This window comes from Salmo salar, chromosome 19 (genome assembly GCF_965601325.2).
Source record: "Salmo salar chromosome 19, fSalSal1, whole genome shotgun sequence".
Classification (NCBI taxonomy): Eukaryota; Metazoa; Chordata; class Actinopteri; order Salmoniformes; family Salmonidae; genus Salmo; species Salmo salar.
In genome coordinates, this window is record NC_138309.1 from 33,040,509 (window position 1) to 33,590,308 (window position 549,800).

At 45.6% G+C, this 549,800-nt stretch overlaps 4 protein-coding genes across 10 annotated transcripts; 1 reads left to right on the forward strand and 3 right to left on the reverse strand.

Moving 5' to 3' along the window:
- Positions 1-47,183: 47,183 nt before the first annotated feature.
- On the forward strand, positions 47,184-127,465 carry LOC106578741 (sphingomyelin synthase-related protein 1). Of its 2 annotated transcripts, XM_045702228.2 has the most exons (6): positions 47,196-47,495; positions 53,984-54,649; positions 54,783-54,878; positions 58,985-59,102; positions 123,670-123,820; positions 123,961-127,465. In XM_045702228.2, the coding sequence occupies exons 2-6, from the start codon at positions 53,997-53,999 to the stop codon at positions 124,263-124,265; spliced, it is 1,323 nt and encodes a 440-aa protein (XP_045558184.2). In that variant the 5' UTR covers positions 47,196-47,495; positions 53,984-53,996; the 3' UTR covers positions 124,266-127,465. The 2 variants fall into 2 exon arrangements, with proteins under 2 accessions (XP_045558188.2, XP_045558184.2); XM_045702232.2 differs by lacking the exon at positions 123,670-123,820 and having other exon boundaries at positions 47,184-47,495; positions 58,985-59,097.
- Positions 127,466-139,341: 11,876 nt separating this feature from the next.
- Positions 139,342-143,003, reverse strand: LOC145850476 (uncharacterized). Its single transcript, XM_082965709.1, has 3 exons — positions 142,874-143,003; positions 140,902-142,673; positions 139,342-140,352 (listed from the first exon to the last, which is right to left on the reverse strand). The coding sequence occupies exons 1-3, from the start codon at positions 142,984-142,986 to the stop codon at positions 140,324-140,326; spliced, it is 1,914 nt and encodes a 637-aa protein (XP_082821835.1). The 5' UTR covers positions 142,987-143,003; the 3' UTR covers positions 139,342-140,323.
- Positions 143,004-144,712: 1,709 nt separating this feature from the next.
- npas4l (neuronal PAS domain protein 4 like) lies at positions 144,713-161,303 on the reverse strand. Its single transcript, XM_082965518.1, has 6 exons — positions 161,101-161,303; positions 160,920-161,048; positions 149,150-149,313; positions 145,523-145,680; positions 145,233-145,332; positions 144,713-145,119 (listed from the first exon to the last, which is right to left on the reverse strand). The coding sequence occupies exons 1-6, from the start codon at positions 161,301-161,303 to the stop codon at positions 144,713-144,715; spliced, it is 1,161 nt and encodes a 386-aa protein (XP_082821644.1).
- Positions 161,304-162,687: 1,384 nt separating this feature from the next.
- Positions 162,688-357,389, reverse strand: LOC106578738 (kelch domain-containing protein 3). Of its 6 annotated transcripts, none has more exons than XM_045702234.2 (12): positions 357,338-357,389; positions 344,329-344,395; positions 340,353-340,623; positions 337,192-337,368; positions 336,882-336,997; positions 336,715-336,786; positions 322,050-322,263; positions 295,856-295,942; positions 291,559-291,667; positions 228,315-228,388; positions 223,427-223,505; positions 162,688-169,850 (listed from the first exon to the last, which is right to left on the reverse strand). In XM_045702234.2, exons 3-12 carry the CDS (start codon positions 340,504-340,506, stop codon positions 169,784-169,786), a joined length of 1,149 nt encoding a protein of 382 aa, XP_045558190.1. In that variant the 5' UTR covers positions 340,507-340,623; positions 344,329-344,395; positions 357,338-357,389; the 3' UTR covers positions 162,688-169,783. The 6 variants fall into 6 exon arrangements, with proteins under 6 accessions (XP_045558190.1, XP_045558189.1, XP_082821836.1 ...); XM_045702233.2 differs by having other exon boundaries at positions 357,273-357,352; XM_082965710.1 differs by lacking the exon at positions 344,329-344,395 and having other exon boundaries at positions 357,338-357,377.
- Between the last annotated feature and the right edge of the window lie 192,411 nt (positions 357,390-549,800).

The following is a 549,800-nucleotide window of genomic DNA, read 5'->3' on the forward strand; positions in this document are numbered from 1 at the left end:
CCTTTTCCCTTTCCAACTGACTAGATATCCCCCTTTCCCTTTCCCTTTCCAACTGACTAGGTATCCCCCTTCCCCTTTCCCTTTACAACTGACTAGGTATCCCCCTTCCCCTTTCCCTTTCCAACTGACTAGGTATCCCCCTTTCCCTTTCCCTTTCCAACTGACTAGGTATCCCCCCTTTCCCTTTCCAACTGACTAGGGATCCCCCCTTCCCTTTCCCTTTCCAACTGACTAGTTATCCCCCTTTCCCTTTCCAACTGACTAGGTATCCCCCTTTCCAACTGACTAGGCATCCCCCTTCCCCTTTCCCTTTACAACGGACTAGGTATCCCCCTTTCCCTTTCCCTTTCCAACTGACTAGGTATCCCCCTTCCCCTTTCCAACTGACTAGGTATCCCCCCTTTCCCTTTCCAACTGACTAGGCATCCCCCTTTCCCTTTCTCTTTCCAACTGACTAGGTATCCCCCTTCCCCTTTCCAACTGACTAGGTATCCCCCTTCCCTCTCCCTTTACAACTGACAAGGTATCCCCCTTTCCCTTTCCCTTTCCAACTGACTAGGTATCCCCCTTCCCCTTTCCCTTTACAACTGACTAGGTATCCCTCTTCCTTTCCCTTTCCAACTGACTAGGTATCCCCCTTTCCCTTTACAACTGACTAGATATCCCCTTCTTTTTCCCTTTCCAACTGACTAGGTATCCCCCTTTCCCTTTCCAACTGACTAGGAATCCCCCTTTCCTTTTCCAACTGACTAGGTATCCCCTTCCCCTTTCCCTTTCCCTTTACAACTGACTAGATATCCCCCTTCCCCTTTCCCTTTACAAATGACTATGTATCCTCCTTTCCCTTTCCCTTTACAACTGACTAGGTATCCCCCTTTCCCTTTTAATTCCAACTGACTAGGTATCCCCCCTTTCCCTTTCCAACTGACTAGGTATCCCCCTTTCCCTTTCTCTTTCCAACTGACTAGGTATCCCCCTTCCCCTTTCCCTTTACATCTGACTAGGTATCCCCCTTCCCCTTTCCCTTTACAACTGACTAGGTATCCCCCTTCCCCTTTTCAACGGACTTGGTATCCCCCTTTCCCCTTCCCCTTTCCCTTTTACAACGGACTAGATATCCCCCTTTCCCTTTCCCTTTCCAACTGACTTGGTATCCCCCTTCCCCTTTCCCTTTCCAACTGACTAGGTATCCCCCTTCCCCTTTCCCTTTCCAACTGACTAGGTATCCCCCTTTCCCTTTCCCTTTCCAACTGACTAGGTATCCCCCCTTTCCCTTTCCAACTGACTAGGGATCCCCCCTTTCCCTTTCCAACTGACTAGTTATCCCCCTTTCCCTTTTCTACTGACTAGGTATCCCCCTTTCCCTTTCCAACTGACTAGGCATACCCCTTCCCTTTCCCTTTCCAACTGACTAGGTATCCCCCTTTTCCTTTCCCTTTACAACTGACTAGATATCCCCTTCCCCTTTCCCTTTACAACTGACTAGATGTCCCCCTTTCCCCTTCCCCTTTCCCTTTCCAACTGACTAGATATCCCCCTTTCCCTTTCCCTTTCCAACTGACTAGGTATCCCCCATCCTCTTTCCCTTTCCAACTGACTAGGTATCCCCCCTTTCCCTTTCCCTTTCCAACTGACTAGGTACCCCCCCTTCCCTTTCCCTTTACAATTGACTAGGTATCCCCCTTCCCCTTTCCCTTTCCAGCTGACTAGGTATCCCCCTTCCCCTTTCCCTTTACAACTGACTAGGTATCCCCCCTACCTTTCCCTTTCCAACTGACTAGGTATCCCCCTTCCCCTTTCCAAATGACTAGGTATCCCCCATCCCCTTTACAACTGACTAGGTATCCCCCTTCCCCTTTCCAACTGACTAGGTATCCCCCTTTCCATTTCCCTTTCTAACTGACTAGGTATCCCCCCTTTCCAACTGACTAGGTATCCCCCTTTCCCTTTCCAACTGACTAGGCATCCCCCTTCCCCTTTCCCTTTACAATGGACTAGGTATCCCCCTTTCCCTTTCCCTTTCCAACTGACTAGGTATCCCCCTTTCCCTTTCCCTTTCCAACTGACTAGGTATCCCCCGTTCCCTTTCCCTTTCCAACTGACTATGTATCCCGCCTTTCCCTTTCCAACTGACTAGGTATCCCCCTTTCCCTTTCTCTTTCCAACTGACTAGGTATCCCCCTTCCCCTTTCCCTTTACATCTGACTAGGTATCCCCCTTCCCCTTTCCCTTTACAACTGACTAGGTATCCCCCTTTCCCTTTCACTTTACAACTGACTAGGTATCCCCCTTTCCCTTTCACTTTACAACTGACTAGGTATCCCCCTTTCCCCTTCCCTTTTCCCTTTCCAACTGACTAGATATCCCCCTTTCCCTTTCCAACTGACTAGGTATCCCCCTTCCCCTTTCCCTTTACAACTGACTAGGTATCCCCACTTTCCCTTTCCAACTGACTAGGGATCCCCCCTTCCCTTTCCCTTTACAACTGACTAGGTATCCCCCTTTCCCTTTCACTTTACAACTGACTAGGTATCCCCCTTTCCCTTTCACTTTACAACTGACTAGGTATCCCCCCTTTCCCTTTCACTTTACAACTGACTAGGTATCCCCCTTTCCCCTTCCCTTTGCCCTTTCCAACTGACTAGATATCCCCCTTTCCCTTTCCCTTTCCAACTGACTAGGTATCACCCTTCCCCTTTCCCTTTCCAACTGACTAGGTATCCCCCTTTCCCTTTCCCTTTCCAACTGACTAGGTATCCCCCCTTTCCCTTTCCAACAGACTAGGGATCCCCCCTTCCCTTTCCCTTTCCAACTGACTAGTTATCCCCCTTTCCCTTTCCAACTGACTAGGTATCCCCCTTTCCAACTGACTAGGCATCCCCCTTCCCCTTTCCCTTTACAACGGACTAGGTATCCCCCTTTCCCTTTCCCTTTCCAACTGACTAGGTATCCCCCTTCCCCTTTCCAACTGACTAGGGATCCCCCCTTTCCCTTTCCAACTGACTAGTTATCCCCCTTTCCCTTTTCTACTGACTAGGTATCCCCCTTTCCCTTTCCAACTGACTAGGCATCCCCCTTCCCTTTCCCTTTCCAACTGACTAGGTATCCCCCTTTTCCTTTCCCTTTACAACTGACTAGATATCCCCTTCCCCTTTCCCTTTACAACTGACTAGATGTCCCCCTTTCCCCTTCCCCTTTCCCTTTCCAACTGACTAGATATCCCCCTTTCCCTTTCCCTTTCCAACTGACTAGGTATCCCCCATCCTCTTTCCCTTTCCAACTGACTAGGTATCCCCCCTTTCCCTTTCCCTTTCCAACTGACTAGGTACCCCCCCTTCCCTTTCCCTTTACAATTGACTAGGTATCCCCCTTCCCCTTTCCCTTTCCAGCTGACTAGGTATCCCCCTTCCCCTTTCCCTTTACAACTGACTAGGTATCCCCCCTACCTTTCCCTTTCCAACTGACTAGGTATCCCCCTTCCCCTTTCCAAATGACTAGGTATCCCCCATCCCCTTTACAACTGACTAGGTATCCCCCTTCCCCTTTCCAACTGACTAGGTATCCCCATTTCCATTTCCCTTTCTAACTGACTAGGTATCCCCCCTTTCCAACTGACTAGGTATCCCCCTTTCCCTTTCCAACTGACTAGGCATCCCCCTTCCCCTTTCCCTTTACAATGGACTAGGTATCCCCCTTTCCCTTTCCCTTTCCAACTGACTAGGTATCCCCCTTTCCCTTTCCCTTTCCAACTGACTAGGTATCCCCCGTTCCCTTTCCCTTTCCAACTGACTATGTATCCCGCCTTTCCCTTTCCAACTGACTAGGTATCCCCCTTTCCCTTTCTCTTTCCAACTGACTAGGTATCCCCCTTCCCCTTTCCCTTTACATCTGACTAGGTATCCCCCTTCCCCTTTCCCTTTACAACTGACTAGGTATCCCCCTTTCCCTTTCACTTTACAACTGACTAGGTATCCCCCTTTCCCTTTCACTTTACAACTGACTAGGTATCCCCCTTTCCCCTTCCCTTTTCCCTTTCCAACTGACTAGATATCCCCCTTTCCCTTTCCAACTGACTAGGTATCCCCCTTCCCCTTTCCCTTTACAACTGACTAGGTATCCCCACTTTCCCTTTCCAACTGACTAGGGATCCCCCCTTCCCTTTCCCTTTACAACTGACTAGGTATCCCCCTTTCCCTTTCACTTTACAACTGACTAGGTATCCCCCTTTCCCTTTCACTTTACAACTGACTAGGTATCCCCCCTTTCCCTTTCACTTTACAACTGACTAGGTATCCCCCTTTCCCCTTCCCTTTGCCCTTTCCAACTGACTAGATATCCCCCTTTCCCTTTCCCTTTCCAACTGACTAGGTATCACCCTTCCCCTTTCCCTTTCCAACTGACTAGGTATCCCCCTTTCCCTTTCCCTTTCCAACTGACTAGGTATCCCCCCTTTCCCTTTCCAACAGACTAGGGATCCCCCCTTCCCTTTCCCTTTCCAACTGACTAGTTATCCCCCTTTCCCTTTCCAACTGACTAGGTATCCCCCTTTCCAACTGACTAGGCATCCCCCTTCCCCTTTCCCTTTACAACGGACTAGGTATCCCCCTTTCCCTTTCCCTTTCCAACTGACTAGGTATCCCCCTTCCCCTTTCCAACTGACTAGGGATCCCCCCTTTCCCTTTCCAACTGACTAGTTATCCCCCTTTCCCTTTTCTACTGACTAGGTATCCCCCTTTCCCTTTCCAACTGACTAGGCATCCCCCTTCCCTTTCCCTTTCCAACTGACTAGGTATCCCCCTTTTCCTTTCCCTTTACAACTGACTAGATATCCCCTTCCCCTTTCCCTTTACAACTGACTAGATGTCCCCCTTTCCCCTTCCCCTTTCCCTTTCCAACTGACTAGATATCCCCCTTTCCCTTTCCCTTTCCAACTGACTAGGTATCCCCCATCCTCTTTCCCTTTCCAACTGACTAGGTATCCCCCCTTTCCCTTTCCCTTTCCAACTGACTAGGTACCCCCCCTTCCCTTTCCCTTTACAATTGACTAGGTATCCCCCTTCCCCTTTCCCTTTCCAGCTGACTAGGTATCCCCCTTCCCCTTTCCCTTTACAACTGACTAGGTATCCCCCCTACCTTTCCCTTTCCAACTGACTAGGTATCCCCCTTCCCCTTTCCAAATGACTAGGTATCCCCCATCCCCTTTACAACTGACTAGGTATCCCCCTTCCCCTTTCCAACTGACTAGGTATCCCCCTTTCCATTTCCCTTTCTAACTGACTAGGTATCCCCCCTTTCCAACTGACTAGGTATCCCCCTTTCCCTTTCCAACTGACTAGGCATCCCCCTTCCCCTTTCCCTTTACAATGGACTAGGTATCCCCCTTTCCCTTTCCCTTTCCAACTGACTAGGTATCCCCCTTTCCCTTTCCCTTTCCAACTGACTAGGTATCCCCCGTTCCCTTTCCCTTTCCAACTGACTATGTATCCCGCCTTTCCCTTTCCAACTGACTAGGTATCCCCCTTTCCCTTTCTCTTTCCAACTGACTAGGTATCCCCCTTCCCCTTTCCCTTTACATCTGACTAGGTATCCCCCTTCCCCTTTCCCTTTACAACTGACTAGGTATCCCCCTTTCCCTTTCACTTTACAACTGACTAGGTATCCCCCTTTCCCTTTCACTTTACAACTGACTAGGTATCCCCCTTTCCCCTTCCCTTTTCCCTTTCCAACTGACTAGATATCCCCCTTTCCCTTTCCAACTGACTAGGTATCCCCCTTCCCCTTTCCCTTTACAACTGACTAGGTATCCCCACTTTCCCTTTCCAACTGACTAGGGATCCCCCCTTCCCTTTCCCTTTACAACTGACTAGGTATCCCCCTTTCCCTTTCACTTTACAACTGACTAGGTATCCCCCTTTCCCTTTCACTTTACAACTGACTAGGTATCCCCCCTTTCCCTTTCACTTTACAACTGACTAGGTATCCCCCTTTCCCCTTCCCTTTGCCCTTTCCAACTGACTAGATATCCCCCTTTCCCTTTCCCTTTCCAACTGACTAGGTATCACCCTTCCCCTTTCCCTTTCCAACTGACTAGGTATCCCCCTTTCCCTTTCCCTTTCCAACTGACTAGGTATCCCCCCTTTCCCTTTCCAACAGACTAGGGATCCCCCCTTCCCTTTCCCTTTCCAACTGACTAGTTATCCCCCTTTCCCTTTCCAACTGACTAGGTATCCCCCTTTCCAACTGACTAGGCATCCCCCTTCCCCTTTCCCTTTACAACGGACTAGGTATCCCCCTTTCCCTTTCCCTTTCCAACTGACTAGGTATCCCCCTTCCCCTTTCCAACTGACTAGGGATCCCCCTTCACCTTTCCCTTTCCAACTGACTAGGTATCCCCCTTCCCCTTTCCCTTTACAACTGACTAGGTATCCCCCTTTCCCTTTCACTTTACAACTGACTAGGTATCCCCCTTTCCCTTTCACTTTACAACTGACTAGGTATCCCCCTTTCCCCTTCCCTTTTCCCTTTCCAACTGACTAGATATCCCCCTTTCCCTTTCCCTTTCCAACTGACTAGGTATCCCCCTTTCCCTTTTAATTCCAACTGACTAGGTATCCCCCCTTTCCCTTTCCAACTGACTAGGTATCCCCCTTTCCCTTTCTCTTTCCAACTGACTAGGTATCCCCCTTCCCCTTTCCCTTTACATCTGACTAGGTATCCCCCTTCCCCTTTCCCTTTACAACTGACTAGGTATCCCCCTTCCCCTTTTCAACGGACTTGGTATCCCCCTTTCCCCTTCCCCTTTCCCTTTTACAACGGACTAGATATCCCCCTTTCCCTTTCCCTTTCCAACTGACTTGGTATCCCCCTTCCCCTTTCCCTTTCCAACTGACTAGGTATCCCCCTTCCCCTTTCCCTTTCCAACTGACTAGGTATCCCCCTTTCCCTTTCCCTTTCCAACTGACTAGGTATCCCCCCTTTCCCTTTCCAACTGACTAGGGATCCCCCCTTTCCCTTTCCAACTGACTAGTTATCCCCCTTTCCCTTTTCTACTGACTAGGTATCCCCCTTTCCCTTTCCAACTGACTAGGCATCCCCCTTCCCTTTCCCTTTCCAACTGACTAGGTATCCCCCTTTTCCTTTCCCTTTACAACTGACTAGATATCCCCTTCCCCTTTCCCTTTACAACTGACTAGATGTCCCCCTTTCCCCTTCCCCTTTCCCTTTCCAACTGACTAGATATCCCCCTTTCCCTTTCCCTTTCCAACTGACTAGGTATCCCCCATCCTCTTTCCCTTTCCAACTGACTAGGTATCCCCCCTTTCCCTTTCCCTTTCCAACTGACTAGGTACCCCCCCTTCCCTTTCCCTTTACAATTGACTAGGTATCCCCCTTCCCCTTTCCCTTTCCAGCTGACTAGGTATCCCCCTTCCCCTTTCCCTTTACAACTGACTAGGTATCCCCCCTACCTTTCCCTTTCCAACTGACTAGGTATCCCCCTTCCCCTTTCCAAATGACTAGGTATCCCCCATCCCCTTTACAACTGACTAGGTATCCCCCTTCCCCTTTCCAACTGACTAGGTATCCCCCTTTCCATTTCCCTTTCTAACTGACTAGGTATCCCCCCTTTCCAACTGACTAGGTATCCCCCTTTCCCTTTCCAACTGACTAGGCATCCCCCTTCCCCTTTCCCTTTACAATGGACTAGGTATCCCCCTTTCCCTTTCCCTTTCCAACTGACTAGGTATCCCCCTTTCCCTTTCCCTTTCCAACTGACTAGGTATCCCCCGTTCCCTTTCCCTTTCCAACTGACTATGTATCCCGCCTTTCCCTTTCCAACTGACTAGGTATCCCCCTTTCCCTTTCTCTTTCCAACTGACTAGGTATCCCCCTTCCCCTTTCCCTTTACATCTGACTAGGTATCCCCCTTCCCCTTTCCCTTTACAACTGACTAGGTATCCCCCTTTCCCTTTCACTTTACAACTGACTAGGTATCCCCCTTTCCCTTTCACTTTACAACTGACTAGGTATCCCCCTTTCCCCTTCCCTTTTCCCTTTCCAACTGACTAGATATCCCCCTTTCCCTTTCCCTTTCCAACTGACTAGGTATCCCCCTTTCCCTTTCCCTTTACAACTGACTAGGTATCCCCCTTCCCCTTTCCCTTTCCAACTGACTAGGTATCCCCCTTTCCCTTTCACTTTCCAACTGACTAGGGATCCCCCCTTTCCCTTTCCAACTGACTAGGGATCCCCCCTTCCCTTTCCCTTTCCAACTGACTAGTTATCCCCCTTTCCCTTTCCAACTGACTAGGTATCCCCCTTTCCAACTGACTAGGCATCCCCCTTCCCCTTTCCCTTTACAACGGACTAGGTATCCCCCTTTCCCTTTCCCTTTCCAACTGACTAGGTATCCCCCTTCCCCTTTCCAACTGACTAGGGATCCCCCTTCACCTTTCCCTTTCCAACTGACTAGGTATCCCCCTTTCCCTTTCCCTTTCCAACTGACTAGGTATCCCCCCTTTCCCTTTCCAACTGACTAGGCATCCCCCTTTCCCTTTCTCTTTCCAACTGACTAGGTATCCCCCTTCCCCTTTCCAACTGACTAGGTATCCCCCTTCCCTCTCCCTTTACAACTGACTAGGTATCCCCCTTTCCCTTTCCCTTTCCAACTGACTACGTATCCCCCTTCCCCTTTCCCTTTACAACTGACTAGGTATCCCTCTTCCTTTCCCTTTCCAACTGACTAGGTATCTCCCTTTCCCTTTACAACTGACTAGATATCCCCTTCTTTTTCCCTTTCCAACTGACTAGGTATCCCCCTTTCCCTTTCCAACTGACTAGGAATCCCCCTTTCCTTTTCCAACTGACTAGGTATCCCCTTCCCCTTTCCCTTTCCCTTTACAACTGACTAGATATCCCCCTTCCCCTTTCCCTTTACAAATGACTATGTATCCTCCTTTCCCTTTCCCTTTACAACTGACTAAGTATCCCCCTTTCCCTTTCCCTTTACAACTGACTTGGTATCCCCCTTTCCTTTTTCCTTTCCAACTGACTAGGTATCCCCCCTTTCCCTTTCCAACTGACTAGGTATCCCCCTTTCCCTTTCTCTTTACAACTGACTAGGTATCCCCCTTCCCCTTTCCAACTGACTAGGTATCCCCCTTCCCCTTTCCCTTTACATCTGACTAGGTATCCCCCTTCCCCTTTCCCTTTACAACTGACTAGGTATCCCCCTTCCCCTTTCCCTTTACAACTGACTAGGTATCCCCCCTACCTTTCCCTTTCCAACTGACTAGGTATCCCCCTTCCCCTTTCCAAATGACTAGGTATCCCCCATCCCCTTTACAACTGACTAGGAATCCCCCTTCCCCTTTCCAACTGACTAGGTATCCCCCTTTCCATTTCCCTTTCTAACTGACTAGGTATCCCCCCTTTCCAACTGACTAGGTATCCCCCTTTCCCTTTCCAACTGACTAGGCATCCCCCTTCCCCTTTCCCTTTACAATGGACTAGGTATCCCCCTTTCCCTTTCCCTTTCCAACTGACTAGGTAATCTCCTTTCCCTTTCCCTTTCCAACTGACTAGGTATCCCCCGTTCCCTTTCCCTTTCCAACTGACTATGTATCCCGCCTTTCCCTTTCCAACTGACTAGGTATCCCCCTTTCCCTTTCTCTTTCCAACTGACTAGGTATCCCCCTTCCCCTTTCCCTTTACATCTGACTAGGTATCCCCCTTCCCCTTTCCCTTTACAACTGACTAGGTATCCCCCTTTCCCTTTCACTTTACAACTGACTAGGTATCCCCCTTTCCCTTTCACTTTACAACTGACTAGGTATCCCCCTTTCCCCTTCCCTTTTCCCTTTCCAACTGACTAGATATCCCCCTTTCCCTTTCCAACTGACTAGGTATCCCCCTTCCCCTTTCCCTTTACAACTGACTAGGTATCCCCACTTTCCCTTTCCAACTGACTAGGGATCCCCCCTTCCCTTTCCCTTTACAACTGACTAGGTATCCCCCTTTCCCTTTCACTTTACAACTGACTAGGTATCCCCCTTTCCCTTTCACTTTACAACTGACTAGGTATCCCCCCTTTCCCTTTCACTTTACAACTGACTAGGTATCCCCCTTTCCCCTTCCCTTTGCCCTTTCCAACTGACTAGATATCCCCCTTTCCCTTTCCCTTTCCAACTGACTAGGTATCACCCTTCCCCTTTCCCTTTCCAACTGACTAGGTATCCCCCTTTCCCTTTCCCTTTCCAACTGACTAGGTATCCCCCCTTTCCCTTTCCAACAGACTAGGGATCCCCCCTTCCCTTTCCCTTTCCAACTGACTAGTTATCCCCCTTTCCCTTTCCAACTGACTAGGTATCCCCCTTTCCAACTGACTAGGCATCCCCCTTCCCCTTTCCCTTTACAACGGACTAGGTATCCCCCTTTCCCTTTCCCTTTCCAACTGACTAGGTATCCCCCTTCCCCTTTCCAACTGACTAGGGATCCCCCTTCACCTTTCCCTTTCCAACTGACTAGGTATCCCCCTTCCCCTTTCCCTTTACAACTGACTAGGTATCCCCCTTTCCCTTTCACTTTACAACTGACTAGGTATCCCCCTTTCCCTTTCACTTTACAACTGACTAGGTATCCACCTTTCCCCTTCCCTTTTCCCTTTCCAACTGACTAGATATCCCCCTTTCCCTTTCCCTTTCCAACTGACTAGGTATCCCCCTTTCCCTTTCCCTTTACAACTGACTAGGTATCCCCCTTCCCCTTTCCCTTTCCAACTGACTAGGTATCCCCCTTTCCCTTTCCCTTTCCAACTGACTAGGTATCCCCCCTTTCCCTTTCCAACTGACTAGGGATCCCCCCTTCCCTTTCCCTTTCCAACTGACTAGTTATCCCCCTTTCCCTTTCCAACTGACTAGGTATCCCCCTTTCCAACTGACTAGGCATCCCCCTTCCCCTTTCCCTTTACAACGGACTAGGTATCCCCCTTTCCCTTTCCCTTTCCAACTGACTAGGTATCCCCCTTCCCCTTTCCAACTGACTAGGGATCCCCCTTCACCTTTCCCTTTCCAACTGACTAGGTATCCCCCTTTCCCTTTCCCTTTCCAACTGACTAGGTATCCCCCCTTTCCCTTTCCAACTGACTAGGCATCCCCCTTTCCCTTTCTCTTTCCAACTGACTAGGTATCCCCCTTCCCCTTTCCAACTGACTAGGTATCCCCCTTCCCTCTCCCTTTACAACTGACTAGGTATCCCCCTTTCCCTTTCCAACTGACTAGGTATCCCCCTTCCCCTTTCCCTTTACAACTGACTAGGTATCCCTCTTCCTTTCCCTTTCCAACTGACTAGGTATCTCCCTTTCCCTTTACAACTGACTAGATATCCCCTTCTTTTTCCCTTTCCAACTGACTAGGTATCCCCCTTTCCCTTTCCAACTGACTAGGAATCCCCCTTTCCTTTTCCAACTGACTAGGTATCCCCTTCCCCTTTCCCTTTCCCTTTACAACTGACTAGATATCCCCCTTCCCCTTTCCCTTTACAAATGACTATGTATCCTCCTTTCCCTTTCCCTTTACAACTGACTAACTATCCCCCTTTCCCTTTCCCTTTACAACTGACTTGGTATCCCCCTTTCCCTTTTCCTTTCCAACTGACTAGGTATCCCCCCTTTCCCTTTCCAACTGACTAGGTATCCCCCTTTCCCTTTCTCTTTACAACTGACTAGGTATCCCCCTTCCCCTTTCCAACTGACTAGGTATCCCCCTTCCCCTTTCCCTTTACATCTGACTAGGTATCCCCCTTCCCCTTTCCCTTTACAACTGACTAGGTATCCCCCTTCCCCTTTTCAACGGACTTGGTATCCCCCTTTCCCCTTCCCCTGTCCCTTTAACAACGGACTAGATATCCCCCTTTCCCTTTCCCTTTCCAACTGACTAGGTATCCCCCTTCCCCTTTCCCTTTCCAACTGACTAGGTATCCCCCTTCCCCTTTCCCTTTCCAACTGACTAGGTATCCCCCTTTCCCTTTCCCTTTCCAACTGACTAGGTATCCCCCCTTTCCCTTTCCAACTGACTACGGATCCCCCCTTTCCCTTTCCAACTGACTAGTTATCCCCCTTTCCCTTTTCTACTGACTAGGTATCCCCCTTTCCCTTTCAACTGACTAGGCATCCCCCTTCCCTTTCCCTTTCCAACTGACTAGGTATCCCCCTTTTCCTTTCCCTTTCCAACTGACTAGATATCCCCTTCCCCTTTCCCTTTACAACTGACTAGATATCGCCCTTTCCCCTTCCCCTTTCCCTTTCCAACTGACTAGATATCCCCCTTTCCCTTTCCCTTTCCAACTGACTAGGTATCCCCCTTTCCCTTTCCAACTGACTAGGTATCCCCCTTCCCCTTTCCCTTTCCAACTGACTAGGTATCCCCCTTTCCCTTTCCCTTTCCAACTGACTAGGTATCCCCCCTTTCCCTTTCCAACTGACTAGGGATCCCCCCTTCCCTTTCCCTTTCCAACTCACTAGTTATCCCCCTTTCCCTTTCCAACTGACTAGGTATCCCCCTTTCCCTTTCCAACTGACTAGGCATCCCCCTTCCCTTTCCCTTTCCAACTGACTAGGCATCCCCCTTCCCCTTTCCCTTTACAACTGACTAGGTATCCCCCTTTCCCTTTCCAACTGACTAGGTATCTCTTTCCCTTTACAACTGACTAGGTATCCCCCTTCCCCTTTCCCTATACAACTGACTAGGTATCCCCCTCCCCCTTTCCCTATACAACTGACTAGTTATCCCCCTTTCCCTTTATAACTGACTAGTTATCCCCCTTTCCCTTTCCAACTGACTAGGTATCCCCCTTCCCCTTTCCAACTGACTAGGTATCCCCCTTCCCCTTTCCCTTTACAACTGACTAGGTATCCCCCTTTCCCTTTCCAACTGACTAGGTATCCCCCTTTCCAACTAACTAGGTATCCCCCTTTCCCTTTCCAACCGACTAGGTATCCCCCTTCTCCTTTCCCTTTACCTGATTATTTTCGGAGCGCTGTATTTTTATACTCTCAAATGTAAAGACAACACAGATTGTAGGAAGACACAGTCAAGGACAAAAGTAAAGTGGTAACAAATCTACATAAATCACACAACCCTGCCAGAAATAAGAGATTGGGCAATATCTTTAGTACAATGCTGTATTGATAAGAAAAATCATGGTTCATCATAGACGACAAAAGAAAGATTCAATAATCAACAACAAATGAATAGTCCTGTCAGAGTCAAAAGTCCAATGCAAATTCACAACAGTAAACCGTAGTCCTACCAGGACCTCTGGTTGAGTCAGAGTCCTTGGAAAGAAGTTGGAATCCAAAGTAACGCACAAAAAACCAACAAGAAGGTAATCCCAATAGAATCCAATGTAAAGACAATAACCAACAGGAAAAGGTCCAATGGAAGGTGACGGCTATTTTTTTATTATTTTTTATTTTTTATTTTATTTAACTAGGTAGGCTAGTTGAGAACAAGTTCTCATTTACAACTACGACCGGGCCAAGATAAAGCAAAGCAGTTCGACACATACAACAACACAGAGTTACACATGGAATAAACAAACATACAGTCAATAATACAGTACAAAAAGTATATATGCAATGTGTGCAAATGAGGTAAGATAAGGGAGGTATGGTAATAAATAGGCCATGGTGGTGAAGTAATTACAATAAAGCAATTAAACACTGGAGTGATAGATGTGCAAAAGATGAATGTGCAAGTTGAGATACTGGGGTGCAAAGGAGCAAGATAAATAAATAAATACAGTATGGGGATGAGGTAGTTGGATGGGCTATTTACAGATGATGTCACGTCATCTCATGTCACGGGGTATTTGTTTTATGCGGTTCGGGGTTTAATGGGATATGTATTTATGTAAGAGGGGTGTTTGATTTATGTGTTCCGGGGTTTTGGGGTAATGTTCTTGTTTTGTATTTCTATGTTTTTCTACGTTGTGTATTTCTTTGTTCGCCTGGTATGGCTCTCAATCAGGAACAGCTGTACATCGTTGTTGCTGATTGAGAGTCATACTTAAGTAGCCCTGTTTTCACCTGTCCCTTTGTGGGAAGTTGTTTGTGCATTGCTGTGTGTAGCCTGCATTACTGTGCATTTGTGCGTTTTCTTGTTTTGTTTCGTTTTGTTTGTGTTCTAAATTAAAAGTTAAAATGAGCACTCAACCCGCTGCGCCTTGGTCCATTACGTACGACGACCGTTACAGAACTTCCCACCACCAACGGACCAAGTAGCGGGCCCAGGAAGAGGAAGGATCCTGGGCCAGGGAGAGAAGGGAGTGGAGGACATTTTGGACTTGGGAGGAGGTAATGGCAGGGGACAAGACCCTGCCATGGAAACAGGTGGAGACAGCGAGGGAGGAACGGCGAAAGTGGAGCGAAGAGCGGGCCCAACGTAGGATGCATGAGAGGCAGCCGCAAGATTTCGTTTGGGGGGGGCACACGGGTAATTTGGCTGGGCCAGGGTTAACCTGTTGGGGGTAGGGGGCAGTATTTACACGGCCGGATAAAAAACGTACCCAATTTAATCTGATTATTACTACTGCCCAGAAACTAGAATATGCATATAATTATTGGCTTTGGATAGAAAACACCCTAAAGTTTCTAAAACTGTTTGAATGGTGTCTGTGAGTAAAACAGAACTCATATGGCAGGCAAAAACCTGAGAAGATTCTGTACAGGAAGTGCCCTCTCTGACCATTCCTTGAGCTTCTTGACTCTGTTTATTGAAGACTGAGGATCTTTGCTGTAACGTGACACTTCCTACGGCTCCCATAGGCTCTCAGAAGGCGGGAAAAAGCTGAATGATGTAATTCCAGCCACTGGCTGAAAAACATTGGTGCTTTTGGCAAGTGCTCTATCAGAGGACAATGGGCTGAGGGGCGTGCACGAGTCGACCCCATGTTTTTATTTTATTTCGTCTTTGAACCTAAACACAGATTCCCGGTCGGAATATTATCGCTTTTTTTACGAGAAAAATGGCATAAAAATTGATTTTAAACAGCGGTTGACATGCTTCGAAGTACGGTAATGGAATATTTAGAATTTTTTTGTCACGAAATGCGTCGTGCGCGTCACCCTTCTTTACCATACGGATAGTGTCTTGAACGCACGAACAAAACAGAGGATATTTGAACATAACTATGGATTATTTTGAACCAAACCAACATTTGTTATTGAAGTAGAAGTCCTGGGAGTGCATTCTGACGAAGACAGCAAAGGTAATAACATTTTTCTTATAGTAAATCTGATTTTGGTGAGTGCTAAACTTGGTGGGTGTCTAAATAGCTAGCCCTGTGATGCCGGGCTATCTACTGAGAATATTGCAAAATGTGCTTTCACCGAAAAGCTATTTTAAAATCGGACATAGCGAGTGCATAGAGGAGTTCTGTATCTATAATTCTTAAAATAATTGTTATGTTTTTTGTGAACGTTTATCGTGAGTAATTTAGTAAATTCACCGGAAGTATGCTAGTTCTGAACGTCACATGCTAATGTAAAAAGCTGGTTTTTGATATAAATATGAACTTGATTGAACAAAACATGCATGTATTGTATAACATAATGTCCTAGGTGTGTCATCTGATGAAGATCATCAAAGGTTAGTGCTGCATTTAGCTGTGGTTTAGGTTTATGTGACATTATATGCTAGCTTGAAAAATGGGTGTCTGATTATTTCTGGCTGGGTACTCTGCTGACATAATCTAATGTTTTGCTTTCATTGTAAAGCCTTTTTGAAATCGGACAGTGTGGTTAGATTAACGAGAGTCTTGTCTTTAAAATGGTGTAAAATAGTCATATGTTTGAGAAATTGAAGTAATAGCATTTCTAAGGTATTTGAATAACGCACCACGGGATTCAACTGGCTGTTGAGTAGGTGGGACGATTTCGTCCCGCCGACCCTAGAGAGGTTAAGCCCCAAGCCAACTCCCCATGCTTATCGGAGGCAGCTTGTTACTGATCAGGCCCCGTGCTATGGGGTGATGCGCATGGCGTCGAGGCCGAGCATTCACAGGCCGGTGTGCGCGGTGCCAGCGCCCCGCATTTGCCAGGGGGAAGCGAGCATCCAGCCAGTAAGGGTGGTGCCAGTACTGCGCTCAAGACTGCCAGTGCGCCTTCACGGCCCAGTGTATCCTGTTCCCGCTTCTCGCACTAGCCGTGACGTGGTTGTATCCAGTCTGGCGTCTCCTAAGCCAGCACCACGCACCAGGCCTCCAGTGCGTCAGCCCAGTCCAACTCGTCCTGTTCCTGCTCCCCGCACTAGCCCTGAGGTGCGTGTTTCCAGTCTGGCACATCCAAAGCCAGCACCACGCACCAGGCCTCCAGTGCATCAGCCCAGTCCAACTCGTCCTGTTCCTGCTCCCCGCACTAGCCTTGGGGTGCGTGTATCCAGTCTGGCACATCCAAAGCCAGCACCACGCACCAGGCCTCCAGTGCGTCAGCCCAGTCCAACTCGTCCTGTTCCTGCCCCTCGCACTAGCCTTGGGGTGCGTGTCTCCAGTCTGGTACCTCCACTACCAGCCCCACGCATCAGGCTTTCAGTGCGCAGTCCCCGTCCAGAGCTTCCGACGACAGTACCCCGTCCAGAGCTTCCGGCAACAGTACCCCATCCAGAGTGTCCGGAAACAGTGCCCCATCCAGGGTGTCCGACGACAGTGCCCCGTCCAGAGTGTCCGGCGACAGTGCCCTGTCTAGAGATGGCCCACAGTCCGGAACCAAGAGAGACGGCCCACAGTCCGGAACCGAGTGAGACGGCCCACAGTCCGGAACCGAGTGAGACGGCCCACAGTCCGGAACCGAGTGAGACGGCCCACAGTCCGGAACCGAGTGAGACGGCCCACAGACCGGAACCGAGTGAGACGGCCTACAGTCCGGAGCTCCCAGAGTCGGCCTACAGTCCGGAGCTCCCAGAGTCGGCCTACAGTCCGGAGCTCCCAGAGTCGGCCTACAGTCCGGAGCTCCCAGAATCGTCCTTCTGCCTGAGGTCTACAGCGAAGTGCTTCAGCCCGAGGTCTACAGCGACGTGCCTCAGCCAGAGGTATTCAGCGGGGTTGGACAGGTTAGGTGGTGGACTAAGGCCAGAGCCTGAGCCACCTCCACAGTAGGAGGATTGGGGAGGGGGGGTGTAGCACGGGAACCGTCGGTGACGGCAGCCACCCTCCCTTCCCTCCCTTTAGTTTGGGGGGTTTATTTTGTCTTTATTTTTGTGTGAGGTGCATCCGGGGTCTGCACCTTTGGGGGGGGGGGGGGGGTACTGTCACGTCCTGACCAGTATAAGGGGTTATTGGTTATTGTAGTTTGGTCAGGACGTGGCAGGGGTATTTGTTTTATGTGGGTCGGGGTTTAATGGGATATGTATTTATGTAAGAGGGGTGTTTGATTTATGTGTTCCGGGGTTTTTGGGTAATGTTCTTGTTTTGTATTTCTATGTTTTTCTATGTTGTGTATTTCTTTGTTCGCCTGGTATGGCTCTCAATCAGGAACAGCTGTACATCGTTGTTGCTGATTGAGAGTCATACTTAAGTAGCCCTGTTTTCACCTGTCCCTTTGTGGGAAGTTGTTTGTGCATTGCTGTGTGTAGCCTGCATTACTGTGCGTTTGTGCGTTTTCTTGTTTTGTTTTGTTTGTGTTCTAAATTAAAAGTTAAAATGAGCACTCAACCCGCTGCGCCTTGGTCCACTTCCTACGACGTCCGTTACAGATAGGCTATGTACAGGTGCAGTGATCTGTGAGCTGCTCTGACAGCTGGTGCTTAAAGATAGTGAGGGAGATATGAGTCTCCAGCTTCAGTGATTTTTGCAGTTCGTTCCAGTCATTGGCAGCAAAGAACTGGAAGGAAAGGCGGCCAAAAGAGGAATTGGCTTTGGGGGTGACCAGTGATATATACCTGCTGGAGCGCATGCTACAGGTGGGTGCTGCTATGGTGACCAGTGAGCTGAGATAAGGCAGGGCTTTACCTAGCAAAGACTTGTAGATGACCTGGAGCCAGTGGGTTTGGCGATGAGTATGAAGCGAGGGCCAGCCAACGAGAGCGTACAGGTCGCAGTGGTGGGTAGTATATGGGGCTTTGGTGACAAAACGGATGGCACTGTGATAGACTGCATCCAGTTTGTTGAGTAGAGTGTGGGAGGCTATTTTGTAAATGACATCACCGAAATTGAGGATTGGTAGGATGGTCAGTTTTACGAAGGTATATTTGGCAGCATGAGTGAAGGATGCTTTGTTGCGAAATAGGAAGCCGATTCTAGATTTAATTTTGGATTGGAGATACTTAATGTGAGTCTGGAAGGAGAGTTTACAGTCTAACCAGACACCTAGGTATTTGTAGATGTCCACATATTCTAAGTCAGAACCGTCCAGAGTAGTGATGCTGGACGGGCGGTCAGGTGCGGGCAGCGATCGGTTGAAGAACATGCATTTAGTTTTACTTGCATTTAAGAGCAGTTGGAGGCCACGGAAGAAGAACTGTATGGCATTGAAGCTCGTCTGGAGGTTAGTTAACACAGTGTCCAAAGAAGGGCTATAAGTATACAGAATTGTGTCGTCTGCGTAGAGGTGGATCAGAGAATCACCAGCAGCAAGAGCGACATCATTGATGTATACAGAGAAGAGAGTCGGCCTGAGAATTGAACCCTGTGGCACCCCCATAGAGACTGCCAGAGGTCCGGACAACAGGCCCTCCGATTTGACATACTGAACTCTATCAGAGAAGTAGTTGGTGAATCAGGCGAGGCAGTCATTTGAGAAACCAAGGCTGTTGAGTCTGCCGATAAGAATGTGGTGATTGACAGAGTCGAAAGCCTTGGCCAGGTCGAGGAATACGGCTGCACAGTATTGTCTCTTAACGATGGCGGTTATGATATCGTTTAGGACCTTGAGCGTGGCTGAGGTGCAACCATGACCAGCTCTGAAACCCGATTGCATAGCGGAGAAGGTACGGTGGGATTTGAAATGGTCGGTAATCTGTTTGTTAACTTGGCTTTCGAAGACCTTAGAAAGGCAGGGTAGGAAAGATATAGGTTTGTAGCAGTTTGGGTCTGGAGTGTCTCCTCCTTTGAAGAGGGGGATGACCGTGTCAGCTTTCCAATCGTTGGGATTCTCAGAATCCTTTTTTTCCATTAACGAGTCTGACGAGCCCGATGCGAATGATATACTGCTTTCTCGGGCACAGGCCCAAATCCCCGTGATTTGCGTGAAGAGGAGGCGGAGAAAAAGGGGCAAAAGGGCGGGCTGCCTTCTGAGAATTCATAGGCGATCGAATAAACCACCACTTCCTTCCATTCTGCTAGCAAATGTGCAAACTTTGGAGAATAAAATAGATGACCTACGTGCAAGATTAAACTACTTCAAAACTGTAATATCTTGTGCTTCACGGAAGTCGTGGCTGAACGATGACACTATCAACATACAGCTGGCTGGTTATACGCTGTACCTGCAGGATAGAACAGCGACGTCTGGTGAGACAAGGGGCGGCGGGCTATGTATTTTTGTAAATAACAGCTGGTGCACAATATCTAAGGATGTCTCGAGTTATTGCTCGCCTGAGGTAGAGTATCTTATGATAAGCTGTAGACCACACTATATGCTGAGAGAGTTTTCATCTGCATTTTTCGCAGCTGTTCACATACCACCACAGTCAGAGGCTGGCACAAAAACAGCATTGAATGAGCTGTGTTCCGCCATAAGCAAACAAGAAAACGCTCACCCAAAGGCGGCGCTCCTAGTAGCAGGGGACTTTAATGCAGGGAAACTTAAACCAGTTTTACCAAATTTCTATCAGCATGTTAAATATGAAACCAGAGGAAAAAACTCTAGACCACATTTACTCCACACACAGAGACGCATACAAAGCTGTCCCTCGCCCTCCATTTGGCAAATCTGACCATAAATCTATTCTCCTGATTCCTGCTTACAAGCAAAAATTAAAGTAGGAATCACCAGTGACTAGATCAATAAAAAAAGTGGTCTGATAAAGCAGATGCTAAGCTACAGGACTGTTTTGCTAGCACAGATTGGAATATGTTCCGGGATTCCTCCGATGGCATTGAGGAGTACACTACATCAGTCATTGGCTTCATCAAAAAGTGCATCGATGACGTCGTCCCCACAGTGACCATACGTACATACCTCAACCAGAAGTCATGGATTACAGGCAACATCCGCACTGAGTTTAAGGCTTGAGCTGCCCCTTTCAAGGAGCGGGACTCTAACCTGGAAGCTTATAAGAAATCCTGCTATGCCCTCTGATGAACCATCAAACAGTCAAAGCATCAATACAGGACTAAGATCGAATCGTACTACACCGACTCTGACGCTCGTCGGATGTGGCAGGGCTTGCAAACCATTACAGACTACAAAGGTAAGCACAGCCAAGAGCTGCCCAGTGACACGAGCCTACCAGACGAGCTAAACTACTTCTATGCTCGCTTCGAGGCAAATAAACCTGAAACATGCATGAGAGCATCAGCTGTTCCGGAAGACTGTGTGATCACGCTCTCCGCAGCCGATGTGAGTAAGACCTTTAAACAGGTCAACATTCACAAGGCCTCAGGGCCAGACGGATTACCAGGACGTGTACTGCGAGCATGTACTGACCAACTGGAAAGTGTCTTCACTGACATTTTCAACCTCTCCCTGTCCTAGTCTGTAATACCAACATCTTTTAAGCAGACCACCTTAGTGCCTGTGCCCAGGAACACTAAGGTAACCTGCATAAATGACTACCGACCCATAGCACTCACGTATGTAGCCATGAAGTGCTTTGGTCATGGCTCACATCAACAGCATTATCCCAGAAACCCTAGACCCACTCCAATTTGCAAACTGCCCCAACAGATCCACGATGATGCAATCTCTATTGCATTACACACTGCCCTTTCCCACCTGGACAAAAGGAACAACTATGTGAGAATGCTATTCATTGACTATTCATTCAACACCATAGTGCCCTCAAAGCTCATTAATAAGCTATGGACCCTGGGACTAAACACCTCCCTCTGCAACTGGATCCTGGACTTCCTGACGGGCCGCCCCCAGGTGGTAAGGGTAACAACACATCCGCACACTGATCCTTAACACAGGTGCCCCTCAGGGGTGCGTGCTCAGCCCCCTCCTGTACTCCCTGTTCACTCAGGACTGCACGGCCAGGCACAACTCCAACACCATCATTAAGTTTGCCGATGACACAACAGTGGTTGGCCTGATCACCGACAATGATGAGACAGCCTATAGGGAGGAGGTCAGAGACCTGAATGTGTGGTGCCAGGACAACAACCTCTCCCTCAACGTAATCAAGACAAAGGAGATGATTGTGGACTCCAGGAAAAAGAGGACCGAGCACACCCCCATTTTCATTGATGGGGCTGCAGTGGAGCAGGTTGAGAGCTTCAAGTTCCTTGGTGTCCACATCACCAACAAACTAACATGGTCCAAGCACACCAAGACAGTCGTGAAGAGGGCACGACAAAACCTATTCCCCCTCAGGAGACTGAAAAGGTTTGGCATGGGTCCTCAGATCCTCAAAAGATTCTACAGCTGCACCATCGAGAGCATCCAGACCGGTTTTATCACTGCCTGGCATGGCAACTGCTCGGTCTCCGACCGCAAGGTACGACAGAGGGTAGTGTGAACGGCCCAGTACATCACTGGGGCCAAGTTCCCTGCCATCCAGGACCTCTATACCAGGTGGTGTCAGAGAAAGGCCCTAAAAATTGTCAAAGACTCCAGCCACCCTAGTCATAGACTGTTCTCTCTGCTACCGCACGGCAAGCGGTACCGGAGCACCAAGTCTAGGTCCAAGAGGCTTCTCAACAGCTTCTACCCCCAAGCCATAAGACTCCTGAACGCTTAATCAAATGGCTACCCAGACTATTTGCATTGCCCCCCCTCTTTTACACCGCTGCTACTCTCTGTTGTTATCATCTATGCATAGTCACTTTAATAACTCTACCTATTACCTCAACCAACCGGTGCCCCCGCACATTCATCCTGTACCAGTACCCTGTATATAGTCTTGCTATTGTTATTTTACTGCTGCTCTTTAATTTCTTGTTACTTTTATTTGTTATTCTTATCCGTATTTTTTTAACTGCATTGTTAGTTACGGGCTTGTAAATCAGCCTTTCACTGTAAGGTCTACCTGTTGTATTCAGCATTTCACTGTAAGGTCTACCTACACCTGTTGTATTCAGCATTTCACTGTAAGGTCTACCTACACCTGTTGTATTCAGCATTTCACTGTAAGGTCTACCTACACCTGTTATATTCAGCATTTCACTGTAAGGTCTACTACACCTGTTGTATTCAGCATGTCACTGTAAGGTCTACTACACCTGTTGTATTTGGCGCGTGTGACTAATAAAATTTGATTTCATTTGGTGTTAAATTGTGATGTGTCATGACGTAACGTACAGCACGCATAATGCAACTCATTCTGTGTCATACAGCCTCTCTCCTCCAGGTGTAGCGCTTCTCTCACAGATTAAAACAAGAAAAGGACAGGGACAGGGTAAGTGTAATGGTTTTTTCTTAGAGAAGTAGAGGAGTCAGGCGCAGGACACAGGGATCAATGTAAACAAACGTGTTTACTTGAATATTCAATAAATCTTCTCAAAGAAAAATACATATCGCGGAGAAACACCTCCAACCACGCAAAACAGGAAACAATCACCGACAAGACAAACAGGAAATGCAGAGGTTTAAATAATGAACATAATTAGGGAAAATCAAAAACAGGTGTACACAATAAAGACAAAACCAAACAAACAGTGAAACATCGATCGGTGGCAACTAGTAAGCCGGTGACGTCGACCGCCGAACGCCGCCCGAACAAGGAGAGGAGCTGACTTCGGCAGGAGTCGTGACAGTAAGGGGGATACCTAGTCAACTGTACAACTGAATGCATTCATTTTTTGCATCATCACTGCATGCCATCATGACTCTCAAAAGCCGCGACAGCCGCTGTTTACTTCTGAAGATAACTTTTACGCCGCCCTAAAAACCTGATTCAAATTCGACACAAACCTTCAAATAGGTATGTAATGACACATTATATAAACTCTTTATAGTGTTTTATTTACATTTTAGAGGTGATAAGTTGGACAGATCGGGGGAAAAAAGTTGTTTCTCCACACGGCTTATCTCCCCCTTTCCCTATCACGCAGTTTTCACTTCCCCACCCATCATTTTTAAAAAGACCTGACTGAGCTCATTGCCTTCTTCAATCATGCAGAGACGGGCATCATGAAGGTCTTGTCATTGATTTTGCTGGAAAGGGGAGAAATTGCGCTTTACAATGGTATTCATATTACAGTTGACCTGGAAGAATTACGTTTTTTTTGGTCGCTAAAATAAGGTAAATTGTACGTACAGCGCAATGTACAAAACTGCGTTAGCTAACTATATTATGTATTATAATTATAAATTAAATATTGTCTATTGGAGAAATTTGACATTACAGTATTCAGACATAGCCTACAAACGTCAATGGAAAAGATAAACTGCGCTTCAGATCACATAAAGCAAAATACTTTACATAGTTTATCTATTTAGCCTACTACTACGAAGTGGGTCCAATTACATGAGAGATGAAAGAAATGGCAGCCTGTCCTAACTTGTAGCCCTACAGGCTATTTTGCGAGTAGCCTATGAAACCATCACAGTCAGAAAAGGAGAGGAATTTATTTAGCAATGATCATGGACATGAAATAAATAATAACAAATTGATGCCTATTTCTAATTATTTTAGAATGCAAAGATAAAACAAATCGATTCTCGCTCTTCTCACTAACGGTAAATGATTGGATCTTGTTATTATATTTAGCTACCTGTTTTTTTTGTTATGAATTAGAGTCTCTACATACAGTATTTTCCTGCACAAGGCTAGGCTAGTTTTGCCTTCTTGCCATGCAATACTTCAACCACTAGAAACTGTGCTACGCATGGTCCAAAGTATGTGGGAGGATAACCACATTCACGTCAAATTCAGATTTTATAAATGCCAACTTTTGGATGAAAACTGATGCAAATGTTACGATATATTTTGTATGTACGCAATGTTTCTAAATGTGGCCCCAGGTTTGTAGTGGATGGCCAGAACACCTGAATCAGCCTGTCAATTAACACAATAATAAAACCTGTCACTGTTATTATGACAGCTTGTCTGACATACCGTAAATCCCTCAGCACATGGCCCTGTTCGTGGGATAAATTGCAGGACTATAAAGCAGAGGCTCCTATCATCAGGTCATCAGCCCTCCCAGATATAGCAGCTGCCATAGAGGTCAAGGCTATTACCACAGCAGCAGTTAAACTGGACAACCTTCTATTCAACACCTTCTCATTTTCTATTCAACTCATTCACAGGCAGACAGGAACACTTCTCATTTTCCCCATGATTTAATTCCCCATGAACTGTTTCACATCTAGACATTGATCATTGGTGTCGGGCCATCTGGTGGATTGGGCTTCCACTTATCCTGACTCTTCCAAGCTTGTGTTCCAACAGCTGCAGCTGAAGGGAGGGTGTGGGATTCACAGTTTTATTGATGCTCTCTGTTATGGACTTTGTAACAGGTGTTACCAAGAAAACATACCAGGAAAACATTTATGAAACATTGCCCCTAAAATAATAGAAAATGTGAATATATGAAAATAATATGTTGAAGAATGTACTTGGCCAAGACTATGGTGGCATTCCCCTGCTTAGATGTTGCATGCATCTACCAATGGTTGCGTGCCACTTCATTGACTGTGCCGTGGGGAACCAGATTGCTAAAACACATGTGTGGCGGACTAGGGAAACCCTTCACATCATGACAATTTGAAAACTACAAAATGTAAAAAATCCAGATCTTTTTAAGTCACTGAGATATGTTTATCAGAACCAGAGCTATGAATATCTCTATATATTTCCTGATCTTTCTTACAGTATATATCGCTGAGATATAGGACAGACACTTTTTGGGGGGTACTATCTGTTGTTCCATGTCGTGAATCTGTTAAGGCCAAATTCAATGTTTCATCAAATCGTTTTTTTTTTTTTTTTACCATAAGGTGTCTTAAAATTCCAAATCAAAAAACTAAATGATCATTGGTTTGACCATCTTGAATTTGACTTCAGACAAAAAGTAAAATCTGAGAAAATTCCATTAGGTTTTTGTTCTAATTCCATTGAGAGAAAAACACCAAAACTCATCTTGAATGTTTTAAAAGAAATTGTCACTAGATGTATTATTCTTAAAACAGCATCTTCTGATATTGTTCACGTTAAATAATCACTACTATAAATAATTATTTGTCACGGTTGTCGAAAGGAGGAGCGGACCAAAGTGCAGCGTGTGTGTCGTTCCACATTTTATTTACACTGTGAAACTATGCAATACATATAAATAAACTGAATAACAAACACAACAAACCGTGACGCAGCGTAAACATACACGTACTCAAAAACAATCTCCCACAAACCCAGGAGGAAAAAACCCCTACTTAAGTATGATCTCCAATTAGAGACAACGAGGACCAGCTGCCTCTAATTGGAGATCATCCCAAACAAAACCCAACATAGAAATACAAAACTAGAACCTGACAACATAGAAAAACGAAACTAGAAAACCCCCCTGTCACGCCCTGACCTACTCTACCATAGAAAATAACAGCTTTCTAAGGTCAGGACGTGACATTATTATACTGTAAAATAAATTAACAAAATAATAAACAACACATTTTAAAAATTAACATATTAAAAGAAAGTTTGATTTGATCTGTTTGATCTCACTATACTGCACAAGAATACAGGTAACAATCAAAATAAAGGAAACACCAACGTAATGCATCTTAATAGGGTGGTGGGCCACCACGACCCAGAACAGCTTCAAATCTTAATAGGGTTGAGGGCCACCACGACCCAGAACAGCTTCAAATCTTAATAGGGTGGTGGGCCACGATGACCCAGAACAGCTTCAAATCTTAATAGGGTGGTGGGCCGGCCACGACCCAGAACAGCTTCAAATCTTAATAGGGTGGTGGGCCACCACGACCCAGAACAGCTTCAAATCTTAATAGGGTTGAGGGCCACCACGACCCAGAACAGCTTCAAATCTTAATAGGGTGGTGGGCCACCACGACCCAGAACAGCTTCAATGCACCTTAGCATAGATTCGACAAGTGTCTGGAACTCTATTGGAGGGACGTTATACCATTCTTCCACAAGAAATTCCATCATTTGGTGTTTTGTTGATGGTGGTGGAAAACGCTGTCTCAGGTGCCGCTTCAGAATCTCCCTTAAGTGTTCAATTGGGTTGAAATCTGGTGACTGAGACAGCCATGGCATATGGCTTACATCGTTTTCATGCTCATCAAACCATTCATTTACTCATGTGTTTCCTTTATTTTGGCAGTTACCTGTAGATCAATAGGTTTTGAATTGGCATGAATAGAATGCACATTTGATTTATGTAACAAGTTATGTTTTATGTGGTGGGGAGTTGGCCCCACGCACAACCCCCAACCTGGAGGGCCAGGGACTGTTTCCTCCTACTCTTTGACCTGTCCGGCTCAGTTGCACCTGCTGGGGATATATACCTCCTCCGGCCGGTTAAGCTATCAGGATCATTGGAGTGACAGTCCTAGAGGTCTTGTTTCCCATCGTTGCACGAACAGGTTCAGTCTCCCTCAGAGTACCCCACATCACCATGGCCAGGAGGATCTCATCCGCCAGGTTCCCAATCGTTTGACGCTGAGGTTCTTTAAAAAAAACATTGGGTCAAGTTATGTTACAAAATATAGAAATAAAAACAAACTCCTATATTATGCTTTCAATATACTTAATGGGGGACGGCATGTAACCTGGCGGTTCAGAGAGTTGGGCCAGTAACCGAAAGGTCGCTGGTAATGCCGAGCCGGCAAGGTGGAAAAATCTGCCATTCTGCTCTTGAATATATATATATATATATTAAAAATGCTCATTAAACATGTCAAGCAGTTTATTCTTGTCAGTCACATCCATTGAATTTGAGGTCAATTTCAGCGGAAGACCAGAGGAGTTTGTGTTAGCATTCATGGATTTAATGGTTTTCCATCATTTCGTCGGGTTATTGAGGTTTGCCTTGGTAGATTCGAAATAGAAGCTAGATTTACATTTCCGTATTAACAAGGTGCACTTATTTCTCAGTGCCCTGAATAACTGCCATTCAGCCTGGGAATTACCCTTTCTGGCTTTGGCCCATTGTGTATTTTGTTTATGGATCCAATCAGATAATTCCCCTGTAAACCAGGGATTGTCTCTACCTTTTACCTGGTACTTTTTAAGAGGGGCTTGTTTGTTACAGAGAGCAGAAAACATAGAATGAAAATAGGTGAATGCCTCTTCGATATCTGGAATAAGCACAATCCTATCCCAGTTGCATGCATAAAGTTCATGCAGGAATGTCTGCACACAGAACTGCGTAAAATTTCATTTGACTTTGAACCGACAGGGCACTTTGTGGATGTTGGTGTCTCTAATGCAAGCAACTGCACAATGATCACTTAAATCATTAGCGAAAATACCAACAGGCCGAGTATTTATGCAGATTGTTTGTTAGAATAACATCAATAAGTGTTGACTTAGAGATGTCTTTGGGATTGAGTCTGTGACCACATTTATAATTTTAGTAAAATGTAATGTATCGCACAGTTCTCTTATGGCCTCAGAGTTTGGAGTTTAAATCGCTCATAAGGGCCATTTAATTTCCCCCCCAACCACGTATCAGTTCAGCCAGATAATCCAGGGATTCTACTTTTGCAAATCTAAGTTCACAGCTTTCAATAACTGCAGCAGCAATGCTAAAAACTCAAACTCTTTTGGTTTAGATAAAGACCTTAGTTCAGTAACCACATATCTGTCTTTACTATAGATGTCTTGACTGTTCCTAAGGATTGCCTAAAACAAGTCCCCTGCTCCCACAGAAGCTTGTGTTCCAACAGCTGCAGCTGAAGGGAGGGTGTGGGATTCACAGTTTTATTGATGTTCTCTGTTATGGACTAACTGGACAGCATATTCTTGTGACCTTATTAGTTGACCACAAGGTTCTCAAAAAAAGATTTGCAAAGCTTGCTGAAAAACACACCAGCTGCCCATTTGATGCAAGTGTTTATCCTTGTAAATGTATGACATTAATATTACATTTAGCCCTCCATTGACTTCACACTGCACCCTGAAAAGACCTCATAATCTATACTGTGGACCACAGAGAGATCTTATGCAGGCCAGCACATTATTTTGACCTTATTAGTCGACCAGGATGTCCTGGCATTGCTGACATTGGCCCCTATAATAGATCTGCAGCCAGATATGTGACCTGGAAAACAAGCAGAGCTCAGCTGTTTAGTGGATCCATGCCAGAGCATGTGACATTAATTAACATTTTCACATTTAGTTTTAGATTTTAACTGGCTGTTAGCTGTATTGGTATCGTGTAACAAATCCTGACGTGAGCCAAGGCATTGGGTGGCAGACAAACTCCTGTCTGTGGTGATAAAACTATTTGGCGAGCAGAGACGGAGTCATTTAAGGCACTCTTAAATGTATTGAATCAAGTGTTACTGTCCAATCCTCCCAAGGCCCTGCCAAAATACTTCAAATATGTGCAATGACAGTTTTATAGTGACAGTTTACTCAACTGCTTAATGACATCCGGCAGTTATCAGAATATCAACCCGCCCAGAGTAAGTTTGGAGCTTAGAGAAACATGTCCCTCAAATACAAAAATGCAGATCGTATATCATGCAAGATCTTTGAAGATTAAAATAACTTCTCATAAACTCTTAGTCTGCATGGTGTGAATGTCTCTCCACCCACAAACATGTAAATATCTTCCGTATATGATAAATAACTACACATTGAACTGAAATGTAATGAGCTGTTAAACAGTTTAATGACCCTGTTTCACCAGGGTGACAAATCAAACTAAGCAAAGCACGAGGTGAGGGCCAACTCCTTCAGAAGTATGAGGTAAGGGCCAACTCCTTCAGAAGTATGAGGTGAGGACCAACTCCTTCAGAAGCATGAGGTGAGGACCAACTCCTTCAGAAGCATGAGGTGAGGGCCAACTCCTTCAGAAGTATGAGTTTAGGGCCAACTCCTTCAGAAGTATGAGGTAAGGGCCAACTCCTTCAGAAGTATGAGGTAAGGGCCAACTCCTTCAGAAGTATGAGGTAAGGGCCAATTCCTTCAGAAGTATGAGGTAAGGGCCAATTCCTTCAGAAGTATGAGGTAAGGGCCAATTCCTTCAGAAGTATGAGGTAAGGGCCAACTCCTTCAGAAGTATGAGGTAAGGGCCAACTCCTTCAGAAGTATGAGTTTAGGGCCAACTCCTTCAGAAGTATGAGGTAAGGGCCAACTCCTTCAGAAGTATGCGGTGAGGACCAACTCCTTCAGAAGCATGAGGTGAGGGCCAACTACTTTAGAAGTATGCGGTGAGGACCAACTCCTTCAGAAGTATGAGGTAAGGGCCAACTCCTTCAGAAGTATGAAGTGAGGGCCAACTCCTTCAGAAGTATGAGGTGAGGGCCAACTCCTTCAGAACTATGAGGTAAGGGCAAACTCCTTCAGAAGTATGAGGTGAGGATACAGTTCAGATGTGTTTACAAGCAAAATAATTATAACAAATGTGTGAAAAAGTATATTAAGTTGTTGACAAGGATTAATTCAACTAAAGTGTGTCACGACTTCCGCCGAAGTCAGCCCCTCTCCTTGTTCGGGCCCCTCTCGTTTTGTTTGCACTCATCCCTGTGTCCTGCGCCTGACTCAGATACTTCTCTAACAAAAGCAGTACAGAGGGATGAGTGCAAACAAAACGTGTTTACTCAAAACTTCAATAAACTTCTCCCACAGAAAAATAACATGGTAACAACCACAAAACAGGAAACAATCACGGACAAGGCAAACAGGGAAGGCAGAGGGTTAAATAATGAACATAATCAGGGAATCATAAACAGGTGTGTATAATTAAGACAAAACAAAACGAAAAGGGAAACATAGATCGGTGGTAACTAGTAAGCCGGTGACGTCGACCGCCGAACGCCGCCCGAACAAGGAGAGGGGCCGACTTCGGCGGAAGTCGTGACAAAATGCAATCAAATGAGGTAAAATTAGCGGACAGTAACCTCTGCCCAGATCAAGTTTGGAACTCAGAGAAGCATGTCCCTCAAATATAAAAACACCGGTCATACATCATGCAAGATCCTTGCACATTAAAATAACTTGAACGTCATAAACTCTTAGTTCCAGCCTCCTGCTCAACTAGTGCATCTGGCATTTCCCCCCTATGGGGCTTCTTGTATGTGCTGGGTGGACACTGCATCGGAAACAAACAGGGTGTGTTCATTGAGATGAAATGTTCTGAACTAATCCAATCATTTTAATTGGATTTATTGCACCCGTTACTGAAAAGATTGTTCCAGTTAAAATGGCTTAGGTAGTCTCCTTTATCAATGTTCCTAACCCTGACAGTCATTCTGAATGCAAGATGTGAGTGGCTGGATTAGCAATTACACATCACTTTGCAAGCCAGCATAATGTTACTTGCATGCCTGATTTGGCCTGTAAACCATGAGTGTCATGCCACTGTATTAGTGTAAAACTAGGCCTCAAAAATAAGATATATAATGTATTATCATAATATGTCCTAACAGACAGTCATATCCTTTCCTCACAATACATTTCTGTCGAACGTTCTGTAAGGTTTCACCTTATTGAACATGAATTTAGCATAGAACATTTAAACAACTATTTGAGGTTTGAAAACAGAAAATATATGATAGATCAAAGCAGAGTCGTTCTATGTCACTTCAGCCATGACACCCACCATGTCAGATCGTTCTGAAATCGTTTCTGTAGTTAGAAACAGATAAGATTAGCATTTCTACAACAGTATTTTGTTGAAATGTAATTTGATCTTTGAGAAATTAAACTAATTGATTGCACCCAAATTGTACTTTTTTATTAATAGGATTCACATATTAGATACATATAGTACCCAACACCCGATGTGGACCAGTACCCAACACCCGATTTGGACCAGTACCCAACACCCGATTTGGACCAGTACCCAACACCCGATTTGGACCAGTACCCAACACCCGATTTGGACCAAACTTCTTCCTACCATAAAAAAATGTATTATTAAAAAAAGCCACCCACGGACACCCGATGCCCCTCCCACTAAAACAACCAGTATACACCCGATGCCCCTCCCACTAAAACAACCAGTATACACCCGATGCCCCTCCCACTCAAACAACCAGTATACACCCGATGCCCCTCCCACTAAAACAACCAGTATACACCCGATGCCCCTCCCTCTAAAACAACCAGTATACACCCGATGCCCCTCCCACTAAAACAACCAGTATACACCCGATGCCCCTCCCACTAAAACAATTCGTTTTTAGGTCCTCTGAAGGGAGGGTCCCTTCAATTGAAACTTCGATGTCTAGGAAGCGGCTGATTGCTGAACAGCGTAAAGATGTTTCCCTCTGTCACGTCCTGACCAGTAAGGGGTCATTTTGTTATTATAGTATGGTCAGGACGTGGCAGGGGTGTGTTTGATTTATGTGTCTTGGGTTTTTGGGTAATGTTTTATGTTGTCTATTTCTATGTTTGAATGTCTATTTAGTCTATTTCTATGTTCAGGTTTGGTTTGGCCTTCAATTGGAAGCAGCTGTTCTTCGTTGCTTCTAATTGGAGGCCATATTTAAGTAGGGGGTTTTTGTCACTGTGTTTGTGGGTAGTTATTTTCTGTATAGCTGGTAAGCCTTATATAACTGTTTCGTCATTGTTTGTTATTTTTGTTAAGTGTTCACCTTTATCCAAATAAAATAAGGAAGATGAGCACGATACCCACTGCACCTTGGTCCGCTTTTTACGACGTTCCTGACACTCTCCCCTCTTTTTGCTGAGATAAATCCAGAGGAAGAGTTTGATGAAGTTTGTGTGGGTGACTTTGACATGGATGTTGCTCTAACGAGGATATGGTGTTCTCATGCCACTTCTGGTTCTGCTTTTGTGTTTAGCCAGTGTGTTGCCCTGGCTCACAATTTATTTTGACTGTACTTTTTGCCGTTTTGGAGATTGTTTTGCTTTGTTTGGGCTCGTTTCAAGGGGACAAGAGTCATAGAAAAATACATGAGTTTCTCAAAACTTCTGAGTTTGTCAACTTTGTAAAACAAAATATAATTGAATTTTTTTTTGAAAAGATGATACAATACAACAACAAAAAGCATATATATATATATATATACAGTACCAGTCAAAATCTCCACCTGTCTAATGTCCATTGCGCGTGTTTCTTGGCCCAAGCAAGTCTCTTCTTATTATTGGTGTCCTTTAGTTGTGGTTTCTTTGCAGCAATTTGACCATGAAGGCCTGATTCATGCAGTCTCCTCTGAACAGTTGATGTTGAGATGTATCTGTTACTTGAACTCTGAAGCATTTATTTGGGCTGCAATTTCTGAGGCTGGTAACTCTGATGAATTTATCGTCTACAGCAGAGGTAACTCTGGGTCTTACTTTCCTGTGGCGGTCCTCATGAGAGCCAGTTTCATCATTGCACTTGATGGGTTTTTGTGAGTGCACTTGAAGAAACATTTAAAGTTCTTGAAATATTCCGGATTGACTGACATTCATGTCTTGAAGTAATGATGGAGTGTTGTTTCTCTTTGCTTATTTGAGCTGTTCTTGCCATAATATAGACTTGGTATTTTACCAAATATCTTCTGTAGGTCTAGCTACCTTGTCACAACACAACTGATTAGCTCAAACACATTAAGAAGGAAAGAAATTCCACAAATTAACAAGGCACACCTGTTAATTGAAATGCTTCCAGGTGAATAACTCATGAAGCTGGTTGAGAGAATACCAAGAGTGTTTAAAGCTGCCATCAAGGCAAAGGGTGGCTACTTTGATTTGTTTAACTCTTTTTTGGGTTATTACATGATTCCATATGTGTTATTTCATAGTTGTGATGTCTTCACTATTATTCTACAATGTAGAAAATAGTACAAATAAAGAAAAGCCTTTGAATGAGTAGGTGTGTCCAAACGTTTGAATGGTACTGTACGCTGCTGCACTGTTTATTATCTAACTTTATACCACTTTATTATATGTGCATATATACCTCAATTACCTCATATCCTTGCGCATTGACTCAGTACTGGTACGTCTTGTATATAGCTATTATATTACCTCATACCCCTGCCCATTGACTCTGTACTGATAACCCTGGTACAGTATATTGCCATGTTATTACCTTGTACCCCTGCACATTGACTCTGTACTGGTACCCCTTGTATATAGCCATGTTATTACCTCGTACCCCTGCACATTGACTCTGTACTGGTAACACCTTGTGTATATAGTCATGTTATTACCTTGTACCCCTGCGCATTGACTCGGTACTGGTACCTCTTGTATATAGCTATGTTATTACCTGGTACCCCTGCACATTGCACGTCTTGCCTGGGTGAGGAAAAAAGGTGGGAGCTAGTGGGTACTGATAAAGCACACTTTGAGAAATGGCAGCATTAGGTGTCAACCACTGAATGTGCCATCGGAGCAGGTGGTAGCCACGATGAGTTAGCAGAAGATGAGGAGTAGGGTATAAAAGAGGCAGGATTTTTGGGAGAGGTACGACTCTCTTTGAGCTTGTTAGAAGAACCTGCTGCAGGAAGATGATTTTTGCTGTAGCTTTTTAGCTTAAGATATGTTTAGATTTTTATTATACTTATATATATATTTTTTATTTATTCTTAAAATATTATTAATATTATATATTAAATATTAAATATATATTAAATATTATTAATATTATTAATATATAATATTATTAATTCTAGGAGGAATCCTTGAGGTTACTATCATGTCTACTCCAGCTCCCCCTCTCCAGCATTCGACGTTTCTGGTTTACTAATCACTGGCTCTGACTACCATTATTACGCACACCTGGCACCATCGTTACGCGTACCTGCGCCTCATTATGAGACTCAACTGGACTCCATCACTTCACTGATTGCCTCCCCTATATCTGTCACTCCCTTTGGTTCATTACCCAGGCAGTATTTACGATGTGTTTCATGTCCAGATGCACCACTTGGCTTGTATTGGTCATTGTGTTATTAAACGCACCACCCAGCATCTCCGTTACAGTTACCTCATTGATAGAAGTGTTAAAGAAGTTGTTCATTTTTTTTAGACACCAACTGAGGGACGGATCATCCTGAGGGGGGAGACAAAAAGCTGTTTATAAGTTGTAGAAGGTAAGAACCTGTTTTTCTTATTAAATACTTTGCTTCTCATAAAATTGTAATAGACAAAAAAATATTTTATTGGCACACCCCAATGAGGGTTTAGTTAGGGGCGCTGGAGGTGTCTATCAATTTAATCCACAGTTGATTTTTGCTTATCATTGAATGGTGATATTGATTGATTGAACTGGCATTTTTTTTATGCCTGTTTCTGGAATTTTGAATGAACTTGCTTTATTGTTCTGTAACCCTGTGTCATCAAAGAGTCATACAAGTGCATGTCGTTTTACTCTAGGTTTCTGAGACTGACTTGATTCATTTAAGATTATTATTTATTAATTTTTTTAGCATCTGATTAATTAGTCATTGCCATGGCCGTTTTACATCCCAACTCAAGCAGAAACCTCAACGGCCCTCAAAAAATTTCACTGGACTTTATGCAAACTGGAAAACACATATCCTGAAGCTGCATTTTTTTTGTAGCTGGGGATTTTAACAAAGCAAATCTGAGGACTAGGATGCCGAAGTTCTATCAACATATTGACTGTACTACTCGCGCTACTAAGACTCTCGACCATTGCTAGTCAAACTCCTGGGATGCTTACAAGGCTCGCCCTCCTTTCGGCAAATCTGACCACGACTCCATCTTGCTCCTCCCGTCCTATAGGCAGAAACTCAAACTGGTAATATGGCAGAATATAAACAGTGTAGTTAATCACTCCGCAAGGCAATCAAACAAGCTAAATGTTAATGTAGAGATAAAGTGGAGTCGCAATTCAAAGACTCAGACATGAGACGTATGTGACATGGACTATAGACAATAACGGACTACAAAAGGAAAACCAGCCACGTCGCCGAGACCGTATTGCTTCCGGACTGGCACGATTTGAGGATAACACAGTGCCACCGACACGGCCCACTACCAAGGACTGTGGGCTCTCTTTCTCTGTGGCCGACGTGAGTAAAACATTTAAACGTGTTAATCCTCGCAAGGCTGCCGGCCCAGACGGCATCCCTAGCAGCATCCTCAGAGCATGCGCAGACCAGCTGGCTGGTGTGTTTACGGGCATATACAATCTCTCCCTATCCCAGTCTGACGACACAACAGTAGTAGGCTTGATTACCAACGATGACGAGACAGCCTACTGTGAGGAGTGTGGTGCCTGGAAAATAACCTCTCACTCAACGTCAACAAAACAAAGGAGATGATCGTGGACTTCACGAAACAGCAGAGGGTGCACCCCCCCAATGGGTATATGTTGTGTAATTTGTTATATATTATTGCACTGTTGGAGCTAGAAGCACAAGCATTATGCTACACCTGCAATAACATCTGCTAATCACGTGTTTGTGACCAATAAAAATGTATTTGATTAGTCTATCGGGAACACGAGTTGCCGGTATAAAGGAACCTGAGACCCAAACTATATGTACTGAGTGCATTGGTAGGAGTCATAGGAGGGGAGATTCTGGGCTAGGCCAACCCAGAAAGGAGCCTCTCATAGTGGGCTAAGGTTGAAGCCCTGGCCTGGACGATCCTGAGAAGGCTTCGGGTTTATAAGTGAAAGGGCGAGGAAGCAAAGGCACTAGACTCTGGGGATAGCCCACTTTACTGTAAGGCCCTGGGGATAGCCCACTTTACTGTAAGGCCCTGGGGATAGCTCACTTTACTGTAAGGCCCTGGGGATAGCCCACTTTACAGTAAGGCCCTGTTGAGTTTGAGGAACAGTCCCTAGCTCTAGAATAACTCGGTGGTAATGAAGAGTGGCATCTATCAGATCTGTAGGGGTTAACGAGAAAGAAAAACTGAACTGCCTTTGGGAAGCAGGGTCGAATTGAATTGATAATCCTGCAAGTGTCACGAGTGCTAGGAGTGGTGGTAGGAGTCAGGCGCAGAGAGAGCAGAGGTAGGTAACACAATGAGATTTATTTTCTCCAGTAACACGGTCCACGCCAACACATCCAAATAGCAAACTGACGATAAAATAATCCCGCACAAACCTTGGCGGGCTAAACAGGCTTAAATAACCAAAAATCAAGACACACAAAAAGAACAGGTGCAACCAATAAGACATACCAACAGAAAAGGAAAAAGGGAGCACCGCCCGAGCAGGCAGGGGAGCCGCCTTCGGTGGGATTCGTGACAGTACCCCCCCGTCTGACGCGCGGCTCCCGCAGCGCGCCGCCGCTGACCTCGAGGGCAACCCGGAGGACGAGGCGCAGGGCGATCCCCATGAAGGCGGTGGAAATCCCTCAGTAGTGGGGGGTCCAAAATGTCCTTCCTAGGTACCCAGCACCTCTCCTCCGCACCATACCCCTCCCAGTCGATGAGGTACTGTAGGCCCCCCACCCGACGTCTGGAGTCCAGAATGGCGCGTATCGCTTACGCCGGGGACCCCCCAATGTCCAGAGGCCTGAGGAAAGACACATGAAACGAGGGGTTAATACGGTAGTAAGATGGAAGTTCTAACTGGTAAGCTTCCGGCAGGGCAAGCGGAGGGGCAGGTTGGTGCAAACACAGGGGTCTCACTGCGGTGCTGGTCAGCGCTCTTCTTCTGCCGTCCACTCACCTTAGTGAGTGCGTCTTGGACGGCTCTCCAAGTGTCCTTCGAGCGCTGCTCCCACTCCTCCACCGCAGGAGCCTCGGTCTGGCTCTGGTGCCATGGAGCCAGGACCGGCTGGTAGCCCAACACGCACTGAAACGGTGACATATTGGTGCTTGAGAGACGGAGGGAGTTTTGGGCTACCTCTGCCCATGGAACGTATCTCGCCCACTCCCTGGGCCGGTCCCGGCAATACGTCCTTAGAAACCTACCCACCTCTTGGTTCACTCTCTCCACTTGCCCATTACTTTCGGGGTGGAAACCCGAGGTCAGGCTGACCGAGACCCACAACCGTTCCATGAACGCCTTCCAAACTCTGGACGTGAACTGGGGACCCCGATCAGAAACGATGTCCTCGGGCACCCCGTAGTGCCAGAAGACATGGGTAAACAGGGCCTCCGCAGTCTGCAGAGCCGTAGGGAGACCGGGCAACGGGATGAGACGGCAGGACTTCGAAAACCGATCCACAACGACCAGGATAGTGGTGTTCCCCTGAGATAAGGGAAGGTCGGTGAGGAAGTCCACTGACAAGTGCGACCACGGCCGCTGTGGAACGGGGAGGGGCTGTAATTTCCCTCTAGGCAGGTGTCGAGGAGCCTTGCTCTGAGCGCACACCGAGCAGGAGGAGACATAAAACCTCACGTCCTTAGCCAATGTGGGCCACCAGTACTTTCCCCTCAGGTTCCGCACTGTCCTCTCGATCCCAGGGTGACCCGAAGAGGGGAGATTATGGGCCCATCGAACCAATCGATCACGGACACCAAGCGGCACGTACTGAACACCTGCTGGACACTGAGATGGTGCAGGTTCCAACCGTAACGCCCGCTCGATCTCCGCGTCCACCTCCCATACCACCGGTGCTACCAAGCACGACGCTGGGAGGATGGGAGTTGGATCGATGGCCCTCTCCTCGGTGTCATATAGGCGGGACAGTGCGTCGGCCTTCGTGTTAAGTGAACCTGGCCGATAGGAGATCGTGAACCGGAAACGGGTAAAGAACATGGCCCACCTGGCCTGACGTGGATTCAGTCTCCTAGCTGCCCGGATGTACTCGAGATTACGGTGGTCAGTCCAGATGAGGAAAGGGTGCTTAGCCCCCTCAAGCCACTGTCTCCACACTTTCAGAGCCTTGACTACAGCTAACAACTCCCGGTCCCCCACGTCATAGTTCTGCTCCGCCGGAGCGAGCTTCCTAGAAAAGAAAGCGCACGGGCGGAGTTTTGGTGGCGTGCACCGCCCGAGCAGGCAGGGGAGCCGCCTTTGGTGGGATTCGTGACAGCAAGGGTGTTATTTTAGCTTTTACAAAAGGTATTGGGAAGTTCAGAATATCATCAGGCAATAATGTTGTATGATCTTCTGTGTAGAAAATAACATAATCCTTCATGTTCCCCCCCCTCCCCCCCAGTCTGATTTAGTGCCTGGTCTTGTCCACTCTGTTCTAATGAGTCCTGTGTGGCTTGTAGAGGGAATCAGAAGACACATACGTGTTCCTTAGAGTCGTATCTTTCAGTGATGTGGTCATAATATTTGGTACCGTTCAAAAGATGGAGCCACATTTGTCGGAAGAAAACAGAAACAGCTCTGTTTATTACAACCGCATCTGAAGTAACCCCTGGTTCTAAATCAAATCAAAGTTTATTTGTCATGGGCGCCATATACAGTTGTAGACCTTCTGGTGAGATGCTTACTTACAAGCCCTTAACCAACAGTGCAGTTTTGGCATAGTCTGGGTAGCCATTTGATAAGCTGTTGAGAAGCCTTTTGGTCCTAGACTTGGTGCTCCGATACCGCTTGCCATGCGGTAGTAGAGAGAACAGTCTATGACTGGGGTGGCTGGAGTCTTTGACAATTTTTAGGGCCTTCCTCTGACACCGCCTGATATGGAGGTACTGGATGGCAGGAAGCTTGGCCCCAGTGATGTACTGGGCCGTTCGCAATACCCTATGTAGTGCCTTGCGGTCAGAGACCGAGCAGTTGCTATACCAGGCAGTGATGCAACCCGTCAGGATGCTCTCGATCGTGCAGCTGTAAAACCTTTTGAGGATCTGAGGACCCATGCCAAATCTTTTCAGTCTCCTGAGGGGGAATAGGTTTTGTCGTGCCCTCTTCACGATTGTCTTGGTGTGTTTGGACCATGTTAGTTTGTTGGTGAAGTGGATGCCAAGGAACTTGAAGCTCTCAACCTGCTCCACTGCAGCCCTGTCGATGAGAATGGGGACTTGCTCGGTCCTCCTTTTCCTGTAGTCCACAATCATCTCCTTTGTTTTGATCACATTGAGGGAGAGGTTGTTGTCCTGGCACCAAACTGCCAGGTCTCTGACCTCCTTCCAATAGGCTGTCTCGTCATTGTCAGTGATCAGGCCTACCACTGTTGTGTTATCAGCAAACTTAATGATGGTGTTGGAGTTGTGCCTGGCCGTGCAGTCATGAGTCAACAGGGAGTTCCCGAGGGGGCTGAGCACGCACCACTGAGGGCCCCCCGTGTTGAGGATCAGCGTGGCGGATGTGTTGTTACCTACCCTTACCACCTAGGGGCGGCCCGTCAGGAAGAAGTGCTAGGACGCTCAACTGAAAGGATACCGTACGTTTACAGTGTACTAAAATGAACTAATAGTATGTAGTTTATACTCATTAAATATGTAGTATGGGTATTTGAACACAGCTACTGTGCAGCCCCAGCCTCCCACCTACTGTGCTAGTGGGGGGCGACCCGTAGACCTTGTCCTTCGCCCCCGCCTTTCAGGCACGGGTTTTCTCTGGTGCATAGCAGGCGGAAGCGACACTGTGTGCTAACTAGCAAGCTAACACACGGCAAACTAGCATTAGTCGCCCCATGTTCCCGCCTGCTGTGCTAGCGGGAGGTGGGAGCGACAGATAGACATGCCTTCCTGACTGGCCAGAGTACATAGAGATCAAAGACCAGGAGTAGATCCAGGGCCTGACGAGAGCCTGCCAGCTAGCAAGACAAATACGGTTGCTGGCCGGACGCAGTCTTAAGGTTGGCATGACGACAGATGAGAGATTTCATCGTCCACCAGGAGACGATTCGTCACAACGCATACCCTTCCCCTCCTGAGATATGGGGGTTCCCCCAAATCAGTCTGCACCTCGGTCAATAACGTGGTCTGCCATGGCATACCTGACACCCGGCAACTACAAGATGGAGACATTATCAACGTTGACGTGACCTGGTATAACCCACTCCAATGGTTTCCAAGCCATGTCCCTACTTTATTGGACATGGCATAGGCTCCTACTTCCATGGCCACCCAGACATCTTGCACCACGAGCCTATATTGATGGAGGGATCGTTAGAGTTGAGAATCCTGAAGGACAAGTGGACAGCGGTGTCTGCTGACGACAAGAGGTAGGCCACTTACAGCCCACATAGGGCTGAGAGTTACGCCCTAAAAGGCTGGAGAGTTACAGCCTACAAAGTGCCACTGATATCCTTGTAACCTGTGTGCGCGTGTCTGTCTGTGTGTGCGCGTGTCTTTAGGTTGGATATCATAAGGTGAATACACCAATTTGTAAGTCGCTCTGGATAAGAGCGTCTGCTAAATGACTTAAATGTAAATGTAAATGTAAAAGTCCAGGATCCAGTTGCAGTGTTTAGTCCCAGGGTCCTTAGCTTAGTGATGAGCTTTGAGGGCACTATCGTGTTGAACGCTGAGCTGTAGTCCACAAAAGCTACATTCTGAGAGAGGAAGAACAACAAAACAGAGCCCCGCCACTTCATGTATACAGCTGAGGAAGGGGGCAAGGGAAAGGTAACCCCTGTTAAATTCATTGACAGTGCTCTATATGCAAGGACTGACAGGTCATGCTAAGCTCATGAGGCATTTTATATTCTTCAAGGATCAGTGGGTAAATACAACACATTTAAATGACAATTGAACAGCTTTCCAAATCCTAAACTGCAGCTTTAATAGAACATTATAAGACGTACTTTCTCATTCTGAACAACTCGCAGCATATACAGTATGGAATCATAATTCCTTACATACAGGTGGTTCATAGGAAGCTTTGCCAAGATGTCTACTATTCCTCACCTCGTCTCCATCATCTTGGTGAACTCTCTCCTCATGAGGAATCCACGGCTGAGAGCCTGGACCATGCCGACCAGAGAGGCCAGCTTCTCATCTCTCATCTCCTCCAGGACCCCCAGCAGACCGGCTTTGAAGAACACCTTAGCCACAGGTAAATATGGTCAATGGAACCACAGTCAGATGGTAACAGATAGAAAGGCTTGGATCAACAGAGGGGAACAACACCACAGACCATGGGATAGTGTGTTCATAAGTTAGTTGTAAGGTTTTGTCCAGTTGCAGAGGATTTAATGTAAACTGATACAGAACTGCAGCCATACCACTGTAACACGTGGTAGGAGAATCAGAATGAGCTAATTAACATAGATAATTAGATAATCTGCATAATATGCTTATGGTTGAACTCTTGTCATTAGAATGTCTCCTTTCAGACTCTGTCACGTCCTGACCAGTATAAGGGGTTATTTGTTATTGTAGTTTGGTCAGGGCGTGGCAGGGGTGTGTTTGTTTTGTGTTGTCTGGGTTTTTGGGTATTGTTCTATGTTTTGTATTTCTATGTTCTTTCTATGTTGTGTATTTCTTTGTGTTGGCCTGGTATGGCTCTCAATCAGGACCAGCTGTACATTGTTGCTGATTGGGAGCCATACTTAGGTAGCCCTTTTTCCACCTGTCTTTTGTGGGAAGTTGTTTTTGCACTGCTATGGTTAGCCTGCAGAACTATTTAGCTGTCGTTCGTTTTTTTCATTTTGTGTCAAGTTCTCAATAAAGTAAATATGAGCATTCACGTACCCGCTGCATTTTGGTCTACTCACTACAATGGCCTGGTGTTGGCAGCTGCACTTCCTCCCTCATATGAGCCTCAGTCACCTTGGGTCCAGAGAGGGGAGAAGTCAGGCTTGTCTACCACATGTCCCTGTTGCTATGCATAATATCAGAAATAGAAGAGGGCAAAGGAGGTCAGAAGGGAACATTGTTTCCATATGTGAATATGTGTCTTTACCTATTGCAAACCATGTGAAGGGATGGCATGAGTAACGGGGAACCAATCAGTTGTCTGCACAGCGTCAGTCACCCCCTCCTTTTAGCAAGGTGGACACTAAGTAACGAAAGGTGTTCTTAGTACTGAACAAACAAGTTCTTTGTACTGGAGGCCAAGTGCTGGCTGTGTGGGGATGGTGTTTGGAACCACATCATCTCTGAGGTTGCACCTATCCTGAGACGGTATATAACCCAGAGGCTCACTCAGTGGGCGCTCTCTATCCATTTTTGTGTGGGTATTGTGACCAGCTCTCTTATCGTTTAAGTTATTTTAATAAAGTTAATATCCTGATTGGTGAGTTACCTTGTCTCTCCTCATTATTGGTAATTTAAAATATGCACAGGTTAATAAATTGAGTTTCTCTTCTTTACCTGTGATGTATGACTTTGAAGAAAAAAACAGCAGAATGTTTCTCTACCTTTTTTATATTAGCTTAATGAAGAAGAAAGTATAACAGGATGATTGACTGAGAACACATTCTCATCAACAACCTGGGGATCCGTTACAGGAGATCAGATAGAGCCGATTAGGTGGCCATGACAGTATGAGTGCCAGATCAGACATTTAGCCAGGAGACCAGGGTTAATAACACTCTTACATTATACACTATGGGATTTTTAAGGACATCTGTTTAACTGCCCTGGCACATTGGGATCGCCTTTGACCAGAGGAAAGAGTGCCACCTACTGGCCCTCCGACACCACTTCCAGCAGCATCTGATCTCCCATCCAGGGCCCAACCAGGACTGACCCTGCTTAGTTTTAGAGAGAGAGAGACTTCCTTCAGATCCTGATACCCTCTGTTACACCTGAGCTGGTGAATAACCAGGAAGTTCCCCAGCAGACCTGGAAAAACAAACCAAGTCTCTTTAATACTCAAAAACAGGTTCAAGATTTGGCTCGTTAAGGTCACTGATACTTTACTGAATACATACACTACCGGTCAAAACCTCGTTTAAGGGTTTTTATTTTTACTATTTTCTACATTGTAAAATAATAGTGACGATGTCAAAACTATGAAATACCACATGTAGTAACCAAAAAAGTGTTAAACAAATCAAAATATATTTTATATTCTTCAAATAGCCAACATTTGCCTTGAACACTCTTGGCATTTTCTCAATCAGCATCTTTTTTAAATGGGCAAGGCAGTTAAGAACAAATTCTTATTTACTATGACAGCCTACCCCAACGACACTGGGCCAATTGTGCACCGCCCTATGGGACTCCCAATCACAGCCAGATGTGGTGCAGCCTGGATTCGAACCAGGGACTGCAGTGTGTTAGACCACTGTGCCACTTGGGAGCTTCATGAGGTAGTCACCTGGAATGTATTTCAATTAACAGGTGTGCCTTTATAAAAGTTCATTTATGGAATTCCTTTCCTTCGAAAAGCGTTTGAGCCAATCAGTTGGGTTGTGACAAGGTGGGGGGGTATACAGAAGATAACCCTATTTGGTAAAAGACCAAGTCCATATTATGTCAAGAAAAGCTCAAATAAGCAAAGAGAAATGACAGTTCATCATTATTTTAAGACATGAAGGGCAGTCAATCTGGAACATTTCAAGAACTTTGAAAGTTTCTTCAAGTGCAGTTGCAAAACCCATCAAGGATGCATTCATATGAGTTACCAGCCTCAGAAATTGCAGGTCAAATAAATGCTTCACAGAGTTCAAGTAACAGACACATCTCAACATCAATTGTTCAGAGGAGACTGTGTGAATCAGGACTTTATGGTTGAATTTCTGCAAAGAAACCACTACTAAAGGACACCAATAAGAAGAGACTTGCTTGGGCCAAGAAACATGAGCAATGGACATTAGACCGGTGGAAATTTGTCCTTTGGTCTGGAGTCCAAATTGGAGATTTATGGTTCCAACCACCGTGTCTTTGTGAGACGCAGTGTGGGTGAATGGATGATCTCCACATGTATATTTCCCACCGTAAAGCATGGAGGAGGTGTTATGGTGTGGGGGTGCATTGCTGGTGACACTGTCTGTGATTTATTTAGAATTCAAGGCACACTTAACCAGCATGGCTACCACAGCATTCTGCAGCAATATGCCATCCCATCTGGTTTGGGCTTAGTGGGACTATCATTTGTTTTTCAACAGGACAATGACCCAACACACCTCCAGGCTGTGTAAGGGCTATTTTACCAATTAGGAGAGTGATGGAGTGCTGCATCAGATGACCTGTTCTCCACAATCACCCGACCTCAACCAAATGGAGATGGTTTGGGATGAGTCGGACCGCAGAGTGAAGGAAAAGCAGCCACAAGTGCTCAGCACATGTGGGAACTCCTTCAAGACTGTTGGAAAAGCATTCCAGGTGAAGCTGGTTGAGAGAATGCCAAGAGTGTGCAAAGCTGTCATCAAGGAAAAGGGTGGCTATTTGAAGAATCTCAAATATAAAATATGTTTTAATTTGTTAAGGATCCGTCCCTTTTTTTTCCAATTTTCGCCTAAAATGACATACCTAAATCTAACTGCCTGAAGGTTGTACCATTTGCAAGGAAACACTTTGATGTTTGTGGAAATGTGAAAGGAATGTAGGAGAATATAACACATTAGATCTGGTAAAAGATGCAAGAGAAAGGGCAGAATGAATTGTTCTAGCCCAGACGCAATTTAGACTTTGGCCACTAGATGGAAGCACCGTATGTGCAAAGTTTTAGACTGATCCAGTGAAATTTTGCATATCTATTCAAAATGTTGTATCAAGACTGCCCAAATGTGCCTAATTGTTTTATTCATACATTTTCAAGTTCATAATTGTGCACTCTCCTCAAACAATAGCATGGTATACTTTCACTCTAATAGCTACTGTAAAATGGACAGTGCAGTTAGATTAACAATAATTTAAGCTTTCTGCCCATATCAGATATGTTTGTCCTGGGATTTTTTTTGGTTTCTTACAACCTCATGCTAATCACATTAGCCTACGTTAGCTCAACCGTCCCATGGACGGGACACTGATCCTGAATAAGTTGTTAACACTTTTTTTGGTTACTACATGATTCCAAATGTGTTATTTCATAGTTTTGATGTCTTCACTATTATTCTACAATGTAGAAAATAGTTTAAAAAAAAAAAAAAAAACCTTTGAATGAGTGTGTGTTCTAAAATTTTTGACCCGTAGTGTATAATATTTAACTCAATATTTATTGTACCTGGAGTCTTTGACTCGTTGGGGATCAGGCAGCGCACAAAGTGAGGATGAGTGCTCTCCAAGTTAGTCATCAGCTTGCCCAAGTTCTCCTGTAAGAGGATGACAAACCAATTTTATATTAAATCATCTATGATAATCAATCCATCTTTTGAAGGACTGAATATACACATTTCAAAAGATCACCCTGAACTGCGAGGACACAGTCTGCATGGAACCACCCTTCTTCTTGCCTCCTTTCTTGCTTGTATCTGTTAAAACGAGGAAAAGTAAGAGATCCTTATAAACAAGACAAGGTTTGTAGTGACATCGCTAGTGCTGAGATGCAGTGCCTTAGACTGCTGCGCCACTCTAGAGCACCAACATTAGCACAACTGAAGAATTTCTGCACAAACTGTCAGAAACCGTCTCAGGGAAGCTCATCTGCGTGCTCGTCGTCCTCACCAGGGTCTTGACCTGACTACAGTTCAGCAACGTAACCAACTTCAGTGAGGAAATACTCACCTTCAATGGCCACTAGCACGCTGAAGAAGAGTGCTCTTCATGGATTAATCCCGGTTTCAACTGTACCAGGCAGATGGCAGACAGCATGTATGGCGTCATGTGGGCAAGCGCTTTGTTGATGTCAACGTTGTGAACAGAGTGCTCCATGGTGGCAGTGGGTTATTGTATGGGCAGGCATAAGCTATAGACAATGAACACAATTGCATTTTATCGATGGCAAATTGAATGCACAGAGAAACTGTGAGATCCTGTGGCCCACTGAAGATGAAAATGTCTCAGTTCTTCCATGGCCTGCATACTCACCTGACATGTCACCCATTGAGCATGTTTGGGATGCTCTGGATCGACGTGTACGACAGCGTGTTCCTGGTGCCGCCAATATCCATCCACTTCGTACTGCCATTGAAGAGGAGTGGGACAAGGCCCCTACCTTTTTTAAGGTATCTGTGACCAACATTCCCAGTCATGTGAAATCCATAGATTAGGGCCTAATGAATTAATTTAAATGGACTGATTTCCCTATATGAACTGTAATTTAGTAAAATCTTTGAAATTATTGCATGTTGCATTTTATGTTTGTTCAGTTTATATTGTTTTGTTCACAAGCTCTGTTGTTTTCAATGTTAGTTTGAGTCTGCTGCTTCAATTTATAGAGAAGAGACGCCCTAGTCAGATCCCAAATTTCTCACACACACACACACACACACACACACGACATTACTCGTTACCACGGTAGCTTCACGATTTTAAAGGGGCAGCTGAACATTTTGTTTCTGATATTTTGATTAAAAGACTTGGGGTAACCATAAAGTTAATGAAATGTAGAAATATACCACATTACTTCTTACTAATACATTTCCTGTTTTAGAAACATTACAAAGCACAGTCATCTGTTTTTTGTGTTTTTTGACTTGTAAGAAATCTGAGTGGCTGGTAGATTTCTTTTATTTTAATCTTCCTGCCACAGTGGCTGGTGGACCAAAAAGTTAATTTTAGGCCCTGGCAGTAACCTACAAACAACAGTTTGTTTATGAGGGTTTAATATGTATCTAGATATGTCTAGCTACTTTGATAAGTTATCATTGCTAATAATGGACCAAATGGTCTGTCTGCTTGTGATAACGTTGCCTACCTAGCTAACGTTAGCTAGCTAACTAGCTACTGTGTGCATCTCATAGCTAACAATGTTACAACACTAGCCAGCAATAGCACCACATAGCCCGTAGCGTCTCTTAAACTACAGTATTCATTGTTGAAAGTCGTGAGCCACCTGAAGTTATTTCATCCCACAACTCCACTCGATTCCGCTTGCCCTTCAGCTAACACGTTAAATTGCACAATATTGACGTCAGAAGCTTCTTCTTCTGTGGTGTTCATTGAGTGTGTCAACCTACTTTAATGGCTCATTACCGTCACCTACTTGGCTAGTGTACTCACCAGAGCCAAGGGAGGTCAAAGGCTGAGTTTCTTTCTAAACACGGATGATAACATGTATTTACTTACACAGTTTTTACTAAACTAATGCTGTTGATCATGTAGTGGTTCTACTGAGTTCTGTTGATGAGGGTTGATCAGGGTAGATCAGTGTGGACAACATTGTTATCAGAGCACATCTCCTTGATACCTCCAATTTGTAGAAGGAAGGTCCTGATATGGAGACAGCAGCCTATCTATCAGTAGGAGAAAGGTCCTGATATGGAGAGAGCAGCTTACTCAGCTGTTTAGGTCCAACAGTCCTTTGGATTAGGAGGAAGGGTGTGCTGGAGAGCAAAGGAGTATTGGAGTCACAGAAGACAGAGGGAACGATTGGTAATGTACTCTCTAGTGTAACTGACTGGTAATGTACTGGTAATGTGCTCCCTAGTTTAACTGAATGGCAATGTATTTGTAATGTACATTAGTTTATCTGGCTGGTAATATAATGGTAATGTGCTCTCTGTTTTAACTAACTGGTAATGTACTGGTAATGTACTCTCTACCAATACATTACCAGTCATTTAAACTAGAGATTAAACTACCAATACATTGCCAGTCAGTTAAACGAATGTACTCTCTAGTTTAACTGACTGGTAATGTACTGGTAATGTACTCTCTAGTTTAACTGACTGGTAATATACTGGTAATGTACTCTCTAGTTTAACTGACTGGTAAAGTACTGGTAATGTACTGGTAATATACTCTCTCGTTTAACTGACTGGTAATATACTGGTAATGTACTCTCTAGTTTAACTGACTGGTAAAGTACTGGTAATGTACTGGTAATATACTCTCTCGTTTAACTGACTGGTAATATACTGGTAATGTACTATAGTTTAACTGACTGGTAATATACTGGTAATGTACTCTCTAGTTTAACTGACTGGTAATATACTGGTAATGTACTCTCTAGTTTAACTGACTGGTAATGTACTGGTAATGTACTCTCTAGTTTAACTGACTGGTAATATACTGGTAATGTACTCTCTAGTTTAACTGACTGGTAATATACTGGTAATGTACTCTCTAGTTTAACTGACTGGTAATGGACTCTCTAGATTAACTGGCTGGTAATATACTGGTAATGTATTCTCTAGTTTAACTGATTGACAATTTACTGGTAATGTACTCTATAGTTTAACTGGCTGGTAATGTACTGGTAATGTACTCTCTAGTTTAACTGACTGGTAATGTACTGGTAATGTACTCACTAGTTTAACTGGCTGGTAATGTACTGGTAATGTACTATAGTTTAACTAACTGGTAATTAACTAGTAACGTACTCTCTAGCATAACTGACTGGTAAAGTACTGGTAATGTACTGGTAATGTACTCTCTAGTTTAACTGACTGGTAATATACTGGTAATGTACTATCTAGTTTAACTGACTGGTAAAGTACTGGTAATGTACTATAGTTTAACTGACTGGTACTATACTGGTAATGTACTCTCTAGTTTAACTGACTGGTAATGTACTGGTAATGTACTCTCTAGTTTAACTGACTGGTAATGTACTGGTAATGTACTATTGTTTAACTGACTGGTAATATACTGGTAATGTACCCTCTAGTTTAACTGACTGGTAATGTACTGGTAATGTACTCTCTAGTTTAACTGACTGGTAATGTACTGGTAATGTACTAAGTAGTTTAACTGGCTGGTAATGTACTCTCTAGTTTAACTGGCTGGTAATATACTGGTAATGTACTCTCTAGTTTAACTGATAGACAATGTACTGGTAATATACTCTATAGTTTAACTGGCTGGTAATGTACTATAGTTTAACTGTCTGGTAATGTACTATTGTTTAACTGACTGGTAATGTACTCTATGGTGTCACTGACTGGTAATGTACCGGTAATGTACTCTCTGTGTCACACCCTGACCGGAGTGAGACGGTTTATTTCTCTATTTTGTTAGGTCAGGGTGTGGGGTGGGCATTCTATGGTTTATATTTCTATGTTTTGGCCAGGTATGGTTTCCAATCAGAGGCAGCTGCCTATCGTTGTCTCTGATTGGGAACCATACTTAGGCAGCCCTTTTCTCTCCTTGAGTTGTGGGATCTTATTTTTGTAGTGCTTTCTAAAGCCTGCAAGATGTGACAGTTGTTTTCCATGGTTTATGTGTTCAGAGTTTAAATAAATATCAAAATTAACACATACCACGCTGCACCTTGGTCTACAAGCAGTGTATCACGACGACACACTGGGCGTAAATATATATTGATTGCAATTAATCCCGAATGAATGAGCGTTCATGTGCAAAGGATTAGCATTTCAATTAATATAATTATCAACTGTGTAGTGAGCCCTCTGTTCTTTCCCGCCTGTTCTCAGTCCACACCCACTTCCCTTTGTCCACCAAGCTGTCATATCGGCTTAGCCCACTAGGGAACCTCCCCTATCATTTCCTTGTAACCATATGTACTGGGTTGTTTGTTTATGCATTTCTGTGATTATTTAGTTAGTAAATAAATGATTAAGACAATTGGTGTATGGATGATTCATAGTAAACGCTGGGTTCATGCAGATAACCAACAATTTACGATGTTTGGAATGAGACTAATGTGAGGTAAAGAATAATTCATTAATTAGAAGACTAATTGATCAGATATTAAAATTATAACTTTGTAATCTGAAGATTTTCCTTGGTGACTTCCTAGTTAATTACATTTACATGATTATTTTAATCATGTAATAATAATTACAGAGAATTGATTTGATAAAATAACAGTCTTCACTTTAATGATGCCAAAGACACGACAGTATAATAAAATAATTTAATAAAAAAATATCACATTTACATAACTTTTCAGACCCTTTACTCAGTACTTTATTGAAGCACCTTTGGCAGTGATTACAGCCTCGAGTCTTCTTGGGTATGAAGCTTCAAGATTGGCACACCTGTATTTGGGGAGTTTCTCCCATTCTTCTCTTCAGATCCTCTTAAGCTCTGTCGGATTGGATGGGGAGCGTCGCTGCACAGCTATTTTCAAGTCTCTCCAGAGACGTCCGATCAGGTTCAAGATCGGGCACTCAAGGACATTCAGAAATTTGTGCCGAAGCCACACCTCCGTTGTCTTGGCTGTGTGCTTAGTGTTGTTGTCCTGTTGGAAGGTGAACCTTTGCCCAGGCCTAAGTTCCTGAGCACTCTGGAGCAGGTTTTCATCAAGGATCTCTCTGTACTATGCTCCGTTCATCTTTCCATCGATCCTGACAGCATGATGCTGCCACCACCATGCTTCACCATAGGGATGGTGCCAGGTTTCCTCCAGACGTGACGCTTGGCATTCAGGCCAAAGAGTTCAATCCTGGTTTCATCAGACCAGAGAATCTTGTTTCTCATGGTCTGAGACTCATTTAGGTGCCTTTTGGCAAACTCCAAGCGGGCTGTCATGTGCCTTTTACTGAGGAGTGGCTTTCGTCTGGCCACTCTACCATAAACACCTGATTGGTGGAGTGCTGCAGAGATGGTTGTCCTTCTAGAAGGTTCTCCTATCTCCACAGAGGAACTCTGGAGCTCTGTCAAAGTGACCATCGGGTTCTTGGTCACCTCCCTGACCAAGGCTCTTCTCCCCTGATTGCTCAGTTTGACCAGGCTGCCAGCTCTAGGAAAAGTCTTGGTGGATCCAAACTTTTTCCATTTAAGAAAGATGGAGGCCACTCTGTTCTTGGGGACCTTCAATGCAGAATTGTTTTGGTAAAATTCCCCAGATCTGTGCCATGACACAATCCTGTCTCGGAGCTTGGTTTTGCTCTGACATGCAATGTCAACTGTGGGACATTATACAGACAGGTGTATGCCTTTCCAAATGATGTCCAATCAATTGAATGTACCACAGGTGGACTCCAATCAAGTTGTAGAAACATCTCACGGATGGTCAATGGAAACAGGATGCACCTGGGCTCAATTTCGTGTCTCATAGCAAAGGGTCTGAATACTTTTGTAAATAATTGTTTATTTTATTGCAAATATTTCGAAAAACCTGTTTTCAGTTGATCATTATGAGGTTTTGTGTGTAGATTGATGAGGAAAACATGTATTTAATAATTTCTAGAATAAGACTAACGTAACAAAATGTGGAAAACTGAAGGGGTCTGAATACTTTCCGAATGCACTGCAAGCAGACAATGAAAGCTCTTACAATATTCAATGATTACATTTCTCTATAACAGGCTATAGGCTACATGTGCAGCACCAAATCAGAACAAATTATTAGGGTGAGGATCATGGGCTTACTACACAACATACACTTAGTATTACTTTCTTAGCTACAGTATACATATATCCCTGGCATATTACATCATTTATGCAGCAGCATATAAGACATGTTTGGACTCACCTTGTTGTGCTGTGCTCACTTGAACAGGAAGGTGGCGCAGCGGTCCTTCGTGGGCAAATTTCATCATCAACCTTTGTCATCAAAGTCTGGCATTCTCTGGATTTATGGTGCTTTCAAGACAACTGGGAACTAAAAGAAACAAGTTTGAATCATGACGTCAGTGATCCTCAGGTCAGAGCTCTAGAAAGAGGCCCGAGTTCGTTTTTTTCTGAGTTCCCAGTTGTCTTGAACTCACTGAAGTCAGATTTCCCAATTCCGAATTTCCAGTTGTTTTGAGCGCGGCAGAAGTCCTGTGGGATTGACAGCATGGCCAATGTTGAATGTTTATCTTTTTTAAGCTTGGAAAAGAGACCCTTAAACCCAGACTTGGGACCAAAGACCCACTCCACTGAATAGCAGCCTAGTGATTACTTTGCAATGCTTGCAGTTAGCCACTGATTCCTTCCAAACCACTCATTGTTGAATTAGCGATTTCCAACTTGTTGTGTAATGTTTATGTCCAATGGCCGATGAGCACTGATACGTTTTATCTATAATTTCTCTTCATATGACAAGGATTAAAAAGTATTTGCCAGTAGATTGTCGACTTGATTCATGATGATGACTGCTAGCTTTTGAAAGTATGATGTTGACATGATTAGTACAATAGAAGCTAGTGTAGATATAACGTGATTTGACGTCATTTTATCTGTGGCCAATGATCTTGAGCCTTCTTGGATGGGCACTTGTAATGTAACTTAATGGCAGCACCCAAGGGGGCTTGAATGTTCAAGCTCTACCCTTTCGAATTTGGTGGTGACGTAGTGTCCCCATGAGTGACAGAACACTGAGCCAATCACGGCGCAACTAGAGAACATTACCAACCCCTAGGCTCCATATTTTCCACTGGCTGCCTCACCACAACAGAAAGCACTGAGCTAGGCTGAAACACCTGCATTTTGGAGCTTAACCCAACGTCAACAGTGAAGAGGCGACTCCGGGATGCTGGCCTTCTAGGCGGAGTTCCTCTGTCCAGTGTCTTTGTTCTTTTGCCCAGCTTCATCTTTTATTTTTATTGGCCAGTCAGAGATATTGCTTTTTCTTTGAAACTCTGCCTAGAAGGCCAGCATCCCGGAGTCGCCTCTTGTTGACGTTGAGACTGGTGTTTTGCGGGTACTATTTAATGAAGCTGCCAGTTGAGGACTTGTGAGGCATCTGTTTCTCAAACTAGACACTCTACTGTACTTGTCCTCTTGCTCAGTTGTGCACCGGGGCCTCCCACTCCTCTTTCTATTCTGGTTAGAGCCAGTTTGCGCTGTTCTGTGAAGGGAGTAGTACACAGCGTTGTACGAGATCTTCAGTTTCTTGGAAATTTCTCACATGGAATAGCCGTCATTTCTCAGAACAAGAATAGACTGACAAGTTTCAGAAGAAAGTTCTTTGTTTCTGGCCATTTTGAGCCTGCAATTGAACCCACAAATGCTGATGCTCCAGATACTCAACTAGTCTAAAGAAGGCCAGTTTTATTGCTTCTTTTATCAGGACAACAGTTTTCAGCTTTGCTAACATAATTGCAAAAGGGTTTTCTAATGATCAATTAGCCTTTTAAAATTATAAACTTGGATTAGCTAACACAACGTGCCATTGGAACACAGGAGTGATGGTTGCTGATAATGGGCCCCTGAACGTCTATGTAGATATTCCATTAAAAAAATCAGCCGTTTCCAGCTACAATAGTCATTTACAACATTAACAATGTCTACACTGTATTTCTGATCAATTTCATGTTAATTTAATGGACAAAATGTTTTTGGTTTTTTTTAAACAAGGACATTTCTAAGTGACCCCAAACTTTTGAATTGTAGTACATACTTTATATATATATATATATATGATGGGATGTATAGACATTATAGACTGTATGTGGATATAATATGTTGTATATCTGTAGAATATGTAGGACAGAATAGTATATGTACAGCAATAGTTAAATAGAATGGCCTTGACTAGAATACAGTGTATACATATGAAAAGAGTACAACAGTATGTAAACATTCTTAAAGTGACTAGTGTTCCATGACTATATAGGGCAGCAGCCATGGTAGAGTAACCAGGTGGTAGCCGGCTAGTGACAGTAACTAAGTTCAGGGCGGAGTACTGGGCAGAGGCTGGCTAGTGGTGACTATTAACAGTCTGATGGCCTTGAGATAGCAGCTGTTTTTCAGTCTCTCAGTATCATTATGCATGTTTACTGACTACTTGTACTGTCTAGTTTGAATGGAGCTGGTGGTCTAAGCCAATAATGAGTATATAGTGTATGTGGTCTATCTGTGTTCTGATTGGCCTCTGTGACTTAATGCTGTCTTCCCAGAACAAACTATAAGGTCTCTTATTACATTGCCTTTGTGTTACCACTGTATTAACACTGTCTCTCTCTCTCCCTCTCTCTCTCTCTCTCTCTCTCTCTCTCTCTCTCTCTCTCTCTCTCTCTCGCTCTCAGAGGGAGGTATGCTATGGCGGTGTCTCAGAGTAGTGTTAGTACTTGGAGCAGTAAGCAGGTGTCTGGCTGGCTGAAGCAGGAGGGGTTTGGACAGTATGTGGAGCTGCTGTGTTCTAAACACCGTGTGGATGGCCCCAGCCTGCTGACTCTAGGGGAGGCTGACCTGCGTGAACCCCCTCTGGGCCTCACTGTGCTGGGGGACATCAAGAGGCTGGCCCTGGCCCTGCGGAGGCTCCAAAGACAGAACCAGGAGCAACTAGAGGAGCTGGGGATAGGGTTAGGGGGATTAGGGGCTGCTGCTGGGGGACACAGGGCCTGTCACAGGGATGACTCGGGGGATCACAGGGCTGACAGGCGGTGTAACGGAGGGGAACGTGTGTGTAACGGGGCAGGGCGCTGTCAGGTGGACTGTGGGGTCTCAGAGTTATGGTCAGGGTCACGACCCCGGTCAGGGACGGAGTTAGAAGAAGACCAGTGCCACATTCACTCCACTGGGGACAGGAAGTGCCTTCTAGGGCGTCTGGACCCGGAGCTGTGGAAGACAGTAGTCAGCTCTGTTTACGTCATGCTCGTCTTCGGATTTACCTCCTTCGTCATGGTGATCGTCCACGACCGCGTTCCCGATATGACAACTTACCCGCCACTGCCCGACATCTTCCTGGACAGGTGAGTCTGACCTTTAACCTTTAACCCCTGACCTCTAATCCCACTGCCAGACATTTCCTGAATAGGTGAGCTTGACCTCTAACCCCTGGCCTCATTATTATTCCAACATTATTATTCCCTTTTTCTCTGACAGTGTACCCAGAATCCCTTGGGCTTTTGCAATGGCGGAGGCTTGTGGTCTAATCCTAGTTTACATCTTCCTGTTGGTGCTACTACTACACAAACACAGGTACTACTGCACTACTACTACTACTACTATTACTACTACTAGACAAACACGTGTACTACTGCAATACTACTGCAATACTATTACTACTACTACTGCTACTACTACAACTCCTACTACGACTAGACAAACACATGTACAACTACAATACTACTGCAATACTACTACTACTACTACTAATATGACTAGACAAGCATGTGTACTACTGCAATACTACTACTAATACTACTACTACTACTATAGGTACTACTACTACTACTACTGCTACCACCACTATTACTACTACTACCACCACTACTACTACTACCACCACTACTAATACTACTACTACTACCACTACCACTACAACTACCACTACCACTACCACTACTACTACTACTACTACTACTACTACCACTACTACTACCAATACCACTTATACTACTACCACTACTACTAAAACCACTACTACTAAAACCATTACCACAACCACTAAAACCACTACCACAACAACTACCACTACTACTACTACTAATACTACTAACACTACTACTACTACCACTAATACCACTACCACTACTACTACCACTACTACCACTACTACTACTAAAACCACTACCACTACTACCACTACCACTACTAAAACCACTACTACTACTACTACTACTACTACTAGTACTACTATACCTGCTACCACTACTAAAACCACTACCGCTACTACTATTACTACTACTACTACCACTACTACTACTACTACGACTATCACTACTAAAACTACTACCACTACTAATACCACTAATAAAACTACTACCAATACTACTACCACTACTGCTACTACTACCACTACTACTAAAACCAGTACCGCTACTATTATTACCACTACTACTACTACTACTCCTACCACCATTACCACTACTACTACTAAAACCACTACCACTACTACCACTACCACTACTAAAACCACTACTACTACTACTACTACTACTACTACTACTACTACTACTACTACTAGTACTACTATACCTGCTACCACTACTAAAACCACTACCGCTACTACTATTACTACTACACCTGCTACCACTACTAAAACCACTACCGCTACTACCACTACCGCTACTACCACTACCACTATTAAAACTACTACCACTACTACTAAAACTACTACCACTACTACTACCACTACTACCACTACTACTACTGCCACCACCACCACTACTACTATCACTACTACTCCTACTACTACTACCACTACTACTATCAATACCACTACTACTACTACCACTACTACTACTAAAACCACTACTACTACTACTACTACTACTACTACTAGTACTACTATACCTGCTACCACTACTAAAACCACTACCGCTACTACTATTACTACTACTACTACAACTATCACTACTAAAACTACTACCACTACTAATACCACTAATAAAACTACTACCAATACTACTACCACTACTGCTACTACTACCACTACTACTAAAACCAGTACCGCTACTATTATTACCACTACTACTACTACTACTCCTACCACCACTACTACTACTACTACTAAAACCACTACTATTACTACTACACCTGCTACCACTACTAAAACCACTACCGCTACTACCACTACCGCTACTACCACTACCACTATTAAAACTACTACCACTACTACTAAAACTACTACCACTACTACTACCACTACTACCACTACTACTACTGCCACCACCACCACTACTACTATCACTACTACTCCTACTACTACTACCACTACTACTATCAATACCACTACTACTACTACCACTACTACTACTGCTACTACTACTACTACTAAAACCACTACTACTACTAAAACCACTACCACAACCACCAAAACCATTACCACAACCACTAAAGCCACTACCGCAACCACTACCACTACTACTACTACTACTACTACTACTACCACTATTACCACTACTACCACTACTACTACTACTCCTACTAATCCTACTACCACTACTACGACTACTACCACTACTACTACTAAAACAACTACCACTACTACCACTACCACTACTAAAACCACTACTACTACTAGTACTACTACACCTGCTACCACTACTAAAACCACTACCGCTTCAACTATTACCACTACTACTACCACTACTAAAACTACTACCACTACTACAACCACTACTAAAACTACTACCAATACTACTACCACTATTGCTACTACTACTACTACTACTACTACTAAAACCAGTACCGCTACTATTATTACCACTACTACTACTACTCCTACCACCACTACTACTACTACTACTACTACTACTACTTCTCCTACCACTACTAAAACCACTACTACTACTCCTACTACTCCTACTAACACTACTGCCACTACTACCACTACTGCTACTACTACCACTACTACTACCACTACTGCTACTACTACTACTACTACTAAAACTACTACCACTACTACCACTATCACTACTACTACTACTACTACTACTACTACTACTACTACTACTACTACTAAAACCACTACCAAAACCACTACTGCTACTACTACTGCTGCTACTACTACTACTACCACTAATACCACTACTACTACTTCCACTACTACTACTACCACTACTACTGTAACCGATGTGAAATGGCTAGTAGTTAGTGGTGGTGCGCGCTAATAGCGTTTCAATCGGTGACATCACTCGCTCTGAGACCTGAAGTAGGGTTTCCCCTTGCGTTGCAAGGGCCGCGGCATTTGTGGCGCGATGGGTAATGATGCTTCGTGGGGTGTCAGTTGTTGATGCGTGCAAGGGTCCCTGGTTCAAGCCCGGGTTGGGGTGAAGAGAGGGACGGAACCTACACTGTTACATTGATGCTGTTGACCCGGATCATTGGTTGCTGCGGAAAAGGAGGAGGTCAAAAGGGGGGTGAGTGTAACCGATGTGAAATGGCTACTACTACTACTACTACTACTTCTCCTACTAAAACTACTACCAATACTACTACCACTATTACTACTACTACTACTACTACTAAAACCAGTACCGCTACTATTATTACCACTACTACTACTACTCCTACTACTACTACTACTACTTCTCCTACCACTACTAAAACCACTACTACTACTCCTACTACCACTACTACTACTACTACTAAAACTACTACCACTACTACCACTATCACTACTACTACTACTACTACTACTAAAACCACTACCACAACCACTACTGCTGCTACTACTACTACTACCACTAATACCACTACTACTACTTCCACTACTACTACTACCACTATTACTGTAACCGATGTAACCGATGTTACATTGATGCTGTTGACCCGGATCATTGGTTGCTGCGGAAAAGGAGGAGGTCAAAAGGGGGGTGAGTGTAACCGATGTGAAATGGCTAGTTAGTTAGCGGTGGTGCGTGCTAATAGCGTTTCAATCAGTGACGTCACTCGCTCTGAGACTTGAAGTAGGGTTTCCCCTTGCGTTGCAAGGGCTGCGGCTTTTGTGGCACGATGTGTAACGATGCTTCGTGGGTGTCAGTTGTTGATGTGTGCAAGGGTCCCTGGTTCGAGCCCAGGTTGGGGCGAAGAGAGGGACGGAACCTACACTGTTACACTACCACCACTACCACTACTACTACTACTATTAATGCCAATTCCTCCTTTGGCCGTCTCTCCTTCCAGTTCTCTGCTGCCAATGACTGGAACGAACTACAAAAATCTCTGAAACTGGAAACACTTATCTCCCTCACTAGCTTTAAGCACCAGCTGTCAGAGCAGCTCACAGATCACTGCACCTGTACATAGCCCATCTATAATTTAGCCCATACAACTACCGCTTCCCCTACTGTATTTATTTATTTATTTTCCTCCTTTGCACCCCATTATTTCTATTTCTACTTTGCACTTTCTTCCACTGCAAATCTACAATTCCAGTGTTTTACTTGCTATATTGTATTTAAGCCTAACCCTACCTGAGTGTGTGTGTGTGTGTGTGTGTGTGTGTCTGCTGCGTGGAACCCTGACACTATCTAAAGCCTGTGCTCCGTTATCTCTCTCTCTCTCTCTCTCTCTCTCTCTCTCTCTCTCTCTCTCTCTCTTTAGGTCTTTAATATGTCTCTCTCTCTCTCTCTCTCTAGGTCTATCATATTGCGGCGTCTGTGTTCTCTGATTGGAACAGTGTTTCTGCTGCGTTGCGTCACCATGTTTGTTACCTCCCTCTCTGTGCCTGGACAACATCTACAGTGCTCCAGTAAGGTGGGACACACATACTAACACACCCAAACTAGTGACTAGTTGATTAAAGGACAGAGTCTGATGACTGGGTGATCAAAGGACAGAGTCCAATGACTGGGTGATTAAAGGGCAGAGTCTGACTGGATGATTATAGGGCAGAATCCAATGACTGGGTGATTAAAGGGCAGAGTCTGACTGGGTGATTAAAGGACAGAGTCTGACTGGGTGATTAAAGGGCAGAGTCTGACTGGGTGATTAAAGGACAGAGTCTGACTGGGTGATTAAAGGGCAGAGTCTGACTGGGTGATTAAAGGACAGAGTCTGACTGGGTGATTAAAGGACAGAGTCTGACTGGGTGATTAAAGGGCAGAGTCTGACTGGGTGATTAAAGGACAGAGTCTGATGATTGGGTGATTAAAGGGCAGTCTGATAACTAGTTGATTAAAGGGCAGAGTCTGATGACTGGGTGATTAAAGGGCAGAGTCTGATGACTGGGTGATTAAAGGGCAGAGTCTGATGACTGGGTGATTAAAGGGCAGAGTCTGATGACTGGGTGATTAAAGGACAGAGTCTGATAACTAGTTGATTAAAGAGCAGATTCTGATGACTGGGTGATTAAAGGACAGAGTCTGATGACTGGGGGATTAAAGGACAGAGTCTGATGACTGGATGATTAAAGGGCAGAGACTAATGACTGGGTGATTAAAGAGCAGAGTCTGACTGGGTGATTAAAGGGCAGAGTCTGATAACTAGTTGATTAAAGGACATAGTCTGACTGGGTGATTAAAGGGCAGAGTCTGATGACTGGGTGATTAAAGGGCAGAGTCTGATTGGGTGATTAAAGGACGAAGTCTGATGACTGGGTGATTAAAGGACAGAGTCTAACTGGGTGATTAAAGGGCAGAGTCTGACTGGGTGATTAAAGGACAGAGTCTGATGACTGGGTGATTAAAGGGCAGAGTCTGATGACTGGGTGATTAAAGGGCAGAGTCTGATGACTGGGTGATTAAAGGGCAGAGTCTGATGACTGGGTGATTAAAGGGCAGAGTCTGACTGGGTGATTAAAGGGCAGAGTCTGACTGGGTGATTAAAGGACAAAGTCTGATGACTGGGTGATTAAAGGGCAGAGTCTGACTGGGTGATTAAAGGGCAGAGTCTGACTGGGTGATTAAAGGACAAAGTCTGACTGGGTGATTAAAGGACAAAGTCTGACTGCGTGATTAAAGGACAGAGTCTGACTGGGTGATTAAAGGACAGAGTCTGACTGGGTGGTAAAAGGACAGATTCTGACTGAGTGGTTAAAGGGCAGAGTCTGATGACTGGGTGACTAAAGGGCAGAGTCTGATGACTGGGTGATTAAAGGGAAAAGTCTGATGACTGGGTGATTAAAGGGCAGAGTCTGACTGGGTGATTAAAGGACAAATTCTGACTGAGTGGTTAAAGGGCAGAGTCTGATGACTGGGTGATTAAAGGGCAGAGTCTGATGACTGGTTGATTAAAGGGCAGAGTCTAACTGGGTGATTAAAGGGCAGAGTCTGACTGGGTGATTAAAGGACAGAGTCTGACTGGGTGATTAAAGGACAGAGTCTGATGACTGGATGATTAAAGGGCAGAGTCTAATGACTGGGTGATTAAAGAGCAGAGATTGACTGGGTGATTATAGGGCAGAGTTTGATGACTGGGTGATTATAGGACAGTCTGATGTTTTGGTGATTAAAGGGCAGTCTGATGACTGGGTGATTAAAGGACAGAGTCTGATGACTGGGTGAATAAAGGGCAGAGTCTGACTGGGTGATTAAAGGGCAGAGTCTGATGACTGGGTAATTAAAGGACAGAGTCTGACTGGGTGATTAAAGGGCAGAGTCTGATGACTGGGTGATTAAAGGACAGAGTCTGACTGGGTGATTAAAGGACAGAGTCTGACTGGGTGATTAAAGGACAGAGTCTGATGACTGGATGATTAAAGGGCAGAGTCTAATGACTGGGTGATTAAAGAGCAGAGTCTGACTGGGTGATTATAGGGCAGAGTCTGACTGGGTGATTAAAGGGCAGAGTCTGACTGGGTGATTAAAGGACAGAGTCTGATGACTGGATGATTAAAGGGCAGAGTCTAATGACTGGGTGATTAAAGAGCAGAGTCTGACTGGGTGATTATAGGGCAGAGTCTGACTGGGTGATTAAAGGGCAGAGTCTGATGACTGGGTGATTAAAGGGCAGAGTCTGATGACTGGGTGATTAAAGGGCAAAGATTGATGACTGGGTGATTAAAGGGCAGAGTCTGACTGGGTGATTAAAGGGCAGAGTCTGATGACTGGGTGATTAAAGGGCAGAGTCTGACTGGATGATTAAAGGGCAGAGTCTAATGAATGGGAGATTAAAGAGCAGAGTCTGATGACTGGCTGATTAAAGGGCAGAGTCTGATAACTAGTTGATTAAAGGACATCGTCTGGCTGGGTGATTAAAGTGCAGAGTCTGATGACTGGGGGATTAAAGGGCAGAGTCTAATGACTGGGTGATTAAAGAGCAGAGTCTGACTGGGTGATTATAGGGCAGAGTCTCATGAATGGGTGATTAAAGAGCAGAGTCTGATAACTGGGTGATTAAAGGGCAGAGTCTGATAACTAGTTGATTAAAGGACATAGTCTGACTGGGTGATTAAAGGGCAGAGTCTGATGACTGGGTGATTAAAGAGCAGAGTCTGACTGGGTGATTATAGGGCAGAGTCTGACTGGGTGATTAAAGGGCAGAGTCTGACTGGGTGATTAAAGGGCAGAGTCTGATGACTGGGTGATTAAAGGACAGAGTCTGACTGGGTGATTAAAGGACAGAGTCTGACTGGGTGATTAAAGGACAGAGTCTGATGACTGGGTGATTAAAGGACAGAGTCTGACTGGGTGGTAAAAGGACAGATTCTGACTGAGTGGTTAAAGGGCAGAGTCTGATGACTGGGTAACTACAGGGCAGAGTCTGATGACTGGGTGATTAAAGGGAAAAGTCTGATGACTGGGTGATTAAAGTGGCAGAGTCTGACTGGGTGATTAAAGGGCAGAGTCTGACTGGGTGATTAAAGGACAGAGTCTGACTGGGTGATTAAAGGACAGAGTCTGATGACTGGATGATTAAAGGGCAGAGTCTAATGACTGGGTGATTAAAGAGCAGAGTTTGACTGGGTGATTATAGGGCAGAGTCTGATGACTGGGTGATTATAGGACAGTCTGATGTTTTGGTGATTAAAGGGCAGTCTGATGACTGGGTGATTAAAGGACAGAGTCTGATGACTGGGTGAATAAAGGGCAGATTCTGACTGGATGATTAAAGGGCAGAGTCTGATGACTGGGTAATTAAAGGACAGAGTCTGACTGGGTAATTAAAGGACAGAGTCTGACTGGGTGATTAAAGGACAGAGTCTGATGACTGGATGATTAAAGGGCAGAGTCTAATGACTGGGTGATTAAAGAGCAGAGTCTGACTGGGTGATTATAGGGCAGAGTCTGACTGGGTGATTAAAGGGCAGAGTCTGACTGGGTGATTAAAGGACAGAGTCTGATGACTGGATGATTAAAGGGCAGAGTCTAATGACTGGGTGATTAAAGAGCAGAGTCTGACTGGGTGATTATAGGGCAGAGTCTGACTGGGTGATTAAAGGGCAGAGTCTGATGACTGGGTGATTAAAGGGCAGAGTCTGATGACTGGGTGATTAAAGGGCAAAGATTGATGACTGGGTGATTAAAGGGCAGAGTCTGACTGGGTGATTAAAGGGCAGAGTCTGATGACTGGGTGATTAAAGGGCAGAGTCTGACTGGGTGATTAAAGGGCAGAGTCTGACTGGGTGATTAAAGGACAAAGTCTGATGACTGGGTGATTAAAGGCCAGAGTCTGACTGGGTGATTAAAGGGCAGAGTCTGACTGGGTGATTAAAGGACAAAGTCTGACTAGGTGGTTAAAGGGCAGAGTCTGATGACTGGGTGATTAACGGGCAGAGTCTGATAACTAGTTGATTAAAGGACATAGTCTGACTGGGTGATTAAAGGGCAGAGTCTGATGACTGGGGGATTAAAGGACAGAGTCTGATGACTGGATGATTAAAGGGCAGAGTCTAATGAATGGGAGATTAAAGGGCAGAGTCTGATGACTGGCTGATTAAAGGGCAGAGACTGATAACTAGTTGATTAAAGGACATCGTCTGACTGGGTGATTAAAGGGCAGAGTCTGATGACTGGGTGATTAAAGGGCAGAGTCTGATGACTGGGTGATTAAAGAGCAGAGTCTGACTGGGTGATTATAGGGCAGAGTCTGACTGGGTGATTAAAGGGCAGAGTCTGACTGGGTGATTAAAGGACAGAGTCTGACTGGGTGATTAAAGGACAGAGTCTGACTGGGTGATTAAAGGACAGAGTCTGATGACTGGGTGATTAAAGGACAGAGTCTGATGACTGGGTGATTAAAGGGCAGAGTCTGACTGGGTGATTATAGGACAGAGTCTGATGACTGGGTGATTATAGGACAGTCTGATGACTTGGTGATTAAAGGGCAGAGTCTGATGACTGGGTGATTAAAGGACAGAGTCTGATGACTGGGTGAATAAAGGGCAGAGTGTGACTGGGTGATTAAAGGGCAGAGTCTGATGACTGGGTAATTAAAGGACAGTCTGACTTGGTGATTAAAGGGCAGAGTCTGATGACTGGGTGATTAAAGGACAGAGTCTGACTGTGTGATTAAAGGACAGTGTCTGACTGGGTGATTAAAGGACAGAGTCTGACTGGGTGATTAAAGGACAAATTCTGACTGGGTGATTAAAGGACAGAGTCTTATGACTGGGTGATTAAAGGACAGAGTCTGATAACTAGTTGATTAAAGGACATAGTCTGACTGGGTGATTAAAGGGCAGAGTCTAATTACTGGGTGATTAAAGAGCAGAGGCTGACTGGGTGATTAAAGGGCAGAGTCTAACTGGGTGATTAAAGGGCAGAGTCTGACTGGGTGATTAAAGGACAGAGTCTGACTGGATGTTTAAAGGGCAGAGTCTAATGACTGGGTGATTAAAGAGCAGAGTCTGACTGGGTGATTATAGGGCAGAGTCTGATGACTGGGTGATTAAAGGACAGAGTCTGACTGGGTGATTAAAGGGCAGAGTCTGATGACTTGGTGATTAAAGGACAGAGTCTGATGACTGGGTGATTAAAGGGCAGAGTCTGATGACTGGGTGATTAAAGGACAGAGTCTGACTGGGTGATTAAAGGACAGAGTCTGATGACTGGGTGATTATAGGGCAGAGTCTGATGACTGGATGATTAAAGGACAGAGTCTGACTGGGTGATTAAAGGGCAGAGTCTGATGACTGGGTGATTAAAGGGCAGAGTCTGATAACTAGTTGATTAAAGGACTTAGTCTGACTGGGTGATTAAAGGGCAGAGTCTGATGACTGGGTGATTAAAGGGCAGAGTCTGATGACTGGGTGATTAAAGAGCAGAGTCTAACTGGGTGATTATAGGGCAGAGTCTGACTGGGTGATTAAAGGGCAGAGTCTGACTGGGTGATTAAAGGGCAGAGTCTGATGACTGGGTGATTAAAGGACAGAGTCTGACTGGGTGATTAAAGGACAGAGTCTGACTGGGTGATTAAAGGACAGAGTCTGATGACTGGGTGATTAAAGGACAGAGTCTGATGACTGGGTGATTAAAGGACAGAGTCTGACTGGGTGATTAAAGGACAGAGTCTGACTGGGTGATTAAAGGACAGAGTCTGACTGGGTGATTAAAGGACAGAGTCTGATGACTGGGTGATTAAAGGACAGAGTCTGATAACTAGTTGATTAAAGGACATAGTCTGACTGGGTGATTAAAGGGCAGAGTCTAATTACTGGGTGATTAAAGAGCAGAGTCTGACTGGGTGATTAAAGGGCAGAGTCTAACTGGGTGATTAAAGGGCAGAGTCTGACTGGGTGATTAAAGGACAGAGTCTGACTGGGTGATTAAAGGACAGAGTCTGATGACTGGATGATTAAAGGGCAGAGTCTAATGACTGGGTGATTAAAGAGCAGAGTCTGACTGGGTGATTATAGGGCAGAGTCTGATGACTGGGTGATTAAAGGACAGAGTCTGACAGGGTGATTAAAGGGCAGAGTCTGATGACTTGGTGATTAAAGGACAGAGTCTGATGACTGGGTGATTAAAGGGCAGAGTCTGATGACTGGATGATTAAAGGGCAGAGTCTGATGACTGGGTGATTAAAGGACAGAGTCTGACTGGGTGATTAAAAACCAGAGTTTGATGACTGGGTGATTATAGGACAGTCTGATGACTTGGTGATTAAAGGGCAGAGTCTGACTGGGTGATTAAAGGACAGAGTCTGACTGGGTGGTAAAAGGACAGATTCTGACTGAGTGGTTAAAGGGCAGAGTCTGATGACTGGGTAACTACAGGGCAGAGTCTGATGACTGGGTGATTAAAGGGAAAAGTCTGATGACTGGGTCATTAAAGGGCAGAGTCTGACTGGGTGATTAAAGGGCAGAGTCTGACTGGGTGATTAAAGGACAGAGTCTGACTGGGTGATTAAAGGACAGAGTCTGATGACTGGATGATTAAAGGGCAGAGTCTAATGACTGGGTGATTAAAGAGCAGAGTTTGACTGGGTGATTATAGGGCAGAGTCTGATGACTGGGTGATTATAGGACAGTCTGATGTTTTGGTGATTAAAGGGCAGTCTGATGACTGGGTGATTAAAGGACAGAGTCTGATGACTGGGTGAATAAAGGGCAGAGTCTGACTGGGTGATTAAAGGGCAGAGTCTGATGACTGGGTAATTAAAGGACAGAGTCTGACTGGGTGATTAAAGGGCAGAGTCTGATGACTGGGTGATTAAAGGACAGAGTCTGACTGGGTGATTAAAGGACAGAGTCTGACTGGGTGATTAAAGGACAGAGTCTGATGACTGGATGATTAAAGGGCAGAGTCTAATGACTGGGTGATTAAAGAGCAGAGTCTTACTGGGTGATTATAGGGCAGAGTCTTACTGGGTGATTATAGGGCAGAGTCTGACTGGGTGATTAAAGGGCAGAGTCTGACTGGGTGATTAAAGGACAGAGTCTGATGACTGGATGATTAAAGGGCAGAGTCTAATGACTTGGTGATTAAAGAACAGAGTCTGACTGGGTGATTATAGGGCAGAGTCTGACTGGGTGATTAAAGGGCAGAGTCTGATGACTGGGTGATTAAAGGGCAGAGTCTGATGACTGGGTGATTAAAGGGCAGAGTCTGACTGGGTGATTAAAGGGCAGAGTCTGACTGGGTGATTAAAGGACAAAGTCTGATGACTGGGTGATTAAAGGGCAGAGTCTGATAACTAGTTGATTAAAGGACATAGTCTGACTGGGTGATTAAAGGGCAGAGTCTGATGACTGGGGGATTAAAGGACAGAGTCTGATGACTGGATGATTAAAGGGCAGATTCTAATGAATGGGAGATTAAAGAGCAGAGTCTGATGACTGGCTGATTAAAGGACAGAGTCTGATAACTAGTTGATTAAAGGACATAGTCTGACTGGGTGATTAAAGGGCAGAGTCTAATTACTGGGTGATTAAAGAGCAGAGGCTGACTGGGTTATTAAAGGGCAGAGTCTAATTACTGGGTGATTAAAGAGCAGAGGCTGACTGGGTTATTAAAGGGCAGAGTCTAACTGGGTGATTAAAGGGCAGAGTCTGACTGGGTGATTAAAGGACAGAGTCTGACTGGATGATTAAAGGGCAGAGTCTAATGACTGGGTGATTAAAGAGCAGAGTCTGACTGGGTGATTATAGGGCAGAGTCTGATGACTGGGTGATTAAAGGACAGAGTCTGACTGGGTGATTAAAGGGCAGAGTCTGATGACTGGGTGATTAAAGGGCAGAGTCTGATGACTGGGTGATTAAAGAGCAGAGTCTGACTGGGTGATTATAGGGCAGAGTCTGACTGGGTGATTAAAGGGCAGAGTCTGACTGGGTGATTAAAGGGCAGAGTCTGATGACTGGGTGATTAAAGGACAGAGTCTGACTGGGTGATTAAAGGACAGAGTCTGACTGGGTGATTAAAGGACAGAGTCTGATGACTGGGTGATTAAAGGACAGAGTCTGATGACTGGGTGATTAAAGGGCAGAGTCTGACTGGGTGATTATAGGACAGAGTCTGATGACTGGGTGATTATAGGACAGTCTGATGACTTGGTGATTAAAGGGCAGAGTCTGATGACTGGGTGATTAAAGGACAGAGTCTGATGACTGGGTGAATAAAGGGCAGAGTGTGACTGGGTGATTAAAGGGCAGAGTCTGATGACTGGGTAATTAAAGGACAGTCTGACTTGGTGATTAAAGGGCAGAGTCTGATGACTGGGTGATTAAAGGACAGAGTCTGACTGGATGATTAAAGGGCAGAGTCTAATGACTGGGTGATTAAAGAGCAGAGTCTGACTGGGTGATTATAGGGCAGAGTCTGATGACTGGGTGATTAAAGGACAGAGTCTGACTGGGTGATTAAAGGGCAGAGTCTGATGACTTGGTGATTAAAGGACAGAGTCTGATGACTGGGTGATTAAACGGCAGAGTCTGATGACTGGATGATTAAAGGGCAGAATCTGATGACTGGGTGATTAAAGGACAGAGTCTGACTTGGTGATTAAAGGACAGAGTCTGATGACTGGGTGATTATAGGGCAGAGTCTGATGACTGGATGATTAAAGGACAGAGTCTGACTGGGTGATTAAAGGGCAGAGTCTGATGACTGGGTGATTAAAGGGCAGAGTCTGATAACTAGTTGATTAAAGGACATAGTCTGACTGGGTGATTAAAGGGCAGAGTCTGATGACTGGGTGATTAAAGGGCAGAGTCTGATGACTGGGTGATTAAAGAGCAGAGTCTGACTGGGTGATTATAGGGCAGAGTCTGACTGGGTGATTAAAGGGCAGAGTCTGACTGGGTGATTAAAGGACAGAGTCTGACTGGGTGATTAAAGGACAGAGTCTGATGACTGGGTGATTAAAGGACAGAGTCTGATGACTGAGTGATTAAAGGGCAGAGTCTGACTGGGTGATTATAGGACAGAGTCTGATGACTGGGTGATTATAGGACAGTCTGATGACTTGGTGATTAAAGGGCAGAGTCTGATGACTGGGTGATTAAAGGACAGAGTCTGATGACTGGGTGAATAAAGGGCAGAGTGTGACTGGGTGATTAAAGGGCAGAGTCTGATGACTGTGTAATTAAAGGACAGTCTGACTTGGTGATTAAAGGTCAGAGTCTGATGAATGGGTGATTAAAGGACAGAGTCTGACTGGGTGATTAAAGGACAGAGTCTGACTGGGTGATTAAAGGACAGAGTCTGACTGGGTGATTAAAGGACAAATTCTGACTGGGTGATTAAAGGACAGAGTCTGATGACTGGGTGATTAAAGGACAGAGTCTGATAACTAGTTGATTAAAGGACATAGTCTGACTGGGTGATTAAAGGGCAGAGTCTAGTTACTGGGTGATTAAAGAGCAGAGTCTGACTGGGTGATTAAAGGGCAGAGTCTAACTGGGTGATTAAAGGGCAGAGTCTAATGACTGGGTGATTAAAGAGCAGAGTCTGACTGGATGATTAAAGGGCAGAGTCTAATGACTGGGTGATTAAAGAGCAGAGTCTGACTGGGTGATTATAGGGCAGAGTCTGATGACTGGGTGATTAAAGGACAGAGTCTGACTGGGTGATTAAAGGGCAGAGTCTGATGACTGGGTGATTAAAGGGCAGAGTCTGATGACTGGGTGATTAAAGAGCAGAGTCTGACTGGGTGATTATAGGGCAGAGTCTGACTGGGTGATTAAAGGGCAGAGTCTGACTGGGTGATTAAAGGGCAGAGTCTGATGACTGGGTGATTAAAGGACAGAGTCTGACTGGGTGATTAAAGGACAGAGTCTGACTGGGTGATTAAAGGACAGAGTCTGATGACTGGGTGATTAAAGGACAGAGTCTGATGACTGGGTGATTAAAGGGCAGAGTCTGACTGGGTGATTATAGGACAGAGTCTGATGACTGGGTGATTATAGGACAGTCTGATGACTTGGTGATTAAAGGGCAGAGTCTGATGACTGGGTGATTAAAGGACAGAGTCTGATGACTGGGTGAATAAAGGGCAGAGTGTGACTGGGTGATTAAAGGGCAGAGTCTGATGACTGGGTAATTAAAGGACAGTCTGACTTGGTGATTAAAGGGCAGAGTCTGATGACTGGGTGATTAAAGGACAGATTCTGACTGGATGATTAAAGGGCAGAGTCTAATGACTGGGTGATTAAAGAGCAGAGTCTGACTGGGTGATTATAGGGCAGAGTCTGATGACTGGGTGATTAAAGGACAGAGTCTGACTGGGTGATTAAAGGGCAGAGTCTGATGACTTGGTGATTAAAGGACAGAGTCTGATGACTGGGTGATTAAAGGGCAGAGTCTGATGACTGGATGATTAAAGGGCAGAGTCTGATGACTGGGTGATTAAAGGACAGAGTCTGACTTGGTGATTAAAGGACAGAGTCTGATGACTGGGTGATTATAGGGCAGAGTCTGATGACTGGATGATTAAAGGACAGAGTCTGACTGGGTGATTAAAGGGCAGAGTCTGATGACTGGGTGATTAAAGGGCAGAGTCTGATAACTAGTTGATTAAAGGACATAGTCTGACTGGGTGATTAAAGGGCAGAGTCTGATGACTGGGTGATTAAAGGGCAGAGTCTGATGACTGGGTGATTAAAGAGCAGAGTCTGACTGGGTGATTATAGGGCAGAGTCTGACTGGGTGATTAAAGGGCAGAGTCTGACTGGGTGATTAAAGGGCAGAGTCTGATGACTGGGTGATTAAAGGACAGAATCTGACTGGGTGATTAAAGGACAGAGTCTGACTGGGTGATTAAAGGACAGAGTCTGATGACTGGGTGATTAAAGGACAGAGTCTGATGACTGAGTGATTAAAGGGCAGAGTCTGACTGGGTGATTATAGGACAGAGTCTGATGACTGGGTGATTATAGGACAGTCTGATGACTTGGTGATTAAAGGGCAGAGTCTGATGACTGGGTGATTAAAGGACAGAGTCTGATGACTGGGTGAATAAAGGGCAGAGTGTGACTGGGTGATTAAAGGGCAGAGTCTGATGACTGTGTAATTAAAGGACAGTCTGACTTGGTGATTAAAGGTCAGAGTCTGATGAATGGGTGATTAAAGGACAGAGTCTGACTGGGTGATTAAAGGACAGAGTCTGACTGGGTGATTAAAGGACAGAGTCTGACTGGGTGATTAAAGGACAAATTCTGACTGGGTGATTAAAGGACAGAGTCTGATGACTGGGTGATTAAAGGACAGAGTCTGATAACTAGTTGATTAAAGGACATAGTCTGACTGGGTGATTAAAGGGCAGAGTCTAGTTACTGGGTGATTAAAGAGCAGAGTCTGACTGGGTGATTAAAGGGCAGAGTCTAACTGGGTGATTAAAGGGCAGAGTCTGACTGGGTGATTAAAGAACAGAGTCTGATGACTGGATGATTAAAGGGCAGAGTCTAATGACTGGGTGATTAAAGAATACAGTCTGACTGGGTGATTATAGGGCAGAGTCTGATGACTGGGTGATTAAAGGACAGAGTCTGACTGGGTGATTAAAGGACAGAGTCTGATGACTGGATGATTAAAGGGCAGAGTCTGATGACTGGGTGATTAAAGGACAGAGTCTGACTGGGTGATTAAAGGACAGATTTTGATGACTGGGTGATTATAGGACAGTCTGATGACTTGGTGATTAAAGGGCAGAGTCTGACTGGGTCATTAAAGGGCAGAGTCTGATGACTGGGTGATTAAAGGGCAGAGTCTGATAACTAGTTGATTAAAGGACATAGTCTGACTGGGTGATTAAAGGGAAGAGTCTGATGACTGGGTGATTAAAGGGCAGAGTCTGATGACTGGGTGATTAAAGGACAGAGTCTGATGACTGGTTGATTAAAGGGCAGAGTCTGATGACTGGGTGATTAAAGGGCAGAGTCTTATGACTGAGTGATTAAAGGACAGAGTCTGGTGACTGGGTGATTAAAGGGCAGAGTCTGACTGGGTGATTAAAGGACAGAGTCTGATGACTGGGTGATTAAATGGCAGAGTCTGACTGGGTAATTAAAGGACATAGTCTGACTGGGTGATTAAAGGGCAGAGTCTGATGGCTGGGTGATTAAAGGACAGAGTCTGACTTTGGTGATTAAAGGACAGAGTCTGACTGGGTGATTAAAGGACAGAGTCTGACTGGGTGATTATAGGACAAATTCTGGCTGGGTGATTAAAGGACAGAGTCTGATGACTGGATGATTAAAGACCAGGGTCTGACTGGGTGATTAAAGGGCATAGTCTGACTGGGTGATTAAAGGACAGAGTCTGACTGGGTGATTAAAGGACAGAGTCTGATTACTGGATGATTAAAGGGCAGAGTCTAATGACTGGGTGATTAAAGAGCAGAGTCTGACTGGGTGATTATAGGGCAGAGTCTGATGACTGGGTGATTAAAGGGCAGAGTCTGACTGGGTGATTAAAGGGCAGAGTCTGATGACTTGGTGATTAAAGGGCAGAGTCTGATGACTGGATGATTAAAGGGCAGAGTGTGATGACTGGGTGATTAAAGGACAGAGTCTGACTGCGTGATTAAAGGACAGTGTCTGATGACTGCGTGATTAAAGGGCAGAGTCTGATGACTGGATGATTAAAGGGCAGAGTGTGATGACTGGGTGATTAAAGGACAGAGTCTGACTGGGTGAATAAAGGACAGTGTCTGATGACTGGGTGATTATAGGACAGTCTGATGACTTGGTGATTAAAGGACAGAGTCTGATGACTGGGTGATTAAAGGACAGAGTCTGATGACTGGGTGATTAAAGGACAGAGTCTGATGACTGGGTGATTAAAGGGCAGAGTCTGATAACTAGTTGATTAAAGGACATAGTCTGACTGGGTGATTAAAGGGCAGAGTCTGATGACTGGGTGATTAAAGGACAGAGTCTGATGACTGGGTGATTAAAGGACAGAGTCTGATGACTGGGTGATTAAAGGGCAGAGTCTGATAACTAGTTGATTAAAGGACATAGTCTGAATTGGGTGATTAAAGGGCAGAATCTGATGACTGGGTGATTAAAGGGCAGAGTCTGATGACTGGGTGATTAAAGGACAGAGTCTGATGACTGGTTGATTAAAGGGCAGAGTCTGATGACTGGGTGATTAAAGGGCAGAGTCTTATGACTGAGTGATTAAAGGACAGAGTCTGATGACTGGGTGATTAAAGGGCAGAGTCTGATGGGTGATTAAAGGGCAGAGTCTGACTGGGTCATTAAAGGGCAGAGTCTGATGACTGGGTGATTAAAGGACAGAGTCTGATGACTGGATGATTAAAGGGCAGAGTGTGATGACTGGGTGATTAAAGGACAGAGTCTGACTGGGTGAATAAAGGACAGTGTCTGATGACTGGGTGATTATAGGACAGTCTGATGACTTGGTGATTAAAGGACAGAGTCTGATGACTGGGTGATTAAAGGACAGAGTCTGATGACTGGGTGATTAAAGGACAGAGTCTGATGACTGGGTGATTAAAGGGCAGAGTCTGATAACTAGTTGATTAAAGGACATAGTCCGACTGGGTGATTAAAGGGCAGAGTCTGATGACTGGGTGATTAAAGGACAGAGTCTGATGACTGGGTGATTAAAGGACAGAGTCTGATGACTGGGTGATTAAAGGGCAGAGTCTGATAACTAGTTGATTAAAGGACATAGTCTGAATTGGGTGATTAAAGGGCAGAATCTGATGACTGGGTGATTAAAGGGCAGAGTCTGATGACTGGGTGATTAAAGGACAGAGTCTGATGACTGGTTGATTAAAGGGCAGAGTCTGATGACTGGGTGATTAAAGGGCAGAGTCTTATGACTGAGTGATTAAAGGACAGAGTCTGATGACTGGGTGATTAAAGGGCAGAGTCTGATGGGTGATTAAAGGGCAGAGTCTGACTAGGTCATTAAAGGGCAGAGTCTGATGACTGGGTGATTAAAGGACAGAGTCTGATGACTGGGTGAATAAAGGGCAGAGTGTGACTGGGTGATTAAAGGGCAGAGTCTGATGACTGTGTAATTAAAGGACAGTCTGACTTGGTGATTAAAGGTCAGAGTCTGATGACTGGGTGATTAAAGGACAGAGTCTGACTGGGTGATTAAAGGACAGAGTCTGACTGGGTGATTAAAGGACAGAGTCTGACTGGGTGATTAAAGGACAAATTCTGACTGGGTGATTAAAGGACAGAGTCTGATGACTGGGTGATTAAAGGACAGAGTCTGATAACTAGTTGATTAAAGGACATAGTCTGACTGGGTGATTAAAGGGCAGAGTCTAATTACTGGGTGATTAAAGAGCAGAGTCTGACTGGGTGATTAAAGGGCAGAGTCTGACTGGGTGATTAAAGGACAGAGTCTGATGACTGGATGATTAAAGGGCAGAGTCTCATGACTGGGTGATTAAAGAGCAGAGTCTGACTGGGTGATTATAGGGCAGAGTCTGATGACTGGGTGATTAAAGGACAGAGTCTGATGACTGGGTGATTAAAGGGCAGAGTCTGATGGGTGATTAAAGGGCAGAGTCTGACTGGGTCATTAAAGGGCAGAGTCTGATGACTGGGTGATTAAAGGACAGAGTCTGATGACTGGGTGAATAAAGGGCAGAGTGTGACTGGGTGATTAAAGGGCAGAGTCTGATGACTGTGTAATTAAAGGACAGTCTGACTTGGTGATTAAAGGTCAGAGTCTGATGACTGGGTGATTAAAGGACAGAGTCTGACTGGGTGATTAAAGGACAGAGTCTGACTGGGTGATTAAAGGACAGAGTCTGACTGGGTGATTAAAGGACAAATTCTGACTGGGTGATTAAAGGACAGAGTCTGATGACTGGGTGATTAAAGGACAGAGTCTGATAACTAGTTGATTAAAGGACATAGTCTGACTGGGTGATTAAAGGGCAGAGTCTAATTACTGGGTGATTAAAGAGCAGAGTCTGACTGGGTGATTAAAGGGCAGAGTCTGACTGGGTGATTAAAGGACAGAGTCTGATGACTGGATGATTAAAGGGCAGTGTCTCATGACTGGGTGATTAAAGAGCAGAGTCTGACTGGATGATTATAGGACAGAGTCTGATGACTGGGTGATTAAAGGACAGAGTCTGACTGGGTGATTAAAGGACAGAGTCTGATGACTGGGTGATTAAAGAGCAGAGTCTGATGACTGGATGATTAAAGGGCAGAGTCTGATGACTTGGTGATTAAAGGACAGAGTCTGACTGGGTGATTAAAGGACAGAGTTTGATGACTGGGTGATTATAGGACAGTTTGATGACTTGGTTATTAAAGGGCAGAGTCTGACTGGGTCATTAAAGGGCAGAGTCTGATGACTGGGTGATTAAAGGGCAGAGTCTGATAACTAGTTGATTAAAGGACATAGTCTGACTGGGTGATTAAAGGGAAGAGTCTGATGACTGGGTGATTAAAGGGCAGAGTCTGATGACTGGGTGATTAAAGGACAGAGTCTGATGACTGGTTGATTAAAGGGCAGAGTCTGATGACTGGGTGATTAAAGGGCAGAGTCTTATGACTGAGTGATTAATGGACAGAGTCTGGTGACTGGGTGATTAAAGGGCAGAGTCTGACTGGGTGATTAAAGGACAGAGTCTGATGACTGGGTGATTAAAGGGCAGAGTCTGACTGGGTATTTAAAGGACATAGTCTGACTGGGTGATTAAAGGGCAGAGTCTGATGGCTGGGTGATTAAAGGACAGAGTCTGACTTGGTGATTAAAGGACAGAGTCTGACTGGGTGATTAAAGGACATAGTCTGACTGGGTGATTATAGGACAAATTCTGGCTGGGTGATTAAAGGACAGAGTCTGATGACTGGGTGATTAAAGGGCAGAGTCTGACTGGGTGATTAAAGGGCAGAGTCTAATGTCTGGATGATTAAAGAGCAGGGTCTGACTGGGTTATTAAAGGGCATAGTCTGACTGGGTGATTAAAGGACAGAGTCTGACTGGGTGATTAAAGGACAGAGTCTGATGACTGGATGATTAAAGGGCAGAGTCTAATGACTGGGTGATTAAAGAGCAGAGTCTGACTGGGTGATTATAGGGCAGAGTCTGATGACTGGGTGATTAAAGGGCAGAGTCTGATGACTTGGTGATTAAAGGACAGAGTCTGATGACTTGGTGATTAAAGGACAGAGTCTGATGACTGCGTGATTAAAGGGCAGAGTCTGATGACTGGATGATTAAAGGGCAGAGTGTGATGACTGGGTGATTAAAGGACAGAGTCTGACTGGGTGACTAAAGGACAGAGTCTGATGACTGGGTGATTATAGGACAGTCTGATGACTTGGTGATTAAAGGACAGAGTCTGATGACTGGGTGATTAAAGCGCAGAGTGTGACTGGGTCATTAAAGGGCAGAGTCTGATGACTGGGTGATTAAAGGACAGAGTCTGATGACTGGGTGATTAAAGGGCAGAGTCTGATAACTAGTTGATTAAAGGACATAGTCTGACTGGGTGATTAAAGGGCAGAGTCTGATGACTGGGGGATTAAAGGACAGAGTCTGATGACTGGATGATTAAAGGGAAGAGTCTAATGACTGGGTGATTAAAGAGCAGAGTCTGACTGGGTGATTATAGGAAGAGTCTCATGACTGGGTGATTAAAGGGCAGAGTCTGATGACTGGGTGATTAAAGGGCAGAGTCTGATAACTAGTTGATTAAAGGACATAGTCTGAATTGGGTGATTAAAGGGCAGAATCTGATGACTGGGTGATTAAAGGGCAGAGTCTGATGACTGGGTGATTAAAGGACAGAGTCTGATGACTGGTTGATTAAAGGGCAGAGTCTGATAACTAGTTGATTAAAGGACATAGTCTGACTGGGTGATTATAGGGCAGAGTCTGACTGGGTGATTAAAGGGCAGAGTCTGACTGGGTGATTAAAGGGCAGAGTCTTATGACTGAGTGATTAAAGGACAGAGTCTGATGACTGGGTGATTAAAGGGCAGAGTCTGACTGGGTGATTAAAGGGCAGAGTCTGACTGGGTCATTAAAGGGCAGAGTCTGATGACTGGGTGATTAAAGGACAGAGTCTGATGACTGGGTGAATAAAGGGCAGAGTGTGACTGGGTGATTAAAGGGCAGAGTCTGATGACTGTGTAATTAAAGGACAGTCTGACTTGGTGATTAAAGGTCAGAGTCTGATGACTGGGTGATTAAAGGACAGAGTCTGACTGGGTGATTAAAGGACAGAGTCTGACTGGGTGATTAAAGGACAGAGTCTGACTGGGTGATTAAAGGACAAATTCTGACTGGGTTATTAAAGGACAGAGTCTGATGACTGGGTGATTAAAGGACAGAGTCTGATAACTAGTTGATTAAAGGACATAGTCTGACTGGGTGATTAAAGGGCAGAGTCTAATTACTGGGTGATTAAAGAGCAGAGTCTGACTGGGTGATTAAATGGCAGAGTCTAACTGGGTGATTAAAGGGCAGAGTCTGACTGGGTGATTAAAGGACAGAGTCTGATGACTGGATGATTAAAGGGCAGAGTCTAATGACTGGTTGATTAAAGAGCAGAGTCTGACTGGGTGATTATAGGGCAGAGTGTGATGACTGGGTGATTAAAGGACAGAGTCTGACTGGGTGATTAAAGGACAGAGTCTGATGACTGGGTGATTAAAGGGCAGAGTCTGATGACTGGATGATTAAAGGGCAGAGTCTGATGACTGGGTGATTAAAGGACAGAGTCTGACTGGGTGATTAAAGGACAGAGTTTGATGACTGGGTGATTATAGGACAGTTTGATGACTTGGTGATTAAAGGGCAGAGTCTGACTGGGTCATTAAAGGGCAGAGTCTGATGACTGGGTGATTAAAGGACAGAGTCTGATAACTAGTTGATTAAAGGACATAGTCTGACTGGGTGATTAAAGGGCAGAGTCTAATTACTGGGTGATTAAAGAGCAGAGTCTTACTGGGTGATTAAAGGGCAGAGTCTAACTGGGTGATTAAAGGGCAGAGTCTGACTGGGTGATTAAAGGACAGAGTCTGATGACTGGATGATTAAAGGGCAGAGTCTCATGACTGGGTGATTAAAGAGCAGAGTCTGACTGGGTGATTATAGGGCAGAGTCTGATGACTGGGTGATTAAAGGACAGAGTCTGACTGGGTGATTAAAGGACAGAGTCTGATGACTGGGTGATTAAAGGGCAGAGTCTGATGACTGGATGATTAAAGGGCAGAGTCTGATGACTTGGTGATTAAAGGACAGAGTCTGACTGGGTGATTAAAGGACAGAGTTTGATGACTGGGTGATTATAGGACAGTTTGATGACTTGGTGATTAAAGGGCAGAGTCTGACTGGGTCATTAAAGGGCAGAGTCTGATGACTGGGTGATTAAAGGGCAGAGTCTGATAACTAGTTGATTAAAGGACATAGTCTGACTGGGTGATTAAAGGGAAGAGTCTGATTGACTGGGTGATTAAAGGGCAGAGTCTGATGACTGGGTGATTAAAGGACAGAGTCTGATGACTGGTTGATTAAAGGGCAGAGTCTGATGACTGGGTGATTAAAGGGCAGAGTCTTATGACTGAGTGATTAATGGACAGAGTCTGGTGACTGGGTGATTAAAGGGCAGAGTCTGACTGGGTGATTAAAGGACAGAGTCTGATGACTGGGTGATTAAAGGGCAGAGTCTGACTGGGTAATTAAAGGACATAGTCTGACTGGGTGATTAAAGGGCAGAGACTGATGGCTGGGTGATTAAAGGACAGAGTCTGACTTGGTGATTAAAGGACAGAGTCTGACTGGGTGATTAAAGGACATAGTCTGACTGGGTGATTATAGGACAAATTCTGGCTGGGTGATTAAAGGACAGAGTCTGATGACTGGGTGATTAAAGGGCAGAGTCTGACTGGGTGATTAAAGGGCAGAGTCTAATGACTGGATGATTAAAGAGCAGGGTCTGACTGGGTGATTAAAGGGCATAGTCTGACTGGGTGATTAAAGGACAGAGTCTGACTGGGTGATTAAAGGACAGAGTCTGATGACTGGATGATTAAAGGGCAGAGTCTAATGACTGGGTGATTAAAGAGCAGAGTCTGACTGGGTGATTATAGGGCAGAGTCTGATGACTGGGTGATTAAAGGGCAGAGTCTGACTGGGTGATTAAAGGGCAGAGTCTGATGACTTGGTGATTAAAGGACAGAGTCTGATGACTGCGTGATTAAAGGGCAGAGTCTGATGACTGGATGATTAAAGGGCAGAGTGTGATGACTGGGTGATTAAAGGACAGAGTCTGACTGGGTGACTAAAGGACAGAGTCTGATGACTGGGTGATTATAGGACAGTCTGATGACTTGGTGATTAAAGGACAGAGTCTGATGACTGGGTGATTAAAGCGCAGAGTGTGACTGGGTCATTAAAGGGCAGAGTCTGATGACTGGGTGATTAAAGGACAGAGTCTGATGACTGGGTGATTAAAGGGCAGAGTCTGATAACTAGTTGATTAAAGGACATAGTCTGACTGGGTGAATAAAGGGCAGAGTCTGATGACTGGGGGATTAAAGGACAGAGTCTGATGACTGGATGATTAAAGGGCAGAGTCTGCCTGGGTGATTAAAGGGCAGAGTCTGACTGGGTGATTAAAGGACAAAGTCTGATGACTGGGTGATTAAAGGGCAGAGTCTGACTGGGTGGTTAAAGGGCAGAGTCTTATGACTGAGTGATTAAAGGACAGAGTCTGATGACTGGGTGATTAAAGGGCAGAGTCTGATGACTGGGTGATTAAAGGGCAGAGTCTGATGACTGGGTGATTAAAGTGCAGAGTCTGCCTGGGTGATTAAAGGGCAGAGTCTGACTGGGTGATTAAAGGACAAAGTCTGATGACTGGGTGATTAAAGGGCAGAGTCTGACTGGGTGGTTAAAGGGCAGAGTCTGATGACTGGGTGATTAAAGGGCAGAGTCTGATGACTGGGTGATTAAAGGGCAAAGTCTGATGACTGGGTGATTAAAGGGCAGAGTCTGACTGGGTGATTAAAGGGCAGAGTCTGACTAGGTGATTAAAGGACAGAGTCTGATGACTGGTTGATTAAAGGGCATAGTCTGATGACTGGTTGATTAAAGGGCAGAGTCTAACTGTGTGATTAAAGGGCAGAGTCTGACTGGGTGATTAAAGGACAGAGTCTGACTGGGTGATTAAAGGACAGAGTCTGATGACTGGATGATTAAAGGGCAGAGTCTAATGACCTCGTGATTAAAGAGCAGAGTCTGACTGGGTGATTATAGGGCAGAGTCTGACTGGGTGATTAAAGGGCAGAGTCTGACTGGGTGATTAAAGGGCAGCGTCTGATGACTGGGTGATTAAAGGACAGAGTCTGACTGTGTGATTAAAGGGCAGAGTCTGATGACTAGGTGATTAAAGGACAGAGTCTGATGACTGGGTGATTAAAGGGCAGAGTCTGATTGGGTGATTATAGGACAGAGTCTGATGACTGGGTGATTATAGGACAGTCTGATGACTTGGTGATAAAAGGGCAAGGTTCTGATGACTAGGTGATTAAAGGACAGAGTCTGATGACTGGGTGATTAAAGGGCAGAGTCTGACTGGGTGATGAAAGGGCAGAGTCTGATGACTGGGAAATTAAAGGACAGAGTCTGACTGGGTGATTAAAGGGCAGAGTCTGATGACTGGGTGATTAAAGGGCAGAGTCTGATGACTGGGTGATTAAAGGACAGAGTCTGACTGGGTGATTAAAGGGCAGAGTCTGACTGGGTGATTAAAGGACAAAGTCTGACTGGGTGATTAAAGGACAAAGTCTGACTGGGTGATTAAAGGACAGAGTCTGACTGGGTGATTAAAGGACAGAGTCTGACTGGGTGATTAAAGGACAAATTCTGACTGGGTGGTTAAAGGGCAGAGTCTGATGACTGTGTGATTAAAGGGCAGAGTCTGATGACTGTGTGATTAAAGGGCAAAGTCTGATGACTGGGTGATTAAAGGGCAGAGTCTGACTGGGTGATTAAAGGGCAGAGTCTGACTGGGTGATTAAAGGACAGAGTCTGATGCCTGGGTTATTAAAGGGCAGAGTCTGATGACTGGTTGATTAAAGGGCATAGTCTAACTGGGTGATTAAAGGGCAGAGTATGACTGGGTGATTAAAGTACAGAGTCTGACTGGGTGATTAAAGGACAGAGTCTGATGACTGGATGATTAAAGGGCAGAGTCTAATGACTGGATGATTAAAGAGCAGAGTCTGACTGGGTGATTATAGGGCAGAGTCTGACTGGGTGATTAAAGGGCAGAGTCTGACTGGGTGATTAAAGGACAGAGTCTGACTGGGTGATTAAAGGGCAGAGTCTGATGACTGGGTGATTAAAGGACAGAGTCTGATGACTGGGTTATTAAAGGGCAGAGTCTGACTGGGTGATTATAGGACAGAGTCTGATGACTGGGTGATTATAGGACAGTCTGATGACTTGGTGATTAAAGGGCAGAGTCTGATGACTAGGTGAATAAAGGACAGAGTCTGATGACTGGGTGATTAAAGGGCAGAGTCTGACTGGGTGATGAAAGGGCAGAGTCTGATGACTGGGGAATTAAAGGACAGAGTCTGTCTGGGTGATTAAAGGGCAGAGTCTGATGACTGGGTGATTAAAGGACAGAGTCTGACTGGGTGATTAAAGGACAGAGGCTAACTGGGTGATTAAAGTACAGAGTCTGATTGGGTGATTAAAGGACAAAGTCTGACTGGGTGGTCAAAGGGCAAAGTCTGATGACTGGGTGATTAAAGGGCAAAGTCTGATGACTGGGTGATTAAAGGACAGAGTCTGATGACTGGGTGATTAAAGGGCAGAGTCTGACTGGGTGATTAAAGGGCAGAGTCTGACTGGGTGATTAAAGGACAAAGTCTGATGACTGGGTGATTAAAGGACAGAGTCTGATGACTAGGTGATTAAAGGACAGAGTCTGACTGGGTGATTAAAGGGCAGAGTCTGATGACTGGGTGATTAAAGGGCAAAGTCTGATGACTGGGTGATTAAAGGACAGAGTCTGATGACTGGGTTATTATAGGACAGAGTCTGATGACTGGGTGATTAAAGGGCAGAGTCTGACTGGGTGATTAAAGGGCAGAGTCTGATGACTGGGTGATTATAGGACAGTCTGATGACTTGGTGATTAAAGGGCAGAGTCTGATGACTAGGTGATTAAAGGACAGAGTCTGATGACTGGGTGATTAAAGGGCAGAGTCTGACTGGGTGATGAAAGGGCAGAGTCTGATGACTGGGAAATTAAAGGACAGAGTCTGACTGGGTGATTAAAGGGCAGAGTCTGATGACTGGGTGATTAAAGGACAGAGTCTGACTGGGTGATTAAAGGACAGAGTCTGACTGTGTGATTAAAGTACAGAGTCTGATTGGGTGATTAAAGGACAAAGTCTGACTGGGTGGTTAAAGGGCAAAGTCTGATGACTGGGTGATTAAAGGGCAAGGTCTGATGACTGGGTGATTAAAGGACAGAGTCTGATGACTGGGTGATTAATGGGCAGAGTCTGACTGGGTGATTAAAGGGCAGAGTCTGACTGGGTGATTAAAGGACAAAGTCTGATGACTGGGTGATTAAAGGACAGAGTCTGATGACTAGGTGATTAAAGGGCAGAGTCTGATGACTGGGTGATTAAAGGACAGCGTCTGACTGGGTGATTAAAGTACAGAGTCTGACTTGGTGATTAAAGGACAAAGTCTGACTGGGTGGTTAAAGGGCAGAGTCTGATGACTGGGTGATTAAAGGGCAAAGTCTGATGACTGGGTGATTAAAGGACAGAGTCTGATGACTGGGTTATTATAGGACAGAGTCTGATGACTGGGTGATTAAAGGGCAGAGTCTGACTGGGTGATTAAAGGGCAGAGTCTGACTGGGTGATTAAAGGACAGAGTCTGATGACTGGGTGATTAAAGGGCAGAGTATGATGACTGGTTGATTAAAGGGCAGAGTCTAACTGGGTGATTAAAGGGCAGAGTCTGACTGGGTGATTAAAGGACAGAGTCTGACTGGGTGGTTAAAGGGCAGAGTCTGATGACTGTGTGATTAAAGGGCAGTGTCTGATGACTGTGTGATTAAAGGGCAAAGTCTGGTGACTGGGTGATTAAAGGGCAGAGTCTGACTGGGTGATTAAAGGGCAGAGTCTGACTGGGTGATTAAAGGACAGAGTCTGATGACTGGGTTATTAAAGGGCAGAGTCTGATGACTGGTTGATTAAAGGGCAGAGTCTAACTGGGTGATTAAAGGGCAGAGTCTGATGACTAGGTGATTAAAGGACAGAGTCTGATGACTGGGTGATTAAAGGGCAGAGTCCAATTTGGTGATTATAGGACAGTGTCTGATGACTGGGTGATTATAGGACAGTCTGATGACTTGGTGATAAAAGGGCAAGGTTCTGATGACTAGGTGATTAAAGGACAGAGTCTGATGACTGGGTGATTAAAGGGCAGAGTCTGACTGGGTGATGAAAGGGCAGAGTCTGATGACTGGGAAATTAAAGGACAGAGTCTGACTGGGTGATTAAAGGGCAGAGTCTGATGACTGGGTGATTAAAGGGCAGAGTCTGATGACTGGGTGATTAAAGGACAGAGTCTGACTGGGTGATTAAAGGGCAGAGTCTGACTGGGTGATTAAAGGACAAAGTCTGACTGGGTGATTAAAGGACAAAGTCTGACTGGGTGATTAAAGGACAGAGTCTGACTGGGTGATTAAAGGACAGAGTCTGACTGGGTGATTAAAGGACAAATTCTGACTGGGTGGTTAAAGGGCAGAGTCTGATGACTGGGTGATTAAAGGACAGAGTCTGATGACTGGGTGATTAAAGGGCAGAGTCTGATAACTAGTTGATTAAAGGACATAGTCTGACTGGGTGATTAAAGGGCAGAGTCTGATGACTGGGGATTAAAGGACAGAGTCTGATGACTGGATGATTAAAGGGCAGAGTCTGCCTGGGTGATTAAAGGGCAGAGTCTGACTGGGTGATTAAAGGACAAAGTCTGATGACTGGGTGATTAAAGGGCAGAGTCTGACTGGGTGGTTAAAGGGCAGAGTCTTATGACTGAGTGATTAAAGGACAGAGTCTGATGACTGGGTGATTAAAGGGCAGAGTCTGATGACTGGGTGATTAAAGGGCAGAGTCTGATGACTGGGTGATTAAAGTGCAGAGTCTGCCTGGGTGATTAAAGGGCAGAGTCTGACTGGGTGATTAAAGGACAAAGTCTGATGACTGGGTGATTAAAGGGCAGAGTCTGACTGGGTGGTTAAAGGGCAGAGTCTGATGACTGGGTGATTAAAGGGCAGAGTCTGATGACTGGGTGATTAAAGGGCAAAGTCTGATGACTGGGTGATTAAAGGGCAGAGTCTGACTGGGTGATTAAAGGGATGAGTCTGACTAGGTGATTAAAGGACAGAGTCTGATGACTGGTTGATTAAAGGGCAGAGTCTGATGACTGGTTGATTAAAGGGCAGAGTCTAACTGGGTGATTAAAGGGCAGAGTCTGACTGGGTGATTAAAGGACAGAGTCTGACTGGGTGATTAAAGGACAGAGTCTGATGACTGGGTGATTAAAGGACAGAGTCTGACTGGGTGATTAAAGGACAGAGTCTGATGACTGGGTGATTAAAGGGCAGAGTCTGATGACTGGATGATTAAAGGGCAGAGTCTGATGACTTGGTGATTAAAGGACAGAGTCTGACTGGGTGATTAAAGGACAGAGTTTGATGACTGGGTGATTATAGGACAGTTTGATGACTTGGTGATTAAAGGGCAGAGTCTGACTGGGTCATTAAAGGGCAGAGTCTGATGACTGGGTGATTAAAGGGCAGAGTCTGATAACTAGTTGATTAAAGGACATAGTCTGACTGGGTGATTAAAGGGAAGAGTCTGATTGACTGGGTGATTAAAGGGCAGAGTCTGATGACTGGGTGATTAAAGGACAGAGTCTGATGACTGGTTGATTAAAGGGCAGAGTCTGATGACTGGGTGATTAAAGGGCAGAGTCTTATGACTGAGTGATTAATGGACAGAGTCTGGTGACTGGGTGATTAAAGGGCAGAGTCTGACTGGGTGATTAAAGGACAGAGTCTGATGACTGGGTGATTAAAGGGCAGAGTCTGACTGGGTAATTAAAGGACATAGTCTGACTGGGTGATTAAAGGGCAGAGACTGATGGCTGGGTGATTAAAGGACAGAGTCTGACTTGGTGATTAAAGGACAGAGTCTGACTGGGTGATTAAAGGACATAGTCTGACTGGGTGATTATAGGACAAATTCTGGCTGGGTGATTAAAGGACAGAGTCTGATGACTGGGTGATTAAAGGGCAGAGTCTGACTGGGTGATTAAAGGGCAGAGTCTAATGACTGGATGATTAAAGAGCAGGGTCTGACTGGGTGATTAAAGGGCATAGTCTGACTGGGTGATTAAAGGACAGAGTCTGACTGGGTGATTAAAGGACAGAGTCTGATGACTGGATGATTAAAGGGCAGAGTCTAATGACTGGGTGATTAAAGAGCAGAGTCTGACTGGGTGATTATAGGGCAGAGTCTGATGACTGGGTGATTAAAGGGCAGAGTCTGACTGGGTGATTAAAGGGCAGAGTGTGATGACTTGGTGATTAAAGGACAGAGTCTGATGACTGCGTGATTAAAGGGCAGAGTCTGATGACTGGATGATTAAAGGGCAGAGTGTGATGACTGGGTGATTAAAGGACAGAGTCTGACTGGGTGACTAAAGGACAGAGTCTGATGACTGGGTGATTATAGGACAGTCTGATGACTTGGTGATTAAAGGACAGAGTCTGATGACTGGGTGATTAAAGCGCAGATTGTGACTGGGTCATTAAAGGGCAGAGTCTGATGACTGGGTGATTAAAGGACAGAGTCTGATGACTGGGTGATTAAAGGGCAGAGTCTGATAACTAGTTGATTAAAGGACATAGTCTGACTGGGTGAATAAAGGGCAGAGTCTGCCTGGGTGATTAAAGGGCAGAGTCTGACTGGGTGATTAAAGGACAAAGTCTGATGACTGGGTGATTAAAGGGCAGAGTCTGACTGGGTGGTTAAAGGGCAGAGTCTGATGACTGGGTGATTAAAGGGCAGAGTCTGATGACTGGGTGATTAAAGGGCAAAGTCTGATGACTGGGTGATTAAAGGGCAGAGTCTGACTGGGTGATTAAAGGGCAGAGTCTGACTAGGTGATTAAAGGACAGAGTCTGATGACTGGTTGATTAAAGGGCAGAGTCTGATGACTGGTTGATTAAAGGGCAGAGTCTAACTGGGTGATTAAAGGGCAGAGTCTGACTGGGTGATTAAAGGACAGAGTCTGACTGGGTGATTAAAGGACAGAGTCTGATGACTGGATGATTAAAGGGCAGAGTCTAATGACCTCGTGATTAAAGAGCAGAGTCTGACTGGGTGATTATAGGGCAGAGTCTGACTGGGTGATTAAAGGGCAGAGTCTGACTGGGTGATTAAAGGGCAGCGTCTGAAGACTGGGTGATTAAAGGACAGAGTCTGACTGTGTGATTAAAGGGCAGAGTCTGATGACTAGGTGATTAAAGGACAGAGTCTGATGACTGGGTGATTAAAGGGCAGAGTCTGATTGGGTGATTATAGGACAGAGTCTGATGACTGGGTGATTATAGGACAGTCTGATGACTTGGTGATAAAAGGGCAAGGTTCTGATGACTAGGTGATTAAAGGACAGAGTCTGATGACTGGGTGATTAAAGGGCAGAGTCTGACTGGGTGATGAAAGGGCAGAGTCTGATGACTGGGAAATTAAAGGACAGAGTCTGACTGGGTGATTAAAGGGCAGAGTCTGATGACTGGGTGATTAAAGGGCAGAGTCTGATGACTGGGTGATTAAAGGACAGAGTCTGACTGGGTGATTAAAGGGCAGAGTCTGACTGGGTGATTAAAGGACAAAGTCTGACTGGGTGATTAAAGGACAAAGTCTGACTGGGTGATTAAAGGACAGAGTCTGACTGGGTGATTAAAGGACAGAGTCTGACTGGGTGATTAAAGGACAAATTCTGACTGGGTGGTTAAAGGGCAGAGTCTGATGACTGTGTGATTAAAGGGCAGAGTCTGATGACTGTGTGATTAAAGGGCAAAGTCTGATGACTGGGTGATTAAAGGGCAGAGTCTGACTGGGTGATTAAAGGGCAGAGTCTGACTGGGTGATTAAAGGACAGAGTCTGATGACTGGGTTATTAAAGGGCAGAGTCTGATGACTGGTTGATTAAAGGGCATAGTCTAACTGGGTGATTAAAGGGCAGAGTATGACTGGGTGATTAAAGTACAGAGTCTGCCTGGGTGATTAAAGGACAGAGTCTGATGACTGGATGATTAAAGGGCAGAGTCTAATGACTGGATGATTAAAGAGCAGAGTCTGACTGGGTGATTATAGGGCAGAGTCTGACTGGGTGATTAAAGGGCAGAGTCTGACTGGGTGATTAAAGGACAGAGTCTGACTGGGTGATTAAAGGGCAGAGTCTGATGACTGGGTGATTAAAGGACAGAGTCTGATGACTGGGTTATTAAAGGGCAGAGTCTGACTGGGTGATTATAGGACAGAGTCTGATGACTGGGTGATTATAGGACAGTCTGATGACTTGGTGATTAAAGGGCAGAGTCTGATGACTAGGTGAATAAAGGACAGAGTCTGATGACTGGGTGATTAAAGGGCAGAGTCTGACTGGGTGATGAAAGGGCAGAGTCTGATGACTGGGGAATTAAAGGACAGAGTCTGTCTGGGTGATTAAAGGGCAGAGTCTGATGACTGGGTGATTAAAGGACAGAGTCTGACTGGGTGATTAAAGGACAGAGGCTAACTGGGTGATTAAAGTACAGAGTCTGATTGGGTGATTAAAGGACAAAGTCTGACTGGGTGGTCAAAGGGCAAAGTCTGATGACTGGGTGATTAAAGGGCAAAGTCTGATGACTGGGTGATTAAAGGACAGAGTCTGATGACTGGGTGATTAAAGGGCAGAGTCTGACTGGGTGATTAAAGGGCAGAGTCTGACTGGGTGATTAAAGGACAAAGTCTGATGACTGGGTGATTAAAGGACAGAGTCTGATGACTAGGTGATTAAAGGACAGAGTCTGACTGGGTGATTAAAGGGCAGAGTCTGATGACTGGGTGATTAAAGGGCAAAGTCTGATGACTGGGTGATTAAAGGACAGAGTCTGATGACTGGGTTATTATAGGACAGAGTCTGATGACTGGGTGATTAAAGGGCAGAGTCTGACTGGGTGATTAAAGGGCAGAGTCTGATGACTGGGTGATTATAGGACAGTCTGATGACTTGGTGATTAAAGGGCAGAGTCTGATGACTAGGTGATTAAAGGACAGAGTCTGATGACTGGGTGATTAAAGGGCAGAGTCTGACTGGGTGATGAAAGGGCAGAGTCTGATGACTGGGAAATTAAAGGACAGAGTCTGACTGGGTGATTAAAGGGCAGAGTCTGATGACTGGGTGATTAAAGGACAGAGTCTGACTGGGTGATTAAAGGACAGAGTCTGACTGTGTGATTAAAGTACAGAGTCTGATTGGGTGATTAAAGGACAAAGTCTGACTGGGTGGTTAAAGGGCAAAGTCTGATGACTGGGTGATTAAAGGGCAAGGTCTGATGACTGGGTGATTAAAGGACAGAGTCTGATGACTGGGTGATTAATGGGCAGAGTCTGACTGGGTGATTAAAGGGCAGAGTCTGACTGGGTGATTAAAGGACAAAGTCTGATGACTGGGTGATTAAAGGACAGAGTCTGATGACTAGGTGATTAAAGGGCAGAGTCTGATGACTGGGTGATTAAAGGACAGCGTCTGACTGGGTGATTAAAGTACAGAGTCTGACTTGGTGATTAAAGGACAAAGTCTGACTGGGTGGTTAAAGGGTAGAGTCTGATGACTGGGTGATTAAAGGGCAAAGTCTGATGACTGGGTGATTAAAGGACAGAGTCTGATGACTGGGTTATTATAGGACAGAGTCTGATGACTGGGTGATTAAAGGGCAGAGTCTGACTGGGTGATTAAAGGGCAGAGTCTGACTGGGTGATTAAAGGACAGAGTCTGATGACTGGGTGATTAAAGGGCAGAGTATGATGACTGGTTGATTAAAGGGCAGAGTCTAACTGGGTGATTAAAGGGCAGAGTCTGACTGGGTGATTAAAGGACAGAGTCTGACTGGGTGGTTAAAGGGCAGAGTCTGATGACTGTGTGATTAAAGGGCAGAGTCTGATGACTGTGTGATTAAAGGGCAATGTCTGGTGACTGGGTGATTAAAGGGCAGAGTCTGACTGGGTGATTAAAGGGCAGAGTCTGACTGGGTGATTAAAGGACAGAGTCTGATGACTGGGTTATTAAAGGGCAGAGTCTGATGACTGGTTGATTAAAGGACAGAGTCTGACTGGGTGATTAAAGGACAGAGTCTGACTGGGTGATTAAAGGACAAATTCTGACTGGGTGGTTAAAGGGCAGAGTCTGATGACTGTGTGATTAAAGGGCAGAGTCTGATGACTGTGTGATTAAAGGGCAAAGTCTGATGACTGGGTGATTAAAGGGCAGAGTCTGACTGGGTGATTAAAGGGCAGAGTCTGACTGGGTGATTAAAGGACAGAGTCTGATGACTGGGTTATTAAAGGGCAGAGTCTGATGACTGGTTGATTAAAGGGCAGAGTCTAACTGGGTGATTAAAGGGCAGAGTATGACTGGGTGATTAAAGGACAGAGTCTGACTGGGTGATTAAAGGACAGAGTCTGATGACTGGATGATTAAAGGGCAGAGTCTAATGACTGGATGATTAAAGAGCAGAGTCTGACTGGGTGATTATAGGGCAGAGTCTGACTGGGTGATTAAAGGGCAGAGTCTGACTGGGTGATTAAAGGGCAGAGTCTAATGACTGGGTGATTAAAGGACAGAGTCTGACTGGGTGATTAAAGGGCAGAGTCTGATGACTGGGTGATTAAAGGACAGAGTCTGATGACTGGGTGATTAAAGGGCAGAGTCTGACTGGGTGATTATAGGACAGAGTCTGATGACTGGGTGATTATAGGACAGTCTGATGACTTGGTGATTAAAGGGCAGAGTCTGATGACTAGGTGAATAAAGGACAGAGTCTGATGACTGGGTGATTAAAGGGCAGAGTCTGACTGGGTGATGAAAGGGCAGAGTCTGATGACTGGGGAATTAAAGGACAGAGTCTGTCTGGGTGATTAAAGGGCAGAGTCTGATGACTGGGTGATTAAAGGGCAGAGTCTGATGACTGGGTGATTAAAGGACAGAGTCTGACTGGGTGATTAAAGGGCAGAGTCTGACTGGGTGATTAAAGGACAAAGTCTGACTGGGTGATTAAAGGACAAAGTCTGACTGGGTGATTAAAGGACAGAGTCTGACTGGGTGATTAAAGGACAGAGTCTGACTGGGTGATTAAAGGACAAATTCTGACTGGGTGGTTAAAGGGCAGAGTCTGATGACTGGGTGATTAAAGGACAGAGTCTGATGACTGGGTGATTAAAGGGCAGAGTCTGATAACTAGTTGATTAAAGGACATAGTCTGACTGGGTGATTAAAGGGCAGAGTCTGATGACTGGGGATTAAAGGACAGAGTCTGATGACTGGATGATTAAAGGGCAGAGTCTGCCTGGGTGATTAAAGGGCAGAGTCTGACTGGGTGATTAAAGGACAAAGTCTGATGACTGGGTGATTAAAGGGCAGAGTCTGACTGGGTGGTTAAAGGGCAGAGTCTTATGACTGAGTGATTAAAGGACAGAGTCTGATGACTGGGTGATTAAAGGGCAGAGTCTGATGACTGGGTGATTAAAGGGCAGAGTCTGATGACTGGGTGATTAAAGTGCAGAGTCTGCCTGGGTGATTAAAGGGCAGAGTCTGACTGGTTGATTAAAGGACAAAGTCTGATGACTGGGTGATTAAAGGGCAGAGTCTGACTGGGTGGTTAAAGGGCAGAGTCTGATGACTGGGTGATTAAAGGGCAGAGTCTGATGACTGGGTGATTAAAGGGCAAAGTCTGATGACTGGGTGATTAAAGGGCAGAGTCTGACTGGGTGATTAAAGGGCAGAGTCTGACTAGGTGATTAAAGGACAGAGTCTGATGACTGGTTGATTAAAGGGCAGAGTCTGATGACTGGTTGATTAAAGGGCAGAGTCTAACTGGGTGATTAAAGGGCAGAGTCTGACTGGGTGATTAAAGGACAGAGTCTGACTGGGTGATTAAAGGGCAGAGTCTAATGACTGGGTGATTAAAGGACAGAGTCTGACTGGGTGATTAAAGGGCAGAGTCTGATGACTGGGTGATTAAAGGACAGAGTCTGATGACTGGGTGATTAAAGGGCAGAGTCTGACTGGGTGATTATAGGACAGAGTCTGATGACTGGGTGATTATAGGACAGTCTGATGACTTGGTGATTAAAGGGCAGAGTCTGATGACTAGGTGAATAAAGGACAGAGTCTGATGACTGGGTGATTAAAGGGCAGAGTCTGACTGGGTGATGAAAGGGCAGAGTCTGATGACTGGGGAATTAAAGGACAGAGTCTGTCTGGGTGATTAAAGGGCAGAGTCTGATGACTGGGTGATTAAAGGACAGAGTCTGACTGGGTGATTAAAGGACAGAGGCTAACTGGGTGATTAAAGTACAGAGTCTGATTGGGTGATTAAAGGACAAAGTCTGACTGGGTGGTCAAAGGGCAAAGTCCTATGACTGGGTGATTAAAGGGCAAAGTCTGATGACTGGGTGATTAAAGGACAGAGTCTGATGACTGGGTGATTAAAGGGCAGAGTCTGACTGGGTGATTAAAGGGCAGAGTCTGACTGGGTGATTAAAGGACAAAGTCTGATGACTGGGTGATTAAAGGACAGAGTCTGATGACTAGGTGATTAAAGGACAGAGTCTGACTGGGTGATTAAAGGGCAGAGTCTGATGACTGGGTGATTAAAGGGCAAAGTCTGATGACTGGGTGATTAAAGGACAGAGTCTGATGACTGGGTTATTATAGGACAGAGTCTGATGACTGGGTGATTAAAGGGCAGAGTCTGACTGGGTGATTAAAGGGCAGAGTCTGATGACTGGGTGATTATAGGACAGTCTGATGACTTGGTGATTAAAGGGCAGAGTCTGATGACTAGGTGATTAAAGGACAGAGTCTGACTGGGTGATTAAAGGGCAGAGTCTGACTGGGTGATGAAAGGGCAGAGTCTGATGACTGGGAAATTAAAGGACAGAGTCTGACTGGGTGATTAAAGGGCAGAGTCTGATGACTGGGTGATTAAAGGACAGAGTCTGACTGGGTGATTAAAGGACAGAGTCTGACTGTGTGATTAAAGTACAGAGTCTGATTGGGTGATTAAAGGACAAAGTCTGACTGGGTGGTTAAAGGGCAAAGTCTGATGACTGGGTGATTAAAGGACAGAGTATGATGACTGGTTGATTAAAGGGCAGAGTCTAACTGGGTGATTAAAGGACAGAGTCTGACTGGGTGGTTAAAGGGCAGAGTCTGATGACTGTGTGATTAAAGGGCAGAGTCTGATGACTGTGTGATTAAAGGGCAAAGTCTGGTGACTGGGTGATTAAAGGGCAGAGTCTGACTGGGTGATTAAAGGGCAGAGTCTGACTGGGTGATTAAAGGACAGAGTCTGATGACTGGGTTATTAAAGGGCAGAGTCTGATGACTGGTTGATTAAAGGGCAGAGTCTAACTGGGTGATTAAAGGGCAGAGTCTGATGACTAGGTGATTAAAGGACAGAGTCTGATGACTGGGTGATTAAAGGGCAGAGTCTGATTGGGTGATTATAGGACAGAGTCTGATGACTGGGTGATTATAGGACAGTCTGATGACTTGGTGATAAAAGGGCAAGGTTCTGATGACTAGGTGATTAAAGGACAGAGTCTGATGACTGGGTGATTAAAGGGCAGAGTCTGACTGGGTGATGAAAGGGCAGAGTCTGATGACTGGGAAATTAAAGGACAGAGTCTGACTGGGTGATTAAAGGGCAGAGTCTGATGACTGGGTGATTAAAGGGCAGAGTCTGATGACTGGGTGATTAAAGGACAGAGTCTGACTGGGTGATTAAAGGGCAGAGTCTGACTGGGTGATTAAAGGACAAAGTCTGACTGGGTGATTAAAGGACAAAGTCTGACTGGGTGATTAAAGGACAGAGTCTGACTGGGTGATTAAAGGACAGAGTCTGACTGGGTGATTAAAGGACAAATTCTGACTGGGTGGTTAAAGGGCAAAGTCTGATGACTGGGTGATTAAAGGACAGAGTCTGATGACTGGGTGATTAAAGGGCAGAGTCTGATAACTAGTTGATTAAAGGACATAGTCTGACTGGGTGATTAAAGGGCAGAGTCTGATGACTGGGGATTAAAGGACAGAGTCTGATGACTGGATGATTAAAGGGCAGAGTCTGCCTGGGTGATTAAAGGGCAGAGTCTGACTGGGTGATTAAAGGACAAAGTCTGATGACTGGGTGATTAAAGGGCAGAGTCTGACTGGGTGGTTAAAGGGCAGAGTCTTATGACTGAGTGATTAAAGGACAGAGTCTGATGACTGGGGGATTAAAGGGCAGAGTCTGATGACTGGGTGATTAAAGGGCAGAGTCTGATGACTGGGTGATTAAAGTGCAGAGTCTGCCTGGGTGATTAAAGGGCAGAGTCTGACTGGGTGATTAAAGGACAAAGTCTGATGACTGGGTGATTAAAGGGCAGAGTCTGACTGGGTGGTTAAAGGGCAGAGTCTGATGACTGGGTGATTAAAGGGCAGAGTCTGATGACTGGGTGATTAAAGGGCAAAGTCTGATGACTGGGTGATTAAAGGGCAGAGTCTGACTGGGTGATTAAAGGGCAGAGTCTGACTAGGTGATTAAAGGACAGAGTCTGATGACTGGTTGATTAAAGGGCAGAGTCTGATGACTGGTTGATTAAAGGGCAGAGTCTAACTGGGTGATTAAAGGGCAGAGTCTGACTGGGTGATTAAAGGACAGAGTCTGACTGGGTGATTAAAGGACAGAGTCTGATGACTGGATGATTAAAGGGCAGAGTCTAATGACCTCGTGATTAAAGAGCAGAGTCTGACTGGGTGATTATAGGGCAGAGTCTGACTGGGTGATTAAAGGGCAGAGTCTGACTGGGTGATTAAAGGGCAGCGTCTGATGACTGGGTGATTAAAGGACAGAGTCTGACTGTGTGATTAAAGGGCAGAGTCTGATGACTAGGTGATTAAAGGACAGAGTCTGATGACTGGGTGATTAAAGGGCAGAGTCTGATTGGGTGATTATAGGACAGAGTCTGATGACTGGGTGATTATAGGACAGTCTGATGACTTGGTGATAAAAGGGCAAGGTTCTGATGACTAGGTGATTAAAGGACAGAGTCTGATGACTGGGTGATTAAAGGGCAGAGTCTGACTGGGTGATGAAAGGGCAGAGTCTGATGACTGGGAAATTAAAGGACAGAGTCTGACTGGGTGATTAAAGGGCAGAGTCTGATGACTGGGTGATTAAAGGGCAGAGTCTGATGACTGGGTGATTAAAGGACAGAGTCTGACTGGGTGATTAAAGGGCAGAGTCTGACTGGGTGATTAAAGGACAAAGTCTGACTGGGTGATTAAAGGACAAAGTCTGACTGGGTGATTAAAGGACAGAGTCTGACTGGGTGATTAAAGGACAGAGTCTGACTGGGTGATTAAAGGACAAATTCTGACTGGGTGGTTAAAGGGCAGAGTCTGATGACTGTGTGATTAAAGGGCAGAGTCTGATGACTGTGTGATTAAAGGGCAAAGTCTGATGACTGGGTGATTAAAGGGCAGAGTCTGACTGGGTGATTAAAGGGCAGAGTCTGACTGGGTGATTAAAGGACAGAGTCTGATGACTGGGTTATTAAAGGGCAGAGTCTGATGACTGGTTGATTAAAGGGCAGAGTCTAACTGGGTGATTAAAGGGCAGAGTATGACTGGGTGATTAAAGGACAGAGTCTGACTGGGTGATTAAAGGACAGAGTCTGATGACTGGATGATTAAAGGGCAGAGTCTAATGACTGGATGATTAAAGAGCAGAGTCTGACTGGGTGATTATAGGGCAGAGTCTGACTGGGTGATTAAAGGGCAGAGTCTGACTGGGTGATTAAAGGGCAGAGTCTAATGACTGGGTGATTAAAGGACAGAGTCTGACTGGGTGATTAAAGGGCAGAGTCTGATGACTGGGTGATTAAAGGGCAGAGTCTGATTGGGTGATTATAGGACAGAGTCTGATGACTGGGTGATTATAGGACAGTCTGATGACTTGGTGATAAAAGGGCAAGGTTCTGATGACTAGGTGATTAAAGGACAGAGTCTGATGACTGGGTGATTAAAGGGCAGAGTCTGACTGGGTGATGAAAGGGCAGAGTCTGATGACTGGGAAATTAAAGGACAGAGTCTGACTGGGTGATTAAAGGGCAGAGTCTGATGACTGGGTGATTAAAGGGCAGAGTCTGATGACTGGGTGATTAAAGGACAGAGTCTGACTGGGTGATTAAAGGGCAGAGTCTGACTGGGTGATTAAAGGACAAAGTCTGACTGGTTGATTAAAGGACAAAGTCTGACTGGGTGATTAAAGGGCAGAGTCTGACTGGGTGATTAAAGGACAAAGTCTGATGACTGGGTGATTAAAGGGCAGAGTCTGACTGGGTGGTTAAAGGGCAGAGTCTTATGACTGAGTGATTAAAGGACAGAGTCTGATGACTGGGTGATTAAAGGGCAGAGTCTGATGACTGGGTGATTAAAGGGCAGAGTCTGATGACTGGGTGATTAAAGTGCAGAGTCTGCCTGGGTGATTAAAGGGCAGAGTCTGACTGGGTGATTAAAGGACAAAGTCTGATGACTGGGTGATTAAAGGGCAGAGTCTGACTGGGTGGTTAAAGGGCAGAGTCTGATGACTGGGTGATTAAAGGGCAGAGTCTGATGACTGGGTGATTAAAGGGCAAAGTCTGATGACTGGGTGATTAAAGGGCAGAGTCTGACTGGGTGATTAAAGGGATGAGTCTGACTAGGTGATTAAAGGACAGAGTCTGATGACTGGTTGATTAAAGGGCAGAGTCTGATGACTGGTTGATTAAAGGGCAGAGTCTAACTGGGTGATTAAAGGGCAGAGTCTGACTGGGTGATTAAAGGACAGAGTCTGACTGGGTGATTAAAGGACAGAGTCTGATGACTGGGTGATTAAAGGACAGAGTCTGACTGGGTGATTAAAGGACAGAGTCTGATGACTGGGTGATTAAAGGGCAGAGTCTGATGACTGGATGATTAAAGGGCAGAGTCTGATGACTTGGTGATTAAAGGACAGAGTCTGACTGGGTGATTAAAGGACAGAGTTTGATGACTGGGTGATTATAGGACAGTTTGATGACTTGGTGATTAAAGGGCAGAGTCTGACTGGGTCATTAAAGGGCAGAGTCTGATGACTGGGTGATTAAAGGGCAGAGTCTGATAACTAGTTGATTAAAGGACATAGTCTGACTGGGTGATTAAAGGGAAGAGTCTGATTGACTGGGTGATTAAAGGGCAGAGTCTGATGACTGGGTGATTAAAGGACAGAGTCTGATGACTGGTTGATTAAAGGGCAGAGTCTGATGACTGGGTGATTAAAGGGCAGAGTCTTATGACTGAGTGATTAATGGACAGAGTCTGGTGACTGGGTGATTAAAGGGCAGAGTCTGACTGGGTGATTAAAGGACAGAGTCTGATGACTGGGTGATTAAAGGGCAGAGTCTGACTGGGTAATTAAAGGACATAGTCTGACTGGGTGATTAAAGGGCAGAGACTGATGGCTGGGTGATTAAAGGACAGAGTCTGACTTGGTGATTAAAGGACAGAGTCTGACTGGGTGATTAAAGGACATAGTCTGACTGGGTGATTATAGGACAAATTCTGGCTGGGTGATTAAAGGACAGAGTCTGATGACTGGGTGATTAAAGGGCAGAGTCTGACTGGGTGATTAAAGGGCAGAGTCTAATGACTGGATGATTAAAGAGCAGGGTCTGACTGGGTGATTAAAGGGCATAGTCTGACTGGGTGATTAAAGGACAGAGTCTGACTGGGTGATTAAAGGACAGAGTCTGATGACTGGATGATTAAAGGGCAGAGTCTAATGACTGGGTGATTAAAGAGCAGAGTCTGACTGGGTGATTATAGGGCAGAGTCTGATGACTGGGTGATTAAAGGGCAGAGTCTGACTGGGTGATTAAAGGGCAGAGTGTGATGACTTGGTGATTAAAGGACAGAGTCTGATGACTGCGTGATTAAAGGGCAGAGTCTGATGACTGGATGATTAAAGGGCAGAGTGTGATGACTGGGTGATTAAAGGACAGAGTCTGACTGGGTGACTAAAGGACAGAGTCTGATGACTGGGTGATTATAGGACAGTCTGATGACTTGGTGATTAAAGGACAGAGTCTGATGACTGGGTGATTAAAGCGCAGATTGTGACTGGGTCATTAAAGGGCAGAGTCTGATGACTGGGTGATTAAAGGACAGAGTCTGATGACTGGGTGATTAAAGGGCAGAGTCTGATAACTAGTTGATTAAAGGACATAGTCTGACTGGGTGAATAAAGGGCAGAGTCTGCCTGGGTGATTAAAGGGCAGAGTCTGACTGGGTGATTAAAGGACAAAGTCTGATGACTGGGTGATTAAAGGGCAGAGTCTGACTGGGTGGTTAAAGGGCAGAGTCTGATGACTGGGTGATTAAAGGGCAGAGTCTGATGACTGGGTGATTAAAGGGCAAAGTCTGATGACTGGGTGATTAAAGGGCAGAGTCTGACTGGGTGATTAAAGGGCAGAGTCTGACTAGGTGATTAAAGGACAGAGTCTGATGACTGGTTGATTAAAGGGCAGAGTCTGATGACTGGTTGATTAAAGGGCAGAGTCTAACTGGGTGATTAAAGGGCAGAGTCTGACTGGGTGATTAAAGGACAGAGTCTGACTGGGTGATTAAAGGACAGAGTCTGATGACTGGATGATTAAAGGGCAGAGTCTAATGACCTCGTGATTAAAGAGCAGAGTCTGACTGGGTGATTATAGGGCAGAGTCTGACTGGGTGATTAAAGGGCAGAGTCTGACTGGGTGATTAAAGGGCAGCGTCTGAAGACTGGGTGATTAAAGGACAGAGTCTGACTGTGTGATTAAAGGGCAGAGTCTGATGACTAGGTGATTAAAGGACAGAGTCTGATGACTGGGTGATTAAAGGGCAGAGTCTGATTGGGTGATTATAGGACAGAGTCTGATGACTGGGTGATTATAGGACAGTCTGATGACTTGGTGATAAAAGGGCAAGGTTCTGATGACTAGGTGATTAAAGGACAGAGTCTGATGACTGGGTGATTAAAGGGCAGAGTCTGACTGGGTGATGAAAGGGCAGAGTCTGATGACTGGGAAATTAAAGGACAGAGTCTGACTGGGTGATTAAAGGGCAGAGTCTGATGACTGGGTGATTAAAGGGCAGAGTCTGATGACTGGGTGATTAAAGGACAGAGTCTGACTGGGTGATTAAAGGGCAGAGTCTGACTGGGTGATTAAAGGACAAAGTCTGACTGGGTGATTAAAGGACAAAGTCTGACTGGGTGATTAAAGGACAGAGTCTGACTGGGTGATTAAAGGACAGAGTCTGACTGGGTGATTAAAGGACAAATTCTGACTGGGTGGTTAAAGGGCAGAGTCTGATGACTGTGTGATTAAAGGGCAGAGTCTGATGACTGTGTGATTAAAGGGCAAAGTCTGATGACTGGGTGATTAAAGGGCAGAGTCTGACTGGGTGATTAAAGGGCAGAGTCTGACTGGGTGATTAAAGGACAGAGTCTGATGACTGGGTTATTAAAGGGCAGAGTCTGATGACTGGTTGATTAAAGGGCATAGTCTAACTGGGTGATTAAAGGGCAGAGTATGACTGGGTGATTAAAGTACAGAGTCTGCCTGGGTGATTAAAGGACAGAGTCTGATGACTGGATGATTAAAGGGCAGAGTCTAATGACTGGATGATTAAAGAGCAGAGTCTGACTGGGTGATTATAGGGCAGAGTCTGACTGGGTGATTAAAGGGCAGAGTCTGACTGGGTGATTAAAGGACAGAGTCTGACTGGGTGATTAAAGGGCAGAGTCTGATGACTGGGTGATTAAAGGACAGAGTCTGATGACTGGGTTATTAAAGGGCAGAGTCTGACTGGGTGATTATAGGACAGAGTCTGATGACTGGGTGATTATAGGACAGTCTGATGACTTGGTGATTAAAGGGCAGAGTCTGATGACTAGGTGAATAAAGGACAGAGTCTGATGACTGGGTGATTAAAGGGCAGAGTCTGACTGGGTGATGAAAGGGCAGAGTCTGATGACTGGGGAATTAAAGGACAGAGTCTGTCTGGGTGATTAAAGGGCAGAGTCTGATGACTGGGTGATTAAAGGACAGAGTCTGACTGGGTGATTAAAGGACAGAGGCTAACTGGGTGATTAAAGTACAGAGTCTGATTGGGTGATTAAAGGACAAAGTCTGACTGGGTGGTCAAAGGGCAAAGTCTGATGACTGGGTGATTAAAGGGCAAAGTCTGATGACTGGGTGATTAAAGGACAGAGTCTGATGACTGGGTGATTAAAGGGCAGAGTCTGACTGGGTGATTAAAGGGCAGAGTCTGACTGGGTGATTAAAGGACAAAGTCTGATGACTGGGTGATTAAAGGACAGAGTCTGATGACTAGGTGATTAAAGGACAGAGTCTGACTGGGTGATTAAAGGGCAGAGTCTGATGACTGGGTGATTAAAGGGCAAAGTCTGATGACTGGGTGATTAAAGGACAGAGTCTGATGACTGGGTTATTATAGGACAGAGTCTGATGACTGGGTGATTAAAGGGCAGAGTCTGACTGGGTGATTAAAGGGCAGAGTCTGATGACTGGGTGATTATAGGACAGTCTGATGACTTGGTGATTAAAGGGCAGAGTCTGATGACTAGGTGATTAAAGGACAGAGTCTGATGACTGGGTGATTAAAGGGCAGAGTCTGACTGGGTGATGAAAGGGCAGAGTCTGATGACTGGGAAATTAAAGGACAGAGTCTGACTGGGTGATTAAAGGGCAGAGTCTGATGACTGGGTGATTAAAGGACAGAGTCTGACTGGGTGATTAAAGGACAGAGTCTGACTGTGTGATTAAAGTACAGAGTCTGATTGGGTGATTAAAGGACAAAGTCTGACTGGGTGGTTAAAGGGCAAAGTCTGATGACTGGGTGATTAAAGGGCAAGGTCTGATGACTGGGTGATTAAAGGACAGAGTCTGATGACTGGGTGATTAATGGGCAGAGTCTGACTGGGTGATTAAAGGGCAGAGTCTGACTGGGTGATTAAAGGACAAAGTCTGATGACTGGGTGATTAAAGGACAGAGTCTGATGACTAGGTGATTAAAGGGCAGAGTCTGATGACTGGGTGATTAAAGGACAGCGTCTGACTGGGTGATTAAAGTACAGAGTCTGACTTGGTGGTTAAAGGGTAGAGTCTGATGACTGGGTGATTAAAGGGCAAAGTCTGATGACTGGGTGATTAAAGGACAGAGTCTGATGACTGGGTTATTATAGGACAGAGTCTGATGACTGGGTGATTAAAGGGCAGAGTCTGACTGGGTGATTAAAGGGCAGAGTCTGACTGGGTGATTAAAGGACAGAGTCTGATGACTGGGTGATTAAAGGGCAGAGTATGATGACTGGTTGATTAAAGGGCAGAGTCTAACTGGGTGATTAAAGGGCAGAGTCTGACTGGGTGATTAAAGGACAGAGTCTGACTGGGTGGTTAAAGGGCAGAGTCTGATGACTGTGTGATTAAAGGGCAGAGTCTGATGACTGTGTGATTAAAGGGCAATGTCTGGTGACTGGGTGATTAAAGGGCAGAGTCTGACTGGGTGATTAAAGGGCAGAGTCTGACTGGGTGATTAAAGGACAGAGTCTGATGACTGGGTTATTAAAGGGCAGAGTCTGATGACTGGTTGATTAAAGGACAGAGTCTGACTGGGTGATTAAAGGACAGAGTCTGACTGGGTGATTAAAGGACAAATTCTGACTGGGTGGTTAAAGGGCAGAGTCTGATGACTGTGTGATTAAAGGGCAGAGTCTGATGACTGTGTGATTAAAGGGCAAAGTCTGATGACTGGGTGATTAAAGGGCAGAGTCTGACTGGGTGATTAAAGGGCAGAGTCTGACTGGGTGATTAAAGGACAGAGTCTGATGACTGGGTTATTAAAGGGCAGAGTCTGATGACTGGTTGATTAAAGGGCAGAGTCTAACTGGGTGATTAAAGGGCAGAGTATGACTGGGTGATTAAAGGACAGAGTCTGACTGGGTGATTAAAGGACAGAGTCTGATGACTGGATGATTAAAGGGCAGAGTCTAATGACTGGATGATTAAAGAGCAGAGTCTGACTGGGTGATTATAGGGCAGAGTCTGACTGGGTGATTAAAGGGCAGAGTCTGACTGGGTGATTAAAGGGCAGAGTCTAATGACTGGGTGATTAAAGGACAGAGTCTGACTGGGTGATTAAAGGGCAGAGTCTGATGACTGGGTGATTAAAGGACAGAGTCTGATGACTGGGTGATTAAAGGGCAGAGTCTGACTGGGTGATTATAGGACAGAGTCTGATGACTGGGTGATTATAGGACAGTCTGATGACTTGGTGATTAAAGGGCAGAGTCTGATGACTAGGTGAATAAAGGACAGAGTCTGATGACTGGGTGATTAAAGGGCAGAGTCTGACTGGGTGATGAAAGGGCAGAGTCTGATGACTGGGGAATTAAAGGACAGAGTCTGTCTGGGTGATTAAAGGGCAGAGTCTGATGACTGGGTGATTAAAGGGCAGAGTCTGATGACTGGGTGATTAAAGGACAGAGTCTGACTGGGTGATTAAAGGGCAGAGTCTGACTGGGTGATTAAAGGACAAAGTCTGACTGGGTGATTAAAGGACAAAGTCTGACTGGGTGATTAAAGGACAGAGTCTGACTGGGTGATTAAAGGACAGAGTCTGACTGGGTGATTAAAGGACAAATTCTGACTGGGTGGTTAAAGGGCAGAGTCTGATGACTGGGTGATTAAAGGACAGAGTCTGATGACTGGGTGATTAAAGGGCAGAGTCTGATAACTAGTTGATTAAAGGACATAGTCTGACTGGGTGATTAAAGGGCAGAGTCTGATGACTGGGGATTAAAGGACAGAGTCTGATGACTGGATGATTAAAGGGCAGAGTCTGCCTGGGTGATTAAAGGGCAGAGTCTGACTGGGTGATTAAAGGACAAAGTCTGATGACTGGGTGATTAAAGGGCAGAGTCTGACTGGGTGGTTAAAGGGCAGAGTCTTATGACTGAGTGATTAAAGGACAGAGTCTGATGACTGGGTGATTAAAGGGCAGAGTCTGATGACTGGGTGATTAAAGGGCAGAGTCTGATGACTGGGTGATTAAAGTGCAGAGTCTGCCTGGGTGATTAAAGGGCAGAGTCTGACTGGTTGATTAAAGGACAAAGTCTGATGACTGGGTGATTAAAGGGCAGAGTCTGACTGGGTGGTTAAAGGGCAGAGTCTGATGACTGGGTGATTAAAGGGCAGAGTCTGATGACTGGGTGATTAAAGGGCAAAGTCTGATGACTGGGTGATTAAAGGGCAGAGTCTGACTGGGTGATTAAAGGGCAGAGTCTGACTAGGTGATTAAAGGACAGAGTCTGATGACTGGTTGATTAAAGGGCAGAGTCTGATGACTGGTTGATTAAAGGGCAGAGTCTAACTGGGTGATTAAAGGGCAGAGTCTGACTGGGTGATTAAAGGACAGAGTCTGACTGGGTGATTAAAGGGCAGAGTCTAATGACTGGGTGATTAAAGGACAGAGTCTGACTGGGTGATTAAAGGGCAGAGTCTGATGACTGGGTGATTAAAGGACAGAGTCTGATGACTGGGTGATTAAAGGGCAGAGTCTGACTGGGTGATTATAGGACAGAGTCTGATGACTGGGTGATTATAGGACAGTCTGATGACTTGGTGATTAAAGGGCAGAGTCTGATGACTAGGTGAATAAAGGACAGAGTCTGATGACTGGGTGATTAAAGGGCAGAGTCTGACTGGGTGATGAAAGGGCAGAGTCTGATGACTGGGGAATTAAAGGACAGAGTCTGTCTGGGTGATTAAAGGGCAGAGTCTGATGACTGGGTGATTAAAGGACAGAGTCTGACTGGGTGATTAAAGGACAGAGGCTAACTGGGTGATTAAAGTACAGAGTCTGATTGGGTGATTAAAGGACAAAGTCTGACTGGGTGGTCAAAGGGCAAAGTCCTATGACTGGGTGATTAAAGGGCAAAGTCTGATGACTGGGTGATTAAAGGACAGAGTCTGATGACTGGGTGATTAAAGGGCAGAGTCTGACTGGGTGATTAAAGGGCAGAGTCTGACTGGGTGATTAAAGGACAAAGTCTGATGACTGGGTGATTAAAGGACAGAGTCTGATGACTAGGTGATTAAAGGACAGAGTCTGACTGGGTGATTAAAGGGCAGAGTCTGATGACTGGGTGATTAAAGGGCAAAGTCTGATGACTGGGTGATTAAAGGACAGAGTCTGATGACTGGGTTATTATAGGACAGAGTCTGATGACTGGGTGATTAAAGGGCAGAGTCTGACTGGGTGATTAAAGGGCAGAGTCTGATGACTGGGTGATTATAGGACAGTCTGATGACTTGGTGATTAAAGGGCAGAGTCTGATGACTAGGTGATTAAAGGACAGAGTCTGACTGGGTGATTAAAGGGCAGAGTCTGACTGGGTGATGAAAGGGCAGAGTCTGATGACTGGGAAATTAAAGGACAGAGTCTGACTGGGTGATTAAAGGGCAGAGTCTGATGACTGGGTGATTAAAGGACAGAGTCTGACTGGGTGATTAAAGGACAGAGTCTGACTGTGTGATTAAAGTACAGAGTCTGATTGGGTGATTAAAGGACAAAGTCTGACTGGGTGGTTAAAGGGCAAAGTCTGATGACTGGGTGATTAAAGGACAGAGTATGATGACTGGTTGATTAAAGGGCAGAGTCTAACTGGGTGATTAAAGGACAGAGTCTGACTGGGTGGTTAAAGGGCAGAGTCTGATGACTGTGTGATTAAAGGGCAGAGTCTGATGACTGTGTGATTAAAGGGCAAAGTCTGGTGACTGGGTGATTAAAGGGCAGAGTCTGACTGGGTGATTAAAGGGCAGAGTCTGACTGGGTGATTAAAGGACAGAGTCTGATGACTGGGTTATTAAAGGGCAGAGTCTGATGACTGGTTGATTAAAGGGCAGAGTCTAACTGGGTGATTAAAGGGCAGAGTCTGATGACTAGGTGATTAAAGGACAGAGTCTGATGACTGGGTGATTAAAGGGCAGAGTCTGATTGGGTGATTATAGGACAGAGTCTGATGACTGGGTGATTATAGGACAGTCTGATGACTTGGTGATAAAAGGGCAAGGTTCTGATGACTAGGTGATTAAAGGACAGAGTCTGATGACTGGGTGATTAAAGGGCAGAGTCTGACTGGGTGATGAAAGGGCAGAGTCTGATGACTGGGAAATTAAAGGACAGAGTCTGACTGGGTGATTAAAGGGCAGAGTCTGATGACTGGGTGATTAAAGGGCAGAGTCTGATGACTGGGTGATTAAAGGACAGAGTCTGACTGGGTGATTAAAGGGCAGAGTCTGACTGGGTGATTAAAGGACAAAGTCTGACTGGGTGATTAAAGGACAAAGTCTGACTGGGTGATTAAAGGACAGAGTCTGACTGGGTGATTAAAGGACAGAGTCTGACTGGGTGATTAAAGGACAAATTCTGACTGGGTGGTTAAAGGGCAAAGTCTGATGACTGGGTGATTAAAGGACAGAGTCTGATGACTGGGTGATTAAAGGGCAGAGTCTGATAACTAGTTGATTAAAGGACATAGTCTGACTGGGTGATTAAAGGGCAGAGTCTGATGACTGGGGATTAAAGGACAGAGTCTGATGACTGGATGATTAAAGGGCAGAGTCTGCCTGGGTGATTAAAGGGCAGAGTCTGACTGGGTGATTAAAGGACAAAGTCTGATGACTGGGTGATTAAAGGGCAGAGTCTGACTGGGTGGTTAAAGGGCAGAGTCTTATGACTGAGTGATTAAAGGACAGAGTCTGATGACTGGGGGATTAAAGGGCAGAGTCTGATGACTGGGTGATTAAAGGGCAGAGTCTGATGACTGGGTGATTAAAGTGCAGAGTCTGCCTGGGTGATTAAAGGGCAGAGTCTGACTGGGTGATTAAAGGACAAAGTCTGATGACTGGGTGATTAAAGGGCAGAGTCTGACTGGGTGGTTAAAGGGCAGAGTCTGATGACTGGGTGATTAAAGGGCAGAGTCTGATGACTGGGTGATTAAAGGGCAAAGTCTGATGACTGGGTGATTAAAGGGCAGAGTCTGACTGGGTGATTAAAGGGCAGAGTCTGACTAGGTGATTAAAGGACAGAGTCTGATGACTGGTTGATTAAAGGGCAGAGTCTGATGACTGGTTGATTAAAGGGCAGAGTCTAACTGGGTGATTAAAGGGCAGAGTCTGACTGGGTGATTAAAGGACAGAGTCTGACTGGGTGATTAAAGGACAGAGTCTGATGACTGGATGATTAAAGGGCAGAGTCTAATGACCTCGTGATTAAAGAGCAGAGTCTGACTGGGTGATTATAGGGCAGAGTCTGACTGGGTGATTAAAGGGCAGAGTCTGACTGGGTGATTAAAGGGCAGCGTCTGATGACTGGGTGATTAAAGGACAGAGTCTGACTGTGTGATTAAAGGGCAGAGTCTGATGACTAGGTGATTAAAGGACAGAGTCTGATGACTGGGTGATTAAAGGGCAGAGTCTGATTGGGTGATTATAGGACAGAGTCTGATGACTGGGTGATTATAGGACAGTCTGATGACTTGGTGATAAAAGGGCAAGGTTCTGATGACTAGGTGATTAAAGGACAGAGTCTGATGACTGGGTGATTAAAGGGCAGAGTCTGACTGGGTGATGAAAGGGCAGAGTCTGATGACTGGGAAATTAAAGGACAGAGTCTGACTGGGTGATTAAAGGGCAGAGTCTGATGACTGGGTGATTAAAGGGCAGAGTCTGATGACTGGGTGATTAAAGGACAGAGTCTGACTGGGTGATTAAAGGGCAGAGTCTGACTGGGTGATTAAAGGACAAAGTCTGACTGGGTGATTAAAGGACAAAGTCTGACTGGGTGATTAAAGGACAGAGTCTGACTGGGTGATTAAAGGACAGAGTCTGACTGGGTGATTAAAGGACAAATTCTGACTGGGTGGTTAAAGGGCAGAGTCTGATGACTGTGTGATTAAAGGGCAGAGTCTGATGACTGTGTGATTAAAGGGCAAAGTCTGATGACTGGGTGATTAAAGGGCAGAGTCTGACTGGGTGATTAAAGGGCAGAGTCTGACTGGGTGATTAAAGGACAGAGTCTGATGACTGGGTTATTAAAGGGCAGAGTCTGATGACTGGTTGATTAAAGGGCAGAGTCTAACTGGGTGATTAAAGGGCAGAGTATGACTGGGTGATTAAAGGACAGAGTCTGACTGGGTGATTAAAGGACAGAGTCTGATGACTGGATGATTAAAGGGCAGAGTCTAATGACTGGATGATTAAAGAGCAGAGTCTGACTGGGTGATTATAGGGCAGAGTCTGACTGGGTGATTAAAGGGCAGAGTCTGACTGGGTGATTAAAGGGCAGAGTCTAATGACTGGGTGATTAAAGGACAGAGTCTGACTGGGTGATTAAAGGGCAGAGTCTGATGACTGGGTGATTAAAGGGCAGAGTCTGATTGGGTGATTATAGGACAGAGTCTGATGACTGGGTGATTATAGGACAGTCTGATGACTTGGTGATAAAAGGGCAAGGTTCTGATGACTAGGTGATTAAAGGACAGAGTCTGATGACTGGGTGATTAAAGGGCAGAGTCTGACTGGGTGATGAAAGGGCAGAGTCTGATGACTGGGAAATTAAAGGACAGAGTCTGACTGGGTGATTAAAGGGCAGAGTCTGATGACTGGGTGATTAAAGGGCAGAGTCTGATGACTGGGTGATTAAAGGACAGAGTCTGACTGGGTGATTAAAGGGCAGAGTCTGACTGGGTGATTAAAGGACAAAGTCTGACTGGTTGATTAAAGGACAAAGTCTGACTGGGTGATTAAAGGACAGAGTCTGACTGGGTGATTAAAGGACAGAGTCTGACTGGGTGATTAAAGGACAAATTCTGACTGGGTGGTTAAAGGGCAGAGTCTGATGACTGTGTGATTAAAGGGCAGAGTCTGATGACTGTGTGATTAAAGGGCAAAGTCTGATGACTGGGTGATTAAAGGGCAGAGTCTGACTGGGTGATTAAAGGGCAGAGTCTGACTGGGTGATTAAAGGACAGAGTCTGATGACTGGGTTATTAAAGGGCAGAGTCTGATGACTGGTTGATTAAAGGGCAGAGTCTAACTGGCTGATTAAAGGGCAGAGTATGACTGGGTGATTAAAGGACAGAGTCTGACTGGGTGATTAAAGGACAGAGTCTGATGACTGGATGATTAAAGGGCAGAGTCTAATGACTGGATGATTAAAGAGCAGAGTCTGACTGGGTGATTATAGGGCAGAGTCTGACTGGGTGATTAAAGGGCAGAGTCTGACTGGGTGATTAAAGGGCAGAGTCTAATGACTGGGTGATTAAAGGACAGAGTCTGACTGGGTGATTAAAGGGCAGAGTCTGATGACTGGGTGATTAAAGGACAGAGTCTGATGACTGGGTGATTAAAGGGCAGAGTCTGACTGGGTGATTATAGGACAGAGTCTGATGACTGGGTGATTATAGGACAGTCTGATGACTTGGTGATTAAAGGGCAGAGTCTGATGACTAGGTGAATAAAGGACAGAGTCTGAGGACTGGGTGATTAAAGGGCAGAGTCTGACTGGGTGATGAAAGGGCAGAGTCTGATGACTGGGGAATTAAAGGACAGAGTCTGTCTGGGTGATTAAAGGGCAGAGTCTGATGACTGGGTGATTAAAGGACAGAGTCTGACTGGGTGATTAAAGGACAGAGGCTAACTGGGTGATTAAAGTACAGAGTCTGATTGGGTGATTAAAGGACAAAGTCTGACTGGGTGGTCAAAGGGCAAAGTCTGATGACTGGGTGATTAAAGGGCAAAGTCTGATGACTGGGTGATTAAAGGACAGAGTCTGATGACTGGGTGATTAAAGGGCAGAGTCTGACTGGGTGATTAAAGGGCAGAGTCTGACTGGGTGATTAAAGGACAAAGTCTGATGACTGGGTGATTAAAGGACAGAGTCTGATGACTAGGTGATTAAAGGACAGAGTCTGACTGGGTGATTAAAGGGCAGAGTCTGATGACTGGGTGATTAAAGGGCAAAGTCTGATGACTGGGTGATTAAAGGACAGAGTCTGATGACTGGGTTATTATAGGACAGAGTCTGATGACTGGGTGATTAAAGGGCAGAGTCTGACTGGGTGATTAAAGGGCAGAGTCTGATGACTGGGTGATTATAGGACAGTCTGATGACTTGGTGATTAAAGGGCAGAGTCTGATGACTATGTGATTAAAGGACAGAGTCTGATGACTGGGTGATTAAAGTGCAGAGTCTGACTGGGTGATGAAAGGGCAGAGTCTGATGACTGGGAAATTAAAGGACAGAGTCTGACTGGGTGATTAAAGGGCAGAGTCTGATGACTGGGTGATTAAAGGACAGAGTCTGACTGGGTGATTAAAGGACAGAGTCTGACTGTGTGATTAAAGTACAGAGTCTGATTGGGTGATTAAAGGACAAAGTCTGACTGGGTGGTTAAAGGGCAAAGTCTGATGACTGGGTGATTAAAGGGCAAGGTCTAATGACTGGGTGATTAAAGGACAGAGTCTGATGACTGGGTGATTAATGGGCAGAGTCTGACTGGGTGATTAAAGGGCAGAGTCTAATGACTGGGTGATTAAAGGACAGAGTCTGACTGGGTGATTAAAGGGCAGAGTCTGATGACTGGGTGATTAAAGGACAGAGTCTGATGACTGGGTGATTAAAGGGCAGAGTCTGACTGGGTGATTATAGGACAGAGTCTGATGACTGGGTGATTATAGGACAGTCTGATGACTTGGTGATTAAAGGGCAGAGTCTGATGACTAGGTGAATAAAGGACAGAGTCTGAGGACTGGGTGATTAAAGGGCAGAGTCTGACTGGGTGATGAAAGGGCAGAGTCTGATGACTGGGGAATTAAAGGACAGAGTCTGTCTGGGTGATTAAAGGGCAGAGTCTGATGACTGGGTGATTAAAGGACAGAGTCTGACTGGGTGATTAAAGGACAGAGGCTAACTGGGTGATTAAAGTACAGAGTCTGATTGGGTGATTAAAGGACAAAGTCTGACTGGGTGGTCAAAGGGCAAAGTCTGATGACTGGGTGATTAAAGGGCAAAGTCTGATGACTGGGTGATTAAAGGACAGAGTCTGATGACTGGGTGATTAAAGGGCAGAGTCTGACTGGGTGATTAAAGGGCAGAGTCTGACTGGGTGATTAAAGGACAAAGTCTGATGACTGGGTGATTAAAGGACAGAGTCTGATGACTAGGTGATTAAAGGACAGAGTCTGACTGGGTGATTAAAGGGCAGAGTCTGATGACTGGGTGATTAAAGGGCAAAGTCTGATGACTGGGTGATTAAAGGACAGAGTCTGATGACTGGGTTATTATAGGACAGAGTCTGATGACTGGGTGATTAAAGGGCAGAGTCTGACTGGGTGATTAAAGGGCAGAGTCTGATGACTGGGTGATTATAGGACAGTCTGATGACTTGGTGATTAAAGGGCAGAGTCTGATGACTAGGTGATTAAAGGACAGAGTCTGATGACTGGGTGATTAAAGGGCAGAGTCTGACTGGGTGATGAAAGGGCAGAGTCTGATGACTGGGAAATTAAAGGACAGAGTCTGACTGGGTGATTAAAGGGCAGAGTCTGATGACTGGGTGATTAAAGGACAGAGTCTGACTGGGTGATTAAAGGACAGAGTCTGACTGTGTGATTAAAGTACAGAGTCTGATTGGGTGATTAAAGGACAAAGTCTGACTGGGTGGTTAAAGGGCAAAGTCTGATGACTGGGTGATTAAAGGGCAAGGTCTGATGACTGGGTGATTAAAGGACAGAGTCTGATGACTGGGTGATTAATGGGCAGAGTCTGACTGGGTGATTAAAGGGCAGAGTCTGACTGGGTGATTAAAGGACAAAGTCTGATGACTGGGTGATTAAAGGACAGAGTCTGATGACTAGGTGATTAAAGGGCAGAGTCTGATGACTGGGTGATTAAAGGACAGCGTCTGACTGGGTGATTAAAGTACAGAGTCTGACTTGGTGATTAAAGGACAAAGTCTGACTGGGTGGTTAAAGGGCAGAGTCTGATGACTGGGTGATTAAAGGGCAAAGTCTGATGACTGGGTGATTAAAGGACAGAGTCTGATGACTGGGTTATTATAGGACAGAGTCTGATGACTGGGTGATTAAAGGGCAGAGTCTGACTGGGTGATTAAAGGGCAGAGTCTGACTGGGTGATTAAAGGACAGAGTCTGATGACTGGGTTATTAAAGGGCAGAGTCTGATGACTGGTTGATTAAAGGGCAGAGTCTAACTGGGTGATTAAAGGGCAGAGTATGACTGGGTGATTAAAGGACAGAGTCTGACTGGGTGATTAAAGGACAGAGTCTGATGACTGGATGATTAAAGGGCAGAGTCTAATGACTCGATGATTAAAGAGCAGAGTCTGACTGGGTGATTATAGGGCAGAGTCTGACTGGGTGATTAAAGGGCAGAGTCTAATGACTGGGTGATTAAAGGACAGAGTCTGACTGGGTGATTAAAGGGCAGAGTCTGATGACTGGGTGATTAAAGGACAGAGTCTGATGACTGGGTGATTAAAGGGCAGAGTCTGACTGGGTGATTATAGGACAGAGTCTGATGACTGGGTGATTATAGGACAGTCTGATGACTTGGTGATTAAAGGGCAGAGTCTGATGACTAGGTGAATAAAGGACAGAGTCTGATGACTGGGTGATTAAAGGGCAGAGTCTGACTGGGTGATGAAAGGGCAGAGTCTGATGACTGGGGAATTAAAGGACAGAGTCTGTCTGGGTGATTAAAGGGCAGAGTCTGATGACTGGGTGATTAAAGGACAGAGTCTGACTGGGTGATTAAAGGACAGAGGCTAACTGGGTGATTAAAGTACAGAGTCTGATTGGGTGATTAAAGGACAAAGTCTGACTGGGTGGTCAAAGGGCAAAGTCTGATGACTGGGTGATTAAAGGGCAAAGTCTGATGACTGGGTGATTAAAGGGCAGAGTCTGACTGGGTGATTAAAGGGCAGAGTCTGACTGGGTGATTAAAGGACAAAGTCTGATGACTGGGTGATTAAAGGACAGAGTCTGATGACTAGGTGATTAAAGGACAGAGTCTGACTGGGTGATTAAAGGGCAGAGTCTGATGACTGGGTGATTAAAGGGCAAAGTCTGATGACTGGGTGATTAATGGACAGAGTCTGATGACTGGGTTATTATAGGACAGAGTCTGATGACTGGGTGATTAAAGGGCAGAGTCTGACTGGGTGATTAAAGGGCAGAGTCTGATGACTGGGTGATTATAGGACAGTCTGATGACTTGGTGATTAAAGGGCAGAGTCTGATGACTAGGTGATTAAAGGACAGAGTCTGATGACTGGGTGATTAAAGGGCAGAGTCTGACTGGGTGATGAAAGGGCAGAGTCTGATGACTGGGAAATTAAAGGACAGAGTCTGACTGGGTGATTAAAGGGCAGAGTCTGATGACTGGGTGATTAAAGGACAGAGTCTGACTGGGTGATTAAAGGACAGAGTCTGACTGTGTGATTAAAGTACAGAGTCTGATTGGGTGATTAAAGGACAAAGTCTGACTGGGTGGTTAAAGGGCAAAGTCTGATGACTGGGTGATTAAAGGGCAAGGTCTGATGACTGGGTGATTAAAGGACAGAGTATGATGACTGGTTGATTAAAGGGCAGAGTCTAACTGGGTGATTAAAGGGCAGAGTCTGACTGGGTGATTAAAGGACAGAGTCTGACTGGGTGGTTAAAGGGCAGAGTCTGATGACTGTGTGATTAAAGGGCAGAGTCTGATGACTGTGTGATTAAAGGGCAAAGTCTGGTGACTGGGTGATTAAAGGGCAGAGTCTGACTGGGTGATTAAAGGGCAGAGTCTGACTGGGTGATTAAAGGACAGAGTCTGATGACTGGGTTATTAAAGGGCAGAGTCTGATGACTGGTTGATTAAAGGGCAGAGTCTAACTGGGTGATTAAAGGGCAGAGTCTGATGACTAGGTGATTAAAGGACAGAGTCTGATGACTGGGTGATTAAAGGGCAGAGTCTGATTGGGTGATTATAGGACAGAGTCTGATGACTGGGTGATTATAGGACAGTCTGATGACTTGGTGATAAAAGGGCAAGGTTCTGATGACTAGGTGATTAAAGGACAGAGTCTGATGACTGGGTGATTAAAGGGCAGAGTCTGACTGGGTGATGAAAGGGCAGAGTCTGATGACTGGGAAATTAAAGGACAGAGTCTGACTGGGTGATTAAAGGGCAGAGTCTGATGACTGGGTGATTTAAGGGCAGAGTCTGATGACTGGGTGATTAAAGGACAGAGTCTGACTGGGTGATTAAAGGGCAGAGTCTGACTGGGTGATTAAAGGACAAAGTCTGACTGGGTGATTAAAGGACAAAGTCTGACTGGGTGATTAAAGGACAGAGTCTGACTGGGTGATTAAAGGACAGAGTCTGACTGGGTGATTAAAGGACAAATTCTGACTGGGTGGTTAAAGGGCAGAGTCTGATGACTGGGTGATTAAAGGACAGAGTCTGATGACTGGGTGATTAAAGGGCAGAGTCTGATAACTAGTTGATTAAAGGACATAGTCTGACTGGGTGATTAAAGGGCAGAGTCTGATGACTGGGGATTAAAGGACAGAGTCTGATGACTGGATGATTAAAGGGCAGAGTCTGCCTGGGTGATTAAAGGGCAGAGTCTGACTGGGTGATTAAAGGACAAAGTCTGATGACTGGGTGATTAAAGGGCAGAGTCTGACTGGGTGGTTAAAGGGCAGAGTCTTATGACTGAGCGATTAAAGGACAGAGTCTGATGACTGGGTGATTAAAGGGCAGAGTCTGATGACTGGGTGATTAAAGGGCAGAGTCTGATGACTGGGTGATTAAAGTGCAGAGTCTGCCTGGGTGATTAAAGGGCAGAGTCTGACTGGGTGATTAAAGGACAAAGTCTGATGACTGGGTGATTAAAGGGCAGAGTCTGACTGGGTGGTTAAAGGGCAGAGTCTGATGACTGGGTGATTAAAGGGCAGAGTCTGATGACTGGGTGATTAAAGGGCAAAGTCTGATGACTGGGTGATTAAAGGGCAGAGTCTGACTGGGTGATTAAAGGGCAGAGTCTGACTAGGTGATTAAAGGACAGAGTCTGATGACTGGTTGATTAAAGGGCAGAGTCTGATGACTGGTTGATTAAAGGGCAGAGTCTAACTGGGTGATTAAAGGGCAGAGTCTGACTGGGTGATTAAAGGACAGAGTCTGACTGGGTGATTAAAGGACAGAGTCTGATGACTGGATGATTAAAGGGCAGAGTCTAATGACCTCGTGATTAAAGAGCAGAGTCTGACTGGGTGATTATAGGGCAGAGTCTGACTGGGTGATTAAAGGGCAGAGTCTGACTGGGTGATTAAAGGGCAGCGTCTGATGACTGGGTGATTAAAGGACAGAGTCTGACTGTGTGATTAAAGGGCAGAGTCTGATGACTAGGTGATTAAAGGACAGAGTCTGATGACTGGGTGATTAAAGGGCAGAGTCTGATTGGGTGATTATAGGACAGAGTCTGATGACTGGGTGATTATAGGACAGTCTGATGACTTGGTGATAAAAGGGCAAGGTTCTGATGACTAGGTGATTAAAGGACAGAGTCTGATGACTGGGTGATTAAAGGGCAGAGTCTGACTGGGTGATGAAAGGGCAGAGTCTGATGACTGGGAAATTAAAGGACAGAGTCTGACTGGGTGATTAAAGGGCAGAGTCTGATGACTGGGTGATTAAAGGGCAGAGTCTGATGACTGGGTGATTAAAGGACAGAGTCTGACTGGGTGATTAAAGGGCAGAGTCTGACTGGGTGATTAAAGGACAAAGTCTGACTGGGTGATTAAAGGACAGAGGCTAACTGGGTGATTAAAGTACAGAGTCTGATTGGGTGATTAAAGGACAAAGTCTGACTGGGTGGTCAAAGGGCAAAGTCTGATGACTGGGTGATTAAAGGGCAAAGTCTGATGACTGGGTGATTAAAGGACAGAGTCTGATGACTGGGTGATTAAAGGGCAGAGTCTGACTGGGTGATTAAAGGGCAGAGTCTCACTGGGTGATTAAAGGACAAAGTCTGATGACTGGGTGATTAAAGGACAGAGTCTGATGACTAGGTGATTAAAGGACAGAGTCTGACTGGGTGATTAAAGGGCAGAGTCTGATGACTGGGTGATTAAAGGGCAAAGTCTGATGACTGGGTGATTAAAGGACAGAGTCTGATGACTGGGTTATTATAGGACAGAGTCTGATGACTGGGTGATTAAAGGGCAGAGTCTGACTGGGTGATTAAAGGGCAGAGTCTGATGACTGGGTGATTATAGGACAGTCTGATGACTTGGTGATTAAAGGGCAGAGTCTGATGACTAGGTGATTAAAGGACAGAGTCTGATGACTGGGTGATTAAAGGGCAGAGTCTGACTGGGTGATGAAAGGGCAGAGTCTGATGACTGGGAAATTAAAGGACAGAGTCTGACTGGGTGATTAAAGGGCAGAGTCTGATGACTGGGTGATTAAAGGACAGAGTCTGACTGGGTGATTAAAGGACATAGTCTGACTGTGTGATTAAAGTACAGTGTCTGATTGGGTGATTAAAGGACAAAGTCTGACTGGGTGGTTAAAGGGCAAAGTCTGATGACTCGGTGATTAAAGGGCAAGGTCTGATGACTGGGTGATTAAAGGACAGAGTCTGATGACTGGGTGATTAATGGGCAGAGTCTGACTGGGTGATTAAAGGGCAGAGTCTGACTGGGTGATTAAAGGACAAAGTCTGATGACTGGGTGATTAAAGGACAGAGTCTGATGACTAGGTGATTAAAGGGCAGAGTCTGATGACTGGGTGATTAAAGGACAGCGTCTGACTGGGTGATTAAAGTACAGAGTCTGACTTGGTGATTAAAGGACAAAGTCTGACTGGGTGGTTAAAGGGCAGAGTCTGATGACTGGGTGATTAAAGGGCAAAGTCTGATGACTGGGTGATTAAAGGACAGAGTCTGATGACTGGGTTATTATAGGACAGAGTCTGATGACTGGGTGATTAAAGGGCAGAGTCTGACTGGGTGATTAAAGGACAGAGTCTGACTGGGTGATTAAAGGACAGAGTCTGATGACTGGGTGATTAAAGGGCAGAGTATGATGACTGGTTGATTAAAGGGCAGAGTCTAACTGGGTGATTAAAGGGCAGAGTCTGACTGGGTGATTAAAGGACAGAGTCTGACTGGGTGATTAAAGGACAGAGTATGATGACTGGATGATTAAAGGGGAGAGTCTAATGACTGGGTGATTAAAGAGCAGAGTCTGACTGGTTGATTATAGGGCAGAGTCTGACTGGGTGATGAAAGGGCAGAGTCTGATGACTGGGGAATTAAAGGACAGAGTCTGTCTGGGTGATTAAAGGGCAGAGTCTGATGACTGGGTGATTAAAGGACAGAGTCTGACTGGGTGATTAAAGGACAGAGGCTAACTGGGTGATTAAAGTACAGAGTCTGATTGGGTGATTAAAGGACAAAGTCTGACTGGGTGGTCAAAGGGCAAAGTCTGATGACTGGGTGATTAAAGGGCAAAGTCTGATGACTGGGTGATTAAAGGACAGAGTCTGATGACTGGGTGATTAAAGGGCAGAGTCTGACTGGGTGATTAAAGGGCAGAGTCTGACTGGGTGATTAAAGGACAAAGTCTGATGACTGGGTGATTAAAGGACAGAGTCTGATGACTAGGTGATTAAAGGACAGAGTCTGACTGGGTGATTAAAGGGCAGAGTCTGATGACTGGGTGATTAAAGGGCAAAGTCTGATGACTGGGTGATTAAAGGACAGAGTCTGATGACTGGGTTATTATAGGACAGAGTCTGATGACTGGGTGATTAAAGGGCAGAGTCTGACTGGGTGATTAAAGGGCAGAGTCTGATGACTGGGTGATTATAGGACAGTCTGATGACTTGGTGATTAAAGGGCAGAGTCTGATGACTAGGTGATTAAAGGACAGAGTCTGATGACTGGGTGATTAAAGGGCAGAGTCTGACTGGGTGATGAAAGGGCAGAGTCTGATGACTGGGAAATTAAAGGACAGAGTCTGACTGGGTGATTAAAGGGCAGAGTCTGATGACTGGGTGATTAAAGGACAGAGTCTGACTGGGTGATTAAAGGACAGAGTCTGACTGTGTGATTAAAGTACAGAGTCTGATTGGGTGATTAAAGGACAAAGTCTGACTGGGTGGTTAAAGGGCAAAGTCTGATGACTGGGTGATTAAAGGGCAAGGTCTGATGACTGGGTGATTAAAGGACAGAGTCTGATGACTGGGTGATTAATGGGCAGAGTCTGACTGGGTGATTAAAGGGCAGAGTCTGACTGGGTGATTAAAGGACAAAGTCTGATGACTGGGTGATTAAAGGACAGAGTCTGATGACTAGGTGATTAAAGGGCAGAGTCTGATGACTGGGTGATTAAAGGACAGCATCTGACTGGGTGATTAAAGTACAGAGTCTGACTTGGTGATTAAAGGACAAAGTCTGACTGGGTGGTTAAAGGGCAGAGTCTGATGACTGGGTGATTAAAGGGCAAAGTCTGATGACTGGGTGATTAAAGGACAGAGTCTGATGACTGGGTTATTATAGGACAGAGTCTGATGACTGGGTGATTAAAGGGCAGAGTCTGACTGGGTGATTAAAGGGCAGAGTCTGACTGGGTGATTAAAGGACAGAGTCTGATGACTGGGTGATTAAAGGGCAGAGTATGATGACTGGTTGATTAAAGGGCAGAGTCTAACTGGGTGATTAAAGGGCAGAGTCTGACTGGGTGATTAAAGGACAGAGTCTGACTGGATGATTAAAGGACAGAGTATGATGACTGGATGATTAAAGGGGAGAGTCTAATGACTGGGTGATTAAAGAGCAGAGTCTGACTGGGTGATTAAAGGGCAGAGTCTGACTGTGTGATTAAAGGGCAGAGTCTGATGACTGGGTGATTGAAGGACAGAGTCTGACTGGGTGATTAAAGGGCAGAGTCTGATGACTGGGTGATTAAAGGACAGAGTCTGATGACTGGGTGATTAAAGGACAGAGTCTGACTGGGTGATTAAAGGACAGAGTCTGACTGGGTGATTAAAGGACAAATTCTGACTGGGTGGTTAAAGGGCAGACTCTGATGACTGTGTGATTAAAGGGCAGAGTCTGATGACTGGGTGATTAAAGGGCAAAGTCTGATGACTGGGTGATTAAAGGGCAGAGTCTGACTGGGTGATTAAAGGGCAGAGTCTGACTGGGTGATTAAAGGACAGAGTCTGATGACTGGATGATTAAAGGGCAGAGTCTAACTGGGTGATTAAAGGACAGAGTCTGACTGGGTGATTAAAGGACAGAGTCTGATGACTGGATGATTAAAGGGCAGAGTCTGATGACTGGGTGATTAAAGAGCAGAGTCTGACTGGGTGATTATAGGGCAGAGTCTGACTGGGTGATTAAAGGGCAGAGTCTGACTGGGTGATTAAAGGGCAGAGTCTAATGACTGGGTGATTAAAGGACAGAGTCTGACTGGGTGATTAAAGGGCAGAGTCTGATGACTGGGTGATTAAAGGACAGAGTCTGATGACTGGGTGATTAAAGGGCAGAGTCTGACTGGGTGATTATAGGACAGAGTCTGATGACTGGGTGATTATAGGACAGTCTGATGACTTGGTGATTAAAGGGCAGAGTCTGATGACTAGGTGAATAAAGGACAGAGTCTGATGACTGGGTGATTAAAGGGCAGAGTCTGATGACTGGGGAATTAAAGGACAGAGTCTGTCTGGGTGATTAAAGGGCAGAGTCTGATGACTGGGTGATTAAAGGACAGAGTCTGACTGGGTGATTAAAGGACAGAGGCTAACTGGGTGATTAAAGTACAGAGTCTGATTGGGTGATTAAAGGACAAAGTCTGACTGGGTGGTCAAAGGGCAAAGTCTGATGACTGGGTGATTAAAGGGCAAAGTCTGATGACTGGGTGATTAAAGGACAGAGTCTGATGACTGGGTGATTAAAGGGCAGAGTCTGACTGGGTGATTAAAGGACAAAGTCTGATGACTGGGTGATTAAAGGACAGAGTCTGATGACTAGGTGATTAAAGGACAGAGTCTGACTGGGTGATTAAAGGGCAGAGTCTTATGACTGGGTGATTAAAGGGCAGAATCTGACTGGGTGATTAAAGGGCAGAGTCTGATGACTGGGTGATTAAAGGGCAAAGTCTGATGACTGGGTGATTAAAGGACAGAGTCTGATGACTGGGTTATTATAGGACAGAGTCTGATGACTGGGTGATTAAAGGGCAGAGTCTGACTGGGTGATTAAAGGGCAGAGTCTGATGACTGGGTGATTATAGGACAGTCTGATGACTTGGTGATTAAAGGGCAGAGTCTGATGACTAGGTGATTAAAGGACAGAGTCTGATGACTGGGTGATTAAAGGGCAGAGTCTGACTGGGTGATGAAAGGGCAGAGTCTGATGACTGGGAAATTAAAGGACAGAGTCTGACTGGGTGATTAAAGGGCAGAGTCTGATGACTGGGTGATTAAAGGACAGAGTCTGAATGGGTGATTAAAGGACAGAGTCTGACTGTGTGATTAAAGTACAGAGTCTGATTGGGTGATTAAAGGACAAAGTCTGACAGGGTGGTTAAAGGGCAAAGTCTGATGACTGGGTGATTAAAGGGCAAGGTCTGATGACTGGGTGATTAAAGGACAGAGTCTGATGACTGGGTGATTAATGGGCAGAGTCTGACTGGGTGATTAAAGGGCAGAGTCTGACTGGGTGATTAAAGGACAAAGTCTGATGACTGGGTGATTAAAGGACAGAGTCTGATGACTAGGTGATTAAAGGGCAGAGTCTGATGACTGGGTGATTAAAGGACAGCGTCTGACTGGGTGATTAAAGTACAGAGTCTGACTTGGTGATTAAAGGACAAAGTCTGACTGGGTGGTTAAAGGGCAGAGTCTGATGACTGGGTGATTAAAGGGCAAAGTCTGATGACTGGGTGATTAAAGGACAGAGTCTGATGACTGGGTTATTATAGGACAGAGTCTGATGACTGGGTGATTAAAGGGCAGAGTCTGAATGGGTGATTAAAGGGCAGAGTCTGACTGGGTGATTAAAGGACAGAGTCTGATGACTGGGTGATTAAAGGGCAGAGTCTGATGACTGGTTGATTAAAGGGCAGAGTCTAACTGGGTGATTAAAGGGCAGAGTCTGACTGGGTGATTAAAGGACAGAGTCTGACTGGGTGATTAAAGGACAGAGTATGATGACTGGATGATTAAAGGGGAGAGTCTAATGACTGGGTGATTAAAGAGCAGAGTCTGACTGGGTGATTAAAGGGCAGAGTCTGACTGGGTGATTAAAGGGCAGAGTCTGACTGTGTGATTAAAGGGCAGAGTCTGATGACTGGGTGATTAAAGGAAAGAGTCTGACTGGGTGATTAAAGGGCAGAGTCTGATGACTGGGTGATTAAAGGACAGAGTCTGATGACTGGGTGATTAAAGGACAGAGTCTGACTGGGTGATTAAAGGACAGAGTCTGACTGGGTGATTAAAGGACAAATTCTGACTGGGTGGTTAAAGGGCAGACTCTGATGACTGTGTGATTAAAGGGCAGAGTCTGATGACTGGGTGATTAAAGGGCAAAGTCTGATGACTGGGTGATTAAAGGGCAGAGTCTGACTGGGTGATTAAAGGGCAGAGTCTGACTGGGTGATTAAAGGACAGAGTCTGATGACTGGATGATTAAAGGGCAGAGTCTAACTGGGTGATTAAAGGGCAGAGTCTGACTGGGTGATTAAAGGACAGAGTCTGACTGGGTGATTAAAGGACAGAGTCTGATGACTGGATGATTAAAGGGCAGAGTCTAATGACTGGGTGATTAAAGAGCAGAGTCTGACTGGGTGATTATAGGGCAGAGTCTGACTGGGTGATTAAAGGGCAGAGTCTGACTGGGTGATTAAAGGGCAGAGTCTAATGACTGGGTGATTAAAGGACAGAGTCTGACTGGGTGATTAAAGGACAGAGTCTGATGACTGGGTGATTAAAGGGCAGAGTCTGACTGGGTGATTATAGGACAGAGTCTGATGACTGGGTGATTATAGGACAGTCTGATGACTTGGTGATTAAAGGGCAGAGTCTGATGACTAGGTGAATAAAGGACAGAGTCTGATGACTGGGTGATTAAAGGGCAGAGTCTGACTGGGTGATGAAAGGGCAGAGTCTGATGACTGGGGAATTAAAGGACAGAGTCTGTCTGGGTGATTAAAGGGCAGAGTCTGATGACTGGGTGATTAAAGGACAGAGTCTGACTGGGTGATTAAAGGACAGAGGCTAACTGGGTGATTAAAGTACAGAGTCTGATTGGGTGATTAAAGGACAAAGTCTGACTGGGTGGTCAAAGGGCAAAGTCTGATGACTGGGTGATTAAAGGGCAAAGTCTGATGACTGGGTGATTAAAGGACAGAGTCTGATGACTGGGTGATTAAAGGGCAGAGTCTGACTGGGTGATTAAAGGGCAGAGTCTGACTGGGTGATTAAAGGACAAAGTCTGATGACTGGGTGATTAAAGGACAGAGTCTGATGACTAGGTGATTAAAACACAGAGTCTGACTGGGTGATTAAAGGGCAGAGTCTTATGACTGGGTGATTAAAGGACAGCGTCTGACTGGGTGATTAAAGTACAGTATCTGACTTGGTGATTAAAGGACAAAGTCTGACTGGGTGGTTAAAGGGCAGAGTCTGATGACTGGGTGATTAAAGGGCAAAGTCTGATGACTGGGTGATTAAAGGACAGAGTCTGATGACTGGGTTATTATAGGACAGAGTCTGATGACTGGGTGATTAAAGGGCAGAGTCTGACTGGGTGATTAAAGGGCAGAGTCTGACTGGGTGATTAAAGGACAGAGTCTGATGACTGGGTGATTAAAGGGCAGAGTCTGATGACTGGTTGATTAAAGGGCAGAGTCTAACTTTGTGATTAAAGGGCAGAGTCTGACTGGGTGATTAAAGGACAGAGTCTGACTGGGTGATTAAAGGACAGAGTATGATGACTGGATGATTAAAGGGGAGAGTCTAATGACTGGGTGATTAAAGAGCAGAGTCTGACTGGGTGATTATAGGGCAGAGTCTGACTGGGTGATTAAAGGGCAGAGTCTGACTGTGTGATTAAAGGGCAGAGTCTGATGACTGGGTGATTAAAAGACAGAGTCTGACTGGGTGATTAAAGGGCAGAGTCTGATGACTGGGTGATTAAAGGACAGAGTCTGATGACTGGGTGATTAAAGGGCAGAGTCTGACTGGGTGATTATAGGACAGAGTCTGATGACTGGGTGATTATAGGACAGTCTGATGACTTGGTGATTAAAGGGCAGAGTCTGATGACTAGGTGATTAAAGGACAGAGTCTGATGACTGGGTGATTAAAGGGCAGAGTCTGACTGGGTGATGAAAGGGCAGAGTCTGATGACTGGGAAATTAAAGGACAGAGTCTGACTGGGTGATTAAAGGGCAGAGTCTGATGACTGGGTGATTAAAGGACAGGGTCTGACTGGGTGATTAAAGGACAGAGTCTGACTGTGTGATTAAAGTACAGAGTCTGATTGGGTGATTAAAGGACAAAGTCTGACTGGGTGGTTAAAGGGCAAAGTCTGATGACTGGGTGATTAAAGGGCAAGGTCTGATGACTGGGTGATTAAAGGACAGAGTCTGATGACTGGGTGATTAATGGGCAGAGTCTGACTGGGTGATTAAAGGGCAGAGTCTGACTGGGTGATTAAAGGACAAAGTCTGATGACTGGGTGATTAAAGGACAGAGTCTGATGACTAGGTGATTAAAGGGCAGAGTCTGATGACTGGGTGATTAAAGGACAGCGTCTGACTGGGTGATTAAAGTACAGAGTCTGACTTGGTGATTAAAGGACAAAGTCTGACTGGGTGGTTAAAGGGCAGAGTCTGATGACTGGGTGATTAAAGGGCAAAGTCTGATGACTGGGTGATTAAAGGACAGAGTCTGATGACTGGGTTATTATAGGACAGAGTCTGATGACTGGGTGATTAAAGGGCAGAGTCTGACTGGGTGATTAAAGGGCAGAGTCTGACTGGGTGATTAAAGGACAGAGTCTGATGACTGGGTGATTAAAGGGCAGAGTCTGATGACTGGTTGATTAAAGGGCAGAGTCTTACTGGGTGATTAAAGGGCAGAGTCTGACTGGGTGATTAAAGGACAGAGTATGATGACTGGATGATTAAAGGGGAGAGTCTAATGACTGGGTGATTAAAGAGCAGAGTCTGACTGGGTGATTATAGGGCAGAGTCTGACTGGGTGATTAAAGGGCAGAGTCTGACTGTGTGATTAAAGGGCAGAGTCTGATGACTGGGTGATTAAAGGACAGAGTCTGACTGGGTGATTAAAGGGCAGAGTCTGATGACTGGGTGATTAAAGGACAGAGTCTGATGACTGGGTGATTAAAGGGCAGAGTCTGACTGGGTGATTATAGGACAGAGTCTGATGACTGGGTGATTATAGGACAGTCTGATGACTTGGTGATTAAAGGGCAGAGTCTGATGACTAGGTGATTAAAGGACAGAGTCTGATGACTGGGTGATTAAAGGGCAGAGTCTGACTGGGTGATGAAAGGGCAGAGTCTGATGACTGGGAAATTAAAGGACATAGTCTGACTGGGTGATTAAAGGGCAGAGTCTGATGACTGGGTGATTAAAGGACAGAGTCTGACTGGGTGATTAAAGGACAGAGTCTGACTGTGTGATTAAAGTACAGAGTCTGATTGGGTGATTAAAGGACAAAGTCTGACTGGGTGGTTAAAGGGCAAAGTCTGATGACTGGGTGATTAAAGGGCAAGGTCTGATGACTGGGTGATTAAAGGACAGAGTCTGATGACTTGGTGATTAATGTTCAGAGTCTGACAGGGTGATTAAAGGGCAGAGTCTGACTGGGAGATTAAAGGGCCGAGTCTGACTGGGTGATTAAAGGACAAAGTCTGACTGGGTGATTAAAGGACAAAGTCTCACTGGGTGATTAAAGGGCAGAGTCTGACTGGGTGATTGAAGGACAGAGTCTGATGACTGGGTGATTAAAGGACAGAGTCTGATGACTGGGTTATTATAGGACAGAGTCTGACTGGACGATTAAAGGGCAGAGTCTGATGACTGGGTGATTAAAGGACAGAGTCTGACTGGGTGATTAAAGGACAGAATCTGACTGCGTGATTAAAGGACAGACTCTGATAACTGGGTGATTAAAGGACAGAGTCTGATGACTGGGTGATTAAAGGGCAGATTCTGACTGGGTGATTATAGGACAGAGTCTGATGACTGGGTGATTATAGGACAGTCTGATGACTTGGTGATTAAAGGGCAGAGTCTGATGACTGGGTGATTAAAGGACAGAGTCTGATGACTGGGTGATTAAAGGACAGAGTCTGATGACTGGGTGATTAAAGGACAGAGTCTGATGACTGGGTGATTAAAGGACAGAGTCTGATGACTGGGTAATTAAAGGACAGAGTCTGACTGGGTGATTAAAGGGCAGAGTCTGATGACTGGGTGATTAAAGGACAGAGTCTGATGACTGGGTGATTAAAGGGCAGAGTCTGACTGGGTGATTATAGGACAGAGTCTGATGACTGGGTGATTAAAGGGCAGAGTCTGACTGGGTGATTAAAGGACAGAGTCTGATGACTGGGTGATTAAAGGGCAGAGTCTGATGACTGGGTGACTAAAGGACAGAGTCTGATGACTGGGTGATTAAAGGACAGAGTCTGATGACTGGGTGATTAAAGGGCAGAGTCTGATGACTGGGTGACTAAAGTACAGAGTCTGATGACTGGGTGATCAAAGGGCAGAGTCTGACTGGTTGATTACTGGACACATTGTTCAGATCATTGCTAACTGTGTGTGTGTGTGTGTGTGTGTGTGTGTGTGTGTGTGTGTGTGTGTGTGTGTGTGTGTGTGTGTGTGTGTGTGTGTGTGTGTGTGTGTCTGTGTGTGTGTGTGTGTGTCTGTGTGTGTGTATAGATGTATGGTGATACGTGGTCTAAGGTCCAGAGGGTGTTAGCTATATGGAGTGGCTTTGGCATGACGCTGAATGGAGTGGATACCTGTGGAGATTACATGTTCTCTGGTCACACTGTGGTACTCACCATACTCAACTTCTTCATCACAGAGTGTGAGTCGTACTGTGTGTGTGTGTGTGTGTGTGTGTGTGTAACAAAAACATTTGTCACAAGTGCTGATTGACATCGTGCCCTACTAGAGATCAGAGAGTGATATTATAATGTCTGACTACATATTGTATATTTCCTGTAGATACTCCTCGTAGCTGGCATCTGATCCATACCATCTCCTGGGTCCTGAATCTGTTTGGCATCTTCTTCATCCTGGCGGCTCATGAGCACTACTCCATAGACGTGTTCATTGCTTTCTACATCACCACCAGACTGTTCCTGTACTACCACACTCTGGCCAACACCAGGGCCTTCCAACACAGCCGTCGCGCTCGGATCTGGTTTCCCATGTTCTCCTTCTTCGAGTGTAACGTCAACGGTCCTGTTCATAACCAGTACAACTGGCCCTTCAGTGGGCCTGCCTGTATGAAGTCACTGATTGGATAATGCAACGCAGCACACACACACACACAGGTAGGGTTAGGCTTTAGTGAGTGTCAGGGTTCCACGCAGCGCACACACACACACACACACACACACACACACACACACACACACACACACACACACACACACACACACACACACACACACACACACACACACACACACACACACACACACACACACACACACACACACAGGTAGGGTTAGGCTTTAGTGAGTGTCAGGGTTCCACGCAGCGCACACACACACACACACACACACACACACACACACACACACACACACACACACACACACACACACACACACACACACACACACACACACACACACACACACACACACACAGGTAGGGTTAGGCTTTAGTGAGTGTCAGGGTTCCACGCAGCGCACACACACACACACACACACACACACACACACACACACACACACACACACACACAGGTAGGGTTAGGCTTTAGTGAGTGTCAGGGTTCCACGCAGCACACACACACACACAGGTAGGGTTAGGCTTTAGTTAGTGTCAGGGTTCCACACACACACACACACAGGTAGGGGGAGGCTTTAGTGAGTCTCAGGGATCCACGCAGCACACACACACACACACAGGTAGGGGGGGCTTTAGTGAGTCTCAGGAATCCACGCAGCACACACACACACACACACACACAGGTAGGGGGAGGCTTTAGTTAGTCTCAGGGATCCACGCAGCACACACACACACACACACACAGGTAGGGGGAGGCTTTAGTGAGTCTCAGGGATCCACGCTGCACACACATACACACAGGTAGGGGGAGGCTTTAGATAGTGTCAGGGTTCCATTGGCCAGATTTTAACTCCAACCTGGGGAATTAACTATGTTCTACATTCTAAAAAATTGCATATTTTACTTTCAGTATTATACAGATAATGTATGGATAGCAGTAGATATTGATCTGTGTATAATGTATGTTGTTTATTGATGAGTTAAATCAGTTAGTTGTGTGTTAGGGTATGTAGCTGGCCATATTTAACATATTGGAATCTGTGCTTCATTAACATCATGTATGTACACTGAGTGTACTAGACATTAGGACTGTTTCCACGACATAGACTGACCAGGTGAATCAAGGTGAAAGTTATGATCCCTTATTGATGTTACTTGTTAAATCCACTTCAATCAATGTAGATGATGGGGAGGAGACAGGTTAAACAAGGATTTTTAAGCCTTGAGACAATAGAGACATGGATTGTGTATGTGTGCCATTCAGAGGGTGAATGGACAAGACAAAATATTTAAGTGCCTTTGAACAGGGTATGGTAGTAGGTGCCAGGCGTACCGGTTTGAGTGTGTCAAGAACTGCAACGCTGCTGGGTTTTCACACTTAACAGTCCTACCACCCAAAGAACATCCAGCCAATGGGTCATTGATGAAACAGGACAGAGAAAGCTGTGCAGAGCAACAGATGGGCTACAGTTAGTCACCTGACAGTCCAGTACAACATTGCTGCCCAAAGACCCATAAAATAATGCACAACTCATCGTAACCTTGACACGAATGGGGTTAGGCAGTTGACTACCTTACAGAGTTCCACTTCTTTCAGCGAAAAACTAAAAACTGTGGTTGCAGTGAGCTAAGGACCGAAAACGCTGGACACTGGAGAATTGGAAAAACATTTTCTGGTCTGATGAATCCTGGTTCCTGCTGTTTCACTCTGATGGGAGCACTAGGGTATGGAGAATACCATGAGTACATGTATCCATCATGTTGTGATGGGAGGACTAGGGTATGGAGAATACCATGAGTACATGTATCCATCATGTTGTGATGGGAGGACTAGGGTATGGAGAATACCATGAGTACATGTATCCATCATGTTGTGATGGGAGGACTAGGGTATGGAGAATACCATGAGTACATGTATCCATCATGTTGTGATGGGAGGACTAGGGTATGGAGAATACCATGAGTACATGTATCCATCATGTTGTGATGGGAGGACTAGGGTATGGAGAATACCATGAGTACATGTATCCATCATGTTGTGATGGGAGGACTAGGGTATGGAGGATACCATGAGTACATGTATCCATCATGTTGTGATGGAGCACTAGGGTATGGAGGATACCATGAGTACATGTATCCATCATGTCGCGTGCCAACATTGCAGCTTGTTGGTATGATGGTGTGGGGTGTGTTTTCATGGCACACATTGGACCCCTTGATAAATGTGGAGCAACGTTTAAATGTCACAGGATATCTGAACATCATTGCCCAGTCAGGTACATCCCTTCATGGCAGCATTGTATCCATCTGCAAGTTGATTTTTTTCAGCCCCATGCCACAAGGCTAGGATTGTCAAGGAATGGTTCCACAAACATGACAGTGAATTCAGCTCACTGCAGTGGCCTGCCCAGTCGCCAGATGTCAATCCAACTGAGCATCTGTGGGATGAGATGGAACGAGCTATTCAGAGTAGAGATCCAAACCCGCCAACTTAACACAACTATGGGAAGCACTGGAGATAACATGGGCCAGCATCCCTGTGGTGGGGAAAAAAGTGGATGCAAATCAATATTGGGAAGGTATCCCTAATGTTTTGTGCACTCAGTGTATGTTTTAGTTCATTTATTGATTTTTAAAACCAGATATTTTTTATTTAACTAGGCAAGTCAGTTAAGAACAAATTCTTATTTACAATGATGGCCTACCCCGGCCAAACCCGGTGTAACAAGTGCGCTGAGAGTCGGGAAGCAAGTTTAGGGAGTGAGTGTTTTACTAAATAAAAGAAAAAATGAACACGAAACACAAACAATGCACCGACATGAAAACAGAGTCAATAACACCTGAGGAAAGAACCAAGGGGAGTGACAGATATAGGGAAGATAATCACGGAGGTGATGGAGTCCAGGTGAGGGTCATGAGGCGCTGATGCACGTGATAATGGTGACAGGTGTGTGGGATAATCAGATAATCTGTTCTGTTGTTCTATTGGACTCTAGATCCTGTTCTGTTGTTCTATTGGACACTAGATCCTGTTCTGCAGTTCTATTGGACACTAGATGCTGTTCTGTTGTTCTATTGGAGAGTAGAATCAGTTGTGTATAAATGTTTTTGAACTAAAAACGGTTTGTGACTTGCTTGTGAATGTGTATGTATAGCTATTTAATTAAACACTTGCTCAGCTGTGCAAAAGTTCATCAGTTGAAACAGCCTTCCGTATTTGCATGATATTTACTGTTACAGCTCTGCCTCAGAGATTGATGGAAATAACAATTATGAGGAAGTTCATTATGTATAACAGAGACAAGGTGAAATGCACTATGTATACAGAGACAAGGTGAAATTCACTATTTATAGAGACAAGGTGAAATTCACTATTTATAGAGACAAGGTGAAATTCACTATTTATAGAGACAAGGTAAAATTCACTATGTATAACAGAGACAAGGTGAAATTCACTATTTATAGAGACAAGGTGAAATTCACTATTTATAGAGACAAGGTAAAATTCACAATGTATAACAGAGACAAGGTGAAATTCCCTATGTATAGAGACCAGGTGAAATTCAGTATTTATATAGACAAGGTGAAATTCACTATGTTTAACAGAGACAAGGTGAAATTCACTATTTATAGAGACAAGGTGAAATTCACTATTTATATAGACAAGGTGAAATTCACTATTTATAACAGAGACAAGGTGAAATTCACTATGTATTAGGGGTGAAACGGTTCACAAAACTCACGGTTCGGTACGATACAGTACAGTGGTGTCACAGTTCAGTACGGTTTCGATAAATCGACAAAATAAATTACTGAGAAATATGTAATTTATATTTATATTTTTCATTTATTATAATAGTAAACATATGGAAACAAAGGGACAACAAAACAGCAGTGCCTGCCTTATAACATGAAATAAAATAGTCATTTAAAACAGAACTTCAACAAGAGTGCATAGTCCAGCAGCATACAGTTGAAGTCGGAAGTTTACATACACTTAGGTTGGAGTCATTAAAACTCATTTTTCAACCACTCCACAAATTTCTTGTTAATTAACAAACTATAGTTTTGGCAAGTCGGTTAGGACATCTACTTTGTGGATGACACAAGTAATTTTTCCAACAATTGTTTACAGACAGATTATTTCACTTATAATTCACCCTATCATAATTCCAGTGGGTCAGAAGTTTACATACACTAAATTGACTGTGCCTTTAAACAGCTTGGAAAAGTCCAGAAAATGTAATGGCTTTAGAAGCTTCTGATAGGCTAATTGACATCATTTGAGTCAATCGGTGGTGTACCTGTGGATGTATTTCAAGTCCTACCTTCAAAACTCAGTGCCTCTTTGCTTGACATCATGGGAAAAACAAAATAAATCAGCCAAGACCTCAGAAAGAAATTGTAGACCTCCACAAGTCTGGTTCATCCTTGGGAGCAATTTCCAAACGCCTGAAGGTACCACGTTCATCTGTACAAACAATAGTACACAAGTATAAACACTGTGGGACCACGCAGCTGTCATACCGCTCAGGAAGGAGACGCGTTCTGTCTCCTAGAGATGAACATACTTTGGTGTGAAAAGTGCAAATCAATCCCAGAACAACAGCAAAGGACCTTGTGAAGATGCTGGAGGAAACAGGTACAAAAGTATCTATATCCACAGTAAAACGAGTCCTATATCAACATAACCTGAAAGGCCGCTCAGCAAGGAAGAAGCCACTGCTCCAAAACCGCCATAAAAAAGCTAGACTACGGTTTGCAACTGCACATGGGGACAAATATCGTACTTTTTGGAGAAAAGTCCTCTGGTCTGATGAAACAAAAATAGAACTGTTTGGCCATAATGACCATCGTTATGTTTGGAGGAAAAAGGGATGCTTGCAAGCTGAAGAATAACTGTGAACCACGGGGGTGGTGGCAGCATCATATTGTGGGGGTGCTTTGCTGCAGGAGGGACTGGTGCACTTCACAAAATAGATGGCACCATGAGGAACAAAAAGTATATGGATATATTGAAGCATCATCTCAAGACATCAGTCAGGAAAATGGACAATGACCCCAAGCATACTTCCAAAGTTCTGGCAAAATGGCTTAAGGACAACATAGTCAAGGTATTGGAGTGGCCAGCACAAGCCCTCACCTCAATCCTGTAGAAAATTTGTGGGCAGAACTGAAAAAGTGCGTGCGAGCAAGAGGCCTACAAACCTGTCTCAGTTACACCAGCTCTGTCAGGAGGAAGGGGCCAAAATTCACCCAACTTATTGTGGAAAGCTTGTGGAAGGCTAACCGAAACGTTTGACACAAGTAAAAAAATTTAAAGGCAATGCTACCAAATACTAATTGAGTGTATGTAAACTTCTGACCCACTGGGAATGTGATGAAAGAAATAAAAGCTGAAATAAATCATTCTCTCTACTATTATTCTGACATTTCACATTCTTAAAATAAAGTGGTGCTCCTAACTGACCTAAGACGGAATTTTTACTAGGATTAAATGTCAGGAATTGTGAAAAACTGTGTTTAAATGTATTTGCCTAAGGTGTATGCAAACTTCCGACTTCAACTGTATGAGAGGTATTGATATGTTGAATGCACCGAGCTGTCTGTCTAAACTACTGGCACACAGCTCGGACACCCATGCATACCCCACGAGACATGCCACGAGGTCTCTTCACAGTCTCCAAGTCCAGAACAGACTATGGGAGGCACACAGTACCACATAAAGCCATGACCACATGGAACTCTATTCCACATCAAGTAACTGACTCAAGCAGTAAAATTAGATTTAAAAACAGATAAAAAAACACCTTATGGAACAGCGAGGACTGTGAAGCAACGCAAACATTGGCACAGACACATGCATATACCACACAGACACACATACACACACACACACACACACATGGATTTAGTACTGTAGATATGTGGTAGTGGTGGAGTAGGGGCCCGGGGGCACACAGTGTGCTGTGAAATCTGCCAAGGCAGCAGCTAATGGGGATCCATAATAAATACAAAAACCTTCATACCTGATAGTGAAAGAATGAAGGCTACCCAACAGGCTTACCATTGAACTCGTCATCTTTCTTCTTAAATTCGGAGGACATAAAACAATATAGAGTTAAGCTAGATATCGATTTTGAGACATGTAGTATTTTCACATTTTGGTACGGTGTTCATATTATTGTGGAAATTCTGTTCTTTTTCAGACTTCTCACAAAAACAAGCGTAACTCTGTGAAATGTCAACGGAGCACTGAGTGTCCCCAAGTTTTTTTCAAAGTATTTTACGTTTAATTTAACTTGTGTCATGCTAATTTTGCTATTCACGACCAATGATATATAAACCCTGGATTGCTGACGCTATGTTTTGGACATGGAGAGGTTTTGAAGCCACTGGTCGGCCATATTGTCACTCAGAAAAGTAGTCCTCAATAGAGTACCACAGTATGAGTATGACCCATAAAACCGAGCGGGCTAACAAACGTTTCCAATTATTTTTCCACCTTAATTTTTTATGGGATTTTAGAAACACTTAAAATAAGGGCTGTGTTTCATGTAGGCTTACTTAGCGTGACATTTTGAAAACCATGTAAATCTCTCTAGGAAAAAGTGACTTTCATCAATACATTCGCCTGCATTCACCCCCCCCCCCCCCCCCCCCCACCCCCCAGAATGAAATGCTAATTAGCTGCTAATGTGGCTATCATACAGAACTACATGTAGCGTAGCTCGTTCTGCGTTGTGTTCTTTTAATGAGGACACGGCCACAACTGGAGGTCTGTTGGTTGGATTCTTTTAATGAGGACACTGCCACAACTGGAGGTCTGTTGGTTGGATTCTTTGAAAGAGGACACTGCCACAACTGGACGTCTGTTGGTTGGATTCTTTTAATGAGGACACTGCCACAACTGGAGGCCTGTTGGTTGGATTCTTTTAATGAGGACACTGCCACAACTGGAGGTCTGTTGTTTGGATTCTTTTAATGAGGACACTGCCACAACTGCAGGTCTGTTGGTTGGATTCTTTTAATGAGGACACTGCCACAACTGGAGGTCTGTTGGTTGGATTATTTTAATGAGGGCACTGCCACAACTGGAGGTCTGTTGGTTGGATTATTTTAATGAGGACACTGCCACAACTGGAGGTCTGTTGGTTGGCTTCTTTTTATTTTCCCTGCACACGAAGAGACAACACACAATATGTTTAGCCCTTCGCGCAGTCACAGCTCTCAGGCACCTGCGCAAGCACATGGACACTCACTTAAACACTGTCCCAAGTACTCACAAGTTACAATAGGTACCCTAGTTAGCGAGCTCGGTGAAACTTGTTAACATAAATCGTTATATTGTCCACATTATAACAAAATGTATGGCTGCATAACAGCACATTGTGTAACATTACCAGGGTTTTATATTGAACAATAGCGGAGCCAAGGACAACATACCTCGCTAGCTGAAGGTCAGACAAGAGAGAACAATAAGGGGGTACGGAAATACAGACAACCCGCGATGGGCCAAACCAAAATATACACAACTTTTACAATCACGTGTATGTACAATATTGATATGAAAAAGTGTTTGTACACCAAAGAACAATATTAGCTATGCAGCTGTAATTAAATTTTAAAAAACACATTGAATTATTATTATCATTATCAAATGATTAACGTCCCCTCTTGACCTGGCCTATTTGAACTGGTCCTTGTGTGCAACTTGGTGCGTAATCTAGGGGAACAACATCACACTGCTACATACACATGACATGATGATCTGGATTAGACTGCTGAATTGAGGCAAAGGTAAGAATCTCCGGATTAACTAACTAATGTTAGCTCAATTTCGTAATGAATAAATTGGCAAAAAATATGTTTTATTGACAGTTCTGTGAACGTTCTTGTGCAAGTTTTAAGTTGACACAGTACCTGTTAGCAAAGGTGTCAGCACACTTTAATAATGGAACACTAGTGACTGTACGTACATACTACCTGTCACGCTCTGACCTAGGAGAGCTGTGTTTTCTCTGTTTAGCTAGGCCAGGGTGTGATAGGTGGGTGGGTATTCTATGTTTTGTGTTCTATGTTTTGGCCGGGTATGGTTTCCAATCAGAGGCAGGTGTCTATCGTTGTCTCTGATTGGAAGCCATACTTAGGCAGCCTGTTTTTCCTTTGTTTTTTGTGGGTAGTTGTTTTCCATTTTAGTTGTAAGTACCTTACGGAACTGTCTGCTGTCATTTTTGTTTATTTGTAAAGTGTTCATTCTTTTTTCATTAAACTACAAGATTAACATTTTCCACTCTGCACCTTGGTCTACTCATTTTGACGCATGTGACACTACCTCAACTAACCGGTGCCCCCGCACATTGACTCTGTACCGGCACCCCCCTGTATATATTGTTATTTTTTTTACTGCTGCTCTTTAATTCCTTGTTACTTTTATCTCTTATTCTTATCCATATTTTTTTGAAACTGCATTGTTGGTTAAGGGCTTGTAAATAAGCATTTCACTGTAAGGTCTACACTGTATTTGGAGCGTGTGACTAATAACATTTGATTAGATTTTTAATAATGTTTACATACTGCTTTACTCATCTCATATGTGTATATACTGTATTCTATTCTACTGTATTTTAGTCAATGCCACTCTGACATTGCTCATCCTAATATATATATATTTCTTAATTCCATTCGTTTACTTTTAGATGTGTGTATTGTTAGATACCACTGCACTGTTGGAGCTACGAACACAAGCATTTCGCTACAGCCACAATAGCATCTGCTAAATATGTGTGTGACCAATACAATTTGATTTGATTTAGAGATGACATACAGGAGCTTGCAGGGATTTGTAGTTTAACATTTTATTTTTTTTCACCTTTATTTAACCAAGTAGGCTAGTTGAGAACAAGTTCTCATTTACAACTACGACCTGGCCAAGATAAAGCAAAGTAGTGCGACACAAATAACAAGACAGAGTTACACATGGAATAAACAAACGTACAGTCAATAACACAATAGGAAACATCTATATACAGTGTATGCAAATGAGGTAAGATTAGGGAGGTGAGGCAATAAATAGGCCGTAGTGGCGAAGTAATTACAATTTAGCATTTAAACACTGGAGTGATAGATGTGCAAGTAGAGATACCGGGGTGCAAAGGTGCAACAAACAAAAAAATATGGGGATGAGGTAGTTGGATGGGCTATTTACAGATGGGTTATGTACAGGTGCAATGATCTGTGAGCTGCTCTGACAGCTAAAGTTAGTGATGAAGATATGAGAATCCAGCTTCAGCGATTTTTGCAGTTCATTCCAGTCATTGGCAGCAGAGAACTGGAAGGAAAGGCGGCCAAAGTAGGAATTGGCTTTTGGGGTGAGCAGTGAAATATACCTGCTGGAGCGCGTGCTACGGGTGGGTGCTGCTATGGTGACCAGTGAGCTGAGATAAGGCGGAGCTTTACCTAGCAAAGACTTATAAATGACCTGGCGCCAGTGGGTTTGGCGACGAATATGAAGCGAGGGCCAGCCAACGAGAGCATACAGGTCGCAGTGGTGGGTAGTATATGGAGCTTTGGTGACAAAACGGATGGCACTGTGATAGACTACATCCAATTTGCTGAGTAGAGTGCTGGAGGCTATTTTGTAAATGACATCGCCGAAGTCGAGGATCGGTAGGATGGTCAGTTTCACGAGGGTATGTTTGGCAGCATGAGTGAAGGATGCTTTGTTGTGAAATAGAAAGCTGATTCTAGATTTAATTTTGGATTGGAGATGCTTAATGTGAGTCTGGAAGGAGAGTTTACAGTCTAACGAGACACCCAGGTATTTATAGTTGTCCACATATTCTAAGTCAGAACCGTCCAGAGTAGTGATGCTGGACGGGCGGGCAGGTGCGGGCAGCGATCGGTTGAAGAGCATGCATTTAGTTTTACTTGTATTTAAGAGCAGTTGGAGGCCACGGAAGGAATGTTGTAATGGCATTGAAGCTCGTCTGGAGGTTAGTTAACACAGTGTTTAAAGAAGGGCCAGATGTATACAGAATGATGTCTACCATGATGCTAATTAGCATTTCCGAATATATTGAGAGTCACCTTGTCTGAGAGAGATTTACATGGTTATGAAAACATCAAGCCAGGCTAAGCCTACATGAAACACAGCTCTTATGTTGAGTGTTTCTACAATTCCCTATGGGAAAAATGAATGGTGTAAAAACTATTGGAGCCATTTCCCTGTTTGACCGCAAGGTTTTATGGGTATTATAACACCTTCATTCTATAGGAATGAATGGAATTCTACAGCATTTCATTTAAAAGTTTCAATGACAAAATGACATGTTTTTAAGTTGTTTTTTTTTGTAGTAGGGACAGTAACATTAGAATTAAAAAATATAAATACTTTATGGAAAATGTTTGTATATTTTTTTTTATGTTTAGCTCACGTAATATAATTTTAAATTAATAAGGTGTCTGTAATATAATGAACGTGGTGAAAACAATTGTATACATTAGTAAATGCATTTCTATATCTCCCAATGCTGGGGGAACGCAAAGATGAAGGCGCGGTGGCTTCAAAACAGCGCCCTCTGCACATCATCTAGTGTATATATAAATCATTATTTGCGACCCGTGGAAACAGTTTGGAAGACGATGACCACAAATGTAAAATCCTCAAAAGTTTCAGCGGTAAAGCAGCACTGCTCTGTCAACAGAACTCGGTGCTTATTATCGGATGTATTAGGTAAGAAATCCGACTTTTTGTATATAATGTTAATATGTTTGAGAAAGACCCCACTGAGCGATTCAGAACATGGATAATTCTATTTGTATTGATAAAATGTATTTTATAACATAAGGAAGTGAAATGTCATCACCAAAGCGCGTTTTCACCCAGCAGAGTGGGTGGCCACCCTAAGTACTGTAGTACCAGTATATTGTATTTCCATTTGGTTTCACTCATCTACTTCAAAGTGTTTGTGTCGCCTACTGAAATAACAAACGAAGTAAGTTGATTTGAAACTTCGCCTTACTTCCTTTCCTAATGAAATAACAAACAAATTAAGTTGATTTGAAACTTGGCCTTACCTCCTTGGCCAAAAAAGGAGGGATTGATGCACAAGTCGTGTAGAAATGTTTGCTGGGCTGGCATAGAGGAGTTTATTAAACTCACAACAGATTTGTTTCAACACTTTAGCAAGGGACACAGCCTGTGATTTACTCTTTCTATTAATGCTGTTTTGAATGCTTTGCAGTAACATGCCTATAGGTCAGCCATAGCTAATCGCAGTAAGACACCTACAGTTTGGACCAGAGAGCAATAGACTTGATTCAAACAGAGAACCCTTGAACCCAGTATGGCGCTCTGAGTTTGAACTCTGACACCATCTAGCGGTTAAACATGGGACTAACCGCTGTTATGTTCAGACCGCTGCCAAGTTAGGACAGAGAATAGAGTTAGTGGTTGGCTCTGACTGTGGTCCAAACAAACTCTTTGTCCTCTCAAAAGCTGTCAATAGAAACCAAAGTGACACAGTGTGGAGCTGTAGTGACAAGGTGAGAGAGAGCTGCAGTACAGTGTGGAGCTGCAGTGACAAGGTGAGGGAGAGCTGCAGTACAGTGACAAGGTGAGGGAGAGCTGCAGTACAGTGAGCAGCTACAGTGACAAGGTGAGGGAGAGCTGCAGTACAGTGTGGAGCTACAGTGACAAGGTGAGGGAGAGCTGCAGTACAGTGTGGAGCTACAGTGACAAGGTGAGGGAGAGCTGCAGTACAGTGACAAGGTGAGGGAGAGTTGCAGTACAGTGAGCAACCTACAGTGACAAGGTGAGGGAGAGCTGCAGTACAGTGTGGAGTTACAGTGACAAGGTGAGGGAGAGCTGCAGTACAGTGTGGAGCTACAGTGACAAGGTGAGGGAGAGCTGCAGTACAGTGTGGAGTTATAGTGACAAGGTGAGGGAGAGCTGCAGTACAGTGTGGAGTTACAGTGACAAGGTGAGGGAGAGCTGCAGTACAGTGTGGAGTTACAGTGACAAGGTGAGGGAGAGCTGCAGTACAGTAAGCAGCTACAGTGACACGGTGAGGGAGAGCTGCAGTACAGTGTGGAGTTAGTGACAAGGTGAGGGAGAGCTGCAGTACAGTGTGGAGGAGTTACAGTGACAAGGTGAGGGAGAGCTGCAGTACAGTGACAAGGTGAGGGAGAGCTGCAGTACAGTGTGGAGCTACAGTGACAAGGTGAGGGAGAGCTGCAGTACAGTGAGCAGCTTCAGTGACAAGGTGAGGGAGAGCTGCAGTATAGTGTGGAGTTACAGTGACAAGGTGAGGGAGAGCTGCAGTACAGTGTGGAGCTACAGTGACAAGGTGAGGGAGAGCTGCAGTACAGTGACAAGGTGAGGGAGAGCTTGTAATACCCAAGCTAATACCCATAGCTACCCATGGCTCCATAGTCAACACAATATTAGTAGTAGACATGTCTACTGGAGGCCACAGGCAGCAAGATATTAGTAATAGACAGCTATACTACAATACAAATAATATGTCAAGTCTCATGTCAGCAGCTTTCAGTCCGTCCTTCACCTCGGGACTAACAACTCCCCCTAGAAGTGACAATATATGGTATGAATGACAGTTTCTCTGCCATTAGCACTACATTAGTCGAAGTTAATTAGTGGAGGTGCAGCCTTTTGATATACGTAAAAGTCTGGTCGTGTATATTAGGCTACTACACAGCTCTCAGTAAACTGGTTAAATACATGTTGGTGGTGCAACTCTACTGCGTTCAAATTGTCCCTTTTTATTTATTTACAGAGCCGATGCATATCAGCAGCAACCTTCAGGTACACGGACCTTCCTCAGGCCACACGCAAAGAGCAGAGAACGTTTTTCTCCTTCTTTCCTGTAGAACGAGACAAACACAAGTGTCCCTCATTGGCATTTAGCAATCAAAGATCATTCATTAGCTATGTTTACATTAACTTGTCCAATTATTTCTTTGTCGACATTTAGAACATTTGCATAGAAAATAGATGCAACGATTGCCTGCTTCTTCTTCTTCTGTGGTATAATGGTGTTTGATACAGTTATGTGCATTCTGCCACCTGTGGGGTGGATAATAAAGATCCCCAAAATGAAGTAATGCAGGGTAATACTTTTTTTGTGTATATCCATACAAACTATCAATAACAACATTTTAATGACACTAAATCAGCCTAACAACATTCTAATCAGGTCCCTACACAGGCTCAGAAGGATCCTGCGAGGGCGGGACATTTCCTGGCGACAGTAGTCCTAGCAGTGTTTCTGCTGCTAAGTCTTGGAGGCCCGAAAACTTCTCAGCTGCAGATATAATGATATCCAGCTTCTTGGACTTCCTGGACACTTGTGCAGTACAATTAATAACTGTGGCTATAAATGCTACAAAATCCACCTTCACAATAAGTGTATCCAGGTCACTTGATTGACGTACAACATTTGCAACTGGTTGCGGTGCATCCACCTCCATATCTTCTTCAGCACTGTGGCCTCTTGCCCCTTCAACTCTCTTCACCGCCTCCACATACAATTGCCTGCTAGGGTGCGTTACCATTTAACTATCTTGTGTTGATAAAAACAGCTGAACGTAAAACCTACAGCATCCAATAAAAAGGTAGTGGTTGAAGTGTTTCCATTACCCATTTAGACAAATTGTGCTGTAAAGTGCTGTACTCAAAGTGCTGTACAGAAACCCAGCCTAAAACCCCAAACAGCAAGCAATGCAGGTGTAGAAGCACGGTGGCTAGGAAAAACTCCCTAGAAAGGCCAAAACCTAGGAAGAAACCTTCTAGTTACTTCATTAGATCTGATTGGATGGTGAAACTTTCCAGCCAACCAGAAAAGCAAGGCGAAGCCATTCAGGCATTCTTGAAAGTCAATCTTTGTCCTGTAAAGAAACATTATTTTGTATAGTTGAAAAACAAACATTTAGCAAGCATTGGAGCTTATGATGACATCATGTGCCCCGAGTACATTCAAAACTATTCGGCAATCATCATTTATTCTGAAAACACAGTATCCATCATTATTTGTCGCAATAAAGTTAGACAAAAGGAAAACCCACCCCCGTCGAACGGATAAAAATGTTTTTGATCTTTAGAAATGTCTCTATCTGCCGTTTCCATTACACATGTCTCATCTATCTGCTGTTTCCATTACACATGTCTCCTCTATCTGCCGTTTCCATTACACGTCTCCTCTATCTGCCGTTTCCATTACACGTCTCCTCTATCTGCCGTTTCCATTACACATGTCTCCTCTATCTGCCGTTTCCATTACACATGTCTCCTCTATCTGCCGTTTCCATTGCACGTCTCCTCTATCTGCCGTTTCCATTACACGTCTCCTCTATCTGCCGTTTCCATTACACATGTCTTCTCTATCTGCCGTTTCCATTACATATGTCTCCTCTATCTGCCATTTCTATTACATATGTCTCCTCTATCTGCCGTTTCCATTACATGTGTTTTTTTTGCGACACTGATTTTGTGGAATAAACCTGGGCCAATGGAAACCTGCCTCCTGATGGGCCCAGGCAAGCACATTCATAGGGCTTTGTCAGGACAAGATCAGCTTTAAAACACATCTCTGTCTGTTCTTCTCATACAGCTAGTTATTGTGATCATTACATTTACATTTACATTTAAGTCATTTAGCAGACGCTCTTATCCAGAGCGACTTACAAAATGGTGCATTCACCTTATGATATCCAGTGGAACAACCACTTTACAATAGTGCATCTAAATATTTTAAGGGGGGGGTGGGGGGGGGGGGGGGGGGGTTAGAAGGATTACTTTATCCTATCCTAGGTATTCCTTAAAGAGGTGGGGTTTCAGGTGTCTCCGGAAGGTGGTGATTGACTCCGCTGTCCTGGCGTCGTGAGGGAGCTTGTTCCACCATTGGGGTGCCAGAGCAGCGAACAGTTTTGACTGGGCTGAGCGGGAACTGTGCTTCCTCAGAGGTAGGGGGGCCAGCAGGCCAGTGGTGGATGAACGCAGTGCCCTTGTTTGGGTCATATCATATCTTGTAGCTTTTTTATTTTCTCATAACTAAGATATCACAATCATATTTTATGCGTTTTAATAACTTTCACTGCAAAATTAGAAAACCAATTGCAAAAAGACTTTGCTTTTGTACAATTACATCCAACCAAGCAGCATTTTATCAACACAACATATGTATTCAAGACTAATGTCCTGAATAACGGTTACCAATGGTTTCAAACAAGAGTTTTCAGTAGCACAAATAGTAGACAAACACTGGAATGAAGCAATACGTATAACAGTCATCTCTACCAATAAATACACTCGCTTACTAAACAGTAGTTTCAGGCTGGGAATGAATGTAGTGGCATTATTGAGGTAGTTACTTCATTTTCTTTTTAACACCTATGGATGTTTCTCACATGGAACCCAATATCCCCATAGGGCTCTGGTCATAAGTAGTGCACTATACAGGGAAAAGTGTTACATAGGGCTCTGGTCTAAAGTAGTGCACTATACAGGGAATAGTGTGTGATTTGGGTTGCATATTAGAATCTACTATTCTGCTTCAACCTCCTCTGGAGCACCACGTCACGACCCTGTGTGACATTATCGCAAACAGCTCAAACATCCAGAAAGTGCTCAGTAGTAAATCATCCTCATGGTCCCTCAACATTCACATAAACATCAATTCTACATATCTGATCATCAGTTTTCTAGATGTAAACAGTACAGTACCATGCTACCAGAATCAGGACAACATCATCATCAACACAGATGGTGAATTACAGCAGTCAACAGGTAACAATATAGTTAATACAAAATAGTAACAAGCTCCTCAGCAGTTTGGTCCACTGGACGAGGTTCACTTACTCTCATCACAATTTAATTTACAAAAATAAGAGATACTTGGGAAACATGTTCCCTTGAAAAGTACCAACTACTAAATATTGTAGAAGTCTTTAAAAAGTCTTCATTTTGGACTCTGGCTGGAAGACTTGGTTGGTTGTCATGACAATATGCCATACGAGGGTTAGTACTGAAAGGCTATTTAGACTAGTATCAGTACATGGATTCTTCAACAAGCCCATCTGAAATAGAATGGGAAAGTCATGTGTCATTTCAACAATCATTTCAAGGATTTACTCAAATAAGAGTCAGTCAGACAACACACATGACTCTTCCCCCGCAACCACAACTACCATGTTAAAATAATTCCTGTCATTATTGGTATTAATAAATGTATGTTATTATATATGTGTATAATGTGTTATAATCCCCTTGCTGGAGGTTGAGCTGTGTATAATGTGTTATAATCCCCTTGCTGGAGGTTGAGCTGTGTATAATGTGTTATAATCCCCTTGCTGGAGGTTGAGCTGTGTATAATGTGTTATAATCACCTTGCTGGAGGTTGAGCTGTGTATAATGTGTTATAATCCCCTTGCTGGAGGTTGAGCTGTGTATAATGTGTTATAATCCCCTTGCTGGAGGTTGAGCTGTGTATAATGTGTTCTAATCCCCTTGCTGGAGGTTGAGCTGTGTATAATGTGTTCTAATCCCCTTGCTGGAGGTTGAGCTGTGTATAATGTGTTATAATCCCCTTGCTGGAGGTTGAGGTGTGTATAATGTGTTATAATCACCTTGATGGAGACTGTGGGGCAGGTTGAGTTGATGCAACTCAGAGGTCTGATTATGACAGCTTGTCCTCAGAGAGAAGGGATCCAGGTTAGCTAGGTGGAATGGGTCCAGGGGGAAGGAGAGAGAGAGGGAGGAGGGGTGTTGCAGGGGGAGGGAGAGAGAGAGGGATGACTGCTCCATGGGTAGAGGGTCGGCGAGAGAGGACAGAGCCAGGGTTGAAGGGTCCTGAGGTTGGTAGCAGTGAGACAGACTCCCAGGTCCCTGAACCATGCTCAGATCCTTCAGGAGACTATCAAACACTCCCTCATCCAGGACCAACTCCGGCTTGATGTGGAGGGGGACAGTGGAGGGACCTGGGAGCTGTGCCCAGGGAAGGGGTTCTGAGCTGGGCTGGGGCTGAGGTGGGGTCTGGATGGGGCTCAGGGTGTTGAACAGGTCGAAGCTGGAGGCCAGAGAGGAGATCTGCTGGGCTAGGATACTGATCTCTACCTTGTCTCTGTCACTGTAGAGGAAGGAGAGGTTGGAAGTCGGGGAGGGGTTAGGGGTCAGCAGGCCTCCAATAGGAGGAGAGACAGTCTGAGGTATATGGTGGCTCTGGTATGGACTGGTGGCACCACCTTGTGGCTGAACTGAGAGGCTGTATGGACTGGTGGCACCACCTTGTGGCTGAACTGAGAGGCTGTATGGACTGGTGGCACCACCTTGTGGCTGAACTGAGAGGCTGTATGGACTGGTGGCTCCACCTTGTGGCTGAACTGAGAGGCTGAATGGACTGGTGGCTCCACCTTGTGGCTGAACTGAGAGGCTGTATGGACTGGTGGCTCCACCTTGTGGCTGAACTGAGAGGCTGAATGGACTGGTGGCTCCACCTTGTGGCTGAACTGAGAGGCTGTATGGACTGGTGGCTCCACCTTGTGGCTGAACTGAGAGGCTGAATGGACTGGTGGCTCCACCTTGTGGCTGAACTGAGAGGCTGTATGGACTGGTGGCTCCACCTTGTGGCTGAACTGAGAGGCTGAATGGACTGGTGGCTCCACCTTGTGGCTGAACTGAGAGGCTGTATGGACTGGTGGCTCCACCTTGTGGCTGAACTGAGAGGCTGTAGTCTTGGATGGTGATGGGGCAGTCTGCTGAACTCTCTAACAGGTCTGATACAGATAGACAGTCAGGGACCAGCCGGGCATCAGCAGGGCATGCTGAGCAATCATACTGGGGAGAAGAAGGGCAGGACTGAGGAGAGAATGCATCAGTCTGGCTGAAGACACCCTGGTGGAAGGACTGCTCCGAGCCGGGCTGGAAGGACCTAGAGGGGGACAGGAGGCAGGAAGGCCCAGTCCCTACCTCAGTCCCTCCCTCGGGGCAATGGTAGTAGGAGGTTAAGTTCTCTGTGTAGCCATACACATCCAACAGAGAGTCAGAGCTGGTGTCGTCCTGCTGTGTCGGAGAGTGGGAGGAGGAGCTGTAGTGGGAGGAGGTGGGGCTATAGGGAGGCGTGGAGAAGGCGGCGATAGGTGAGGCCTGGGAGGAGGAGCTACATGATGTGACGTAGAACACAGCATTAGACTCTGCTCTCTGTCTCTTGCTGGTCTTAGACCTGTTCTCAGTTTCAGATATACTACTGGACTGGCTGAATGCTCTCTGTCTCTTTAGGTCCCTGGTGGGGCAACAGCTCTGGGTCAGCTGGGGGCTGGGAGAGGGGCAGTAGGGCTGAGGAGGAGAGGCTCTAAAAGCATCGCTGTGGATCTTTTTCCTCAGATACATGGCTTCTGTTTCACTGTGAAGGAAAGAATACACGTTACTCCAGTCTCTCAGAGAAAAGTTACTCAATACAGGCAGCTACAATTATTACTACATATCTCTTTTTATTATTTCATTTTTCTTGTTTCAAGACAAAACAATAATCAAACTCTACATATACAGACATATTCTGAAGACTGCAGTTAAAATCATGAAAGCATTCAGAGCATCTAGTACCTGATAATGTAGTTACAGCAGCTCACTTCCTGGTTCCCAGAATTCTTAGCGGCTCTAGTGTAGATCCAGGACCATGAGAGGTCGCTGTGTTGGAGCCTCAGAACCATCTCCATCTGCCTACCCTCGTCTGCCTGCACTGGGTGAGGAGAGGAGAGAACGCCATTACTATCATGTCCACTATATATCTCTAGCATCTTACACTAAGGAAGACTACTGTTCATACATAACAACGTGAGATGCTTCCATTTGGGTTCGTCATTGTTATTTGTTATAATATGTTAGAATATAGTATAACAGGTATAATGTAGTATTATGTAAACTCAGCAAAAAAAGAAACGTCCCTTTTTCAGGACCCTGTCTTTCAAAGATAATTCGTAAAAATCCAAATAACTTTACAGATCTTAATTGTAAAGGGTTTAAAGACTGTTTCCCATGCTTGTTCAATGAACCATGAACAATTAATGAACATGCAACTGTGGAACGGTCGTTAAGACACTAACAGCTTACAGACGGTAGGCAATTAAGGTCACAGTTATGAAAACTTAGGACACTAAAGAGGCCTTTCTACTGACTCTGAAAAACACCAAGAGAAAGATGCCCAGGGTCCCTGCTCATATGCGTGAACGTGCCTTAGGCATGCTGTTAGGAGGCATGACGACTGCAGATGTGGCCAGGGCAATAAATTGCAATGTCCGTACTGTGAGATGCCTAACACAGCGCTACAGGGAGACAGGACGGACAGCTGATCGTCCTCGCAGTGGCAGACCACGTGTAACAATACCTGCACAGGATCCGTACATTCGAACATCACACCTGCGGGACAGGTACAGGATGGCAACAACTGCCCGAGTTACACCAGGAACGCACAATCCCTCCATCAGTGCTCAGACTGTCCGCAATAGGCTGAGAGAGGCTGGACTGAGGGCTTGTAGGCCTGTTGTAAGGCAGGTCCTCACCAGACATCGCTGGCAACAACGTTGCCTATGGGCACAGACCCACCGTCGGTGGACCAGACAGGACTGGCAAAAAGTGCTCTTCACTGACGAGTCGCGGTTTTGTCTCACCAGGGGTGATGGTCGGATTCGCGTTTATTGTCGAAGGAATGAGCGTTACGCCGAGGCCTGTACTCTGGAGCGGGATCGATTTGGAGGTGGAGGGTCCATCATGGTCTGGGACGGTGTGTCGCAGCATCATCGGATTGAGCTTGTTGTCATTGCAGGCAATCTCAACGCTGTGCGTTACAGGGAAGACATCCTCCTCCCTCATGTGGTACCCTTCCTGCAGGCTCATCCTGACATGACCCTCCAGCATGACAATGCCACCAGCCATACTGCTCGTTCTGTGCGTGATTTCCTGCAAGACAGGAATGTCAGTGTTCTACCATGGCCAGCGAAGAGCCCAGATCTCAATCCCACTGAGCACGTCTGGGACCTGTTGGATCGGAGGGTGAGGGCTAGGGCCATTCCCCTCAGAAATGTCTGGGAACTTGCAGGTGCCTTGGTTGAAGAGTGGGGTAACATCTCACAGCAAGAACTGGCAAATCTGGTGCAGTCCATGAGGAGGAGATGCACTGCAGTACTTAATGCAGCTGGTGGCCACACCAGATACTGACTGTTACTTTTGATTTTGACCCCCCCCCTTTGTTCAGGGACACATTATTCAATTTCTGTTAGTCACATGTCTGTGGAGCTTGTTCAGTTTATGTGTCAGTTGTTGAATCTTGTTATGTTCATACAAATATTTACACATGTTAAGTTTGCTGAAAATAAACGCAGTTGACAGTGAGAGGATGTTTCTTTTTTTGCTGAGTTTAGTATCAAGGGAAGTTTTAATGTTTTTCTACTTACTCAGACTCTTATGTGAGTAGGTACTCAAGGAGAGGTCTTCAGGGTGGAGGAGGCTGTACCACGATCGACCAATCAGCTCCTCCGATGAGTAGCCCAAGTAAAACACAACACTTTCGTCCAGGTGACTGAAGCTCATATCTGGTCTGTGGAGGCTGGTGAAGGAGGAGGAGCAGGAGGAGAAGATGCTGTTGCCCAGGTGGTTCACTGTGGGTGTGCAGAGAGCCAAGAACACCCTCTCCACAGGGGGGCCAGATTGGCTATGGTCTGGGGAGGATGTGGGGGTGGACTGAGGGGATTGTGGGAGGGTCTGATAGCGTCCTCGGACCATTATAGAACAGCAGTTACCATACTCTAGTCTGAAGGCCTTGGAGGTGTGCATCCGACACACAAAACTCCTCTCTGCAGGGGAAAACAGAACAATAACATGAGATCAGTCCCTTCATTTGGTTTTTCATGAGCTCTTAAATCTATTCATTTGAGTTGATTTTCTTTTAGATAGTATAGTGTCTTACCAGTTGACGTTGTATTGTCTGTCTCCAGGTTAGATCTAACCGTCTCCACATCCTGATTCTCCACCAGGTCATAGAAGGTGTCTCCCTGAAGAACATCAACCTATAAGAGAGAAGAAGAAAGGATCAACTTTAGTGACTAACATCCTGCTCTACACAGCAGATGTGATGTTACAGAAGCACAGAATAACATCCTGCCCTACACAGCAGATGTGATGTTACAGAACCACAGAATAACAATGTTCTATTTCCATATATTTTGGATGCCAGGTCTTCATCAAGTTGGTACTCACCATGGAGAGCCCCAGGTAATCAGAGACGTTCTCGGAGACGTAGACCAGCCTGCCCTGGGAGGAGAGGATCAGAATGAAACCATGCACGGCTGGGAGGAAGGTCTCGTACAGAGGATAGGAGGAGGAAGAGGAGAGACAACTCTGATCAGCTGATAATCCTGGAAGAGGAAGAAATACAACTCAGGATTAGCTTCATCTCAACATCACAGAGAACTCAGCAGGTATGGATCCATCACCACATCACAGAGAACTCAACAGGTATGGGTCCATCACAACATCACAGAGAACTCAGCAGGTATGGATCCATCACAACATTACAGAGAACTCAGCAGGTATGGGTCCATCACAACATCACAGAGAACTCAGCAGGTATGGGTCCATCACCACATCACAGAGAACTCAGTAGGTATGGATCCATCACAACATCACAGAGAACTCAGTAGGTATGGGTCCATCACCACATCACAGAGAACTCAGTAGGTATGGGTCCATCACCACATCACAGAGAACTCAGCAGGTATGGATCCATCTCAACATCACAGAGAACTCAGTAGGTATGGGTCCATCACCACATTACAGAGAACTCAGCAGGTATGGATCCATCACAAGATCACAGAGAACTCAGCAGGTATGGGTCCATCACAACATCAAATAAAATGTTATTAGTCACAATGCAGTTTAAGAAATAGAGTTAAGAAAATATTTACTAAATAAACTAAAGTAAAAAATTATAAAAAGTAACAAAATATAATAACAAGGAGGCTATATACAGGGGGTACCGGTACAGAGTCAATGTGGAGGCTATATACAGGGGGTACCGGTACAGAGTCAATGTGGAGGCTATATACAGGGTGTTACGGTACAGAGTCAATGTGGAGGCTATATACAGGGGGTACCGGTACAGAGTCAATGTGGAGGCTATATACAGGGGGTACCGGTACAGAGTCAATGTGGAGGCTATATACAGGTGGTACCGGTACAGAGTCAATGTGGAGGCTATATACAGGGGGTACCGGTACAGAGTCAATGTGGAGACTATATACAGGGTGTTACGGTACAGGGTCTATGTGGAGGCTATATACAGGGGGTACCGGTACAGAGTCAATGTGGAGGCTATATACAGGGGGGTACCGGTACCGAGTCAATGTGGAGGCTATATACAGGGTGTTACGGTACAGAGTCAATGTGGAGGCTATATACAGGGTGTTACGGTACAGAGTCAATGTGGAGGCTATATACACGGGGTACTGGTACAGAGTCAATGTGGAGGCTATATACAGGGTGTACCAGTACAGAGTCAATGTGGAGGCTATATACACGGGGTACTGGTACAGAGTCAATGTGGAGGGTGTACGGGTTAGTTGAGGTCATTTGTAAAGTGACTATGCATAGATAATAAACAGCAGGTAGCAGCAGTGTAAAAACAAAGGTGGTGTGGGGGAGGGGGGCGGTGGTCAATGTAAATAGTTTGGGTGGCAATTTGATTAATTGTTCAGTAGTCCTATAACTTGGGGGGTAGAAGCTGTTAAGGAACCTTTTGGTCATAGACATGGTGCTCCAGTATCACTTGCCGTGTGGTTGCAGAAAGAACAGTCTATGACTTGGGTGACTGGAGTCTTTGACAATTTCTTGGGCCTTCCTCTGACACCGCCTGGTATATAGGTCCTGGATGTTATGAAGCTTGGCCCCAGTGATGTTGTGTCCCAGGGTCCTTAGCTTAGTGATGAGCTTTGAGGGCACTATGGTGTTGAACGCTGAGCTGTAGTCAATGAACAGCATTCTCACATAGGTGTTCCTTTTGTCCAGGTGGGAAAGGGCAGTGTGGATTGCGATTGAGATTGCGCCATCTGTGGATCTGTTGGGGGCGGTATGCGAATTGGAGAGGGTCTAGGGTTTCCGGCATGATGTGAGCAGAGACCAGCCTTTCAAAGCACTTCATGGTTACCAAAGTGAGTGCCACGGGGCGGTAATCATTTAGGCAGGTTACCTTCAGACTATGGTGGTCTGTTTGAAACATGTGAGTATCTCCTCTGTCAGGGACAGGTTGAAGGTCTATCATGTGGGTATCCCCTCTGTCACGGACAGGTTGAAGATCTATCATGTGGGTATCTCATCTGTCAGGGACAGGTTGAAGGTCTATCATGTGGGTATCTCATCTGTCAGGAACAGGTTGAAGGTCTATCATGTGGGAATCCCCTCTGTCAGGGACAGGTTGAAGGTCTATCATGTGGGTATCCCCTCTGTCAGGGACAGGTTGAAGGTCTATCATGTGGGTATCCCCTCTGTCAGGGACAGGTTGAAAATGGCAGTGAACACACCTGCCAGTTGGTCCGTGCATGCGGGGCCAGACGTCCTGGTAATCCACCTGACCACGCGGCTTTTTGAATGTTGACCTATTTAAAGGTCTTGCTCACATCCGCTTCGGAGAGCGTGATGACACAGTCGTCTGGAACAGCTGGTGCTCTCGTGCATACTTCAGTGTTGCTTGCCTCAAAGCAAGCATAAATGGCATTTAGCTCGTCTGGTAGGCTCGCGTCAATGTGATGTTGTGATGGATCCATACCGGTTGAGACCTGTGATGGAGAACTCAGAGAACTCAGCATGTATGGATCCAGGTCTCAACAGGTATGAATCCATCACAACATCACAGGTCTCAACAGGTATGGATCCATCACAACATCACAGGTCTCAACAGGTATGGATCCAACACAAGACCTTGGAAGATATACTGTTTAAAAAGACATGTTTAAATTGACAGGACGTTTCAATCATCAGTTCTAAGACGCCTTAGCATCCATTCTTCAAGTTGAAAATGTCCTACAGTTCTAACAGGGTTTGGGTAGGTTACTTTTTAAATGTAGTTCCGTTACAGTTATTAGTTACCTGTCCAAAATTGCAATCAGCAACTTTTGGATTACCCAAACTCAGAAATGTAATCTGATTACATTCAGTTAGTTTTAGATTTATTTTCCCTTAAGAAGCATTAGAAGAAGACAAAAATGTGTGTTACCAATTGAACCACATCTATTGAGGTGACCACTGTAAACTGCTTGGAGTAACCCTAGATTGTAAACTGTTACGGTCGAAACATATTGATAAAAACACACCTTATGGAACAGCAGGGACTGTGAAGAGACACACACACAGGTACAGACACACACACGTACATTGTGATATTGTTGTATGGTGGTATTATACATGTTGTATTGTAGTGGTGGTATTATACATGTTGTATTGTAGATATGTAGTGGTGGTATTATACATTTTGTATTGTAGATATGTAATGGTGTAATAATGTTATATGATGTACAGTTTTATCTTTTGTTTTATATGTAATGTAAGTGCCTTAATGTGTTGGACCCCAGGAAGAGTAGCTGCTGCCTTGGCAACAGCTAATGGGGATCCATAATAAACCCCAGGAAGAGTAGCTGCTGCCTTGGCAGGAACTAATGGGGATCCATAATAAACCCCAGGAAGAGTAGCTGCTGCCTTGGCAGGAACTAATGGGGATCCATAATGAATACGAATACATCCATTCTTAAAGATGAGAATGTCCTACTGGTTCCGTACTTTCAAGTGTTCTAGTGGTTCCGTACATGATAGTTCCTCTCCTGGTTTTGTACTCACCCTTATACAGAAAGCTCTTCCTGATGTACGCTGTGATAACCGCCATGCTGTGGAGGTATGACAGTCTGTCCTGGTCCTCCTGAGGGATGGGGAGCAGAGTTCTCATGTTCCTGATCTCAGAGTTGATCTGGTCCCTCCTGGCTTTAGACGCTCCCTTAGTAGACCTGCGTAGGAACACCATGTTCACAGGTCAGGATATGACGGCACAGGGAGGGCAGAGGTAGAACTGAGCACAGGGAATCCTACTACGTCCAAACTCTTCCTAGTCTCTCTGTCTAGTGAAAAGCTGCTCTTTGTTACATGGCAAAAATAATCCAAAGTCAAAACTGAGAAAATGTGTTCCTTTCCGGCTTCTCACTGTGCCTTACTAAAGGAGAAGCGGTGTACCCTAGCCACAGACTGGATGGGAATGGACAGCAGTTTGCTAAAGTGAGAGCTTCTGTGGTTCCTATGGAAACAACCGGCTAGAGAGCTCTCGGCTAGAGAAGAGAGCTCTCTAGCCGGTTTTATCGGTAGAGAAGAGAGGTCTCTAGCCGGTTATGTCAGTAGAGAAGAGAGCTCTCTAGCCGGTTTTGTCGGTAGAGAAGAGAGCTGTCTAGCCGGTTATGTAGGTAGAGAAGAGAGCTTTCTAGCCGGTTATGTCGGTAGAGAAGAGAGCTTTCTAGCCGGTTATGTCGGTAGAGAAGAGAGCTCTCTAGCTGGTTATGTCGGTAGAGAAGAGAGCTCTCTGCTGGTTATGTCAGTAGAGAAGAGAGGTCTCTAGCTGGTTATGTCAGTAGAGAAGAGAGGTCTCTAGCCGGTTATGTCAGTAAAGAAGAGAGCTCTCTAGCCGGTTATGTCGGTAGAGAAGAGAGCTCTCTAGCCAGTTATGTCAGTAGTGCCAGAGGCAGCATCAGAGAGCCTGGGCATCAGACAGAAAGCAGGAGGCTGGACTACATACACTCCTCTATCCCTAGCTAACATTAGCCACAACAAATCGTAACATATAAGTATTGCAAATTCGTAACATATTGTATGAATCGTAATTCATAACATATCACACGAATTGTAATTAGAAACATAGCATACCAACGTATGGTATGTACAGTTACTATGTTGTGTCCACCCCTGGGTCCAGGTTCTAGCAGTTCGGATGGAGCCAGTCAGGCTGCACTAACCTGAATCTCTTGCAGAGTCCCAGGCGGGTTCCTGTCTCCCGGGTGAAGAGATAAGAGGAGCAGCGCTCACTGCTCCATGGACTTTCACACGACTCACAACAAACCGTCATTCTGGCACTCGTTGTTTCACCACCTAAAAGTTGAGGACAAAAGTACAGATATGATCAAATCAGACCTGTATCCATCTTCGTGATAAATACAATCGACTTTGCAACGCAACATAGAAGAGAAATAAACTATTTCCAATTAACAGAACAGAACAAGGTAAAAATGCTAATTCCCATATAAATACATGAACTATTGGTTAACCATTTAAATACATATTAAAGAGAACATCGTTTGGAAACACAATGCACCGCTGGGAATAAAAGATTGAGATGTGTTTAGCCTAAAAAATCCACTATTCTCCTTACTTTCAGACGGTCTATGTATTTGGTTGTGTCCAGCCTGTCTGCCCCTCTCCTTTATAGTCGTGCCCAGCCTCAACCCGACTCCTGGTTTAAACTCTGCGGAAGAAAGAAAAGCCGTGTAATGTTACATGTCGTGACGTAGAACAAGTGGAGGATATATTTAGTTACGCGCTCTGCAGCGTCCGAGTGGAGCGCTGGGACAACAGATATACCAACACACCATGCTTTTAAATGACCATCATTCCGTATTCTTACAATATATATTAGGAAATGGGGAATTATCATAATGACAATTGGCTGTCACAGAACATCTAGAGAAACCCATCGTAAGATAATTGGAACAAGTGGTCAAAGCGATACACAAACAACTAACAGCAATAACAAAGACTATCTAACTAAATCTGTAACTCCCATTTTATCAAACTGAATACTCTGTTTAGTCATGTCCAATACCTAGAACTGGACTGTACATAATGGGCTATGCTACAGGGCTTAAAGCATCCGTCTGGAAATGCTGCTAATAATGACCATAGGTCTACACACTGGGAAACCAAAAGAATCTCAACTTCCTGTCATGTAAAAGTTGATTACATGACTAAACTGTGAAGAAGTGGCCCACTGGGCACAGAAGTCACTTCTATTCTACCTTGCAATTTAATTTAATTTAAATGACAAGGATACAATGTTGATTCAACCAGTGTGCCCAGTGGGGGGTCAAGGACAGACCATCTTCCAATTCCATGTTATAGCCTAGTAGTAGTTGTTCAGTAACATACCATGCATCTAATAAAAACATCTAATATACCTAGTAGGAGAAACAGATCAGTAGGAGAAGGGTAACCTATATCTCTCCATGGCTGGAGCATAACTAGGAATGGTAATGTTGAGGATAACCTCATATAGATACTATGAATGGTAATGTTGACTATAACCTTATATAGATACTATGAATGGTTATGTTGAGGATAACCTCTGTTTTATAGATACTATGATTGATAATGTTGAGAATAACCTCATGAATACTATGAATGGTAATGTTGAGGATAACCTCTGAATTATGTTGAGTATAACCTCATATAGATACTATGAATGATCATGTTGAGGATAACCTCTGTTGTAGATACTATGAATGGTAATGTTGAGGATAACCTCATATAGATACTATGAATGGTAATGTTGAGGATAACCTCATATAGATACTATGAATGGTAATGTTGAGGATAACCTCATATAGATACTATGAATGGTAATGTTGAGGATAACCTCTGTTGTAGATACTATGAATGGTAATGTTGAGGATAACCTCTGTTGTAGATACTATGACTGGTAATGTTGAGGATAACCTCATATAGATACTATGAATGGTAATGTTGAGGATAACCTCTGTTGTAGATACTATGAATGGTAATGTTGAGGATAACCTCTGTTGTAGATACTATGACTGGTAATGTTGAGGATAACCTCATATAGATACTATGAATGGTAATGTTGAGGATAACCTTTGTTGTAGATACTATGAATGGTAATGTTGAGGATAACCTCTGTTGTAGATACTATGAATGGTAATGTTGAGGATAACCTCATATAGATACTATGAATGGTAATGTTGAGGATAACCTTTGTTGTAGATACTATGAATGGTAATGTTGAGGATAACCTCTTGTAGATACTATGAATGGTAATGTTGATGATAACCTCATATAGATACTATGAATGGTAATGTTGAGGATAACCTCATATAGATACTATGACTGGTAATGTTGAGGATAACCTCATATAGATACTATGAATGGTAATGTTGAGGATAACCTCTGTTGTAGATACTATGAATGGTAATGTTGAGGATATGACACACAATGACTAAATACAATCTATGTCCGTGTCAGGGAGCAGGGACGCTACTCAGCTCCATATGGTCTGAGAGAGGGGTAGTGATGAAGGTCTGAGAGAGGGGTAGTGATGAAGGTCTGAGAGAGGGGTAGTGATGAAGGTCAGAGAGAGGGACAGTGATGAAGGTCTGAGAGAGGGATAGTGATGAAGGTTTGAGAGAGGGGTAGTGATGAAGGTTTTTGAGAGAGGGGTAGTGATGAAGGTCTGAGAGAGGGACAGTGATGAAGGTCTGAGAGAGGGGTAGTGATGAAGGTCTGAGAGAGGGACAATGATGAATGTCTGAGAGAGGGGTAGTGATGAAGGTCTGAGAGAGGGACAGTGATGAAGGTCTGAGAGAGGGGTAGTGATGAAGGTCTGAGAGAGGGATAGTGATGAAGGTTTGAGAGAGGGACAATGATGAAGGTCTGAGAGAGGGGTAGTGATGAAGGTCTAAGAGAGGGACAGTGATGAAGGTCTGAGAGAGGGGTAGTGATGAAGGTCAGAGAGAGGGACAGTGATGAATGTCAGAGAGAGGGGTAGTGATGAAGGTCTGAGAGAGGGGTAGTGATGAAGGTCTGAGAGAGGGGTAGTGATGAAGGTCTGAGAGAGGGGTAGTGATGAAGGTTTGAGAGAGGGGCAGTGATGAAGGTCTGAGAGAGAGGTAGTGATGAAGGTCTGAGAGAGGGGTAGTGATGAAAGTCTGAGAGGGGGACGGTGATGAAGGTTTGAGAGAGGGATAGTGATGAAGGTTTGAGAGAGGGGTAGTGATGATGAGATAGAGAGAGAAGCAGGTAACAGAGAAAGGGAGAGAGAAGCAGGTAGCCGAGAGAGAGAGAGAAGCAGGTAACAGAGAGAGGGAGAGAGAAGCAGGTAGCCTAGAGAGAGAGAGAGAGTATGAATCAGTGTACAGAATCAGTGAGCAAAGCCTTGCTATTGAGAGAGGCCGCCATTGCCTGTCTTCTCTTGAGAGCCAGGACCTCAGGCTGAGTGGCTTCGGGACAAGTCTCTGAATGTCCTTGAGAGGCCCATCCAGAGCCCGGGCTTGAACCCGATCGAACACCTCTGGAGAGACCTGAAAATAGCTGTGCAGCGACACTCCCCATCCAACCTGACAGTGCTTAGAGGATCTGCAGATCCCCAAATACAGGTGTGTCAAGCTTGTACCATCATACCCAAGAAGACTTGAGGCTGAGTAAAGGGTCTGAATACAAAATATGAAAAAAAGGAACTGTATATATCTGTTTCTTTATTTTCATACTTCAAATACTTGCACATAATTACAACCCTGTACATATGTTTCCCATGCCAATAAATGACTTTGAATTAAATTGAGAGAGAGGCAGGTAGTCTAGAGAGAGAGAGAGACTTCCTAACCTCCTGCCAAATGTATGACCATATTTACCTCAGATTACACAGATCCACAAAGAATTCGAAACAAATCAAATCTTGATAAGCTCCCATATCTATTGTGTGAAATACCACATTGTGTTATAACAGCAGCAAGTGACCTGTTGCCACAAGAAAAGGGCAACCAGTGAAGAACAAACACCATTGAAAATACAACCCATATTTATGTATATTTATTTTCCATTTTGAACTTTAACTATTTGTGCATAATATGACATTTGTAATGTGTTTATTCTTTTGGAACTTTTGTGAGTGTAATGTTTATCATTTATTTCACTTTTGTTTATTATTTATTATCACTTGCTTTGGCAATGTAAACATTTGTTTCCCATGCCAATAAAGCCCCTTAGATTGAATGAGAGGGAGAGAGAGAGAGGGAGGGAGAGAGAGAGAGACATAAATTATGAGAGAGCAAAAATATCACTATTTGACACACTGGAAAGAATCAACCAAAAAACTGAGCAAACTAGAACGCTATTTGGCCCTAAACCGAGAGAAAACTAACCGAATACTTGACCACTGTGGCTGACCCTAAATTAAGGAAAGTTTTGACTATGCAAAGACTCAGTGAGCATAGCCTTTCTATTGAGAGAGGCAGCCGTAGGCTGTCATCTCTCGAGAGCCAGGCCTGCCTATGTGTCCACGTGTTGCATGAGTGCTAAGGGACTGGGTGAGAGGGAGTGAAAGAGTGAGAGACAGGGTGAGAGGGAGCAGTGTCTCGGGTTGGCGACAGGGCCTTACTCAGACACAATGTCAAGTTTGTCTGTATGAGCTGCCATGTCCCAGTAATGTCCTCTTTAGGCTGTCAGGGGTCTGCATAGTGTTTTGGGGAGAGGATGGGTCTGAGAGGACCTAAGAGGGTGAAGAGGGGAGGAAGAGAGGAGCTCTGGACTGGCTTCACTACTGACTGACTGGCTGAAGACGTGTGGACAACATAACCAAGACAAATTGCTATCTGAACATCTCACAATTGAGAGAAACAAGATATTGCTATAAAGTTTGTTGGTTTGAATTACTTAAAGTTCTTCTTTAGTGGATAGAACAGGTTATAAACCAGTTACAACAGGTAATTAACCAGTTACAACAGGTAATTAACCCGTTACAACAGGTTATTAACCCGTTACAACAGGTAATTAACCAGTTACAACAGGTCATTAACCAGTTACAACAGGTCATTAACCAGTTACAACAGGTTATTGGCCAGCTACCACAGGTTATTAACCAGTTACAACAGGTAATTAACCAGTTACAACAGGTTATTGACCCGTTACAACAGGTAATTAACCCGTTACAACAGGTAATTAACCAGTTACAACAGGTCATTAACCAGTTACAACAGGTAAATAACCAGTTACAACAGGTAAATAACCAGTTACAACAGGTTATTAACCAACAGGTAATTAACCAGTTACAACAGGTTATTAACCAACAGGTAATTAACCAGCTACAACAGGTAATTAACCAGTTACAACAGGTAATTAACCAACAGGTAATTAACCAGCTACATCAGGTAATTAACCAGTTACAACAGGTTATTAACCAACAGGTAAATAACCAGTTACAACAGGTAAATAACCAGTTACAACAGGTTATTAACCAACAGGTAATTAACCAGTTACAACAGGTTATTAACCAACAGGTAATTAACCAGCTACAACAGGTAATTAACCAGTTACAACAGGTAATTAACCAACAGGTAATTAACCAGCTACATCAGGTAATTAACCAGTTACAACAGGTTATTAACCAACAGGTAATTAACCAGTTGCAACAGGTTATTAACCAGTTACAACAGGTTATTAGGTAATTAACCAGTTACAACAGGTAATTAACCAACAGGTAATTAACCAACAGTTAATTAACCAGTTACAACAGGTAATTAACCAACAGGTAATTAACCAGTTACAACAGGTAATTAACTAGTTACAACCGGTTATTAACCAACAGGTAAGTTACAACAGGTAATTAACTAGTTACAACCGGTTATTAACCAACAGGTAAGTTACAACAGGTAATTAACCAGTTAAAACAGGTAATTAACTAGCTACAACCGGTTATTAACCAACAGGTAATTAACTAGTTACAACAGGTAATTAACCAGTTACAACAGGTTATTAACCAACAGGTAATAAACCAATTACAACAGGTAATTAACCAACAGGTAATTAACCAGTTACAACCGGTAATTAACTAGTTACAACCGGTTATTAACCAACAGGTAAGTTACAACTGGTAATTAACCAGTTACAACAGGTAATTAACTAGTTACAACAGGTAATTAACCAGTTACAACAGGTTATTAACCAGTTGCAACAGGTTATTAACCAGCTACAACAGGTTATTAACCAACAGGTAATTAACCAGTTACAACAGGTTATTAACCATTTACAACAGGTAATTAACCAGTTACAACAGGTAATTAACCAGCTACAACAGGTCATTAACCAGTTACAACAGGTCATTAACCAGTTACAACAGGTCATTAACCAGTTACAACAGGTAATTAACCAGTTACAACCGGTTATTAACCAGTTACAACAGGTTATTAACCAACAGGTAATTAACCAGTTACAACAGGTTATTAACCAACAGGTAATTAACCAGTTACAACAGGTAATTAACCAGTTGCAACAGGTTATCAACCAGTTACAACAGGTAATTAACCAACAGGTAATTAACCAGTTACAACAGGTAATTAACTAGTTACAACCGGTTATTAACCAACAGGTAATTAACCAGTTACAACAGGTTATTAACCAACAGGTAATTAACCAGTTACAACAGGTAATTAACCAGTTACAACAGGTTATAAACCAACAGGTTACGAAAGAACAGGTTATAAACCAACACGTTACGAACCAACAGGTTACGAACCAACAGGTTACGAACCAACAGGTTACGAACCAACAGGTTATGAACCAACAGGTTACGAACCAACAGGTTATAAACCAACAGGTTATAAACCAACAGGTTATCTCTAACGGTCTTATAGTAATTTATGAGGGGGAGGTGAGAGAGAAACTAGAAGATTTAGGGGTCTGGACTGGGTCGAGGGGTCTGGACTGGGTCGAAGGGTCTGGACTGGGTCGAAGGGTCTGGACTGGAGGCACCTGGAGGTCTGGGTCTAGGGGTCTGGACTGGGGCCAGTCAGGGAGTCCGGGGGGCTCTGGATCTGCTAGGCACCCACTTCCTGTGTGCAACCAAAGGCAGGCCCAGAGTAGGGTGTCTCTGCCGCTCCGCTCCTGCCGTCTGTCTGTGGCCTGCACTTAAAACTACAGATAACACTGGCTTTATAGGCGGAGGCTACTGGCAGCAGGAACAAACTGTCAGGCAGAGAAAGCAGGGAGAGAGGGGCAGAGAGAGAGCAGGGAGAGGGACAGAGAGAGAGCAGAGCCCCAGGACAGCAACACAATTAGACTCAACCAAATCATGAGAAAACAAAAAGATAATTACTTGACACATTGGAAAGAATTAACAAAAACAGAGCAAACTAGAATGCTATTTGGCCCTAAACAGAGAGTACACAGTGTCAGAATACCTGACCACTGTGACTGACCCAAACTTAAGGAACGTTTGACTATGTACAGACTCAGTGAGCATAGCCTTGCTATTGAGAAAGGCTGCCATAGGCAGACCTGGCTCTCAAGAGAGACAGGCTATGTGCACACTGCCCACAAAATGAGGTGGAAACTGAGCTGCACTTCCTAACCTCCTGCCAAATGTATGACCATATTAGAGACACATATTACCGTCAGATTACACAGATATACAAAAAATTATAGAAAAAACAATTTTGATAAACTCTCATATTTACTGTGCCAAAAACCATAGTGTGTAATCACAGCATCAAGATTTGTGACCAGCTGCCACAAGAAAAGGACAACTAGTGAAGAACAAACACCATTTAAGATACATTTTAGATACATATTTATGTTTATTTATTTTCCCTTTTGAACTTTAACTATTTTCACATCACTACAACACTGTATATAGACATATTAAAAAATATAAATATATTTTACCTTCATTTACAGTTGAAGTCGGAGGTTTACATACACTTAGGTTGGAGTCATTAAAAATCATTTTTCAACACTCCGCAAATTTCTTGTTAACAAACTATAGTTTTGGCAAGTCGGTTAGGGCATCTACTTTGATTATTTCCCTTAATTATTTCACTTAAAATCACTGTATCACAATTCCAGTGGGTCAGACGTTTACATACACTGAGTTGACTGTGGCTTTAAACAGCTTGGAAAATTCCAGAAAATGATGTCATGGCTTTAGAAGCTTCTGATAGGCTAATTGACATAATTTGAGTCAATTGGAGGTGTACCTGTGGATGTATTTCAAGGCCTACCTTCAAACTCAGTGCCTCTTTGCTTGACATCATGGGAAAATGAAAAGAAATCCGCCAAGACCTCATAAAAAAAAAATTGTACGCAGGTATAAACACCATGGGACCACGCAGCCGTCATAACGCTCAGGAAGGAGACGCGTTTCTGTCTCCTAGAGATCGTACTTTTGGAGAAATGTCCTCTGGTCTGATGAAATAAGAATATAACTGTTTGGCCATAATGACCATCGTTATGTTTGGAGGAAAAAGGGGGAGGCTTGCAAGCCGAAGATCACCATCCCAACCGTGAAGCACGGGGGTGGCAGCATCATGTTGTGGGGGTACTTTGCTGCAGGAGGAACTGGTGCACTTCACAAAATAGATGGCATCATGAGGGACGAAAATTATGTGGATATATTGAAGCAACATCACAAGACATCAGTCAGGAAGTTAAAGCTTGGTCGCAAATGGGTTTTCAAAATGGACAATGACCCCAAGCATACTTCCAAAGTTGTGGCAAAATGGCTTAAGGACAACGAAGTCAAGGTATTGGAGTGGCCATCACAAAGCCCTAACCTCAATCCCATAGGACATTTGTGGGCAGAACTGAAAAAGCGTGTGCGAGCAAGGAGGCCTACAAACCTGACTCAGTTACACCAGCTCTGTCAGGAGGAATGGGCCAAAATTCTCCCAACTTATTGTGGGAAGCTTGTGGAAGGCTACCTGAAATGTTTGACCCAAGTTAAACAATTTAAAGGCAATGCTACCAAATACTAATTGAGTGTATGTAAACTTCTGACGCACTGGGAATGTGATGAAAGAAATAAAAGCTGAAATAAATCATTCTCTCTACTATTATTCTGACATTTCACATTCTTAAAATAAAGTGGTGATCCTAACTGACCTAAGACCAAGAATTTTTGCAAGGATTAAATGTCAGGAATTGTGAAAAATGTAGTTTAAATGTATTAGGCTAAGGTGTATGTAAACTTCCGACTTCAACTGTAACTAGGCAAGTCAGTTAAGAACAAATTCTTATTTACAATGACGGCCTACAGGGGAACAGTGGGTTAAAAACAGATTTTTACCTTGTCAGCTCGGGGATTCAATCCAGCAACCTTTTGGTTACTGGCCCACCGCTCTAACCACTAGGTTACCTGCCGCCTCAAAATAGGACATTTGAAATGTCTTTATTCTTTTGGAACTTCTGTGAGTGTAACGTTAACTGTTAATTTTCTATTGTTTAGTTCCCTTTTGTTTAGCTATTTCACTTGCTTTAGCAATGTTAACATATGTTTCCCATGCCAATAAAGCCCCTTAAATTGAAATTAAATTGAAATTGAGAGAGAGAGCGGGGCAGGCAGGGTTGGCTACGAGACACTCCCCTTATGATGAGACATACGTCCTATAGCAGCACTCATGTCCCGATTTAAACAGCCTTGTGTTGGCCAAGGGCAGAAAGGGGGTAGGGTGGGGCGCCACAAGACAGGACGTCCCCAAATTGCCATTTGAGTGGTCTGTCCGGGCCAGGCAGACGTGACGACTGGAGCAGAGGGCATTCATACACTGGTTTTTAGCAGGACATCACCAGGGGCCAAGGGGCCTCCGCCAGGGAGCCTCAGAGGCCACATGGCAGTAGTCTGGGGACCATGAAGCGCCACAAGGCGGGACTCACAACAGAGTGACGACAGACTGTTTAATGGGCATTTGGCCCCCAAGAACTTAGACCCTAAGAAAGATCCTAAGATATTTGTGAGTGAGACCCTAAGAAAGATCCTAAGATATTTGTGAGTGAGACCCTAAGAAAGATCCTAAGATATTTGTGAGTGAGACCCTAAGAAAGATCCTAAGATATTTGTGAGTGAGACCCTAAGCTCTAACGGAATTTTAACATAAGAAAACAGGACAATACCAATAAATACCATTAATACTCATTAAACAGATATTGACTAAAGTTGACTTGTGATTGATGTGTTGTTAAAATATCTCAGATGATTGACAGATGAAATGTCTTTACCTGATAATCAATCACAACGGTGAACTAATTTAAGATCCATCTAGAATGGTTGTGACTTGCAGCAGACCGCCATGGGAGGACCAAGTCATAACAACCCTTAGCCTCATTCACACTAAACTCATTTAGATCCAGGGTCTGCCTTAAGTAGCTCTCCCTGAGGACACACACACACACACACACACACACACACACACACACACACACACACACACACACACACACACACACACACACACACACACACACACACACACACACACACACACACACACACACACACACACACACACACACACACACACACACACACACACACACACACGCCATCGCCCAGGCCATTAGGAGCTACACACAGGGAAACCAGACACCCAAGAGAAAGCGTCCATTAGGACTGACCAACTCTGATACTTAACCTCCGACCCTGACAACCTTGACAACAAGCTGCAGCTAGGAGATTAACAACAGTGGTTAATATGGTTAGTAAACTTGACCACAACAAAGCAGAGCTACCACAGCGGTTAACAACCTTGGTCAATAACACAAGTTAAATAGTGTGTAAAGTATGACCCAGGCATACTGCAGAATGTCCTTGTAGTTCCTGACCCAGGCATACTGCAGGATGTCCTTGTAGTTCCTGACCCAGGCATACTGCAGAATGTCCTTGTAGTTCATGACCCAGGCATACTGGAGAATGTCCTTGTAGTTCCTGACCCAGGCATACTGGAGAATTGTCCTTGTAGTTCATGACCCAGGCATACTGGAGAATGTCCTTGTAGTTCATGACCCAGGCATACTGGAGAATGTCCTTGTAGTTCATGACCCAGGCATACTGGAGAATGTCCTTGTAGTTCCTGACCCAGGCATACTGCAGAATGTCCTTGTAGTTCATGACCCAGGCATACTGGAGAATGTCCTTGTAGTTCCTGACCCAGGCATACTGGAGAATGTCCTTGTAGTTCATGACCCAGGCATACTGGAGAATGTTCTTGTAGTTCAACTTATCAGTCAAAAAACAAACAAAAAAACTATAAAACCTCAGAAGTCAACATGGTCACTAAACTGGACAAACAAGAAACATTGGTAGGACCCTTTCTTTAGGGGTCCAGGAAAATGTCAAATGCTGCATTTACACACAGGCAGCCCAATTCGGATGTTTCTTTCAACTAATTGGTATTTTGGCCAATCAGCAGTTACTGGTGCATTTAGGAGCAGGTAGTGGTGTGTTTAGGAGCAGGTACTGGTGTATTTAGGAGCAGGTACTGGTGTATTTAGGAGCAGGTACTGGTGTATTTAGGAGCAGGTACTGGTGTATTTAGGAGCAGGTACTGATGTAATTAGGAGCAGGTACTGGTGTATTTAGGAGCAGGTACTGGTGTATTTAGGAGCAGGTACTGGTGTATTTAGGAGTAGGTACTGATGTATTTAGGAGCAGGTACTGGTGTATTTAGGAGCAGGTACTGATGTATTTAGGAGCAGGTACTGATGTATTTAGGAGCAGGTACTGATGTATTTAGGAGCAGGTACTGGTGTATTTAGGAGCAGGTACTGATGTATTTAGGAGCAGGTACTGGTGTATTTAGGAGCAGGTACTGGTGCATTTAGGAACTGGTACTGATGTATTTAGGAACAGGAACTGGTGTATTTAGGTGCAGGTACTGGTGTATTTAGGTGCAGGTACTGGTGTATTTAGGAGCAGGTACTGGTGTATTTAGGAGCAGGTACTGGTGTATTTAGGAACAGGTACTGGTGAATTTAGGAACAGGTACTGGTGAATTTAGGAACAGGTACTGATGTATTTAGGAGCAGGTACTGGTGTATTTAGGTGCAGGAACTCTGCAATACATTTTACCAAGTGGTTCTGAATTCCCAATAGCCAAACATTTAGAAGCTTCTGCACATGTGCAGGATTCTCTACTTTAGACACAGTCTCTGCTGTAACCTAGACTTACTGTTTGGGATTCTCTACTTTAGCCACAGTCTCTGCTGTAACCTAGACTTACTGTTTGGGATTACTCGTTCGGCTATGCCGGCGCCAGTTTTCACTCAAAAGTTGCTCTTTCTAAAAACTGAACTTGATGTGAGATTGTGCTTATCCTCCCACTACATTAGCCTGTGTGCACACAGTTTATACACTTTCAGTAGAAAAGGTTCCTTAAAGAACCTTGATTGCGTCATATCCCCCATTTAAACGGTCCTTTGGTCAGAAACCTAGACGTTCTTCTTCACTGAACCAGAACCCTGCAAGCCGCCATTGATGAATTATGGCTACTACTATTAAATAGTCACATTGAGCTAAGAATATAATTTAATAAACAACTAAATAAATCCACAAAAGAATACCAGCATAGTTTTTTGAATTTATTGTCATTATATGCAAACATACACTGAACAAAAACATTAACGCAACATAATAAGCATTGGTCTCATGTTTCATGAGCTGAAATAAAAAATACCAGAAATGTTCCATACGCACAAAAAATGTATTTCTCTCAAATGTTGTGCACGAATTTGTTTACATCCCAATTAGTGAGCATTTCTCCTTTGCCAAGATAATCCATCCACCTGACAGGTGTGGCATATCAAGAAGCTGATTAAACAGCATGATCATTACACAGGTGCACCTTGTGCTGGGGACAATAAAAGGCCACTCTAAAATATGCAGTTGTCACAACACACTGACACAGCTTCAAGTGTTTTATCCAAATACTGGTGGATTCAACTAACAAAAGATTGGACGACCTGAAGACCAGTCTGCAGTTCTCCCAGGGTCAGCTCGATGAGTTGAAACAGGACAACAGCAAGATGACAGCAACCTGTAAGTCATTGAGAGAGGACATCAGTTCTGTGTGTGAATCCATGATAACAATGACATATATATCAGACTATCTCGAGGGACAGTCAAGGCGGAACAACATGGTTGTGGACGGAATTGCAGAATCTCCACATGAGACCTGGACGGAGTCTGAGGACAAAGTGAGGGAAATGATCTCTGAGAAATTGAAGATTGAGGTGGACCGTGCCCGCAGAATTGTAAAACCCACCACCAGCCCAGGTGACAGACCCAGGCCAATAGTGATCAAGTTCCTGAGGTTCAAGGACAAGGTAGCTGTTCTGGAAAGAGCCAAGAAAAAGAGAGGAACTTATTTCTTCCTCGACAAGGAGCATCCTGAAGCTGTGCGCCACAAGAGGAAAGAACTGATCCCAGCAATGAAAGCTGCCAGAGAGTGTGGGGACATCCACTATGACAGGCTCATTGTCCACCCTCCCTCCATGAAGCCTGGAAGGGATGAGAGAGCCAAGTCTATGGGTTTGTAGCTTCAACCCCACAGCGCGCGCGAACACACACACACACACACACACACACACACACACACACACACACACACACACACACACACACACACACACACACACACACACACACACACACACACAACAGATTCATATCTTGTCAGCTCGGGGATTCAAACTTGCAACCTTTCGATTAAAAGTCCAACGCTCTAACCACTAGGCTACGCTGCCGCGCCATTAATGGACTGCTGAATGTATATATTTTTATCTTGCTTAGTTTGCTCTTTTCCATATGTCTATCTCTGATAAGCTACACAAGAAAGGGCTGGAAATAGCCAATATTCATATACAGTGCATTCTGAAAGTATTCAGACCCCTTTCCTTTTTCCACATTTTGTTACAGTACAACCATATTCTAAAATGTATTAAATAAAAATCCTCAGCAATCTACACACAATACCCCATAGTGAAATGTTTGCAGAAATACCTTATTTACATAAGTATTCAGATCCTTTGCTATGAGACTTGAAATTGAGCTCTGGGGCATCCTGTTTCCATTGTATATCATCTTTGAGATGTTTGTACAACTTGATTGGACTCCACCTGTGGTAAATTAAATTCATTGGACATTATTTGGAAAGGCACACACCTGTCTATATAAGGTCCCACAGTTGACAATGCAAGTCAGCGCAAAAACCAAGCCATGAGGTCGAAGGAATTGTCCGTAGAGCTTCGAGACAGGATTGTGTCGAGGCACAGATCTGGGGAAGGGTACCAAAAAAATGTCTGCAGCATTGGAGGTCCCCAAGAACACAGTGGCCTCCATCATTCTTAAATGGCAGAAGTTTGGAACCACCAAGGCTCTTCCTAGAGCTGGCCGCCCGGCCAAACTGAGCAATCAGGGAAGAAGGGTCTTGGTCAGGGAGGTGACCAAGAACCCGATGGTCACTCTGACAGAGCTCCAGAGTTCCTCTATGGAGAAGGGAGAACCTTCCAGAAGAACAACCCTCTCTGCAGCACTCAACCAATCAGGCCTTTATGGTAGAGTGGCCAGACAGAAGCCACTCCTCAGTAAAAGGCACATGACAGCCCGCTTGGAGTTTGCCAAAAGACACCTAAAGACTCTCAGACCATGAAAAACAAGATTCTCTGGTCTGATGAAACCAGGTTTGAACTCTTTGGCCTGAATGCCAAGCGTCACATCTGGAGGAAACCTGGCACCATCCCTACGGTGAAGCATGGTGGTGGCAGCATCATGCTGTGGGGGTGTTTTTCAGCGGCAGGTACTGGGAGACGAGTCAGGATCGAGGCAAAGATGAACGGAGCAAAGTACAGAGAGATCCTTGATGAAAACCTACTCCAGAGCGCTTAGGACCTCAGACTGGGGTGAAGGTTCATCTTCCAACAGGACAACGACCTTAAGAACACAGCCAAGACAATGCAGGAGTGGCTTCAGGACAAGTCTCTGAATGTCCCTGAGTGGCCCAGCCAGAGCCCAGACTTGAACCCGATCTAACATCTCTGGAGAGACCTGAAAATAGCTGTGGAGCGTGCTCCCCATAAAACCTGACAGAGCTTGAGAGGATCTACAGATCCCCAAATACAGGTGTGTCAAGCTTGTAGCGTCATACCCAAGAAGTCTTGAGGCTGTAATCGCTGCCAAAGGTGCTTCAACAAAGTACTGAGTAAAGGGTCTGAATACTTAGGTAAATGTGATAGTTTTGTTTTGCTCTGTCATTATGGGGGTATTGTGTGAAGATTGATGAGGGAAAAAACAACAATGTAATCAATTTTAGAATAAGGCTGTAACGTAGCAAAATGTGAAAAAAGTCAAGGGGTGTGAATACTTTCTGAATGTACTGACGGAACAGGTAGACTGTACATTAGACAGACATGACACAGCCATCTGGCTGGCATCACCTGCTAACGGTTGGCTAGGTTACGGGACTGGTATAGGTAAGCTGTTCACTTTGCTGTGCCAGTATAGGTAAGCTGTACACTTTGCTGTGCCAGTATAGGTAAGCTGTTCACTTTGCTATACCAGTATAGGTAAGCTGTACACTTTGCTGTGCCAGTATAGGTAAGCTGTTCACTTTGCTGTGCCAGTATAGGTAAGCTGTACACTGTGCTGTGCCAGTATGGGTAAGCTGTTCACTTTGCTGTGCCAGTATAGGTAAGCTGTACACTTTGCTGTGCCAGTATACAGTGGGGGAAAAAAGTATTTGATCCCCTGCTGATTTTGTACGTTTGCCCACTTACAAAGAAATGATCAGTCTATAATTTTAATAGTAGGTTTATTTGAACAGTGAGAGACAGAAAAACAACAAAAAAACCCCAGAAAAACACATGTCAGAAATGTTATAAAATGATTTGCATTTTAATGAGGGAAACAAGTATTTGACCCCTTTGCAAAACATGACTTAGTACTTGGTGGCAAAACCCTTGTTGGCAATCACAGAGGTCAGACGTTTCTTGTAGTTGGCCACCAGGTTTGCACACATCTCAGGAGGGATTTTGTCCCAGTCCTCTTGGCAGATCTTCTCCAAGTCATTAAGGTTTCGAGGCTGACGTTTGGCAACTTGAAACTTCAGCTCCCTCCACAGATTTCCTATGGGATTAAGGTCAGGAGACTGGCTAGGCCACTCCAGGACCTTAATGTGCTTCTTCTTGAGCCACTCCTTTGTTGCCTTGGCCGTGTGTTTTGGGTCATTGTCATGCTGGAATACCCATCCATGACCCATTTTCAATGCCCTGGCTGAGGGAAGGTTCTCACCCAAGATTTGACGGTACATGGCCCCGTCTATCGTCCATTTGATGCGGTGAAGTTGTCCTGTCCCCTTAGCAGAAAAACACCCCCAAAGCATAATGTTTCCACCTCCATGTTTGACGGTGGAGATGGTGTTCTTGGGGTCATAGGCAGCATTCCTCCTCCTCCAAACATGGCGAGTTGAGTTGATGTCAAAGAGCTCCATTTTGGTCTCATCTGACCACAACACTTTCACCAGTTGTCCTCTAAGTCATTCAGATGTTCATTGGCAAACTTCAGACGGGCATGTATATGTATTCTTGAGCAGGGGGACCATGCGGGCACTGCAGGATTTCAGTCCTTCACGGCGTAGTGTGTAACCAATAGTTTTCTTGGTGACTATGGTCCCAGCTGCCTTGAGATCATTGACAAGATCCTCCCGTGTAGTTCTGGGCTGATTCCTCACCTTTCTCATGATCATTGCAACTCCACGAGGTGAGATCTTGCATGGAGCCCCAGGCCGAGGGAGATTGACAGTTCTTTTGTGTTTCTTCCATTTGCGAATAATCGCACCAAATGTTGTCACCTTCTCACCAAGCTGCTTGGCGATGGTCTTGTAGCCCATTCCAGCCTTGTGTAGGTCTACAATCTTGTCCCTGACATCCTTGGAGAGCTCTTTGGTCTTGGCCATGGTGGAGAGTTTGGAATCTGATTGATTGATTGCTTCTGTGGACAGGTGTCTTTTTTACAGGTAACAAGCTGCGGTTAGGAGCACTCCCTTTAAGAGTGTGCTCCTAATCTCAGCTTGTTACCTGTATTAAAGACACCTGGGAGCCAGAAATCTTTCTGATTGAGAGGGGGTCAAATACTTATTTCCCTCATTAAAATGCAAATCAATTTATAACATTTCTGACATGCGTTTTTCTGGATATTTTTGTTGTTATTCTGTCTCTCACTGTTCAAATAAACCTACCATTAAAATTATAGACTGATCATTTCTTTGTCAGTGGGCAAACGTACAAAATCAGCAGGGGATCAAATACTTTCCCCCCCCACTGTAGGTAAAATCAGAACAAGAAAAGCAAGATAACTGGTATTTTTGTATAAATGACTGACCAGGAGATGGATATAATCTTTGCTAACTTGTTCTAGGTGGTTGGCATCATCTCAGCAAACTATTGGGGTTGGTTGGAGGCATTCTGTCAGGTAGGAGACATTTCTGTGGTGTTCAGTTGTTCCACAGAGAGAAAAGATGACAGAACTCTTGGTGAATAACAGAACTTTCCCAATGTGAGCTGTGTAACCACTTAGATGCTTTTCTAATGGTTGATTTTCTGCTCATTATAATACTGGTAAAACAATCAGGGAGAATATGTTCTGCTCATTATAATACTGGTAAAACAATCAGGGAGAATATGTTCTGCTCATTATAATACTGGTAAAACAATCAAGGAGAATATGTTCTCATCATTATAATACTGGTAAAACAATCAGGGAGAATATGTTCTGCTCATTATAATACTGGTAATACAATAAGGGAGAATATGTTCTGCTCATTATAATACTGGTAAAACAATCAGGGAGAATATGTTCTACTCATTATAATACTGGTAAAACAATCAGGGAGTATATATGTTCTGCTCATTATAATACTGGTAAAACAATCAGGGAGAATATGCTCTGCTCATTATAACACTGGTAAAACTATCAAGGATAATATGTTCTGCTCATTATAATACTGGTAAAACAATCAGGGAGAATATGCTATGCTCATTATAATACTGGTAAAACAATCAGGGAGAATATGTTCTGCTCATTATAATACTGGTAAAACAATCAGGGAGAATATGCTCTGCTCATTATAATACTGGTAAAACAATCAGGGAGCATATGTTCTGCTCATTATAATACTGGTAAAACAATCAGGGAGAATATGTTCTGCTCATTATAATACTGGTAAAACAATCAGGGAGAATATGTTCTCATCATTATAATACTGGTAAAACAATCAGGGAGAATATGTTCTGCTCATTATAATACTGGTAAAACAATCAGGGAGAATATGCTCTCATCATTATAATACTGGTAAAACAATCAGGGAGAATATGTTCTCATCATTATAATACTGGTAAAACAATCAGGGAGAATATGCTCTCATCATTATAATACTGGTAAAACAATCAAAGTGATTCTCATTGAGTTGTGAGTAATAAAGCAACACAAACCCAGATACTAAAGCACCATTCAGCACCAATACAACCCCTCCTGTCAGTGTCCAGGGGGCTAAAATAGAGAAGTGGTGGTGAACTGGGAGATCAATGATTTTAGCCAACAGCAAGAGAGAGCCAACAGAAAGAGAGAGCCAACAGAAAGAGAGAGCCAACAGAAAGAGAGAGCCAACAGAAAGAGAGAGCCAACAGAAAGAGAGAGCCAACAGCAAGAGAGAGCCAACAGAAAGAGAGAGCCAACAGAAAGAGAGAGCCAACAGAAAGAGAGAGCCAACAGAAAGAGAGAGCCAACAGAAAGAGAGAGCCAACAGAGAGCCAACAGAAAGATAGAGCCAACAGCAAGAGAGAGCCAACAGCAAGAGAGAGCCAACAGCAAGAGAGAGCCAACAGCAAGAGAGAGCCAACAGCAAGAGAGAGCCAACAGCAAGAGAGAGCCAACAGGAAGAGAGCCAACAGGAAGAGAGCCAACAGCAAGAGAGAGCCAACAGCAAGAGAGAGCCAACAGCAAGAGAGAGCCAACAGCAAGAGAGAGCCAACAGCAAGAAACAGTAGAGTCAGTCCAGACAGTAGAGTTCTGGTACTGTGGTAGCTCTGGGTCAGTTCAGCCCTGGTGTTCTGGTACTGTGGTAGCTCTGGGTCAGTTCAGCCCTGGTGTTCTGGTACTGTGGTAGCTCTGAGTCAGTTCAGCCCTGGTGTTCTGGTACTGTGGCAGCTCTGGGTCAGTTCAGCGCTGGTGTTCTGGTACTGTGGTAGCTCTGGGTCAGTTCAGCCCTGGTGTTCTGGTACTGTGGTAGCTCTGGGTCAGTTCAGCCCTGGTGTTATGGTACTGTGGTAGCTCTGGGTCAGTTCAGCCCTGGTGTTCTGGTACTGTGGTAGCTCTGGGTCAGTTCAGCCCTGGTGTTCTGGTACTGTGGTAGCTCTGGGTCAGTTCAGCCCTGGTGTTCTGGTACTGTGGCAGCTCTGGGTCAGTTCAGCCCTGGTGTTCTGGTACTGTGGTAGCTCTGGGTCAGTTCAGCCCTGGTGTTCTGGTACTGTGGTAGCTCTGGGTCAGTTCAGCCCTGGTGTTATCGTACTGTGGTAGCTCTGGGTCAGTTCAGCCCTGGTGTTCTGGTACTGTGGTAGCTCTGGGTCAGTTCAGCCCTGGTGTTATGGTACTGGGGAGGGAACCAGTCCAGATTAGCCGTGAGAGGAGAAGATGGGTCTACTGATGTTACTGTTGGTCGTCATGGCGTTCAGCTCCCACCTACATGGAACACAGAGACCCAGACAGAAGACACACAGAGAGACAGGAGACCCAGACAAGAGACCCAGACAGGAGACAGAGACAGGAGACCCAGAAAAGAAACCCAGACAAGAGAGACCGACCCAGACAAGAGAGAGAGACCCAGACAGGAGACACATGGAGAGAGACAGAGACCCAGACAGGAGACAGAGACCCAGATAGGAGACAGAGACCCAGATAGGAGACAGAGACCCAGACAGGAGACACACGGAGAGAGACAGAGACCCAGACAGGAGACACACGTAGAGAGACAGAGACCCAGACAGGAGACACACAAAAAGAGACAGAGACCCAGACAGGAGACCCAGACAGGAAAAAAGAGACCCAGACAGGAGACCCAGACAGGAGACCCAGACCCAGACAGGAGACAAGAGACCCAGACAGGAGACCCAGACCCAGACAGGAGACCCAGACCCAGACAGGAGACCCAGACAGGAGACCCAGACCCAGACAGGAGACAAGAGACCCAGACAGGAGACAAGAGACCCAGACAGGAGACCCAGACCCAGACAGGAGACCGAGACCCAGACAGGAGACCCAGACAGGAGACCGAGACCCAGACAAGAGACCCAGACAGGAGACCGAGACCGAGACAGGAGACCGAGACCCAGACAGGAGACACAGACAGGAGACCGAGACCCAGACAGGAGACACAGACAGGAGACCGAGACCCAGACAGGAGACACAGAAAGAGAGAGAAAGAGTCAGTGGGTAACAATTTGCTAAATCAACATCCTTTGTCATTCATTGAGGAACTCCGGTTGTTTGTCCTCTCAGTGATTCTATAGGCCAGGCTGAGAGCAGGGAAGCCTCACTGAGGGTCTTGTTGGAAGGCTGGTGAGGCACTGAGTAGACTGTCACATGACAATCAGGGAGTAGCAGACAACTAGTGTTGAGGTTTACAGAGGGAGTCTAGAGGGGCTGAGGGTTTCAGAGGGAGACTGATGGAAACTAGAGGGGCTGAGGGCTAGGGAGAGAGACTGATGAGACTAGAGGGCCGAGGGCTAGGGAAAGAGACTGATGACACTAGAGAGGCTGAGGTTTACAGAGGGAGACTAGAGGGGCTGAGGGTTACAGAGGGAGACTGATGGAGACTAGAGGGGCTGAGGGTTACAGAGGGAGACTGATAGAGACTAGAGGGGCTAAGGGTTACAGAGGGAGACTGATGGAGACTAGAGGGGCTGAGGGTTACAGAGGGAGACTAGAGGGGCTGAGGGTTAGGGAGGGAGACTGATGGAGACTAGAGGGGCTGAGGGTTACAGAGGGAGACTGATGGAGACTAGAGGGGCTGAGGGTTAGGGAGGGAGACTAGAGGGGCTGAGGGTTACAGAGGGAGACTGGTGGAGACAAGAGGGGCTGAGGGTTACAGAGGGAGAATAGAGGGGCTGAGGGTTACAGAGGGAGACACACGTATTCAGTAGCACATTAATTATCAGGCAAACATTAGTAGTGGTAGCAGCAGAACATTAGTAGTGGTAGCAGCAGAACATTAGTAGTGGTAACAGCAGAACATTAGTAGTGGTAACAGCAGAACATTAGTAGTGGTAGCAGCAGAACATTAGTAGTGGTAACAGCAGAACATTAGTAGTGGTAGCAGCAGAACATTAGTAGCGGAAACAGCAGAACATTAGCAGTGGTAACAGCAGAACATTAGCAGTGGTAACAGCAGAACATTATTAGTGGTAACAGCAGAACATTAGTAGTGGTAGCAGCAGAACATTAGTAGTGGGAGCAGATAAACGTGTTGACTAACAGAACATTAGTAGTGGTAACAGCAGAACATTAGTCGTGGTAACAGATAAATGTGTTGACTAACAAAACATTAGAAGTGGTAACAGCAGAACATTAGTAGTGGTAACAACAGAACATTAGTAGTGGTAGCAGCAGAACATTAGTAGTGGTAACAGCAGAACATTAGTAGTGGTAACAGCAGAACATTAGTAGTGGTAACAGCAGAACATTAGTAGTGGTAACAGATAAATGTGTTGGCTAACAGAACATTAGTAGTGGTAACAGCAGAAAATTAGTAGTGGTAACAGCAGAACATTAGTAGTGGTAGCAGCAGAACATTAGTAGTGGTAACAGCAGAACATTAGTAGTGGTAGCAGCAGAACATTAGTAGTGGTAGCAGCAGAACATTAGTAGTGGTAACAGATAAATGTGTTGACTAACATAAAATTAGTAGTGGTAACAGCAGAACATTAGTAGTGGTAGTAGCAGAACATTAGTAGTGGTAACAGCAGAACATTAGTAGTGGTAGCAGCAGAAAATTAGTAGTGGTAGCAGCAGAATATTAGTAGTGGTAACAGCAGAACATTAGTAGTGCTAACAGCAGAACATTAGTAGTGGTAACAGCAGAACATTAGTAGTGGTAGCAGCAGAACATTAGTAGTGGTAACAGCAGAACATTAGTAGTGGTAACAAATAAATGTGTTGGCTAACAGAACATTAGTAGTGGTAACAGCAGAACATTAGTAGTGGTAACAGCAGAACATTAGTAGTGGTAGCAGCAGAACATTAGTAGTGGTAACAGCAGAACATTAGTAGTGGTAACAGCAGAACATTAGTAGTGGTAACAGCAGAACATTAGTAGTGGTAACAGCAGAACATTAGTAGTGGTAGCAGCAGAACATTAGCAGTGGTAACAGCAGAACATTAGTAGTGGTAACAGCAGATCATTAGTAGTGGTAACAGCAGAACATTAGTAGTGGTAACAGCAGAACATTAGTAGTGGTAACAGATAAATGTGTTGGCAAACAGAACATTAGTAGTGGTAACAGCAGAACATTAGTAGTGGTAACAGCAGAACATTAGTAGTGGTAGCAGCAGAACATTAGTAGTGGTAACAGCAGAACATTAGTAGTGGTAGCAGCAGAACATTAGTAGTGGTAGCAGCAGAACATTAGTTGTGGTAACAGATAAATGTGTTGACTAACAGAAAATTAGTAGTGGTAACAGCAGAACATTAGTAGTGGTAGTAGCAGAACATTAGTAGTGGTAACAGCAGAACATTAGTAGTGGTAGCAGCAGAACATTAGTAGTGGTAGCAGCAGAATATTAGTAGTGGTAACAGCAGAACATTAGTAGTGCTAACAGCAGAACATTAGTAGTGGTAACAGCAGAACATTAGTAGTGGTAGCAGCAGAACATTAGTAGTGGTAGCAGCAGAACATTAGTAGTGGTAGCAGCAGAACATTAGTAGTGGTAGCAGCAGAACATTAGTAGTGGTAACAGCAGAACATTAGTAGTGGTAGCAGCAGAACATTAGTAGTGGTAGCAGCAGAACATTAGTAGTGGTAGCAGCAGAACATTAGTAGTGGTAGCAGCAGAACATTAGTAGTGGTAACAGCAGAACATTAGTAGTGGTAGCAGCAGAACATTAGTAGTGGTAGCAGCAGAATATTAGTAGTGGTAACAGCAGAACATTAGTAGTGCTAACAGCAGAACATTAGTAGTGGTAACAGCAGAACATTAGTAGTGGTAGCAGCAGAACATTAGTAGTGGTAGCAGCAGAACATTAGTAGTGGTAGCAGCAGAACATTAGTAGTGGTAGCAGCAGAACATTAGTAGTGGTAACAGCAGAACATTATTAGTGGTTTCAGCAAAACATTAGTAGTGGTAACAGCAGATCATTAGTAGTGGTAACAGCAGAACATTAGTAGTGGTAACAGCAAAACATTAGTAGTGGTAACAGATAAATGTGTTGGCTAACAGAACATTAGTAGTGGTAACAGCAGAACATTAGTAGTGGTAACAGCAGAACATTAGTAGTGGTAGCAGCAGAACATTAGTAGTGGAAACAGCAGAACATTAGCAGTGGTAACAGCAGAACATTAGTAGTGGTAGCAGCAGAACATTAGTAGTGGTAGCAGCAGAACATTAGTAGTGGTAGCAGCAGAACATTAGTAGTGGTAACAGCAGAACATTAGTAGTGGTAGCAGCAGAACATTAGTAGTGGTAGCAGCAGAACATTAGTAGTGGTAGCAACAGAACATTAGTAGTGGTAGCAGCAGAACATTAGTAGTGGTAACAGCAGAACATTAGTAGTGGTAGCAGCAGAACATTAGTAGTGGTAGCAGCAGAATATTAGTAGTGGTAACAGCAGAACATTAGTAGTGCTAACAGCAGAACATTAGTAGTGGTAACAGCAGAACATTAGTAGTGGTAGCAGCAGAACATTAGTAGTGGTAGCAGCAGAACATTAGTAGTGGTAGCAGCAGAACATTAGTAGTGGTAGCAGCAGAACATTAGTAGTGGTAACAGCAGAACATTATTAGTGGTTTCAGCAAAACATTAGTAGTGGTAACAGCAGATCATTAGTAGTGGTAACAGCAGAACATTAGTAGTGGTAACAGCAAAACATTAGTAGTGGTAACAGATAAATGTGTTGGCTAACAGAACATTAGTAGTGGTAACAGCAGAACATTAGTAGTGGTAACAGCAGAACATTAGTAGTGGTAGCAGCAGAACATTAGTAGTGGAAACAGCAGAACATTAGCAGTGGTAACAGCAGAACATTATTAGTGGTAACAGCAGAACATTAGTAGTGGTAGCAGCAGAACATTAGTAGTGGGAGCAGATAAACGTGTTGACTAACAGAACATTAGTAGTGGAAACAGCAGAACATTAGTCGTGGTAACAGATAAATGTGTTGACTAACAGAACATTAGAAGTGGTAACAGCAGAACATTAGTAGTGGTAACAACAGAACATTAGTAGTGGTAGCAGCAGAACATTAGTAGTGGTAACAGCAGAACATTAGTAGTGGTAACAGCAGATCATTAGTAGTGGTAACAGCAGAACATTAGTAGTGGTAACAGCAGAACATTAGTAGTGGTAACAGATAAATGTGTTGGCTAACAGAACATTAGTAGTGGTAACAGCAGAACATTAGTAGTGGTAGCAGCAGAACATTAGTAGTGGTAACAGCAGAACATTAGTAGTGGTAGCAGCAGAACATTAGTAGTGGTAGCAGCAGAACATTAGTAGTGGTAACAGATAAATGTGTTGACTAACATAAAATTAGTAGTGGTAACAGCAGAACATTAGTAGTGGTAGTAGCAGAACATTAGTAGTGGTAACAGCAGAACATTAGTAGTGGTAGCAGCAGAACATTAGTAGTGGTAGCAGCAGAATATTAGTAGTGGTAACAGCAGAACATTAGTAGTGCTAACAGCAGAACATTAGTAGTGGTAACAGCAGAACATTAGTAGTGGTAGCAGCAGAACATTAGTAGTGGTAGCAGCAGAACATTAGTAGTGGTAGCAGCAGAACATTAGTAGTGGTAGCAGCAGAACATTAGTAGTGGTAACAGCAGAACATTATTAGTGGTTTCAGCAGAACATTAGTAGTGTTAACAGCAGATCATTAGTAGTGGTAACAGCAGAACATTAGTAGTGGTAACAGATAAATGTGTTGGCTAACAGAACATTAGTAGTGGTAACAGCAGAACATTAGTAGTGGTAACAGCAGAACATTAGTAGTGGTAGAGGCAGAACATTAGTAGTGGGAACAGCAGAACATTAGTAGTGGTAGCAGCAGAACATTAGTAGTGGTAACAGCAGAACATTAGTAGTGGTAACAGCATAACATTAGTAGTGGTAACAGCATAACATTAGTAGTGGTAGCAGCAGAACATTAGTAGTGGTAACAGCAGAACATTAGTAGTGGTAACAGCAGATCATTAGTAGTGGTAACAGCAGAACATTAGTAGTGGTAACAGCAGAACATTAGTAGTGGTAACAGATAAATGTGTTGGCTAACAGAACATTAGTAGTGGTAACAGCAGAACATTAGTAGTGGTAACAGCAGAACATTAGTAGTGGTAGCAGCAGAACATTAGTAGTGGTAACAGCAGAACATTAGTAGTGGTAACAGCAGAACATTAGTAGTGGTAGCAGCAGAACATTAGTAGTGGTAGCAGCAGAACATTAGTAGTGGTAACAGATAAATGTGTTGACTAACAGAAAATTAGTAGTGGTAACAACAGAACATTAGTAGTGGTAGTAGCAGAACATTAGTAGTGGTAACAGCAGAACATTAGTAGTGGTAGCAGAAGAACATTAGTAGTGGTAGCAGCAGAACATTAGAAGTGGTAGCAGCAGAACATTAGTAGTGGTAGCAGCAGAACATTAGTAGTGGTAACAGCAGAACATTAGTAGTGGTAACAAATAAATGTGTTGGCTAACAGAACATTAGTAGTGGTAACAGCAGAACATTAGTAGTGGTAACAGCAGAACATTAGTAGTGGTAGCAGCAGAACATTAGTAGTGGTAACAGCAGAACATTAGTAGTGGTAACAGCAGAACATTAGTAGTGGTAACAGCAGAACATTAGTAGTTGTAACAGCAGAACATTAGTAGTGGTAGCAGCAGAACATTAGTAGTGGTAACAGCAGAACATTAGTAGTGGTAACAGCAGATCATTAGTAGTGGTAACAGCAGAACATTAGTAGTGGTAACAGCAGAACATTAGTAGTGGTAACAGATAAATGTGTTGGCAAACAGAACATTAGTAGTGGTAACAGCAGAACATTAGTAGTGGTAACAGCAGAACATTAGTAGTGGTAGCAGCAGAACATTAGTAGTGGTAACAGCAGAACATTAGTAGTGGTAGCAGCAGAACATTAGTAGTGGTAGCAGCAGAACATTAGTTGTGGTAACAGATAAATGTGTTGACTAACAGAAAATTAGTAGTGGTAACAGCAGAACATTAGTAGTGGTAGCAGCAGAACATTAGTAGTGGTAGCAGCAGAACATTAGTAGTGGTAACAGCAGAACATTAGTAGTGGTAGCAGCAGAACATTAGTAGTGGTAGCAGCAGAACATTAGTAGTGGTAGCAGCAGAACATTAGTAGTGGGAACAGCAGAACATTAGTAGTGGTAACAGCAGAACATTAGTAGTGGTAGCAGCAGAACATTAGTAGTGGGAACAGCAGAACATTAGTAGTGGTAGCAGCAGAACATTAGTAGTGGTAACAGCAGAACATTAGTAGTGGTAACAGCAGAACATTAGTAGTGCTAACAGCAGAACATTAGTAGTGGTAACAGCAGAACATTAGTAGTGGTAGCAGCAGAACATTAGTAGTGGGAACAGCAGAACATTAGTAGTGGTAGCAGCAGAACATTAGTAGTGGTAACAGCAGAACATTAGTAGTGGTAACAGCAGAACATTAGTAGTGCTAACAGCAGAACATTAGTAGTGCTAACAGCAGAACATTAGTAGTGGTAGCAGCAGAACATTAGTAGTGGTAGCAGCAGAACATTAGTAGTGGTAGCAGCAGAACATTAGTAGTGGTAGCAGCAGAACATTAGTAGTGGTAACAGCAGAACATTATTAGTGGTTTCAGCAGAACATTAGTAGTGTTAACAGCAGATCATTAGTAGTGGTAGCAGCAGAACATTAGTAGTGGTAACAGCAGAACATTAGTAGTGGTAACAGCAGATCATTAGTAGTGGTAACAGCAGAACATTAGTAGTGGTAACAGCAGAACATTAGTAGTGGTAACAGATAAATGTGTTGGCTAACAGAACATTAGTAGTGGTAACAGCAGAACATTAGTAGTGGTAACAGCAGAACATTAGTAGTGCTAACAGCAGAACATTAGTAGTGCTAACAGCAGAACATTAGTAGTGGTAGCAGCAGAACATTAGTAGTGGTAGCAGCAGAACATTAGTAGTGGTAGCAGCAGAACATTAGTAGTGGTAGCAGCAGAACATTAGTAGTGGTAACAGATAAATGTGTTGACTAACATAAAATTAGTAGTGGTAACAGCAGAACATTAGTAGTGGTAGTAGCAGAACATTAGTAGTGGTAACAGCAGAACATTAGTAGTGGTAGCAGCAGAACATTAGTAGTGGTAGCAGCAGAATATTAGTAGTGGTAACAGCAGAACATTAGTAGTGCTAACAGCAGAACATTAGTAGTGGTAACAGCAGAACATTAGTAGTGGTAGCAGCAGAACATTAGTAGTGGTAGCAGCAGAACATTAGTAGTGGTAACAGATAAATGTGTTGACTAACAGAACATTAGTAGTGGTAACAGCAGAACATTAGTAGTGGTAACAGCAGAACATTAGTAGTGGTAGCAGCAGAACATTAGTAGTGGGAACAGCAGAACATTAGTAGTGGTAGCAGCAGAACATTAGTAGTGGTAACAGCAGAACATTAGTAGTGGTAACAGCAGAACATTAGTAGTGGTAACAGCATAACATTAGTAGTGGTAACAGCAGAAAATTAGTAGTGGTAGCAGCAGAACATTAGTAGTGGTAACAGCAGAACATTAGTAGTGGTAACAGCAGATCATTAGTAGTGGTAACAGCAGAACATTAGTAGTGGTAACAGCAGAACATTAGTAGTGGTAACAGATAAATGTGTTGGCTAACAGAACATTAGTAGTGGTAACAGCAGAACATTAGTAGTGGTAACAGCAGAACATTAGTAGTGGTAACAGCAGAACATTAGTAGTGGTAGCAGCAGAACATTAGTAGTGGGAACAGCAGAACATTAGTAGTGGTAGCAGCAGAACATTAGTAGTGGTAACAGCAGAACATTAGTAGTGGTAACAGCAGAACATTAGTAGTGGTAACAGCATAACATTAGTAGTGGTAACAGCAGAAAATTAGTAGTGGTAGCAGCAGAACATTAGTAGTGGTAACAGCAGAACATTAGTAGTGGTAACAGCAGATCATTAGTAGTGGTAACAGCAGAACATTAGTAGTGGTAACAGCAGAACATTAGTAGTGGTAACAGATAAATGTGTTGGCTAACAGAACATTAGTAGTGGTAACAGCAGAACATTAGTAGTGGTAACAGCAGAACATTAGTAGTGGTAGCAGCAGAACATTAGTAGTGGTAACAGCAGAACATTAGTAGTGGTAACAGCAGAACATTAGTAGTGGTAGCAGCAGAACATTAGTAGTGGTAACAGCAGAACATTAGTAGTGGTAACAGCAGAACATTAGTAGTGGTAGCAGCAGAACATTAGTAGTGGTAGCAGCAGAACATTAGTAGTGGTAACAGATAAATGTGTTGACTAACAGAAAATTAGTAGTGGTAACAGCAGAACATTAGTAGTGGTAGCAGCAGAACATTAGTAGTGGTAGCAGCAGAATATTAGTAGTGGGAACAGCAGAACATTAGTAGTGGTAGCAGCAGAACATTAGTAGTGGTAACAGCAGAACATTAGTAGTGGTAACAGCAGAACATTAGTAGTGGTAACAGCATAACATTAGTAGTGGTAACAGCAGAACATTAGTAGTGGTAGCAGCAGAACATTAGTAGTGGTAACAGCAGAACATTAGTAGTGGTAACAGCAGATCATTAGTAGTGGTAACAGCAGAACATTAGTAGTGGTAACAGCAGAACATTAGTAGTGGTAACAGCAGAACATTAGTAGTGCTAACAGCATAACATTAGTAGTGGTAACAGCAGAACATTAGTAGTGGTAGCAGCAGAACATTAGTAGTGGTAGCAGCAGAACATTAGTAGTGGTAGCAGCAGAACATTAGTAGTGGTAGCAGCAGAACATTAGTAGTGGTAACAGCAGAACATTATTAGTGGTTTCAGCAGAACATTAGTAGTGTTAACAGCAGATCATTAGTAGTGGTAACAGCAGAACATTAGTAGTGGTAACAGCAGAACATTAGTAGTGGTAACAGATAAATGTGTTGGCTAACAGAACATTAGTAGTGGTAACAGCAGAACATTAGTAGTGGTAACAGCAGAACATTAGTAGTGGTAGCAGCAGAACATTAGTAGTGGGAACAGCAGAACATTAGTAGTGGTAGCAGCAGAACATTAGTAGTGGTAACAGCAGAACATTAGTAGTGGTAACAGCAGAACATTAGTAGTGGTAACAGCATAACATTAGTAGTGGTAACAGCAGAACATTAGTAGTGGTAGCAGCAGAACATTAGTAGTGGTAACAGCAGAACATTAGTAGTGGTAACAGCAGATCATTAGTAGTGGTAACAGCAGAACATTAGTAGTGGTAACAGCAGAACATTAGTAGTGGTAACAGATAAATGTGTTGGCTAACAGAACATTAGTAGTGGTAACAGCAGAACATTAGTAGTGGTAACAGCAGAACATTAGTAGTGGTAGCAGTAGAACATTAGTAGTGGTAACAGCAGAACATTAGTAGTGGTAACAGCAGATCATTAGTAGTGGTAACAGCAGAACATTAGTAGTGGTAACAGCAGAACATTAGTAGTGGTAACAGATAAATGTGTTGGCTAACAGAACATTAGTAGTGGTAACAGCAGAACATTAGTAGTGGTAACAGCAGAACATTAGTAGTGCTAACAGCAGAACATTAGTAGTGGTAACAGCAGAACATTAGTAGTGGTAGCAGCAGAACATTAGTAGTGGTAGCAGCAGAACATTAGTAGTGGTAGCAGCAGAACATTAGTAGTGGTAGCAGCAGAACATTAGTAGTGGTAACAGCAGAACATTATTAGTGGTTTCAGCAGAACATTAGTAGTGTTAACAGCAGATCATTAGTAGTGGTAACAGCAGAACATTAGTAGTGGTAACAGCAGAACATTAGTAGTGGTAACAGATAAATGTGTTGGCTAACAGAACATTAGTAGTGGTAACAGCAGAACATTAGTAGTGGTAACAGCAGAACATTAGTAGTGGTAGCAGCAGAACATTAGTAGTGGGAACAGCAGAACATTAGTAGTGGTAGCAGCAGAACATTAGTAGTGGTAACAGCAGAACATTAGTAGTGGTAACAGCAGAACATTAGTAGTGGTAACAGCATAACATTAGTAGTGGTAACAGCAGAACATTAGTAGTGGTAGCAGCAGAACATTAGTAGTGGTAACAGCAGAACATTAGTAGTGGTAACAGCAGATCATTAGTAGTGGTAACAGCAGAACATTAGTAGTGGTAACAGCAGAACATTAGTAGTGGTAACAGCATAACATTAGTAGTGGTAACAGCAGAAAATTAGTAGTGGTAGCAGCAGAACATTAGTAGTGGTAACAGCAGAACATTAGTAGTGGTAACAGCAGATCATTAGTAGTGGTAACAGCAGAACATTAGTAGTGGTAACAGCAGAACATTAGTAGTGGTAACAGATAAATGTGTTGGCTAACAGAACATTAGTAGTGGTAACAGCAGAACATTAGTAGTGGTAACAGCAGAACATTAGTAGTGGTAGCAGCAGAACATTAGTAGTGGTAACAGCAGAACATTAGTAGTGGTAACAGCAGAACATTAGTAGTGGTAGCAGCAGAACATTAGTAGTGGTAGCAGCAGAACATTAGTAGTGGTAACAGATAAATGTGTTGACTAACAGAAAATTAGTAGTGGTAACAGCAGAACATTAGTAGTGGTAGCAGCAGAACATTAGTAGTGGTAGCAGCAGAATATTAGTAGTGGGAACAGCAGAACATTAGTAGTGGTAGTAGCAGAACATTAGTAGTGGTAACAGCAGAACATTAGTAGTGGTAGCAGCAGAACATTAGTAGTGGTAGCAGCAGAATATTAGTAGTGGTAACAGCAGAACATTAGTAGTGCTAACAGCAGAACATTAGTAGTGGTAACAGCAGAACATTAGTAGTGGTAGCAGCAGAACATTAGTAGTGGTAGCAGCAGAACATTAGTAGTGGTAACAGATAAATGTGTTGACTAACAGAACATTAGTAGTGGTAACAGCAGAACATTAGTAGTGGTAACAGCAGAACATTAGTAGTGGTAGCAGCAGAACATTAGTAGTGGGAACAGCAGAACATTAGTAGTGGTAGCAGCAGAACATTAGTAGTGGTAACAGCAGAACATTAGTAGTGGTAACAGCAGAACATTAGTAGTGGTAACAGCATAACATTAGTAGTGGTAACAGCAGAAAATTAGTAGTGGTAGCAGCAGAACATTAGTAGTGGTAACAGCAGAACATTAGTAGTGGTAACAGCAGATCATTAGTAGTGGTAACAGCAGAACATTAGTAGTGGTAACAGCAGAACATTAGTAGTGGTAACAGATAAATGTGTTGGCTAACAGAACATTAGTAGTGGTAACAGCAGAACATTAGTAGTGGTAACAGCAGAACATTAGTAGTGGTAACAGCAGAACATTAGTAGTGGTAGCAGCAGAACATTAGTAGTGGGAACAGCAGAACATTAGTAGTGGTAGCAGCAGAACATTAGTAGTGGTAACAGCAGAACATTAGTAGTGGTAACAGCAGAACATTAGTAGTGGTAACAGCATAACATTAGTAGTGGTAACAGCAGAAAATTAGTAGTGGTAGCAGCAGAACATTAGTAGTGGTAACAGCAGAACATTAGTAGTGGTAACAGCAGATCATTAGTAGTGGTAACAGCAGAACATTAGTAGTGGTAACAGCAGAACATTAGTAGTGGTAACAGATAAATGTGTTGGCTAACAGAACATTAGTAGTGGTAACAGCAGAACATTAGTAGTGGTAACAGCAGAACATTAGTAGTGGTAGCAGCAGAACATTAGTAGTGGTAACAGCAGAACATTAGTAGTGGTAACAGCAGAACATTAGTAGTGGTAGCAGCAGAACATTAGTAGTGGTAACAGCAGAACATTAGTAGTGGTAACAGCAGAACATTAGTAGTGGTAGCAGCAGAACATTAGTAGTGGTAGCAGCAGAACATTAGTAGTGGTAACAGATAAATGTGTTGACTAACAGAAAATTAGTAGTGGTAACAGCAGAACATTAGTAGTGGTAGCAGCAGAACATTAGTAGTGGTAGCAGCAGAATATTAGTAGTGGGAACAGCAGAACATTAGTAGTGGTAGCAGCAGAACATTAGTAGTGGTAACAGCAGAACATTAGTAGTGGTAACAGCAGAACATTAGTAGTGGTAACAGCATAACATTAGTAGTGGTAACAGCAGAACATTAGTAGTGGTAGCAGCAGAACATTAGTAGTGGTAACAGCAGAACATTAGTAGTGGTAACAGCAGATCATTAGTAGTGGTAACAGCAGAACATTAGTAGTGGTAACAGCAGAACATTAGTAGTGGTAACAGCAGAACATTAGTAGTGCTAACAGCATAACATTAGTAGTGGTAACAGCAGAACATTAGTAGTGGTAGCAGCAGAACATTAGTAGTGGTAGCAGCAGAACATTAGTAGTGGTAGCAGCAGAACATTAGTAGTGGTAGCAGCAGAACATTAGTAGTGGTAACAGCAGAACATTATTAGTGGTTTCAGCAGAACATTAGTAGTGTTAACAGCAGATCATTAGTAGTGGTAACAGCAGAACATTAGTAGTGGTAACAGCAGAACATTAGTAGTGGTAACAGATAAATGTGTTGGCTAACAGAACATTAGTAGTGGTAACAGCAGAACATTAGTAGTGGTAACAGCAGAACATTAGTAGTGGTAGCAGCAGAACATTAGTAGTGGGAACAGCAGAACATTAGTAGTGGTAGCAGCAGAACATTAGTAGTGGTAACAGCAGAACATTAGTAGTGGTAACAGCAGAACATTAGTAGTGGTAACAGCATAACATTAGTAGTGGTAACAGCAGAACATTAGTAGTGGTAGCAGCAGAACATTAGTAGTGGTAACAGCAGAACATTAGTAGTGGTAACAGCAGATCATTAGTAGTGGTAACAGCAGAACATTAGTAGTGGTAACAGCAGAACATTAGTAGTGGTAACAGATAAATGTGTTGGCTAACAGAACATTAGTAGTGGTAACAGCAGAACATTAGTAGTGGTAACAGCAGAACATTAGTAGTGGTAGCAGTAGAACATTAGTAGTGGTAACAGCAGAACATTAGTAGTGGTAACAGCAGATCATTAGTAGTGGTAACAGCAGAACATTAGTAGTGGTAACAGCAGAACATTAGTAGTGGTAACAGATAAATGTGTTGGCTAACAGAACATTAGTAGTGGTAACAGCAGAACATTAGTAGTGGTAACAGCAGAACATTAGTAGTGCTAACAGCAGAACATTAGTAGTGGTAACAGCAGAACATTAGTAGTGGTAGCAGCAGAACATTAGTAGTGGTAGCAGCAGAACATTAGTAGTGGTAGCAGCAGAACATTAGTAGTGGTAGCAGCAGAACATTAGTAGTGGTAACAGCAGAACATTATTAGTGGTTTCAGCAGAACATTAGTAGTGTTAACAGCAGATCATTAGTAGTGGTAACAGCAGAACATTAGTATTGGTAACAGCAGAACATTAGTAGTGGTAACAGATAAATGTGTTGGCTAACAGAACATTAGTAGTGGTAACAGCAGAACATTAGTAGTGGTAACAGCAGAACATTAGTAGTGGTAGCAGCAGAACATTAGTAGTGGGAACAGCAGAACATTAGTAGTGGTAGCAGCAGAACATTAGTAGTGGTAACAGCAGAACATTAGTAGTGGTAACAGCAGAACATTAGTAGTGGTAACAGCATAACATTAGTAGTGGTAACAGCAGAACATTAGTAGTGGTAGCAGCAGAACATTAGTAGTGGTAACAGCAGAACATTAGTAGTGGTAACAGCAGATCATTAGTAGTGGTAACAGCAGAACATTAGTAGTGGTAACAGCAGAACATTAGTAGTGGTAACAGCATAACATTAGTAGTGGTAACAGCAGAAAATTAGTAGTGGTAGCAGCAGAACATTAGTAGTGGTAACAGCAGAACATTAGTAGTGGTAACAGCAGATCATTAGTAGTGGTAACAGCAGAACATTAGTAGTGGTAACAGCAGAACATTAGTAGTGGTAACAGATAAATGTGTTGGCTAACAGAACATTAGTAGTGGTAACAGCAGAACATTAGTAGTGGTAACAGCAGAACATTAGTAGTGGTAGCAGCAGAACATTAGTAGTGGTAACAGCAGAACATTAGTAGTGGTAACAGCAGAACATTAGTAGTGGTAGCAGCAGAACATTAGTAGTGGTAGCAGCAGAACATTAGTAGTGGTAACAGATAAATGTGTTGACTAACAGAAAATTAGTAGTGGTAACAGCAGAACATTAGTAGTGGTAGCAGCAGAACATTAGTAGTGGTAGCAGCAGAATATTAGTAGTGGGAACAGCAGAACATTAGTAGTGGTAGCAGCAGAACATTAGTAGTGGTAACAGCAGAACATTAGTAGTGGTAACAGCAGAACATTAGTAGTGGTAACAGCATAACATTAGTAGTGGTAACAGCAGAACATTAGTAGTGGTAGCAGCAGAACATTAGTAGTGGTAACAGCAGAACATTAGTAGTGGTAACAGCAGATCATTAGTAGTGGTAACAGCAGAACATTAGTAGTGGTAACAGCAGAACATTAGTAGTGGTAACAGCAGAACATTAGTAGTGCTAACAGCATAACATTAGTAGTGGTAACAGCAGAACATTAGTAGTGGTAGCAGCAGAACATTAGTAGTGGTAGCAGCAGAACATTAGTAGTGGTAGCAGCAGAACATTAGTAGTGGTAGCAGCAGAACATTAGTAGTGGTAACAGCAGAACATTATTAGTGGTTTCAGCAGAACATTAGTAGTGTTAACAGCAGATCATTAGTAGTGGTAACAGCAGAACATTAGTAGTGGTAACAGCAGAACATTAGTAGTGGTAACAGATAAATGTGTTGGCTAACAGAACATTAGTAGTGGTAACAGCAGAACATTAGTAGTGGTAACAGCAGAACATTAGTAGTGGTAGCAGCAGAACATTAGTAGTGGGAACAGCAGAACATTAGTAGTGGTAGCAGCAGAACATTAGTAGTGGTAACAGCAGAACATTAGTAGTGGTAACAGCAGAACATTAGTAGTGGTAACAGCATAACATTAGTAGTGGTAACAGCAGAACATTAGTAGTGGTAGCAGCAGAACATTAGTAGTGGTAACAGCAGAACATTAGTAGTGGTAACAGCAGATCATTAGTAGTGGTAACAGCAGAACATTAGTAGTGGTAACAGCAGAACATTAGTAGTGGTAACAGATAAATGTGTTGGCTAACAGAACATTAGTAGTGGTAACAGCAGAACATTAGTAGTGGTAACAGCAGAACATTAGTAGTGGTAGCAGTAGAACATTAGTAGTGGTAACAGCAGAACATTAGTAGTGGTAACAGCAGATCATTAGTAGTGGTAACAGCAGAACATTAGTAGTGGTAACAGCAGAACATTAGTAGTGGTAACAGATAAATGTGTTGGCTAACAGAACATTAGTAGTGGTAACAGCAGAACATTAGTAGTGGTAACAGCAGAACATTAGTAGTGCTAACAGCAGAACATTAGTAGTGGTAACAGCAGAACATTAGTAGTGGTAGCAGCAGAACATTAGTAGTGGTAGCAGCAGAACATTAGTAGTGGTAGCAGCAGAACATTAGTAGTGGTAGCAGCAGAACATTAGTAGTGGTAACAGCAGAACATTATTAGTGGTTTCAGCAGAACATTAGTAGTGTTAACAGCAGATCATTAGTAGTGGTAACAGCAGAACATTAGTAGTGGTAACAGCAGAACATTAGTAGTGGTAACAGATAAATGTGTTGGCTAACAGAACATTAGTAGTGGTAACAGCAGAACATTAGTAGTGGTAACAGCAGAACATTAGTAGTGGTAGCAGCAGAACATTAGTAGTGGGAACAGCAGAACATTAGTAGTGGTAGCAGCAGAACATTAGTAGTGGTAACAGCAGAACATTAGTAGTGGTAACAGCAGAACATTAGTAGTGGTAACAGCATAACATTAGTAGTGGTAACAGCAGAACATTAGTAGTGGTAGCAGCAGAACATTAGTAGTGGTAACAGCAGAACATTAGTAGTGGTAACAGCAGATCATTAGTAGTGGTAACAGCAGAACATTAGTAGTGGTAACAGCAGAACATTAGTAGTGGTAACAGCATAACATTAGTAGTGGTAACAGCAGAAAATTAGTAGTGGTAGCAGCAGAACATTAGTAGTGGTAACAGCAGAACATTAGTAGTGGTAACAGCAGATCATTAGTAGTGGTAACAGCAGAACATTAGTAGTGGTAACAGCAGAACATTAGTAGTGGTAACAGATAAATGTGTTGGCTAACAGAACATTAGTAGTGGTAACAGCAGAACATTAGTAGTGGTAACAGCAGAACATTAGTAGTGGTAGCAGCAGAACATTAGTAGTGGTAACAGCAGAACATTAGTAGTGGTAACAGCAGAACATTAGTAGTGGTAGCAGCAGAACATTAGTAGTGGTAGCAGCAGAACATTAGTAGTGGTAACAGATAAATGTGTTGACTAACAGAAAATTAGTAGTGGTAACAGCAGAACATTAGTAGTGGTAGCAGCAGAACATTAGTAGTGGTAGCAGCAGAATATTAGTAGTGGGAACAGCAGAACATTAGTAGTGGTAGCAGCAGAACATTAGTAGTGGTAACAGCAGAACATTAGTAGTGGTAACAGCAGAACATTAGTAGTGGTAACAGCATAACATTAGTAGTGGTAACAGCAGAACATTAGTAGTGGTAGCAGCAGAACATTAGTAGTGGTAACAGCAGAACATTAGTAGTGGTAACAGCAGATCATTAGTAGTGGTAACAGCAGAACATTAGTAGTGGTAACAGCAGAACATTAGTAGTGGTAACAGATAAATGTGTTGGCTAACAGAACATTAGTAGTGGTAACAGCAGAACATTAGTAGTGGTAACAGCAGAACATTAGTAGTGGTAACAGCAGAACATTAGTAGTGGTAGCAGCAGAACATTAGTAGTGGTAACAGCAGAACATTAGTAGTGGTAACAGCAGAACATTAGTAGTGGTAGCAGCAGAACATTAGTAGTGGTAGCAGCAGAACATTAGTAGTGGTAACAGATAAATGTGTTGACTAACAGAAAATTAGTAGTGGTAACAGCAGAACATTAGTAGTGGTAGCAGCAGAACATTAGTAGTGGTAGCAGCAGAACATTAGTAGTGGTAACAGATAAATGTGTTGGCTAACAGAACATTAGTAGTGGTAACAGCAGAACATTAGTAGTGGTAACAGCAGAACATTAGTAGTGCTAACAGCAGAACATTAGTAGTGGTAACAGCAGAACATTAGTAGTGGTAGCAGCAGAACATTAGTAGTGGTAACAGCAGAACATTAGTAGTGGTAGCAGCAGAACATTAGTAGTGGTAACAGCAGAACATTATTAGTGGTTTCAGCAGAACATTAGTAGTGTTAACAGCAGATCATTAGTAGTGGTAACAGCAGAACATTAGTAGTGGTAACAGCAGAACATTAGTAGTGGTAACAGATAAATGTGTTGGCTAACAGAACATTAGTAGTTGTAACAGCAGAACATTAGTAGTGGTAACAGCAGAACATTAGTAGTGGTAGCAGCAGAACATTAGTAGTGGGAACAGCAGAACATTAGTAGTGGTAGCAGCAGAACATTAGTAGTGGTAACAGCAGAACATTAGTAGTGGTAACAGCAGAACATTAGTAGTGGTAACAGCATAACATTAGTAGTGGTAACAGCAGAACATTAGTAGTGGTAGCAGCAGAACATTAGTAGTGGTAACAGCAGAACATTAGTAGTGGTAACAGCAGATCATTAGTAGTGGTAACAGCAGAACATTAGTAGTGGTAACAGCAGAACATTAGTAGTGGTAACAGATAAATGTGTTGGCTAACAGAACATTAGTAGTGGTAACAGCAGAACATTAGTAGTGGTAACAGCAGAACATTAGTAGTGGTAGCAGCAGAACATTAGTAGTGGTAACAGCAGAACATTAGTAGTGGTAACAGCAGAACATTAGTAGTGGTAGCAGCAGAACATTAGTAGTGGTAGCAGCAGAACATTAGTAGTGGTAACAGATAAATGTGTTGACTAACAGAAAATTAGTAGTGGTAACAGCAGAACATTAGTAGTGGTAGCAGCAGAACATTAGTAGTGGTAGCAGCAGAATATTAGTAGTGGGAACAGCAGAACATTAGTAGTGGTAGCAGCAGAACATTAGTAGTGGTAACAGCAGAACATTAGTAGTGGTAACAGCAGAACATTAGTAGTGGTAACAGCATAACATTAGTAGTGGTAACAGCAGAACATTAGTAGTGGTAGCAGCAGAACATTAGTAGTGGTAACAGCAGAACATTAGTAGTGGTAACAGCAGATCATTAGTAGTGGTAACAGCAGAACATTAGTAGTGGTAACAGCAGAACATTAGTAGTGGTAACAGATAAATGTGTTGGCTAACAGAACATTAGTAGTGGTAACAGCAGAACATTAGTAGTGGTAACAGCAGAACATTAGTAGTGCTAACAGCAGAACATTAGTAGTGGTAACAGCAGAACATTAGTAGTGGTAGCAGCAGAACATTAGTAGTGGTAGCAGCAGAACATTAGTAGTGGTAGCAGCAGAAGATTAGTAGTGGTAGCAGCAGAACATTAGTAGTGGTAACAGCAGAACATTATTAGTGGTTTCAGCAGAACATTAGTAGTGTTAACAGCAGATCATTAGTAGTGGTAACAGCAGAACATTAGTAGTGGTAACAGCAGAACATTAGTAGTGGTAACAGATAAATGTGTTGGCTAACAGAACATTAGTAGTGGTAACAGCAGAACATTAGTAGTGGTAACAGCAGAACATTAGTAGTGGTAGCAGCAGAACATTAGTAGTGGGAACAGCAGAACATTAGTAGTGGTAGCAGCAGAACATTAGTAGTGGTAACAGCAGAACATTAGTAGTGGTAACAGCAGAACATTAGTAGTGGTAACAGCATAACATTAGTAGTGGTAACAGCAGAACATTAGTAGTGGTAGCAGCAGAACATTAGTAGTGGTAACAGCAGAACATTAGTAGTGGTAACAGCAGATCATTAGTAGTGGTAACAGCAGAACATTAGTAGTGGTAACAGCAGAACATTAGTAGTGGTAACAGATAAATGTGTTGGCTAACAGAACATTAGTAGTGGTAACAGCAGAACATTAGTAGTGGTAACAGCAGAACATTAGTAGTGGTAGCAGTAGAACATTAGTAGTGGTAACAGCAGAACATTAGTAGTGGTAACAGCAGATCATTAGTAGTGGTAACAGCAGAACATTAGTAGTGGTAACAGCAGAACATTAGTAGTGGTAACAGATAAATGTGTTGGCTAACAGAACATTAGTAGCGGTAACAGCAGAACATTAGTAGTGGTAACAGCAGAACATTAGTAGTGCTAACAGCAGAACATTAGTAGTGGTAACAGCAGAACATTAGTAGTGGTAGCAGCAGAACATTAGTAGTGGTAGCAGCAGAACATTAGTAGTGGTAGCAGCAGAACATTAGTAGTGGTAGCAGCAGAACATTAGTAGTGGTAACAGCAGAACATTATTAGTGGTTTCAGCAGAACATTAGTAGTGTTAACAGCAGATCATTAGTAGTGGTAACAGCAGAACATTAGTAGTGGTAACAGCAGAACATTAGTAGTGGTAACAGATAAATGTGTTGGCTAACAGAACATTAGTAGTGGTAACAGCAGAACATTAGTAGTGGTAACAGCAGAACATTAGTAGTGGTAGCAGCAGAACATTAGTAGTGGGAACAGCAGAACATTAGTAGTGGTAGCAGCAGAACATTAGTAGTGGTAACAGCAGAACATTAGTAGTGGTAACAGCAGAACATTAGTAGTGGTAACAGCAGAACATTAGTAGTGGTAACAGCAGATCATTAGTAGTGGTAAAGGCAGAACATTAGTAGTGGTAACAGCAGAACATTAGTAGTGGTAACAGATAAATGTGTTGGCTAACAGAACATTAGTAGTGGTAACAGCAGAACATTAGTAGTGGTAACAGCAGAACATTAGTAGTGCTAACAGCAGAACATTAGTAGTGGTAACAGCAGAACATTAGTAGTGGTAGCAGCAGAACATTAGTAGTGGTAGCAGCAGAACATTAGTAGTGGTAGCAGCAGAACATTAGTAGTGGTAGCAGCAGAACATTAGTAGTGGTAACAGCAGAACATTATTAGTGGTTTCAGCAGAACATTAGTAGTGTTAACAGCAGATCATTAGTAGTGGTAACAGCAGAACATTAGTAGTGGTAACAGCAGAACATTAGTAGTGGTAACAGATAAATGTGTTGGCTAACAGAACATTAGTAGTGGTAACAGCAGAACATTAGTAGTGGTAACAGCAGAACATTAGTAGTGGTAGCAGCAGAACATTAGTAGTGGGAACAGCAGAACATTAGTAGTGGTAGCAGCAGAACATTAGTAGTGGTAACAGCAGAACATTAGTAGTGGTAACAGCAGAACATTAGTAGTGGTAACAGCATAACATTAGTAGTGGTAGCAGCAGAACATTAGTAGTGGTAGCAGCAGAACATTAGTAGTGGTAACAGCAGATCATTAGTAGTGGTAACAGCAGAACATTAGTAGTGGTAACAGCAGAACATTAGTAGTGGTAACAGATAAATGTGTTGGCTAACAGAACATTAGTAGTGGTAACAGCAGAACATTAGTAGTGGTAACAGCAGAACATTAGTAGTGGTAGCAGTAGAACATTAGTAGTGGTAACAGCAGAACATTAGTAGTGGTAGCAGCAGAACATTAGTAGTGGTAGCAGCAGAACATTAGTAGTAGTAGCATCAGAACATTAGTAGTGGTAGCAGCAGAACATTAGTAGTGGTAACAGCAGAACATTATTAGTGGTTTCAGCAGAACATTAGTAGTGTCAACAGCAGATCATTAGTAGTGGTAACAGCAGAACATTAGTAGTGGTAACAGCAGAACATTAGTAGTGGTAACAGATAAATGTGTTGGCTAACAGAACATTAGTAGTGGTAACAGCAGAACATTAGTAGTGGTAACAGCAGAACATTAGTAGTGGTAGCAGCAGAACATTAGTAGTGGGAACAGCAGAACATTAGTAGTGGTAACAGCAGAACATTAGTAGTGGTAACAGATAAATGTGTTGGCTAACAGAACATTAGTAGTGGTAACAGCAGAACATTAGTAGTGGTAACAGCAGAACATTAGTAGTGGTAGCAGCAGAACATTAGTAGTGGGAACAGCAGAACATTAGTAGTGGTAGCAGCAGAACATTAGTAGTGGTAACAGCAGAACACTAGTAGTGGTAACAGCAGAACATTAGTAGTGGTAACAGCATAACATTAGTAGTGGTAACAGCAGAACATTAGTAGTGGTAGCAGCAGAACATTAGTAGTGGTAACAGCAGAACATTAGTAGTGGTAACAGCAGATCATTAGTAGTGGTAACAGCAGAACATTAGTAGTGGTAACAGCAGAACATTAGTAGTGGTAACAGCATAACATTAGTAGTGGTAACAGCAGAAAATTAGTAGTGGTAGCAGCAGAACATTAGTAGTGGTAACAGCAGAACATTAGTAGTGGTAACAGCAGATCATTAGTAGTGGTAACAGCAGAACATTAGTAGTGGTAACAGCAGAACATTAGTAGTGGTAACAGATAAATGTGTTGGCTAACAGAACATTAATAGTGGTAACAGCAGAACATTAGTAGTGGTAACAGCAGAACATTAGTAGTGGTAGCAGCAGAACATTAGTAGTGGTAACAGCAGAACATTAGTAGTGGTAACAGCAGAACATTAGTAGTGGTAGCAGCAGAACATTAGTAGTGGTAGCAGCAGAACATTAGTAGTGGTAACAGATAAATGTGTTGACTAACAGAAAATTAGTAGTGGTAACAGCAGAACATTAGTAGTGGTAGCAGCAGAACATTAGTAGTGGTAGCAGCAGAATATTAGTAGTGGTAACAGCAGAACATTAGTAGTGCTAACAGCAGAACATTAGTAGTGCTAACAGCAGAACATTAGTAGTGGTAGCAGCAGAACATTAGTAGTGGTAGCAGCAGAACATTAGTAGTGGTAGCAGCAGAACATTAGTAGTGGTAGCAGCAGAACATTAGTAGTGGTAACAGCAGAACATTATTAGTGGTTTCAGCAGAACATTAGTAGTGTCAACAGCAGATCATTAGTAGTGGTAACAGCAGAACATTAGTAGTGGTAACAGCAGAACATTAGTAGTGGTAACAGATAAATGTGTTGGCTAACAGAACATTAGTAGTGGTAACAGCAGAACATTAGTAGTGGTAACAGCAGAACATTAGTAGTGGGAACAGCAGAACATTAGTAGTGGTAGCAGCAGAACATTAGTAGTGGTAACAGCAGAACATTAGTAGTGGTAGCAGCAGAACATTAGAAGTGGTAACAGCAGAACATTAGTAGTGGTAACAGCAGATCATTAGTAGTGGTAACAGCAGAACATTAGTAGTGGTAACAGCAGAACATTAGTAGTGGTAACAGATAAATGTGTTGGCTAACAGAACATTAGTAGTGGTAACAGCAGAACATTAGTAGTGGTAACAGCAGAACATTAGTAGTGCTAACAGCAGAACATTAGTAGTGGTAACAGCAGAACATTAGTAGTGGTAGCAGCAGAACATTAGTAGTGGTAGCAGCAGAACATTAGTAGTGGTAGCAGCAGAACATTAGTAGTGGTAGCAGCAGAACATTAGTAGTGGTAACAGCAGAACATTATTAGTGGTTTCAGCAGAACATTAGTAGTGTTAACAGCAGATCATTAGTAGTGGTAACAGCAGAACATTAGTAGTGGTAACAGCAGAACATTAGTAGTGGTAACAGATAAATGTGTTGGCTAACAGAACATTAGTAGTGGTAACAGCAGAACATTAGTAGTGGTAACAACAGAACATTAGTAGTGGTAGCAGCAGAACATTAGTAGTGGGAACAGCAGAACATTAGTAGTGGTAGCAGCAGAACATTAGTAGTGGTAACAGCAGAACATTAGTAGTGGTAACAGCATAACATTAGTAGTGGTAACAGGAGAACATTAGTAGTGGTAGCAGCAGAACATTAGTAGTGGTAACAGCAGAACATTAGTAGTGGTAACAGCAGATCATTAGTAGTGGTAACAGCAGAACATTAGTAGTGGTAACAGCAGAACATTAGTAGTGGTAACAGATAAATGTGTTGGCTAACAGAACATTAGTAGTGGTAACAGCAGAACATTAGTAGTGGTAACAGCAGAACATTAGTAGTGGTAGCAGTAGAACATTAGTAGTGGTAACAGCAGAACATTAGTAGTGGTAACAGCAGATCATTAGTAGTGGTAACAGCAGAACATTAGTAGTGGTAACAGCAGAACATTAGTAGTGGTAACAGATAAATGTGTTGGCTAACAGAACATTAGTAGTGGTAACAGCAGAACATTAGTAGTGGTAACAGCAGAACATTAGTAGTGCTAACAGCAGAACATTAGTAGTGGTAACAGCAGAACATTAGTAGTGGTAGCAGCAGAACATTAGTAGTGGTAGCAGCAGAACATTAGTAGTGGTAGCAGCAGAACATTAGTAGTGGTAGCAGCAGAACATTAGTAGTGGTAACAGCAGAACATTATTAGTGGTTTCAGCAGAACATTAGTAGTGTTAACAGCAGATCATTAGTAGTGGTAACAGCAGAACATTAGTAGTGGTAACAGCAGAACATTAGTAGTGGTAACAGATAAATGTGTTGGCTAACAGAACATTAGTAGTGGTAACAGCAGAACATTAGTAGTGGTAACAGCAGAACATTAGTAGTGGTAGCAGCAGAACATTAGTAGTGGGAACAGCAGAACATTAGTAGTGGTAGCAGCAGAACATTAGTAGTGGTAACAGCAGAACATTAGTAGTGGTAACAGCAGAACATTAGTAGTGGTAACAGCATAACATTAGTAGTGGTAACAGCAGAACATTAGTAGTGGTAGCAGCAGAACATTAGTAGTGGTAACAGCAGAACATTAGTAGTGGTAACAGCAGATCATTAGTAGTGGTAACAGCAGAACATTAGTAGTGGTAACAGCAGAACATTAGTAGTGGTAACAGATAAATGTGTTGGCTAACAGAACATTAGTAGTGGTAACAGCAGAACATTAGTAGTGGTAACAGCAGAACATTAGTAGTGGTAGCAGCAGAACATTAGTAGTGGTAACAGCAGAACATTAGTAGTGGTAACAGCAGAACATTAGTAGTGGTAGCAGCAGAACATTAGTAGTGGTAGCAGCAGAACATTAGTAGTGGTAACAGATAAATGTGTTGACTAACAGAAAATTAGTAGTGGTAACAGCAGAACATTAGTAGTGGTAGTAGCAGAACATTAGTAGTGGTAACAGCAGAACATTAGTAGTGGTAGCAGCAGAACATTAGAAGTGGTAACAGCAGAACATTAGTAGTGGTAACAGCAGATCATTAGTAGTGGTAACAGCAGAACATTAGTAGTGGTAACAGCAGAACATTAGTAGTGGTAACAGATAAATGTGTTGGCTAACAGAACATTAGTAGTGGTAACAGCAGAACATTAGTAGTGGTAACAGCAGAACATTAGTAGTGCTAACAGCAGAACATTAGTAGTGGTAACAGCAGAACATTAGTAGTGGTAGCAGCAGAACATTAGCAGTGGTAGCAGCAGAACATTAGTAGTGGTAGCAGCAGAACATTAGTAGTGGTAGCAGCAGAACATTAGTAGTGGTAACAGCAGAACATTATTAGTGGTTTCAGCAGAACATTAGTAGTGTTAACAGCAGATCATTAGTAGTGGTAACAGCAGAACATTAGTAGTGGTAACAGCAGAACATTAGTAGTGGTAACAGATAAATGTGTTGGCTAACAGAACATTAGTAGTGGTAACAGCAGAACATTAGTAGTGGTAACAACAGAACATTAGTAGTGGTAGCAGCAGAACATTAGTAGTGGGAACAGCAGAACATTAGTAGTGGTAGCAGCAGAACATTAGTAGTGGTAACAGCAGAACATTAGTAGTGGTAACAGCATAACATTAGTAGTGGTAACAGGAGAACATTAGTAGTGGTAGCAGCAGAACATTAGTAGTGGTAACAGCAGAACATTAGTAGTGGTAACAGCAGATCATTAGTAGTGGTAACAGCAGAACATTAGTAGTGGTAACAGCAGAACATTAGTAGTGGTAACAGATAAATGTGTTGGCTAACAGAACATTAGTAGTGGTAACAGCAGAACATTAGTAGTGGTAACAGCAGAACATTAGTAGTGATAGCAGTAGAACATTAGTAGTGGTAACAGCAGAACATTAGTAGTGGTAACAGCAGATCATTAGTAGTGGTAACAGCAGAACATTAGTAGTGGTAACAGCAGAACATTAGTAGTGGTAACAGATAAATGTGTTGGCTAACAGAACATTAGTAGTGGTAACAGCAGAACATTAGTAGTGGTAACAGCAGAACATTAGTAGTGCTAACAGCAGAACATTAGTAGTGGTAACAGCAGAACATTAGTAGTGGTAGCAGCAGAACATTAGTAGTGGTAGCAGCAGAACATTAGTAGTGGTAGCAGCAGAACATTAGTAGTGGTAGCAGCAGAACATTAGTAGTGGTAACAGCAGAACATTATTAGTGGTTTCAGCAGAACATTAGTAGTGTTAACAGCAGATCATTAGTAGTGGTAACAGCAGAACATTAGTAGTGGTAACAGCAGAACATTAGTAGTGGTAACAGATAAATGTGTTGGCTAACAGAACATTAGTAGTGGTAACAGCAGAACATTAGTAGTGGTAACAGCAGAACATTAGTAGTGGTAGCAGCAGAACATTAGTAGTGGGAACAGCAGAACATTAGTAGTGGTAGCAGCAGAACATTAGTAGTGGTAACAGCAGAACATTAGTAGTGGTAACAGCAGAACATTAGTAGTGGTAACAGCATAACATTAGTAGTGGTAACAGCAGAACATTAGTAGTGGTAGCAGCAGAACATTAGTAGTGGTAACAGCAGAACATTAGTAGTGGTAACAGCAGATCATTAGTAGTGGTAACAGCAGAACATTAGTAGTGGTAACAGCAGAACATTAGTAGTGGTAACAGATAAATGTGTTGGCTAACAGAACATTAGTAGTGGTAACAGCAGAACATTAGTAGTGGTAACAGCAGAACATTAGTAGTGGTAGCAGCAGAACATTAGTAGTGGTAACAGCAGAACATTAGTAGTGGTAACAGCAGAACATTAGTAGTGGTAGCAGCAGAACATTAGTAGTGGTAGCAGCAGAACATTAGTAGTGGTAACAGATAAATGTGTTGACTAACAGAAAATTAGTAGTGGTAACAGCAGAACATTAGTAGTGGTAGTAGCAGAACATTAGTAGTGGTAACAGCAGAACATTAGTAGTGGTAGCAGAAGAACATTAGTAGTGGTAGCAGCAGAACATTAGAAGTGGTAGCAGCAGAACATTAGTAGTGGTAACAGCAGAACATTATTAGTGGTAGCAGCAGAACATTAGTAGTGGTAACAGCAGATCATTAGTAGTGGTAACAGCAGAACATTAGTAGTGGTAACAGCAGAACATTAGTAGTGGTAACAGATAAATGTGTTGGCTAACAGAACATTAGTAGTGGTAACAGCAGAACATTAGTAGTGGTAGCAGCAGAATATTAGTAGTGGTAACAGCAGAACATTAGTAGTGGTAACAGCAGAACATTAGTAGTGGTAGCAGCAGAACATTAGTAGTGGTAGCAGCAGAACATTAGTCGTGGTAACAGCAGAACATTAGTAGTGCTAACAGCAGAACATTAGTAGTGGTAACAGCAGAACATTAGTAGTGGTAGCAGCAGAACATTAGTAGTGGTAGCAGCAGAACATTAGTAGTGGTAGCAGCAGAACATTAGTAGTGGTAGCAGCAGAACATTAGTAGTGGTAACAGAAGAACATTATTAGTGGTTTCAGCAGAACATTAGTAGTGGTAACAGCAGATCATTAGTAGTGGTAACAGCAGAACATTAGTAGTGGTAACAGTAAAACATTAGTAGTGGTAACAGATAAATGTGTTGGCTAACAGAACATTAGTAGTGGTAACAGCAGAACATTAGTAGTGGTAACAGCAGAACATTAGTAGTGGTAGCAGCAGAACATTAGTAGTGGAAACAGCAGAACATTAGCAGTGGTAACAGCAGAACATTAGCAGTGGTAACAGAAGAACATTATTAGTGGTAACAGCAGAACATTAGTAGTGGTAGCAGCAGAACATTAGTAGTGGGAGCAGATAAACGTGTTGACTAACAGAACATTAGTAGTGGTAACAGCAGAACATTAGTCGTGGTAACAGATAAATGTGTTGACTAACAGAACATTAGAAGTGGTAACAGCAGAACATTAGTAGTGGTAACAACAGAACATTAGTAGTGGTAGCAGCAGAACATTAGTAGTGGTAACAGCAGAACATTAGTAGTGGTAACAGGAGAACATTAGTAGTGGTAACAGCAGACCATTAGTAGTGGTAACAGCAGAACATTAGTAGTGGTAGCAGCAGAACATTAGTAGTGGTAACAGCAGAACATTAGTAGTGGTAACAGGAGAACATTAGTAGTGGTAACAGCAGACCATTAGTAGTGGTAACAGCAAAACATTAGTAGTGGTAACAGATAAATGTGTTGGCTAACAGAACATTAGTAGTGGTAACAGCAGAACATTAGTAGTGGTAACAGCAGAACATTAGTAGTGGTAGCAGCAGAACATTAGTAGTGGTAGCAGCAGAATATTAGTAGTGGTAACAGCAGAACATTAGTAGTGCTAACAGCAGAACATTAGTAGTGCTAACAGCAGAACATTAGTAGTGGTAGCAGCAGAACATTAGTAGTGGTAGCAGCAGAACATTAGTAGTGGTAGCAGCAGAACATTAGTAGTGGTAGCAGCAGAACATTAGTAGTGGTAACAGCAGAACATTATTAGTGGTTTCAGCAGAACATTAGTAGTGTCAACAGCAGATCATTAGTAGTGGTAACAGCAGAACATTAGTAGTGGTAACAGCAGAACATTAGTAGTGGTAACAGATAAATGTGTTGGCTAACAGAACATTAGTAGTGGTAACAGCAGAACATTAGTAGTGGTAACAGCAGAACATTAGTAGTGGGAACAGCAGAACATTAGTAGTGGTAGCAGCAGAACATTAGTAGTGGGAACAGCAGAACATTAGTAGTGGTAGCAGCAGAACATTAGTAGTGGTAACAGCAGAACATTAGTAGTGGTAACAGCAGAACATTAGTAGTGGTAACAGCATAACATTAGTAGTGGTAACAGCAGAACATTAGTAGTGGTAGCAGCAGAACATTAGAAGTGGTAACAGCAGAACATTAGTAGTGGTAACAGCAGATCATTAGTAGTGGTAACAGCAGAACATTAGTAGTGGTAACAGCAGAACATTAGTAGTGGTAACAGATAAATGTGTTGGCTAACAGAACATTAGTAGTGGTAACAGCAGAACATTAGTAGTGGTAACAGCAGAACATTAGTAGTGCTAACAGCAGAACATTAGTAGTGGTAACAGCAGAACATTAGTAGTGGTAGCAGCAGAACATTAGTAGTGGTAGCAGCAGAACATTAGTAGTGGTAGCAGCAGAACATTAGTAGTGGTAGCAGCAGAACATTAGTAGTGGTAACAGCAGAACATTATTAGTGGTTTCAGCAGAACATTAGTAGTGTTAACAGCAGATCATTAGTAGTGGTAACAGCAGAACATTAGTAGTGGTAACAGCAGAACATTAGTAGTGGTAACAGATAAATGTGTTGGCTAACAGAACATTAGTAGTGGTAACAGCAGAACATTAGTAGTGGTAACAACAGAACATTAGTAGTGGTAGCAGCAGAACATTAGTAGTGGGAACAGCAGAACATTAGTAGTGGTAGCAGCAGAACATTAGTAGTGGTAACAGCAGAACATTAGTAGTGGTAACAGCAGAACATTAGTAGTGGTAACAGCATAACATTAGTAGTGGTAACAGGAGAACATTAGTAGTGGTAGCAGCAGAACATTAGTAGTGGTAACAGCAGAACATTAGTAGTGGTAACAGCAGATCATTAGTAGTGGTAACAGCAGAACATTAGTAGTGGTAACAGCAGAACATTAGTAGTGGTAACAGATAAATGTGTTGGCTAACAGAACATTAGTAGTGGTAACAGCAGAACATTAGTAGTGGTAACAGCAGAACATTAGTAGTGGTAGCAGTAGAACATTAGTAGTGGTAACAGCAGAACATTAGTAGTGGTAACAGCAGATCATTAGTAGTGGTAACAGCAGAACATTAGTAGTGGTAACAGCAGAACATTAGTAGTGGTAACAGATAAATGTGTTGGCTAACAGAACATTAGTAGTGGTAACAGCAGAACATTAGTAGTGGTAACAGCAGAACATTAGTAGTGCTAACAGCAGAACATTAGTAGTGGTAACAGCAGAACATTAGTAGTGGTAGCAGCAGAACATTAGTAGTGGTAGCAGCAGAACATTAGTAGTGGTAGCAGCAGAACATTAGTAGTGGTAGCAGCAGAACATTAGTAGTGGTAACAGCAGAACATTATTAGTGGTTTCAGCAGAACATTAGTAGTGTTAACAGCAGATCATTAGTAGTGGTAACAGCAGAACATTAGTAGTGGTAACAGCAGAACATTAGTAGTGGTAACAGATAAATGTGTTGGCTAACAGAACATTAGTAGTGGTAACAGCAGAACATTAGTAGTGGTAACAGCAGAACATTAGTAGTGGTAGCAGCAGAACATTAGTAGTGGGAACAGCAGAACATTAGTAGTGGTAGCAGCAGAACATTAGTAGTGGTAACAGCAGAACATTAGTAGTGGTAACAGCAGAACATTAGTAGTGGTAACAGCATAACATTAGTAGTGGTAACAGCAGAACATTAGTAGTGGTAGCAGCAGAACATTAGTAGTGGTAACAGCAGAACATTAGTAGTGGTAACAGCAGATCATTAGTAGTGGTAACAGCAGAACATTAGTAGTGGTAACAGCAGAACATTAGTAGTGGTAACAGATAAATGTGTTGGCTAACAGAACATTAGTAGTGGTAACAGCAGAACATTAGTAGTGGTAACAGCAGAACATTAGTAGTGGTAGCAGCAGAACATTAGTAGTGGTAACAGCAGAACATTAGTAGTGGTAACAGCAGAACATTAGTAGTGGTAGCAGCAGAACATTAGTAGTGGTAGCAGCAGAACATTAGTAGTGGTAACAGATAAATGTGTTGACTAACAGAAAATTAGTAGTGGTAACAGCAGAACATTAGTAGTGGTAGTAGCAGAACATTAGTAGTGGTAACAGCAGAACATTAGTAGTGGTAGCAGAAGAACATTAGTAGTGGTAGCAGCAGAACATTAGAAGTGGTAGCAGCAGAACATTAGTAGTGGTAACAGCAGAACATTATTAGTGGTAGCAGCAGAACATTAGTAGTGGTAACAGCAGATCATTAGTAGTGGTAACAGCAGAACATTAGTAGTGGTAACAGCAGAACATTAGTAGTGGTAACAGATAAATGTGTTGGCTAACAGAACATTAGTAGTGGTAACAGCAGAACATTAGTAGTGGTAGCAGCAGAATATTAGTAGTGGTAACAGCAGAACATTAGTAGTGGTAACAGCAGAACATTAGTAGTGGTAGCAGCAGAACATTAGTAGTGGTAGCAGCAGAACATTAGTCGTGGTAACAGCAGAACATTAGTAGTGCTAACAGCAGAACATTAGTAGTGGTAACAGCAGAACATTAGTAGTGGTAGCAGCAGAACATTAGTAGTGGTAGCAGCAGAACATTAGTAGTGGTAGCAGCAGAACATTAGTAGTGGTAGCAGCAGAACATTAGTAGTGGTAACAGAAGAACATTATTAGTGGTTTCAGCAGAACATTAGTAGTGGTAACAGCAGATCATTAGTAGTGGTAACAGCAGAACATTAGTAGTGGTAACAGTAAAACATTAGTAGTGGTAACAGATAAATGTGTTGGCTAACAGAACATTAGTAGTGGTAACAGCAGAACATTAGTAGTGGTAACAGCAGAACATTAGTAGTGGTAGCAGCAGAACATTAGTAGTGGAAACAGCAGAACATTAGCAGTGGTAACAGCAGAATATTAGCAGTGGTAACAGAAGAACATTATTAGTGGTAACAGCAGAACATTAGTAGTGGTAGCAGCAGAACATTAGTAGTGGGAGCAGATAAACGTGTTGACTAACAGAACATTAGTAGTGGTAACAGCAGAACATTAGTCGTGGTAACAGATAAATGTGTTGACTAACAGAACATTAGAAGTGGTAACAGCAGAACATTAGTAGTGGTAACAACAGAACATTAGTAGTGGTAGCAGCAGAACATTAGTAGTGGTAACAGCAGAACATTAGTAGTGGTAACAGGAGAACATTAGTAGTGGTAACAGCAGACCATTAGTAGTGGTAACAGCAGAACATTAGTAGTGGTAGCAGCAGAACATTAGTAGTGGTAACAGCAGAACATTAGTAGTGGTAACAGGAGAACATTAGTAGTGGTAACAGCAGACCATTAGTAGTGGTAACAGCAAAACATTAGTAGTGGTAACAGATAAATGTGTTGGCTAACAGAACATTAGTAGTGGTAACAGCAGAACATTAGTAGTGGTAACAGCAGAACATTAGTAGTGGTAACAGCAGAACATTAGTAGTGGTAGCAGCAGAATATTAGTCGTGGTAACAGCAGAACATTAGTAGTGCTAACAGCAGAACATTAGTAGTGGTAACAGCAGAACATTAGTAGTGGTAGCAGCAGAACATTAGTAGTGGTAGCAGCAGAACATTAGTAGTGGTAGCAGCAGAACATTAGTAGTGGTAGCAGCAGAACATTAGTAGTGGTAACAGTAGAACATTATTAGTGGTTTCAGCAGAACATTAGTAGTGGTAACAGCAGATCATTAGTAGTGGTAACAGCAGAACATTAGTAGTGGTAACAGCAAAACATTAGTAGTGGTAACAGATAAATGTGTTGGCTAACAGAACATTAGTAGTGGTAACAGCAGAACATTAGTAGTGGTAACAGCAGAACATTAGTAGTGGTAGCAGCAGAACATTAGTAGTGGAAACAGCAGAACATTAGCAGTGGTAACAGCAGAACATTAACAGTGGTAAAAGAAGAACATTATTAGTGGTAACAACAGAACATTAGTAGTGGTAGCAGCAGAGCATTAGTAGTGGGAGCAGATAAACGTGTTGACTAACAGAACATTAGTAGTGGTAACAGCAGAACATTAGTCGTGGTAACAGATAAATGTGTTGACTAACAGAACATTAGAAGTGGTAACAGCAGAACATTAGTAGTGGTAACAACAGAACATTAGTAGTGGTAGCAGCAGAACATTAGTAGTGGTAACAGCAGAACATTAGTAGTGGTAACAGGAGAACATTAGTAGTGGTAACAGCAGACCATTAGCAGTGGTAACAGCAGAACATTAGTAGTGGTAGCAGATAAATGTGTTGACTAACAGAACATTAGAAGTGGTAACAGCAGAACATTAGTAGTGGTAACAACAGAACATTAGTAGTGGTAGCAGCAGAACATTAGTAGTGGTAACAGCAGAACATTAGTAGTGGTAACAGGAGAACATTAGTAGTGGTAACAGCAGACCATTAGCAGTGGTAACAGCAGAACATTAGTAGTGGTAGCAGCAGAACATTAGTAGTGGTAACAGCAGAACATTAGTAGTGGTAACAGCAGATCATTAGTAGTGGTAACAGCAGAACGTTAGTAGTGGTAACAGCAGAACATTAGTAGTGGTAACAGCAGAACATTAGTAGTGGTAGCAGCAGAACATTAGTAGTGGTAGCAGCAGAACATTAGTTTTGGTAACAGCAGAACATTAGTAGTGGTAGCAGCAGAACATTAGTAGTGGTAGCAGCAGAACATTAGTTTTGGTAACAGATAAATGTGTTGACTAACATAAAATTAGTAGTGGTAACAGCAGAACATTAGTAGTGGTAGTAGCAGAACATTAGTAGTGGTAACAGCAGAACATTAGTAGTGGTAGCAGCAGAACATTAGTAGTGGTAGCAGCAGAACATTAGTAGTGGTAGCAGCAGAACATTAGTAGTGGTAACAGATAAATGTGTTGACTAAAATAAAATTAGTAGTGGTAACAGCAGAACATTAGTAGTGGTAGTAGCAGAACATTAGTAGTGGTAGCAGCAGAACATTAGTAGTGGGAGCAGATAAACGTGTTGACTAACAGAACATTAGTAGTGGTAACAGCAGAACATTAGTCGTGGTAACAGATAAATGTGTTGACTAACAGAACATTAGAAGTGGTAACAGCAGAACATTAGTAGTGGTAACAACAGAACATTAGTAGTGGTAGCAGCAGAACATTAGTAGTGGTAACAGCAGAACATTAGTAGTGGTAACAGGAGAACATTAGTAGTGGTAACAGCAGACCATTAGTAGTGGTAACAGCAGAACATTAGTAGTGGTAGCAGCAGAACATTAGTAGTGGTAACAGCAGAACATTAGTAGTGGTAACAGGAGAACATTAGTAGTGGTAACAGCAGACCATTAGTAGTGGTAACAGCAAAACATTAGTAGTGGTAACAGATAAATGTGTTGGCTAACAGAACATTAGTAGTGGTAACAGCAGAACATTAGTAGTGGTAACAGCAGAACATTAGTAGTGGTAACAGCAGAACATTAGTAGTGGTAGCAGCAGAATATTAGTCGTGGTAACAGCAGAACATTAGTAGTGCTAACAGCAGAACATTAGTAGTGGTAACAGCAGAACATTAGTAGTGGTAGCAGCAGAACATTAGTAGTGGTAGCAGCAGAACATTAGTAGTGGTAGCAGCAGAACATTAGTAGTGGTAGCAGCAGAACATTAGTAGTGGTAACAGTAGAACATTATTAGTGGTTTCAGCAGAACATTAGTAGTGGTAACAGCAGATCATTAGTAGTGGTAACAGCAGAACATTAGTAGTGGTAACAGCAAAACATTAGTAGTGGTAACAGATAAATGTGTTGGCTAACAGAACATTAGTAGTGGTAACAGCAGAACATTAGTAGTGGTAACAGCAGAACATTAGTAGTGGTAGCAGCAGAACATTAGTAGTGGAAACAGCAGAACATTAGCAGTGGTAACAGCAGAACATTAACAGTGGTAACAGAAGAACATTATTAGTGGTAACAACAGAACATTAGTAGTGGTAGCAGCAGAGCATTAGTAGTGGGAGCAGATAAACGTGTTGACTAACAGAACATTAGTAGTGGTAACAGCAGAACATTAGTCGTGGTAACAGATAAATGTGTTGACTAACAGAACATTAGAAGTGGTAACAGCAGAACATTAGTAGTGGTAACAACAGAACATTAGTAGTGGTAGCAGCAGAACATTAGTAGTGGTAACAGCAGAACATTAGTAGTGGTAACAGGAGAACATTAGTAGTGGTAACAGCAGACCATTAGCAGTGGTAACAGCAGAACATTAGTAGTGGTAGCAGATAAATGTGTTGACTAACAGAACATTAGAAGTGGTAACAGCAGAACATTAGTAGTGGTAACAACAGAACATTAGTAGTGGTAGCAGCAGAACATTAGTAGTGGTAACAGCAGAACATTAGTAGTGGTAACAGGAGAACATTAGTAGTGGTAACAGCAGACCATTAGCAGTGGTAACAGCAGAACATTAGTAGTGGTAGCAGCAGAACATTAGTAGTGGTAACAGCAGAACATTAGTAGTGGTAACAGCAGATCATTAGTAGTGGTAACAGCAGAACATTAGTAGTGGTAACAGCAGAACATTAGTAGTGGTAACAGCAGAACATTAGTAGTGGTAGCAGCAGAACATTAGTAGTGGTAGCAGCAGAACATTAGTTTTGGTAACAGCAGAACATTAGTAGTGGTAGCAGCAGAACATTAGTAGTGGTAGCAGCAGAACATTAGTTTTGGTAACAGATAAATGTGTTGACTAACATAAAATTAGTAGTGGTAACAGCAGAACATTAGTAGTGGTAGTAGCAGAACATTAGTAGTGGTAACAGCAGAACATTAGTAGTGGTAGCAGCAGAACATTAGTAGTGGTAGCAGCAGAACATTAGTAGTGGTAGCAGCAGAACATTAGTAGTGGTAACAGATAAATGTGTTGACTAAAATAAAATTAGTAGTGGTAACAGCAGAACATTAGTAGTGGTAGTAGCAGAACATTAGTAGTGGTAACAGCAGAACATTAGTAGTGGTAGCAGCAGAACATTAGTAGTGGTAGCAGCAGAATATTAGTAGTGGTAACAGCAGAACATTAGTAGTGCTAACAGCAGAACATTAGTAGTGGTAGCAGCAGAACGTTAGTAGTGGTAGCAGCAGAACGTTAGTAGTGGTAACAGCAGATCATTAGTAGTGGTAACAGCAAAACATTAGTAGTGGTAACAGATACATGTGTTGGCTAACAGAACATTAGTAGTGGTAACAGCAGAACATTTGTAGTGGTAACAGCAGAACATTAGTAGTGGTAGCAGCAGAACATTAGTAGTGGAAACAGCAGAACATTAGCAGTGGTAACAGCAGAACATTAGCAGTGGTAACAGCAGAACATTATTAGTGGTAACAGCAGAACATTAGTAGTGGTAGCAGCAGAACATTAGTAGTGGGAGCAGATAAACGTGTTGACTAACAGAACATTAGTAGTGGTAACAGCAGAACATTAGTCGTGGTAACAGATAAATGTGTTGACTAACAGAACATTAGAAGTGGTAACAGCAGAACATTAGTAGTGGTAACAACAGAACATTAGTAGTGGTAGCAGCAGAACATTAGTAGTGGTAACAGCAGAACATTAGTAGTGGTAACAGCAGAACATTAGTAGTGGTAACAGCAGACCATTAGTAGTGGTAACAGCAGAACATTAGTAGTGGTAGCAGCAGAACATTAGTAGTGGTAACAGCAGAACATTAGTAGTGGTAACAGCAGATCATTAGTAGTGGTAACAGCAGAACATTAGTAGTGGTAACAGCAGAACATTAGTAGTGGTAACAGATAAATGTGTTGGCTAACAGAACATTAGTAGTGGTAACAGCAGAACATTAGTAGTGGTAGCAGCAGAACATCAGTAGTGGTAACAGCAGAACATTAGTAGTGGTAGCAGCAGAACATCAGTAGTGGTAACAGCAGAACATTAGTAGTGGTAGCAGCAGAACATTAGTAGTGGTAGCAGCAGAACATTAGTAGTGGTAACAGATAAATGTGTTGACTAACATAAAATTAGTAGTGGTAACAGCAGAACATTAGTAGTGGTAGTAGCAGAACATTAGTAGTGGTAACAGCAGAACATTAGTAGTGGTAGCAACAGAACATTAGTAGTGGTAGCAGCAGAATATTAGTAGTGGTAACAGCAGAACATTAGTAGTTCTAACAGCAGAACATTAGTAGTGGTAACAGAAGAACATTAGTAGTGGTAGCAGCAGAACATTAGTAGTGGTAGCAGCAGAACATTAGTAGTGGTAGCAGCAGAACATTAGTAGTGGTAGCAGCAGAACATTAGTAGTGGTAACAGCAGAACATTATTAGTGGTTTCAGCAGAACATTAGTAGTGGTAACAGCAGATCATTAGTAGTGGTAACAGCAGAACATTAGTAGTGGTAACAGCAGAACATTAGTAGTGGTAACAGATAAACGTGTTGACTAACAGAACATTAGTAATGGTAACAGCAGAACATTAGTCGTGGTAACAGATAAATGTGTTGACTAACAGAACATTAGAAGTGGTAACAGCAGAACATTAGTAGTGGTAACAACAGAACATTAGTAGTGGTAGCAGCAGAACATTAGTAGTGGTAACAGCAGAACATTAGTAGTGGTAACAGCAGAACATTAGTAGTGGTAACAGCAGACCATTAGTAGTGGTAACAGCAGAACATTAGTAGTGGTAGCAGCAGAACATTAGTAGTGGTAACAGCAGAACATTAGTAGTGGTAACAGCAGATCATTAGTAGTGGTAACAGCAGAACATTAGTAGTGGTAACAGCAGAACATTAATAGTGGTAACAGATAAATGTGTTGGCTAACAGAACATTAGTAGTGGTAACAGCAGAACATTAGTAGTGGTAGCAGCAGAACATTAGTAGTGCTAACAGCAGAACATTAGTAGTGGTAGCAGCAGAACATTAGTAGTGGTAGCAGCAGAACATTAGTAGTGGTAACAGATAAATGTGTTGACTAACATAAAATTAGTAGTGGTAACAGCAGAACATTAGTAGTGGTAGTAGCAGAACATTAGTAGTGGTAACAGCAGAACATTAGTAGTGGTAGCAACTGAACATTAGTAGTGGTAGCAGCAGAATATTAGTAGTGGTAACAGCAGAACATTAGTAGTTCTAACAGCAGAACATTAGTAGTGGTAACAGCAGAACATTAGTAGTGGTAGCAGCAGAACATTAGTAGTGGTAGCAGCAGAACATTAGTAGTGGTAGCAGCAGAACATTAGTAGTGGTAGCAGCAGAACATTAGTAGTGGTAACAGCAGAACATTATTAGTGGTAACAGCAGAACATTATTAGTGGTTTCAGCAGAACATTAGTAGTGGTAACAGCAGATCATTAGTAGTGGTAACAGCAGAACATTAGTAGTGGTAACAGCAGAACATTAGTCGTGGTAACAGATAAATGTGTTGACTAACAGAACATTAGAAGTGGTAACAGCAGAACATTAGTAGTGGTAACAACAGAACATTAGTAGTGGTAGCAGCAGAACATTAGTAGTGGTAACAGCAGAACATTAGTAGTGGTAACAGCAGAACATTAGTAGTGGTAACAGCAGACCATTAGTAGTGGTAACAGCAGAACATTAGTAGTGGTAGCAGCAGAACATTAGTAGTGGTAACAGCAGAACATTAGTAGTGGTAACAGCAGATCATTAGTAGTGGTAACAGCAGAACATTAGTAGTGGTAACAGCAGAACATTAGTAGTGGTAACAGATAAATGTGTTGGCTAACAGAACATTAGTAGTGGTAACAGCAGAACATTAGTAGTGGTAGCAGCAGAACATCAGTAGTGGTAACAGCAGAACATTAGTAGTGGTAGCAGCAGAACATCAGTAGTGGTAACAGCAGAACATTAGTAGTGGTAGCAGCAGAACATTAGTAGTGGTAGCAGCAGAACATTAGTAGTGGTAACAGATAAATGTGTTGACTAACATAAAATTAGTAGTGGTAACAGCAGAACATTAGTAGTGGTAGTAGCAGAACATTAGTAGTGGTAACAGCAGAACATTAGTAGTGGTAGCAACAGAACATTAGTAGTGGTAGCAGCAGAATATTAGTAGTGGTAACAGCAGAACATTAGTAGTTCTAACAGCAGAACATTAGTAGTGGTAACAGAAGAACATTAGTAGTGGTAGCAGCAGAACATTAGTAGTGGTAGCAGCAGAACATTAGTAGTGGTAGCAGCAGAACATTAGTAGTGGTAGCAGCAGAACATTAGTAGTGGTAACAGCAGAACATTATTAGTGGTTTCAGCAGAACATTAGTAGTGGTAACAGCAGATCATTAGTAGTGGTAACAGCAGAACATTAGTAGTTGTAACAGCAGAACATTAGTAGTGGTAACAGATAAACGTGTTGACTAACAGAACATTAGTAATGGTAACAGCAGAACATTAGTCGTGGTAACAGATAAATGTGTTGACTAACAGAACATTAGAAGTGGTAACAGCAGAACATTAGTAGTGGTAACAACAGAACATTAGTAGTGGTAGCAGCAGAACATTAGTAGTGGTAACAGCAGAACATTAGTAGTGGTAACAGCAGAACATTAGTAGTGGTAACAGCAGACCATTAGTAGTGGTAACAGCAGAACATTAGTAGTGGTAGCAGCAGAACATTAGTAGTGGTAACAGCAGAACATTAGTAGTGGTAACAGCAGATCATTAGTAGTGGTAACAGCAGAACATTAGTAGTGGTAACAGCAGAACATTAATAGTGGTAACAGATAAATGTGTTGGCTAACAGAACATTAGTAGTGGTAACAGCAGAACATTAGTAGTGGTAGCAGCAGAACATTAGTAGTGCTAACAGCAGAACATTAGTAGTGGTAGCAGCAGAACATTAGTAGTGGTAGCAGCAGAACATTAGTAGTGGTAACAGATAAATGTGTTGACTAACATAAAATTAGTAGTGGTAACAGCAGAACATTAGTAGTGGTAGTAGCAGAACATTAGTAGTGGTAACAGCAGAACATTAGTAGTGGTAGCAACTGAACATTAGTAGTGGTAGCAGCAGAATATTAGTAGTGGTAACAGCAGAACATTAGTAGTTCTAACAGCAGAACATTAGTAGTGGTAACAGCAGAACATTAGTAGTGGTAGCAGCAGAACATTAGTAGTGGTAGCAGCAGAACATTAGTAGTGGTAGCAGCAGAACATTAGTAGTGGTAGCAGCAGAACATTAGTAGTGGTAACAGCAGAACATTATTAGTGGTAACAGCAGAACATTATTAGTGGTTTCAGCAGAACATTAGTAGTGGTAACAGCAGATCATTAGTAGTGGTAACAGCAGAACATTAGTAGTGGTAACAGAAGAACATTAGTAGTGGTAAAGATAAATGTGTTGGCTAACAGAACATTAGTAGTGGTAACAGCAGAACATTAGTAGTGGTAACAGCAGAACATTAGTAGTGGTAGCAGCAGAACATTAGTAGTGGTAACAGCAGAACATTAGTGGTGGTAGCAGCAGAACATTAGTAGTGGTAATAGCAGAACATTAGTAGTGGTAACAGCAGAACATTAGTAGTGGTAACAGCAGAACATTAGTAGTGGTAACAGCAGAACATTAGTAGTGGTAGCAGCAGAACATTAGTAGTGGTAACAGCAGAACATTAGTAGTGGTAACAGCAGATCATTAGTAGTGGTAACAGCAGAACATTAGTAGTGGTAACAGCAGAACATTATTAGTGGTAACAGATAAATGTGTTGGCTAACAGAACATTAGTAGTGGTAACAGCAGAAAATTAGTAGTGGTAACAGCAGAACATTAGTAGTGGTAGCAGCAGAACATTAGTAGTGGTAACAGCAGAACATTAGTAGTGGTAACAGCAGAACATTAGTAGTGGTAGCAGCAGAACATTAGTAGTGGTAGCAGCAGAACATTAGTAGTGGTAACAGATAAATGTGTTGACTAACAGAAAATTAGTAGTGGTAACAGCAGAACATTAGTAGTGGTAGTAGCAGAACATTAGTAGTGGTAACAGCAGAACATTAGTAGTGGTAGCAGCAGAACATTAGTAGTGGTAGCAGCAGAATATTAGTAGTGGTAACAGCAGAACATTAGTAGTGCTAACAGCAGAACATTAGTAGTGGTAACAGCAGAACATTAGTAGTGGTAGCAGCAGAACATTAGTAGTGGTAGCAGAACAACATTAGTAGTGGTAGCAGCAGAACATTAGTAGTGGTAGCAGCAGAACATTAGTAGTGGTAACAGCAGAACATTATTAGTGGTAGCAGCAGAACATTAGTAGTGGTAACAGCAGATCATTAGTAGTGGTAACAGCAGAACATTAGTAGTGGTAACAGCAGAACATTAGTAGTGGTAACAGATAAATGTGTTGGCTAACAGAACATTAGTAGTGGTAACAGCAGAACATTAGTAGTGGTAGCAGCAGAATATTAGTAGTGGTAACAGCAGAACATTAGTAGTGGTAACAGCAGAACATTAGTAGTGGTAGCAGCAGAACATTAGTAGTGGTAGCAGCAGAATATTAGTAGTGGTAACAGCAGAACATTAGTAGTGCCAACAGCAGAACATTAGTAGTGGTAACAGCAGAACATTAGTAGTGGTAGCAGCAGAACATTAGTAGTGGTAGCAGCAGAACATTAGTAGTGGTAACAGCAGAACATTATTAGTGGTTTCAGCAGAACATTAGTAGGTGTAACAGCAGATCATTAGTAGTGGTAACAGCAGAACATTAGTAGTGGTAACAGCAAAACATTAGTAGTGGTAACAGATAAATGTGTTGGCTAACAGAACATTAGTAGTGGTAACAGCAGAACATTAGTAGTGGTAACAGCAGACCATTAGTAGTGGTAACAGCAGAACATTAGTAGTGGTAGCAGCAGAACATTAGTAGTGGTAACAGCAGAACATTAGTAGTGGTAACAGCAGATCATTAGTAGTGGTAACAGCAGAACATTAGTAGTGGTAACAGCAGAACATTAGTAGTGGTAACAGATAAATGTGTTGGCTAACAGAACATTAGTAGTGGTAACAGCAGAACATTAGTAGTGGTAGCAGCAGAACATTAGTAGTGGTAACAGCAGAACATTAGTAGTGGTAGCAGCAGAACATTAGTAGTGGTAGCAGCAGAACATTAGTAGTGGTAACAGATAAATGTGTTGACTAACATAAAATTAGTAGTGGTAACAGCAGAACATTAGTAGTGGTAGTAGCAGAACATTAGTAGTGGTAACAGCAGAACATTAGTAGTGGTAGCAACAGAACATTAGTAGTGGTAGCAGCAGAATATTAGTAGTGGTAACAGCAGAACATTAGTAGTTCTAACAGCAGAACATTAGTAGTGGTAACAGCAGAACATTAGTAGTGGTAGCAGCAGAACATTAGTAGTGGTAGCAGCAGAACATTAGTAGTGGTAGCAGCAGAACATTAGTAGTGGTAACAGCAGAACATTATTAGTGGTTTCAGCAGAACATTAGTAGTGGTAACAGCAGATCATTAGTAGTGGTAACAGCAGAACATTAGTAGTGGTAACAGCAGAACATTAGTAGTGGTAACAGATAAATGTGTTGGCTAACAGAACATTGGTAGTGGTAACAGCAGAACTTTAGTAGTGGTAACAGCAGAACATTAGTAGTGGTAGCAGCAGAACATTAGTAGTGGTAACAGCAGAACATTAGTAGTGGTAGCAGCAGAACATTAGTAGTGGTAGCAGCAGAACATTAGTAGTGGTAACAGATAAATGTGTTGACTAACAGAACATTAGTAGTGGTAACAGCAGAACATTAGAATTGGTAGTAGCAGAACATTAGTAGTGGTAACAGCAGAACATTAGTAGTGGTAGCAGCAGAACATTAGTAGTGGTAGCAGCAGTATATTAGTAGTGCTAACAGCAGAACATTAGTAGTGCTAACAGCAGAACATTAGTAGTGGTAACAGCAGAACATTAGTAGAGGTAGCAGCAGAACATTAGTAGTGGTAGTAGCAGAACATTAGTAGTGGTAACAGCAGAACATTAGTAGTGGTAGCAGCAGCACATTAGTAGTGGTAGCAGCAGAACATTAGTAGTGGTAACAGCAGAACATTAGTAGTGCTAACAGCAGAACATTAGTAGTGGTAACAGCAGAACATTAGTAGTGGTAGCAGCAGAACATTAGTAGTGGTAGCAGCAGAACATTAGTAGTGGTAACAGCAGAACATTATAAGTGGTAGCAGCAGAACATTAGTAGTGGTAACAGCAGATCATTAGTAGTGGTAACAGCAGAACATTAGTAGTGGTAACAGCAGAACATTAGTAGTGGTAAGAGATAATGTGTTGGCTAACAGAACATTAGTAGTGGTAACAGCAGAACATTAGTAGTGGTAGCAGCAGAATATTAGTAGTGGTAACAGCAGAACATTAGTAGTGGTAACAGCAGAACATTAGTAGTGGGAGCAGCAGAACATTAGTAGTGGTAACAGCAGAACATTAGTAGTGGTAGCAGCAGAACATTAGTAGTGGTAACAGCAGAACATTAGTAGTGGTAACAGCAGAACATTAGTAGTGGTAGCAGCAGAACATTCGTAGTGGTAGCAGCAGAACATTAGTAGTGGTAGCAGCAGAACATTAGTAGTGGTAGCAGCAGAACATTAGTAGTGGTAACAGCAGATCATTAGTAGTGGTAACAGCAGAACATTAGTAGTGGTAACAGCAGAACATTAGTAGTGGTAACAGATAAATGTGTTGGCTAACAGAACATTAGTAGTGGTAACAGCAGAACATTAGTAGTGGTAGCAGCAGAACATCAGTAGTGGTAACAGCAGAACATTAGTAGTGGTAGCAGCAGAACATCAGTAGTGGTAACAGCAGAACATTAGTAGTGGTAGCAGCAGAACATTAGTAGTGGTAGCAGCAGAACATTAGTAGTGGTAACAGATAAATGTGTTGACTAACATAAAATTAGTAGTGGTAACAGCAGAACATTAGTAGTGGTAGCAGCAGAACATTAGTAGTGGTAACAGCAGAACATTAGTAGTGGTAGCAACAGAACATTAGTAGTGGTAGCAGCAGAACATTAGTAGTGGTAACAGCAGAACATTAGTAGTTCTAACAGCAGAACATTAGTAGTGGTAACAGCAGAAGATTAGTAGTGGTAGCAGCAGAACATTAGTAGTGGTAGCAGCAGAACATTAGTAGTGGTAGCAGCAGAACATTAGTAGTGGTAGCAGCAGAACATTAGTAGTGGTAACAGCAGAACATTATTAGTGGTATCAGCAGAACATTAGTAGTGGTAACAGCAGATCATTAGTAGTGGTAACAGCAGAACATTAGTAGTGGTAACAGCAGAACATTAGTAGTGGTAACAGATAAATGTGTTGACTAACAGAACATTAGAAGTGGTAACAGCAGAACATTAGTAGTGGTAACAACAGAACATTAGTAGTGGTAGCAGCAGAACATTAGTAGTGGTAACAGCAGAACATTAGTAGTGGTAACAGCAGAACATTAGTAGTGGTAACAGCAGACCATTAGTAGTGGTAACAGCAGAACATTAGTAGTGGTAACAGCAGAACATTAGTAGTGGTAACAGCAGAACATTAGTAGTGGTAACAGCAGATCATTAGTAGTGGTAACAGCAGAACATTAGTAGTGGTAACAGCAGAACATTAGTAGTGGTAACAGATAAATGTGTTGGCTAACAGAACATTAGTAGTGGTAACAGCAGAACATTAGTAGTGGTAGCAGCAGAACATTAGTAGTGCTAACAGCAGAACATTAGTAGTGGTAGCAGCAGAACATTAGTAGTGGTAGCAGCAGAACATTAGTAGTGGTAACAGATAAATGTGTTGGCTAACAGAACATTAGTAGTGGTAACAGCAGAACATTAGTAGTGGTAGCAGCAGAACATTAGTAGTGGTAACAGCAGAACATTAGTAGTGGTAGCAACTGAACATTAGTAGTGGTAGCAGCAGAATATTAGTAGTGGTAACAGCAGAACATTAGTAGTTCTAACAGCAGAACATTAGTGGTGGTAGCAGCAGAACATTAGTAGTGGTAATAGCAGAACATTAGTAGTGGTAACAGCAGAACATTAGTAGTGGTAACAGCAGAACATTAGTAGTGGTAACAGCAGAACATTAGTAGTGGTAGCAGCAGAACATTAGTAGTGGTAACAGCAGAACATTAGTAGTGGTAACAGCAGATCATTAGTAGTGGTAACAGCAGAACATTAGTAGTGGTAACAGCAGAACATTAGTAGTGGTAACAGATAAATGTGTTGGCTAACAGAACATTAGTAGTGGTAACAGCAGAAAATTAGTAGTGGTAACAGCAGAACATTAGTAGTGGTAGCAGCAGAACATTAGTAGTGGTAACAGCAGAACATTAGTAGTGGTAACAGCAGAACATTAGTAGTGGTAGCAGCAGAACATTAGTAGTGGTAGCAGCAGAACATTAGTAGTGGTAACAGATAAATGTGTTGACTAACAGAAAATTAGGAGTGGTAACAGCAGAACATTAGTAGTGGTAGTAGCAGAACATTAGTAGTGGTAACAGCAGAACATTAGTAGTGGTAGTAGCAGAACATTAGTAGTGGTAGCAGCAGAATATTAGTAGTGGTAACAGCAGAACATTAGTAGTGCTAACAGCAGAACATTAGTAGTGGTAAAAGCAGAACATTAGTAGTGGTAGCAGCAGAACATTAGTAGTGGTAGCAGAAGAACATTAGTAGTGGTAGCAGCAGAACATTAGTAGTGGTAGCAGCAGAACATTAGTAGTGGTAACAGCAGAACATTATTAGTGGTAGCAGCAGAACATTAGTAGTGGTAACAGCAGATCATTAGTAGTGGTAACAGCAGAACATTAGTAGTGGTAACAGCAGAACATTAGTAGTGGTAACAGATAAATGTGTTGGCTAACAGAACATTAGTAGTGGTAACAGCAGAACATTAGTAGTGGTAGCAGCAGAATATTAGTAGTGGTAACAGCAGAACATTAGTAGTGGTAACAGCAGAACATTAGTAGTGGTAGCAGCAGAACATTAGTAGTGGTAGCAGCAGAATATTAGTAGTGGTAACAGCAGAACATTAGTAGTGCTAACAGCAGAACATTAGTAGTGGTAACAGCAGAACATTAGTAGTGGTAGCAGCAGAACATTAGTATTGGTAGCAGCAGAACATTAGTAGTGGTAGCAGCAGAACATTAGTAGTGGTAGCAGCAGAACATTAGTAGTGGTAACAGCAGAACATTATTAGTGGTTTCAGCAGAACATTAGTAGTGGTAACAGCAGATCATTAGTAGTGGTAACAGCAGAACATTAGTAGTGGTAACAGCAGAACATTAGTAGTGGTAACAGATAAATGTGTTGGCTAACAGAACATTAGTAGTGGTAACAGCAGAACATTAGTAGTGGTAGCAGCAGAATATTAGTAGTGGTAACAGCAGAACATTAGTAGTGGTAACAGCAGAACATTAGTAGTGGTAGCAGCAGAACATTAGTAGTGGTAACAGCAGAACATTAGTAGTGGTAACAGCAGAACATTAGTAGTGGTAGCAGCAGAACATTAGTAGTGGTAGCAGCAGAACATTAGTAGTGGTAACAGATAAATGTGTTGACTAACAGAAAATTAGGAGTGGTAACAGCAGAACATTAGTAGTGGTAGTAGCAGAACATTAGTAGTGGTAACAGCAGAACATTAGTAGTGGTAGTAGCAGAACATTAGTAGTGGTAGCAGCAGAATATTAGTAGTGGTAACAGCAGAACATTAGTAGTGCTAACAGCAGAACATTAGTAGTGGTAAAAGCAGAACATTAGTAGTGGTAGCAGCAGAACATTAGTAGTGGTAGCAGAAGAACATTAGTAGTGGTAGCAGCAGAACATTAGTAGTGGTAGCAGCAGAACATTAGTAGTGGTAACAGCAGAACATTATTAGTGGTAGCAGCAGAACATTAGTAGTGGTAACAGCAGATCATTAGTAGTGGTAACAGCAGAACATTAGTAGTGGTAACAGCAGAACATTAGTAGTGGTAACAGATAAATGTGTTGGCTAACAGAACATTAGTAGTGGTAACAGCAGAACATTAGTAGTGGTAGCAGCAGAATATTAGTAGTGGTAACAGCAGAACATTAGTAGTGGTAACAGCAGAACATTAGTAGTGGTAGCAGCAGAACATTAGTAGTGGTAGCAGCAGAATATTAGTAGTGGTAACAGCAGAACATTAGTAGTGCTAACAGCAGAACATTAGTAGTGGTAACAGCAGAACATTAGTAGTGGTAGCAGCAGAACATTAGTATTGGTAGCAGCAGAACATTAGTAGTGGTAGCAGCAGAACATTAGTAGTGGTAGCAGCAGAACATTAGTAGTGGTAACAGCAGAACATTATTAGTGGTTTCAGCAGAACATTAGTAGTGGTAACAGCAGATCATTAGTAGTGGTAACAGCAGAACATTAGTAGTGGTAACAGCAGAACATTAGTAGTGGTAACAGATAAATGTGTTGGCTAACAGAACATTAGTAGTGGTAACAGCAGAACATTAGTAGTGGTAGCAGCAGAATATTAGTAGTGGTAACAGCAGAACATTAGTAGTGGTAACAGCAGAACATTAGTAGTGGTAGCAGCAGAACATTAGTAGTGGTAGCAGCAGAATATTAGTAGTGGTAACAGCAGAACATTAGTAGTGCTAACAGCAGAACATTAGTAGTGGTAACAGCAGAACATTAGTAGTGGTAGCAGCAGAACATTAGTATTGGTAGCAGCAGAACATTAGTAGTGGTAGCAGCAGAACATTAGTAGTGGTAGCAGCAGAACATTAGTAGTGGTAACAGCAGAACATTATTAGTGGTTTCAGCAGAACATTAGTAGTGGTAACAGCAGATCATTAGTAGTGGTAACAGCAGAACATTAGTAGTGGTAACAGCAAAACATTAGTAGTGGTAACAGATAAATGTGTTGGCTAACAGAACATTAGTAGTGGTAACAGCAGAACATTAGTAGTGGTAACAGCAGAACATTAGTAGTGGTAGCAGCAGAACATTAGTAGTGGTAACAGCAGAACATTAGTAGTGGTAGCAGCAGAACATTAGTAGTGGTAACAGCAGAACATTAGTAGTGGTAACAGCAGAACATTAGTAGTGGTAGCAGCAGAACATTAGTAGTGGTAGCAGCAGAACATTAGTAGTGGTAACAGATAAATGTGTTGACTAACAGAACATTAGTAGTGGTAACAGCAGAACATTAGTAGTGGTAGTAGCAGAACATTAGTAGTGGTAACAGCAGAACATTAGTAGTGGTAGCAGCAGAACATTAGTAGTGGTAGCAGCAGTATATTAGTAGTGCTAACAGCAGAACATTAGTAGTGCTAACAGCAGAACATTAGTAGTGGTAACAGCAGAACATTAGTAGTGGTAGCAGCAGAACATTAGTAGTGGTAGTAGCAGAACATTACTAGTGGTAACAGCAGAACATTAGTAGTGGTAGCAGCAGAACATTAGTAGTGGTAGCAGCAGAACATTAGTAGTGGTAACAGCAGAACATTAGTAGTGCTAACAGCAGAACATTAGTAGTGGTAACAGCAGAACATTAGTAGTGGTAGCAGCAGAACATTAGTAGTGGTAGCAGCAGAACATTAGTAGTGGTAACAGCAGAACATTATTAGTGGTAGCAGCAGAACATTAGTAGTGGTAACAGCAGATCATTAGTAGTGGTAACAGCAGAACATTAGTAGTGGTAACAGCAGAACATTAGTAGTGGTAAGAGATAATGTGTTGGCTAACAGAACATTAGTAGTGGTAACAGCAGAACATTAGTAGTGGTAGCAGCAGAATATTAGTAGTGGTAACAGCAGAACATTAGTAGTGGTAACAGCAGAACATTAGTAGTGGGAGCAGCAGAACATTAGTAGTGGTAACAGCAGAACATTAGTAGTGGTAGCAGCAGAACATTAGTAGTGGTAACAGATAAATGTGTTGGCTAACATAACATCAGTAGTAGTAACAGCAGAACATTAGTAGTGGTAACAGCAGAACATTAGTAGTGGTAACAGCAGAACATTAGTAGTGGTAGCAGCAGAACATTAGTAGTGGTAACAGCAGAACATTAGTAGTGGTAACAGCAGAACATTAGTAGTGGTAGCAGCAGAACATTAGTAGTGGTAACAGCAGAACATTAGTAGTGGTAGCAGCAGAACATTAGTAGTGGTAACAGCAGAACATTAGTAGCGGTAACAGATAAATGTGTTGGCTAACAGAACATTAGTAGTTGTAACAGCAGAACATTAGTAGTGGTAGCAGCAGAACATTAGTAGTGGTAACAGATAAATAAATGTGTTGGCTAAGAGACCATTAGTAGTGGTAACAGCAGAACATTAGTAGTGGTAACAGCAGAACATTAGTAGTGGTAGCAGCAGAACATTAGTAGTGGTAACAGCAGAACATTAGTAGTGGTAATTGTCCTGAGTCTACACAACTCTGCCAGGACCTAGGATCAAGGGAGATACTAAAGTGTTTTAGTACTATATCTCTTGACACAATGATGAAAATAATCATGGCCTCCAAACCCTCAATCTGCATACTGGACCCTATTTCAACTAAACTACTGAAAGAGCTGCTTCCTGTGCTTGGCCCTCCTATGTTGAACATAATAAACGGCTCTCTATCCACCGGATGTGTACCAAGCTCACTAAAAGTGGCAGTAATAAAGCCTCTCTTGAAAAAGCCGAATCTTGACCCAGAAATTATAAAAAACTATCGGCCTATATCGAATCTTCCATTCCTCTCAAAAAAAATTGAAAAAGCTGTTGCACAGCAACTCACTGCCTTCCTGAAGACAAACAATGTATACGAAACGCTTCAGTCTGGTTTTAGACCCCATCATAGCACTGAGACTGCACTTGTGAAGGTGGTAAATGACCTTTTAATGACGTCAGACCGAGGCTCTGCATCTGTCCTCGTGCTCCTAGATCTTAGTGCCGCTTTTGATACCATCGATCACCACATTCTTTTGGAGAGATTGGAAACCCAAATTGGTCTACATGGACAAGTTCTGGCCTGGTTTAGATCTTATCTGTCGGAAAGATATCAGTTTGTCTCTGTGAATGGTTTGTCCTCTGACAAATCAATTGTAAATTTCGGTGTTCCTCAAGGTTCCGTTATAGGACCACTATTGTTTTCACTATATATTTTACCTCTTGGGGATGTCATTCGAAAACATAATGTTAAATTTCACTGCTATGCGGACGACACACAGCTGTACATTTCAATGAAACATGGTGAAGCCCCAAAATTGCCCTCGCTAGAAGCCTGTGTTTCAGACATAAAGAAGTGGACGGCTGCAAACGTTCTACTTTTAAACTCGGACAAAACAGAGATGCTTGTTCTAGGTCCCAAGAAACAAAGAGATCTTCTGTTGCATCTGACAATTAATCTGGATGGTTGTACAGTCGTCTCAAATAAAACTGTGAAGGACCTCGGCGTTACTCTGGACCCTGATCTCTCTTTTGAAGAACATATCAAGACTGTTTCAAGGACAGATTTTTTCCATCTACGTAACATTGCAAAAATCAGAAACTTTCTGTCCAAAAATGACGCAGAAAAATGAATCCATGCTTTTGTTACTTCTAGGCTGGACTACTGCAATGCTCTACTTTCCGGCTACCCGGATAAAGCACTAAACAAACTTCAGTTAGTGCTAAATACGGCTGCTAGAATCCTGACTAGAACCAGAAAATGTGATCATATTACTCCAGTGCTAGCCTCCCTACACTGGCTTCCTGTTAAGGCAAGGGCTGATTTCAAGGTTTTACTGCTAACCTACAAAGCATTACATGGGCTTGCTCCTACCTATCTTTTCGATTTGGTCCTGCCGTACATACCTACACGTACGCTACGGTCACAAGACGCAGGCCTCCTAATTGTCCCTAGAATTTCTAAGCAAACGGCTGGAGGTAGGGCTTTCTCCTATAGAGCTCCATTTTTATGGAATGGTCTGCCTACCAATGTGAGAGACGCAGACTCAGTCTCAACCTTTAAGTCTTTACTGAAGACTTATCTCTTCAGTAGGTCCTATGATTAAGTATAGTCTGGCCCAGGAGTGTGAAGGTAAACGGAAAGGCTGGAGCAACGAACCGCCCTTGCTGTCTCTGCCTTGCCGGTTCCCCTCTTTCCACTGGGATTCTCTGCCTCTAACCCTTTTACAGGGGCTGAGTCACTGGCCTACTGGTGTTCTTCCATGCCGTCCATGGGAGGGGTGCGTCACTTGAGTGGGTTGAGTCACTGACATGGTCTTCCTGTCTGGGTTGGCGCCCCCCCTTGGGTTGTGCCATGGCGGAGATCGTTGTGGGCTATACTCGGCCTTGTCTTGGGACGGTAAGTTGGTGGTTGGAGACATCCCTCTAGTGGTGTGGGGGCTGTGCTTTGGCAAAGTGGGTGGGGTTATATCCTGCCTGTTTGTCCCTGTCCGGGGGTATCATCGGATGGGGCCACAGTGTCTTCTGATCCCTCCTGTCTCAGCCTCCAGTATTTATGCTGCAGTAGTTTATGTGTCGGGGGGCTAGGGTCAGTCTGTTACATCTGGAGTATTTCTCTTGTCTTATCCGGTGTCCTGTGTGAATTTAAATATGGTCTCTCTAATTCTCTCTTTCTCTCTTTCTGTCTTTCTCTCGGAGGACCTGAGCCGTAGGACCATGCCTCAGGACTACCTGGTATGACGACTCCTTGCTGTCCCCAGTCCACCTGGCTGTGCTGCTGCTCCAGTTTCAACTGTTCTGCCTGCGGCTATGGAACCCTGACCTGTTCACCGGACGTGCTTGTTGCACCCTCGACAACTACTATGATTATTATTATTTGACCATGCTGGTCATTTATGAACATTTTAACATCTTGACCATGTTCTGTTATAATATCCACCCTGCACAGCCAGAAGAGGACTGGCCACCCCTCATAGCCTGGTTCCTCTCTAGGTTTCTTCCTAGGTTTTTGGCCTTTCTAGGGAATTTTTCCTAGGGAGTTTTTCCTAGCCACCGTGCTTCTTTCACATGCATTGCTTGCTGTTTGGGGTTTTAGGCTGGGTTTCTGTACAGCACTTTGAGATATCAGCTGATGTACGAAGGGCTATATAAATACATTTGATTTGATTTGATTTGGTAACAGCAGAACATTAGTAGTGGTAACAGCAGAACATTAGTAGTGGTAGCAGCAGAACATTAGTAGTGGTAGTAGCAGAACATTAGTAGTGGTAGCAGATAAACGTGTTGACTAACAGAACATTAGTAGTGGTAACAGCAGAACATTAGTAGTGGTAACAGCAGAACATTAGTAGTGGTAGCAGCAGAACATTAGTAGTGGTAGCAGATAAACGTGTTGACTAACAGAACATTAGTAGTGGTAACAGCAGAACATTAGTAGTGGTAACAGCAGAACATTAGTAGTGGTAGCAGCAGAACATTAGTAGTGGTAGCAGCAGAACATTAGTAGTGGTAGCAGCAGAACATTAGTAGTGGTAGCAGATAAACGTGTTGACTGACAGAACATTAGTAGTAGTAACAGCAGAACATTAGTAGTGGTAACAGCAGAACATTAGTAGTGGTAGCAGCAGAACATTAGTAGTGGTAGCAGCAGAACATTAGTAGTGGTAGCAGCAGAACATTAGTAGTGGTAGCAGCAGAACATTTGTAGTGGTAGCAGCAGAACATTAGTAGTGGTAGCAGCAGAACATTAGTAGTGGTAGCAGCAGAACATTAGTAGTTGTAACAGATAAATGTGTTGGCTAACAGAACATTAGTAGTGGTAACAGCAGAACATTAGTAGTGGTAGCAGCAGAACATTAGTAGTGGTAACAGCAGAACATTAGTAGTGGTAACAGCAGAACATTAGTAGTGGTAACAGCAGAACATTAGTAGTGGTAGCAGTAGAACATTAGTAGTGGTAGCAGCAGAACATTAGTAGTGGTAGCAGCAGAACATTAGTAGTGGTAGCAGCAGAACATTAGCATGGAAAATAAAACCTTTTACTGGACGAGACTGACGATGCTGTCAAGCACACAAAGACATAATAACACAACCACTAGGAGGAAGAGGACGACAGAAGAGGAGAGGAGAGAAGGAGAGGAGCGAGGAGAGGAGGAGAGAGGAGAGGAGAGAGAAAGCGGAGAAGAGGAGAGAGGAGGAGAGAAGAGAACGAGGAGAGAAGAGAACGAGGAGAGAAGAAGAGGAGAGAAGAGGAGAGAAGAGTAGAGAGAAAGAGGAGAGAAAGAAGCGGCGAGAAGAGAGAAGTACAAGAGAGAAATGGAGAGAGAACGAGGAGAGAAGAGAACGAGGAGGAGAGAAGAATAGAATGAGGAGGAGAGAAGAGGAGAGAAGACGAGGAGAGAAGGAGAGAGGAGGAGAGAAGAGGACGAGGAGGAGAGAAGAGGAGGAGAGAAGGAGAGAGGAGAAGAGAAGGAGAGGAACAGAGAAAAGAGTAGATAGAAAGAGGTGAGGAGGAGAAGAGAAGGAGAGAAGAGAGTGTGGTAGTCCTAGTTGGTCCAGACCAGTTAATAACAGCTAGCTTGGGTCAGGGGTTAAGGGTTAGGGGAAGGGGTTACCTGAGGTGTGGTAGACCACCCTGGCCCAGACTAGTTAATAACAGCTAGCTTGCGTTAGGGTCATGGGTTAGGGGAAGGTGTTACCTGATGTCGTGTGGTAGTCCCTGCTGGTCCAGACTGTAGTTAATAACAGCTAGCTTGCATAACGTCTTCAAATTAGGACCTGAGACAGGAAAGGATATTAACACCTTTAACATTGCCATCAGGCAGAGCTAATCACACACTAACAGAGACACAGAGACAGAGACACAGAGAGAAACAGACACAGAGACACAGAGAGAAACAGACACAGAGAGAAACAGACACAGAGACACAGAGAGAAACAGACACAGAGACAGAGACACAGAGAGACAGAGAGAAAGTCAGAGTCAACAAAAAATCCTTATCTTAGAGATATACCACATCAGACTGATTTAGTAGAAGGTCAGAGAGGTAGAGATATACCAGTGTGATCCAGTGTGTTAACTATAACCACTAGAGGTCTGAATGATCCAGTGTGTTAACTATAACCAGCAGAGGTCTGAATGATCCAGTGTGTTTACTATAACCAGTAGAGGTCTGGATGATCCAGTGTGTTAACTATAACCAGCAGAGGTCTGGATGATCCAGTGTGTTAACTATAACCAGTAGAGGTCTGGATGATCCAGTGTGTTTACTATAACCAGTCGAGGTCTGGATGATCCAGTGTGTTAACTATAACCAGCAGAGGTCTGGATGATCCAGCGTGTTAACTATAACCAGTAGAGGTCTGGATGATCCAGTGTGTTAACTATAACACAATGATTTCAAGTCTGTACGTAGGCAGCAGCCTCTCTGTGTTAGTGATGGCTGTTTAACAGTCTGATGGCCTTGAGATAGAAGCTGTTTTTCAGTCTCTTTGTCCCCGCTTTGATGCACCTGTAATGACCTCGCCTTCTGGATGATAGCGGGTGAACAGACAGTGGCTCAGGTGGTTGTTGTCCTTGATGATCTTTTTGGCCTTCCTGTGACATCAAGTGCTGTAGGTGTGGTGGGCAGGTAGTTTGGCCCCGGTAATGCGTTTGGCAGACCACACCACACTCTGGAGAGCCCTGCGGTTGTGGACAGTGCAGTTACCATACCAGGCAGTGATACAGCTCGACAGGATGCTCTCAATTGCACATCTGTAAAAGTTTCTGAGGGTTTTAGGTGACAAGCCAAATTTCTTCAGCCTCCTGAGGTTGAAGAGGCGCTATTGCGCCTTCTTCACCACACTGTCTGTGTGGGTGGACCATTTCAGTTTGTCCGTGATGTGTACGCAGACGAACTTAAAACTTTCCACCTTCTCCACTATTGTCCCGTCGATGTGGATAGGGGGGTGCTCCCTCTGCTGTTTTCTGAAGTCCACGATCATCTCCTTTGTTTTGTTGACTTTGAGTGCGAGGTTGTTGTCCTGACACCACACTCCGAGTGCCCTCACTTCCTCCCTGTAGGCCGTCTCGTCGTTGTTGGTAATCAAGCATACCACTGTTGTGTCGTCTGCAAACTTGATGATTGAGTTGGAGGCGTGCATGGCCATGCAGTCATGGGTGAATAGAGAGTACAAGAGGGGGCTGAGCACGCACCCTTGTGGGGTCCCTGTGTTGAGGATCAGCGAAGTGGAGATGTTGTTTCCTACCTTCACCACCTGGGGGTGACCCGTCAGAAAGTCCAGGACCCAAATTGCACAGGGCGGGGTTGAGACACGGGGCCTCAAGCTTAATGATGAACTTGGAGGGTACTATGGTGTTGAATGCTGAGCTGTAGTCGATTAACACCATTCTTACATAGGTGCATCGCGGAAGTTAGAGTAGCAGTGATCGAGGGTGTTACTCGCCTGTGTACTGCAATCAATATGCTGATAGAATTTAGGTAGCCTTGTTCTCAAATTTGCTTTGTTAAAATCCCCAGCTACAATAAATAGCAGCCTCAGGATATACAGTTGAAGTCGGAAGTTTACATACACTTAGGTTGGAGTCAATAAAACTCATTTTTCAACCACTCCACAAATTTCTTGTTAACAAACTATAGTTTTGGCAAGTCGGTTAGGACATCTACTTTGTGCACGACAAAAGTAATTTTCCAACAACTGTTTACAAACAGATTATTTCACTTATAATTCACTGTATCACAATTCCAGTGGGTCAGAAGTTTACATACACTAAGTTGACTGTGCCTTTGAACAGCTTGGAAAATTCCAGAAAACGATGTCATGGCTTTAGAAGCTTCTGACAGGCTAATTGACATCATTTGAGTCAATTGGAGGTGTACCTGTGGATGTATTTCAAGGCCTACCTTCAAACTCAGTGCCTCTATGCTTGACATCATGGGAAAATCAAAATGAATCAGCCAAGACCTCAGAAAAATAATTGTAGACCTCCACAAGTCTGGTTCATCCTTGGGAGCAATTTCCAAACGCCTGGAGGTACCACGTTCATCTGTACAAACAATAGTACACAAGAATAAACACCATGGGACCCCTCAGCCGTCATACTGCTCAGGAAGGAGACGCGTTCTGTCTCCTAGAGATGAACGTACTTTGGTGCGAAAAGTGCAAATCAATCCCAGAACAACAGCAAAGGACCTTGTGAAGATGCTGAAGGAAACGGGTACAATAGTATCTATATTTACTATATCGACATAACCTTAAAGGCCGCTCAGCAAGGAAGAAGCCACTGCTCCAAAACCGCCATAAAAAAGCCTGACTACGGTTTGCAACTGCACATGAGGACAAAGATCGTACTTTTGGAGAAATGTCCTCTGGTCTGATGAAATAAAATTAGAACTGTTTGGCCATAATAACCATCGTTATGTTTGGAGGAAAAAGGGGGAGGCTTGCAAGCCGAAGAACACCATCCCAACCGTGAAGCACAGCGGTGGCAGCATCATGTTGTGGGGATGCTTTGCTGCAGGAGGGACTGGTGCACTTCACAAAATAGATGGATTCATGAGGAACGAAAATTATGTGGATATATTGAAGCAAGGTCTCAAGACATCAGTCGGGAAGTTAAAACTTGGTCCCAAATGGGTCTTCAAAATGGAAAATGACCCCAAGCATACTTCCAAAGTTGTGGCAAAATAGCTTAAGACAACAAAGTCAAGATATTAGAGTGGCCATCACAAAGCCCTGACCTCAATCCTATAGAACATTTGTGGGCAGAACTGAAAAAGCGTGTGCAAGCAAGGAGGCCTACAAACCTGACTCAGTTCACCAGCTATGTTAGGAGGAAATACATCCACAGGTACACCTCCAATTGACTCAAATTATGTCAATTAGCCTATCAGAAGCTTCTAAAGTCATGAAATAATTTTCTGGACTTTTCCAAGCTGTTTAAAGGCACAGTCAATTTAGTGTATGTAAACTTCTGACCCACATGAATTACGATACAGTGAATTATAAGTGAAATAATCTGTCTGTAAACAATTGTTGGAAAAATTACTTGTGTCATGCACAAAGTAGATGTCCTAACCGACTTGCCAAAACTATAGTTTGTTAACAAGAAATTTGTGGAGTGGTTGAAAAACGAGTTTTAATGACTCCAACCTAAGTGTATGTAAACTACCGACTTCAGCTGCATGTACTGTATTCTATATCTAAGTAGGAATGAATTAAGACTATATACATATGGACGAGTGATGTCAGAGCGGAACGGACTAAAATTCATTCCTACTTAGATTTGTGTGTATTGGGTATATGTTGTGTAATTTGCTAGATATTACTTGTTAGATATTACTGTACTGTCGGAGCTAGAAGCACAAGCTTTTCGCTACACCCGCAATTACATCTGCTAATCACATGTATGTGACCAATAACATCTGCTAATCACGTGTATGTGACCAATAACATTTGTTTTGTTATGATTACACCATGAGTCGTTAATCATGAAGCAAAGAAGGTTGATGACATCCGATCCTCGTTTGTTAAGTCAAACGACACCGTTGGTCCTGCTCACATTGCCCTACCCTATGCTTTGACCTCTTTCTCCCCTCTTTCTCCAGATGAAATCTTGCGACTTGTGACGGCCGGCCGCCCAATAACCTGCCCGCTTGACCCTATCCCCTCCTCTCTTCTCCAGACCATTTCCGGAGACCTTCTCCCTTACCTCACCTCGCTCATCAACTCATCCTTGACCGCTGGCTACGTCCCTTCCGTCTTCAAGAGAGCGAGTGTTGCACCCCTTCTCAAAAAACCTACACTCGATCCCTCCGATGTCAACAACTACCGACCAGTATCCCTTCTTTCTTTCTCTCCAAAACTCTTGAGCGTGCCGTCCTTGGCCAGCTCTCTTGCTATCTCTCCCAGAATGACCTTCTTGATCTAAATCAGTCAGGTTTCAAGACTGGTCATTCAACTGAGACTGCTCTTCTCTGTGTCACGGAGGCTCTCCACACTGCTAAAGCTAACTCTCTCCTCTGCTCTCATCCTTCTAGACCTATCTGCTGCCTTTGATACTGTGAACCATCAGATCCTCCTCTCCACCCTCTCTGAGTTGGCTCACTCTTGGATTGCGTCCTACCTGACAGGTCACTCCTACCAGGTGGCGTGGCGAGAATCTGTCTCTGCACCACGTGCTCTCACCACTGGTGTCCCCCAGGGCTCAGTTCTAGGCCCTCTCCTATTCTCGCTATACACCAAGTCACTTGGCTCTGTCATATCTTCACATGGTCTCTCCTATCATTGCAACGCAGACGACACACAATTAATCTTCTCCTTTCCCCCTTCTGATAACCAGGTAGCGAATCGCATCTCTGCATGTCTGGCAGACATATCAGTGTGGATGACGGATCACCACCTCAAGCTGAACCTCGGTAAGACGGAGCTGCCCTTCCTCCCGGGGAAGGACTGCCCGTTCCATGATCTCGCCATCACGGTTGACAACTCCATTGTGTCCTCCTCCCAGAGTGCTAAGAGCCTTGGCGTGACCCTGGACAACACTGATCGTGTGTGTGTGTGTGTAAAAAAAGAGCCACTTACTGAAGTCTAGTATGTAGAGGTCAGAATGATCCATGAGGTTAAACTCATCTCCCATCCCCTGATCTGGACATGGGCTGTAGAGAGGAGACAACATGTTAGTTATACTGCTCTTCTGGACATGGACTGTAGAGAGGAGACAACATGTTATACTGCTGTTCTGGACATGTCTGAGAGCTCATGATACCACACCGTACAGGGCCATAGAGGTGTCATCACACAGGGTTAGCAGGAAGAGGAAGTATACTGTTCAAGGCTTCTAACACATACAGGAAGTCCACATTAACCCCCCACTTCCTGTGTCTCTCCTTGGTCTCACTGGAGATAGTGTTCCTCCTGAAACCAAAGCATCTACCTAGCATCCCATCCATGTGGTGCTATGACTGGTGTGATTGAGACATGGACTGTATGTCCATATTGACCACAGAACCCCTGCAGGGAACACTTGACCTGCTCCTCCTCCTGTCTGGATGTTTTAACAGTTTCATCCCCCAGGTTGAGCCCTGTCAGCCCCAGACCTGGTAGTAAACCCAGGAGGTTCAAATTCAAGATCTCAGGAACAAGGACCAGACAGGGAGCCAGTCGGTCACACATAGACCTAGGGTACATGCTGATCAGAAGGACATGCATCCTGTATTTTGGGGTTGTTATCAGAAGATGAGAGCAGCTCTTATTAGGCCCACAGGAAGGAGAGAGGAGAGAGGTGGTCAGACGATAGTACTGATAGTAGCTCCCCCCTCTTAAAGCCATCTGTAGCATCTAGCCTCACAACGCATCTGTTTCCTGCCCTGCCTCAGACCTAGTAGGACACACACCTATCATGTCCTGCTGTCTGCTGGGGGAGACTGGTGCCCTGCCTCAGACCTAGTAGGACACACACCTGTCATGTCCTGCTGTCTGCTGGGGGAGACTGTTGCCCTGCCTCAGACCTAGTACTACACACACCTGTCATGTCCTGCTGTCTGCTGGGGGAGACTGGTGCACCACAGAAGACCTAGTAGGACACACACCTGTCATGTCCTGCTGTCTGCTGGGGCAGACTGGTGCACCACAGAAGACCTAGTAGGACACACACCTGTCATGTCCTGCTGTCTGCTGGGACAGACTGGTGCACCACAGAAGACCTAGTAGGACACACACCTGTCGTGTCCTGCTGTCTGCTGGGGCAGACTGGTGCACCACAGAAGACCTAGTAGGACACACACCTGTCATGTCCTGCTGTCTGCTGGGGCAGACTGGTGCACCACAGAAGACCTAGTAGGACACACACCTGTCATGTCCTGCTGTCTACTGGGGCAGACTGGTGCATCACAGAAGACCTAGTAGGACACACACCTGTCATGTCCTGCTGTCTGCTGGGGGAGACTGGTGCACCACAGAATACCTAGTAGGACACACACCTGTCATGTCCTGCTGTCTGCTGGGGCAGACTGGTGCACCACAGTCTGCTGGGGCAGACTGGTGCACCAACACTGCAGCTATCACATGAATGAGCTATCATCTAATCGGGTATCGTCGAACCAAATATAGTTGCCTGTAGGTATAGTTGAATCAGCTATCAGTTGAATCAGTTATTAGTTGAATCAGGTATAGTTGAATCAGGTATAGTTGTCTGTAGCTATAGTTGAATCAGGTATTGTTGTCTGTAGCTATAGTTGAATCAGGTATAGTTGTCTGTAGCTATAGTTGAATCAGGTATAGTTGAATCAGTTATAGTTGAATCAGGTATAGTTGAAACAGGTGTACTTGTCTGTAGCTATAGTTGAATCAGGTATAGTTGTCTGTAGCTATAGTTGGATCAGGTATAGTTGTCTGTAGCTATAGTTGAATCAGGTATAGTTGTCTGTAGCTATAGTAGAAACAGGTATAGTTGAATCAGGTATACTTGAATCAGGTATAGTTGTCTGTAGCAATAGTTGAATCAGGTATAGTTGAATCAGGTATAGTTGTCTGTAGCTATAGTTGAAACAGCAATAGTTGTCTGTAGCAATAGTTGAATCAGGTATAGTTGAATCCGGTATAGGTGTCTGTAGCTATGGTTGAATCAGGTATAGTTGAATCAGGTATAGTTGAATCAGGTATAGTTGACTGTAGCTATAGTTGAATAAGGTATAGTTGTCTGTAGCTATAGTAGAATCAGGTATACGTTGTCTGTAGCTATAGTTGAATCAGGTATAGTTGAATCAGGTATAGTTGAATCAGGTATAGTTGTCTGTAGCTATAGTTGAATCAGGTATAGTTGAATCAGGTATAGTTGTCTGTAGCTACAGTAGAAACAGGTATAGTTGAATAAGGTATAGTTGAATCAGGTGCGGTTGTCTGTATCGATAGTTGAATCAGGTATAGTTGTCTGTAGCTACAGTAGAAACAGGTATAGTTGAATCAGGTATAGTTGAATCAGGGACAGTTGAATCAGGTGCAGTTGTCTGTAGCTATAGTAGAAACAGGTATAGTTGAATCACGTATAGTTGAATCAGGTGCAGTTGTCTGTATCTATAGTTGAATCAGGAGCAGTTGTCTGTATCTATAGTTGAATCAGGTATAGTTGTCTGTAGCAATAGTAGAATCAGGTATAGTTGAATCAGGGACAGTTGAATCAGGTGCAGTTGTCTGTATCTATAGTTGAATCAGTTATAGTTGTCTGAAGCTACAGTTGAATCAGGTATAGTTGAATCAGGTATAGTTGTCTGTAGCTATAGTTGAATCAGAGATAGTTGAATCAGGTATAGTTGTCTGTAGCTATAGTTGAATCAGCTATAGTTGTCTGTAGCTATAGTTGAATCAGGTATAGTAGAATCAGGTATAGTTGTCTGTACCTATAGTTGAATCAGGTATAGTTGAATCAGGTATAGTTGAATCAGGAATACGTTGTCTGTAGCTATAGTAGAATCAGCTATAGTTGAATCAGGAATAGTTGTCTGTAGCTATAGTTGAATCAGGTATAGTTGTCTGTAGCTATAGTTGAATCAGGTATAGTTGAATAAGGTATACATTGTCTGTAGCTATAGTTCAATCAGGTACAGTTCAATCAGGTATAGTTGAATCAGGAATAGTTGTCTGTAGCTATAGTAGAATCAGCTATAGTTGAATCAGGTATAGTTGTCTGTAGCTATAGTAGAAACAGGTGTAGTTGAATCAGGTATAGTTGAATCAGGTGCAGAAGGCTGTATCTATAGTTGAATCAGCTATAGTTGAATCAGGTATAGTTGTCTGTAGCTATAGTAGAAACAGCTATAGTTGAATCAGGTATAGTTGAATCAGGTATTGTAGAATCAGCTACAGTTGAATCAGCTATAGTTGTCTATAGCTATAGTTGAATCAGGTACAGTTGAATCAGGTATATTTGAATCAGGTATAGTTGTCTGTAGCTATCGTTAAATCAGGTATAGTTGTCTGTAGCTATAGTAGAAACAGGTATAGTTGAATCAGGTATAGTTGAATCAGGTATAGGTGTCTGTAGCTATGTTGAATCAGGTATAGTTGAATCAGGTATAGTTGAATCAGGTATAGTTGTCTGTAGCTATAGTTGAATCAGGTATAGTTGAATCAGGTATAGTTGAATCAGGTATAGGTGTCTGTAGCTATGGTTGAATCAGGTATAGTTGAATCAGGTATAGTTGAATCAGGTATAGTTGACTGTAGCTATAGTTGAATCAGGTATAGTTGTCTGTAGCTATAGTAGAATCAGGTATATGTTGTCTGTAGCTATAGTTGAATCAGGTATAGTTGAATCAGGTATAGTTGAATCAGGTATAGTTGAATCAGGTGCAGTTGTCTGTACCTATAGTTGAATCAGGTATAGTTGAATCAGGTATCGTTGTCTGTAGCTATAGTAGAAACAGGTATAGTTGAATCAGGTATAGTTGAATCAGGTATTGTAGAATCAGCTACAGTTGAATCAGCTATAGTTGTCTGAAGCTATAGTAGAAACAGGTATAGTTGAATCAGGTATAGTTGAATCAGGTATAGTTGAATCAGGTGCAGTTGTCTGTACCTATAGTTGAATCAGGTATAGTTGAATCAGGTATCGTTGTCTGTAGCTATAGTAGAAACAGGTATAGTTGAATCAGGTATAGTTGAATCAGGTATTGTAGAATCAGCTACAGTTGAATCAGCTATAGTTGTCTGTAGCTATAGTTGAATCAATTATAGTTGAATCAGGTATAGTTGTCTGTAGCTATAGTTGAATCAGGTATAGTTGTCTATAGCTATAGTTGAATCAGGTATAGTTGAATCAGATATAGTTGTCTGTAGCAATAGTAGAATCAGGTATAGTTGAATCAGGTATACGTTGTCTGTAGCTATAGTTGAATCAAGTATAGTTGAATCAGGTATAGTTGTCTGTAGCTATAGTGGAATCAGGTATAGTTGTCTATAGCTATTGTTGAATCAGGTATAGTTGTCTGTAGCTATAGTTGAATCAGGTATAGTTGAATAAGGTATAGTTGTCTGTAGCTATAGTTGAATCAGGTATAGTTGTCTGTAGCTATAGTAGAATCAGGTATAGTTGAATCAGGTATACTTGACTGTAGCTATAGTTGAATCAGGTAAAGTTGTCTGAAGCTATAGTTGAATCAGGTATAGTTGAATCAGGTATACTTTGTCTGTAGCTATAGTTCAATCGGTATAGTTCAATCAGGTATAGTTGAATCAGGTATAGTTGTCTGTAGCTATAGTAGAAACAGGAATAGTTGTCTGTAGCTATAGTTGAATCAGCTATAGTTGAATCAGCTATAGTTGTCTGTAGCTATAGTTGAATCAGGTATAGTTGTCTGAAGCTATAGTTGAATCAGGTATACGTTGTCTGTAGCTATAGTTCAATCGGTATAGTTCAATCAGGTATAGTTGTCTGTAGCTATAGTTGAATCAGGTATAGTTGAATCAGGTATAGTTGTCTGTAGCTATAGTAGAATCAGGTATAGTTGAATCAGGTATAGTTGTCTGTAGCTATAGTAGAAACAGGAATAGTTGTCTGTAGCTATATTTGAATCAGGTATAGTTGAATCAGGTATAGTTGAATGACGTGCAGTTGTCTGTATCTATAGTTGAATCAGGTATAGTTGAATCAGGTATCCTTGTCTTTAGCTATAGTAGAAACAGGTATAGCTGAAACAGCTATAGTTGAATCAGGTATAGTTGAATCAGCTATAGTTGTCTGTAGCTATAGTTGAATCAGGTATAGTTGAATCAGGTATAGTTGTCTAAAGCTATAGTTGAATCAGGTATAGTTGAATCAGGTATAGTTGTCTGTAGCTATAGTTAAATCAGGTATAGTTGTCTGTAGCTATATTAGAAACAGGTATAGTTGAAGCAGGTATAGTTGTCTGTAGCTATAGTTGAATCAGGTATAGTTGAATCAGGTATAGTTGTCTGTAGCTATAGTTGAATCAGGTATAGTTGTCTGTAGCTATAGTTGAATCAGGTATAGTTGTCTATAGCTAAAGGTGAATCAGGTATAGTTGAATCAGGTATAGTTCTCTGTAGCTATAGTTGAATCACGTATAGTTGACTGTAGCTATAGTAGAATCAGGTATAGTTGAATCAGGTATAGTTGTCTGTAGCTATAGTTGAATCAGGTATAGTTGTCTGAAGCTATAGTAGAATCAGGTATAGTTGAATCAGGTATAGTTGAATCAGGTATAGTTGAATGAGGTGCAGTTGTCTGTATCTATAGTTGAATCAGGTATAGTTGAATAAGGTATCGTTGTCTGTAGCTATAGTAGAAACAGGTATAGTTGAATCAGGTATAGTTGAATCAGGTATAGTTGTCTGTAGGTATAGTTGAATCAGGTATAGTTGAATCAGGTATAGTTGTCTGTAGCTATAGTTAAATCAGGTATAGTTGTCTGGAGCTATAGTAGAAACAGCTATAGTTGAATCAGGTATAGTTGTCTGTAGCTATAGTAGAATCAGGTATAGTTGAATCAGGTATAGTTGTCAGTAGCTATAGTTGAATCATGTATAGTTGAATCAGGTATAGTTGTCTGTAGCTATAGTTGAATCAGGTATAGTTGTCTATAGCTATAGTTGAATCAGGTATAGTTGAATCAGGTATAGTGATCTGTAGCTATAGTTGAATCAGGTATAGTTGAATCAGGTATAGTTGAATCGGGTATAGTTGTCTGTAGCTATAGTGGAATCAGGAGCAGTTGTCTGTATCTATAGTTGAATCAGGTATAGTTGAATCAGGTATAGTTGAATCAGGAATAGAAGAATAAGCTATAGTTGTATCAGCTATAGTTGTCTGTAGCTTTAGTTTAATCAGGTACAGTTGTCTGTAGCTATTGTTGAATCAGGTATAGTTGAATAAGGTATAGTTGTCTGTAGCTATAGTTGAATCAGATATAGTTGAATCAGGTATAGTTGTCTGTAGCTATAGTTGAATCAGGTATAGTTGAATCAGGTATAGTTGTCTGTAGCTATAGTTAAATCAGGTATAGTTGTCTGTAGCTATAGTTGAATCAGGTATAGTTGAATCAGGTATAGTTGTCTGTAGCTATAGTTAAATCAGGTATAGTTGTCTGTAGCTATAGTAGAATCATGTACAGTTGAATCAGGTATAGTTGTCTGTAGCAATAGTTGAATCAGGTATAGTTGTCTATAACAATAGTTGAATCAGGTATAGTGGTCTGTAGCTATATTTGAATCAGGTATAGTTGAATCAGGTATAGTTGAATCGGGTATAGTTGAATCGGGTATAGTTGTCTGTAGCTATAGTGGAATCAGGAGCAGTTGTCTGTATCTATAGTTGAATCAGGTATAGTTGAATCAGGAATAGAAGAATAAGCTATAGTTGTATCAGCTATAGTTGTCTGTAGCTATAGTTGAATCAGGTACAGTTGTCTATAGCTATTGTTGAATCAGGTATAGTTGAATCAGGTATAGTTGTCTGTAGCTATAGTTGAATCAGATATAGTTGTCTGTAGCTATAGTTGAATCAGGTATAGTTGAATCAGGTATAGTTGTCTGTAGCTATAGTTGTCTGTAGCTATAGTAGAATCAGGTATAGTTGAATCAGGTATAGTTGTCTGTAGCTATAGTTGAATCAGATAAAGTTGTCTGTAGCTATAGTTGAATCAGGTATAGTTGAATCAGGTATACGTTGTCTGTAGCTATAGTTCAGTCGGTAAAGTTCAATCAGGTATAGTTCAACCAGGTATAGTTGTCTGTAGCTATAGTAGAAACAGGTATAGTTGTCTGTAGCTATAGTTGAATCAGGTATAGTTGAATCAGGTATAGTTGAATCAGCTATAGTTGTCTGTAGCTAGAGTTGAATCAGGTATAGTTGAATCAGGTATAGTTGTCTGTAGCTATAGTTTAATCAGGTATAGTTGTCTGTGGCTATAGTAGAATCAGGTATAGTTGAATCAGGTATACGTTGTCTGTAGCTATAGTTGAATCAAGTATAGTTGAATCAGGTATAGTTGTCTGTAGCTATAGTTGAATCAGGTATATGTTGTCTGTAGCTATAGTTGAATCAGGTATAGTTGAATCAGGTATAGTTGTCTGTAGCTATAGTAGAAACAGGTATAGTTGTCTGTAGCTATAGTTGAATAAGGTATAGTTGTCTGAAGCTATAGTAGAATCAGGTATAGTTGAATCAGGTATACGTTGTCTGTAGCTATAGTTGAAACAAGTATAGTTGAATCAGGTATAGTTGAATCAGGTATAGTTGAATCAGGTATAGTTGTCTGTATCTATAGTTTAATCAGGTATAGTTGAATCAGGTATCGTTGTCTGTAGCTATAGTAGAAACAGGTATAGTTGAATCAGGTATTGTAGAATCAGCTACAGTTGAATCAGCTATTGTTGAATCAGTTATAGTTGAATCAGGTATAGTTGAATCAGGTATAGCTGTCTGTAGCTATAGTTGAATCAGGTATAGTTGAATCAGGTATAGTTGTCTGTAACTATAGTTGAATCAGGTATAGTTGTCTGTAGCTATAGTAGAACCATGTATAGTTGAATCAGGAATACGTTGTCTGTAGCTATAGTTGAATCAAGAATAGTTGAATCAGGTATAGTTGTCTATAGCTATAGTTGAATCAGGTATAGTTGAATCAGGAATAGAAGAATAAGCTATAGTTGAATCAGCTATAGTTGTCTGTAGCTATAGTTTAATCAGGTACAGTTGTCTGTAGCTATTGTTGAATCAGGTATAGTTGAATCAGGTATAGTTGTCTGTAGCTATAGTTGAATCAGGTATAGTTGAATAAGGTATACATTGTCTGTAGCTATAGTTCAATCAGGTACAGTTCAATCAGGTATAGTTGAATCAGGAATAGTTGTCTGTAGCTATAGTAGAATCAGCTATAGTTGAATCAGGTATAGTTGTCTGTAGCTATAGTAGAAACAGGTATAGTTGAATCAGGTATAGTTGAATCAGGTGCAGAAGGCTTTAACTATAGTTGAATCAGGTATCGTTGTCTGTAGCTATAGTAGAAACAGCTATAGTTGAATCAGGTATAGTTGAATCAGGTATTGTAGAATCAGCTACAGTTGAATCAGCTATAGTTGTCTGTAGCTATAGTTGAATCAGGTATAGTTGAATCAGGTATAGTTGTCTGTAGCTATAGTTTAATCAGGTATAGTTGAATCAGGTATAGTTGTCTGTAGCTATAGTTGAATCAGGTATAGTTGAATCAGGTATAGTTGTCTGTAGCTATAGTTAAATCAGGTATAGTTGTCTGTAGCTATAGTTGAATCAGGTATAGTTGAATCAGGTATAGTTGTCTGTAGCTATAGTTAAATCAGGTATAGTTGTCTGTAGCTATAGTAGAATCATGTACAGTTGAATCAGGTATAGTTGTCTGTAGCAATAGTTGAATCAGGTATAGTTGTCTATAACAATAGTTGAATCAGGTATAGTGGTCTGTAGCTATATTTGAATCAGGTATAGTTGAATCAGGTATAGTTGAATCGGGTATAGTTGAATCGGGTATAGTTGTCTGTAGCTATAGTGGAATCAGGAGCAGTTGTCTGTATCTATAGTTGAATCAGGTATAGTTGAATCAGGAATAGAAGAATAAGCTATAGTTGTATCAGCTATAGTTGTCTGTAGCTATAGTTGAATCAGGTACAGTTGTCTATAGCTATTGTTGAATCAGGTATAGTTGAATCAGGTATAGTTGTCTGTAGCTATAGTTGAATCAGATATAGTTGAATCAGGTATAGTTGTCTGTAGCTATAGTTGTCTGTAGCTATAGTAGAATCAGGTATAGTTGAATCAGGTATAGTTGTCTGTAGCTATAGTTGAATCAGATAAAGTTGTCTGTAGCTATAGTTGAATCAGGTATAGTTGAATCAGGTATACGTTGTCTGTAGCTATAGTTCAGTCGGTAAAGTTCAATCAGGTATAGTTCAACCAGGTATAGTTGTCTGTAGCTATAGTAGAAACAGGTATAGTTGTCTGTAGCTATAGTTGAATCAGGTATAGTTGAATCAGGTATAGTTGAATCAGCTATAGTTGTCTGTAGCTAGAGTTGAATCAGGTATAGTTGAATCAGGTATAGTTGTCTGTAGCTATAGTTTAATCAGGTATAGTTGTCTGTGGCTATAGTAGAATCAGGTATAGTTGAATCAGGTATACGTTGTCTGTAGCTATAGTTGAATCAAGTATAGTTGAATCAGGTATAGTTGTCTGTAGCTATAGTTGAATCAGGTATATGTTGTCTGTAGCTATAGTTGAATCAGGTATAGTTGAATCAGGTATAGTTGTCTGTAGCTATAGTAGAAACAGGTATAGTTGTCTGTAGCTATAGTTGAATAAGGTATAGTTGTCTGAAGCTATAGTAGAATCAGGTATAGTTGAATCAGGTATACGTTGTCTGTAGCTATAGTTGAAACAAGTATAGTTGAATCAGGTATAGTTGAATCAGGTATAGTTGAATCAGGTATAGTTGTCTGTATCTATAGTTTAATCAGGTATAGTTGAATCAGGTATCGTTGTCTGTAGCTATAGTAGAAACAGGTATAGTTGAATCAGGTATTGTAGAATCAGCTACAGTTGAATCAGCTATTGTTGAATCAGTTATAGTTGAATCAGGTATAGTTGAATCAGGTATAGCTGTCTGTAGCTATAGTTGAATCAGGTATAGTTGAATCAGGTATAGTTGTCTGTAACTATAGTTGAATCAGGTATAGTTGTCTGTAGCTATAGTAGAACCATGTATAGTTGAATCAGGAATACGTTGTCTGTAGCTATAGTTGAATCAAGAATAGTTGAATCAGGTATAGTTGTCTATAGCTATAGTTGAATCAGGTATAGTTGAATCAGGAATAGAAGAATAAGCTATAGTTGAATCAGCTATAGTTGTCTGTAGCTATAGTTTAATCAGGTACAGTTGTCTGTAGCTTTTGTTGAATCAGGTATAGTTGAATCAGGTATAGTTGTCTGTAGCTATAGTTGAATCAGGTATAGTTGAATAAGGTATACATTGTCTGTAGCTATAGTTCAATCAGGTACAGTTCAATCAGGTATAGTTGAATCAGGAATAGTTGTCTGTAGCTATAGTAGAATCAGCTATAGTTGAATCAGGTATAGTTGTCTGTAGCTATAGTAGAAACAGGTATAGTTGAATCAGGTATAGTTGAATCAGGTGCAGAAGGCTTTAACTATAGTTGAATCAGGTATCGTTGTCTGTAGCTATAGTAGAAACAGCTATAGTTGAATCAGGTATAGTTGAATCAGGTATTGTAGAATCAGCTACAGTTGAATCAGCTATAGTTGTCTGTAGCTATAGTTGAATCAGGTACAGTTGAATCAGGTATATTTGAATCAGGTATAGTTGTCTGTAGCTATAGTTGAATCAGGTATAGTTGAATCAGGTATAGTTGTCTGTAGCTATAGTTAAATCAGGTATAGTTGTCTGTAGCTATAGTAGAAACAGGTATAGTTGAATCAGGTATAGTTGAATCAGGTATCGGTGTCTGTAGCTATGTTGAATCAGGTATAGTTGAATCAGGTATAGTTGTCTGTAGCTATAGTTGAATCAGGTATAGTTGAATCAGGTATAGTTGTCTGTAGCTATAGTTGAATCAGGTATAGTTGAATAAGGTATAGTTGAATCAGGTATAGGTGTCTGTAGCTATGCTTGAATCAGGTATAGTTGAATCAGGTATAGTTGAATCAGGTATAGTTGATTGTAGCTATAGTTGAATCAGGTATAGTTGTCTGTAGCTATAGTAGAATCAGGTATACATTGTCTGTAGCTATAGTTGAATCAGGTAAGGTTGAATCAGGTATAGTTGAATCAGGTATAGTTGAATCAGGTGCAGTTGTCTGTACCTATAGTTGAATCAGGTATAGTTGAATCAGGAATACGTTGTCTGTAGCTATAGTTGAATCAAGTATAGTTGAATCAGGTATAGTTGTCTGTAGCTATAGTTAAATCAGGTATAGTTGTCTGTAGCTATAGTAGAAACAGGTATAGTTGAATCAGGTATAGTTGAATCAGGTATAGGTGTCTGTAGCTATGTTGAATCAGGTATAGTTGAATCAGGTATAGTTGTCTGTAGCTATAGTTGAATCAGGTATAGTTGAATCAGGTATAGTTGAATCAGGTATAGTTGAATCAGGTATAGGTGTCTGTAGCTATGGTTGAATCAGGTATAGTTGAATCAGGTATAGTTGACTGTAGCTATAGTTGAATCAGGTATAGTTGTCTGTAGCTATAGTAGAATCAGGTATACGTTGTCTGTAGCTATAGTAGAATCAGGTATAGTTGTCTATAGCTATTGTTGAATCAGGTCAAGTTGAATCAGGTATAGTTGTCTGTAGCTATAGTTGAATCAGGTATAGTTGTCTGTAGCTATAGTAGAATCAGGTATAGTTGAATCAGGTATAGTTGTCTGTAGCTATAGTTGAATCAGGTAAAGTTGTCTGAAGCTATAGTTGAATCAGGTATAGTTGAATCAGGTATACTTTGTCTGTAGCTATAGTTCAATCGGTATAGTTCAATAAGGTATAGTTGAATCAGGTATAGTTGTCTGTAGCTATAGTAGAAACAGGAATAGTTGTCTGAAGCTATAGTTGAATCAGCTATAGTTGAATCAGCTATAGTTGTCTGTAGCTATAGTTGAATCAGGTATAGTTGAATCAGGTATAGTTGAATCAGGTATAGTTGTCTGAAGCTATAGTTGAATCAGGTATACGTTGTCTGTAGCTATAGTTCAATCGGTATAGTTCAATCAGGTATAGTTGTCTGTAGCTATAGTTGAATCAGGTATAGTTGAATCAGGTATAGTTGTCTGTAGCTATAGTAGAATCAGGTATAGTTGAATCAGGTATAGTTGTCTGTAGCTATAGTAGAAACAGGAATAGTTGTCTGAAGCTATATTTGAATCAGGTATAGTTGAATCAGGTATAGTTGAATCAGGTATAGTTCAATGACGTGCAGTTGTCTGCATCTATAGTTGAATCAGGTATAGTTGAATCAGGTATCCTTGTCTTTAGCTATAGTAGAAACAGGTATAGTTGAAACAGCTATAGTTGAATCAGGTATAGTTGAATCAGCTATAGTTGTCTGTAGCTATAGTTCAATCAGGTATAGTTGTCTGAAGCTATAGTTGAATCAGGTATAGTTGAATCAGGTATAGTTGTCTGTAGCTATAGTTAAATCAGGTATAGTTGTCTGTAGCTATATTAGAAACAGGTATAGTTGTCTGTAGCTATAGTTGAATCAGGTATAGTTGAATCAGGTATAGTTGTCTGAAGCTATAGTTGAATCAGGTATAGTTGAATCAGGTATAGGTGTCTGTAGCTATGGTTGAATCAGGTATAGTTGAATCAGGTATAGTTGAATCAGGTATAGTTGACTGTAGCTATAGTTGAATCAGGTATAGTTGTCTGTAGCTATAGTAGAATCAGGTATACGTTGTCTGTAGCTATAGTTGAATCAGGTATAGTTGAATCAGGTATAGTTGAATCAGGTATAGTTGTCTGTAGCTATAGTAGAATCAGGTATACGTTGTCTGTAGCTATAGTTGAATCAGGTATAGTTGAATCAGGTATAGTTGAATCAGGTGCAGTTGTCTGTACCTATAGTTGAATCAGGTATAGTTGAATCAGGTATCGTTGTCTGTAGCTATAGTAGAAACAGGTATAGTTGAATCAGGTATAGTTGAATCAGGTATTGTAGAATCAGCTACAGTTGAATCAGCTATAGTTGTCTGAAGCTATAGTAGAAACAGGTATAGTTGAATCAGGTATAGTTGAATCAGGTATAGTTGAATCAGGTATAGTTGAATCAGGTGAAGTTGTCTGTACCTATAGTTGAATCAGGTATAGTTGAATCAGGTATCGTTGTCTGTAGCTATAGTAGAAACAGGTATAGTTGAATCAGGTATAGTTGAATCAGGTATTGTAGAATCAGCTACAGTTGAATCAGCTATAGTTGTCTGTAGCTATAGTTGAATCAAGTATAGTTGAATCAGGTATAGTTGTCTGTAGCTATAGTTGAATCAGGTATAGTTGTCTATAGCTATAGTTGAATCAGGTATAGTTGAATCAGATATAGTTGTCTGTAGCAATAGTAGAATCAGGTATAGTTGAATCAGGTATACGTTGTCTGTAGCTATAGTTGAATCAAGTATAGTTGAATCAGGTATAGTTGTCTGTAGCTATAGTGGAATCAGGTATAGTTGTCTATAGCTATTGTTGAATCAGGTCAAGTTGAATCAGGTATAGTTGTCTGTAGCTATAGTTGAATCAGGTATAGTTGAATAAGTTATAGTTGTCTGTAGCTATAGTTGAATCAGGTATAGTTGTCTGTAGCTATAGTAGAATCAGGTATAGTTGAATCAGGTATAGTTGTCTGTAGCTATAGTTGAATCAGGTAAAGTTGTCTGAAGCTATAGTTGAATCAGGTATAGTTGAATCAGGTATACTTTGTCTGTAGCTATAGTTCAATCGGTATAGTTCAATAAGGTATAGTTGAATCAGGTATAGTTGTCTGTAGCTATAGTAGAAACAGGAATAGTTGTCTGAAGCTATAGTTGAATCAGCTATAGTTGAATCAGCTATAGTTGTCTGTAGCTATAGTTGAATCAGGTATAGTTGAATCAGGTATAGTTGAATCAGGTATAGTTGTCTGAAGCTATAGTTGAATCAGGTATACGTTGTCTGTAGCTATAGTTCAATCGGTATAGTTGAATCAGGTATAGTTGTCTGTAGCTATAGTTGAATCAGGTATAGTTGAATCAGGTATAGTTGTCTGTAGCTATAGTAGAATCAGGTATAGTTGAATCAGGTATAGTTGTCTGTAGCTATAGTAGAAACAGGAATAGTTGTCTGAAGCTATATTTGAATCAGGTATAGTTGAATCAGGTATAGTTGAATCAGGTATAGTTGAATGACGTGCAGTTGTCTGTATCTATAGTTGAATCAGGTATAGTTGAATCAGGTATCCTTGTCTTTAGCTATAGTAGAAACAGGTATAGTTGAAACAGCTATAGTTGAATCAGGTATAGTTGAATCAGCTATAGTTGTCTGCAGCTATAGTTGAATCAGGTATAGTTGAATCAGGTATAGTTGTCTGAAGCTATAGTTGAATCAGGTATAGTTGAATCAGGTATAGTTGTCTGTAGCTATAGTTAAATCAGGTATAGTTGTCTGTAGCTATATTAGAAACAGGTATAGTTGTCTGTAGCTATAGTTAAATCAGGTATAGTTGAATCAGGTATAGTTGTCTGAAGCTATAGTTGAATCAGGGATATAGTTGTCTGTAGCTATAGTTGAATCAGGTATAGTTGAATAAGGTATAGTTGAATCAGGTATAGGTGTCTGTAGCTATGCTTGAATCAGGTATAGTTGAATCAGGTATAGTTGAATCAGGTATAGTTGATTGTAGCTATAGTTGAATCAGGTATAGTTGTCTGTAGCTATAGTAGAATCAGGTATACATTGTCTGTAGCTATAGTTGAATCAGGTAAGATTGAATCAGGTATAGTTGAATCAGGTATAATTGAATCAGGTGCAGTTGTCTGTACCTATAGTTGAATCAGGTATAGTTGAATCAGGTATCGTTGTCTGTAGCTATAGTAGAAACAGGTATAGTTGAATCAGGTATAGTTGTCTATAGCTATAGTTGAATCAGGTATAGTTGAATCAGATATAGTTGTCTGTAGCTATAGTAGAATCAGGTAGAGTTGAATCAGGAATACGTTGTCTGTAGCTATAGTTGAATCAAGTATAGTTGAATCAGGTATAGTTGTCTGTAGCTATAGTGGAATCAGGTATAGTTGTCTATAGCTATAGTTGAATCAGGTATAGTTGAATCAGGTATATTTGAATCAGGTATAGTTGTCTGTAGCTATAGTTAAATCAGGTATAGTTGTCTGTAGCTATAGTAGAAACAGGTATAGTTGAAGCAGGTATAGTTGAATCAGGTATAGGTGTCTGTAGCTATGTTGAATCAGGTATAGTTGAATCAGGTATAGTTGTCTGTAGCTATAGTTGAATCAGGTATAGTTGAATCAGGTATAGTTGAATCAGGTATAGGTGTCTGTAGCTATGGTTGAATCAGGTATAGTTGAATCAGGTATAGTTGAATCAGGTATAGTTGACTGTAGCTATAGTTGAATCAGGTATAGTTGTCTGTAGCTATAGTAGAATCAGGTATACGTTGTCTGTAGCTATAGTTGAATCAGGTATAGTTGTCTATAGCTATTGTTGAATCAGGTCAAGTTGAATCAGGTATAGTTGTCTGTAGCTATAGTTGAATCAGGTATAGTTGAATCAGGTATAGTTGTCTGTAGCTATAGTTGAATCAGGTATAGTTGTCTGTAGCTATAGTAGAATCAGGTATAGTTGAATCAGGTATAGTTGTCTGTAGCTATAGTTGAATCAGGTAAAGTTGTCTGAAGCTATAGTTGAATCAGGTATAGTTGAATCAGGTATACTTTGTCTGTAGCTATAGTTCAATCGGTATAGTTCAATAAGGTAGAGTTGAATCAGGTATAGTTGTCTGTAGCTATAGTAGAAACAGGAATAGTTGTCTGAAGCTATAGTTGAATCAGCTATAGTTGAATCAGCTATAGTTGTCTGTAGCTATAGTTGAATCAGGTATAGTTGAATCAGGTATAGTTGTCTGAAGCTATAGTTGAATCAGGTATACGTTGTCTGTAGCTATAGTTCAATCGGTATAGTTCAATCAGGTATAGTTGTCTGTAGCTATAGTTGAATCAGGTATAGTTGAATCAGGTATAGTTGTCTGTAGCTATAGTAGAATCAGGTATAGTTGAATCAGGTATAGTTGTCTGTAGCTATAGTAGAAACAGGAATAGTTGTCTGAAGCTATATTTGAATCAGGTATAGTTGAATCAGGTATAGTTGAATCAGGTATAGTTGAATGACGTGCAGTTGTCTGTATCTATAGTTGAATCAGGTATAGTTGAATCAGGTATCCTTGTCTTTAGCTATAGTAGAAACAGGTATAGTTGAAACAGCTATAGTTGAATCAGGTATAGTTGAATCAGCTATAGTTGTCTGTAGCTATAGTTGAATCAGGTATAGTTGTCTGTAGCTATAGTTGAATCAGGTATAGTTGAATCAGGTATAGTTGTCTGAAGCTATAGTTGAATCAGGTATAGTTGAATCAGGTATAGGTGTCTGTAGCTATGGTTGAATCAGGTATAGTTGAATCAGGTATAGTTGAATCAGGTATAGTTGACTGTAGCTATAGTTGAATCAGGTATAGTTGTCTGTAGCTATAGTAGAATCAGGTATACGTTGTCTGTAGCTTTAGTTGAATCAGGTATAGTTGAATCAGGTATAGTTGTCTGAAGCTATAGTTGAATCAGGTATAGTTGAATCAGGTATAGGTGTCTGTAGCTATGGTTGAATCAGGTATAGTTGAATCAGGTATAGTTGAATCAGGTATAGTTGACTGTAGCTATAGTTGAATCAGGTATAGTTGTCTGTAGCTATAGTAGAATCAGGTATACGTTGTCTGTAGCTATAGTTGAATCAGGTATAGTTGAATCAGGTATAGTTGAATCAGGTATAGTTGTCTGTAGCTATAGTAGAAACAGGAATAGTTGTCTGAAGCTATATTTGAATCAGGTATAGTTGAATCAGGTATAGTTGAATCAGGTATAGTTGAATGACGTGCAGTTGTCTGTATCTATAGTTGAATCAGGTATAGTTGAATCAGGTATCCTTTTCTTTAGCTATAGTAGAAACAGGTATAGTTGAAACAGCTATAGTTGAATCAGGTATAGTTGAATCAGCTATAGTTGTCTGTAGCTATAGTTGAATCAGGTATATTTGAATCAGGTATAGTTGTCTGAAGCTATAGTTGAATCAGGTATAGTTGAATCAGGTATAGTTGTCTGTAGCTATAGTTAAATCAGGTATAGTTGTCTGTAGCTATATTAGAAAGAGGTATAGTTGTCTGTAGCTATAGTTGAATCAGGTATAGTTGAATCAGGTATAGTTGTCTGAAGCTATAGTTGAATCAGGTATAGTTGTCTGTAGCTATAGTTGAATCAGGTATAGTTGAATAAGGTATAGTTGAATCAGGTATAGGTGTCTGTAGCTATGCTTGAATCAGGTATAGTTGAATCAGGTATAGTTGAATCAGGTATAGTTGATTGTAGCTATAGTTGAATCAGGTATAGTTGTCTGTAGCTATAGTAGAATCAGGTATACATTGTCTGTAGCTATAGTTGAATCAGGTAAGGTTGAATCAGGTATAGTTGAATCAGGTATAGTTTAATCAGGTATCGTTGTCTGTAGCTATAGTAGAAACAGGTATAGTTGAATCAGGTATAGTTGTCTATAGCTATAGTTGAATCAGGTATAGTTGAATCAGATATAGTTGTCTGTAGCTATAGTAGAATCAGGTAGAGTTGAATCAGGAATACGTTGTCTGTAGCTATAGTTGAATCAAGTATAGTTGAATCAGGTATAGTTGTCTGTAGCTATAGTGGAATCAGGTATAGTTGTCTATAGCTATAGTTGAATCAGGTATAGTTGAATCAGGTATATTTGAATCAGGTATAGTTGTCTGTAGCTATAGTTAAATCAGGTATAGTTGTCTGTAGCTATAGTAGAAACAGGTATAGTTGAATCAGGTATAGTTGAATCAGGTATGGGTGTCTGTAGCTATGTTGAATCAGGTATAGTTGAATCAGGTATAGTTGTCTGTAGCAATAGTAGAATCAGGTATAGTTGAATCAGGTATACGTTGTCTGTAGCTATAGTTGAATCAAGTATAGTTGAATCAGGTATAGTTGTCTGTAGCTATAGTGGAATCAGGTATAGTTGTCTATAGCTATTGTTGAATCAGGTCAAGTTGAATCAGGTATAGTTGTCTGTAGCTATAGTTGAATCAGGTATAGTTGTCTGTAGCTATAGTAGAATCAGGTATAGTTGAATCAGGTATAGTTGTCTGTAGCTATAGTTGAATCAGGTAAAGTTGTCTGAAGCTATAGTTGAATCAGGTATAGTTGAATCAGGTATACTTTGTCTGTAGCTATAGTTCAATCGGTATAGTTCAATAAGGTATAGTTGAATCAGGTATAGTTGTCTGTAGCTATAGTAGAAACAGGAATAGTTGTCTGAAGCTATAGTTGAATCAGCTATAGTTGAATCAGCTATAGTTGTCTGTAGCTATAGTTGAATCAGGTATAGTTGAATCAGGTATAGTTGAATCAGGTATAGTTGTCTGAAGCTATAGTTGAATCAGGTATACGTTGTCTGTAGCTATAGTTCAATCGGTATAGTTGAATCAGGTATAGTTGTCTGTAGCTATAGTTGAATCAGGTATAGTTGAATCAGGTATAGTTGTCTGTAGCTATAGTAGAATTAGGTATAGTTGAATCAGGTATAGTTGTCTGTAGCTATAGTAGAAACAGGAATAGTTGTCTGAAGCTATATTTGAATCAGGTATAGTTGAATCAGGTATAGTTGAATCAGGTATAGTTGAATGACGTGCAGTTGTCTGTATCTATAGTTGAATCAGGTATAGTTGAATCAGGTATCCTTGTCTTTAGCTATAGTAGAAACAGGTATAGTTGAAACAGCTATAGTTGAATCAGGTATAGTTGAATCAGCTATAGTTGTCTGCAGCTATAGTTGAATCAGGTATAGTTGAATCAGGTATAGTTGTCTGAAGCTATAGTTGAATCAGGTATAGTTGAATCAGGTATAGTTGTCTGTAGCTATAGTTAAATCAGGTATAGTTGTCTGTAGCTATATTAGAAACAGGTATAGTTGTCTGTAGCTATAGTTAAATCAGGTATAGTTGAATCAGGTATAGTTGTCTGAAGCTATAGTTGAATCAGGTATAGTTGTCTGTAGCTATAGTTGAATCAGGTATAGTTGAATAAGGTATAGTTGAATCAGGTATAGGTGTCTGTAGCTATGCTTGAATCAGGTATAGTTGAATCAGGTATAGTTGAATCAGGTATAGTTGATTGTAGCTATAGTTGAATCAGGTATAGTTGTCTGTAGCTGTAGTAGAATCAGGTATACATTGTCTGTAGCTATAGTTGAATCAGGTAAGATTGAATCAGGTATAGTTGAATCAGGTATAGTTGAATCAGGTGCAGTTGTCTGTACCTATAGTTGAATCAGGTATAGTTGAATCAGGTATCGTTGTCTGTAGCTATAGTAGAAACAGGTATAGTTGAATCAGGTATAGTTGTCTATAGCTATAGTTGAATCAGGTATAGTTGAATCAGATATAGTTGTCTGTAGCTATAGTAGAATCAGGTAGAGTTGAATCAGGAATACGTTGTCTGTAGCTATAGTTGAATCAAGTATAGTTGAATCAGGTATAGTTGTCTGTAGCTATAGTGGAATCAGGTATAGTTGTCTATAGCTATAGTTGAATCAGGTATAGTTGAATCAGGTATATTTGAATCAGGTATAGTTGTCTGTAGCTATAGTTAAATCAGGTATAGTTGTCTGTAGCTATAGTAGAAACAGGTATAGTTGAAGCAGGTATAGTTGAATCAGGTATAGGTGTCTGTAGCTATGTTGAATCAGGTATAGTTGAATCAGGTATAGTTGTCTGTAGCTATAGTTGAATCAGGTATAGTTGAATCAGGTATAGTTGAATCAGGTATAGGTGTCTGTAGCTATGGTTGAATCAGGTATAGTTGAATCAGGTATAGTTGAATCAGGTATAGTTGACTGTAGCTATAGTTGAATCAGGTATAGTTGTCTGTAGCTATAGTAGAATCAGGTATACGTTGTCTGTAGCTATAGTTGAATCAGGTATAGTTGTCTATAGCTATTGTTGAATCAGGTCAAGTTGAATCAGGTATAGTTGTCTGTAGCTATAGTTGAATCAGGTATAGTTGAATCAGGTATAGTTGTCTGTAGCTATAGTTGAATCAGGTATAGTTGTCTGTAGCTATAGTAGAATCAGGTATAGTTGAATCAGGTATAGTTGTCTGTAGCTATAGTTGAATCAGGTAAAGTTGTCTGAAGCTATAGTTGAATCAGGTATAGTTGAATCAGGTATACTTTGTCTGTAGCTATAGTTCAATCGGTATAGTTCAATAAGGTATAGTTGAATAAGGTATAGTTGTCTGTAGCTATAGTAGAAACAGGAATAGTTGTCTGAAGCTATAGTTGAATCAGCTATAGTTGAATCAGCTATAGTTGTCTGTAGCTATAGTTGAATCAGGTATAGTTGAATCAGGTATAGTTGTCTGAAGCTATAGTTGAATCAGGTATACGTTGTCTGTAGCTATAGTTCAATCGGTATAGTTCAATCAGGTATAGTTGTCTGTAGCTATAGTTGAATCAGGTATAGTTGAATCAGGTATAGTTGTCTGTAGCTATAGTAGAATCAGGTATAGTTGAATCAGGTATAGTTGTCTGTAGCTATAGTAGAAACAGGAATAGTTGTCTGAAGCTATATTTGAATCAGGTATAGTTGAATCAGGTATAGTTGAATCAGGTATAGTTGAATGACGTGCAGTTGTCTGTATCTATAGTTGAATCAGGTATAGTTGAATCAGGTATCCTTGTCTTTAGCTATAGTAGAAACAGGTATAGTTGAAACAGCTATAGTTGAATCAGGTATAGTTGAATCAGATATAGTTGTCTGTAGCTATAGTAGAATCAGGTAGAGTTGAATCAGGAATACGTTGTCTGTAGCTATAGTTGAATCAAGTATAGTTGAATCAGGTATAGTTGTCTGTAGCTATAGTGGAATCAGGTATAGTTGTCTATAGCTATAGTTGAATCAGGTATAGTTGAATCAGGTATATTTGAATCAGGTATAGTTGTCTGTAGCTATAGTTAAATCAGGTATAGTTGTCTGTAGCTATAGTAGAAACAGGTATAGTTGAAGCAGGTATAGTTGAATCAGGTATAGGTGTCTGTAGCTATGTTGAATCAGGTATAGTTGAATCAGGTATAGTTGTCTGTAGCTATAGTTGAATCAGGTATAGTTGAATCAGGTATAGTTGAATCAGGTATAGGTGTCTGTAGCTATGGTTGAATCAGGTATAGTTGAATCAGGTATAGTTGAATCAGGTATAGTTGACTGTAGCTATAGTTGAATCAGGTATAGTTGTCTGTAGCTATAGTAGAATCAGGTATACGTTGTCTGTAGCTATAGTTGAATCAGGTATAGTTGTCTATAGCTATTGTTGAATCAGGTCAAGTTGAATCAGGTATAGTTGTCTGTAGCTATAGTTGAATCAGGTATAGTTGAATCAGGTATAGTTGTCTGTAGCTATAGTTGAATCAGGTATAGTTGTCTGTAGCTATAGTAGAATCAGGTATAGTTGAATCAGGTATAGTTGTCTGTAGCTATAGTTGAATCAGGTAAAGTTGTCTGAAGCTATAGTTGAATCAGGTATAGTTGAATCAGGTATACTTTGTCTGTAGCTATAGTTCAATCGGTATAGTTCAATAAGGTATAGTTGAATCAGGTATAGTTGTCTGTAGCTATAGTAGAAACAGGAATAGTTGTCTGAAGCTATAGTTGAATCAGCTATAGTTGAATCAGCTATAGTTGTCTGTAGCTATAGTTGAATCAGGTATAGTTGAATCAGGTATAGTTGTCTGAAGCTATAGTTGAATCAGGTATACGTTGTCTGTAGCTATAGTTCAATCGGTATAGTTCAATCAGGTATAGTTGTCTGTAGCTATAGTTGAATCAGGTATAGTTGAATCAGGTATAGTTGTCTGTAGCTATAGTAGAATCAGGTATAGTTGAATCAGGTATAGTTGTCTGTAGCTATAGTAGAAACAGGAATAGTTGTCTGAAGCTATATTTGAATCAGGTATAGTTGAATCAGGTATAGTTGAATCAGGTATAGTTGAATGACGTGCAGTTGTCTGTATCTATAGTTGAATCAGGTATAGTTGAATCAGGTATCCTTGTCTTTAGCTATAGTAGAAACAGGTATAGTTGAAACAGCTATAGTTGAATCAGGTATAGTTGAATCAGCTATAGTTGTCTGTAGCTATAGTTGAATCAGGTATAGTTGTCTGAAGCTATAGTTGAATCAGGTATAGTTGAATCAGGTATAGTTGTCTGTAGCTATAGTTAAATCAGGTATAGTTGTCTGTAGCTATATTAGAAACAGGTATAGTTGTCTGTAGCTATAGTTGAATCAGGTATAGTTGAATCAGGTATAGTTGTCTGAAGCTATAGTTGAATCAGGTATAGTTGAATCAGGTATAGGTGTCTGTAGCTATGGTTGAATCAGGTATAGTTGAATCAGGTATAGTTGAATCAGGTATAGTTGACTGTAGCTATAGTTGAATCAGGTATAGTTGTCTGTAGCTATAGTAGAATCAGGTATACGTTGTCTGTAGCTATAGTTGAATCAGGTATAGTTGAATCAGGTATAGTTGAATCAGGTATAGTTGTCTGTAGCTATAGTAGAAACAGGAATAGTTGTCTGAAGCTATATTTGAATCAGGTATAGTTGAATCAGGTATAGTTGAATCAGGTATAGTTGAATGACGTGCAGTTGTCTGTATCTATAGTTGAATCAGGTATAGTTGAATCAGGTATCCTTTTCTTTAGCTATAGTAGAAACAGGTATAGTTGAAACAGCTATAGTTGAATCAGGTATAGTTGAATCAGCTATAGTTGTCTGTAGCTATAGTTGAATCAGGTATAGTTGAATCAGGTATAGTTGTCTGAAGCTATAGTTGAATCAGGTATAGTTGAATCAGGTATAGTTGTCTGTAGCTATAGTTAAATCAGGTATAGTTGTCTGTAGCTATATTAGAAACAGGTATAGTTGTCTGTAGCTATAGTTGAATCAGGTATAGTTGAATCAGGTATAGTTGTCTGAAGCTATAGTTGAATCAGGTATAGTTGTCTGTAGCTATAGTTGAATCAGGTATAGTTGAATAAGGTATAGTTGAATCAGGTATAGGTGTCTGTAGCTATGCTTGAATCAGGTATAGTTGAATCAGGTATAGTTGAATCAGGTATAGTTGATTGTAGCTATAGTTGAATCAGGTATAGTTGTCTGTAGCTATAGTAGAATCAGGTATACATTGTCTGTAGCTATAGTTGAATCAGGTAAGGTTGAATCAGGTATAGTTGAATCAGGTATAGTTTAATCAGGTATCGTTGTCTGTAGCTATAGTAGAAACAGGTATAGTTGAATCAGGTATAGTTGTCTATAGCTATAGTTGAATCAGGTATAGTTGAATCAGATATAGTTGTCTGTAGCTATAGTAGAATCAGGTAGAGTTGAATCAGGAATACGTTGTCTGTAGCTATAGTTGAATCAAGTATAGTTGAATCAGGTATAGTTGTCTGTAGCTATAGTGGAATCAGGTATAGTTGTCTATAGCTATAGTTGAATCAGGTATAGTTGAATCAGGTATATTTGAATCAGGTATAGTTGTCTGTAGCTATAGTTAAATCAGGTATAGTTGTCTGTAGCTATAGTAGAAACAGGTATAGTTGAATAAGGTATAGTTGAATCAGGTATGGGTGTCTGTAGCTATGTTGAATCAGGTATAGTTGAATCAGGTATAGTTGTCTGTAGCTATAGTTGAATCAGGTATAGTTGAATCAGGTATAGTTGAATCAGGTATAGTTGAATCAGGTATAGGTGTCTGTAGCTATGGTTGAATCAGGTATAGTTGAATCAGGTATAGTTGAATCAGGTATAGTTGACTGTAGCTATAGTTGAATCAGGTATAGTTGTCTGTAGCTATAGTAGAATCAGGTATACGTTGTCTGTAGCTATAGTTGAATCAGGTATAGTTGTCTATAGCTATTGTTGAATCAGGTCAAGTTGAATCAGGTATAGTTGTCTGTAGCTATAGTTGAATCAGGTATAGTTGAATAAGGTATAGTTGTCTGTAGCTATAGTTGAATCAGGTATAGTTGTCTGTAGCTATAGTAGAATCAGGTATAGTTGAATCAGGTATAGTTGTCTGTAGCTATAGTTGAATCAGGTAAAGTTGTCTGAAGCTATAGTTGAATCAGGTATAGTTGAATCAGGTATACTTTGTCTGTAGCTATAGTTCAATCGGTATAGTTCAATAAGGTATAGTTGAATCAGGTATAGTTGTCTGTAGCTATAGTAGAAACAGGAATAGTTGTCTGAAGCTATAGTTGAATCAGCTATAGTTGAATCAGCTATAGTTGTCTGTAGCTATAGTTGAATCAGGTATAGTTGAATCAGGTATAGTTGTCTGAAGCTATAGTTGAATCAGGTATACGTTGTCTGTAGCTATAGTTCAATCGGTATAGTTCAATCAGGTATAGTTGTCTGTAGCTATAGTTGAATCAGGTATAGTTGAATCAGGTATAGTTGTCTGTAGCTATAGTAGAATCAGGTATAGTTGAATCAGGTATAGTTGTCTGTAGCTATAGTAGAAACAGGAATAGTTGTCTGAAGCTATATTTGAATCAGGTATAGTTGAATCAGGTATAGTTGAATGACGTGCAGTTGTCTGTATCTATAGTTGAATCAGGTATAGTTGAATCAGGTATCCTTGTCTTTAGCTATAGTAGAAACAGGTATAGTTGAAACAGCTATAGTTGAATCAGGTATAGTTGAATCAGCTATAGTTGTCTGTAGCTATAGTTGAATCAGGTATAGTTGTCTGAAGCTATAGTTGAATCAGGTATAGTTGAATCAGGTATAGTTGTCTGTAGCTATAGTTAAATCAGGTATAGTTGTCTGTAGCTATATTAGAAACAGGTATAGTTGTCTGTAGCTATAGTTGAATCAGGTATAGTTGAATCAGGTATAGTTGTCTGAAGCTATAGTTGAATCAGGTATAGTTGAATCAGGTATAGGTGTCTGTAGCTATGGTTGAATCAGGTATAGTTGAATCAGGTATAGTTGAATCAGGTATAGTTGACTGTAGCTATAGTTGAATCAGGTATAGTTGTCTGTAGCTATAGTAGAATCAGGTATACGTTGTCTGTAGCTATAGTTGAATCAGGTATAGTTGAATCAGGTATAGTTGAATCAGGTATAGTTGTCTGTAGCTATAGTAGAAACAGGAATAGTTGTCTGAAGCTATAGTTGAATCAGGTATAGTTGAATCAGGTATAGTTGAATCAGGTATAGTTGAATGACGTGCAGTTGTCTGTATCTATAGTTGAATCAGGTATAGTTGAATCAGGTATCCTTTTCTTTAGCTATAGTAGAAACAGGTATAGTTGAAACAGCTATAGTTGAATCAGGTATAGTTGAATCAGCTATAGTTGTCTGTAGCTATAGTTGAATCAGGTATAGTTGAATCAGGTATAGTTGTCTGAAGCTATAGTTGAATCAGGTATAGTTGAATCAGGTATAGTTGTCTGTAGCTATAGTTAAATCAGGTATAGTTGTCTGTAGCTATATTAGAAACAGGTATAGTTGTCTGTAGCTATAGTTGAATCAGGTATAGTTGAATCAGGTATAGTTGTCTGAAGCTATAGTTGAATCAGGTATAGTTGTCTGTAGCTATAGTTGAATCAGGTATAGTTGAATAAGGTATAGTTGAATCAGGTATAGGTGTCTGTAGCTATGCTTGAATCAGGTATAGTTGAATCAGGTATAGTTGAATCAGGTATAGTTGATTGTAGCTATAGTTGAATCAGGTATAGTTGTCTGTAGCTATAGTAGAATCAGGTATACATTGTCTGTAGCTATAGTTGAATCAGGTAAGGTTGAATCAGGTATAGTTGAATCAGGTATAGTTGTCTATAGCTATAGTTGAATCAGGTATAGTTGAATCAGATATAGTTGTCTGTAGCTATAGTAGAATCAGGTAGAGTTGAATCAGGAATACGTTGTCTGTAGCTATAGTTGAATCAAGTATAGTTGAATCAGGTATAGTTGTCTGTAGCTATAGTGGAATCAGGTATAGTTGTCTATAGCTATAGTTGAATCAGGTATAGTTGAATCAGGTATATTTGAATCAGGTATAGTTGTCTGTAGCTATAGTTAAATCAGGTATAGTTGTCTGTAGCTATAGTAGAAACAGGTATAGTTGAATCAGGTATAGTTGAATCAGGTATGGGTGTCTGTAGCTATGTTGAATCAGGTATAGTTGAATCAGGTATAGTTGTCTGTAGCTATGGTTGAATCAGGTATAGTTGAATCAGGTATAGTTGAATCAGGTATAGTTGACTGTAGCTATAGTTGAATCAGGTATAGTTGTCTGTAGCTATAGTAGAATCAGGTATACGTTGTCTGTAGCTATAGTTGAATCAGGTATAGTTGTCTATAGCTATTGTTGAATCAGGTCAAGTTGAATCAGGTATAGTTGTCTGTAGCTATAGTTGAATCAGGTATAGTTGAATAAGGTATAGTTGTCTGTAGCTATAGTTGAATCAGGTATAGTTGTCTGTAGCTATAGTAGAATCAGGTATAGTTGAATCAGGTATAGTTGTCTGTAGCTATAGTTGAATCAGGTAAAGTTGTCTGAAGCTATAGTTGAATCAGGTATAGTTGAATCAGGTATACTTTGTCTGTAGCTATAGTTCAATCGGTATAGTTCAATAAGGTATAGTTGAATCAGGTATAGTTGTCTGAAGCTATAGTTGAATCAGGTATACGTTGTCTGTAGCTATAGTTCAATCGGTATAGTTCAATCAGGTATAGTTGTCTGTAGCTATAGTTGAATCAGGTATAGTTGAATCAGGTATAGTTGTCTGTAGCTATAGTAGAATCAGGTATAGTTGAATCAGGTATAGTTGTCTGTAGCTATAGTAGAAACAGGAATAGTTGTCTGAAGCTATATTTGAATCAGGTATAGTTGAATCAGGTATAGTTGAATCAGGTATAGTTGAATGACGTGCAGTTGTCTGTATCTATAGTTGAATCAGGTATAGTTGAATCAGGTATCCTTGTCTTTAGCTATAGTAGAAACAGGTATAGTTGAAACAGCTATAGTTGAATCAGGTATAGTTGAATCAGCTATAGTTGTCTGTAGCTATAGTTGAATCAGGTATAGTTGTCTGAAGCTATAGTTGAATCAGGTATAGTTGAATCAGGTATAGTTGTCTGTAGCTATAGTTAAATCAGGTATAGTTGTCTGTAGCTATATTAGAAACAGGTATAGTTGTCTGTAGCTATAGTTGAATCAGGTATAGTTGAATCAGGTATAGTTGTCTGAAGCTATAGTTGAATCAGGTATAGTTGAATCAGGTATAGGTGTCTGTAGCTATGGTTGAATCAGGTATAGTTGAATCAGGTATAGTTGAATCAGGTATAGTTGACTGTAGCTATAGTTGAATCAGGTATAGTTGTCTGTAGCTATAGTAGAATCAGGTATACGTTGTCTGTAGCTATAGTTGAATCAGGTATAGTTGAATCAGGTATAGTTGAATCAGGTATAGTTGTCTGTAGCTATAGTAGAATCAGGTATACGTTGTCTGTAGCTATAGTTGAATCAGGTATAGTTGAATCAGGTATAGTTGAATCAGGTGCAGTTGTCTGTAGCTATAGTTGAATCAGGTATAGTTGAATCAGGTATCGTTGTCTGTAGCTATAGTAGAAACAGGTATAGTTGAATCAGGTATAGTTGAATCAGGTATTGTAGAATCAGCTACAGTTGAATCAGCTATAGTTGTCTGAAGCTATAGTAGAAACAGGTATAGTTGAATCAGGTATAGTTGAATCAGGTATAGTTGAATCAGGTGAAGTTGTCTGTACCTATAGTTGAATCAGGTATAGTTGAATCAGGTATCGTTGTCTGTAGCTATAGTAGAAACAGGTATAGTTGAATCAGGTATAGTTGAATCAGGTATTGTAGAATCAGCTACAGTTGAATCAGCTATAGTTGTCTGTAGCTATAGTTGAATCAAGTATAGTTGAATCAGGTATAGTTGTCTGTAGCTATAGTTGAATCAGGTATAGTTGTCTATAGCTATAGTTGAATCAGGTATAGTTGAATCAGATATAGTTGTCTGTAGCAATAGTAGAATCAGGTATAGTTGAATCAGGTATACGTTGTCTGTAGCTATAGTTGAATCAAGTATAGTTGAATCAGGTATAGTTGTCTGTAGCTATAGTGGAATCAGGTATAGTTGTCTATAGCTATTGTTGAATCAGGTCAAGTTGAATCAGGTATAGTTGTCTGTAGCTATAGTTGAATCAGGTATAGTTGTCTGTAGCTATAGTTGAATCAGGTATAGTTGTCTGTAGCTATAGTAGAATCAGGTATAGTTGAATCAGGTATAGTTGTCTGTAGCTATAGTTGAATCAGGTAAAGTTGTCTGAAGCTAGAGTTGAATCAGGTATAGTTGAATCAGGTATACTTTGTCTGTAGCTATAGTTCAATCGGTATAGTTCAATAAGGTATAGTTGAATCAGGTATAGTTGTCTGTAGCTATAGTAGAAACAGGAATAGTTGTCTGAAGCTATAGTTGAATCAGCTATAGTTGAATCAGCTATAGTTGTCTGTAGCTATAGTTGAATCAGGTATAGTTGAATCAGGTATAGTTGAATCAGGTATAGTTGTCTGAAGCTATAGTTGAATCAGGTATACGTTGTCTGTAGCTATAGTTCAATCGCTATAGTTGAATCAGGTATAGTTGTCTGTAGCTATAGTAGAATCAGGTATAGTTGAATCAGGTATAGTTGTCTGTAGCTATAGTAGAAACAGGAATAGTTGTCTGAAGCTCTATTTGAATCAGGTATAGTTGAATCAGGTATAGTTGAATGACGTGCAGTTGTCTGTATCTATAGTTGAATCAGGTATAGTTGAATCAGGTATCCTTGTCTTTAGCTATAGTAGAAACAGGTATAGTTGAAACAGCTATAGTTGTCTGTAGCTATAGTTGAATCAGGTATAGTTGAATCAGGTATAGTTGTCAGAAGCTATAGTTGAATCAGGTATAGTTGAATCAGGTATAGTTGTCTGTAGCTATAGTTAAATCAGGTATAGTTGTCTGTAGCTATATTAGAAACAGGTATAGTTGTCTGTAGCTATAGTTGAATCAGGTATAGTTGAATTAGGTATAGTTGTCTGAAGCTATAGTTGAATCAGGTATAGTTGTCTGTAGCTATAGTTGAATCAGGTATAGTTGAATAAGGTATAGTTGAATCAGGTATAGGTGTCTGTAGCTATGCTTGAATCAGGTATAGTTGAATCAGGTATAGTTGAATCAGGTATAGTTGATTGTAGCTATAGTTGAATCAGGTATAGTTGTCTGTAGCTATAGTAGAATCAGGTATACATTGTCTGTAGCTATAGTTGAATCAGGTAAGGTTGAATCAGGTATAGTTGAATCAGGTATAGTTGAATCAGGTGCAGTTGTCTGTACCTATAGTTGAATCAGGTATGGTTGAATCAGGTATCGTTGTCTGTAGCTATAGTAGAAACAGGTATAGTTGAATCAGGTATAGTTGTCTATAGCTATAGTTGAATCAGGTATAGTTGAATCAGGTATATTTGAATCAGGTATAGTTGAATCAGGTATAGTTGAATCAGGTATTGTAGAATCAGCTACAGTTGAATCAGCTATAGTTGTCTGTAGCTATAGTTGAATCAAGTATAGTTGAATCAGGTATAGTTGTCTGTAGCTATAGTTGAATCAGGTATAGTTGTCTATAGCTATAGTTGAATCAGGTATAGTTGAATCAGATATAGTTGTCTGTAGCAATAGTAGAATCAGGTATAGTTGAATCAGGTATACGTTGTCTGTAGCTATAGTTGAATCAAGTATAGTTGAATCAGGTATAGTTGTCTGTAGCTATAGTGGAATCAGGTATAGTTGTCTATAGCTATTGTTGAATCAGGTCAAGTTGAATCAGGTATAGTAGTCTGTAGCTATAGTAGAATCAGGTATAGTTGAATCAGGTATAGTTGAATCAGGTATAGTAGAATCAGCTATAATTGTCTGTAGCTATTGTTGAATCAGGAGTAGTTGAATCAGGTATAGTTGAATCAGGTATAGTAGTCTGTAGCTATAGTAGAATCAGGTATAGTTGAATCAGGTATAGTTGAATCAGGTATAGTTGTCTGTAGCTATAGTTGAATCAGGTATAGTTCAATCAGGTGTAGTTGTCTGTAGCTATAGTTGAATCAGGTACAGTTGAATCAGGTATAGTTGTCTGTAGGTATAGTTGAATCAGGTATAGTTGTCTGTAGCTATAGTTGAATCAGGTATAGTTGAATCAGGTATAGTTGTCTGTAGCAATCGTTGAATCAGGTATAGTTGTCTGTAGCAATAGTTGAATCAGGTATAGTTGTCTGTAGCTATAGTTGAATCGGGTATAGTTGTCTGTAGCTATAGCTGAATCAGGTATAGTTGTCTGTAGCAATCAGTTGAATCAGGTATAGTTGTATGTAGCTATCTGTAGCTATAGTTGAATCAGGTACAGTTGAATCAGGTATAGCTTTATCATCTATCAGTTGAATCAGGTATAATTGTCTGTAGCCACCATTTTGAATCAGCCATCAGTTGAATCAGGTATACAATATTTATCTGTAGCAGCTAAGGCAAGGGAATAGCTGAGCCATGTACAGTCTGCTTTGGCTAAAGTCAACCTGGTGTGAGGATGTGAAAGCCAATATTGCTTGAATAAGAGGAAAACAGTTATCACTTAATTACAATAACATCCATTTGTTGAATGACATCCTGTAGAAGGTACATTTCACTATCCCTCTTCCTTCTGTTTTCCCATCTCCTCCTTTCTCTCTCTCTCTCCATTCATTTTCATTACTTACTCCATCATTCTCCATCTCTCTCCGCGTTCCCAGGATGTTGTAAGGTTTTACGTTCCTAATCTTGACTAAATAAACAGCTTGTGGATTTAAAGCGGCCTGGAGAGGAACGGAGCACGAGCCCACAGGTCCCAGGGGGCCAGCTGGGGAACTCATTACGCACCCCTCTACCCCCCCAGATCTTCTACTTCCCCCACCCCCTCCTCCTTGGTAGGTCCCCTAACCCCGACCACCCCACCAACCTCCCCCAGCAGCTTACAGCGATTTTCAAACACAATGAGATTAGAGGTGACGTGGGTAGCAAGACAACACCCCTTCTGGTTAGAACGTTTTAGAACTTTAAATCATATCCTGTGATGTCACAGAAGAAGCATTTTAGGACCACAGTTCAAATCAAATCAAATGTAATGGTCACATACACATGGTTAGCAGATGTTATTGGTCACATACACATGGTTAACAGATGTTATTGGTCACATACACATGGTTAGCAGATGTTATTGGTCACATACACATGGTTAGCAGATGTTATTGGTCCATACACCTGGTTAGCAGATGTTATTGGTCACATACACATGGTTAGCAGATGTTATTGGTCCATACACATGGTTAGCAGATGTTATTGGTCCATACACATGGTTAGCAGATGTTATTGGTCCATACACATGGTTAGCAGATGGTATTGGTCCATACACATGGTTAGCAGATGTTATTGGTCCATACACATGGTTAGCAGATGGTATTGGTCCATACACATGGTTAGCAGATGTTATTGGTCCATACACATGGTTAGCAGATGTTATTGGTCCATACACATGGTTAGCCGATGTTATTTGTCACATACACATGGTTAGCAGGTGTTAATGCAAGTGTAGCGAAATGCTTGTGCTTCTAGTTCCGACAGTGCAGTAATGTCTAACAAGTAATCTAACAATTTCACAACAACTACCTAATACACACAAGTGTAAAGGAATGAATAAGAATATGTACATAAAAATATATAAATGAGTGATGACCAAACGGCATAGGCAAGATGCAGTAGATGGTATAGAGTACAGTATATACATATGAGATGAGTAATGTAGGGTACGTAAACATTATATAAAGTGGCATTATTTAAAGTGGCTAGTGATACATTTATAACATCAAGATGGCAAGATGCAGTAGATGGTATAGAGTACAGTATATACATATGAGATTAATAATGTAGGGTAAGTAAACATTATATATATAAAGTGGCGAGAGATAAATTGATTACAGCAATTTCTCCATTATTTAAGTGGCTATTGTTGAGTCAGTGTGTTGGCAGCAGCCACTCAATGTTAGTGATGGCTGTTTAACAGTTCATAGAAACACGCCGTTTTCACATATGGAGACACAGGTTTGGTGCTGGAGATAAAGAAGTTAAAAAGTGGTAGATTTGCACTTTAAACAGACTTGCCCCTCTCTCTCATTCAGTACAGCAGATTTCTGACACAAATGGGAAACTGTGCAGAACGTCAGTTCTTAGGGTTACACTAGGCTGATCACCAGAGAGACAGAGACAGAGAGACAGATGGACAGAGAGAGAGAGAGAGAGAGAGAGGGGGGGGGACACACACGGTGCGACTATGTTAGCATTAGGGCCTGTATCTGTTCCTCCTGATAAGCGTCTGACAGGAAGTCATATTGTAGCATGATGAGTTCCTCTGACCAGAAGGTTCTGAAGGACGAACAGGAAGTAGTGTAATGATTCTGAAGGGCCACAGCTTAACAGGAAGTGGACAGAGGATGAAGCAGGAAGCAGTCTCACATCAAATCCGTCCAAGACTGAGGATACAGCCGATAACAGACTCCCAGTGCTTGTTCAGGCCCGGGAGAGCTCATCACTGGGGCATGTCTTCATAAAGGCACAGCACATGAAGGTGTGATGTCATTTCCTTATCTGCTAAAGAGTAGCATCGTTGTTGGACATGTGAAAGTTGTTGTTGGAATCACAAACAATAGAAGACGTGTTTTCTCAAGCTGTTTCAAGGTTCCTCTGGGTTAGTTGCAGGGCCGTTGTCTGTATAACATGGTGTGAAGAGGTCTCTCTGGTTTAGTTGTAGTCACACCCTTTATGTGACTACAGCTAAACCTAACCCTGACCAGTCTAGTATCTATCCTACCTGGCACCACAACACTATCAGGAGGAACAGACAGGCCCTAACCAGTGTAGTATCTATCCTACCTGGCACCACAACACTATCAGGAGGAACAGACAGGCCCTAACCAGTGTAGTATCTATCCTACCTGGCACCACAACACTATCAGGAGGAACAGACAGGCCCTAACCAGTCTAGTATCTATCCTACCTGGCACCACAACACTATAAGGAGGAACAGACAGGCCCTAACCAGTCTAGTATCTATCCTACCTGGCACTACAACACTATCAAGAGGAACAGACAGGCCCTAACCAGTCTAGTATCTATCCTACCTGGCACCACAACACTATCAGGAGGAACAGACAGGTCCTAACCAGTCTAGTATCTATCCTACCTGGCACCACAAGACTATCAGGAGGAACAGACAGGCCCTAACCAGTCTAGTATCTATCCTACCTGTACCACAACACTATCAGGAGGAACAGACAGGCCCTAACCAGTCTAGTATCTATCCTACCTGGCACCACAACACTATCAGGAGGAACAGACAGGCCCTAACCAGTCTAGTATCTATCCTACCTGGCACCACAATACTATCAGGAGGAACAGACAGGCCCTAACCAGTCTAGTATCTATCCTACCTGGCACCACAATACTATCAAGAGGAACAGGGGCAGCCTTCAACATATCTGTGCCCCATCCTGGGTAGTGGTTAAGTAGTGGCTGACCAGACTGAACAGACTGTAGTGGCTGACCAGACTGTAGTGGCTGACCAGACTGTAGTGGCTGACCAGACTGTAGTGACTGACTAGACTGTAGGGACTGACCAGACTGTAGTGGCTGACCAGACTGTAGGGGCTGACCAGACTGTAAGGACTGACTAGACTGTAGGGACTGACCAGACTGTAGGGGCTGACCAGACTGTAAGGACTGACCAGACTCTAGTGGCTGACCAGACTGTAGTGGCTGACCAGACTGTAGGGGCTGACCAGACTGTAAGGACTGACTAGACTGTAGGGGCTGACCAGACTGTAGGGACTGACCAGACTGTAGTGGCTGACCAGACTGTAGGGACTGACCAGACTGTAGTGGCTGACCAGACTGTAGTGGCTGACCAGACTGTAGTGGCTGACCAGACTGTAAGGACTGACCAGACTGTAGTGTCTGACTAGACTGTAGTGTCTGACCAGACTGTAGGGACTGACCAGACTGTAGGGACTGACCAGACTGTACGGACTGACCAGACTGTACGGACTGACCAGACTGTAGTGGCTGACCAGACTGTAGTGGCTGACTAGACTGTAGTGGCTGACCAGACTGTAGTGACTGACTAGACTGTAGTGGCTGACTAGACTGTAGTGGCTGACTAGACTGTAGTGGCTGACTAGACTGTAGGGAATGACTAGACTGTAGGGGCTGACTAGACTGTAAGGACTGACTAGACTGTAGGGACTGACCAGACTGTAGGGACTGACCAGACTGTAGTGGCTGACCAGACTGTAGGGACTGACCAGACTGTAGTGGCTGACCAGACTGTAGTGGCTGACCAGACTGTAAGGACTGACCAGACTGTAGTGTCTGACTAGACTGTAGTGTCTGACCAGACTGTAGGGACTGACCAGACTGTACGGACTGACCAGACTGTACGGACTGACCAGACTGTAGTGGCTGACTAGACTGTAGTGGCTGACCAGACTGTAGTGACTGACTAGACTGTATTGGCTGACTAGACTGTATTGGCTGACTAGACTGTATTGGCTGACCAGACTGTCGTGGCTGACCAGACTGTAGGGGCTGACCAGACTGTAGGGACTGACCAGACTGTAGGGACTGACTAGACTGTAGTGGCTGACCAGACTGTAGTGGCTGACCAGACTGTAGTGGCTGACCAGACTGTAGTGGCTGACCAGACTGTACGGACTGACCAGACTGTAGTGGCTGACCAGACTGTAGTGGCTGACCAGACTGTACGGACTGACCAGACTGTAGTGGCTGACCAGACTGTAGTGGCTGACCAGACTGTAGTGGCTGACCAGACTGTACGAACTGACCAGACTGTAGTGGCTGACTAGACTGTAGTGTCTGACCAGACTGTAGTGACTGACTAGACTGTAGTGGCTGACCAGACTGTAGTGGCTGACCAGACTGTAGTGACTGACTAGACTGTAGTGGCTGACCAGACTGTAGTGGCTGACTAGACTGTAGTGGCTGACCAGACTGTAGTGGCTGACCAGACTGTACGGACTGACCAGAATGTAGTGGCTGACCAGACTGTAGTGGCTGACTAGACTGTAGTGTCTGACCAGACTGTAGTGTCTGACCAGACTGTAGTGTCTGACCAGACTGTAGTGGCTGACTAGACTGTAGTGGCTGACCAGACTGTAGTGGCTGACTAGACTGTAGTGTCTGACCAGACTGTAGTGACTGACTAGACTGTATATTTATTCAACTCGGCAAGTCAGTTAAGAACAAATTCTTATTCACAATGATGGCCTACCCCGGCCAAACCTGGACGACGCTGGGCCAATTGTGCGCCGCCCTATAGAGACTAGACTGTAGTGAGCGATTATAGGGCCGTAGTGAGCGATTATAGGGCCGTAGTGAGCGATTATTGGGCCGTAGTGAGCGACTATAGGGCAGTAGTGAGCGACTATAGGGCTGTAGTGAGCGATTATAGGGCCGTAGTGAGCGATTATAGGGCCGTAGTGAGCGATTATAGGGCCGTAGTGAGCGATTATTGGGCCGTAGTGAGCGATTATTGGGCCGTAGTGAGCGACTATAGGGCTGTAGTGGCTGAGCTGTAATGGCTGATTTTAAGCGGCTGCCCTGTGGATTAGGCCTGTAGTGGAGAGTTAATCCCCAGGTAAAGCAGGGGAACCTGAATTCAGCTGACTACCAGAGAGACACCCATGGTGGAGATTATATGGAGAAGATGGCAGCCACCTGCCTATCTCTGTCTGATCAACTAAATGTCTCAAATTACAACTGCAGTAGAAAAAACTCAGTCTGAACTGAGGATGATATCCCACAGGAAAAAAATGTTCTAGAGGCTCAACAACGTGAAAAAAATACTAATGTGGGCTTTGTATTATCAGTCAGTTGTTACGGGTCTGTCTGCTACATGTGTTTATTATCAGTCAGGTGAGGCGAGACAGACGTCAGTCCTGCTCTGGAGGCGAGACAGACGTCAGTCCTGCTCTGGAGGCGAGACAGACTTCAGTCCTGCTCTGGAGGCGAGACAGACGTCAGTCCTGCTCTGGAGGCGAGACAGACTTCAGTCCTGCTCTGGAGGCGAGACAGACGTCAGTCCTGCTCTGGAGGCGAGACAGACTTCAGTCCTGCTCTGGAGGCGAGACAGACATCAGTCCTGCTCTGGAGGCGAGACAGACTTCAGTCCTGCTCTGGAGGCGAGACAGACATCAGTCCTGCTCTGGAGGCGAGACAGACATCAGTCCTGCTCTGGAGGCGAGACAGACTTCAGTCCTGCTCTGGAGGCGAGACAGACATCAGTCCTGCTCTGGAGGCGAGACAGACTTCAGTCCTGCTCTGGAGGCGAGACAGACATCAGTCCTGCTCTGGAGGCGAGACAGACTTCAGTCCTGCTCTGGAGGCGAGACAGACATCAGTCCTGCTCTGGAGGCGAGACAGACTTCAGTCCTGCTCTGGAGGCGAGACAGACTTCAGTCCTGCTCTGGAGGTGAGACACAGTTATCTGGGAGAGATAGTGTCCATCCAAACAGCTCAACTGGGATCATACTAGACTATTGTTCTTCAGTCTAACATCAAATCTGTACTTCAGTTTTATCACTGCTTTATTTGTTGTGACAGAAAGGGAGACAAGACTACACACATCAAGTGTGTTTATGTGTAACACTCAACCCCCAAACCCTCTGTATACAACTAGGTAGTGGGTTAAAGCTTTCAGATACAGGTGAGGACATGTTATCAGGGTTGAGCTGACTCTCTGTATTTATACAACCAGGTAGTGGGTTAAGGGGTTACAGATAGGGTGGGTTTGGGTACAGAGGACATGTTGAAGATTTGAAGAGTAAATGACTGTCTCTCAGCCACGAGCCGGACACTGCTCTGTGCTGACCACAGTGACCTGAGGTCCTGACCAGGTCCTGAACATCCATGTGCTGACTGCCCCATAGCCTGCTGGGTCATCTCTTCCATATGACAGGCTGCATCTCAGGGAGTGTGTTTGCGAGGGCCTGACTATTGATAAACCTCTGACCTTCAGGAGTACAGACAATATGAGTGTGTTGACAGGTAAGTAATCAGGTCTCTTATGTGAAAAAAATGATATTGGGTACTTGGCAATGCCTTGGCATGAGGTAGCTATTCCTCTTCTCTGGCCCATCTCAATGCCTTGGCATGAGGTAGCTATTCCACTTCTCTGGCCCATCTCAATGCCTTAGCATGAGGTAGCTATTCCTCTTCTCTGGCCCATCTCAGTCACAGCTGTGTGTTTAGTCTTACCTATGAACCCTGATGTAGAACACAGAGATAATAGACTTATATGCAGCTGGACTAGTAGCTCTACCAGCCAGTAAAGCTGTATGGTGATATGGTGGCAGCAACACATTCTGACAAACCTGATACACTAACCCTAAACAGCTCTGGTACCTGCAGCTCAACCAAACACCCTGTTCTGACAACCTTCAGCAGACTGGGAGGTTCTGTACAGATTACATACCATGGATTAAGGGTGAGGTTGTGGTTTGGTAATGGGGATTAAACCCCAGGCACAGGAACAGGCTAGGGACTGGGATGTTTTGGCTATGTACAGGGATTACTCCCTCTGTGGTCCTCTAAACCTTTACAGTTCCCTAACCCCTCCACACCACCACTACACCTAGTCTAGTCAGACCTCCTCGCCTACACCTAGTCTAGTCAGACCTCCTCGCCTACACCTAGTCTAGTCAGACCTCCTCGCCTACACCTAGTCTAGTCAGACCTCCTCACATACACCTAGTCTAGTCAGACCTCCTCGCCTACAGCTAGTCAGACCTCCTCGCCTACAGCTAGTCAGACCTCCTCGCCTACAGCTAGTCTAGTCAGACCTCCTCGCCTACAGCTAGTCTAGTCAGACCTCCTCGCCTACACCTAGTCTAGTCAGACCTCCTCGCCTACACCTAGTCTAGTCAGACCTCCTCGCCTACACCGTCTAGTCAGACCTCCTCGCCTACAGCTAGTCTAGTCAGACCTCCTCGCCTACAGCTAGTCTAGTCAGACCTCCTCGCCTACAGCTAGTCTAGTCAGACCTCCTCGCCTAAATCTAGTCTAGTCAGACCTCCTCGCCTAAATCTAGTCTAGTCAGACCTCCTCGCCTACACCTAGTCAGACCTCCTCGCCTACACCTAGTCAGACCTCCTCGCCTACAGCTAGTCAGACCTCCTCGCCTACAGCTAGTCATACCTCCTCGCCTACACCTAGTCAGACCTCCTCACCTACACCTAGTCTAGTCAGACCTCCTCGCCTACACCTAGTCTAGTCAGACCTCCTCGCCTACACCTATTCTAGTCAGACCTCCTCGCCTACAGCTAGTCAGACCTCCTCGCCTACAGCTAGTCAGACCTCCTCGCCTACAGCTAGTCTAGTCATACCTCCTCGCCTACAGCTAGTCAGACCTCCTCGCCTACAGCTAGTCAGACCCCCTCGCCTACACCTAGTCTAGTCAGACCTCCTCGCCTACACCTAGTCTAGTCAGACCTCCTCGCCTACACCTAGTCTAGTCAGACCTCCTCGCCTACAGCTAGTCAGACCTCCTCGCCTACAGCTAGTCAGACCTCCTCGCCCACAGCTAGTCAGACCTCCTCGCCCACAGCTAGTCAGACCTCCTCGCCCACAGCTAGTCAGACCTCCTCGCCCACAGCTAGTCAGACCTCCTCGCCCACACCTAGTCAGACCTCCTCGCCTACACCTAGTCTAGTCAGACCTCCTCGCCTACACCTAGTCTAGTCAGACCTCCTCGCCTACACCTAGTCTAGTCAGACCTCCTCGCCTACACCTAGTCTAGTCAGACCTCCTCGCCTACAGCTAGTCAGACCTCCTCGCCTACAGCTAGTCAGACCTCCTCGCCCACAGCTAGTCAGACCTCCTCGCCCACAGCTAGTCAGACCTCCTCGCCCACAGCTAGTCAGACCTCCTCGCCCAGACCTAGTCAGACCTCCTCGCCCACACCTAGTCAGACCTCCTCGCCTACACCTAGTCTAGTCAGACCTCCTCGCCTACACCTAGTCTAGTCAGACCTCCTCGCCTACACCTAGTCTAGTCAGACCTCCTCGCCTACACCTAGTCTAGTCAGACCTCCTCGCCTACACCTAGTCTAGTCAGACCTCCTCGCCTACAGCTAGTCAGACCTCCTCGCCTACAGCTAGTCAGACCTCCTCGCCTACAGCTAGTCAGACCTCCTCGCCTACAGCTAGTCAGACCTCCTCGCCTACAGCTAGTCAGACCTCCTCGCCTACAGCTAGTCAGACCTCCTCGCCTACAGCTAGTCAGACCTCCTCGCCCACACCTAGTCAGACCTCCTCGCCTACACCTAGTCTAGTCAGACCTCCTCGCCTACACCTAGTCTAGTCAGACCTCCTCGCCTACACCTAGTCTAGTCAGACCTCCTCGCCTACAGCTAGTCAGACCTCCTCGCCTACAGCTAGTCTAGTCAGACCTCCTCGCCTACACCTAGTCTAGTCAGACCTCGCCTACACCTAGTCTAGTCAGACCTCCTCGCCTACACCTAGTCTAGTCAGACCTCCTCGCCTACAGCTAGTCTAGTCAGACCTCCTCGCCTACAACTAGTCTAGTCAGACCTCCTCGCCTAAATCTAGTCTAGTCAGACCTCCTCGCCTAAATCTAGTCTAGTCAGACCTCCTCGCCTACACCTAGTCAGACCTCCTCGCCTACAGCTAGTCAGACCTCCTCGCCTACAGCTAGTCAGACCTCCTCGCCTACAGCTAGTCTAGTCAGACCTCCTCGTCTACAGCTATTCTAGTCAGACCTCCTCGCCTACAGCTAGTCTAGTCAGACCTCCTCGCCTACAGCTAGTCTAGTCAGACCTCCTCGCCTACAGCTAGTCAGACCTCCTCGACTACACCTAGTCTAGTCAGACCTCCTCGACTACACCTAGTCTAGTCAGACCTCCTCGACTACACCTAGTCTAGTCAGACCTCCTCGACAACACCTAGTCTAGTCAGACCTCCTCGACAACACCTAGTCTAGTCAGACCTCCTCGACAACACCTAGTCTAGTCAGACCTCCTCGCCTACACCTAGTCTAGTCAGACCTCCTCGCCTACACCTAGTCTAGTCAGACCTCCTCGCCTACAACTAGTCTAGTCAGACCTCCTCGCCTACAACTAGTCTAGTCAGACCTCCTCGCCTACACCTAGTCTACTCAGACCTCCTCGCCTACACCTAGTCTACTCAGACCTCCTCGACTACAGCTAGTCCAGTCAGACCTCCTCGACTACAGCTAGTCCAGTCAGACCTCCTCGACTACAGCTAGTCCAGTCAGACCTCCTCGACTACAGCTAGTCCAGTCAGACCTCCTCGACTACAGCTAGTCCAGTCAGACCTCCTCGACTACAGCTAGTCCAGTCAGACCTCCTCGCCTACAGCTAGTCAGACCTCCTCGCCTACAGCTAGTCAGACCTCCTCGCCTACAGCTAGTCAGACCTCCTCGCCTACAGCTAGTCAGACCTCCTCGCCTACAGCTAGTCAGACCTCCTCGCCTACAGCTAGTCAGACCTCCTCGCCTACAGCTAGTCAGACCTCCTCTACAGCTAGTCAGACCTCCTCTACAGCTAGTTGAAAGGTGCTAAGTATTGTCACAATTAAATACGACATTTCAAAACAGTCAACAAAAATCGAATGAATTCAAAGTCTGTGAAATTATACTTAGGCTAACTATAAGCCTTCCACAACCACAAGACCCACTAATAATGTCATTATTTTATCAAAATAGTTTAACCTGCTTTTTTGCAATAATTACATTTAAGTCATTTAGCAAACTGATCTGGCAATAATCACTGATCTGGCTCATCTGTACATGAAAATGCCCTTTTTGTCACAAATTTAACCAGAATCAAGCATAATGCACATTCACTAATAATGACCAACTTCTTATAGCAAATGAATACAGGTCTCATATGACAAGCTCTCAAAAGGGCTAATCTTTTTATGTCAAGTTGGATCTATTTACATGCTAACAAGGTTGAACAGTTGAATTGTTATGAACACACCATTCTGTCTCCAACTGTTGAACAGCATAGTAGCCTGTCCACTTTGTTCAGATGTTGAAATCAAGTGGCCTACCTTATTTCTCAGAATGGGAAGTTGCCAATTCCTTATATAATGGTGTTTGATGCTTATTGCACATTTCTAAAAACAGACTAGACAGCTAGTATAACAGTCTGTGGCTAAAATGAAGCTAGCAGTATGTTGTGCTGCAATGCTGTGCAGGACACAAACTGAGCATTAGCGTTACAGAATCAATGTTCATTAAAACTTGCTCTTCGTGCAATTTGACGAGTTGAGAGACAACCTCTCCTCTATTACAGTAAGATAATGTCTCGATGTGTTCCAGTGTCCATATGACCAATTCTGTTGGACCAAACCTCAAATGCAAAGATGGAGTTGAAACTGCTTGTTGTCAGAGAGGAAGTAGTGATCTTTAGAGTTGAAACTGCTTGTTGTCAGAGAGGAAGTAGAGATCTTTAGAGTTGAAACTGCTTGTTGTCAGAAAGGAAGTAGTGATCTTTAGAGTTGAAATTTCTTGTTGTCAGAGAGGAGGTAGAGATCTATAGAGTTGAAACTGCTTGTTGTCAGAGAGGAAGTAGAGATCTTTAGAGTTGAAACTGCTTGTTGTCAGAGAGGAAGTAGTGATCTTTAGAGTTGGAACTGCTTGTTGTCAGAGAGGTGATGTTTAGTCTTAGTGGTTGTACGTGGCAGGGGGCGGGGTTTGGTGTCTGCGTACGAGAGGGAAGGTGCACAGTGCACACAGCACAGAAGACAAGACCAAAAAGAAAACACTGATAAAAAAGTAATTAAAACCTTGATTCTTGCGATACAGGCATTTGGAACATCGTCCTTAAACATACAGTGCCTCCAGAAAGTTTTCAAATCCCTCAACCTTTTCCACATTTTGTTGTATTGCAGCCTGAATTTAAAATTGATTAAATTGAGATTGCGCGTTACTGGCCTACACACAATACCCCATATAATGTCAAATTATGGTTTTATAATGTTTATAAATGTATAAAAAATTACAATCTGAAATGTCTTTAGTCAATAAGTATTCAACCTCTTTGTTATGGCAAGGCTAAATAAGTTCAGGAGTAAAAATGTGCTTAACAATTCACATCAGTTGAATGGACTCACTTTGTTCAATAGTGTTTAACACGATTTTAGAATGACTATCTCATCTCTGTACCCCACACATACAATTATATGTAAGATACCCTCAGTTGAGCAGTGAACTTAATACACAGATTCAACCCCTAAAACCAGGGAGGTTTTCTAATGCCTTGCAAAGAAGGGCACCTACTGGTAGATGGGTAAAAAAAATACAAAAATAAATACATTGAATATCCCTTTGAGCATGGTGAAGTTATTAATTACACTTTGGATGGTGTATCAATATACCCAGTCACTACAAATATACAGGCCTCCTTCTTAACTCAGTTGCCGGAGAGGAAGGAAACCGCTCAGGGATTTCACCATGAGGCCAATGGTGACTTTAAAACAGTTACAGAGTTTAATAGCTGTGATAAGAGAGAACTGAGGATGGATCAACAATATTGTAGTTACTCCACAATACTAATCTAAAGGACAATGTACAGTATAAAGAATTTTCAAAACATGCATTATGTTTGCAATAAGGCACTAAATTAAAACTACAAAAAAACTGGAAAAATAAATTAACTTTATGTCCTGAATACAAAGCGTTATGTTTGGGGCAAATCCAACACATCACTGAGTATCACTCTGCATATTTTCAAGCATGGTGGTGGCTGCATCATGTTATGGGTATGCTTTTCATCGGCAAGGACTGGGTAGTTCTTTAGGATAGAAAAACAGAATGGAGATGAGCACAGGCAAAATCCTAGAGGAAAACCTGCTTGTCTGCTTTCCACCAGACACTGGGAGACAATTCACCTTTCAGCAGGACAATAACCTACAACACAAGGCCAAACATAAACTGAGTGTACAAAACATTAGGAATACCTGCTCTTTCCATGAAACTGACCATGTGAATGGCAAGATAGTTATGATCCCTTATTGATGGTCACTTATTAAATCAAATTCAATCAGTGTAGATGAAGGGGAGGAGAAAGGTTAAAGAAGGATTTTTTTTAAAGCCTTGAGACAAGGATTGTGTATGTGTGCCATTCAGATGGTGAATGGGCAAGACAGAAAATGTAAGTGTCTTTGGTATGGTAGTAGGTGCCAGGCGCACCAGTTTGTGTTACGAACGGCAACACTGCTGGGTTTTTCACACTCAACGGTTTCCCGTGTGTAACAAGAATGGTCCACAACCCAAAGGACATCCAGCCAACTTGACACAACTGTGTGAAGCATTGGAGTCAACATGGGCCATCATCCCTGTGGAACGCTTTCAACACCTGGTAGAGTCCATGCCCTGACGAACTGAGGCTGTTCTGAGGGCAACATTAGGAAGGTGTTCCTAATGTTTTGTCCACTCAAGAGTACACTGAAGTTGCCTACCAAGAAGACACTGAATGTTCCTTAGTGGCTGATTTACAGTTTTGACTTAAATTGCCTTGAAAATCTATGGCAAGACATAAAAATGTCTGTCTAGGAATGATCTACAACCAACTTTACAGAGCTTGAAGAATTTGTTTTAATAATGTGCAAACATTGTTCAATCCAGGTGTGGAAAGCTCTTAGAGACTTACCCAGAAAGACTGACAGCTGTAATCGATGCCAAAGGTGATTATAACATTATTGACTTAGGGGTGTGAATACAGTATTTCTGTATTTCATTTTCAATAAATGTGCAAAAATGTCTAAAACCATAATTTCACTTTGTCATTATGGGGTATTGTGTGTACATGGGTGAGACAAATCTATTCAATCCATTTTGAATTCAGGCTGTAACAACAAAATGTGGAATAAATCAAGGGGTATGAATACTTTCTGAAGGCACTGCCGATTCAAATGAATCAAAGGAATTTGATATATCGCCCAGTCCTAACAGTGTCTGGCCAAGTAAGGATGGATCTTTCTGACAGCAGGATTCTATAACAGCAGGCCTGTTCCAGCCTGGCAGAGAGAACATCAATCAGCCTCTCAGTCAGTCATTCATAGTAAAGGTCAATTTAACATAGTGAAGCATGTAAGACAGCTACTGAGCTGTTTACTCTCGGTGTGATGCATATGAGCCAATTAAAACACTATGAAGGACGCTAGATACATCAACTATCGGCAGCTCACAGAAAACTGATGACGGCTGGAAACAGGAGTTTGTTAAAGTGTTTCATTGGTCATACAGCAGATAGGGTGGGGCGACAACCTCTGGGGCAACCTCTGGGGAACACACAGCCTCTGGGGAACACACAGCCTCTGGGGAACACACAGCCTCTGGGGAACACACAGCCTCCGGGGAACACACAGCCTCCGGGGAACACACAGCCTCTGGGGAACACACAGCCTCTGGGGAACACACAGCCTCTGGGGAACACACAGCCTCTGGGGAACACACAGCCTCCGGGGAACACACAGCCTCTGGGGAACACACAGCCTCTGGGGAACACACAACCTCTGGGGAACACACAACCTCTGGGGAACACACAACCTCTGGGGAACACACAACCTCTGGGGAACACACAGCCTCTGGGGAACACACAGCCTCCGGGGAACACACAGCCTCCGGGGAACACACAGCCTCTGGGGAACACACAACCTCTGGGGAACACACAACCTCTGGGGAACACACAACCTCTGGGGAACACACAACCTCTGGGGAACACACAACCTCTGGAGAACCCAAATCAAATCAAATCAAATCAAATTGTATTGGTCACATACACATGGTTAGCAGATGTTAATGCAAGTGTAGCGAAATGCTTGTGCTTCTAGTTCCGACAGTGCAGTAATATCTAACAAGTAATCTAACAATTCCACAACAACTACCTTATACACAAAAGTGTAAAGGAATGAATACGAATATGTACATACAAAGATATAAATGAGTGATGGCCAAACGGCATAGGCAAGATGCAGTAGATAGTATAGAGTACAGTATATACATATGAGATGAGTAATGTAGGGAATGAAAACATTATATGAAGTGGCATTGTTTAAAGTGGCTAGTGATACATTTATTACATACATTTTTCATTATTAAAGTGGCTAGAGTTGAGTCAGTATGAGTGGCTGCTGACAACAATGTTAGTGATGGCTGATTTAACAGTCTGTTGGCCTTGAGGTAGAAGCTGTTTTTCAGTCTCTCGGTCTTCTCCAGAAGTTGCTTACCGCCCCAATAGGTCCACAGATGACGCAATCGCAATCACACTGCCCTAACCCATCTGGACAAGAGGAATACCTATGTAAGAATGCTGTTCATCGATTACAGCTCAGCATTTAACACCATAGTACCCTCCAAACTCGTCATCAAGCTCGAGACCCTGTGTCTCAACCCCGCCCTGTGCAACTGGGTCCTGGACTTCCTGACGGGCCGCCCCCAGGTGGTGAGGGTAGGTAACAACATCTCCACCCCGCTGATCCTCAACCCTGGGGCCCCACAAGGGTGCGTTCTCAGCCCTCTCCTGTACTCCCTGTTCACCCACGACTGCATGGCCATGCACGCCTCCAACTCAATCATCAAGTTTGCAGATGACACAACAGTGGTAGGCTTGATTACCAACAACGACGAGACAGCCTACAGGGAGGAGGTGAGGGCCCTTGGAGTGTGGTGTCAGGAAAATAACCTCTCACTCAACGTCAACAAAACAAAGGAGATGATCGTGGACTTCAGAACACAGCAGTGGGAGCAGCCCCCTATCCACATCAATGGGACAGCAGTGGAGAAGGTGGAAAGTTTTAAGTTCCTCTGCGTACACATCACGGACAAATTGAAATGGTTCACCCACACAGACAGTGTGGTGAAGAAGGCGCAACAGCGCCTCTTCAACCTCAGGAGAATGAAGAAATTTGCTTTGTCACCTAAAACCCTCACAAACTTTACAGATGCACAATTGAGAGCATCCTGTCGGGCTGTATCACCACCTGGTACGGCAGCTGCTCTGCCCACAACCGCAAGGCTCTCTAGAGGGTGGTGTGGTCTGCCCATCGCATCACCGGGGGCAAACTACCTGCCCTACAGGACACCTACACCACCCGATGTCACAGGAAGGCCAAAAAGATCATCAAAGACATCAACCACCCGAGCCACTGCCTGTTCACCCCGCTATCATCGAGAAGGCGACGTCAGTACAGGTGCATCAAAGCTGGAACCGAGAGACTGAAAAACAGCTTCTATCTCAAGGCCATCAGACTGTTAAACAGCCATCACTAACACAGAGAGGCTGCTGCCTGCATAGACTCAAAATCATTGGCCACTTTAATAAATGGACCACTAGTCACTTTAATAATGCTACTTTAGTAATGTTTACATACCCTACATTACTCATCTCATATGTATATACTGTACTCTATACCATCTATACTGTACTCTGTACCATCTTGCCTATGCCGTTCGGCCATCGCTCATCTATATATTTATATGTACATATTCTTATTCCATTCCCTTACTTAGATTTGTGTGTATAAGGTAGATATGGAATTGTTAGATTACTTACTGCACTGTCGGAACTAGAAGCACAAGCATTTCGCTACACTCACATTAACATCTGCTAACCATGTGTATGTGACCAATACAATTATGATTTGAGATAGGCCTAGTGCACGGTTCTGTCTGTCTGGTGGCTGACCTGCCTATACTGTGCCCCTCCCGTCTCTCTCCATCCCTAGCTAGCGCACATGAGTGTTTGTATTCTCGGAAGTACGGCAACTAATCAGTCTCCTCCGTTGCAAAAATACTTAATCTTAGGAGTCGATTCCTAGAGGAAGGTGTGTTTTCTTTCTACTAACTGTCTTGGTAAGTCACATATTTATAACGTAATGGGAGCTTGAGGCAGTATCGTGTAATGGGAGCTTGAGGCAGTATCGTGTAAATGGGAGCTTGAGGCAGTATCGTGTAAATGGGAGCTTGAGGCAGTATCGTGTAAATGGGAGCTTGAGGCAGTAGCGTGTAAATGGGAGCTTGAGGCAGTAGTGTGTAAATGGGAGCTTGAGGCAGTAGCGTGTAAATGGGAGCTTGAGGCAGTATTGTGTAAATGGGAGCTTGAGGCAGTATTGTGTAAATGGGAGCTTGAGGCAGTATCGTGTAAATGGGAGCTTGAGGCAGTATCGTGTAATGGGAGCTTGAGGCAGTATAACGTAATAAGAGCTTGAGGCAGTATCGTGTAATGGGAGCTTGAGGCAGTATCGTGTAAATGGGAGCTTGAGGCAGTATCGTGTAAATGGGAGCTTGAGGCAGTATCGTGTAAATGGGAGCTTGAGGCAGTATCGTGTAAATGGGAGCTTGAGGCAGTATCGTGTAAATGGGAGCTTGAGGCAGTAGCGTGTAAATGGGAGCTTGAGGCAGTAGCGTGTAAATGGGAGCTTGAGGCAGTAGTGTGTAAATGGGAGCTTGAGGCAGTAGAGTGTAAATGGGAGCTTGAGGCAGTATTGTGTAAATGGGAGCTTGAGGCAGTATCGTGTAATGGGAGTTTGAGGCAGTATAACGTAATAAGAGCTTGAGGCAGTATCGTGTAATGGGAGCTTGAGCCAGTATCGTGTAAATGGGAGCTTGAGACAGTATCGTGTAAATGGGAGCTTGAGGCAGTATCGTGTAAATGGGAGCTTGAGGCAGTATCGTGTAAAAGGGATCTTGAGGCATTTCTCTCCTGTTCTATTGATTTTCATATCAACTTTCTTTTGTTGTCCAGAAGCCCAAAGGCACAATCCTAGTTCATATTGGCAACCCATCCTAGTTGTTGCTTTTAGGTTCCCAGTCTTTCAACTTTTGAGGTTTTCAGCTCTGGCACATATGGGACACTCAGGTGTACTGTTTACAACTGGATTTTCCAGAAACACCCAGGTGTACTGTTTACAACTGGCTTTCCAGAAACACCCAGGTGTACTGTTTACAACTGTCTTTTCCAGAAACACCCAGGTATACTGTTTACAACTGGCTTTTCCAGAAACACCCAGGTATACTGTTTACAACTGGCTTTTCCAGAAACACCCAGGTGTACTGTTTACAACTGGCTTTTCCAGAAACACTCAGGTGTACTGTTTACAACTGGCTTTTCCAGAAACACCCAGGTGTACTGTTTACAACTGTCTTTTCCAGAAACACCCAGGTGTATTGTTTACAACTGGCTTTTCCAGAAACACCCAGGTGTACTGTTTCCAACTGGCTTTGATAATTTGATGTGTTTAAAATGAGGTTTTATTATTAGCTGCTTCATTACAGGAAGTGCATGTCTAATAATAGGCAACAGCTGTTTGACTGTAAGACGACATGCAACAATACCAGGCCTGTTTCCATTAAGCTCTTCATCAAAAATGTCTGTTCCTTATAATGACGAGTGTATATATGAATCTGTTCCTTGTATGACGAGTGTATATATGAATCTGTTCCTTATAATGACGAGTGTATATATGAATCTGTTCCTTGTATGACGAGTGTATATATGAATCTGTTCCTTATAATGACGAGTGTATATATGAATCTGTTCCTTGTATGACGAGTGTATATATGAATCTGTTCCTTATAATGATGAGTGTATATATGAATCTGTTCCTTGTATGATGAGTGTATATATGAATCTGTTCCTTGTATGATGAGTGTATATATGAATCTGTTCCTTGTATGATGAGTGTATATATGAATCTGTTCCTTGTATGATGAGTGTATATATGAATCTGTTCCTTGTATGACGAGTGTATATATGAATCTGTTCCTTGTATGACGAGTGTATATATGAATCTGTTCCTTATAATGATGAGTGTATATATGAATCTGTTCCTTGTATGATGAGTGTATATATGAATCTGTTCCTTGTATGACGAGTGTATATATGAATCTGTTCCTTGTATGACGAGTGTATATATGAATCTGTTCCTTGTATGACGAGTGTATATATGAATCTGTTCCTTGTATGAAGAGTGTATATATGAATCTGTTCCTTGTATGCATGCAGAGTATTTTCTGTTGGACATGTAATTTTACTGTTTATTCACTGGTTAATGAGGGCCTGTTGGTCAGCAGCAACATCCCTGATATATACACACCAAACAAGTCAAAGTGTCTGATTGGGCCAGGCCCAGCTCTCAGCATGCCAAGCTGTCACGTTCCTGTCCATCAGAGAATGGCCGGTCCCCAACTTCAGACAGACACACAGACAAAAGTGAGAACCACAGTGTACTGACAGTACATGGGACCAGCAGGTGATGCCTGTACCAGAAAATCATTAACTGGCTTCAAGACCCATACCAGACTGGAGGTAGCTAGACATTCACCAGACTGGAGGTCGCTAGACATTCACCAGACTGGAGGTAGCTAAACATTCACCAGACTGGAGGTAGCTAGACATTCACCAGACTGGTGGTAGCTAGACATTCACCAGACTGGAGGCAGCTAGACATTCACCAGACTGGTGGTAGCTAGACATTCACCAGACTGGAGGTAGCTAGAAATTCACCAGACTGGAGGTAGCTAAACATTCACCAGACTGGAGGTAGCTAGACATTCACCAGACTGGAGGCAGCTAGACATTCACCAGACTGGAGGTAGCTAGACATTCACCAGACTGGAGGCAGCTAAACATTCACCAGACTGGAGGTAGCTAGACAATCACCAGACTGGAGGTCGCTAAACATTCACCAGACTGGAGGTAGCTAGACAATCACCAGACTGGAGGCAGCTAGACATTCACCAGACTGGAGGTAGCTAGACAATCACCAGACTGGAGGCAGCTAGACATTCACCAGACTGGAGGTAGCTAAACATTCACCAGACTGGAGGTAGCTAAACATTCACCAGACTGGAGGCAGCTAGACATTCACCAGACTGGAGGTAGCTAGACATTCACCAGACTGGAGGCAGCTAAACATTCACCAGACTGGAGGCAGCTAGACATTCACCAGACTGGAGGTAGCTAGACATTCACCAGACTGGAGGTAGCTAGACATTCACCAGACTGGAGGTAGCTAGACATTCACCAGACTGGAGGCAGCTAAACATTCACCAGACTGGAGGCAGCTAGACATTCACCAGACTGGAGGTAGCTAGACAATCACCAGACTGGAGGTAGCTAGACATTCACCAGACTGGAGGTAGCTAGACAATCACCAGACTGGAGGCAGCTAGACATTCACCAGACTGGAGGTAGCTAGACAATCACCAGACTGGAGGCAGCTAGAAATTCACCAGACTGGAGGTAGCTAGACATTCACCAGACTGGAGGCAGCTAGACATTCACCAGACTGGAGGTAGCTAGACATTCACCAGACTGGAGGTAGCTAGACATTCACCAGACTGGAGGTAGCTAGACATTCACCAGACTGGAGGTAGCTAGACATTCACCAGACTGGAGGTAGCTAGACATTCACCAGACTGGAGGTAGCTAAACATTCACCAGACTGGAGGTAGCTAGACATTCACCAGACTGGTGGTAGCTAGACAATCACCAGACTGGAGGCAGCTAGACAATCACCAGACTGGAGGTAGCTAGACATTCACCAGACTGGAGGCAGCTAGAAATTCACCAGACTGGAGGTAGCTAGACATTCACCAGACTGGAGGCAGCTAGACATTCACCAGACTGGAGGTAGCTAGACATTCACCAGACTGGAGGTAGCTAGACATTCACCAGACTGGAGGTAGCGAGACAATCACCAGACTGAAGGAAGATAGACTTCACCAGACTGGAGGTAGCTAGACAATCACCAGACTGGAGGTAGCGAGACAATCACCAGACTGAAGGAAGATAGACTTCACCAGACTGGAGGTAGCTAGACATTCACCAGACTGGAGGTAGCTAGACATTCACCAGACTGAAGGTAGCGAGACATTCACCAGACTGAAGGTAGCGAGACATTCACCAGACTGGAGGCAGCTAGAAATTCACCAGACTGGAGGTAGCTAGACATTCACCAGACTGGAGGCAGCTAGACATTCACCAGACTGGAGGTAGCTAGACATTCACCAGACTGGAGGTAGCTAGACATTCACCAGACTGGAGGTAGCGAGACAATCACCAGACTGAAGGAAGATAGACTTCACCAGACTGGAGGTAGCTAGACAATCACCAGACTGGAGGTAGCGAGACAATCACCAGACTGAAGGAAGATAGACTTCACCAGACTGGAGGTAGCTAGACATTCACCAGACTGGAGGTAGCTAGACATTCACCAGACTGAAGGTAGCGAGACATTCACCAGACTGAAGGTAGCGAGACATTCACCAGACTGGACGTAAAAGACAGAGAGTGTGACTATAGAGCTAGTATAACAGACAGAGTGACTATAGAGCTAGTATAACAGACAGAGTGACTATAGAGCTAGTATAACAGACAGAGAGTGACTATAGAGCTAGTATAACAGACAGAGAGTGACTATAGAGCTAGTATAACAGACAGAGTGACTATAGAGCTAGTATAACAGACAGAGAGTGACTATAGAGCTAGTATAACAGACAGAGTGTGACGATAGAGCTAGTATAACAGACAGAGTGACTATAGAGCTAGTATAACAGACAGAGTGACTATAGAGCTAGTATAACAGACAGAGTGTGTGACTATAGAGCTAGTATAACAGACAGAGAGTGACTATAGAGCTAGTATAACAGACAGAGAGTGACTACAGAGCTAGTATCAGAAAGTGTAATATTAGACATAGAGAGTGACTATAGAGCTAGTACTAGAAAGTATAACAGAGTGACTATACAGCTAGTGTTGCTAGGCTAAGGTCTGTGCAGGTGGAGTCACTCATGCATGCTGCCTGTTTGAGTAGATGAGTTAACCAGAGGCCCAGAGGACCAGTGAGGGGTAACAGAGGGTTAGGGTTCAGGTGTCGCTGTGTGACACAGAGAGGAGGCTCCCTGAGCTCATAAATCAGGACAGAATGTCTTGCCTCTCTACAGCTCAGCAGGCTGTTTACTCTGGAGTAAGTGGAGGTGAGGGGTGTGTATGTGTGTGCGAGCGAGCGAGCGAGAGAGAGAGAGAGACACACAGGCTATGTGTTGCTGGCAGATCTCTTTCTCATACACACCCAGGATAAACTGCTGCACTAAATCACTTTATAAATGGGAACTAATTCCAAGTTGCTGTCCTAAAGCACATGTTAAAACAACAGTCAATAGTGAATAAAAGGACAAATACAGCCCCTAATAGTGAACAAGGACACCATGTCACCGTAGAAATAGTTCAGTGGTTCTGACATCCTCACCCTTACACACGGTGTGTTCCAACCTAATGAACATCCATTTTGCTCTGTTGTTGACCCTGTTTCCCACAGTCTATATTGCTGTAATGTTCATATAGTGAGTTTACTGCTGTAATAATTCCCACATAGGGTTGTAATAGGGTTAGTTAAGGTGAGAGTTTCCCAGACAAACACCTCTAGTCCAGTCCTATAGCTGACCCTTTGAACACAGTGAGAACACAGCGGGCCCACGACTTAATCCTTTTATTGTGCTTCACTAAAACAATAAATTAATGGCCAACAAATTCCTGCAGGTAAAGTAAATATCATAAAGAGCGAATAAATACAACAGAATGTTTTAAATAAATATCATTCAGCGTTCTGGTCTGGCTCAGACTGAAAGGTAAACAACAGTGGTATAGAAGAGTCGTCATAAATTTACACAGTGTTTCTTAGCCACGCTCCTACGCACAAACACACTCGCACATAAATCTGACAGTGTTTCCTTGCCACGCTTCCTAGGATCCGGAAGTGTTATAAAGAACACAAGCAAGGTGTCTGCTGGGTAATTTGCAGGCGTTTGTCTATTTAATTTAGACAGAAACAAATAAGTCTTGAGCTGGTTAAAGCTAGGGTTAAAGCTAGGGTTAATAGCTGCCTAATGACTCTGAAAGTAGTTAAGCTCCATGAAAATAAACACAAAACACAGAGCACATTTGCTTATAGATGTTCCACAGACATACAGCTAGGTAGCCTAGTGGTTAAGAGAGTTGGGCCAGTAACCCAAAGGTCGCTGGTTCAAATCCCAGAGCCGGCAAGGTGGAAAAATCTGCCATTCTGCAGAAAATGCAGAAGAAAACATTTGGGTTGAATGCATTCAGTTGTTCAACTGACTAAGGATCCCCTTTCTGGCACTAACACTTGTAACTAGCTCTGATTTATCTGCTTTCCTGGTAATGACTGATATGTGGTTGTCTATCCTAGCTTGGTTAACGGACTGTATGTCACTCTGGATAACAGATAACAGCTAAATGATCAACATGTAATACATCTCAAAGAACAAGATAGCCTTGTGGATTTCAATAAACACACAATGTCCTGTGTTACAATAAAGATGGACACACCTCCGACTCGGCACACTTCTCCTCTGTTTAAATACGAGGGAAAGTAAATAAGCTGCTGTTTTGACTAGGTCCTCAGTCTGTGAGTGGGTCTTAAGTGTGTTAGTGCAGTGGTTCCCCAACCTGAGGGCGCGTGAGTGGTCGGGGGGGAGGGGGCGTGCGAGTGGTCAGGGGGGAGGGGGCGCGCGAGTGGTCGGGGGGGCACGCTAGTGGGCAGGGGGGTGTGCGAGTGGTCGGGGGGGCGCGCTAGTGGTCGAGGGGGTGGGGGCGCGCGAGCGGTCGGGGGGGAGGGGGCGCGCTTGTGGGTGGGGGGGCGCGCTAGTGGTCGAGGGGGTGGGGGCGCGCGAGCGGTCGGGGGGGAGGGGGCGCGCTTGTGGGCGGGGGGGCGTGCGAGTGGTCGGGTGGGGGCGCGCGAGTGGTCGGGGGGAGGGGGCGCACTTGTGGGCGGGGGGGCGCGCTGGTGGTCGGGGGGGAGGGGGCGCACTTGTGGGCGGGGGGGGCGCGCTGGTGGTCGGGGGGGAGGGGGCGCGCTTGTGGGCGGGGGGTGTGCGAGTGGTCGGGAGGAGAGGGCGCGTGAGTGGTCGGGGGGCTCGGGGCGCTGGGGACAGTTGTAAATGTAAATATTCCCCAATGATGGAATGCGGGCCTGAGTGAAACAGTTTGGGAACCATTGTCTTAGTGTAAACAACAGCCCAGCCTAATATGAACCTGTGTGTGGGTCTAGTGTCTTAGTGTAAACAACAACAGCCCAGCCTAATATGAACCTGTGTGTGGGTCTGGTGTCTTAGTGTAAACAACAACAGCCCAGCCTAATATGAACCTGTGTGTGGGTCTGGTGTCTTAGTGTAAACAACAACAGCCCAGCCTAATATGAACCTGTGTGTGGGTCTAGTGTCTTAGTGTAAACAACAACAGCCCAGCCTAATATGAACCTGTGTGTGGGTCTGGTGTCTTAGTGTAACTAAACAGACAATCTGTGGGTGACCACCTTGCTCAGAGTTCATCAGGGATCAGCTGTGGGTGACCACGTTGTCTTGTAGGGATCAGACTCATTTTACAGTATCAGGAAACAACACCCATATAGACAGACAGACAGACACCCAGCCAGGGAGGCAGACAGACACCCAGCCAGGGAGGCAGACAGACACAAAGCCAGGAAGTCAAACAGACACAAAGCCAGGGAGGCAGACAGACACCCAGCCAAGGAGGCAGACAGACAGACACCCAGCCAGGGAGGCAGACAGACAGACACCCAGCCAGGGAGGCAGACAGACAGACACCCAGCCAGGGAGGCAGACAGACAGACACCCAGCCAGGAAGACAGACAGACAGACACCCAGCCAGGAAGACAGACAGACAGACACCCAGCCAGGAAGACAGACAGACAGACACCCAGCCAGGAAGGAAGACAGACAGACAGACAGACAGACAGACAGACAGACAGACAGACAGACAGACAGACAGACAGACAGACACCCAGCCAGGGAGGCAGACAGACAGACAGCTGTGTGGATATGTGTAGGTGTGTGTGGATATGTGTAGGTGTGTGTGGATATGTGTAGGTGTGTGTGTGGATAAATGTAGGTGTGAGTGGATACAATGGTAGGCTGTAGATAGATATAGATAAAGGGATCCTGCCACAGGACCAGGTCATCAGCCCATCTGCCTGCCTGTCTGAGATGAGAGGTGTTGTATTTACTCCCCTGGTCAGACAACAGACTATCACCAAGACGCTCGTTTTCCCTATCTTACCCACACCATGAGCCAATCCCTATCTGCTGCCTGCAGACAGGAAATCATGACTCCTGTAAGACTATCCTCCTAGCAAAATCCCAGGGACCAACTAAACGCAGTTGTTACATGACTAATAACACCACAGTCGTTACATGACTAATAACACCACAGCATTACATGACTAATAACACCAGTCGTTACATGACTAATAACACGAGTCGTTACATGACTAATAACACCACAGTCGTTACATGACTAATAACACCACAGTCGTTACATGACTAATAACACCAGTCGTTACATGACTAATAACACCACAGTCGTTACATGACTAATAACACCACAGTCGTTACATAACACCACAGTCGTTACATAACACCACAGTCGTTACATAACACCACAGTCGTTACATGACTAATAACACTACAGTCGTTACATGACTAATAACACCACAGTCGTTACATGACTAATAACACCACAGTCGTCACTTGACTAATAACACCAGTCGTCACATGACTAATAACATCAGTCGTCACATGACTAATAACATCAGTCGTCACATGACTAATAACACCAGTCGTCACATGACTAATAACACCACAGTCGTCACATGACTAATAACACCACAGTCGTTACATGACTAATAACACCACAGTCGTTACATGACGAATAACACCAGTCGTTAAATGACTAATAACACCAGTCGTCACATGAGTAATAACATCAGTCGTCACATGACTAATAACATCAGTCGTCACATGACTAATAACACCACAGTCGTCACATGACTAATAACACCAGTCGTTACATGACTAATAACACCACAGCATTACATGACTAATAACACCACAGTCGTTACATGACTAATAACACCACAGTCGTTACATGACTAATAACACCACAGTCGTTACATGACTAATAACACCACAGTCGTTACATGACTAATAACACCACAGTCGTTACATGACTAATAACACCACAGTCGTTACATGACTAATAACACTACAGTCGTCACATGACTAATAACACCAGTCGTCACATGACTAATAACACCAGTCGTTACATGACTAATAACACCAGTCGTTAAATGACACCAGAGTCGTTACATGACTAATAACACCACAGTCGTTACATGACTAATAACACCACAGTCGTTACATGACTAATAACACCACAGTCGTTACATGACTAATAACACCACAGTCGTTACATGACTAATAACACCACAGTCGTTACATGACTAATAACACCACAGTCGTTACATGACTAATAACACCACAGTCGTTACATGATTAATAACACTACAGTCGTTACATGACTAATAACACCAGTCGTCACATGACTAATAACACCAGTCGTTACATGACTAATAACACCAGTCGTTAAATGACACCACAGTCGTTACATGACTAATAACACCACAGTCGTTACATAACACCACAGTTGTCACATGACTAATAACACCACAGTCGTCAAATGACTAATAACACCACAGTAGTCACATGACTAATAACACCACAGTCGTCACATGACTAATAACACCACAGTCATCACATGACGAATAACACCACAGTCGTCACATGACTAATAACACCACAGTCGTCACATGACTAATAACACCACAGTCGTCACATGACTAATAACACCACAGTCGTCACATGACTAATAACACCACAGTCGTCACATGACTAATAACACCAGTCGTTACATGACTAATAACACCAGTCGTTACATGACTAATAACACCAGTCGTTACATGACTAATAACCACAGTCGTTACATGACTAATAACACCAGTCGTTACATGACTAATAACACCAGTCGTTACATGACTAATAACACCACAATCTTTCCATGATTAATAACACCACAGTCGTTACATGACTAATAACACCAGTCGTTACATGACTAATAACACCAGTCGTTACATGACTAATAACACCAGTCGTTACATGACTAATAACACCACAGTTGTTACATAACACCACAGTCTTTACATGACTAATAACACCACAGTCGTTACATGACTAATAACACCACAGTCGTTACATGACTAATAACACCACAGTCGTCACTTGACTAATAACACCAGTCGTCACATGACTAATAACACCACAGCCGTCAATTGACTAATAACACCAGTCGTCACATGACTAATAACACCACAGTCGTCACATGACTAATAACACCACAGTTGTCACATGACTAATAACACCACGGTCGTCACATGACTAATAACACCACGGTCGTCACATGACTAATAACACCACGGTCGTCACATGACTAATAACACCACGGTCGTCACATGACTAATAACACCACGGTCGTCACATGACTAATAACACCACGGTCGTCACATGACTAATAACACCACGGTCGTCACATGACTAATAACACCACGGTCGTCACATGACTAATAACACCACAGTCGTTACATGACTAATAACACCACAGTCGTTACATGACTAATAACACCACAGTCGTCAATTGACTAATAACACCAGTAGTCACATGACTAATAACACCACAGTCGTCACATGACTAATAACACCACAGTCGTCACATGACTAATAACACCAGTCGTCACATGACTAATAACACCACGGTCGTCACATGACTAATAACACCACAGTCGTCACATGACTAATAACACCACAGTCGTCACATGACTAATAACACCAGTCGTCACATGACTAATAACACCACGGTCGTCACATGACTAATAACACCACGGTCGTCACATGACTAATAACACCACGGTCGTCACATGACTAATAACACCACGGTCGTCACATGACTAATAACACCACGGTCGTCACATGACTAATAACACCACGGTCGTCACATGACTAATAACACCACGGTCGTCACATGACTAATAACACCACGGTCGTTACATGACTAATAACACCACAGTCGTTACATGACTAATAACACCACAGTCGTTACATGACTAATAACACCAGTCGTTAACATGACTAATAACACCAGTCGTTACATGACTAATAACACCAGTCGTTACATGACTAATAACACCAGTCGTTAAATGACACCACAGTCGTTACATGACTAATAACACCACAGTCGTTACATGACTAATAACACCAGTCGTTACATGACTAATAACACCACAATCTTTCCATGATTAATAACACCACAGTCGTTACATGACTAATAACACCAGTCGTTACATGACTAATAACACCAGTCGTTACATGACTAATAACACCAGTCGTTACATGACTAATAACACCACAGTTGTTACATAACACCACAGTCTTTACATGACTAATAACACCACAGTCGTTACATGACTAATAACACCACAGTCGTTACATGACTAATAACACCACAGTCGTCACTTGACTAATAACACCAGTCGTCACATGACTAATAACACCACAGCCGTCAATTGACTAATAACACCAGTCGTCACATGACTAATAACACCACAGTCGTCACATGACTAATAACACCACAGTTGTCACATGACTAATAACACCACGGTCGTCACATGACTAATAACACCACGGTCGTCACATGACTAATAACACCACGGTCGTCACATGACTAATAACACCACGGTCGTCACATGACTAATAACACCACGGTCGTCACATGACTAATAACACCACGGTCGTCACATGACTAATAACACCACGGTCGTCACATGACTAATAACACCACGGTCGTCACATGACTAATAACACCACAGTCGTTACATGACTAATAACACCACAGTCGTTACATGACTAATAACACCACAGTCGTCAATTGACTAATAACACCAGTAGTCACATGACTAATAACACCACAGTCGTCACATGACTAATAACACCACAGTCGTCACATGACTAATAACACCAGTCGTCACATGACTAATAACACCACGGTCGTCACATGACTAATAACACCACGGTCGTCACATGACTAATAACACCACGGTCGTCACATGACTAATAACACCACGGTCGTCACATGACTAATAACACCACGGTCGTCACATGACTAATAACACCACGGTCGTCACATGACTAATAACACCACGGTCGTCACATGACTAATAACACCACGGTCGTTACATGACTAATAACACCACAGTCGTTACATGACTAATAACACCACAGTCGTTACATGACTAATAACACCAGTCGTTAACATGACTAATAACACCAGTCGTTACATGACTAATAACACCAGTCGTTACATGACTAATAACACCAGTCGTTAAATGACACCACAGTCGTTACATGACTAATAACACCACAGTCGTTACATGACTAATAACACCACAGTCGTTACATGACTAATAACACCACAGTCGATACATGACTAATAACACCACAGTCGTTACATGACTAATAACACCACAGTTGTTACATGACTAATAACACCAGTCGTTACATGACTAATAACACCACAGTCGTCACTTGACTAATAACACCAGTCGTCACATGACTAATAACATCAGTCGTCACATGACTAATAACACCAGTCGTCACATGACTAATAACACCAGTCGTCACATGACTAATAACACCACAGTCGTCACATGACTAATAACACCACAGTCGTTACATGACTAATAACACCACAGTCGTTACATGACTAATAACACCAGTCGTTACATGACTAATAACACCAGTCGTTACATGACTAATAACACCACAGTTGTTACATAACACCACAGTCGTTACATGACTAATAACACCACAGTCGTTACATGACTAATAACACCACAGTCGTTACATGACTAATAACACCACAGTCGATACATGACTAATAACACCACAGTCGTTACATGACTAATAACACCACAGTCGTTACATGACTAATAACACCACAGTCGTCACTTGACTAATAACACCAGTCGTCACATGACTAATAACACCAGTCGTCACATGACTAATAACACCACAGTCGTCACATGACTAATAACACCACAGTCGTTACATGACTAACACCACAGTCGTTACATGACTAACAACACCAGTCGTTACATGACTAATAACACCACAGTCGTCACTTGACTAATAACACCAGTCGTCACATGACTAATAACACCAGTCGTCACATGACTAATAACACCAGTCGTCACATGACTAATAACACCAGTCGTCACATGACTAATAACACCAGTCGTCACATGACTAATAACACCACAGTCGTCACATGACTAATAACACCACAGTCGTTACATGACTAATAACACCACAGTCGTTACATGACTAATAACACCACAGTCGTTACATGACTAATAACACCAGTCGTTACATGACTAATAACACCAGTCGTCACATGACTAATAACACCAGTCGTCACATGACTAACAACACCAGTCGTCACATGACTAATAACACCACAGTCGTCACATGACTAATAACACCAGTCGTCACATGACTAATAACACCAGTCGTCACATGACTAATAGCACCACGGTCGTCACATGACTAATAACACCACGGTCGTCACATGACTAATAACACCACGGTCGTCACATGACTAATAACACCACGGTCGTTACATGACTAATAACAACACAGTCGTTACATGACTAATAACAACACAGTCGTTACATGACTAATAACACCAGTCGTTACATGACTAATAACACCACAGTCATTACGTAACACCAGTCGTTACATGACTAATAACACCACGGTCGTCACATGACTAGTAACACCAGTCGTTACATGACTAATAACACCACAGTCGTCACATAACACCAGTCGTTACATGACTAATAACACCACAGTCGTTACATGACTAATAACACCACAGTAGTTACATGACTAATAACACCAGTCGTTACATGACTAATAACACCACAGTCGTTACATGATTAATAACACCACAGTCGTTACATGACTAATAACACCACAGTCGTTACATGACTAATAACACCACAGCCGTTACATGACTAATAACACCAGTCGTTACATGACTAATAACACCACAGTCGTTACATGACTAATAACACCACAGTCGTTACATGACTAATAACACCACAGTCGTTACATGACTAATAACACCACAGTCGTTACATGACTAATAACACCACAGTCGTTACATGACTAATAACACCACAGTCGTTACATGACTAATAACACCACAGTCGTTACATGACTAATAACACCACAGTCGTTACATGACTAATAACACCACAGTCGTTACATGACTAATAACACCACAGTCGTTACATGACTAATAACACCAGTCGTTACATGACTAATAACACCAGTCGTTACATGACTAATAACACCACAGTCGTTACATGACTAATAACACCACAGTCGTTACATGACTAATAACACCACAGTCGTTACATGACTAATAACACCACAGTCATTACATGACTAATAACACCAGTCGTTACATGAGTAAAAACACCAGTCATTACATGACTAATAACATTGCAATAAAGCAAATCTCTGCTTTTATACAGATGTCTTCTTTGACCATTATTTCTTTCACATTTATTCTAATAAAAATATTTGATCAAACACTTTCTCCTGCAGGTGAAAGCTAATGATGTCAGTGTGGAACCCTTCAGCCGGGGCCTTCCAGCAGGGTGAGGCTCTGAGCTGTTATCCCCAGTATCAGGCTGTCTCAGTGGGGTTCAGAGGTGGGCTGGGACTGAGCTGTTATCCCCAGTATCAGGCTGTCTCAGTGGGGTTCAGAGGTGGGCTGAGGGTTGGAAGACATGGGGGCTGGGACTCTGAGCTGGTTAAATTATTTATTAAATTTTTTTTTATAAATGTGAATATTTGTAGCTACTTTTTAAGTGAATACCGAAGTCAACTTGTGCAACACGTTATGAGACAAAGAAGGTTGTGTTCTTCATTTCACCTGTCACATAATTTTTTTTACATTTTACATTTTAGTCATTTAGCAGACGCTCTTATCCAGAGCGACTTACAGTAGTGAACGCATACATTTCATACATTTAATTTCATGCATTTAAAAAAAAATATATATATTTTTTTGTAATGTTTCATTTTGAATCTTACTGGTAGACCCATACATGTGGTGTTTGTTCACAAGCACAACAACGAGAGACCAGAGCCTTGTGAGTCAAATAAAAAGGTTCCATTTTATTTTTAAAGCTAAAAAATTAAGTTGTGCAGCATGTGCCTGCTGATCTAGTTACAGGAGGGAATGCACAACTAGATGTTTGCCAGCTAGATATCTTATAACTATTAAGTTAACTGTCTAAAATGTGCTGAATGCTCTGCAGTTGTGCATTTGGTTTGCTAATTTAGTAACTAGTTCACTTTGTTTGGTAACAGCAGAGGATCAAGAGCCACGTTGTCTAATATTTGTTTTGGGCGAGCAGCAAACAGTGAGTAGCATATTTTAGTTACTTGTATAACTTTATGAGCTGGTATGTCTGTCCTGCAAATACTTTAGGTCAGAGACTGTAGAATGTTTTTGCAATGCACTCATCAGCATTTAGTTAGCATTCTCTATGGGGTTTTACATGTACTTGTTAGGATTGCTAACCTTCAGATTACAGAGTATGAATGGGGTTTGAAAACAGTGCCCCTTCTGTTCAGTGCCAGTATTACCGAATATCCCGGTAAGGCACAAGGTAGGTATGACAGACCATCCAAGACTACTATGATGTGGACTAAAAACGACTGCCTCTTACCTAGTTCCTCCAAACAGGATGATACGATCTCCCACCAAGCAGCAGCACTGTCTCCTCCTGGGGCACGGACCTTTACCCAGAGGCTCCACCTTCTTCCATGAGAATGCCTCTGGAGGACACACACACACACACACACACACACACACACACACACACACACACACACACACACACACACACACACACACACACACACACAGGTGAGAAAATATATTGAAACAGTCACAATCATGTGAGTAAAATAATGTTTATCCACCACACCATGGCATTTAAGAGGGAGGTGGGTCTGAAGAAAACATCTACAACCGTCTTTATACAGACCACCTATATTCTAGAATAGGGTTTCCCAAACTCAGTCCTGCCCACTCCCCCCGGTGCACGTTTTGGTTTTGCCCTAGCACTACACAGCTGATTCACATAACCAACTCATCATAAAGCTTAGGTTATTTGAATCAGCTGTGTAGTGCTAAAATCCAAATGTACAGCTCAACATTCAACACCATAGTAGCCTCCAAGCACATCATTAAGCTTGAGTCCCCGGGTCTCAACCCTGCCATGTGCAACTGGGTCCTGGACTTCCTGACGGGTCGCCCCCAGGTGGTGAGGGTAGGAAACAACACCTCCAATTCGCTGATCCTCAACACTGGGGCCCCACAAGGTTGTGTGCTCAGCCCTCTCCTGTACTCCCTGTTCACCCATGACTGCGTGGCCATGCACGCCTCCAACTCAATCATCAAGTTTGCAGACGACACAACAGTGGTAGGCTTGATTACCAACAACAACGAGACAGCCTACAGGGAGGTGGTGAGGGCCCTCGGAGTGTGGTGTCAGGAAAATAACCTCACACTCAACATCAACAAAACAAAGGAGATGATCGTGGACTTCAGGAAACAGCAGAGGGAGCAGCCCCCTATACACATCGACGGGACAGTAGTGGAGAAGGTGGAAAGTTTTAAGTTCCTCTGCGTACACATCACGGACAAACTGAAAATGGTCCACCCACACAGACAGCGTGGTGAAGAAGGCGCAAGTAGGCAGAAGAAATTTGGCTTGTCATCTAACTAGAAGCACAAGCATTTCGCTACACTCGCATTAACATCTGTTAACCATGTGTATGTGACAAATACAATTTCATTTGATTTGAAATATATGGAGCACAGTAGGATATCAACTAAATGTATGGAACACAGTAGGATATCAACTAAATGTATGGAACACAGTAGGATATCAACTAAATGTATGGAACACAGTAGGATATCAACTAAATGTATGGAACTTAACCGTCTGCTGGTAGATGGAAAGGCTTTCCCAAAAACTACAAAGTAGCCTAACAGGGTTCTCCCCGCCGTCATCAGGGTCCGGAGGGGATTTTGCCCCCCTTTTGAACACCTGTTCAGTAACTACCATTTCCTGCAATCTAGAGCAAAAACATCCCTTAAATTATGATAAAAAAATTACAAAAGCCATGAACTTATTTTTACATAGTGGTGCAGCCAGGTCATATTGTTGAGGACTTATAGTAAAACAACACAATTGGATGTTCTAAGCGTGATTTTCAGAGCAAAAACCTGGAAAAAACAGAAGCCTAGAAAAACAAAAAGAGAAAATTGAATTTGGGAGGAAAAAAGTAATTGATTTTATAGGTCTCTATAAAATGCTACTCTGGCAGCAGGTAGCCTAGTGGTTAAGCACATTGGGCCAGTAACCAAAAGGTCGCTGGTTTGAATCCTGAGCATATCTAGCGGAAAATCTTCCTAAGTGCCCTTGAGCAAGGCACTTAACCCTAATTGCTCCTGTAATCGTGTATTGTAATTTGCACTGTACTATGTATTAGACCTAGATATTGTGTGTAGTACTGATATCTAGGCTATGTGTGACGTTTTAAATGTATGCATTTCAGTCCTTGACTAATAATGTTCTGTACTATGTATTATGTCATGTGGACCCCAGGAAGAATAGTTGATGCTTTTGCAGGGCTAAATGGGGATCCTAATAAGGACCAATTACCATCTGCTAAATGGGGATCCTAATATGGAACAATTACCATCTGCTAAATGGGGATCCTAATATGGACCAATTACCATCTGCTAAATGGGGATCCTAATATGGACCAATTACCATCTGCTAAATGGGGATCCTAATATGGACCAATTACCATCTGCTAAATGGGGATCCTAATATGGACCAATTACCATCTGCTAAATGGGGATCCTAATAAGGAGCAATTACCATCTGCTAAATGGGGATCCTAATAAGGACCAATTACCATCTGCTAAATGGGGATCCTAATAAGGACCAATTACCATCTGCTAAATGGGGATCCTAATAAGGACCAATTACCATCTGCTAAATGGGGATGCTAATAAGGACCAAATCTGCTAAATGGTTGAAAAGTCAGGTCAAGGTAATAGGTAGGTGGCTGTGTTGTATCCCTACTTAGAAGTAGACAACCTCAGGTAGTTAATGTTACATAAACCTGATCTAGTCTCTACTGAACTCTTCAATTCATTAATCTGGTCCCTATATTTAGAACAGACAAAGAGAACGATAGGAGGGAGAGAGGCAACAGCCAGGAGGACATTAGTTTATTAATATAGAACTGTGTGCATCAGAAACAGCATAAGCTCTTTTTCAATCTCTCTCCACTCTGTGTGGCTGCTCAGCATTCAATCATCCCTAATAAGGCATCACCATGGACCCGCTATAGCAACAAGCTGTTCAGGCCTTTCAGCGCCATAGATCAAGGCCTGAACAGATAGAGGTTGTGCTGCCATCTAGTGGACCGGTTTAGAACTGCAGGAATAGATGGCTCAGCGACACAGTGCCCCAAATGGCACCATGTTCCCTATAGCGCACAACAGGCCTTGGTCAAAAGCAGTGCACTATATAGGGCCGAGGGTATGATTTGGGACACACACCCATACTGTCTGCCTTGCATGTCTGTCTGCCAGTCTGTCTGTATGTCCTGGTAGCCAGGCTAGTAGAGGAGAAAAACTGGGTCTAGATGAGGTGAATATGATGAGGTCAATATGATAATGAGGTGAATATGATGATGATAATATGATGATGAGGTGAATATGATGATGAGGTGAATATGATGATGAGATGAATAGGATGATAATATGATGAGGTGAATATGATGAGGTGAAAATGATGATGAGATGAATATGATGATGAGGTCAATATGATAATGAGGTCAATATGATGATGAGGTCAATATGATGATGAGGTGAATATGATGATGAGGTCAATATGATGAGGCGAATATGATGATGAGGTGAATATGATGATGAGGCCAATATGATGATGAGGTGAATATGATGAGGTCAATATGATGAGGTGAATATGATGAACACCAGCTGTGATGCTCCTGATCCTCCTTTAAAGGTAAAAAATTATCATGACAACAGCACAGCTAACAACACGACCAGAAACTATGATGCTCACCAAACCAACACAATATCTGAAGGAGTACTCTGCCTGGGTGCCAGTACTGCTGTATACAACTACACTGAGTAGAGCCCTTCCCTACCCAGGCCATGCCCTGCCCTACCCAGGCCCGCAACATTCAGGCAGTACTATACCCAGGGCAGCGACGTTCAGGTTCTTCCCTACCCAGGACATGCCCTGCCCTACCAACCCAACACTAGCTCCCTGCCTGTCCTAGCAACCCAGCACTAGCTCCCTGCCTGTCCTACCAACCCACATGACTGTCCTACCAACCCAACACTAGCTCCCTGACTGTCCTACCAACCCAACACTAGCTCCCTGCCTGTCCTACCAACCCAGCACTAGCTCCCTGACTGTCCTACCAACCCAACACTAGCTCCCTGCCTGTCCTACCAACCCAACACTAGCTCCCTTCCTGTCCTACCAACACTAGCTCCCTGCTTGTCCTACCAACCCAACACTAGCTCCCTGCCTGTCCTACCAACCCAACACTAGCTCCCTGACTATCCTACCAACCCAACACTAGCTCCCGGCCTGTCCTACCAACCCAACACTAGCTCCCTGACTGTCCTACCAACCCAACACTAGCTCCCGGCCTGTCCTACCAACCCAACACTAGCTCCCTGCCTGTCCTACCAACCCAACACTAGCTCCCTGCCTGTCCTACCAACCCAACAACAGCTCCCTGCCTGTCCTACCAACCCAACACCAGCTCCCTGCCTGTCCTACCAACCCAAAACTAGCTCCCTGACTGTCCTACCAACCCAACACTAGCTCGTACGTATCCTATCAAACCTCAGAGTGTAGAATGGATGGAGAATTGTATGTTTTTAGAACGGTTGATCACCTGGGTTGAACTTCCAGAGGTCGTTGAAGTGTCGGTCCAGACGAGCATTATAGCCCCCAAATATATACAGCTCCCCGTTGTAGGAAACTGGAGGAAAGAGACAAAGGAAAATGAATATAACAAACATTTAGGGGATATGTATTTCTGTTTTAAAAACATATTCAATCATATGACCCTAAAGACACAAACACCCCAACAAGAGCAGTGGGGCCCTATAGACAACCCAACAGGAGCAGTGGGGCCCTAAACACACCCCAACAGGAGCAGTGGGGCCCTAAAGACACCCCAACAAGAGCAGTGGGGCCCTATAGACAACCCAACAGGAGCATTGGGGCCCTAAAGACACCCCAACAGGAGCAGTGGGGCCCTAAACACACCCCAACAGGAGCAGTGGGGCCCTAAAGACACCCCAATAAGAGCAGTGGGGCCCTAAAGACACCCCAACAGGAGCAGTGGGGCCCTAAAGACACCCCAACAGGAGCAGTGGGGCCCTAAAGACACAAACACACCAACAGGAATAGTGGGGCCCTAAGAACACCCCAAAAGGAACAGTGGGGCCCTAAAGACACCCCATAAGGAGCATTGGGGCCCTAAAGAAACCCCAACAGGAGCAGTGGGGCCCTAAAGACACCCCAACAGGAGCAGTGGAGCCCAAAAGACACAAACACCCCAACAGGAGCAGAGGGGCCCTAAAGACACCCCAACAGGAGCAGTGGGGCCCTAAAGACATCCCAACAGGAGCAGTGGGGCCCTAAAGACACCCCAACAGGAGCAGTGGGGCCTTAAAGACAAATAAACACACCCCAACAGGATCAGTAGGGCCCTGAAGACACATAAACACACCCCAAAAGGAGCAGTGGGGCCCTAAAGATATTTAAACACACCCCAAAAGGAGCAGTGGGGCCCTAAAGATATTTAAACACACCACAACAGGAGCAGTGGGGCCCTAAAGACACAAACACACCCCAACAGGAGCAGTGGGGCCATAAAGATATTTAAACACACCCCAACAGGAGCAGTGGGGCCCTAAAGACACAAACACACCCCAACAGGAGCAGTGGGGCCCTAAAGCCTAAAGACACACCAACAGGAGCAGTGGGGCCCTAAAGAACACCCCAACAGGAGCAGTGGGGCCCTAAAGACACCCCAACAGGAGCAGAGGGGCCCTAAAGACACCCCAACAGGAACAGAGGGGCCCTAAAGACACAAAAACACACCCCAACAGGAGCAGTGGGGGCCTAAAGACACAAACACCCCAACAGGAGCAGTGGGGCCCTAAAGACACAAAAACACACCCCAACAGGAGCAGTGGGGGCCTAAAGACACAAACACCCCAACAGGATCAGTGGGGCCCTAAAGACACCGCAACAGGAACAGTGGGGGCCCTAAAGACACCCCAACAGGAGCAGTGGGGCCATAAAGACACCGCAACAGGAACAGTGGGGGCCCTAAAGACACCCCAACAGGAGCAGTGGGGCCCTAAAGACATATAAACACACCCTAACAGGAGCAGTGGGGCCCTAAAGACACAAACACCGCAAAAGGAGCAGTGGGGGCCCTAAAGACACCCCAACAGGAACAGTGGGGGCCCTAAAGACACCCCAAACAGGAGCAGTGGGGCCCTAAAGACACCCAAACAGGAGCAGTGGGGCCCTAAAGACACCCCAACAGGAGCAGTGGGGCCCTAAAGACACCACAACAGGAGCAGTGGGGCCCAAAAGACACCCCAACAGGAGCAGTGGGGCCCTAAAGACACCCCAACAGGAGCAGTGGGGCCCTAAAGACACCCCAACAGGAGCAGTGGGGCCCCAAACACACCCCAACAGGAGCAGTGGGGCCCTAAAGACACAAACACCCCAACAGGAGCAGTGGGGCCCTAAAGACACCCCAACAGGAGCAGTGGGGCCCTAAAGACACCCCAACAGGAGCAGAGGGGCCCTAAAGACACCCCAACAGGAACAGTGGGGCCCTAAAGACACCGCAACAGGAGCAGTGGGGCCCTAAATACACCCCAACAGGAGCAGTGGGCCCTAAAGATATTTAAACACACCCCAACAGGAGCAGTGGGGCCCTAAAGACACCCCAACAGGAGCAGAGGGGCCCTAAAGACACCCCAACAGGAGCAGTGGGGCCCTAAAGACACCCCAACGAGAGCAGTGGGGCCCAAAAGATACAAACACACCCCAACAGGAGCAGTGGGGCCCTAAAGATACAAACACACCCCAACAGGAACAGTGGGGCCATAAAGATATTTAAACACACCCCAACAGGAGAAGTGGGGCCCTAAAGACACAAACACAGCCCAACAGGAGCAGTGGGGCCCTAAAGCCTAAAGACACCCCAACAGGAGCAGTGGGGCCCTAAAGACACAAACACCCCAACAGGAGCAGTGGGGCCCTAAAGACATATAAACACACCCCAACAGGAGCAGTGGGGCCCTAAAGACACATAAACACACCCCAACAGGAGCAGTGGGGCCCTAAAGACACCCCAACAGGAGTAGTGGGGCCCTAAAGACACAAACAACCCAACAGGAGTAGTGGGGCCCTAAAGACACAAACACCCCAACAGGGGCAGTGGGGCCCTAAAGACATAAACACCCCAACAGGAGCAGTGGGGCCGTAACGACACAAACACCCCAACAGGAGTAGTGGGGCCCTAAAGATACAAACACCCCAACAGAAGCAGTAGGGCCCTAAAGACATATAAACACACCCCAACAGGAGCAGTGGGGCCCTAAAGACACAAACACACCCCAACAGGAGCAGTGGGGCCCTAAAGACACAAACACCCCAACAGGACCAGTGGGGCCCTAAAGACACAAACACCCCAACAGGAGTAGTGGGGCCCTAAAGACAAAAACACCCAAACAGGAGCAGTGGGGCCCTAAAGACACATAAACACACCCCAACAGGAGCAGTGGGGCCCTAAAGACACCCCAACAGGAGCAGTGGGGCCCTAAAGACACAAACACCCCAACAGGAGTAGTGGGGCCCTAAAGACACAAACACCCCAACAGGAGCAGTGGGGCCCTAAAGATATTTAAACACACCCCAACAGGAGAAGTGGGGCCCTAAAGACACAAACACAGCCCAACAGGAGCAGTGGGGCCCTAAAGCCTAAAGACACCGCAACAGGAGCAGTGGGGCCCTAAAGCCTAAAGACACCCCAACAGGAGCAGTGGGGCCCTAAAGTCACCCCAACAGGAGCAGAGGGGCCCTAAAGACACCCCAACAGGAGCAGTGGGGCCCTAAAGACACCCCAACAAGAGCAGTGGGGCCCTAAAGACACCACAACAGGAACAGTGGGGGCCCTAAAGACACCCCAACAGGAGCAGTGGGGCCCTAAAGACATATAAACACACCCTAACAGGAGCAGTGGGTCCCTAAAGACACCCCAACAGGAGCAGTGGGGCCCTAAAGACACAAACACCCCAACAGGAGTAGTGGGGCCCTAAAGACACAAACACCCCAACAGGAGCAGTGGGGCCCTAAAGACACCCCAACAGGAGCAGTGGGGCCCTAAAGACACCCCAACAGGAGCAGAGGGGCCCTAAAGACACCCCAACAGGAGCAGTGGGGCCCTAAAGACACCCCAACAGGAACAGTGGGGCCCTAAAGACACCGCAACAGGAGCAGTGGGGCCCTAAACACACCCCAACAGGAGCAGTGGGGCCCTAAAGATATTTAAACACACCCCAACAGGAGCAGTGGGGCCCTAAAGACACCCCAACAGGAGCAGAGGGGCCCTAAAGACACCCCAACAGGAGCAGTGGGGCCCTAAAGACACCCCAACAAGAGCAGTGGGGCCCAAAAGATACAAACACACCCCAACAGGAGCAGTGGGGGCCCTAAAGATACAAACACACCCCAACAGGAACAGTGGGGCCCTAAAGATATTTAAACACACCCCAACAGGAGAAGTGGGGCCCTAAAGACACAAACACAGCCCAACAGGAACAGTGGGGCCCTAAAGCCTAAAGACACCCCAACAGGAGCAGTGGGGCCCTAAAGACACAAACACCCCAACAGGAGCAGTGGGGCCCTAAAGACATATAAACAAACCCCAACATGAGCAGTGGGGCCCTAAAGACACATAAACACACCCCAACAGGAGCAGTGGGGCCCTAAAGACACCCAAACAGGAGCAGTGGGGCCCTAAAGACACCCCAACAGGAGCAGTGGGGCCCAAAAGACACAAACACCCCAACAGGAGCAGAGGGGCTCTAAACACACCCCAACAGAAGCAGTGGGGCCCTAAAGACACCCCAACAGGTGCAGTGGGACCCTAAAGACACCCCAACAGGAACAGTGGGGCCCTAAAGACACCCCAACAGGAGCAGTGGGGCCCTAAAGACACCCCAACAGGAGCAGTGGGGCCCTAAAGACACCCCAACAGGAGCAGTGGGGCCCTAAAGACACCCCAAAAGGAGCAGTGGGGCCCTAAAGATATTTAAACACACCCCAACAGGAGCAGTGGGGCCCTAAAGACACCCCAACAGGAGCAGAGGGGCCCTAAAGACACCTCAACAGGAGCAGTGGGGCCCTAAAGACACCCCAACAAGAGCAGTGGGGCCCTAAAGATACAAACACACCCCAACAGGAGCAGTGGGGCCCAAAAGATACAAACACACCCCAACAGGACCAGTGGGGCCCTAAAGACACAAAAACACACCCCAACAGGAGCAGAAGGGGCCTAAAGACACAAACACCCCAACAGGAGCAGTGGGGCCCTAAAGACACCCCAAAAGGAACAGTGGGGGCCCTAAAGACACCTCAACAGGAGCAGTGGGGCCCTAAAGACATATAAACACAACCTAACAGGAGCAGTGGGGCCCTAAAGACACAAACACCCCAACAGGAGCAGTGGGGCCCTAAAGACATATAAACACACCCCAACAGGAGCAGTGGGGCCCTAAAGACACCCCAACAGGAGTAGTGGGGCCCTAAAGACACAAACACCCCAACAGGAGTAGTGGGGCCCTAAAGACACAAACACCCCAACAGGAGCAGTGGGGCCCTAAAGACATATAAACACACCCCAACAGGAGCAGTGGGGCCCTAAAGACACCCCAACAGGAGTAGTGGGGCCCTAAAGACACAAACACCCCAACAGGAGTAGTGGGGCCCTAAAGACACAAACACCCCAACAGGAGCAGTGGGGCCCTAAAGACAGCCCAACAGGAGCAGTGGGGCCCTAAAGACACAAACACCCCAACAGGAAAAGTGGGGCCCTAAAGACACAAACACCCCAACAGGAGTAGTGGGGCCCTAAAGACACAAACACCCCAACAGGAGCAGTGGGGCCCTAAAGACATAAACACCCCAACAGGAGCAGTGGGGCCCTAACGACACAAACACCCCAACAGGAGTAGTGGGGCCCTAAAGATACAAACACCCCAACAGAAGCAGTAGGGCCCTAAAGACATATAAACACACCCCAACAGGAGCAGTGGCGGCCCTAAAGACACATAAACAAACCCCAACAGGAGCAGTGGGGCCCTAAAGACACAAACACCCCAACAGGACCAGTGGGGCCCTAAAGACACAAACACCCCAACAGGAATAGTGGGGCCCTAAAGACACAAACACCCAAACAGGAGCAGTGGGGCCCTAAAGACATATAAACACACCCCAACAGGAGCAGTGGGGCCCTAAAGACACATAAACACACCCCAACAGGAGCAGTGGGGCCCTAAAGACACCCCAACAGGAGCAGTGGGGCCCTAAAGACACAAACACCCCAACAGGAGTAGTGGGGCCCTAAAGACACAAACACCCCAACAGGAGCAGTGGGGCCCTAAAGATATTTAAACACACCCCAACAGGAGAAGTGGGGCCCTAAAGCCTAAAGACACCCCAACAGGAGCAGTGGGGCCCTAAAGCCTAAAGACACCCCAACAGGAGCAGTGGGGCCCTAAAGTCACCCCAACAGGAGCAGAGGGGCCCTAAAGACACCCCAACAGGAGCAGTGGGGCCCTAAAGACACCCCAACAAGAGCAGTGGGGCCCTAAAGACACCACAACAGGAACAGTGGGGGCCCTAAAGACACCCCAACAGGAGCAGTGGGGCCCTAAAGACATATAAACACACCCTAACAGGAGCAGTGGGTCCCTAAAGACACCCCAACAGGAGCAGTGGGGCCCCAAACACACCCCAACAGGAGCAGTGGGGCCCTAAAGACACAAACACCCCAACAGGAGTAGTGGGGCCCTAAAGACACAAACACCCCAACAGGAGCAGTGGGGCCCTAAAGACACCCCAACAGGAGCAGTGGGGCCCTAAAGACACCCCAACAGGAGCAGAGGGGCCCTAAAGACACCCCAACAGGAGCAGTGGGGCCCTAAAGACATATAAACACACCCTAACAGGAGCAGTGGGTCCCTAAAGACACCCCAACAGGAGCAGTGGGGCCCCAAACACACCCCAACAGGAGCAGTGGGGCCCTAAAGACACAAACACCCCAACAGGAGTAGTGGGGCCCTAAAGACACAAACACCCCAACAGGAGCAGTGGGGCCCTAAAGACACCCCAACAGGAGCAGTGGGGCCCTAAAGACACCCCAACAGGAGCAGAGGGGCCCTAAAGACACCCCAACAGGAGCAGTGGGGCCCTAAAGACACCCCAACAGGAACAGTGGGGCCCTAAAGACACCGCAACAGGAGCAGTGGGGCCCTAAACACACCCCAACAGGAGCAGTGGGGCCCTAAAGATATTTAAACACACCCCAACAGGAGCAGTGGGGCCCTAAAGACACCCCAACAGGAGCAGAGGGGCCCTAAAGACACCCCAACAGGAGCAGTGGGGCCCTAAAGACACCCCAACAAGAGCAGTGGGGCCCAAAAGATACAAACACACCCCAACAGGAGCAGTGGGGCCCTAAAGATACAAACACACCCCAACAGGAACAGTGGGGCCCTAAAGATATTTAAACACACCCCAACAGGAGAAGTGGGGCCCTAAAGACACAAACACAGCCCAACAGGAGCAGTGGGGCCCTAAAGCCTAAAGACACCACAACAGGAGCAGTGGGGCCCTAAAGACACAAACACCCCAACAGGAGCAGTGGGGCCCTAAAGACATATAAACACACCCCAACAGGAGCAGTGGGGCCCTAAAGACACATAAACACACCCCAACAGGAGCAGTGGGGGCCTAAAGACACCCCAACAGGAGCAGTGGGGCCCTAAAGACACAAACACCCCAACAGGAGCAGTGGGGCCCTAAAGACAAAAACACCCCAACAGGAGTAGTGGGGCCCTAAAGACACAAACACCCCAACAGGAGTAGTGGGGCCCTAAAGACACAAACACCCCAACAGGAGCAGTGGGGCCCTAAAGACAGCCCAACAGGAGCAGTGGTGCCCGAAAGACACAAAAACACACCCCAACAGGAGCAGTGGGGCCCTAAAGACACAAACACCCCAACAGGAGTAGTGGGGCCCTAAAGACACAAACACCCCAACAGGAGTAGTGGGGCCCTAAAGACACAAACACCCCAACAGGAGCAGTGGGCCCCTAAAGACAGCCCAACAGGAGCAGTGGGGCCCTAAAGACACAAACACCCCAACAGGAAAAGTGGGGCCCTAAAGACACAAACACCCCAACAGGAGTAGTGGGGCCCTAAAGACACAAACACCCCAACAGGAGCAGTGGGGCCCTAAAGACATAAACACCCCAACAGGAGCAGTGGGGCCCTAACGACACAAACACCCCAACAGGAGTAGTGGGGCCCTAAAGACACAAACACCCAAACAGGAGCAGTGGGGCCCTAAAGACATATAAACACACCCCAACAGGAGCAGTGGGGCCCTAAAGACACATAAACACACCCCAACAGGAGCAGTGGGGCCCTAAGGACACCCCAACAGGAGCAGTGGGGCCCTAAAGACACAAACACCCCAACAGGAGTAGTGGGGCCCTAAAGACACAAACACCCCAACAGGAGCAGTGGGGCCCTAAAGATATTTAAACACACCCCAACAGGAGAAGTGGGGCCCTAAAGACACAAACACAGCCCAACAGGAGCAGTGGGGCCCTAAAGCCTAAAGACACCCCAACAGGAGCAGTGGGGCCCTAAAGCCTAAAGACACCCAAACAGGAGCAGTGGGGCCCTAAAGTCACCCCAACAGGAGCAGAGGGGCCCTAAAGACACCCCAACAGGAGCAGTGGGGCCCTAAAGACACCCCAACAAGAGCAGTGGGGCCCTAAAGACACCACAACAGGAACAGTGGGGGCCCTAAAGACACCCCAACAGAAGCAGTGGGGCCCTAAAGACATATAAACACACCCTAACAGGAGCAGTGGGGCCCTAAAGACACAAACACCCCAACAGGAGCAGTGGGGCCCTAAAGACATATAAACAAACCCCAACATGAGCAGTGGGGCCCTAAAGACACATAAACACACCCCAACAGGAGCAGTGGGGCCCTAAAGACACCCAAACAGGAGCAGTGGGGCCCTAAAGACACCCCAACAGGAGCAGTGGGGCCCAAAAGACACAAACACCCAAACAGGAGCAGAGGGGCTCTAAAGACACCCCAACAGGAGCAGTGGGGCCCTAAAGACACCCCAACAGGTGCAGTGGGACCCTAAAGACACCCCAACAGGAACAGTGGGGCCCTAAAGACACCCCAACAGGAGCAGTGGGGCCCTAAAGACACCCCAACAGGAGCAGTGGGGCCCTAAAGACACCCCAACAGGAGCAGTGGGGCCCTAAAGACACCCCAAAAGGAGCAGTGGGGCCCTAAAGATATTTAAACACACCCCAACAGGAGCAGTGGGGCCCTAAAGACACCCCAACAGGAGCAGAGGGGCCCTAAAGACACCCCAACAGGAGCAGTGGGGCCCTAAAGACACCCCAACAAGAGCAGTGGGGCCCTAAAGATACAAACACACCCCAACAGGAGCAGTGGGGCCCAAAAGATACAAACACACCCCAACAGGACCAGTGGGGCCCTAAAGACACAAAAACACACCCCAACAGGAGCAGAAGGGGCCTAAAGACACAAACACCCCAACAGGAGCAGTGGGGCCCTAAAGACACCCCAAAAGGAACAGTGGGGGCCCTAAAGACACCTCAACAGGAGCAGTGGGGCCCTAAAGACATATAAACACAACCTAACAGGAGCAGTGGGGCCCTAAAGACACAAACACCCCAACAGGAGCAGTGGGGCCCTAAAGACATATAAACTCACCCCAACAGGAGCAGTGGGGCCCTAAAGACACATAAACACACCCCAACAGGAGTAGTGGGGCCCTAAAGACACAAACACCCCAACAGGAGTAGTGGGGCCCTAAAGACACAAACACCCCAACAGGAGCAGTGGGGCCCTAAAGACACCCCAATAGGAGTAGTGGGGCCCTAAAGACACCCAAACAGGAGCAGTGGGGCCCTAAAGACACCCCAACAAGAGCAGTGGGGCCCTAAAGATACAAACACACCCCAACAGGAACAGTGGGGCCCTAAAGACATATAAACACACCCCAACAGGAGCAGTGGGGCCCTAAAGACACAAAAACACACCCCAACAGGAGCAGTGGGGGCCTAAAGACACAAACACCCCAACAGGAGCAGAGGGGCCCTAAAGACACCCCAACAGGAACAGTGGCAGCCCTAAAGACACCCCAACAGGAGCAGTGGGGCCCCAAACACACCCCAACAGGAGCAGTGGGGCCCTAAAGACACAAACACCCCAACAGGAGTAGTGGGGCCCTAAAGACACAAACACCCCAACAGGAGTAGTGGGGCCCTAAAGACACAAACACCCCAACAGGAGTAGTGGGGCCCTAAAGACACAAACACCCCAACAGGAGCAGTGGGGCCCTAAAGATACAAACACACCCCAACAGGAGCAGTGGGGCCCTAAAGATACAAACACACCCCAACAGGAGCAGTGGGGGCCTAAAGACACAAACACCCCAACAGGAGCAGAGGGGCCCTAAAGACACCCCAACAGGAACAGTGGCGGCCCTAAAGACACCCCAACAGGAGCAGTGGGGCCCCAAACACACCCCAACAGAAGCAGTCGGGCCCTAAAGATACAAACACACCCCAACAGGAACAGTGGGGCCCTAAAGACATATAAACACACCCCAACAGGAGCAGTGGGGGCCTAAAGACACAAACACCCCAACAGGAGCAGTGGGGCCCTAAAGACATATAAACACACCCCAACAGGAGCAGTGGGGCCCTAAAGACACATAAACACACCCCAACAGGAGCAGTGGGGCCCTAAAGACACAAAAACACACCCCAACAGGAGCAGTGGGGGCCTAAAGACATATAAACACACCCCAACAGGGGCAGTGGGGCCCTAAAGACACATACACCCCAACAGGAGTAGTGGGGCCCTAAAGACACAAACACCCCAACAGGAGTAGTGGGGCCCTAAAGACACAAACACCCCAACAGGAGCAGTGGGGCCCTAAAGATACAAACACACCCCAACAGGAGCAGTGGGGCCCTAAAGATACAAACACACCCCAACAGGAGCAGTGGGGGCCTAAAGACACAAACACCCCAACAGGAGCAGAGGGGCCCTAAAGACACCCCAACAGGAACAGTGGCGGCCCTAAAGACACCCCAACAGGAGCAGTGGGGCCCCAAACACACCCCAACAGGAGCAGTGGGGCCCTAAAGATACAAACACACCCCAACAGGAACAGTGGGGCCCTAAAGATATATAAACACACCCCAACATGAGCAGTGGGGCCCTAAAGACACCCAAACAGGAGCAGTGGGGCCCTAAAGACACCCCAACAGGAGCAGTGGGGCCCAAAAGACACAAACACCCCAACAGGAGCAGAGGGGCTCTAAAGACACCCCAACAGGAGCAGTGGGGCCCTAAAGAAACCCCAACAGGTGCAGTGGGACCCTAAAGACACCCCAACAGGAACAGTGGGGCCCTAAAGACACCCCAACAAGAGCAGTGGGGCCCTAAAGATACAAACACACCCCAACAGGAGCAGTGGGGCCCAAAAGATACAAACACACCCCAACAGGACCAGTGGGGCCCTAAAGACACAAAAACACACCCCAACAGGAGCAGAAGGGGCCTAAAGACACAAACACCCCAACAGGAGCAGTGGGGCCCAAAAGATACAAACACACCCCAACAGGACCAGTGGGGCCCTAAAGACACAAAAACACACCCCAACAGGAGCAGAAGGGGCCTAAAGACACAAACACCCCAACAGGAGCAGTGGGGCCCTAAAGACACCCCAAAAGGAACAGTGGGGGCCCTAAAGACACCTCAACAGGAGCAGTGGGGCCCTAAAGACATATAAACACAACCTAACAGGAGCAGTGGGGCCCTAAAGACACAAACAGCCCAACAGGAGCAGTGGGGCCCTAAAGACATATAAACACACCCCAACAGGAGCAGTGGGGCCCTAAAGACACATAAACACACCCCAACAGGAGCAGTGGGGCCCTAAAGACACCCCAACAGGAGCAGTGGGGCCCTAAAGACACAAACACCCCAACAGGAGTAGTGGGGCCCTAAAGACACAAACACCCCAACAGGAGTAGTGGGGCCCTAAAGACACAAACACCCCAACAGGAGCAGTGGGGCCCTAAAGACACCCCAATAGGAGTAGTGGGGCCCTAAAGACACCCAAACAGGAGCAGTGGGGCCCTAAAGACACCCCAACAAGAGCAGTGGGGCCCTAAAGATACAAACACACTCCAACAGGAGCAGTGGGGCCCTAAAGATACAAACACACCCCAACAGGAACAGTGGGGCCCTAAAGACATATAAACACACCCCAACAGGAGCAGTGGGGCCCTAAAGACACAAAAACACACCCCAACAGGAGCAGTGGGGGCCTAAAGACACAAACACCCCAACAGGAGCAGAGGGGCCCTAAAGACACCCCAACAGGAACAGTGGCAGCCCTAAAGACACCCCAACAGGAGCAGTGGGGCCCCAAACACACCCCAACAGGAGCAGTGGGGCCCTAAAGACACAAACACCCCAACAGGAGTAGTGGGGCCCTAAAGACACAAACACCCCAACAGGAGTAGTGGGGCCCTAAAGACACAAACACCCCAACAGGAGTAGTGGGGCCCTAAAGACACAAACACCCCAACAGGAGCAGTGGGGCCCTAAAGATACAAACACACCCCAACAGGAGCAGTGGGGCCCTAAAGATACAAACACACCCCAACAGGAGCAGTGGGGGCCTAAAGACACAAACACCCCAACAGGAGCAGAGGGGCCCTAAAGACACCCCAACAGGAACAGTGGCGGCCCTAAAGACACCCCAACAGGAGCAGTGGGGCCCCAAACACACCCCAACAGAAGCAGTCGGGCCCTAAAGATACAAACACACCCCAACAGGAACAGTGGGGCCCTAAAGACATATAAACACACCCCAACAGGAGCAGTGGGGGCCTAAAGACACAAACACCCCAACAGGAGCAGTGGGGCCCTAAAGACATATAAACACACCCCAACAGGAGCAGTGGGGCCCTAAAGACACATAAACACACCCCAACAGGAGCAGTGGGGCCCTAAAGACACAAAAACACACCCCAACAGGAGCAGTGTGGGCCTAAAGACATATAAACACACCCCAACAGGGGCAGTGGGGCCCTAAAGACACATACACCCCAACAGGAGTAGTGGGGCCCTAAAGACACAAACACCCCAACAGGAGTAGTGGGGCCCTAAAGACACAAACACCCCAACAGGAGCAGTGGGGCCCTAAAGATACAAACACACCCCAACAGGAGCAGTGGGGCCCTAAAGATACAAACACACCCCAACAGGAGCAGTGGGGGCCTAAAGACACAAACACCCAAACAGGAGCAGAGGGGCCCTAAAGACACCCCAACAGGAACAGTCGGGCCCTAAAGATACAAACACACCCCAACAGGAACAGTGGGGCCCTAAAGACATATAAACACACCCCAACAGGAGCAGTGGGGGCCTAAAGACACAAACACCCCAACAGGAGCAGTGGGGCCCTAAAGACATATAAACACACCCCAACAGGAGCAGTGGGGCCCTAAAGACACATAAACACACCCCAACAGGAGCAGTGGGGCCCTAAAGACACAAAAACACACCCCAACAGAAGCAGTGGGGGCCTAAAGACATATAAACACACCCCAACAGGGGCAGTGGGGCCCTAAAGACACATACACCCCAACAGGAGTAGTGGGGCCCTAAAGACACAAACACCCCAACAGGAGTAGTGGGGCCCTAAAGACACAAACACCCCAACAGGAGCAGTGGGGCCCTAAAGATACAAACACACCCCAACAGGAGCAGTGGGGCCCTAAAGATACAAACACACCCCAACAGGAGCAGTGGGGGCCTAAAGACACAAACACCCCAACAGGAGCAGAGGGGCCCTAAAGACACCCCAACAGGAACAGTGGCGGCCCTAAAGACACCCCAACAGGAGCAGTGGGGCCCCAAACACACCCCAACAGGAGCAGTGGGGCCCTAAAGATACAAACACACCCCAACAGGAACAGTGGGGCCCTAAAGACATATAAACACACCCCAACAGGAGCAGTGGGGGCCTAAAGACACAAACACCCCAACAGGAGCAGTGGGGCCCTAAAGACATATAAACACACCCCAACAGGAGCAGTGGGGCCCTAAAGACACATAAACACACCCCAACAGGAGCAGTGGGGCCCTAAAGACACAAAAACACACCCCAACAGGAGCAGTGGGGCCCTAAAGACATATAAACACACCCCAACAGGGGCAGTGGGGCCCTAAAGACACATAAACACACCCCAACAGGAGCAGTGGGGCCCTAAAGACACCCCAACAGGAGCAGTGGGGCCCTAAAGACACAAACACCCCAACAGGAGTAGTGGGGCCCTAAAGACACAAACACCACAACAGGAGTAGTGGGGCCCTAAAGACACCCCAACAGGAGCAGTGGGGCCCTAAAGACACCCCAACAGGAGCAGTGGGGCCCTAAAGATATTTAAACACACCCCAACAGGAGCAGTGGGGCCCTAAAGACACCCCAACAGGAGCAGAGGGGCCCTAAAGACACCCCAACAGGAGCAGTGGGGCCCTAAAGACACCCCAACAGGAGCAGTGGGGCCCTAAAGATACAAACACACCCCAACAGGAGCAGTGGGGCCCAAAAGATACAAACACACCCCAACAGGACCAGTGGGGCCCTAAAGACACAAAAACACACCCCAACAGGAGCAGTGGGGGCCTAAAGACACAAACACCCCAACAGGAGCAGTGGGGCCCTAAAGACACCCCAACAGGAACAGTGGGGGCACTAAAGACACCTCAACAGGAGCAGTGGGGCCCTAAAGACATATAAACACAACCTAACAGGAGCAGTGGGGCCCTAAAGACACAAACACCCCAACAGGAGCAGTGGGGCCCTAAAGACATATAAACACACCCCAACAGGAGCAGTGGGGCCCTAAAGACACATAAACACACCCCAACAGGAGCAGTGGGGCCCTAAAGACACCCCAACAGGAGCAGTGGGGCCCTAAAGACACAAAAACCCCAACAGGAGTAGTGGGGCCCTAAAGACACAAACACCCCAACAGGAGTAGTGGGGCCCTAAAGACACAAACACCCCAACAGGAGCAGTGGGGCCCTAAAGACACCCCAACAGGAGCAGTGGGGCCCTAAAGACACCCCAATAGGAGTAGTGGGGCCCTAAAGACACCCAAACAGGAGCAGTGGGGCCCTAAAGACACCCCAACAAGAGCAGTGGGGCCCTAAAGATACAAACACACTCCAACAGGAGTAGTGGGGCCCTAAAGACACAAACACCCCAACAGGAGTAGTGGGGCCCTAAAGACACAAACACCCCAACAGGAGCAGTGGGGCCCTAAAGATACAAACACACCCCAACAGGAGCAGTGGGGCCCTAAAGATACAAACACACCCCAACAGGAGCAGTGGGGGCCTAAAGACACAAACACCCCAACAGGAGCAGAGGGGCCCTAAAGACACCCCAACAGGAACAGTGGCGGCCCTAAAGACACCCCAACAGGAGCAGTGGGGCCCCAAACACACCCCAACAGGAGCAGTGGGGCCCTAAAGATACAAACACACCCCAACAGGAACAGTGGGGCCCTAAAGACATATAAACACACCCCAACAGGAGCAGTGGGGGCCTAAAGACACAAACACCCCAACAGGAGCAGTGGGGCCCTAAAGACATATAAACACACCCCAACAGGAGCAGTGGGGCCCTAAAGACACATAAACACACCCCAACAGGAGCAGTGGGGCCCTAAAGACACAAAAACACACCCCAACAGGAGCAGTGGGGCCCTAAAGACATATAAACACACCCCAACAGGGGCAGTGGGGCCCTAAAGACACATAAACACACCCCAACAGGAGCAGTGGGGCCCTAAAGACACCCCAACAGGAGCAGTGGGGCCCTAAAGACACAAACACCCCAACAGGAGTAGTGGGGCCCTAAAGACACAAACACCACAACAGGAGTAGTGGGGCCCTAAAGACACCCCAACAGGAGCAGTGGGGCCCTAAAGACACCCCAACAGGAGCAGTGGGGCCCTAAAGATATTTAAACACACCCCAACAGGAGCAGTGGGGCCCTAAAGACACCCCAACAGGAGCAGTGGGGCCCTAAAGATACAAACACACCCCAACAGGAGCAGTGGGGCCCAAAAGATACAAACACACCCCAACAGGACCAGTGGGGCCCTAAAGACACAAAAACACACCCCAACAGGAGCAGTGGGGGCCTAAAGACACAAACACCCCAACAGGAGCAGTGGGGCCCTAAAGACACCCCAACAGGAACAGTGGGGGCACTAAAGACACCTCAACAGGAGCAGTGGGGCCCTAAAGACATATAAATACAACCTAACAGGAGCAGTGGGGCCCTAAAGACACAAACACCCCAACAGGAGCAGTGGGGCCCTAAAGACATATAAACACACCCCAACAGGAGCAGTGGGGCCCTAAAGACACATAAACACACCCCAACAGGAGCAGTGGGGCCCTAAAGACACCCCAACAGGAGCAGTGTGGCCCTAAAGACACAAAAACCCCAACAGGAGTAGTGGGGCCCTAAAGACACAAACACCCCAACAGGACTAGTGGGGCCCTAAAGACACAAACACCCCAACAGGAGCAGTGGGGCCCTAAAGACACCCCAACAGGAGCAGTGGGGCCCTAAAGACACCCCAATAGGAGTAGTGGGGCCCTAAAGACACCCAAACAGGAGCAGTGGGGCCCTAAAGACACCCCAACAAGAGCAGTGGGGCCCTAAAGATACAAACACACTCCAACAGGAGCAGTGGGGCCCTAAAGATACAAACACACCCCAACAGGAACAGTGGGGCCCTAAAGACATATAAACACACCCCAACAGGAGCAGTGGGGCCCTAAAGACACAAAAACACACCCCAACAGGAGCAGTGGGGGCCTAAAGACACAAACACTCCAACAGGAGCAGAGGGGCCCTAAAGACACCCCAACAGGAACAGTGGCAGCCCTAAAGACACCCCAACAGGAGCAGTGGGGCACCAAACACACCCCAACAGGAGCAGTGGGGCCCTAAAGACACAAACAACCCAACAGGAGTAGTGGGGCCCTAAAGACACAAACACCCCAACAGGAGTAGTGGGGCCCTAAAGACACAAACACCCCAACAGGAGTAGTGGGGCCCTAAAGAAACAAACACCCCAACAGGAGCAGTGGGGCCCTAAAGATACAAACACACCCCAACAGGAGCAGTGGGGCCCTAAAGATACAAACACACCCCAACAGGAGCAGTGGGGGCCTAAAGACACAAACACCCCAACAGGAGCAGAGGGGCCCTAAAGACACCCCAACAGGAACAGTGGCGGCCCTAAAGACACCCCAACAGGAGCAGTGGGGGCCCTAAAGACACCCCAACAGGAGCAGTGGGGCCCCAAACACACCCCAACAGGAGCAGTGGGGCCCTAAAGATACAAACACACCCCAACAGGAACAGTGGGGCCCTAAAGACATATAAACACACCCCAACAGGAGCAGTGGGGGCCTAAAGACACAAACACCCCAACAGGAGCAGAGGGGCCCTAAAGACACCCCAACAGGAACAGTGGCGGCCCTAAAGACACCCCAACAGGAGCAGTGGGGCCCCAAACACACCCCAACAGGAGCAGTGGGGCCCTAAAGATACAAACACACCCCAACAGGAACAGTGGGGCCCTAAAGACATATAAACACACCCCAACAGGAGCAGTGGGGGCCTAAAGACACAAACACCCCAACAGGAGCAGTGGGGCCCTAAAGACATATAAACACACCCCAACAGGAGCAGTGGGGCCTTAAAGACACATAAACACACCCCAACAGGAGCAGTGGGGCCCTAAAGACACAAAAACACACCCCAACAGGAGCAGTGGGGCCCTAAAGACACCCCAACAGGAGCAGTGGGGCCCTAAAGACACAAACACCCCAACAGGAGTAGTGGGGCCCTAAAGACACAAACACCACAACAGGAGTAGTGGGGCCCTAAAGACACCCCAACAGGAGCAGTGGGGCCCTAAAGACACCCCAACAGGAGCAGTGGGGCCCTAAAGATATTTAAACACACACCAACAGGAGCAGTGGGGCCCTAAAGACACAAACACCCCAACAGGAGTAGTGGGGCCCTAAAGACACAAACACCCCAACAGGAGCAGTGGGGCCCTAAAGATACAAACACACCCCAACAGGAGCAGTGGGGCCCTAAAGATACAAACACACCCCAACAGGAGCAGTGGGGGCCTAAAGACACAAACACCCCAACAGGAGCAGAGGGGCCCTAAAGACACCCCAACAGGAACAGTGGCGGCCCTAAAGACACCCCAACAGGAGCAGTGGGGCCCCAAACACACCCCAACAGGAGCAGTGGGGCCCTAAAGATACAAACACACCCCAACAGGAACAGTGGGGCCCTAAAGACATATAAACACACCCCAACAGGAGCAGTGGGGGCCTAAAGACACAAACACCCCAACAGGAGCAGTGGGGCCCTAAAGACATATAAACACACCCCAACAGGAGCAGTGGGGCCCTAAAGACACATAAACACACCCCAACAGGAGCAGTGGGGCCCTAAAGACACAAAAACACACCCCAACAGGAGCAGTGGGGCCCTAAAGACATATAAACACACCCCAACAGGGGCAGTGGGGCCCTAAAGACACATAAACACACCCCAACAGGAGCAGTGGGGCCCTAAAGACACCCCAACAGGAGCAGTGGGGCCCTAAAGACACAAACACCCCAACAGGAGTAGTGGGGCCCTAAAGACACAAACACCACAACAGGAGTAGTGGGGCCCTAAAGACACCCCAACAGGAGCAGTGGGGCCCTAAAGACACCCCAACAGGAGCAGTGGGGCCCTAAAGATATTTAAACACACCCCAACAGGAGCAGTGGGGCCCTAAAGACACCCCAACAGGAGCAGTGGGGCCCTAAAGATACAAACACACCCCAACAGGAGCAGTGGGGCCCAAAAGATACAAACACACCCCAACAGGACCAGTGGGGCCCTAAAGACACAAAAACACACCCCAACAGGAGCAGTGGGGGCCTAAAGACACAAACACCCCAACAGGAGCAGTGGGGCCCTAAAGACACCCCAACAGGAACAGTGGGGGCACTAAAGACACCTCAACAGGAGCAGTGGGGCCCTAAAGACATATAAATACAACCTAACAGGAGCAGTGGGGCCCTAAAGACACAAACACCCCAACAGGAGCAGTGGGGCCCTAAAGACATATAAACACACCCCAACAGGAGCAGTGGGGCCCTAAAGACACATAAACACACCCCAACAGGAGCAGTGGGGCCCTAAAGACACCCCAACAGGAGCAGTGGGGCCCTAAAGACACAAAAACCCCAACAGGAGTAGTGGGGCCCTAAAGACACAAACACCCCAACAGGACTAGTGGGGCCCTAAAGACACAAACACCCCAACAGGAGCAGTGGGGCCCTAAAGACACCCCAACAGGAGCAGTGGGGCCCTAAAGACACCCCAATAGGAGTAGTGGGGCCCTAAAGACACCCAAACAGGAGCAGTGGGGCCCTAAAGACACCCCAACAAGAGCAGTGGGGCCCTAAAGATACAAACACACTCCAACAGGAGCAGTGGGGCCCTAAAGATACAAACACACCCCAACAGGAACAGTGGGGCCCTAAAGACATATAAACACACCCCAACAGGAGCAGTGGGGCCCTAAAGACACAAAAACACACCCCAACAGGAGCAGTGGGGGCCTAAAGACACAAACACTCCAACAGGAGCAGAGGGGCCCTAAAGACACCCCAACAGGAACAGTGGCAGCCCTAAAGACACCCCAACAGGAGCAGTGGGGCACCAAACACACCCCAACAGGAGCAGTGGGGCCCTAAAGACACAAACAACCCAACAGGAGTAGTGGGGCCCTAAAGACACAAACACCCCAACAGGAGTAGTGGGGCCCTAAAGACACAAACACCCCAACAGGAGTAGTGGGGCCCTAAAGAAACAAACACCCCAACAGGAGCAGTGGGGCCCTAAAGATACAAACACACCCCAACAGGAGCAGTGGGGCCCTAAAGATACAAACACACCCCAACAGGAGCAGTGGGGGCCTAAAGACACAAACACCCCAACAGGAGCAGAGGGGCCCTAAAGACACCCCAACAGGAACAGTGGCGGCCCTAAAGACACCCCAACAGGAGCAGTGGGGGCCCTAAAGACACCCCAACAGGAGCAGTGGGGCCCCAAACACACCCCAACAGGAGCAGTGGGGCCCTAAAGATACAAACACACCCCAACAGGAACAGTGGGGCCCTAAAGACATATAAACACACCCCAACAGGAGCAGTGGGGGCCTAAAGACACAAACACCCCAACAGGAGCAGAGGGGCCCTAAAGACACCCCAACAGGAACAGTGGCGGCCCTAAAGACACCCCAACAGGAGCAGTGGGGCCCCAAACACACCCCAACAGGAGCAGTGGGGCCCTAAAGATACAAACACACCCCAACAGGAACAGTGGGGCCCTAAAGACATATAAACACACCCCAACAGGAGCAGTGGGGGCCTAAAGACACAAACACCCCAACAGGAGCAGTGGGGCCCTAAAGACATATAAACACACCCCAACAGGAGCAGTGGGGCCTTAAAGACACATAAACACACCCCAACAGGAGCAGTGGGGCCCTAAAGACACAAAAACACACCCCAACAGGAGCAGTGGGGCCCTAAAGACACCCCAACAGGAGCAGTGGGGCCCTAAAGACACAAACACCCCAACAGGAGTAGTGGGGCCCTAAAGACACAAACACCACAACAGGAGTAGTGGGGCCCTAAAGACACCCCAACAGGAGCAGTGGGGCCCTAAAGACACCCCAACAGGAGCAGTGGGGCCCTAAAGATATTTAAACACACACCAACAGGAGCAGTGGGGCCCTAAAGACACCCCAACAGGAGCAGAGGGGCCCTAAAGACACCCCGAAGGAGCAGTGGGGCCCTAAAGACACCCCAACAAGAGCAGTGGGGCCCTAAAGATACAAACACACCCCAACAGGAGCAGTGGGGCCCAAAAGATACAAACACACCCCAACAGGACCAGTGGGGCCCTAAAGACACAAAAACACACCCCAACAGGAGCAGTGGGGGCCTAAAGACACAAACACCCCAACAGGAGCAGTGGGGCCCTAAAGACACCCCAACAGGAACAGTGGGGGCACTAAAGACACCTCAACAGGAGCAGTGGGGCCCTAAAGACATATAAACACAACCTAACAGGAGCAGTGGGGCCCTAAAGACACAAACACCCCAACAGGAGCAGTGGGGCCCTAAAGACATATAAACACACCCCAACAGGAGCAGTGGGGCCCTAAAGACACATAAACACACCCCAACAGGAGCAGTGGGGCCCTAAAGACACCCCAACAGGAGCAGTGGGGCCCTAAAGACACAAACACCCCAACAGGAGTAGTGGGGCCCTAAAGACACAAACACCCCAACAGGAGTAGTGGGGCCCTAAAGACACAAACACCCCAACAGGAGCAGTGGGGCCCTAAAGACACCCCAACAGGAGCAGTGGGGCCCTAAAGACACCCCAATAGGAGCAGTGGGGCCCTAAAGACACCCAAACAGGAGCAGTGGGGCCCTAAAGACACCCCAACAAGAGCAGTGGGGCCCTAAAGATACAAACACACTCCAACAGGAGCAGTGGGGCCCTAAAGATACAAACACACCCCAACAGGAACAGTGGGGCCCTAAAGACATATAAACACACCCCAACAGGAGCAGTGGGGCCCTAAAGACACAAAAACACACCCCAACAGGAGCAGTGGGGGCCTAAAGACACAAACACTCCAACAGGAGCAGAGGGGCCCTAAAGACACCCCAACAGGAACAGTGGCAGCCCTAAAGACACCCCAACAGGAGCAGTGGGGCACCAAACACACCCCAACAGGAGCAGTGGGGCCCTAAAGACACAAACAACCCAACAGGAGTAGTGGGGCCCTAAAGACACAAACACCCCAACAGGAGTAGTGGGGCCCTAAAGACACAAACACCCCAACAGGAGTAGTGGGGCCCTAAAGACACAAACACCCCAACAGGAGCAGTGGGGCCCTAAAGATACAAACACACCCCAACAGGAGCAGTGGGGCCCTAAAGATACAAACACACCCCAACAGGAGCAGTGTGGGCCTAAAGACACAAACACCCCAACAGGAGCAGAGGGGCCCTAAAGACACCCCAACAGGAACAGTGGCGGCCATAAAGACACCCCAACAGGAGAAGTGGGGCCCCAAACACACCCCAACAGGAGCAGTGGGGCCCTAAAGATACAAACACACCCCAACAGGAACAGTGGGGCCCTAAAGACATATAAACACACCCCAACAGGAGCAGTGGGGGCCTAAAGACACAAACACCCCAACAGGAGCAGTGGGGCCCTAAAGACACCCAAACAGGAGCAGTGGGGCCCTAAAGACACCCCAACAAGAGCAGTGGGGCCCTAAAGATACAAACACACTCCAACAGGAGCAGTGGGGCCCTAAAGATACAAACACACCCCAACAGGAACAGTGGGGCCCTAAAGACATATAAACACACCCCAACAGGAGCAGTGGGGCCCTAAAGACACAAAAACACACCCCAACAGGAGCAGTGGGGGCCTAAAGACACAAACACTCCAACAGGAGCAGAGGGGCCCTAAAGACACCCCAACAGGAACAGTGGCAGCCCTAAAGACACCCCAACAGGAGCAGTGGGGCACCAAACACACCCCAACAGGAGCAGTGGGGCCCTAAAGACACAAACAACCCAACAGGAGTAGTGGGGCCCTAAAGACACAAACACCCCAACAGGAGTAGTGGGGCCCTAAAGACACAAACACCCCAACAGGAGTAGTGGGGCCCTAAAGACACAAACACCCCAACAGGAGCAGTGGGGCCCTAAAGATACAAACACACCCCAACAGGAGCAGTGGGGCCCTAAAGATACAAACACACCCCAACAGGAGCAGTGTGGGCCTAAAGACACAAACACCCCAACAGGAGCAGAGGGGCCCTAAAGACACCCCAACAGGAACAGTGGCGGCCATAAAGACACCCCAACAGGAGAAGTGGGGCCCCAAACACACCCCAACAGGAGCAGTGGGGCCCTAAAGATACAAACACACCCCAACAGGAACAGTGGGGCCCTAAAGACATATAAACACACCCCAACAGGAGCAGTGGGGGCCTAAAGACACAAACACCCCAACAGGAGCAGTGGGGCCCTAAAGACATATAAACACACCCCAACAGGAGCAGTGGGGCCCTAAAGACACATAAACACACCCCAACAGGAGCAGTGGGGCCCTAAAGACACAAAAACACACCCCAACAGGAGCAGTGGGGGCCTAAAGACACAAACACTCCAACAGGAGCAGAGGGGCCCTAAAGACACCCCAACAGGAACAGTGGCAGCCCTAAAGACACCCCAACAGGAGCAGTGGGGCACCAAACACACCCCAACAGGAGCAGTGGGGCCCTAAAGACACAAACAACCCAACAGGAGTAGTGGGGCCCTAAAGACACAAACACCCCAACAGGAGTAGTGGGGCCCTAAAGACACAAACACCCCAACAGGAGTAGTGGGGCCCTAAAGACACAAACACCCCAACAGGAGCAGTGGGGCCCTAAAGATACAAACACACCCCAACAGGAGCAGTGGGGCCCTAAAGATACAAACACACCCCAACAGGAGCAGTGTGGGCCTAAAGACACAAACACCCCAACAGGAGCAGAGGGGCCCTAAAGACACCCCAACAGGAACAGTGGCGGCCATAAAGACACCCCAACAGGAGAAGTGGGGCCCCAAACACACCCCAACAGGAGCAGTGGGGCCCTAAAGATACAAACACACCCCAACAGGAACAGTGGGGCCCTAAAGACATATAAACACACCCCAACAGGAGCAGTGGGGGCCTAAAGACACAAACACCCCAACAGGAGCAGTGGGGCCCTAAAGACATATAAACACACCCCAACAGGAGCAGTGGGGCCCTAAAGACACATAAACACACCCCAACAGGAGCAGTGGGGCCCTAAAGACACAAAAACACACCCCAACAGGAGCAGTGGGGCCCTAAAGACATATAAACACACCCCAACAGGGGCAGTGGGGCCCTAAAGACACATAAACACACCCCAACAGAAGCAGTGGGGCCCTAAAGACACCCCAACAGGAGCAGTGGGGCCCTAAAGACACAAACACCCCAACAGGAGTAGTGGGGCCCTAAAGACACAAACACCCCAACAGGAGTAGTGGGGCCCTAAAGACACAAACACCCCAACAGAAGTAGTGGGGCCCTAAAGACACAAACACCCCAACAGGAGTAGTGGGGCCCTAAAGACACAAACACCCCAACAGGAGCAGTGGGGCCCTAAAGATACAAACACACCCCAACAGGAGCAGTGGGGCCCTAAAGATACAAACACACCCCAACAGGAACAGTGGGGCCCTAAAGACATATAAACACACCCCAACAGGAGCAGTGGGGCCCTAAAGACACAAAAACACACCCCAACAGGAGCAGTGGGGGCCTAAAGACACAAACACCCCAACAGGAGCAGAGGGGCCCTAAAGACACAAACACCCCATGTGACAGCGAGACTGAAAGGTCATGGAGGAGAGCTGCAGTCAATATAACATAATCACAACATAAACGTAAGAAAGCTGGACAATTTTACGCTTCTCTGTTTAACTTATAATGAATCCATTGTCATAACGCTTCTCTGTTTAACCTCTTGACGGTCGCCTAGGATAGGGGGCGCTACAGCGATTTTTGTGCCCATTTTAAACGGCCTCCTACTCATACTCAGAAGCTAGGATATGCATATAATTAATACTTATGGATAGAAAACACCCTAAAGTTTCTAAAACTGTTTGAATGGTGTCTGTGAGTATAACAGAACTCATATGGCAGTCAAAACCCCGAGACAGATCGTAACAGGAAGTGGAATTCTGAATTGCGGACTCAACTTCATCACTTTGCCTATAAATCACACCGTGAGCAATGGTTCATTGAGCACTTCCTATTGCTTCCACTAGACGTCCCCAGTCTTTACAAAGTGGTTTGAGCCTTCTACTGTGAAAACTGACACAATGAGAGTCTGTGGAACATGGTCACATGAGGAGGGCCATCACCATTATGACGCCGGCGCCCCTGGCTACCCTCCCCTTTCGAAACATTTTGAAAGACAATGCAATCGTCCCCCTTGAATGTTATTGGAGCTCTGGTTGAAAAAGGCCCTAAAGATTTATGTTATACAACGTTTGAACGAACCTAAATAAAAAAAAAAAGCATTTTATTGAAAGAGGAGTCCCGCGGCCGACGGAGCTTTTGGAGCAGCCTTCAGAACGCGCTAACAAGAACAAGCTATTGGGACTTAAAGGATTAACTTTTTCGAACGAAAATACATTTGTTGTGGACCTGGGATTCCTGGAAGTGCTTTCTGATGAAGATAATCAAAGGTAAGGGATTATTGACAATAGTATACAAGAGTAGATTTGATATGCGATTGTTCCAAGATGGCGCTGACCTGTAACGGTAGCCTATTTTTCTGAGTATCGCATCCCCTTTTATCGCAAAGTGTGATTACCCAGTAAAGTTATTTTTAAATCTGGCATTACAGGTGCTTTCAAGAGATATTCATCTATAAATCTTAGAATGACAATATTACATTTTAAAAATGTTTTCGAATAGTAATTTAGTAAATTGTAGCCCTATTTCACCGGATGCATTTGAGGGAAAATAGTTAGTCAACGTCACGCGCCAATGTAAAATGCTGTTTTTATATATAAATATGAACTTTATCGAACAAAAGAATGCATGTATTGTGTAACATGATGTCCTAGGAGTGTCATCCGATGAAGATTGTCAAAGGTTAGTGCTGCATTTAGCTGTTTTTTGGTTATTTGTGATGCATGTGGTTGGTCGGAAAATGGCTATGTGGCTACTTTTACGATATACTCCTCTAACATAATCTAATGTTTTGCTTTTGCTGTAAAGCCTTTTTGAAATCGGACAACGTGGTTCGATTCAGGAGAGGTGTATCTATAAAACGATATAACATAGTCCTATATTTGAAAAAATATATATATTACATTTCGTTATGCTAATTGGGATAGGATTTTTCGCTGGATGTCCGCTGGATGTCGCCCGACCAGGGGTTAACTTATAATGAATCCATTGTCATTAGTCTTCTCTGTTTAACTTATAATGAATCCATTGACATTAGTCTTCTCTGTTTAACTTATAATGAATCCATTGTCATTAGTCTTCTCTGTTTAACTTATAATGAATCCATTGTCATTAGTCTTCTCTGTTTAACTTATAATGAATCCATTGTCATTAGTCTTCTCTGTTTAACTTATAATGAATCCATTGTCATTAGTCTTATCTGATTAACTTACAATGAATCCATTGTCATTAGTCTTCTCTGTTTAACTTATGAATCCATTGTCATTAGTCTTCTCTTTTTAACTTATAATGCATCCATTGTCATTAAAGCGTTCTCTGCTTTTCATATAAAGAATGCATTGACATTAGAGTCTTTTAATTGCCACTGTTCATAACTGAAAGTGCTTTAGAGTTCAACTCTGCTAATATGCTATAATAAAAGTTAAAAAGGTTGAAAAATGCAACGTGTGTGTGTGTGTGTGTGTGTCTATCTCTTACAGGCTGAGTGGCTACGTCGTCCCTCTGGTAGGAGCTGGGCAGTAGCAGTGTTCAGCCAGCTGTTGGTCTCTGTATCAAACACCTTTATCTTGTTGCAGTAGATCTCATTACTAGAGTGGAACGGACCGAAGCGATCTGCTCTGCCTCCAAACACAAACATCTTAGTGCCAACGATGGTGGCAGAGTGGAAGTCCCTCCAACGAGCTGGAGTACCCTGGAGAGGAGAGAGAAGAGAGAGGAGAGGGAGGGAAAGGGAAGAGGGGAGGGATAGAGAGAAGAGGAGAGAGAGGGAAGAGGGGCAGAGAGGAGAGGAGAGGAGAGGAGAGGAGAGGAGAGGAGAGGAGAGGAGAGGAGAGGAGAGGAGAGGAGAGGAGAGGAGAGGAGAGAGAGAAGAGAGGGGAGAGGGGTGGAGAGGAGAGAGAGAAGAGAGGGGCAGAGAGAAGAGAGGGAAGAGGGATGGACAGGGGAGAAGAGAAGGGCGGAGAGGGGAGGAGAGTTAGTTGTGACGGTGACAGAGAAGAAGTCCCTCCAACAAGCAGGAGTATCCTAGAATAGAGGAGAGAATCTCCTTCAACATATCTAATTCCATAACATTCACAGTCTATAATTCTGTTCAAGGCCCCATGCAGTCAAAAACGGGATTTACCTGTGGTTTACAGTGCCTTCAGAAAGTATTCATACCCCTTGACTCATTCCACATTTTGTTGTTACAGCCTGAATTGAAAATGGATTACATAATAGTTTTTGTTTCACCCATCTACACACAATACCCCATAATGACAAATTGAAAATATGTTTTTAGAATGTTGTTTTACATTTATTGAAATAAAGAAATCTCATTTACGTAAGTAATTTTGACAGGGAGTCAATGCTGAGACCAAGGTATCTTTCCAGATGAGTCCTGTACTGCACCACAATGCAATAAACACATTAAACTACTGTCATGACGTGGGCCTCTTTGGGTATAGCTAGTGGCTTCCCCCTCTCTTCCTCCTACACCCAGGTTATGTTATCTCAGGTCGTAAATTCCTGGAGGAGACTCTCTCCCTCATGCAGTATATAGAGAGAGAGTTTCAAAGTAGAACAAAGGAACTTCTTCTACATCACAGAACTTGAGAACTGAACAATATCCATGTTTTGGAAAATGTGTAAACGGTCAGTGGAGAAGCCAGCTACGACCCGGTCCGTTTTGTCTCATGTTTGTTACCATAACTCTGTTTATACAGGTGCCTCCGTTATGAGGTTTGCGTCTAATTATTGTATAAAATGAATGAGTAAAGATTAAACTATTTGTGAAATGATGTAAGGTGATGTTAGGTGATGGAGCATTGGCTACACGGTGGGAAATGGTTAAACTCAGACTATCGATCCCGACAGAATAAGAGCAAATCTTAGATACTAAATACTAGTCTGCAGCTAGAAATTATGTCAACCTGGGATGCGAAGATCGACAACCGCCGAAACATCTATTCTATGAGAACATTTCTGAATGGTACTCTGAAGTATCCATTCTAACCACAAAATACTTCAGGGAAGAGAGAAAGACGCTCGGATGAACTTTCCAACAGAAAGACGGACGATTCCAACAGAGATCACGACGACACACTGGGCGTAAATATATGTTGATTGCAATTATTCCCGAATGAGTGAGCGTTCATGTGCAAAGGATTAGCATTTCAATTAATATAATTATCAACTGTGTAGTGACTCATTTTTGTCTTTCCTGCCCTTCTCAGTCCACACCCACTTCCCTTTGTCCACCAGGCCGTCATATCGGCTTAGCCCACTAGGGAACCTCCCCTATCATTTCCTTGTGACCATATGTACTGTGCTGTTTGTTTATGCATTTCTGTGATTATTTAGTTAGTAAATAAATGATTAAGACAATTGATGTATGGATGATTCATAGTGAAGGCTGGGTTCGTGCAGATAACCAACAATCTACGACATTTGGAATGAGACTAACGTGAGGTAAAAAATAACTCATTAATTAGAAGACTAATTGATCAGATATTAAAATATCTGAAGAGTTATATTAGGAAAATTATAACTTTAATCTGAAGATTTTCCTTGGTGCCCCGACTTCCTAGTTAATTACATTTACATGATTAGTTTAATCACGTAATAATAACTGGAGAATTGATTTGATAAAATAAGTCTTCACTTTAATGATGCAAAAGACATGACACTACATATTCTTATACACATTAAAATACAAACTAATTCAACTACACATTAAAATAAAATAAACACATTAAACTACACATTAAAATACAATAAACAAATTCAACTACTTATTCATACACACATTAGACAATGCATGTCAGAATGACCTTCGAGTTTGAGTTTATTTTTACAGGGACAGTACACATTAATCAACGTTTCTGTAAAAGTGACGGTTTTAGCCAGCCGGCTAATTTTCAACGGCAGTCCCTGGGCAGGTTATTAAAAACAGTTACAATACAGACAATCATTGAGCAGTGAGCACACGCAGAACAACATAGGACAAGCAAGACAAAACAGACAGAGCAACATAGCACAAAAAGCAACAAGACAAAATCCATAAAAGCAACAAAGTGTTTCCACACCTCACAAGCTACAGACAACATGGAAAGCGGCAATACACAGCTAAGGATTATGTTCACAAATCTGATTGACCTTTAGCCTTTACTAAAGGTGCTTTTCCTTTAGGGAACTATACAAACTATACACCTCTCATGGCAGACCTTGTGGATCTGCTGCCATATGTTTGGGTTTTCTGTTTAACTAAAGTACTGAGTGGAGAGGGAGCCAGGCCATTTAGGATCTGGAATACAAGACATGCGTCGGTGTATTGCACAAGATTTTCCCAACTCAGGAGCTCATGCTTTCTGAGGATGTAACAGTGATGATGGCTATTGAGCTTCCTATCAAGCACTTTGAGAGCCTGTTTGTAGACAGACTGAATAGGTTTTAATGTTGTACAGCAAGCTTGGGCCCAACTAGTCACGCAGTATGTTAAGTGGGGGAGTATCATAGATTTGAAGTACAGTTTTGCTACCTCTGCAGTCAAACAATTTAGTATAAATCGGGAATTAGCTAGGTTGAATTTGGTTATTTGAATTACCTTTTTCACATGCTTTTTAAAAGAGAGATGACAGCTGAGTCTTTCTGGGTAAGTCTCTAAGAGCTTTGAACACCTGGATTGCATAGTATTGTTATTTTCTAAATTCTTCAAGCTCTGTGAAATTGGTTGTTGATCATTGCTAGAAGGCCATTTTCAAGTCTTGCCATAGATTTTCAAGCAGATTTAAGTCAAAACAGTAACTCGGCCATTCACTGTCTTCTTGGTAAGCAGCTCCAGTGTAGATTTGGCTTGTTTTTTATGTTATTGTCCTGCTGACAGGCGAATTCATCTCCCAGTGTCTGGTTGAAAGCAGACAACCAGAATATCCTTTAGAATTTTGCCAGGGCTTAGCTCCATTCAGTTTATTTTCTATCCTGAAAAACTTCCCAGTCCTTAATGATTACAAGCATACCCATAACATGATGCAGCCACCACTATGCTTGAAAATATGGAGAGTGGTACTCAGTAATGTGTTGTATTGGATTTGCCCTAAACACAACACTTTGCATTCAGAACAAAAAGTGAATTGCTTTACCACATTTTTTACTGTACTACTTTAGTGTCTTGTTGCAAACAGGATGCATGTTTTGGAATATTTTTTTTCTGTACATGCTTCCTTCTTTTCACTCTGTCAATTGGGTTAGTATTGTGGAGTAACTACAATGTTGTTGATCCATTCTCAGTTTTCTCCTATCACAGCCATTAAACTCTGTAACTGTTTTAAAGTCACCATTGGCCTCATGGTGAAATCCCTGAGCAGTTTCCTTTCTCTCTGGCAACTGAGTTGGGAAGGAGGCCTGTATCTTTGTAGTGACTGGGTGTATTGATACACCATCTAAAGTGTAATTAATAACTTCACCATGCTCAAAGGGATATTCAATATCTGCCTTTTTAAATTTTACCCATCTACCAATAGGTGCCCTTCTTTGCGAGGCATTAGAAAACCTCCCTGGTCTTTGTGGTTGAATCTGTGTTTGAAATTCACTGCTCGACTGAGGGACGTTACATTTAATTGTATGTGTGGGGAACAGAGATGAGGTATTCATAAAATCATGTTAAAAAAATATTATTGCATACAGAGTGAGTACATGTGACTTAAGTCCATTTTTACTCCTGAACTTATTTAGGCTTGCCATAAGAAAGGGGTTGAATACTCATCAACTCAAGACATTTCAGCCTTTCATTTTTAATTCATGTGACAAAACAATTATAATGCTAACATCCGTTCGGATATTCGAATAACTGTGCACATCCCTAACCCGAACGTAAACAGCGCCCTCAAGTGGAAAGAGATTTCAAACACAGGTGCACTGCCACACCACAGCAAGACCGATGTGTGACTGACTTCTACCTTGCTATGATTTCCGAAGGAATTGCTCTTAAAGCTGCAATATGTCACTTTTTGGGCAACCGACCAAATTCACATAGAAATGTGTGTTATAGATCTGTCACTCATTGAAAGCAAGTCTAAGAAGCTGTAGAGCTGTTCTATGGGCACCATTTACAGTATATGCTTCCCGTTCTTACGTTGAGTTTTTGCGTCATTTCTTTCAATTTTGTTCACCAATTTCAAACATAAATATACAATATTTTTGGTTATGGAAAATATATTTCACAGTAGCTTAGATTAGACTATTGTGGTAAACCGTGGGGTGTTGGTTTGGGTGTGCAGAGATTAACACAGAGACAGGGAGGTTTTAGTCTGCAAAAACAACTTTACTATGACAGAAAATAAACAAAGAAAATCACGTAGGTTTTGCTCGGTCCTTCTTCTCTACTTTTTCTCTGTGTCTGTCTCTCCCTGTTCTCTCTCTCGCGGTGTGCCACCGTGCTCCTTTTATTTGGCCTCCACGGCTGGTTGGCACTTTCCCCTAATTACCTCCAGTTAGAACTACCCGTGTCGGGGTGTCCAGCTCACATACTCCCAGCAGAGGGAGCCAACGTCACCTCACGTACCTCCCCTCTATTACCATCCCCCAAGGTAGACCTCCTGGGATACCATATTATCTACACTATACTTGCTTGTTTTGTCACATAAATTGAAATAAGACAAACTATTAGAATTTTTGCAACCAGGAAATGGTGGAGTGATTTCTGCATAGTGCATCTTTAAACTGAATGTAAATATCTCATGTCAAACTGTTTGATACAGGAGATGAACTACACAAGGTAGGCTAATTAATGAACACCTTTAAACACTGGCCCCCTTCAAACACCGGCCCCCCTTCAAAACACTCACCCCCCCTTCAAAACACTCACCCCCCCTTCAAAACACTCGCCCCCCCTCCCCCTTCAAAACACTCGCCCCCCCTTCAAACACTCGCCCCCCCTTCAAACACTCGCCCCCCCTTCAAACACTCGCCCCCCCTTCAAACACTCGCCCCCCCTTCAAACACTCGCCCCCCCTTCAAACACTCGCCCCCCCTTCAAACACTGGCCCCCTTCAACCACCTCCATAGTGTCTTCCTGGTCTCCCTACCTCGGTCATTCAGTGATCACATGTACCTGAACTAGAATGCCCTGGTGCATGCTCTCTAAGTCAAATGCATAGTTAAACATTCCTACATAAACAGTGTTTGATGACATGTATAACACAGAGATGAACCTCTGGTAGTGGTGTGTGGGGACTATTGAAGTAACAGTGAATAGCTTAGGGCATAATGTTTAACAGTCAGTCTAATGTGAACGGTTAGCCTACAGTATTGAGTGGATGAAAACGTGCTTGCCAAAAAGGCCCAGTCTCCAGCCCTATTCCCTGTACTGTCCTCATCACAGTGCCTGTTACACATGCCAACCAATCATTCCAGAATGACTTGTATTTGTCCTCTAGGGTTCCAAGATACACAACCAGTCACATGAACCAGTTAGAAGAGGCACTTTAGCTGGAGTTACAACATCAGATACACCACCAGTCATAAAGTCAGGTCAGACAGCAGGCTGCAGGACATGCAGGGCAGGGAATGATGCTCTACTAAACCAGTCGAGTGACCTAGGAGACTAACAACTTTCAACATGCCAACAGACGAGAACGACAATGACAATAAACCTGCAAAGTGACTAACTACAAGGCACCAGGCCACTTCCCTAACGATGCCTAACTAGGCTAACTACAAGGCACCAGGCCACTTCCCTAACGGTGCCTAACTAGGCTAACTACAAGGCACCAGGCCACTTCCCTCACAGTGTTTAACTAAGCTAACTACAAGGCACCAGGCCACTTCCCTCACAGTGCTTAACTAAGCTAACTACAAGGCACCAGGCCACTTCCCTCACAGTGTTTAACTAAGCTAACTACAAGGCACCAGGATACTTCCTTCGTACCATTAAGATTGTGCATCAGAAGAGACAGGAGAGCAACATCATTGCCAAAGATGAAACAGCAGTGTGGGTTGACATGGTCAGCTCAACGAGCAGCAAGATCTCACAGAAGTCTTACTTCAGTATTCAACATTTGTCCATGTCGGGGGTTAAGGTTGTAAAAACAGAAACATCTTGCACCTGGTGGACGGTATTGAAGGCCGGGAGACCTGGACAAATGTTGAAGTTAACCCTAACCCCAAGGCACACGGAGTTAACCCTAACCCCAAGGCACACAGAGTTAACCCTAACCCCAAGGCACACGGAGTTAACCCTAACCCCAAGGCACACGGAGTTAACCCTAACCCCAAGGCACACGGAGTTAACCCTAACCCCAAGGCACACGGAGTTAACCCTAACCCCAAGGCACACGGAGTTAACCCTAACCCCAAGGCACACGGAGTTAACCCTAACCCCAAGGCACACGGAGTTAACCCTAACCCAGGGCACACGGAGTTAACCCTAACCCAAGGCACACAGAGTTAACCCTAACCCAAGGCACAACGAGTGAGAGAATGATGCTGAACCATGATATGGCGAGTATGAGAAGGTAGCCGTGTGGCTCAGTTGGTAGAGCATGGTGTTTGCAGCGCCAGGGGTTGTGGGTTCGATTCCCACGGGGGACCAGTACGGAGAAAAAAAATGTATGAAATGTTTGCATTCACTACTGTAAGTTGCTCTGGATACGAGCGTCTGCTAAATGACTAAAATGTAAAATGTAAATGTAGCCTTGGCAATTTGATCTGCAATGGATGTGTTATTCTAGTCACAATAAACAGTGTGATCGTCTTCAACATTTTATTGAGGAAAGCGGTGTACATTAAGGAAATACACAGCTGGCTCAAATAAATGCCAAGCGCTGGCTGGAGTGGTGTAAAGCACTCTTTGGAAAAGTCGCTGGCTGGAGTGGAGTAAAGCACTCTTTGGAAAAGTCGCTGGCCATAATCCAAAATGTGGATTTGACAGTCTAGCCATCACTCAAATGAAAGCCAACCCGTTACTAAGTAGAACTACTCGTGAGGTGATGATTCGTTGAAATGATCCATGATCCAGTTGTATTGGTCATCTACCGTAAACATTGTCCCACAAGGAGATGATAAATGGATACTACAGGATGTCATCTATCCACTAGTATATGTTCTATACTCTAGATTCAATTAGGTTTGTCATTTAGAAGAATGCAAACAGTACGCATTGCCACAGTTACTGTCCTGGTTCCATTTATTTCTATACAATATTGATGGGAGTAATTGATTAGTGTGCTATTGATTACAGTAGAACAAGCTAATAATTTACAGTCTAGAGTAGTAAATATGATTTCAGTTTGTCACATGCGCAGAATACAACAGGTGTAGACCTTAGTGAAATGCTTACTTAAAACTGCATTGTTGGTTAAGGGCTTGTAAGAAAAATATGTGTTTAGTAAAAAATACAAAATAAAAGTTAGAAAAAATGAAAGAGCAGCAGTAAAATAACAGTAGCGAGGCTATATACAGGGGGTACCGGTACAGAGTCAATGTGTGGGGGCACAGGTTAGTCGAGGTAATTGAGGTAATATGTACATGTAGGTAGAGTTAAAGTGACTACGCATAGGTAATAAACAGAGAGTAGTAGGGTAAAAATGGGGGGTGGGGTGGGGACAATGCAAATAGTCCGGGTAGCCATTTGATTAGATGTCAGTAGTCTTATGGCTTGGGGGTAGAAGCTGTTTAGAAGCCTCTTGGTCCAGGACTTGGTCCTGGATGGCAGGAAGCTTGGCCCCAGTGATGTACTGGGTCGTTCTCACTACCCTCTGTAGTGCCTTGTGGTCAGAGGCCGAGCAGTTGCCATACCAGGCAGTGATGCAACCAGTTAGGATGCTGTCGATGGTGCAGCTGTATAACTTTTTGAGGATCTGGGGACCCATGCCAAATCTTTTCAGTCTCCTGAGGGGGAATAGGTTTTGTCGTGCCCTCTTCACGACTGTCTTGGTGTGTTTGGACCATTCTAGTTTGTTGTTGATGTGGACACCAAGGAACTTGAAGCTCTCCACTACAGCCCAGTCGATGAGAATGGGGGCGTGTTCGGTCCTCCTTTTCCTGTAGTCCACAATCATCTCCTTTGTCTTGATCACGTTGAGGGAGAGGTTGTTGTCCTGGCACCACACGGTCAGGTCTCTGACCTCCCTATAGGGTGTCTCATTGTTGTCGGTGATCAGGCCTACCACTGTTGTGTTATCAGCAAACTTAATGATGGTGTTGGAGTCATGCCTGGCCATGCAGTCATGAGTGAACAGGGAGTACAGGAGGGGACTGAGCACACACCCGAGGGCGCCCCCGTGTTGAGGATCAGAGTGGCAGATGTGTTGTTACCTACCCTCACCGCCTGGGGACGGCCAGTCAGGAAGTCCAGGATCCAGTTGGAGGGGGAGGTGTTTAGTCCCAGGGTCCTTAGCTTAGTGATGAGCTTTGTGGGCACTATGGTGTTGAACGCTGAGCTTTAGTCAATGAACAGCATTCTCACATAGGTGTTCCTTTTGTCCAGGTGGGAAAGGGCAGTGTGAAGTGCAATAGAGATTGCATCATCTGTGGATCTGTTGGGGCGGTTTGCAAATTGGAGTGGGTCTAGGGTTTCTGGGATAATGGTGTTGATGTGAGCCATGACCAGCCTTTCAAAGCACTTCATGGCTACAGATGTGAGTGCTATGGGTCTGTAGTCATTTAGGCAGGTTACCTTAATGTTCTTGGGCACAGGGACAATGGTGGTCTGCTTAAAACATGTTGGTATTACAGACTCAATCAGGGAGAGGTTGAAAATGTCAGTGAAGACACTTGCCAGTTGGTCAGCGCATGTTTGCGGTACACCTGGTAATCCGTCTGGCCTCACGGCCTTGTGAATGTTGTTCTGTTTAAAGGTCTTACTTTTTTTTAACCAGGTAGGCTAGTTGAGAACAAGTTCTAATTTACAACTGTAAACTGGCCAAGATAAAGCAAAGCAAAGCAATGCGACAGAAACAACATCGAGTTACATGGAATAAACAAGCGTACAGTCAATAACACAATAGAAAAAAAAGAGTCGATATACAGTGTGTGCAAATGGCATGAGGAGGTATGGCAATAAATAGGCCATAGTAGCAAAGTAATTACAATTTAGCAGATTAACACTGGAGTGACTGCAGATGATGGTGTGTAAGTAGTGATACTGGTGTGCAAAAGAGCAGCAGAGTAAATAAAAACAATATGGGGATGAGGTAGGTAGATTGGGTGGGCTATTTACAGATGGACTATGTACAGCTGCAGCGATCGGTTAGCTGCTTAGATAGCTGATGTTTAAAGTCAGTGAGGGAAATGTAAGTCTCCAGCTTCAGCGATTTTTGCAATTCGTTCCAGTCACTGGCAGCAGAGAACTGGAAGGAAAGGCAGCCAAAGTAGGTGTTGGCTTTGGGGATGACCAGTGAGATATACCTGCTGGAGCGCGTGCTACAGGTGGTTGTTGTTATCGTGACCAGTGAGCTGAGATAAGGCGGAGCTTTACCTAGCATAGACTTGTAGATGACATGGAGCCAGTGGGTCTGGCGAAAAATATATAGCGAGGGCCAGCCGACTAGAGCATACAGTTCGCAGTGGTGGGTGGTATAAGGCGCTTTGGTAACAAAACAGATGGCACTGTGATAGACTGCATCCCATTTGCTGAGTAGAGTATTGGAAGGTATTTTGTAGATGACAAATCGCCGAAGTCGAGGATAGGTAGGATAGTCAGTTTTACTAGGGTAAGTTTGGCGGCGTGAGTGAAGGAGGCTTTGTTGCGAAATAGAAAGCAGATTCTAGATTTGATTTTGGATTGGAGATGTTTGATATGAGTCTGGAAGGAGAGTTTACAGTCTAGCCAGACACCTAGGTATTTGTAGTTGTCCACGTATTCTAGGTCAGAACCGTCCAGAGTAGTGATGCTAGTCGGGCGGGCGGGTGTGGGCAGCGAACGGTTGAAAAGCATGCATTTGGTTTTGCTAGCGTTTAAGAGCAGTTGGAGGCCACTGAAGGATTGTTGTATGGCATTGAAGCTCGTTTGGAGGTTAGTTAACACAGTGTCCAAAGAAGGGCCAGATGTATACAGAATGGTGTCATCTGCGTAGAGGTGGATCAGGGAATCACCCGCAGCAAGAGCGACATCGTTGATATATACAGAGAAAAGAGTCGGTCCGAGAATTGAACCCTGTGGTACCCCCATAGAGACTGCCAGAGGTCCGGACAACAGGCCCTCCGATTTTACACATTGAACTCTATCTGCGAAGTAGTTGGTGAACCAGGCGAGGCAGTCATTTGAGAAACCAAGGCTATTGAGTCTGCCAATAAAAATACAGTGATTGACAGAGCCGAAAGCCTTGGCCAGGTCGATGAAGATGGCTGCACAGTACTGTCTTTTATCGATGGCGGTTATGATGTCTTTTAGTACCTTGAGCGTGGCTGAGGTGCACCCGTGACCAGCTCGGAAACCGGATTGCACAGAGGAGATGGTACGGTGGGATTCGAAATGGTCAGTGATCTGTTTATTAACTTGGCTTTCAAAGACTTTAGAAAGGCAGGGCGGATATAGGTCTGTAACAGTTTGGGTCTAGAGTGTCACCCCCTTTGAAGAGGGGGATGACCGTGGCAGCTTTCCAATCTTTAGGGATCTCGTACGAAATTAAAGAGGTTGAACAGACTGGTAATAGGGGTTGCAACAATGGCGGTGGATAATTTGAGAAAGAGAGGGTCCAGATTGTCTAGCCCAGCAGATTTTTACGGGTCCAGGTTTTGCAGCTCTTTAAGAACATCTGCGATCTGGATTTGGGTGAAGGAGAAGCTGGGGAGGCTCGGGCAAGTAGCTGCGAGGGGTGCGGAGCTGTTGGCCGGGGTTGGGGTAGCCAGGAGGAAAGCATGGCCAGCCGTAGAGAAAAGCTTATTGAAATTTTCGATTAACATGGATTTATCAGTGGTGACCGTGTCTGCTAGCCTCAGTGCAGTGGGCAGCTGGGAGGTGGTGCTCTTGTTCTCCATGGACTTTACAGTGTCCCAAAACTTTTTGGAGTTAGAGCTACAGGATGCAAATTTCTGTTTGAAAAAGCTAGCCTTTGCTTTCCTGACTGACTGCGTGTATTGGTTCCTGACTTCCCTGAACAGTTGCATGTCGCAGGGGCTATTCGATGCTATTGCAGTCCGCCAAAGGATGTTTTTGTGCTGGTCAAGGGTAGTCAGGTCAGGAGTGAACCAGGGGCTATATCTGTTCTTAGTTCTAAATTTTTTGAAAGGGGCATGCTTATTTAAGATGGTGAGGAAATTACTTTTAAAGAGCAACCAGGCATCCTCTACTGACGGGATGAGGTCAATATCCTTCCAGGATACCTGGGCCAGGTCGATTAGAAAGGCCTGCTCGCAGAAGTGTTTTAGGGAGTGTTTGACAGTGATGAGTGGTGGTCGTTTGACCGTGGACCCATAGCAGATGCAGGCAATGAGACAGTGATTGCTGATATCCTGGTTGAAGACAGCAGAGGTGTATTTGGAGGGCAAGTTGGTCAGGATAATATCTATGAGGGTGCCCATGTTTACAGATTTAGGGTTGTACCTGGTGGTTTCCTTGATAATTTGTGTGAGATTGAGGGCATCTATCTTAGATTGTAGGACTGCTGGGGTGTTAAGCATATCCCAGTTTAGGTCACCTAACAGAACGAACTCTGAAGATAGATGGGGGCCAATCAATTCACATATGGTGTCCAGGGCACAGCTGGGAGCTGAGGGGGGTCTATAACAGGCGGCAACAGTGGGAGACTTATTTCTGGAGAGAATAATCTTTAAAATTAGAAGCTCGAACTGTTTGGGCATAGACCTGGAAAGTATGACAGAACTTTGCAAGCTATCTCCGCAGTAGATAGAACTGCCAATGGGGGAAGAGTTACAATCTTAACGGAAAATGTTGTAGTTGGGTATGGAAATCTCCGAATTTTTGGTGGCCTTCCTAAGCCAGGATTCAGACACGGCAAGGGCATCAGGTTTGGTGGAGTGTGCTAAAGCAGTGAATAAAACAAACTTAGGGAGGAGGCTTCTGATGTTAACATGCATGAAACCAAGGCTTTATCGATTACAGAAGTCAACAAATGAGAGTGCCTGGGGACACGCAGGGCTTGGGTTAGCCTCCACATCACCCGAGGAACAGAGGAGGAGTAGGTTGAAGGTACGGCTAAAGGCTATCAAAACTGGTCGTCTAATGCATTGGGGACAGAGAATAAAAGGAGCAGATTTCTGGGCGTGTTAGAATAGATTCAGGGCATAATGTGCAGACAGGGGTATGGTGGGGTACAGTGGAGGTAAGCCCAGGCACTGAGCGATGATAAGAGAGGATGCATCTCTGGACATGCTGGTTATACTGGGTGAGGTCACCGCATGTGTGGGAGGTGGGACAAAGGAGGTATCTAAGGCATGTACAGTGGGACTAGGGGTTCCGCAGTAAACTAAAACAATGATAACTATCCTAAACAACAGTTTACATGGCATATTGACATTAGAGAGAGACATAAAGCAATCACAGGTGTTGATTGAGAGAGCTAGCTAAGTCAACAATGGGTAAGACAACAACAGCTAATCAGCTAAGTCAACAACAACAGGTAAAATGGCGATAAATAGGCGGAGAGGGTCGGTTAACTACACACAGGGTCTGAGTTCGGGGCTAGGGCCGACAGATAAACAAAGGTAAACAAAGTGGAGTACCGTGATAAATGAACAGTCCAGCAGGCATCAGCTATGTAGCCAAGTGATCATAGGGTCCAGTGTACAGCAACAGATGAAACAGGGAAGCCGCCAGGTAGTCGTTACTACGCTATAAAGCGGGAGACACAGCGTTTAAAGTTAGCAGTCCGGGGTAAGTAGAAGCGTCTGCTCCGTTGTCTGGCAAAGGCAGGTTGAAGGCACAGCTGATGGAATTACGTCTGCGGACCAGTCGTGGCGGTACGGCGGGGCGCCATGTCGACGAAGGGACCGGGCCAGATGGCGAAAGAGGTATTGTAGTTGTGGGAATTTCGTTTGCTAACCAGGAGATGCGCCTGGCTCAGGGCTAGCTTCGGGGCTGGGTCACTCAGTTGAAGATAGCTAGCTGTGATGATCAATGGTCGGCAGGAATCTGCCGTTGTAGTGGAGAAAAACAGTCCGAGGCTGGCAGGTACTATCCAGGCTAAAAAAACGGGTGGTGCCTGACCTGAGCAGAGGGTAAAGGCCGCTAGCAGTGGCTAACAATGACTAAATGGCTAGTAACTTAGCTAATTAGCTGGCTACCTTCTGATAAAAGTTTTGGCTATAGGGTCTAAAAAAATAGCGGATCGTGTCACATTGAGTGAGGCGGGTTACCAGAAGGTATATTTAATTTAAAAATGGAAAAAGAGATTTAACAATAAATTGGAATATATACAAAAAAAAGACGAGAAATACAAAAAGTAAACAAGAGGACAACAAACCACGTCTGCACTGCAACGCCATCTTACATCGGCTACGGAGAGCGTGATCACACAGTCGTCTGGAACAGCTGATGCTCTCATGCATGTTTCAGTGTTGCTTGCCTCGAAGGGAGAATAGAAGTAATTTAGCTCGTCTGGTAGGCTCGTGTCACTGGGCAGTTCACGACTGTGTTTCCCTTTGTAGACTGTAATAGTTTGCAAGCCCTGCCACATAAGACGAGCGTCAGAGCTGGTGTAGTATGATTCAATCTTAATCCTGTATTGATGCTTTGCCTGTTTGATATTTTTTTGGGAGGGCATAGCGGGATTTCTTATAAGCTCCTTGAAAGCGGCAGCTCTACTGTACATGTTGCATATATAATTTTGTTCAGTATAATATCGTCCAAAAATAACAGCATTATGTAACTTCAGAATTTTCCCCTATCACCATATAAAACTATACATTTTTCACCCTGCCCCCACCCTGTAGTGATTTCGTTTTCAGCCGGCAAGGTTGGCAGGGTAACAGTATAATGCAGTGTAAAATTCTCTCCCTTTTAGTGCTTGTCTGATTCCCAGAGGATGTTGAAGGGCCGTTCTGTTATGTCCACTCAATAAAACTGGACTAGTAACACCAACACACAGGAAGTGAAATGGTCTCCAACTGGACTAGTAACGCCAACCCCCAGGAAGTGAAATGGTCTCCAACTGGACTAGTAACGCCAACCCCCAGGAAGTGAAATGGTTAGGGTTGGGTAACTCACCCTTGCGTTGACTAGTGACCAGACCATGGTGGTGGTGTCCAGCTTGTGAATGTCATTAGAGAAGCAGTCAGCCTGGAAGAGAACAGGGAAATGTCATGGTAACACCAAACAAACAGAGGATCTTCCCCAGGACACACGGGTCAGGGTTAAAGGTCAAGGATTCTTACCAGCTGCTCATACCCTCCAAAGATGTACATGGCCTTCCCCAGGATGCAGGCTGAGTGGCCGTCTCTCGCTCCCGGAACCGTCCCAGATATCTTAGGGGTGAACCACCGGTGGTTGTCTGGGGACCAAACAGGCATGTTATCCAGGAGATACTGTTCTAGAGGCTGCAGCTGTGGATACCCCAAGTGGAAACATCTAACCCACATAGCTAGCCAGGCAGGTGTTAGAGCTAGGTCTGCTTTATTCAATCCAACAACGAGTGTATCTTCTAAATCACGCTGACATACAACACAAACCATCAGGTGTACTTACTGACGTGGAAGGCATAGAGGACGTTGCAGGCCCCCTCCGTGTCGTTACGACCCCCCCATATGTAGATGGTATCTTCCAGCAGCACGGCTGTGTGACCGTAACGCATGTAGGGGACATCCCTGGCATGTTCCCGACCACCTGTTCTCACTGGAGGCAACTTCATCCACCGCAGAGAAACTAGAGAGAGGAGACCGAGACACTGGTATTACTTCAAAGAGACACTAGCATTACTACAGAGGACAGAGAGACACTAGTATTGCTACAGAGAGCCACTAGTATTGCTACAGAGAGCCAGACCCTAGTATTGCTACAGAGAACCAGACCCTAGTATTGCTACAGAGAACCAGACACTAGTATTGCTACAGAGAACCAGACACTAGTATTGCTACAGAGAACCAGACACTAGTATTGCTACAGAGAACCAGACACTAGTATTGCTACAGAGAACCAGACACTAGTATTGCTACAGAGAACCAGACACTAGTATTGCTACAGAGAACCAGACACTAGTATTGCTACAGACAACCAGACACTAGTATTGCTACAGAGAACCAGACACTAGTATTGCTACAGAGAACCAGACACTAGTATTGCTACAGAGAACCAGACACTAGTATTGCTACAGAGAACCAGACACTAGTATTGCTACAGAGAGCCAGACACTAGTATTGCTACAGAGAGCCAGACACTAGTATTGCTACAGAGAGCCAGACACTAGTATTGCTACAGAGAGCCAGACACTAGTATTGCTACAGAGAGCCAGACACTAGTATTACTACAGAGAGCCAGACACTAGTATTACTACAGAGAGCCAGACACTAGTATTACTACAGAGAGCCAGACACTAGTATTACTACAGAGAGCCAGACACTAGTATTACTACAGAGAGCCAGACACTAGTATTACTACAGAGAGCCAGACACTAGTATTACTACAGAGAGCCAGACACTAGTATTACTACAGAGAGCCAGACACTAGTATTACTACAGAGAGCCAGACACTAGTATTACTACAGAGAGCCAGACACTAGTATTGCTACAGAGAGCCAGACATCAATGACATGCATGTCAATCTCTCTTGGCTCAAAGAGGAAGAGAGATTGACTTTATCATAGTTTTCTTATAAGAGGTGTTGACAAGCTGAATGTACTGAGGTGTCTGTTTAAACTACTTGCACACAGCTCATACACCCATACATGCCACCAGAGGTCTCTTCACAGTCCAAGTCCAGAACAGACTATGGGAGGCACACAGTACTACATAGAGCCATGGCTACATGGAACACTATTCCACATCAAGTAACTGATGCAGCAGTAAAATCTGATTTAAAAAAACAGATAAAAATACACCTTATGGAACAGCGGGGACTGTGAAGCAACACAAACAAAGGCACAGACACATGCATACATTGTGATATTGTTGTATTGAACATTTTGTGTTGTGGATCTGTGGTGATGTAATAATGTTATATGATGTACTGTGTTTTATTGCGACAGAGAGACACGCGTATTGCGACAGAGAAACACGCGTATTGCGACAGAGAGACGCGTATTGCTACTGGGGCTGTTTTTCGGGCTAGGCCCTTTCCTAGCAGAGGCCCTTTCCTGTTTCAGCATGACAATGCCTCCGTGCACAAAGTGAGGTCTATACAGAAATGGTTTGTCGAGATCGGTGTGGAAGAACTTGACTGGCCTGCACAGAGCCCTGACCTCAACCCCATCAAACACCTTTAGGATGAATTGGAATGCTGACTGCGAGCCAGGACTAATCGAACAACATCAGTGCCAGACCTCACTAATGCTCTTGTGGCTGAATGGAAGCAATGTTCCAACATCTATTGGAAAGCCTTCCCAGAAGAGTGGAGGCTTTGTAGCAGCTAAGGGGGACCAACTCCATATTAATGCCTATGATTTTGGAATGAGATGTTCGACGAGCAGGTGTCCACATACACTACCAAAAGTATCTTTATAATGGAGTTTCAAAACAACTTATTTGTTTGATTGTAAAAGAACATCAGAACCTTTTTCGTCATCTAGCTCTTCTTGGAAAGATGAATCATCAGAAGCAGCCATTGTAATTTCTTCGCTAGCCATCTCAGATAGCTCCCTGTGAACCCGTAGAAACTAGTACACGCCCTCATTTTGAAAAGCCTGCCTTTGAGGGTGGGAACAAGGAAGTAAGGCTCCCGTCAGGCTGTAGTCTTTACAAATCCAGGGAAAAATGAGTCAACCTACATATCCTGCATTGTCCTGGCAGATAGCAACATCATTGAGACGAGTCCAATGGTTCAAGGACAGCCATATCTACTCACTGCTAGCGTGATCGTGCAATCAGCAAAACACAAAGGCCACAATAGATGCTACAAAACATGACTTCATTCATTTGTAGATCAGACAGCAGGCTCAACCAACCAATGATTCTTCCGGCGTGAAAATTACACCCCAAATAGTGTCTAGCAGTGAAGCTTCTCTTTGTTCAGCTGTGCTGAAAAACACCTGTGAGTGTGTGGCATACAGACTAAGGTTAGAAACAGATTAGGACCAGATGGGGTGGAACCCAAGAGAGGTGCTGGAGGTTAGACTTCCTGCTCTTCCATACTTCCTGACCCCATTCCCCACGTCCTGCTCTTCTATACTTCCTGACCCCCATGCCCCACGTCCTGCTCTTCTATACTTCCTGACCCCCATTCCCCACGTCCTGCTCTTCCATACTTCCTGACCCCCATTCCCCACGTCCTGCTCTTCCATACTTACTGACCCCATTACCCACGTCCTGCTCTTCCATACTTACTGACCCCATTACCCACGTCCTGCTCTTCTATACTTCCTGACCCCATTCCCCACGTCCTGCTCTTCTATACTTCCTGACCCCCATTCCCCACGTCCTCTTCATTTCTTCCACACTCATCTGAAGAACTACACTACTTCATAATGACAGACAGATCCTGATGTCACCGTGACATCAGAGGGCAAAATGATAGATCTTAAGATGAAAGTGGTCAGATTACAATATCAAAGGACTGGCCATTTGAAGTTGAGAAAACTGGAAGTAATTTAGGGAAAGACGAGCATGCATGGGACATACCTAGAACTGCTGGAACCTAAGCCTAGACAGTTCTATCATTAATAATCCAGCTCTGTTTGGTCTATAACAATAACCTACCTGTGTTGAAGACATGTACATCTATCTGTCTCAGCGTCTCATAGTCGTCCCCAGAGCAGTACCCTCCGAAGGAGTACACCTTGTGTCCCATGGAGACGGCAGCATGGTTCACCCTCCGTGGCCCTCCGTCCAGGTGGGTCGTCCAGCGCCACATCCCCCTCCACTCAGCTAGCACCGCACCTGTCCTCCTCACCCTGGCAGCCTGTCACCCGGTGCTACACCATCACCCGGTGTTCTGCTGCCACCTCATCCACCCTCAGACAGACACTACCTACCCAGACAGAGAGAGAGGAGAGGTGTTACAGCCATTCAGACAGACACTACTACCCAGAGAGAGTTTAGATGTTACAGAATTCCTACACCATCACCGTCTTAACCAGAACAACTTAGTCAAATGCATTCAACTAAGCAAGGTCCAATAACCACAGCACAGTCATTGCAAGTAAAGCACCATTGTAGGTGTGAGTATGTTGAAAAATCATTAACTCTGAGTAGAAATTAAGATGACTGAGAAGGAGGTATGAAGACAGTCCTCTGGGGTTCATTTCTGTTCGGCTGTTGACAGCTCCTCAGGCCCCTGTATTATCCTTGCTAGGTGGTCACTGGTTGGGCCTCTGCTAGGAGGGTATTATAAGAGGTGGTCGTCACTGGTTGGGCCTCTGCTAGGAGGGTATTATAAGAGGTGGTCGTCACTGGTTGGGCCTCTGCTAGGAGGGTATTATAAGAGGTGGTCGTCACTGGTTGGGCCTCTGCTAGGAGGGTATTATAAGAGGTGGTCGTCACTGGTTGGGCCTCTGCTAGGAGGGTATTATAGGTGGCCACTGGTTGGGCCTCTGCTAGGAGGGTATTATAGGTGGCCACTGGTTGGGCCTCTGCTAGGAGGGTATTATAGGTGGCCACTGGTTGGGCCTCTGCTAGGAGGGTATTATAGGTGGCCACTGGTTGGGCCTCTGCTAGGAGGGTATTATAGGTGGCCACTGGTTGGGCCTCTAAATCCAAATGTCCCCTTTACGATAGCCTCCTTACCCCCTCTGACAACACAACACTAAAAAGAGTGGTGCATAAAAACAGATTGTCAGTGATGTGTACGCAGAGGAACATGAAGCTTTCCACCTTCTCCACTGCAGTACCATCGAATTAGATAGAGGCGTGCTCCCTCTGCTGTTTCCTGAAGTCCACGATCAGCTCCTTCGTTTTGTTGAGGGAGAGGTTATTTTCCTGGCACCACACTCCCAGGACCCTCACCTCCTCCCTGTAGGCTGTCTCGTCATTGTTGGTAAACAGGCCTACTACTGTTGTGTCGTCTGCAAACTTGATGATTGAGTTGGAGGCGTGCGTGGCCATGCAGTCATGGGTGAACAGTGAGTACAAGACGGGGCTGAGCACGCACCCTTTTGGGGCTCCAGTCTTGAGGATCATCGAAGTGGAGGTGTTGTTTCCTACCTTCACCCCCTGGGGGCAGCCCGTCAGGATGTCCAGGGCCCAGTTGCACAGGGCGGAGTTCAGACCCAGCTTAATGATGAGCTTGGAGGGTACTATGGTGTTGTAGGCTGAGCTATACTCAATGAACAGCATTCTTATATAGGTATTCCTCTTGTCCAGATGGGATAGGACAGTGCGATTGCATCGTCTGTGGACCTATTGAGGCGGTATGCAAATGTAAGTGGGTCTAGGGTGTCAGGTAAGGTGGAGGTGACATGTCCTTGACTAGTCTCTCAAAGCACTTCATGATGACAGAAGTGTGTGCTACGGGGCAATAGTCATTTAGTTCAGTTACCTTTGATTTCTTGGGTACAGGAACAATGGTGGACAATTTGAAGCATGTGGGGACAGCAGACTGGGATAGGGAGAGATTGAATATGTCCGTAAACACTCCAGCCAGCTGGTCTTCACATGCTCTGAGGATGCGGCTAGGGATGTCATTTAGGCCGGTAGCCTTGCGAGGGTTAACACGCTTAAATGTCTTACTCACGTTGGCCACGGAGAATGAGAGCCTCGGGAGTCAGGCCGCTTTGGAGGCACTGTGTTAACCTCAAACTGGGCGAATAAGGTGTTTAGCTTGTCCCGGAGCAAGACTTCAGTGTCCGCGACATGGCTGGTTTTTCCTTTGTAATCTGTGATTGTCTGTAGAACGTCTGTAATCCATACCATGTATGTCTCGTGTCTGAGCCGCTGAATTGCGATTCCACTGTCTCTGTACTGACATTTTGCCTGTTTGATTGCCTTACGGAGGGAATAACTACACTGACTTGTATTCAACCATATTCCCAGTTACTTTGCCATGGTTAAATGTGGTGGTTCGCATTTTCAGTTTTGTGCGAATGCTGCCATCTATCCACGCTTTCTGTTTTGGGTATGTTTTAATACTCACAGTGGGAATAACATCCCTATACACTTCCTGATGAACTCAGTCACTGTGTCCGTGTATAAATCAATGTTATTCTCAGAGGCTACCGGAACATATCCCAGTTCGTTTGATCAAAACAAATCTTGAAGCGTGGATTCCGATTGGTCACACCAGCGTTGAATAATTTTTAAGCACGGGTACTTTCTGTTTGAGCTTCTGCCTATAGGAAGGGAGGACAAAAATAGAGTTGTGACCCAATTTGCCGAAGGGAGGGCCTTGTAGGCATCCTGGAAGGGGGAGTAGCAGTGGTCAAGTGTTTTTCCAGCGCGAGTACTACAGTCAATGTGTTGATAGAACTTCGGTAGAGTTTTCCTCAAATTTGCTTTGTTAAAATCCTCAGCTACAATAAATGTGGCCTCAGTTCCTTGAGGGCCGTCGTGGGAATATACATGGCTGTGACTATAGCCGAAGAGAATTCTCTTGGGAGGTAATACAGTCGGCATTTGATTGTGAGGTATTCTAGGTCAGGTGAACAAAAGGACTTGAGTTTCTGTATGTTATCACAATCACACCATGAGTAGTTAATCATGAAACATACACTACCGCCTTTCTTCTTCCCGGAGAGTTCTTAATTCCTGTCTGCGTGATGTACTGAGAACCCAGCTGGCTGTATGGACGGGGACAGTATATCCAGAGAGAGCCATGTTCCCGTGAAACAGAGTACGTTACAGTCCCTGATGTTTCTCTGGAAGGAGATCCTCACCCTGAGCTCTTCTACTTTATTGTCCAGAGACTGAACATTAGCGAGTAATAGAAGTCCACTTCGAATACCGCTTCTCCGCCGGCGGCGTCTTGGAGCAGCCTCTGGGATAAGTTCAATTGCCCTGGAGGGTACGAACAAAGGATCCAATTCGGGAAAGTCGTATTCCTGGTCGTAATGTTACCACCGCTCTGATATCCAAAAGTTATTTCCGGCTGTATGTAACACCACAAAAAACGTTCTTGGCTAATAATGTAAGAAATAACATTTTTTTTTTTTTTTTTTTAAATACTGCCATGTCTGTCGGCGCCATCGAAACCCAGCATATAGCACGTTCTATGGGATGGTCATCGAAACCCGGCATATAGCACGTTCTAAGGGATAGTCATCGAAACCCGGCATATAGCACCTTCTATGGGATAGTCATCGAAACCCGGCATATAGCACGTTCTATGGGACGGTCATCAAAACCCGGCATATAGCACGTTCTATGGAATGGTCCTCGAAACCCGGCATATAGCACGTTCTATGGGATGGTCATCGAAACCCGGCATATAGCACGTTCTATGGGACGGTCATCGAAACCCGGCATATAGCACGTTCTATGGGATGGTCATAAACTGCAGTAATTTATGTCTGAGATATGAACATGACTGGGGATTCAAACATCTGTATCTACTCATCTTCATCAGCTTCTACCTGGTCTACCTCACGTTTTTGTTCGACATGTGGTGTCATCGGGAAAAGCCTGTATCAAACCTTGATACAGTTTGGAAATCAACTTTTGAGGTTTGTCAAAACAGCATCTAGCTTGTCCAGTGTTTAATGCACAGAGAATAAAGTGTTCTATTTGCAAAAATGCACCTCACCTCTGTCACAGACTGGTCTTGGCTGGCTGCCTGATCCAGCTGAAACCCCTGTCACTCTCTGATCCTCCTAAAATGAAGCATGACAAAGAATTACCTTGGTGTAAATTTATACAATATATTATCCAAGAATAGAATCAATGGTTGAATAATTGAAATTACCATTATTCCCAGAACCCAGAATGTAGGTCTACCCAGGTCATTCTCATGAAACCATTCAAAGAATTGATTTTAAATGTAAAACATGGAATTTAGTAACATAACAAAATATCATAATAAAGATAGTGTTCTCTACAACGAGTAATTTCAATGAAAATATTCTGAAAAAGATGTATGGATGTTCTACTAGATGTTTTCAAATGACAGAAATGAATAACTGAATATTCATGCATAATAATAAATCATAATAATAATGAAAAGATAGTGGAAAATCGATGTATCCCTGACTGACGTTCTCATCTCCACAACCTTTTTGAAGGACTGTTCACATACAGAGAATTTTAAATAAAGTTTAAATAAAGTTTGATTTTGAATGAAGCAACACATCTGCCACTACCTTCAAGATGGCTACCAGGTAAGCAGATATCTTTATATTTCTCCAGTTAAAAAGTTAAACATTCTCGTCAGACTGTGTACACGACAGTATTGATTATCATTACCGATACAGGTAGTTTTCCACATTTAGAAAAACAGATTTAAAATTTGATGAAAATATACTTAAATAATGTCTAATTATGTACATTGAAAGAGAATATTTGCTTAGTCATCATGTCTTCTCTATTGTTAGCAAAACATGCTACGGTTCCTCATCCTCCGCAACACCATTCTCATTTACCGCTACAATTTAAGGCCAGTTGCGGTAGAGAGAACGTCTGTTTCGGTAATGAGAAATTTATCATACAGACTATTTTTAAATAAATATTATGAACTATTAATTTAATTGTTATTTACTAACTGTTGATATTTTGCTTTATGTCCTGTTTAATTGCAGACAGTCAGCAAGTGACAAAAAGAAAGCTTTAGCGAAGGCTAGGCTGACAATTCTGAGAAAATGTTTACACCAACCCAGAACTGCTAGAAGAGTACAGAGGGAAGGAGAGAGGGGGGTTAGGTGTTAGAGAGGTTACAGCAAGAGTAATTAGCAGAAATATATATATATAGTCTATAGGAAGCCTATGCCCTCATACAGTGTCTACAGGAAGTCAATACCCTTCAGTGTTAGGAAGTCTACACATGCACGCACACACGTCTAACACACAGTCTGTAAGCCATTCAGTCCCTTCTATAGGATGACGTGTCCATAAGAGTAAGATTTTTCCCATGTTTTGAGACATGCTCATTTCATGTCATGCTTCCTTTCCATTTCCAGATATCAAAAACGAAAGCAAAATTGTAAAATCAAGAAAATTCAAGATCTAACAAAGAAGCAACATGAAAAGAAGAAAAAACAGTGGCGGGAAAACGCAAAGGTATTACAGAAGAAAGAAAGTTAAAAGCTGTATTGGACATAACACCATCAAGCCAGGAAGGTGATACACTTCAACATGTTCAAGAAGACAGCCTCCAAGAGAACAGCCATTCTCACCTCAGCAGGTGAATGTCCCAGCCTGCAAGAGACAGCCATTCTCACCTCAGCAGGTAAATGTCCCATCCTCCAAGAGAACCGCCATTCTCACCTCAGCAGGTAAATGTCCCAGCCTCCAAGAGAACCGCCATTCTCACCTCAGCAGGTAAATGTCCCAGCCTCCAAGAGAACAGCCATTCTCACCTCAGCAGGTGAATGTCCCAGCCTCCAAGAGAACAGCCATTCTCACCTCAGCAGGTGAATGTCCCAGCCTCCAAGAGAACCGCCATTCTCACCTCAGCAGGTAAATGTCCCTGCCATCAACTCTGGGCCGGCAGCCTTGCGAGGGTTAACACGTTTAAATGTTTTACTCACGTTGGCTGCGGTGAAGGAGAGCCCGCAGGTTTTGTTAGCGGGCCGTGTCAGTGGCACTGTATTGTCCTCAAAGCGAGCAAAGAAGTTGTTTAGTTTGTCTGGTAGCAAGACATCGGTGTCCGCGACGGGGCTGGTTTTCTTTTTGTAATCTGCGATTGACTGTAGACTTTGCCACATACGTCTCGTGTCTGAGCCATTGAATTGCAACTCTACTTTGTCTCTATACTAACGCTTAGCTTGTTTGATTGCCTTGGAGAGAATAACTACACTGTTTGTATTCGGTCATGTTTCCGGTCGCCTTGCCATGATTAAAAGCAGTGGTTCGTGCTTTCAGTTTTGCGCGAATGCTGCCATCAATCCACGGTTTCTGGTTGGGGAAGATTGTAATAGTCACCGTGGGAACATCATCACCGATGCACTTGCTACTAAACTCACTCACCGAGTCAGCGTATAGATCAATGTTGTTGTCCGATGCTATGCGGCACATATCCCAGTCCACGTGATTGAAGCAATCTTGAAACTTGGAATCAGATAGGTCTGTTCAACGCTGGTCTGACCAGAGTATAGGCGTTTCCTGTTTTAGTTTCTGTCTATAGACTGGGAGCAACAAAATGGAGTCGTGGTCAGATTTGCCCGAAAGGAGGGCGAGGGAGGGCTTTGTATGCGTTGCGGAAGTTAGAGTAGCAATGATCCAGAATGCTGCCAGCCCGGGTCGTGCATTCAATATGCTGATAAAATTTAGGGAGCCTTGTTTTCAGATTAGCTTTGTTAAAATCCCCAGCTACAATAAATGCAGCCTCGGGATATGTGGTTTCCAGTTTACATAGAGTCCAATGAAGTTCTTTCAGGGCCGTCAATGTGTCTGCTTGGGGGGGATATACATGGCTGTGATTATAATCAAAGATAATTCTCTTGGTAGATAATGAGGTCGGCATTTAAGGAACTCTAGGTCAGGTGAACAAAAGGACTTGAGTTCCTGTATTTTGTTATGATCACACCACGACTTGTTAATCATAAAGGCATACACCCCCGCCCTTCTTCTTACCAGAGAGATGTTTGTTTCTGTCGGTGCGATGCGAAGAAACCGAGTGGTTGTACCGACTCTGATAAAGTATCCCGAGAGAGCCATGTTTCCGTGAAACAGAGAATGTTACAATCTCTGATGTCTCTCTGGAAGGCAACCCTTGCTCAAATTTCGTCTACCTTGTTGTCAAGAGACTGGGCATTGGCGAGTAGTATACTTGGGATCGGTGAGCGATGTGCCCGTCTACGGAGCCTGACCAGAAGACCGCTCCTTCTGCGGCGCCGTTGTTTTGGGTCGCCTACCGATCCATTGTTCTGGGTGGTGGTCCAAACAGAGGATCCGCTTCGGGAAAGTCGTATTCTTGGTCGTAATGTTGGTAAGTTGACATTGCTCTTATATCCAATAGTTCCTCCCGGCTGTATGTAATAAGACTTAAGATTTCCTGGGGTAACAGTGTAAGAAATAACACATAAAAAAACAAAATACGGCATAGTTTCCTAAGAACAAGGTGACCACCATAGTTTCCGAAGCGAGGCGACCATCTCTGTAGGCGCCATCATAATTGGTGTGCATTTGTTCTGGTGGTATGGATACGTCATGTTGTTGATGATAAATCCTGAGTCCTATTAAGTATTTTCTGTTTTACTTTCTTTCCAGATAGGCAAATGGTCAATACGAGGTCGACACTGAGTTTTTCCATTTTTCATCCATCAGATTTAAGGGAGAAAAAGTCTGGTACTACTTTGACGCTATAAAAGCCGTCATCCCAGAGCCACAACCTTCCACATCCTCAGCTCGACACTTCTGTGTGTTGCCTGAGATCTTGGCAAAGTACACAAACAAACGTGTGTAAAACACTGGAATTGGAAGGGGGATAGAGAGGGTAGCAGGAGGCGTTGGGGTGGTGATAGGACTAGACTGTGAGGGTTACCGCCATACAACGGCCACGTGCACCCTACCTCCAAGTTGATGTCATTACCGTGAAGCGGAGGGCCATTTAACCCCCTGGAGTGAGGTTAACTGATTTTCTACTAGTACATTATCCTGCTGTTTATACCACAGCTACTTTGCCAAAGTCATTCATTCACAATCGTTTTGAAGATTAGAAACAAATGTGTATATGAGACACACCCAATCAACATAGGGGGAAAAAAATAGTACCTGCTCCCAAATGAACTGGACTACTTCCATGAATTAGAAGTGTATGGTGTACACAGTATGGTATGCACATTCATATTTGTTTGATATTTTAGCTGTGTGCATATTTCTACACATCTGTTTTGTTAGCATGGTTGTTCAGAATTAATGTACCCCCACGTGACAAGTATTGACAAATCAGAAGGTGGTATTTGCCCTAGGTGGTGGGTTATTTCAGTGCCGTGGTAAAATGGTTAACGTGTTCTTAGCATATGTTCTAATGTTGCCCTGTTTAGCGCTGTTCTAATGTTTTTCTATGTGTTGTTTTTATCTATGTTATGTACTTTTGAAGCACTGCAAAATGAAATTGATTGAACTTGAATCCATGATTGTGCTAATATTATCTAATTTATTTTCTACATGAAATTGTATAATGTTTTTAACCATACCTCAGTCATAGTATACTTATTATCATTACCGAAATCAACCTCATTTCAGAACCCTATGTATCATTACCGCAACAGGTGTTGAATTTAATGTTAATTTAATGAATGGAAAAATAGTTGGCTTTTAAATGCATGTGCAGAATCTATACGGTATGTTCTTCCAGGTTTGCCACATAATTTAGAAAATGTCAGGTTTCATTGAAATATCAAAAATATTAGGTTGTAGATTGTGGAAGGTGTTGCGGTAATGAGAGAAATCAGTCAAAATCAAATAAAAATGTTTCAAGTAACTGTGCATGACTGTTAATAATATTTTTTTTTTAAATGTATTAGCTTTCCTAATGGTCTTGACGTTTTCAGAACGTTGCGGTAATGAGATTAAGAACTTGTTTTGGAAAATATGTTCAAAAAGGTGTTAAATTGTCAGTAAATGTTTTTAAATTAAAGCTCAAACACTTCAGACATTGTTATTAATGCCTAAAAAGGAAATTTGTTGATGTCATGTTTGAAATCTTTGAAACCAAGATTGTGAGAGTCACCCACCCATCAACTCAAGATGGAACTTTGTATCATTCACTGATATTGTTAATATACTGCAAAATTCAGCTGAGCTCCGTAGACTGGTCTTCCCTGCTGGGACCCTGTCACCATCTGATCCTGCTAAGACATGATGACCATGGTGTTGTGTACTGACTGCACAAAAGCTGCATTCCCGCGGGCTGCCTGTGGGTCCCGACAGAGATCATTGCGGCACGGTCAGCATTTTTCATGCTGCGGGAGGGAGCAACGGTCAGACAGACGACTTTCGGATGAAAATATTTGTGTTGTCCCACAGATAATTTTTAAACGGTCCTCTTTCTGCTCTATATGCTTTAGCCCACCTATTGTTTTAAAAATCAGACTTTTTGCATTATTCACAGAATTCTCTGATTCAACTCCAGTATTTAACCTTTATTTAACTAGGCAAGTCAGTTAAGAACAAATTCTTATTTACAATGACAGCCTAGGAACATTGGGTTAACTGCCTTGTTCAGGGGCAGAACTGCAGATTTTTAACCTTGTCAGCTCGGGGATTCGATCTAGCAACCTTTTGGTTACTGGCCCAATGCTCTAACCACTAGGCTTCCTGCCGCCCAAGTGTTCCTAGTATGTGTGGTCTCATTGAAATGGAGTAGGCTGCCTACATGGGCAGAGAATCACAGGGCAGTTAACTTTAATATGATTAGACTGTATATAAATATTGATAATGGAAAGTGGAGAGCGCACAAACAACGTGAGTCGAAGTGCAATCAAAAAATGTAATCATTGAAAAGGTAAAGGCACAACACGCACATAGGTTAGGCTACTATGGTGAGTGAGCGTTGCACCTTTAATTTTTTAATAAGTATTGATTATACACTTATTTGTTTCTGCCTGCAAATCATCCTCCTAAAAGTTAGGCTATTTCCTATAGGCCTATGTAAAACATAGCAAGTGTCACTATCATCATTCTTGGTGCGTCCAGTTCAGTAGCCATACCTGCAAGAGCAGGTGCACGTGTGGTCTCACACCTGAGGAAAGTCCATACAGGAAGTGCCATTGTTTTGAAATGGCTGTTTTTCCAATGAAAGCCTATCCACCATTTAAAGGGATAGGACCCAGATTCCGTTCCCTATGGCTTTTATTCTGAAAAATGAGGGAGAATGACCAGTTTCAATGAGTAGATAGTGGGATGTCCCCAGAGCTCTTTTCTGCGCACGACTGAGAGTGCGCCTTTCTTGTTTTTCTTTTATATTGACGAAGCTATTGTCAGGTTGAAATATTATTGAATATTTAGGCTAAAAAAACAACCTGAGGATTGTTTATAAACATCGTTTGACATGTTTCTACGAACTTTACGGATACCATTTGGAATTTTCGTCTGCCTCGTGACCGCATTTGAGCCATTGGATTACTGAACAAAACGCGCCAACAAAATGGAGGTTTTTGGATATAAAGAGGGACTTCATCAAACAAAACAAACATTTGTGTAACATGGAGTCTTGTGAGTGCAACCATACGAAGATCACCAAAGGTAAGTGATTCATTTTATTGCCATTTCTGACTTTCGTGACTAATCTACTTGGCTGGTAACTATGTAATGTTTTGTGTGCTGAACGCTGTCCTCACATAATCGCATGGTTTGCTTTCGCTGTAAAGCCCTTTTGAAATCTGACAAAGTTATGCTTTATTTTGATGTATTACACTTGTGATTTCATGAAAGTTAAATACACTGCTCAAAAAAATAAAGGGAACACTTAAACAACACAATGTAACTCCAAGTCAATCACACTTCTGTGAAATCAAACTGTCCACTTAGGAAGCAACACTGATTGACAATAAATTCCACATGCTGTTGTGCAAATGGAATAGACAACAGGTGGAAATTATAGGCAATTAGCAAGACACCCCCAATAAAGGAGTGGTTCTGCACGTGGGGACCACAGACAACTTCTCAGTTCCTATGCTTCCTGGCTGATGTTTTGGTCACTTTTGAATGCTGGCGGTGCTTTCACTCTAGTGGTAGCATGAGACGGAGTCTGCAACCCACACAAGTGGCTCAGGTAGTGCAGCTCATCCAGGATGGCACATCAATGTGAGCTGTGGCAAGAACGGTTTGCTGTGTCTGTCAGCGTAGTGTCCGGAGCATGGAGGCGCTACCAGGAGACAGGCCAGTACATCAGGAGACGTGGAGGAGGCCGTAGGAGGGCAACAACCCAGCAGCAGGACAGCTACCTCCGCCTTTGCAAGGAGGAGCAGGAGAAGCACTGCCAGAGCCCTGCAAAATGACCTCCAGCAGGCCACAAATGTGCATGTGTCTGCTCAAACGGTTAGAAACAGAATCCATGAGGGTGGTATGAGGGCCCGACGTCCACAGGTGGGCGTTGTGCTTACAGCCCAACACCGTGCAGGACGTTTGGCATTTGCCAGAGAACACCAAGATTGGCAAATTTGCCACTGGCGCCCTGTGCTCTTCACAGATGAAAGCAGGTTCACACTGAGCACGTGACAGACGTGACAGAGTCTGGAGACGCCGTGGAGAACGTTCTGCTGCCTGCAACATCCTCCAGCATGACCGGTTTGGCGGTGGGTCAGTCATGGTGTGGGGTGGCATTTCTTTGGGGGGCCGCACAGCCCTCCATGTGCTCGCCAGAGGTAGCCTGACTGCCATTAGGTACCGAGATGAGATCCTCAGACCCCTTGTGAGACCATATGCTGGTGCGGTTGGCCCTGGGTTCCTCCTAATGCTAGACCTCATGTGGCTGGAGTGTGTCAGCAGTTCCTGCAAGAGGAAGGCATTGATGCTATGGACTGGCCCGCCCGTTCCCCAGACCTGAATCCAATTGAGCACATCTGGGACATCATGTCTCGCTCCATCCATTAACGCCATGTACTTTTAAACTCGGACAAAACAGAGATGCTTGTTCTAGGTCCCAAGAAACAAAGAGATCTTCTGTTGAATCTGACAATTAATCTGGATGGTTGTACAGTCGTCTCAAATAAAACTGTGAAGGACCTCGGCGTTACTCTGGACCCTGATCTCTCTTTTGAAGAACATATCAAGACTGTTTCAAGGACAGCTTTTTTCCATCTACGTAACATTGCAAAAATCAGAAATTTTCTGTCCAAAAATGACGCAGAAAAATTAATCCATGCTTTTGTTACTTCTAGGCTGGACTACTGCAATGCTCTACTTTCCGGCTACCCGGATAAAGCACTAAATAAACTTCAGTTAGTGCTAAATACGGCTGCTAGAATCCTGACTAGAGCCAAAAAAGTTGATCATATTACTCCAGTGCTAGCCTCCCTACACTGGCTTCCTGTTAAGGCAAGGGCTGATTTCAAGGTTTTACTGCTAACCTACAAAGCATTACATGGGCTTGCTCCTACCTATCTTTCCGATTTGGTCCTGCCGTACATACCTACACGTACGCTACGGTCACAAGACGCAGGCCTCCTAATTGTCCCTAGAATTTCTAAGCAAACGGCTGGAGGTAGGGCTTTCTCCTATAGAGCTCCATTTTTATGGAATGGTCTGCCTACCAATGTGAGAGACGCAGACTCAGTCTCAACCTTTAAGTCTTTACTGAAGACTTATCTCTTCAGTAGGTCCTATGATTAAGTGTAGTCTGGCCCAGGAGTGTGAAGGTGAACGGAAAGGCTGGAGCAACGAACCGCCCTTGCTGTCTCTGCCTTGCCGGTTCCCCTCTTTCCACTGGGATTCTCTGCCTCTAACCCTTTTACAGGGGCTGAGTCACTGGCCTACTGGTGTTCTTCCATGCCGTCCATGGGAGGGGTGCGTCACTTGAGTGGGTTGAGTCACTGACGTGGTCTTCCTGTCTGGGTTGGCGCCCCCCCCCACCCCCCCCTTGGGTTGTGCCATGGCGGAGATCGTTGTGGGCTATACTCGGCCTTGTCTTAGGACGGTAAGTTGGTGGTTGGAGACATCCCTCTAGTGGTGTGGGGGCTGTGCTTTGGCAAAGTGGGTGGGGTTATATCCTGCCTGTTTGGCCCTGTCCGGGGGTATCATCGGATGGGGCCACAGTGTCTTCTGATCCCTCCTGTCTCAGCCTCCAGTATTTATGCTGCAGTAGTTTATGTGTCGGGGGGCTAGGGTCAGTCTGTTACATCTGGAGTATTTATCTTGTCTTATCCGGTGTCCTGTGTGTATTTAAATATGCTCTCTCTAATTCTCTCTTTCTCTCTTTCTCTCGGAGGACCTGAGCCCTAGGACCATGCCTCAGGACTACCTGGTATGATGACTCCTTGCTGTCCCCAGTCCACCTGGCCGTGCTGCTACTCCAGTTTCAACTGTTCTGCCTGCGGCTATGGAACCCTGACCTGTTCACCGGACGTGCTTGTTGCACCCTCGACAACTACTATGATTATTATTATTTGACCATGCTGGTCATTTATGAACATTTTAACATTTTAACATTTTGACCATGTTCTGTTATAATATCCACCCTGCACAGCCAGAAGAGGACTGGCCACCCCTCATAGCCTGGTTCCTCTCTAGGTTTCTTCCTAGGTTTTTGGCCTTTCTAGGGAGTTTTTCCTAGGGAGTTTTTCCTAGCCACCGTGCTTCTTTCACATGCTTTGCTTGCTGTTTGGGGTTTTAGGCTGGGTTTCTTTACAGCACTTTGAGAATATCAGCTGATGTACGAAGGGCTATATAAAAATAAATTTGATTTGATTTGATGTTGCACCATAGACTGTCCAGGAGTTGGCAGATGCTTTAGTCCAGGTCTGGGAGGAGATCCCTCAGGAGACCATCTGCCACCTCATCAGGAGCATGCCCAGGCGTTGTAGGGAGGTCATACAGGCACGTGGAGGCCACACACACTACTGAGCCTCATTTTGACTTGTTTTAAGGACATTACATCAAAGTTGGATCAGCCTGTAGTGTGGTTTTCCACTTTCATTTTGAGTGTGACTCCAAATCCAGACCTCCATTGGTTGATAATTTGGATTTCCATTGATTATTTTTGTGTGATTTTGTTGTCAGCACATTCAACTATGTAAAGAAAAAAGTATTTAATAAGATTATTTATTTCATTCAGATCTAGGATGTGTTGTTTAAGTGTTCCCTTTATTTTTTTGAGCAGTATATTTATAGTAATTTAATTTGAATTTGGCGTTCTGCAATTTCACCGGATGTCGGCCAGGTGGGATGCTACCGTCCCAGGTACCCACATGAAGTTAACTGCCACTTTCCTACTCTGTAGACATGGGACTATCATGCAAAAACTAAGTCCATTTGTCATAATAACAAGTAAAAGGTCAACTCTGAGTTTGAAAAGGCTTTAGCCTAGGTCTGGCCTGGAAAAGTACTCACTCCAGACAATATGACCTCACTCTTTTAAAAACATCTGGGGAAAAATGCTGTCAGTGGAATGTTTGCAGTCTACTCAGTTTCAACATGATGGTTAATGACCTTAAGTCAAATCAAATATTATTTGCCACATGCGCCGAATAGAACAGGTGTTGACCTTACCATGAAATGCTTACTTACAAGCCCTTAACCAACAATGCAGTTCAAGAAATAGAGTTAAGAAAATATTCACTGAATAAAGTAGGAAATAAAATAAAAAGTAATACAATAAAATAACGAGGCTATAAACAGGGGGTACCGGTACCGAGTCAATGTGACATGCTGGTAGAAATTAGGTAAAATGGATTTAAATTTGCCTGCATTAAAGTCCCCGGCCACTAGGAGCACCGCTTCTGGATGAGCGTTTTCCTGTTTGCTTATGTCCTTATACAGCTGGTTGAGTGCCGTCTTAGTGCCAGCATCGGTTTGTGGTGGTAAATAGACAGCTATGAATAATATAGATGAGAACTCCTCTTGGTAGATCGTGTGGTCTCCTGGCGGGAAATAGCTTGAGACTTCTTTATTATTAGACATTGTGCACCTGCTGTTATTGACAAAAAGACATTCACACACACCCCTCCCCCGTCTTACCAGACGTAGCTGCTCTGTCCGGCCGACGCACGGAGAAGCCAGCCAGCTCTATTTTATCCATGTCGTCGTTCAGCCACGACGACACATAAGATATTAGTTTAATATCCCTTTGGTAGGATAGTCTTAATCGTAGATCAAGTTTATTTTCCCAATGATTGCATGTTGCCAATAGTACTGATGGTAGTGGTAGTTTACCCCCTCGCCTACGAATTCTCACAAGGCACCCCGACTTCCGCCCCCGTTTTCTCAGCCTTTTATTTCCATGAATGACTGGGATTTGTGGCTGGTCTCAAGAAAGCAGTATTTCCTTAGCGTCAGACTCATTAAAGAAAAATTCTTTGTCCAGTTTGAGGTGAGTAATCGCTGTTCTTATGTCAAGAAGCTCTGGTAGTTTTTATTTTCCGTTTATTTAACCAGGTAAGCTAGTTGAGAACAAGTTCTCATGAATAACAGAGTGCAATACTCCCTGATGTCTCTCAATGTCAGACAGACTAGTTGGGTAATAATAAGCTATGATCACTGAAATTGACTGGCATAGGATTTGACAATGCAGATCCAGTTAGCCAATCTGTCTAGAACCAACTAGGTATACATAACTCTGTGGCTCAGTTGGCAGAGCATGGTGTTTGCGACGCCAGCATGATGTGTGCAACGCCAGGGTTGTGGGTTCGATTCCCACGGGGGGCCAGTACACTTTAATTTTTTTTAATGCATGAAATGAAATGTATGCATTCACTACTGTAAGTCGCTCTGGATAAGAGCATCTGCTAAATGACTAAAATGTAAATGTAATTACACTGCCCAAACAAAGTCCCCAGTCCTAAAAACATACCCCACCCCTGTCCTCAAAACATAACCCCATGTCCCTCTCCTCTAGCCAGCAATGTTCTGCAGTTGTGCCGAACTACCAGGTATGCTGCCAAAACCCCCCACCCCAGTCCTAAAAACATATCCCCTGGAATGAGTCCCAAATGTCACTCTCCACTATATAGTGCACTACTGTTGACCAGAGCTCCATGGACTATTTGGGAATAGGGTGCCATTTAGGACTCACATATGTCCTCTGGTCCACTCTCAGCCAGAGTGTGTCTGTTGTTCCAGTGACCTCCAACCTTCAACAGCTCTTATAAATAAACCCTCAGAGGACTAATAATGCACACCCTTCTATTTCCAGATGACCTCATGGATAAAGGACACTACTAGTTACTGATTTCAGAATCTAAAATGGTTCCTTACCTAGCAAGACAGACAAAAATATGATCGAGCCAGCTAGCTAAGATCTGAGTTTCTGTAGCTATCTAAACGTTTGTGCAAGTGTCAAAGTAGCTAGCAATGATCTGTTGCCGTCTGACAAATATAACTACTGCTACCAGAATCTGGCTAGAGTAGCAAGCCAAACAGTTAGGTTTGACTGATTAAATAGTTTCGGGAATAATAATGTCCATACAGCTTCTTTGACAACTAACGTTAGTAAGAAAGGGCGTCAACTTTGTGAATGCATGCCAACCTAGCTACCTCAAAGCCAGCCAACTAACGTTAGCAATACACCTCATATCAAGAGTAGCCAGCTAACGTTAACTAGCTTAGCAAAGTAGCTACGCTAGCTACCCAGCCAGCTAGTTTAGCCAACCAGCTAAGTTATCTAACGTTAGTTGGGATATAACGTTAGTAGATAACATTGAACATGACCAAAACCAAAAAAACATAGGATGTTAGCTATGCAGATATTTAATGTTGGCCATATGTAACGTTAGCTGCTTGGTAGTTAGCTAACGTTATCTACCTAGCTAGCAAGCCAGCTATCCAAAAGGGGCTATGCAAGCTAGATAGCTATCAAACTTGGCAGCTAACGACCCACATCTATTACACAATTGCAATTACCAATTTGCAAAAGTTAGGAAGATAATTGTGTATTACCCAAAGGTGCCACTCTGAGTTAACGCGAACATCTATTTGCGACCGTTATTGCTAACCAACATTACCTTGGAAACTAGACGATGAACGCTATCCCTTCCCGGCCCTCGTGACGTAATGTTTACAGTGTCAGACTTCTTCTTCAACTTGGACAAAATGGCTGTCCGCAAACAGATGTTAAAGGATTATGCCGCCACCTACTGTGCTGAAGTGTGTGGTCAATCACAGTTCAAATCATATCATATCAAATTGTATTTTATTTTATTAGTCACATGCATCGAATACAACAGGTGTAGACCATACAGTGAAATGCTTACTTACGATCCCCTAACCAACAATACAGGTAAGAATAAGAAATAAAAGTAACAACTAATTTAAAGAACAGCAGTAAAATAACAATAGCAAGACTACATACAAGGGGGTACCGGTACAGAGTCAATGTGCGGGGGCACCGGTTGGTTGAGGTAATATGTAGGTAGAGTTGACTATGTATAGATGATAACAACATAGAGTAGCAGTGGAGTAAAAGGGGGGGGGGCAATGCAAATAGTCTGGGTAGCCATTTGATTAGCTGTTCAGGAGTCTTATGGCTTGGGGGTAGAAGCTGTTTAGAAGCCTCCAAGACTTCGTGCTCCGGTACCGCTTGCCGTGCGGTACCAGACAGAACAGTCTATGACTAGGGTGGCTGGAGTCTTTAACAATTTTTTGGGGCCTTCCTCTGACACCACCTGGTATATAGGTACTGGAAGGCAGGAAGCATGGCCCCAGTGATGTACCGCGCAGTTCGCACTACCCTCTGTAGTGCCTTGCGGTCAAAGGCCGAGCAGTTGCCATACCAGGCAGTGATGCAACCAGTCAGGATGCTCTCGATGGTGCAGCTGTGGAACCTTTTGAGGATCTGAGGACCAATGACAAATATTTTCAGTCTCCTGAGGGGGAATAGGTTTTGTCGTGCCCTCTTCACGATTGTCTTGGTGTGCTTGGACCATGAAAGTTTGTTGGTGATGTGGACACCAAGGAACTTGAAGCTCTCAACCTGCTCCACTACAGCCCAGTCGATGAGAATGGGGGTGTGCTCGGTCCTCTTTTTCCTGTAGTCCACAATCATCTCCTTTGTTTTGATCACGTTGAGGGAGAGGTTGTTGTCCAGGCACCACACGGCCAGGTCTCTGACCTCCTCCCTATAGGCTGTCTCGTCGTTGTCAGTGATCAGGCCTACTGCTGTTGTGTCATCGGCAAACTTAATGATGGTGTTAGAGTCGTGCCTGGCCATGCAGTCATGAGTGAATAGGGAGTACAGGAGGGGACTGAGCACGCACCCGAGGGCGCCCCCGTGTTGAGGATCAGAGTGGCAGATGTGTTGTTACCTACCCTTACCACCTGGGGGCGGCCCGTCAGGAAGTCCAGGATCCAGTTGTAGAGGGAGGTGTTTAGCCCCAGGGTCCTTAGCTTAGTGATGAGCTTTGAGGGCACTATGGTGTTGAACGCTGAGCTGTAGTCAATGAACAGCATTCTCACATAGGTGTTCCTTTTGTCCAGGTTGGAAAGAGCAGTGTGGAGTGCAATAGAGATTGCATAATCTGTGGATCTGTTGGGGCGGTTTGCAAATTGGAGTGAGTCTAGGGTTTCTGGGATAATGGTGTTGATGTGAGCCATGACCAGCCTTTCAAAGCACTTCATGGTTACAGACCTGAGTGCTACGTGTTGGTAGTCATTTAGGCAGTTTACCTTAGTGTTCTTGGGCACAGGGACTATGGTGGTATGCTTAAAACATGTTGGCATTACAGACTCGGACAGGTAGAGATTGAAAATGTCAGTGAAGACACTTGACAGTTGGTCAGCGCATACTCGCAGTACACGTCCTGGTAATCCGTCTGGCCCTGCGGCCTTGTGAATGTTGACCTGTTTAAAGATCTTACTCACATCGGCTGCGGAGAGCGTGATCACACAGTCTTCCGGAACAGCTGGTGCTCTCATGCATGTTTCAGTGTTATTTGCCTCAAAGCGAGCATAGAAGTAGTTTAGCTCGTCTGGTAGGCTCGTGTCACTGGGAAGCTCTCGGCTGTGCTTCCCTTTGTAGTCTGTAATGGTTTGCAAGCCCTGCCACAGCCGACGAGCGTCAAAGCCTGTGTAGTACGACTCGATCTTAGTCCTGTATTGACGCTTTGCCTGTTTGATGGTTCATCGGAGGGCATAGCGGGATTTCTTATAAGCTTCCGGGTTAGAGTCCCGCTCCTTGAAAGCAGCAGCTCTAGCCGTTAGCTCAGTGCGGATGTTGCCTGTAATCCATGGCTTCTGGTTGGGGTGTGTACGTACAGTCACTGTGGGGATGACGTCATCAATGCACTTATTGATGAAGCCAATGACTGATGTGGTGTACTCCTCAATACCATTGGAGAAATCCCAGAACAACATTAGCTCCACATCTCTAAATCCTACACTAACTCATTGCTTCTGAGAAAATAAAAAAATAACCCTTCTAACTTCTTATAGACCCTTCCCCAACCCCCAACCCCAACCCCACCCCCCCCCAACCCCATCCAAACTCAACGAACCTACACTTAAATCTTTCCCTCTCTTCAGCATACAGCAATATAACACATGCTCCACCGTTTCTTCGACCATACACTCCAGACACAAACCATTCACATGCTTGCCAACCAAATATGATGAGTTCAATGTCCAATGTCCTAGGCACAATCAAGATCCTTCCTGATCTGACCTTTGAATCTTGGTCCCCCAACCTTTCTTTGGACAGCATATACAGTGGTGTAAAGTACTTAGATAAAAATTATTATAAGCAGTGATGGAAAAAGTACCTAATTATCATACTTGAGTAAAAGTAAAGATACCTTAATAGAAAATGACTAAAGTAAAAGTGAAAGTCGCCCAGTAAAATACTACTTAAGTAAAAGTCTAAAAGTATTTGGTTTTAAATATACTTAAGAATCAAAAGTAAAAGTTGTCCAAAATGTAAAAAAGTAAAGTACAGATACCAGAAAATACTTAGTACATGTAAGTAGTACTTTCAAGTATTTTTACACCTCTGCTTTAAATTACCCCAAAATACGACTTAAGTAGTATCTGTATTTTACTATTTATATTGTAGAAATCTTTTACTTCACTACATTCCTAAATAAAATATATTTTTTACTCCATACATTTTCCCTGCCACCCAAAAGTACTCGTTGAATTCTGAATGCTTAGCAGTACAGGAAAATGGTCCAATTCACACACTTGAAGAGAACATCCCTGGTCATCCCTACTACCTCTGATCTGGTGGACTCACTAAATGCTTCGTTTGTAAATGATGTCTGAGTGTTGGAGCGTGTGTTAGGCGGAGCAGCACAGGGGAACCCACGAGCAGACTCAGACAAGGAAACAGGGATGAATGAACCAAGGTATTTATTATAACACAGGGAGAGATGGAGTGCAGATCCGGGGAAGCTCGGATGAGTTGTAGGAATCCAGATGTGGAGGCTGGAGTTGGAGAGAGCTGGGTTGGGACAGGGTAAACAGGTCCGGAGGGGAATCCAAGTGAGTGGTGGTGAACTGAATCGAGAACAGGGTAGCGAGATGTGGAACAGGAGACAGGAACAAGAGTCAGAGAAGCAAAACTGCAGTGAGAGGATAAACAGCGTCAGGCAGGCAGCAGAAACAGGCACAGCAGGATACAGGATCTTAAATAACAACAAATAGCTAGACGCATGACTGACTGAATGGAGATTACGATTTGGCAGAGTGGAAGTGGCAGGACTGAGTATTTGTAGAGGTCTTGATTATGGAACGGGTTGCAGCTGGTGGGGAACTGCTCTGACTCCAGCACACCTGTCTCCAACCACACAATCACACACACACGGAGAGAGAGAGAGTGTACTGGGGCTGCAGGTCAAGGAGACATCGGATGTCCACTAGGGGGTGTGGCAGGAGCAGATATGACAGCGTGCCCATGGCTATCCGTAAATAAAAATAAAACAAATCAAATGGTGCCGTCTGGTTTGCTTAATATAAGGTATTTGAAATGATTTCATCTTTTACTTCTACATTTGACACATAAGTATATATAAAACCAAATACTTTTACACTTTTACTCAAGTAGTATTTTATTGGGTGACTTTCCCTTTTACTCAAGTATGACAGTTGGGTACTTTTCCACCACTGTATCTAAGCGAAAACCAAATTAGTTTTATTAGTTAGCTGGCATTGTTTACTTGTTATGGAATGGATCATCTTCCACTGAGGCTGTGCAGAGTCGGAGAGTGATGGATTGTGGTCATGAAGTCAGTATAAGACATCTCTCTGTGCCCTATACAACAGCACCTTGTTACTCATAATTCTACTTTGTGTGACTTTCCTTTAGGTGGTGCTGTCATATCTAACCCTACAACATGGGGTTGTTACAGTGCTGTACTACATGTTTTACAAACAACCAGACCCAGAGCCCTGCATACATACAGACCAACCCCACAGCCTCACAGCCCAAGAACCCAACCCCACAACCCCACAGCCCCAGAACCCAACCCCACAGCCCCACAGCCCAACCCCACAACCCCACAGCTCCAGAACCCAACCCCCCAACCCCTCAGCCCCAGAACCCAGCCCACAGCCCCACAGCCCTAGAGCCCAACCCCACAGCCCCACAGCCCAACCCCCAACCCCACAGCTCCAAAACCCAACACCACAACCCCACAGCCCCAGAACCCAACCCCCCAACCCCTCAGCCCCAGAACCCAGCCCCACAGCCCCAGAGCCCAACCCCACAGCCCCACAGCCCAACCCCCCAAACCCTCAGCCCCAAAGCCCAACCCCACAGCCCCACAGCCCCAGAACCCAACCCCCCAACCCCTCAGCCCCAGAGCCCAACCCCACAGCCCCATAGCCCAATCCCACAGCCCCAGAACCCAACCCTACAGCCCCAGAACCCAGCCCCACAGCCCCTCAGCCCCAGAACCCAACCCCACAGCCCCAGAGCCCAACCCCCCAACCCCACAGCCCCAGAACCCAACCCCACAGCCCCACAGCCCCAGAACCCAACCCCCCAACCCCACAGCCCCAGAACCCAACCCCCAAACCCCACAGCCCCAGAACCCAACCCCACAGCCCCATAGCCCCATAGCCCAGCCCCACAGCCACAGGACCCAGCCCCACAGCCCCAGAGTCCAACCCCACAGCCCCAGAACCCAAACCCACAGCCCCAGAACATAACCTAGCAGCCCCAGAACCCAACCCCACAACCCAACCCCACAGCCCCAGAACCCAACCCCACAACCCCACAGCCCCAGAACCCAACCCCATTTCCCCAGAACCCAACCCTACAACCCCATAGCCCAACCCCACAACCCCACAGCCTCACAGCCCCAGAACCCAACCCCCCAACCCCACAGCCCCAGAACCCAACCCCACAGCCCCACAGCCCAACCCCACAACCCCACAGCTCCAGAACCCAACCCCCCAACCCCTCAGCCCCAGAACCCAGCCCACAGCCCTAGAGCCCAACCCCACAGCCCCACAGCCCAACCCCCAACCACACAGCTCCAAAACCCAACGCCACAACCCCACAGCCCCAGAACCCAACCCCCCAACCCCTCAGCCCCAGAACCCAGCCCCACAGCCCCAGAGCCCAACCCCACAGCCCCACAGCCCAACCCCCCAACCCCTCAGCCCCAAAGCCCAACCCCACAGCCCCACAGCCCCAGAACCCAACCCCCCAACCCCTCAGCCCCAGAGCCCAACCCCACAGCCCCATAGCCCAATCCCACCGCCCCAGAACCCAAGCCTACAGCCCCAGAACCCAGCCCCACAGCCCCTCAGCCCCAGAACCCAACCCCACAGCCCCAGAGCCCAACCCCCCAACCCCACAGCCCCAGAACCCAACCCCACAGCCCCACAGCCCCAGAACCCAACCCCCCAACCCCACAGCCCCAGAACCCAACCCCCAAACCCCACAGCCCCAGAACCCAACCCCACAGCCCCATAGCCACATAGCCCAGCCCCACAGCCACAGGACCCAGCCCCACAGCCCCAGAGTCCAACCCCATAGCCCCAGAGCCCAACCCCACAGCCCCAGAACCCAAACCCACAGCCCCAGAACATAACCTAGCAGCCCCAGAACCCAACCCCACAACCCAACCCCACAGCCCCAGAACCCAACCCCACAACCCCACAGCCCCAGAACCCAACCCCATTTCCCCAGAACCCAACCCTACAACCCCACAGCCCCAGAACCCAGCCCCACAGCCCCTCAGCCCCAGAACCCAACCCCACAGCCCCAGAGCCCAACCCCCCAACCCCACAGCCCCAGAACCCAACCCCACAGCCCCACAGCCCCAGAACCCAACCCCCCAACCCCACAGCCCCAGAACCCAACCCCCAAACCCCACAGCCCCAGAACCCAACCCCACAGCCCCATAGCCCCATAGCCCAGCCCCACAGCCACAGGACCCAGCCCCACAGCCCCAGAGTCCAACCCCACAGCCCCAGAACCCAAACCCACAGCCCCAGAACATAACCTAGCAGCCCCAGAACCCAACCCCACAACCCAACCCCACAGCCCCAGAACCCAACCCCACAACCCCACAGCCCCAGAACCCAACCCCATTTCCCCAGAACCCAACCCTACAACCCCATAGCCCAACCCCACAACCCCACAGCCTCACAGCCCCAGAACCCAACCCCCCAACCCCACAGCCCCAGAACCCAACCCCACAGCCCCACAGCCCAACCCCACAACCCCACAGCTCCAGAACCCAACCCCCCAACCCCTCAGCCCCAGAACCCAGCCCACAGCCCTAGAGCCCAACCCCACAGCCCCACAGCCCAACCCCCAACCACACAGCTCCAAAACCCAACGCCACAACCCCACAGCCCCAGAACCCAACCCCCCAACCCCTCAGCCCCAGAACCCAGCCCCACAGCCCCAGAGCCCAACCCCACAGCCCCACAGCCCAACCCCCCAACCCCTCAGCCCCAAAGCCCAACCCCACAGCCCCACAGCCCCAGAACCCAACCCCCCAACCCCTCAGCCCCAGAGCCCAACCCCACAGCCCCATAGCCCAATCCCACCGCCCCAGAACCCAAGCCTACAGCCCCAGAACCCAGCCCCACAGCCCCTCAGCCCCAGAACCCAACCCCACAGCCCCAGAGCCCAACCCCCCAACCCCACAGCCCCAGAACCCAACCCCACAGCCCCACAGCCCCAGAACCCAACCCCCCAACCCCACAGCCCCAGAACCCAACCCCCAAACCCCACAGCCCCAGAACCCAACCCCACAGCCCCATAGCCACATAGCCCAGCCCCACAGCCACAGGACCCAGCCCCACAGCCCCAGAGTCCAACCCCATAGCCCCAGAGCCCAACCCCACAGCCCCAGAACCCAAACCCACAGCCCCAGAACATAACCTAGCAGCCCCAGAACCCAACCCCACAACCCAACCCCACAGCCCCAGAACCCAACCCCACAACCCCACAGCCCCAGAACCCAACCCCATTTCCCCAGAACCCAACCCTACAACCCCATAGCCCAACCCCATAGCCCCAGAACCCAACCCTACAGCCCCAGAACCCAGCCCCACAGCCCCAGGACCCAGCCCCACAGCCACAGGACCCAACCCCACAACCCCAGAGCCCAAACCCACAGCCCCAGAACCCAAACCCACAGCCCCAGAACATAACCTAGCAGCCCCAGAACCCAACCCCAGAACAGGGAGGGAGGGAGGGAGGGAGGGAGGGAGGGAGGGAGGGAGGGAGGGAGGGAGGGAGGGAGGGAGGGAGGGAGGGAGGGAGGGAGGGAGGCATTCCTTCTCCATGCCAGCTGCAGCCTACCTCCAGCCCAGGGCCAGGCAAGACAATAAGGAGATTGTCTTGGCATCATGGTCTGACTAGCCCAGCAACAGCTGCCCCCAGGCTGGCCCATACTGTCTACTCTTCAGGCTGGCCCATACTGTCTACTCTTCAGGCTGGCCCATACTGTCTACTCTTCAGGTTGGCCCCTACTGTCTACTCTTCAGGCTGGCCCATACCATCTACTCTTCAGGCTGGCCCTGACTGCACTGTCTCCACTGTCCAGGCAAAGTCTACTACTCTACAGTCACTGACCACAAAGATAGACAGGCGGACGGGCGGGCAGACAGGCGGACAGACAGGCGGACAGACAGGCGGGCAGACAGGCGGGCAGACAGGCGGACAGACAGGCGGGCAGACGGACAGTTTAGTTTATTAGGATCCCCATTAACTATTGCATATGCAGCAGCTACTCTTCCTAAACATACATCATAAACCATGGTCTGACAATGGAAGAGGCTGGTCGGAGAGTACAGCCTAATGTAAACAGGTCCACAGTGTCATAAACCATGGTCTGACAATGGAAGAATTTAATATCCAACGTTTCGACAGCCAAGCTGTCTTCATCAAAGTATGATCACAAACACTGCGAGATGACTCGTTTATATAGTGTCAAAAGACACACAGGTGTCTGTAATCATGGCCAAGTGTGGCCTGATATCATTGGTTAATTCTCAAGTATAAAAATGGCATACAAAGAACAGCATACAAAAAACAAATGGATAGCATACGATCATAAATTCATTTTAGACTACACAAGCTTACAAACAATTACAATGGCAAAGTCACAATAATCACAAGAATGGCTTCAGATCAAAGTCTATGTTGAGACCGAAGGGAGCAAGGGTCTTTAAGTTAAAGATCCAGGCAGATTCTCGTTTTAACAATAAATTATCAAGGGAGGGTGACATGTTCGATGCCAATATAACGCAGAGACAAAATCGAGTGGTTTGCTTCCAAAAAGTGGGCCGCAACTGGGTAAGTCAAGTTTTTGCACCTAATGGTGCTACGATGCTCTGAGATATGTACTTTTAATTCACGCTTTGTTTTACCCACATCATTTTTACCACAAGGACAAGTTATAAGACAAATAACTGCCTTAGTGGAGCACGTGATAACACCTTTGATTGGGATCTGTTTCCCTGTTTGGGGGTGTTTGAAGGATCTACATTTATAAGTGCCATTGCCATTACACTTGTAATTTCCATCCAGTAGGGGCGCAAATAGATGTTGTTCAGGAATATCTTGGGGTGGTAAATCAGAGTGTACCAATTGGTCTCTGAGATTTCTGCCCCGTGAGAATAGACCAAGGGAGGGTCCGAAAACACATTACCGAGACTATCATCGGATCTTAGAATGTGCCAATGTTTGTGAACGATTCCCTTAATTTGTTCAGAGCACTTTAAATAGCGGGTAGTTAGAACGCAAGAATGCGTCTTTTTGCGAGACTGACCTTTGAAAAGGTCATGTCTCGTTTTGTTTTGAATTTTCTCAATGGCAATATTAATCTGATCATTTTTGTACCCCCTCTCCTTGAATTTTCTTTGCGTCTCAGCCATATTTCTGTCAAAATCGGATTGTTTTTTGCAAATTCTTTTGATTCGACAGAATTGGCTGGAAGGCAAACTATTTTTCAAGGGAAGTGGATGACAACTGTCAGCCCTCAACAAACTGTTACGATCAGTAGGTTTCCTGTAAAGATCAGTGTATAGAACATTATTTTCACACAAGATCATAAGATCAAGAAAACTGATTTGACGTGTATCAGATTGCACAGTAAATCTCAGATGCTCAGAACAGGAGTTAAGAAAAGCATGGAATGCCTGGACCTGTTTTGCATCACCCCTCCATAGAACAAAAATATAATCAATATACCGTTTCCAAATAATGATGTTAGGCAAGAAAACATTTTTGAGAGGATTGAAAATAGACTGTTTCTCCATGTAACCCACATAATTATTTTGCATCTGAGCTCCTAGAGTGTGCGGCTCTCCCTTATTTTCTAGTTTTCTACTCAGCTAGCCAGCACCTCGCCTTAATAGGTGTGTGTTTCTTTTTCTTCTAGACTGACAATGGAAGAGACTGGTCGGAGAGTCCAGCCTAATGTAAACAGGTCCACAGTGTCATAAACCACTGCACAACGACCTCATGCTGGTGACAGAGCAGCTCTACCTGTCATATATAGGACTGCACAACGACCTCATGCTGGTGGCAGCAGAGGTATTCAGCCATCAGCAAGAACAATACATTTGCAACATACCAACAATTACATCAGGCTCAGAGATCCAAAGTGCAATCATCAATGACGACAATATTTTCTCAAATATAAACTCTGTCAGCATTTCCACTATAGGCAGAGTATTGGAAAAAAAATACAATGACTATGAAACAACTGTACAAGGTGCGATTTGAGAGGAATAGTGATAGAGTGAAGGAGCTGAGGTACTAGGATGTCCAGGTAGGAGCTGTGGTACCAGGGTGTCCAGGTAGGAGCTGTGGTACCAGTATGTCCAGGTAGGAGCTGAGGTACCAGTATGTCCAGTATGTCCAGGTAGGAGCTGTGGTATCAGTATGTCCAGGTAGGAGCTGCGGTACCATTATGTCCAGGTAGGAGCTGTGGTCCCAGTATGTCCAGGTAGGAGCTGTGGTACCAGTATGTCCAGTATGTCCAGGTAGGAGCTGTGGTACCAATATGTCCAGTATGTCCATGTAGGAGCTGTGGTACCAGTATGTCCAGGTAGGAGCTGTGGTACCAGTATGTACAGGTAGGAGCTGTGGTACCAGTATGACCAGGTACGAGCTGTGGTACCAGTATGTCCAGGTAGGAGCTGCGGTACCAGTATGTCCAGGTAGGACTTGCGGTACCAGTATGTCCTGGTAGGAGCTGAGGTACCAGGATGTCCAGGTAAGAGCTGTGGTACCAGGACGTCCAGGTAATAGCTGTGGTACCAGTATGTCCTGGTAGGACCTGTGGTACCAGGACGTCCAGGTAGGAGCTGTGGTACCAGTATGTCCTGGTAGGAGTTGTGGTACCAGGTAGGGCTGCAGTACCAGTATGTCCAGGTAGGAGCTGCGGAACCAGTATGTCCAGGTAGGAGCTGTGGTACCAGGTAGGAGCTGAGGTACCAGTATGACCAGGTAGAGGCTGAGGTACCAGTATGACCAGGTAGGAGATGTGGTACCAGTATGTCCAGGTAAGAGCTGCGGTACCAGTATGTCCAGGTAGGAGCTGCGGTACCAGTATGTCCAGGTAGGAGCTGAGGTACCAGTATGTCCAGTATGTCCAGGTAGGAGCTGTGGTACCAGTATGTCCAGTATGTCCAGGTAGGAGCTGCGGTACCAGTACGTCCAGGTAGGAGCTGAGGTACCGGTATGTCCAGTATGTCCAGGTAGGAGCTGTGGTACCAGTATGTCCCGGTAAACCACTGGTGTGCACATGGTATAATGTACAGGGAGTTCTACTGTACTTCAATGATATCTGTATATACTTCCTGAAGTTTTAGATACCCATAAGAACAGGAAACACTTATACTTTTGTAAACTGTCTGATTCTAGAATAGGCAGTAAAACTACCTTTATATTTTGTTTCTATGTTACTATATAGAGAATAATGGAGTTGGAAGGACATCAAATGATCCACATTCTTGTTTTTGTGGAAGAGGCTGGGTTCAATCTGTCCAAAGGCAGGAGACGTGGCCGCAATCTCATTGGACACCGAGCCACAATTGGCGCACCAGGCCAACGTTGGGGGCAATGTGACAATTTGGGCTTCTATTTCTGAGAATGCTGTGAGCACACATATTCCACACATTGGGCCCTATAACACCCAACTTCTCCTGGCCTTCCTAAATAAACTTTACAGAGACAGAACACCAGAACACCAAAGAGGTTTAGTTGGACCAGATCTGCCAAATGATGTAATTGTGTGGGATAATGTCAGCTTCCACTGAACCAACATTGTTAGGGAATGGTTTGCTGCGCATGAAAGGATAACAATGGAGTTCCTTCCAACATCCTCCCGATTCCTGAAACCGATATGAGTTTTGTTCAGCATAGAGGTGGAAAGTATATGACTATCAGGCACAAGATCAGATGTCTCTGTTAGATGCCATGAATGCTGTTTGTGATGACATCACAGACGATCATTGCATGGGATGGCTGCGCCACTCAAGGAGATTTTTCCCCCGGTGCATCGCAAGGGAAAACATCAGATGTGACGTTGATGAAAATCTCTGGCCAGACCAACAAGAGAGACAGGATGTCCACCAAGAAGATGGGGACTGGTCGTGTGATGTGCTGTGAGGAGATACAACATACTGTTTTTTACAGAACTAACGCAGGTTTTCTCATTGTTGTAGTTTTGTTTCATGGATGCCAATTTGTGGCAAATTTTCTGCTCATTATATATGACTTGTAAAAAAATATGTAAAAAGGGACATGCAAATGTGAATTTTCTGTTTACATGTAACACAGTGCTACAAGAATACATTTACTGTATACATACAAATGTTCATATCCTTATTCTGTGTACTACAGTATTGTACAGTTTTGACTTTTCCCAGTGAACTTTGACCTACTGTTGAATTCGGTATCTAAACAGCTCAGTGTGATTCACAATAGCGTTCAGCTAAAGAAAACGGACCTTCTGGTATAGTACAGTAAGTAGTCAGAGTCAACACAAAAGTAGAACAAAACTGACATTTGAATATAACAAACATTTCCAGGGTTGACTGCCATGGGGGAAAAACATCTAAACACTTTGACCAGTAGGGCTCACACGATGACAAGATGTTTGATTTTGGTGCCATTGGCATATTTACTGACACAATAACTAGGTTTTGAAGCATGAATTAAATGTTTTGGGTGAGTTACTACATTTTGCAGTTGTGACAATTGCACTTTACAGTTTAGAGAATGTTAAGACTGTTTCAAAAAATTTGCCAAAGCGATTGAGAGACTAACAACGTCTACCCCCAAGGCATTAGACTACTGAACAGGTTCTACCCCCAAGCCTCAAGACTTAAATAGTTAATCAAACGGCTACCTGGACTATTTACATTGACCCCCTAACCCCCGTCCCCCCCGCTGCTGCTACTTGCTGTTCATTATCTATGCATAATCACTTTACACCTACTTACATGTACATATTACCTCAATTACCTCGACTAACCTGTACCCCCGCACGTTGACTCGGTACCGATACCCCCTGTATATAGCCTCGTCATTGTTAATTTATTGTGTTTTTTTATACTGTATATATTTACTTATTCTTGAACTGCACTGTTGGTTAAGGGCTTGTAAGTAAGCATTTCACGGTAAGGTCAACACCTGCTGTCATTTGACCAGGAAATGGAGTTGTTCAACCATCTCTAAAATCTCTTCTGCTCATAAACAATGTTATTCAGTCTGATTATGCACTTTATTAAAGCAATACCGAAATGACAATTCATTCACCTAATTTCACCTACAAGTACAGACAACAACATGGTCTCAGTCTGGGACTCACAGACAGACGGGCAAAAAACACACACATTTCTTCCCACAGGGCCGTTGGGTGAGACAGGGATGCAGCTTAAGCCCCACCCTCTTCAACATATATATCAACAAACTGGCAAGGGCACTAGAACAGTCTGCAGCACCCGGCCTCACCCTACTAGAATCTGAAGGCAAATGTCTACTGTTTGCTAACGATCAGGTGCATTTGTCTCCAACCAAGGATGGCCTACAGCAGCACCTAGATCTTCTGCACAGATTCTGTCAGACCTGGGCCCTAACAGTAAATCTCAGTAAGACCAAAATGTCTTACAGCACACAAAAAACTATACATACCTTGGCCTAAACATCAGCACCAAAGGTAACTTCCACAAAGCTGTGAATGATCTGAGAGAGAAGGCAAGAAGGGCCTTCTATGCCATCCTCTCTCGGAGGACCTGAGCCCTAGGACCATGCCTCAGAACTACCTGGCATGATGACTCCTTGCTGTCCCCAGTCCACCTGGCCGTGCTGCTGCTCCAGTTTCAACTGTTCTGCCTGTGGCTATGGAACCCTGACCTGTTCACCGGGCGTGCTACCTCTCCCAGACCTGCTGTTTTCAACTCTCTAGAGATCAGCTATGAAAAGCCAACTGACATTTACTCCTGAGGTGCTGACCTGTTGCACCCTCGAAAACTACTGTGATTATTATTATTTGACCATGCTGGTCATTTATGAACATTTGAACATCTTGGCCATAATCTCCACCCGACAGCCAGAAGAGGACTGGCCACCCCTCATAGCCTGGTTCCTCTCTAGGTTTCTTCCTAGGTTTTGGCCTTTCTGGGGAGTTTTGCCTAGCCACCGTGCTTCTACAGCTGCATTGCTTGCTGTTTGGGGTTTAGGCTGGGTTTCTGTACAGCACTTTGAAATATCAGCTGATGTAAGAAAGGCTATATAAATAAATTTGATTTGATCAAAAGGAACATAAAATTTGACATAGCAATTAGGATCTGGCTAAAAATACTTGAATCAATTATAGGGTCTGGGGTCCAATAATTCACAAAATGGGACAAATACCAAATTGAGACTCTGCATGCAGAATTCTGCAAGAATATCCTCAGTGTACAACGTAGAACACCAAATAATGCATACAGAGAAGAATTAGGCCGATACCCGCTAATTATAAAAATCCAGAAAAGAGACGTTAAATTCTACAACCACCTAAAAGGAAGCGATTCCCAAACCTTCCATAACAAAGACATCACCTACAGAGAGATGAACCTGGAGAAGAGTCCCCTAAGCAAGCTGGTCCTGGGGCTCTGTTCACAAACACAAACACACCCCACAGAGCCCCAAGACAGCATCACAATTAGACCCAACCAAATCATGAGAAAACAAAAAGATAATTACTTGACATTGGAAAGAATTAACAAAAAAACAGAGCAAACTAGAATGCTATTTGGCCCAAAACAGAGAGTACACAGTGGCAGAATACATGACCACTGTGACTGACCCAAACTTAAGGAAAGCTTTGACTATGTACAGACTCAGTGAGCATTGCCTTGCTATTGAGAGAGGCCACCATAGGCTGACCTGGCTCTGAAAAGAAGACAGGCTATGTGCACACTCCCCACAAAATGAGGTGGAAACTGAGCTGCACTTCCTAACCTCTTGCCCAATGTATGACCATATTAGAGACACATATTTCCCTCAGATTACACAGACCCACAAAGAATTCGTTTGAATATGAATATGTTTCCCATGCCAATAAAGCCCCTTAAACTAGACAGACAGACAGACAGACAGACAGACAGACAGACAGACAGACAGACAGACAGACAGACAGACAGACAGACAGACAGACAGACAGACAGACAGACAGACAGACAGACAGACAGACAGACAGACAGACAGACAGACAGACAGACAGACAGACAGACAGACAGACAGACAGACAGACAGACAGACAGACAGATAGATAGTTTACGTACACTTAGGTTGAAGTCATTAAGACTTGTTTTTCAACCACTCCACAGACATCTTGTTAACAAACTATAGTTTTGGCAAGTCGGTTAGGACATCTACTTTGTGCATGAGACAAGTAATTTTTCCAACAATTGTTTACAGACAGATTATTTCACTTATAATTGTCACGTCCTGACCAGCAGAGGGAGTAATGGTGTAGTATTTTGGTCAGGACGTGGCAGAAGAAGTCTGTATGTGTTGTCTAGTATGTCTGTTTCTGGGTTAGTCTTGTGACTCCTGATCAGGAACAGCTGGGGATCGTTGTTCCTGATTGGGAGTCATATATTTAGGAGTATGTTTGTCACTTGGGTTTGTGGGTGGTTGTGCTAACACTGCTAGTCATTTGTTTGTGCTTAGCCTGTCGTGAGTTCGTGTTTATTGGTTTCCTGTGTATACTTTGCTTTGATTTATTATTCTTTACATTAAAAGATGAGTATCCACATTCCGTATGCAGTTTGGTCCATACAACACGGCTTCAACTATTATGACAATAATTCACTGTATCACAATTCCAGTGGGTCAGAAGTTTACATAAATTAAGTTGACTGAGCCTTTAAACAGCTTGGAAAATTCCAGAAAATGATGTCATGGCTTTAGAAGCTTCTGATAGGCTAATTGACATTATTTGAGTCAATTGGAGGTGTACCTGTGGATGTATTTCAAGGCCTACCTTCAAACTCAGTGCCTCTTTGCTTGACATCATGGGAAAATCAAAAGAAATGAGCCAAGACCTCAGAAAAACAATTGCTGACCTCCACAAGTCTGGTTCATCCTTGGGAGCAATTTCCAAATGCCTGAAGGTACCATGTTCATCTATACAAACAATAGTATGCAAGTATAAACACCATGGGACCACGCAGCCGTCATACTGCTCAGGAAGGAGACGCCTTCTGTCTCCTAGAGATGAACAGACTTTGGTGCGAAAAGTGCAAATCAATCCCAGAACAGCAAAGGACCTTCTGAAGATGCTGGAGGAAACAGGTACAAAAGCATCCATATCCACAGTAAAACGAGTCATATATAGACATAACCTGAAAGGCCGCTCAGCAAGGAAGAAGCCACTACTCCAAAACCGCCATAAAAAAGCTACGGTTTGCAACTGTACATGAGGACAAAGATCGTACTTTTAGGAGAAATGTCCTCTGGTCTGATGAAACAAAAATAGAACTGTTTGACAATAATGACCATTGTTATGTTTGGAGTAAAAAGGGGGAGGTTTGCAAGCCGAAGAACACCATCCCAACCGTGAAACACAAGGGTGGCAGTATCATGTTGTGGGGGTGCTTTGCTGCAGGAGGGACTGGTGCACTTCACAAAATAGATTACATCATGAGGCAGGAAAATGATGTGGATGTATTGAAGCAACATCTCAAGACATCAGTCAGGAAGTTAAAGCTTGGTCGCAAATGGGTCTTCCAAATGGACAATGACCCCAAGCATACTTCCAAAGTTGCAGGCAAAATGGCTTAAGGACAACAAAGTCAAGGTATTGGAGTGGCCATCACAAAGCCCTGACCTCAATCCTATAGAAAATGTGTGGGCAGAACTGAAAAAGCGTGTGTAAGCAAGGAGGCCTACAAACCTGACTCAGTTACACCAGCTCTGTCAGGAGGAATGGGCCAAAATTCACCCAACTTATTGTGGGAAGCTTGTGGAAGGCTACCCAAAACATTTGACCCAAGTTATAGAATATAAAGGCAATGCTACCAAATACTAATTGAGTGTATGTAAACTTCTGACCCACTGGGAATGTGATGAAAGAAATAAAAGCTGAAATAAATCATTCTCTCTACTTTTATTCTGACATTTCACATTCTTAAAATAAAGTGGCGATCCTAACTGACCTAAGACAGGGAATTTTTACAAGGATTAAATGTCAGGAATTGTGAAAAACTGAGTTTAAATGTATTTGGCTAAGGTGTATGTAAACTTCCGACTTCAACTGTATGTCCCGTCCCAAATAGCACGTTATTCCTTATATAGTGAACTACTTTTTGTGGCACGTTGACTTAGTGGCGTGTTTTACACTGTTTACAGCCTAACACGTGGTGTGTGTCTGTCTGCTGCTCTGCCTTGCCACCTGATACACCCAACAGGAGGTGTCCAACTGCAGCATAGCTCTGCTAGTCAATAACAACTGGTAAACCACCAACTGTTGTTCTGGAGATGAGAGAGCTTAGCTATGCCTTGTGGGCAGGGGAAAGTATAGCCTCTCCTTCTAAGTAGTCGGGCTGGTTAACCCTCCTACTGCCCACTGAGGAGTTTTTATATTTAGCAGATGTTATTGCGGGTGTTGCGAAATATTTGTATTCCTAGCTCCAACAGTGCAGTAGTATCTAATAATTCAAAACAAACACACAAATCTAAAAATAGTATAATGGAATTAAGAAATAACTAAATATTAGGACGAGCAATGTCGGCGTGGCATTGACAAAAATACATTAGAATAGAATACAGTATATACATATGAAATGAATAAAGCAGTATGTAAACATTATTAAAGTGACCAGTGATTCCATGTCTATGTATATAGGGCAGCAGCCTCTAAGGTGCAGGGTTGAGTGATCAGGTGGTAGCCGGCTAGTGACAGTGACTAAGTTCAGGGCAGGGTACTGGGTGGAGGCCGATTTAGGGATGGCTATTTAACAATTACCGCCGTAATGATATCCAAAAGTTATTTCCGGTTGTATGTAATAACACAAAAAACATTCTGGGCTAATAATGTAAGAAATAAAAGACAAAAAAAACCTAAGTACTGCAATGTTGGTTAGGAGCTAGAAGCAGAGTTGCCATGTCTGTTGGGTCCATATTGGCCCACTTCAGAGTGTTCTGACTGTTCTGAGGGTTCTGACTGTTCTGAGGGCTCTGGCTGTTCTGAGGGTTGTGGCTGTTCTGACTGTTCTGAGAGTTCTGACCATTCTGAGGGTTCTGACCGTTCTGAGGGTTCTGGCTGATCTGAGGGTTCTGGGGGTTCTGAGGGTTCTGAGGGTTCTGGCTGTTCTAAGGGTTCTGGCTGTTCTGACTGTTCTGAGGATTCTGACTGTTCTGAGGGTTCTGACTGTTCTGAGGATTCTGGCTGTTCTGAGGGTTCTGACTGTTCTGCGGGTTCTGGCTGTTCTGAGGGTTCTGACTGTTCTGAGGGTTCTGGGGGTTCTGAGGGTTCTGGCTGTTCTGACTGTTCTGAGGGTTTTGACTGTTCTGAGGATCCTGACTGTTCTGAGGGTTCTGGCTGTTCTGACTGTTCTGAGGATTCTGACTGTTCTGAGGGTTCTGGCTGTTCTGAGGATTCTGACTGTTCTGAGGGTTCTGACTGTTCTGACTGTTCTGACTGTTCTGAGGGTTCTGGCTGTTTGAATGTTCTGAGGATTCTGACTGTTCTGAGGGTTCTGGCTGTTCTGACTGTTCTGAGGGTTCAGACTGTTCTGAGGTTTCTGACTGTTCTGAGGATTCTGACTGTTCTGAGGGATCTGGCTGTTCTGAGGATTCTGACTGTTCTGACTGTTCTGAGGGTTCTGACTGTTCTGAGGGTTCTGACTGTTCTGACTGTTCTGAGGGTTCTGACTGTTATGAGGGTTCTGGCTGTTCTGACTGTTCTGAGGATTCTTACTGTTCTGAGGATTCTGACTGTTCTGACTGTTCTGAGGGTTCTGACTGTTCTGAGGGTTCTGGCTGTTCTGAGGGTTCTGACTGTTCTAACTGTTCTGACTGTTCTGAGGGCTCTGACTGTTCTGAGTGTTCTGGCTGTTCTAAGGGTTCTGACTGTTCTGACTGTTCTGAGGGTTCTGGCTGTTCTGAGGATTCTGACTGTTCTGACTGTTCTGAGGGTTCTCAATGTTCTGAGGGTTCTGACTGTTCTGAATGTTCTGACTGTTCTGAGGGCTCTGACTGTTCTGAGTGTTCTGGCTGTTCTGAGGGTTTTGACTGTTCTGACTGTTCTGAGGATTCTGACTGTTCTGACTGTTCTGAGGGTTCTGACTGTTCTGAGGATCCTCAATGTTCTGAGGGTTCTGACTGTTCTGAGGGTTCTGACTGTTCTGAGGGTTCTGGCTGTTCTGAGGGTTCTGACTGTTCTGACTGTTATCAGGGCTCTGACTGTTATGAGTGTTCTGGCTGTTCTGAGGGTTCTGACTGTTCTGATTGTTCTGAGGATTCTGAATGTTCTGAGAATTCTGGCTGTTCTGACTGTTCTGAGGGTTCTCAATGTTCCGAGGGTTCTGAATGTTCTGAGTGTTCGGGCTGTTCTGAGGGTTCTGACTGTTATGACTGTTCTGAGGGTTCTGACTGTTCTGAGGGTTCTGGCTGTTCTGAGCGTTCTGACTGTTCTAACTGTTCTGACTGTTCTGAGGGCTCTGACTGTTCTGAGTGTTCTGGCTGTTCTGAGGGTTCTGACTGTTCTGACTGTTCTGAGGGTTCTGGCTGTTCTGAGGATTCTGACTGTTCTGACTGTTCTGAGGGTTCTCAATGTTCTGAGGGTTCTGACTGTTCTGAGGGTTCTGACTGTTCTGAGGGTTCTGGCTGTTCTGAGGGCTCTGACTGTTCTGAGGGCTCTGACTGTTCTGAGTGTTCTGGCTGTTCTGAGGGTTCTGGCTGTTATGAGGATTCTGACTGTTCTGACTGTTCTGAGGGTTCTGGCCGTTCTGAGGATTCTGACTGTTCGGACTGTTCTGAGGGTTCTCAATGTTCTGAGGGTTCTGACTGTTCTGAGTGTTCGGGCTGTTCTGAGGGTTCTGACTGTTCAAAGGGTTCTGGCTGTTCTGAGGGTTCTGACTGCTCTGAGGGTTCTGAGGGTTCTGACTGCTCTAAGGGTTCTGTCTGTTTTGACTGTTCTGAGGGTTCTGACTATTCTGAGGGTTCTGACTGTTCTGAGGGTTCTGACTGTTCTGAGGATTCTGACTGTTCTGACTGTTCTGAGGGTTCTGGCCGTTCTGAGGATTCTGACTGTTCTGACAACTCTGAGGGTTCTCAATATTCTGAGGGTTCTGACTGCTCTGAGTGTTCGGGCTGTTCTGAGGGTTCTGACTTTTCAAAGGGTCCTGGCTGTTCAGAGGGTTCTGACTGATCTGAGGGTTCTGAGGGTTCTGACTGTCCTGAGGGTTCTGACTGTCCTGAGGATTCTGACTGTTCTGAGGGTTCTGACTGTACTGACTGTTCTGAGGGTTCTGACTGTTCTGAGGGTTCTGGCTGTTCTGACTGTTCTGAGGGTTCTGACTGTTCTGAGGGTTCTGGCTGTTCTGAGGGCTATGACTGTTCTGAGGGTTCTGGCTGTTCTGAGGGTTCTGACAGTTCTGGCTGTTCTGAGGGTTCTGGCTGTTCTGAGGATTCTGAGTGTTCTGACTGTTCTGAGGGCTCTGACTGTTCTGAGTGTTCTGGCTGTTCTGAGGGTTCTGGCTGTTCTGAGGGTTCTGACAGTTCTGGCTGTTCTGAGGGTTCTGACTGTTCTGACTGTTCTGAGGGTTCTGACTGTTCTGAGGATTCTGAGTGTTCTGACTGTTCTGAGGGCTCTGACTGTTCTTAGTGTTCTGGCTGTTCTGAGGGTTCTGACTGTTCTGACTGTTCTGAGGGTTCTGACTGTTCTGAGGGTTCTGACTGTTCTGAGGGTTCTGGCTGTTTTGAGGGTTCTGACTGTTCTGAGGATACTGACTGTTCTGACTGTTCTGAGGGTTCTGGCTGTTCTGAGGATTCTGACTGTTCTGACTGTTCTGAGGGTTCTGGCTGTTCCGAGGGTTCTGACTGTTCTGACTGTTCTGACTGTTCTGAGGGCTCTGACTGTTCTGAGTGTTCTGGCTGTTTTGAGGGTTCTGGCTGTTCTGACTGTTCTGAAGATTCTGACTGTTCTGAGGATTCTGACTGTTCTGAGTATTCTGGCTGTTTGAGGGTTCTGGATGTTCTGACTGTTCTGAGGGTTCTGACTGTTTTGAGGGTTCTGGCTGTTCTGAGGGCTATGACTGTTCCGCGGGTTCTGGCTGTTCTGAGGGTTCTGACTGTTCTGACTGTTATGAAGATTCTGACTGTTCTGACTGTTATGAAGATTCTGACTGTTCTGAGGATTCTGACTGTTCTGAGGGTTCTGACTGTATTGACTGTTCTGAGGGTTCTGACTGTTCTGAGGGTTCTGACTGTTCTGAGGGTTCTGGCTGTTCTGAGGGCTATGACTGTTCTGAGGGTTCTGGCTGTTCTGAGGGTTCTGACAGTTCTGGCTGTTCTGAGGGTTCTGACTGTTCTGAGGGTTCTGACTGTTCTGAGGGTTCTGGCTATTCTGAGGGCTATGACTGTTCTGACAACTCTGAGGGTTCTCAATGTTCTGAGGGTTCTGACTGTTCTGAGTGTTCGGGCTGTTCTGAGGGTTCTGACTTTTCAAAGGGTCCTGGCTGTTCAGAGGGTTCTGACTGATCTGAGGGTTCTGAGGGTTCTGACTGTCCTGAGGGTTCTGACTGTTCTGAGGATTCTGACTGTTCTGAGGGTTCTGACTGTACTGACTGATCTGAGGGTTCTGACTGTTCTGAGGGTTCTGGCTGTTCTGACTGTTCTGAGGGTTCTGACTGTTCTGAGGGTTCTGACTGTTCTGAGGGCTCTGACTGTTCTGAGTGTTCTGGCTGTTCTGAGGGTTCTGACTGTTCTGACTGTTCTGAGGGTTCTGACTGTTCTGAGGGTTCTGACTGTTCTGAGGGTTCTGACTGTTCTGAGGGTTCTGGCTGTTCTGAGGGTTCTGACTGTTCTGAGGATACTGACTGTTCTGACTGTTCTGAGGGTTCTGGCTGTTCTGAGGATTCTGACTGTTCTGACTGTTCTGAGGGTTCTGGCTGTTCCGAGGGTTCTGACTGTTCTGACTGTTCTGACTGTTCTGAGGGCTCTGACTGTTCTGGCTGTTCTGAGGGTTCTGACTGTTCTGACTGTTCTGAGGATTCTGACTGTTCTGAGGATTCTGACTGTTCTGTTGATTCTGGCTGTTTGAGGGTTCTGGATGTTCTGACTGTTCTGAGGGTTCTGGCTGTTCTGAGGGCTATGACTGTTCTGAGGGTTCTGGCTGTTCTGAGGGTCTGACTGTTCTGACTGTTCTAAAGATTCTGACTGTTCTGAGGATTCTGACTGTTCTGAGGATTCTGGCTGTTTGAGGGTTCTGGATGTTCTGACTGTTCTGAGGGTTCTGACTGTTCTGAGGGTTCTGGCTGTTCTGAGGGCTATGACTGTTCTGAGGGTTCTGGCTGTTCTGACTGTTCTGAGGGTTCTGGCTGTTCCGAGGGTTCTGACTGTTCTGACTGTTCTGAGGGCTCTGACTGTTCTGGCTGTTCTGAGGGTTCTGACTGTTCTGACTGTTCTGAGGATTCTGACTGTTCTGAGGATTCTGACTGTTCTGAGGATTCTGGCTGTTTGAGGGTTCTGGATGTTCTGGCTGTTCTGAGGGTTCTGGCTGTTCTGAGGGCTATGACTGTTCTGAGGGTTCTGGCTGTTCTGAGGGTTCTGACTGTTCTGACTGTTCTAAAGATTCTGACTGTTCTGAGGATTCTGACTGTTCTGAGGATTCTGGCTGTTTGAGGGTTCTGGATGTTCTGACTGTTCTGAGGGTTCTGACTGTTCTGAGGGTTCTGGCTGTTCTGACTGTTCTGAGGGTTCTGACTTCTGAGGGTTCTGGCTGTTCTGAGGGCTATGACTGTTCTGAGGGTTCTGGCTGTTCTGAGGGTTCTGACAGTTCTGGCTGTTCTGAGGGTTCTGACTGTTCTGAGGGTTCTGACAATTCTGAGGGTTCTGGCTATTCTGAGGATTCTGAGTGTTCTGACTGTTCTGAGGGCTCTGACTGTTCTGAGGGCTCTGACTGTTCTGAGTGTTCTGGCTGTTCTGAGGGTTCTGGCTGTTCTGAGGGTTCTGACTGTTCTGAGGGTTCTGACTGTTCTGAGGGTTCTGGCTATTCTGAGGATTCTGACTGTTCTGACTGTTCTGAGGGCTCTGACTGTTCTGAGTGTTCTGGCTGTTCTGAGGGTTCTGACTGTTCTGACTGTTCTGAGGGTTCTGACTGTTCTGAGGGTTCTGACTGTTCTGAGGGTTCTGGCTGTTCTGAGGGTTCTGACTGTTCTGAGGATACTGACTGTTCTGACTGTTCTGAGGGTTCTGGCTGTTCTGAGGATTCTGACTGTTCTGACTGTTCTGAGGGTTCTGGCTGTTCCGAGGGTTCTGACTGTTCTGACTGTTCTGACTGTTCTGAGGGCTCTGACTGTTCTGGCTGTTCTGAGGGTTCTGACTGTTCTGACTGTTCTGAGGATTCTGACTGTTCTGAGGATTCTGACTGTTCTGAGGATTCTGGCTGTTTGAGGGTTCTGGATGTTCTGATTGTTCTGAGGGTTCTGGCTGTTCTGAGGGCTATGACTGTTCTGAGGGTTCTGGCTGTTCTGAGGGTTCTGACTGTTCTGAGGGTTCTGACTGTTCTGAGGGTTCTGGCTATTCTGAGGATTCTGACTGTTCTGACTGTTCTGAGGGCTCTGACTGTTCTGAGTGTTCTGGCTGTTCTGAGGGTTCTGACTGTTCTGACTGTTCTGAGGGTTCTGACTGTTCTGAGGGTTCTGACTGTTCTGAGGGTTCTGGCTGTTCTGAGGGTTCTGACTGTTCTGAGGATACTGACTGTTCTGACTGTTCTGAGGGTTCTGGCTGTTCTGAGGATTCTGACTGTTCTGACTGTTCTGAGGGTTCTGGCTGTTCCGAGGGTTCTGACTGTTCTGACTGTTCTGACTGTTCTGAGGGCTCTGACTGTTCTGGCTGTTCTGAGGGTTCTGACTGTTCTGACTGTTCTGAGGATTCTGACTGTTCTGAGGATTCTGACTGTTCTGAGGATTCTGGCTGTTTGAGGGTTCTGGATGTTCTGACTGTTCTGAGGGTTCTGGCTGTTCTGAGGGCTATGACTGTTCTGAGGGTTCTGGCTGTTCTGAGGGTTCTGACTGTTCTGACTGTTCTAAAGATTCTGACTGTTCTGAGGATTCTGACTGTTCTGAGGATTCTGGCTGTTTGAGCGTTCTGGATGTTCTGACTGTTCTGAGGGTTCTGACTGTTCTGAGGGTTCTGGCTGTTCTGAGGGCTATGACTGTTCTGAGGGTTCTGGCTGTTCTGAGGGTTCTGACTGTTCTGAGGATTCTGACTGTTCTGAGGATTCTGACTGTTCTGACTGTTCTGAGGGTTCTGGCCGTTCTGAGGATTCTGACCGTTCTGAGGGTTCTGACTGTTCTGAGTGTTCTGGCTGTTCTGAGGGTTCTGACTGTTCTGACTGTTCTGAGTGTTCTGACTGTTCTGAGGGTTCTGACTGTTCTGAGGGTTCTGGCTGTTCTGAGGGTTCTGACTGTTCTGAGGATACTGACTGTTCTGACTGTTCTGAGGGTTCTGGCTGTTCTGAGGATTCTGACTGTTCTGACTGTTCTGAGGGTTCTTGCTGTTCCGATGGTTCTGACTGTTCTGACTGTTCTGAGGGCTCTGACTGTTCTGAGTGTTCTGGCTGTTCTGAGGGTTCTGACTGTTCTGACTGTTCTGAAGATTCTGACTGTTCTGAGGATTCTGGCTGTTTGAGGGTTCTGGATGTTCTGACTGTTCTGAGGGTTCTGACTGTTCTGAGGGTTCTGGCTGTTCTGAGGGCTATGACTGTTCTGCGGGTTCTGGCTGTTCTGAGGGTTCTGACTGTTCTGACTGTTCTGAAGATTCTGACTGTTCTGAGGATTCTGACTGTTCTGAGGATTCTGACTGTTCTGAGGGTTCTGAATGTACTGACTGTTCTGAGGGTTCTGACTGTTCTGAGGGTTCTGGCTGTTCTGACTGTTCTGAGGGTTCTGACTACTGAGGGTTCTGGCTGTTCTGAGGGCTATGACTGTTCTGAGGGTTCTGGCTGTTCTGAGGGTTCTCACTGTTCTGGCTGTTCTGAGGGTTCTGACTGTTCTGAGGGTTCTGACTGTTCTGAGGGTTCTGGCTATTCTGAGGATTCTGAGTGTTCTGACTGTTCTGAGGGCTCTGACTGTTCTGAGTGTTCTGGCTGTTCTGAGGGTTCTGGCTGTTCTGAGGGTTCTGACTGTTCTGAGGGTTCTGACTGTTCTGAGGGTTCTGGCTATTCTGAGGATTCTGAGTGTTCTGACTGTTCTGAGGGCTCTGACTGTTCTGAGTGTTCTGGCTGTTCTGAGGGTTCTGACTGTTCTGACTGTTCTGAGGGTTCTGACTGTTCTGAGGGTTCTGACTGTTCTGAGGGTTCTGGCTGTTCTGAGGGTTCTGACTGTTCTGAGGATACTGACTGTTCTGACTGTTCTGAGGGTTCTGGCTGTTCTGAGGATTCTGACTGTTCTGACTGTTCTGAGGGTTCTGGCTGTTCCGAGGGTTCTGACTGTTCTGACTGTTCTGACTGTTCTGAGGGCTCTGACTGTTCTGAGTGTTCTGGCTGTTCTGAGGGTTCTGACTGTTCTGACTGTTCTGAAGATTCTGACTGTTCTGAGGAATCTGACTGTTCTGAGGATTCTGGCTGTTTGAGGGTTCTGGATGTTCTGACTGTTCTGAGGGTTCTGGCTGTTCTGAGGGTTCTGACTGTTCTGACTGTTCTAAAGATTCTGACTGTTCTGAGGATTCTGACTGTTCTGAGGATTCTGGCTGTTTGAGGGTTCTGGATGTTCTGACTGTTCTGAGGGTTCTGACTGTTCTGAGGGTTCTGGCTGTTCTGAGGGCTATGACTGTTCTGAGGGTTCTGGCTGTTCTGAGGGTTCTGACTGTTCTGAGGATTCTGACTGTTCTGAGGATTCTGACTGTTCTGACTGTTCTGAGGGTTCTGGCCGTTCTGAGGATTCTGACTGTTCTGACAACTCTGAGGGTTCTCAATGTTCTGAGAATTCTGACTGTTCTGACTGTTCTGAGGGTTCTCAATGTTCTGAGGGTTCTGACTGTTCTGAGGGTTCTGACTGTTCTGAGGGTTCTGGCTGTTCTGAGGGTTCTGACTGTTCTGACTGTTCTGACTGTTCTGAGGACTCTGACTGTTCTGGGTGTTCTGGCTGTTCTGAGGGTTCTGGCTGTTCTGAGGATTCTGACTGTTCTGAGGATTCTGACTGTTCTGACTGTTCTGAGGGTTCTGGCCGTTCTGAGGATTCTGACTGTTCTGACTGTTCTGAGGGTTCTCAATGTTCTGAGGGTTCTGACTGTTCAAAGGGTTCTGGCTGTTCTGAGGGTTCTGACTGCTCTGAGGGTTCTGAGGGTTCTGACTGCTCTAAGGGTTCTGACTGTTTTGACTGTTCTGAGGGTTCTGACTGTTCTGAGGGTTCTGACTGTTCCGAGGGTTCTGGCTGTTCCGAGGGTTCTGACTGTTCTGACTGTTCTGAGGGCTCTGACTGTTCTGAGGGTTCTGACTGTTCTGAGGGCTCTGACTGTTCTGAGTGTTCTGGCTGTTCTGAGGGTTCTGGCTGTTCTGAGGGTTCTGACTGTTCTGAGGGTTCTGACTGTTCTGAGGGTTCTGGCTATTCTGAGGATTCTGAGTGTTCTGACTGTTCTGAGGGCTCTGACTGTTCTGAGTGTTCTGGCTGTTCTGAGGGTTCTGACTGTTCTGACTGTTCTGAGGGTTCTGACTGTTCTGAGGGTTCTGACTGTTCTGAGGGTTCTGGCTGTTCTGAGGGTTCTGACTGTTCTGAGGATACTGACTGTTCTGACTGTTCTGAGGGTTCTGGCTGTTCTGAGGATTCTGACTGTTCTGACTGTTCTGAGGGTTCTGGCTGTTCCGAGGGTTCTGACTGTTCTGACTGTTCTGACTGTTCTGAGGGCTCTGACTGTTCTGAGTGTTCTGGCTGTTCTGAGGGTTCTGACTGTTCTGACTGTTCTGAAGATTCTGACTGTTCTGAGGATTCTGACTGTTCTGAGGATTCTGGCTGTTTGAGGGTTCTGGATGTTCTGACTGTTCTGAGGGTTCTGGCTGTTCTGAGGGTTCTGACTGTTCTGACTGTTCTAAAGATTCTGACTGTTCTGAGGATTCTGACTGTTCTGAGGATTCTGGCTGTTTGAGGGTTCTGGATGTTCTGACTGTTCTGAGGGTTCTGACTGTTCTGAGGGTTCTGGCTGTTCTGAGGGCTATGACTGTTCTGAGGGTTCTGGCTGTTCTGAGGGTTCTGACTGTTCTGAGGATTCTGACTGTTCTGAGGATTCTGACTGTTCTGACTGTTCTGAGGGTTCTGGCCGTTCTGAGGATTCTGACTGTTCTGACAACTCTGAGGGTTCTCAATGTTCTGAGGATTCTGACTGTTCTGACTGTTCTGAGGGTTCTCAATGTTCTGAGGGTTCTGACTGTTCTGAGGGTTCTGACTGTTCTGAGGGTTCTGGCTGTTCTGAGGGTTCTGACTGTTCTGACTGTTCTGACTGTTCTGAGGACTCTGACTGTTCTGGGTGTTCTGGCTGTTCTGAGGGTTCTGGCTGTTCTGAGGATTCTGACTGTTCTGAGGATTCTGACTGTTCTGACTGTTCTGAGGGTTCTGGCCGTTCTGAGGATTCTGACTGTTCTGACTGTTCTGAGGGTTCTCAATGTTCTGAGGGTTCTGACTGTTCAAAGGGTTCTGGCTGTTCTGAGGGTTCTGACTGCTCTGAGGGTTCTGAGGGTTCTGACTGCTCTAAGGGTTCTGACTGTTTTGACTGTTCTGAGGGTTCTGACTGTTCTGAGGGTTCTGACTGTTCCGAGGGTTCTGGCTGTTCCGAGGGTTCTGACTGTTCTGACTGTTCTGAGGGCTCTGACTGTTCTGAGGGTTGTGACTGTTCTGAGGATTCTGACTGTTCTGAGGATTCTGAACTGTTCTGACTGTTCAGAGGGTTCTGGCCGTTCTGAGGATTCTGACTGTTCTGACAACTCTGAGGGTTCTCAATGTTCTGAGGGTTCTAACTGTTCTGAGTGTTCGGGCTGTTCTGAGGGTTCTGACTGTTCAAAGGGTTCTGGCTGTTCAGAGGGTTCTGACTGATCTGAGGGTTCTGAGGGTTCCTACTGTCCTGAGGGTTCTGACTGTTCTGAGGGTTCTGGCTGTTCTGAGGGTTCTGGCTGTTCTGAGGGTTCTGACTGTTCTGAGGGCTCTGACTGTTCTGGCTGCTCTAAAGGTTCTGACTGTTTTGACTGTTCTGAGGGTTCTGACTCTTCTGAGGGTTCTGACTGTTCTGAGGGTTCTGACTGTTCTGAGGGTTCTGGCTGTTCTGAGGGTTCTGACTGTTTTGACTGTTCTGAGGTCTCTGACTGTTCTGAGTGTTCTGGCTGTTCTGAGGGTTCTGACTGTTCTGAGGATTCTGACTGTTCTGAGGATTCTGACTGTTCTGACTGTTCTGAGAGTTCTGGCCGTTCTGAGGATTCTGACTGTTCTGACAACTCTGAGGGTTCTCAATGTTCTGAGGGTTCTGACTATTCTGAGTGTTCGGGCTGTTCTGAGGGTTCTGACTTTTCAAAGGGTCCTGGCTGTTCAGAGGGTTCTGACTGATCTGAGGGTTCTGAGGGTTCTGACTGTCCTGAGGGTTCTGACTGTTCTGAGGATTCTGACTGTTCTGAGGGTTCTGACTGTACTGACTGTTCTGAGGGTTCTGACTGTTCTGAGGGTTCTGGCTGTTCTGACTGTTCTGAGGGTTCTGACTGTTCTGAGCGTTCTGGCTGTTCTGAGAGCAATGACTGTTCTGAGGGTTCTGGCTGTTCTGAGGATTCTGAGTGTTCTGACTGTTCTGAGGGCTCTGACTGTTCTGAGTGTTCTGGCTGTTCTGAGGGTTCTGACTGTTCTGACTGTTCTGAGGGTTCTGACTGTTCTGAGGGTTCTGACTGTTCTGAGGGTTCTGGCTGTTCTGAGGGTTCTGACTGTTCTGACTGTTCTAAAGATTCTGACTGTTCTGAGGATTCTGACTGTTCTGAGGATTCTGGCTGTTTGAGGGTTCTGGATGTTCTGACTGTTCTGAGGGTTCTGACTGTTCTGAGGGTTCTGGCTGTTCTGAGGGCTATGACTGTTCTGAGGGTTCTGGCTGTTCTGAGGGTTCTGACTGTTCTGAGGGTTCTGGCTGTTCTGAGGGTTCTGACTGTTCTGACTGTTCTGACTGTTCTGAGGACTCTGACTGTTCTGGGTGTTCTGGCTGTTCTGAGGGTTCTGGCTGTTCTGAGGATTCTGACTGTTCTGAGGATTCTGACTGTTCTGACTGTTCTGAGGGTTCTGGCCGTTCTGAGGATTCTGACTGTTCTGACTGTTCTGAGGGTTCTCAATGTTCTGAGGGTTCTGACTGTTCAAAGGGTTCTGGCTGTTCTGAGGGTTCTGACTGCTCTGAGGGTTCTGAGGGTTCTGACTGCTCTAAGGGTTCTGACTGTTTTGACTGTTCTGAGGGTTCTGACTGTTCTGAGGGTTCTGACTGTTCCGAGGGTTCTGGCTGTTCCGAGGGTTCTGACTGTTCTGACTGTTCTGAGGGCTCTGACTGTTCTGAGGGTTGTGACTGTTCTGAGGATTCTGACTGTTCTGAGGATTCTGAACTGTTCTGACTGTTCAGAGGGTTCTGGCCGTTCTGAGGATTATGACTGTTCTGACAACTCTGAGGGTTCTCAATGTTCTGAGGGTTCTAACTGTTCTGAGTGTTCGGGCTGTTCTGAGGGTTCTGACTGTTCAAAGGGTTCTGGCTGTTCAGAGGGTTCTGACTGATCTGAGGGTTCTGAGGGTTCCTACTGTCCTGAGGGTTCTGACTGTTCTGAGGGTTCTGGCTGTTCTGAGGGTTCTGGCTGTTCTGAGGGTTCTGACTGTTCTGAGGGCTCTGACTGTTCTGGCTGCTCTAAAGGTTCTGACTGTTTTGACTGTTCTGAGGGTTCTGACTCTTCTGAGGGTTCTGACTGTTCTGAGGGTTCTGACTGTTCTGAGGGTTCTGGCTGTTCTGAGGGTTCTGACTGTTTTGACTGTTCTGAGGTCTCTGACTGTTCTGAGTGTTCTGGCTGTTCTGAGGGTTCTGACTGTTCTGAGGATTCTGACTGTTCTGAGGATTCTGACTGTTCTGACTGTTCTGAGAGTTCTGGCTGTTCTGAGGGTTCGGGCTGTTCTGAGGGTTCTGACTTTTCAAAGGGTCCTGGCTGTTCAGAGGGTTCTGACTGATCTGAGGGTTCTGAGGGTTCTGACTGTCCTGAGGGTTCTGACTGTTCTGAGGATTCTGACTGTTCTGAGGGTTCTGACTGTACTGACTGTTCTGAGGGTTCTGACTGTTCTGAGGGTTCTGGCTGTTCTGACTGTTCTGAGGGTTCTGACTGTTCTGAGCGTTCTGGCTGTTCTGAGAGCAATGACTGTTCTGAGGGTTCTGGCTGTTCTGAGGATTCTGAGTGTTCTGACTGTTCTGAGGGCTCTGACTGTTCTGAGTGTTCTGGCTGTTCTGAGGGTTCTGACTGTTCTGACTGTTCTGAGGGTTCTGACTGTTCTGAGGGTTCTGACTGTTCTGAGGGTTCTGGCTGTTCTGAGGGTTCTGACTGTTCTGACTGTTCTAAAGATTCTGACTGTTCTGAGGATTCTGACTGTTCTGAGGATTCTGGCTGTTTGAGGGTTCTGGATGTTCTGACTGTTCTGAGGGTTCTGACTGTTCTGAGGGTTCTGGCTGTTCTGAGGGCTATGACTGTTCTGAGGGTTCTGGCTGTTCTGAGGGTTCTGACTGTTCTGAGGGTTCTGGCTGTTCTGAGGGTTCTGACTGTTCTGACTGTTCTGACTGTTCTGAGGACTCTGACTGTTCTGGGTGTTCTGGCTGTTCTGAGGGTTCTGGCTGTTCTGAGGATTCTGACTGTTCTGAGGATTCTGACTGTTCTGACTGTTCTGAGGGTTCTGGCCGTTCTGAGGATTCTGACTGTTCTGACTGTTCTGAGGGTTCTCAATGTTCTGAGGGTTCTGACTGTTCAAAGGGTTCTGGCTGTTCTGAGGGTTCTGACTGCTCTGAGGGTTCTGAGGGTTCTGACTGCTCTAAGGGTTCTGACTGTTTTGACTGTTCTGAGGGTTCTGACTGTTCTGAGGGTTCTGACTGTTCCGAGGGTTCTGGCTGTTCCGAGGGTTCTGACTGTTCTGACTGTTCTGAGGGCTCTGACTGTTCTGAGGGTTGTGACTGTTCTGAGGATTCTGACTGTTCTGAGGATTCTGAACTGTTCTGACTGTTCAGAGGGTTCTGGCCGTTCTGAGGATTCTGACTGTTCTGACAACTCTGAGGGTTCTCAATGTTCTGAGGGTTCTAACTGTTCTGAGTGTTCGGGCTGTTCTGAGGGTTCTGACTGTTCAAAGGGTTCTGGCTGTTCAGAGGGTTCTGACTGATCTGAGGGTTCTGAGGGTTCCTACTGTCCTGAGGGTTCTGACTGTTCTGAGGGTTCTGGCTGTTCTGAGGGTTCTGGCTGTTCTGAGGGTTCTGACTGTTCTGAGGGCTCTGACTGTTCTGGCTGCTCTAAAGGTTCTGACTGTTTTGACTGTTCTGAGGGTTCTGACTCTTCTGAGGGTTCTGACTGTTCTGAGGGTTCTGACTGTTCTGAGGGTTCTGGCTGTTCTGAGGGTTCTGACTGTTTTGACTGTTCTGAGGTCTCTGACTGTTCTGAGTGTTCTGGCTGTTCTGAGGGTTCTGACTGTTCTGAGGATTCTGACTGTTCTGAGGATTCTGACTGTTCTGACTGTTCTGAGAGTTCTGGCCGTTCTGAGGATTCTGACTGTTCTGACAACTCTGAGGGTTCTCAATGTTCTGAGGGTTCTGACTGTTCTGAGTGTTCGGGCTGTTCTGAGGGTTCTGACTTTTCAAAGGGTCCTGGCTGTTCAGAGGGTTCTGACTGATCTGAGGGTTCTGAGGGTTCTGACTGTCCTGAGGGTTCTGACTGTTCTGAGGATTCTGACTGTTCTGAGGGTTCTGACTGTACTGACTGTTCTGAGGGTTCTGACTGTTCTGAGGGTTCTGGCTGTTCTGACTGTTCTGAGGGTTCTGACTGTTCTGAGCGTTCTGGCTGTTCTGAGAGCAATGACTGTTCTGAGGGTTCTGGCTGTTCTGAGGATTCTGAGTGTTCTGACTGTTCTGAGGGCTCTGACTGTTCTGAGTGTTCTGGCTGTTCTGAGGGTTCTGACTGTTCTGACTGTTCTGAGGGTTCTGACTGTTCTGAGGGTTCTGACTGTTCTGAGGGTTCTGGCTGTTCTGAGGGTTCTGACTGTTCTGACTGTTCTAAAGATTCTGACTGTTCTGAGGATTCTGACTGTTCTGAGGATTCTGGCTGTTTGAGGGTTCTGGATGTTCTGACTGTTCTGAGGGTTCTGACTGTTCTGAGGGTTCTGGCTGTTCTGAGGGCTATGACTGTTCTGAGGGTTCTGGCTGTTCTGAGGGTTCTGACTGTTCTGAGGATTCTGACTGTTCTGACAACTCTGAGGGTTCTCAATGTTCTGAGGATTCTGACTGTTCTGACTGTTCTGAGGGTTCTCAATGTTCTGAGGGTTCTGACTGTTCTGAGGGTTCTGACTGTTCTGAGGGTTCTGGCTGTTCTGAGGGTTCTGACTGTTCTGACTGTTCTGACAGTTCTGAGGACTCTGACTGTTCTGGGTGTTCTGGCTGTTCTGAGGGTTCTGGCTGTTCTGAGGATTCTGACTGTTCTGAGGATTCTGACTGTTCTGACTGTTCTGAGGGTTCTGGCCGTTCTGAGGATTCTGACTGTTCTGACTGTTCTGAGGGTTCTCAATGTTCTGAGGGTTCTGACTGTTCAAAGGGTTCTGGCTGTTCTGAGGGTTCTGACTGCTCTGAGGGTTCTGAGGGTTCTGACTGCTCTAAGGGTTCAGACTGTTTTGACTGTTCTGAGGGTTCTGACTGTTCTGAGGGTTCTGACTGTTCCGAGGGTTCTGGCTGTTCCGAGGGTTCTGACTGTTCTGACTGTTCTGAGGGCTCTGACTGTTCTGAGGGTTGTGACTGTTCTGAGGATTCTGACTGTTCTGAGGATTCTGAACTGTTCTGACTGTTCAGAGGGTTCTGGCCGTTCTGAGGATTCTGACTGTTCTGACAACTCTGAGGGTTCTCAATATTCTGAGGGTTCTAACTGTTCTGAGTGTTCGGGCTGTTCTGAGGGTTCTGACTGTTCAAAGGGTTCTGGCTGTTCAGAGGGTTCTGACTGATCTGAGGGTTCTGAGGGTTCCTACTGTCCTGAGGGTTCTGACTGTTCTGAGGGTTCTGGCTGTTCTGAGGGTTCTGGCTGTTCTGAGGGTTCTGACTGTTCTGAGGGCTCTGACTGTTCTGGCTGCTCTAAAGGTTCTGACTGTTTTGACTGTTCTGAGGGTTCTGACTCTTCTGAGGGTTCTGACTGTTCTGAGGGTTCTGACTGTTCTGAGGGTTCTGGCTGTTCTGAGGGTTCTGACTGTTTTGACTGTTCTGAGGTCTCTGACTGTTCTGAGTGTTCTGGCTGTTCTGAGGGTTCTGACTGTTCTGAGGATTCTGACTGTTCTGAGGATTCTGACTGTTCTGACTGTTCTGAGAGTTCTGGCCGTTCTGAGGATTCTGACTGTTCTGACAACTCTGAGGGTTGTCAATGTTCTGAGGGTTCTGACTGTTCTGAGTGTTCGGGCTGTTCTGAGGGTTCTGACTTTTCAAAGGGTCCTGGCTGTTCAGAGGGTTCTGACTGATCTGAGGGTTCTGAGGGTTCTGACTGTCCTGAGGTTTCTGACTGTTCTGAGGATTCTGACTGTTCTGAGGGTTCTGACTGTACTGACTGTTCTGAGCGTTCTGGCTGTTCTGAGAGCAATGACTGTTCTGAGGGTTCTGGCTGTTCTGAGGATTCTGAGTGTTCTGACTGTTCTGAGGGCTCTGACTGTTCTGAGTGTTCTGGCTGTTCTGAGGGTTCTGACTGTTCTGACTGTTCTGAGGGTTCTGACTGTTCTGAGGGTTCTGACTGTTCTGAGGATTCTGGCTGTTCTGAGGGTTCTGACTGTTCTGAGGATACTGACTGTTCTGAGGATACTGACTGTTCTGACTGTTCTGAGGGTTCTGACTGTTCTGACTGTTCTGAGGGTTCTGGCTGTTCCGAGGGTTCTGACTGTTCTGACTGTTCTGACTGTTCTGAGGGCTCTGACTGTTCTGAGTGTTCTGGCTGTTCTGAGGGTTCTGACTGTTCTGACTGTTCTGAGGGTTCTGACTGTTCTGAGGGTTCTGACTGTTCTGAGGGTTCTGGCTGTTCTGAGGGTTCTGACTGTTCTGAGGATACTGACTGTTCTGACTGTTCTGAGGGTTCTGGCTGTTCTGAGGATTCTGACTGTTCTGACTGTTCTGAGGGTTCTTGCTGTTCCGATGGTTCTGACTGTTCTGACTGTTCTGACTGTTCTGAGGGCTCTGACTGTTCTGAGTGTTCTGGCTGTTCTGAGGGTTCTGACTGTTCTGACTGTTCTGAAGATTCTGTCTGTTCTGAGGATTCTGGCTGTTTGAGGGTTCTGGATGTTCTGACTGTTCTGAGGGTTCTGACTGTTCTGAGGGTTCTGGCTGTTCTGAGGGCTATGACTGTTCTGCGGGTTCTGGCTGTTCTGAGGGTTCTGACTGTTCTGACTGTTCTGAAGATTCTGACTGTTCTGAGGATTCTGACTGTTCTGAGGATTCTGACTGTTCTGAGGGTTCTGACTGTACTGACTGTTCTGAGGGTTCTGACTGTTCTGAGGGTTCTGGCTGTTCTGACTGTTCTGAGGGTTCTGACTTCTGAGGGTACTGGCTGTTCTGAGGGCTATGACTGTTCTGAGGGTTCTGGCTGTTCTGAGGGTTCTGACAGTTCTGGCTGTTCTGAGGGTTCTGACTGTTCTGAGGGTTCTGACTGTTCTGAGGGTTCTTGCTATTCTGAGGATTCTGAGTGTTCTGACTCTTCTGAGGGCTCTGACTGTTCTGAGTGTTCTGGCTGTTCTGAGGGTTCTGGCTGTTCTGAGTGTTCTGACTGTTCTGAGGGTTCTGACTGTTCTGAGGGTTCTGGCTATTCTGAGGATTCTGAGTGTTCTGACTGTTCTGAGGGCTCTGACTGTTCTGAGTGTTCTGGCTGTTCTGAGGGTTCTGACCGTTCTGACTGTTCTGAGGGTTCTGACTGTTCTGAGGGTTCTGACTGTTCTGAGGGTTCTGGCTGTTCTGAGGGTTCTGACTGTTCTGAGGATACTGACTGTTCTGACTGTTCTGAGGGTTCTGGCTGTTCTGAGGATTCTGACTGTTCTGACTGTTCTGAGGGTTCTGGCTGTTCCGAGGGTTCTGACTGTTCTGACTGTTCTGAGGGCTCTGACTGTTCTGAGTGTTCTGGCTGTTCTGAGGGTTCTGACTGTTCTGACTGTTCTGAAGATTCTGACTGTTCTGAGGATTCTGACTGTTCTGAGGATTCTGGCTGTTTGAGGGTTCTGGATGTTCTGACTGTTCTGAGGGTTCTGGCTGTTCTGAGGGCTATGACTGTTCTGAGGGTTCTGGCTGTTCTGAGGGTTCTGACTGTTCTGACTGTTCTAAAGATTCTGACTGTTCTGAGGATTCTGACTGTTCTGAGGATTCTGGCTGTTTGAGGGTTCTGGATGTTCTGACTGTTCTGAGGGTTCTGACTGTTCTGAGGGTTCTGGCTGTTCTGAGGGCTATGACTGTTCTGAGGGTTCTGGCTGTTCTGAGGGTTCTGACTGTTCTGAGGATTCTGACTGTTCTGGGGATTCTGACTGTTCTGACTGTTCTGAGGGTTCTGGCCATTCTGAGGATTCTGACTGTTCTGAGGGTTCTGACTGTTCTGATTGTTCTGGCTGTTCTGAGGGTTCTGACTGTTCTGACTGTTCTGAGGGTTCTGGCTGTTCTGAGGGTTCTGACTGTTCTGAGGATACTGACTGTTCTGACTGTTCTGAGGGTTCTGGCTGTTCTGAGGATTCTGACTGTTCTGACTGTTCTGAGGGTTCTTGCTGTTCCGATGGTTCTGACTGTTCTGACTGTTCTGACTGTTCTGAGGGCTCTGACTGTTCTGAGTGTTCTGGCTGTTCTGAGGGTTCTGACTGTTCTGACTGTTCTGAATATTCTGACTGTTCTGAGGATTCTGGCAGTTTGAGGGTTCTGGATGTTCTGACTGTTCTGAGGGTTCTGACTGTTCTGAGGGTTCTGGCTGTTCTGAGGGCTATGACTGTTCTGCGGGTTCTGGCTGTTCTGAGGGTTCTGACTGTTCTGACTGTTCTGAAGATTCTGACTGTTCTGAGGATTCTGACTGTTCTGAGGATTCTGACTGTTCTAAGGGTTCTGACTGTACTGACTGTTCTGAGGGTTCTGACTGTTCTGAGGGTTCTGGCTGTTCTGAGGGCTATGACTGTTCTGAGGGTTCTGGCTGTTCTGAGGGTTCTGACTGTTCTGGCTGTTCTGAGGGTTCTGACTGTTTTGACTGTTCTGAGGTCTCTGACTGTTCTGAGTGTTCTGGCTGTTCTGAGGGTTCTGACTGTTCTGAGGATTCTGACTGTTCTGAGGATTCTGACTGTTCTGACTGTTCTGAGAGTTCTGGCCGTTCTGAGGATTCTGACTGTTCTGACAACTCTGAGGGTTCTCAATGTTCTGAGGGTTCTGACTGTTCTGAGTGTTCGGGCTGTTCTGAGGGTTCTGACTTTTCAAAGGGTCCTGGCTGTTCAGAGGGTTCTGACTGATCTGAGGGTTCTGAGGGTTCTGACTGTCCTGAGGTTTCTGACTGTTCTGAGGATTCTGACTGTTCTGAGGGTTCTGACTGTACTGACTGTTCTGAGCGTTCTGGCTGTTCTGAGAGCAATGACTGTTCTGAGGGTTCTGGCTGTTCTGAGGATTCTGAGTGTTCTGACTGTTCTGAGGGCTCTGACTGTTCTGAGTGTTCTGGCTGTTCTGAGGGTTCTGACTGTTCTGACTGTTCTGAGGGTTCTGACTGTTCTGAGGGTTCTGACTGTTCTGAGGATTCTGGCTGTTCTGAGGGTTCTGACTGTTCTGAGGATACTGACTGTTCTGAGGATACTGACTGTTCTGACTGTTCTGAGGGTTCTGACTGTTCTGACTGTTCTGAGGGTTCTGGCTGTTCCGATGGTTCTGACTGTTCTGACTGTTCTGACTGTTCTGAGGGTTCTGACTGTTCTGAGGGTTCTGACTGTTCTGAGGGTTCTGGCTGTTCTGAGGGTTCTGACTGTTCTGAGGATACTGACTGTTCTGACTGTTCTGAGGGTTCTGGCTGTTCTGAGGGTTCTGACTGTTCTGACTGTTCTAAAGATTCTGACTGTTCTGAGGATTCTGACTGTTCTGACTGTTCTGAGGGTTCTGGCTGTTCTGAGGGTTCTGACTGTTCTGACTGTTCTAAAGATTCTGACTGTTCTGAGGATTCTGACTGTTCTGAGGATTCTGGCTGTTTGAGGGTTCTGGATGTTCTGACTGTTCTGAGGGTTCTGACTGTTCTGAGGGTTCTGGCTGTTCTGAGGGCTATGACTGTTCTGAGGGTTCTGGCTGTTCTGAGGGTTCTGACTGTTCTGAGGATTCTGACTGTTCTGGGGATCCTGACTGTTCTGACTGTTCTGAGGGTTCTGGCCATTCTGAGGATTCTGACTGTTCTGAGGGTTCTGACTGTTCTGATTGTTCTGGCTGTTCTGAGGGTTCTGACTGTTCTGACTGTTCTGAGGGTTCTGGCTGTTCTGAGGGTTCTGACTGTTCTGAGGATACTGACTGTTCTGACTGTTCTGAGGGTTCTGGCTGTTCTGAGGATTCTGACTGTTCTGACTGTTCTGAGGGTTCTTGCTGTTCCGATGGTTCTGACTGTTCTGACTGTTCTGACTGTTCTGAGGGCTCTGACTGTTCTGAGTGTTCTGGCTGTTCTGAGGGTTCTGACTGTTCTGACTGTTCTGAATATTCTGACTGTTCTGAGGATTCTGGCAGTTTGAGGGTTCTGGATGTTCTGACTGTTCTGAGGGTTCTGACTGTTCTGAGGGTTCTGGCTGTTCTGAGGGCTATGACTGTTCTGCGGGTTCTGGCTGTTCTGAGGGTTCTGACTGTTCTGACTGTTCTGAAGATTCTGACTGTTCTGAGGATTCTGACTGTTCTGAGGATTCTGACTGTTCTAAGGGTTCTGACTGTACTGACTGTTCTGAGGGTTCTGACTGTTCTGAGGGTTCTGGCTGTTCTGAGGGCTATGACTGTTCTGAGGGTTCTGGCTGTTCTGAGGGTTCTGACTGTTCTGGCTGTTCTGAGGGTTCTGACTGTTTTGACTGTTCTGAGGTCTCTGACTGTTCTGAGTGTTCTGGCTGTTCTGAGGGTTCTGACTGTTCTGAGGATTCTGACTGTTCTGAGGATTCTGACTGTTCTGACTGTTCTGAGAGTTCTGGCCGTTCTGAGGATTCTGACTGTTCTGACAACTCTGAGGGTTCTCAATGTTCTGAGGGTTCTGACTGTTCTGAGTGTTCGGGCTGTTCTGAGGGTTCTGACTTTTCAAAGGGTCCTGGCTGTTCAGAGGGTTCTGACTGATCTGAGGGTTCTGAGGGTTCTGACTGTCCTGAGGTTTCTGACTGTTCTGAGGATTCTGACTGTTCTGAGGGTTCTGACTGTACTGACTGTTCTGAGCGTTCTGGCTGTTCTGAGAGCAATGACTGTTCTGAGGGTTCTGGCTGTTCTGAGGATTCTGAGTGTTCTGACTGTTCTGAGGGCTCTGACTGTTCTGAGTGTTCTGGCTGTTCTGAGGGTTCTGACTGTTCTGACTGTTCTGAGGGTTCTGACTGTTCTGAGGGTTCTGACTGTTCTGAGGATTCTGGCTGTTCTGAGGGTTCTGACTGTTCTGAGGATACTGACTGTTCTGAGGATACTGACTGTTCTGACTGTTCTGAGGGTTCTGACTGTTCTGACTGTTCTGAGGGTTCTGGCTGTTCCGATGGTTCTGACTGTTCTGACTGTTCTGACTGTTCTGAGGGCTCTGACTGTTCTGAGTGTTCTGGCTGTTCTGAGGGTTCTGACTGTTCTGACTGTTCTGAGGGTTCTGACTGTTCTGAGGGTTCTGACTGTTCTGAGGGTTCTGGCTGTTCTGAGGGTTCTGACTGTTCTGAGGATACTGACTGTTCTGACTGTTCTGAGGGTTCTGGCTGTTCTGAGGATTCTGACTGTTCTGACTGTTCTGAGGGTTCTTGCTGTTCCGATGGTTCTGACTGTTCTGACTGTTCTGACTGTTCTGAGGGCTCTGACTGTTCTGAGTGTTCTGGCTGTTCTGAGGGTTCTGACTGTTCTGACTGTTCTGAAGATTCTGTCTGTTCTGAGGATTCTGGCTGTTTGAGGGTTCTGGATGTTCTGACTGTTCTGAGGGTTCTGACTGTTCTGAGGGTTCTGGCTGTTCTGAGGGCTATGACTGTTCTGCGGGTTCTGGCTGTTCTGAGGGTTCTGACTGTTCTGACTGTTCTGAAGATTCTGACTGTTCTGAGGATTCTGACTGTTCTGAGGATTCTGACTGTTCTGAGGGTTCTGACTGTACTGACTGTTCTGAGGGTTCTGACTGTTCTGAGGGTTCTGGCTGTTCTGACTGTTCTGAGGGTTCTGACTTCTGAGGGTACTGGCTGTTCTGAGGGCTATGACTGTTCTGAGGGTTCTGGCTGTTCTGAGGGTTCTGACAGTTCTGGCTGTTCTGAGGGTTCTGACTGTTCTGAGGGTTCTGACTGTTCTGAGGGTTCTTGCTATTCTGAGGATTCTGAGTGTTCTGACTCTTCTGAGGGCTCTGACTGTTCTGAGTGTTCTGGCTGTTCTGAGGGTTCTGGCTGTTCTGAGGGTTCTGACTGTTCTGAGGGTTCTGACTGTTCTGAGGGTTCTGGCTATTCTGAGGATTCTGAGTGTTCTGACTGTTCTGAGGGCTCTGACTGTTCTGAGTGTTCTGGCTGTTCTGAGGGTTCTGACCGTTCTGACTGTTCTGAGGGTTCTGACTGTTCTGAGGGTTCTGACTGTTCTGAGGGTTCTGGCTGTTCTGAGGGTTCTGACTGTTCTGAGGATACTGACTGTTCTGACTGTTCTGAGGGTTCTGGCTGTTCTGAGGATTCTGACAGTTCTGACTGTTCTGAGGGTTCTGGCTGTTCCGAGGGTTCTGACTGTTCTGACTGTTCTGAGGGCTCTGACTGTTCTGAGTGTTCTGGCTGTTCTGAGGGTTCTGACTGTTCTGACTGTTCTGAAGATTCTGACTGTTCTGAGGATTCTGACTGTTCTGAGGATTCTGGCTGTTTGAGGGTTCTGGATGTTCTGACTGTTCTGAGGGTTCTGGCTGTTCTGAGGGCTATGACTGTTCTGAGGGTTCTGGCTGTTCTGAGGGTTCTGACTGTTCTGACTGTTCTAAAGATTCTGACTGTTCTGAGGATTCTGACTGTTCTGAGGATTCTGGCTGTTTGAGGGTTCTGGATGTTCTGACTGTTCTGAGGGTTCTGACTGTTCTGAGGGTTCTGGCTGTTCTGAGGGCTATGACTGTTCTGAGGGTTCTGGCTGTTCTGAGGGTTCTGACTGTTCTGAGGATTCTGACTGTTCTGGGGATTCTGACTGTTCTGACTGTTCTGAGGGTTCTGGCCATTCTGAGGATTCTGACTGTTCTGAGGGTTCTGACTGTTCTGATTGTTCTGGCTGTTCTGAGGGTTCTGACTGTTCTGACTGTTCTGAGGGTTCTGGCTGTTCTGAGGGTTCTGACTGTTCTGAGGATACTGACTGTTCTGACTGTTCTGAGGGTTCTGGCTGTTCTGAGGATTCTGACTGTTCTGACTGTTCTGAGGGTTCTTGCTGTTCCGATGGTTCTGACTGTTCTGACTGTTCTGACTGTTCTGAGGGCTCTGACTGTTCTGAGTGTTCTGGCTGTTCTGAGGGTTCTGACTGTTCTGAGTGTTCGGGCTGTTCTGAGGGTTCTGACTTTTCAAAGGGTCCTGGCTGTTCAGAGGGTTCTGACTGATCTGAGGGTTCTGAGGGTTCTGACTGTCCTGAGGGTTCTGACTGTTCTGAGGATTCTGACTGTTCTGAGGGTTCTGACTGTACTGACTGTTCTGAGGGTTCTGACTGTTCTGAGGGTTCTGACTGTTCTGACTGTTCTGAATATTCTGACTGTTCTGAGGATTCTGGCAGTTTGAGGGTTCTGGATGTTCTGACTGTTCTGAGGGTTCTGACTGTTCTGAGGGTTCTGGCTGTTCTGAGGGCTATGACTGTTCTGCGGGTTCTGGCTGTTCTGAGGGTTCTGACTGTTCTGACTGTTCTGAAGATTCTGACTGTTCTGAGGATTCTGACTGTTCTGAGGATTCTGACTGTTCTAAGGGTTCTGACTGTACTGACTGTTCTGAGGGTTCTGGCTGTTCTGAGGGCTATGACTGTTCTGAGGGTTCTGGCTGTTCTGAGGGTTCTGACTGTTCTGGCTGTTCTGAGTGTTCTGACTGTTCTGAGGGCTCTGACTGTTCTGAGTGTTCTGGCTGTTCTGAGGGTTCTGGCTGTTCTGAGGGTTCTGGCTGTTCTGAGGGTTCTGACTGTTCTGAGGGTTCTGACTGTTCTGAGGGTTCTGGCTATTCTGAGGATTCTGACTGTTCTGACTGTTCTGAGGGCTCTGACTGTTCTGACTGTTCTGAGGGTTCTGACTGTTCTGAGGGTTCTGGCTGTTCTGAGGGTTCTGACTGTTCTGAGGATACTGACTGTTCTGACTGTTCTGAGGGTTCTGGCTGTTCTGAGGATTCTGACTGTTCTGACTGTTCTGAGGGTTCTGGCTGTTCCGAGGGTTCTGACTGTTCTGACTGTTCTGAGGGCTCTGACTGTTCTGAGTGTTCTGGCTGTTCTGAGGGTTCTGACTGTTCTGACTGTTCTGAAGATTCTGACTGTTCTGAGGATTCTGACTGTTCTGAGGATTCTGGCTGTTTGAGGGTTCTGGATGTTCTGACTGTTCTGAGGGTTCTGGCTGTTCTGAGGGCTATGACTGTTCTGAGGGTTCTGGCTGTTCTGAGGGTTCTGACTGTTCTGACTGTTCTAAAGATTCTGACTGTTCTGAGGATTCTGACTGTTCTGAGGATTCTGGCTGTTTGAGGGTTCTGGATGTTCTGACTGTTCTGAGGGTTCTGACTGTTCTGAGGGTTCTGGCTGTTCTGAGGGCTATGACTGTTCTGAGGGTTCTGGCTGTTCTGAGGGTTCTGACTGTTCTGAGGATTCTGACTGTTCTGGGGATTCTGACTGTTCTGACTGTTCTGAGGGTTCTGGCCATTCTGAGGATTCTGACTGTTCTGAGGGTTCTGACTGTTCTGATTGTTCTGGCTGTTCTGAGGGTTCTGACTGTTCTGACTGTTCTGAGGGTTCTGGCTGTTCTGAGGGTTCTGACTGTTCTGAGGATACTGACTGTTCTGACTGTTCTGAGGGTTCTGGCTGTTCTGAGGATTCTGACTGTTCTGACTGTTCTGAGGGTTCTTGCTGTTCCGATGGTTCTGACTGTTCTGACTGTTCTGACTGTTCTGAGGGCTCTGACTGTTCTGAGTGTTCTGGCTGTTCTGAGGGTTCTGACTGTTCTGACTGTTCTGAATATTCTGACTGTTCTGAGGATTCTGGCAGTTTGAGGGTTCTGGATGTTCTGACTGTTCTGAGGGTTCTGACTGTTCTGAGGGTTCTGGCTGTTCTGAGGGCTATGACTGTTCTGCGGGTTCTGGCTGTTCTGAGGGTTCTGACTGTTCTGACTGTTCTGAAGATTCTGACTGTTCTGAGGATTCTGACTGTTCTGAGGATTCTGACTGTTCTAAGGGTTCTGACTGTACTGACTGTTCTGAGGGTTCTGACTGTTCTGAGGGTTCTGGCTGTTCTGAGGGCTATGACTGTTCTGAGGGTTCTGGCTGTTCTGAGGGTTCTGACTGTTCTGGCTGTTCTGAGGGTTCTGACTGTTTTGACTGTTCTGAGGTCTCTGACTGTTCTGAGTGTTCTGGCTGTTCTGAGGGTTCTGACTGTTCTGAGGATTCTGACTGTTCTGAGGATTCTGACTGTTCTGACTGTTCTGAGAGTTCTGGCCGTTCTGAGGATTCTGACTGTTCTGACAACTCTGAGGGTTCTCAATGTTCTGAGGGTTCTGACTGTTCTGAGTGTTCGGGCTGTTCTGAGGGTTCTGACTTTTCAAAGGGTCCTGGCTGTTCAGAGGGTTCTGACTGATCTGAGGGTTCTGAGGGTTCTGACTGTCCTGAGGTTTCTGACTGTTCTGAGGATTCTGACTGTTCTGAGGGTTCTGACTGTACTGACTGTTCTGAGCGTTCTGGCTGTTCTGAGAGCAATGACTGTTCTGAGGGTTCTGGCTGTTCTGAGGATTCTGAGTGTTCTGACTGTTCTGAGGGCTCTGACTGTTCTGAGTGTTCTGGCTGTTCTGAGGGTTCTGACTGTTCTGACTGTTCTGAGGGTTCTGACTGTTCTGAGGGTTCTGACTGTTCTGAGGATTCTGGCTGTTCTGAGGGTTCTGACTGTTCTGAGGATACTGACTGTTCTGAGGATACTGACTGTTCTGACTGTTCTGAGGGTTCTGACTGTTCTGACTGTTCTGAGGGTTCTGGCTGTTCCGATGGTTCTGACTGTTCTGACTGTTCTGACTGTTCTGAGGGTTCTGACTGTTCTGAGGGTTCTGACTGTTCTGAGGGTTCTGGCTGTTCTGAGGGTTCTGACTGTTCTGAGGATACTGACTGTTCTGACTGTTCTGAGGGTTCTGGCTGTTCTGAGGGTTCTGACTGTTCTGACTGTTCTAAAGATTCTGACTGTTCTGAGGATTCTGACTGTTCTGACTGTTCTGAGGGTTCTGGCTGTTCTGAGGGTTCTGACTGTTCTGACTGTTCTAAAGATTCTGACTGTTCTGAGGATTCTGACTGTTCTGAGGATTCTGGCTGTTTGAGGGTTCTGGATGTTCTGACTGTTCTGAGGGTTCTGACTGTTCTGAGGGTTCTGGCTGTTCTGAGGGCTATGACTGTTCTGAGGGTTCTGGCTGTTCTGAGGGTTCTGACTGTTCTGAGGATTCTGACTGTTCTGGGGATTCTGACTGTTCTGACTGTTCTGAGGGTTCTGGCCATTCTGAGGATTCTGACTGTTCTGAGGGTTCTGACTGTTCTGATTGTTCTGGCTGTTCTGAGGGTTCTGACTGTTCTGACTGTTCTGAGGGTTCTGGCTGTTCTGAGGGTTCTGACTGTTCTGAGGATACTGACTGTTCTGACTGTTCTGAGGGTTCTGGCTGTTCTGAGGATTCTGACTGTTCTGACTGTTCTGAGGGTTCTTGCTGTTCCGATGGTTCTGACTGTTCTGACTGTTCTGACTGTTCTGAGGGCTCTGACTGTTCTGAGTGTTCTGGCTGTTCTGAGGGTTCTGACTGTTCTGACTGTTCTGAATATTCTGACTGTTCTGAGGATTCTGGCAGTTTGAGGGTTCTGGATGTTCTGACTGTTCTGAGGGTTCTGACTGTTCTGAGGGTTCTGGCTGTTCTGAGGGCTATGACTGTTCTGCGGGTTCTGGCTGTTCTGAGGGTTCTGACTGTTCTGACTGTTCTGAAGATTCTGACTGTTCTGAGGATTCTGACTGTTCTGAGGATTCTGACTGTTCTAAGGGTTCTGACTGTACTGACTGTTCTGAGGGTTCTGACTGTTCTGAGGGTTCTGGCTGTTCTGAGGGCTATGACTGTTCTGAGGGTTCTGGCTGTTCTGAGGGTTCTGACTGTTCTGGCTGTTCTGAGGGTTCTGACTGTTTTGACTGTTCTGAGGTCTCTGACTGTTCTGAGTGTTCTGGCTGTTCTGAGGGTTCTGACTGTTCTGAGGATTCTGACTGTTCTGAGGATTCTGACTGTTCTGACTGTTCTGAGAGTTCTGGCCGTTCTGAGGATTCTGACTGTTCTGACAACTCTGAGGGTTCTCAATGTTCTGAGGGTTCTGACTGTTCTGAGTGTTCGGGCTGTTCTGAGGGTTCTGACTTTTCAAAGGGTCCTGGCTGTTCAGAGGGTTCTGACTGATCTGAGGGTTCTGAGGGTTCTGACTGTCCTGAGGTTTCTGACTGTTCTGAGGATTCTGACTGTTCTGAGGGTTCTGACTGTACTGACTGTTCTGAGCGTTCTGGCTGTTCTGAGAGCAATGACTGTTCTGAGGGTTCTGGCTGTTCTGAGGATTCTGAGTGTTCTGACTGTTCTGAGGGCTCTGACTGTTCTGAGTGTTCTGGCTGTTCTGAGGGTTCTGACTGTTCTGACTGTTCTGAGGGTTCTGACTGTTCTGAGGGTTCTGACTGTTCTGAGGATTCTGGCTGTTCTGAGGGTTCTGACTGTTCTGAGGATACTGACTGTTCTGAGGATACTGACTGTTCTGACTGTTCTGAGGGTTCTGACTGTTCTGACTGTTCTGAGGGTTCTGGCTGTTCCGATGGTTCTGACTGTTCTGACTGTTCTGACTGTTCTGAGGGCTCTGACTGTTCTGAGTGTTCTGGCTGTTCTGAGGGTTCTGACTGTTCTGACTGTTCTGAGGGTTCTGACTGTTCTGAGGGTTCTGACTGTTCTGAGGGTTCTGGCTGTTCTGAGGGTTCTGACTGTTCTGAGGATACTGACTGTTCTGACTGTTCTGAGGGTTCTGGCTGTTCTGAGGATTCTGACTGTTCTGACTGTTCTGAGGGTTCTTGCTGTTCCGATGGTTCTGACTGTTCTGACTGTTCTGACTGTTCTGAGGGCTCTGACTGTTCTGAGTGTTCTGGCTGTTCTGAGGGTTCTGACTGTTCTGACTGTTCTGAAGATTCTGTCTGTTCTGAGGATTCTGGCTGTTTGAGGGTTCTGGATGTTCTGACTGTTCTGAGGGTTCTGACTGTTCTGAGGGTTCTGGCTGTTCTGAGGGCTATGACTGTTCTGCGGGTTCTGGCTGTTCTGAGGGTTCTGACTGTTCTGACTGTTCTGAAGATTCTGACTGTTCTGAGGATTCTGACTGTTCTGAGGATTCTGACTGTTCTGAGGGTTCTGACTGTACTGACTGTTCTGAGGGTTCTGACTGTTCTGAGGGTTCTGGCTGTTCTGACTGTTCTGAGGGTTCTGACTTCTGAGGGTACTGGCTGTTCTGAGGGCTATGACTGTTCTGAGGGTTCTGGCTGTTCTGAGGGTTCTGACAGTTCTGGCTGTTCTGAGGGTTCTGACTGTTCTGAGGGTTCTGACTGTTCTGAGGGTTCTTGCTATTCTGAGGATTCTGAGTGTTCTGACTCTTCTGAGGGCTCTGACTGTTCTGAGTGTTCTGGCTGTTCTGAGGGTTCTGGCTGTTCTGAGGGTTCTGACTGTTCTGAGGGTTCTGACTGTTCTGAGGGTTCTGGCTATTCTGAGGATTCTGAGTGTTCTGACTGTTCTGAGGGCTCTGACTGTTCTGAGTGTTCTGGCTGTTCTGAGGGTTCTGACCGTTCTGACTGTTCTGAGGGTTCTGACTGTTCTGAGGGTTCTGACTGTTCTGAGGGTTCTGGCTGTTCTGAGGGTTCTGACTGTTCTGAGGATACTGACTGTTCTGACTGTTCTGAGGGTTCTGGCTGTTCTGAGGATTCTGACTGTTCTGACTGTTCTGAGGGTTCTGGCTGTTCCGAGGGTTCTGACTGTTCTGACTGTTCTGAGGGCTCTGACTGTTCTGAGTGTTCTGGCTGTTCTGAGGGTTCTGACTGTTCTGACTGTTCTGAAGATTCTGACTGTTCTGAGGATTCTGACTGTTCTGAGGATTCTGGCTGTTTGAGGGTTCTGGATGTTCTGACTGTTCTGAGGGTTCTGGCTGTTCTGAGGGCTATGACTGTTCTGAGGGTTCTGGCTGTTCTGAGGGTTCTGACTGTTCTGACTGTTCTAAAGATTCTGACTGTTCTGAGGATTCTGACTGTTCTGAGGATTCTGGCTGTTTGAGGGTTCTGGATGTTCTGACTGTTCTGAGGGTTCTGACTGTTCTGAGGGTTCTGGCTGTTCTGAGGGCTATGACTGTTCTGAGGGTTCTGGCTGTTCTGAGGGTTCTGACTGTTCTGAGGATTCTGACTGTTCTGGGGATTCTGACTGTTCTGACTGTTCTGAGGGTTCTGGCCATTCTGAGGATTCTGACTGTTCTGAGGGTTCTGACTGTTCTGATTGTTCTGGCTGTTCTGAGGGTTCTGACTGTTCTGACTGTTCTGAGGGTTCTGGCTGTTCTGAGGGTTCTGACTGTTCTGAGGATACTGACTGTTCTGACTGTTCTGAGGGTTCTGGCTGTTCTGAGGATTCTGACTGTTCTGACTGTTCTGAGGGTTCTTGCTGTTCCGATGGTTCTGACTGTTCTGACTGTTCTGACTGTTCTGAGGGCTCTGACTGTTCTGAGTGTTCTGGCTGTTCTGAGGGTTCTGACTGTTCTGAGTGTTCGGGCTGTTCTGAGGGTTCTGACTTTTCAAAGGGTCCTAGGAGGCTGTTCAGAGGGTTCTGACTGATCTGAGGGTTCTGAGGGTTCTGACTGTCCTGAGGGTTCTGACTGTTCTGAGGATTCTGACTGTTCTGAGGGTTCTGACTGTACTGACTGTTCTGAGGGTTCTGACTGTTCTGAGGGTTCTGACTGTTCTGACTGTTCTGAATATTCTGACTGTTCTGAGGATTCTGGCAGTTTGAGGGTTCTGGATGTTCTGACTGTTCTGAGGGTTCTGACTGTTCTGAGGGTTCTGGCTGTTCTGAGGGCTATGACTGTTCTGCGGGTTCTGGCTGTTCTGAGGGTTCTGACTGTTCTGACTGTTCTGAAGATTCTGACTGTTCTGAGGATTCTGACTGTTCTGAGGATTCTGACTGTTCTAAGGGTTCTGACTGTACTGACTGTTCTGAGGGTTCTGGCTGTTCTGAGGGCTATGACTGTTCTGAGGGTTCTGGCTGTTCTGAGGGTTCTGACTGTTCTGGCTGTTCTGAGTGTTCTGACTGTTCTGAGGGCTCTGACTGTTCTGAGTGTTCTGGCTGTTCTGAGGGTTCTGGCTGTTCTGAGGGTTCTGGCTGTTCTGAGGGTTCTGACTGTTCTGAGGGTTCTGACTGTTCTGAGGGTTCTGGCTATTCTGAGGATTCTGACTGTTCTGACTGTTCTGAGGGCTCTGACTGTTCTGAGTGTTCTGGCTGTTTTGAGGGTTCTGGCTGTTCTGACTGTTCTGAAGATTCTGACTGTTCTGAGGATTCTGACTGTTCTGAGTATTCTGGCTGTTTGAGGGTTCTGGATGTTCTGACTGTTCTGAGGGTTCTGACTGTTTTGAGGGTTCTGGCTGTTCTGAGGGCTATGACTGTTCCGCGGGTTCTGGCTGTTCTGAGGGTTCTGACTGTTCTGACTGTTATGAAGATTCTGACTGTTCTGACTGTTATGAAGATTCTGACTGTTCTGAGGATTCTGACTGTTCTGAGGGTTCTGACTGTATTGACTGTTCTGAGGGTTCTGACTGTTCTGAGGGTTCTGGCTGTTCTGACTGTTCTGAGGGTTCTGACTGTTCTGAGGGTTCTGACTGTTCTGAGGGTTCTGACTGTTCTGAGGGTTCTGGCTGTTCTGAGGGCTATGACTGTTCTGAGGGTTCTGGCTGTTCTGAGGGTTCTGACAGTTCTGGCTGTTCTGAGGGTTCTGACTGTTCTGAGGGCTATGACTGTTCTGAGGGTTCTGGCTGTTCTGAGGGTTCTGGCTATTCTGAGGGCTATGACTGTTCTGACAACTCTGAGGGTTCTCAATGTTCTGAGGGTTCTGACTGTTCTGAGTGTTCGGGCTGTTCTGAGGGTTCTGACTTTTCAAAGGGTCCTGGCTGTTCAGAGGGTTCTGACTGATCTGAGGGTTCTGAGGGTTCTGACTGTCCTGAGGGTTCTGACTGTTCTGAGGATTCTGACTGTTCTGAGGGTTCTGACTGTACTGACTGTTCTGAGGGTTCTGACTGTTCTGAGGGTTCTGGCTGTTCTGACTGTTCTGAGGGTTCTGACTGTTCTGAGGGTTCTGGCTGTTCTGAGGGCTATGACTGTTCTGAGGGTTCTGGCTGTTCTGAGGGTTCTGACAGTTCTGGCTGTTCTGAGGGTTCTGACTGTTCTGAGGGTTCTGACTGTTCTGAGGGTTCTGGCTATTCTGAGGATTCTGAGTGTTCTGACTGTTCTGAGGGCTCTGACTGTTCTGAGTGTTCTGGCTGTTCTGAGGGTTCTGACTGTTCTGACTGTTCTGAGGGTTCTGACTGTTCTGAGGGTTCTGACTGTTCTGAGGGTTCTGGCTGTTCTGAGGGTTCTGACTGTTCTGAGGATACTGACTGTTCTGACTGTTCTGAGGGTTCTGGCTGTTCTGAGGATTCTGACTGTTCTGACTGTTCTGAGGGTTCTGGCTGTTCCGAGGGTTCTGACTGTTCTGACTGTTCTGACTGTTCTGAGGGCTCTGACTGTTCTGGCTGTTCTGAGGGTTCTGACTGTTCTGAGGGTTCTGGCTGTTCTGAGGGTTCTGACTGTTCTGAGGATTCTGACTGTTCTGGGGATTCTGACTGTTCTGACTGTTCTGAGGGTTCTGGCCATTCTGAGGATTCTGACTGTTCTGAGGGTTCTGACTGTTCTGATTGTTCTGGCTGTTCTGAGGGTTCTGACTGTTCTGACTGTTCTGAGGGTTCTGGCTGTTCTGAGGGTTCTGACTGTTCTGAGGATACTGACTGTTCTGACTGTTCTGAGGGTTCTGGCTGTTCTGAGGATTCTGACTGTTCTGACTGTTCTGAGGGTTCTTGCTGTTCCGATGGTTCTGACTGTTCTGACTGTTCTGACTGTTCTGAGGGCTCTGACTGTTCTGAGTGTTCTGGCTGTTCTGAGGGTTCTGACTGTTCTGACTGTTCTGAATATTCTGACTGTTCTGAGGATTCTGGCAGTTTGAGGGTTCTGGATGTTCTGACTGTTCTGAGGGTTCTGACTGTTCTGAGGGTTCTGGCTGTTCTGAGGGCTATGACTGTTCTGCGGGTTCTGGCTGTTCTGAGGGTTCTGACTGTTCTGACTGTTCTGAAGATTCTGACTGTTCTGAGGATTCTGACTGTTCTGAGGATTCTGACTGTTCTAAGGGTTCTGACTGTACTGACTGTTCTGAGGGTTCTGACTGTTCTGAGGGTTCTGGCTGTTCTGAGGGCTATGACTGTTCTGAGGGTTCTGGCTGTTCTGAGGGTTCTGACTGTTCTGGCTGTTCTGAGGGTTCTGACTGTTTTGACTGTTCTGAGGTCTCTGACTGTTCTGAGTGTTCTGGCTGTTCTGAGGGTTCTGACTGTTCTGAGGATTCTGACTGTTCTGAGGATTCTGACTGTTCTGACTGTTCTGAGAGTTCTGGCCGTTCTGAGGATTCTGACTGTTCTGACAACTCTGAGGGTTCTCAATGTTCTGAGGGTTCTGACTGTTCTGAGTGTTCGGGCTGTTCTGAGGGTTCTGACTTTTCAAAGGGTCCTGGCTGTTCAGAGGGTTCTGACTGATCTGAGGGTTCTGAGGGTTCTGACTGTCCTGAGGTTTCTGACTGTTCTGAGGATTCTGACTGTTCTGAGGGTTCTGACTGTACTGACTGTTCTGAGCGTTCTGGCTGTTCTGAGAGCAATGACTGTTCTGAGGGTTCTGGCTGTTCTGAGGATTCTGAGTGTTCTGACTGTTCTGAGGGCTCTGACTGTTCTGAGTGTTCTGGCTGTTCTGAGGGTTCTGACTGTTCTGACTGTTCTGAGGGTTCTGACTGTTCTGAGGGTTCTGACTGTTCTGAGGATTCTGGCTGTTCTGAGGGTTCTGACTGTTCTGAGGATACTGACTGTTCTGAGGATACTGACTGTTCTGACTGTTCTGAGGGTTCTGACTGTTCTGACTGTTCTGAGGGTTCTGGCTGTTCCGATGGTTCTGACTGTTCTGACTGTTCTGACTGTTCTGAGGGTTCTGACTGTTCTGAGGGTTCTGACTGTTCTGAGGGTTCTGGCTGTTCTGAGGGTTCTGACTGTTCTGAGGATACTGACTGTTCTGACTGTTCTGAGGGTTCTGGCTGTTCTGAGGGTTCTGACTGTTCTGACTGTTCTAAAGATTCTGACTGTTCTGAGGATTCTGACTGTTCTGACTGTTCTGAGGGTTCTGGCTGTTCTGAGGGTTCTGACTGTTCTGACTGTTCTAAAGATTCTGACTGTTCTGAGGATTCTGACTGTTCTGAGGATTCTGGCTGTTTGAGGGTTCTGGATGTTCTGACTGTTCTGAGGGTTCTGACTGTTCTGAGGGTTCTGGCTGTTCTGAGGGCTATGACTGTTCTGAGGGTTCTGGCTGTTCTGAGGGTTCTGACTGTTCTGAGGATTCTGACTGTTCTGGGGATTCTGACTGTTCTGACTGTTCTGAGGGTTCTGGCCATTCTGAGGATTCTGACTGTTCTGAGGGTTCTGACTGTTCTGATTGTTCTGGCTGTTCTGAGGGTTCTGACTGTTCTGACTGTTCTGAGGGTTCTGGCTGTTCTGAGGGTTCTGACTGTTCTGAGGATACTGACTGTTCTGACTGTTCTGAGGGTTCTGGCTGTTCTGAGGATTCTGACTGTTCTGACTGTTCTGAGGGTTCTTGCTGTTCCGATGGTTCTGACTGTTCTGACTGTTCTGACTGTTCTGAGGGCTCTGACTGTTCTGAGTGTTCTGGCTGTTCTGAGGGTTCTGACTGTTCTGACTGTTCTGAATATTCTGACTGTTCTGAGGATTCTGGCAGTTTGAGGGTTCTGGATGTTCTGACTGTTCTGAGGGTTCTGACTGTTCTGAGGGTTCTGGCTGTTCTGAGGGCTATGACTGTTCTGCGGGTTCTGGCTGTTCTGAGGGTTCTGACTGTTCTGACTGTTCTGAAGATTCTGACTGTTCTGAGGATTCTGACTGTTCTGAGGATTCTGACTGTTCTAAGGGTTCTGACTGTACTGACTGTTCTGAGGGTTCTGACTGTTCTGAGGGTTCTGGCTGTTCTGAGGGCTATGACTGTTCTGAGGGTTCTGGCTGTTCTGAGGGTTCTGACTGTTCTGGCTGTTCTGAGGGTTCTGACTGTTTTGACTGTTCTGAGGTCTCTGACTGTTCTGAGTGTTCTGGCTGTTCTGAGGGTTCTGACTGTTCTGAGGATTCTGACTGTTCTGAGGATTCTGACTGTTCTGACTGTTCTGAGAGTTCTGGCCGTTCTGAGGATTCTGACTGTTCTGACAACTCTGAGGGTTCTCAATGTTCTGAGGGTTCTGACTGTTCTGAGTGTTCGGGCTGTTCTGAGGGTTCTGACTTTTCAAAGGGTCCTGGCTGTTCAGAGGGTTCTGACTGATCTGAGGGTTCTGAGGGTTCTGACTGTCCTGAGGTTTCTGACTGTTCTGAGGATTCTGACTGTTCTGAGGGTTCTGACTGTACTGACTGTTCTGAGCGTTCTGGCTGTTCTGAGAGCAATGACTGTTCTGAGGGTTCTGGCTGTTCTGAGGATTCTGAGTGTTCTGACTGTTCTGAGGGCTCTGACTGTTCTGAGTGTTCTGGCTGTTCTGAGGGTTCTGACTGTTCTGACTGTTCTGAGGGTTCTGACTGTTCTGAGGGTTCTGACTGTTCTGAGGATTCTGGCTGTTCTGAGGGTTCTGACTGTTCTGAGGATACTGACTGTTCTGAGGATACTGACTGTTCTGACTGTTCTGAGGGTTCTGACTGTTCTGACTGTTCTGAGGGTTCTGGCTGTTCCGATGGTTCTGACTGTTCTGACTGTTCTGACTGTTCTGAGGGCTCTGACTGTTCTGAGTGTTCTGGCTGTTCTGAGGGTTCTGACTGTTCTGACTGTTCTGAGGGTTCTGACTGTTCTGAGGGTTCTGACTGTTCTGAGGGTTCTGGCTGTTCTGAGGGTTCTGACTGTTCTGAGGATACTGACTGTTCTGACTGTTCTGAGGGTTCTGGCTGTTCTGAGGATTCTGACTGTTCTGACTGTTCTGAGGGTTCTTGCTGTTCCGATGGTTCTGACTGTTCTGACTGTTCTGACTGTTCTGAGGGCTCTGACTGTTCTGAGTGTTCTGGCTGTTCTGAGGGTTCTGACTGTTCTGACTGTTCTGAAGATTCTGTCTGTTCTGAGGATTCTGGCTGTTTGAGGGTTCTGGATGTTCTGACTGTTCTGAGGGTTCTGACTGTTCTGAGGGTTCTGGCTGTTCTGAGGGCTATGACTGTTCTGCGGGTTCTGGCTGTTCTGAGGGTTCTGACTGTTCTGACTGTTCTGAAGATTCTGACTGTTCTGAGGATTCTGACTGTTCTGAGGATTCTGACTGTTCTGAGGGTTCTGACTGTACTGACTGTTCTGAGGGTTCTGACTGTTCTGAGGGTTCTGGCTGTTCTGACTGTTCTGAGGGTTCTGACTTCTGAGGGTACTGGCTGTTCTGAGGGCTATGACTGTTCTGAGGGTTCTGGCTGTTCTGAGGGTTCTGACAGTTCTGGCTGTTCTGAGGGTTCTGACTGTTCTGAGGGTTCTGACTGTTCTGAGGGTTCTTGCTATTCTGAGGATTCTGAGTGTTCTGACTCTTCTGAGGGCTCTGACTGTTCTGAGTGTTCTGGCTGTTCTGAGGGTTCTGGCTGTTCTGAGGGTTCTGACTGTTCTGAGGGTTCTGACTGTTCTGAGGGTTCTGGCTATTCTGAGGATTCTGAGTGTTCTGACTGTTCTGAGGGCTCTGACTGTTCTGAGTGTTCTGGCTGTTCTGAGGGTTCTGACCGTTCTGACTGTTCTGAGGGTTCTGACTGTTCTGAGGGTTCTGACTGTTCTGAGGGTTCTGGCTGTTCTGAGGGTTCTGACTGTTCTGAGGATACTGACTGTTCTGACTGTTCTGAGGGTTCTGGCTGTTCTGAGGATTCTGACTGTTCTGACTGTTCTGAGGGTTCTGGCTGTTCCGAGGGTTCTGACTGTTCTGACTGTTCTGAGGGCTCTGACTGTTCTGAGTGTTCTGGCTGTTCTGAGGGTTCTGACTGTTCTGACTGTTCTGAAGATTCTGACTGTTCTGAGGATTCTGACTGTTCTGAGGATTCTGGCTGTTTGAGGGTTCTGGATGTTCTGACTGTTCTGAGGGTTCTGGCTGTTCTGAGGGCTATGACTGTTCTGAGGGTTCTGGCTGTTCTGAGGGTTCTGACTGTTCTGACTGTTCTAAAGATTCTGACTGTTCTGAGGATTCTGACTGTTCTGAGGATTCTGGCTGTTTGAGGGTTCTGGATGTTCTGACTGTTCTGAGGGTTCTGACTGTTCTGAGGGTTCTGGCTGTTCTGAGGGCTATGACTGTTCTGAGGGTTCTGGCTGTTCTGAGGGTTCTGACTGTTCTGAGGATTCTGACTGTTCTGGGGATTCTGACTGTTCTGACTGTTCTGAGGGTTCTGGCCATTCTGAGGATTCTGACTGTTCTGAGGGTTCTGACTGTTCTGATTGTTCTGGCTGTTCTGAGGGTTCTGACTGTTCTGACTGTTCTGAGGGTTCTGGCTGTTCTGAGGGTTCTGACTGTTCTGAGGATACTGACTGTTCTGACTGTTCTGAGGGTTCTGGCTGTTCTGAGGATTCTGACTGTTCTGACTGTTCTGAGGGTTCTTGCTGTTCCGATGGTTCTGACTGTTCTGACTGTTCTGACTGTTCTGAGGGCTCTGACTGTTCTGAGTGTTCTGGCTGTTCTGAGGGTTCTGACTGTTCTGAGTGTTCGGGCTGTTCTGAGGGTTCTGACTTTTCAAAGGGTCCTGGCTGTTCAGAGGGTTCTGACTGATCTGAGGGTTCTGAGGGTTCTGACTGTCCTGAGGGTTCTGACTGTTCTGAGGATTCTGACTGTTCTGAGGGTTCTGACTGTACTGACTGTTCTGAGGGTTCTGACTGTTCTGAGGGTTCTGACTGTTCTGACTGTTCTGAATATTCTGACTGTTCTGAGGATTCTGGCAGTTTGAGGGTTCTGGATGTTCTGACTGTTCTGAGGGTTCTGACTGTTCTGAGGGTTCTGGCTGTTCTGAGGGCTATGACTGTTCTGCGGGTTCTGGCTGTTCTGAGGGTTCTGACTGTTCTGACTGTTCTGAAGATTCTGACTGTTCTGAGGATTCTGACTGTTCTGAGGATTCTGACTGTTCTAAGGGTTCTGACTGTACTGACTGTTCTGAGGGTTCTGGCTGTTCTGAGGGCTATGACTGTTCTGAGGGTTCTGGCTGTTCTGAGGGTTCTGACTGTTCTGGCTGTTCTGAGTGTTCTGACTGTTCTGAGGGCTCTGACTGTTCTGAGTGTTCTGGCTGTTCTGAGGGTTCTGGCTGTTCTGAGGGTTCTGGCTGTTCTGAGGGTTCTGACTGTTCTGAGGGTTCTGACTGTTCTGAGGGTTCTGGCTATTCTGAGGATTCTGACTGTTCTGACTGTTCTGAGGGCTCTGACTGTTCTGAGTGTTCTGGCTGTTTTGAGGGTTCTGGCTGTTCTGACTGTTCTGAAGATTCTGACTGTTCTGAGGATTCTGACTGTTCTGAGTATTCTGGCTGTTTGAGGGTTCTGGATGTTCTGACTGTTCTGAGGGTTCTGACTGTTTTGAGGGTTCTGGCTGTTCTGAGGGCTATGACTGTTCCGCGGGTTCTGGCTGTTCTGAGGGTTCTGACTGTTCTGACTGTTATGAAGATTCTGACTGTTCTGACTGTTATGAAGATTCTGACTGTTCTGAGGATTCTGACTGTTCTGAGGGTTCTGACTGTATTGACTGTTCTGAGGGTTCTGACTGTTCTGAGGGTTCTGGCTGTTCTGACTGTTCTGAGGGTTCTGACTGTTCTGAGGGTTCTGACTGTTCTGAGGGTTCTGACTGTTCTGAGGGTTCTGGCTGTTCTGAGGGCTATGACTGTTCTGAGGGTTCTGGCTGTTCTGAGGGTTCTGACAGTTCTGGCTGTTCTGAGGGTTCTGACTGTTCTGAGGGCTATGACTGTTCTGAGGGTTCTGGCTGTTCTGAGGGTTCTGGCTATTCTGAGGGCTATGACTGTTCTGACAACTCTGAGGGTTCTCAATGTTCTGAGGGTTCTGACTGTTCTGAGTGTTCGGGCTGTTCTGAGGGTTCTGACTTTTCAAAGGGTCCTGGCTGTTCAGAGGGTTCTGACTGATCTGAGGGTTCTGAGGGTTCTGACTGTCCTGAGGGTTCTGACTGTTCTGAGGATTCTGACTGTTCTGAGGGTTCTGACTGTACTGACTGTTCTGAGGGTTCTGACTGTTCTGAGGGTTCTGGCTGTTCTGACTGTTCTGAGGGTTCTGACTGTTCTGAGGGTTCTGGCTGTTCTGAGGGCTATGACTGTTCTGAGGGTTCTGGCTGTTCTGAGGGTTCTGACAGTTCTGGCTGTTCTGAGGGTTCTGACTGTTCTGAGGGTTCTGACTGTTCTGAGGGTTCTGGCTATTCTGAGGATTCTGAGTGTTCTGACTGTTCTGAGGGCTCTGACTGTTCTGAGTGTTCTGGCTGTTCTGAGGGTTCTGACTGTTCTGACTGTTCTGAGGGTTCTGACTGTTCTGAGGGTTCTGACTGTTCTGAGGGTTCTGGCTGTTCTGAGGGTTCTGACTGTTCTGAGGATACTGACTGTTCTGACTGTTCTGAGGGTTCTGGCTGTTCTGAGGATTCTGACTGTTCTGACTGTTCTGAGGGTTCTGGCTGTTCCGAGGGTTCTGACTGTTCTGACTGTTCTGACTGTTCTGAGGGCTCTGACTGTTCTGGCTGTTCTGAGGGTTCTGACTGTTCTGACTGTTCTGAGGATTCTGACTGTTCTGAGGATTCTGGCTGTTTGAGGGTTCTGGATGTTCTGACTGTTCTGAGGGTTCTGGCTGTTCTGAGGGCTATGACTGTTCTGAGGGTTCTGGCTGTTCTGAGGGTTCTGACTGTTCTGACTGTTCTAAAGATTCTGACTGTTATGAGGATTCTGACTGTTCTGAGGATTCTGGCTGTTTGAGGGTTCTGGATGTTCTGACTGTTCTGAGGGTTCTGACTGTTCTGAGGGTTCTGGCTGTTCTGAGGGCTATGACTGTTCTGAGGGTTCTGGCTGTTCTGACTGTTCTGAGGGTTCTGGCTGTTCCGAGGGTTCTGACTGTTCTGACTGCTCTGAGGGCTCTGACTGTTCTGGCTGTTCTGAGGGTTCTGACTGTTTTGACTGTTCTGAGGATTCTGACTGTTCTGAGGATTCTGACTGTTCTGAGGATTCTGGCTGTTTGAGGGTTCTGGATGTTCTGACTGTTCTGAGGGTTCTGGCTGTTCTGAGGGCTATGACTGTTCTGAGGGTTCTGGCTGTTCTGAGGGTTCTGACTGTTCTGACTGTTCTAAAGATTCTGACTGTTCTGAGGATTCTGACTGTTCTGAGGATTCTGGCTGTTTGAGGGTTCTGGATGTTCTGACTGTTCTGAGGGTTCTGACTGTTCTGAGGGTTCTGGCTGTTCTGACTGTTCTGAGGGTTCTGACTTCTGAGGGTTCTGGCTGTTCTGAGGGCTATGACTGTTCTGAGGGTTCTGGCTGTTCTGAGGGTTCTGACAGTTCTGGCTGTTCTGAGGGTTCTGACTGTTCTGAGGGTTCTGACAATTCTGAGGGTTCTGACAATTCTGAGGGTTCTGGCTATTCTGAGGATTCTGAGTGTTCTGACTGTTCTGAGGGCTCTGACTGTTCTGAGGGCTCTGACTGTTCTGAGGGCTCTGACTGTTCTGAGTGTTCTGGCTGTTCTGAGGGTTCTGGCTGTTCTGAGGGTTCTGACTGTTCTGAGGGTTCTGGCTATTCTGAGGATTCTGAGTGTTCTGACTGTTCTGAGGGCTCTGACTGTTCTGAGTGTTCTGGCTGTTCTGAGGGTTCTGGCTGTTCTGAGGGTTCTGGCTGTTCTGAGGGTTCTGACTGTTCTGAGGGTTCTGACTGTTCTGAGGGTTCTGGCTATTCTGAGGATTCTGACTGTTCTGACTGTTCTGAGGGCTCTGACTGTTCTGAGTGTTCTGGCTGTTTTGAGGGTTCTGGCTGTTCTGACTGTTCTGAAGATTCTGACTGTTCTGAGGATTCTGACTGTTCTGAGTATTCTGGCTGTTTGAGGGTTCTGGATGTTCTGACTGTTCTGAGGGTTCTGACTGTTTTGAGGGTTCTGGCTGTTCTGAGGGCTATGACTGTTCCGCGGGTTCTGGCTGTTCTGAGGGTTCTGACTGTTCTGACTGTTATGAAGATTCTGACTGTTCTGACTGTTACGAAGATTCTGACTGTTCTGAGGATTCTGACTGTTCTGAGGGTTCTGACTGTATTGACTGTTCTGAGGGTTCTGACTGTTCTGAGGGTTCTGGCTGTTCTGACTGTTCTGAGGGTTCTGACTGTTCTGAGGGTTCTGACTGTTCTGAGGGTTCTGACTGTTCTGAGGGTTCTGGCTGTTCTGAGGGCTATGACTGTTCTGAGGGTTCTGGCTGTTCTGAGGGTTCTGACAGTTCTGGCTGTTCTGAGGGTTCTGACTGTTCTGAGGGTTCTGACTGTTCTGAGGGTTCTGGCTATTCTGAGGGCTATGACTGTTCTGACAACTCTGAGGGTTCTCAATGTTCTGAGGGTTCTGACTGTTCTGAGTGTTCGGGCTGTTCTGAGGGTTCTGACTTTTCAAAGGGTCCTGGCTGTTCAGAGGGTTCTGACTGATCTGAGGGTTCTGAGGGTTCTGACTGTCCTGAGGGTTCTGACTGTTCTGAGGATTCTGACTGTTCTGAGGGTTCTGACTGTACTGACTGTTCTGAGGGTTCTGACTGTTCTGAGGGTTCTGACTGTTCTGACTGTTCTGAATATTCTGACTGTTCTGAGGATTCTGGCAGTTTGAGGGTTCTGGATGTTCTGACTGTTCTGAGGGTTCTGACTGTTCTGAGGGTTCTGGCTGTTCTGAGGGCTATGACTGTTCTGCGGGTTCTGGCTGTTCTGAGGGTTCTGACTGTTCTGACTGTTCTGAAGATTCTGACTGTTCTGAGGATTCTGACTGTTCTGAGGATTCTGACTGTTCTAAGGGTTCTGACTGTACTGACTGTTCTGAGGGTTCTGACTGTTCTGAGGGTTCTGGCTGTTCTGAGGGCTATGACTGTTCTGAGGGTTCTGGCTGTTCTGAGGGTTCTGACTGTTCTGGCTGTTCTGAGGGTTCTGACTGTTCTGAGGGTTCTGACTGTTCTGAGGGTTCTGGCTATTCTGAGGATTCTGAGTGTTCTGACTGTTCTGAGGGCTCTGACTGTTCTGAGTGTTCTGGCTGTTCTGAGGGTTCTGGCTGTTCTGAGGGTTCTGACTGTTCTGAGGGTTCTGACTGTTCTGAGGGTTCTGGCTATTCTGAGGATTCTGACTGTTCTGACTGTTCTGAGGGCTCTGACTGTTCTGAGTGTTCTGGCTGTTTTGAGGGTTCTGGCTGTTCTGACTGTTCTGAAGATTCTGACTGTTCTGAGGATTCTGACTGTTCTGAGTATTCTGGCTGTTTGAGGGTTCTGGATGTTCTGACTGTTCTGAGGGTTCTGACTGTTTTGAGGGTTCTGGCTGTTCTGAGGGCTATGACTGTTCCGCGGGTTCTGGCTGTTCTGAGGGTTCTGACTGTTCTGACTGTTATGAAGATTCTGACTGTTCTGACTGTTATGTAGATTCTGACTGTTCTGAGGATTCTGACTGTTCTGAGGGTTCTGACTGTATTGACTGTTCTGAGGGTTCTGACTGTTCTGAGGGTTCTGGCTGTTCTGACTGTTCTGAGGGTTCTGACTGTTCTGAGGGTTCTGACTGTTCTGAGGGTTCTGACTGTTCTGAGGGTTCTGGCTGTTCTGAGGGCTATGACTGTTCTGAGGGTTCTGGCTGTTCTGAGGGTTCTGACAGTTCTGGCTGTTCTGAGGGTTCTGACTGTTCTGAGGGCTATGACTGTTCTGAGGGTTCTGGCTGTTCTGAGGGTTCTGGCTATTCTGAGGGCTATGACTGTTCTGACAACTCTGAGGGTTCTCAATGTTCTGAGGGTTCTGACTGTTCTGAGTGTTCGGGCTGTTCTGAGGGTTCTGACTTTTCAAAGGGTCCTGGCTGTTCAGAGGGTTCTGACTGATCTGAGGGTTCTGAGGGTTCTGACTGTCCTGAGGGTTCTGACTGTTCTGAGGATTCTGACTGTTCTGAGGGTTCTGACTGTACTGACTGTTCTGAGGGTTCTGACTGTTCTGAGGGTTCTGGCTGTTCTGACTGTTCTGAGGGTTCTGACTGTTCTGAGGGTTCTGGCTGTTCTGAGGGCTATGACTGTTCTGAGGGTTCTGGCTGTTCTGAGGGTTCTGACAGTTCTGGCTGTTCTGAGGGTTCTGACTGTTCTGAGGGTTCTGACTGTTCTGAGGGTTCTGGCTATTCTGAGGATTCTGAGTGTTCTGACTGTTCTGAGGGCTCTGACTGTTCTGAGTGTTCTGGCTGTTCTGAGGGTTCTGACTGTTCTGACTGTTCTGAGGGTTCTGACTGTTCTGAGGGTTCTGACTGTTCTGAGGGTTCTGGCTGTTCTGAGGGTTCTGACTGTTCTGAGGATACTGACTGTTCTGACTGTTCTGAGGGTTCTGGCTGTTCTGAGGATTCTGACTGTTCTGACTGTTCTGAGGGTTCTGGCTGTTCCGAGGGTTCTGACTGTTCTGACTGTTCTGACTGTTCTGAGGGCTCTGACTGTTCTGGCTGTTCTGAGGGTTCTGACTGTTCTGACTGTTCTGAGGATTCTGACTGTTCTGAGGATTCTGGCTGTTTGAGGGTTCTGGATGTTCTGACTGTTCTGAGGGTTCTGGCTGTTCTGAGGGCTATGACTGTTCTGAGGGTTCTGGCTGTTCTGAGGGTTCTGACTGTTCTGACTGTTCTAAAGATTCTGACTGTTATGAGGATTCTGACTGTTCTGAGGATTCTGGCTGTTTGAGGGTTCTGGATGTTCTGACTGTTCTGAGGGTTCTGACTGTTCTGAGGGTTCTGGCTGTTCTGAGGGCTATGACTGTTCTGAGGGTTCTGGCTGTTCTGACTGTTCTGAGGGTTCTGGCTGTTCCGAGGGTTCTGACTGTTCTGACTGTTCTGACTGCTCTGAGGGCTCTGACTGTTCTGGCTGTTCTGAGGGTTCTGACTGTTTTGACTGTTCTGAGGATTCTGACTGTTCTGAGGATTCTGACTGTTCTGAGGATTCTGGCTGTTTGAGGGTTCTGGATGTTCTGACTGTTCTGAGGGTTCTGGCTGTTCTGAGGGCTATGACTGTTCTGAGGGTTCTGGCTGTTCTGAGGGTTCTGACTGTTCTGACTGTTCTAAAGATTCTGACTGTTCTGAGGATTCTGACTGTTCTGAGGATTCTGGCTGTTTGAGGGTTCTGGATGTTCTGACTGTTCTGAGGGTTCTGACTGTTCTGAGGGTTCTGGCTGTTCTGACTGTTCTGAGGGTTCTGACTTCTGAGGGTTCTGGCTGTTCTGAGGGCTATGACTGTTCTGAGGGTTCTGGCTGTTCTGAGGGTTCTGACAGTTCTGGCTGTTCTGAGGGTTCTGACTGTTCTGAGGGTTCTGACAATTCTGAGGGTTCTGACAATTCTGAGGGTTCTGGCTATTCTGAGGATTCTGAGTGTTCTGACTGTTCTGAGGGCTCTGACTGTTCTGAGGGCTCTGACTGTTCTGAGGGCTCTGACTGTTCTGAGTGTTCTGGCTGTTCTGAGGGTTCTGGCTGTTCTGAGGGTTCTGACTGTTCTGAGGGTTCTGGCTATTCTGAGGATTCTGACTGTTCTGACTGTTCTGAGGGCTCTGACTGTTCTGAGTGTTCTGGCTGTTCTGAGGGTTCTGACTGTTCTGACTGTTCTGAGTGTTCTGAGGGCTATGACTGTTCTGCGGGTTCTGGCTGTTCTGAGGGTTCTGACTGTTCTGACTGTTCTGAAGATTCTGACTGTTCTGAGGATTCTGACTGTTCTGAGGATTCTGACTGTTCTAAGGGTTCTGACTGTACTGACTGTTCTGAGGGTTCTGACTGTTCTGAGGGTTCTGGCTGTTCTGAGGGCTATGACTGTTCTGAGGGTTCTGGCTGTTCTGAGGGTTCTGACTGTTCTGGCTGTTCTGAGGGTTCTGACTGTTCTGAGGGTTCTGACTGTTCTGAGGGTTCTGGCTATTCTGAGGATTCTGAGTGTTCTGACTGTTCTGAGGGCTCTGACTGTTCTGAGTGTTCTGGCTGTTCTGAGGGTTCTGGCTGTTCTGAGGGTTCTGACTGTTCTGAGGGTTCTGACTGTTCTGAGGGTTCTGGCTATTCTGAGGATTCTGACTGTTCTGACTGTTCTGAGGGCTCTGACTGTTCAGAGTGTTCTGGCTGTTTTGAGGGTTCTGGCTGTTCTGACTGTTCTGAAGATTCTGACTGTTCTGAGGATTCTGACTGTTCTGAGTATTCTGGCTGTTTGAGGGTTCTGGATGTTCTGACTATTCTGAGGGTTCTGACTGTTTTGAGGGTTCTGGCTGTTCTGAGGGCTATGACTGTTCCGCGGGTTCTGGCTGTTCTGAGGGTTCTGACTGTTCTGACTGTTATGAAGATTCTGACTGTTCTGAGGGTTCTGACTGTTCTGAGGGTTCTGGCTGTTCTGAGGGTTCTGACTGTTTTGACTGTTCTGAGGTCTCTGACTGTTCTGAGTGTTCTGGCTGTTCTGAGGGTTCTGACTGTTCTGAGGATTCTGACTGTTCTGAGGATTCTGACTGTTCTGACTGTTCTGAGAGTTCTGGCCGTTCTGAGGATTCTGACTGTTCTGACAACTCTGAGGGTTCTCAATGTTCTGAGGGTTCTGACTGTTCTGAGTGTTCGGGCTGTTCTGAGGGTTCTGACTTTTCAAAGGGTCCTGGCTGTTCAGAGGGTTCTGACTGATCTGAGGGTTCTGAGGGTTCTGACTGTCCTGAGGGTTCTGACTGTTCTGAGGATTCTGACTGTTCTGAGGGTTCTGACTGTACTGACTGTTCTGAGGGTTCTGACTGTTCTGAGGGTTCTGGCTGTTCTGACTGTTCTGAGGGTTCTGACTGTTCTGAGCGTTCTGGCTGTTCTGAGAGCAATGACTGTTCTGAGGGTTCTGGCTGTTCTGAGGATTCTGAGTGTTCTGACTGTTCTGAGGGCTCTGACTGTTCTGAGTGTTCTGGCTGTTCTGAGGGTTCTGACTGTTCTGACTGTTCTGAGGGTTCTGACTGTTCTGAGGGTTCTGACTGTTCTGAGGGTTCTGGCTGTTCTGAGGGTTCTGACTGTTCTGACTGTTCTAAAGATTCTGACTGTTCTGAGGATTCTGACTGTTCTGAGGATTCTGGCTGTTTGAGGGTTCTGGATGTTCTGACTGTTCTGAGGGTTCTGACTGTTCTGAGGGTTCTGGCTGTTCTGAGGGCTATGACTGTTCTGAGGGTTCTGGCTGTTCTGAGGGTTCTGACTGTTCTGAGGATTCTGACTGTTCTGAGTATTCTGACTGTTCTGACTGTTCTGAGGGTTCTGGCCGTTCTGAGGATTCTGACTGTTCTGACAACTCTGAGGGTTCTCAATGTTCTGAGGATTCTGACTGTTCTGACTGTTCTGAGGGTTCTCAATGTTCTGAGGGTTCTGACTGTTCTGAGGGTTCTGACTGTTCTGAGGGTTCTGGCTGTTCTGAGGGTTCTGACTGTTCTGACTGTTCTGACTGTTCTGAGGACTCTGACTGTTCTGGGTGTTCTGGCTGTTCTGAGGGTTCTGGCTGTTCTGAGGATTCTGACTGTTCTGAGGATTCTGACTGTTCTGACTGTTCTGAGGGTTCTGGCCGTTCTGAGGATTCTGACTGTTCTGACTGTTCTGAGGGTTCTCAATGTTCTGAGGGTTCTGACTGTTCAAAGGGTTCTGGCTGTTCTGAGGGTTCTGACTGCTCTGAGGGTTCTGAGGGTTCTGACTGCTCTAAGGGTTCTGACTGTTTTGACTGTTCTGAGGGTTCTGACTGTTCTGAGGGTTCTGACTGTTCCGAGGGTTCTGGCTGTTCCGAGGGTTCTGACTGTTCTGACTGTTCTGAGGGCTCTGACTGTTCTGAGGGTTGTGACTGTTCTGAGGATTCTGACTGTTCTGAGGATTCTGAACTGTTCTGACTGTTCAGAGGGTTCTGGCCGTTCTGAGGATTCTGACTGTTCTGACAACTCTGAGGGTTCTCAATATTCTGAGGGTTCTAACTGTTCTGAGTGTTCGGGCTGTTCTGAGGGTTCTGACTGTTCAAAGGGTTCTGGCTGTTCAGAGGGTTCTGACTGATCTGAGGGTTCTGAGGGTTCCTACTGTCCTGAGGGTTCTGACTGTTCTGAGGGTTCTGGCTGTTCTGAGGGTTCTGGCTGTTCTGAGGGTTCTGACTGTTCTGAGGGCTCTGACTGTTCTGGCTGCTCTAAAGGTTCTGACTGTTTTGACTGTTCTGAGGGTTCTGACTCTTCTGAGGGTTCTGACTGTTCTGAGGGTTCTGACTGTTCTGAGGGTTCTGGCTGTTCTGAGGGTTCTGACTGTTTTGACTGTTCTGAGGTCTCTGACTGTTCTGAGTGTTCTGGCTGTTCTGAGGGTTCTGACTGTTCTGAGGATTCTGACTGTTCTGAGGATTCTGACTGTTCTGACTGTTCTGAGAGTTCTGGCCGTTCTGAGGATTCTGACTGTTCTGACAACTCTGAGGGTTCTCAATGTTCTGAGGGTTCTGACTGTTCTGAGTGTTCGGGCTGTTCTGAGGGTTCTGACTTTTCAAAGGGTCCTGGCTGTTCAGAGGGTTCTGACTGATCTGAGGGTTCTGAGGGTTCTGACTGTCCTGAGGTTTCTGACTGTTCTGAGGATTCTGACTGTTCTGAGGGTTCTGACTGTACTGACTGTTCTGAGCGTTCTGGCTGTTCTGAGAGCAATGACTGTTCTGAGGGTTCTGGCTGTTCTGAGGATTCTGAGTGTTCTGACTGTTCTGAGGGCTCTGACTGTTCTGAGTGTTCTGGCTGTTCTGAGGGTTCTGACTGTTCTGACTGTTCTGAGGGTTCTGACTGTTCTGAGGGTTCTGACTGTTCTGAGGATTCTGGCTGTTCTGAGGGTTCTGACTGTTCTGAGGATACTGACTGTTCTGAGGATACTGACTGTTCTGACTGTTCTGAGGGTTCTGACTGTTCTGACTGTTCTGAGGGTTCTGGCTGTTCCGAGGGTTCTGACTGTTCTGACTGTTCTGACTGTTCTGAGGGCTCTGACTGTTCTGAGTGTTCTGGCTGTTCTGAGGGTTCTGACTGTTCTGACTGTTCTGAGGGTTCTGACTGTTCTGAGGGTTCTGACTGTTCTGAGGGTTCTGGCTGTTCTGAGGGTTCTGACTGTTCTGAGGATACTGACTGTTCTGACTGTTCTGAGGGTTCTGGCTGTTCTGAGGATTCTGACTGTTCTGACTGTTCTGAGGGTTCTTGCTGTTCCGATGGTTCTGACTGTTCTGACTGTTCTGACTGTTCTGAGGGCTCTGACTGTTCTGAGTGTTCTGGCTGTTCTGAGGGTTCTGACTGTTCTGACTGTTCTGAAGATTCTGTCTGTTCTGAGGATTCTGGCTGTTTGAGGGTTCTGGATGTTCTGACTGTTCTGAGGGTTCTGACTGTTCTGAGGGTTCTGGCTGTTCTGAGGGCTATGACTGTTCTGCGGGTTCTGGCTGTTCTGAGGGTTCTGACTGTTCTGACTGTTCTGAAGATTCTGACTGTTCTGAGGATTCTGACTGTTCTGAGGATTCTGACTGTTCTAAGGGTTCTGACTGTACTGACTGTTCTGAGGGTTCTGACTGTTCTGAGGGTTCTGGCTGTTCTGAGGGCTATGACTGTTCTGAGGGTTCTGGCTGTTCTGAGGGTTCTGACTGTTCTGGCTGTTCTGAGGGTTCTGACTGTTCTGAGGGTTCTGACTGTTCTGAGGGTTCTGGCTATTCTGAGGATTCTGAGTGTTCTGACTGTTCTGAGGGCTCTGACTGTTCTGAGTGTTCTGGCTGTTCTGAGGGTTCTGGCTGTTCTGAGGGTTCTGACTGTTCTGAGGGTTCTGACTGTTCTGAGGGTTCTGGCTATTCTGAGGATTCTGACTGTTCTGACTGTTCTGAGGGCTCTGACTGTTCTGAGTGTTCTGGCTGTTTTGAGGGTTCTGGCTGTTCTGACTGTTCTGAAGATTCTGACTGTTCTGAGGATTCTGACTGTTCTGAGTATTCTGGCTGTTTGAGGGTTCTGGATGTTCTGACTGTTCTGAGGGTTCTGACTGTTTTGAGGGTTCTGGCTGTTCTGAGGGCTATGACTGTTCCGCGGGTTCTGGCTGTTCTGAGGGTTCTGACTGTTCTGACTGTTATGAAGATTCTGACTGTTCTGACTGTTATGTAGATTCTGACTGTTCTGAGGATTCTGACTGTTCTGAGGGTTCTGACTGTATTGACTGTTCTGAGGGTTCTGACTGTTCTGAGGGTTCTGGCTGTTCTGACTGTTCTGAGGGTTCTGACTGTTCTGAGGGTTCTGACTGTTCTGAGGGTTCTGACTGTTCTGAGGGTTCTGGCTGTTCTGAGGGCTATGACTGTTCTGAGGGTTCTGGCTGTTCTGAGGGTTCTGACAGTTCTGGCTGTTCTGAGGGTTCTGACTGTTCTGAGGGCTATGACTGTTCTGAGGGTTCTGGCTGTTCTGAGGGTTCTGGCTATTCTGAGGGCTATGACTGTTCTGACAACTCTGAGGGTTCTCAATGTTCTGAGGGTTCTGACTGTTCTGAGTGTTCGGGCTGTTCTGAGGGTTCTGACTTTTCAAAGGGTCCTGGCTGTTCAGAGGGTTCTGACTGATCTGAGGGTTCTGAGGGTTCTGACTGTCCTGAGGGTTCTGACTGTTCTGAGGATTCTGACTGTTCTGAGGGTTCTGACTGTACTGACTGTTCTGAGGGTTCTGACTGTTCTGAGGGTTCTGGCTGTTCTGACTGTTCTGAGGGTTCTGACTGTTCTGAGGGTTCTGGCTGTTCTGAGGGCTATGACTGTTCTGAGGGTTCTGGCTGTTCTGAGGGTTCTGACAGTTCTGGCTGTTCTGAGGGTTCTGACTGTTCTGAGGGTTCTGACTGTTCTGAGGGTTCTGGCTATTCTGAGGATTCTGAGTGTTCTGACTGTTCTGAGGGCTCTGACTGTTCTGAGTGTTCTGGCTGTTCTGAGGGTTCTGACTGTTCTGACTGTTCTGAGGGTTCTGACTGTTCTGAGGGTTCTGACTGTTCTGAGGGTTCTGGCTGTTCTGAGGGTTCTGACTGTTCTGAGGATACTGACTGTTCTGACTGTTCTGAGGGTTCTGGCTGTTCTGAGGATTCTGACTGTTCTGACTGTTCTGAGGGTTCTGGCTGTTCCGAGGGTTCTGACTGTTCTGACTGTTCTGACTGTTCTGAGGGCTCTGACTGTTCTGGCTGTTCTGAGGGTTCTGACTGTTCTGACTGTTCTGAGGATTCTGACTGTTCTGAGGATTCTGGCTGTTTGAGGGTTCTGGATGTTCTGACTGTTCTGAGGGTTCTGGCTGTTCTGAGGGCTATGACTGTTCTGAGGGTTCTGGCTGTTCTGAGGGTTCTGACTGTTCTGACTGTTCTAAAGATTCTGACTGTTATGAGGATTCTGACTGTTCTGAGGATTCTGGCTGTTTGAGGGTTCTGGATGTTCTGACTGTTCTGAGGGTTCTGACTGTTCTGAGGGTTCTGGCTGTTCTGAGGGCTATGACTGTTCTGAGGGTTCTGGCTGTTCTGACTGTTCTGAGGGTTCTGGCTGTTCCGAGGGTTCTGACTGTTCTGACTGTTCTGACTGCTCTGAGGGCTCTGACTGTTCTGGCTGTTCTGAGGGTTCTGACTGTTTTGACTGTTCTGAGGATTCTGACTGTTCTGAGGATTCTGACTGTTCTGAGGATTCTGGCTGTTTGAGGGTTCTGGATGTTCTGACTGTTCTGAGGGTTCTGGCTGTTCTGAGGGCTATGACTGTTCTGAGGGTTCTGGCTGTTCTGAGGGTTCTGACTGTTCTGACTGTTCTAAAGATTCTGACTGTTCTGAGGATTCTGACTGTTCTGAGGATTCTGGCTGTTTGAGGGTTCTGGATGTTCTGACTGTTCTGAGGGTTCTGACTGTTCTGAGGGTTCTGGCTGTTCTGACTGTTCTGAGGGTTCTGACTTCTGAGGGTTCTGGCTGTTCTGAGGGCTATGACTGTTCTGAGGGTTCTGGCTGTTCTGAGGGTTCTGACAGTTCTGGCTGTTCTGAGGGTTCTGACTGTTCTGAGGGTTCTGACAATTCTGAGGGTTCTGACAATTCTGAGGGTTCTGGCTATTCTGAGGATTCTGAGTGTTCTGACTGTTCTGAGGGCTCTGACTGTTCTGAGGGCTCTGACTGTTCTGAGGGCTCTGACTGTTCTGAGTGTTCTGGCTGTTCTGAGGGTTCTGGCTGTTCTGAGGGTTCTGACTGTTCTGAGGGTTCTGGCTATTCTGAGGATTCTGACTGTTCTGACTGTTCTGAGGGCTCTGACTGTTCTGAGTGTTCTGGCTGTTCTGAGGGTTCTGACTGTTCTGACTGTTCTGAGTGTTCTGAGGGCTATGACTGTTCTGCGGGTTCTGGCTGTTCTGAGGGTTCTGACTGTTCTGACTGTTCTGAAGATTCTGACTGTTCTGAGGATTCTGACTGTTCTGAGGATTCTGACTGTTCTAAGGGTTCTGACTGTACTGACTGTTCTGAGGGTTCTGACTGTTCTGAGGGTTCTGGCTGTTCTGAGGGCTATGACTGTTCTGAGGGTTCTGGCTGTTCTGAGGGTTCTGACTGTTCTGGCTGTTCTGAGGGTTCTGACTGTTCTGAGGGTTCTGACTGTTCTGAGGGTTCTGGCTATTCTGAGGATTCTGAGTGTTCTGACTGTTCTGAGGGCTCTGACTGTTCTGAGTGTTCTGGCTGTTCTGAGGGTTCTGGCTGTTCTGAGGGTTCTGACTGTTCTGAGGGTTCTGACTGTTCTGAGGGTTCTGGCTATTCTGAGGATTCTGACTGTTCTGACTGTTCTGAGGGCTCTGACTGTTCAGAGTGTTCTGGCTGTTTTGAGGGTTCTGGCTGTTCTGACTGTTCTGAAGATTCTGACTGTTCTGAGGATTCTGACTGTTCTGAGTATTCTGGCTGTTTGAGGGTTCTGGATGTTCTGACTATTCTGAGGGTTCTGACTGTTTTGAGGGTTCTGGCTGTTCTGAGGGCTATGACTGTTCCGCGGGTTCTGGCTGTTCTGAGGGTTCTGACTGTTCTGACTGTTATGAAGATTCTGACTGTTCTGAGGGTTCTGACTGTTCTGAGGGTTCTGGCTGTTCTGAGGGTTCTGACTGTTTTGACTGTTCTGAGGTCTCTGACTGTTCTGAGTGTTCTGGCTGTTCTGAGGGTTCTGACTGTTCTGAGGATTCTGACTGTTCTGAGGATTCTGACTGTTCTGACTGTTCTGAGAGTTCTGGCCGTTCTGAGGATTCTGACTGTTCTGACAACTCTGAGGGTTCTCAATGTTCTGAGGGTTCTGACTGTTCTGAGTGTTCGGGCTGTTCTGAGGGTTCTGACTTTTCAAAGGGTCCTGGCTGTTCAGAGGGTTCTGACTGATCTGAGGGTTCTGAGGGTTCTGACTGTCCTGAGGGTTCTGACTGTTCTGAGGATTCTGACTGTTCTGAGGGTTCTGACTGTACTGACTGTTCTGAGGGTTCTGACTGTTCTGAGGGTTCTGGCTGTTCTGACTGTTCTGAGGGTTCTGACTGTTCTGAGCGTTCTGGCTGTTCTGAGAGCAATGACTGTTCTGAGGGTTCTGGCTGTTCTGAGGATTCTGAGTGTTCTGACTGTTCTGAGGGCTCTGACTGTTCTGAGTGTTCTGGCTGTTCTGAGGGTTCTGACTGTTCTGACTGTTCTGAGGGTTCTGACTGTTCTGAGGGTTCTGACTGTTCTGAGGGTTCTGGCTGTTCTGAGGGTTCTGACTGTTCTGACTGTTCTAAAGATTCTGACTGTTCTGAGGATTCTGACTGTTCTGAGGATTCTGGCTGTTTGAGGGTTCTGGATGTTCTGACTGTTCTGAGGGTTCTGACTGTTCTGAGGGTTCTGGCTGTTCTGAGGGCTATGACTGTTCTGAGGGTTCTGGCTGTTCTGAGGGTTCTGACTGTTCTGAGGATTCTGACTGTTCTGAGTATTCTGACTGTTCTGACTGTTCTGAGGGTTCTGGCCGTTCTGAGGATTCTGACTGTTCTGACAACTCTGAGGGTTCTCAATGTTCTGAGGATTCTGACTGTTCTGACTGTTCTGAGGGTTCTCAATGTTCTGAGGGTTCTGACTGTTCTGAGGGTTCTGACTGTTCTGAGGGTTCTGGCTGTTCTGAGGGTTCTGACTGTTCTGACTGTTCTGACTGTTCTGAGGACTCTGACTGTTCTGGGTGTTCTGGCTGTTCTGAGGGTTCTGGCTGTTCTGAGGATTCTGACTGTTCTGAGGATTCTGACTGTTCTGACTGTTCTGAGGGTTCTGGCCGTTCTGAGGATTCTGACTGTTCTGACTGTTCTGAGGGTTCTCAATGTTCTGAGGGTTCTGACTGTTCAAAGGGTTCTGGCTGTTCTGAGGGTTCTGACTGCTCTGAGGGTTCTGAGGGTTCTGACTGCTCTAAGGGTTCTGACTGTTTTGACTGTTCTGAGGGTTCTGACTGTTCTGAGGGTTCTGACTGTTCCGAGGGTTCTGGCTGTTCCGAGGGTTCTGACTGTTCTGACTGTTCTGAGGGCTCTGACTGTTCTGAGGGTTGTGACTGTTCTGAGGATTCTGACTGTTCTGAGGATTCTGAACTGTTCTGACTGTTCAGAGGGTTCTGGCCGTTCTGAGGATTCTGACTGTTCTGACAACTCTGAGGGTTCTCAATATTCTGAGGGTTCTAACTGTTCTGAGTGTTCGGGCTGTTCTGAGGGTTCTGACTGTTCAAAGGGTTCTGGCTGTTCAGAGGGTTCTGACTGATCTGAGGGTTCTGAGGGTTCCTACTGTCCTGAGGGTTCTGACTGTTCTGAGGGTTCTGGCTGTTCTGAGGGTTCTGGCTGTTCTGAGGGTTCTGACTGTTCTGAGGGCTCTGACTGTTCTGGCTGCTCTAAAGGTTCTGACTGTTTTGACTGTTCTGAGGGTTCTGACTCTTCTGAGGGTTCTGACTGTTCTGAGGGTTCTGACTGTTCTGAGGGTTCTGGCTGTTCTGAGGGTTCTGACTGTTTTGACTGTTCTGAGGTCTCTGACTGTTCTGAGTGTTCTGGCTGTTCTGAGGGTTCTGACTGTTCTGAGGATTCTGACTGTTCTGAGGATTCTGACTGTTCTGACTGTTCTGAGAGTTCTGGCCGTTCTGAGGATTCTGACTGTTCTGACAACTCTGAGGGTTCTCAATGTTCTGAGGGTTCTGACTGTTCTGAGTGTTCGGGCTGTTCTGAGGGTTCTGACTTTTCAAAGGGTCCTGGCTGTTCAGAGGGTTCTGACTGATCTGAGGGTTCTGAGGGTTCTGACTGTCCTGAGGTTTCTGACTGTTCTGAGGATTCTGACTGTTCTGAGGGTTCTGACTGTACTGACTGTTCTGAGCGTTCTGGCTGTTCTGAGAGCAATGACTGTTCTGAGGGTTCTGGCTGTTCTGAGGATTCTGAGTGTTCTGACTGTTCTGAGGGCTCTGACTGTTCTGAGTGTTCTGGCTGTTCTGAGGGTTCTGACTGTTCTGACTGTTCTGAGGGTTCTGACTGTTCTGAGGGTTCTGACTGTTCTGAGGATTCTGGCTGTTCTGAGGGTTCTGACTGTTCTGAGGATACTGACTGTTCTGAGGATACTGACTGTTCTGACTGTTCTGAGGGTTCTGACTGTTCTGACTGTTCTGAGGGTTCTGGCTGTTCCGAGGGTTCTGACTGTTCTGACTGTTCTGACTGTTCTGAGGGCTCTGACTGTTCTGAGTGTTCTGGCTGTTCTGAGGGTTCTGACTGTTCTGACTGTTCTGAGGGTTCTGACTGTTCTGAGGGTTCTGACTGTTCTGAGGGTTCTGGCTGTTCTGAGGGTTCTGACTGTTCTGAGGATACTGACTGTTCTGACTGTTCTGAGGGTTCTGGCTGTTCTGAGGATTCTGACTGTTCTGACTGTTCTGAGGGTTCTTGCTGTTCCGATGGTTCTGACTGTTCTGACTGTTCTGACTGTTCTGAGGGCTCTGACTGTTCTGAGTGTTCTGGCTGTTCTGAGGGTTCTGACTGTTCTGACTGTTCTGAAGATTCTGTCTGTTCTGAGGATTCTGGCTGTTTGAGGGTTCTGGATGTTCTGACTGTTCTGAGGGTTCTGACTGTTCTGAGGGTTCTGGCTGTTCTGAGGGCTATGACTGTTCTGCGGGTTCTGGCTGTTCTGCGGGTTCTGGCTGTTCTGACTGTTCTGAAGATTCTGACTGTTCTGAGGATTCTGACTGTTCTGAGGATTCTGACTGTTCTGAGGGTTCTGACTGTACTGACTGTTCTGAGGGTTCTGACTGTTCTGAGGGTTCTGGCTGTTCTGACTGTTCTGAGGGTTCTGACTTCTGAGGGTACTGGCTGTTCTGAGGGCTATGACTGTTCTGAGGGTTCTGGCTGTTCTGAGGGTTCTGACAGTTCTGGCTGTTCTGAGGGTTCTGACTGTTCTGAGGGTTCTGACTGTTCTGAGGGTTCTTGCTATTCTGAGGATTCTGAGTGTTCTGACTCTTCTGAGGGCTCTGACTGTTCTGAGTGTTCTGGCTGTTCTGAGGGTTCTGGCTGTTCTGAGGGTTCTGACTGTTCTGAGGGTTCTGACTGTTCTGAGGGTTCTGGCTATTCTGAGGATTCTGAGTGTTCTGACTGTTCTGAGGGCTCTGACTGTTCTGAGTGTTCTGGCTGTTCTGAGGGTTCTGACCGTTCTGACTGTTCTGAGGGTTCTGACTGTTCTGAGGGTTCTGACTGTTCTGAGGGTTCTGGCTGTTCTGAGGGTTCTGACTGTTCTGAGGATACTGACTGTTCTGACTGTTCTGAGGGTTCTGGCTGTTCTGAGGATTCTGACTGTTCTGACTGTTCTGAGGGTTCTGGCTGTTCCGAGGGTTCTGACTGTTCTGACTGTTCTGAGGGCTCTGACTGTTCTGAGTGTTCTGGCTGTTCTGAGGGTTCTGACTGTTCTGACTGTTCTGAAGATTCTGACTGTTCTGAGGATTCTGACTGTTCTGAGGATTCTGGCTGTTTGAGGGTTCTGGATGTTCTGACTGTTCTGAGGGTTCTGGCTGTTCTGAGGGCTATGACTGTTCTGAGGGTTCTGGCTGTTCTGAGGGTTCTGACTGTTCTGACTGTTCTAAAGATTCTGACTGTTCTGAGGATTCTGACTGTTCTGAGGATTCTGGCTGTTTGAGGGTTCTGGATGTTCTGACTGTTCTGAGGGCTCTGACTGTTCTGAGTGTTCTGGCTGTTCTGAGGGTTCTGGCTGTTCTGAGGGTTCTGACTGTTCTGAGGGTTCTGGCTATTCTGAGGATTCTGACTGTTCTGACTGTTCTGAGGGCTCTGACTGTTCTGAGTGTTCTGGCTGTTCTGAGGGTTCTGACTGTTCTGACTGTTCTGAGTGTTCTGAGGGCTATGACTGTTCTGCGGGTTCTGGCTGTTCTGAGGGTTCTGACTGTTCTGACTGTTCTGAAGATTCTGACTGTTCTGAGGATTCTGACTGTTCTGAGGATTCTGACTGTTCTAAGGGTTCTGACTGTACTGACTGTTCTGAGGGTTCTGACTGTTCTGAGGGTTCTGGCTGTTCTGAGGGCTATGACTGTTCTGAGGGTTCTGGCTGTTCTGAGGGTTCTGACTGTTCTGGCTGTTCTGAGGGTTCTGACTGTTCTGAGGGTTCTGACTGTTCTGAGGGTTCTGGCTATTCTGAGGATTCTGAGTGTTCTGACTGTTCTGAGGGCTCTGACTGTTCTGAGTGTTCTGGCTGTTCTGAGGGTTCTGGCTGTTCTGAGGGTTCTGACTGTTCTGAGGGTTCTGACTGTTCTGAGGGTTCTGGCTATTCTGAGGATTCTGACTGTTCTGACTGTTCTGAGGGCTCTGACTGTTCAGAGTGTTCTGGCTGTTTTGAGGGTTCTGGCTGTTCTGACTGTTCTGAAGATTCTGACTGTTCTGAGGATTCTGACTGTTCTGAGTATTCTGGCTGTTTGAGGGTTCTGGATGTTCTGACTATTCTGAGGGTTCTGACTGTTTTGAGGGTTCTGGCTGTTCTGAGGGCTATGACTGTTCCGCGGGTTCTGGCTGTTCTGAGGGTTCTGACTGTTCTGACTGTTATGAAGATTCTGACTGTTCTGAGGGTTCTGACTGTTCTGAGGGTTCTGGCTGTTCTGAGGGTTCTGACTGTTTTGACTGTTCTGAGGTCTCTGACTGTTCTGAGTGTTCTGGCTGTTCTGAGGGTTCTGACTGTTCTGAGGATTCTGACTGTTCTGAGGATTCTGACTGTTCTGACTGTTCTGAGAGTTCTGGCCGTTCTGAGGATTCTGACTGTTCTGACAACTCTGAGGGTTCTCAATGTTCTGAGGGTTCTGACTGTTCTGAGTGTTCGGGCTGTTCTGAGGGTTCTGACTTTTCAAAGGGTCCTGGCTGTTCAGAGGGTTCTGACTGATCTGAGGGTTCTGAGGGTTCTGACTGTCCTGAGGGTTCTGACTGTTCTGAGGATTCTGACTGTTCTGAGGGTTCTGACTGTACTGACTGTTCTGAGGGTTCTGACTGTTCTGAGGGTTCTGGCTGTTCTGACTGTTCTGAGGGTTCTGACTGTTCTGAGCGTTCTGGCTGTTCTGAGAGCAATGACTGTTCTGAGGGTTCTGGCTGTTCTGAGGATTCTGAGTGTTCTGACTGTTCTGAGGGCTCTGACTGTTCTGAGTGTTCTGGCTGTTCTGAGGGTTCTGACTGTTCTGACTGTTCTGAGGGTTCTGACTGTTCTGAGGGTTCTGACTGTTCTGAGGGTTCTGGCTGTTCTGAGGGTTCTGACTGTTCTGACTGTTCTAAAGATTCTGACTGTTCTGAGGATTCTGACTGTTCTGAGGATTCTGGCTGTTTGAGGGTTCTGGATGTTCTGACTGTTCTGAGGGTTCTGACTGTTCTGAGGGTTCTGGCTGTTCTGAGGGCTATGACTGTTCTGAGGGTTCTGGCTGTTCTGAGGGTTCTGACTGTTCTGAGGATTCTGACTGTTCTGAGTATTCTGACTGTTCTGACTGTTCTGAGGGTTCTGGCCGTTCTGAGGATTCTGACTGTTCTGACAACTCTGAGGGTTCTCAATGTTCTGAGGATTCTGACTGTTCTGACTGTTCTGAGGGTTCTCAATGTTCTGAGGGTTCTGACTGTTCTGAGGGTTCTGACTGTTCTGAGGGTTCTGGCTGTTCTGAGGGTTCTGACTGTTCTGACTGTTCTGACTGTTCTGAGGACTCTGACTGTTCTGGGTGTTCTGGCTGTTCTGAGGGTTCTGGCTGTTCTGAGGATTCTGACTGTTCTGAGGATTCTGACTGTTCTGACTGTTCTGAGGGTTCTGGCCGTTCTGAGGATTCTGACTGTTCTGACTGTTCTGAGGGTTCTCAATGTTCTGAGGGTTCTGACTGTTCAAAGGGTTCTGGCTGTTCTGAGGGTTCTGACTGCTCTGAGGGTTCTGAGGGTTCTGACTGCTCTAAGGGTTCTGACTGTTTTGACTGTTCTGAGGGTTCTGACTGTTCTGAGGGTTCTGACTGTTCCGAGGGTTCTGGCTGTTCCGAGGGTTCTGACTGTTCTGACTGTTCTGAGGGCTCTGACTGTTCTGAGGGTTGTGACTGTTCTGAGGATTCTGACTGTTCTGAGGATTCTGAACTGTTCTGACTGTTCAGAGGGTTCTGGCCGTTCTGAGGATTCTGACTGTTCTGACAACTCTGAGGGTTCTCAATATTCTGAGGGTTCTAACTGTTCTGAGTGTTCGGGCTGTTCTGAGGGTTCTGACTGTTCAAAGGGTTCTGGCTGTTCAGAGGGTTCTGACTGATCTGAGGGTTCTGAGGGTTCCTACTGTCCTGAGGGTTCTGACTGTTCTGAGGGTTCTGGCTGTTCTGAGGGTTCTGGCTGTTCTGAGGGTTCTGACTGTTCTGAGGGCTCTGACTGTTCTGGCTGCTCTAAAGGTTCTGACTGTTTTGACTGTTCTGAGGGTTCTGACTCTTCTGAGGGTTCTGACTGTTCTGAGGGTTCTGACTGTTCTGAGGGTTCTGGCTGTTCTGAGGGTTCTGACTGTTTTGACTGTTCTGAGGTCTCTGACTGTTCTGAGTGTTCTGGCTGTTCTGAGGGTTCTGACTGTTCTGAGGATTCTGACTGTTCTGAGGATTCTGACTGTTCTGACTGTTCTGAGAGTTCTGGCCGTTCTGAGGATTCTGACTGTTCTGACAACTCTGAGGGTTCTCAATGTTCTGAGGGTTCTGACTGTTCTGAGTGTTCGGGCTGTTCTGAGGGTTCTGACTTTTCAAAGGGTCCTGGCTGTTCAGAGGGTTCTGACTGATCTGAGGGTTCTGAGGGTTCTGACTGTCCTGAGGTTTCTGACTGTTCTGAGGATTCTGACTGTTCTGAGGGTTCTGACTGTACTGACTGTTCTGAGCGTTCTGGCTGTTCTGAGAGCAATGACTGTTCTGAGGGTTCTGGCTGTTCTGAGGATTCTGAGTGTTCTGACTGTTCTGAGGGCTCTGACTGTTCTGAGTGTTCTGGCTGTTCTGAGGGTTCTGACTGTTCTGACTGTTCTGAGGGTTCTGACTGTTCTCAGGGTTCTGACTGTTCTGAGGATTCTGGCTGTTCTGAGGGTTCTGACTGTTCTGAGGATACTGACTGTTCTGAGGATACTGACTGTTCTGACTGTTCTGAGGGTTCTGACTGTTCTGACTGTTCTGAGGGTTCTGGCTGTTCCGAGGGTTCTGACTGTTCTGACTGTTCTGACTGTTCTGAGGGCTCTGACTGTTCTGAGTGTTCTGGCTGTTCTGAGGGTTCTGACTGTTCTGACTGTTCTGAGGGTTCTGACTGTTCTGAGGGTTCTGACTGTTCTGAGGGTTCTGGCTGTTCTGAGGGTTCTGACTGTTCTGAGGATACTGACTGTTCTGACTGTTCTGAGGGTTCTGGCTGTTCTGAGGATTCTGACTGTTCTGACTGTTCTGAGGGTTCTTGCTGTTCCGATGGTTCTGACTGTTCTGACTGTTCTGACTGTTCTGAGGGCTCTGACTGTTCTGAGTGTTCTGGCTGTTCTGAGGGTTCTGACTGTTCTGACTGTTCTGAAGATTCTGTCTGTTCTGAGGATTCTGGCTGTTTGAGGGTTCTGGATGTTCTGACTGTTCTGAGGGTTCTGACTGTTCTGAGGGTTCTGGCTGTTCTGAGGGCTATGACTGTTCTGCGGGTTCTGGCTGTTCTGCGGGTTCTGGCTGTTCTGACTGTTCTGAAGATTCTGACTGTTCTGAGGATTCTGACTGTTCTGAGGATTCTGACTGTTCTGAGGGTTCTGACTGTACTGACTGTTCTGAGGGTTCTGACTGTTCTGAGGGTTCTGGCTGTTCTGACTGTTCTGAGGGTTCTGACTTCTGAGGGTACTGGCTGTTCTGAGGGCTATGACTGTTCTGAGGGTTCTGGCTGTTCTGAGGGTTCTGACAGTTCTGGCTGTTCTGAGGGTTCTGACTGTTCTGAGGGTTCTGACTGTTCTGAGGGTTCTTGCTATTCTGAGGATTCTGAGTGTTCTGACTCTTCTGAGGGCTCTGACTGTTCTGAGTGTTCTGGCTGTTCTGAGGGTTCTGGCTGTTCTGAGGGTTCTGACTGTTCTGAGGGTTCTGACTGTTCTGAGGGTTCTGGCTATTCTGAGGATTCTGAGTGTTCTGACTGTTCTGAGGGCTCTGACTGTTCTGAGTGTTCTGGCTGTTCTGAGGGTTCTGACCGTTCTGACTGTTCTGAGGGTTCTGACTGTTCTGAGGGTTCTGACTGTTCTGAGGGTTCTGGCTGTTCTGAGGGTTCTGACTGTTCTGAGGATACTGACTGTTCTGACTGTTCTGAGGGTTCTGGCTGTTCTGAGGATTCTGACTGTTCTGACTGTTCTGAGGGTTCTGGCTGTTCCGAGGGTTCTGACTGTTCTGACTGTTCTGAGGGCTCTGACTGTTCTGAGTGTTCTGGCTGTTCTGAGGGTTCTGACTGTTCTGACTGTTCTGAAGATTCTGACTGTTCTGAGGATTCTGACTGTTCTGAGGATTCTGGCTGTTTGAGGGTTCTGGATGTTCTGACTGTTCTGAGGGTTCTGGCTGTTCTGAGGGCTATGACTGTTCTGAGGGTTCTGGCTGTTCTGAGGGTTCTGACTGTTCTGACTGTTCTAAAGATTCTGACTGTTCTGAGGATTCTGACTGTTCTGAGGATTCTGGCTGTTTGAGGGTTCTGGATGTTCTGACTGTTCTGAGGGTTCTGACTGTTCTGAGGGTTCTGGCTGTTCTGAGGGCTATGACTGTTCTGAGGGTTCTGGCTGTTCTGAGGGTTCTGACTGTTCTGAGGATTCTGACTGTTCTGGGGATTCTGACTGTTCTGACTGTTCTGAGGGTTCTGGCCATTCTGAGGATTCTGACTGTTCTGAGGGTTCTGACTGTTCTGATTGTTCTGGCTGTTCTGAGGGTTCTGACTGTTCTGACTGTTCTGAGGGTTCTGGCTGTTCTGAGGGTTCTGACTGTTCTGAGGATACTGACTGTTCTGACTGTTCTGAGGGTTCTGGCTGTTCTGAGGATTCTGACTGTTCTGACTGTTCTGAGGGTTCTTGCTGTTCCGATGGTTCTGACTGTTCTGACTGTTCTGACTGTTCTGAGGGCTCTGACTGTTCTGAGTGTTCTGGCTGTTCTGAGGGTTCTGACTGTTCTGACTGTTCTGAATATTCTGACTGTTCTGAGGATTCTGGCAGTTTGAGGGTTCTGGATGTTCTGACTGTTCTGAGGGTTCTGACTGTTCTGAGGGTTCTGGCTGTTCTGAGGGCTATGACTGTTCTGCGGGTTCTGGCTGTTCTGAGGGTTCTGACTGTTCTGACTGTTCTGAAGATTCTGACTGTTCTGAGGATTCTGACTGTTCTGAGGATTCTGACTGTTCTAAGGGTTCTGACTGTACTGACTGTTCTGAGGGTTCTGACTGTTCTGAGGGTTCTGGCTGTTCTGAGGGCTATGACTGTTCTGAGGGTTCTGGCTGTTCTGAGGGTTCTGACTGTTCTGGCTGTTCTGAGGGTTCTGACTGTTTTGACTGTTCTGAGGTCTCTGACTGTTCTGAGTGTTCTGGCTGTTCTGAGGGTTCTGACTGTTCTGAGGATTCTGACTGTTCTGAGGATTCTGACTGTTCTGACTGTTCTGAGAGTTCTGGCCGTTCTGAGGATTCTGACTGTTCTGACAACTCTGAGGGTTCTCAATGTTCTGAGGGTTCTGACTGTTCTGAGTGTTCGGGCTGTTCTGAGGGTTCTGACTTTTCAAAGGGTCCTGGCTGTTCAGAGGGTTCTGACTGATCTGAGGGTTCTGAGGGTTCTGACTGTCCTGAGGTTTCTGACTGTTCTGAGGATTCTGACTGTTCTGAGGGTTCTGACTGTACTGACTGTTCTGAGCGTTCTGGCTGTTCTGAGAGCAATGACTGTTCTGAGGGTTCTGGCTGTTCTGAGGATTCTGAGTGTTCTGACTGTTCTGAGGGCTCTGACTGTTCTGAGTGTTCTGGCTGTTCTGAGGGTTCTGACTGTTCTGACTGTTCTGAGGGTTCTGACTGTTCTGAGGGTTCTGACTGTTCTGAGGATTCTGGCTGTTCTGAGGGTTCTGACTGTTCTGAGGATACTGACTGTTCTGAGGATACTGACTGTTCTGACTGTTCTGAGGGTTCTGACTGTTCTGACTGTTCTGAGGGTTCTGGCTGTTCCGAGGGTTCTGACTGTTCTGACTGTTCTGACTGTTCTGAGGGCTCTGACTGTTCTGAGTGTTCTGGCTGTTCTGAGGGTTCTGACTGTTCTGACTGTTCTGAGGGTTCTGACTGTTCTGAGGGTTCTGACTGTTCTGAGGGTTCTGGCTGTTCTGAGGGTTCTGACTGTTCTGAGGATACTGACTGTTCTGACTGTTCTGAGGGTTCTGGCTGTTCTGAGGATTCTGACTGTTCTGACTGTTCTGAGGGTTCTTGCTGTTCCGATGGTTCTGACTGTTCTGACTGTTCTGACTGTTCTGAGGGCTCTGACTGTTCTGAGTGTTCTGGCTGTTCTGAGGGTTCTGACTGTTCTGACTGTTCTGAAGATTCTGTCTGTTCTGAGGATTCTGGCTGTTTGAGGGTTCTGGATGTTCTGACTGTTCTGAGGGTTCTGACTGTTCTGAGGGTTCTGGCTGTTCTGAGGGCTATGACTGTTCTGCGGGTTCTGGCTGTTCTGAGGGTTCTGACTGTTCTGACTGTTCTGAAGATTCTGACTGTTCTGAGGATTCTGACTGTTCTGAGGATTCTGACTGTTCTGAGGGTTCTGACTGTACTGACTGTTCTGAGGGTTCTGACTGTTCTGAGGGTTCTGGCTGTTCTGACTGTTCTGAGGGTTCTGACTTCTGAGGGTACTGGCTGTTCTGAGGGCTATGACTGTTCTGAGGGTTCTGGCTGTTCTGAGGGTTCTGACAGTTCTGGCTGTTCTGAGGGTTCTGACTGTTCTGAGGGTTCTGACTGTTCTGAGGGTTCTTGCTATTCTGAGGATTCTGAGTGTTCTGACTCTTCTGAGGGCTCTGACTGTTCTGAGTGTTCTGGCTGTTCTGAGGGTTCTGGCTGTTCTGAGGGTTCTGACTGTTCTGAGGGTTCTGACTGTTCTGAGGGTTCTGGCTATTCTGAGGATTCTGAGTGTTCTGACTGTTCTGAGGGCTCTGACTGTTCTGAGTGTTCTGGCTGTTCTGAGTGTTCTGGCTGTTCTGACTGTTCTGAGGGTTCTGACTGTTCTGAGGGTTCTGACTGTTCTGAGGGTTCTGGCTGTTCTGAGGGTTCTGACTGTTCTGAGGATACTGACTGTTCTGACTGTTCTGAGGGTTCTGGCTGTTCTGAGGATTCTGACTGTTCTGACTGTTCTGAGGGTTCTGGCTGTTCCGAGGGTTCTGACTGTTCTGACTGTTCTGAGGGCTCTGACTGTTCTGAGTGTTCTGGCTGTTCTGAGGGTTCTGACTGTTCTGACTGTTCTGAAGATTCTGACTGTTCTGAGGATTCTGACTGTTCTGAGGATTCTGGCTGTTTGAGGGTTCTGGATGTTCTGACTGTTCTGAGGGTTCTGGCTGTTCTGAGGGCTATGACTGTTCTGAGGGTTCTGGCTGTTCTGAGGGTTCTGACTGTTCTGACTGTTCTAAAGATTCTGACTGTTCTGAGGATTCTGACTGTTCTGAGGATTCTGGCTGTTTGAGGGTTCTGGATGTTCTGACTGTTCTGAGGGTTCTGACTGTTCTGAGGGTTCTGGCTGTTCTGAGGGCTATGACTGTTCTGAGGGTTCTGGCTGTTCTGAGGGTTCTGACTGTTCTGAGGATTCTGACTGTTCTGGGGATTCTGACTGTTCTGACTGTTCTGAGGGTTCTGGCCATTCTGAGGATTCTGACTGTTCTGAGGGTTCTGACTGTTCTGATTGTTCTGGCTGTTCTGAGGGTTCTGACTGTTCTGACTGTTCTGAGGGTTCTGGCTGTTCTGAGGGTTCTGACTGTTCTGAGGATACTGACTGTTCTGACTGTTCTGAGGGTTCTGGCTGTTCTGAGGATTCTGACTGTTCTGACTGTTCTGAGGGTTCTTGCTGTTCCGATGGTTCTGACTGTTCTGACTGTTCTGACTGTTCTGAGGGCTCTGACTGTTCTGAGTGTTCTGGCTGTTCTGAGGGTTCTGACTGTTCTGACTGTTCTGAATATTCTGACTGTTCTGAGGATTCTGGCAGTTTGAGGGTTCTGGATGTTCTGACTGTTCTGAGGGTTCTGACTGTTCTGAGGGTTCTGGCTGTTCTGAGGGCTATGACTGTTCTGCGGGTTCTGGCTGTTCTGAGGGTTCTGACTGTTCTGACTGTTCTGAAGATTCTGACTGTTCTGAGGATTCTGACTGTTCTGAGGATTCTGACTGTTCTAAGGGTTCTGACTGTACTGACTGTTCTGAGGGTTCTGACTGTTCTGAGGGTTCTGGCTGTTCTGAGGGCTATGACTGTTCTGAGGGTTCTGGCTGTTCTGAGGGTTCTGACTGTTCTGGCTGTTCTGAGGGTTCTGACTGTTCTGAGGGTTCTGACTGTTCTGAGGGTTCTGGCTATTCTGAGGATTCTGAGTGTTCTGACTGTTCTGAGGGCTCTGACTGTTCTGAGTGTTCTGGCTGTTCTGAGGGTTCTGGCTGTTCTGAGGGTTCTGACTGTTCTGAGGGTTCTGACTGTTCTGAGGGTTCTGGCTATTCTGAGGATTCTGACTGTTCTGACTGTTCTGAGGGCTCTGACTGTTCTGAGTGTTCTGGCTGTTTTGAGGGTTCTGGCTGTTCTGACTGTTCTGAAGATTCTGACTGTTCTGAGGATTCTGACTGTTCTGAGTATTCTGGCTGTTTGACGGTTCTGGATGTTCTGACTGTTCTGAGGGTTCTGACTGTTTTGAGGGTTCTGGCTGTTCTGAGGGCTATGACTGTTCCGCGGGTTCTGGCTGTTCTGAGGGTTCTGACTGTTCTGACTGTTATGAAGATTCTGACTGTTCTGACTGTTATGAAGATTCTGACTGTTCTGAGGATTCTGACTGTTCTGAGGGTTCTGACTGTATTGACTGTTCTGAGGGTTCTGACTGTTCTGAGGGTTCTGGCTGTTCTGACTGTTCTGAGGGTTCTGACTGTTCTGAGGGTTCTGACTGTTCTGAGGGTTCTGACTGTTCTGAGGGTTCTGGCTGTTCTGAGGGCTATGACTGTTCTGAGGGTTCTGGCTGTTCTGAGGGTTCTGACAGTTCTGGCTGTTCTGAGGGTTCTGACTGTTCTGAGGGTTCTGACTGTTCTGAGGGTTCTGGCTATTCTGAGGGCTATGACTGTTCTGACAACTCTGAGGGTTCTCAATGTTCTGAGGGTTCTGACTGTTCTGAGTGTTCGGGCTGTTCTGAGGGTTCTGACTTTTCAAAGGGTCCTGGCTGTTCAGAGGGTTCTGACTGATCTGAGGGTTCTGAGGGTTCTGACTGTCCTGAGGGTTCTGACTGTTCTGAGGATTCTGACTGTTCTGAGGGTTCTGACTGTACTGACTGTTCTGAGGGTTCTGACTGTTCTGAGGGTTCTGACTGTTCTGACTGTTCTGAATATTCTGACTGTTCTGAGGATTCTGGCAGTTTGAGGGTTCTGGATGTTCTGACTGTTCTGAGGGTTCTGACTGTTCTGAGGGTTCTGGCTGTTCTGAGGGCTATGACTGTTCTGCGGGTTCTGGCTGTTCTGAGGGTTCTGACTGTTCTGACTGTTCTGAAGATTCTGACTGTTCTGAGGATTCTGACTGTTCTGAGGATTCTGACTGTTCTAAGGGTTCTGACTGTACTGACTGTTCTGAGGGTTCTGACTGTTCTGAGGGTTCTGGCTGTTCTGAGGGCTATGACTGTTCTGAGGGTTCTGGCTGTTCTGAGGGTTCTGACTGTTCTGGCTGTTCTGAGTGTTCTGACTGTTCTGAGGGCTCTGACTGTTCTGAGTGTTCTGGCTGTTCTGAGGGTTCTGGCTGTTCTGAGGGTTCTGACTGTTCTGAGGGTTCTGACTGTTCTGAGGGTTCTGGCTATTCTGAGGATTCTGACTGTTCTGACTGTTCTGAGGGCTCTGACTGTTCTGAGTGTTCTGGCTGTTTTGAGGGTTCTGGCTGTTCTGACTGTTCTGAAGATTCTGACTGTTCTGAGGATTCTGACTGTTCTGAGTATTCTGGCTGTTTGAGGGTTCTGGATGTTCTGACTGTTCTGAGGGTTCTGACTGTTTTGAGGGTTCTGGCTGTTCTGAGGGCTATGACTGTTCCGCGGGTTCTGGCTGTTCTGAGGGTTCTGACTGTTCTGACTGTTATGAAGATTCTGACTGTTCTGACTGTTATGAAGATTCTGACTGTTCTGAGGATTCTGACTGTTCTGAGGGTTCTGACTGTATTGACTGTTCTGAGGGTTCTGACTGTTCTGAGGGTTCTGGCTGTTCTGACTGTTCTGAGGGTTCTGACTGTTCTGAGGGTTCTGACTGTTCTGAGGGTTCTGGCTGTTCTGAGGGCTATGACTGTTCTGAGGGTTCTGGCTGTTCTGAGGGTTCTGACAGTTCTGGCTGTTCTGAGGGTTCTGACTGTTCTGAGGGCTATGACTGTTCTGAGGGTTCTGGCTGTTCTGAGGGTTCTGGCTATTCTGAGGGCTATGACTGTTCTGACAACTCTGAGGGTTCTCAATGTTCTGAGGGTTCTGACTGTTCTGAGTGTTCGGGCTGTTCTGAGGGTTCTGACTTTTCAAAGGGTCCTGGCTGTTCAGAGGGTTCTGACTGATCTGAGGGTTCTGAGGGTTCTGACTGTCCTGAGGGTTCTGACTGTTCTGAGGATTCTGACTGTTCTGAGGGTTCTGACTGTACTGACTGTTCTGAGGGTTCTGACTGTTCTGAGGGTTCTGGCTGTTCTGACTGTTCTGAGGGTTCTGACTGTTCTGAGGGTTCTGGCTGTTCTGAGGGCTATGACTGTTCTGAGGGTTCTGGCTGTTCTGAGGGTTGTGACAGTTCTGGCTGTTCTGAGGGTTCTGACTGTTCTGAGGGTTCTGACTGTTCTGAGGGTTCTGGCTATTCTGAGGATTCTGAGTGTTCTGACTGTTCTGAGGGCTCTGACTGTTCTGAGTGTTCTGGCTGTTCTGAGGGTTCTGACTGTTCTGACTGTTCTGAGGGTTCTGACTGTTCTGAGGGTTCTGACTGTTCTGAGGGTTCTGGCTGTTCTGAGGGTTCTGACTGTTCTGAGGATACTGACTGTTCTGACTGTTCTGAGGGTTCTGGCTGTTCTGAGGATTCTGACTGTTCTGACTGTTCTGAGGGTTCTGGCTGTTCCGAGGGTTCTGACTGTTCTGACTGTTCTGACTGTTCTGAGGGCTCTGACTGTTCTGGCTGTTCTGAGGGTTCTGACTGTTCTGACTGTTCTGAGGATTCTGACTGTTCTGAGGATTCTGGCTGTTTGAGGGTTCTGGATGTTCTGACTGTTCTGAGGGTTCTGGCTGTTCTGAGGGCTATGACTGTTCTGAGGGTTCTGGCTGTTCTGAGGGTTCTGACTGTTCTGACTGTTCTAAAGATTCTGACTGTTATGAGGATTCTGACTGTTCTGAGGATTCTGGCTGTTTGAGGGTTCTGGATGTTCTGACTGTTCTGAGGGTTCTGACTGTTCTGAGGGTTCTGGCTGTTCTGAGGGCTATGACTGTTCTGAGGGTTCTGGCTGTTCTGACTGTTCTGAGGGTTCTGGCTGTTCCGAGGGTTCTGACTGTTCTGACTGTTCTGACTGCTCTGAGGGCTCTGACTGTTCTGGCTGTTCTGAGGGTTCTGACTGTTTTGACTGTTCTGAGGATTCTGACTGTTCTGAGGATTCTGACTGTTCTGAGGATTCTGGCTGTTTGAGGGTTCTGGATGTTCTGACTGTTCTGAGGGTTCTGGCTGTTCTGAGGGCTATGACTGTTCTGAGGGTTCTGGCTGTTCTGAGGGTTCTGACTGTTCTGACTGTTCTAAAGATTCTGACTGTTCTGAGGATTCTGACTGTTCTGAGGATTCTGGCTGTTTGAGGGTTCTGGATGTTCTGACTGTTCTGAGGGTTCTGACTGTTCTGAGGGTTCTGGCTGTTCTGACTGTTCTGAGGGTTCTGACTTCTGAGGGTTCTGGCTGTTCTGAGGGCTATGACTGTTCTGAGGGTTCTGGCTGTTCTGAGGGTTCTGACAGTTCTGGCTGTTCTGAGGGTTCTGACTGTTCTGAGGGTTCTGACAATTCTGAGGGTTCTGACAATTCTGAGGGTTCTGGCTATTCTGAGGATTCTGAGTGTTCTGACTGTTCTGAGGGCTCTGACTGTTCTGAGGGCTCTGACTGTTCTGAGGGCTCTGACTGTTCTGAGTGTTCTGGCTGTTCTGAGGGTTCTGGCTGTTCTGAGGGTTCTGACTGTTCTGAGGGTTCTGGCTATTCTGAGGATTCTGAGTGTTCTGACTGTTCTGAGGGCTCTGACTGTTCTGAGTGTTCTGGCTGTTCTGAGGGTTCTGGCTGTTCTGAGGGTTCTGACTGTTCTGAGGGTTCTGACTGTTCTGAGGGTTCTGGCTATTCTGAGGATTCTGACTGTTCTCACTGTTCTGAGGGCTCTGACTGTTCTGAGTGTTCTGGCTGTTTTGAGGGTTCTGGCTGTTCTGACTGTTCTGAAGATTCTGACTGTTCTGAGGATTCTGACTGTTCTGAGTATTCTGGCTGTTTGAGGGTTCTGGATGTTCTGACTGTTCTGAGGGTTCTGACTGTTTTGAGGGTTCTGGCTGTTCTGAGGGCTATGACTGTTCCGCGGGTTCTGGCTGTTCTGAGGGTTCTGACTGTTCTGACTGTTATGAAGATTCTGACTGTTCTGACTGTTATGAAGATTCTGACTGTTCTGAGGATTCTGACTGTTCTGAGGGTTCTGACTGTATTGACTGTTCTGAGGGTTCTGACTGTTCTGAGGGTTCTGGCTGTTCTGACTGTTCTGAGGGTTCTGACTGTTCTGAGGGTTCTGACTGTTCTGAGGGTTCTGACTGTTCTGAGGGTTCTGGCTGTTCTGAGGGCTATGACTGTTCTGAGGGTTCTGGCTGTTCTGAGGGTTCTGACAGTTCTGGCTGTTCTGAGGGTTCTGACTGTTCTGAGGGTTCTGACTGTTCTGAGGGTTCTGGCTATTCTGAGGGCTATGACTGTTCTGACAACTCTGAGGGTTCTCAATGTTCTGAGGGTTCTGACTGTTCTGAGTGTTCGGGCTGTTCTGAGGGTTCTGACTTTTCAAAGGGTCCTGGCTGTTCAGAGGGTTCTGACTGATCTGAGGGTTCTGAGGGTTCTGACTGTCCTGAGGGTTCTGACTGTTCTGAGGATTCTGACTGTTCTGAGGGTTCTGACTGTACTGACTGTTCTGAGGGTTCTGACTGTTCTGAGGGTTCTGACTGTTCTGACTGTTCTGAATATTCTGACTGTTCTGAGGATTCTGGCAGTTTGAGGGTTCTGGATGTTCTGACTGTTCTGAGGGTTCTGACTGTTCTGAGGGTTCTGGCTGTTCTGAGGGCTATGACTGTTCTGCGGGTTCTGGCTGTTCTGAGGGTTCTGACTGTTCTGACTGTTCTGAAGATTCTGACTGTTCTGAGGATTCTGACTGTTCTGAGGATTCTGACTGTTCTAAGGGTTCTGACTGTACTGACTGTTCTGAGGGTTCTGACTGTTCTGAGGGTTCTGGCTGTTCTGAGGGCTATGACTGTTCTGAGGGTTCTGGCTGTTCTGAGGGTTCTGACTGTTCTGGCTGTTCTGAGGGTTCTGACTGTTCTGAGGGTTCTGACTGTTCTGAGGGTTCTGGCTATTCTGAGGATTCTGAGTGTTCTGACTGTTCTGAGGGCTCTGACTGTTCTGAGTGTTCTGGCTGTTCTGAGGGTTCTGGCTGTTCTGAGGGTTCTGACTGTTCTGAGGGTTCTGACTGTTCTGAGGGTTCTGGCTATTCTGAGGATTCTGACTGTTCTGACTGTTCTGAGGGCTCTGACTGTTCTGAGTGTTCTGGCTGTTTTGAGGGTTCTGGCTGTTCTGACTGTTCTGAAGATTCTGACTGTTCTGAGGATTCTGACTGTTCTGCCTGTTCTGACTGTTCTGAGGGTTCTCAATGTTCTGAGGGTTCTGAATGTTCTGAGTGTTCGGGTTGTTCTGAGGGTTCTGACTGTTCTGAGTGTTCTGGCTGTTCTGAGGGTTCTGTCTGCTCTGACTGTTCTGAGGGTTCTGACTGTTCTGAGGGTTCTGAGGATTCTGACAGTTCTGAGGATTCTGGCTGTTCTGACTGTTCTGAGGATTCTGACTGTTCTGAGGATTCTGACTGTTCTGAGGGTTCTGGCTGTTCTGACTGTTCTGAGGGTTCTGACTGTTCTGAGGGTTCTGGCTGTTCTGAGGGCTATGACTGTTCTGAGGTTTCTGGCTGTTCTGAGGGTTCTGACTGTTCTGAGGGTTCTGACTGTTCTGAGGGTTCTGGCTGTTCTGAGGGCTATGACTGTTCTGAGGGTTCTGGCTGTTCTGAGGGTTCTGACTGTTCTGACTGTTCTGAGGGTTCTGGCTGTTCTGAGGGTTCTGACTGTTCTGACTGTTCTGAGGATTCTGACTGTTCTGCCTGTTCTGAGGATCCTCAATGTTCTGAGGGTTCTGACTTTTCTGAGGGTTCTGACTGTTCTGAGGGTTCTGGCTGTTCTGAAGGTTCTGACTGTTCTGGCTGTTATGAGGGCTCTGACTGTTATGAGTGTTCTGGCTGTTCTGAGGGTTCTGACTGTTCTGATTGTTCTGAGGATTTTGAATGTTCTGAGAATTCTGACGGTTCTGACTGTTCTGAGGGTTCTGGCTGTTCTGAGGATTCTGGCTGTTCTGACTGTTCTGAGGGTTCTGACTGTTCTGAGTGTTCGGGTTGTTCTGACTGTTCTGACTGTTGAAAGGGTTCTGGCTGTTCTGAGGGTTCTGGCTGTTCTGAGGGTTCTGACTGTTCAGACTGTTCTGGCTGTTCTGAGGGTTCTGACTGTTCTGAGGGTTCTGGCAGTTCTGAGTGTTCTGACTGTACTGACTGTTCTGAGGGTTCTGACTGTTCTGAGGGTTCTGGCAGTTCTGACTGTTCTGAGGGTTCTGACTGTTCTGAGGGTTCTGGCTGTTCTGAGGGCTATGACTGTTCTGAGGGTTCTGGCTGTTCTGAGGGTTCTGACAGTTCTGGCTGTTCTGAGGGTTCTGACTGTTCTGAGGGTTCTGACTGTTCTGAGGGTTCTGGCTATTCTGAGGATTCTGAGTGTTCTGACTGTTCTGACTGTTCTGAGGGCTCTGACTGTACTGAGTTTTCAGGCTGTTCTGAGGGTTCTGACTGTTCTGACTGTTCAGAGGATTCTGACTGTTCTGAGGATTCTGACTGTTCTGACTGTTCTGAGATTTCTGGCTGTTCTGAGGATTCTGACTGTTTTGACTGTTCTGAGGGTTCTCAATGTTCTGAGGGTTCTGACTGTTCTGACTGTTCTGAGGATTCTGCCTGTTCTGACTGTTCTGAGGGTTCTCAATGTTCTGAGGGTTCTGACTGTTCTGAGTGTTCGGGTTGTTCTGAGGGTTCTGACTGTTCTGAGTGTTCTGGCTGTTCTGAGGGTTCTGACTGCTCTGACTGTTCTGAGGGTTCTGACTGTTCTGAGGATTCTGAGGATTCTGACAGTTCTGAGGATTCTGGCTGTTCTGACTGTTCTGAGGATTCTGACTGTTCTGAGGATTCTGACTGTTCTGAGGGTTCTGGCTGTTCTGACTGTTCTGAGGGTTCTGACTGTTCTGAGGGTTCTGGCTGTTCTGAGGGCTATGACTGTTCTGAGGTTTCTGGCTGTTCTGAGGGTTCTGACTGTTCTGAGGGTTCTGACTGTTCTGAGGGTTCTGGCTGTTCTGAGGGCTATGACTGTTCTGAGGGTTCTGGCTGTTCTGAGGGTTCTGACTGTTCTGACTGTTCTGAGGGTTCTGGCTGTTCTGAGGGTTCTGACTGTTCTGACTGTTCTGAGGATTCTGACTGTTCTGCCTGTTCTGAGGATCCTCAATGTTCTGAGGGTTCTGACTTTTCTGAGGGTTCTGACTGTTCTGAGGGTTCTGGCTGTTCTGAAGGTTCTGACTGTTCTGGCTGTTATGAGGGCTCTGACTGTTATGAGTGTTCTGGCTGTTCTGAGGGTTCTGACTGTTCTGATTGTTCTGAGGATTCTGAATGTTCTGAGAATTCTGACTGTTCTGACTGTTCTGAGGGTTCTGGCTGTTCTGAGGATTCTGGCTGTTCTGACTGTTGAAAGGGTTCTGGCTGTTCTGAGGGTTCTGGCTGATCTGAGGGTTCTGACTGTTCTGACTGTTGAAAGGGTTCTGGCTGTTCTGAGGGTTCTGGCTGATCTGAGGGTTCTGACTGTTCAGACTGTTCTGGCTGTTCTGAGGGTTCTGACTGTTCTGAGGGTTCTGGCAGTTCTGAGTGTTCTGACTGTACTGACTGTTCTGAGGGTTCTGACTGTTCTGAGGGTTCTGGCAGTTCTGACTGTTCTGAGGGTTCTGACTGTTCTGAGGGTTCTGGCTGTTCTGAGGGCTATGACTGTTCTGAGGGTTCTGGCTGTTCTGAGGGTTCTGACAGTTCTGGCTGTTCTGAGGGTTCTGACTGTTCTGAGGGTTCTGACTGTTCTGAGGGTTCTGGCTATTCTGAGGATTCTGAGTGTTCTGACTGTTCTGACTGTTCTGAGGGCTCTGACTGTACTGAGTTTTCAGGCTGTTCTGAGGGTTCTGACTGTTCTGACTGTTCAGAGGATTCTGACTGTTCTGAGGATTCTGACTGTTCTGACTGTTCTGAGATTTCTGGCTGTTCTGAGGATTCTGACTGTTTTGACTGTTCTGAGGGTTCTCAATGTTCTGAGGGTTCTGACTGTTCTGACTGTTCTGAGGATTCTGACTGTTCTGACTGTTCTGAGGGTTCTCAATGTTCTGAGGGTTCTGACTGTTCTGAGTGTTCGGGTTGTTCTGAGGGTTCTGACTGTTCTGAGTGTTCTGGCTGTTCTGAGGGTTCTGACTGCTCTGACTGTTCTGAGGGTTCTGACTGTTCTGAGGGTTCTGAGGATTCTGACAGTTCTGAGGATTCTGGCTGTTCTGACTGTTCTGAGGATTCTGACTGTTCTGAGGATTCTGACTGTTCTGAGGGTTCTGGCTGTTCTGACTGTTCTGAGGGTTCTGACTGTTCTGAGGGCTCTGGCTGTTCTGAGGGCTATGACTGTTCTGAGGGTTCTGGCTGTTCTGAGGGTTCTGACTGTTCTGAGGGTTCTGACTGTTCTGAGGGTTCTGGCTGTTCTGAGGGCTCTGACTGTTGTGAGTGTTCTGGCTGTTCTGAGGGTTCTGACTGTTCTGACTGTTCTGAAGATTCTGACTGTTCTGAGGATTCTGACTGTTCTGAGGATTCTGGCTGTTTGAGGGTTCTGGATGTTCTGACTGTTCTGAGGGTTCTGGCTATTCTGAGGGCTATGACTGTTCCGAGGGTTCTGGATGTTCTGAGGGTTCTGATTGTTCTGACTGTTCTAAAGATTCTGACTGTTCTGAGGATTCTGACTGTTCTGAGGATTCTGGCTGTTTGAGGGTTCTGGATGTTCTGACTGTTCTGAGGGTTCTGACTGTTCTGAGGGTTCTGGCTGTTCTGAGGGCTATGACTGTTCTGAGGGTTCTGGCTGTTCTGAGGGTTCTGACTGTTCTGAGGGTTCTGACTGTTCTGAGGGTTCTGGCTGTTCTGATTCTTCTGACTGTTCTGACTGTTCTGAGGGTTCTGGCTGTTCTGAGGGTTCTGACTGTTCTGACTGTTCTGCCTGTTCTGAGGATCCTCAATGTTCTGAGGGTTCTGACTTTTCTGAGGGTTCTGACTGTTCTGAGGGTTCTGGCTGTTCTGAAGGTTCTGACTGTTCTGGCTGTTATGAGGGCTCTGACTGTTATGAGTGTTCTGGCTGTTCTGAGGGTTCTGACTGGTCTGATTGTTCTGAGGATTCTGAATGTTCTGAGAATTCTGAATGTTCTGACTGTTCTGAGGGTTCTGGCTGTTCTGAGGATTCTGGCTGTTCTGACTGTTCTGAGGGTTCTGACTGTTCAGACTGTTCTGGCTGTTCTGAGGGTTCTGACTGTTCTGAGGGTTCTGGCAGTTCTGAGTGTTCTGACTGTACTGACTGTTCTGAGGGTTCTGACTGTTCTGAGGGTTCTGGCAGTTCTGACTGTTCTGAGGGTTCTGGCTGTTCTGAGGGCTATGACTGTTCTGAGGGTTCTGGCTGTTCTGAGGGTTCTGACAGTTCTGGCTGTTCTGAGGGTTCTGACTGTTCTGAGGGTTCTGACTGTTCTGAGGGTTCTGGCTATTCTGAGGATTCTGAGTGTTCTGACTGTTCTGACTGTTCTGAGGGCTCTGACTGTACTGAGTTTTCAGGCTGTTCTGAGGGTTCTGACTGTTCTGACTGTTCAGAGGATTCTGACTGTTCTGAGGATTCTGACTGTTCTGACTGTTCTGAGATTTCTGGCTGTTCTGAGGATTCTGACTGTTTTGACTGTTCTGAGGGTTCTCAATGTTCTGAGGGTTCTGACTGTTCTGACTGTTCTGAGGATTCTGCCTGTTCTGACTGTTCTGAGGGTTCTCAATGTTCTGAGGGTTCTGACTGTTCTGAGTGTTCGGGTTGTTCTGAGGGTTCTGACTGTTCTGAGTGTTCTGACTGTTCTGAGGGTTATGACTGTTCTGAGGGTTCTGAGGATTCTGACAGTTCTGAGTATTCTGGCTGTTCTGACTGTTCTGAGGATTCTGACTGTTCTGAGGATTCTGACTGTTCTGAGGGTTCTGGCTGTTCTGACTGTTCTGAGGGTTCTGACTGTTCTGAGGTTTCTGGCTGTTCTGAGGGCTATGACTGTTCTGAGGTTTCTGGCTGTTCTGAGGGTTCTGACTGTTCTGAGGGTTCTGACTGTTCTGAGGGTTCTGGCTGTTCTGAGGGCTATGACTGTTCTGAGGGTTCTGGCTGTTCTGAGGGTTCTGACTGTTCTGACTGTTCTGAGGGTTCTGGCTGTTCTGAGGGTTCTGACTGTTCTGACTGTTCTGAGGATTCTGACTGTTCTGCCTGTTCTGAGGATCCTCAATGTTCTGAGGGTTCTGACTTTTCTGAGGGTTCTGACTGTTCTGAGGGTTCTGGCTGTTCTGAAGGTTCTGACTGTTCTGGCTGTTATGAGGGCTCTGACTGTTATGAGTGTTCTGGCTGTTCTGAGGGTTCTGACTGTTCTGATTGTTCTGAGGATTCTGAATGTTCTGAGAATTCTGACTGTTCTGACTGTTCTGAGGGTTCTGGCTGTTCTGAGGATTCTGGCTGTTCTGACTGTTCTGAGGGTTCTGACTGTTCTGAGTGTTCGGGTTGTTCTGACTGTTCTGACTGTTGAAAGGGTTCTGGCTGTTCTGAGGGTTCTGGCTGTTCTGAGGGTTCTGACTGTTCAGACTGTTCTGGCTGTTCTGAGGGTTCTGACTGTTCTGAGGGTTCTGGCAGTTCTGAGTGTTCTGACTGTACTGACTGTTCTGAGGGTTCTGACTGTTCTGAGGGTTCTGGCAGTTCTGACTGTTCTGAGGATTCTGACTGTTCTGAGGGTTCTGGCTGTTCTGAGGGCTATGACTGTTCTGAGGGTTCTGGCTGTTCTGAGGGTTCTGACAGTTCTGGCTGTTCTGAGGGTTCTGACTGTTCTGAGGGTTCTGACTGTTGTGAGGGTTCTGGCTATTCTGAGGATTCTGAGTGTTCTGACTGTTCTGAATGTTCTGAGGGCTCTGACTGTACTGAGTTTTCAGGCTGTTCTGAGGGTTCTGACTGTTCTGACTGTTCAGAGGATTCTGACTGTTCTGAGGATTCTGACTGTTCTGACTGTTCTGAGATTTCTGGCTGTTCTGAGGATTCTGACTGTTTTGACTGTTCTGAGGGTTCTCAATGTTCTGAGGGTTCTGACTGTTCTGACTGTTCTGAGGATTCTGACTGTTCTGACTGTTCTGAGGGTTCTCAATGTTCTGAGGGTTCTGACTGTTCTGAGTGTTCGGGTTGTTCTGAGGATTCTGACTGTTCTGAGTGTTCTGGCTGTTCTGAGGGTTCTGACTGCTCTGACTGTTCTGAGGGTTCTGACTGTTCTGAGGGTTCTGAGGATTCTGACAGTTCTGAGGATTCTGGCTGTTCTGACTGTTCTGAGGATTCTGACTGTTCTGAGGATTCTGACTGTTCTGAGGGTTCTGGCTGTTCTGAGGGTTCTGGCTGTTCTGACTGTTCTGAGGGTTCTGACTGTTCTGAGGGCTATGACTGTTCTGAGGGTTCTGGCTGTTCTGAGGGTTCTGACTGTTCTGACTGTTCTGAGGGTTCTGACTGTTCAGAGGGTTCTGGCTGTTCTGAGGGCCGCGTCTGACGCTGGGGTTCTGACTGTTCTGAGGGTTCTGGCTGTTCTGAGGGTTCTGGCTGTTCTGACTGTTCTGAGGATTCTGACAGTTCTGAGGATTCTGGCTGTTCTGACTGTTCTGAGGATTCTGACTGTTCTGAGGATTCTGACTGTTCTGAGGGTTCTGGCTGTTCTGACTGTTCTGAGGGTTCTGACTGTTCTGAGGGCTCTGGCTGTTCTGAGGGCTATGACTGTTCTGAGGGTTCTGGCTGTTCTGAGGGTTCTGACTGTTCTGAGGGTTCTGACTGTTCTGAGGGTTCTGGCTGTTCTGAGGGCTATGACTGTTCCGAGGGTTCTGGCTGTTCCGAGGGTTCTGACTGTTCTGACTGTTCTGACTGTTCTGAGGGCTCTGACTGTTGTGAGTGTTCTGGCTGTTCTGAGGGTTCTGACTGTTCTGACTGTTCTGAAGATTCTGACTGTTCTGAGGATTCTGACTGTTCTGAGGATTCTGGCTGTTTGAGGGTTCTGGATGTTCTGACTGTTCTGAGGGTTCTGGCTATTCTGAGGGCTATGACTGTTCCGAGGGTTCTGGATGTTCTGAGGGTTCTGATTGTTCTGACTGTTCTAAAGATTCTGACTGTTCTGAGGATTCTGACTGTTCTGAGGATTCTGGCTGTTTGAGGGTTCTGGATGTTCTGACTGTTCTGAGGGTTCTGACTGTTCTGAGGGTTCTGGCTGTTCTGAGGGCTATGACTGTTCTGAGGGTTCTGGCTGTTCTGAGGGTTCTGACTGTTCTGAGGGTTCTGACTGTTCTGAGGGTTCTGGCTGTTCTGAGGGTTCTGACTGTTCTGACTGTTCTGAGGGTTCTGGCTGTTCTGAGGGTTCTGACTGTTCTGACTGTTCTGCCTGTTCTGAGGATCCTCAATGTTCTGAGGGTTCTGACTTTTCTGAGGGTTCTGACTGTTCTGAGGGTTCTGGCTGTTCTGAAGGTTCTGACTGTTCTGGCTGTTATGAGGGCTCTGACTGTTATGAGTGTTCTGGCTGTTCTGAGGGTTCTGACTGTTCTGATTGTTCTGAGGATTCTGAATGTTCTGAGAATTCTGACTGTTCTGACTGTTCTGAGGGTTCTGGCTGTTCTGAGGATTCTGGCTGTTCTGACTGTTCTGAGGGTTCTGACTGTTCAGACTGTTCTGGCTGTTCTGAGGGTTCTGACTGTTCTGAGGGTTCTGGCAGTTCTGAGTGTTCTGACTGTACTGACTGTTCTGAGGGTTCTGACTGTTCTGAGGGTTCTGGCAGTTCTGACTGTTCTGAGGGTTCTGGCTGTTCTGAGGGTTCTGACTGTTCTGACTGTTCTGAGGATTCTGACTGTTCTGCCTGTTCTGAGGATCCTCAATGTTCTGAGGGTTCTGACTTTTCTGAGGGTTGTGACTGTTCTGAGGGTTCTGGCTGTTCTGAAGGTTCTGACTGTTCTGGCTGTTATGAGGGCTCTGACTGTTATGAGTGTTCTGGCTGTTCTGAGGGTTCTGACTGTTCTGATTGTTCTGAGGATTCTGAATGTTCTGAGAATTCTGACTGTTCTGACTGTTCTGAGGGTTCTGGCTGTTCTGAGGATTCTGGCTGTTCTGACTGTTCTGAGGGTTCTGACTGTTCTGAGTGTTCGGGTTGTTCTGACTGTTCTGACTGTTGAAAGGGTTCTGGCTGTTCTGAGGGTTCTGACTGTTCTGAGGGTTCTGGCTGTTCTGAAGGTTCTGACTGTTCTGGCTGTTATGAGGGTTCTGACTGTTCTGAGGGTTCTGGCAGTTCTGAGTGTTCTGACTGTACTGACTGTTCTGAGGGTTCTGACTGTTCTGAGGGTTCTGGCAGTTCTGACTGTTCTGAGGGTTCTGACTGTTCTGAGGGTTCTGGCTGTTCTGAGGGCTATGACTGTTCTGAGGGTTCTGGCTGTTCTGAGGGTTCTGACAGTTCTGGCTGTTCTGAGGGTTCTGACTGTTCTGAGGGTTCTGACTGTTCTGAGGGTTCTGGCTATTCTGAGGATTCTGAGTGTTCTGACTGTTCTGACTGTTCTGAGGGCTCTGACTGTACTGAGTTTTCAGGCTGTTCTGAGGGTTCTGACTGTTCTGACTGTTCAGAGGATTCTGACTGTTCTGAGGATTCTGACTGTTCTGACTGTTCTGAGATTTCTGGCTGTTCTGAGGATTCTGACTGTTTTGACTGTTCTGAGGGTTCTCAATGTTCTGAGGGTTCTGACTGTTCTGACTGTTCTGAGGATTCTGACTGTTCTGACTGTTCTGAGGGTTCTCAATGTTCTGAGGGTTCTGACTGTTCTGAGTGTTCGGGTTGTTCTGAGGGTTCTGACTGTTCTGAGTGTTCTGGCTGTTCTGAGGGTTCTGACTGCTCTGACTGTTCTGAGGGTTCTGACTGTTCTGAGGGTTCTGAGGATTCTGACAGTTCTGAGGATTCTGGCTGTTCTGACTCTTCTGAGGATTCTGACTGTTCTGAGGATTCTGACTGTTCTGAGGGTTCTGGCTGTTCTGAGGGTTCTGGCTGTTCTGACTGTTCTGAGGGTTCTGACTGTTCTGAGGGCTATGACTGTTCTGAGGGTTCTGGCTGTTCTGAGGGTTCTGACTGTTCTGACTGTTCTGAGGGTTCTGACTGTTCAGAGGGTTCTGGCTGTTCTGAGGGCTCTGACTGTTCTGACTGTTCTGAGGGTTCTGACTGTTCTGAGGGTTCTGGCTGTTCTGAGGGTTCTGGCTCTTCTGACTGTTCTGAGGATTCTGACAGTTCTGAGGATTCTGGCTGTTCTGACTGTTCTGAGGATTCTGACTGTTCTGAGGGTTCTGGCTGTTCTGACTGTTCTGAGGGTTCTGACTGTTCTGAGGGCTCTGGCTGTTCTGAGGGCTCTGGCTGTTCTGAGGGCTATGACTGTTCTGAGGGTTCTGGCTGTTCTGAGGGTTCTGACTGTTCTGAGGGTTCTGACTGTTCTGAGGTTTCTGGCTGTTCTGAGGGCTATGACTGTTCTGAGGGTTCTGGCTGTTCTGAGGGTTCTGACTGTTCTGACTGTTCTGAGGGTTCTGGCTGTTCTGAGGGTTCTGACTGTTCTGACTGTTCTGAGGATTCTGACTGTTCTGCCTGTTCTGAGGGTTCGGGTTGTTCTGAGGGTTCTGACTGTTCAAAGGGTTCTGGCTGTTCTGAGGGTTCTGACTGCTCTGACTGTTCTGAGGGTTCTGACTGTTCTGAGGGTTCTGACTGTTCTGAGGGTTCTGGCTGTTCTGAGGGTTCTGGCTGTTCTGACTGTTCTGAGGATTCTGACTGTTCTGAGGGTTCTGGCAGTTCTGACTGTTCTGAGGGTTCTGACTGTTCTGAGGGTTCTGGCTGTTCTGAGGGCTATGACTGTTATGAGGGTTCTGGCTGTTCTGAGGGTTCTGACAGTTCTGGCTGTTCTGAGGGTTCTGACTGTTCTGAGGGTTCTGACTGTTCTGAGGGTTCTGGCTATTCTGAGGATTCTGAGTGTTCTGACTGTTCTGACTGTTCTGAGGGCTCTGACTGTACTGAGTTTTCTGGCTGTTCTGAGGGTTCTGACTGTTCTGACTGTTCAGAGGATTCTGACTGTTCTGAGGATTCTGACTGTTCTGACTGTTCTGAGATTTCTGGCTGTTCTGCGGATTCTGACTGATTTGACTGTTCTGAGGTTTCTCAATGTTCTGAGGGTTCTGACTGTTCTGACTGTTCTGAGGATTCTGACTGTTCTGACTGTTCTGAGGGTTCTCAATGTTCTGAGTGTTCTGACTGTTCTGAGTGTTCGGGTTGTTCTGAGGGTTCTGACTGTTCAAAGGGTTCTGGCTGTTCTGAGGGTTCTGACTGCTCTGACTGTTCTGAGGGTTCTGACTGTTCTGAGGGTTCTGACTGTTCTGAGGGTTCTGGCTGTTCTGAGGGTTCTGGCTGTTCTGACTGTTCTGAGGATTCTGACTGTTCTTAGGATTCTGGCTGTTCTGACTGTTCTGAGGATTCTGACTGTTCTGAGGATTCTGACTGTTCTGAGGGTTCTGGCTGTTCTGACTGTTCAGAGGGTTCTGACTGTTCTGAGGGTTCTGGCTGTTCTGAGGGCTATGACTGTTCTGAGGGTTCTGGCTGTTCTGAGGGTTCTGACTGTTCTGACTGTTCTGAGGGTTCTGACTGTTCTGAGGGTTCTGACTGTTCTGAGGGTTCTGGCTGTTCTAAGGGTTCTGACTGTTCTTACTGTTCTGAGGGCTCTCACTGTTCTGAGTGTTCTGGCAGTTCTGAGGGTTCTGACTGTTCTGACTGTTCTGAGGATTCTGACTGTTCTGAGGATACTGACTGTTCTGAGGGTTCTGGCTGTTCTGAGGATTCTGACTGTTCTGACTGTTCTGAGGGTTCTGGCTGTTCCGAGGGTTCTGACTGTTCTGACTGTTCTGACTGTTCTGAGGGCTCTGACTGTTGTGGATGTTCTGACTGTTCTGAGGGCTATGACTGTTCTGAGGGTTCTGGCTGTTCTGAGGTTTCTGACTGTTCTGACTGTTCTGAGGGTTCTGACTGTTCTGAGGGTTCTGACTGTTCTGAGGGTTCTGGCTGTTCTGAGGGTTCTGACGGTTCTAACTGTTCTGACTGTTCTGAGGGCTCTGACTGTTCTTAGTGTTCTGGCTGTTCTGAGGTTTCTGACTGTTCTGACTGTTCTGAGGGTTCTCAATGTTCTGAGGGTTCTGACTGTTCTGAGGGTTCTGACTGTTCTGAGGGTTCTGGCTGTTCTGAGGGTTCTGACTGTTCTGACTGTTCTGTCTGTTCTGAGGGCTCTGACTGTTCTGAGTGTTCTGGCTGTTCTGAGGGTTCTGGCTGCTCTGAGGATTCTGACTTTTCTGACTGTTCTGAGGGTTCTGGCTGTTCTGAGGATTCTGACTGTTCTGACTGTTCTGAGGGTTCTCAATGGTCTGAGGGTTCTACCTGTTTTGAGTGTTCGGGCTGTTCTGAGGGTTCTGACTGTTCAAAGCGTTCTGGCTGTTCTGAGAGTTCTGACTGCTCTGAGGGTTCTGAGGGTTCTGACTGTTCTAAGGGTTCTGACTCTTTTGACTGTTCTGAGGGTTCTGACTGTTCTGAGGGTTCTGACTGTTCTGACTGTTCTGAGGGTTCTGACTGTTCTGAGGGTTCTGGCTGTTCTAAGGGTTCTGGCTGTTCTGAGGGTTCTGGCTGTTCCGAGGGTTCTGACTGTTCTGACTGTTCTGAGGGCTCTGACTGTTCTGAGTGTTCCGGCTGTTCTAAGGGTTCTGACTGTTCTGAGGATTCTGACTGTTCTGACTGTTCTGAGGGTTCTGGCCGTTCTGAGGATTCTGACTGTTCTGACAACTCTGAGGGTTCTGGCTGTTCTGATGGTTCTGACTGCTCTGACTGTTATGAAGGCTCTGACTGTTATGAGTGTTCTGGCTGTTCTGAGGGTTCTGACTGTTCTGATTGTTCTGAGGGTTCTGGCTGTTCTGAGGATTCTGGCTGTTCTGACTGTCCTGAGGGTTCTGACTGTTCTGAGTATTCTGACTGTTCTGAGGGTTCTGGCTGTGCTGACTGTTCTGAGGGTTTTGACTGTTCTAAGGATTCTGACTGTTCTGAGGTTTCTGGCTGTTCTGACTGTTCTGAGGATTCTGACTGTTCTGAGGGTTCTGGCTGTTCTGAGGGTTCTGGCTGTTCTGACTGTTCTGAGGGTTCTGGCATTTCTGACTGTTCTGAGGGTTCTGGCTGTTCTGAGGTCTCTGACTGTTCTGAGGGTTCTGGCTGTTCTGAGGGTTCTGACTATTCTGACTATTCTGACTGTTCTGAGGGTTCTGACTGTTCTGAGGGTTCTGACTGTTCTGACTGTTCTGAGGGCTCTGACTGTTCTGGCTGTTCTGACGGTTTTGACTGTTCTGACTGTTCTGAGGATTCGGACTGTTCTGACTGTTCTGAGGGTTCTGGCTGTTCTGAGGATTCTGACTGTTCTGACTGTTCTGAGGATCTTCAATGTTCTGAGGGTTCTGACTGTTCTGAGGGTTCTGACTGTTCTGAGGGTTCTGGCTGTTCTGATGGTTCTGACTGCTCTGACTGTTATGAAGGCTCTGACTGTTATGAGTGTTCTGGCTGTTCTGAGGGTTCTGACTGTTCTGATTGTTCTGAGGATTCTGAATGTTCTGAGAATTCTGACTGTTCTGACTGTTCTGAGGGTTCTGGCTGTTCTGAGGATTCTGGCTGTTCTGACTGTCCTGAGGGTTCTGACTGTTCTGAGGATTCTGACTGTTCTGAGGGTTCTGGCAGTTCTGAGTGTTCTGACTGTACTGACTGTTCTGAGGGTTCTTACTGTTCTGAGGGTTCTGGCAGTTCTGACTGTTCTGAGGGTTCTGACTGTTCTGAGGGTTCTGGCTGTTCTGAGGGTTATGACTGTTCTGAGGGTTCTGGCTGTTCTGAGGGTTCTGACAGTTCTGGCTGTTCTGAGGGTTCTGACTGTTCTGAGGGTTCTGACTGTTCTGAGGGTTCTGAGGGCTCTGACTGTACTGAGTTTTCAGGCTGTTCTGAGGGTTCTGACTGTTCTGACTGTTCAGAGGATTCTGACTGTTCTGAGGATTCTGACTGTTCTGACTGTTCTGAGATTTCTGGCTGTTCTGAGGATTCTGACTGTTTTGACTGTTCTGAGGGTTCTCAATGTTCTGAGGGTTCTGACTGTTCTGACTGTTCTGAGGATTCTGACTGTTCTGACTGTTCTGAGGGTTCTCAATGTTCTGAGGGTTCTGACTGTTCTGAGTGTTCGGGTTGTTCTGAGGGTTCTGACTGTTCTGAGTGTTCTGGCTGTTCTGAGGGTTCTGACTGCTCTGACTGTTCTGAGGGTTCTGACTGTTCTGAGGGTTCTGAGGATTCTGACAGTTCTGAGGATTCTGGCTGTTCTGACTGTTCTGAGGATTCTGACTGTTCTGAGGATTCTGACTGTTCTGAGGGTTCTGGCTGTTCTGAGGGTTCTGGCTGTTCTGACTGTTCTGAGGGTTCTGACTGTTCTGAGGGCTATGACTGTTCTGAGGGTTCTGGCTGTTCTGAGGGTTCTGACTGTTCTGACTGTTCTGAGGGTTCTGACTGTTCAGAGGGTTCTGGCTGTTCTGAGGGCTCTGACTGTTCTGACTGTTCTGAGGGTTCTGGCTGTTCTGAGGGTTCTGGCTGTTCTGAGGGTTCTGGCTGTTCTGACTGTTCTGAGGATTCTGACAGTTCTGAGGATTCTGGCTGTTCTGACTGTTCTGAGGATTCTGACTGTTCTGAGGATTCTGACTGTTCTGAGGGTTCTGGCTGTTCTGACTGTTCTGAGGGTTCTGACTGTTCTGAGGGCTCTGGCTGTTCTGAGGGCTATGACTGTTCTGAGGGTTCTGGCTGTTCTGAGGGTTCTGACTGTTCTGACTGTTCTGAGGATTCTGACTGTTCTGACTGTTCTGAGGGTTCTCAATGTTCTGAGTGTTCTGACTGTTCTGAGTGTTCGGGTTGTTCTGAGGGTTCTGACTGTTCAAAGGGTTCTGGCTGTTCTGAGGGTTCTGGCTATTCTGAGGATTCTGAGTGTTCTGACTGTTCTGACTGTTCTGAGGGCTCTGACTGTACTGAGTTTTCTGGCTGTTCTGAGGGTTCTGACTGTTCTGACTGTTCAGAGGATTCTGACTGTTCTGAGGATTCTGACTGTTCTGACTGTTCTGAGATTTCTGGCTGTTCTGAGGATTCTGACTGATTTGACTGTTCTGAGGTTTCTCAATGTTCTGAGGGTTCTGACTGTTCTGACTGTTCTGAGGATTCTGACTGTTCTGACTGTTCTGAGGGTTCTCAATGTTCTGAGTGTTCTGACTGTTCTGAGTGTTCGGGTTGTTCTGAGGGTTCTGACTGTTCAAAGGGTTCTGGCTGTTCTGAGGGTTCTGACTGCTCTGACTGTTCTGAGGGTTCTGACTGTTCTGAGGGTTCTGACTGTTCTGAGGGTTCTGGCTGTTCTGAGGGTTCTGGCTGTTCTGACTTTCTGAGGATTCTGACTGTTCTTAGGATTCTGGCTGTTCTGACTGTTCTGAGGATTCTGACTGTTCTGAGGATTCTGACTGTTCTGAGGGTTCTGGCTGTTCTGACTGTTCAGAGGGTTCTGACTGTTCTGAGGGTTCTGGCTGTTCTGAGGGCTATGACTGTTCTGAGGGTTCTGGCTGTTCTGAGGGTTCTGACTGTTCTGACTGTTCTGAGGGTTCTGACTGTTCTGAGGGTTCTGACTGTTCTGAGGGTTCTGGCTGTTCTAAGGGTTCTGACTGTTCTTACTGTTCTGAGGGCTCTCACTGTTCTGAGGGTTCTGGCTGTTCTGAGGGTTATGACTGTTCTGAGGGTTCTGGCTGTTCTGAGGGTTCTGACAGTTCTGGCTGTTCTGAGGGTTCTGACTGTTCTGAGGGTTCTGACTGTTCTGAGGGTTCTGGCTATTCTGAGGATTCTGAGTGTTCTGACTGTTCTGACTGTTCTGAGGGCTCTGACTGTACTGAGTTTTCAGGCTGTTCTGAGGGTTCTGACTGTTCTGACTGTTCAGAGGATTCTGACTGTTCTGAGGATTCTGACTGTTCTGACTGTTCTGAGATTTCTGGCTGTTCTGAGGATTCTGACTGTTTTGACTGTTCTGAGGGTTCTCAATGTTCTGAGGGTTCTGACTGTTCTGACTGTTCTGAGGATTCTGACTGTTCTGACTGTTCTGAGGGTTCTCAATGTTCTGAGGGTTCTGACTGTTCTGAGTGTTCGGGTTGTTCTGAGGGTTCTGACTGTTCTGAGTGTTCTGGCTGTTCTGAGGGTTCTGACTGCTCTGAGGATTCTGGCTGTTCTGACTGTTCTGAGGATTCTGGCTGTTCTGACTGTTCTGAGGATTCTGACTGTTCTGACTGTTCTGAGATTTCTGGCTGTTCTGAGGATTCTGACTGATTTGACTGTTCTGAGGTTTCTCAATGTTCTGAGGGTTCTGACTGTTCTGACTGTTCTGAGGATTCTGACTGTTCTGACTGTTCTGAGGGTTCTCAATGTTCTGAGTGTTCTGACTGTTCTGAGTGTTCGGGTTGTTCTGAGGGTTCTGACTGTTCAAAGGGTTCTGGCTGTTCTGAGGGTTCTGACTGCTCTGACTGTTCTGAGGGTTCTGACTGTTCTGAGGGTTCTGACTGTTCTGAGGGTTCTGGCTGTTCTGAGGGTTCTGGCTGTTCTGACTTTCTGAGGATTCTGACTGTTCTTAGGATTCTGGCTGTTCTGACTGTTCTGAGGATTCTGACTGTTCTGAGGATTCTGACTGTTCTGAGGGTTCTGGCTGTTCTGACTGTTCAGAGGGTTCTGACTGTTCTGAGGGTTCTGGCTGTTCTGAGGGCTATGACTGTTCTGAGGGTTCTGGCTGTTCTGAGGGTTCTGACTGTTCTGACTGTTCTGAGGGTTCTGACTGTTCTGAGGGTTCTGACTGTTCTGAGGGTTCTGGCTGTTCTAAGGGTTCTGACTGTTCTTACTGTTCTGAGGGCTCTCACTGTTCTGAGGGTTCTGGCTGTTCTGAGGGTTATGACTGTTCTGAGGGTTCTGGCTGTTCTGAGGGTTCTGACAGTTCTGGCTGTTCTGAGGGTTCTGACTGTTCTGAGGGTTCTGACTGTTCTGAGGGTTCTGGCTATTCTGAGGATTCTGAGTGTTCTGACTGTTCTGACTGTTCTGAGGGCTCTGACTGTACTGAGTTTTCAGGCTGTTCTGAGGGTTCTGACTGTTCTGACTGTTCAGAGGATTCTGACTGTTCTGAGGATTCTGACTGTTCTGACTGTTCTGAGATTTCTGGCTGTTCTGAGGATTCTGACTGTTTTGACTGTTCTGAGGGTTCTCAATGTTCTGAGGGTTCTGACTGTTCTGACTGTTCTGAGGATTCTGACTGTTCTGACTGTTCTGAGGGTTCTCAATGTTCTGAGGGTTCTGACTGTTCTGAGTGTTCGGGTTGTTCTGAGGGTTCTGACTGTTCTGAGTGTTCTGGCTGTTCTGAGGGTTCTGACAGCTCTGACTGTTCTGAGGGTTCTGACTGTTCTGAGGGTTCTGAGGATTCTGACAGTTCTGAGGATTCTGGCTGTTCTGACTGTTCTGAGGATTCTGACTGTTCTGAGGATTCTGACTGTTCTGAGGGTTCTGGCTGTTCTGAGGGTTCTGGCTGTTCTGACTGTTCTGAGGGTTCTGACTGTTCTGAGGGCTATGACTGTTCTGAGGGTTCTGGCTGTTCTGAGGGTTCTGACTGTTCTGACTGTTCTGAGGGTTCTGACTGTTCAGAGGGTTCTGGCTGTTCTGAGGGCTCTGACTGTTCTGACTGTTCTGAGGGTTCTGACTGTTCTGAGGGTTCTGGCTGTTCTGAGGGTTCTGGCTGTTCTGACTGTTCTGAGGATTCTGACAGTTCTGAGGATTCTGGCTGTTCTGACTGTTCTGAGGATTCTGACTGTTCTGAGGATTCTGACTGTTCTGAGGGTTCTGGCTGTTCTGACTGTTCTGAGGGTTCTGACTGTTCTGAGGGCTCTGGCTGTTCTGAGGGCTATGACTGTTCTGAGGGTTCTGGCTGTTCTGAGGGTTCTGACTGTTCTGACTGTTCTGAGGATTCTGACTGTTCTGACTGTTCTGAGGGTTCTCAATGTTCTGAGTGTTCTGACTGTTCTGAGTGTTCGGGTTGTTCTGAGGGTTCTGACTGTTCAAAGGGTTCTGGCTGTTCTGAGGGTTCTGGCTATTCTGAGGATTTTGAGTGTTCTGACTGTTCTGACTGTTCTGAGGGCTCTGACTGTACTGAGTTTTCTGGCTGTTCTGAGGGTTCTGACTGTTCTGACTGTTCAGAGGATTCTGACTGTTCTGAGGATTCTGACTGTTCTGACTGTTCTGAGATTTCTGGCTGTTCTGAGGATTCTGACTGATTTGACTGTTCTGAGGTTTCTCAATGTTCTGAGGGTTCTGACTGTTCTGACTGTTCTGAGGATTCTGACTGTTCTGACTGTTCTGAGGGTTCTCAATGTTCTGAGTGTTCTGACTGTTCTGAGTGTTCGGGTTGTTCTGAGGGTTCTGACTGTTCAAAGGGTTCTGGCTGTTCTGAGGGTTCTGACTGCTCTGACTGTTCTGAGGGTTCTGACTGTTCTGAGGGTTCTGACTGTTCTGAGGGTTCTGGCTGTTCTGAGGGTTCTGGCTGTTCTGACTTTCTGAGGATTCTGACTGTTCTTAGGATTCTGGCTGTTCTGACTGTTCTGAGGATTCTGACTGTTCTGAGGATTCTGACTGTTCTGAGGGTTCTGGCTGTTCTGACTGTTCAGAGGGTTCTGACTGTTCTGAGGGTTCTGGCTGTTCTGAGGGCTATGACTGTTCTGAGGGTTCTGGCTGTTCTGAGGGTTCTGACTGTTCTGACTGTTCTGAGGGTTCTGACTGTTCTGAGGGTTCTGACTGTTCTGAGGGTTCTGGCTGTTCTAAGGGTTCTGACTGTTCTTACTGTTCTGAGGGCTCTCACTGTTCTGAGTGTTCTGGCAGTTCTGAGGGTTCTGACTGTTCTGACTGTTCTGAGGATTCTGACTGTTCTGAGGATACTGACTGTTCTGAGGGTTCTGGCTGTTCTGAGGATTCTGACTGTTCTGACTGTTCCGAGGGTTCTGGCTGTTCCGAGGGTTCTGACTGTTCTGACTGTTCTGACTGTTCTGAGGGCTCTGACTGTTGTGGATGTTCTGACTGTTCTGAGGGCTATGACTGTTCTGAGGGTTCTGGCTGTTCTGAGGGTTCTGACTGTTCTGACTGTTCTGAGGGTTCTGACTGTTCTGAGGGTTCTGACTGTTCTGAGGGTTCTGGCTGTTCTGAGGGTTCTGACGGTTCTAACTGTTCTGACTGTTCTGAGGGCTCTGACTGTTCTTAGTGTTCTGGCTGTTCTGAGGTTTCTGACTGTTCTGACTGTTCTGAGGGTTCTCAATGTTCTGAGGGTTCTGACTGTTCTGAGGGTTCTGACTGTTCTGAGGGTTCTGGCTGTTCTGAGGGTTCTGACTGTTCTGACTGTTCTGTCTGTTCTGAGGGCTCTGACTGTTCTGAGTGTTCTGGCTGTTCTGAGGGTTCTGGCTGCTCTGAGGATTCTGACTTTTCTGACTGTTCTGAGGGTTCTGGCTGTTCTGAGGATTCTGACTGTTCTGACTGTTCTGAGGGTTCTCAATGGTCTGAGGGTTCTACCTGTTTTGAGTGTTCGGGCTGTTCTGAGGGTTCTGACTGTTCAAAGCGTTCTGGCTGTTCTGAGAGTTCTGACTGCTCTGAGGGTTCTGAGGGTTCTGACTGTTCTAAGGGTTCTGACTCTTTTGACTGTTCTGAGGGTTCTGACTGTTCTGAGGGTTCTGACTGTTCTGACTGTTCTGAGGGTTCTGACTGTTCTGAGGGTTCTGGCTGTTCTGAGGGTTCTGGCTGTTCTGAGGGTTCTGGCTGTTCCGAGGGTTCTGACTGTTCTGACTGTTCTGAGGGCTCTGACTGTTCTGAGTGTTCCGGCTGTTCTAAGGGTTCTGACTGTTCTGAGGATTCTGACTGTTCTGACTGTTCTGAGGGTTCTGGCCGTTCTGAGGATTCTGACTGTTCTGACAACTCTGAGGGTTCTGGCTGTTCTGATGGTTCTGACTGCTCTGACTGTTATGAAGGCTCTGACTGTTATGAGTGTTCTGGCTGTTCTGAGGGTTCTGACTGTTCTGATTGTTCTGAGGGTTCTGGCTGTTCTGAGGATTCTGGCTGTTCTGACTGTCCTGAGGGTTCTGACTGTTCTGAGGATTCTGACTGTTCTGAGGGTTCTGGCTGTGCTGACTGTTCTGAGGGTTTTGACTGTTCTAAGGATTCTGACTGTTCTGAGGTTTCTGGCTGTTCTGACTGTTCTGAGGATTCTGACTGTTCTGAGGGTTCTGGCTGTTCTGAGGGTTCTGGCTGTTCTGACTGTTCTGAGGGTTCTGGCATTTCTGACTGTTCTGAGGGTTCTGGCTGTTCTGAGGGCTCTGACTGTTCTGAGGGTTCTGGCTGTTCTGAGGGTTCTGACTATTCTGACTATTCTGACTGTTCTGAGGGTTCTGACTGTTCTGAAGGTTCTGACTGTTCTGACTGTTCTGAGGGCTCTGACTGTTCTGGCTGTTCTGACGGTTTTGACTGTTCTGACTGTTCTGAGGATTCGGACTGTTCTGACTGTTCTGAGGGTTCTGGCTGTTCTGAGGATTCTGACTGTTCTGACTGTTCTGAGGATCTTCAATGTTCTGAGGGTTCTGACTGTTCTGAGGGTTCTGACTGTTCTGAGGGTTCTGGCTGTTCTGATGGTTCTGACTGCTCTGACTGTTATGAAGGCTCTGACTGTTATGAGTGTTCTGGCTGTTCTGAGGGTTCTGACTGTTCTGATTGTTCTGAGGATTCTGAATGTTCTGAGAATTCTGACTGTTCTGACTGTTCTGAGGGTTCTGGCTGTTCTGAGGATTCTGGCTGTTCTGACTGTCCTGAGGGTTCTGACTGTTCTGAGGATTCTGACTGTTCTGAGGGTTCTGGCAGTTCTGAGTGTTCTGACTGTACTGACTGTTCTGAGGGTTCTGACTGTTCTGAGGGTTCTGACTGTTCTGAGGGTTCTGGCTGTTCTGATGGTTCTGACTGCTCTGACTGTTATGAAGGCTCTGACTGTTATGAGTGTTCTGGCTGTTCTGAGGGTTCTGACTGTTCTGATTGTTCTGAGGATTCTGAATGTTCTGAGAATTCTGACTGTTCTGACTGTTCTGAGGGTTCTGGCTGTTCTGAGGATTCTGGCTGTTCTGACTGTCCTGAGGGTTCTGACTGTTCTGAGGATTCTGACTGTTCTGAGGGTTCTGGCAGTTCTGAGTGTTCTGACTGTACTGACTGTTCTGAGGGTTCTTACTGTTCTGAGGGTTCTGGCAGTTCTGACTGTTCTGAGGGTTCTGACTGTTCTGAGGGTTCTGGCTGTTCTGAGGGTTATGACTGTTCTGAGGGTTCTGGCTGTTCTGAGGGTTCTGACAGTTCTGGCTGTTCTGAGGGTTCTGACTGTTCTGAGGGTTCTGACTGTTCTGAGGGTTCTGGCTATTCTGAGGATTCTGAGTGTTCTGACTGTTCTGACTGTTCTGAGGGCTCTGACTGTACTGAGTTTTCAGGCTGTTCTGAGGGTTCTGACTGTTCTGACTGTTCAGAGGATTCTGACTGTTCTGAGGATTCTGACTGTTCTGACTGTTCTGAGATTTCTGGCTGTTCTGAGGATTCTGACTGTTTTGACTGTTCTGAGGGTTCTCAATGTTCTGAGGGTTCTGACTGTTCTGACTGTTCTGAGGATTCTGACTGTTCTGACTGTTCTGAGGGTTCTCAATGTTCTGAGGGTTCTGACTGTTCTGAGTGTTCGGGTTGTTCTGAGGGTTCTGACTGTTCTGAGTGTTCTGGCTGTTCTGAGGGTTCTGACTGCTCTGACTGTTCTGAGGGTTCTGACTGTTCTGAGGGTTCTGAGGATTCTGACAGTTCTGAGGATTCTGGCTGTTCTGACTGTTCTGAGGATTCTGACTGTTCTGAGGATTCTGACTGTTCTGAGGGTTCTGGCTGTTCTGAGGGTTCTGGCTGTTCTGACTGTTATGAGGGTTCTGACTGTTCTGAGGGCTATGACTGTTCTGAGGGTTCTGGCTGTTCTGAGGGTTCTGACTGTTCTGACTGTTCTGAGGGTTCTGACTGTTCAGAGGGTTCTGGCTGTTCTGAGGGCTCTGACTGTTCTGACTGTTCTGAGGGTTCTGACTGTTCTGAGGGTTCTGGCTGTTCTGAGGGTTCTGGCTGTTCTGACTGTTCTGAGGATTCTGACAGTTCTGAGGATTCTGGCTGTTCTGACTGTTCTGAGGATTCTGACTGTTCTGAGGATTCTGACTGTTCTGAGGGTTCTGGCTGTTCTGACTGTTCTGAGGGTTCTGACTGTTCTGAGGGCTCTGGCTGTTCTGAGGGCTATGACTGTTCTGAGGGTTCTGGCTGTTCTGAGGGTTCTGACTGTTCTGACTGTTCTGAGGATTCTGACTGTTCTGACTGTTCTGAGGGTTCTCAATGTTCTGAGTGTTCTGACTGTTCTGAGTGTTCGGGTTGTTCTGAGGGTTCTGACTGTTCAAAGGGTTCTGGCTGTTCTGAGGGTTCTGACTGCTCTGACTGTTCTGAGGGTTCTGACTGTTCTGAGGGTTCTGACTGTTCTGAGGGTTCTGGCTGTTCTGAGGGTTCTGGCTGTTCTGACTGTTCTGAGGATTCTGACTGTTCTTAGGATTCTGGCTGTTCTGACTGTTCTGAGGATTCTGACTGTTCTGAGGATTCTGACTGTTCTGAGGGTTCTGGCTGTTCTGACTGTTCAGAGGGTTCTGACTGTTCTGAGGGTTCTGGCTGTTCTGAGGGCTATGACTGTTCTGAGGGTTCTGGCTGTTCTGAGGGTTCTGACTGTTCTGACTGTTCTGAGGGTTCTGACTGTTCTGAGGGTTCTGACTGTTCTGAGGGTTCTGGCTGTTCTAAGGGTTCTGACTGTTCTGACTGTTCTGAGGGTTCTGACTGTTCTGAGTGTTCCGGCTGTTCTAAGGGTTCTGACTGTTCTGAGGATTCTGACTGTTCTGACTGTTCTGAGGGTTCTGGCCGTTCTGAGGATTCTGACTGTTCTGACAACTCTGAGGGTTCTGGCTGTTCTGATGGTTCTGACTGCTCTGACTGTTATGAAGGCTCTGACTGTTATGAGTGTTCTGGCTGTTCTGAGGGTTCTGACTGTTCTGATTGTTCTGAGGGTTCTGGCTGTTCTGAGGATTCTGGCTGTTCTGACTGTCCTGAGGGTTCTGACTGTTCTGAGGGTTCTGGCTGTGCTGACTGTTCTGAGGGTTTTGACTGTTCTAAGGATTCTGACTGTTCTGAGGTTTCTGGCTGTTCTGACTGTTCTGAGGATTCTGACTGTTCTGAGGGTTCTGGCTGTTCTGAGGGTTCTGGCTGTTCTGACTGTTCTGAGGGTTCTGGCATTTCTGACTGTTCTGAGGGTTCTGGCTGTTCTGAGGGCTCTGACTGTTCTGAGGGTTCTGGCTGTTCTGAGGGTTCTGACTATTCTGACTATTCTGACTGTTCTGAGGGTTCTGACTGTTCTGAAGGTTCTGACTGTTCTGACTGTTCTGAGGGCTCTGACTGTTCTGGCTGTTCTGACGGTTTTGACTGTTCTGACTGTTCTGAGGATTCGGACTGTTCTGACTGTTCTGAGGGTTCTGGCTGTTCTGAGGATTCTGACTGTTCTGACTGTTCTGAGGATCTTCAATGTTCTGAGGGTTCTGACTGTTCTGAGGGTTCTGACTGTTCTGAGGGTTCTGGCTGTTCTGATGGTTCTGACTGCTCTGACTGTTATGAAGGCTCTGACTGTTATGAGTGTTCTGGCTGTTCTGAGGGTTCTGACTGTTCTGATTGTTCTGAGGATTCTGAATGTTCTGAGAATTCTGACTGTTCTGACTGTTCTGGGGGTTCTGGCTGTTCTGAGGATTCTGGCTGTTCTGACTGTCCTGAGGGTTCTGACTGTTCTGAGGATTCTGACTGTTCTGAGGGTTCTGGCAGTTCTGAGTGTTCTGACTGTACTGACTGTTCTGAGGGTTCTTACTGTTCTGAGGGTTCTGGCAGTTCTGACTGTTCTGAGGGTTCTGACTGTTCTGAGGGTTCTGGCTGTTCTGAGGGTTATGACTGTTCTGAGGGTTCTGGCTGTTCTGAGGGTTCTGACAGTTCTGGCTGTTCTGAGGGTTCTGACTGTTCTGAGGGTTCTGACTGTTCTGAGGGTTCTGGCTATTCTGAGGATTCTGAGTGTTCTGACTGTTCTGACTGTTCTGAGGGCTCTGACTGTACTGAGTTTTCAGGCTGTTCTGAGGGTTCTGACTGTTCTGACTGTTCAGAGGATTCTGACTGTTCTGAGGATTCTGACTGTTCTGACTGTTCTGAGATTTCTGGCTGTTCTGAGGATTCTGACTGTTTTGACTGTTCTGAGGGTTCTCAATGTTCTGAGGGTTCTGACTGTTCTGACTGTTCTGAGGATTCTGACTGTTCTGACTGTTCTGAGGGTTCTCAATGTTCTGAGGGTTCTGACTGTTCTGAGTGTTCGGGTTGTTCTGAGGGTTCTGACTGTTCTGAGTGTTCTGGCTGTTCTGAGGGTTCTGACTGCTCTGACTGTTCTGAGGGTTCTGACTGTTCTGAGGGTTCTGAGGATTCTGACAGTTCTGAGGATTCTGGCTGTTCTGACTGTTCTGAGGATTCTGACTGTTCTGAGGATTCTGACTGTTCTGAGGGTTCTGGCTGTTCTGAGGGTTCTGGCTGTTCTGACTGTTCTGAGGGTTCTGACTGTTCTGAGGGCTATGACTGTTCTGAGGGTTCTGGCTGTTCTGAGGGTTCTGACTGTTCTGACTGTTCTGAGGGTTCTGACTGTTCAGAGGGTTCTGGCTGTTCTGAGGGCTCTGACTGTTCTGACTGTTCTGAGGGTTCTGACTGTTCTGAGGGTTCTGGCTGTTCTGAGGGTTCTGGCTGTTCTGACTGTTCTGAGGATTCTGACAGTTCTGAGGATTCTGGCTGTTCTGACTGTTCTGAGGATTCTGACTGTTCTGAGGATTCTGACTGTTCTGAGGGTTCTGGCTGTTCTGACTGTTCTGAGGGTTCTGACTGTTCTGAGGGCTCTGGCTGTTCTGAGGGCTATGACTGTTCTGAGGGTTCTGGCTGTTCTGAGGGTTCTGACTGTTCTGACTGTTCTGAGGATTCTGACTGTTCTGACTGTTCTGAGGGTTCTCAATGTTCTGAGTGTTCTGACTGTTCTGAGTGTTCGGGTTGTTCTGAGGGTTCTGACTGTTCAAAGGGTTCTGGCTGTTCTGAGGGTTCTGACTGCTCTGACTGTTCTGAGGGTTCTGACTGTTCTGAGGGTTCTGACTGTTCTGAGGGTTCTGGCTGTTCTGAGGGTTCTGGCTGTTCTGACTGTTCTGAGGATTCTGACTGTTCTTAGGATTCTGGCTGTTCTGACTGTTCTGAGGATTCTGACTGTTCTGAGGATTCTGACTGTTCTGAGGGTTCTGGCTGTTCTGACTGTTCAGAGGGTTCTGACTGTTCTGAGGGTTCTGGCTGTTCTGAGGGCTATGACTGTTCTGAGGGTTCTGGCTGTTCTGAGGGTTCTGGCTGTTCTAAGGGTTCTGACTGTTCTTACTGTTCTGAGGGCTCTCACTGTTCTGAGTGTTCTGGCAGTTCTGAGGGTTCTGACTGTTCTGACTGTTCTGAGGATTCTGACTGTTCTGAGGATACTGACTGTTCTGAGGGTTCTGGCTGTTCTGAGGATTCTGACTGTTCTGACTGTTCTGAGGGTTCTGGCTGTTCCGAGGGTTCTGACTGTTCTGACTGTTCTGACTGTTCTGAGGGCTCTGACTGTTCTGGATGTTCTGACTGTTCTGAGGGCTATGACTGTTCTGAGGGTTCTGGCTGTTCTGAGGGTTCTGACTTTTCTGACTGTTCTGAGGGTTCTGACTGTTCTGAGGGTTCTGGCTGTTCTGAGGGTTCTGACGGTTCTAACTGTTCTGACTGTTCTGAGGGCTCTGACTGTTCTTAGTGTTCTGGCTGTTCTGAGGGTTCTGACTGTTCTGACTGTTCTGAGGGTTCTCAATGTTCTGAGGGTTCTGACTGTTCTGAGGGTTCTGACTGTTCTGAGGGTTCTGGCTGTTCTGAGGGTTCTGACTGTTCTGACTGTTCTGTCTGTTCTGAGGGCTCTGACTGTTCTGAGTGTTCTGGCTGTTCTGAGGGTTCTGGCTGGTCTGAGGATTCTGACTTTTCTGACTGTTCTGAGGGTTCTGGCTGTTCTGAGGGTTCTGACGGTTCTAACTGTTCTGACTGTTCTGAGGGCTCTGACTGTTCTTAGTGTTCTGGCTGTTCTGAGGGTTCTGACTGTTCTGACTGTTCTGAGGGTTCTCAATGTTCTGAGGGTTCTGACTGTTCTGAGGGTTCTGACTGTTCTGAGGGTTCTGGCTGTTCTGAGGGTTCTGACTGTTCTGACTGTTCTGTCTGTTCTGAGGGCTCTGACTGCTCTGAGGGTTCTGAGGGTTCTGACTGTTCTAAGGGTTCTGACTCTTTTGACTGTTCTGAGGGTTCTGACTGTTCTGAGGGTTCTGACTGTTCTGACTGTTCTGAGGGTTCTGACTGTTCTGAGGGTTCTGGCTGTTCTGAGGGTTCTGGCTGTTCTGAGGGTTCTGGCTGTTCCGAGGGTTCTGACTGTTCTGACTGTTCTGAGGGCTCTGACTGTTCTGAGTCTTCCGGCTGTTCTGCGGGTTCTGACTGTTCTGAGGATTCTGACTGTTCTGACTGTTCTGAGGGTTCTGGCCGTTCTGAGGATTCTGACTGTTCTGACAACTCTGAGGGTTCTGGCTGTTCTGATGGTTCTGACTGCTCTGACTGTTATGAAGGCTCTGACTGTTATGAGTGTTCTGGCTGTTCTGAGGGTTCTGACTGTTCTGATTGTTCTGAGGATTCTGAATGTTCTGAGAATTCTGACTGTTCTGACTGTTCTGAGGGTTCTGGCTGTTCTGAGGATTCTGGCTGTTCTGACTGTCCTGAGGGTTCTGACTGTTCTGAGGATTCTGACTGTTCTGAGGGTTCTGGCTGTGCTGACTGTTCTGAGGGTTTTGACTGTTCTAAGGATTCTGACTGTTCTGAGGTTTCTGGCTGTTCTGACTGTTCTGAGGATTCTGACTGCTCTGAGGGTTCTGGCTGTTCTGACTGTTCTGAGGGTTCTGGCATTTCTGACTGTTCTGAGGGTTCTGGCTGTTCTGAGGGCTCTGACTGTTCTGAGGGTTCTGGCTGTTCTGAGGGTTCTGACTATTCTGACTATTCTGACTGTTCTGAGGGTTCTGACTGTTCTGACTGTTCTGAGGGCTCTGACTGTTCTGGCTGTTCTGACGGTTTTGACTGTTCTGACTGTTCTGAGGATTCTGACTGTTCTGACTGTTCTGAGGGTTCTGGCTGTTCTGAGGATTCTGACTGTTCTGACTGTTCTGAGGATCTTCAATGTTCTGAGGGTTCTGACTGTTCTGAGGGTTCTGACTGTTCTGAGGGTTCTGGCTGTTCTGATGGTTCTGACTGCTCTGACTGTTATGAAGGCTCTGACTGTTATGAGTGTTCTGGCTGTTCTGAGGGTTCTGACTGTTCTGATTGTTCTGAGGATTCTGAATGTTCTGAGAATTCTGACTGTTCTGACTGTTCTGAGGGTTCTGGCTGTTCTGAGGATTCTGGCTGTTCTGACTGTCCTGAGGGTTCTGACTGTTCTGAGGATTCTGACTGTTCTGAGGGTTCTGGCTGTGCTGACTGTTCTGAGGGTTTTGACTGTTCTAAGGATTCTGACTGTTCTGAGGTTTCTGGCTGTTCTGACTGTTCTGAGGATTCTGACTGTTCTGAGGGTTCTGGCTGTTCTGACTGTTCTGAGGGTTCTGGCATTTCTGACTGTTCTGAGGGTTCTGGCTGTTCTGAGGGCTCTGACTGTTCTGAGGGTTCTGGCTGTTCTGAGGGTTCTGACTATTCTGACTATTCTGACTGTTCTGAGGGTTCTGACTGTTCTGACTGTTCTGAGGGCTCTGACTGTTCTGGCTGTTCTGACGGTTTTGACTGTTCTGACTGTTCTGAGGATTCTGACTGTTCTGACTGTTCTGAGGGTTCTGGCTGTTCTGAGGATTCTGACTGTTCTGACTGTTCTGAGGATCTTCAATGTTCTGAGGGTTCTGACTGTTCTGAGGGTTCTGACTGTTCTGAGGGTTCTGGCTGTTCTGATGGTTCTGACTGCTCTGACTGTTATGAAGGCTCTGACTGTTATGAGTGTTCTGGCTGTTCTGAGGGTTCTGACTGTTCTGATTGTTCTGAGGATTCTGAATGTTCTGAGAATTCTGACTGTTCTGACTGTTCTGAGGGTTCTGGCTGTTCTGAGGATTCTGGCTGTTCTGACTGTCCTGAGGGTTCTGACTGTTCTGAGGATTCTGACTGTTCTGAGGGTTCTGGCTGTGCTGACTGTTCTGAGGGTTTTGACTGTTCTAAGGATTCTGACTGTACTGAGGTTTCTGGCTGTTCTGACTGTTCTGAGGATTCTGACTGTTCTGAGGGTTCTGGCTGTTCTGACTGTTCTGAGGGTTCTGGCATTTCTGACTGTTCTGAGGGTTCTGGCTGTTCTGAGGGCTCTGACTGTTCTGAGGGTTCTGGCTGTTCTGAGGGTTCTGACTATTCTGACTGTTCTGAGGGTTCTGACTTTTCTGAGGGTTCTGGCTGTTCTGAGGGTTCTGACTGTTCTGAGTGTTCTGGCTGTTCTGACGGTTTTGACTGTTCTTACTGTTCTGAGGATTCTGACTGTTCTGACTGTTCTGAGGGTTCTGGCTGTTCTGAGGATTCTGACTGTTCTGACTGTTCTGAGGATCCTCAATGTTCTGAGGGTTCTGACTGTTCTGAGGGTTCTGACTGTTCTGAGGGTTCTGGCTGTTCTGAGGGTTCTGACTGCTCTGACTGTTATGAAGGCTCTGACTGTTATGAGTGTTCTGGCTGTTTTGAGGGTTCTGACTGAGCTGATTGTTCTGAGGATTCTGAATGTTCTGAGAATTCTGACTGTTCTGACTGTTCTGAGGGTTCTGGCTGTTCTGAGGATTCTGGCTGTTCTGACTGTTCTGAGGGTTCTCAATGTTCTGAGGGTTCTGACTGTTCTGAGTGTTCGGGCTGTTCTGAGGGTTCTGACTGTTCAAAGTGTTCTGGCTGTTCTGAGGGTTCTGGCTGTTCTGAGGGTTCTGACTGTTCTGAGGATTCTGACTGTTCAGACTGTTCTGGCTGTTCTGAGGGTTCTGACTGTTCTGAGGGTTCTGGCTGTTCAAAGGGTTCTGGCTGTTCAGAGGGTTCTGACTGATCTGAGGGTTCTGAGGATTCTGACTGTTCAGAGGGTTCTGGCTGTTCTGACTGTTCTGAGGGTTCTGGCATTTCTGACTGTTCTGAGGGTTCTGGCTGTTCTGAGGGCTCTGACTGTTCTGAGGGTTCTGGCTGTTCTGACGGTTCTGACTGTTCCGAGGGTTCTGGCTGTTCTGAGGGTTCTGACTGTTCTGACTGTTCTGAGGGCTCTGACTGTTCTGAGTGTTCTGGCAGTTCTGAGGGTTTTGACTGTTCTGACTGTTCTGAGGATTCTGACTGTTCTGACTGTTCTGAGGGTTCTGGCTGTTCTGAGGATTCTGACTGTTCTGACTGTTCTGAGGATCCTCAATGTTCTGAGGGTTCTGACTGTTCTGAGGGTTCTGACTGTTCTGAGGGTTCTGGCTGTTCTGAGGGTTCTGACTGTTCTGACTGTTATGAAGGCTCTGACTGTTATGAGTGTTCTGGCTGTTCTGAGGGTTCTGACTGTTCTGATTGTTCTGAGGATTCTGAATGTTCTGAGGATTCTGACTGTTCTGACTGTTCTGAGGGTTCTGGCAGTTCTGAGGATTCTGGCTGTTCTGACTGTTCTGAGGGTTCTCAATGTTCTGAGGGTTCTGACTGTTCTGAGTGTTCGGGCTGTTCTGAGGGTTCTGACTGTTCAAAGTGTTCTGGCTGTTCTGAGGGTTCTGGCTGTTCTGACTGTTCTGACTGTTCTGAGGGTTCTGACTGTTCTGAGGGTTCTGACTGTTCCTAGGGTTCTGGCTATTCTGAGTGTTTTAACTGTTCTGACTGTTCTGAGGGCTCTGACTGTTCTGACTGTTCAGAGGATTCTGACTGTTCTGAGGGTTCTGACTGTTCTGAGTGTTCTGAATGTTCTGAGGATTCTGACTGTTCTGACTGTTCTGAGGGTTCTCAATGTTCTGAGGGTTCTGACTGTTCTGACTGTTCTGAATGTTCTGAGGATTCTGACTGTTCTGACTGTTCTGACGGTTCTGGCTGTTCTGAGGATTCTGACTGTTCTGACTGTTCTGAGGATCCTCAATGTTCTGAGGGTTCTGACTGTTCTGAGGGTTCTGACTGTTCTGAGGGTTCTGGCTGTCCTGAGGGTTCTGACTGCTCTGACTGTTATGAAGGCTCTGACTGTTATGAGTGTTCTGGCTGTTCTGAGGGTTCTGACTGAGCTGATTGTTCTGAGGATTCTGAATGTTCTGAGAATTCTGACTGTTCTGACTGTTCTGAGGGTTCTGGCTGTTCTGAGGATTCTGGCTGTTCTGACTGTTCTGAGGGTTCTCAATGTTCTGAGGGTTCTGACTGTTCTGAGTGTTCGGGCTGTTCTGAGGGTTCTGACTGTTCAAAGGGTTCTGACTGTTCAAAGTGTTCTGGCTGTTCTGAGGGTTCTGGCTGTTCTGAGGGTTCTGACTGTTCTGAGGATTCTGACTTTTCAGACTGTTCTGGCTGTTCTGGGGGTTCTGACTGTTCTGAGGGTTCTGGCTGTTCAAAGGGTTCTGGCTGTTCAGAGGGTTCTGACTGATCTGAGGGTTCTGAGGATTCTGACTGTTCTGAGGGTTCTGGCTGTTCTGACTGTTCTGAGGGTTCTGGCATTTCTGACTGTTCTGAGGGTTCTGGCTGTTCTGAGGATTCTGGCTGTTCTGACTGTTCTGAGGGTTCTCAATGTTCTGAGGGTTCTGACTGTTCTGAGTGTTCGGGCTGTTCTGAGGGTTCTGACTGTTCTGAGGATTCTGACTGTTCAGACTGTTCTGGCTGTTCTGAGGGTTCTGACTGTTCTGAGGGTTCTGGCTGTTCAAAGGGTTCTGGCTGTTCAGAGGGTTCTGACTGATCTGAGGGTTCTGAGGGTTCTGACTGTCCTGAGGGTTCTGACTGTTCTGAGGATTCTGACTGTTCTGAGGGTTCTGGCTGTGCTGACTGTTCTGAGGGTTTTGACTGTTCTAAGGATTCTGACTGTTCTGAGGTTTCATGCTGTTCTGACTGTTCTTAGGATTCTGTCTGTTCTGAGGGTTCTGGCTGTTCTGACTGTTCTGAGGGTTCTGGCATTTCTGACTGTTCTGAGGGTTCTGGCTGTTCTGAGGGCTCTGACTGTTCTGAGGGTTCTGGCTGTTCTGAGGGTTTTGACTGTTCTGACTGTTCTGAGGATTCTGACTGTTCTGACAGTTCTGAGGGTTCTGGCTGTTCTGAGGATTCTGACTGTTCTGACTGTTCTGAGGATCCTCAATGTTCTGAGGGTTCTGACTGTTCTGAGGGTTCTGACTGTTCTGAGGGTTCTGGCTGTTCTGAGGGTTCTGACTGTTCTGACTGTTATGAAGGCTCTGACTGTTATGAGTGTTCTGGCTGTTCTGAGGGTTCTGACTGTTCTGATTGTTCTGAGGATTCTGAATGTTCTGAGAATTCTGACTGTTCTGACTGTTCTGAGGGTTCTGGCTGTTCTGAGGATTCTGGCTGTTCTGACTGTTCTGAGGGTTCTCAATGTTCTGAGGGTTTTGACTGTTCTGAGTGTTCGGGCTGTTCTGAGGGTTCTGACTGTTCAAAGTGTTCTGGCTGTTCTGAGGGTTCTGGCTGTTCTGAGGGTTCTGACTGTTCTGAGGATTCTGACTGTTCAGACTGTTCTGGCTGTTCTGAGGGTTCTGACTGTTCTGAGGGTTCTGGCTGTTCTGAGGGTTCTGACTGTTCAGACTGTTCAGAGGATTCTGAATGTTCTGAGGGGTCTGGCTGTTCTGACTGTTCTGAGGGTTCTGACTCTTCTGAGGCTTCTGACTGTTCAGACTGTTCTGGCTGTTCTGAGGGTTCTGACTGTTCTGAGGGTTCTGGCTGTTCTGAGGGTTCTGACAGTTCAGACTGTTCTGAGGGTTCTGACTGTTCTGAGGGTTCTGGCTATTCTGAGGGTTCTGAGTGTTCTGACTGTTCTGACTGTTATGACTGTTCAGAGGATTCTGACTGTTCTGAGGATTCTGACTGTTCTGACTCTTCTGAGGGTTCTGGCTGTTCTGAGGATTCTGACTGTTCTGACTGTTCAGAGGATTCTGACTGTTCTGAAGGTTCTGACTGTTCTGAGTGTTCTGAATGTTCTGAGGATTCTGACTGTTCTGACTGTTCTGAGGGTTCTCAATGTTCTGAGGGTTCTGACTGTTCTGACTGTTCTGAATGTTCTGAGGATTCTGACTGTTTTGACTGTTCTGAGGGTTCTCAATGTTCTGAGGGTTCTAACTGTTCTGAGTGTTCGGGCTGTTCTTTGGGTTCTGACTGTTCTGCGGGTTCTGGCTGTTCTGAGGGTTCTGACTGTTCTGAGGGTTCTGAGGTTCTGAGGGTTCTGGCTGTTCTGAATGTTCTGAGGGTTTTGACTGTTCTGAGGATTCTGACTGTTCTGAGGGTTCTGGCTGTTCTGACTGTTCTGAGGATTCTGACTGTTCTGAGGGTTCTGGCTGTTCTGAGGATTCTGACTGTTCGGACTGTTCTGAGGGTTCTGACTGTTCTGACTGTTCTGAGGGTTCTGACTGTTCTGAGGGTTCTGGCTGTTTGAATGTTCTGAGGGTTCTGACTGTTCTGAGGTTTTTGACTGTTCTGAGGATTCTGACTGTTCTGAGGGTTCTGGCTGTTCTGAGGGTTCTGACTTTTCTGAGGATTCTGGCTGTGCTGACTGTTCTGAGGGTTCTGACTGTTCTGAGGATTCTGACTGTTCAGAGGTTTCTGGCAGTTCTGACTGTTCTGAGGATTCTGACTGTTCTGAGTGTTCGGGCTGTTCTGAGGGTTCTGACTGTTCAAAGTGTTCTGGCTGTTCTGAGGGTTCTGGCTGTTCTGAGGGTTCTGACTGTTCTGAGGATTCTGACTGTTCTGAGGATTCTGACTGTTCTGACTGTTCTGAGGGTTCTCAATGTTCTGAGGGTTCTGAATGTTCTGAGGATTCTGACTGTTCAGACTGTTCTGGCTGTTCTGAGGGTTCTGACTGTTCTGAGGGTTCTGGCTGTTCTGAGGGTTCTGACTGTTCTGAGGATTCTGACTGTTCTGACTGTTCTGAGGGTTCTCAATGTTCTGAGGGTTCTGACTGTTCTGAGTTTTTGGGATGTTCTGAGGGTTCTGACTGTTCAAAGGGTTCTGGCAGTTCTGAGGGTTCTGACTGCTCTGGGGGTTCTGACTTTTCCAAGGGTTCTGACTTTTCTGACTGTTATGAGGGTTCTGACTGTTCTGAGGGCTATGACTGTTCTGACTGTTCTGAGGGTTCTGACTGTTCTGAGGGTTCTGACTGTTTCTAGGGTTCTGGCTATTCCGAGGTTTTTAACTATTCTGACTGTTCTGAGGGCTCTGACTGTTCTGAGTGTTCTGGCTGTTCTGAGTGTTCTGACTGTTCTGAGGATTCTGACTGTTCTGACTGTTCAGAAGATTCTGACTGTTCTGAGGGTTCTGACTGTTCTGAGTGTTCTGAATGTTCTGAGGATTCTGACTGTTCTGACTGTTCTGAGGGTTCTCAATGTTCTGAGGGTTCTGACTGTTCTGACTGTTCTGAATGTTCTGAGGATTCTGACTGTTTTGACTGTTCTGAGGGTTCTCAATGTTCTGAGGGTTCTGACTGTTCTGAGTGTTCGGGCTGTTCTTTGGGTTCTGACTCTTCTGCGGGTTCTGGCTGTTCTGAGGGTTCTGACTGTTCTGAGGGTTCTGAGGTTCTGAGAGTTCTGGCTGTTCTGAATGTTCTGAGGGTTTTGACTGTTTTGAGGATTCTGACTGTTCTGAGGGTTCTGGCTGTTCTGACTGTTCTGAGGATTCTGACTGTTCTGAGGGTTCTGCCTGTTCTGAGGATTCTGACTGTTCTGACTGTTCTGAGGGTTCTGACTGTTCTGACTGTTCTGAGGGTTCTGACTGTTCTGAGGGTTCTGGCTGTTTGAATGTTCTGAGGATTCTGACTGTTCTGAGGGTTCTGGCTGTTCTGACTGTTCTGAGGGTTCTGACTGTTCTGAGGGTTCTGGCTGTTCTGAGGGTTCTGACTTTTCTGAGGATTCTGGCTGTGCTGACTGTTCTGAGGGTTCTGACTGTTCTGAGGATTCTGACTGTTCAGAGGTTTCTGGCAGTTCTGACTGTTCTGAGGATTCTGACTGTTCTGAGTGTTCGGGCTGTTCTGAGGGTTCTGACTGTTCAAAGTGTTTTGGCTGTTCTGAGGGTTCTGGCTGTTCTGAGGGTTCTGACTGTTCTGAGGATTCTGACTGTTCAGACTGTTCTGGCTGTTCTGAGGGTTCTGACTGTTCTGAGGGTTCTGGCTGTTCTGAGGGTTCTGACTGTTCAGACTGTTCTGAGGGTTCTGAATGTTCTGAGGGGTCTGGCTGTTCTGACTGTTCTGAGGGTTCTGATTGTTCTGAGGCTTCTGACTGTTCAGACTGTTCTGGCTGTTCTGAGGGTTCTGACTGTTCTGAGGGTTCTGGCTGTTCTGAGGGTTCTGACTGTTCAGACTGTTCTGAGGGTTCTGACTGTTCTGAGGGTTCTGGCTATTCTGAGGGTTCTGAGTGTTCTGACTGTTCTGACTGTTCTGACTGTTATGACTGTTCAGAGGATTCTGACTGTTCTGAGGATTCTGACTGTTCTGACTCTTCTGAGGGTTCTGGCTGTTCTGAGGATTCTGACTGTTCTGACTGTTCTGAGTGTTCTCAATGTTCTGAGGGTTCTGACTGTTCTGACTGTTCTGACTGTTCTGAGGATTCTGACTGTTCTGACTGTTCTGAGGGTTCTCAATGTTCTGAGGGTTCTGACTGTTCCAAGGGTTCTGACTTTTCTGACTGTTATGAGGGTTCTGACTGTTCTGAGGGTTCTGACTGTTCTGACTGTTCTGAGGGTTCTGACTGTTCTGAGGGTTCTGACTGTTCAGACTGTTCTGAGGGTTCAGAATGTTCTGAGGGGTCTGGCTGTTCTGACTGTTCTGAGGGTTCTGACTGTTCTGAGGCTTCTGACTGTTCAGACTGTTCTGGCTGTTCTGAGGGTTCTGACTGTTCTGAGGGTTCTGGCTGTTCTGAGGGTTCTGACTGTTCAGACTGTTCTGAGGGTTCTGACTGTTCTGAGGGATCTGGCTATTCTGAGGGTTCTGAGTGTTCTGACTGTTCTGACTGTTCTGACTGTTATGACTGTTCAGAGGATTCTGACTGTTCTGAGGATTCTGACTGTTCTGAGGATTCTGAGGGTTCTGGCTGTTCTGAGGATTCTGACTGTTCTGACTGTTCTGAGGGTTCTCAATGTTCTGATGGTTCTGACTATTCTGACTGTTCTGACTGTTCTGAGGATTCTGACTGTTCTGACTGTTCTGAGGGTTCTCAATGTTCTGAGGGATCTGACTGTTCTGAGTTTTCGGGCTGTTCTGAGAGTTCTGACTGTTCAAAGGGTTCTGGAAGTTCTGAGGGTTCTGACTGCTCTGGGGGTTCTGACTGTTCCAAGGGTTCTGACTTTTCTGACTGTTATGAGGGTTCTGACTTTTCTGAGGATTCTGGCTGTGCTGTCTGTTCTGAGGGTTCTGACTGTTCTGAGGATTCTGACTGTTCTGAGTGTTCGGGCTGTTCTGAGGGTTCTGACTGTTCAAAGTGTTCTGGCTGTTCTGAGGGTTCTGGCTGTTCTGAGGGTTCTGACTGTTCTGAGGATTCTGACTGTTCAGACTGTTCTGGCTGTTCTGAGGGTTCTGACTGTTCTGAGGGTTCTGGCTGTTCTGAGGGTTCTGACTGTTCAGACTGTTCTGAGGGTTCTGAATGTTCTGAGGGGTCTGGCTGTTCTGACTGTTCTGAGGGTTCTGTCTGTTCTGATGCTTCTGACTGTTCAGACTGTTCTGGCTGTTCTGAGGGTTCTGACTGTTCTGAGGTTTCTGGCTGTTCTGAGGGTTCTGACTGTTCAGACTGTTCTGAGGGTTCTGACTGTTCAGAGGATTCTGACTGTTCTGAGGATTCTGACTGTTCTGAGTGTTCTGACTGTTCTGAGGATTCTGAGGGTTCTGGCTGTTCTGAGGATTCTGACTGTTCTGACTGTTCTGAGGGTTCTCAATGTTCTGATGGTTCTGACTATTCTGACTGTTCTGACTGTTCTGAGGATTCTGACTGTTCTGACTGTTCTGAGGGTTCTCAATGTTCTGAGGGTTCTGACTGTTCTGAGTTTTCGGGCTGTTCTGAGAGTTCTGACTGTTCAAAGGGTTCTGGAAGTTCTGAGGGTTCTGACTGCTCTGGGGGTTCTGACTGTTCCAAGGGTTCTGACTTTTCTGACTGTTATGAGGGTTCTGACTTTTCTGAGGATTCTGGCTGTGCTGTCTGTTCTGAGGGTTCTGACTGTTCTGAGGATTCTGACTGTTCTGAGTGTTCGGGCTGTTCTGAGGGTTCTGACTGTTCAAAGTGTTCTGGCTGTTCTGAGGGTTCTGGCTGTTCTGAGGGTTCTGACTGTTCTGAGGATTCTGACTGTTCAGACTGTTCTGGCTGTTCTGAGGGTTCTGACTGTTCTGAGGGTTCTGGCTGTTCTGAGGGTTCTGACTGTTCAGACTGTTCTGAGGGTTCTGAATGTTCTGAGGGGTCTGGCTGTTCTGACTGTTCTGGCTGTTCTGAGGGTTCTGACTGTTCTGAGGTTTCTGGCTGTTCTGAGGGTTCTGACTGTTCAGACTGTTCTGAGGGTTCTGACTGTTCAGAGGATTCTGACTGTTCTGAGGATTCTGACTGTTCTGAGTGTTCTGAATGTTCTGAGGATTCTGACTGTTCTGACTGTTCTGAGGGTTCTCAATGTTCTGAGGGTTCTGACTGTTCTGAGTTTTCGGGCTGTTCTGAGGGTTCTAACTGTTCAAAGGGTTCTGGCAGTTCTGAGGGTTCTGACTGCTCTGGGGGTTCTGACTGTTCCAAGGGTTCTGACTTTTCTGACTGTTCTGAGGATTCTGACTGTTCTGAGGGTTCTGGCTGTTCTGAATGTTCTGAGGATTCTGACTGTTCTGAGGATTCTGACTGTTCTGACTCTTCTGAGGGTTCTGGCTGTTCTGAGGATTCTGACTGTTCTGACTGTTCTGAGGGTTCTCAATGTTCTGAGGGTTCTGACTGTTCTGACTGTCCTGAGGATTCTGACTGTTTTTACTGTTCTGAGGGTTCTCAATGTTCTGAGGGTTCTGACTGTTCTGAGTTTTCGGGCTGTTCTGAGGGTTCTGACTGTTCAAAGGGTTCTGGCAGTTCTGAGGGTTCTGACTGCTCTGGGGGTTCTGACTGTTCCAAGGGTTCTGACTTTTCTGACTGTTCTGAGGGTTCTGACTGTTCTGAGGGTTCTGACTGTTCTGAGTGTTCTGAATGTTCTGAGGATTCTGACTGTTCTGACTGTTCTGAGGGTTCTCAATGTTCTGAGGGTTCTGACTGTTCTGACTGTTCTGAATGTTCTGAGGATTCTGACTGTTCTGACTGTTCTGAGGGTTCTCAATGTTCTGAGGGTTCTGACTCTTCTGAGTGTTCGGGCTGTTCTGAGGGTTCTCAATGTTCTGAGGGTTCTGACTGTTCTGAGTTTTCGGGCTGTTCTGAGGGTTCTGACTGTTCAAAGGGTTCTGGCAGTTCTGAGGGTTCTGACTGCTCTGGGGGTTCTGACTGTTCCAAGGGTTCTGACTTTTCTGACTGTTCTGAGGGTTCTGACTGTTCTGAGGGTTCTGACTGTTCTGAGTGTTCTGAATGTTCTGAGGATTCTGACTGTTCTGACTGTTCTGAGGGTTCTCAATGTTCTGAGGGTTCTGACTGTTCTGACTGTTCTGAATGTTCTGAGGATTCTGACTGTTCTGACTGTTCTGAGGGTTCTCAATGTTCTGAGGGTTCTGACTCTTCTGAGTGTTCGGGCTGTTCTGAGGGTTCTGACTGTTCTGCGGGTTCTGGCTGTTCTGAGGGTTCTGACTGTTCTGAGGGTTCTGAGGTTCTGAGGGTTCTGGCTGTTCTGAATGTTCTGAGGGTTTTGACTGTTCTGAGGATTCTGACTGTTCTGAGGGTTCTGGCTGTTCTGAATGTTCTGAGGATTCTGACTGTTCTGAGGATTCTGACTGTTCTGACTCTTCTGAGGGTTCTGGCTGTTCTGAGGATTCTGACTGTTCTGACTGTTCTGAGGGTTCTCAATGTTCTGAGGGTTCTGACTGTTCTGACTGTCCTGAGGATTCTGACTGTTTTTACTGTTCTGAGGGTTCTCAATGTTCTGAGGGTTCTGACTGTTCTGAGTTTTCGGGCTGTTCTGAGGGTTCTGACTGTTCAAAGGGTTCTGGCAGTTCTGAGGGTTCTGACTGCTCTGGGGGTTCTGACTGTTCCAAGGGTTCTGACTTTTCTGACTGTTCTGAGGGTTCTGACTGTTCTGAGGGTTCTGACTGTTCTGAGTGTTCTGAATGTTCTGAGGATTCTGACTGTTCTGACTGTTCTGAGGGTTCTCAATGTTCTGAGGGTTCTGACTGTTCTGACTGTTCTGAATGTTCTGAGGATTCTGACTGTTCTGACTGTTCTGAGGGTTCTCAATGTTCTGAGGGTTCTGACTCTTCTGAGTGTTCGGGCTGTTCTGAGGGTTCTGACTGTTCTGCGGGTTCTGGCTGTTCTGAGGGTTCTGACTGTTATGACTGTTCTGAGGGCTCTGACTGTTCTGAGTGTTCTGGCTGTTCTGAGGGTTTTGACTGTTCTGGGGGTTCTGACTGTTCCAAGGGTTCTGACTTTTCTGACTGTTATGAGGGTTCTGACTGTTCTGAGGGTTCTGACTGTTCTGACTGTTCTGAGGGTTCTGACTGTTCTGAGGGTTCTGACTGTTCCTAGGGTTCTGGCTATTCCGAGGGTTTTAACTGTTCTGACTGTTCTGAGGGCTCTGACTTTTCTGAGTGTTCTGGCTGTTCTCAGTGTTCTGGCTGTTCTGAGGGTTCTGACTTTTTCTGAGGATTCTGGCTGTGCTGACTGTTCTGAGGATTCTGACTGTTCTGAGTGTTCGGGCTGTTCTGAGGGTTCTGACTGTTCAAAGTGTTCTGGCTGTTCTGAGGGTTCTGGCTGTTCTGAGGGTTCTGACTGTTCTGAGGATTCTGACTGTTCAGACTGTTCTGGCTGTTCTGAGGGTTCTGACTGTTCTGAGGGTTCTGGCTGTTCTGAGGGTTCTGACTGTTCAGACTGTTCTGAGGGTTCTGAATGTTCTGAGGGGTCTGGCTGTTCTGACTGTTCTGAGGGTTCTGACTGTTCTGAGGGTTCTGGCTATTCTGAGGGTTCTGAGTGTTCTGACTGTTATGACTGTTCAGAGGATTCTGACTGTTCTGAGGATTCTGACTGTTCTGACTCTTCTGAGGGTTCTGGCTGTTCTCAGTGTTCTGGCTGTTCTGAGGGTTCTGACTTTTTCTGAGGATTCTGGCTGTGCTGACTGTTCTGAGGATTCTGACTGTTCTGAGTGTTCGGGCTGTTCTGAGGGTTCTGACTGTTCAAAGTGTTCTGGCTGTTCTGAGGGTTCTGGCTGTTCTGAGGGTTCTGACTGTTCTGAGGATTCTGACTGTTCAGACTGTTCTGGCTGTTCTGAGGGTTCTGACTGTTCTGAGGGTTCTGGCTGTTCTGAGGGTTCTGACTGTTCAGACTGTTCTGAGGGTTCTGAATGTTCTGAGGGGTCTGGCTGTTCTGACTGTTCTGAGGGTTCTGACTGTTCTGAGGGTTCTGGCTATTCTGAGGGTTCTGAGTGTTCTGACTGTTATGACTGTTCAGAGGATTCTGACTGTTCTGAGGATTCTGACTGTTCTGACTCTTCTGAGGGTTCTGGCTGTTCTGAGGATTCTGACTGTTCTGACTGTTCTGAGGGTTCTCAATGTTCTGAGGGTTCTGACTGTTCTGACTGTTCTGACTGTTCTGAGGATTCTGACTGTTCTGACTGTTCTGAGGGTTCTCAATGTTCTGAGGGTTCTGACTGTTCTGACTGTTCTGACTGTTCTGAGGATTCTGACTGTTCTGACTGTTCTGAGGGTTCTCAATGTTCTGAGGGTTCTGACTGTTCTGAGTTTTCGGGCTGTTCTGAGGGTTCTGACTGTTCAAAGGGTTCTGACTTTTCTGACTGTTATGAGGGTTCTGACTGTTCTGAGGGTTCTGACTGTTCTGAGGATTCTGACTGTTCAGACTGTTCTGGCTGTTCTGAGGGTTCTGACTGTTCTGAGGGTTCTGGCTGTTCTGAGGGTTCTGACTGTTCAGACTGTTCTGAGGGTTCTGAATGTTCTGAGGGGTCTGGCTGTTCTGACTGTTCTGAGGGTTCTGACTGTTCTGAGGGTTCTGGCTATTCTGAGGGTTCTGAGTGTTCTGACTGTTATGACTGTTCAGAGGATTCTGACTGTTCTGAGGATTCTGACTGTTCTGACTCTTCTGAGGGTTCTGGCTGTTCTGAGGATTCTGACTGTTCTGACTGTTCTGAGGGTTCTCAATGTTCTGAGGGTTCTGACTGTTCTGACTGTTCTGACTGTTCTGAGGATTCTGACTGTTCTGACTGTTCTGAGGGTTCTCAATGTTCTGAGGGTTCTGACTGTTCTGACTGTTCTGACTGTTCTGAGGATTCTGACTGTTCTGACTGTTCTGAGGGTTCTCAATGTTCTGAGGGTTCTGACTGTTCTGAGGGTTCTGACTGTTCTGGGGGTTCTGACTGTTCCAAGGGTTCTGACTTTTCTGACTGTTATGAGGGTTCTGACTGTTCTGAGGGTTCTGACTGTTCTGACTGTTCTGAGGGTTCTGACTGTTCTGAGGATTCTGACTGTTCTGAATGTTCTGAGGATTCTGACTGTTCTGACTTTTCTGACTGTTATGAGGGTTCTGACTGTTCTGAGGGTTCTGACTGTTCTGACTGTTCTGAGGGTTCTGACTGTTCTGAGGATTCTGACTGTTCTGACTGTTCAGAGGATTCTGACTGTTCTGAGGGTTCTGACTGTTCTGAGTGTTCTGAATGTTCTGAGGATTCTGACTGTTCTGACTGTTCTGAGGGTTCTCAATGTTCTGAGGGTTCTGACTGTTCTGACTGTTCTGAATGTTCTGAGGATTCTGACTGTTCTGACTGTTCTGAGGGTTCTCAATGGTCTGAGGGTTCTGACTGTTCTGAGTGTTCGGGCTGTTCTGAGGGTTCTGACTGTTCTGCGGGTTCTGGCTGTTCTGAGGGTTCTGACTGTTCTGAGGGTTCTGAGGTTCTGAGGGTTCTGGCTGTTCTGAATGTTCTGAGTGTTTTGACTGTTCTGAGGATTCTGACTGTTCTGAGGGTTCTGGCTGTTCTGACTGTTCTGAGGATTCAGACTGTTCTGAGGGTTCTGGCTGTTCTGAGGATTCTGACTGATCTGACTGTTCTGAGGGTTCTGACTGTTCTGACTGTTCTGAGGGTTCTGACTGTTCTGAGGGTTCTGGCTGTTTGAATGTTCTGAGGATTCTGACTGTTCTGAGGGTTCTGGCTGTTCTGACTGTTCTGAGGGTTCTGACTGTTCTGAGGTTTCTGACTGTTCTGAGGATTCTGACTGTTCTGAGGGTTCTGGCTGTGCTGACTGTTCTGAGGATTCTGACTGTTCTGACTGTTCTGAGGGTTCTCAATGTTCTGAGGGTTCTGACTGTTCTGAGTTTTCGGGCTGTTCTGAGGGTTCTGACTGTTCAAAGGGTTCTGGCAGTTCTGAGGGTTCTGACTGCTCTGGGGGTTCTGACTGTTCCAAGGGTTCTGACTTTTCTGACTGTTATGAGGGTTCTGACTGTTCTGAGGGTTCTGACTGTTCTGACTGTTCTGAGGGTTCTGACTGTTCTGAGGGTTCTGACTGTTCCTAGGGTTCTGGCTATTCCGAGGGTTTTAACTGTTCTGACTGTTCTGAGGGCTCGGACTGTTCTGAGTGTTCTGGCTGTTCTGAGTGTTCTGGCTGTTCTGAGGGTTCTGACTTTTCTGAGGATTCTGGCTGTGCTGACTGTTCTGAGGGTTCTGACTGTTCTGAGGATTCTGACTGTTCAGAGGTTTCTGGCAGTTCTGACTGTTCTGAGGATTCTGACTGTTCAAAGTGTTCTGGCTGTTCTGAGGGTTCTGGCTGTTCTGAGGGTTCTGACTGTTCTGAGGATTCTGACTGTTCAGACTGTTCTGGCTGTTCTGAGGGTTCTGGCTGTTCTGAGGGTTCTGGCTGTTCTGAGGGTTCTGACTGTTCAGACTGTTCTGAGGGTTCTGAATGTTCTGAGGGGTCTGGCTGTTCTGACTGTTCTGAGGGTTCTGACTGTTCTGAGGCTTCTGACTGTTCAGACTGTTCTGGCTGTTCTGAGGGTTCTGACTGTTCTGAGGTTTCTGGCTGTTCTGAGGGTTCTGACTGTTCAGACTGTTCTGAGGGTTCTGACTGTTCTGAGGGTTCTGGCTATTCTGAGGGTTCTGAGTGTTCTGACTGTTCTGACTGTTCTGACTGTTATGACTGTTCAAAGGATTCTGACTGTTCTGAGGATTCTGACTGTTCTGACTCTTCTGAGGGTTCTGGCTGTTCTGAGGATTCTGACTGTTCTGACTGTTCTGAGGGTTCTCAATGTTCTGAGGGTTCTGACTGTTCTGAGTTTTCGGGCTGTTCTGAGGGTTCTGACTGTTCAAAGGGTTCTGGCAGTTCTGAGGGTTCTGACTGCTCTGGGGGTTCTGACTGTTCCAAGGGTTCTGACTTTTCTGACTGTTATGAGGGTTCTGACTGTTCTGAGGGTTCTGACTGTTCTGAGGATTCTGACTGTTCTGACTGTTCAGAGGATTCTGACTGTTCTGATGGTTCTGACTGTTCTGAGTGTTCTGAATGTTCTGAGGATTCTGACTGTTCTGACTGTTCTGCGGGTTCTCAATGTTCTGAGGGTTCTGACTGTTCTGACTGTTCTGAATGTTCTGAGGATTCTGACTGTTCTGACTGTTCTGAGGGTTCTCAATGTTCTGAGGGTTCTGACTGTTCTGAGTGTTCGGGCTGTTCTGAGGGTTCTGACTGTTCTGCGGGTTCTGGCTGTTCTGAGGGTTCTGACTGTTCTGAGGGTTCTGAGGTTCTGAGGGTTCTGGCTGTTCTGAATGTTCTGAGTGTTTTGACTGTTCTGAGGATTCTGACTGTTCTGAGGGTTCTGGCTGTTCTGACTGTTCTGAGGATTCTGACTGTTCTGAGGGTTCTGGCTGTTCTGAGGATTCTGACTGTTCTGACTGTTCTGAGGGTTCTGACTGTTCTGACTGTTCTGAGGGTTCTGACTGTTCTGACTGTTCTGGCTGTTTGAATGTTCTGAGGATTCTGACTGTTCTGAGGGTTCTGGCTGTTCTGACTGTTCTGAGGGTTCTGACTGTTCTGAGGTTTCTGACTGTTCTGAGGATTCTGACTGTTCTGAGTGTTCTGGCTGTTCTGAGGGTTCTGACTTTTCTGAGGATTCTGGCTGTGCTGACTGTTCTGAGGGTTCTGACTGTTCTGAGGATTCTGACTGTTCTGAGGTTTCTGGCAGTTCTGACTGTTCTGAGGATTCTGACTGTTCTGAGGGTTCTGGCTGTTCTGAGGGTTCTGACTGTTCTGACTGTTCTGAGGGCTCTGACTGTTCTGAGTGTTCTGGCTGTTCTGAGGGTTTTGACTGTTCTGACTGTTCTGAGGGTTCTCAATGTTCTGAGGGTTCTGACTGTTCTGACTGTTCTGACTGTTCTGAGGATTCTGACTGTTCTGACTGTTCTGAGGGTTCTCAATGTTCTGAGGGTTCTGACTGTTCTGAGTTTTCGGGCTGTTCTGAGGGTTCTGACTGTTCAAAGGGTTCTGGCAGTTCTGAGGGTTCTGACTGCTCTGGGGGTTCTGACTGTTCCAAGGGTTCTGACTTTTCTGACTGTTATGAGGGTTCTGACTGTTCTGACTGTTCTGAGGGTTCTGACTGTTCTGAGGCTTCTGACTGTTCAGACTGTTCTGGCTGTTCTGAGGGTTCTGACTGTTCTGAGGTTTCTGGCTGTTCTGAGGGTTCTGACTGTTCAGACTGTTCTGAGGGTTCTGACTGTTCTGAGGGTTCTGGCTATTCTGAGGGTTCTGAGTGTTCTGACTGTTCTGACTGTTCTGACTGTTATGACTGTTCAAAGGATTCTGACTGTTCTGAGGATTCTGACTGTTCTGACTCTTCTGAGGGTTCTGGCTGTTCTGAGGATTCTGACTGTTCTGACTGTTCTGAGGGTTCTCAATGTTCTGAGGGTTCTGACTGTTCTGAGTTTTCGGGCTGTTCTGAGGGTTCTGACTGTTCAAAGGGTTCTGGCAGTTCTGAGGGTTCTGACTGCTCTGGGGGTTCTGACTGTTCCAAGGGTTCTGACTTTTCTGACTGTTATGAGGGTTCTGACTGTTCTGAGGGTTCTGACTGTTCTGACTGTTCTGAGGGTTCTGACTGTTCTGAGGGTTCTGACTGTTCCTAGGGTTCTGGCTATTCCGAGGGTTTTAACTGTTCTGACTGTTCTGAGGGCTCTGACTGTTCTGAGTGTTCTGGCTGTTCTGAGTGTTCTGGCTGTTCTGAGGGTTCTGACTTTTCTGAGGATTCTGGCTGTGCTGACTGTTCTGAGGGTTCTGACTGTTCTGAGGATTCTGACTGTTCAGAGGTTTCTGGCAGTTCTGACTGTGCTGAGGGTTATGACTGTTCCTAGGGTTCTGGCTATTCCGAGGGTTTTAACTGTTCTGACTGTTCTGAGGGCTCTGACTGTTCTGAGTGTTCTGGCTGTTCTGAGGGTTCTGACTGTTCTGAGGATTCTGACTGTTCAGACTGTTCTGGCTGTTCTGAGGGTTCTGACTGTTCTGAGGGTTCTGGCTGTTCTGAGGGTTCTGACTGTTCAGACTGTTCTGAGGGTTCTGAATGTTCTGAGGGGTCTGGCTGTTCTGACTGTTCTGAGGGTTCTGACTGTTCTGAGGCTTCTGACTGTTCAGACTGTTCTGGCTGTTCTGAGGGTTCTGACTGTTCTGAGGTTTCTGGCTGTTCTGAGGGTTCTGACTGTTCAGACTGTTCTGAGGGTTCTGACTGTTCTGAGGGTTCTGGCTATTCTGAGGGTTCTGAGTGTTCTGACTGTTCTGACTGTTCTGACTGTTATGACTGTTCAGAGGATTCTGACTGTTCTGAGGATTCTGACTGTTCTGACTCTTCTGAGGGTTCTGGCTGTTCTGAGCATTCTGACTGTTCTGACTGTTCTGAGGGTTCTCAATGTTCTGAGGGTTCTGACTGTTCTGACTGTTCTGACTGTTCTGAGGATTCTGACTGTTCTGACTGTTCTGAGGGTTCTCAATGTTCTGAGGGTTCTGACTGTTATGAGTTTTCGGGCTGTTCTGAGGGTTCTGACTGTTCAAAGGGTTCTGGCAGTTCTGAGGGTTCTGACTGCTCTGGGGGTTCTGACTGTTCCAAGGGTTCTGACTTTTCTGACTGTTATGAGGGTTCTGACTGTTCTGAGGGTTCTGACTGTTCTGAGGATTCTGACTGTTCTGACTGTTCAGAGGATTCTGACTGTTCTGAGGGTTCTGACTGTTCTGAGGGTTCTGACTGTTCTGAGGATTCTGACTGTTCTGACTGTTCTGAGGGTTCTCAATGTTCTGAGGGTTCTGACTGTTCTGACTGTTCTGAATGTTCTGAGAATTCTGACTGTTCTGACTGTTCTGAGGGTTCTCAATGTTCTGAGGGTTCTGACTGTTCTGAGTGTTCGGGCTGTTATGAGGGTTCTGACTGTTCCGCGGGTTCTGGCTGTTCTGAGGGTTCTGACTGTTCTGAGGGTTCTGAGGTTCTGAGGGTTCTGGCTGTTCTGAATGTTCTGAGTGTTTTGACTGTTCTGAGGATTCTGACTGTTCTGAGGGTTCTGGCTGTTCTGACTGTTCTGAGGATTCTGACTGTTCTGAGGGTTCTGGCTGTTCTGAGGATTCTGACTGTTCTGACTGTTCTGAGGGTTCTGACTGTTCTGACTGTTCTGAGGGTTCTGACTGTTCTGAGGGTTCTGGCTGTTTGAATGTTCTGAGGATTCTGACTGTTCTGAGGGTTCTGGCTGTTCTGACTGTTCTGAGGGTTCTGACTGTTCTGAGGTTTCTGACTGTTCTGAGGATTCTGACTGTTCTGAGTGTTCTGGCTGTTCTGAGGGTTCTGACTGTTCTGAGGATTCTGACTGTTCTGACTGTTCAGAGGATTCTGACTGTTCTGAGGGTTCTGACTGTTCTGAGTGTTCTGAATGTTCTGAGGATTCTGACTGTTCTGACTGTTCTGAGGGTTCTCAATGTTCTGAGGGTTCTGACTGTTCTGACTGTTCTGACTGTTCTGAGGATTCTGACTGTTCTGAGGGTTCTGGCTGTTCTGAGGGTTCTGACTGTTCTGACTGTTCTGAGGGCTCTGACTGTTCTGACTGTTCTGAGGATCCTCAATGTTCTGAGGGTTCTGACTTTTTTCTGAGGGTTCTGACTGTTCTGAGGGTTCTGGCTGTTCTGAGGATTCTGGCTGTTCTGACTGTTCTGATGGTTCTCAATGTTCTCAGGGTTCTGACTGTTTTGAGTGTTCGGGCTGTTCTGAGGGTTCTGACTGTTCTGAGGATTCTGACTGTTCAGACTGTTCTGGCTGTTCTGAGAGTTCTGACTGTTCTGAGGGTTCTGGCTGTTCAAAGGGTTCTGGCTGTTCAGAGAGTTCTGACTGATCTGAGGGTTCTGAGGGTTCTGACTGTCCTGAGGGTTCTGACTGTTCTGAGGATTCTGACTGTTCTGAGGGTTCTGGCTGTGCTGACTGTTCTGAGGATTCTGACTGTTCTGACTGTTCTGAGGGTTCTCAATGTTCTGAGGGTTCTGACTGTTCTGAGTTTTCGGGCTGTTCTGAGGGTTCTGACTGTTCAAAGGGTTCTGGCAGTTCTGAGGGTTCTGACTGCTCTGGGGGTTCTGACTGTTCCAAGGGTTCTGACTTTTCTGACTGTTATGAGGGTTCTGACTGTTCTGAGGGTTCTGACTGTTCTGACTGTTCTGAGGGTTCTGACTGTTCTGAGGGTTCTGACTGTTCCTAGGGTTCTGGCTATTCCGAGGGTTTTAACTGTTCTGACTGTTCTGAGGGCTCGGACTGTTCTGAGTGTTCTGGCTGTTCTGAGTGTTCTGGCTGTTCTGAGGGTTCTGACTTTTCTGAGGATTCTGGCTGTGCTGACTGTTCTGAGGGTTCTGACTGTTCTGAGGATTCTGACTGTTCAGAGGTTTCTGGCAGTTCTGACTGTTCTGAGGATTCTGACTGTTCAAAGTGTTCTGGCTGTTCTGAGGGTTCTGGCTGTTCTGAGGGTTCTGACTGTTCTGAGGATTCTGACTGTTCAGACTGTTCTGGCTGTTCTGAGGGTTCTGGCTGTTCTGAGGGTTCTGGCTGTTCTGAGGGTTCTGACTGTTCAGACTGTTCTGAGGGTTCTGAATGTTCTGAGGGGTCTGGCTGTTCTGACTGTTCTGAGGGTTCTGACTGTTCTGAGGCTTCTGACTGTTCAGACTGTTCTGGCTGTTCTGAGGGTTCTGACTGTTCTGAGGTTTCTGGCTGTTCTGAGGGTTCTGACTGTTCAGACTGTTCTGAGGGTTCTGACTGTTCTGAGGGTTCTGGCTATTCTGAGGGTTCTGAGTGTTCTGACTGTTCTGACTGTTCTGACTGTTATGACTGTTCAAAGGATTCTGACTGTTCTGAGGATTCTGACTGTTCTGACTCTTCTGAGGGTTCTGGCTGTTCTGAGGATTCTGACTGTTCTGACTGTTCTGAGGGTTCTCAATGTTCTGAGGGTTCTGACTGTTCTGAGTTTTCGGGCTGTTCTGAGGGTTCTGACTGTTCAAAGGGTTCTGGCAGTTCTGAGGGTTCTGACTGCTCTGGGGGTTCTGACTGTTCCAAGGGTTCTGACTTTTCTGACTGTTATGAGGGTTCTGACTGTTCTGAGGGTTCTGACTGTTCTGAGGATTCTGACTGTTCTGACTGTTCAGAGGATTCTGACTGTTCTGAGGGTTCTGACTGTTCTGAGTGTTCTGAATGTTCTGAGGATTCTGACTGTTCTGACTGTTCTGCGGGTTCTCAATGTTCTGAGGGTTCTGACTGTTCTGACTGTTCTGAATGTTCTGAGGATTCTGACTGTTCTGACTGTTCTGAGGGTTCTCAATGTTCTGAGGGTTCTGACTGTTCTGAGTGTTCGGGCTGTTCTGAGGGTTCTGACTGTTCTGCGGGTTCTGGCTGTTCTGAGGGTTCTGACTGTTCTGAGGGTTCTGAGGTTCTGAGGGTTCTGGCTGTTCTGAATGTTCTGAGTGTTTTGACTGTTCTGAGGATTCTGACTGTTCTGAGGGTTCTGGCTGTTCTGACTGTTCTGAGGATTCTGACTGTTCTGAGGGTTCTGGCTGTTCTGAGGATTCTGACTGTTCTGACTGTTCTGAGGGTTCTGACTGTTCTGACTGTTCTGAGGGTTCTGACTGTTCTGACTGTTCTGGCTGTTTGAATGTTCTGAGGATTCTGACTGTTCTGAGGGTTCTGGCTGTTCTGACTGTTCTGAGGGTTCTGACTGTTCTGAGGTTTCTGACTGTTCTGAGGATTCTGACTGTTCTGAGTGTTCTGGCTGTTCTGAGGGTTCTGACTTTTCTGAGGATTCTGGCTGTGCTGACTGTTCTGAGGGTTCTGACTGTTCTGAGGATTCTGACTGTTCTGAGGTTTCTGGCAGTTCTGACTGTTCTGAGGATTCTGACTGTTCTGAGGGTTCTGGCTGTTCTGAGGGTTCTGACTGTTCTGACTGTTCTGAGGGCTCTGACTGTTCTGAGTGTTCTGGCTGTTCTGAGGGTTTTGACTGTTCTGACTGTTCTGAGGGTTCTCAATGTTCTGAGGGTTCTGACTGTTCTGACTGTTCTGACTGTTCTGAGGATTCTGACTGTTCTGACTGTTCTGAGGGTTCTCAATGTTCTGAGGGTTCTGACTGTTCAAAGGGTTCTGGCAGTTCTGAGGGTTCTGACTGCTCTGGGGGTTCTGACTGTTCCAAGGGTTCTGACTTTTCTGACTGTTATGAGGGTTCTGACTGTTCTGAGGGTTCTGACTGTTCTGACTGTTCTGAGGGTTCTGACTGTTCTGAGGGTTCTGACTGTTCCTAGGGTTCTGGCTATTCCGAGGGTTTTAACTGTTCTGACTGTTCTGAGGGCTCTGACTGTTCTGAGTGTTCTGGCTGTTCTGAGTGTTCTGGCTGTTCTGAGGGTTCTGACTTTTCTGAGGATTCTGGCTGTGCTGACTGTTCTGAGGGTTCTGACTGTTCTGAGGATTCTGACTGTTCAGAGGTTTCTGGCAGTTCTGACTGTGCTGAGGGTTCTGACTGTTCCTAGGGTTCTGGCTATTCCGAGGGTTTTAACTGTTCTGACTGTTCTGAGGGCTCTGACTGTTCTGAGTGTTCTGGCTGTTCTGAGGGTTCTGGCTGTTCTGAGGGTTCTGACTGTTCTGAGGATTCTGACTGTTCAGACTGTTCTGGCTGTTCTGAGGGTTCTGACTGTTCTGAGGGTTCTGGCTGTTCTGAGGGTTCTGACTGTTCAGACTGTTCTGAGGGTTCTGAATGTTCTGAGGGGTCTGGCTGTTCTGACTGTTCTGAGGGTTCTGACTGTTCTGAGGCTTCTGACTGTTCAGACTGTTCTGGCTGTTCTGAGGGTTCTGACTGTTCTGAGGTTTCTGGCTGTTCTGAGGGTTCTGACTGTTCAGACTGTTCTGAGGGTTCTGACTGTTCTGAGGGTTCTGGCTATTCTGAGGGTTCTGAGTGTTCTGACTGTTCTGACTGTTCTGACTGTTATGACTGTTCAGAGGATTCTGACTGTTCTGAGGATTCTGACTGTTCTGACTCTTCTGAGGGTTCTGGCTGTTCTGAGCATTCTGACTGTTCTGACTGTTCTGAGGGTTCTCAATGTTCTGAGGGTTCTGACTGTTCTGACTGTTCTGACTGTTCTGAGGATTCTGACTGTTCTGACTGTTCTGAGGGTTCTCAATGTTCTGAGGGTTCTGGCAGTTCTGAGGGTTCTGACTGCTCTGGGGGTTCTGACTGTTCCAAGGGTTCTGACTTTTCTGACTGTTATGAGGGTTCTGACTGTTCTGAGGGTTCTGACTGTTCTGAGGATTCTGACTGTTCTGACTGTTCAGAGGATTCTGACTGTTCTGAGGGTTCTGACTGTTCTGAGTGTTCTGAATGTTCTGAGGATTCTGACTGTTCTGACTGTTCTGAGGGTTCTCAATGTTCTGAGGGTTCTGACTGTTCTGACTGTTCTGAATGTTCTGAGAATTCTGACTGTTCTGACTGTTCTGAGGGTTCTCAATGTTCTGAGGGTTCTGACTGTTCTGAGTGTTCGGGCTGTTCTGAGGGTTCTGACTGTTCTGCGGGTTCTGGCTGTTCTGAGGGTTCTGACTGTTCTGAGGGTTCTGAGGTTCTGAGGGTTCTGGCTGTTCTGAATGTTCTGAGTGTTTTGACTGTTCTGAGGATTCTGACTGTTCTGAGGGTTCTGGCTGTTCTGACTGTTCTGAGGATTCTGACTGTTCTGAGGGTTCTGGCTGTTCTGAGGATTCTGACTGTTCTGACTGTTCTGAGGGTTCTGACTGTTCTGACTGTTCTGAGGGTTCTGACTGTTCTGAGGGTTCTGGCTGTTTGAATGTTCTGAGGATTCTGACTGTTCTGAGGGTTCTGGCTGTTCTGACTGTTCTGAGGGTTCTGACTGTTCTGAGGTTTCTGACTGTTCTGAGGATTCTGACTGTTCTGAGTGTTCTGGCTGTTCTGAGGGTTCTGACTGTTCTGAGGATTCTGACTGTTCTGACTGTTCAGAGGATTCTGACTGTTCTGAGGGTTCTGACTGTTCTGAGTGTTCTGAATGTTCTGAGGATTCTGACTGTTCTGACTGTTCTGAGGGTTCTCAATGTTCTGAGGGTTCTGACTGTTCTGACTGTTCTGACTGTTCTGAGGATTCTGACTGTTCTGACTGTTCTGAGGGTTCTCAATGTTCTGAGGGTTCTGACTGTTCTGAGTTTTCGGGCTGTTCTGAGGGTTCTGACTGTTCAAAGGGTTCTGGCAGTTCTGAGGGTTCTGACTGCTCTGGGGGTTCTGACTGTTCCAAGGGTTCTGACTTTTCTGACTGTTATGAGGGTTCTGACTGTTCTGAGGGTTCTGACTCTTCTGAGGATTCTGACTGTTCTGACTGTTCAGAGGATTCTGACTGTTCTGAGGGTTCTGACTGTTCTGAGTGTTCTGAATGTTCTGAGGATTCTGACTGTTCTGACTGTTCTGAGGGTTCTCAATGTTCTGAGGGTTCTGACTGTTCTGACTGTTCTGAATGTTCTGAGGATTCTGACTGTTCTGACTGTTCTGAGGGTTCTCAATGTTCTGAGGGTTCTGACTGTTCTGAGTGTTCGGGCTGTTCTGAGGTTTCTGACTGTTCTGCGGGTTCTGGCTGTTCTGAGGGTTCTGACTGTTCTGAGGGTTCTGAGGTTCTGAGGGTTCTGGCTGTTCTGAATGTTCTGAGTGTTTTGACTGTTCTGAGGATTCTGACTGTTCTGAGGGTTCTGGCTGTTCTGACTGTTCTGAGGATTCTGACTGTTCTGAGGGTTCTGGCTGTTCTGAGGATTCTGACTGTTCTGACTGTTCTGAGGGTTCTGACTGTTCTGACTGTTCTGAGGGTTCTGACTGTTCCTAGGGTTCTGGCTATTCCGAGGGTTTTAACTGTTCTGACTGTTCTGAGGGCTCTGACTGTTCTGAGTGTTCTGGCTGTTCTGAGTGTTCTGGCTGTTCTGAGGGTTCTGACTTTTCTGAGGATTCTGGCTGTGCTGACTGTTCTGAGGGTTCTGACTGTTCTGAGGATTCTGACTGTTCAGAGGTTTCTGGCAGTTCTGACTGTTCTGAGGATTCTGACTGTTCAAAGTGTTCTGGCTGTTCTGAGGGTTCTAGCTGTTCTGAGGGTTCTGACTGTTCTGAGGATTCTGACTGTTCAGACTGTTCTGGCTGTTCTGAGGGTTCTGGCTGTTCTGAGGGTTCTGGCTGTTCTGAGGGTTCTGACTGTTCAGACTGTTCTGAGGGTTCTGAATGTTCTGAGGGGTCTGGCTGTTCTGACTGTTCTGAGGGTTCTGACTGTTCTGAGGCTTCTGACTGTTCAGACTGTTCTGGCTGTTCTGAGGGTTCTGACTGTTCTGAGGTTTCTGGCTGTTCTGAGGGTTCTGACTGTTCAGACTGTTCTGAGGGTTCTGACTGTTCTGAGGGTTCTGGCTATTCTGAGGGTTCTGAGTGTTCTGACTGTTCTGACTGTTATGACTGTTCAAAGGATTCTGACTGTTCTGAGGATTCTGACTGTTCTGACTCTTCTGAGGGTTCTGGCTGTTCTGAGGATTCTGACTGTTCTGACTGTTCTGAGGGTTCTCAATGTTCTGAGGGTTCTGACTGTTCTGAGTTTTCGGGCTGTCCTGAGGGTTCTGACTGTTCAAAGGGTTCTGGCAGTTCTGAGGGTTCTGACTGCTCTGGGGGTTCTGACTGTTCCAAGGGTTCTGACTTTTCTGACTGTTATGAGGGTTCTGACTGTTCTGAGGGTTCTGACTGTTCTGAGGATTCTGACTGTTCTGACTGTTCAGAGGATTCTGACTGTTCTGAGGGTTCTGACTGTTCTGAGTGTTCTGAATGTTCTGAGGATTCTGACTGTTCTGACTGTTCTGAGGGTTCTCAATGTTCTGAGGGTTCTGACTGTTCTGACTGTTCTGAATGTTCTGAGGATTCTGACTGTTCTGACTGTTCTGAGGGTTCTCAATGTTCTGAGGGTTCTGACTGCTCTGAGAGTTCGGGCTGTTCTGAGGGTTCTGACTGTTCTGCGGGTTCTGGCTGTTCTGAGGGTTCTGACTGTTCTGAGGGTTCTGAGGTTCTGAGGGTTCTGGCTGTTCTGAATGTTCTGAGTGTTTTGACTGTTCCGAGGATTCTGACTGTTCTGAGGGTTCTGGCTGTTCTGACTGTTCTGAGGATTCTGACTGTTCTGAGGGTTCTGGCTGTTCTGAGGATTCTGACTGTTCTGACTGTTCTGAGGGTTCTGACTGTTCTGACTGTTCTGAGGGTTCTGACTGTTCTGACTGTTCTGGCTGTTTGAATGTTCTGAGGATTCTGACTGTTCTGAGGGTTCTGGCTGTTCTGACTGTTCTGAGGGTTCTGACTGTTCTGAGGTTTCTGACTGTTCTGAGGATTCTGACTGTTCTGAGTGTTCTGGCTGTTCTGAGGGTTCTGACTTTTCTGAGGATTCTGGCTGTGCTGACTGTTCTGAGGGTTCTGACTGTTCTGAGGATTCTGACTGTTCTGAGGTTTCTGGCAGTTCTGACTGTTCTGAGGATTCTGACTGTTCTGAGGGTTCTGGCTGTTCTGAGGGTTCTGACTGTTCTGACTGTTCTGAGGGCTCTGACTGTTCTGAGTGTTCTGGCTGTTCTGAGGGTTTTGACTGTTCTGACTGTTCTGAGGGTTCTCAATGTTCTGAGGGTTCTGACTGTTCTGACTGTTCTGACTGTTCTGAGGATTCTGACTGTTCTGACTGTTCTGAGGGTTCTCAATGTTCTGAGGGTTCTGACTGTTCTGAGTTTTCGGGCTGTTCTGAGGGTTCTGACTGTTCAAAGGGTTCTGGCAGTTCTGAGGGTTCTGACTGCTCTGGGGGTTCTGACTGTTCCAAGGGTTCTGACTTTTCTGACTGTTATGAGGGTTCTGACTGTTCTGAGGGTTCTGACTGTTCTGACTGTTCTGGGGGTTCTGACTGTTCTGAGGGTTCTGACTGTTCCTAGGGTTCTGGCTATTCCGAGGGTTTTAACTGTTCTGACTGTTCTGAGGGCTCTGACTGTTCTGAGTGTTCTGGCTGTTCTGAGTGTTCTGGCTGTTCTGAGGGTTCTGACTTTTCTGAGGATTCTGGCTGTGCTGACTGTTCTGAGGGTTCTGACTGTTCTGAGGATTCTGACTGTTCAGAGGTTTCTGGCAGTTCTGACTGTTCTGAGGGTTCTGACTGTTCCTAGGGTTCTGGCTATTCTGAGGGTTTTAACTGTTCTGACTGTTCTGAGGGCTCTGACTGTTCTGAGTGTTCTGGCTGTTCTGAGGGTTCTGGCTGTTCTGAGGGTTCTGACTGTTCTGAGGATTCTGACTGTTCAGACTGTTCTGGCTGTTCTGAGGGTTCTGGCTGTTCTGAGGGTTCTGACTGTTCAGACTGTTCTGAGGGTTCTGAATGTTCTGAGGGGTCTGGCTGTTCTGACTGTTCTGAGGGTTCTGACTGTTCTGAGGCTTCTGACTGTTCAGACTGTTCTGGCTGTTCTGAGGGTTCTGACTGTTCTGAGGTTTCTGGCTGTTCTGAGGGTTCTGACTGTTCAGACTGTTCTGAGGGTTCTGACTGTTCTGAGGGTTCTGGCTATTCTGAGGGTTCTGAGTGTTCTGAGGATTCTGAGTGTTCTGAGGATTCTGAGGGTTCTGGCTGTTCTGAGGATTCTGACTGTTCTGACTGTTCTGAGGGTTCTCAATGTTCTGAGGGTTCTGACTGTTCTGACTGTTCTGACTGTTCTGAGGATTCTGACTGTTCTGACTGTTCTGAGGGTTCTCAATGTTCTGAGGGTTCTGACTGTTCTGAGTTTTCGGGCTGTTCTGAGGGTTCTGACTGTTCAAAGGGTTCTGGCAGTTCTGAGGGTTCTGACTGCTCTGGGGGTTCTGACTGTTCCAAGGGTTCTGACTTTTCTGACTGTTATGAGGGTTCTGACTGTTCTGAGGGTTCTGACTGTTCTGAGGATTCTGACTGTTCTGACTGTTCAGAGGATTCTGACTGTTCTGAGGGTTCTGACTGTTCTGAGTGTTCTGAATGTTCTGAGGATTCTGACTGTTCTGACTGTTCTGAGGGTTCTCAATGTTCTGAGGGTTCTGACTGTTCTGACTGTTCTGAATGTTCTGAAAATTCTGAAGGTTCTGACTGTTCTGAGGGTTCTCAATGTTCTGAGGGTTCTGACTGTTCTGAGTGTTCGGGCTGTTCTGAGGGTTCTGACTGTTCTGCGGGTTCTGGCTGTTCTGAGGGTTCTGACTGTTCTGAGTGTTCTGAATGTTCTGAGGATTCTGACTGTTCTGACTGTTCTGAGGGTTCTCAATGTTCTGAGGGTTCTGACTGTTCTGACTGTTCTGAATGTTCTGAGGATTCTGACTGTTCTGACTGTTCTGAGGGTTCTCAATGTTCTGAGGGTTCTGACTGCTCTGAGAGTTCGGGCTGTTCTGAGGGTTCTGACTGTTCTGCGGGTTCTGGCTGTTCTGAGGGTTCTGACTGTTCTGAGGGTTCTGAGGTTCTGAGGGTTCTGGCTGTTCTGAATGTTCTGAGTGTTTTGACTGTTCCGAGGATTCTGACTGTTCTGAGGGTTCTGGCTGTTCTGACTGTTCTGAGGATTCTGACTGTTCTGAGGGTTCTGGCTGTTCTGAGGATTCTGACTGTTCTGACTGTTCTGAGGGTTCTGACTGTTCTGACTGTTCTGAGGGTTCTGACTGTTCTGACTGTTCTGGCTGTTTGAATGTTCTGAGGATTCTGACTGTTCTGAGGGTTCTGGCTGTTCTGACTGTTCTGAGGGTTCTGACTGTTCTGAGGTTTCTGACTGTTCTGAGGATTCTGACTGTTCTGAGTGTTCTGGCTGTTCTGAGGGTTCTGACTTTTCTGAGGATTCTGGCTGTGCTGACTGTTCTGAGGGTTCTGACTGTTCTGAGGATTCTGACTGTTCTGAGGTTTCTGGCAGTTCTGACTGTTCTGAGGATTCTGACTGTTCTGAGGGTTCTGGCTGTTCTGAGGGTTCTGACTGTTCTGACTGTTCTGAGGGCTCTGACTGTTCTGAGTGTTCTGGCTGTTCTGAGGGTTTTGACTGTTCTGACTGTTCTGAGGGTTCTCAATGTTCTGAGGGTTCTGACTGTTCTGACTGTTCTGACTGTTCTGAGGATTCTGACTGTTCTGACTGTTCTGAGGGTTCTCAATGTTCTGAGGGTTCTGACTGTTCTGAGTTTTCGGGCTGTTCTGAGGGTTCTGACTGTTCAAAGGGTTCTGGCAGTTCTGAGGGTTCTGACTGCTCTGGGGGTTCTGACTGTTCCAAGGGTTCTGACTTTTCTGACTGTTATGAGGGTTCTGACTGTTCTGAGGGTTCTGACTGTTCTGACTGTTCTGAGGGTTCTGACTGTTCTGAGGGTTCTGACTGTTCCTAGGGTTCTGGCTATTCCGAGGGTTTTAACTGTTCTGACTGTTCTGAGGGCTCTGACTGTTCTGAGTGTTCTGGCTGTTCTGAGTGTTCTGGCTGTTCTGAGGGTTCTGACTTTTCTGAGGATTCTGGCTGTGCTGACTGTTCTGAGGGTTCTGACTGTTCTGAGGAATCTGACTGTTCAGAGGTTTCTGGCAGTTCTGACTGTTCTGAGGGTTCTGACTGTTCCTAGGGTTCTGGCTATTCTGAGGGTTTTAACTGTTCTGACTGTTCTGAGGGCTCTGACTGTTCTGAGTGTTCTGGCTGTTCTGAGGGTTCTGGCTGTTCTGAGGGTTCTGACTGTTCTGAGGATTCTGACTGTTCAGACTGTTCTGGCTGTTCTGAGGGTTCTGGCTGTTCTGAGGGTTCTGACTGTTCAGACTGTTCTGAGGGTTCTGAATGTTCTGAGGGGTCTGGCTGTTCTGACTGTTCTGAGGGTTCTGACTGTTCTGAGGCTTCTGACTGTTCAGACTGTTCTGGCTGTTCTGAGGGTTCTGACTGTTCTGAGGTTTCTGGCTGTTCTGAGGGTTCTGACTGTTCAGACTGTTCTGAGGGTTCTGACTGTTCTGAGGGTTCTGGCTATTCTGAGGGTTCTGAGTGTTCTGAGGATTCTGAGTGTTCTGAGGATTCTGAGGGTTCTGGCTGTTCTGAGGATTCTGACTGTTCTGACTGTTCTGAGGGTTCTCAATGTTCTGAGGGTTCTGACTGTTCTGACTGTTCTGACTGTTCTGAGGATTCTGACTGTTCTGACTGTTCTGAGGGTTCTCAATGTTCTGAGGGTTCTGACTGTTCTGAGTTTTCGGGCTGTTCTGAGGGTTCTGACTGTTCAAAGGGTTCTGGCAGTTCTGAGGGTTCTGACTGCTCTGGGGGTTCTGACTGTTCCAAGGGTTCTGACTTTTCTGACTGTTATGAGGGTTCTGACTGTTCTGAGGGTTCTGACTGTTCTGAGGATTCTGACTGTTCTGACTGTTCAGAGGATTCTGACTGTTCTGAGGGTTCTGACTGTTCTGAGTGTTCTGAATGTTCTGAGGATTCTGACTGTTCTGACTGTTCTGAGGGTTCTCAATGTTCTGAGGGTTCTGACTGTTCTGACTGTTCTGAATGTTCTGAAAATTCTGAAGGTTCTGACTGTTCTGAGGGTTCTCAATGTTCTGAGGGTTCTGACTGTTCTGAGTGTTCGGGCTGTTCTGAGGGTTCTGACTGTTCTGCGGGTTCTGGCTGTTCTGAGGGTTCTGACTGTTCTGAGGGTTCTGAGGTTCTGAGGGTTCTGGCTGTTCTGAATGTTCTGAGTGTTTTGACTGTTCTGAGGATTCTGACTGTTCTGAGGGTTCTGGCTGTTCTGACTGTTCTGAGGATTCTGACTGTTCTGAGGGTTCTGGCTGTTCTGAGGATTCTGACTGTTCTGACTGTTCTGAGGGTTCTGACTGTTCTGACTGTTCTGAGGGTTCTGACTGTTCTGAGGGTTCTGGCTGTTTGAATGTTCTGAGGATTCTGACTGTTCTGAGGGTTCTGGCTGTTCTGACTGTTCTGAGGGTTCTGACTGTTCTGAGGTTTCTGACTGTTCTGAGGATTCTGACTGTTCTGAGTGTTTTGGCTGTTCTGAGGGTTCTGACTGTTCTGAGGGTTCTGACTGTTCTGAGGATTCTGACTGTTCTGACTGTTCAGAGGATTCTGACTGTTCTGAGGGTTCTGACTGTTCTGAGTGTTCTGAATGTTCTGAGGATTCTGACTGTTCTGACTGTTCTGAGGGTTCTCAATGTTCTGAGGGTTCTGACTGTTCTGACTGTTCTGAATGTTCTGAGGATTCTGACTGTTCTGACTGGTCTGAGGGTTCTCAATGTTCTGAGGGTTCTGACTGTTCTGAGTGTTCGGGCTGTTCTGAGGGTTCTGACTGTTCTGCGGGTTCTGGCTATTCTGAGGGTTCTGACTGGTCTGAGGGTTCTGAGGTTCTGAGGGTTCTGGCTGTTCTGAATGTTCTGAGTGTTTTGACTGTTCTGAGGATTCTGACTGTTCTGAGGGTTCTGGCTGTTCTGACTGTTCTGAGGATTCTGACTGTTCTGAGGGTTCTGGCTGTTCTGAGGATTCTGACTGTTCTGACTGTTCTGAGGGTTCTGACTGTTCTGACTGTTCTGAGGGTTCTGACTGTTCTGAGGGTTCTGGCTGTTTGAATGTTCTGAGGATTCTGACTGTTCTGAGGGTTCTGGCTGTTCTGACTGTTCTGAGGGTTCTGACTGTTCTGAGGTTTCTGACTGTTCTGAGGATTCTGACTGTTCTGAGTGTTCTGGCTGTTCTGAGGGTTCTGACTTTTCTGAGGATTCTGGCTGTGCTGACTGTTCTGAGGGTTCTGACTGTTCTGAGGATTCTGACTGTTCTGAGGTTTCTGGCAGTTCTGACTGTTCTGAGGATTCTGACTGTTCTGAGGGTTCTGGCTGTTCTGAGGGTTCTGACTGTTCTGACTGTTCTGAGGGCTCTGACTGTTCTGAGTGTTCTGGCTGTTCTGAGGGTTTTGACTGTTCTGACTGTTCTGAGGGTTCTCAATGCTCTGAGGGTTCTGACTGTTCTGACTGTTCTGACTGTTCTGAGGGTTCTCAATGTTCTGAGGGTTCTGACTGTTCTGAGTTTTCGGGCTGTTCTGAGGGTTCTGACTGTTCAAAGGGTTCTGGCAGTTCTGAGGGTTCTGACTGCTCTGGGGGTTCTGACTGTTCCAAGGGTTCTGACTTTTCTGACTGTTATGAGGGTTCTGACTGTTCTGAGGGTTCTGACTGTTCTGACTGTTCTGACTGTTCTGACTGTTCTGAGGGTTCTGACTGTTCCTAGGGTTCTGGCTATTCCGAGGGTTTTAACTGTTCTGACTGTTCTGAGGGCTCTGACTTTTCTGAGTGTTCTGGCTGTGCTCAGTGTTCTGGCTGTTCTGAGGGTTCTGACTTTTCTGAGTGTTCTGGCTGTTCTCAGTGTTCTGGCTGTTCTGAGGGTTCTGACTGTTCTGAGGTTTCTGACTGTTCTGAGGATTCTGACTGTTCTGAGTGTTCTGGCTGTTCTGAGGCTTCTGACTTTTCTGAGGATTCTGGCTGTGCTGACTGTTCTGAGGGTTCTGACTGTTCTGAGGATTCTGACTGTTCTGAGGTTTCTGGCAGTTCTGACTGTTCTGAGGATTCTGACTGTTCTGAGGGTTCTGGCTGTTCTGAGGGTTCTGACTGTTCTGAGGGCTCTGACTGTTCTGAGTGTTCTGGCTGTTCTGAGGGTTTTGACTGTTCTGACTGTTCTGAGGGTTCTCAATGTTCTGAGGGTTCTGACTGTTCTGACTGTTCTGACTGTTCTGAGGGTTCTCAATGTTCTGAGGGTTCTGACTGTTCTGAGTTTTCGGGCTGTTCTGAGGGTTCTGACTGTTCAAAGGGTTCTGGCAGTTCTGAGGGTTCTGACTGCTCTGGGGGTTCTGACTGTTCCAAGGGTTCTGACTTTTCTGACTGTTATGAGGGTTCTGACTGTTCTGAGGGTTCTGACTGTTCTGACTGTTCTGAGGGTTCTGACTGTTCTGAGGGTTCTGACTGTTCCTAGGGTTCTGGCTATTCCGAGGGTTTTAACTGTTCTGACTGTTCTGAGGGCTCTGACTTTTCTGAGGGGTTCTGGCTGTTCTCAGTGTTCTGGCTGTTCTGAGGGTTCTGACTTTTCTGAGGATTCTGGCTGTGCTGACTGTTCTGAGGGTTCTGACTGTTCTGAGGATTCTGACTGTTCAGAGGTTTCTGGCAGTTCTGACTGTTCTGAGGATTCTGACTGTTCTGAGTGTTCGGGCTGTTCTGAGGGTTCTGACTGTTCAAAGTGTTCTGGCTGTTCTGAGGGTTCTGGCTGTTCTGAGGGTTCTGACTGTTCTGAGGATTCTGACTGTTCAGACTGTTCTGGCTGTTCTGAGGGTTCTGACTGTTCTGAGGGTTCTGGCTGTTCTGAGGGGTCTGGCTGTTCTGACTGTTCTGAGGGTTCTGACTGTTCTGAGGGTTCTGGCTATTCTGAGGGTTCTGAGTGTTCTGAGTGTTCTGACTGTTATGACTGTTCAGAGGATTCTGACTGTTCTGAGGATTCTGACTGTTCTGACTCTTCTGAGGGTTCTGGCTGTTCTGAGGATTCTGACTGTTCTGACTGTTCTGAGGGTTCTCAATGTTCTGAGGGTTCTGACTGTTCTGACTGTTCTGACTGTTCTGAGGATTCTGACTGTTCTGACTGTTCTGAGGGTTCTCAATGTTCTGAGGGTTCTGACTGTTCTGAGTTTCCGGGCTGTTCTGAGGGTTCTGACTGTTCAAAGGGTTCTGGCAGTTCTGAGGGTTCTGACTGCTCTGGGGGTTCTGACTGTTCCAAGGGTTCTGACTTTTCTGACTGTTATGAGGGTTCTGACTGTTCTGAGGGTTCTGACTGTTCTGACTGTTCTGAGGGTTCTGACTGTTCTGAGGATTCTGACTGTTCTGACTGTTCAGAGGATTCTGACTGTTCTGAGGGTTCTGACTGTTCTGAGTGTTCTGAATGTTCTGAGGATTCTGACTGTTCTGACTGTTCTGAGGGTTCTCAATGTTCTGAGGGTTCTGACTGTTCTGACTGTTCTGAATGTTCTGAGGATTCTGACTGTTCTGACTGTTCTGAGGGTTCTCAATGTTCTGAGGGTTCTGACTGTTCTGAGTGTTCGGGCTGTTCTGAGGGTTCTGACTGTTCTGCGGGTTCTGGCTGTTCTGAGGGTTCTGACTGTTCTGAGGGTTCTGAGGTTCTGAGGGTTCTGGCTGTTCTGAATGTTCTGAGTGTTTTGACTGTTCTGAGGATTCTGACTGTTCTGAGGGTTCTGACTGTTCTGAGGGTTCTGGCTGTTCTGAGGATTCTGACTGTTCTGACTGTTCTGAGGGTTCTGACTGTTCTGACTGTTCTGAGGGTTCTGACTGTTCTGAGGGTTCTGGCTGTTTGAATGTTCTGAGGATTCTGACTGTTCTGAGGGTTCTGGCTGTTCTGACTGTTCTGAGGGTTCTGACTGTTCTGAGGTTTCTGACTGTTCTGAGGTTTCTGACTGTTCTGAGGGTTCTGGCTGTTCTGAGGGTTCTGACTGTTCTGAGGATTCTGACTGTTCAGACTGTTCTGGCTGTTCTGAGGGTTCTGACTGTTCTGAGGGTTCTGGCTGTTCTGAGGGTTCTGACTGTTCAGACTGTTCTGAGGGTTCTGAATGTTCTGAGGGTTCTGGCTGTTCTGACTGTTCTGAGGGTTCTGAATGTTCTGAGGTTTCTGACTGTTCTGAGGTTTCTGACTGTTCTGAGGGTTCTGGCTGTTCTGAGGGTTCTGACTTTTCTGAGGATTCTGGCTGTGCTGACTTTTCTGAGGGTTCTGACTGTTCTGAGGATTCTGACTGTTCTGAGGTTTCTGGCAGTTCTGACTGTTCTGAGGATTCTGACTGTTCTGAGGGTTCTGGCTGTTCTGAGGGTTCTGACTGTTCTGACTGTTCTGAGGGCTCTGACTGTTCTGAGTGTTCTGAGGATTCTGACTGTTCTGACTGTTCTGAGGGTTCTGGCTGTTCTGAGGATTCTGACTGTTCTGACTGTTCTGAGGGTTCTCAATGTTCTGAGGGTTCTGACTGTTCTGACTGTTCTGACTGTTCTGAGGATTCTGACTGTTCTGACTGTTCTGAGGGTTCTCAATGTTCTGAGGGTTCTGACTGTTCTGAGTTTTCGGGCTGTTCTGAGGGTTCTGACTGTTCAAAGGGTTCTGGCAGTTCTGAGGGTTCTGACTGCTCTGGGGGTTCTGACTGTTCCAAGGGTTCTGACTTTTCTGACTGTTATGAGGGTTCTGACTGTTCTGAGGGTTCTGACTGTTCTGACTGTTCTGAGGGTTCTGACTGTTCTGAGGATTCTGACTGTTCTGACTGTTCAGAGGATTCTGACTGTTCTGAGGGTTCTGACTGTTCTGAGTGTTCTGAATGTTCTGAGGATTCTGACTGTTCTGACTGTTCTGAGGGTTCTCAATGTTCTGAGGGTTCTGACTGTTCTGACTGTTCTGAATGTTCTGAGGATTCTGACTGTTCTGACTGTTCTGAGGGTTCTCAATGTTCTGAGGGTTCTGACTGATCTGAGTGTTCGGGCTGTTCTGAGGGTTCTGACTGTTCTGCGGGTTCTGGCTGTTCTGAGGGTTCTGACTGCTCTGAGGGTTCTGAGGTTCTGAGGGTTCTGGCTGTTCTGAATGTTCTGAGTGTTTTGACTGTTCTGAGGATTCTGACTGTTCTGAGGGTTCTGGCTGTTCTGACTGTTCTGAGGATTCTGACTGTTCTGAGGGTTCTGGCTGTTCTGAGGATTCTGACTGTTCTGACTGTTCTGAGGGTTCCGACTGTTCTGACTGTTCTGAGGGTTCTGACTGTTCTGAGGGTTCTGGCTGTTTGAATGTTCTGAGGATTCTGACTGTTCTGAGGGTTCTGGCTGTTCTGACTGTTCTGAGGGTTCTGACTGTTCTGAGGTTTCTGACTGTTCTGAGGTTTCTGACTGTTCTGAGGGTTCTGGCTGTTCTGAGGGTTCTGACTTTTCTGAGGATTCTGGCTGTGCTGACTGTTCTGAGGGTTCTAACTGTTCTGAGGATTCTGACTGTTCTGAGGGTTCTGGCTGTTCTGAGGGTTCTAACTGTTCTGACTGTTCTGAGGGCTCTGACTGTTCTGAGTGTTCTGAGGATTCTGACTGTTCTGACTGTTCTGAGGGTTCTGGCTGTTCTGAGGATTCTGACTGTTCTGACTGTTCTGAGGATCCTCAATGTTCTGAGGGTTCTGACTTTTTTCTGAGGGTTCTGACTGTTCTGAGGGTTCTGGCTGTTCTGAGGGTTCTGACTGTTCTGAGGTTTCTGGCAGTTCTGACTGTTCTGAGGATTCTGACTGTTCTGAGGGTTCTGGCTGTTCTGAGGGTTCTGACTGTTCTGACTGTTCTGAGGGCTCTGACTGTTCTGAGTGTTCTGAGGATTCTGACTGTTCTGACTGTTCTGAGGGTTCTGGCTGTTCTGAGGATTCTGACTGTTCTGACTGTTCTGAGGGTTCTCAATGTTCTGAGGGTTCTGACTGTTCTGACTGTTCTGACTGTTCTGAGGATTCTGACTGTTCTGACTGTTCTGAGGGTTCTCAATGTTCTGAGGGTTCTGACTGTTCTGAGTTTTCGGGCTGTTCTGAGGGTTCTGACTGTTCAAAGGGTTCTGGCAGTTCTGAGGGTTCTGACTGCTCTGGGGGTTCTGACTGTTCCAAGGGTTCTGACTTTTCTGACTGTTATGAGGGTTCTGACTGTTCTGAGGGTTCTGACTGTTCTGACTGTTCTGAGGGTTCTGACTGTTCTGAGGATTCTGACTGTTCTGACTGTTCAGAGGATTCTGACTGTTCTGAGGGTTCTGACTGTTCTGAGTGTTCTGAATGTTCTGAGGATTCTGACTGTTCTGACTGTTCTGAGGGTTCTCAATGTTCTGAGGGTTCTGACTGTTCTGACTGTTCTGAATGTTCTGAGGATTCTGACTGTTCTGACTGTTCTGAGGGTTCTCAATGTTCTGAGGGTTCTGACTGATCTGAGTGTTCGGGCTGTTCTGAGGGTTCTGACTGTTCTGCGGGTTCTGGCTGTTCTGAGGGTTCTGACTGCTCTGAGGGTTCTGAGGTTCTGAGGGTTCTGGCTGTTCTGAATGTTCTGAGTGTTTTGACTGTTCTGAGGATTCTGACTGTTCTGAGGGTTCTGGCTGTTCTGACTGTTCTGAGGATTCTGACTGTTCTGAGGGTTCTGGCTGTTCTGAGGATTCTGACTGTTCTGACTGTTCTGAGGGTTCCGACTGTTCTGACTGTTCTGAGGGTTCTGACTGTTCTGAGGGTTCTGGCTGTTTGAATGTTCTGAGGATTCTGACTGTTCTGAGGGTTCTGGCTGTTCTGACTGTTCTGAGGGTTCTCACTGTTCTGAGGTTTCTGACTGTTCTGAGGTTTCTGACTGTTCTGAGGGTTCTGGCTGTTCTGAGGGTTCTGACTTTTCTGAGGATTCTGGCTGTGCTGACTGTTCTGAGGGTTCTAACTGTTCTGAGGATTCTGACTGTTCTGAGGGTTCTGGCTGTTCTGAGGGTTCTAACTGTTCTGACTGTTCTGAGGGCTCTGACTGTTCTGAGTGTTCTGAGGATTCTGACTGTTCTGACTGTTCTGAGGGTTCTGGCTGTTCTGAGGATTCTGACTGTTCTGACTGTTCTGAGGATCCTCAATGTTCTGAGGGTTCTGACTTTTTTCTGAGGGTTCTGACTGTTCTGAGGGTTCTGGCTGTTCTGAGGGTTCTGACTGTTCTGACTGTTATGAAGGCTCTGACTGTTATGAGTGTTCTGGCTGTTCTGAGGGTTCTGACTGTTCTGATTGTTCTGAGGATTCTGAATGTTCAGAGAATTCTGACTGTTCTGACTGTTCTGAGGGTTCTGGCTGTTCTGAGGATTCTGGCTGTTCTGACTGTTCTGATGGTTCTCAATGTTCTGAGGGTTCTGACTGTTTTGAGTGTTCGGGCTGTTCTGAGGGTTCTGACTGTTCTGAGGATTCTGACTGTTCAGACTGTTCTGGCTGTTCTGAGAGTTCTGACTGTTCTGAGGGTTCTGGCTGTTCAAAGGGTTCTGGCTGTTCAGAGAGTTCTGACTGATCTGAGGGTTCTGAGGGTTCTGACTGTCCTGAGGGTTCTGACTGTTCTGAGGATTCTGACTGTTCTGAGGGTTCTGGCTGTGCTGACTGTTCTGAGGGTTTTGACTGTTCTAAGGATTCTGACTGTTCTGAGGTTTCTGGCTGTTCTGACTGTTCTGAGGATTCTGACTGTTCTGAGGGTTCTGGCTGTTCTGACTGTTCTGAGGGTTCTGGCATTTCTGACTGTTTTTAGGGTTCTGGCTGTTCTGAGGGCTCTGACTGTTCTGAGGGTTCTGGCTGTTCTGAGGGTTCTGACTGTTCTGACTGTTCTGAGGGTTCTGACTGTTCTGAGGGTTCTGGCTGTTCTGAGGGTTCTGACTGTTCTGACTGTTCTGAGGGCTCTGACTGTTCTGAGTGTTCTGGCTGTTCTGAGGGTTTTGACTGTTCTGACTGTTCTGAGGGTTCTGACTGTTCTGACTGTTCTGAATGTTCTGAGGATTCTGACTGTTCTGACTGTTCTGAGGGTTCTCAATGTTCTGAGGGTTCTGACTGTTCTGAGTGTTCGGGCTGTTCTGAGGGTTCTGACTGTTCTGCGGGTTCTGGCTGTTCTGAGGGTTCTGACTGTTCTGAGGGTTCTGACTGTTCTGAGGGATCTGGCTGTTCTGACTGTTCTGAGGGTTCTGGCTGTTCTGAATGTTCTGAGTGTTTTGACTGTTCTGAGGATTCTGACTGTTCTGAGGGTTCTGGCTGTTCTGACTGTTCTGAGGATTCTGACTGTTCTGAGGGTTCTGGCTGTTCTGAGGATTCTGACTGTTCTGACTGTTCTGAGGGTTCTGACTGTTCTGACTGTTCTGAGGGTTCTGACTGTTCTGAGTGTTCTGGCTGTTTGAATGTTCTGAGGATTCTGACTGTTCTGAGGGTTCTGGCTGTTCTGACTGTTCTGAGGGTTCTGACTGTTCTGAGGTTTCTGACTGTTCTGAGGTTTCTGACTGTTCTGAGGGTTCTGGCTGTTCTGAGGGTTCTGACTTTTCTGAGGATTCTGGCTGTGCTGACTGTTCTGAGGGTTCTGACTGTTCTGAGGATTCTGACTGTTCTGAGGTTTCTGGCAGTTCTGACTGTTCTGAGGATTCTGACTGTTCTGAGGGTTCTGGCTGTTCTGAGGGTTCTGACTGTTCTGACTGTTCTGAGGGCTCTGAGTGTTCTGAGTGTTCTCAGGATTCTGACTGTTCTGACTGTTCTGAGGATCCTCAATGTTCTGAGGGTTCTGACTTTTTTCTGAGGGTTCTGACTGTTCTGAGGGTTCTGGCTGTTCTGAGGGTTCTGACTGTTCTGACTGTTATGAAGGCTCTGACTGTTATGAGTGTTCTGGCTGTTCTGAGGGTTCTGACTGTTCTGATTGTTCTGAGGATTCTGAATGTTCAGAGAATTCTGACTGTTCTGACTGTTCTGAGGGTTCTGGCTGTTCTGAGGATTCTGGCTGTTCTGACTGTTCTGATGGTTCTCAATGTTCTGAGGGTTCTGACTGTTTTGAGTGTTCGGGCTGTTCTGAGGATTCTGACTGTTCAGACTGTTCTGGCTGTTCTGAGAGTTCTGACTGTTCTGAGGGTTCTGGCTGTTCAAAGGGTTCTGGCTGTTCAGAGGGTTCTGACTGATCTGAGGGTTCTGAGGGTTCTGACTGTCCTGAGGGTTCTGACTGTTCTGAGGATTCTGACTGTTCTGAGGGTTCTGGCTGTGCTGACTGTTCTGAGGGTTTTGACTGTTCTAAGGATTCTGACTGTTCTGAGGTTTCTGGCTGTTCTGACTGTTCTGAGGATTCTGACTGTTCTGAGGGTTCTGGCTGTTCTGACTGTTCTGAGGGTTCTGGCATTTCTGACTGTTTTTAGGGTTCTGGCTGTTCTGAGGGCTCTGACTGTTCTGAGGGTTCTGGCTGTTCTGAGGGTTCTGACTGTTCTGACTGTTCTGAGGGTTCTGACTGTTCTGAGGGTTCTGGCTGTTCTGAGGATTCTGACAGTTCTGACTGTTCTGAGGGTTCTGGCTCTTCTGAGGATTCTGACAGTTCTGACTGTTCTGACTGTTCTGAGGATCCTCAATGTTCTTAGGGTTCTGACTGTTCTGAGTGTTCGGGCTGTTCTGAGGGTTCTGACTGTTCAAAGGGTTCTGGCTGTTCTGAGGGTTCTGGCTGTTCTGAGGGTTCTGACTGTTCTGAGGATTCTGACTGTTCAGACTGTTCTGGCTGTTCTGAGGGTTCTGACTGTTCTGAGGGTTCTGGCTGTTCTGAGGGTTCTGACTGTTCAGACTGTTCTGAGGGTTCTGACTGTTCTGAGGGGTCTGGCTGTTCTGACTGTTCTGAGGGTTCTGACTGTTCTGAGGCTTCTGACTGTTCAGACTGTTCTGGCTGTTCTGAGGGTTCTGACTGTTCTGAGGGTTCTGGCTGTTCTGAGGGTTCTGACTGTTCTGACTGTTCTGAGGGTTCTGGCTGTTCTGAGGGTTCTGGCTATTCTGAGGGTTCTGATTGTTCTGACTGTTCTGACTGTTCTGAGGGCTCTGACTGTTCTGAGTGTTCTGGCTGTTCTGAAGGTTCTGACTGTTTTGACTGTTCAGAGGATTCTGACTGTTCTGAGGATTCTGAGGGTTCTGGCTGTTCTGAGGATTCTGACTGTTCTGAGGATTCTGACTGTTCTGACTGTTCTGAGGGTTCTCAATGTTCTGAGGGTTCTGACTGTTCTGACTGTTCTGACTGTTCTGAGGATTCTGACTGTTCTGACTGTTCTGAGGGTTCTCAATGTTCTGAGGGTTCTGACTGTTCTGAGTGTTCGGGCTGTTCTGAGGGTTCTGACTGTTCAAAGGGTTCTGGCAGTTCTGAGGGTTCTGACTGCTCTGGGGGTTCTGACTGTTCCAAGGGTTCTGACTGTTCTGGGGGTTCTGACTGTTCCAAGGGTTCTGACTGTTCTGACTGTTCTGAGGGTTCTGACTGTTCTGAGGGTTCTGACTGTTCTAACTGTTCAGAGGGTTCTGACTGTTCTGAGGGTTCTGACTGTTCCTAGGGTTCTGGCTATTCCGAGGGTTTTAACTGTTCTGACTGTTCTGAGGGCTCTGACTGTTCTGAGTGTTCTGGCTGTTCTGAGTGTTCTGACTGTTCTGAGGATTCTGACTGTTCTGACTGTTCAGAGGATTCTTACTGTTCTGAGGATTCTGACTGTTCTGACTGTTCTGAGGGTTCTGGCTGTTCTGAGGATTCTGACTGTTCTGACTGTTCTGAGGGTTCTCAATGTTCTGAGGGTTCTGACTGTTCTGACTGTTCTGAATGTTCTGAGGATTCTGACTGTTCTGACTGTTCTGAGGGTTCTCAATGTTCTGAGGGTTCTGACTGTTCTGAGTGTTCGGGCTGTTCTGAGGGTTCTGACTGTTCTGCGGGTTCTGGCTGTTCTGAGGGTTCTTACTGTTCTGAGGGTTCTGAGGTTCTGAGGGTTCTGGCTGTTCTGAGGATTCTGACTGTTCTGAGGGTTCTGGCTGTTCTGACTGTTCTGAGGATTCTGACTGTTCTGAGGGTTCTGGCTGTTCTGAGGGTTCTGATTGTTCTGACTGTTCTGACTGTTCTGAGGGCTCTGACTGTTCTGAGTGTTCTGGCTGTTCTGAAGGTTCTGACTGTTTTGACTGTTCAGAGGATTCTGACTGTTCTGAGGATTCTGACTGTTCTGACTGTTCTGAGGGTTCTGGCTGTTCTGAGGATTCTGACTGTTCTGAATGTTCTGAGGGTTCTCAATGTTCTGAGGGTTCTGACTGTTCTGACTGTTCTGACTGTTCTGAGGATTCTGACTGTTCTGACTGTTCTGAGGGTTCTCAATGTTCTGAGGGTTCTGACTGTTCTGAGTGTTCGGGCTGTTCTGAGGGTTCTGACTGTTCAAAGGGTTCTGGCAGTTCTGAGGGTTCTGACTGCTCTGGGGGTTCTGACTGTTCCAAGGGTTCTGACTGTTCTGGGGGTTCTGACTGTTCCAAGTGTTCTGACTGTTCTGACTGTTCTGAGGGTTCTGACTGTTCTGAGGGTTCTGACTGTTCTAACTGTTCAGAGGGTTCTGACTGTTCTGAGGGTTCTGACTGTTCCTAGGGTTCTGGCTATTCCGAGGGTTTTAACTGTTCTGACTGTTCTGAGGGCTCTGACTGTTCTGAGTGTTCTGGCTGTTCTGAGTGTTCTGACTGTTCTGAGGATTCTGACTGTTCTGACTGTTCAGAGGATTCTTACTGTTCTGAGGATTCTGACTGTTCTGACTGTTCTGAGGGTTCTGGCTGTTCTGAGGATTCTGACTGTTCTGACTGTTCTGAGGGTTCTCAATGTTCTGAGGGTTCTGACTGTTCTGACTGTTCTGAATGTTCTGAGGATTCTGACTGTTCTGACTGTTCTGACTGTTCTGAGGGTTCTCAATGTTCTGAGGGTTCTGACTGTTCTGCGGGTTCTGGCTGTTCTGAGGGTTCTGACTGTTCTGAGGGTTCTGAGGTTCTGAGGGTTCTGGCTGTTCTGAGGATTCTGACTGTTCTGAGGGTTCTGGCTGTTCTGACTGTTCTGAGGATTCTGACTGTTCTGAGGGTTCTGGCTGTTCTGAGGATTCCGACTGTTCTGACTGTTCTGACTGTTCTGAGGGTTCTGACTGTTCTGACTGTTCTGAGGGTTCTGACTGTTCTGAGGGTTCTGGCTGTTTGAATGTTCTGAGGATTCTGTCTGTTCTGAGGGTTCTGGCTGTTCTGACTGTTCTGAGGGTTCTCAATGTTCTGAGGGTTCTGACTGTTCTGACTGTTCTGAATGTTCTGAGGATTCTGACTGTTCTGACTGTTCTGAGGGTTCTCAATGTTCTGAGGGTTCTGACTGTTCTGAGTGTTCGGGCTGTTCTGAGGGTTCTGACTGTTCTGCGGGTTCTGGCTGTTCTGAGGGTTCTGACTGTTCTGAGGGTTCTGAGGTTCTGAGGGTTCTGGCTGTTCTGAATGTTCTGAGGGTTTTGACTGTTCTGAGGATTCTGAGTGTTCTGAGGGTTCTGGCTGTTCTGACTGTTCTGAGGATTCTGACTGTTCTGAGGGGTTCTGACTGTTCTGAGGTTTCTGACTGTTCTGAGGTTTCTGACTGTTCTGAGGGTTCTGGCTGTTCTGAGGGTTCTGACTTTTCTGAGGATTCTGGCTGTGCTGACTGTTCTGAGGGTTCTGACTGTTCTGAGGATTCTGACTGTTCTGAGGTTTCTGGCAGTTCTGACTGTTCTGAGGATTCTGACTGTTCTGAGGGTTCTGGCTGTTCTGAGGGTTCTGACTGTTCTGACTGTTCTGAGGGCTCTGACTGTTCTGAGTGTTCTGAGCATTCTGACTGTTCTGACTGTTCTGAGGATCCTCAATGTTCTGAGGGTTCTGACTTTTTTCTGAGGGTTCTGACTGTTCTGAGGGTTCTGGCTGTTCTGAGGGTTCTGACTGTTCTGACTGTTATGAAGGCTCTGACTGTTATGAGTGTTCTGGCTGTTCTGAGGGTTCTGACTGTTCTGATTGTTCTGAGGATTCTGAATGTTCAGAGAATTCTGACTGTTCTGACTGTTCTGAGGGTTTTGGCTGTTCTGAGGATTCTGGCTGTTCTGACTGTTCTGATGGTTCTCAATGTTCTGAGGGTTCTGACTGTTTTGAGTGTTCGGGCTGTTCTGAGGGTTCTGACTGTTCTGAGGATTCTGACTGTTCAGACTGTTCTGGCTGTTCTGAGAGTTCTGACTGTTCTGAGGGTTCTGGCTGTTCAGAGAATTCTGACTGTTCTGACTGTTCTGAGGGTTTTGGCTGTTCTGAGGATTCTGGCTGTTCTGACTGTTCTGATGGTTCTCAATGTTCTGAGGGTTCTGACTGTTTTGAGTGTTCGGGGTATTCTGAGGGTTCTGACTGTTCTGAGGATTCTGACTGTTCAGACTGTTCTGGCTGTTCAGAGGGTTCTGACTGATCTGAGGGTTCTGAGAGTTCTGACTGTCCTGAGGGTTCTGACTGTTCTGAGGATTCTGACTGTTCTGAGGGTTCTGGCTGTGCTGACTGTTCTGAGGGTTTTGACTGTTCTAAGGATTCTGACTGTTCTGAGGTTTCTGGCTGTTCTGACTGTTCTGAGGATTCTGACTGTTCTGAGGGTTCGGGCTGTTCTGACTGTTCTGAGGGTTCTGGCATTTCTGACTGTTTTTAGGGTTCTGGCTGTTCTGAGGGCTCTGACTGTTCTGAGGGTTCTGGCTATTCTGAGGGTTCTGACTGTTCTGACTGTTCTGAGGGTTCTGACTGTTCTGACTGTTCTGAGGGTTCTGACTGTTCTGAGGGTTCTGGCTGTTCTGAGGGTTCTGACTTTTCTGAGGATTCTGGCTGTGCTGACTGTTCTGAGGGTTCTGATTGTTCTAAGGATTCTGACTGTTCTGAGGTTTCTGGCAGTTCTGACTGTTCTGAGGATTCTGACTGTTCTGAGGGTTCTGGCTGTTCTGAGGGCTATGACTGTTCTGAGGGTTCTGGCTGTTCTGAGGGTTCTGACTGCTCTGACTGTTCTGAGGGTTCTGACTGTTCTGAGGGTTCTGACTGTTCTGAGGGTCCTGGCTGTTATGAGGGTTCTGACTGTTCTGACTGTTCTGAGGGCTCTTACTGGTCTGAGTGTTCTGGCTGTTCTGAGGGTTCTGACTGTTCTGACTGTTCTGAGGATTCTCAATGTTCTGAGGGTTCTGACTTTTCTGAGGGTTCTGACTGTTCTGACTGTTCTGAGGGCTATGACTGTTCTGAGGGTTCTGGCTGTTCTGAGGGTTCTGACTGTTCTGACTGTTAAGAGGGTTCTTACTGTTCTGAGGGTTCTGACTGTTCTGAGGGTTCTGGCTGTTCTGAGGGTTCTGACAGTTCTGAGGGCTCTGACTGTTCTGAGTGTTCTGGCTGTTCTGAGGGATCTGACTGTTCTGACTGTTCTGAGGATTCTGACTGTTCTGAGGATTCTGACTGTTCTGACTGTTCTGACTGTTCTGAGGATTCTGACTGTTCTGAGGATACTGACTTTTCTGACTGTTCTGAGTTTTCTGACCGTTCTGAGGGTTCTGACTGTTCTGAGGGTTCTGGCTGATCTGAGGGTTCTGGGGGTTCTGAGGGTTCTGGGGGTTCTGAGGGTTCTGGCTGTTCTGAAGGTTCTGGCTGTTCTGACTGTTCTGAGGGTTCTCAATGTTCTGAGGGTTCTGACTTTTCTGAGGGTTCTGACTGTTCTGAGGGTTCTGGCTGTTCTGAGGGTTCTGGCTGTTCTGAGGGTTCTGACTGTTCTGACTGTTCTGACTGTTCTGAGCGCTATGACTGTTCTGGGGGTTCTGGCTGTTCTGAGGGTTCTGACTGTTCTGACTGTTCTGTGGGTTCTGACTGTTCTGAGGGTTCTGACTGTTCTGAGGGTTCTGGCAGTTCTGAGGGTTCTGACAGTTCTGACTGTTCTGATGGCTCTGACTGTTCTGAGTGTTCTGGCTGTTCTGAGGGTTCTGACTGTTCTGACTGTTCTGAGGATTCTGACTGTTCTGACTGTTCTGAGGGTTCTGGCTGTTCTGAGGATTCTGATTGTTCTGACTGTTCTGAGGATCCTCAATGTTCTGAGGGTTCTGACTGTTCTGAGTGTTCTGACTGTTCTGAGGGTTCTGGCTGTTCTGAGGGTTCTGACTGTTCTGACTGTTATGAAGGCTCTGACTGTTATGAGTGTTCTGGCTGTTCTGAGGGTTCTGACTGTTCTGATTGTTCTAAGGATTCTGAATGTTCTGAGAATTCTGACTGTTCTGACTGTTCTGAGTGTTCTGGCTGTTCTGAGGATTCTGGCTGTTCTGACTGTTCTGAGGGTTCTCAATGTTCTGAGGGTTCTGACTGTTCTGAGTGTTCGGGCTGTTCTGAGGGTTCTGACTGTTCAAAGGGTTCTGGCTGTTCTGAGGGTTCTGGCTGTTCTGAGGGTTCTGACTGCTCTGACTGTTCTGAGGGTTCTGACTGTTCTGAGGATTCTGACTGTTCAGACTGTTCTGGCTGTTCTGAGGGTTCTGACTGTTCTGAGGGTTCTGGCTGTTCTGAGGGTTCTGACTGTTCAGACTGTTCTGAGGGTTCTGACTGTTCTGAGGGGTCTGGCTGTTCTGACTGTTCTGAGGGTTCTGGCTGTTCTGAGGTTTGTGACAGTTCTGGCTGTTCTGAGGGTTCTGACTGTTCTGAGGGTTCTGACTGTTCTGAGGGTTCTGGCTATTCTGAGGGTTCTGAGTGTTCTGACTGTTCTGACTGTTCTGAGGGCTCTGACTGTTCTGAGTGTTCTGGCTGTTCTGAGGGTTCTGACTGTTATGACTGTTCAGAGGATTCTGACTGTTCTGAGGATTCTGACTGTTCTGACTGTTATGAGGGTTCTGGCTGTTCTGAGGATTCTGACTGTTCTGACTGTTCTGAGGGTTCTGACTGTTCTGAGGGTTCTGGCTGTTCCGAGGGTTCAGACTGTTCTGACTGTTCTGAGGGCTCTGACTGTTCTGAGTGTTCTGGCTGTTCTGAGGGTTCTGACTGTTCTGACTGTTCTGAGGATTCTGACTGTTCTGAGGATTCTGACTGTTCAGACTGTTCTGGCTGTTCTGAGAGTTCTGACTGTTCTGAGGGTTCTGGCTGTTCAAAGGGTTCTGACTGATCTGAGGGTTCTGAGGGTTCTGACTGTCCCGAGGGTTCTGACTGTTCTGAGGATTCTGACTGTTCTGAGGGTTCTGGCTGTGCTGACTGTTCTGAGGGTTTTGACTGTTCTAAGGATTCTGACTGTTCTGAGGTTTCTGGCTGTTCTGACTGTTCTGAGGATTCTGACTGTTCTGAGGGTTCTGGCTGTTCTGACTGTTCTGAGGGTTCTGGCATTTCTGACTGTTTTTAGGGTTCTGGCTGTTCTGAGGGCTCTGACTGTTCTGAGGGTTCTGGCTGTTCTGAGGGTTCTGACTGTTCTGACTGTTCTGAGGGTTCTGATTGTTCTGAGGGTTCTGGCTGTTCTGAGGGTTCTGACTGTTCTGACTGTTCTGAGGGCTCTGACTGTTCTGAGGGTTCTGGCTGTTCTGAGGGTTCTGACTGTTCTGACTGTTCTGAGGGTTTTGATTGTTCTGAGGGTTCTGGCTGTTCTGAGGGTTCTGACTGTTCTGACTGTTCTGAGGGCTCTGACTGTTCTGAGTGTTCTGGCTGTTCTGAGGGTTTTGACTGTTCTGACTGTTCTGAGGATTCTGACTGTTCTGACTGTTCTGAGGGTTCTGGCTCTTCTGAGGATTCTGACAGTTCTGACTGTTCTGACTGTTCTGAGGATCCTCAATGTTCTGAGGGTTCTGACTGTTCTGAGTGTTCGGGCTGTTCTGAGGGTTCTGACTGTTCAAAGGGTTCTGGCTGTTCTGAGGGTTCTGGCTGTTCTGAGGGTTCTGACTGTTCTGAGGATTCTGACTGTTCAGACTGTTCTGGCTGTTCTGAGGGTTCTGACTGTTCTGAGGGGTCTGGCTGTTCTGACTGTTCTGAGGGTTCTGGCTGTTCTGAGGTTTGTGACAGTTCTGGCTGTTCTGAGGGTTCTGACTGTTCTGAGGGTTCTGACTGTTCTGAGGGTTCTGGCTATTCTGAGGGTTCTGAGTGTTCTGACTGTTCTGACTGTTCTGAGGGCTCTGACTGTTCTGAGTGTTCTGGCTGTTCTGAGGGTTCTGACTGTTATGACTGTTCAGAGGATTCTGACTGTTCTGAGGATTCTGACTGTTCTGACTGTTATGAGGGTTCTGGCTGTTCTGAGGATTCTGACTGTTCTGACTGTTCTGAGGGTTCTGACTGTTCTGAGGGTTCTGGCTGTTCCGAGGGTTCAGACTGTTCTGACTGTTCTGAGGGCTCTGACTGTTCTGAGTGTTCTGGCTGTTCTGAGGGTTCTGACTGTTCTGACTGTTCTGAGGATTCTGACTGTTCTGAGGATTCTGACTGTTCAGACTGTTCTGGCTGTTCTGAGAGTTCTGACTGTTCTGAGGGTTCTGGCTGTTCAAAGGGTTCTGACTGATCTGAGGGTTCTGAGGGTTCTGACTGTCCTGAGGGTTCTGACTGTTCTGAGGATTCTGACTGTTCTGAGGGTTCTGGCTGTGCTGACTGTTCTGAGGGTTTTGACTGTTCTAAGGATTCTGACTGTTCTGAGGTTTCTGGCTGTTCTGACTGTTCTGAGGATTCTGACTGTTCTGAGGGTTCTGGCTGTTCTGACTGTTCTGAGGGTTCTGGCATTTCTGACTGTTTTTAGGGTTCTGGCTGTTCTGAGGGCTCTGACTGTTCTGAGGGTTCTGGCTGTTCTGAGGGTTCTGACTGTTCTGACTGTTCTGAGGGTTCTGATTGTTCTGAGGGTTCTGGCTGTTCTGAGGGTTCTGACTGTTCTGACTGTTCTGAGGGCTCTGACTGTTCTGAGGGTTCTGGCTGTTCTGAGGGTTCTGACTGTTCTGACTGTTCTGAGGGTTTTGATTGTTCTGAGGGTTCTGGCTGTTCTGAGGGTTCTGACTGTTCTGACTGTTCTGAGGGCTCTGACTGTTCTGAGTGTTCTGGCTGTTCTGAGGGTTTTGACTGTTCTGACTGTTCTGAGGATTCTGACTGTTCTGACTGTTCTGAGGGTTCTGGCTCTTCTGAGGATTCTGACAGTTCTGACTGTTCTGACTGTTCTGAGGATCCTCAATGTTCTGAGGGTTCTGACTGTTCTGAGTGTTCGGGCTGTTCTGAGGGTTCTGACTGTTCAAAGGGTTCTGGCTGTTCTGAGGGTTCTGGCTGTTCTGAGGGTTCTGACTGTTCTGAGGATTCTGACTGTTCAGACTGTTCTGGCTGTTCTGAGGGTTCTGACTGTTCTGAGGGTTCTGGCTGTTCTGAGGGTTCTGACTGTTCAGACTGTTCTGAGGGTTCTGACTGTTCTGAGGGGTCTGGCTGTTCTGACTGTTCTGAGGGTTCTGACTGTTCTGAGGCTTCTGACTGTTCAGACTGTTCTGGCTGTTCTGAGGGTTCTGACTGTTCTGAGGGTACTGGCTGTTCTGAGGGTTCTGACTGTTCAGACTGTTCTGACGGTTCTGACTGTTCTGAGGGTTCTGGCTATTCTGAGGGTTCTGAGTGTTCTGACTGTTCTGAGGGCTCTGACTGTTCTGAGTGTTCTGGCTGTTCTGAAGGTTCTGACTGTTTTGACTGTTCAGAGGATTCTGACTGTTCTGAGGATTCTGACTGTTCTGACTGTTCTGAGGGTTCTGGCTGTTCTGAGGATTCTGACTGTTCTGACTGTTCTGAGGGTTCTCAATGTTCTGAGGGTTCTGACTGTTCTGACTGTTCTGAGGATTCTGACTGTTCTGACTGTTCTGGGGGTTCTCAATGTTCTGAGGGTTCTGACTGTTCTGAGTGTTCGGGCTGTTCTGAGGGTTCTGACTGTTCAAAGGGTTCTGGCAGTTCTGAGGGTTCTGACTGCTCTGGGGGTTCTGACTGTTCCAAGGGTTCTGACTGTTCTGACTGTTCTGAGGGTTCTGACTGTTCTGAGGGTTCTGACTGTTCTGACTGTTCAGAGGGTTCTGACTGTTCTGAGGGTTCTGACTGTTCCTAGGGTTCTGGCTATTCCGAGGGGTTTAACTGTTCTGACTGTTCTGAGGGCTCTGACTGTTCTGAGTGTTCTGGCTGTTCTGAGTGTTCTGACTGTTCTGAGGATTCTGACTGTTCTGACTGTTCAGAGGATTCTTACTGTTCTGAGGATTCTGACTGTTCTGACTGTTCTGAGGGTTCTGGCTGTTCTGAGGATTCTGACTGTTCTGACTGTTCTGAGGGTTCTCAATGTTCTGAGGGTTCTGACTGTTCTGACTGTTCTGAATATTCTGAGGATTCTGACTGTTCTGACTGTTCTGAGGGTTCTCAATGTTCTGAGGGTTCTGACTGTTCTGAGTGTTCGGGCTGTTCTGAGGGTTCTGACTGTTCTGCGGGTTCTGGCTGTTCTGAGGGTTCTGACTGTTCTGAGGGTTCTGAGGTTCTGAGGGTTCTGGCTGTTCTGAATGTTCTGAGGGTTTTGACTGTTCTGAGGATTCTGACTGTTCTGAGGGTTCTGGCTGTTCTGACTGTTCTGAGGATTCTGACTGTTCTGAGGGTTCTGGCTGTTCTGAGGATTCCGACGGTTCTGACTGTTCTGACTGTTCTGAGGGTTCTGACTGTTCTGACTGTTCTGAGGGTTCTGACTGTTCTGAGGGTTCTGGCTGTTTGAATGTTCTGAGGATTCTGACTGTTCTGAGGGTTCTGGCTGTTCTGACTGTTCTGAGGGTTCTCAATGTTCTGAGGGTTCTGACTGTTCTGACTGTTCTGAATGTTCTGAGGATTCTGACTGTTCTGACTGTTCTGAGGGTTGTCAATGTTCTGAGGGTTCTGACTGTTCTGAGTGTTTGGGCTGTTCTGAGGGTTCTGACTGTTCTGCGGGTTCTGGCTGTTCTGAGGGTTCTGACTGTTCTGAGGGTTCTGAGGTTCTGAGGGTTCTGGCTGTTCTGAATGTTCTGAGGGTTTTGACTGTTCTGAGGATTCTGACTGTTCTGAGGGTTCTGGCTGTTCTGACTGTTCTGAGGATTCTGTTGTTCTGAGGGTTCTGACTGTTCTGAGGATTCTGACTGTTCAGACTGTTCTGGCTGTTCTGAGGGTTCTGACTGTTCTGAGGGGTCTGGCTGTTCTGACTGTTCTGAGGGTTCTGGCTGTTCTGAGGTTTGTGACAGTTCTGGCTGTTCTGAGGGTTCTGACTGTTCTGAGGGTTCTGACTGTTCTGAGGGTTCTGGCTATTCTGAGGGTTCTGAGTGTTCTGACTGTTCTGACTGTTCTGAGGGCTCTGACTGTTCTGAGTGTTCTGGCTGTTCTGAGGGTTCTGACTGTTATGACTGTTCAGAGGATTCTGACTGTTCTGAGGATTCTGACTGTTCTGACTGTTATGAGGGTTCTGGCTGTTCTGAGGATTCTGACTGTTCTGACTGTTCTGAGGGTTCTGACTGTTCTGAGGGTTCTGGCTGTTCCGAGGGTTCAGACTGTTCTGACTGTTCTGAGGGCTCTGACTGTTCTGAGTGTTCTGGCTGTTCTGAGGGTTCTGACTGTTCTGACTGTTCTGAGGATTCTGACTGTTCTGAGGATTCTGACTGTTCAGACTGTTCTGGCTGTTCTGAGAGTTCTGACTGTTCTGAGGGTTCTGGCTGTTCAAAGGGTTCTGACTGATCTGAGGGTTCTGAGGGTTCTGACTGTCCTGAGGGTTCTGACTGTTCTGAGGATTCTGACTGTTCTGAGGGTTCTGGCTGTGCTGACTGTTCTGAGGGTTTTGACTGTTCTAAGGATTCTGACTGTTCTGAGGTTTCTGGCTGTTCTGACTGTTCTGAGGATTCTGACTGTTCTGAGGGTTCTGGCTGTTCTGACTGTTCTGAGGGTTCTGGCATTTCTGACTGTTTTTAGGGTTCTGGCTGTTCTGAGGGCTCTGACTGTTCTGAGGGTTCTGGCTGTTCTGAGGGTTCTGACTGTTCTGACTGTTCTGAGGGTTCTGATTGTTCTGAGGGTTCTGGCTGTTCTGAGGGTTCTGACTGTTCTGACTGTTCTGAGGGCTCTGACTGTTCTGAGGGTTCTGGCTGTTCTGAGGGTTCTGACTGTTCTGACTGTTCTGAGGGTTTTGATTGTTCTGAGGGTTCTGGCTGTTCTGAGGGTTCTGACTGTTCTGACTGTTCTGAGGGCTCTGACTGTTCTGAGTGTTCTGGCTGTTCTGAGGGTTTTGACTGTTCTGACTGTTCTGAGGATTCTGACTGTTCTGACTGTTCTGAGGGTTCTGGCTCTTCTGAGGATTCTGACAGTTCTGACTGTTCTGACTGTTCTGAGGATCCTCAATGTTCTGAGGGTTCTGACTGTTCTGAGTGTTCGGGCTGTTCTGAGGGTTCTGACTGTTCAAAGGGTTCTGGCTGTTCTGAGGGTTCTGGCTGTTCTGAGGGTTCTGACTGTTCTGAGGATTCTGACTGTTCAGACTGTTCTGGCTGTTCTGAGGGTTCTGACTGTTCTGAGGGTTCTGGCTGTTCTGAGGGTTCTGACTGTTCAGACTGTTCTGAGGGTTCTGACTGTTCTGAGGGGTCTGGCTGTTCTGACTGTTCTGAGGGTTCTGACTGTTCTGAGGCTTCTGACTGTTCAGACTGTTCTGGCTGTTCTGAGGGTTCTGACTGTTCTGAGGGTACTGGCTGTTCTGAGGGTTCTGACTGTTCAGACTGTTCTGACGGTTCTGACTGTTCTGAGGGTTCTGGCTATTCTGAGGGTTCTGAGTGTTCTGACTGTTCTGAGGGCTCTGACTGTTCTGAGTGTTCTGGCTGTTCTGAAGGTTCTGACTGTTTTGACTGTTCAGAGGATTCTGACTGTTCTGAGGATTCTGACTGTTCTGACTGTTCTGAGGGTTCTGGCTGTTCTGAGGATTCTGACTGTTCTGACTGTTCTGAGGGTTCTCAATGTTCTGAGGGTTCTGACTGTTCTGACTGTTCTGAGGATTCTGACTGTTCTGACTGTTCTGGGGGTTCTCAATGTTCTGAGGGTTCTGAATGTTCTGAGTGTTCGGGCTGTTCTGAGGGTTCTGACTGTTCAAAGGGTTCTGGCAGTTCTGAGGGTTCTGACTGCTCTGGGGGTTCTGACTGTTCCAAGGGTTCTGACTGTTCTGACTGTTCTGAGGGTTCTGACTGTTCTGAGGGTTCTGACTGTTCTGACTGTTCAGAGGGTTCTGACTGTTCTGAGGGTTCTGACTGTTCCTAGGGTTCTGGCTATTCCGAGGGGTTTAACTGTTCTGACTGTTCTGAGGGCTCTGACTGTTCTGAGTGTTCTGGCTGTTCTGAGTGTTCTGACTGTTCTGAGGATTCTGACTGTTCTGACTGTTCAGAGGATTCTTACTGTTCTGAGGATTCTGACTGTTCTGACTGTTCTGAGGGTTCTGGCTGTTCTGAGGATTCTGACTGTTCTGACTGTTCTGAGGGTTCTCAATGTTCTGAGGGTTCTGACTGTTCTGACTGTTCTGAATATTCTGAGGATTCTGACTGTTCTGACTGTTCTGAGGGTTCTCAATGTTCTGAGGGTTCTGACTGTTCTGAGTGTTCGGGCTGTTCTGAGGGTTCTGACTGTTCTGCGGGTTCTGGCTGTTCTGAGGGTTCTGACTGTTCTGAGGGTTCTGAGGTTCTGAGGGTTCTGGCTGTTCTGAATGTTCTGAGGGTTTTGACTGTTCTGAGGATTCTGACTGTTCTGAGGGTTCTGGCTGTTCTGACTGTTCTGAGGATTCTGACTGTTCTGAGGGTTCTGGCTGTTCTGAGGATTCCGACGGTTCTGACTGTTCTGACTGTTCTGAGGGTTCTGACTGTTCTGACTGTTCTGAGGGTTCTGACTGTTCTGAGGGTTCTGGCTGTTTGAATGTTCTGAGGATTCTGACTGTTCTGAGGGTTCTGGCTGTTCTGACTGTTCTGAGGGTTCTCAATGTTCTGAGGGTTCTGACTGTTCTGACTGTTCTGAATGTTCTGAGGATTCTGACTGTTCTGACTGTTCTGAGGGTTGTCAATGTTCTGAGGGTTCTGACTGTTCTGAGTGTTCGGGCTGTTCTGAGGGTTCTGACTGTTCTGCGGGTTCTGGCTGTTCTGAGGGTTCTGACTGTTCTGAGGGTTCTGAGGTTCTGAGGGTTCTGGCTGTTCTGAATGTTCTGAGGGTTTTGACTGTTCTGAGGATTCTGACTGTTCTGAGGGTTCTGGCTGTTCTGACTGTTCTGAGGATTCTGTTGTTCTGAGGATTCTGGCTGTTCTGAGGATTCCGACAGTTCTGACTGTTCTGACTGTTCTGAGGGTTCTGACTGTTCTGACTGTTCTGAGGGTTCTGACTGTTCTGAGGGTTCTGGCTGTTTGAATGTTCTGAGGATTCTGACTGTTCTGAGGGTTCTGGCTGTTCTGACTGTTCTGAGGGTTCTGACTGTTCTGAGGGTTCTGGCTGTTCTGAGGGTTCTGACTTTTCTGAGGATTCTGGCTGTGCTGACTGTTCTGAGGGTTCTGATTGTTCTAAGGATTCTGACTGTTCTGAGGTTTCTGGCAGTTCTGACTGTTCTGAGGATTCTGACTGTTCTGAGGGTTCTGGCTGTTCTGAGGGCTATGACTGTTCTGAGGGTTCTGGCTGTTCTGAGGGTTCTGACTGCTCTGACTGTTCTGAGGGTTCTGACTGTTCTGAGGGTTCTGACTGTTCTGAGGGTCCTGGCTGTTCTGAGGGTTCTGACTGTTCTGACTGTTCTGAGGGCTCTGACTGGTCTGAGTGTTCTGGCTGTTCTGAGGGTTCTGACTGTTCTGACTGTTCTGAGGATTCTCAATGTTCTGAGGGTTCTGACTTTTCTGAGGGTTCTGACTGTTCTGACTGTTCTGACTGTTCTGACTGTTCTGAGGGCTATGACTGTTCTGAGGGTTCTGGCTGTTCTGAGGGTTCTGACTGTTCTGACTGTTAAGAGGTTTCTGACTGTTCTGAGGGTTCTGACTGTTCTGAGGTTTCTGGCTGTTCTGAGGGTTCTGACAGTTCTGAGGGCTCTGACTGTTCTGAGTGATCTGGCTGTTCTGAGGGATCTGACTGTTCTGACTGTTCTGAGGATTCTGACTGTTCTGAGGATACTGACTGTTCTGACTGTTCTGAGTGTTCTGGCTGTTCTGAGGATTCTGACTGCTCTGACTGTTCTGAGGGTTCTGGCTGTTCTGAGGATTCTGACTGTTCTGACTGTTCTGACTGTTCTGATTGCTCTGACTGTTCTGAGTGTTCTGGCTGTTCTGAGGGTTCTGACTGTTCTGAGGGTTCTGACTGTTCTGAGGGTTCTGGATGTTCTGAGGGTTCTGACTGTTATGACTGTTATGAGGGCTCTGACTGGTCTGAGTGTTCTGGCTGTTCTGAGGGTTCTGACTGTTCTGACTGTTCTGAGGGTTCTGACTGTTCTGAGGGTTCTGACTGTTCTGAGGATTCTGACTGTTCTGAGGGTTCTGGCTGTTCTGAGGGTTCTGACTTTTCTGAGGATTCTGGCTGTGCTGACTGTTCTGAGGGTTCTGATTGTTCTAAGGATTCTGACTGTTCTGAGGGTTCTGGCAGTTCTGACTGTTCTGAGGATTCTGACTGTTCTGAGGGTTCTGGCTGTTCTGAGGGCTATGACTGTTCTGAGGGTTCTGGCTGTTCTGAGGGTTCTGACTGCTCTGACTGTTCTGAGGGTTCTGACTGTTCTGAGGGTTCTGACTGTTCTGAGGGTCCTGGCTGTTCTGAGGGTTCTGACTGTTCTGACTGTTCTGAGGGCTCTGACTGGTCTGAGTGTTCTGGCTGTTCTGAGGGTTCTGACTGTTCTGACTGTTCTGAGGATTCTCAATGTTCTGAGGGTTCTGACTTTTCTGAGGGTTCTGACTGTTCTGAGGGTTCTGGCTAATCTGAGGGTTCTGACTGTTCTGACTGTTCTGACTGTTCTGAGGGCTATGACTGTTCTGAGGGTTCTGGCTGTTCTGAGGGTTCTGACTGTTCTGACTGTTAAGAGGGTTCTGACTGTTCTGAGGGTTCTGACTGTTCTGAGGGTTCTGGCTGTTCTGAGGGTTCTGACAGTTCTGAGGGCTCTGACTGTTCTGAGTGTTCTGGCTGTTCTGAGGGATCTGACTGTTCTGACTGTTCTGAGGATTCTGACTGTTCTGAGGATACTGACTGTTCTGACTGTTCTGAGGGTTCTGGCTGTTCTGAGGATTCTGACTGCTCTGACTGTTCTGAGGGTTCTGGCTGTTCTGAGGATTCTGACTGTTCTGACTGTTCTGACTGTTCTGATTGCTCTGACTGTTCTGAGTGTTCTGGCTGTTCTGAGGGTTCTGACTGTTCTGAGGGTTCTGACTGTTCTGAGGGTTCTGGATGTTCTGAGGGTTCTGACTGTTCTGACTGTTCTGAGGGCTCTGACTGGTCTGAGTGTTCTGGCTGTTCTGAGGGTTCTGACTGTTCTGACTGTTCTGAGGGTTCTGACTGTTCTGAGGGTTCTGACTGTTCTGAGGGTTCTGGCTGTTCTGAGGGTTCTGACAGTTCTGACTGTTCTGATGGCTCTGACTGTTCTGAGTGTTCTGGCTGTTCTGAGGGTTCTGACTGTTCTGACTGTTCTGAGGATTCTGACTGTTCTGAGGATACTGACTGTTCTGACTGTTCTAAGTTTTCTGACCGTTCTGAGGGTTCTGACTGTTCTGAGGGTTCTGGGGGTTCTGAGGGTTCTGGGGGTTCTGAGGGTTCTGGCTGTTCTGAAGGTTCTGGCTGTTCTGACTGTTCTGAGGGTTCTGACTGTTCTGAGGGTTCTGGCTGTTCTGAGGGTTCTGACTGTTCTGACTGTTCTGAGGGCTCTGACTGGTCTGAGTGTTCTGGCTGTTCTGAGGGTTCTGACTGTTCTGACTGTTCTGAGGATTCTGACTGTTCTGACTGTTCTGAGGGTTCTCAATGTTCTGAGGGTTCTGACTTTTCTGAGGGTTCTGACTGTTCTGAGGGTTCTGGCTGTTCTGAGGGTTCTGACTGTTCTGACTGTTCTGACTGTTCTGAGCGCTATGACTGTTCTGGGGGTCCTGGCTGTTCTGAGGGTTCTGACTGTTCTGACTGTTCTGAGGGTTCTGACTGTTCTTAGGGTTCTGACTGTTCTGAGGGTTCTGGCTGTTCTGAGGGTTCTGACAGTTCTGACTGTTCTGATGGCTCTGACTGTTCTGAGTGTTCTGGCTGTTCTGAGGGTTCTGACTGTTCTGACTGTTCTGAGGATTCTGACTGTTCTGACTGTTCTGAGGGTTCTGGCTGTTCTGAGGATTCTGATTGTTCTGACTGTTCTGAGGATCCTCAATGTTCTGAGGGTTCTGACTGTTCTGAGGGTTCTGACTGTTCTGAGGGTTCTGGCTGTTCTGAGGGTTCTGACTGTTCTGACTGTTATGAAGGCTCTGACTGTTATGAGTGTTCTGGCTGTTCTGAGGGTTCTGACTGTTCTGAGGATTCTGAATGTTCTGAGAATTCTGACTGTTCTGACTGTTCTGAGGGTTCTGGCTGTTCTGAGGATTCTGGCTGTTCTGACTGTTCTGAGGGTTCTCAATGTTCTGAGGGTTCTGACTGTTCTGAGTGTTCGGGCTGTTCTGAGGGTTCTGACTGTTCAAAGGGTTCTGGCTGTTCTGAGGGTTCTGGCTGTTCTGAGGGATCTGACTGCTCTGACTGTTCTGAGGGTTCTGACTGTTCTGAGGATTCTGACTGTTCAGACTGTTCTGGCTGTTCTGAGGGTTCTGACTGTTCTGAGGGTTCTGGCTGTTCTGAGGGTTCTGACTGTTCAGACTGTTCTGAGGGTTCTGACTGTTCTGAGGGGTCTGGCTGTTCTGACTGTTCTGAGGGTTCTGACTGTTCTGAGGCTTCTGGCTGTTCTAAGGGCTATGACTGTTCTGAGGGTTCTGGCTGTTCTGAGGTTTGTGACAGTTCTGGCTGTTCTGAGGGTTCTGACTGTTCTGAGGGTTCTAACTGTTCTGAGTGTTCTGGCTGTTCTGAGGGTTCTGACTGTTATGACTGTTCAGAGGATTCTGACTGTTCTGAGGATTCTGACTGTTCTGACTGTTATGAGGGTTCTGGCTGTTCTGAGGATTCTGACTGTTCTGACTGTTCTGAGGGTTCTGACTGTTCTGAGGGTTCTGGCTGTTCCGAGGGTTCAGACTGTTCTGACTGTTCTGAGGGCTCTGACTGTTCTGAGTGTTCTGGCTGTTCTGAGGGTTCTGACTGTTCTGAGTATTCTGACTGTTCTGAGGATTCTGACTGTTCTGACTGTTCTGAGGGTTCTGGCCGTTCTGAGGATTCTGACTGTTCTGACAACTCTGAGGGTTCTCAATGTTCTGAGGGTTCTGACTGTTCTGACTGTTATGAAGGCTCTGACTGTTATGACTGTTCTGGCTGTTCTGAGGGTTCTGACTGTTCTGATTGTTCTGAGGATTCTGAATGTTCTGAGAATTCTGACTGTTCTGACTGTTCTGAGGGTTCTGGCTGTTCTGAGGATTCTGGCTGTTCTGACTTTTCTGAGGGTTCTCAATGTTCTGAGGGTTCTGACTGTTCTGAGTGTTCGGGCTGTTCTGAGGGTTCTGACTGTTCAAAGGGTTCTGGCTGTTCTGAGGGTTCTGGCTGTTCTGAGGGTTCTGACTGTTCTGAGGATTCTGACTGTTCAGACTGTTCTGGCTGTTCTGAGGGTTCTGACTGTTCTGAGGGTTCTGGCTGTTCTGAGGGTTCTGACTGTTCAGACTGTTCTGAGGGTTCTGACTGTTCTGAGGGGTCTGGCTGTTCTGACTGTTCTGAGGGTTCTGACTGTTCTGAGGCTTCTGGCTGTTCTAAGGGCTATGACTGTTCTGAGGGTTCTGGCTGTTCTGAGGTTTGTGACAGTTCTGGCTGTTCTGAGGGTTCTGACTGTTCTGAGGGTTCTGACTGTTCTGAGGGTTCTGGCTATTCTGAGGGTTCTGAGTGTTCTGACTGTTCTGACTGTTCTGAGGGCTCTGACTGTTCTGAGTGTTCTGGCTGTTCTGAGGGTTCTGACTGTTATGACTGTTCAGAGGATTCTGACTGTTCTGAGGATTCTGACTGTTCTGACTGTTCTGAGGGTTCTGGCCGTTCTGAGGATTCTGACTGTTCTGACAACTCTGAGGGTTCTCAATGTTCTGAGGGTTCTGACTGTTCTGAGTTTTCGGGCGGTTCTGAAGGTTCTGACTGTTCTGAGGGTTCTGGCTGTTCCGAGGGTTCAGACTGTTCTGACTGTTCTGAGGGCTCTGACTGTTCTGAGTGTTCTGGCTGTTCTGAGGGTTCTGACTGTTCTGAGTATTCTGACTGTTCTGAGGATTCTGACTGTTCTGAGGGTTCTGACTGTTCTGAGGGTTCTGGCTGTTCTGAGGGTTCTGACTGTTCTGACTGTTATGAAGGCTCTGACTGTTATGAGTGTTCTGGCTGTTCTGAGGGTTCTGACTGTTCTGAGGATTCTGAATGTTCTGAGAATTCTGACTGTTCTGACTGTTCTGAGGGTTCTGGCTGTTCTGAGGATTCTGGCTGTTCTGACTGTTCTGAGGGTTCTCAATGTTCTGAGGGTTCTGACTGTTCTGAGTGTTCGGGCTGTTCTGAAGGTTCTGACTGTTCAAAGGGTTCTGGCTGTTCTGAGGGTTCTGGCTGTTCTGAGGGTTCTGACTGCTCTGACTGTTCTGAGGGTTCTGACTGTTCTGAGGATTCTGACTGTTCAGACTGTTCTGGCTGTTCTGAGGGTTCTGACTGTTCTGAGGGTTCTGGCTGTTCTGAGGGTTCTGACTGTTCAGACTGTTCTGAGGGTTCTGACTGTTCTGAGGGGTCTGGCTGTTCTGACTGTTCTGAGGGTTCTGACTGTTCTGAGGCTTCTGGCTGTTCTAAGGGCTATGACTGTTCTGAGGGTTCTGGCTGTTCTGAGGTTTGTGACAGTTCTGGCTGTTCTGAGGGTTCTGACTGTTCTGAGGGTTCTGACTGTTCTGACGGTTCTGGCTATTCTGAGGGTTCTGAGTGTTCTGACTGTTCTGACTGTTCTGAGGGCTCTGACTGTTCTGAGTGTTCTGGCTGTTCTGAGGGTTCTGACTGTTATGACTGTTCAGAGGATTCTGACTGTTCTGAGGATTCTGACTGTTCTGACTGTTATGAGGGTTCTGGCTGTTCTGAGGATTCTGACTGTTCTGACTGTTCTGAGGGTTCTGACTGTTCTGAGGGTTCTGGCTGTTCCGAGGGTTCAGACTGTTCTGACTGTTCTGAGGGCTCTGACTGTTCTGAGTGTTCTGGCTGTTCTGAGGGTTCTGACTGTTCTGAGTATTCTGACTGTTCTGAGGATTCTGACTGTTCTGACTGTTCTGAGGGTTCTGGCCGTTCTGAGGATTCTGACTGTTCTGACAACTCTGAGGGTTCTCAATGTTCTGAGGGTTCTGACTGTTCTGACTGTTATGAAGGCTCTGACTGTTATGACTGTTATGACTGTTCTGATTGTTCTGAGGATTCTGAATGTTCTGAGAATTCTGACTGTTCTGACTGTTCTGAGGGTTCTGGCTGTTCTGAGGATTCTGGCTGTTCTGACTTTTCTGAGGGTTCTCAATGTTCTGAGGGTTCTGACTGTTCTGAGTGTTCGGGCTGTTCTGAGGGTTCTGACTGTTCAAAGGGTTCTGGCTGTTCTGAGGGTTCTGGCTGTTCTGAGGGTTCTGACTGTTCTGAGGATTCTGACTGTTCAGACTGTTCTGGCTGTTCTGAGGGTTCTGACTGTTCTGAGGGTTCTGGCTGTTCTGAGGGTTCTGACTGTTCAGACTGTTCTGAGGGTTCTGACTGTTCTGAGGGGTCTGGCTGTTCTGACTGTTCTGAGGGTTCTGACTGTTCTGAGGCTTCTGGCTGTTCTAAGGGCTATGACTGTTCTGAGGGTTCTGGCTGTTCTGAGGTTTGTGACAGTTCTGGCTGTTCTGAGGGTTCTGACTGTTCTGAGGGTTCTGACTGTTCTGAGGGTTCTGGCTATTCTGAGGGTTCTGACTGTTCTGACTGTTCTGACTGTTCTGAGGGCTCTGACTGTTCTGAGTGTTCTGGCTGTTCTGAGGGTTCTGACTGTTATGACTGTTCAGAGGATTCTGACTGTTCTGAGGATTCTGACTGTTCTGACTGTTCTGAGGGTTCTGGCCGTTCTGAGGATTCTGACTGTTCTGACAACTCTGAGGGTTCTCAATGTTCTGAGGGTTCTGACTGTTCTGAGTTTTCGGGCGGTTCTGAAGGTTCTGACTGTTCTGAGGGTTCTGGCTGTTCCGAGGGTTCAGACTGTTCTGACTGTTCTGAGGGCTCTGACTGTTCTGAGTGTTCTGGCTGTTCTGAGGGTTCTGACTGTTCTGAGTATTCTGACTGTTCTGAGGATTCTGACTGTTCTGACTGTTCTGAGGGTTCTGGCCGTTCTGAGGATTCTGACTGTTCTGACAACTCTGAGGGTTCTCAATGTTCTGAGGGTTCTGACTGTTCTGAGTTTTCGGGCGGTTCTGAAGGTTCTGACTGTTCAAAGGGTTCTGGCTAGTTCTGAGGGTTCTGACTGATTTGAGGGTTCTGAGGGTTCTGACTGTCCTGAGGGTTCTGACTGTTCTGAGGATTCTGACTGTTCAGACTGTTTTGGCTTTTCTGAGGGTTCTGGCTGTTCTGACTGTTCTGACTGTTTTGAGGGTTCTGACTGTTCTGAGTGTTGTGGCTGTTCTGAGGGTTCTGACTGTTCTGAGTGTTCTGACTGTTCTGAGGGTTCTGCCACCGCTGCAGTCGTGATGTTGTACCTCTCTGGTCTAAAGAAACAGGCATGCTGCAGTCGTGATGTTGTTCTGGTCAGTGCCTAACTAACTTGCTATCTACTGTTGTCATTCACAGTGTCTTGGAGTGCTAATCTAGGATAAGTTTTGCCTTTGATACTACAATGAATGTTCTTAGAGGACAGATCTACAGCAGCACTGGCAGCGTGCTGAGACCTGGCAGTGTGCTGAGACCTGGCAGCGTCAAACACACCAACACAGTGATGAAGAGGAAACAACACACCAACACAGTGATGAAGAGGGCAAGACACACCAACACAGTGATGAAGAGGGCACGACACACCAACACAGTGATGAAGAGGGCACGACACACCAACACAGTGATGAAGAGGGCACAACACAGTGATGAAAAGGGCACGACACACGACACACCAACACAGTGATGAAGAGGGCACGACACACCAACACAGTGATGAAGAGGGCATGACACACCAACACAGTGATGAAGAGGGCACGACACAGTGATAAAGAGGGCATGACACACCAACACAGTGATGAAGAGGGCACGACACAGTGATGAAGACGGCACGACACACCAACACAGTGATGAAGAGGGCACGACACACCAACACAGTGATGAAAAGGGCACGACACACCAACACAGTGATGAAGAGGGCACGACACACCAACACAGTGATGAAAAGGTTAGCTAGCCAGCTATTTCCGTCCCCCGCGACGCCATTTTTCCTAACCCAGCCAACTATTACCGACGAGCAGCATTGTAGAAACTAAATACATTACAAGGAACGTCTTGATTAGTGTTATGTTAGCTAGCTAGCTACAAAGTTGCTTTGTATCATGACAAGGTGTAGTACTGAAACTATCGAGGTTACCTAGCCAGCTACACGTTCAAAGTCAACAACGCAGCCACTGCTAGCTAGCCTACTCCACCAGCCAGCAGTACTGTATCATTTTCGTCATTTTAGTCAATAAGATTTTTGCAACGTAAGCTTAACTTTCTGAACATTCGAGACGTGTAGTCCACTTGTCATTCCAATCTCCTTTGCATTAGCGTAGCCTCTTCTGTAGCTTGTCTACTATGTGTCTGTCTATCCCTGTTCTCTCCCCTCTGCACAGGCCATACAAACGCTCCACACCGCGTGGCCGCTGCCACTCTAACCTGGTGGTCCCAGCGCGCACGACCCACGTGGAGTTCCAGGTCTCCGGCAGCCTCTGGAACTGCCGGTCTGCGGCCAACAAGGCTGAGTTCATCTCAGCCTATGCTACCCTCCAGTCCCTAGACTTCCTGGCGCTGACGGAAACATGGATTACCACAGATAACACTGCTACTCCTACTGCTCTCTCCTCGTCTGCCTACGTGTTCTCGCATACCCCTCGAGCATCGAGCCAGCGGGGTGGTGGCACTGGAATCCTCATCTCTCCCAAGTGGACATTCTCTCTTTCTCCCCTGACCCATCTGTCTATCTCCTCATTTGAATTCCATGCTGTCACAGTTACCAGCCCTTTCAAGCTTAACATCCTTATCATTTATCGCCCTCCAGGTTCCCTTGGAGAGTTCATCCATGAGCTTGACGCCTTGATAAGCTCCTTTCCTGAGGATGGCTCACCTCTCACAGTTCTGGGTGACTTTAACCTCCCCACATCTACCTTTGACTTATTCCTCTCTGCCTCCTTCTTTCCACTCCTCTCCTCTTTTGACCTCACCCTCTCACCTTCCCCCCCTACTCACAAGGCAGGCAATACGCTTGACCTCATCTTTACTAGATGCTGTTCTTCCACTAATCTCATTGCAACTCCCCTCCAAGTCTCCGACCACTACCTTGTATCCTTTTCCCTCTCGCTCTCATCCAACACTTCTCACTCTCCCCCTACTCGGATGGTATTGCGCCGTCCCAACCTTCGCTCTCTCTCTCCCGCTACTCTCTCCTCTTCCATCCTATCATCTCTTCCCTCTGCTCAAACCTTCTCCAACCTATCTCCTGATTCTGCCTCCTCAACCCTCCTCTCCTCCCTCTCTGCATCCTTTGATTTCCTCTGTCCCCTATCCTCCAGGCCGGCTCGGTCCTCCCCTCCTGCTCCGTGGCTCGACGACTCACTGCGAGCTCACAGAACAGGGCTCCGGGCAGCCGAGCGGAAATGGAGGAAAACTCGCCTCCCTGCGGACCTGGCATCCTTTCACTCCCTCCTCTCTACATTTTCCTCTTCTGTCTCTGCTGCTAAAGCCACTTTCTACCACTCTAAACTCCAAGCATCTGCCTCTAACCCTAGGAAGCTCTTTGCTACCTTCTCCTCCCTCCTGAATCCTCCTCCCCCTCCCCCCCCCCCTCCTCCCTCTCTGCGGATGACTTCGTCAACCATTTTGAAAAGAAGGTTGACGACATCCGATCCTCGTTTGCTAAGTCAAACGACACCGCTGGTCCTGCTCACACTGCCCTACCCTGTGCTTTGACCTCTTTCTCCCCTCTCTCTCCAGATGAAATCTCGCGTCTTGTGACGGCCGGCCGCCCAACAACCTGCCCACTTGACCCTATCCCTTCCTCTCTTCTCCAGACCATTTCCGGAGACCTTCTCACCTCGCTCATCAACTCATCCTTGACCGCTGGCTACGTCCCTTCCGTCTTCAAGAGAGCGAGAGTTGCACCCCTTCTGAAAAAACCTACACTCGATCCCTCCGATGTCAACAACTACAGACCAGTATCCCTTCTTTCCTTTCTCTCCAAAACTCTTGAACGTGCCGTCCTTGGCCAGCTCTCTTGCTATCTCTCTCAGAATGACCTTCTTGATCCTAATCAGTCAGGTTTCAAGACTGGGCATTCAACTGAGACTGCTCTTCTCTGTGTCACGGAGGCTCTCCGCACTGCTAAACCTAACTCTCTCTCCTCTGCTCTCATCCTTCTAGACCTATCTGCTGCCTTTGATACTGTGAACCATCAGATCCTCCTCTCCACCCTCTCCGAGCTGGGCATCTCCGGCGCGGCCCACGCTTGGATTGCGTCCTACCTGACAGGTCGCTCCTACCAGGTGGCGTGGCGAGAATCTGTCTCCGCACCACGTGCTCTCACCACTGGTGTCCCCCAGGGCTCTGTTCTAGGCCCTCTCCTATTCTCGCTATACACCAAGTCACTTGGCTCTGTCATATCCTCACATGGTCTCTCATATCATTGCTATGCAGATGACACACAATTAATCTTCTCCTTTCCCCCTTCTGACAACCAGGTGGCGAATCGCATCTCTGCATGTCTGGCAGACATATCAGTGTGGATGACGGATCACCACCTCAAGCTGAACCTCGGCAAGACGGAGCTGCTCTTCCTCCCGGGGAAGGACTGCCCGTTCCATGATCTCGCCATCATGGTTGACAACTCCCTTGCGTCCTCCTCCCAGAGTGCCAAGAGCCTCGGCGTGACCCTGGACAACACCCTGTCGTTCTCCACTAACATCAAGGCGGTGACCCGATCCTGTAGGTTCATGCTCTACAACATTCGCAGAGTACGACCCTGCCTCACACAGGAAGCAGCGCAGGTCCTAATCCAGGCACTTGTCATCTCCCGTCTGGATTACTGCAACTTGTTGTTGGCTGGGCTCCCTGCCTGTGCCATTAAACCCCTACAACTCATCCAGAACGCCGCAGCCCGTCTGGTGTTCAACTTTCCCAAGTTCTCTCATGTCACCCCGCTCCTCCGCTCTCTCCACTGGCTTCCAGTCGAAGCTCGCATCCGCTACAAGACCATGGTGCTTGCCTACGGAGCTGTGAGGGGAACGGCACCTCCGTACCTTCAGGCTCTGATCAGGCCCTACACCCAAACAAGGGCACTGCGTTCATCCACCTCTGGCCTGCTCACCTCCCTACCTCTGAGGAAGCACAGTTCCCGCTCAGCCCAGTCAAAACTGTTCGCTGCTCTGGCACCCCAATGGTGGAACAAGCTCCCTTACGACGCCAGGACAGCGGAGTCAATCACCACCTTCCGGAGACACCTGAAACCCCACCTCTTTAAGGAATACCTGGGATAGGATAAAGTAATCCTTCTAACCCCCCCCCCCTTAAAAGATTTAGATGCACTATTGTAAAGTGGTTGTTCCACTGGATATTATAAGGTGAATGCACCAATTTGTAAGTCGCTCTGGATAAGAGCGTCTGCTAAATTACTTAAATGTAAATGTAAATGAAGAGGGCACGACACACCAACACAGTGATGAAGAGGGCACCACACACCAACACAGTGATGAAGAGGGCACCACACACCAACACAGTGATGAAGAGGGCACGACACACCAACACAGCGATGAAGAGGGCACCACACACCAACACAGTGATGAAGAGGGCACCACACACCAACACAGTGATGAAGAGGGCACGACACACCAACACAGTGATGAAGAGGGCACCACACACCAACACAGTGATGAAGAGGGCACCACACACCAACACAGTGATGAAGAGGGCACGACACACCAACACAGTGATGAAGAGGGTACCGTCTCTTCCCCCTCAGGAGCCTGAAAAAATGTATAAGAAATCCCGCTATGCCCTCTGACTAACCATCAAACAGGCAAAGCATCAATACAGGACTAAGATGGAATCTTACTTCACCAGCTACGACGCTCGTCGGATGTGGCAGGGCTTGCAAACTATTACAGACTACATAGGGAAACACAGCCGAGAGCTTCCCAGTGACAGGACCTTACCAGATGAGCTACATTAATTCTATGCTCGCTTCGAGGCTAGTAACACTGAAACATGCATGAGAGCATCAGCTGTTCCAGACAACTGTGTTATCACGCTCTCCACAGCCGATGTGAGTAAGACCTTTAAACAGGTCAACATTCAAAATGCCGCAGGGCCAGACGGATTACCAGGACGAGTACTTGAGCATGCGCTGACCAACTGGCAAGTGTCTTCACTGACATTTTCAACCTCTCCAAGACAGAGTCTGTAATACCAACATGTTTCAAGCAGACCATCATAGTCCCTGTGCCCAAGAACACTAAGGTAACCTGCCTAAATGACTACCGACACGTAGCACTCATATCTGTAGCCATGAAGTGCTTTGAAAGGCTGGTCATGGCTCACATCAACACCATTATCCCAGAAACCCTAGACCCACTCCAATTTGCATACCACCCCAACAGATCCACAGATGATGCAATCTCTTTTGCACTCCACACTGCCCTTTCCCACCTGGACAAAAGGAACACCTATGTGAGAATGCTGTTCATTGACTACAGCTCAGCGTTCAACATCATAGTGCCCTCAAAACTCATCACTAAGCTAAGGACCCTGGGACTAAACACCTCCCTCTGCAACTGGATCCTAGACTTCCTGACGGGCCGCCCCCAGGTGGTAAGGGTAGGTAACAACACATCTGCCACTCTGATCCTCAGCACGGGGGCGCCCTCGGGGGTGCGTGCTCAGTCCCCTCCTGTACTCCCTGTTCACTCATGACTGCATGGCCAGGCACAACTCTAACACCATCATTAAGTTTGCCGATGACACAGCAGTGGTAGGCCTGATCACCGACAACAATGAGACAGCCTATAGGGAGGTCAGAGACCTGGCCGTGTATTGCCAGGACAACAACCTCTCCCTCAACGTGATCAAGACCAAGGAGATGATTGTGGACTACAGTAAAAGGAGGACTGAGCACGCCCCCATTCTCATCGACTAGGCTGTAGTGGAGCAGGTTGAGAGCTTCAAGTTCCTTGGTGTCCACATCACCAACAAACTTTCATGGTCCAAACACACCAAGACAGTCGTGAAGAGAGCACGACAACACCTTTTCCCCCTCAGGAGACTGAAAAGAATTGGCATGGGTCACCAGATCCTCATAATGTTCTACAGCTGCACCATCGAGAGCATCCTGACCGGTTTTATCACCTCCTGGCATGGCAAGTGTTCGTAGGGGGTAGTGCGTATGGCCCAATACATCACTGGGGCCAAGATTCCTGCCATCCAGGACCTATATACTAGGCGGTGTCAGAGGAAGGCCAAAGAAATTGTCAGACTCCAGTCACCCAAGTCATAGACTGTTCTCTCTGCTACCTCATGGCAAGCGATACCGGAGCGCCAAGTCTAGGTCCAAAAGGCTCCATAACAGCTTCTACCCCCATGCTATAAGACTGCTGAACAATTAATAAAATGGCCACCCAGACTATTTATATTGACCCCCTCTATCTATGCATAGCCACTTTACCCCTACCTACAAGTACAAATTACCTCGACTAACCATTAGGGGTAAAGTGACTATGGGATGAGTTGGACCGCAGAGTGAAGGAAAAGCAGCAAACAAGTGCTCAGCATATGTGGGAACTCTTTCAAGACTATTGGAAAAGCATTCCAGGTGAAGCTGGTTGAGAGAATGCCAAGAGTGTGCAAAAGTTGTCATCAAGGCAAAGGGTGGCTACTTTGAAGAATCTAAAATCTAAAATATATTTTGATTTGTTTAACACTGTTTTGGTTATTTCATAATTTTGATGTCTTCACTATTATTCTACAATGTAGAAAATAGTACAAATAAAGAAAAACCCTTGAATGAGTAGGTGCGTCCAAACTTTTGACTGGTTCTGTATATATATATATATATATATATATATACTGCTCAAAAAAATAAAGGGAACACTTAAACAACACAATGTAACTCCAAGTCAATCACACTTCTGTGAAATCAAATGTCCACTTAGGAAGCAACACTGATTGACAATAAATTTCACATGCTGTTGTGCAAATGGAATAGACAACAGGTGGAAATTATAGGCAATTAGCAAGACACCCCCAATAAAGGAGTGGTTCTGCAGGTGGGGTCCACAGACCACTTCTCAGTTCCTATGCTTCCTGGCTGATGTTTTGGTCACTGTTGAATGCTGGCGGTGCTTTCACTCTAGTGGTAGCATGAGACGGAGTCTACAACCCACACAAGTGGCTCAGGTAGTGCAGCTCATCCAGGATGGCACATCAATGCGAGCTGTGGCAAGAAGGTTTGCTGTGTCTGTCAGCGTAGTGTCCAGAGCATGGAGGCGCTACCAGGAGACAGGCCAGTACATCAGGAGACGTGGAGGAGGCCGTAGGAGGGCAACAACCCAGCAGCAGGACGACTACCTCCGCCTTTGTGCAAGGAGGAGCAGGAGATGCACTGCCAGAGCCCTGCAAAATGACCTCCAGCAGGCCACAAATGTGCATGTGTCTGCTCAAACGGTCAGAAACAGACTCCATGTGGGTGGTATGATGGCCCGACGTCCACAGGTGGGGGTTGTGCTTACAGCCCAACACCGTGCAGGACGTTTGGCATTTGCCAGAGAACACCAAGATTGGCAAATTCGCCACTGGCGCCCTGTGTTCTTCACAGATAAAAGCAGGTTCACACTGAGCACGTGACAGACGTGACAGAGTCTGGAGACGCCATGGAGAACGTTCTGCTGCCTGCAACATCCTCCAGCATGACCGGTTTGGCGGTGGGTCAGTCATGGTGTGGGGTGGCATTTCTTTGGGGGGCCGCACAGCCCTCCATGGGCTCGCCAGAGGTAGCCTGACTGCCATTAGGTACCGAGATGAGATCCTCAGACCCCTTGTGAGACCATATGCTGGTGCGGTTGGCCCTGGGTTCCTCCTAATGCAAGACAATGCTAGACCTCATGTGGCTGGAGTGTGTCAGCAGTTCCTGCGAGAGGAAGGCATTGACGCTGTGGACTGGCCCGCCCATTCCCCAGACCTGAATCCAATTGAGCACATCTGGGACATCATGTCTCGCTCCATCCACCAACGCCACGTTGCACCACAGTCTGTCCAGGAGTTGGTGGATGCTTTAGTCCAGGTCTGGGAGGAGATCCCTCAGGAGACCATCCGCCACCTCATCAGGAGCATGCCCAGGCATTGTAGGGAGGTCAGACAGGCACGTGGAGGCCACACACACTACTGAGCCTCATTTTGACTTGTTTTAAGGATATTATATCAAAGTTGGATCAGCCTGTAGTGTGGTTTTCAACTTTAATTTTGAGTGTGACTCCAAATCCAGACCTCCATGGGTTGATAAATTCGATTTCCATTGATTATTTGTGTGATTTTGTTGTCAGCACATTCAACTATGTAAAGAAAAAAGTATTTAATAAGATTATTTCTTTCATTCAGATCTAAGATGTGTTGTTTAAGTGTTCCCTTAATTTTTTTGAGCAGTATATATATAGTTGCCCTTCTTTGCCCTTCTTTGCGAGGCATTGGAAAACCTCCCTGGTCTTTGTGGTTGAATCTGTGTTTGAAATTCACTGCTCGACTGAGGGATCTTACAGATAATTGTATGTGTGGGGTACAGTGATGAGGTAGTCATTAAAAAATCATGTTAAACACTATTATTGCACAGAGAGTGAGTCCAGGCAATGTATTATGTGAGTTGTCATGTACATTTTTACTCCTGAACGTATTTACTGTAGGCTTGCCATAACAAAGGGGTTGAACACTTATTGACTCAAGACATTTTGGATTTTAATTTCTAAAAACATGATTCCACTTTGACATTATGAGGTACTGTGTGTAGGCCAGTGACACACAATCTCAATTTAATCCATTTAAATTCAGCCTGTAACACAAAATGTGGAAAAAGTCAAGGAGTGTGAATACTTTCTGAAGGCACTGTACCAAAATAAAATAAACACTAAGTCAAAGCGTCTTAACAGGGCATTGGGCCACTACAGCTTGTGATCTAAGCCTTCTGCCCACCAGGCCAAGCCAGGATTAGAGAACATGTTTTCATTATCTTCTTGGGAGGGCAACAGTGCATTATTAGATAATTCATACACAAACAGCTTCTCTCACTAGACATCTTTGGAGAGACAACTGGAGGGAGGATGGAGGGTGGCACAGAGGAGGAGGGCTTTCAAACCTTGGCTACAGCACTGAATAGTCAGTCCTCAGGCATGCTTGTAGCCCAGTCAAGTATGGATACTGCATGGAAGACATAAAAGAAGACAACGTCATGAACAAACAACATGAGGAAGGTGTTACAGTGCATCTTAACAGGACAGACCTTCCAGACTCTGGACCACAGGCAAACAACACAACATACCGCCTACACAAGCAAAAACAATAGTTGTTAATCTAAATATTTACTCACTATGTGTAAAACACATCTCTTGTTCCCTATCAGCTCTTCAAGATGGCGCCGACAAAGAGAGAGTTGCCTCGCTTCTACTCCTTTGGAAACTATGCAGTATTTTTTTTTAAATGTATTATTTCTTACATTGTTATCCCAGAAAATCTTAAGTGTTATTACATTCAGCCGGGAAGAACTATTGGATATCAGAGCGACATCAACTTACCAACATTACGACCAGGAATAGGACTTTCACGAAGCGGATCCTTTGTTCGAACTACCCAAGGCATTCAAACTGTTTCCAGAGGCTGACCCAAAACAACGTCGCCACAGGAGAGGTAGACGGAGCGGCCTTCTGGTCAGACTTCGGAGGCGCGCACACCAGCCACAGCTTCTGAGTATTTTACTCGCTAATGTCCAGTCTCTAGATAACAACGTAGACAAAATTACGGCTAGGGTTGCTTTCCGGAGAGACATCCGGGATTGTAACATACTCTGTTTCACTGAAACATGACTCTCTGGGGACATGCTGTTGGAGTCGGTACAGCCACTGGGATTCTTTATGCGTCGCGCCAACAAAATAAACATCTCTCAGGGAAGAAGAAAGGCAGGGGTGTTTGTTTCATGATTAACGACTCATGGTGTAATTGTAACAACATACAGGAACTCGAGTTCACCGGACCTAGAATTCCTCAGAATCAAATGCCATCTGTATTATCTCCAAGAGAATTCTCGTCGGTTATTGTCCCCCCCAAGTCGACACCACGATGGCCCTCAAGGAACTCCACTGGACTCTATGCAAACTGTAAATCATACATCCGGTGGCTGCATTTATTGTAGCTGGGGATTTAAAAAAAGCAAATTTGAGAACAAGGCTACCTAAATTCTATCAGCATATCGATTGTAGTACCTGGGCTGGCAAAACTCTGGATCACTGCTACTCTAAATTTCATGATGCACACAAGGCCGTCCCCCGCCCTCCGTTCGGCAAATTCGACCACAACTCCATTTTGCTTCTCCCATCCTATAGGCAGAAACTCAAACAGGATGTACCCGTGACTAGGACCTTTCAACGCTGGTCTGACCAATCGTAATCCACGCTTCAAGATTGTTTTGATCACACGGACTGTGACATGTTCCGGGTAGCCTCAGAGAATAATATAGATTTACACGCTGATTCTGTGAGTGAGTTTATAAGGAACTGTATAGGATATGTTCTTCCCACTGTGACTATTAAAACCTACCCTAACCAGAAACTGTAGATAGATGGCGGTATTTGCACAAAATTGAAAGTGCTAACCACCGCATCTTACCACGGAAAGATGACCGGGAATATGGCTGAATACAAACAGTGTAGTTATTCCCTCCGCAAGGCAATCAAACAAGCGAAGCGTCAGTAAAGGGACAAAGTTTAGTCGCAATTCAACTGCTCAGACACGAGACGTATGGGGCAGGGTCTACAGGTAATCACGGACTACAAAAAGAAAACCAGCTACGTCTTGCTTCCAGACAAACTAAACACCTTCTTTGGCCGCTTTGAGGAAATTACAGTACCACCGACGTGGCCCGCTATCAAGGACTGCGGCCTACAATCTCCTTCTCCGTGGCCGACGTGAGTAAGACATTTATACGCGTTAACCCTTGCAAGGATTTTGGCCCAGACGGCATCCCTAACCGCGTCCTCAGAGCATGCACAGACCAGCTGGCATATACAATCTCTCTCTATCCCAGTCTGCTATCCCCACATGCTTCAAGATGTCCACAATTGTTCCTGTACCCAAGAAGGCAAAGATAACTGAACTAAATGACTATCACTCCGTAGCACTCACTTCTGTCATCATGAAGTGCTACGATAGACTAGTCAAGGATCATATCACCTCCACCTTACCTGTCACCCTAGACCCACTGCAATTTGCTTACCGCCCCAATAGGTCCACAGGTGATGCAATCGCCATCACACTGCACACTGCCCTATCCCATCTGGACTAGAGGAATACTTATGCAGGAATCCTGTTCATTGAGTACAGCTCAACATTCAACACCATAGTACCCTCCAAGCTCATCATTAAGCTCGGGGCCCTGGGTCTCAACCCCACCCTGTGCGATTGGGTCCTGGACTTCCTGACGGGCCGCCCCCAGGTGGTGAAGGTAGGAAACAACATCTCCACTTCGCTGATCCTCAACACTGGGGCCCCACAAGGGTGCGTGCTCAACCCCCCCCCCCGTACTCCCTGTTCACCCATGACTGCGTGGCCATGCACGCTTCCAACTTGATTGTCAAGCTGGCAGACGACACAACAGTAGAAGGCTTGATCACCATCAACAACGAGACAGCCTATAGAGAGGAGGTGAGGTCACTCGGAGTGTGGTGTCAGGAGCTGGTGGTGTCAGGAGCTGTCGAGCTGGTACTGCTACTGCCTGGTATGGCAACTGCACGTCGCATCACCGGGGGCAAACTACCTGCCCTCCAGGACACCTACAGCACCCGATGTCGCAGGAAGGCCAAAAAGATCATCAAGGTCAACAACCACCAGAGCCACTGCCTGTTCACCCCGTTACCATCCAGAAGGCGAGGTCAGTACAGGTGCATCAAAGCTGGGGCCGAGAGACTGAAAAACAGCTTCTATCTCATGGCCATCAGACTGTTAAACAGCCATCACTAACACAGAGAGGCTGCTGCCTACATACAGACTTGAAATCATTGGCCACTTTAATAAATGTATCACTAGTCACTATTAATGCCACTTTAATAATGATGTTTACATATCTTGGACTATCCGTCCCAGATGTATACACTGTATTTTATAACAGCTATTGCATTCCATTTATGCCGGTTGGTCATGGACCATCCATATATTTTTATGTACATATTCTTATTAATTCCTTTACACTTGTGTGTATAAGGTAGTTCTTGTGGAATTGTTAGATTACTTGTTAGATATTACTGCACGGTCGGAACTAGAAGCACAGCATTTCGCTACACTCACATTAACATCTGCTAACCATGTGTATGTGACCAATACAATTTGATATGATTTGATATTAACGATAGAAATGCTGCTGTTTTACAGAACTAAAATCCTTCCATTCCTCTATTCATTCCTGGGTTCTTCACTGGTGGTGAACTGGAAAGCAACGTTAGAGTTCTTGAAGGATCTAACTAATGTCGAACCATGTGTTTAACCCAGGACTGCTGTCTGTTCAAAGTCCTCAGCTGTTAGACATGACATCTATTGAATGTTGTAGTTTCTGTCTGGACCAAACTCTGAGAGATATATACACGGGGCACTATAGGAACTCTGGGGGTTATTGTATCAGTTTTTCGGTACATAAAGACATCACACCTGAGTTTTCAAGCCTCCCCCCCCCCAGTATGTCCAGTCTCTCTCTGATTTGAAGCTGCAGCACATTAAAATGTGTTACTATTATGACTTCATCTTGGAACAACAGCTGTTTTAAAAGCCCCATTAAGCAGGTCAGAGCCAGGGAGCAGCCATATGGTGGTCTGCTGACTGAGGTCTACAACCAGGCCGTGACTTCACTACTAATGGATGCATTGTTCTATGGACACTACGTTTCTTTCTCCTATTTCCTAGTAAAAAGATCTCTGTTTAATTGTGTAACATAGATGTGGTTGGATCAGCTTTTTTTCATCCACCTGGTCAGGTCAGCAGCTAAAGGTCAAGTGAGAAAGTTCCTTTTTTAGGAGCACAGCTGTTCCCCTCCTCTCCTCTCTGCAAATGTTTTCTCTGCTGTTGTGTCAACTCAATAACACCCACCCCCCTTCCTGTCGTTCAGATCAGCCAGCCTATTGGTGGTCCCAGCAGTGAACCCCCCCTCCTGTCGATCAGATCAGCCAGTCTATTGGTGGTCCCAGCAGTGATCTGGGTCTAACCATCTAGATACAGTGTGTTCAGTGTGTTCTAGAGGTCAGGGTGTTCTAGATATCAGGGTGTTCTAGAGATCAGGGTGTTCTAGAGGTCAGTGTGTTCTAGAGGTCAGTGTGTTCTAGAGATCAGGGTGTTCTAGAGGTCAGGGTGTTCTAGAGGTCAGTGTGTTCTAGAGATCAGTGTGTTCTAGAGATCAGGGTGTTCTAGAGGTCAGGGTGTTCCAGAAGTCAGTGTGTTTTAGAGGTCAGGGTGTTCTAGAGGTCAGGGTGTTCTAGAGGTCAGGGTGTTCTAGAGGTCAGGGTGTTCTAAAGGTCAGACCTGTGCCTGTCCTTTACCTCCTGTAGTTGTCAAGACAGCGTTCTAGTGAAAGAGTTGATCTGTTGTTTTCCACAGCCTCTTGACAACTGTTCCTGGAGCTGTGGTTGTCTGACAGACAGCTGGGACAGAGGAGAGTGGAGACAGAGAGAGATAGATTCACTCCTGAAGGGAGTGCAAAGGCGTCACTACTGTTCCTGGCTCGATTCCAGGCTGTATCACATCTGGCCGTGATTGGGAGTCCCATAGGGAAGCGCACACTTGGCGCAGCGTTGTCAAGGGTAGGCCGTCATTGTAAATAAGAATTTGTTATTAACTGACTTGTTTAAAAAAATATACACTGCTCAAAAAAATAAAGGGAACACTTAAACAACACAATGTAACTCCAAGTCAATCACACTTCTGTGAAATCAAACTGTCCACTTAGGAAGCAACACTGATTGACAATAAATTTCACATGCTGTTGTGCAAATGGAATAGACAACATGTGGAAATTATAGGCAATTAGCAAGACACCCCCAATAAAGGAGTGGTTCTGCAGGTGGGGACCACAGACCACTTCTCAGTTCCTATGCTTCCTGGCTGATGTTTTGGTCACTTTTGAATGCTGGTGGTGCTTTCACTCTAGTGGTAGCATGAGACGGAGTCTACAACCCACACAAGTGGCTCAGGTAGTGCAGCTCATCCAGGATGGCACATCAATGCGAGCTGTGGCAAGAAGGTTTGCTGTGTCTGTCAGCGTAGTGTCCAGAGCATGGAGGCGCTACCAGGAGACAGGCCAGTACATCAGGATACGTGGAGGAGGCCGTAGGAGGGCAACAACCCAGCAGCAGGACCGCTACCTCCGCCTTTGTTCAAGGAGGAGCAGGAGGAGCACTGCCAGAGCCCTGCAAAATGACCTCCAGCAGGCCACAAATGTGCATGTGTCTGCTCAAACGGTCAGAAACAGACTCCATGAGGGTGGTATGAAGGCCCGACGTCCACAGGTGGGGGTTGTGCTTACAGCCCAACACCGTGCAGGACGTTTGGCATTTGCCAGAGAACACTAAGATTGGCAAATTCGCCACTGGCGCCCTGTGCTCTTCACAGATGAAAGCAGGTTCACACTGAGCACATGTGACAGACGTGACAGAGTCTGGAGACGCCGTGGAGAACGTTCTGCTGCCTGCAACATCCTCCAGCATGACCGGTTTGGCGGTGGATCAGTCATGGTGTGGGGTGGCATTTCTTTGGGGGGCCGCACAGCCCTCCATGGGCTCGCCAGAGGTAGCCTGACTGCCATTAGGTACCGAGATGAGATCCTCAGACCCCTTGTGAGACCATATGCTGGTGCGGTTGGCCCTGGGTTCCTCCTAATGCAAGACAATGCTAGACCTCATGTGGCTGGAGTGTGTCAGCAGTTCCTGCAAGAGGAAGGCATTGATGCTATGGACTGGCTCGCCCGTTCCCCACACCTGAATCCAATTGAGCACATCTGGGACATTTTTACATTTACATTTAAGTCATTTAGCAGACGCTCTTAGTCTCGCTCCATCCACCAACGCCACGTTGCACCACAGACTGTCCAGGAGTTGGCGGATGCTTTAGTCCAGGTCTGGGAGGAGATCCCTCAGGAGACCATCCACCACCTCATCAGGAGCATGCCCAGGCGTTGTAGGGAGGTCAGACAGGCACGTGGAGGCCACACACACTACTGAGCCTCATTTTGACTTGTTTTAACGACATTACATCAAAGTTGGATCAGCCTGTAGTGTGGTTTCCCACTTTAATTTTGAGTGTGACTCCAAATCCAGACCTCCATGGGTTGATCAATTGGATTTCCATTGATTATTTTTGTGTGATTTTGTTGTCAGCACATTCAACTATGTAAAGAAAAAAGTATTTAATAAGATTATTTCTTTCATTCAGATCTAGGATGTGTTGTTTAAGTGTTCCCTTTATTTTTTTGAGCAGTATAAATGGAGATCATCCTCGAAACAACATCACTGGGACAGAATATGCTCTTTTCAACAAATATATATGGAGATCATCCTCGAAACAACATCACTGGGACAGAATATGCTGTTTTCAACATACAGGGAATTTCATCTATTACGCTTTTTAACTAGAGAAAGACAGGTGACCTCTAATCCTGACAGGTGACCTGAGGATTAGTTGGGTTTGGCACAGAGACAGAGAGATCTCAGTAAGACAAACATAATGGTGTTCCAAAAAAGGTCCAGCTGCCAGGAACACAAATATAAATTCCATCTAGACACCGTTGGCCTACAGCACACAAAAAACTATACATACCTCGGCCTAAACATCAGTGCCACAGGTAACTTCCCCAAAGCTGTCAACGATCTGAGAGACAAGGCAAGAAGGGCATTCTATGCCACCAAAAGGAACATAAAATGCAACATACTAATTAGGATCTGACTAAAAATACTTGAGTCAGTTATAGAACCCATTGCCCTTTATGGTTGTGAGGTCTGGGGTCCGCTCACCAACCAAGAATTCACAAAATGGGACAAACACCAAATTGAGACTCTGCATAAATATCCTATGCGTACACCATAAAACACCAATTATTTATTTTTATTTCACCTTTAAGGCAAGTTGAGAACAAGTTGAGAACAAGTTGAGAACAGAGTTACACATGGAGTAAAACAAACATACAGTCAATAATATAGTAGAAAAATAAGTCTATTGTAACGACCGTCGTCGCAATGAGACCAAGGTGCAGCGGAGGATGTGTTCATCATAAAGGATTTTAATAAACGAATGAACACTACAAACAAACCACGAAAAGAAACGACAGCCAAACAGTCCTGTCAGGATTAACACAAACCTAGACAGAAAATAATCACCCACCAACCCCAAAGGAAAAACAGGCTGCCTATGTATGACTCTCAATCAGCAACAACGATCTACAGCTGTTCCTGATTGAGAGCCACACACGACCAAACCAAAGAAACAAACCAACATAGAAAAATAAACATAGAACGCCCACCCATGTAACACCCTGGCCTAACCAAAATAGAGAACAAAAAAACCCTCTCTATGGCCAGGGCGTTACATCTATATACAAAGTGAGCAAATGAGGTGAGATAAGGGAGGTAAAGGCAAAAAAGGCCATGGTGGCGAAGTAAATACAATATAGCAAGTAAAACACTGGAATAGTAGATTTGCAGTGGAAGAAAGTGCAAAGTAGAAATAGAAATAATCGGGTGCAAAGGAGCAAAATAAATAAATAAATAAATACAGTAGGGAAAGAGGTAGTTGTTTGGGCTAAATTATAGATGGGCTATGTACAGGTGCAGTAATCTGTGAGCTGCTCTGACAGCTGGTGCTTAAAGCTAGTGAGGGAGATAAGTGTTTCCAGTTTTAGAGATTTTTGTAGTTCGTTCCAGTCATTGGCAGCAGAGAACTGGAAGGAGAGGCGGCCGAAGGAGGAACTGGCTTTGGGGGTGACCAGAGAGATATACCTGCTGGAGCGCGTGCTACAGATGGGTGCTGCTATGGTGACCAGTGAGCTGAGATAAGGGGGAACTTTACCTAGCAGGGTCTTGTAGATGACCTGGAGCCAGTGGGTTTGGCGACGAGTATGAAGCGAGGGCCAGCCAACGAGAGCGTACAGGTCGCAGTGGTGGGTAGTATATGGGGCTTTGGTGACAAAATGGATGGCACTGTGATAGACTGCATCCAATTTATTGAGTAGGGTAATTCATTAACCAATTAATGCACGCAGAGCAGAATTAGTCCGGTACCCGCTAATGATCAAAATCCAGAAAAGAGGCATTAAATTCCACAACCACCTGAAAGGAAGCTATTCCCAAACCTTCCTTAACAAAGCCATCGCCTGCAGAGAGAGGAACCTGGAGAAAAGTCCCCTAAGCAAGCTGGTCCTGGGGCTCTGTTCACAAACACAAACAGACCCCACAGAGCCCCAGGACAGCAACACAATTAGACCCAACCAAATCATGAGAAAACAAAAAGATAATTACTTGACACATTGGAAAGAATGAACAAAAAAACAGAGCAAACTAGAATGCTATTTGGCCCTAAACAGAGAGTACACAGTGTCAGAATACCTGACCACTGTGACTGACACAAACTTAAGGAAAACTTTGACTATGTACAGACTCAGTGAGAATAGCCTTGCTATTGAGAAAGGTCGCCATAGGCAGACCTGGCTCTCAAGAGAAGACAGGCTGTGTGCAACACTGCCCACAAAATGAGGTGGAAA

Excerpts from the sequence above, each read along its gene's own strand:
- LOC106578741 (XM_045702228.2), top strand. The coding sequence starts at position 53,997 with ATGGCGGTGTCTCAGAGTAGTGTTAGTACTTGGAGCAGTAAGCAGGTG. Across the intron at positions 59,103-123,669 it reads ATCTACAGTGCTCCAGTAAG|ATGTATGGTGATACGTGGTC; the intron begins GTGGGACACACA and ends GTGTGTGTATAG. Across the intron at positions 123,821-123,960 it reads CAACTTCTTCATCACAGAGT|ATACTCCTCGTAGCTGGCAT; the intron begins GTGAGTCGTACT and ends TATTTCCTGTAG.
- npas4l (XM_082965518.1), bottom strand. The coding sequence starts at position 161,303 with ATGAACTACAAGGACATTCTCCAGTATGCCTGGGTCAGGAACTACAAG. Across the intron at positions 145,681-149,149 it reads GAAGAGCTTTCTGTATAAGG|GATTATCAGCTGATCAGAGT; the intron begins GTGAGTACAAAA and ends TTCCTCTTCCAG. Across the intron at positions 145,333-145,522 it reads ATTACCTGGGGCTCTCCATG|GTTGATGTTCTTCAGGGAGA; the intron begins GTGAGTACCAAC and ends TCTCTCTTATAG.
- LOC106578738 (XM_045702234.2), bottom strand. The coding sequence starts at position 340,506 with ATGTGGCGCTGGACGACCCACCTGGACGGAGGGCCACGGAGGGTGAAC. Across the intron at positions 336,787-336,881 it reads TTGGAGGGTATGAGCAGCTG|GCTGACTGCTTCTCTAATGA; the intron begins GTAAGAATCCTT and ends GTTCTCTTCCAG. Across the intron at positions 228,389-291,558 it reads ATCCTGTTTGGAGGAACTAG|CCCATGTCCAGATCAGGGGA; the intron begins GTAAGAGGCAGT and ends TCCTCTCTACAG.
- LOC145850476 (XM_082965709.1), bottom strand. The coding sequence starts at position 142,986 with ATGGAGATGGTTCTGAGGCTCCAACACAGCGACCTCTCATGGTCCTGG. Across the intron at positions 142,674-142,873 it reads TGCTGTAACTACATTATCAG|TGAAACAGAAGCCATGTATC; the intron begins GTACTAGATGCT and ends TTTCCTTCACAG. Across the intron at positions 140,353-140,901 it reads GCCCCACAGTCTCCATCAAG|ATGGGCTTGTTGAAGAATCC; the intron begins GTGATTATAACA and ends ATTCTATTTCAG.